The sequence below is a fragment of the Pezoporus flaviventris genome, unplaced genomic scaffold (assembly GCF_033815535.1).
Source record: "Pezoporus flaviventris isolate CSIRO_AGI_PZ_B2104156 unplaced genomic scaffold, CSIRO_AGI_Pfla_v1 ptg000023l, whole genome shotgun sequence".
NCBI lineage: Eukaryota > Metazoa > Chordata > Aves > Psittaciformes > Psittacidae > Pezoporus > Pezoporus flaviventris.
In genome coordinates, this window is record NW_026892571.1 from 8066080 (window position 1) to 8640567 (window position 574488).

Sequence of the window (574488 nt, forward strand, 5' to 3'; positions counted from 1 at the left end):
TTGGGAATGTGTTACTGATGGTAAGTTTCTGGTGTCGTCCTTATAGAAATATGGTAGCTGGTGATGGTGGGATGGTATTTCCTTTTACTTAAAAAGGTCTAAACAGTCTTAAGTCTGTCTATATGGGCTGAAGATATGGAATACCCAAGTTCCGTACTTTCCTCTTCATACTTAACATCTAACAGGAGAGATCCTGGATGACCAAATTATTGACCCTTTCAGGATAGTGGATTTAGCAGTTTTTCTTTTGGGGGGTTCTGTTGCATTATAAAAAACATTAACAGACGAGTAGGAGAGAGCAGTCAAGCACGGCCATGAGAGGCATCTGTACTGCTCTATTCCATCTGCTGACTGGTACAAAACTTTATTGGCAGTAGCAGGGGCTAGAAACTGGATCTCGTCTCGTGCTCCCAAGATATAAAATGTTCACTAATACAGATCTTTCTTCTAGCAGATCTTGATCATTAAATAGGCTTCAGAAATAGACTTGTTTGTTTGCTGTACTGAGGGAAGAGTACACATCTATTAGTTGTTCTATGCCAGCTAAGCTCTATTAAAAAAGGAGTTCATAGTTGTGTTTCCAAACCCCAAGTATCACTACATGGGGGAGATTGCAAGGTTTTTTATTGGTAGTCTTAGCTGTACATACCCGTCGTTTCTACCACAACTTGGTTTTTTGGTTGATCCAACCAGGGGGAGCAGATGGAGCACCAGAAAAGAGAACAAATGGTTGTCAGGCCAAAGGCTGCCAAAGGCTAAAACTGCCAAAGGCTAAAACTGCCAAATCCTCATTTTTGTCTGGAAATGCAGACAGCAGTTGGTAATTCCTTTTGAAGTTATCCACCTGGCTACACACTGCTCCTAGCCCCTCAGCAGCACTGCTTTAATGACTGATCTCTTCTGCCTCTCTTTTCTGTGGATAAAAAGCACTAGTTCTTCAGAGAAAGAGCAGAGATTGAAGACAGGAAGATCTGTGAGTCTTATGGCTGGTACTGAGGTGAGGAGCTGCTGATTGCAGGATGCTGGCTCTGTATCAGGAGACATAGAACATGAGAAGTGATATATTCCAGACTCAAGTATGACTTCATCTCTTCACTGTTTAAAATATATCACATCTTCCTCTGAAGCTTCTGAACAGTAGATATAAGTTCTGAAAAAAGACTAAAATGGCAGCACAGTTGCCTTCTTACAAGTATGTGATGTACTGTTGGCCTTTATTTTCAGAGATGATAACAAGCTTGAATGCAAAGTATTTCATCTTTAAGACTGGTTCGTGATTTTAGGGTCTAAAAATATTTACACTTATTGGTGAGTATCATTTCCAAATCAAAAAGTGTCTGTCTACCTTTTTGTCTGTATGTATCTATAAACGCATGTAATGTTATCACATCCTAATAGGTGTTATATCAAATCCACTGGCATAAAAATAAGACTTGTGCTGCAGAGTATTTGAATAATTTACTGTCTTTATTCTATTTTGAGTTTTAACACTTACTTCATGACTTGTGTAACATGGCCTTTATTCAATTTGCTTGACTGCAAATAAGAAACATTAATATTCGTTTCTTATTTGTAAATTGTGCTATTGGATATATCTTGATAATCTAAAATTGACAAAATATGTTAGAAATTATCTAGCATCACAGTTCTCAACTTACTAAAGGAAAGTGTTGACAAACTGTGTAGATAAGGCCCTCAGTGATACAGTTTATTGGTAGCCTTAGCAGTCCTGGGTAGTGGTTGGACATGATGATCTTAAAGGTCTTTTACAACCTAGTTGATTCTATGATCCCAAAGAATGAAATTGCACATCTGTCAAATATTGAGCAGCTGTGAAAGAATAGGAACCGGCTTCTAACACATTGTAACTGCTGCATATAAAATAAATGTAACATTAACAACTACATAGCAAGTATGTTCACTAATTCAAATTCTTTGGTTATCAAAATTAATGACCAGCATGACATTATTAATTTGTAATGCTTGTTATTCTTGAAGGATATTTGGAGTGACTGATTTATTACGATGTTCGTATGAGTCTAGGCAAGCAATAAATAAAAATTATGGCTATGTACAGAAATGGGGGTTGGGTATTCAGGTGATGTAAATTGCTTATGTAAATGGAGATATGTTTGCCTTGACTGAGACACAGGCCCAGGGAGGTCTCTGTGTGTGTGTGTGTGTGTGTGTGTGTGTGCACGTGTAATTTCAAGGCAAAACTTCTGAATACATCTTATTCTTGGAACAGAAGGGTTTTTCCCTCTTTCTGACAGATTGTCAGAGCTGACATCCTGCATTCATTTTGGCATTTAGTGGCTAAGGGCACGCTTCCAGCTGAGACCACTTTTTTTAAACTTTCTCTTTTTTACGAAGAATACAGCCAAGGAAACAAAGCTTACTTACATTCCCTTACAGATGTTTTAAGAACTAAATCATTTAAACCGCACACATTTTCTGTTTCTGTGCTGTTTATTTTTCAAATGGTATTTGAGTAGAGATGTGTTTATGGATATGTAGAGTCACACATATTCACATTTCTAAGCTTGGTTGATATATCTAAAGACTGGTGCTTTCTAAGCCCACGCGAAACTAGTCTGTGGCCTTTGAGGTCTTCATGCTTAATGTTTCCATACACCTTTTCTGAAGGGGCCGGTTGATCATGTCAGCCTTTAATCTTAAACTTTTTGTTTTATGCCACTGATGTTTATGATGGTACTGCAAAGAGTGACCACGGACAGGCACAGGAGTATAATGTCATGCAGCTTACAGTGAGTTAAGTCTGGTCATATGCTCTTTGACAGCAGCAAAAAGGGAAAAAGTTCAGTGATAAACCCATAGCACAAAAGCTAATTTGGCCTAGGAAGAATTAGTGCAGTTTCATTATTGAGGATGATATTTCCCCTTCCATGTTGATGTCATGTAAAGAAATTGTATTTTCAGGTGAGAGGATATTGACAGGAAAAGCAATGTGGATAATAGATCGAAACCTACACTTCAGGACAGCAAGATTTATCTTCAAGATTTGCAGAGAAATTGGATTTTTTTTGCTGTTCTTTTGTATTTTATGTTATGACAGATTGAGGCGTTTTTATTATTGTTGTTGTTAGTCACCATTCAAAAAATATCTGCAGTAGAAATATGGGCCAGAGAGGTGGGAAATCACTGGGAAAAAAAAAAAAAAGAAAGAAAAAAAAGGAAAAAAAACCAAACCAGCAAGGGAAATCTAGCTCATACCTTCCCAGCCTCCCAAACTGCAACAAAGCGTAATCTGCATTGCCTAATTTATATTCTTTTCTCCAACTCATAACATACTTTAAAATTTGAAAGTTTTCAGACTGTACGTAGTGAAAAATTCTTTCTCACCCTGCCCCCTTTATATGAGCTTGGAAACTTAGCATGAAACTTATCATGAAGACCTTGGCTAATGCCAGTGAATGAGAGAAGTCTTAATTGGTTTGGAAGGGTCTCCAGATCTCTCTAAGAAAGGTTAAGAATTATTTATTTGCCTTCATTACTACCCAAAGCAATGTGATTACTGAATAGGTTTGACATTCAAATTAATTAAGGCTGAGAGAAAAAAATAGAAAAGGCCTTTATATGAAATCCAAACTAAAATTTACAAAAGGAAGAGACCAAAAAACGGAAAGGTCAGGCAGATGAAAAGTAAAGGATGTTTTCTCACTCATGCTATAAGATTTTAAAGTAAATACAAGCTGCTTCTCTGGCATAGCATGTTTCTCTGTCTTTTAACTGCAGCCTAGCCATCCATCACCTGGTTTTCCTATTTCAGGTTTCTTACAGGAGAACCATATGAGGTAATATCTCCTGGTGTTCATGAAAGGAAAAGATGTCCAGCATGTCTGTAGTTCTTCCCTAGGAGTGTATTTTACATCTGTCAATATTTGAAAAATACCAAATCCTACTCCCTTTACCCTGGTGAGCAACATTGGGCCCAAAGGATTTCACAAGTTGTTAAGCACCTCCTTGAAAAACACGCACTTCATTTTACTGTGTACACCCTAGTGGTTAAATCAGGGGAGGAAGGGAGGGAAGTCCTTTAATGACTGAGATAACAAGACAAATCTGTTGGACTCTAAGTGCAAATGTTTTGCTTGGATTTTGCAAGGATTCATGCATATTACTGACTGGAGACCACACTGTATGCAAAACCTGTCCAGCACTGGGAACAGAGTTGGCTTTGCTCATTTGTCCTAGAATTAAAGTGGATTATTTAATTCTAAGGAAATACAGTGATAGGGACATTTGAAAATACAGAAAGTCATATTGTAATGCCCTGTACCATTCTCCTTTCACAGAGAAGATAAACAGAATGCTGCTTGCTAATTTCTTGTTTGAGATCCGTCTCTGGAAGAGGACAAGAACTGTGGGCCAGTACTTTTCTAGCTTAAAAGCACATGGTAAATATATATTTGTCAGCAACTCATAATGCATGCAGTAATAGATTAGTTTTGATTTCGTGTCATTAAATTTGACCTTTCCAAATCCTTTTCTGCTTTTTGGAAACATGAAATTATTTTTTTATATCCCCATAGATAGTTGAACTGCTCAGTTATGATTGCATGGACAAAACAGTTCTTTTCAGTATTAGATGAAATTCATTCTATCACAAATATGTATGGGAAAAAGTATATGCATTTTGGGTATTTACTCATGAAAACGTGGTATTTGTTTTATATGGATAATTTATATGATTGTAAATTCTTGCAATATATTTGGATTTAAATTTGTGCAAAATATTTAGTTTAAGAAAATTTTCAAACCCCCAAATTTTCCACAATGCAAAAGGGATGTTATCATGTTAGGACATTATTTAAAACTTTTTTAAAATGCTATTGTTTGAATATCTTAGTGGAAATGGTTTTCTGGGAGATTTCATTTTTCCTTTCAGCTAAAATATATTTTTTTTTTCATGACAAATACTGGGAGTTGAGTTGAAAATTTGTTTTTTTGCTTTTTCCATCAAGATATCTGGAAAAATAAAATCTAAGCACACCAGCAGTCAGCTTACCTCTAAAATACTTAGATTTGGCATGAGGAGGAAGCCGGATTGCAGGACAAGAAAACCCTAGGATTGACTTGACAGATTTTTAGATTTTCAAAGCTTGCATGCTTTGACGATCATACCGCTAAAATTTCTGATTTGTTATAAACGATTTATGATTGATTTAGCTGATGTTTCATTTAAAAGCTTAAAATTCTCACGTGAGGTGTGTTGAAGGTATAGCTCTGAGACCGACCTGATAAAGTGGGAGTATGAGGTTCCTGCATGGTGATATCTCTGCAGACTTGGCCTCCTCAACTCTGCTTGCTGTAACAGGTAGGACCCATGAATATGCATGTCTATGAAACAGTTGATTGATTTGCACTTTGTTTGTTGCACTCATGTCATTTTGCTTTAAGGAATTAAATTCAGATTACCATAGCTTTTGCATATTTTGAATTTAGATGGATGCTTTGAAATGTCTAAAAACATTTTCCACATAGACAATAAGCTGACTGTCAGACAGGAATTTGTCTCAGGTTTGCATCCCATGTGTCATCCTCCCTCCTCTTTGAGAGAAAAGTGCCCCTCTTCTGTCCCAGAATGGTTGGGTGTTATGTGGCACAGTAAAGGCAGCAAACTGTGTAGTCACATGCTGAGGACATGGCAGTGCTTAGGTCACTGACACCTCCTAACAGTTTACAACAGAAAGGTCCTACAAGATTTACTGTGACCCTTTGCCTCTCAACTATTGTCACTTATATGTGACAGAAAGGGAGAACATTAAAGGATGCTTTCTCTTCAGACATCCAAGCTAATAATGTCCTTTATACGTTCTCAGGTTGTCATAGGCCTCTAAGAACTTAGGATCTAGAATTAAATATTATGGGCCTTAAATAGCAATGGATTAACCTATTTTTTTCATTGGATGCAGAGTGCATAGGTCCCTGCACTGGGTGGACATGCTAAATGCACCTGTGTTTTGAAAAGGAGCACCTTCAGCCAGCTTATCATTCCTCACACTTGTGTGTTTGTTGTTAGGTATCAGTCCTTGGTAGCTATGAACAGAGCAGACACCCACAGTCTACCTGCAAGCACTGTGTGAAACAATGAAGTAACAGATATATCAAAAATAGTGTCTTTGTAGGCACCTGGTGCCTGATAAATTTGCATCAAAGCTGAGGAAGGCAGTGCTCACGGCCCTGCAGGTATCGTTACATTTTCTTACTGCACCCGTTATGATAAAGCATTACCAGAGCAAAAACCAGTCAGGCACTTGCTGTGCACTTAGAGGAAAGGGTTGCTAGTTATTAGTCAACTGCAGGAGTGTACTGCTATCCTTTGTATTTGTTTTCTTTCTTTTAATTTCTTGCTCTCAGACAAGGAAGGAGAGCTTCCGTTTTGGCATACCAATTTTTTTTACCAAACAGCCAACTTCCCTGTTTCTAGCTGATCTCAAATAAGTTAGTTCTTCAACAGGACATTCCTATTAAGACAAATAGACCAACATACCTTATTTCATTGGAACCAGCTCCTTTTCTGACTGCTGCAGTTTATTATGGTTAGTCCATTGTAAATTACATGCTGTCTCCAGGGACCTGTTCTGTACTTGAAATATCACAAGACTGCTGTCATGCATAGTGCTGCAGAGAGCTGCTAAATTTATACCCACTAAAAATGTGCTTTACATTTCAGTGTGACCCACTTTAACTTTGATGCATAAATTGGTTGCTTTTTCTTTTAAGCATTATCCATTATTTTGTGTTTGTCCATGGTTTTAAGTTGCTCAGAAAAGGCCCTTGGACACTTTGTTATTTGTGCTTGGTGTATAGTGTGATGATAATTATTTTATAAATCTTGGACATACTTCCAAATTCCCCTAGAGAAAAAGCATGCAAAGGGCAATTTTGTCTGCCAGCCCATGTAAATTCTATCAGACTACATAAACAGACAACACTGGCAGGTTGGCTCCTGGAGCTTATGGTTTCTTCTGCTCCTAAGCAGTTGGCACAGCAAGTAGACAGGAAAGACTGTGAAGCACAACTTACACTAACAGATAGATAATGGCAGTTCACTTGTTAGTTTAAAAATGTGTCCTATGAGACAGTTTTAAAAGCTTTGGCTTTTTTTTTCTTCTTGTACATGAGAATAGGAATCTTTCAAATTCCAGCCTGTTTTTAACAAATTTTAAAAACACAGCATAACTCTCTGATTCTGTATTCAAGTTCTCCTTCTCCTTCTTAGGGGAGAGAAAGAGAAAAAGCTTAAGCTTGGAATTCCTCCAGGATACTATATATCATAAATCACCATAAAGAAGTACATCCACAGGAGTTCTGCCAAAAAGCATTAGTGTATAATAAGGAAAATATATAGCAAGACCGTTAGTCTACTAATTAATTGGTTTCCTGACATGGTTAAATAGAGGATAATATATTCCACTGAGTAGACATTTATAAGTGAACCTAGGGGAAGAAGAGAGGCAAGTAAATATTGAAAAGATTTTTGGTTTGGTTTTGTTTGTTTTTTTTTCTAAATCATCTTAAGATGGTCAAAAATGGTCACCAGCAGTTATGTTCCTTTCAGGCAAGAAACATCTCCTTGGTCATAAGTGATTCCACACGAGCTAGGCAGTTGGCCTAGATGAACGTTGTAGGTTCCTTCCAACTGAAATATTCTGCTCCACTCTGCTGTATTCCACTTCACTCTATTATAGTCTTTGTCCTAGGAAAATAGCACAGCATCCACTGTGCTCAAAAACTGTGGTACTGAAGGGATGTACAGTGAAAATGGACTTTTCTGGACCATAAGCTTGAATTCCACTCTTGGACAGGCATAGATGGGGTATGAAAGTATGTCTTCTTCCTGCAGATGTCTTGGCACCACGTTATGATTAGCTGAATGTTTGACTGAAATTATGTAGCAGTGAATGTCTTTGCAATAGTAAATATTGAGCTGTGGCTGTGCCTACCCCTTCTTTCTGGGGAGTCTTTCTTAAGAAAATATTCCTCTCTCTAGAACAGAAGAGGACTGGGCAGTTACTTAAGAAACCCAAGGGGAAGAAACCTCACTATCTCTGAATGCTTCTTCTCTTTGGCCTTTCAAAAGAGTGCAGAGGTGAACCTTGGCTATCTCAATGTCTTTATTTAAAATTTCAATCTCAGAATGGTTAGCCTGATCTTTTTACAACATCGTGGGTCCAATCCCCTTATTTTTTGAATAGACTTAAGTTAGACACATCTGTTACCAACAATGCACAGAAAAAGTTGCACTCCAATTGAACTTGCAACACTTTAAAGACATTTTCAAAACGGAATGTCTAAATAAAGTTTGGTCATCTGAAGACTTGAAGGGGTACTAAATACATACCAAACTAAATTCTGTAGCAGATTCTTTCCTTAAGCAATTTGCTAAACATGTCTTTCTGTGCATAAAAATACCCCTGTTTATGTGCGTTTGCAACTTTCTTTTGGCCTTAGAGTGTTGTATTGAGAAGATATACCTGAATGCGACTCAGAGAAACGTAATATATAAATATCACTGTTTCAAATGAAGGTAGTGAAAATGTCAACAGTTTGGGGCAAAAAGTTTGACTCAAAATTTGAACCATTTTTTGCAGGCTGTGTGAAGTCTGGAAGCTAATAAGCTCCTCTTGATCAGCTGGACATCAGGAAAGTTCATGCATAACCTGAAGGCTCATAAATAATGAAAAAGGTGGGGTTTTTTTAAGCTGATTTTTAATGAAGAAACAGAGCTTTCATGGATCAGCTTTTGAATGGAAAAAGGTTAATGTAGACTGTAATTACTGATCTATGAAGACAACTGGAAATGTAGTACCATTTTCTTCCATGTTTGGGCTACTCCTGGGTAGGAAAATAGTTCAACAATCTAATGAAGAGCCTTGTCAACTCAAAAGCACAGGCATTTCTTGGCTAGATCTGATGATGTATAGGACTTAAAATAATCCAGATGTACTTAAAATAATCCAGAAGAATGCTAAAAAGAGCTTTTTTTTTTTTCTTTCAGCCTTCATAACTATCAATACTGTAAAAGGGGATAAGACTATGAAAACAGGCTTACCAAGGTCCTTTTGCTCTTAGTAGTAGTTTTCTACCATCAGAAAGCATCAGCTTCCCAGAAGAGACCCTGGGAGACAGTGGGGACAATCAGCTGACTGCAGGTCTGTAGTGTGCCCTTGCAACAATGAGGCTAACTGTATGTTGGGCACTGTTAAGAAGACTACAGCCAGCAGCTAAAGGGAAAAGTCTCTCTTGACATATGATGACAATGTGTAAATAACACATGTGGGTCAAAAAGTAATCTTAAAAAAAAAAAGTAATCTGTTCATAGATTGTAGCTCCAAAGGCAAGTTGTTCATTTTGCCTCGTTTATCCTTTTTTGATTTCATTGAAAATAGTACAGAAAATTCAGTGGAACTGAGATTACTTTGAGTGCAATGTACTCATCGTCATTAAGTTCTTGTTCATACAAGTACTTCCCAAAATTCAGAGTATATTCTATATTTGCAGTGTCACATACTGTGGTGTAATTGGAGGGGGAAAACCTTTATTTTTTACCTGGCTATCTTTTTACTCATCTTTGTGGAAATCTAAAATGAATGTAAGCTCAATGTTAAGAAAATGAAGTATCTAGAAGAATTCATATTATTTGAAGCAGTAAGCCACATTTAAGGAAAAAGCATTTAGTTCCATTACAGGAAACCACAGCCTACTTACTGCAAAAGAGTGATTCAGATCCTTAAGCACTGTATATTTCCTGGGATTTTTTTTTTTTTTGTTTTAAAATTCAAGGTAGCCTTTTTCTTACAAGCAGCACATTGCCATGTGGTTTGCCATTTTTTTTTTGGCAAAATCAATTGTTTTGTCAGTCAGCTGCTGTTCTGCATCTTAATAGCTGCTGCCTTAAGTACCTCTCAGTTCTCTTGTCTAGCAATATTATGTCGTACAGTTGTTTCTTTTTAAGGACAGTCAAGACTGTACTACTCCCAGTTTTCAATCTAAGCCCTACGATTTTTAGGATGAAAAGAAAAGGTTTATTTGTATTCCTATACAGATATACTAGAGCAGCCTGTTTTCTCATTTGTGTTTTAGTTGGCTTGCTTAGGACTTTTATGCATATGTCAGTAAATGCTTTGATAAAAAAATGTTACACAAGAAACAGCATAGAATTGTGCTATCTGATCACCATAGCTACTCATAAGGTAAAGTTAGATAATGAAGCTTGCGTGTAGGTGGTAAAAAACGGGGACACAAAGCAGGGTGTTACTGGTTTAGATGTGTACCTCAGTCCTAAAAACCACTGATACAATCTGAGGGCTTCACTTGCCATGGTCTTCTTATCCCAGGATCCTCTGAGGTTGAGTCTACAGGCAAAGTTTTGGCACACCAATTTTTCTTCTAGGGTCAGAAGTAGAGGCAGCCTGGGGCACAGGGAGATGACCCCTGCAGGAGCCAGCACAGTGCACTGACCTAAGCTGGAGCTGCAGCAGCTGTAGGGACCTGACTCTAACCTCATATAGATGGATCAGACTTCTCAGCAGCTTCACAGAAGGTGTTTGGAGGCTATCTCAAGCTGGCACTGCTATGCCAGCAGCAACATCTCTGCCCTCTACAAGTGTAGTGTTAACAAAAGTTGTCTCAGTGGAGGGGTGCTTTATACTACCTCTGGTAGGTGCCGTGAGCTGGTGTCAGGGAAAATATGAAAGGGCAATTGTAGAGTGGTGTTTGCTAGCTTCTTGAGTTGTGGCTCAGGAATTCCTTCAATCAGAAATGGTATTTTCTTCTTAAGACACCTAGAGGATTCTCCTTCCATAAATTAGTACATGTACTTTTTGAATCCATATAAACTCCTGAATCTATGCCATGCATTAGCTATAATACCTATGGTTTAGTTTGTGTGAAGTTGTTTCTCCTTTTGGTTTGAATTTGGCTCCTAGCCATTTTATTAGAGCAAACAATGAATGTTGCTTTTAAGCTTTTCCCTAACGCACACAAGTTTATAGATCTCTATTGTAACTCTCTTTCATGTGTCTATCCCACTGGGCTAATGATGCCAGTGAAGTTTTAAAGTACAAGAGAAAAGATCACTGACTCTCTGCTGTACATCTAACACTTGGACGTGTTAGAAGTGTGACAGAAGTATCATAAAAGCTTTCGGTTATAAGAGTGCTCTCTTAATAGGGCTAATATTTAGGAAGCTGAAAACAAAAAGCAAATAACCTAATGGTAGACATAATATTTAGCCGCAGCCTTATTTGTGTTAGCTTTAAAGTATTTGCTTTAGAAAGTGATTTGATAATATTTGGTGGTGTGAGTCACCGTTCATATGAAATTCTGTTGATACAAATAAGCACTGAAGAAACTATGGTCATGTGAATATACTGATAATTAAGAAAGAGAAGACAGAAATAGCTAGATGGCTAAGTCCAGCCTGTGCTATTCCAACCGGGATGATGATTTTGACTTGAGGGAGAAACCGTTTTGTATGTAATGCTTTCAGCTAATTTATTACGACTATTATTTTGAAAATCTGCATCCTAGACATGCCACCAGTTCAGTTGCACTTAACACAGAGGAGTAACTACTTAATTCTACTTAGTACTAATAAGCATGGGGTTTATGATAACGAATGGAGGAGAGGATGAAAAACACAAGATAAAGGGGCAGAATGATAGCAACTGCACTTTCCCTGCCTTAAACTTACCAGTGAGGCAAACATACACTCTCAGAGGAAAGCAAATGTAAGGAAATCAAAAGGTGACAGAGTAGAGACAATATAGGAATTCATTTTACTGGAGAGACTTGAGAGAAGCAGCTGTGGTGTGGTGGTGAAGGGCAAGTGTCAAAAGAGGTGAGGTTATGGGCTGAAACTCTAGAAAACTTCACAGAAATGTGAAGACCCCTGCTTTGCCCCTGTAATAGTTGTTCCCCTGGCCAGTGATGTTCTCCAGACTTTCTCCATTACCGTTCTTAATGCCTTAAAGGTGCCATCTTTATCTCCTTGGCTGGGGTTTAGAAGGCTTTTTGGAAATACAGGGTCTTGGTTTGGCCCCGATGGCCCATTGTGCTCATCTGCAAGTCATTCCTTGCCTGGAGCTGATCTTGTTTGAGCTCCCTGCATCTACAGAGAAGTTTAACTAGTGTTTAGACAAATTGCTTGCTTGTTTATCCTAGTTGGAGGAAACCTATACTCCATGGAGCTGTGCCTGGGTCTTGTCTCTCACAGTGTGACTCCTCTGGGCCAAAGGAAAAGTCTTTAGAAGTGGTAGGGAAGGCTGCCTGAAAAATAAAAGCTCTGTTTAAATTTCAGGGGTTTGACATTTGTACTTTATTCTGCACTGAAACAAATTGAGACCATGCAAATTAAGTTTGTGGAAACATCAGAGAGATCAACAATGGAATAGCTGCTGGGAGTCCGAGATTCGAGATGTTGTTCTTCCTGATTCATTTACGTCATGGGCAATGTTCCAAATCACCCTTCATTAATTTAATGAATATTTAAAGAAGTATGAGAAATGGCACAGAATACCAATATCCCAGCAATTAGGACTTCAACCACAGGTCCTAAAGAGATGGATATTTGTCCCTGTTCTATGTAAATCCTTGCTCTGACTAGAAGTCCCCACTATTTCAGTGCAGTTTTGTTCTGAATAACTCTTCTCAATTATATATCTCTGTGCAAAAATGCTTCAGAGGATCTTTGTATATTAAAAACATTTCTTCTGAAAATTTATCAGTGTATTCTAATATTGAAGAGCAATATAGCTTCCTGTGAATGCTTTGGAATGCTTCACAGAGAGACACTGAATGTTTCAATAGAAAGACAGCATTCTGTAGTGAAACTGTATTGGAAATGAGTTTTACCACACTGTATCTCATCTCAAAGAAATGCAGTGCCTTTTACAAACTGGGGTAACATAAATTGATATCTTGATTTGCAGCATATTAAAAGATAAATGGTAGTTTATTATTCATTCAATGTCAAAAGAACTTCCTCAGATTTATGGCAAATACATTTAAAAAGAAAAACACAGAAAAGCTGACGTGCTTGCAAATGCATGTTTGGAAGGCAAGAATAATGATTTCAATTCAATTCCATGGACTGTAGACATAACTGTATCTTCTGAGAAATTTAATATACAGACACTGACTTCTAAAGAACTGGATGGATTTGCTTGAATCAAGCCAGCAATATGCAAGAAACAGCATTATTTTAAGGCAGAATGATAGGAAGGGAATCTGATCCTATAAGATAGTATGAGTGATTTTTTTATTATTTTCTTAGCTCAAGCTTCTGTATTTTTCCAAATTTTTCTTTCCCTAAAGCATTTCCCATAAGTTGTCCCACCATGACTAGGTGGGCTAATCTTGAAGTAAGATGTTACTCAGTGTGCACTGTGAGAAGATCAAAGCATAGTCCAAATGAAAATGGCAGTTTCTCATTTAGCTGGTATTTGGAGACAGGGAAAGTTAAATGTCAATGTATAGAGACTTCAAAGATACAATCTCAAATCGGTTCATCCTTTCTGAATTTTTGCAGTCTGGGGGGACATAAATTTTTCATTTCCATTTAAGTACCATACTGAGCGACATTGGAAACTACAAACAGAAGGTATGATTAAATACTTCTCTAAACATAGATTTTCAAATCACTGCAAACTGACATATGCAGTCACTTAAGTACCAGTCAGTACAGGGCATGATTATTACATGAGTATATATCTGCTGTCACTTCATTTCACAACCCATGAAGTAGGCTGTAATAGTGGCTCTTCCAAAATCATTCTGTCGACAGTGGCTCAGCAACACTCAGAACCCCTATTCTGTAGTAACCCACAGATCTTTATTACATGAATTAAGAATGGATAATGTGAAATACTAAAGTCTCCTTAGATTTTATTTGGTTTACATGGTGCTCACTGAAAAAGGCCACATGCAAGGTGCAAGTCTGAAGTGCTGTGACACTGGATGCTTATTTTCACATGTGTTTGATACTGGCCTTAATTTTATTTTTTTATTTTATTTTCAGCGGTGAAATATTCAATAAACTCTAGACAGAGAGGTTTAAAGTGCTTAGGAAAGCCTATACCGTATATTAAATTATATATTCATACAGTATTATAGTACTCAAGAATATAACATTATTGTACAAGACACAAATTCATGGATGAAATCACAGTGATAAACTAACAAATAAACTTGATATACTCAAGCATCTTTCTTTCATTCAACCCAAAGAAGGAGTCTGACTGCAGTATTTAAATTCAACCTACATTAGTGCTGACAGGAGAGGAATGAAGACTCCATTACATGTGCATGTCCGGAATATTCATTTTAACCCTTGAAAACATCTTACAAAAAAGAAAGAAAACCTTAGTTATTCCCATTTCCTTTGTGGTTTTGGGTTTGGTTTGGGTTGTGGGTTTTTTTATATATATATGTAACTTCCTGATTTTCATCAAAGAATAATTTGGTAAAAAAAATTATACACAGGAAGACCTACAACTTCACATTCAAAGCTAGGGCTTTGATGGCATCAGGATTTGAATAATGTTGATCCTAATGGCTACTTGGTGCTTTTGGATAGAGTGATTAAACTTCACAGGGAGGGGAAGGAGTACTGCCAAAACATTTTAAATGCTATCTCAGCAACATGGAAGACTTGGCATTTCCCGCAGCAATTTTTCATTCTCGAAGTACCATAAACATATGCTGAAGAAGTATTTCAACTACCTGGGAATAGTAGCACAATATACTATCAGCTCAGCTGCTCTGGACATTCTTATTTCTTTTTCTAAATTAAGACACTATACTTCATGAGAAATTAGTGCTGACCCTAGTCATCACAGAAAGACATACTATCCTTTCCATTACAGTTACACAGATGTATTTGCATCCTTTCATCATCTCTTTTCTCGTAATCGGAATAGGAGTAATCCTCTTGCTCTCTCCCATATTATCCTGCAGATACCATGCAAACTGCTGTATTCCCAGAGGCAACCTTTAAAGTCTAGTCTTCCATTTCCTGATTTCTTAATTTGTTCCTCTGTTTAATCCGGGAAACAGCATCAGGAAAGGGCTGAGTATATTATTGCAGTTTAGCACCAGTGTTTCCGTTGACTCAGTAAGTTACAGAATTCCTGAAAGAGATGTGGTTTGCATATATCCTCCACCATTTGGAGTGTGGGTGGAAGGCATGCTTGAACTAAAAGTGTTAAAATGACACTATTAATGGTTTTGGATGATGCTCCTCGTATGAGAACAAAATAACTTCAGCCATTTAATTATTTTGTCTGCAAAAAAGTAACAAAAGGACTTACTAGTGTCCTTGAAAAGGCAGGAGTGTGTGTGTGTCTCTGAACGGGTACATATCCCTATGTTTATACAGACACATGGAGAAAGAATAGTTCATTACAGTGAGAACAGGGGTTATTTAAATCATTTTATTAATCATTATTAAATAACAGGGGTGATTTTAATTACTTCTGTAGCATCCTTATTTATTTTTCCATGCTTGCTTAGAGGTACTCTCAGTCCTAAGCTAGTTAATACAAATGGAAGCAGGAGAGAGATCCTTCTGCCTCCTGTTTGCCATCCTAATAGTTTCTAGCTCTGTAATAGGAAACCTCCTTTGCACACGTTTATAAACTGTACAGGCTGTTGAATCTGCTTTGCCTTGTAAGAATAGTGCACAGGACAGTCAATGTGGCACTACTTCTCAGAGCTTCCTTTTCTCTTTCTCTTTATTAGCTAATTTGGGCTGCTGAAATGGTGCATTAGTGATTCTGATAGAAGGCCCAGAAAAAGCAAAAATGGAAAAAAAAGAAAACCAAACCAAAACCAAAAGCTGAATCTATCACTAGAGCACTCCTTCCATTTGTTTGTTATAAAACTTGTATTTCCTGTATGTTTTCCATGACAAAAATTATGCTGAGCTGCCTGCATGGCCCTGCTGTCAGAGAGAAATCAGAGGTCCAGGTAAGCAGAAGGCAAGGTTTTTGGTATGAAACATTGAATCAACCAATTTTTGTATCCTATGAAAAGAGCTCAAATACATATTTCTGAAAGAGAAGATCAGTGTGCTTTACTGAGGATGAAACTGTCACTGATCTAATAGCAATATCTCATGGTGTCACAGCTTCTCAGAGCTGCCCTTCTGGAGCCATCTGTGAAAGGACTCTGGTTTATAATCTCTTCCTTTTATAATGGTTTTCTTTAGAAATTATTTTTAAAATACTGATGAGTTATTTTTAACAGATGTTTTCTGAAGCCGAATTCTAAAGCATAGTGTGGATTCAGCAACAAATGCCCTGACAAACGGGAGCTGAGAAGAGAAAATACGAGTGATAGACAGCTTCCTGTACCAGACTCAGTGCCAGTACTCCAGAGCCACAAAGATATCTATATCCAGCTTCATGCTTATGATTCAAAACACATTTATTGACATATATCAACAATTTCTCCTCCAAACAGTGGTAAAAACAACTTTAGATACATTTTCAATTACCTTATTTTTCATTTAGTCTTACTTGAAACACCAGCAACATCGAATCTTTTGCTCATTCTCTGCTTTTTCCTTCAGGTTCATTTTGTTGTTATTAGTTTTTTGTTTTTCTCTCTTCACACCATACTGCAGGTTTGAGTGTCTCAGAGCCTAAGAGAAATTGATACTGAGACGTGCTGAGAATGCATTGTAGTTACCAAGGAAGTGGTTTCCCAAGCAACAGTAACCACATGAAATTTGACAGAATTTCTTCCCCCGTAACTGTATCATGTTTGCAGCATTGGAGGAGGCAGAGTGTGGGTAGCATAAGTGATTTTCTTGTTGTTAACCTCACTTTTTGAAGCATATATGGTGATATTTCTGCCTTTGTTAAAGAAAGAGTTAACTTCAGTTAGAGCTGAACGCTTGTATTTGCGTGTGTGTTGTGGGTTGGATTTTCGTGTTCCTTCTAGCAGACAGATTGTGGATGTGCCAGATAGTCCTGCAGCATGTGGGCAGATGCTAGAGGCAACATTCTCAGCTGTTACACACTTAGTGATGATATTTACCATTCAAGAAAGCCATGCCAGCACCTTGGTTTGCTCCAGTAAATTGGATGAGACAGTTGCCAGCTTGATGATGTCAAAAAGTGTAGGAAATATGTACATGTTCAGTATTAGTGGAGGGATATGAGCCAAGGGAAATAGAGGGGCAGAAGTCCCAACTCCTCTACGGTGGGGCAAACAAATGACTGCATGTCAGCTGGGCCACAGTCAAATAAAACAGTATTATTGTTCTGCTATCTTTATCAAGAAATGACAATAACACAATGAATGTAGCTCTCTGAAGACTGACTTGGTTAATCCTTGTTCCCAGAAGGAAACAGGAATTAACAGATCCAACATCTTAACAAGCAGTGCAATTTAGTGTATTTTCTTAATAGAAATGTAACTGATGTTTGCTAAGTGGCAAGTCACTGCAAAGGTGCTGTTCTGAAGGGCTCAATCCTGCATGACAAAGAAACAGAGGACTCATACTTCAGTGAGTTCTAGGTATTAAGAAAATCTAATTTTATTTCAATAATTTGTCTTAAATTCAGCAATGTGTCTTTATATCTACTTCACATGCATGGCAAAATCTAAAAGAGAAAATGGGATTTTATCTACATGATCAGAACCCTGAAGGAAGGCGATTATTTGATGCAGGAGGTATATTACTGTAATACTTAGGTTCATGTTGTGTTTGTTCCCTTGCATCTTTTCTGAAAACTTAGATTTCTGCTTTGACTAGGATAAAAAGATTATTTTCATAACTCTTAGAGCCTATTTTTTTAACTCTCACTAGTCCTCTGGATTGCAGGTTGCCACAGATAATGAAACAAAAGCTTTTAAAGTATATGAAGAAACCATTAAGTATATTGTGAATCTGTTAAGCTTCATGGATCTGAGCCAGCATTGTGCATACCCCATGGAATGGACCTACTTTTTGCCCATAATTATAAGTCTCCAAGCAGACGCACAGGAGTGAATGAGCAAGGGGATAGTTGGGTTTCATTGGCTCTAGATTTGTACCAGCGCCCGCAGGTACAAGACAGCTCATAAAAAGCCTTATTCTTTTTCATAATTATATTTTTTTCTACCTTCCTGAACTATTTCATACAAAGAACTGCCTTTTAAAGCCATCCCTCAACCCCTCTTCAAGTTCCAGAACTGACATATCTCTCAGCTAAGTATCATGTTCTTTTTAGAGAAAGCTACCTCTATCCAAGCAGGCTTCTCACTTTACTAGAAAATACACAGCGGACACAGACCTGATCAGTTTGTACACTCAGTTTCAAGTTGTGAAAATACAATCAAAATCTTTTCAAATTTAGTGGATGAAATAATTGAGATCTAGTATTGTTTATTTAAAAGGTTGGGATTCACTCATAGTGTGATGTTATGTGTGGGATAATCCCTCATGTGGACTGAATGTCAAAGATCACTATAGTGCCATTACAATAGATGAAATAAAGTATTTTCTCCATGAAAAAGTCATAGAGATCTGAGCCTGTTGCTGTAACTGGACTGAATTAAAAGCTCTTCCTTCCACAAAGAGGAGGACCTCTTTCCCCTCAGCTTCTGGAATGGCAATACTAACTTACTGCCTGAAATGTGAGCTGTTAGAAAAAGTCTAATGTCTGGAGCGATGAGAGGAAGTTAAAGAAAACAGACCAGAAAGCTCCAGCTTTCCCATGAGCTAAGTATAAGGGGCTTGTAACTGTTTCAGAATATTTTCTTCCAGTTGTAAATATATACCTATGGATAACAAAGTTTTGTCAGAGGCCAGATGCAAAGGCTGATTTAAAATTTATAATTCAGAGAGCTTTTAAAACTTGCACTCAAGAGTTATTTATCTAACCTGCCTATTCAATCTGCTAGCCATCTATCACTTCATCTTCCCCTTCCCCCTTGACTGTTCTTTTATACACTACTCATTTGCCTCTTTGTATGAAATGATTTATCACCTGCTCTTCCTATTCTTATCTATCAATAGACAAATTGCCTCTTGCTTCTCTTCATTCAACATCATTCACACTCCTTTAGCTCCACAAATTATGATCTGCATTCCTTCCACCTCACTATCCCTTTCTCCCTCCCTTTAACATCTATGCTGCAAATACACTTCAGGCATTTCTTCCATGTCCCTTCTCCTTCACATCCACCAACTTGTCCTACAATCAGATTTATTCCATATTTTTCCTTCTTTCTTTCCTAGTTCTAATAGTAATTTTTCATGGAAATGGAATAGCACTCAGGTCACATGGTGTAGACTGCTCACCCTAAATACCTGATGTTGAACTAGTATTTTTATGAACTACCTAATGTAGTGCCAAAACCTGCTGATTTGAGTGCATTATGGGAACAGGTGGCCCAGGCATAAGCAGCAGTGGGAAGACTTTAACTAGGTATTAAAAATGGACACTTGGCTGGAGGACAGATCTGGAGCAGAAGGGCAGAAGGGTTCATTTTAACCCCTCTTTTTCAAATTTGTCCATTCCCTTAAAGATGAGTAAATTTTGCATTTGATACACTACAAGAATATTGATTTAGTCACTTTTTGCTTAGAATAAGGAAACTGCTGTATCCTGGCAACATCAAATGTAAACATAAATACAGAATCAAATATGGTGGTAAAGTGTCACAGATTCAAGTGGCACCCTGCAGTGAAAGGCTAACAGATTTGCTTTAAAGTAGTTTATATTTTCTTTTTTGCTTTGGGTTTTTTTTGTTTTTTTTTAAATGAAACTTTACTCACATCATTAACCCCTAATTTAAAAAATTTTATTTCCTTCCAGGTGAATCTTCTATTAGAGCAAAAAACAGGTTATAGGCCTTTTGCATACACTGTGATGGAGAATATGTGTTCCATCAGCTTGTGCAGCATTTCTGGAGCAAGTATGGTGCAGCACACAGGCAAAGTACTCAGCTGGGCAAGAATGAGGAGAGAAGATGACGCTGTGTAAGATATCCTGGTTGTCTTATTATGGCTTATCTATTCTAGTAAGGAAGGAAGGTGGAGGTGGCATTTTACTTTAGAGAAACAGAACATGCTCTGCTTTTGAGACATTTTACAAAGCAAACTGGGAGAGGATGCTGCAAGGGAAGTAACTGCAGGGTTTCTGGCAGCAGGAAGGGGGCAAATACACAACCAAACCACCCAAGGTGAGGGAGGGACGTTGCCAGGGACGAGCAGAGACCTGGTGGGGTTCATTCAACCCTCAAAGCCACTAAAGTGTAGAGGAAAGTATTGTCCTATGAGGACACAGGAAACAGGGCAGGTTGGCTCTCCCAAAGTCAGTCACACTCAGCCCACCACAACATTTGATTATTTGCAAAATTATTTTATTCTGGTTTATGTTGTTATAATAAAACCTGCCTTCAGAGACTGGAATTCAGAGTAGGGAGCATATTTATTGTGAAGAAATGCAGGGCAGACCCACCTTAAGGCTCTGGCTATCTCAAGTTCCTGCTATGTAATGTTTAATATTTTATGTTGAGGGGTTTTTTTCCCCCTCCATCTGCTGCCAGTGTTTAGGAGGATGTCGAGATAGACTGTGCTCTGCCCAGCTTGGCAATTACCTAATTTTTGTTATAATAATCAAAACATTGTACCAGAACGCAGTGATAACCAAAACCAGGAACATGTGCCTCTTCACTGTAGTCAGCTGATTTAGAGGTCTGTAATTAATTACAGAGAGTTAAAGCCCTTTTCTAGGCCATGAACCCCTTCCATTGCATCCTCAACTTTTTCCTGCAGCTTTCTGTCATATATCTCTTTGAACTTAATCTGAGACAGGTGAACACTTCTGACACCATGTCCAGTAGCTTTCCTAGATGTTTTTAGAAGTATCACATACATTGCTGGTACATCACAGGATTGCTGAGATCTGTGAAATATAACCCTAAACTTTCTGCCATGCCAAATTGCTTGATTCCTTCTATGGCTAGCAGTCATAAGGAGCTACATATATTGTTTTATACCTGATTTTTTAGCTGGTTGCATACATGTGGTTTTAAGCTTCTAAAGAGCAAGGGTGCACACTAAATGTGCGGTTCTGCAAGACCATAAATTAGTGTTACTGAAGTTCTACCATATATCCCTGTCTCTGGGCAAGCAGTCCTTCCCTTTGTGTTGTCTGTATAGTGTATCAGATAAGAATTAAAATTGCTAAGAAATATCCCACCCCCATTTATCTTCTGAATTTCTCCACCTCGCAATTCGTCAATTACGACTGCTGGCATCCAGGACGAATCAGGAATGTACAGCCACAGCAAGACAGGAGTACTGATACAGATCAAACTTAACTACTATGGAAAAACATCCTGAGGTTTCATATCAGTACTGTAGAAACAGCAGTAAATTCTGTTTTGCTCTGGAGATGAATGTTTAATCCTAAAAGGTTGTACTACATTTAAAGTTGGGAAGAGGCAGACCATAGTCATGTTTTAGTGTTAAAACCTGTACTTTGAAGTATTTTTCAAGTTGATTAATTTCAATATCTCCTTGTGGGGTCAACTTTGAATATAAGTTAGACCTCTAGCAGAGAGCAGCTATCTGCAAATATTTATGTGTCCCCATCAAGATTTTGGGTTAGTGAAAAAAGCATCCAGGTAGAAGGTCTTTATGTGTAAGGTTTGTAATACCATTCTGAGTGCTCTAACCACCCTGAAAATGTTTTAACCAGATGAAACTTGTACCTTTTGTAATTGGAAATTCAGATATTCCCTTCCCAGGGAGCCTCTTCCAATGAGTTAAGTTAGTTAAGTAAGTTAAAATATTCTAATTCTGGATTTCTGCAAAAACATTTGCAGAAATGTTTTGTAATGACAGGCATTGACCAGAAGATTGTCTCTTAGGGACAGGACAGGAGGAGATAATTTAATGGAGTTTATGCATATTCATAACATTAACCATTTTCTTGGTTTTTAAAATTCCACACTATTTCTTCAGTAGTAAAATATTACGCTTATTTTTGCTTTTCAGTGAATTCCTTAGGTGTGTTTCAATGTTTTTCTTGCTAGTTAGAGGAGTGGTTGACTATTGATGAGGATTTTTATAGCCATGGATATGGTTCATTGCTAGAGATGGGACTTGGTTTTATGATTTGTTCAGCCTGTACAGGCAGCCAGAATAGTTGAAACTGTATCAAATTGCACATTTGCCAAAATGTCAAACAACTTCTATATGTATGTTGACCTGAATCATTACATCCATCCACCTCTTTTATTTCATATTGGAATAATAGTAACGTTGTTTGTTGAATGCCCTTATTTCAGGAAAGCCTAAATTCCACCAGCCCACTTTTCAATGACTCCCTAGATGGAAACACCATCTTTCATTCAGCCCATTAAGTCAACAATTTTGCTTTTAAATGATGAGGTACTGAAAGGAAACTACTGATAATGTCTTAACACGTTAAAAACCTTGCTGTTGAAGCTATGGTGGGGTAATACGGCTATATATAATAGCCATAATAATATATAATAATTCATACATAATCTGTGACATTCTTTCATTGCATCTGAAAAAGAAAAAAAAACGTTATGAACACAATCAGAGATTTCAGGGTTTAAAAATAGAAGTTGTCACTGAAGATAGAAAAAAAATTCCTAAGAAAGTTGTGGGGTTTTAATGCAATAACATGTTATATGGTTATATTGGTAGAAAATAAGAAGTTTCTACAGGAATAAGATTTCAGTACAGTCAGTTACCGAAGTCTTCATGTTATCATCTCAGGTGAGGAAAAAAAGAAAGTTATCTGAGCACTTACAGCTGTGATTTCTGATCTTACTGGTATGTTTGAGAGACCTCCTCTAAACTCTATTTGCACTGAAGTCAGTAGGCTAACCTGGTTTTTATAAGGTGAAGATGTAGGCAGGAGGTAGCTTTTTTAATATAGCTTGAAAACTATGCTGGGAGAAAGTGTCTCCATTTTCACTTCATGAGCTTTTAAGCTGTAGAGGTGGGAAAAATACGAAAATTTGAAATGTCACCATTTCTGCATATATTTTATAACAGAAACAAGACTTGCCAACTTTCAGATCCAAATATCTGGGCAGCTAACAACTCTTCGTGTTTCCTGTAGACTTGTCCAAAGCCTCTAGAATCTTTTGGGAAACACAACATTGTGTCATTTTCATAATACACAAATACTTTTTGTTTACTTATTTTCCTCTAAGTTTACATAAAGCCAGGAAGCTGAAGAGCAGTACTTTGTCATAGGTATGTACAAATCCTATACATATGTGAGGTACGTAGTAACCTGGACACTTGTGGAGAATACTACAGTTTCAAAAGATCCTGTTTTGCCAATTTTAGCTGCTTCTGTCCCAGGCACACTAACAGCTTGTTGAATCGTTTCTAAAAGCCAACTATGATAAACAACTATGACAGTCTTCTGTTCTTGGACTACCTATAAACATCTTGGCTTTTTTTTACAGATGTATCTGTTCACATTTACTTTGTGCATACTGTGTGTGTACAACAAATGTTAGCCTCCAAAAAATAATGTCCATTTCTGCAAATGTTTCTTCAGGCATTATTATAGGCTTTCTGCCATGACAATGCCGCGTGGGTTTAAAGGACCACAGTGGAGGTCACGAGACAAACATTTGCACAGGTGCTTGGTTTAAAAACAGAAGTATTTCATCATTCTGTAAATATTTCAATAGGAAGAAAGGGAAAAGATCACCTTCCCCACCACCACCTTTTTTGAGGGAGGGGGAAGTTGTGGTGGTAAGACTTCCAAGATGTGAGTAAATCAGTTTTTATTTTAGAACAATAATGTGGATTTAGAGCATTTTGAGCCATGTACTGGTGGAGATATGTGGTCCTGAGGGCCAGACTGAATCTTGTCTAAAATAAAACTCACATGTCTAATGTAAAAGCTGAGGCATCAGCACCAATTTGTTTTTTTTCTGTTGGTCTGTTACTATTGTTCCAAATTGCTCATTGATGTGAATGCAGAAAACATTCCTTTCAAATTACCATTTAAGTTTTCTAACTTCAGTGATCCTTTTTTTAGCAAGTTGTGTGTGGGTTTTTTTGGTAAATTCCCAGTTTGCTTCATTGAAGAGACACAACTATACAATGAAAACCCATTTGAGGTTGTTTTACCAAAGTAACAGCAAAAATAACACTGAATTTATTAAAAAATTACAGAAGACAAATGATACTTTAGAATTCATGGCTTGATAATCTAAAGAGATAAACCTAAGTTGTACTGGACCATTTTTCTCTTTTCGCGGTGTTTCCTGCCATGCCACGTGATGTGATTTACAACAGTCAGTCAAGCTTTTGCTGAGTTTGCTGCTGGGACAAATACTGAGAATACTAAACAGTACTAAATGGTGGGATAAGAGAGACAACTGAGTATGTGTTAAGGGCTGGAGAAGGAGTTTACATGTGTGGAATGTGCAAGAAGTGAGACTGATAGGAATTACTGAGATGAAAGAAAGGTTCTTGAGAGGTGTTGAAAAAGAAAACATAAACATTTACTGATCTGTGAAAACAGGAAGGAAGATGAAAAATGCTTTATATGACATTTCTCATAGTTTTTCTTGTAAGGTTCGAAGACAATTGAAAAAGGTCTTTTTTTAGCCATGCACCAAAGGTAAAAGCTTGTCACCAATTTCACTTACATCTCACTTCAAGTGACATAACTTCCCAGTTCCTTTTCTTTTAACAATTAGAACCAATTATCTGTTCAGAAAGGTTTTGACATGCTTTTCTAACAATCCTTTGTTGCACTACATGTTTTGGCTGTTTTGGCTCAATTGTTCCTTTGCGGAAAGTTAGAGCTTAATTTTAAGATCATGTGGTTTCCATATCCAAGGAGCAGTTAGCATCACAGCTGTTTTCCTTCTTTTCACTTCCTGATCTTCTCTTGATTCTATTACACCGAAAATGGAATCTATAATGTAAAAAATGCCCTTCTATGTATATGAGGGATGGCTATGCTTTCAAGTAGTGCTAAATCATGCTCTTTAAATAGTAGTATCTTGTTAATTCCACGTTTTCTTTTTGCCAAATTAATCTTCTTCAAAGTACATTCATTCAAGAATTGTTCAAACAAGAATTTATGAACGGAGCTTTTATCTTGAGGATCCAAGAAATAACACAGACACCTTCTGGCAACAGCAACTGCTTTAGTGCATATTTTCTCAGAAAGATTATTTCTGGAGTTTAAATTATAAACTTAACTTTAGGTTTAGCCATTTAACGTTGACATTTTTTATTGGTATCTTTACTGGCAATTTTCTACAAAGTGATCTTCTATCTAGTTCATAATGTGCATTAATCTAAGAATTGGTGGGCACGTTAGCTTTGGTTACTATTTAATGTGTTTTCTAGAGCATTTGCCTATATTTCATCCTTTATGCTGGCTCTGAACTCTCTGCATTACATTTCATACTTATGTTACTTAGCATCTCTAACATTAATGGAGATACAGAATCTTCCAGAACAAGCACTTATTATTGTATTTATTATTCATATTTTAAAATGGGAAAAAATTATAGAGCTTTTGGAAACACATTTAATTAGGAAGCATTTCCTTAAATAAAGTGATGAGAATAGATAGGGCAACAAAGGCAATTCCCATGAATAACTATTTGCAGTAAGTCTTCAAATAATAAGGCATTTTCTTCATGGGCTTCTATTTCTTTAATTCTGTATGGGTAACACAAATCCCTCTCAGAAAAAACACATAATCTAGTTTTGAGGTACTCAGTGCTGACAGATCATGAATTTTCATTGGCTGAGGATTGAGATTTATCTTTGTTTAACATAAACTCACATTTCAAGGTTTCTATAAGGACCTGTTAAATTCAGAAAGCATTGAGCTACATCTGGTAAAGAATATAGAAAAGGAAGACAACAATGTCCTTAAAGTATTAACCCGCTCTTCCCATATACAAGTGTTACTTCTTGCTGTATCCTGTATTTCTTCTTATTTTTAAGGTGAAGCAAATGAAGTTTTAGAGAAGCATAGAGCTGGGGCTTGATTCAGAATCATCTTTCTGAAGAGTTAGGTTTTGAAAAACAAATAAGCATATCCTGAGGCTCTTTCTCAACTTTGTCTTACTGCTGGATACTGAACTATATGAAAAGAAATATTAATGATTTCTGGTACAAAATACTTGAAGGTATTAAGCATATATAACAAGGTTCTGAACTTATTTCTTGAATATGAATTGCACAAGGAGAATTAATTACGCTTTAGAGACTGTCATGTGGCAATGTACATTCATATCCTCTGTAAAATCACCTTTAATGATCGCAGTATCTATTAGAGAAATTCCAGATCCTTCCTCTCTGATTTTCTGATCTCTCTCAGAATAATGAGGGTAAGCTTTACCTCTGTTCACACAGTTTCAGAATCCTAGTTCATTTTATCTTTAACATTCATGACCCGATCAATTTCCAAAGTGTGTTTCTTCCACAGATTGTTTTTCCAGTAGATGGTTTTATTTTCTTATACTATTTTTAGTATTTATCTTTGGACACTAAGAAAAAAAAAATCATTTTTGCTTCCACATCTGTTGAATTGTTCTTGGGTTTTCTTTCTTTTTTTCCTTACTGAGTTCCATTCTTGACAAAAATTCTAAGAACAGAATTTCCAAATGGCATTAATAAGATACCAATAGGATAGTGAATTCTGGAAGTTAGTTCAACAAAAGGCAGAATTTTGAAGAAAATATTGCTACTCAGCCTTGCTTCTTCTGTTTTATCTTTTAAACTCTATTGAAAAGAAAAAATCCAGAAATGTGTATTAGATTGAAGGAGCATATGTATGGCCACATCAATGTAATTTTCCTATCTAGTACTTAACTTCCAGTAGCAATATGAATTGTTAATTATGAATTGTTAATAGAGCTGGCAGTTGTGTATTTCCAAATGGAGAATGCACAGGTATTAGCACATAAATTCGCACATACAGGTTTTGAAAGCTTTTCTCAAATCTCTGGCTTTTGTTTCCTGCTGTGCTCAATTACTGTTTCCATTCTTCAGGCTCTAGTCAATCTTCAAAAATAATCTCTCTTACTATTTGTATGAGGGTAACTGTACTAAATTTATTATAACACTCTATTCCCATTTCTTATCTTCAAATCTAAAGCACTTTAAGATTCTTTGTATGGAGGCCATAAGATAAAGCTAAATTAAATGAAACTGAATTCAGCTGAACCTATCTGACTAGGCTAACAACTTTTAAACTTAAGAAAAGAAGTTAAGATATCCAGTTAAAGTGATACATGAGACAAGAAGACACTCCTAAATGCTACCTTTTTTACAAAATCTTCAGGGGAGAACAGATCCTTGAGAAGAATTTCCTGGATTATCTTTGATTTTCTGCTGATATTATTGCTGCTACTAAAACCTCAGGAAGAGCTTTTGGCAGTTATCGTAATCTTCACCTGGAGACTCAGGAGGATCTGTAGACCACTAAGATCTCACTTAAACTGACAATAAAGGAAAAAATGACTCAAGTGAGCACAAAGAACTTAGAATGTATTATAGAGAAATACGACTATTTAAATCTAAAGGGAAAAAATGATTTAGAGAGAGGGAAAATTAGGCCCAGTTTATTTATACTGAGAGTTATGCTATTTATGATTGGACCTTGAATTGAGAGATTTATTTTACACCAAGTTATTTTATTACACCAATAACGGTATTGTTGCAAAGAGCAATTACCCTGGTAGATAACTTATAAATCCTGGTAGACAATATATAAACAGAATTTATTTTCTTAAGTCTAGTAGCTCTGCATTAAATACAGTGTGGAAATTGTCTTCCATATCCAAACTATGTTAAACACAGCATGACCAAATAAATTCAGCAATTATGAATCTTTTCTTTCAGGAGCCTGTGACTATACGCGATCAAAAAGGATTCAAAGACTTTTTCAAATCAAACATAGCTTTTTTTTTTTTTTTCTCTACAGAAAAGAAGATGATGTGAAAGGACTAAAATTGGTGAGGATAGTAGTAGAGTGCATTCTCCCACACAGAAGGAGAGTCAGGATGACTCCTCTCAGCCCTGTGAACTCCCAATTACCCTCCTGCTCTCTTTCATCACTACCAGATTATCACAGATTCGAAAGTTTTACTCTCTTAGAATTTCTTAGCTTTAAGGAGAGAAAACTTTGTCAGCCATGCTGCCCATAACAGAACTAGTAATTGCACATGCATGTATGAAAGGTCCTTCTTCAGTGTGAAGGCAATATCTCTGTAATTGTCTTACTCCTTTTGCTTTCTCACAGATAGTTTTCTCTGACTTAATTCTGGAATTCTAGATAGTTTCTGCCAAGCAGAAAACCCAAGAGCTATGTGTTATTTATAATAAATAGGTATATCACACATATTTCCTAAAGAAAATAAGGAAAGGTCACATCTTCAAATGTGTGATAGTGTGATCTCGTATCCTGCAGACAGATTACATCAATTTACAGACACTAATGTCTTATCTGCTCTTTTTATTATTTGGATGTGAGGCTAAACTGATTTGATCTGGGGTTGTTTTTTATGGAGTGTTTTGAGGCACATGCATTGAGTTCACATATTAACATAAGACTTAACAGATTATTGACATTAAATTTATATTTGAAAATGGGAATTAATACAGTTTGCGTTAATCCATGACAACACATCCCTTGGAATGTCTGACTTGGCTTGAAAGTCCATTTTTGTAGTTGCTTTTATATACTGACTTTAAAATTGTGTGAAACCATTGGCATACACAGCTGTACTTTTTTACCCTTTTTTTTTTTTTAGCTTATACTTCTTAATGAGATTACTTTTCAGGGTTTATGAAATGTTTTGTCATAAAGTGGTCATTTAATTCTAGCCTTTTAATTGTAACAGACCATTATTGCTTCTGATTTATCCTCTTACAAGCAAATTTAATCACAGGAGCTCTGTTTCCCTCTAATCTTTATTAGAATAGTGGAGAGAACACTCTGCACATATATTTAGCAAATAACTGAATATTTTCAGAAAAGACAACAATTCCTGAAAATTAATGGAACAAAATTAAGGTTTTGTTAAAAGTGAAGATTAATGTGCAAGTACCTGAATGGCTAAAGAGAAACATTTAGAAAGAGAATATAGCAATGTTCATATCTCAACATCAGGTAATAATCTAAATATCTGAAGTCTGCTTACATTCTAAAAGAATAAATGTTCCAGTAAGTTACCTGAATAACAATATCTCTGCTATTATATCTAGGCAATCTTGCCTCACTAATATTTCAATTCGTTTAAGTCACTTTCTTCATAACCATTTAGAATTTTTCATATTTTTTGTAAACTTGAAAAAAAAAATCTTGGTTGCTTTACTTTTCTCAGGAAATAGTCAACGATGATGCCAAAAATATTTAATTTCCATTGCCAGAATTAAAGTGAAAGTATCTCCTCCTCTTCTCTCATGTGGCTCAATTTTCCATTATGCTGAATTTTCTAAAGAAAATAGTATAAATATCAGTTCTTAAAAATCAAACTGTGTGGAATTGAGATAGGGGTATTTTTAGTTACAAAAATGGATTGCTTCAGCTGACTTCATTTTATTTAGGAAAGATTTTTTTTTATCTTTTCCTGTTATTATGAGCCAACAAAGCAAACACTTGTATATGATGAGACACCATTGCCACAGTATTATTGTGCAGCCTCCTCCCACCTGCTCTTTGAAATGTAATAAAATATGAAGCTATGAAAAAGAAAAGGCTTTTTAACAGTACTAGAGGCATGTGCTCTGCCATATTTTTTACTGGGTAGTAGTTCAAGAACTAATTACTAAAACCAGAGTCATCTAGTGTTTAACAGGCAGGGAATAAATAGCAGGTACTATTTTTATGCAAGCTTGTCCAAGCCTTTCTCTTCAAAACAAATGCAGTTTCAAAAAGTTTAGAACAAGGAAAGTCACCAGTTCAGACAACTCTGTAAAGCCCTCCATTTATTTTCTAAAACATTACAGTGGCTGACATGGGAGATCCAAGCTTTAAAGTACTAAATAAAATGAAATGAAGAAAATATCAAGAAATAACCCCAGAGAGACAATATCCTTATTTCAACAAAGGGATTATGTGTGTTCTCTTTACATTTTTGCAGTTATTCCAATGCACAGAGCTAACAAATCTATTTATTTTTCTTCATTTTTTCACTACATTCTTGATTTCTCTTATTAACAGTGATGTGTGTTGCATTCTTCCGAGTAGGGCAGCCAACTGTTTGGTCTGGTAGCACACTCCCAGAGAACTGCAATAGCAGCTCTTAAGCTTTTTTTCCCTGTTTAGAGTTTGATGTAAATATGGCTTTGGGAAATAAAATGTGCAAGACAGACGTTGTGTATGCTTTGACCTCTCCTCATAAAATAACATCAGGATTTTAAAAATCCAGATTATTTTAAAGGAGTCAAGTATTCCACTTTCATGAGCACAGACAAATACTTACAAAACAGAAAGAAGTTCCTACATGCTTTGTTATTGCTCATTATGTCAGAAACGACTGGTGTCTTGACACGGTCAGTAAAATTCAATTATGTTTCAATCATTTCTAGCCAATTTCTGGACTTTTAATTAAAGTTACAGGTAAATGTGTGTTTAAATTCAAAGACTGAGAGCTGGCCACACGTTCTGTGCTCACTTTGCAAGGAGAGCGCATCCTCTACAGCAGGAGGATGAATATCAGGATATCACTGATTCTGTGCCACCCTAAACCATGATAGTTACTCTCATTAAAGTGCTGGTTGATGCTTTTGATCCAATTGATTCTTGCAAGTTTAGCAACTCTAGATGTTAAGGGATGTATATAACTGTGTTCACTTATCTATGTTTTTGCATCTGTTGCTATTCTAATGTAAAGGTAACTAGGATGTTGTATCATATTTTGCCATCTGGATTGCTTGTGTTTGGTCCTGAGAACTGTGAATTTTGAGTTTATGGTTAGAAGAAAATTAATTCTGAACACTGAATCAGAGAAATGAGCAAATGCTGAATTCTAAATTAAATTGAGAATCGATGAGTTTTATTTAAAAACCAAGTATTTGAATTACTTAGTAAAAGTTCCATAGATATCTGTTCAGAGAAAATCTTATGCCTTCAAAATAAACAGTATAAAAAAGTAAAGGCTGTAATTTAAGCACTGTGCTTTTCAAGATAAAATGCAAACAGAATAATTAATAGAAATGCAAAAACAATACTAGTTTCTAGAAGAGCATTATCTTGTGAAACAAATCATTTAATTATAGTGACAAAGCTTGCAACTGAAACAAAGGAATTAATATTTTTTCTCTTAGAGGTGAGTAGGAATTTTCTCATTTTATTTCTTTTTTCATCAAGACACATAAAAAAGTTATAAAACATAAAAAATTCTACTAGAATACATGTTCTTTCTTTTTCTTTCTTTTACTTTTATTCCCCCCCCCCCCCCCCCCAAGATCCCTTTTCCTGTCCTTAAGTTAACTTCAGATTCAGGAAAAGATTCATTCTGAGCATCCAAATAATAGGTATAGATGTAGCTTTGGTCTTTTTCCCTCTTCACCCCTCTTTCCTTTGTCATGAAAAGCTTTGAGAGTGCTTTAGTTTGTTGCAATATATGGTGGGAATGTTGCAATATATGGTGGGAATATCCTGAAATCTCAGAAGTCTGTAGCAATACAGTTGTTGCCTAGCTCGTTTTTGCACAGTGTAGTCATCAGCTGTTCCCTTTTCAGAGTTCACTCAAACCAGATTGATATTGGTACTTGGTAATAGTTTTGCTCCTAATGCCTGCATCATATATGTCAATCACAAGACTAATACAGATTAGGACGAAACACTCTTTGATAGACTTCAAATGGTTTTGAGGTTTTAAGAGATTAGAGATCATTCATTAGGTGGGAAAAAATAATACAATCTGCTTTTGAAGGACTGTTTATAGGTGTTTAACCTGAAATAGGTCTTACTCAGTTTCTTGCATTCATATTGTTTTGAATCATCTTGAACTTAGTTTCAGTGAAGGCATCTTACCCATCCCATTTACTCTTGCGATATGTGATATTGGGCTGTCTGTCAGTGCAAGGGGGTTGCAGTCTTGTCTCTGATAACAAATGTAAAATGGCATCAGAAGGACATATAAGAATGGGAAACTGCAAGGCCAGACACAGGAAACTTGACTCTTGACTGCATTCTAAAATGTAGGGTTGTGGGGAATGAAGGTGATAAAATTTGCATGAAAAACAGTTTGGGAATGAGCTCTGAGGCCTTAATGCTTAACAAGCCTTGGGGTGATAAATTGGAATGTTGAAGGACAGGAAAGGTCGAAAAACAAGCCTTGGAGGGGTGGGCCATGATGTTATTGTGGTGGGAGTCTCAGTTGGAGCCATATGATGTGGGCGTTGTGAGACGGTCTGAGACGGCTGGGTGAAGCTGTCACTGTCTGAACAACGTGTATTCAGCATTGTGATTGGATTATTTACCTGGGGATTTTTACTGGGGCCAATGAAATTGAACATGGCATGCTTGTGTAGGTTGGGAAAGTACCGAACAAGGGGATAAAAAGGGCTTGATTGTAATAAATTTGGATTTGAGTCTCCTCATCAACTTGAGTCCATGTAGTGATACACCACATAGGGTCTATCCCAGGTTACCCAGGTGTGCTCCTCAGTGTGATCTAGGAGGTAAGTTTCATAGCAAAGCGATTTCATCAGCTGTAGGCTTAGCTCTGAGGGTCCACTGACACAGGGATAATCCTATGGACAAACAGGAAATTTGTGACAGACAGTTGTAACATATTCACATAGTGACCTCCAAGATTACTGCGTTCTATATCTCCTGCTGTGTATGTGTCTTTTTCATTTGAGGTTTCAAATTGATGTTTTGTCAAGGAATTAAATATAGTCCTTCCATTTCTGCAGTTTTACCTAGGCTTTCCATTAAGTTAAGGTTCAGCATGAAACAGCAGGCTATGCAACAATTCAAAACCACATATTCAAGCATGTTTCCTTTCACTTTATTTCCAGTAATTTCTGCTGCCGAGGACAGAAACAAGACATTTACTAAAACCACATGTACACATAGAACTTGCACTAGAACTATAGTTTATTAATTTTATCTGATAAGATGAGCATGTAGGGAACCCATTAAATTTACCCAATAGATGGCTGAGTTATGAACTTGAGTTGCTGACAGCAGTAATGGCTATGGTTGGTGCTCATTAGCACTAAATGCAATGAAGGTTTGTCATGGCTGATGTTTTTTTTTCATATCTTAGCTGTCAGAACAGTAAGTGCCAAATCTCGGCTTCCTTGAGGACTCCAGAGAGTTTCCTCTCACAGCCAAAGACTTTCCTGCTAGCCCTTGCCAATCTTCTTGTCTGCTTTGTCCTTATTCCAATGCTAGATTAATATGTTCTCTACCTCAGCTTGTCTTGCTTCATTTTCTTTACCTACATACTTACAGGCTCTCTTTCTATGGCTTCTTGACTCCTTTGTAGACTCGTTGTTCAGGCTGTGGTCTGGTCAGCCCGCCAATTTGTCTTTTCTTCTTATTATTTGATTATAATCTCCTTGGAGGCTTTTGTGCTATGTATGATTATTCCTTTCCTGCTGTCTTCAGGTCACAACACATCCCCCTTCATCCCCACATTTCACTCTTAGTTCCTCCCTGCTTTCTTAGTGCAGTAACCCTGATTTCTTTGATCCTGCCTTTGAGTATATTTTATATGTAGGATGCACAATGAGCAGCTGGTCTTGCTTCCTTCAGTACACAACTACACTGGATTTTAATTCAGACCAAGTTGGAAACAAGACTCAGTGAAAACTCAGTGCAAGATTGGCCAGCACTCAGGGATACGGTGCCTGCTTGGGGAAGACCAGTCACTGGGATTTTAGCTGCTATGGTGTACTTAGGGAGAGGTGAAAAATTTCTTAGCATTTGAAAATGAAAGATAAAGTAGATTTGATTGGTCTGAATTATGATTTGCGCATATTTTGCTTGCTTCTGATTCAATCACTTCGTGAAGGTCTCTGCTAGAAAATCCATTACTGTGAATGAGTGGCAATATAATGCAAAACCAAGTAAATTTCAAAGTTTTATCTTGCATTGAAAGATACGAATTTTTAAACTTTGAACATCAACAGACTCAGCTTATTATTAGTTCCTTTTAACTTGTGTTCTCCATTTCAAAGTCTGTGAGGTGCTTAGAGCAAGGTCATCAGAACTGAGGCTGAGTTTGTAAAAAAATTTACAAGCTTTTCTTGTCTTCAGCATTTAAAGTATCTTGCTCTATACATTGATAAAAGAAGCATTATAGCCTAGAGTTACTTGGCTATCCTGGTGGAAACCATGATTTCAAACTTTTTATTTATCATGGAAGAAACGAGAGAATAGATAGCACTTTTTTAAAATCAGGATTTCCTTTCTGGCTGTATCCTAATTGGTTTTATTGTCTGTACTTCACTGAAAGCTATGACTTTCATGGGTTACTTTTACTATTGTTAAATAAGAATCTTGCACCTCAGTTTCTTTCCCCTACTTTCTGTAAACTACTCAGCTAACCCTGAAACAAACCATTCTCCTTGACATAGATATGCAGCGAAAAATAATTTATGCAGTTCTCCAGAGGCTATGAACTTATAAAAATATGTAATTAATTCAAAAAGTCTCCTGAAAATGTAAATATCTTCCAAGATATGTAAGGATTAATTTTAGAATGTTATGAACTGCCATAAATTATAACAGTTTTTCAAGCATCAGTGTTTGGTTTTTTTTTCAGATGCAGATGAAAATGTTTCTGATGTATTCCTACTAACTTCTATTTTCTAAAGTCACTGGAACAAGTTATGTTACAAGGCTAAATGCATGTCTCATTTTCTTTCTCTAGGTGTGCTCCTGAGGTATCTGACATTTACCCGTGCAGTTGCAATTCCATGATCTTCCCACTATTGACCATCCCTATGGCTGCAATTTCTTGGCTATCAGCTGTCCCTGCTAATCTGCCTGCAGGTTTTGTAATCCTTTCCTTGAGGGACATGTTTTGGAGAAGGAGAAGAATCTCCTTTAAAATGCACATATTTGATTTTTAGAATGAACCTTTGATTTGATTTGGAAATCGACTATATGAATAGTGGAAAGATACTTTCCTGTGTTTAAGGGTGTCAGGAAAGTACTTTGATTAAGCAGTTTACATGCATATTTAAGTTGCTTAATGGATCAACATAACCTGATCCCAACTAGGCCTGACCTAGGTCCTTAAATTACTTCTGAAGCTCTCTTTGTCTCAGCATGCTCACTGCTGTATTGAGCATTGAACCTTTCAGATTTAGTGCTTTTATACTGCTGTTTTTCAAGATGTAGGCCTCTCGGTTTATGAAGCAGATCCAATCTTAAATGTAATTGAGGTATTTAAACAGGGGAAGGTTAGGTTAGGCTCTTTAAGCTCTGTAAGGTAAGAGTGGTGAGGCTGTGGCACAGGTTGCTTAGGGAAGTTGTGAATGCTCCATCCCTGGTGGTGTTCAAGGCCAGGTTGGACAGAGCCTTGGGTGCCATGGTTTAGTGTGAGGTGTCCCTGCCCATGGCAGGGGGGTTGGAACTTGATGATCTTAAGGTCCTTTCCAACCCTAACTGTTCTATGATTCTATGATTCTATGATTGATTGAAGGAATTACTGAGCCACAACTCACTAGAAGCTAGCAAATACCACTCTACAATCGCCCTTTCATATTTTCTTACAGCTACACATGTGCAGAGGAAAGGAATTCTGTGAGGTGCATCCCAGCGCCTGGGCTGTACCAGCAATTTGGTTTCACCTGGAAATAAAAGGCTTTGTGTTGTCCTGTGATAGTGGGGCCACCTTTTGCATGTAGGAGGCACTTTATGGCAGAATATGGCCCATGAATCAGGAGCCATTAGAGGGCACAGACCTTGCGCTGGCCCATACAGCCTGGGGGCAGGTAGCCTGTTTCCTCCAGTGCCTTGGAGGGAGGCAAGCCCAGCGCAGCAGAGGTAGAAGGAGAAGCCCTGCAGGGGTCAGCACAAGGGACTGCCGCTGGGAGGGTGAGCAGGGCCATTGCTGAGGGCCTGAGGTAAAAACGGCTCCACAGCCTGGGGCAATGGCACAGGGAGGGTTCCCACATCTCTTCCTCACAGGGGGTCTCCCAGCAGCGTGGTCATCCAGGCTTACAAGCCCAGCTTGAACTTTAGGGTTGGGATACAGAGGTGTTCATGGTTTCAGGGATTCTAGACCTGAAGTTTGGTTTTCAACAAGGGAACAAAACAAATGCAGATTCTGACACTGTTTCCTTCAGAGTACTTGGTTGTTGTTAGTCCACAAAATGCTAACAAATGATGTTAAACCAAGCAAAATGATGCAGAAACAAACCGTGGCTTTCTGTGTCCAAAACTTCTTGTTTTAATTTCTTTTAGGTACATCTTTGACTTTATGGAGACATGTATGTTAAGGCTGTGCATCTGATTAAATTCCCAAAAGTAAAATAGGAGATCCTAATACTATCCATACTCTTGCAACTGTAAGTAGATATAATACTTACTGCAAAGTAAGTATTATTTAGTGTAACCACTAATTTATTTCATTCTGCTGTGAATGAAAAAAATTGATTCTCAATCTACTGTTCACTTTTATGTCCAAATATTGCATACTTACAATGTATGATGCTAGCCCCAGTCTTGTAGCCCTCCTTCACCAGAGAAGCTTAGGTGCTTCTATACTGGCAGTAGTTGATTGAATATAGCATTTTGTGATACCGAATCCAGTGTGGTAATAAACATCTTATTTGAAGCGGTAGCAGCAGACTATTATTCTAAGCAGCCTTAAACTTCCTTAGCTGTAACCATTTATTTAGAGTTATTCAGGGTAAAATATATAGGTGAGATGTTAATAGAGAACCTGTTAGCCCAAAATACTGTTTTAATCAAGAATTTGAAATGCAGACTAGAGTAGAATTTGATACTGTAATAATACCTTTCATATTGAAGGCATTCTAAAGCAATATTCAGTAATGAGCTAGGTAGATAGTGTGGGTGCTCTTACTGTGTGTGGAATACAAATACCAATAGCCACAATTTGTTCAACGTGAGCTTTCTTACACAGAGATTTGAGTATGGAAATATTTTTGACTGGAATGAAGAAAATTGCTTAAGACACTGCACACCTGCCAAAATAATAATTTAAAAAGAGTGCCAGCCTTTTCACCTCAGCAGAAAGACAAACAGATAAGTTCAAGTTTTTTGTGTTTTCAGCAGTGGTTTCCAGGGCTCCACGTCCCTTCCCCTCAATACCTCAAGCCTCAAAAATAGCACATACCCTCACTGCAAGCAATCTGTGAAAATAAGCAGCAATACAGCTAAAAGCCCGGCAGTATCAAAACAGGGAAAACTGCAGTGAGAGAGTTTTACATTTCTTTGGTTTCAGTGAATATTCTACTCTTCAACCAGCCACGTGAAAGGCTCCCTACATCCAAGTTAGTATGTGGATTGCAGCCAAAAACTCTCATAAGGTGAATAAAAATGCTTTTGTGTTAAGAAAAAAGAGAAAAGAAAGATTCGGTCTTCTTGTACCTGGAAATCAATAGCCATACAGTAAAGGTTTACATAATGAATTACATTAGGGAATAGGAGAGAAAAACATTAAATTTTTGTTATGTACCTTATGCACTGAATGCTTTGTATATTAGTGCCTTGTAGCAAACTCTTTAGCAATGAAGTTTTTAAACTGTTGATTTATGTATTGCAAGAAAACTTCCTCATAATTAAGGGAGAAACATGGACAGCAATATCTTCATGTACTGTACAAATTTGCATCAGATTCACTAGAGAGAAATAATATGAATATCTGAGAGAGAACAGTCTGTATTTGTTAAATACATAGTGGAAAGTTAAAAAAAGTGATTTTGCTCTGATTTAAAGGATGAACTCAGTTTCAGAAGGCAACATTAATACAAAAAAAAATCAGAAAGGACAATTTGAGTAATAGAGACAGGGATATGAAATTGTTTTGAAATTCTTACTCCTCAGGAAGTAGAAACCAAATCTTTGGCAAGTGGAGCAGAGATTTTGCTATTCCAAGGATCAAAGATTTTATTCTTACTTTCTGAAAATGTTAGTAACCTAACTATGGGTTTGAGAATACCAGTTTATAATATGGGATAAACCAGATTAACTTCCAAATAGGTGTGGGATAGCTACAAAATAAATATAACTTCCTGTATACAAGATCCTGGAAAACTGATTTCTGTTTTGAAGAATACTTGTCTCATCAGCTCAAGCAAACTTCTGGAGCAATTAGTCTTCAGTATGTTTGAATACAAGATCCATAATTTTTTGTTTCCTTGGTTTCTCTTTATAGAACTTTCATGTCTAATCTCTTCCTGCCTTTGTGTTTATAGAGTCATGAGTTTCAGATAACTAACGTGGGTGAGATGCTCAGGTGTCACTGTGAAAGCATCACTGACAGACGCAGAAGTTCATATACATGTTTCTTCTGTGACAGATTTATCATATGAGTGAAACATTTAAGTTCTGATTGATAGGATTTCTTCATATGTTTGGCTTTGACGACTCTCCATCTTCGCTCATAACCTATCTAAAATATATTCTTCTGCATGTTCTCCTTTTGAATTTTTATTTCTTGGTTAGTTCACTTGAAGAAGTGGCAAAATAATGTGGTACCTTTACATGTAATTGTTCTTCAGTGTCATACCTCTCCAGATGAACAAGGGAAAATTAATAACCTTTTAGATTTAAAAAGTTTCAAGAAGAAAGTGCACTGTGAGAGTTATTTGCCAGTCTGAAGGTTTTTGTAACAGGAAAACCAGTGGAAACTCTAAAAAGTCTTTTTAGAGAATATTGTTTCCCTGGTTATCAAAACATTTGACAGGACAGAGACCATTATACCTTAATGAAACAGATAGCCAGAGGCAAAAGGAGATTTGATCTCTGAGTAAAAAGATAAAAAATTATCAGAGTTCATGACTCTCTGTTAATTCCTGCTTACTTAACTTTCAGTGAACTAGAACCCCATTTGTCCATTAGGTACATGAGCATCTAGAAATGTCATGCTGCAGTCTTGAAGGATCTGAAATGCTTTCAAGTGGGGCATGAAGAAAGAAAACAATCGTTCCCAGAGCAAAAATCTAAGCTACTACATGTTTATCTTTTCCCCCTTTAACTCTAGGACTTCATAAAATTTGTGGGAAATTGTTTTCTGAATGTTTTTGAAGCTACTTACCTCTACTTATGTTGTTCTCATACTTGCCTTTTTAATGACTAGAAGAATTATCTCGAAAATATATTATCATGTTTAAACTGTCATTGTCTCTTTAAACTATGAATTTTAAGCTATGATGTATATACTGAAGCATACTTTGAGCTGGCTGTCTTACTTAAAATTCATCCTAGACACATAAACCCTTTAGGATATATAAAATAGTATATTTCATTTGTTTCTGCTTGTTCTTCTCGATAATTTTTACAAATGTGTATGTATGTCTGTATTGAGGGAAGGGAGGATTGAGAAGCAGTGGTTCATCTCCAAGAATGGGATTTTGATGTTCACAAAACATATCAAAAGCTGCCATGCTGGATATTAAATTGTGTCCTCAGTACTTACCTATTATGTAAGTTCTTCTTAAACATGCAGTATATTGCTGCCTGCTTTATTTGCTTTTGTCATGTTCCAGGGCTATTCCCTTATCAACATAATACCCTCTGCAGTTGTACTGCTTGCAATAAATTACTTCTGCTTTTTCTTTTGTTCTCAAGGTTATCCTAATCTCTCAAGAACACCTAAGGACACTAAGGCTATGAAGAAACAGAGAATGACAACTGAAGTTCCATTAGAAGCTAGTAAGTTCAACTTTTTGGCATTTACAGTGAAGAGTACAGAAAATATATGGAGACCTTGTACTATCATGCAACAAACTATCTCTCTCATTGCACTTTCTCAACTTGCACTGTGAACAAAACACTGCACAATAGTGAAAAATAGAAAATTTTAATAATTTTAAGGCAATCACACGTTTGTTTTTCAAGGATAATTCCTTTATTTGTAAAAAGTTGGGGGAGGGAGGGAAGGGGAAGAGATGCAGTTTATCTGATCCTATTACTAAGAGTTAAAGATGCCTGCTCTTCAGTTATTAAAGGGATTGGGAGTGACTGGCTCAGGCTTACACATTTAGCATTTAGGTGTCTGAGTTAAGCCAGATCAGTTCAACGCTGTGTGTCTAAGAATTGCTGAGCAGAAAAATCAAATTCCTAGCCCGGTTAACAGAGAAATGTAGCACAAGCAGCCTTTTGTCATATTCTATGCAGAGACAATAAATTTGGTACTACTTGAAAATGTATTATTTGCATAGGTACAAATAATTTTAAAATCACAAGGTATTTATAATTTCTAAAGTATGGAAAAGAATTAAGCTGACATGACTTTGGATATGATACAGGACAGACTAAATATCTTTCTTTTTAAAAGACAGTAAATTGCATGAGGAAGTTGAGATAAAAATTATGTTATATTTTGTATTATTGTTATTTTAATTTCTTTGAATAATATCCAACTTTTGATATACTCCTATATATACTATAATTTTCAATGTCATGGCTAAATTTAAGGTCAATCATAACTTCACTTTGAGAATTTTCTAAATGTCGAAAGTGTTAAAATGTCATTTTTAATTATTTATCCATCATCACTTTACTGTTATTATTTCATTTCTTTGGCTATCATACTTGCCTATTGAGCATTAGTTTCAAATAGATTACCACAATTTTTGATGCCTTATTAAGACAGCATAACTAACTTGTTCAGTTCTCCTCTTTTGTTCATCAAAACTGAGATAATATTGAGGACCACTTCAAATTTCATCACTGACATAACCAGTGTTTTTGAGGTACTACTTAACCAATTATTTTTCTGTAAACATGATGGTACAACGTAAGTGTCACCTTCTCCCCTGTGAAACACCTCAAGATGTAGTTCTTTATTCTGCTTCATAGTTGAATCAATTGTTGCTTAACAAGCTACGTCTAGAAACCAAGATGTATATTGAAGAAAATGTTATTACTTGCTCTGCTTTAAGTCCAACTAAACATTTAGACAGTTTTTAATTGAGAGAAGGTTGGACAATGTAATTGTAATTTGGAGTTGGGAGTAAAAGCAAAATTAGTTGCTCTGGCGCAAGCCCTGGGCTTGTTATGGAAGAAGATGATTACTGTAATTAGTGGTAGTGAAGATGTACAATTCTCTTTATAAAATGGCTGTGGATGATTCTCCAGAAAAATTATTATGCTGTCTGTCTAGCCAGAAAAAATCAAAGGGGCACCTGTGTTCCAGATAGAAGCAGCTGTAAATGCATTGTTATATAAGCAGTCACTGCACTCTCAGTACTGTACTTGTTGCTGGAATCAGCCTAAGCTGGAGAATTGGTTACATTCGAACAGAAAGAAACAGGAGAGAGATGGACAACTTTTAAACAAAGATCCCTTTTCCCTCAGTTTTCTGCCTAACTGATATATATTTGCAGTTTTATTCTGGAGGTCAACCTAGGAATGCATCATCCCAATTGCCTGCTGTAATTCATAGGCCAGAGAATAATACTCAATCTTTCTTCTCTCCCTAACCCCCAAAAGTAGTTTAATTCTCATATGGAAAATACCACAGCTTCCGTAGGAAGTTTGAAAGCTTATCTGTCTTTGCATCTGTGAATTTTGTTTTAGGTGGTAGATACATAGGTTTGAAAACTACTTTAAAGAAATAAAAAGAATGACAAGAATGGTCACTGGTTCAGTGAATAAGTTTTCATCTAAAAGGGGAAGGAAAATTTCACTCTTTTTCTGGTCATTTTGAAAAAAGAAAACAATTTCTGAGTTTTTGCTTTTTTTTTTTTTTTTGAGAGGGTGAGAGCGGAAAGAATTTGCAGCATGCTTTAAAACTTCCTGGCAAAAGACTTTTCGAAGAATAGGCAGAGGAATACTTATGTTTACCATCTACAGTGAGGTACGTGACACATAAGTCTTTCAGACTTAATCGTTTCTTATAATTTAGAACAGCTGAGAACTTTCTATCTAAAGAAATTTTATACTGAACTTCCTCTTCAGTTTATGTTACTTAGAGTCTATATAATTCAAGGACATAGTTTCAAGGTTATGTCTTTGCATCTGGGAGTTTAAATTCCATGTAATTTATTTATTAGGCAGGCATTTAAGTCCCTTTTCAAGCTGTGGTATCTTACCTGTTTTGGGGTGACTACACAATTTTAAATGTGCTATATTTATTTGCTCAGTCAAACAAGAAGTCTGTGAATAGAGCTGTATTTAAGTGCAGTTTCAGCCAAACTGCCTGTTATTCTGCTAGTGACATATATTAATAGTCCTATCTATCATCTGACTGTAACTTCCCATCCACTACTGATGGCGTATAGATTATTTTTCTCCAGCAATGATGCCACCTATGGCGTAGAAGGAATAAGGGAATGCTTGTAACAATAATGCTACATGAATAGTACTTTCAGGCCAGGGAGAGAAAGTGTATCCAATAGAAGATTAGAGAGAATTTGTACAGAAAGAACTACCTGATTTGGAGTGAAGTCAGGAACCCTGTGGTTAATGAGCTCATCCTTGAATAAAAAATAAAAACCAAGGCAAATTATTAACTCAGGCCTGAAGGTACAGGTCATCAAAAGTAGATCATTAATTCCATATATTTCATGAAATATCAAAAAACATTATTCAACAGTATCCGAAATTGTGACTTAAATGACAATGATAGTATAACATTTAAATCTAAAATAAATTTCTGCGGACATTTTGCTACCTTTATAAAATGGGGAGAAAATCTCTCTGAAAAGATGATGGCAGAGTCCTCATGTTTTTTTTTGTTTAATCTGTTTCAAAGCCCAACAGATATTTTGTAACAGTGCCTTTCTTTCCCAAAGCAGACATCTGAGGAGACCTTGTATTTGATGCTCCATTTCCCAAACTAAAATCCCCTGCCTTGACATTGTTCAAGGTGAGCTTAAATAGGGCAAAACACATGCTGTTCTTACAGCTGTATTTGTTCAGGTGCACAGTACTCAACTGCATGGGGCTACCTGCTCCTAGTACTAAATGCCAGAAGACACAAAAAGGGGAAATAGGTAGGGAGGAGAATTTTATTTAAAGGTCCTGCTATTGTTAGAACAGTTAGAGTATCCAAAACGTAATTAGCAGTTTCAAACAAAAGGTTTCTTTGCTTTTATAGACTGTATTATAGAATTGGCTGCTCATGGCTTGGATGGGTGTACTATTATAGAATTGGCTGCTCATGGCTTGGATGGGTGTACTCTTTGCTGGGCATAAAGCTGGCTGGATGACCAAGCCCAAAGAGTGGTGGAGAATGGAGTTAAATCCCGTTGGCAGCCAGTCAGAAGTGGTATTCCCCAGGGCTCAGTATTGGGTCCAATTCTGTTTAATATCTTTGTCAATCATCTGGACAAGGGGATTGAGTGCACCCTCGGTAAGTTTGCAGATGACACCAAGTTGGGTGGGAATGTTGATCTCCTTGAGAGAAGGAAGGTTCTACAGAAGAAATTGGACAGGCTAGATCAATGGGTGAAGACCAGGCCTGGCTATGTGCTGAGCTGAATCACAACAACCCCATGCAATGTTACAGGCTTGGGGAAGAGTGGCTGGAAAGCTGCCTTGCAGAAAAGAGCCTAGGGGTGTTGGCCAGCTGAATATGGGACAACAGTGTGTCCAGCTGACCAAAAGAGCCAATATCATCCAGGCTTGTAATGTGACACAGAAATACTGTGGCGAGCAGGACCAGTGAAGTGCTCAGCACTGTTGAGGCCTCACCTTGATGAATATTGTACTCAGTTTTGGGCCCCTTGGTTCAAGAAGGACATTGAGGTGCTGGAGTGTGTTCAAGGAAGAGCAACAAAGCTGGTGAAGGGTCGAGAGAGTGGCTGAAGGCAATGGACTTGTTTAGCCTGGAGAAAAGGAGGTTCAGGGGAGACTTTATTGTTCTCTACCACTGCCTGAAAGGAGATTATAGCAAAGTGGGTATTGATCTCTCCTCCCAGGTAACAAGTGATCAGACGAGAGCAAATGGCCTCAAGTTGTGCCAGCAGAGGTTTCGATTGGATGCTCAGAAAACTTTCTTCACAGAAAGGGCAAGCACTGGAACAGGCTACCCAGGGAAGTGGTAGAGTCACCATCCCTGAAGGTATTAGAAGACATGTATGTGACTCTTAGGGATGTGATTTAGTGGTGGACTTGGCAGTGCAGTTAATGGTTGGAGTCAGTGATCTTAAAGATCTTTTCCAATCTAAACACTTCCATGATTGTTTTATGGTGATAATGTTCAGATTTGGCTGTTTAAGAAATAGAGGAGTGCCCTCCTCTTTCTTTCCAAAGAACTGCAGGCTAGACCTATTTTCTTAATTTCTTGTAGAGTCCTTATTATAGAAAATAAATGTTAATAGGATGCCTCTGGCAGTATAATTAAAACTTTCTGGCTTGATTAAAGTATGCAGGCTGTCAACTGCTACACCATAAGAGGGTCTGCCATTGACATTTTGGAATATGCAATGCATTCAGGGGGAAATTTCCCAAAGGGGGTTTACTTTCTTCTAAGTAAGTATAATTCATGACAAAATTTAAAGAAGAAAACCAGAAAGTGAACTAGAAGAAACAAGATACTTGTAAGTATGAGTGAATCTTACTAAATGTTCAGCCGAAAATTGCTGCTGTATTCCCAAGACAAGGTTTTATACATTTATATATAAATAATGAGATGTTATATAAAAGTGTATGTGCTACAGACAGCATTGGTATCTGGGCATCTGCCTTGCTTACTAATGAGGCTAAGACAGTGGAGTGAGTCATGTTGCCAAGGAATATGTTCTTGAGTGCATTTCTGAGGGAGATTTCAAGATATGGGTGTTTCATTCGAAAGAGGGGGTTTGAGAGGAAGGGGGCAGTGTGAGTAGGTGTGTGAAACATAAAGTAGGAGGTGGAGAGGCTAAAGTGATGTACAGAATGATTGTATGTTTTAATACAAATTATCCTTTCAACAGAAATTAAAATAAACTCCCTGGTCAGGTCAAGGGAGAGTAAAAAAGGTTCCTTTATAATAACTTGAACTCTGAAAACTGTTCATATAAAATGACAAACGAGCATAATTCTATCACTGAGTTCTCTGTAACAGTCCTACTCATTTTGGGTTTGTTTTTTTTTCTTTTTTCTTTAATTTTTTTATTTTTTTATTTTTTTTTACTTCTTCTGTTGTTTTGAATGTGACCCTGGAAAAGAAAATACACTTTCATTTCCCTTAGTTGTTTTCACTGTACACAGACTGAAGCCTGAAACATTCTGTTATGGGTTTCATAGGAAACAAAAAGCAACCCTATAACATTTTGCTATTGCTTTTTCTTGATTTGTTTATTCAGCTCATGTATGCAGCTTGTTTAGGACTGAGATCTGCAGTGCATGGGACTGACTCTGGCATAAGTAAAGGTGTGGCACTGCACCAAAAGAGTAAATTCAAACATCATGCTGCATTCTTTGTCTAGAACTATGCAGTTCTGTCTAGACAAGTGGAAGCCATGTCAAAAATTTTATATGTTGGACTGAGACTCTTGGTAAGAAGGTGAAGGGATGACGCTTAAACCATGACACAAGATATAATGGGTTTTAAGTCTGCTGAATCCCAGATAAACAATACTGTTCCTACTGTCAACCAATTCTTTTGTGATAGCTTTGCACATACTGTTCTGCTACTGGATCTTCTGAATGCTGATCAAGGCACTCTTCTGTATTAGCCAACCCCTTGCCTTTGGGTCCCCAAGTACAGCAGGTTTTAAAGACTTGCCAGAAAAATCTAAACCCCCAAAATTTGTTTGCACTAAGCCACTCTGGAACTACATGAAAAATCCTTCCTTACAAGAGAGCCTTAGTGTATAATGGGTCTATTGTGACTGTGACATGTAGTATGCATAGGCTCACCTTCTCCCTTTTCTGCTTAGATGATAATAGTGCATCAAGATCAGCCCCTGGAACCTTCCTTCATCAGGATGGTGACCTAAGTCATCTGGCTTTGTGCTAGGCCTCATCTAATTAAAAAATTAGTTGTTTTCCAGCATGAATCATACCAAGCAGAAATAGCCCTTTGAAATGCTTAATAGTCTTTCTCTCACTAATTTTATTTCAGGAGATCTCTGGTGATTCAAATTTAACTATGGTTCAACTCTGAAACTTTTGCCATATGGGTTTCCCTGAGCTGTTACATAATTCATCATAGGCTGAAAAACCTCAGATATTAACTTTTTTTACTTGAGGCAAATTTTCTAATGAAGTTGGGAAGATAAAAACCTGAAGGAGAATGAGTGTTGTTTGTTTTATATTATTTGAGAGCCACAAGGTTCTGTGCTATCTTGTAAATGGGCCATGAGTTTATTTTCTCTCAAGAAGCAAAATGTCCCTGGAACATTACAGAGAAAATGGTTTTCAAGACTCAGTTCTAAATTTAGAACTGTCATTAATTGTCAGCTTCTGTGAGGATCAGTGTTTTTTCATGATTACTCATCACGAATTGCTTTCTAACGTATGTTTCCTCTTTGAAGATTTTTTTCTTTCAAGTTTTTGGGGACATAATGACCTTGGAAAAACTCAAATGTTGTCTTTGCTCTTTTCTAGGATGAGAATGGTACTCCAACACGTTGCTAGTACCATCTGTAACTAAATAAAGCACTGTGATAAATGAAAGAAAGAACAAGTCAGTACTTTCCTAACTTTTAGTAGACATCATAAGTATGTTCAGGCTTTAACACCTTTATGTATTCTACTGAATTGCTTATGGATGGAACTTTAAATATAAGCTACACCTGTGTAGAAGAAGGATAAAAGAAAGATGTCAGCATTTGAACTTGAAAGAATTTTGCTGATAGTATCTATTACAAATTTCAGGTTGTCCATTACAGTTTGTTATTTCATTCATTTCTCACAGTTGCCTTTTCTGTTTTCACTTACTATGATCTTGCAAGGGAGAAAAGATGTGGAAGTGCAAGTTGTAGATCAAAAGATTTACCAGTAATGGTAAATTTTAATAGAAAAAACCTGAAACCATTTTTCTTTCTTGGTCACAGAGGTGATCAAATTAAGAAAGTAATTTCATCTCCCTTAAAGCAGCTGTGTGACTGAAAGAAAATATGTATAAACACTTTCTGTATTTGATAAGTAGTTCAGTAACCTAATTAATACATTTTAATTAACATAATGCCTGAAGAATGACTTGTGTTGTACAGAAGGGATTGTCAGGTAATTATAAATTGGTACCCACCAGTTTTTTAAGAATTAAGTGAAGCAAAAATTTGTGCAGTCATGATTTTTGCACAGTTGTATGTAGGAGCTCAGTTATAAAATTTTTGTCATGCCATCTTTATATAACACCTCTGTTGCCTTTTTTCTGAGGTGAATTGTTGCAGTCTCTTAGTCTGCTGTTTGGTAAACATTTAAAGCCAGCATTGTCCCTGAAAGGTGTAAGCACAGTATTCCCTCATTCATTTAATCCCTGTCCCCATGCTGCCTTATCACCTGTTTTGGCACAGGTGCTTGTATGACCATATGGTGCATCTGATGGTGGAACTGATTCATTTTATTACTATTGATTTTAACCAGATTTTTTTTTTTCTACCAGAGTAGGTTCCAACTCAGTTACTGTTTGGCTATATGGTCTCCTAGAGCATCTTATGTAAGTTTTCCATACCTCCTCATCAGCCTGATCTCTAATTTTTTTTTATTTTTTGCTATATAGTATTTTTTCGTTTGACTGAAAGTTATAGAACATGCTTTATGTTTTGTGGTCAGTTCTTTTATTTATTTCTCTAATGTTCTAAACTTCTCCTTGCTGCTACGGGAAGAGCTTATCTTCCCACAGTACCTAGGTTTTGATTTTCATTAGTTGTGTTTTAGGACTTGTGCCTATGTATACATTCTTAGCGGTTAATCTCCCTCTGTGCATTAATTTATATTTATTCACACTGAGTATCAGCTGCAATTCTATTGCCATATTATGTTGTCTTGTAAGATCTTTCTGAAGCCCTTTGCAGTAAGATTTACTTTCGATCATTATGAAACATTTAGCACAGACATTTTAACATTCAACCATATTTTCAGATCATATATGTGTGTATGTGTATGTGCATATCTACATATATATATATATTTATGCAGATTTACAATGGAGGTCCAGGATGCCTTCCTTTGAGACTACCACTAAACTCCATTGTGCAACCTTATAACTAATTTCTGCCACTGTTTTCTTGTTTAACACTTAAACAAAATGACCCTCATTTTCCTTCCAAGACAAAATAATTTTCTTGCAAATGAAGGCAAAGGCTTTTTGTCCTTTGTCTTCAAAGGACTGTATGAAGTGTTTAGAAGTCCACACATACTATATAATAAGGATTTCTCTTAATATATTTACTGATTCCATTAAAAAAACAAACAAACAAACAAATATTAACAATATTTATGGACATAACTTTAGTCTGTCAGAACCGGTTCTTCCTTTCTTTTTTACAAAAAAATCTGAAGCATATAAAGTATATCTTATTATTGCTGTACAAAAGCATTTTCTGCACAATTGATTCATTTTGTTAAAATGAAAAAGCTGGCTTTTCTTTTTACTAAGAACCTGCGCTGCACTGCACACTTGCACTGAATAGACAGACTGGATGATTCTTTTAAAGAATATCAGTCCTTATTCTAACTTGATATTGGGTATGCAGAGATTTATCTTTAATTATTCTAAAACATAAATCCCCTTAGTTTTTGTTTACAAAGAAATAGAGAGCAGTGATACTACTGTGGGTTAGTGCAGTAAATTGAATCCCAGAATAAGGTACTATTAAAGAAGCTGATGGCAGTCAGTCGGTTCCTCAAAACAAACTATAGCTTTGAGATTTGGGCAAGAAAGCAGGAAATAAAGGTCTAGTAGTGAGAATGTTTTGTACCATGGATTGTATATATCTGGGAAGATTGAGTGAGTCATATTGTCACCAGTGTTTAAATACTACCTCCATATTTTCCATCTGGTATGTTGTGTGTATGTGTATCCTTTAATGTGTCCCAGTTAAGCTTGGTACATCCAAAGTTTCCCTGTGACAAAAAAAAAAAACAAACAGATATTGAAAAAAGAAATAAGTATGAAGCAGAGCCTACTTTCAGACAGCTAAGAAATAGAAATAGTTCCCTTTTATGTTCTTCAAACCACACTTAAAGGATGGGATTGATTAATAGGGTAAGGGATTTCCCTGAGAGAGTGTTCTCAGTTAATTAGAATTTTCTTCCAAATTTCATTTGAGTCTTAGATGATGATAATTTATCTGAGAGGTTGGGCTGGGTTTTAGTGAGGTTTTTTTTCCTTGAAAAACAAAGGAAGAACACATGAAGAAGGACAGGAGAGAAAGATGGGCTGAAAGTAAAGACAGATTAATCAAGAGGAATAGAATAAGTAACAAGAAAACAACACTGAGCACAATAGACTTAAGTGTTGTGTTCTGTAGGTGCTTTTGTTTAAATGCAGTCTTTTTAGGCTCAAGGGACAGGGATAATAAAAAGCAAATGGAGCAAGGAAACTTCAGCTGAAGATAGATATAGATTAAAAAAGGATACATGAAGAATGAAGATTTATCAAAAACTACGATTTGGAGAATAGCAGATTTTTTTTACATCCTTTGTATGGTTAGTCCTGAAGAACTTTACATCCACTGTAAAAACTTTACTAGAGTAATGTCATTTGTTAAATAGCGCTATGTGAGATTTATATCAGTGCAACAAGAAGAGTGTTTTGCTTTATTTATTGAAATGATAATATTAGGGCAGGGTTATTTGGGGTTAAATAGTCACAGCCTTGATGTGCCTTTGAGAATTTATTCTCATGAGACTGTTTCATGTGAAATCCCTAAAAAGATATTGACCACACGTAACTCGTTAAATGATCCCATTCAATCTGACCAAAGACTAAGATTGAGAATTTCAAATCCAACCTTCTATCCAAATTATGTTAAATATTAATTTCCTGCTTTGACTATATAGTTGAAGCATTCATTAAACCATATCGTATGGAAGTGCATTTTATATATGCATTTAAGTTTCACTTATGTACTGGACTATAAATACACTTAAGACCCATTTGACTAAATAATAAGTAATTTCCAAATACAGAGAAGAAGACTTTGATAATTAAGATGGACTACCTCTGTGTCCTGATTTTGGCTGGGATAGAGTTGTGTCTCTTCCACAACGTTCTGTTCATAAATTTTCTTACTTCAAAGCAGGTCCCACAGAAGAAACTTTGAGGAATATATTCTCCCTGTAGTTTCTAGGTTGAGTTTTCTGTGATTACAGACAAAATCCACTGTGAAAGTAAATCTCCCTAATAAACTTCTCCAACTGGGGAAAAAATAAGAGGATCTAGTTTCTCTTTTAGTTTGTTTAGATAGCTGCCTTATGGACCTTGTCTTTCAATTGCTGAGTTATGTACAGGTTAGATCCAGTAGCTGTAGCAGAAAAAGACTATGAAGTATCATGATTACTGACATGCTCAGCAAATTCATAATCTGTTGACCTTCAAGTGTATTGGAAAGCCCATCTGTTTGGACAGGCTTTTGCCTCATAGGGGGCCTTCTTTGTCTAATTGCAGTTCTATCCCTTTTGTCATGTTAACTAAAGTAAATTTCATATGCGTGCATAATGCTGTTCAGTGGGTGAGAGTTTTCCTCCAATCCTTTCCTCAAAAACCTCATGCACATTTGAATGTAGCGTATGACTGTTTCTGCCACTGACTGGAGACCCATGTAGCTAAAATTGTCTTCCTCAATGCAGGCTAAGGGAGAAATTTTGACAATTCCACAGCCATTTCATTCTTTTAATAGCTTTATTATTGGCTGTCCCAATGCATTAATTTGCAATGAAGCTAAACTGAATTAGTCATATATATAAAAGCTCTTCAGTGTTGCACTTGTTATACTAAACTGAAGTATTTCCAGCTGGTATGGCAGCTTGTGAGGCTTTTTCTGGCAGAAATGTCACATAATTTACCAATAGGTACAAAATAGTTACTTCCAGTTTGTTTTACAGGTCTTACTACACCGGTGATAAGGGCAGTTGCTCAGGGAAGCTGGGAAAGTTTATCAGTTGCTGCTAATACAGCTCACACAAGACACCATTGCTGCACCAATTTGACATGGCAAATGGAATGTTCATCAGGCAGCCTTTTATGGAATGAGGTCCAGTACCAATGAGGTCCAGTTCAGGCATATTATTGTTATAACAAAGGAAAAATAAATGGCCATCATCTCTTCTTTCATTCAGTCTGTCTAGAAAGCCAGAAGATTCAGTCATTGAGGCTTAATTTTCCTGTTGTGACTATTGAATATTAGCATCCATTTTCCCCTTCTTGTCTTTGTTGATTATGAGGAGAGTAAGAGCATACTTGAACATGAAGAGCTTCTCTTGCAAATCAGCTACAATGGTACTTAGAGTTAATTTTTTTCTAGCTTCATAACAAATTGTGGCTTTTCTTTCAAAGTAATTTCTTTCAGGTCCATAACTTCAAAAGAAAAAGCAGGAAATTTTGGATAACTAAGCTAAGCTGAGGTCTATTTAGGGGAAGGTGAAACAGTTGTTGGGGCGAGGGCTACTTGAACATAAAAGTGGAAAAAATCAGGTTAGTAAGAGCAGCTATTTCAAGCAGTATGTGTGTACTTCTCACAGTTACGTATAAATACTCCTGATTCCTATCAGACCTACCAAACCCAGCATTTGTTAGTTTTTCCAGGTATTAATCTCCGTGAAAGTGATGTTACATATGGAACTAATGATTAAAACTGAAATTACTCTTACTTAGAAACCACATTTTGTGTCGTGTTTACCATAATGTCTCTTAGAAATGATCAGCTTGCCTATCCCAATATCAATCATAACATTTGGGTTTACATTCACTACTTGATATGACATTTCTTCATATGACCATTCATCTATTTATACTCCTATTCTGCTGGCCTCAGAATTAACAATGATATGTTAGTTTTGCTGTCCTAATTCCAAAGTGTAAATTTAATGAGTTTTCAGCAACTAATGAGATCTCACTAACCACATGAAGGAAGAGTCCAAAATTTTTGTTCCCACAAAAAAAGTCTCCATCTTTTTCTATGTTAAATCATATCCTGGGCTATGTTAACAGGAGTTTGTTTAGTTGGGTGTTTTTTTCATCCATTTTGGTAAACAATTTAACATACTTAGGCCCTAGTGATGTAAGTGATTTCTTACAGATGATTTTTTCTATCCTTAGAGTTGCATACAGAAACCAGTGAATCTAGACATCCATGTCTATTGGTTTAAATCATGCCCCTTTAAACTGAGACGCATTAACTGAGTGTTTTGATTCAGCAGGGTTAATGAATAAAGTTCACAGTGATCAGCACTGTAGGGAGTGATCTTGGGAACTGTACGATCTCAGGCCAGGATTTTTTTCTAACAAAATTCTTCAAGTTCTATACAGAAATCTGGATTTTCCTGGCTATTCAGGTACTTAATGCATAATTCCTAATTTATTATAAATATTTAATACATCATATATTATTTAATTCATCGCTGATGATTATAGTAGACTCACAAAAATGACCCACAAATTGTAAATTTGTTTAGTTCTTGCACTGACTTTTTTTTTTTCCTAAGAAATGATGGCATTGTCCAGGGTTCTTGATGAGGAAACTTGTGATCCTATTTCTAGAGTCCTTCAATTTCCAGGTTAGTAGTGTGGCTTTTAAAACCCATGCCTGCTGTGGTAAGCGCTACAGTATAAAGGAGCCACTGCAGGGAGTGACAAAATAGTATAGTGAGAGCCAAAGATTTCTGCCTTTTCTTACTAAGAAACTGTAAGACTCCACAGAAGTTGTTATTTCTGATTGAAATGTACCCTTCCAAATAATAAATGACAAAATATGTGTGTCTAACTGAATCTTAATCCAGTTGAACATAGATTTCTCTAATGAAATCTGAAATTAAATACAGTGTCCTGACAAGTTGGAAGTGACAGAATGCAGGTCCTGCTGTTGTTGCTGCCTTAATTACTCAGGGTTAGCAATGGTTACATTACACCTCTATATGACTTTCTCAAAAATAGATCAAATAAGGGAAGGGAATAATTTAATTCTTCGACTTGATTCTGAAGGCTTTTCTTCTCCCTCAACCTGAGGGTATGCTTGTGTACAGTTTGATCCTAGCAACTCCGGTTCACTTTAATATATTAGTAGATGAAATGATGGCATCTGAAAACAATATCCAAGTTGGTGTGTTTGGATTTTTTACACTGTTAGCTTCTCAATTTATGTGCATATATCAAGATACAACTCTGTGCCAAAGCTAAATATATTACTGCATCCAAAGCATAGCGTTAAATCCTAATTTCTTTGAGATCTCAGATACTCAGTACTGTTAGTGCTTACAGCGTTTTATAAATTAGGAAATGTGTGGTGTATGCAAAAGCTTACTGTGAGGTGTTTCCATTGACATACTCTTGTCTAAACACTTGAGGATGAAAAAGTTCTGCATCACCAATCGTTCTTGTCATCTGATTTATACCTTATCAGTGCTTTCCATTGTTTCCGGGTATTTTCTCTAAAGCAGACAAATACAGTGAGCTATAATAAAGGCTTCAGGAAGTATATGTATGAAAGTGAAAAGGTATATTTACTCCCAGATAAATTACAACAATTACATGCAGCTTAGGTTGTTTCACTGAAGATGACAAAAGAAAGGATCCACTTGGGTGAAGGGAATATTTCCGTAGCTGTAAAATAGTTAGATCCCTTTTTTCTGCAGAAATCTGTTGTTGTGTGTACTGAAAATACTGAACATGATACTGAATAAAAAAATGAGGCTATTACCCTTCCTTTTCATCCTTCTAGTGTTTGAAAATTTTTCAAATATTTCAAGCATACAGTAAAAGATAAGATCATGTGCTGCTACCTGCATTTCTGGCTAGTATGAAATGAAAAATTTCCACTTGAAGTATAGCTCAGAAGTGAGAACCCCTGGGATTTCTCCTATTTTTTCTTAGTATGTGATAAAATTGTCTGTTTGATGTCAGCCTTTCCTAACTCCTTTTTTCTTTTTTTTTTTTCCTCTGGATCATCAATATTCTCAAAAAAACCCACAGGCTTTGGAATATAATCACAGCATGATAATTCAGTTCACAATCAGTAGTAGTCAAGATACCCTTATAAGTGTTGCTAACTCAAAGTGATCATACTATTAAAATCTTTGTCCATATCCATCTTTAAGAACAAACAATAGGCATATAAAAAGTTAAAGGCCCTTTTAAGTCATGCAATATGTTAGTTATCAGGAATGATTTTGTAGTTGGTATTGCAGAGGGATTCCTAAGGCCAGGGATTCTTGGCTCTTCCATGTGCTTGCTGTGCTTTGTTGAATTATTTTTTTTGTCAGCATTTCAAAGACAGCTAATGATGGTTCATGTTGACACTATTTCAATCTACGCTACTTGTCTTTCCAGTTGTCTTTATCAGCACATTTTATGGCAAGAGGCAAAATTACTAAGATAATGATGTATCATTGTAATAGAGAAGTAGTCCAGATGTAAACTATGTTCTCAAACATTATTGGTTAGAAATGTGTTTAGCAAATATATAATCTGAATGTATACACATAACTTCTCTAACTTACTTTGTAAACCTCATTGACAAATTCAGTCAAAGAATAGGCATATAAAAATTTAAAAAGGCAAATCTCAGATCTTATTCTTACAGACAGGTAAGAAAAAATACTTAAATTTGTTGTTTTCTAAATATATACATGTATATTTACATGCTTAAAACTATAATTACAAATATATTCTGAAACTTAATTTACTAAAATACTTCATATCAAAACCAAATCATAGCCCAGAAAAATGTTTTATATAGAAAATGAAAGGCAAATTTCTTGTATTTATGTGGGATCCCCTTTGTGAAGAGAAAACACAAGAACTTCTGAAACCTATTTTTCGGAAATAGGCATCTATGACCACTAATGCAAGAGCTGTATCCTTATATTCTTGGATGATGTGCTTTGTTTTGCCTTATTTTTTAAAGACATATGGATAATAACACAACTAATATTTGTTCAAGTATTAGAAAGTCAGCAAGAAGAAAGTCAGCATTTAAAAAACATTTTAAAAAAAGTATTTAAATTGATGTCCACCAATATATACTATTGTTTCAGGGTTTTTTTCCTGAACTTACTTCAAGATTCAGCCTTCCACCATTAGATTTACATTATCTTTTCCTGCACAATATCTCCACTGTTGTCTCCTTTATTTCTGTACATTTTATTATCTTGCTATATATCATTAAGTCTAAGTAGGAATGTTAAGTACAAAACTTTTCTTAGCAGTAAACATTTTCTTTCTTATAAAATGGATTCATAGTCTGAATTTAATGTAGCTACATCTTTTCAAGGTATTGAATAAGCTTTTGTGTACATATAACAGGTCCAGCATTCCATCAGGCTTAAATATCTTACATATTTTTTGAGAGGTTGCTTTAGAAAATCAAAAGACAGGGATTATATCCTGGCATCATTAAATTCTTTGGAAGTAGGATTTCATTCTGCCCTTTCCACCTTATGGAATATTTGTTCTTTGCCATTCATATGTTAATGAAGTTACTGTCATGAAATCAGACCTACATAAAGAAAGCACATTATGACCAGCTAGTATTAGAATTTATGTATACAATATAGACTTCTTGCTCTTTAGTAGGGCCATAAGCTCATTTTCTCCAGATGATCTCAAGTCAAATGAGTCAGTTGTCATAATAGAGATATAATAAGGCACTGTTAATACCTGAAAATTTCAGTTATCAACAGAGCTGTAGGCTTCTTTCTTCCACTTTTACAACATAGTAATTTCTGTTATCCAGGTGTGATGAGTATTAAATGATCTATGGAGGAAATCAAACTAACAGACTTATTTTATTATTTGAATGACTGCAGGGAATTATGGTCAGTAATGTGACTGAAAGATGTGCAAGCCAAAATAATAAAATATGGAGATTGGATAATAAATCATTTAAATCAGGTTTGAAAGTAATCAACAAAGCTAGCACTTTGACTAATGGAGCCATGAATTTCCTACTCTTTGAGGGCTTATTTCTAACTTCTACTGAACACATGTTGTTCTATGAAAATATATTGAGAAATTTCTCTTTATTTTTTCCTTTGGGCATTCAACTTGAATTATAAAAGGATGTCAAATTAGAGTGCTCTCCTTTTTTTTTTTTTTTTTGTCCTTAAAGAAATTATTCCTCAGATAAAATAACTCAGCCAGTGGTTTTTTTGACTTCATGGTTACTGTGCAAATTTACTTTCCAAGGGAAGACAGTACCTCTGACTGATCTGTAGTACATAAAAGGTAACATTCTGATTGTTATCATTATGACAAATTTCTAGACCAAGATGAGACACTATTTTCTGAACATGCTTAATCCTCCGACTCTATTCATTTGATGTGCATTATAGAAATATTGTATCATACGTAATGGAAATGATGTGGTAATTGGGCAAACTTTAAAATTATTGGCATGTTGTCTGCTTGGATCTTTGTCTCTGAAAATGCTGGTCAGTTCCTGTATGACAGTATTTTAACTATAAATGTGGTTAACAACAGCTTTAAAATCTCTGACACAAAAAGTTCACCAGATTTAATTGCTGTTACTAAATACTAAATTTACCTAAAATATAATTAATTTCATATTTTTGCTTGGTTTGTGGGTTGTAATCTCTGCTCTGTGCACTTTTATTGAACAGTTTATCTTCCATCCACTCAAATAATTGTATGTTCTTTTTTTAATTTGTTTTTTTCACAGCCTGAAGAAAACTCAAAATAAAATGGGAAAATATTATTAGAATTGTCACTTTGAATCAAAGTTTCCATTACCCAAAAGCATTTTAAAGGTGAACTTAATTTCTGTTTTTCTTACTGAGCTCCTTTTGTCTAGATAACACAGAAAGGGGTTGTTGGTTCTTTTTTCTGTTCACAAAAATAAAAATGGATTAAAAGAAGCCCAAAGCTAAGTACCAAACTATTCTATACTGACTTGACCTATACTGGTGACAGGTCAAGAATGACAAATCCCACCACATCAGTGACCTTGAACAAATAAGGTTTTACCCAGCTCACTGGAAAGTGCTTAAGGTTGCCATATGTTTGAACATGACGTTTATTGCCCGGTGATCATCAGTGGGCTGAAACTGCTTGTGAGCCTTAATTTTTTTAGGGTTTTTTGGGGGTTGTTTTTTTTTTCAGGCACAATAGTGCCTACTAAAAGCATGTTCTTAATGTGTTTTCTTGAAAGGATTGTCTTGTCCTCTGTGCAGTCAGGAGGTCTAATCCAGTGAGCTAAGCATACATCTGGGAACTGAAGAAGAGGTATTTGCTACTCACTCTGACTTGCACTACAGTTGTAGAAAGAGCATATATTTCCTTATGTTTGTTTTTTTTCCTGTTTGAGAAACAGACTATTATCTTACATGGTGTTTAACAGTTTGACTGGTGCAAGCAATCTGAGTGGTGTAAGTCTATGAAATAGAAAACATCATGTACTTACCATTTTTCTGTCCTAGTCCTTTATAGACTGGACCTGAAATGGCTCATTTTGTTTCCTATGCCTTTCTTATGCTTTAATTTCTATGCCTGTGCCTTTATTTCCTACTTCCTAATATTAAGGAGGCAGTTGCATTTATAAATGGAAAGTAAACTATCCTTGTTGTATGAAAAGGCTACAAAATGTCTGGAAGAAAAAGCCTATGATAATGTATAAGCCTGTTCTGAGAATGTCCATCAATGCCCTCATATTATCTAAGGTTTCTAACAGTTACATCTTTGGCATAAAAATAGAGTCTATCCTTCCTGAATAACTATAATGACAATATCATCATGTATAAGACAATGTCTGTCAATTCACATACTCTTAGATGTTTGACTCTCCAGCCATTCATAGTTCTATTTCCTTCATAATTTTTCATACCTTTCTGTTTTATTTACAGCCCAAAATGATTGGGATTTTTTCAGACAACTGCCTGTGGCAATTTCACAAGTAAGTGACCTGTAATGTCTTATTATTATTTAGTCAGTTCATTGCATAACAGCCAAGTATAATTTATGTTTACATCTCAAGAAAATACAAAACTTGTTACCCAAAAGGCCTAAGAGACCAAAAATAGACAAATGGCTTTGTATTTCACTACTGAAAGACAGCAAGAATGTTATTTTCAATAATTGTTTCATATGCTCTTTGATTCTTCAGTAATCATTATCTTGTAGTATGTAGTAGAAAGCACACAAATAAGGACACAATCTGTGAACAGAAACTGCCGCCATTTACAAGATAAAATATTTGAGACATCACATCTAATAATACTCCCATCAGCTAAGGTATAAAATACCATTTCCTGCATCTTGGAGGGAGATTTCAGCAGGTGCTCGAGTAAAAGCCAGCTAAAAATTGCTGATCAGTACTGAAATCGTTAGCTGATACTAAAAGATGACATGCCTCTTTATAAAGTTTAAATCAGTTAGCTTTATTTAACAATTCTTTCTTGAACAACAAACCTTATATGGGATGTGGGATGCTCTGGTACTCCTGCTGAAGATGAGAGATCACTTTATATCTGGAAAAGGAGCTGGTGGGCAATATGCACTGAAAAAACAACTGCAGCTTGTTTATGGTCTGACTAAAAAAACAGCATAAAACTTCAGACTTTACAAGCTTAATTTGTTACCCTAGCAAAAGGAAAGAACTGCAGCATTCCTACTTTTGCACTTGGGGAAAAAGGAAGCTGATTATTGACTATTAGCCTCTTTTCCTTACTTGGGCATTTTCTTCTTCTCTCTAGGGTGCATTTTGTTAAGACATTTTAAAGTACAACATTATAGCTCACTGAGCCCTTGGACAGTTCAGTTTAATTTGGGGTAAGTTTTTCAATTAGGCATTCATTTTTGATCCTTAGAATGGAACTTTGTCTTTTCTGCTTCCATTTGCAAGTTGGAAGACGAGTGTGCTGTGAAGAAATCTAAATCCTCTCAGTTTCCTCTCCCTTTCCTTCAGATATCCACCAGTAAAAAGTTTGGGGTTTATAGCTTTAGGTAATAATACTTTCTTTCTCCAGTGAGTTTTTCTATCTACTATAAAGACATGTATGTTGTTCCTTCTTGTTGCTAACAGGTCTATACAAGCACTAGCATTCCTCAGTTACCTTCAGCGTTAAGTTTGTACAATCATTTCCCAGCAGAGAGCAAAGAAGAAGTCAGACAACCAAATCTTAGTCTTGTAAGGTTGTGCCATGAGTCAGAACTAACTGGCTGATGACTACTTTAAAGGAAACTGTAAAATGTAAGTGCACTGTGAACTGAATGAAACAGAGAACAGCAACAAAAATCCTTCAGGTGGGATTGGAAGGCTGCTGAGGAAATTTTGTTTGAGTCATTCAGCTCCATACTAGGTAGATGGCTAATATGTCTTATGACCTTGTCTCTGTTCACCTTTTGCAGAGAAACAGCTTTCTCAGGTATCTGTTAAACTGTTCTTTGGCTAAGGGGATACATTTAATATGACATCATTATGCCAATATTCTATTTCCCTCTAGTCTCCTTCATCAGTAATCATCCATTTCCTTGTAACTCATAACTGTAGATTAGTGAGACAAACTTAACTCTTCTGGCACTCTCCCCCTTTGCTGAGCAAGATTCAGTAACTTTAAAGATCAAATCTTTACTGAGGGATTCAAGACATTTCTTGAGCTAGTGAGCTGAGTATGTGGAACTAATATTTGCTTTCATATACTTCATGTTTGCAGGACATGTTCAAATGCTAGAAAAATTAATTCTTCAAAATAAATTGATCCTATGTTAATGTCTTGAGCTTAAATGTATGTATAAAATGTATATAGATGTTTAAGCAAATATGCTTTCTGTGTGTATATGTGTATATATACACTTCAACAAATATCACCTAGCCTTGTCTTAAAGGAATAAAAATTAAATCCAGCAACCTGCAAAGGGTTGGTTTATAGGACAGAAATAAAATCTGCAGTTCATGAATGTATAATTAAGATACTGTTGCAAAATTTCCCTTGAAAAACTGAAGTTAATCAGGTATTTGACTATTTATTTTTAGATGTCGGAAAAGGGTGTAGGGTTTTTTAAATGCCATTTGGGATTTTTTTTCATGTTCTCTACCTGTATGATAATACTGGATCTGTAGAAAAGTTAGTATTACATGTACATACAAAGGTTCTTAATGGACATCACACAAGACGAAGGCTATAAAAAAGAGAAGTAGAAAACCACATAAGCATAATGATTTAGTCACTGCAGTCCAGCTTGACTATTCTGTTAATATCTATCTAGTCACAAGAAATACCGATAAAACATCTTTTGTACTTTGCTTTCTGGCTCCAACTTTATGTGGCCTTTTCATCTGTTATGAACATTTCTGCTTCAGAACTGCTAGGTGGAGACTCCAAAGCTCTGGAGTCACAGTGGAAAACTTGTGAAGCTTCTGTCCTATATTTCTGAGTGGAAAAACACCTAAACACACACACTTGCATCATGTTCTACTCTCAGAACATACTATAACAGTGTCATTTTTAGTGTCATTTTCACTTCACTGAATACCAAGAAAAAACACAATTTTGTTCATTAGTTTTACTTTGAAACCTCAGACATGTTAGTTGGGAGTAATGATTCCATAGCCTACCTGGGCCACCTATTTCAGTGCTTTAAAATCCCAGTTGTCTTCCCTGTCCAATCAGAGACCTTTGGTTTTCATGTTTTCTTGTGTTGACAGTAAACCCAGCTTATTTTTCTTTCTTTTTTTTTTTCAGGTAATTGCTGTGTATATAAAGCTTTATACTGCACCTCTTCCTAGATTACACAGATCCAGTTCCGTCAAACCATTCTTATGTTTAATGTTTGGAGGTTGCTTATTATTCTTATTGTATTTGTTGGATTTTCTCCAGTTGGTCTACCTATTGTTTAAATCGGACACAGTCTGCAGCTGAAATCTTCTGAGTGCCACATAGAGTGAATTGATTACTTTGCGTTTCCTATATCCCACAGTGTTTGCCTTTGTCAGAAGCACAATATTGTGATCAAAACCTGTTTTGAAGACATTGTCCATTGACAAATAGAGAACTTGCATTTATGCATGCCAGATTGTTTCCACTAATCTCCTAATAATTTGTTCTAATCCTGTCTTCTGATATGTTTTTCAGCCTTCAAAAGGTGGCATTGTCGAGGAATTTAATAAATATATGCATTCATCATTCAGGTTGACAAGGTATATTAGGACAGGCTGAGGAAAACAGCTCTGGCTCAAAGTCACCTCGTCTTTGCAAATAGATAGTCCGATTTTTCAAATGCCTAACTGCAAAAGTAATTGAAATCATTAATGGAACTTAGTACCAATCCTTGGCTGATTAGATATTTATAAGACAAAGTTCATAACTAGTGATAGAAAGACAATAATAGTTTTTTTTAAATAATAATATATTAAATTACATATTTGGTAAATTTACCACTAATACATATTCGTAAGAATTGTACTAAAGAGACCCAAATAAAAGAGTGCCTTAGCAGAAGTCCAGCAATACAAGATGGACTTAAAAATCTTGTACATCATTGCATCATCACATAGGCAATATTCAGGTTTAGTTCATAGTGGAAGAAAAGTCAGTGCTATAGTAGGTGATTCAGCTACCTGATCTATAACTATTATATAATTTAGAGCAAAGTATCAAAGGTCTCTTAAAATTATGTCTCCTTAAAATTATCTCTCCTTAATTCATAAATGTGTCTTGTTTCATGTATCAGTACTACTGATTGTAATGGTAATGAAATTTTTTTATGACCATTTTTGTCATCAAAATATTCAGACAGTTTGCACAGTCAAACATCATGATTGCAAATTAAAGCACTAAAAGAAGAACACAGGTTGGGAAGAGCTAGCCTAAATTTAGAATCCCATGAGGTGCTGTGATGCCTTTGAACAGCACTTGACATCTAGCCGTCAAAAGTTATAAACTTGCAGGATCTTAAAATCAGTAAAAAGTGAAGTACTCCTCGGTTTGATTAACCATTTTAGCAAAACAAAGGAGTACTAAAAATAGAGTACTTAGACAGTTAAAACTACAATAACTTTGCATGTTTCTCAACTGATCACCCAATTGAAATCCTCAGGATGAGCACTGTATTGCATGAGAAATACTGTCTCATTTGAAGTTCACAGCCATACAGTATAGAGTCATGTGAGAGCTTTGCAAATTGTTAAAGAAATAATTGTCATAAATTTTTCAGAGGCTGGAGGGAATGGTGTTGGGTCACTTTTGGGTTTTATTGGTTTAGGGTGGTTTTTTTTTAATTTTATGACTATCTAGAAAATGACAATTTTAAGAAACATTTGAATAGGAAATACAAGCAAATGCTTAAACCTTCAGAAGGTTTTTTTGATACAGTCATCAGCCAGAAAGCCCAAAAAAGAGACAGCTAATGCTACCAGTGCCTAGTATGTATAGAATGAATAGATGATAAATGGCTTACTGGTTTGACTAGTATCACTTAAGGACAAGTAAAATCAATTGAACGTAACATCACTTAATGTCTAATCTCCCTAGATAGAAACTCTATTTGTTCTTCTGGATAGCCCAGAATGCCTTAAGATCATGCACTTTTAATTCAAATGATTCACAGGCCTTCAGTCTAAACAGTCTCTGGGAGTAGAAATGTAAAGTGTCTAGCTGTAGGTCACTTTTCAAGTAGGCAACTGCTAAGAGGAGCTGAAGCTAGCAAAATGAAAACAAAAATAGAATGGAGGAAACTGCAAATGCAGAATATGATAATTATACAAGTCAGCTAAAGTAATAAAGCAAAAGAGGTCATAGTAAAACTAAGATTATAGCTACAAGTACTGAATGCAGCAGGAGCTAAACAGACCAAATTTCTCTGCTGTAGCATGCAAGATGTGATTCAGGGAAAACAGAAGTTGCAGAAAACCTTATTACCTCACCTCAATCAACTCAGATTTTAAAGCAGAATGGCCAAAGATCTCCCAAAGGAAAAGCTTACCTACTGGGACAGGCATGGTCATAATATTCTTAAATTAGCAGTCAATTAAATACCAGAAGCATTTCTAGGTATCAGAAAAGTGAAAGAAAAAAGCCTACTCTGAAGTTTGTGTGATTGTCACCAGTGGAGATTGCTAGTTCAGTTGTTAATCTCAAGTGGATGTTGAGACTGATTTTGAGGCAGACTTGACTAGCTAACACTTCACAACTATAACCTTCACAGGAAAATCCCAAGACTTATTTGTGAGCTTCCTGACTTCCTCCAATAGGCTCAAGCCAGATAATCTGTGTCTGCTCTCTGTCTGTGTCTCTCCCTTCCTCTTCTCCTCCCCCTCCCCCCCAAACATACACAGATATTATTTGCAGGCTAAGTCCTTCACTTAAGTGAACGTGACTTATTATATTTCTGTGAATTCCATGTTATGACTCATAACCTGTCGTGTTTGTCTTAAAACTCAAGTATGGGTACTGTTAGCTATTTAAAAGTGTCAGCTTCCTAAAAATAAAAAAAAAATAAACATAAGTAAGGTCATAGACATCAGAGTTGCTAGTGAGCCTTTGGAAATGTGACCTCTATGACTCTGGATTCAAAACACAATTACAAACAAATCAACTGTAGAATTTAATAAATAGACAGAAATCTTGGGGGGTGTGGGGGGGTGTGTGTGTCTCCTGAGTATTTAGTTTGAATATTGGTGATACTGTTATATTAATTCATTAATATTTATTTTAATCTGGCTCCTGGAAACTAATCTTAGACCAGAGTACCTCATGCCAGGCACTCTAAAGTCCATGGTCAAAGATACGTAGTCTAATAAAGCAGTCACTGATCCTCTGGACTAGCCTAGGAGTCGTCTTCAACAAGCTGAGCTTTCTGTGTTATCATTCCTCTCTCTTCATTATGTTAGTCCACACTGTGCTGATGATCTGCGATTTAGTGAAGAATGAACTCAAGGTCAGATCCCATTAGTAATGTTGGCAATATATAACATGTATGTATATAACATATAATGTAGGCAATATAACAACTTTTGGTGATTTCTGCTGCTTTCAGAAAGGCATTTTTTTTTCCTGGGGGAAGAGAACATGGAACTGCACTAAGTATTTACTACTACATTATTTGTTAACATATTCTTTCCTCTTTAACAAATACACAAACTGTTCTGATAGTTCTGTAAATATTGCATTGCAGGCGCAAAACCAGATTTTAAGGTTTGTCTCTGTACTTCTAATCTCTGTCCCTGCAGGGTGTCTAACTAATGATGATTTGTTGTTTGGAGTTTAATTAAGAAAAATTTAAGCTTTACTTACTTGTGGTCTTACAATTAAATGCAAATAGGTTTAGAAGATCTTGCTTGGGTATGCAAAGCAGAATAAAAACCAACAATCCAATAAAAAACAGTCAGTATAAAAAGGCAACTTAAGTCCTAAATAAGGCAGAGGAGACAAGCTATACAACAGGCTGTTTAGTATTGACTTGCAGGGGGTGAAGTGGTGGTTAACAATTAACTTTAAATCTCATTTGAAATAACAGATACTAAGAAGTTTTCTGTCTTAATCAACTATGTTCCTGGACATACGAACAGATAACTGTATTACCATTGGTCTTTTTTTTTTTCAGTGCTTTCACTCACTCTGATGTGTTTGTTCATTTCCTTTAGTTCATTTTTCCTTAAGCAATTCTTGGTTTGTTTTCCATTGCTGCCTTCCTTGTTGGATTTGCTCCTGCATTCAGACCATCTGATTTGACCTCATACTGGACAAGTTCAGTACAAATACACATTCTATCTTTTTATCTGTCCTTAAGGCATGCAATCTAGCATATTATTGTACCCGCAAATGCATGTACATGCACATTTTTCATTATGAAAGTAATGAGAACTAGATGAAAATAAAGCATACTTTTAATATTCATTATGTTAATCATCTGAAAGCCTTGCATTAACAATTCTATCACATGGACAAGTGTTATCTTAAGAAGTTTCAAGGTTTCCAGTCCAATTTTGTATTCTTTTTCATCTTAGTACATTTAACATTTGTGTATTCTCATCAAGATAATTCAGACTGTCCATGTGACTGAAGTTGAGTATTTACTAAATTAGGGATTTACAGTGGTGTTTTCAAAAATACCAAAGGAGTTTTGAAAATCCAATAAAAGGTACTGTTTCTATCACATCTGATTCCTGACTATCCATTTAGAGCAAAGCAAACTTCTAACAGCACTTTCAAAACTTAAGATTAATAAAATTTATCATATTCCATACTAAGTTCAACCACTTATGGTATTTCATGGCTTTGTAAGCTAAAACTATATTATACTAATCTGATCTCATATTTCAGAACTCATGAGATTGCCTCAGAGATTCAGAAAAGATTTTTTTTCCTATTAATGGTAGGACTAATGAACAGTAGTTAATTCTGTTAATAGGAAAGAATTCCTACTAATGAACAGTAGAGAAGCTGGTAAATGAATGTAGGTTGGTTAATTCTGTTTTCTTATATATGAAAGATGCAATTTGTAGCAAGCTTAGAAAAATTCAGAGATTTAGATGGGCCACGCAAGTTTTGTAAACTAATTTCTAATAGCTACACCCATGTACATGTGTCCTGGTTTTGGATGGGATAGATAATTTTGTTCCTAGTAGCTGGTACAATGCTGTGTTTTGAATTTAGTAGGAAGATAATGTTGATAATACGCTGACGTTTTTAGTTGTTGCTAAGTAGCGCCTATACTAACACAAGGACTTTTCAGCTTCTCAGGCCCTGCCAGTGAGAAGGCAGGAGGGGCACATGAAGTTGGAAGGGATATAGCCAGGACAGCTGACCCCAACTGGCCAAGGGGCTATTCCATACTGTATGACATCATGCTCAGTATATAAGCTGGGGAGAGTTAGCTGGAAGGAGTCAATCATTGCTTAGGGATTGGGTGAGCATTGGTCAGCATGGGGTGAGCAATTGTATTGTGCATCACTGTTTGGGGTTTTGTTAAGTTGTATCTCTCTTGGTTATTTATCTTTTCATTATTATTGTTATTAGTATTATATTTCACTTTATTTCAATTATTAAACTGTTATCTCAATCCATGGGTTTTACCTTTTTTGATTCTCCTCCTCATCCCACCAGGGGTGTGGGGAAAGTGAACGAGCAGCTGTATGGTACTTGGCTGCCTGCTGAGGTTAAAACACAACAGCATGTCACCTTTTAATAACAGATTTCTGTGCCTCAGTGACTTCCTCTACCCATGCCAACTACTTCCTTAGTCATCTAGGAGAAACTAGGAAAAAACAGCTGTAAACATTCAAACACAAACAGGACACAACTTTGTGCTCAATATTGGAACTATATGTAGTAGAGTGTTGTTAATAGTCCTTGGTTTTGCTCTGTGTGAATTTAACCTGTGCTTTCAAGGCTGCTGGTAGGTGCTGTAATATTTAGGGATTATTGTGTTACACTTCTCAATTTTTTTCCCCAGCCACGAAAATATTAAGCCCTAGCAAGGTTATTTATTTTGGTTTAACCCCGGTATTCTTCTGATGCTTTTTCTCCAGCTCTACAGACCCTTTTTCACAAAAGATAAACTGCAAGTGGCTAAGAGTGCTAAATGACAAACTTAACATATAAAAGGTCAATAGATGATGTACAAAGCAATGTAAATGTTTGAATAAATCTGAAAGCCCTTTTAGGATTTCATTAAATAGGCTTAGAAAAATGTTCAAGCCTCTCGTGCTCAACCTGTGAAAAACCAACATGGTATGGAAACATGCAAAAGAAGCTTTACTGCTGCTACTGATACTGATGTGGTGTACATAAGGTATTGATTCTGTGTAATAAGAGAATGCTTAACTAAGCACCTGTATTCTGAGCTGTTACTTAATTTTTCAAACTTCCTAGGGTTTAAACTTAATAGTTAGAAAGAATCACTGCCCATTAAAGAATTAAACCAACCTTGAGACTTGAATACTTCGGCTCCTCACTTTAGAAGCTCCTCCCACCATCTTGAAGTACAGATTAGAGCTAATCCATTGCACCAGCTGCTCCAGGGGTGCAGAGTTTCCTTTCAGAAACGGAGTGAGTTACCTGGTGGGTCTGTTTGCTGGTAACTAAACAGGGAGAGCATGAAAGAAGAGGACAATAAGCCTGATAAAGGATGTGTTTATCTTCATGTAAGTATATGAAATATTGTTACTCTGTTGATGAGCGAGAAAAATAAGAGTCTAATACTTGCCCTAGCACTTTGTATGGAAGAACTGGAGAACAAGTACAAAGCAATGCTATGCGACTGTGTGTTAGTGATGGTACTTTATTTCCACCAGACCTTCTGAAATATCAAGAGACTATTTTAGTCCATGGGAATCAAATACAGTAGGTTAATATGTGTGAGTTTGTCTGAATGTTTCCCCTGAATGATAGGGAAAATGTATTTGATCCACTTGAAGAGTAATTTTGTTCATTTCCCAGATAAAATATAGTGAAAGTAGCTCAGAGACATGTAGTTTTCCTGTTGATGTTCCTGCTGGATGCTCAAAAATTTATAGTAAGTTTAAAGGACCTGTGATTCTAAATGACAGACATGCACAATACTCTAGTACCGTGGAAAGTTGTTTTATATTCTCTGCAGGGGAAGAAAAATTATTGTTCTAAGACGTTTGGATGCACTGTGCCATCTTTTTGTAACTGAGAATTTTTCCTGTTGTCTAACTTCATTAATCCTCACTGTTGTCTTGTATTTATTAAACCTTGACTGTTAATTTACATGTAAAAAGTTCATAATTCACTAAACTGCTTGGTTATCTGCTATGCCTTTACCTGGAGTAACTGGTACAAAAGCACATTGGTGACAATAAAAGATCCTGCCAAGACCCGTGGAAACTACTACTAGTAGCTGGAGACAGTTTCATGAATGAAGGAACAGATCCTCAACTGCTAGCAAAGCCACAGAAGCACTGATATATCTGGTTACACGTTTTGCTGTCCGTAAAAGTATACAACTTGATGTATGGAGAAAGACTGTTATCTTTGTTCTCTCTCTCTCTCATTTTGCTTATTGAATTGTGATCTACTTACACTGAATTTCAAATGAAAGAATTTTGCTTTAATATGAGTGTTTGCTTAAACAAGTGAATGGGAGGTTCCACGTTTCTGCTTTGGTGGCAGTTAATTACTGATTACCGCTGAATATTTTGCCTCTAGTATATGACTCAGAAGTCACAACTGACAAACAGCAGACCAAAAGGTCAGAATGCATTTGATCTATTTAACTATAAATGAGCTAGAGCAACAACAAGAAAAGAAATCCCACAGGTATATTTTGTTTGCTGTATTTTGTGACCAAGAATATTCAAGACTATTTCACTCATTTTGACACTAAATATGCTGAAGTGTAGAGGGAGTCTGAAAAACTGTAACCACAAGCTCAATTTTACTGTATAATAAAATTCTGAGACATGCTGTAGGCTTTCTGTTGAGATATTGCTATTATAAAGCCCCAGAACTAGATTTTGGTTATGGATTTAACATTACTGAAAAAAAAATTAAAAAAAAAAAATGAATCTGAGCACAGCTGTTTCACTGAGGGACACTTCATTTTCTTTTGTATACCTTGGAGACAAAATATTACTAGTATGGTGTATGCCTATGGGTATCTGACTATGCCAGAGGAGACTGACAGGCAAGAGCAGCCCTTGAACCAAGAACAAGGTGTATAATGTTGCATCCTGAATGGTAAGAGATAAAATACTAAGAGCTGATCATAGGAAATAATTCTGGATTGAGTGCGTCTGATTTAATTCAGTTTAAGTTTAATAGAAACATAAACCGAATGGGTTATTAATTACATTTTTAATTATTTCAAATGGGCAAGCTTTAAGAAATTAAGGGAGCTTGTCAGAGAATTCAGCTGTGCTGAAGAGCTCAAGCCTTTCAGTGTCGATGAGGCCTGATGTTTTTGAGTATTTTTGTTATTAATTAAAAATGCATATGTTTCCAGAGTTGTCATTACAAACTTTTGAATTTCTTGCAGGAAATGGTTTCAAACCTAGTGGGTGAATGGCTACTCAAGAGAGGAATATTACAAATATACAGAGAGCCTGTAGGGAATGGAGAGACAGCTCAATCAGCAAATAGATCTGCTTCAGAAGTCAGAAAGCTTAGAAAAAAGGTAAGAACTGGCAAAAGTTAACTGGTAAAGTTAAAACAAATAATGAAATATTCATGCAGTAAAGATTAAAGATAATGTCAAGCTTCAGTGGAAAATGTGGTACTTGTTTTTCAATGGAAGCAGTGTTGAAATGGGAGATAGGTCATTCCATGATAACAAATACTCAGAAGAGTCCTGAAAAGTTGCTACACTGGGGCAAAAATTAACATTATTTTTAAAAGACTGAAAGACTTACTGCATGGCATGGTATATGATATGGTAGGACTTTCTAATAGGTGTACTGTTTCAGAAGCAGGTATTTAGTTTCCTTTAATATTGTGATCCACAGAATAAATCTGTGCAGTGACCATCTTAATCGAACAAGCAAGCAGTGTGATTTATTCCTCATACTGTCATTAAACATTTAATTATCTTGTAATCTAATGATTATAGTTTTACAGAGTGTGCATTCTTGCATTCTTGGTGCATGTCTTATTGCTTCTGGGGAGATCTGTTTCAACAGTGGTGTGTCAGACAGGGCTGTGTCAGACAGGGAAATACTAATGTAGTTCTGAGTCATCACGTTTGTGCTCTGGTATTTTTGTGTGTGTGCTCCAGTTAAGTGTTCCAAAATGTACCTGTTAATTACTTCAACTCTTGATGTTCATAGATTATATTTAACCGTCTCTCATAACTCTCCCATAACTCATAACACTGTGGAAAATGGTTACAGAATGCTACAATTCTAATGTGATATCAATTTACAATAATCTTAAACTCTTTTTATATACATTGTGTATATGAAAACTCCCCCTCATTTTCTTCTGCCACCAAAAGGACTAGTAATTGGTTTGTGAAAAAAAGAAGTCCCATGCCTCTGTCAAGACAATGTAAGTTGAACAAAGATTCTTGGTTGGTCTTCTTTCCAAGCATGATTTTTATCTGAGTGGAGTCCTTTGTGCTGGAAACATCTTTGGAGACAAGTGAAAATAGTTGCCATGGACACATCTATGTGAAAACCCTATATTCTTTTTTTACTCTGTGACTGCATACTGATATGCGCTATATAGAACAGACTGAATGTCCCCAACTTAATTCCTAGCATGCACTGTGACTTTTATGCAACTCCCCACACAGCTAATTTACACAGCTTGCTTTCATTGCAGTCTCGATCAATTTTGGCAATTTCTTGCGAGAGACATGGCACCACATGCTCACTGATAGCTCATAATAAGCCAGTATCTTTGCTGTAAAGATAACTGTGAACATCATTAAATGAATGCTATGCCAGGGGGAATGGGTATGCTTCCAAGAAAGCTTTTCATTTATCCTGTAGTGTCAAGCACAACAAACAAACTGTAATCAGCCTGAGCTACTTGGGATTTCTGGGGTTGGAAATTTCTGATACAGGGAAAATTCAGTGTGTTCATATATAAGGACAGCAGTGCACCCTCCACCTTCTGGTAGCAACCTAGAAGTCCTAGGCTAAACCTAGTTTGCTTCAAAAAATCTATCCAGCCAGATACTTCTAAATGAAGAGTTATGTATTATTTTATCATTATATTAGTGTTAAAAAATGAGATGAATAGAGTTGGGGAATACTGATAGATAGGAATAATGTAGAGAATGCATTTTACCTCCTAAATATTTTGCTGTAAAGAATGTCAATATATTATAAAAGATGCAGGTTATATATGGCTTATATGTTTTATAAATCTAGTATAAATAATAAATGGGAATAAACTGATGAAAGGTTCCTGAATGTCTCTCTAATGAGCTAATTTACTATAAGAATTATTTTATGAGGACATAATAACAGTATTTCAGTGAAATGTCCAGCTGATAGGTCTGCTACCCATTCATCAGATACAGTGTGTTTAGTGCAGTTTAGGAAAATACTGTGTTTAATTCATATTCATCCTTATTCTATGCTAAAGGCAAGTTCTGAGTTCATAAAAAATGCTGAGAGCTTTTCTGAGGGCCTTGGAGGGAATGACAGGCTACAGTGGAATAATAGTGGTTCCTTGAGACTTTGAAGAGGAAGAAGTAACAAACTTGTCAGCCACATATATGTACAGCAATGCACTAACCCTCCTCCCCCCTTATTTAAGTCACTGACTGTTCATGTGCAACTAACAGTAGTAAAATTCCCCTCAGTGAAGTGCACAAATGAACAATATTGATTTATTCTACTCTATGAAAACAGCTTTGCCAATATTCTCTAAAAATTTTCATATAATTAGATCTTTTAAAGGAAAATTCAGCTTACAGTACAGGATTTATTTACTTAACAGTAAAGAGGAATAAAGAAAATATGAAACTACAGTAGTTATGTTGGAGACAATGTGCTGTACTTACTATGTGAAGTCCTAGAAGGCTGTATGACAGTGAAGGAGAGTCTGCAGACCAAGAGGAATGTGTTTGTGTGTTCCTAATCATAGATGATGGGGTATTGCAACCAGCTGGGCTGCTCTGTTGATGTTGTTGCAGCAGCCTCATTAGGAAAATTGAATTGCTGTAAGGTAAGTATATTTGCCTCCATCTGCCTGGAAATTTCCTGGACCCCTTTAGTGAAAGCACTGGGGTACTTGTCCAGAATCTGTTCTGCTATTTTGCTTTGATCTACCTGTTAAAGCTGCTTTGCTTTGATCTATGTAATACTGATGAATCTGAGACTGACACTAAGCAGCCAGTTCTGCAGGAGATACAGTGAAAGGCTTGTGCTAAAGCTGAGTACCTACATCACAGTGATACAGCATCAGTGACCCTCAAGAAGGTGGTGTGATAGGGTTATGAAGGCAGTAATTCATTAATATATTTATATTATAGTATAGCAGGTATGGAAAAGTTTCCTTACTAGAGGCAGCTCAGTGTAACAGTGTCTGCTCCTAGCTATGTACACTTGTCTGCTTTTGGCTTCTTACACTTCCATCTAGAGATGTTTTCCTCCCTGTTCCCTTATGGAGCCATGTAAGAAAGTAAGATGACTGCTGTGATATATTAGAAAATGTTCTAGATGTGATGTGTTTAACCAGATAAATGGTTGTTAAATTGCAGCAGAATGGAAATCTTCAACGTAATTCCAAGACTATGACATGTAAGAAGTGTTCTGGATATGTTGGTGCTTCTCTTAGCTACAGTTCAAACAGTTCAAAAGTAGAAGAGATTTTTGAAGGAGGGAACAGTAAAATGCAGTAGTATCTAAGTGTATCTGCTCTGAACCCAGTAAAGGTAACTGATACATGAAATAATGCCCTCCAAAAATACAAAAGTAGTAGGCAGATCTTTAAGGCACTTCCTGCTTCCTCTGAGTGATCTTGAAAGCTTCCATAAATTCAGTGGGATTCATCACAACCTCCTGCTGCCAAAGCAAAGACACCCATAAGTTTATGTAATAACATGATAATATCATGCCCATTAAAAATAGATTGTTACCGAAAATATCTCTAAGAAATCAGTCTGTACATTGTGAGTTCTTTTAATGATCTTAATGAAGAATTTTTGTAAACTCAGATTATAGTTTTAAAGCACTTAGGATTGTTTCAAACCAAAGGTTAACTAACCTTGTAAACAAACAAACAAACAAAATAAAATTACTATTTTGTAATGTAAATTTTTAGTTAAATTCAATTATTATTAAAGTATTTTTAGTATGAACAATTTTGATATACAGCTGAAATTTCTTGGTCAATTAACCATCTCTGATGAACAGAAGAGGAATTCCTTGAGCAAACTTATGCATAATATTTTGGCATTTAATTCATTGCAGCCCTAGGGCATATTAGAGAATGTATAGAGCCATCTGGAAAAAGGGTGAGGGGTTGTCTCCTGAGGGAATTGCATAGTTACCCTGATAAGTCTTCAGCAGATAAGAAGCTTGTCAACATTATGTAATGCCACCAGTTCAGTACATTTCGGCACTGCACTACTTATTTCTAAATGGTAGATCATTGAAATGGAGAGTCAAGTTTACCTACCTCCTAGGTGATTAATACAGAAGCAGGACCATCTTTCTAGTTCTTTTGTCATTATGATGCGCAGCTGGAGGAGAGCTGTGAGGTCCAAACCATTACTCTTCTTTTACTTTCCCTGCTTTAACTACCACTCTTCTCACAGGAAAAAGAACAGAACTGTGTTTCTTGCTGTCTAGGCAGTGGAATATCTTGTCTCCCTGCCTGGATTGTCTTGATCTCGACCCAACTAAAAGTTGGTTTACAACGGAAACTAAGTAACCAGACACAAAAATGCTTCAGAATTAGGTGCGAATGGAAGGGCATAGTAGCTATAGAATAATTAGACTTATCAGATCCTAGTCATAAGGTATATTTGAAAATGAAAAGTGCCTATCTTATCTGAGTCAAAGGAAATCAAAGAAAATGATGGAGTAGATAAATGAAATCTAATTAGTAGTACTTTTGGTGCCTCTTCCTTACACAACTGGCTAACTGGAAGCAGCTTAAGTTCAAAATTAAGTAGCTGGAAGACAGCAATCAAGACATTAAAAGAAAATGTTCTGCCTTTAATATTCTGAAGTGTGTTCAATCTCACTTGTTTTACTGCAGCATCTGTATCCAAAGTAAGTAATTATACGAGAGAAAGGAGAAGAAAAAAAAAGCTTAGACAACTTTTTATAAATAGTGAAGTTTAAAGAGACATCCCTGAGAAACTTTAGATCCTAAACCAAATATTAATCCTTAGGAGCAAGAAAGAAGTCCTAAGATGGGCTGAGTAGTAAGACAAATGATTAAAACTGCTTATCAGTATTTTATAATTCTCAGGAAAGTGAAGGGATAGGTAAAAGCTTCTTTGTCAATGGTGATCTGAAACCAGAAACCATCTCTCTTTTCAAAGATGCTTTTATTTGCTGACTTCAGCTAGTTATTCCTAGACTGGCATCAATACCAGTATTGAGAAATAAATTCTACAGCTATATTCAGTAATAGAATATATCCCTAGTGCTTTTGCAAGCTCAGATTATTACATTTCAGCATATATAAAAATAAAATGTAAAAAAATGAGTAAAAACATACTTATTGGGAGTTGTCTAAGAATCTTGTCCAACTGATATAAATGAAAATATTTGGGGGGGGGGGGGGGGGTTGAGCTACCTTTTACTGCAAAAATTACTATGTTGTCTATACTGCTAAATTAAAAAGAAATACAAAATTGAGAAACTATATGAATAGCTTTCTTTTTTTTTTTTTTTGCATATTATGTTCTTGTAGTTTTAGTATTCTGTTATTAAAGCACACAAAACATTGGCACTTTAATACTACTGAATTTTACAGCAGCTCAGTGACCCTTTTGTAAAGTCATGAAGGTGATTATTGGTTATGCCACATTATTAAGTTCCATTATGATGCAGTTATATTTAATAGATAGTATTTGTTAATTTACCTAATTGCTTTAAAATCTGAGTAAATGAAAAAAGAAATCCTTTAGTAATTCTTTTAATATTAGTTTTTAACAAATTTTCACCTTCATTCACCAAATCATTTTCTGAAACTGTAAAATGTGCAACAAAGCATGTTTTGAAAGTACAAAATCTATTTTAAATCTAATTATGTTAGTGCCCCAAAGTAGAGAACAGAACTGAACTTATAGCTCACTTTTCTCTAGTTGCTACAGTGAATTCTAAATAAAAAAGTGTTAAATAAAAATTACCAAAGAATTTTAAATATCCATTCAACTGCACTAATTACTGTTGAGCAAAATTTGCATTTTTATGAAAGTATGGAAAAGTAACAGATGCAAGAATAAATTAATAACTTGCCATGAATATCACTTTTTTTTTTTCAAATTCTGGTTTTTCTGTGCACCTATGAAGATTCCTAATTCAAGTTCAGCTCCACAGCTTTCAGATCAGAGGTTTACATCCTCCTCCTATCATTTGTGCAACATCTAGGTCAGAAGATTGCTAAAACTCAATTCCATTGTGATTTTATAATTATTTCCCTGCTGTTTCTTTACATTGCAGTGATTGTCCTTGTTTGAATTTTGGGTATATCTTGTAATTCTCCTTATCTGCATATGAATGTCTCAAAATCTTCTGCTAGTGACTAAGTTTACCAAAGGAAAAAAAGTATTCTGCTTTTCTACCAAATTTCATTGGTAATTTCCAGATGGTAAAACTGGCCCAGATTCTGTCTTAAATTAGCAACCGTTAAGTCTTAGTTATTTCACTTTTCTAGATTAGGAGAGTTATCAGCAGGAACATGCTGTCTATATTGTGTATTAAAGTATCTTCACCATTGAAAAGTTTATTCAGGTTATCAGAAGCTGACTAAAAATCAACATAGAACCATTTTTATATGTGGTATCATTTCACTGATACAAATATTAGTGTACCATGTATTGTAAAGTATAGGATAAAAAGATGTTTTTTTTCTGTACTCCAGCAGTATTAAAAAGCATGAACTCAAGACAAATGAAGTTATGTGTTTAGACTTGGTCAACAGAACTCTGATGTCTCAAATACTTCAGCAAGAGTTTATATATTTCAATTTTGACCTTAACTATCAAAAATAACTGAGCAATATGAAAATCTTCAAAGTTTCCTTTTTTAACTTATTAGTTTATATCACTTTCTTGCAAGTCATTCTTCAGACTTTGGACTTGCAACATCCAGATGTTGGTTTAGATGCAGATTCCATTTTATCTATGTCTCCAGAATATGTTCTCATTTGCTCTCATTCTGTATAAAATCATAGATTTTTAATTAAAAACATATAGTTCCAAAGTTGTCTTTTAAGTGTTGCTAAAGATGTAGGCAGGTGAGTTTTCTCATGTGAGTTTTCTACATTCCCATTATTAAAAATTTTATGAGCTCTCAGTAAAGTGAAAAATTTAAACACAGTTCAGTCTTTTCTGCTCTATAACTCTAAAATGTTTCCAAAGAACAAGTGCAATTTTATGTTAATGTCATTAACTTCTTAGCTTCATGATCCAGTTTGGTTGATTCTTTTTATTAATAAGAGTTTGCTCGATTCTTTTTATTAATAAAAGTATTGTTAGAAAGGGAGTAAAAACCTGTGACTGTGTGCTCAGGCAGAGAAAGCGAGGTTTCAAGAGAGAACTTGTTTGTCCTATTTACATCTGTTATTTCCCCTCAAGATGTTTTGTATAATGAATAGGAGGTACTGAAATCAGTAGCCTCCAATGACTACCCTTTAAAAAGGTAGTGAAGATATACTCACTGTGAAACAAGGTTATGAAGAAAAAACAAGATGCAGGACTCTTGGAACTGCTGTGTCACAGCTTCCATAAATAGGTGGAGATTGTCTATATGTAGCAATGAAATATTTTTTTTCCAGTCCATTATCACAGCCATGGGGCTCAGTGCTCTGGGAAACAATTGAGATGCAAATGCAAAGATTTAAGTAGCCAAGAGTATAGCGTAACTTCATCACAATCCTTTATTTCATTTGTTATCAAATTAGGAGTTGAGCTAAGGAGAATACAAAATCATACAACTGAAGTTCCAATGAATTAAGTATATTAATCTTTTATCCTTGTAATCTTTAGGGAAATGGAAACCTGCAGGCAGGAGTATTCTTCTGTGAAAAACAAGGAGGAGTTGTTTGTTTAAATTATGTTATGATTTGTTATCCTTGTAAGAATAATAATGGAAATTGTCTTCCAAATGGCTAAAAAAATCTTTTGTAATAGAATTATTAGAAAATATAAGAACTAAGAAATTATTTCTTTTGCTGATTGTGTATAAGTAATTTTTTTTTAAACAGACATTACACAGACCACTTCCCTTACAGCAATTTAAAGGCTGGTATAAAAATTTCACCTTAGAGAATGCCAGCCTCCATATTTGTTATTGCTTTAAGGAAATATGGGAAAAATTTCTTACTAGACAGCCTGTGAACTTATAGCTGATCAGAATTATGTGGTTCCTGGCAGCAACCAAGCTATTGAACAGGACAGGAGGATTTTAATGTCTAGGTTATAGTCTAAGTGTTTAATAATGTTGCTTTTTCAATTTGGACCATACATTCTTCATCACATTTTGATCAGGACTTACTGCGAAACACTAAAGGCCCTTTTTTTTCCCTCTTATAATGCCTTGCCACAATTCGTAATAACCACATCATTCACAGGCTATAGTTTAAGGAAGCACACCTAAGGGTAAGGTTCATTTTATCTGTGAACTATTCAGTGCTTTCAGTGAGTAAAATCTGACAGTTTCAGAAATCACAAAAAATAAAGTACTTGGCCTTTCTTTACAGAAGCTGTCAGGCTTTACTAAAATTCCCAGTGGTATTTCTTTCAGTGGTAAAGAATTTGTGTCAGCATCACTTTTAGGTTTTTTTGTTGGTTTTTTTTTTCATACATATATAAGCTTAAAAAGGTCTCTCTGCTTTAATGTTTATTTGGTTGTCTTAATTGGCACAGTTGTATTGCCATTTCCTTTACAAAGCTGTTATTATTTTAAAGTTACAAAAGGTATAAATATAAAATGATGTCATGTTTCCAAAGCAACAAGTACTGTTAATCTTATAGGAGGGGGTTTTGTTTTGGTTTGTGCTTTTTGTGCTTTATATTTTGTTGGTTTTAAGATTATATAGGTAAACTCATATCCGTTGCTATTAATTAAACAAAATATATCCCATAAATATTAGATGTATCAATATGGCGAATAGTTCCAACTAGTGCTTAAATCTTCTCTAATATGTTGTTACAATATGTTCTGCAATATTGGATTACCCCAGAACAGGCTGAGTTTCATGAATCAATTGCTCATTAAAATTGCCATGCTTAGTTAGCATGGATGGGAGCAAGTTACAGCATCTTACATTTCCACTGACTCTGAGTTTACATCTGCAGTGGGAATCAATTTAATATGAGCACATTAGTTCAATACTCCCTAAATATCCGTGCCTCTCCTCATTAGATATGTTGGGAGTGGTGAAGCAAACCATGGCCATAGAGGGAGCATCTGCATTTTACCCCAACTCTTTTAGATGCTGCAGCATTACAGGTGCATGTCTTCTCTCTGTTTATTTAGATCAGAACTTGCCTGCCACAAACTGGTTAGCCATACCCCTGTAGCATTACAGGTTGCCATTTTCAAACTAACACTTGTAGTTGTTCTGTACCTGTTTGGCTTCTTCCCTCTGTGACACCAAGGAGTTAGGATAACTCTGTCACCTAGCACTCTAAACCTTTTTCCTCCTGTGGAAGCTTCTTGATTGCTGCCTGTCATTGCTGATCTATAAATGTGTGCTCCAAAATCTTTCATTCCTGTATTCCAGTGCACATGTGGGGATAGGGCAACAAGTGCAGTACTCACCATGACTTCTAAAACATATGCTTCCTTTGCAACTCTATAATGAGACAGGTCAGAAAGACACAAAATATTCTAACTTTTGCGATCCTTTTGTGACGTAGTATTTTATTTTAACAATAACATGAGAAGGGAATAAGAGTGTCATTTCTACATGGAAAGTTCTAGTTTTCCTACTATCTGGCAGCATCTAAGAGTCCAGGTATACATTTTGTATTTTATGTATATTTTCCCTTTTTTTTTCTTCTCTTAAGGAAAGTCTCAACATCCTTTTAGTCAGATCTCTGTGACTTTTATAGCCCCTGCTTCTATCACATCAGGTTGCCATGGCAATGCTACAAAAATATTCAGAATCATAAGACATTCGTGAATCATTCTAGCCAGGTTTCTGAAATTAAAGTTAAAACAAGTAACTTAAAAGTGACCCTGATATCTGTTTATCTCTTGAGACTTTAACCACATAAGTCCTGAGATCAGTTCCTAGGACTAACGACAGTGTCCTTTTACAAATGTATGTATATATTGTGTATGTTGGTATACTAGTAGAGCTTGTGCAGTAATTATACTTTAGGGATTTTCTTCCGTTCTCTCACACCACTCCTCACAAAGCTGAGCCACATATGTATCTTCAGTCACAATTCAGTTTCTGTACATCAGGTAAGCACAAAAAGTTCTCGCCTCCTGTTTCCCTGTCCTCAGGCATTAACTGTGCTGTGCCATTTTTTACAGGTGCTTGCATAAGCTGCTATGATAGCCTCCATTAACAGGTGGAGGTTCAGCCTTGTAGGTAATCCCACTGAGAGATCTTTAGACCATCTGTACTACTAAAAAAGAATTTCCTAATGTCTTAGATGAATCCTTCTTTATGAAATATTTTGCTATTTCTTTTTTTCCTACCAAATGGCAAGAAAAAATTGTTCCTTTGCGCTCCTCAGACCTGTTGACTAGTGAAGACTTTCACTATATTTTCTTAGTGTCTGTTCAACTCCCTGTGCAAGTGTCCTGGGTTCAGCAGTAGCAGTCATGTTTTTTCCTTTGTGTTAACTGGTGCAGTGCTGTGTTTTGACTTCTAGTTGGAGAACAGCGTTGGTGAAGCCGATGTTTTCGGTTGTTGCTAAGTGATGTTTACCCTGACCAAGGACTCTGTGAGGCTCATGCTCTGCCAGGGAGGAGGGGAAGCTGTGAGGAAGCAGAGACGGGGCGCCTGACCCGGGCTAGCCGGGGAGGTATTCCATACCACAGCACGTCATGCCCGGGGTGGGGGGTAACTGGGAGTTACCGAGAAGGACAGGAGCTTCCGGGTGGAACTCGTTTTCTTGGCCGGTGGTATCGTATTCTCTTCCCTTGTTATTTTCCCTTATCATTGTTTTAGCTGATAGTAGCGGTGGTGATTTGTTGCTGGACTGTTCTTGTCTCAACCCGTAGGAGTTGCACTCTCTCGATCCTCCTCCCCGTTCCTCCGGGAGCGGGGAAGGGGAGAGCCCCGGTGCAGGGGGGGGGGGGAGACGGACACGGACCTTGATTGTTGTCAGCTCGGCACCACTCACTGGGAGTGAGTGAACAAGTTACCTGACTGGGTTTAAACCACGACAGTTCTTTTTGGCGCCCAACGTGGGGCACGAGGGGTTGAGATAAGAACAGATCTGACTGGATTGATAGTCACTCGTCACAATGCTGATTTATTGGCTCTCAAGGTTTTTCCTCTTGATCTCACAGTTTCAGTATACCATATCTTACGTCCATCCGGTATTGGCTGTATTAGTGTTTTTCAAGTGTGGGGCTTGGGCTAAGGTTTTTATCCCATTGTACTTTATGGTAATGACTTGTAATACAATAGAATCATTGATCATGAAACTGATCTGGCTTATGTTCCCAGTGTGGTCACCACCTTTATACTTTGGGAGGTATATGATGGAGGTGCTTAGCAATTACACATCTTTTTTCTCCTTCTCAGGTGCTCAACCTGTGAAGGAGACATCCTTTTACCCTCCTAGTCGTCCCCCCAGACCATTTACATTTGAGAGTTTTGAATTTTTTAAATGGCCTTTTAATGCTGTTGAGACTTGTTTACTGATGGTGATGGGAATCACCATGCTAACACGCATACAGAGTGTGTTTTGCCCACTACTGATTTCAAGAGTTAAGCAGATTCAGGTTTGGGTCTTGTCTGGGGTCAAAAGACAGCGCGGTTACCCCAGCTCCAAGCACGGTAGCTACACCACCCCCAGCAACAAGTACAGTCGCTACTCAAACCACAGTGATAATCACTGCAGCCAAACCAGAGGACCAATTCGTACCAATATCAGTTGCCCCTGTACGCAAGAGAACAAGCAAAAAGGAGGCAAAAAGGGTGAAGCGAGATGAAGAACCAATGAATTCACCACCCGGTCCAGAATCTGATCAGGAGTCATCATCACATGACGAAGAAGAAGAAGAAGAGGTAACTTCTCGACCTCGAACCTCAACCGAGCTGCGGAATATGCGAAAAGATTTTACCCGTCAACCAGGGGAGCACATCATCACCTGGTTACTCCGATGCTGGGACAATGGGGCCGATGGTCACGAACTAGAAGGTCCAGAAGCCAAGCAGCTGGGATCACTTGCTAGAGAAGGGGGAATTGACAAAGCAATTGCAAGAGAGAAAAGGTCCCTCAGCCTTTGGAGGAGGCTCTTGGCAGCTGTGAAAGAAAGGTTTCCGTACAAGGACGATGTTACGAGTCGTTCGGCCAAGTGGACTACTATAGACAAAGGCATCCAGTCTCTGAGGGAATCGGCCATCGTAGAGATGATCTATCACATCAAGCCAAATAACGGGGATACACCTATAGATCCAGATGAAGTTGAATGTACACGACCCATGTGGCGAAAACTTACACGGAATGCACCGTCATCATATGCCCATTCATTGGCAACAGTGACCTGGAATGACATAGTACCACTAACAGTGGATGAAATGGTTCATAAACTCCGAGAGTTCGAAGACAATCTCACTCCTTCCATCATCTCAGCTGTGAAAAAACTGTCCCAGGACCTCGACAAATTGAGGGACGATGTATCTGATTTATCCAGCTCCTCACGTGTACCAACACGCGTCTCAGCTATTAACAAAAGACGTCCTATTATTCAAGAGAGGAGATACAGAAGGTATACGCCACGGGGTACCCTATGGTTTTACCTGCTGGATCACGGAGAAGACATGACAAAGTGGGATGGAAAACCTACTTCAGCTTTGGAGGAACGGGTGAGTGAACTGAAGAAGGGAGCAAGGGCCAAGACTGATCGTCCCATGAGAGCTACGGCTTCAGTCTCTGGTGAGCAGTTTCCCAGATGGAGTGGAAGAGCTGATTTTACTCCAGCTCCTGTGATAACGAAGAATAATCCCTTTCAACACGACTTAAGTGTCCAATGCTGTGACGACCATTAGAGGGGCCCTGCCTCCAGCCAGGTGGAGGTAGGGGACAATCGGATTTACTGGACTGTGTGGATCAGATGGCCTGGCACATCAGTCCCACAGAAGTATAAGGCTCTAGTAGATACCGGTGCACAGTGTACCCTGATGCCATCAAGCTGTCAAGGGGTGGAACCCATCTATATTTCTGGAGTAACAGGAGGATCCCAAGAGTTGACTGTGCTGGAGGCTGAAATCAGCCTGACTGGGAGGGAGTGGCAAAAGCACCCTATTGTGACTGGTCCAGAGGCTCCATGCATCCTCGGCATAGACTACCTCAAGAGAGGGTACTTCAAAGACCCAAAAGGGTACCGGTGGGCTTTTGGTATTGCTGCTTTGGAGACTGAGGAAATTGAGCAGCTGTCCACCTTGCCTGGTCTCTCAGAAGATCCCTCTGCTGTGGGGTTGCTGAAAGTTGAAGAACAACAAGTGCCAATTGCGACCACAACAGTGCACCGGCGGCAATATCGCACCAACCGAGACTCCCTGATTCCCATCCATCAGCTGATCCGTAGACTGGAGAGTCAGGGGGTGATCAGCAGGACCCGCTCACCCTTCAATAGCCCCATATGGCCAGTGCGAAAGTCTAATGGAGAATGGAGACTAACAGTAGACTATCGTGGCCTGAATGAAGTCACACCACCATTGAGTGCTGCCGTACCGGACATGCTAGAACTTCAGTATGAACTAGAGTCAAAGGCAGCCAAGTGGTATGCCACGATTGATATTGCCAATGCATTTTTCTCCATTCCTTTGGCAGCAGAGTGCAGGCCACAGTTTGCTTTTACTTGGAGGGGTGTCCAGTTCACTTGGAACCGACTGCCCCAGGGGTGGAAACACAGCCCTACCATTTGCCATGGACTGATCCAGACTGCACTGGAACAGGGGCAAGCTCCAGAACACCTGCAATACATTGATGACATTATTGTGTGGGGCGATACAGCGGAAGAAGTCTTTGAGAAAGGGAGGAAAATAATCCAAATCCTGCTGAAAGCCGGTTTTGCCATAAAACGGAGTAAGGTCAAGGGACCTGCACAGGAGATTCAGTTTTTGGGAATAAAATGGCAAGATGGACGTAGACAGATCCCCACAGATGTGATCAACAAGATAACAGCAATGTCTCCACCAACTAATAAGAAAGAAACGCAAGCTTTCTTGGGTGCAGTGGGGTTCTGGAGAATGCACATCCCAAATTACAGTTCGATTGTAAGCCCTCTCTATCATGTGACCCGGAAGAAGAATGATTTTAAATGGGGCCCTGAGCAGCAACAAGCCTTTGAGCAAATTAAACGCGAGATAGTTCATGCAGTAGCCCTTGGACCAGTCCGGACCGGGCCAGATGTAAAAAATGTGCTGTACACTGCAGCTGGGGAGAACGGTCCTACCTGGAGCCTCTGGCAGAAAGCTCCAGGGGAGACTCGAGGTCGACCCCTCGGCTTTTGGAGTCGGGGATACAAAGGATCTGAGGCCAGCTATACCCCAACTGAGAAAGAGATACTGGCAGCGTATGAAGGGGTTCGAGCTGCTTCGGAAGTGATTGGCACTGAAGCACAGCTCCTCCTGGCACCCCGGCTGCCCGTGCTGGGCTGGATGTTCAAAGGCAGGGTCTCCTCTACACATCATGCAACTGATGCTACATGGAGTAAATGGGCTGCACTAATTACACAACGAACTCGAATAGGAAATCCCAGTCGTCCAGGCATTCTAGAAGTCATCATGGACTGGCCAGAGGGCAAAGATTTCGGAATGTCACCAGAGGAGGAGGTGGTGCGTGCTGAAGAGGCCCCACCATATAATAAACTGTCAGAAAGTGAAAAGCAGTATGCCTTGTTTACTGATGGCTCTTGCCGTATTGTGGGAAAGCATCGGAGATGGAAGGCAGCTGTATGGAGTCCTGGACGACAAGTTGCAGAAACTGCTGAAGGAGAGGGTGAATCGAGTCAATTTGCCGAGGTGAAAGCCATCCAGCTGGCCCTGGACATTGCTGAACGAGAAAAGTGGCCAGTACTTTATCTCTATACTGACTCATGGATGGTGGCAAATGCCCTGTGGGGGTGGTTGAAGCAATGGAAGCAGAACAACTGGCAACGCAGAGGTAAACCCATCTGGGCTGCTGCACTGTGGAAAGATATTGCTGCCCGGGTGCAGAACCTGGTGGTGAAGGTACGTCATGTAGATGCCCATGTACCCAAGAGTCGGGCCACTGAGGAACACCAGAACAACCAACAAGTGGATAAAGCGGCTAAGATTGAAGTGGCTCAGATGGACTTAGATTGGCAACATAAAGGTGAATTATTTCTGGCCCGGTGGGCCCATGACACTTCAGGCCATCAGGGCAGAGATGCAACATACAGATGGGCCCGTGACCGAGGGGTGGACTTAACAATGGACACTATTGCCCAGGTTATTCATGAGTGTGAAACATGTGCTGCAATTAAACAAGCCAAGCGGTTAAAGCCTCTTTGGTATGGAGGACGATGGTTGAAGTATAAATATGGGGAGGCCTGGCAGATTGACTATATCACACTGCCACCAACCCGCCAAGGCAAGCGCCATGTGCTTACCATGGTGGAAGCAACCACCGGGTGGCTGGAAACATACGCTGTGCCCCATGCCACTGCCCGGAACACTATCCTGGGCCTTGAGAAACAGATTTTGTGGCGACACGGCACCCCAGAGAGAATTGAATCAGACAATGGGACTCATTTCCGGAATAACCTTATAGATATTTGGGCCAAAGAGCATGGCATTGAGTGGGTATATCACATCCCCTACCATGCACCAGCCTCTGGGAAAATCGAACGGTACAATGGGCTGTTAAAAACTACACTGAGAGCGATGGGTGGGGGAACTTTCAAGCATTGGGATACACATTTACCAAAGGCCACCTGGTTGGTCAACACCAGAGGATCTGCCAACAGGGCTGGCCCAGCCCAGTCAGAACTTTTACATATTGTAGAGGGGGACAAAGTTCCTGTGGTGCATATGAAGAATTTGCTGGGGAAGACAGTCTGGGTTATTCCTGCTTCAGGTAAAGGCAAACCCACTCGTGGGATTGCTTTTGCTCAGGGACCTGGATATACTTGGTGGGTAATGCGGGAAGATGGGGAAGTCCGATGTATACCTCAAGGGGATTTGATTTTAGGGGAAAACAGCCAGTGAACTCAATTGTATACTGTTGCCTGCTGTGTAATGCTTTTATAGCCCATCAACTAGATGTCTCCAGGTCACCAGCGACTGGCCCTGACTTCCCTCCAGCCATCATCCCAACAGAGAATGAACTTGGAACATCATGGACCGAATGGACTCGGCAGCATTATAGGGATTGGTCCATGCACTAAGAAAATGATTTTTTCCTCTTGGTCTGTATGTATATGGATGTATATATGTGGGAGAGTGATGGTGTATTGAAAATGTGGGATCTGAGCACGACGTGAATGGTATGGAATAAGGGGTGGATAATGTCCTGGGTTCAGCAGTAGCAGTCATGTTTTTTCCTTTGTGTTAACTGGTGCAGTGCTGTGTTTTGACTTCTAGTTGGAGAACAGCGTTGGTGAAGCCGATGTTTTCGGTTGTTGCTAAGTGATGTTTACCCTGACCAAGGACTCTGTGAGGCTCATGCTCTGCCAGGGAGGAGGGGAAGCTGTGAGGAAGCAGAGACGGGGCGCCTGACCCGGGCTAGCCGGGGAGGTATTCCATACCACAGCACGTCATGCCCGGGGTGGGGGGTAACTGGGAGTTACCGAGAAGGACAGGAGCTTCCGGGTGGAACTCGTTTTCTTGGCCGGTGGTATCGTATTCTCTTCCCTTGTTATTTTCCCTTATCATTGTTTTAGCTGATAGTAGCGGTGGTGATTTGTTGCTGGACTGTTCTTGTCTCAACCCGTAGGAGTTGCACTCTCTCGATCCTCCTCCCCGTTCCTCCGGGAGCGGGGAAGGGGAGAGCCCCGGTGCAGGGGGGGGGGGGAGACGGACACGGACCTTGATTGTTGTCAGCTCGGCACCACTCACTGGGAGTGAGTGAACAAGTTACCTGACTGGGTTTAAACCACGACAGCAAGAAATGTTGCACACTTAAGATCTGTTTCTAGATCTTGTGTCATTCTCCTTGTTCTCTTCTGGGTATTCCAGCTGACACTTAACGCCTAAAATCAGACCTAAGTCACCAGCTCGGGTGTTTTCAGTATCAGTGCAAAAGCAGAAAACAAACTTCATGTATCTTACAGGCCTGTTTCCATATAATGAAACATGACTGATTTCACCAAATATCATGACATGTGCTCAGCTAAGGTTCCATGATAGTCACTAGAACCTCTTTTACAGAGCTGCTGCCCATACTGGGTTTTATGTACCTTGAAGTTTTGCTGGGTATAGCAAATTTATATTGCTCTTTTGAAAAGCTTCTTTTGTACCAAACCAAATCTCCCATTTGTCAAGATCAGTATGACTTCTGAGCATATCTGCCTAAGTACTGGTAATCTTTACTAGTCTGAAAATGTAATAAACCTAATCTTTATTTTTTCTGCCAGGACAATATGAAATCATGGACTAAGAACATATACTTGTGGAACCCTATTCAGTGCTTTCTTCTGCTTTGATAATGCTTCTTACCTGTTCTTTTTTTAAATTAAATGAAGAAAACCTCAAAATTACTAAAATTATGGAGAACAACCTCAAGTGCTTAGGAATCTTGTATCTCTGTAAGTATGCAGGCCTCAATTTACACCGAAAATGCAATGCAGTATACCTGCATTGCATTGAAATATTTAAAATAAGTGAAGTAAGTGACAGGTACTAGAGCAAATATATCTGTCTCAGGTATCATGGTCCAGTAGCTTATTGGTATTGTGACCTAGTCAGCTTTTCTTTCCTCTTGTCCTGGGTTGTATAAACCTATCATTTGCCTGCACCATGGAATGTGCATTCCCCTCCACTGAAGTATCACACAGCAATAATAATCTGCCTTAACAGAAGGAGAAACATGAGTTACTCCTACTGAAGTTAGGACTTCCCAGAGTTATTTCTGCCAGAGCTGTGGAGTGTTTATAGCAGTAGTACGTACAGAGTGCATCCCAATGTGCTGTGTCTGCAGCAGTTAGATCAGAAAATCCTGGAAATCAAAAGTTTTAACTAAATATTACTGTCTTTGATGAACCTTAGCATTGTTTCTAAACTAAGGTCAAAACCACCACTTAGAAAAAACACAAAAATTGGTGTGAAATCGGAAAAGGAAGAAATCATAGGAGACAAGGAAACATCACCCATTATGTTCCAATTCACAAATCTTTAGCATAGTTCCTGTACTTTCCAAGACCAGGTTTCCACTAAGGTTGACTTTGTCACTTTTCCTAATGTGTTATCTTAGTGATATTGTTCTTTAGAAATCTTTTATGTAATCCAGCAGAAAAAAAAACTAACTAATGAGCTGCTACAGAGCTCTCTTATTTCACAGGAGGCTTTGCCAGCATGCTCTGTTGATGTATTCCTTTAAACTTATGCTACAGAAGCAGTGTAGTGTCAATGTGGTTGTTTTGCCCATAGCTATTGCAAGTGGTGCTTCTCTGCTACTCTTTTAGGCAGTATATTTTCTTTCCTTGTGTGTGTTGTGTTTGTCTGGACCTTTCCTCGTTATTCCACTCAGAATCATATGCATATGAAATGTTGCTACTTTTTTATGAGGTTTTATTAGCTTTGCTTTTGACTTTTGTTAAAGCTGCCTCTGTTGATATTTCTTATAGACATATTGCCAATATTCCTAATGTTAATCACCCACTAGAATGTCAAGAAAATCAATTATAGATATAGCAGATGAAAAGCTATAGTTATTAGCAAAATTATATTAATGTGTAATTTTAAACCTGAATCAAAGCTGTTCAAATGTGTTTATTTAAACTGCAGAATGCAAGTTCACTTGTTCTTTTTTATTCAACAGTCTCCACTAATTTTGCAATTTTCAAACTACGTTACAAGGTGGTTTCTAAACAATATTTGATAGGAGCTTTAATTGGAATAATAAGTTTATTAAAATTGGTAGGGTCTATGTAGAGGAAAAAGCTTCTCAACAGAAAAAAAAATCATGTAGGAGGCCATCACCGTCTTTTAAGATTTTTGTCTCCTTGTGTATTAATCATGCTTTAGAAAAATTGCCATATTTAGAAATAATTTAAGGAAACTAAAATCTAGAGATAAAGTTTTAGTGTAGGGTTTTCTTATCCTTTTCCTTTATAAGAGAAAATTTTTAGTCTCCAGTGGAACAAACTTTACTGATACCACTTTTTCTTCTATGTTAACATATTGAGTAATCATTACAACTGTAAAATACTGGGAAAAATAGTTGACCTAAAATTCATTGTTTCTCAAAAGTTTAAGAACATAAAATTCTTTCAAGTATTAATAGATGCTTTAGCTGATTTTATGGAAGATGATTATTATACAAGTTTCCGTAACAAGTTATGTTCTTAATTGAATGAATTATTGAATCAAGTGTTTCAGTTAATGAAATTACTTTTGATACATATGTAAAATCTGGGCTTTAAACAAAACTAAGTATGACAGGAAATAAAATTATTTGTGATCTTGATAAACATACATCAACCTCCTACCCAAGAAAAACACTTTTTCTCAAACTAATGATGACTATATAACAAAACAGATTGTAAGTTCCAGAGCAATACCAATTAGATTGTTTATAGCTTCCAGAAGAGTGCAGTCCCTCCAAAGCTTTCACCCTCTTACAAAAAAGTAGCAGAAATTCCATGATCAATATGGCAGAATGCAGAGTTTATTTGTTCTGTGTTCTACAACGTCTGTAACCAGTTCTAAAAGTCTGTAACTATAACCACTGAACTTCCTAAAAGATGTCTGCTGCTCAAAATGCTATTCTATGATTCTATGAGTACCCCTAATGAAAAACGGGATATGGTAAAATATTGGTAGGTTCAGCAGGTTTTACACAAGTGTGTTCTTAAAAAGATCATGTCCTTTGAAAGAAGAAAAACAGAAGGAATTTAGGATTTCCTATGACCTCCAAAGATTATATGCCTACTTCACTTTACCTAATAATTTTCTTCCACCAGCTAAATGAACTGTATTTTTCTTTGCAGAACCGAGCAGGTAGAAAGCAAGTCCCACATTTCACAATTGCCAATCTAAAATATCTAGATTAAAGGGTATTGTTTCTATGGTACATGCAAATATGGTATGTGTGTATATATATCTCTGTGTGTATATTTTAAATACATAGATTCATACTTTTAAACTTATTTTTATCTATATTGGGTTTTGATGATGAAGCCATTTGTGCTGAGGCACAGCAATATATACATAGATTTGTAAATCTATTCATGTAAAAATGGACTGTAGTTATGCTCTGCATCATAAGAACAATCTCACTTGCATAATTATATTTGTCTCTGTTACAAACACAAATAATAAATAACTACAATACTTATTATGCTACTATATAAAATTCTCCAGCATGAAGCTTTTTTGCACTAGCAAACAGCTGAAATGAGCAACAGAGATGTCTACAAGTGATCCAGCTTTCCTGGTTAATTCTTTTTCCTGTCCAGCTACAATTAAGAATATAAAGACAAATGCTAAAGGATTCCTTAGTTATACTAACAATATTGTGCCATTATTAATCACAGAAAGTCAAAACACAAATATCTCTGAATGACATCTGTAGAGATATCCCAGTATCTGCAGACTTTATTATTATCTGTTTTTTCTGTACATCAGGTGTCTATGCTTGTAATCCAATACACCAAGCAGAGTTGAGACATCAACATAGTCTGTGGTTCATGATGCTGGCAAAGAACTAAATTGATTCTGAACTGTCTTCAGGTTAAATGAGCTTCTCTGCCCAAGTTTTAATAGCAAGGGAGAAACGCACAGATAGAAACTGCAAGAGCAGTTTTCTTAACTCTGAAAACAGTTAAGAGAGACCTCAGCTTTTCCAATAGTTTTGTTTTTTGAGGTGGAATGTCTGTTTTGTTTTCTGATTTCTGTGTTTTTCCAAGATGTTTGGTTATGTTCAATTCCTTTTATACAAACGTTTAATGAATTTGTGTACGTGTACATGTGTGTTCTATACATACACAAATATGCAGGGTGAAAAGGGTTAGTACTGATGGTAAGAAATGCTTGTATTTATATAATCTTTCTGAACTGGGAAAAGAATAAAAAAGGAGAAAAAAGAAAGAGCAAGTTGAGATTTCATGGACTTTTGAGTGCTAAATATCAAGCAGTGCTGTTTTGGTGGGATTTTATAATTTGTAAATTCGTTTTGTAGTTAATAATATGCTAACATGCATTTGTTTTAATAATTTTACCTTAGTTGCTTCATCCATAGAAATTTTCATCATTAAGTCTAGCTTCTGTTTCTCCATGTGTTGCTTCATCTGCTACTCAGCCAGCAGCAGAGACATCATCATTTCTCAGACCTAGATATGCCTGTATCTGAAATGTCTTTTTTGCTGTCCTAATCCTTCATTAGTCCAATTTACTGCCCTTTAGAATGTCCTCTACTATTTAGCCAGCCTATTGTAAATTTCTTATTATTTAATAGGTAAACTTGGGATCTCTATTTGCCATATTATAGGCTTTAATTTTTCTTTCTTTTCTGTAAACTCTGATTTTTGCTGGTAAAATTTATAAATATGTCACACATATGAAAGCTAAATGAAAAAGGATGAAAATAATACCTTATGCTTTGTTCCAAATGTTGTTGCATTCTTGTATATAAAGAAGAATTATAGCACTAATTTTTAAAATTTACATTCAAAATGCACATAGAACCTCAGTTGAAATATTTTATTGGGGCAGGCCCAAGAAAAGAGGCAAAAACATGAGACGTGAAAACTAACAGACAGTGTCTTGAAGCCTGAGCCCTGCCTGCTAGGCAGTTTTATTAGCTCTCCTGAGCTAACAGAAACAACTGCCACCAATGACATAATATTTACAGAACATTATCTCCTTGAAAGGATATAAGCATAACCCTGACGTATTTGGCCAAGTATTTAGCTAAAATTGTCAAGAGCAGTTGTAGATGTCTTCAATTTCAGCGATTGGTAGCCTTTAAATGCGTTGCTATTTTATCTCTTCAGTGGAAATGGTTTGTTTTTTCAGTTCTCCAGATCTGCTGGAACAGATTTTTTAAAATTAAGCTAATTTCTTATTATCATCTCTAAAACCAGGTTCAAGATTCCACCTGTATGAAACCTTATGCTGAAGTACTATGTTCTGACAATGCCGTACCCCTGACATATTTAATGTTACTTTTCTTATTACATACCCGTCCATTTTAATGGATAAAGAGATGTTATATTGTACTTCAGTATTCTTGCATATCACCTAAAACTGACCCATATTTGCAGTGGTTTATTAAGTTAGTTCCTCGACTTAAAAGTTTCTGATGCTTCTGTAATCTCGAGTATTTCTATTAGACCCTGTGTAACATCCTTGTGTGTTCTGACGTAGCAAAGGATAGTTATTTCATTTCATATGTTTGTTTGTGTAACACGGTTTCAGTGATGTATTCATATATCCCTGAATTCAGATAACACAGAACTGGGTTTGACCCACTATGTAGCTTCTGAAAAACTACTAAATACTTAAGGAGAAACAAATTGAAATGGAAAACCCATCTCTTGATGATTTATCATCTATTGCCCTTGATGGGAAAAGTTCCAGTATTAAACTACACTAGTATACTGATCTAGCACCAAATTAGAGCACAATGAATGAGGGTATAGTAAGTGTTAATTTTTTAAAAGTATTACAATACTCTGACTTCAATATTTTACAAGAACAGCGCCAAGGGAAAAAATTGTGGATGCAGTATTATCTAGAGAGCTATAAAAAGCTAGTTGAGCATGCAACAGTTAGAAATCTGAACACCCTGGGGAGCAGGAAATATACATTTTCCATTTTATTCTATCATAACATAATGTAAATGCTTCAAATGAGTTGTTTAGATTTATATTTTCACTAAAAGCCGATGGAAAGTCTCTGCCTGTTTTACAATTAAGTTGCTCTTAGTAATATATAATTAAGAAAACAGTTTTCTAGTTTAGTACCTTGTCGTGGTTTAAACCCTAGCCAGACAGCTTGTTCACTCACTCCCAGTGAGTGAGTGAGTGGTGCTGGGCTGACAGCAATCGAGCTCTCCCCCACGGGATCTCCCCTTCCCCCCTCCCGGAGGAACAGGGAGGAGGATCAAAAGAATGCAACTCCCACGGGTTGAGACAAGAACAGTCCAGCAACCAATGTACAACACAAATCACCACCGCTACCACCAACGGCAATGATAAGAGAAAATAACAAGGGAAGAGAATACAATACCACCAGCCAAGAAACGAGTCCCACCCGGAAGCCTGTGTCCTTCTTGTGTACAGGGGCAACCGATATTGGTACGAACTGGTCCTCTGGTTTGGCTGCAGTGATTATCACTGTGGTTTGAGTAGTGACTGTATTTGTTGCTGGGGGTGGTGCAGCTGCTGTGCTTGGAGCTGGGGTAACCGCGCTGTCTGTTGCAGTTGAAGTTTGAGCAGCTGCTGTACTTGCCGCTGGGGTAGCTGCTCTGTTCATTGAGGCCACAGTTTGAGTAGCGACTGTACTTGTTGCTGGGGGTGGTGTAGCTGCTGTACTTGGAGCTGGGGTAACCGCGCTGTGTGTTGCAGTTGAAGTTTGAGCAGCTGCTGTACTTGCCACTGGGGTAGCTGCGCTGTTCATTGCAGCCAAAGTTTGAGTAGCGACTGTTGCTTTGCCCTCAGATCCGCCGACATTCTTTTCCTTTTGAAGGTGCTGGATAGTGTTGAACAAGGCCCTGTAAGCATAGGCCAAGCCCCAGCACGTTGCCATGATTTGTCCATCTCTGGTATGGTCAGAATGACCACACACCTCATTTAAGTGTTTTACTAATTCTTCTGGATTTTGCAGTTGTTCGGTAGTGAAATTCCAAAGTACTGGAGGGGCCCACTGACCTAGATACTTGCCCATACTATCCCACACACCCTGCCACTCATGGCTGTCCAGCCTCAGGGAAAACCTCTTGGTCCTCCTACATCGTCGTTTGACCCCAGACAAGACCCAAACCTGACTCTGCTTAACTCTTGAAACCAGTAGTGGGCAAAACACACTCTGTATGCGTGTTAGCATGGTGATTCCCATCACCATCAGCAAACAAGTCTCAACAGCATTAAAAGGCCATTAAAAAAATTCAAAACTCTCAAATGTAAATGGTCTGGGGGGACGACTGGGAGGGTAAAAGGATGTCTCCTTCACAGGTTGAGCACCTGAGAGGGAGAAAAAAGATGTGTAATTGCTAAGCACCTCCATCATATACCTCCCAAAGTATAAAGGTGGTGACCACACTGGGAGCATAAGCCAGATCAGTTTCATGATCAATGATTCTATTGTATTACAAGTCATTACCATAAAGTACAATGAGACAAAAACCTTAGCCCAAGCCCCACACTTGAAAAATACTAATACAGCAAATACCGGATGGGAGTAAGATATGATATACTGAAACTGTGAGATCAAGAGGAACAACCTAGAGAGCCAATAAATCAGCATTGTGACGAGTGACTATTAATCCAGTCAGGTCTGTTCTTATCTCACCCCCTCATGCCCCACGTTGGGCGCCAAATGAACTGTCGTGGTTTAAACCCAGTCAGGCAACTTGTTCACTCACTCCCAGTGAGTGGTGCCGAGCTGACAACAATCGAGGTCCGTGTCCCCCCCCCACCGAGGCTCTCCGCTTCCCCGCTCCCGGAGGAACGGGGAGGAGGATCGAAAGGGTGCAACTCCTACAGGTTGAGACAAGAACAGTCCAGCAACCAATGTACAACACAAATCACCACTGCTACTATCGACTACAACAATGATAAGGGAAAATAACAAGGGAAGAGAATACAAAACCACCGGCCAAGAAACAAGTCCCACCTGGAAGCCCGTGTTCTTCCGGGTAACTCCCATTTACCCCCCACCCCGGGCATGATGTGCTGTGGTATGGAATACCTCTTTGGCTAGCCTGGGGCAGGCGCCCTGTCTCTGCTTCCTCATGGCTTCCCCTCCTTCCTGGCAGAGCATGAGCCTCACAAAGTCCTTGGTCAGGGTAAACATCACTTAGCAACAACCAAAAACATCAGTATCACCAGCACTGTTCCCAGGCTGGAAGTCAAAGCACAGCACTGCACCAGCTACCACGAAGGAGAAACATGACTGGTACTGCTGAACCCAGGACATATCTCTTACTAATAATTCCCATGGTAAAGAAAAAAGACATTTTTTTCAGCCTAAATTTTACCCAGTTTTCAGATACAAATTACCTAGCAGGCCGTGTGCCTATTTTTCAGTATCAAGAAACAAGATGCTAAAAATGATAGGCAATCAATTTTTGCCTGGCTGAGTTGGAATCTTTTGAATTTGGGAGGATCTAACTTTATTCAGAATGTGCTAAGAACCAACCCACAGAAGTTTGGCATCAAAACAGAGATTGCTTTAAAAATAAACCAAAATAATGTATGTCTTTGTATTTATAAGTTTTAACATAGTGATATGATTTTATTTCAACTGAGAGAAAGGAGTAAAGGTGAAAATATTAGTATTTTTCTGAAGTTAGCTGCATTGTAGAGCGTTAATTATCTGACAAGGCTTTAAGAGTCTGAGCCAAGTCCATTGAAGTGAATAAAAAGGATACTTTAATGTTCTTATGTGATTCAAAAATCACAGGATCAATTCAAACTAAAGTTCAAAAAGATTCTTCTGGAAGCATCCTCCTCCCCATCCCTGCGCCCCCTTTTCTCTCTATGCTTTAAATTCTCTGCTTGCTCCTGGGGCGGGGGCCCTTCTCCCTCCTCACCCCCTCTTTTTTTTAACACAAACTGATGATGCATAGTAAGGACTAAGGATATATTTCATTCCTTCTTAAAATGACAGCCCTGGATTCTGAAATCTAGCATAGCTGAGCAGGATGTACTTGAACAGAATGTAAGAGCTACTGCAGATCCTTGTACTATGCAGTGGTAGGGGTTTGTTGTTTAGGTTTGGTGTTGTTTTAGTTTTTCCTTAATCCCTTAATCAGACCCTTAATGGTCTGAACTTTTTATTGTCAGATATGACTAAATTCACTTTCTTATTGTTTTTGAAAATGAGGATGATGCAGAAATGCAAATGGACTGTTGTTTATTTTTTTTTTAACTTTAATTCTGAATTGAAATTAAGTGGGGATAGTTTTACTAAGTATAACTGCCTTGTTTCTTGGCTTCAGTTCCCCCCCCCCCTTCTAATCTTAATGAGGAGCTGTTTTATAGAGCTACACTCATTTATACCACATCATGAGTGTACGCTTAGTGGAATCAGTATTTTAATATGGGATTTCTAGGAGATTGAAGTATTAATTCATCATACTCTATGTCCATCTGTTGGAAAATAATATTTTAAGGAGCCTTAGAAAGAAATGACACCTTTTCAACTGTACATTATTTACATATTTAAAGGATCTTGGGTTTAAGCATCCGTGATGCTGGTTCACCCAGTCACCATATTCCTATTGAGATTGTCCATCTATCTTTCATTCAGACATGATACAAAACTACCATGACCTGTTGGACTGCATGTTTCTTGTTACCCTCCCTATTCTGTCATAACAGCTTTGTCATATGATACCCAGACTTAAAAAATTATGATTAATAGAATTAGTGATACATCCTACGTGTTTGGCAGGAAAAAGGAGTTCAAGAGACAATCAGATCTTCATAAACAATAGTTTTTCCCCTCAGATCAGTGTTATTTTTATTCCACTGCTTCTAGTGAAGGGTAAATAATAAAATGACCAGATTGTACTGTTCTAGGGAGATGCTGTGTTGCCTTAGTGTATCTTTAGTCCTTTCAAATGCCAGTATGTCTGAATGTCACAGTCAGAATCCTCTTATGAAATGCCACTTTAGCAATTATCATTTGCAAAGAAGGAAGTGCAGAGAAAGATTTGAGAACTGCAAATCAGTTTGGCTTTATGTTCTAATTAAGATTTTGATCAAATATTCAACTATCCTGATCTCTGCTGCTACATATAGAGGAGGAGAAAGCCTTGATGTGAATATGGAGAAAGCATCTTCCTTTGTAGGATATAGAAAGGAACAGGCCCTCTGCTCCCAAAGAATGATGTTTCCTGAAATAGAAGGTCACTTCATCACAGCGTAGCAGGCTGTCCTTGGTGCAGACCACCACCTTCAGGCCTGGAGCCTGAGTATAGGGCTGGCTGCCGTGCTCTGGACACAACAGCACTGCCCCATCCTGATGTGGTTTAAGCCCTCCTGCCTTATTATCCTTTATATTTTCTTCTACTGTGATGCTGCAGGAGAAAACAAGCTCTTGTGAAATAGGGGTTAATGAGAGGGAGGTATTAAGGCACCCTATTTTTTTTTCCCTAACACTTGGAAATCCTGACATGATTAGAGATGCACAATTTGCACTATATTTTTAGTTTCTCTAGATACCTTGTAGTACATGATCTTAGAAGATTTGAGATTGAAACTTGGATGGTCTTCCTGTTGGTCTCAGATTCTTTTATTTTCCTCAATCCAGATATTCAAGCATGTCTTCATCTTTCGTATCTCTCCTCACAGCAACCTATAAGGTTTGGTAACAGTGTTATTCTCAGCTTCTAAAATGTACAGGAAGGTTAAAGACAAAAACCACTTAGTTCAGATTAACTATGCCTCTAAAACTAGCTGGCAGTGGACAGTAATAGATGCAAGGACTTAGAATTCCGAGAAGCAGAATCTCAGTCTCTGTGTGCAGTCCAAGGTCAGGTGGAAAGTTTGTGATGTACATGCACACTCTAATCTCTGGACAATCCTTTCCAATTCAGTCACCCCAGCAGGCAACTGGAACTGTGCCACAAGTGGACCTGGCTACTGAGGTTAGTTACTTTGGCTGGAATTGATGGAAGGAGCATCACATATTGCAAGGCAAATGATCTCAGTTAGAAAAATAAGCAAACTTCCATGTTCTTTCACCTAAAATCTGTGTAAGAACTAAATGCATAATCTTATGGTAGTTATTCCTGATACCTGGTGTTTACAAAACCTTTTAAAAATGTATTACACTGCCCCTGTAGTTACTCTCCGAATTTATTCCATCTATGTTGACAATTCTGAGACAAAATCAAACCACATCTGAATAAGCTTCTGGTTTGCAGATAATAATAATAGGATGTGCTAAAGAAAATCCAGTAGAGGAAATCATCATTGTGGGAAAATTCATTGAGTTAAATTCTATTTTCTTTCTTTTCTTACCATTTAAGTTCACGTTTTGAAAAGGAAATCTTATCCAAAATTATACAGTGAAACTCTAAGGTGAGAGAGCATAAGTCTTTCCCAAAGAAAACAGAGATGTTGCAAATGCTTTTTTTAGTGGAAATAAGAAAATAGAATTAGAGGAGATTAATTTAAATACAGCACTTACAGAATGTGTGCTTAGTCAACTTGGATGCTCATGGGCTTTATAACAAATAAAAAGAATTGGAATCAGAATTAAGCCATTGATAACTTTTTTTTTTTGTAATATAAAAGATAATCCTAAGTTTGGTTGTATTACCAGATATTAGCTTTTTGTAGGCTCTGAACTAATTCTGTCCATGATTGTACAGAGTAAAAAATGTCTGCTCCATTACGGTAGCACACACTAAACAGGTTATGCTAAAAGTGAATATTCATTTTGTTGTGCTGGGTCACTAAAAAGTTACAGCTGTGGTCAGAACATCCTGTCCTCTCAGTTTAGAGAGTTGCTGTGATACTAGACTGTAGGCTGAAGTCAGCAAACCCCCAAAATCTTTAAAATGAAACTTCAAGACTTTCAACGCAGAATGTCTATTCTAAATGGTAGCTGAAAGTAGCCAAGAAAAATGTGAGTGTGGTGTGCTTATGTGTTTGTAGGTGTTATAACTGGAAATATGGAGGAGGAAGAGAGCCCTCTGTCTTAGGACCCATTTATAGTAAGACCATAACAATATAACTGATATTCAAGGCACAGCTTCAAACTTATTTGTTCTGTCTGTGGTAGGCAAGTGATGCCTAGTGGTTTTGGCTCCTGTGAGTTTTGAACACAAGCATTTCTGAAGATCACAGCTCACGTATCAATGTTGTAAGTCCCTTTTACAGCAGCTCAGAAAAAAAGTGGGCAATGTTAGCTCCTGTTTACCCAGAGATGAAAGCAGGAGCACTATTGATGTTGGCAGTTCCACAAATTGATTTGAAAAGAACCACTCCATTTGTCGTTCCTCAGAAGAGGCACACAGCTGATTTATCTTAGTCACCAGTTGGTTGGGTAATGTGACTAAAAGCACAGCACATCATACTCACCTCCTTAGAGAACTGATGGTTTTTGGGTTGTTTTTCTGTTGAGCTATATTTAGGATCATAGAATCATGAGTAGTTTGGGTTGGAAGGGACCTTAAAGAAAAACTGGTTTCAAACCCCCTGCCATGGCTGTATTTTGCTGTGCATTCACAAGTATCTATTGATGTGTACGAGTGTTTTCACCGATGCACTATTTTTGAACTGGTTAAGAAATTGACTGTAGTTTTAAAAGCTATGAACAAATAATAGACTTAAACACTACTTAAAACTTATTCATATATCAAATCCAATGAGTGCTAGGGGTGAAACTACAATAAAAGAGTTGTTTGCGTGATTTATGAGGTAGGCTGTTCATTTGCAAATATAAGTGCTTCCACTGTGAGGATTTATTGTCTGTTACTGTGGTGTCCAATAAATAAGAGTGATACTAAGCTAAAAAAGATTTGAAGTTAACACAAGCTTGTTGCTTCTTAAGGGGTATTTATAGCAAATGGCATGTCATTAATTAAAAACTTTAAATAACAGGAATACTGATGTACTGTGACTATTCAAATGATATCTAATATTTAAACCACATTACTATCAAGTAATAATAATTAATGCTTAAGAAACATGGGGAACAAACATCACTAAGCTATGAAAGGAATCACCATCTTTATAAAGATATTTAATTTCATCGTGTATGTGGATTGTAACACATTATTTGATGATTTGTTATTATCTGGTTTTTGAATGGGTGGTTATTATTTCACTACTAGATAAATAATGTCCTTGAAGTAGTCATTTTTCAGCAGCAAGGTTTCAGCTGGGTTTTTCTAAGCAAGGTAATGCTAAAAATTTAATGATGTGGTCTCTGGAACTATGTATCTAATGTATTATCGGAGTACCGTGCCATGAGTATTCTTACACTGTAGCTGACTGGGATTGCGGAGTCAGTGTATGTGTATTTAAGTTACTTCTGTATAATTCAAGTACTCAAAGACAGTTCTTTAAAACTCTGAAAATACCCTTTTTTGGCCTATATAGCTGATTTCTTAAGGGGTTAATTGAAAAACAAAACAGACATAAAAATAATCCCTACTTTAAAACATTGGTCTTCATAGAGTCAAAAACCTAAAATATCAGGTTTCCTCCTTTGATTCTAGCAAGCAATATCCTCACCCAGAAAAGTAATTCCACTGCATTAAACTAGACATGTAAGCATTTTATTCTTGCAACTAGTTTTACCTACATATGGCAAAACTTCATGAATAATAAGCCAGATATGCTTTAGATTTCAAGCTACTGAGTAGCCAAAGCAATTATTTCACTTTTTCATTGACTATAGGCTGCTGTGATAACAAAGTCCCCTTTAACAAATATGACTGCAAAATATGTTTCAGTCCTATAGTTGAAAAGGCTTGTATGGGAACTTTATGTAGGTTTGGATTGGACTTTCATTTTGTAATAAGTGAATCATTTCCCTTAGACTGACAAAAGTCCCTGATGACATTTCAAGCATTATATGAAGCGTATTCTACCCTGACTCACCATAAAGGTTGGATGCAATCCCTTTATTATGCTTGTTTAGGTTCTTGGCTTATGTGTTAGAGTTCAATATGTGTTCCAGTTAGTACTAGTAATAGTGTGGTTATGGAGATCTGAAGTTGAGGTGTGATTCTACACTGTCAAATCTGTCTTTGTTTTGCTCCTAGGACCTATTCACTTGCCATTACACAGTCTAATTTGCCCCCTGGGTTCCCTTCTGAAGCGAGTCAGCTAAAAGTCTCTATAGGAATCTGAGCACAGTTGACCACATAGGCTCAGGGGTTCTTCCAGAGATGCTGAACATGCTGCACGTGCTTTGGCCATGTGCACAGCAGCTTTGGCTCTTGCTGCCCAGCGTTTCCTCAGATGATGTTGCATCTAGTCCAGTGTTCACCCACACCCTGCTGCCTCAAAGCTGAGACATTTAATACTCAGAGTTAACCTACACAAATACTTTTACAGGCTACGATGCAGAACCTTCACAGTTTTAGGCAATTGAATCAAATAAAAGAATACAAAAATAATCTTTTACTGGGCCACAGGGATGACATGGCATATATCTGGAGACAGCCAAGTCTGCTTTGGAAGCTAATAGCTATGGGCAAAGTGAGCACAAGAACATCCAAACCAGCTGGTCCTGGCACAGTTCATGGGAACTGTGGACTGAGTTATCCAGTTCTCTTCAAACTTACAACCAGATCCTCCTCTCTCAAGTTTTCCTGTTTAAAAAAGAAATGAGCTCTCTGCCGCAGTCATGGAAACTAACTGAGAACCCGAAGCTGCTACTTGACTCGGTTTCTCAGAGAAACTGAGGGAAAATCAGTAATGCTGTTATATTATTTGGTCAGGTCAGAAAAGGCTGTTTTAATGGCTGGTTTTAAAGTAGTTAGGGATTAAGTAAGGAAGATGCTGAAAGTTTTGCTATCTCATAGAGAAAATGTTCCAAAGGGGGGCAAATGGTATCAATGACAGATGAGCAGAAAATGCCAGTAAACGGGTTCTAAGGTAAGTGAAAATCATGAGGGAGGAATATGGTTATTATGAATGTAAGGACAGATGACAGCTAGTGAATCTTGAATGGCCCATGAACAAGAAAAGCCTGAAGACTGAATTACGGTTAATGACATGGTTGTAAAACCTGGAATGATCTTGTAGAAATCGTATTGCCAGAGCCTTTAAAGCTGACCATTGTATTTCCATGAGAATACTGCCTGAAATGCACAAGTGGGCTGAAAGAAAAAAAAATCTTTCTAGGTGCAGAGCAATATATGAGAAACAAGAGCTGTGTCATGGCCACAAGGGCAAGCAAAGCCATATTAGTGAAATGAAATCAGTTTAAGCCAGTGGGGCTGTTGTTGGTCAGATTCAAGTTCCAAAAGTGCAGCTGAATTCCAAATCTCATTTTGAAATATGCTAGAAACCTAAGAAAAGCCAGCTTTATTGGGCTGTAACTTACAATAGAAATTTTTATGTGGGAAATTTCTAAGTGATTTCAAAAGTAAATGTAATGCTTATTAAGTTATAAAAGACTTCAAGATAGAATTCTAGTCACATATGTCTTCAGAGTATGAGACTAGAATAAATTAGGTTGAAGGAAAGAGAAATTAAGAAAAAGAATGGTCTAGATTCCTTGTTATCCCAGAGATTTTCCTTATTTCCAGTGGCCAGTCACACAAGCCTGAGACTGTGAACCTGCTGTAACGATGACTACTTATTGCTTCTGCACTAGTCAGAGATGCATAAACCATCCTACTTGTAGACTGCTTTTTAGATAGCATTACCAAGGTTCATGTAATACAGCAGTAATGAATATATTTATTCTGTAAACTGTTGTGATTCTCAATAGATGTTATTAGTATAGCACTCCTTAAACATATCCATAACTTTGAACAACTCTTAATACTCTTTTATTCTTTTGCTATTAAAAATCCTTTCTGTAAGTATCGTAGAATAGAAAAAAACTTCAGGGCATTAAAGTGTGAGTGCCCACGTACTACAGGACTGGGATGGAAACTTTAAATCGGTTGTTGGTATAGGTAGGATCAGGCAGGCTGGAAACATCATTGCAATTGTTAGTGAAAGAAACAGCTATGTTTGTTAATTATATGTAGTTATTCCTTTCCTTAGAAATTTTGCAGAAAAGCGAGCACATATGCACGTACATCTTCTTGTGCATCAGTGCCATAAGGCCTTTCCTCTCATCTGGATTTATTCAGGTAGGCTCAGAAAGAGATTTTTTTTTTTTTTTCAATTGCATTTATATTTTGAAAACTGTTTTTTTTTAATGATTTTTTTGTCGTTTCTTATCAAGTTATGTAAAGAAATGTTATATGATGTCTAAAAGCCAGCTGGCAGTTTCATGTTATGAGAGAATGTTTTCTTTCTAAAAAATTCTTTGTCTAGGGAACTCATTATTTTCAAGTTTAAAGAGCAGAGAAATGAAAAGGATTTCTGAACAAGCTGAAATACCATAATCTCCAAAGTTGTGTCTGCAGCTTGTTCTGATTCAGTGCTTTCTCATTGTCTCTTAGCCTTTGTCAATTAAAACTAGTTAAAAGTCAGTTCACAAATCAATTTTTGAATAAAAATTCACATTTTTAGGATGTCTTTTCTAGACAACCAAAAATTAGGCATTTAGAGTAGGATCCCACTATAATCAGTGGGGAGAAAAATATGTCTTCATAAGTGATCCTCTCCATGTGTCATGGTTACTAGTTTAGAATGAAATAAATCACCCCGAGAAAGCACTTATCTCTTTCCAAATGAGGTCACTTAATGTGATCAGCTTAGTTGGTTAAACTCTGGTGAGACTACTAGTATTACTATATCTTTATTTCCTTGAAGATAAAGGACAGTGACATAGCATGAATTTTAATACAGGGAATTATAGAACTGCAATACATATAAAAATGCAATCTGTACACATACATAATGCAAATAGTGACAAAAATCTGTCAAATCCTTCTGCATTTGGGTTTTCTGTATTTTTAATTTGGACATTGTCAGACACTAACAATAACAGAATGTCCAAACACATTTCCCCTCATACAGCATTAAACTGAGCTCTCTTTGTAGAAATATTTCCCTTTGCTTGCATAACTTTACATCTGATGAGAGAATAACTTTATTTAATTGATACAGCCATAATTTTACTGAATCTTACTGGTCTGCTGTGGATGAGGAATACATGCCATTTAATGGGTTGCACAGGTAGCCAAAGCAATTCATTGTCTGTAGATAATCAGATTATTTACTGAGCCATATGGACTTATTTCCCTCTTAATGTGACCTGAAATAAACCAGACCATAGTAAATAGAAATATAAGTGAGGAATTCACTCTTTCAGGCTTCTAATGTGGATGTCTAGATGGGATTTAATCTCAGATTTCAACTCCAGCAAGAATTCTGACAATAGAATAATTTCCTTTCTGCTTAAATTGCAAAAGGACTTCCTGCAAAATAAGCTTCGTTATCTGCATATAAATATTTAAGTTGAAGGAAAGCTCTACTATAATGTGCTACCAAAAGCTGACTAATTTGATGTGTTCTTGTGAAACATTTGTGGTGTGTCTAAACAACCTCTCCTGATACCCATCAGTTTGATTAAAGAGCCTGCAGCCTCCCCCTGCTTCAGTAATGGAGTCCCCTCTAAGGTAAATAGTTCCCCATAAATGAGATATGAGACTTTCTTCTATAGTATTCTTTCTAGTGCTTCTAATGAAATCATTTGGCATAGGATTCTTACACAGGCAAGATTTCCATCTCCATTTCTTTTAAAGCTGATTGAGAGGATATTTGCATAAAATTATGAATTGCATTCTCTTCTTTTGAGAGTCCAGTATAAAACTGGCCATACCACAGAATGGGAAGAGCTGACTCACTGCTCTAATTATAAATCTAAAGACTAATTAACCTTCCATGACTAAATTAAATTCCAAAATAAAAAGGACTGACAGAAGCCTTTAAACCAAGATTGAAGCCCACTGGAATATAAAGTACAAAATATATTCAGGAGGCAGTTTTTGAATTTGACATTGATGAAGATATTCTGTATTTGCAAATGGTACATGCAATACTAGTTTGGGAAACAGGCATTCAGAGTTTAACAACTGGGCCAAACAGTCACAGAGAAAACGTAGTACTGCAAGTAGCTGTGTAAATTTATAACAAAATTCTTTCCTGCAGCATTGTATCAGAAGATTTGTTTGCTCATTATTTAAAATCAAAAACATTAATCCTATTTTTATTTGTCCACAGAATACATGATTTCTGGCAACTTTTTTTTTTCCAAGTTAAACAAAACTGCCTTGTATAATTGACAACATCTTTGTGGACTGGAAATTCTGTTTCCCTCACAGAATTCCATTTCCCTTACTGGAGCTGAATCAGCTTCACAAGTCCAAACGACAATAAAATTTTCCATCTGTTCAAAAAAGCAAATAGACCCGATTCTGAATGGATGAATAGATGACAGTTTGCTGCATTATTTTATTTGTTTCTATTCCAATAGAACCTTAATTTTAGATTTTGGTATGTCTTTGAAATAAAGTCATGAATAAATTAATAATGGGTTGAACAATTCATTCCTTCGTCTTCTCTCCAAGTTTTTATTCCAAGTGATTAAGACTGGGTAAGCACCAAAGATTTAATTTATAGCCACAATCTCTGTCCTCAATTACTTTAAGTGGATGTTCTGCATTATTTCTCTTGATATTTGGTTATATGACTGCTAGACACCATAGATTTTGCCAGTAACTAGTGCATGTGAGGAAAAAAAATAAATGGACTCACATTCATGTTGTTAATGTATGCGAGTCGAACATTTAGAGGAAAGTATCAAATATTAACTTGCTGATCTGAATTCTGAATCAATACGAAACTTTTGTTTAAGGTATTATAATGGCTATAAAGTACCAAGTTCTGCTGTAGTGATTTGCCTCAAATATGTGATTCTGCTTTCCCTGAATAATTAATCAAAAGAAAATGTTCAAGATTTCTGTAATAACTGTGTTGCATGAGACTGTGCTGTTGATTTCTTCTGAAATGCTGAAGGATCCTATAAAAAAAAAAATCTTTCAATAAAATGTGTCAAAATTAGATACTTTATTCAGAGAGAGGTTATTTAAGGTTATTGATAAAATTAATCTAGACAACAGAATGTCTGCAACTGAATACTTACTTGTCATAGACATATACTTACTGTCATAGCCGTTACCCTGTAAAAGGTTGACAGTGGGTATTTCTCAGCTGAGCTTAGGACTTCAGTAGCCTCATTTTGGAAGCTATTAATTACTTCAGCGTCAGTATTAATCTACTGTGCTGCTCAATATCTCTGGAAGTCAAGCTAATAATAAAAATAAATGCATTGTTATATAAGAATAATTATTATTAATATTATTACTTAAGAACACAGTCATCTGTTGCTTCAGTGTATCATTAAGCCCTGCTGAGTTAATTAAGCTATTATTCTTAATATTGAAAAAAAATCCATGTTCTGTTTCCATGGGGTTTTTATTAGAAATTATTCCTTAAAAATACTAAAAAAACAGAATGAAAATGAATAGAAAAATTCTGATATGAAGTATCAACACAGTTAATAGATACATTATTAATACATTTATGTAGGTTGAAAGATATCACTACAGTAATGTCTAATTAGAATGGAAAGCCCAATTAAAACAGAGATGCCCCTGCACATTAGTTTGGTGAATTTAATTTTTTGTGTGATACTTGATATTTAAATAAGTTTTGCATTCATGATATACAGACTGAGCAAAATACTTTCTTTCTTTACTTACAATTCTTCCCCACAGCATATTTACTTTTATGGAAAATTTGGTTGCAATGTTGTTACATGCCAAGCATTTTGGAGAATGTGAGCCATGGTATTTCCAAATGGTGATAGTCTGCTTTGAGCCAAACACAAAGTACTTGCCTGGTTCAGAGGACACTGTAGTGGAGAGGTAAAGAGAGAGTACAATACCAGTAAATGGGATTATATAAGTAGCTAGCCAAATTAATGACAAGGGATGCAGTCTTCCACTTCTTAATATGAATCAGGTACAATGGGCACTGCAGATCCAATCTAATTAATTACTGATTTGGCTCTAAATAAGAAGAGGATTTTTCTCTTAACCTCAGTCTTATATTTGCCAGACTAGGCAAGAATTTTCTCTATAAAGAAAAAACAAAACCAGAATTCTCATTGGTTGATTAGGCAAAAAGTATGTAAAAGTGATTCTGAGCTTTTTCTTTTCTTAGATTGTCATCTGGATGGTGAAAAAGTTTGGGCCAGGTAATGCTCACAGTTCAAGAGAGTTCTGTATTTGTTCTGCATTTACACAATGGTAGTTTTCTGCAAAACGTTTAATTTTAAATATATTCATATTTTGGAGAATCCTTCACTACTCTTGCTAGGCAAAGGATCAATTTTAGGTGGGTTTTTTTTTAGCAATTTTTAGCAATTTTAAATTACATTTGTTCATCTGTATATTTGCAATGAATGTATTATTTTAATGAATTATAATGTTGATTTCAATTGAAATTCAGTGATATAAATGAATGATAACAGATTGAAGGATTAAAATGTCTTTATTGTAAAAAAAAACAATTAAGCAAACAGCACATTCACTTGAAGGACATCCAATTTTAAGAAACAAGTAAAAGTTTTCCTGCAAGGAGTTGGGAATTTGACTATTTATGACTATGTTTTCATATACGTATAAATGACTGTTTAACAAAAACAGTTCAGATTTTGCCTACTGACTATATGATATTGCAAGAATTCAGAAAAATATACATATCACATTATTCTAGTGATATCAGGAATGATTTTCATTGTAGGATAGACAAATAATTGACCAAGTTTCAACAACTTACTCAAATTGTCATATATATCAACCGTCGAGAGCGGAATAAGCAAGCAAAATGAACCTGAAACACATTTGTTACATTTCTTCTGCCAGCTCTGAACTAGACGTACTTTGTGTGTGTTCAGGCCGTAAATCTGCGAAAAGAATGTTGTATAGAGATTGCAGGTTGGATCCAGAGTTATTCTTTGTACTCAGACCAGTTATAGTTACTGGCCTTTTCTTGGAATGTGTCATTCTCTCTAGAATAATGTGTTTTTTGGGGAAATTAAGAGATATTCAGATCTCATTTACTTCTAGGAGATTATAGAAGAGGTGTGAAATAATACCAGAAATACTGCGATGATTACATAGCTAACAATTACACCAAAATAAATGCAGCTCAGTGATACCCTTCTCATTCACTGTGTTTTTTCTTGTATCTGCACCATGGCTTCTGTAAGACTGAGTTCAGCCTGAAGCACTGAGCTGGTTTCACTCTCAGCCAATGCATTTTTGTAGAGGGTTTCTTTGGTTTGTTTTTTTGTTTATTTTGTCTTGCAGAGTTTTTTGACTGCCTGTTTCTGACAATGAGGAAGGGAAAGCAGGTGTCTCTATGTCATGTCATTTCATTTACTAGGAAAGATAAATGTGTGCTTGGCTTTAGCTTTTCATTGTCGTATCTAAAGTTTTCATTCAGGAAAGTTGTTAGGTAGTGTTTAGAGAATGCCTGTGAAGGACTCTTTCCATGATCTTTTTATTTGTACAGAAAACTGAAAGGACGGTATTTTGCTTCCTACCTCATGAGTCACTTATTTTGTTTACAAAGGGATATTCAGTATTGCAATAACAATGGATATTCCAGCCTGAAAGTCTTTTGCATTGGATTTAACACACCTGAATTGTATCAGAGGAAAGCTCAGAGGGAGAAATCAAGCAAGTGGCTCCAGTTAAGCATTAGTTCCTCCTTAGTAAGAAGGGGGAGGATGCTAGGCTCTTTAGAAAACAAACCAAAAAGAAGCTTCACTTAGTCTAGAGCACTCAGGAGGAACAGTAGAGAAAGAAACAAAACAAAAAAGCTGAAGGTGATTTTGTATTAAAAAGAAAAAATGCCATAGAGGAGAAAGTCTTGCATAACACAAGCTGTATGTAGTCAGATTTGCCTTCCTGGAAGTCACTTCATCTGCTGGAGAGGTAAGAAAGCTTAAGTGAAGTTTTTTTGAGAATATTTGGTACTGGTTATTAATTGGAGTTTTTTCTCTGGTTTCTGTTTAGAAGTACTGTTCTGATCAACTTGCTTATATCAAACTGTAGGTTGACTCCAGCTGCATGTGAACATAGAACTGAAGCTGTTAAAGCAGTAGTGTTCTAGGGAAGATCTCTCTTTGGTGGTTTTTTGGTTTTGGATAGGAAAAAGAATGTAGGTTAGGTGAAATATCTGGCCTGAGATTTAACTGAAGTGGTCGATGGTTAATGGGAAAGGGCTCCTGAGTACTGTGCATTCACTACACTTCCCTGCATTGTAAGCATATAAGAAACTGAGATTTTTTACACTTTTGCTGTGAGGGAAAAAATCTTGAAAGGTTAGGCCCCACAGCTGCAATTCAGTTGTACTTTTCATTAAAGCACAAAGCCCAGAGCTTTGCTTTCATAAGTCCTTAATAAGACTTATTATAAGTCTTCAATATCTATTCCAGCAGTAGCTACCTGTGACTTGTACTGGTTTTCATATTTTTTTTTATACATATGCTGCTTTTCCTGGTTGTCATGGTTTAAACTCTGCCAGCCATGCAGTCTCGCTCGCTCACTAACCCCACTTCTTCCCTCCCTCCCACTCCCGGAGGGTTGGGGAGGAGAATCGAAAGAATGTAATTCCCACGGGTTGAGATGAGAACAGTCAGTAACTAAGGTATAACAGAAATCACTACTGCTGTCACCAATAATAATAATGATAAGGGAAGAGAATACAATACCACCCACCGACCGAGCAGTGAGTGCCCTTCAAGGTAACTCCCAGTTACAACCCGGGCATGACATGCTGTGGTATGGAATACCTCTTTGGCTAGTTTTGATCAGGTGTCCTGTGTCTGTTTCCTCCCAGCTTCCCCTCCTCCCTGGCAGAGCATGAGACTCAAAAAGTCCTTGGTCAGACTAAACATTTGAGCAGTAACTGAAAACATCGGCGTTATCAGCTCTGTTCCCAGGCTGAAAGACAAAATCACAGCTCTGCACCAGCTACTAAGAAGGAGAAAAAAATGATTGCTACTGCTGAACCTAGGACACTGGTGTAAGCAATAAGTATCTTCTTTAGGGAGAATTAGGCTTGGTTTGGTTTTCATGGTTGATTTTTATTGGGCTTGTATGAACTGACAACAAGCCTTAGTAGTAGTTCAGAGAGAACATTGTTATTGTTCTACTGCTGAAGAATGTATTCTCATTTGTAGTTTATCAGTGCAATGACTGTTTATTTGCAGTTTTTAAGTAAAATTTATACTTTCTATGTTGTGCTTAAATGAGCTATAGTACAGACTTATGGAGAAAGTCTCTTTGGACTGTTTTATTTTCTCAGGATATGAAAAAAAAAACAAAACAACAAACCCACACCCCCCTAAAAAAAAAAAAAGAAACACCAAAAAACCCCCAACAAACCAACCAACCAAAACCCACCAAAAAAAAAACCAAAAAAACATTTGTTTGCGTTGTTTTAGTGATCCAGAAGAAAACTAATTACTGGACCTCAAAACTGCTTTTGTGCCAAGCTTTAAGGACAAGCCTTTAAAACCCCCACTGTGTCCCCATCAAGGGATTCATTCCACCATCTCCCCCATTCTCTCTAGTGTAACTGTTGCTTTCAGCTGCAGCGGATCAGTGCTACCACAGATTTTTGAACCAGCTGTACCCGGTATGCACCCTCTGAGCTGTATCAGTGTTCTGCAGGATGAGTACAAGCACGTAGTGTGTTGTGGTCTCTACTACATGGAGCCAGTGGTGTGTATTTTCTCCCAGTAAATTGTTGTCTACAATAGCAACTCGTTGAGCAAGCTTTCATGCACCAGAGAGAGACAGGAAGGTGAAATATCCGACAAAGCATCAATAAGATTAAAAATATTCCTTCCCAGAAGTTTTGCAATTCGGCCCTCAACACTATACTTTCTAAGACTGCTGTCATCCTTACTATCTTATTTTGTTCAAATAACTCTCAGTTCAATAAACTTTAATTCTAATTTACTTTTAAATGATTGTACATTGCTTCTGCACACCTCCTGCTTTCACAGATAATACTTGAACTTGTCAAACTAGCTTGCTTTGAACTCTTTGCTGAATTCTTTTCCATAACATGGCATCTGCTCTTGAAGATGCTCTTCAGTCTTTGCTAGCAGTTACATTGATGACTTAACAGTTAGCAGAAGCTGTAAATTATCTCATGGGCAGAGTAATGGTTTGTTTCTGAGGAAGAAAACACAATTGTTTGCTGAATAGCAAGAGATCCTGCAGAGCAGAATTCTTGGTTAACTAATCTGTTATCCATGAGCATTGTGTCTTCAAGTGTCTAATCTAGTTATCTTATTTCTGTATTTTGTGTCCTGTATACTGTACAGGATCTGAATTTTTTTTAGTACAGAGCATAGAATCCTACTATTGGAAAAAAACAAAAGAGTTCTGAATATGCACTGTCAAAGTTTCTATGCCTTTACTAGAGTTTAGGCTAGGTCAGTCTCTGCACTAGATGTGAAAACATTACCTCATCACTGAAAAGTGCTCTGTAGAGAATGTCTGTAAATGTGTATTGGTTGTCAAGGTTGTACAGCAGCTTTATTCCTCTCAGTTCTGTAGTTTCTAAACTATGGCTGAAGGTGGCCAGAGCTTTGTGTGTATCAATAGGCTTTGCTGGTAACCTGTTAAGGGACGTCTTCCCATTTGGTAAGATTATGGGATTATGAAGATGATAATTTCTCAGAAACAGCCTTCCCTCAGCAGGGCTGAGAAAAGCACTTTGACTCAAGCACTGCTTCTTAAAAGGGGTCACCCTGTGTAAGAATGTTTTTGCACTAAGTGTAGCTGATGGGAGATAGTAAGACTTAATTGACTTTTAAATACTTGGCTACGAAAAATAAACAAGCTCTACATGTGAGACCTCCCCTTGCCCCTCCCCCCCCCCCCTTTTAAATCACAGAAATCAGATATTTGGGGACTGGGGAGTCAAAACATCACCCTGCAAGAAACTGTTTTTCTGCTTTATACCCGGAAGCAAACACTACTTTCTTCTGAAACTTAGTGTAACTGGAAAAAAATAGCACCTTAAAGGTTTCCATTCTCTCTGTCATTGCTTTAGATTGTTTAAAACAGTTCTTAAGTTTAGAACATGCAAATATAAAGACATGTATTTGAAATATTCACAATGAATTTGCTTTGTTTGTTTGTTTTTACTTTTTCTACCAAAGGAAATCAGGGTAGTAGCAGAATGGTATTTTAATAATTCATAGACAGACTCTTTTAAGTTGTGGTGCTGGACTGGAAATTCTGAATGTCTTCCTTATTTGTGTGTAAGAGTGAGCAGAGTATCTGAGAATCCAGTGAGGTGCTCCGGTGCTGCTCTGAGGAACATGTGGAATGGTAGTGTTGTCTGTTCAGCAGCTTCTTTGCAAATAGTTCAGAATGATGTGAAGATCAGAAGCTACCGTGAAATCGTCGCTTTGTCTTTTACATCCAACATGTATCTATGTTTTATCTACTTTGTTATAAAATAAGATTTTTTCTTTCCTCTTTTTCCCTTCTACTACCAGTGCTTCAGAAGCCACTGGGATGACGCAAGACAGTAAGCAGGAATCTAACTTGCTGCTACAAACAAATAATCCAAAATATCACAGAAATCTGAACTGTTTACTTCATGTGCCCATGCTAAAAGATGATAGCTTGGAATTTTTTAGCTCTCGCCCTGCTTGAAAATCTTAGCAATTTTTTTTTTAAAAAAAGGGGGGGGGTGGGGTGGCTGAGAAAATTTCACATAGTATAAAAATTAGTAATGCCCCCTTTCATGTCAAGAACACAACACTGAAATGTTTCCCAGGCATTTTGAGTGGTTCTTTCTTCTTAAAGGGTCATAAAGCAGGTGGCGGAGGCAGAGGAATCTCTGGTTTGGGTTTTCTTTGTTGTTATGGGCTTTTAGTTTTTTAGTATGGGGGTTTTTGCGGGTTTTCTTGGTTGGGGGGTTGTTGGTGGTGCTTTTTATGGGTGATTTTGAGGAAAGGGGTTTTAATGTTTTGGAAAAATGTTATAATCCAATATCATGGGGCTGAATCTGCAGAACTTGGAGGGAGAAACATCATAGACTCCTAGTGTTACTCTTGGAGTTAGCTGTAATTCCTACTTCTTGCTCATGACATGATTCCTTTCATGATATCCTCTGCATAAAAAATGTTTGCTGAAGTGGTGTTGTTTTCTCCTTTCTGGTTGATCATCTGACTGCTGTTCTCATATTTCTGGTTTTATGGTTAAAAGTTTCTTCAACCAATGAAGTTACTCTTGCTACCTAACTTTGCAGATTTCACTGGACAAGGACCTGCACATCTCCTGTTTGTGGTCTGGTTTTGTAACACCTTTGCTCCTTGATAGTATTGCTCAGTGCTCCTGCATATGCTTTTAAAATCTAATCCAAGGAGGGTAAGATCAGAGGAAAAAATACAGTCTCACCCTTAGCAGTATGAAAGGAAACTGTATTACAGATGTCAGAAGCAAAACAATATAAGGGGACCTGGATAACATTTACAAGAGGGGTCTTCTCAGGTTCTGCCATGCTGTGAGCAGACTAACATTTACATCAGTTTCTTCCTAAATAAAATTGGGTGATTTTGCTTTACTATCTTAATGCACTCCTACAACATTGCTTATAATTAATATTGCCAGATAATAGGGGTTGCTGGTTCAAAATATTGCTCTCTTTTCTTCTAGACATTTTTTGAGTCATTCATTTATAATTATTTCCTGTTCTTCAAAGTCTTGCATGAAACACAGACTAAAATTGTTTATTCAGTCATTTGCAAGGCATTGTTTTTCACTAGGAGCTGGAGTTTTCTCTATGGCTACAGTAACCACCCAAATGTGAATTTAAGTGAACTAATATTCTTATAAAGTCAAGGTCTGGTTAGAGTATTAAATAAAGTTTGCATCAATATTATGCCTGTCATATGGTGGCATATTCTACTTATAGAATACCTAAGTAAATATTTGACAACGTTCTGTATTTTGCCGAATACACTTAGCATGTCACTGTCTCTGATACACTCCTGTCTAGGCAGTAGTAGCTGGACAAAAAATGAGGGAAAGAAATTTGTGCTGTAGGTATTGCTGATCACAAAGCATAAAGTTGAACTGCAAAACTCTGAAGAAAGTAAGATATTCAAGTGCTTTAAGGCCAGGTTGGACAGGCTGTTGAAACACCTGGTCTCCTGGAAGGTGTCTCTGCCAATGGCAGAGGGGTAGAGCTAGATGATCTTTAAGGTCCTTCCCAGCCCAAACTGTTCTTTGATTCTGTTATATTCTTGTAGCAATGAAGTGCTTTAAAAAGGTGTTTGATATTTAGAAATGACTGAAATATTTCTCTTGTTGAACATCCTGAACTAAAAGGTAGAGATAAGAATTGCAGCAAGAGCCATCTTAGCATAAAATCAAGACTTTTGAAACACTTTACCTCTCCTATGGGCATATAGAATGAAGTTATGTGATGTATCTTTCTGCTTATGTAAGTGTCACTCATCCTAGGTTATTTTCTGTAAATTAATATATAAATCAGATAACTGGAAAAGAAAATGGTATTTGCTTCTAATAGACAGATCTTTTGAAACATTGCTATCAGACAAATGGTTCACTTGACAATTTCTACTCGGAACTTGAATGGCAAGCTATTATGGCTTCAGGCTTAATATGTTACCTAGGATATATGAGACACTGTGCTATATTTAGCTTTAGTTAACTTACTGATCCAGCAGGGTTTTTTGGTGGTGTTCTACCTCAGTTTGTCTTAATATTAAAATGATAAATACTTTCCCTGAAGATAAAAGATATTTACATTATATATGTACTCATGTCAACAAAATAAATGTTTTGTGGTCTACTCATATTTTTCTTCCAAACAAGAAAATACTTTTATGGATACCTGAATAACAGTTTAAATAAAATGAAACATGTTTAGTTTACTACACAGCTTTATTCACCATGACAACCAATATATTTCTATTCTATTGCACCAGACCTTTTCTAGCCTCTATTCATAGTATTGTTCAAAAATGAATTTGTGTTTTTATGTATACTTTTTTTTAAATAGCATTTATGAACAAAGCACACACGCCTTTTTGAGCAGGCATCCAGATATGTCAACCCAAAATAAGACATGTTTATTGCAAGCTTTACGGGATGCTTGTCTGATGAAGTGGAAGGTTAAAATTCAGAGATGTTAAATGTTAAGTTCAAAGATGGTAAGCTTACAGTTGATCTGTAGGGATCTGAAAAGTAAACTGTCAAATTCAACACCCATTGTGAGTCTTGCCATTTAATTAACTTCAATAGCTCCTGTCAGGTAGTAGAGAAAAGCTAGTTCTTTAAAGGTATTTTCTCGCTCAGTGCAAATGCAGTAAGACTTGAAGCACAACACTGCATGCCAATGTGATATTTTTTAAGTTACAGTGACACAGGTTCCAGTTACGTACCAGTAACACACAGTAATACAAAATAATGACACCACTACCTAAGCCATTATGTAACTTGCATCATCTACAAATTACCTCTGCTTAAAATATTGTAATGGTAATGATAAATACATTTTTTTTAAAAAGGCCAATTTAAAAATAAAAGTGTAAAAGTATGGATGTGAACTGATATTTTGGGATATGTTTTTCTCCTGATTTTTTTCCTTAATCTAGGCTATTTCAGTTAAAGTGCCCCATGGATGGCAGCAGTGTATTAATAAGATGGCAAATGAAGGCTAAGTCTGCTTGAGGAAAGATGTGCAAACTAAAATGTCATGATCTGTATCAGAAATATGATGCTGCACCATTTGAATTGTGGAGATTTTTATCTATATATGAGGTTGTTCAAAAGCTTTGTCACTCCAGTAGTGGTTTGTTTTTACACTGTATGCATGTGCCTTCTTGCATCGCATTTTTAAACCAGTAAGAAATGAATGATGTAATTCAGTAATTATTGCTCAATAAATGTTCCCAAAAGGATTACGGTCATGAAGATACCTTGAGAAACCAAGTATTCACTAAAGGCACTGAAGTACTTATTCTGCACAATACTAGTGATGTTGAATAGTCTGAGTGAGTTTTTGCAAGAAGTAATTATTATCTGTATCTCTAGTGAAGCCAGCTTCCACTCCCCTGACTGCATCTAAAACAGCAGGGTTTTGGTTCTGATTTCCTTTCCCTCATCACCACCCCTCTCTTCCCCGCTTCCAGCAGCCAATCTCTTCTCGCTGTATATAATCTAATAATCAGATAAATGAACATAAATAACCACTTTTCTTATTGTTCCAGCCAGTTTAGTAAAGATTCACTGATGTCCCTGTGCACCATTGTGATTGCTCTATGGAAAAGATATGTAGTGCTGAACATTGGCCCCTAAAGAGAATTTCAGAATTATATTTTTAGAGCAAATGTTCTCGCTGTTATTTGAAGAAAAAAAGAATCTTTATATCTTTGTCTTTGAAGGTGTCATGAAAAAAGAGTTCCAGTTAATAACTAAGCTAATTTAAATAGCATGCGATTCACTTAAGAAAAGGAAAGAAAAATACTAGGATGCTTTTTTCAAGGACCTGATTTAATGATATCTTCAAAACATATATAAAAATACCAAACAATGTTACTTTTGAAATTAAATCAATCTGTTACAGAGACTTAGGATTTCATAATAGATATGGCTTAAATATTTTGGATGGCTTAAATATTTTGGATAACTCTTCATAGGGGAGATAATCACTCTTGATATATGTTTTCAGTGTTAGGTGATATTTGATCAGTAAGCTTTAAAAAAAAGAAAAAAATCATTCAGTAAAATTACAAATTATGCTGGTTGTCTTGGGTTGTTTTTTTTTCAGAGGTTACCATATCAGTCAGTTACCCAGGGTTCTCTGTAGGTTATCCTCATTCTTTACAAGAAAATCGGAGACCTTCTGTTTTTCACACTTCCAAATACTGCATAACAAAATTACGCTTCCACATCTTTTGTCTGATCATCTGCTTGTCTGTTTCTGTTGTTTGACCACATCATCTATTAATAGAAAAAGAATGCATTTTTCTTCCTGAAAAAAGCAAGATGGTTCTTGTTACATATCTGAGCATATTGCAGAGGGGCAGCCAATCACCAACAATGGGTGATTTCTATGATAAATCACAATCATCCAGCTTGTCTTTGAACCAGGTGAGACATGAAGAACCGATGCCAAGTTCATCCTGATCAAACCTAAAAGCAAAATCACTTTTGTTCAAAAGCTAATAGGAAAATAGCGGCACATCCTCTGCTCTTCCTGAAATTCCAGGTGGTTGCAAAGGAGGGAATCTGTTTAAAATTCACTGAATTGTGGACAAGTGCTTCTATGTGTACGGATGAAATATGAAGTTGGTGGAAAAATGTTCCAGCAAAATGCTGTTGGATCTTGATTGCTTATGCTAGATTTAGTGGAGTCATTAATTCAGTATTATTATGAAATAAAATACATTACCATGTAGTCACCACGTTATTAGTATAAAATTATTGGAATAAATAAATACCTCCATAGGATCCCCTGTTAACCTTATCCTGTTATCCTCTGGTAGCTGTGCAATTAACTTGTCTTGACAATGCATTGAGCAGGCCAAAATATTAAATTCAATAGTAAGTTCATAATGCACCAATTTGACATCTACTACTGCCTCTTTCAATTTGCTAAATACTTGCAAAACATCTGAGTATGTGGGCCCTTAACTGGATTATTTTAATTACTGGGTTCTGTTAGAATGATTGTTTAAATAATTCTTGAATTAAAGCTTTTACTTCTCTAAGCTGAAAGTATTTTCACTTTCATAATGGTGCAGTTTTCTTCCTGTTGTGCATAGAAAGGTAGAATTCTATGTCTTTTGAGGGGGGAGGAAAAGGGTACTGGGGAGCTGTCTGTATTCTGGAAGTGGATCTTCCTCATTTGATGTGCATGGACAATTGGGAGCTTGATTGCAAATAGGGGGTTAGCGTTCTTTGAAGACACATTTTGTGCAATGAGATTTTGATCTAGGGTTATCTGTCTTTGAAATAGAAAAGCTGTGGAGTTCCCATCTTCAACTACTTAAAGGGAACTTATGGAGGAGGAAAATAAGATTCTTGTTCTTTCACTCTACACTCTCAAAAAGAGGCAAGGGGGATATGTTCCAACATGTGAAATTCTGGTTAGATATTGGGGAGAAAGTAATTAATTGTGATAGCAGGCAGGAACTGAAAGTAACTGGCAAAAGAAATGGTGGAATCTCCATCCTTGAATATATTCAGAACTTCAGTGGATGTGACAGGACATAAGATGAATTTGATACGCAGCAGCCTTGCTTTTAAGACAAGGTTGGACCAGAAAATGTCCAGGTGCTCCTTCCAAACTTGACTGCTGAATTATTACTGGCTTTAGGATCGTGTGTGTTGGGGAAACATTTGTGACTATAAAGTGGTCCTGGGAGTGCTCCCTTCCCAAGTACTTTAACAAGCAAAACAATTGGGAACAAGATACCTTTCTATTGGAGCCTGTTGTACTTTAGTCAGTTAGTATGATTTTGGTACGAATGTATCCTCAGGTGAATCTGTTATGTAATATGATTTTTAATGCAATGGAGTTAAACAGTCTTAGAATTTCTTGATATTTAGATCCTATTGCTTCTCTTGGGAAGTAACATATTTTCCTGTCAGTAAGCTTTTCTATATATATAGTCTGCATTTTCTTTTTCATAATGTAATGCTGCTGTTTCTAGCTAGACATTGTGTGCCATACTAAGTAATCCATTCCCACTTGGAAGTTAATAGCCTAAAGATATGGTATGCCTGATATATTATTCATTCTTCATCATCGCTTACCCAAACAAGTTGCTTATGTTGTTTTATTATTTCTTTTTTTTTAACCTCCTTTAATCCTCTTAAAACAAAAGAAAAAACTTGGGTGCTTTTCCGGCTTTATCTGTTTTTTCCTCTAAACTCCCTCTAGTTTTGTCATGTCTGTCTTATCACATACTGCCCAAAACTTCTGCAGTTATTTAAGAGAATACTCTTTGATTTGTGATAAGCAATTCAAAATAATCTTTTTGCCTGGTTTTGGAGGCATATTACATTGCAAACAGATGCTGAATTTGCCGTCTCCCATTACCTGTAGACTTTCATCTTGCAATATGACTACTTTTACTGAATATAAACACTGAAAATAATTTTCTTCTCAGGGATATTAACATACATTTTTCCATGGTGACTCTTATTTATATACTTTTTGAGAGCCCTCACTGACGTTTCATATTAAAGTACACAAACCAGATTTTTTTTTTCTTTTTGGATGCTCAGAATGTTTTTCCTTCTTTAAAAATACTTGAAGTTTGAGGTGAAAGCTAAGTTTTTATTTTAACTTCACCTGTAGAAACCTGAAGACATGGTTGAATGATTTAAAAGTCAGCGGTTTGGTATTTTACAGGTCATTCAAAAGTGGTTTTTTTTTTCCTAAAATTAGACATTTTTTTCCTTTCAGATACTACAGATTTCCCTTCAGAAAGGTTTCAGAAGATGTTGTTGCTAGCCACATAAGTCTGTTTTGATCAGTAGAGTTTGCTTTATGATAACAAATACCAAGGATGATTAGTTCCAGAATCTTTACATGAGAGCTGCAAAGACAACACTGATAAACAACATGAGATATAAAAAGCAGAAGTACATTTGGCTTTAAACCGTTCATATTCCTTTGCACTCCATATGAAAACAGTAATGATTCTAAAAATGTCATGAGACCTTAACTCTGAAAGACAGTGGCTCTAGTTGGCAAATCGCTGAAGCACTTTAAAGCTGTCTCCACCTTACATGTGTTTCAGCAGTCTTATTCTTACTAATGTTAGGTAGAATTAGGTTCATCTGGCTATTCAAAAATCATTTTGTGTTAGCAGTCTACATAAAGCAATCCAGAAATACTGAAAGGATTATTTTGTATTGGATATGATCAGTTAAGTATATTACAACAACCAGTAAAAACTAATCATTAAATCTACATCTTTCTAAGCTGTGTGCTTAAAGCTAGGTACTTACCTTTGGTCTCTTAAGGCTTTTTACCAGGAGTTTCTTTGCTATTTGTTCATCATTATATGCAGTAAATGAGAGAATTTGTATGATCTCCAGTCAATAAGCACTGTTATTTTAAGTTCACAGAAAGTCGCAGATCTTTAGGTAATGAGGTACAATTATAGGAAGTTTTTCATTTGGACAAATTGTTCTAGAACTGGACCTCTGAAGGAGATAACACTGTGGAAGGCTTCTGTGTTTACATATGATAATCCAACATCTCAATTATCAGATTTCTTCTGCCTGATAATAGCAATCTTATTGGAGCCTATCTGATTGTCTTGAATGCCAAGCCTGATAACAGTAATTACTTATGATACAAAAATCATTGGATGGCCATGCTGCATGCTAATAGGCTTTTTCTACTCTTTTTCTCTAAACATATAAATAGGCTTGTGCATTTTAGAACATGAATAAATTTTTAGCATTCTAGAAAATCCTGTGTGTTGGTTTTGATATCTTGTGTTCATCATATGAGTAAAACTTTCTTTTTTCATACAGTCTCACTGCAAGCACCCTTGCTATATTTATTGAACTAAGTCAAAATCTTTGAAATATTGAAAAGGAAAAACTTGTGTGGTAGGAAAGAAAACTATTCCATTCTTTGAAATCTCTTTATACATGTGTATTCTACCCCTCAGAATTCATTAATCTTAATTCTGGGTTTGAATAACTTACTGTTATACTACCTTAAAGAAATAGAAACAATAAAGTGTTTAAGTATATTGATGTGGGAAGAGTTGTAACTTACATCAGCATGGTTTTAAAAGTTTTGGTTAATTCTTATTAGTTTTAACCTGTAAATTCCTATCTCCTTATCTAGAATTTAATTTTTCATTGTGAAATTCCTTGTACAGTGTCATATTAATGCAAGAAGATGTAAACTGTTTTCACTCTTCTTCAGGATCTCCACAAAAGGAGGGGGTGGAAAATTAGACTTTCATGCCTGCAATTTCTATAAAAATATTACTATTATGGGGAAGATGAATGGGACAATGATTATTCATTATTCCTTCTATTAATTTCAGAGTGTCATTTAGCAGTCAGAATCCTAAAACCATGTGTTGTTTGGGGTTTTTTAATGCAATGCATGATTCTATTGCAGAATCCATTCCAAATTCTATTCTGTCAGACAAAATAGAAAAATTCAAGAGAGCTTAGGCAAATTCATGCAAGACGAGTTCACCTGTGGCTATAAAATCATGATCTGAATGCACCTTTCATCTTGGGAATTACTGCGGCATCAATGCACACAGAGATTATACCAAAGATGAATTATTCTTTTATTGCCTTGGCTTTTATGCTCTTTACCATCTATTATTGATTCAAGTGGACCCTATGTATCACATTTTTCTGGTACCTGTTGTGTTCCTGACAATGTAAGTACAAGTTCATCTAGCTATGTTGTTGTGTTGAAGTGGTGTTAATCCGTAACTTGAAAAAGAGATTAAGAATAGATACAGCTAAGCTATTGAATGGTATCTAACCTGTTGCTGAAAATGTGTGAGAGACTGACTAACAGTGGCTAGTGTGTCATGCAGTCTGTGAGACCTCAGAGGTATCTTGGGAACTAGATTTTACGAAGTCTGGTGTCTATACTAGCCAATTAAGTAGAATCAGTGGACATGGAGCTAAGTACAATAGAAAGAGAGAGTCAGCAAGGAAATGGACTTGGAAGATCCAGCTGAAGTGCTGTGTTTTGAGTGTTAAAATATATTCTACAAAGTCCCTCACCAAAGAATATCTAGCTAGGCTGTCAGGAGATCAGAGAAGTCAAGTGGACAAATGATTGAATAAATATGGTGAAGCACAGGGTAAAAACTAATGACCAGTTATCATGGGAGAGAAAGGTCTCAGTTGAGCGCCTTCATGATTTGTGTTAAAGGGCATGACTGAGAATATGAGAAAAAGAGAAAAGAAATTACTAAGAGAGAGAAGGAAGAAACTTTTCCTTTCCTTGTAAGAGCAAGTGTCCTCATATAAAGTAGTAGATGGAAGATTCAGAAAAATATTAAATACTTTCTCACATAATATTTAGTTAAATATAGAAATTTCTGCTATACTGAGCTATATAGCATATACATGTAGGGAGGGGAAAAATACTGATCTATTTTTCTCACTTTAAAAGGTGGAAACATCCCTTAGAACTCCTTGCATTCAGAGGATTACATCTGCCATCATAACCTTTCAAAGCCTATACTATGGATCAGATATATGTCTATTTTTATTGCTGTAAGGATATCGGAATAGGTTATCTTTGGAAATGATCTTAATTACCTTTCATAGGCCAATCCTGCTTGATTCTTGATCATTTGCACTTTATTTCCATTCTTGTGAGCTCTAAATTGTGTTGTCATTATTTTTTGCCTTTTAGGTTCTCTGACACTCTATATCTGAGCTTGTATCTTCTAAAACTCTTATTTTATAAAAGATTAATTTCTTTTCTATAGATGCAAAGTTAGTCTTTACATCACATAAAATTTCCAGTTCCCTCTCCATTAAGATGGAAGACCAGATCCCTTTCTTGGAGAGATTTGCTTCTTTTTGAGAATGCTTTCCAAGTTCACATGGTCTCAAGTTTAGCAATAATATATTTAATCTTTCTGTTGCACCCAATTCTATGGGAAAAGCCAAAGACACGTGTCATGTATACCTATGTCATATGTATTCATCGGTTTTATGTTAATCACACCTTTTGTCTGACTTCAGGACTGTATCATCCTGGAGCTTTTTTACTTTAAGTTCACTGTGGTACATTTATGTCAGCCTTCCTATTTACTTACTGTTTCGGATATTGTTTACTGTAAGGAATACAGAAAGAAAACAGCAGAATATGCATTAAAAAATTGGCACTCTTTGCTAACTAATGGGGAGCTCCTGTGTGCCTAAACTTTTAATAGCTAACCCCTGGTCAAACAGAAGTTAATTTTCAGGCTCGAGTGAGTAGATCATTATTCTAAGAAGGTTTCCTACAATTCAATTGAAAATACGTTTCAGCTTGTTACTGACCATATTTGCCTGTTTTTTTTCATTGTAAAAATATATACTTTCTGTATACAAATCTATTTTTAACTAAGGAATCTGAGGCTATCCAAAGGAAAGCTGTTGAACCTGTTACAAATAAGTAGGCTAACTCAAGCCAATTATTCAAAGCCACCTCTTTATTTCTGTGATTATACAGTAACCTAAGAAGTATAATTAAAATTTCAAATAATTGAAATTGCTCTTAACCCATCTACTTTCGTATGTTGTATTGTAATAGCCTGGCCTTTAGTAGAATCAGAGTTCTAAATGTCCTAAGAGTTTGATTTAATTTTAAAGATTCTTTATTTTATTGGAGCTGTAGTGAGAAAAAAATATATTGCTTGACATGGTTAATTATTATCATCATGTTCACGTTTGGAACCTAAGTAATTATTTACTGTCTCCTAATTCTAAGTAATCAATTGCATTAACTGCTTAAAAATATTTTGGTTTACTCTGGCTAACTGCTACTATAATCATGAGGAAATACTTGGGGTTTGCTTGGCTGTTTTTTAAACCTTGCCATATTTACTTGGAGAGGAGACATGTTTCTCTCTTAGCGTAATATATTTAGAAGTATATCTGAAAAGTCATGTTCTTAAGTATTAAAAAGTTGCATATCTAAACTACTTAGATGAGCTCTTTCCCAATTGTAAAATGACCAAGCATTTTAGGTAAATTCCCATATCCTTTAGTGGATGGTGTTCTTTTACTGTGATAGGAGAGTGCAGCCATGTAAAGTTACTGGAAGTGCACACAGAAGTGCTTCAGAACATCATAAAATCAGTCTAATTTTCCATATTCCAACCTGTTTTACTTGATTCCTTTGCTGTGGGTGCAAAATGAGAAGACTTGGCAGATAGCATTGATATGTGTTTACTATACAATGCTTTGACGTAAAATAGCCACTGAAAACTTGCAGTGGCTTCTCCCTTAAAGTTTTGGCTGTACTGTAAAATACAAAGTTTCAGGAAAGCAGTACAGTGAAATGGAAAATATGAGATTCAAAGAAAATAAATTGCACCTGGAAATTGCTGATATAACAAATAAATTGCCATTAGGGTTTTAAACTGAGAAAATTGTGCATAAGGAAGTAATTTCTTCTCTACTGAAAATTTTTACTTTAATGTCTTTACAGAATTGCAATGAACTTGCAGAATGTGAAGCAAGAAGGTAGAACTATTTGTACTTTGTTGGTAAAATAAGCTCTTGGTATAAAAACAGTGCAAGCTGTTAAGTGGCAAATACTGCCATTTGTCTCCTTAGCACCTGACTAATGATCCATGACAAATATCAGAGCTGAGTGATAACTGTACAGTGATATAATCCAGTGTCATGGCACAAACTTTACACCAAGGGCTTCAGTGATGTGTTTTAACCACTTTGCTGCTGAAGACTAACACTGAAAGGCCTTTCCTGTCCAAATAAATTAGTCTGGGTGACAGAAACAATTTACAAAGCTCTAAATGAGTTTCTTGGTCTATTATTTGGAGGATCTAATTGTGGAATATTCAATATAAATAACATTCTGAAAGGTATCATTGGGACTGTGTCTCATTAAACCTGCCTATAAAGCAAATGACTGCGTGACTGGTAGGCTGGGGTTTTCTTCACACTATTCTGTCAGGCAACAAGAGATAATCAAATGAGTCTCATCATGATACAAAGATGGCTCAGATACCGTGTTTGCTACCCCTCCTCTCTAAGTTCTTGTCACCTTTTGGAAGCTAACAGGGATAATATTTAAATAGTTAATTTTAGAAGAGCAGTCTCTACTGAAGGACAGAAACTTTCTATATTTGATGAAGGGACTAACTTCTGTGAGGATTTAGCACTGCACAGGTAAGGTGCTATGATTCTAGATTACTCTTCTTCAGATTGGATGTTGAATTAATACTGTGTGGACTATTGAGCAGTTCTGAGGAGTTTATCTGATAAATATGGTAGAAGATGCAAAACCTGAATCTTGTACTACCTGAAACTTAAAATTCAGCTGAAGTTCTCACTTCCATGTATAAAACCTGGCATCTTTTAACCCAATTGTAATGTCATTACATGACTGTGGATTGATGCTGGTGCCCAGATTTGACTCTGTTTATGAACTCTGAATATCTGTTTGATAATATCAGTCACAATATAGGAGGAGTTTCTATTCTGACCAACTTTTCCTTGGAATACTTCCTCTTCATGTTAAGGAAATTACATAATTATTTTTTTTCCTAAAATTCTATTACTTATTTTTTTCCATGAGACAGCTGTACTTGTAACCAGATTGATGGTTAGAGGCTGTAAATTCTCTGAAACCAGTGGAATTGTCTCATTATATTAATGTATAAAATAGAATATATATGCACCAATTTAAAAAGCAATAGAATTTTTTTCTTCCTTGATACATTGACAAATCTGCCATGATATAATAAGAAACATCTGTTGACTTTGTTTGCTCCTGGTTCTTTCCTGTAATTGTTTGGTTGAAATTATGGTAGTCGTATCTTCAAAACTGTGAGCATCCTGTACCACCAGCTCAGGTATTCATCAGACCTTGCCATGATCTGATGGGGCTTACTAAGACAGCAAAACACATTGGAGAATTTTCTTATGGGTTAATGAGCTGAATCAGCCCAGTTGAAAAGCATCATGGCCATACAAATGTGAGGTAGAACTGCACGGCAGGGAGCAGACATGGTTTAAAGTGTCAGGGAGAGTAAAGCTTAGAATCATAGAATAGTTAGGGTTGGAAAGGACCTAAAGATAATCTAGTTCCACCCCCCCTGCCATGGGCAGGGACACCTCACACTAAACCATATCACCCAAGGCTCTGTCCAACCTGGCCTTGAGCACTGCAACGGATAGAGCATTCACAACCTCCCTGGGCAACCCATTCCAGGGCCTCACCACCCTAACAGGAAAGAATTTCTTCCTTATATCCAATCTAAACTTCCCCTGTTTAAGTTTTAACCCATTACCCCTTGTCACCACGGTCCCTAATGAACAGTCCCTCCCCAGCATCCCTATAGGCCCCCTTCAGATACTGGAAGGCTGCTCTGAGTTCTCCACGCAGCCTTCTCTTCTCCAGGCTGAACAGCCCCAACTTCCTCAGCCTGTCTTCATAGGGGAGGTGCTCCAGTCCCCTGATCATCCTCATGGCCCTTCTCTGGACTTGTTCCAACAGTTCCATGTCCTTTTTATGTTGAGGACACCAGAACTGCACACAATACTCCAGGTGTGGTCTCACAAGAGCAGAGTAGAGGGGCAGCCTCACCTCCTTAAAGCTTCACCATATATATAGAATCTAAGAATATGGTTTAGGGGAGAGGGTGAGGTTCAGGGTAGGAAGTGAGGTGTTGACAGACTCTGAGGTTTCCTGACTTTGAAACTATTTGTTAGTTTCGAAGCACAGACCAGCAGCGGCATGTGCAGAAACCTTCTCTTATTCAAGGTATAACCATTAGAAAAAGGTTTCTAAAACAGAATTTTGTGTAACTCCTGGCACATAGTTAAATTGCCAGTATCAATCTGAAAAGGACGCTTAGTTATATAATTGTTGTTAAATCTTCTGCTTCTTTTTTTTTTAGAAGTTAAATGTTTTGCTGTTCTTAATCCTTCCTATCAACCAGCAGAACAATGTTGCAGAAATTACGGTGCACTGTCAGGATGCCATCCTGGTATTTATTCCGTGTGAATACCATATGATTTTGGTGGAATAGCCTCTGAAGGATAAAGGGTTCTGTGTGAACATTTCTGTTGATCAATTAGTTTATTTTTTTTTTTAGAGAAGAGGGGGGAAATCCCCACATCAAACCCGAAAAAGCCCTCAAAGCCCACCTAGAAATAGGTCTGTTTCTTTCTAGAACTTCAATACATAAACAGTATTTCTGAGCAGACTGCGAAACAGGCCTTTGTAATAAACCTGTGACAATCCACCATCTCACTAGATGGTGTAAAGTTGCATGTTCTTGAAGACCATAATTACAAGGGGCATGTTTAAATATGCCAAGCAGACAAACCTGACCCTTTCAGCTACAATGATTACCTGTTCTCCTGAGATAAGGTTGACAAGTGATTGAATAACAGAGGCCAGAGCAGAAAATCAATTCTGTGCTAATGAGCACGCAAGGCTATCGGGCAAGCAAATAGCACACAGTTGGTTAGGTTAAAGACAATACTAATCTACTCATGGTGAAAGGAAAAAGTGCTCCTGATCCTGTGAAATGCATTGTGAAAGTTAATTTTTTTACTTCAGTGTTCTTGTCCTATATATCTAAACCACTTTTGCTCTTGAAAGTTATGGAGTCCCAGAGTTACTCATAAATAACTTTTCTGCCATCTTACACACATCTTGATTGAGCTCCTGCAGTCCCACCGCATAATCTTTCATTGTGTGGACCAGAATAGGTGGATCAGAGATACTGCTGTCAAGTTAGTTCATAAGTTATTATCTTGGTTGAGAAACATCATCTTTCATTAACGAGCATAGATGAAGGCCCTGTGACCAGCTTCATTTAGACTACAGCTGTTTTGGACATACACTCTTTCCTAGGCAGGGAAAAGAAGATCTAGATCCTGTAGGCTGACATTCAGAAGTTGTGGGATAATTGAGGGGTTTATTTGCTTTCACTGTAAAACACCTCAGAGTGCATTAATATCGCTTTTACTTGCAATCCCATTTGTTGTACTTAATATCTGTAGTGGCATTCTCAGAAGCTACTATACTACTATATTATGACTGCTCAGGGATAAATAGAGTATAGGACCCTCTGGGTAAACTGTAGATCAGACACAGAAAATGGGGCTCTCCACAATGGACTATGTTTCTTGACCTTTTCTGATGTTTGCAGATCTCTGATAGAAGACGGGAGATTAGAACAGTAAAAGGGATTTGGTGCATAATAATACTTATTTTTTCATTTGTTGTCCTAATCCCCACCCCAAACTTGGCCTGCTTAATTTTTCTTTGGCAACGATCAGTTTCCAAAAATAACCACCACAACTGTCTCAGCTGTTGGCAGTGCACTCATGCAATGGATCTTGGCTCACCTGGTTGAGAGACTTATGGCTTCCTTGTAAGCTAAGTAACCCTGTTCTCACTACTCATTAATTAGATCGTCTTTTATCTGTGATAAGCACTTATCACCTTGACCAAGGGGGCAATGACTTAAGATCATAGCTTTCCAGTTGTGGTCTCTCCCAGATGCAGAATGTCCAATGAGTGCAGTCTGGCGCTCTGCATGTATCTAACTCAAAAGTGCAGGCTGTTAATTCCAAATGAGTAGCCATTATTATCTTTCATAAACTGACACCATTTGTCTTTCAAATGTATCCTGTTGCTTATTAACTGCAGCTTTTGTTAGTATGAACTTCTATTTATCACTGACTGCCTCCCTGGCTCATAGCCTCTACCACAATTCCAGGACAGCAAGATCTTGTAAAAGCATCTAATCAGTTGTGCTGAGGAAGAAGTGATCATCTTAGGTCAGGCGTAATGCTTCAGATCTTGCAAAGGGGGCTTGACCATAATTCTGATTTCTCCATATGTTCTTTGTTTCACTGCTCTCAGTGAAACAAAGGTATTTTCAGTTGTCTGTGTTAAGCAAAAATATGCATTTAAAAGCTGTTTCATGGTTTTGATTACTTGGTTCTGTTTTTCTTCCTATATATGCAGTGATAGGTGAAAAGATCTGTTGACTTAAGATTGTTAGAGAAGACTGTGAAATAATACTTAGTAGGTCAGATGTAATTTACCCAGAAGTCAGTCTTCCAGTAACATATGGAAGATCTTCCTGCAAAGTAGTGATACAGAACGTCAAGATTCAGTCAGATGTGGTCAGTCATCTCTTCTGGTGTGTATAAAGAACAGAAAAGAGTGCCTATCTCTTAGTTAGCAATTTTTATGCTATTAAAAAAAAAAAGCTGTAAGTATAGAGCAACAATGAGGATAGAAATCCTGTATCAGTAAAGAACATAAATATTGTAAAGTGTAATCTTAGATGCTCTTCATCTGCAATTTGGGGGAAGTTAATATAAAACACATTCCCCTCACTCATGCTCCCTTTTCCCTGCCTTCACTTAGGTCAGTCAACAGCTGGGACACATAATTCATACAATCTTCAAGTATCACCTGCATCTCCCCAACATTATGCACTTTATCATTAATGTTGCCCTGGAGGCTTACTTAATCCTTCACAGCTGAGTGAACCAAGACACTGTGGGCGCAATTTAATTAATACAGTGTTACAGCTTTTCTCTAGTGAGTCAGAAGTCTTTCCTCTGCTGATGTAGTTGTTTCTAAATATAACCAGGATTACTATTTAGTAGATCTGTATATAAATAGATTTGTTTCATTATTTTGAGGGAGCAGAGATTTGGGAAAATGGAGTAGGTGGGAGAGTAAGGCTGGGGACAGAAACTAATGGAGGAAAAAAGCTCTAGAAATAAAATTTTTCAGCTGTTACACCATAACTCTTGGCTAGTGCTATACCTTCAGCTATTTGTCCTTTAAAGGAATGTAAGAGATCTGTTTAACTTTTGAGGGATGCAGCAGTCTCTCAGTGCAGTCTAGTGTGGCCTGTCATACTGTGTGAATTAATTGCTGGACAACTTGTGATTACTGGACCAGGCCAGGAGGTTTAGAGATTGATTATGCCTCTTTATGAGATGTATGGTATATGTATAGGATCTAAGGTCATCTACTGCAATACTGGAGTCCTTAGCAGAATTTACTAGGTCAGATTTCACCCCTTCGACTGGAAAAGAAGGAAACTAAGTTATTTTACTTCAGAAATTTATCTTTGTCATTGAAAGTTATTGATTTGCATCCATTTGTTATTACTAAAAGAATAGGAAGGATTAATGGAGAAACTGTCATCATCTATGGGAGTCTTGACCTGAACATACCTTCCCACTAATGAAATAACATGGCTAGTTACAAGAAGAGTTGAATTCAGATAATCTGTGAAGTTGACTTAACAGTTTGAAAATTTCCTTTCCCTACTGAATGTGTTGAATTGTAAATAGCATAAACCTCATCGAGTAAATGGCATTCTGTCAGCTGTTAACAGTCCAGCTCAGATACCCACATCCTCTCTTGTGCACATAACTATTTTGGATTCCATCTCACAACAATTGTACTTATACTAGCACTCAAAAATGCATTCCATGGATTAATGCATCTTGAGCTGACCTGTAGAAAGGGTTTCTAAATAAGAAGCTGAGTACCTCTGTGTACTCACTAACTGACTGCAAACTTTGTACTGTTCTTCTGTCACAGACAAAGCTGATGTGTGAATGTTGAGTGTACTTTCATTAATGTTGTCATCGCTTTTTTGATCGGAGAAACAAAAGATTACTGAACTTAACTCTAAATAAAGAAAGTCTGTATCACTGTAAGGTGATTTATTTTTTTTTTAAATGCTTCAGTGAAGAAATAACACATACAGTTGCTATATGTCTAAGCATCCCAAGACGTATGTCTTGTATTGCAGAGATTTTTTTCAAGCTTAAACAAAAACGAAACGCTTCAAAACTCTCATTAAGTGAAGTCCATCTCTAACTTTCCTTCTTTTTCTTTGGCTTATACTGTAAAGTTATATTTTTAGTTACCCGACTATAATCCAGACATTTACTTTTTTACTCTTTGTCTCTCCAGTTAATCCAATGACTAGAAAAGTCCATTATTCTTCAGTTCAAGTATTATCACCAGGGAGACAACATAAAGCAGAGAACTTCAATGTGTCTGTAGGCTTAGTCTGTGGAAATCTTGTATTTCCTGACTTTTTTCTCCAAATCTCCATGTTCACACTTCCCATTTTATGTGGCAAAAGGGATGCTGTGTCTCTGCCTTAACTATTACACTGACAGTTGAGTTAACAAAGGTGCATTTTGAGTACTACCGTGACATGAAATTGGTTTGGGGTTTGTGTGTTTGTCTTTTAATACACTTTAGACAGGAGATTAAAGTTTGAACGTGTTGGAGCACAATTTAACAGTAGAGCTGGCTGAAATGTGGAATTTGCTGGTAGTCAGAAAACTTTTTTTCAGAAGCTGATTTGTTCTAAGTTGAAACGTATCCTGAAAAAAAACAAAGCTTTTAATTGAATATTCTTTTTAGTAAAAGACACATGGTACTCTTCAAGTAAAATGTCCTGCCTGACAGGTGGTGGCTAGAACTGATGTGCCTTCAGCCAATTTCATTGGGCCTATACTAAGTAGCAGCATTGAGACTAACCAGCCTTTCATGTATTCGTTGTATGTAGTCAAAGTCATTCATTTTGCACCTATGTTTTCAACAGTTGCTTTGTTCCATGGAAATATTAAGTGTATTAAAGCTATTCCTGTGGTGCATTTTAGGTTAATCACCATTTTGTGTCTTTACAAAAATAATGTTGCGTGCAGAATATTATATTTTTGTTAGAGTGTGTCTGTGAGAGACATTATGCAGAAAATGGGAAAGATAATTATTCAGCGCTATTTGGCAGCACTTAATCTCTAGCTGAAACACTGAGGTTTTCCATTTTATCTAACATCTTAAAAAGCAATTAGATTCACAATAAAACAACAAAAAAGAAGGATGCAGGACAAGATCTATGAAATAAGGTTTCTAGAACTGGACATCTTCTAGACAGAAATATCAAGGAGATATGGAACTTCCTACAGATATTTTGAGGGTGGGTTGTTTTGGTTTTTAAGGAAACATTAGCTCTTCAAAGCTTTTGCTTTTGAAAGGCAGGCAAAAATGGTTGCTCTTTGTCAGTAAGAGCAGAACACAAGTAATTGTCTTAAAGATCTGTGAAGGAAATAAATTACAGGGAATTCTATACCTTGCTTTACTGCTGCAGATATATATTTTAAGAAGATATTGTAGGACCATCATCATCTGAGATTCTAAACATGGACTAGATAACCAAGTATTAGTGTAGATTTCTCTTTCTAGAGGGAAGGTGAAAAATATCTTCCTTTTCTTGTTTTTGCTATTTAGCTCATCCAAGATCTAGGGAAAGAGAACATATTGTGTCATACAGCATTTGCAGTTACAAGCTAAGTTTTTATTCCGTTGTTTCTCTACCAAACCCCATATACTGAAGTGCTAAACAAGTCCATTTGTATGTAACACATTCCAGCAAGTCCTGTTGCAAGTAAGATTGAATGATTTTTCTGATAGAAAAAGATAAACCATACTTCTCTTGCTTTACTATACCTATTTTTCATCATTAGTACCTTCATGATACTACCTCCCTTGAAAGTCTCACCTTCAAAAACAGTCAGCCAATGATTTCTTGGACTCGTGGAGGCATTTGCATTCCCCTCTGCTCAAGAAAGATCAAAGTCAAGGCTATTGCAAGCCCACTATCTTTTGATATCACAAGCTATCCTTAAAAAAGAGGAGAGAAATGATGTAGTGAAGTGAACAATCAGGATGCTTATTTTATTTATGAATAGGAAGCTATTTGAGTGCTGGAATGAAGAAGATAATTGTTAGAAATATCCTGAAATAGTACGTATGATTTTTTGTTTTGTTTGTCAGCAAAAAAAAAATTACAAACCCCCAAAACCCCATCATCGTCCTGCACTTGGACACCAGGCTCCAAAACAAAGAAAAGCAGCTTTGCACTTTCATTGAGAAAGAGAACGAGCTCATATCAAAAAGTTATGAGGGAAGAGAAAAAGGGGAGGTGTGAGACATGTTCATTCATTGCATGTCAGATATCTAAACCAGTCTTTGAAACATTTGTTTTTATTCTCACTTCAGTTAATGGGATGAAAATAGCTTCAGAATATACCTTTTTTTTTTTTTTCCAATTTCACATATTCACAAATCCTTTATTATGCAGCCCTGACCTTCAAAGCTCCAATAAATGTTTTTTACTCCTTTAATTTTCTTTTACAGCAGATACTTAGTTTGGTATCACTCACCACTACATAGATGATTAGCTCTCAATTGGTTAAGGTACAGAATGGGAGTCTTCATTTGAATCACAACACTGACCATTTTCAACTTGCCTGGAAGGGGAGTTTTAGCAGTCTGTTACTTGTCACCCAGGTACAAATCTTACCTGGAAAAGTAATAGTGGAAGGTGCCTGGAGATGATCACCTGAAGCAGGTGTCTGGTGTTTGTCCCTAGTCCTCTAGTGTGTCCCAATAAAGTGACCACATATCCCAGTCTTTTACTGCTCTGATCTGCAGTTTCTTCTCGGACTGCTGTTTTTAGGTGGGACCTGAAATTAACATCGTCCAAAACAAACCTTTATTCTTTTTACTCGGGAGTAATATTCCAAGCAGTAACCTAATGAGACTGAAAACTGATTCATTCATTGCTTGCTCTGACACAAGCAGTTGATGGCAATGAAGCCTGAGGCTGTGCAAATGAACTGGAACTGGTATTTTTGTCTGTCTGAAATTCAACAGCAGGGAGTAAAATTTCCATGGTCTTTTTCAAAGTAGAATGCTGGAGAAATACGGGTCAAAAGTGTTGAGCTTTTGGCACATGCCCATGAATTCTTCTAACCAATACCAAGCAAAGAACAGAGAACAGCTATTCACTAGGCTGTAAGGATTATCTTGGGGGAGGGGGACAGTTTCTTCAAGGTGATTATTAGAGAACAAGGGGTTTTCCTCATTCATAGCAGACTGATGTATTTCATAGAAATAATGGTGCTTTATTAATGTGTTTCTATTGTGCCATACGCACCTTAAAAAAAAAAAGCAACCCAAAAATCTTCTATAGGCCTGCCACATTACCCCTCTCTCTCAAAAAATTGCCTTATAGTTTATATCATATCTGAAGAAATCCTCAAGTCTCTCTTGTTATATTCTGGAATGACAATTTAATCTCATTGAGAGGTGTATTCTAATTACAAATATATCATAAACACTGAAACCTCATTTTCCAGCTAATTTGTGAGGCATCTCTAGAGGGTATAGATTTCAGGGATTGAACTGACTGAACTGCTGTAGTGAAATTTGGTTTGTAACTCCTAAAAAAGTGATGGTCATTAGAATGACCCCCAGAGGTATGAGATATGTGTTGCGACAACATGGAGTGTAAACAGACCCTTTTGGTCAATTATAAAATGCAAATGCCGTAGTTAATTTATTTTATAAGTAAACAGAATTTGCAGACCGAGGTGTTTAAAGAGTTTTCATTGATGTTGTTTGATAATTTACTCTTTTTTTTTTTTTTTTTTAATCAAGAGATACAACTTTCTTTGCTACCCTAAAGGGAAATATAGGAAATCTGAAAGATTCATGCAAAATAATTTCAAAGAAAATCTGCAAATGCTTCACGCTGTTGATAAACTAGATTTTAGCACACACATTTTAGATGCCAGACAAGTAGCAGGATTGTTTTAGACCCAAGTCTTAAGGGAACAGCAGAGTCCATGCTGTGTTTAGATGGCTACATTACAATAATCATGGGCTGACAGTAGCAGAGGATCCCACTGTCTATTGGGCAGAGCTGAATGTTGGGACCATGCTGAAGGGATTGCCCAGAAAAGCCTGGGAGGTGAGCACATGTGTTAGCACTAAGCATATAGATGTGTGTGTGTGTATGTGCAATAAAGATTGCAAAGGAAGGGAGAGATAGCAGAAATAGTTTTGAAGATGGAAAAATAAAAGGAACTTTGTATTGAGAACATTACAGTGGACTGGTTTACATGCTGTTATACAACTGGAGATCAGTAGAGGTCCAGAACCTACCTGCCAGCTAATTCCTGCTGTTTTTCACATGGTGAGGTCTATCTTGAAAATGAAACCAAGATTCTGATAATGGATGAGGGGAGTACAAGAATTATTGTATTCAAAATCATACAGTTGGGGAAAAATTTGGTTGTATATTTATTTAAAAAAAAAAAATTAATCTACAAGTGGAAATATCTGGAAGATAGCTGGGGTGGGTTGACCAGGTGCTGACCAAGCTGCTTTTGCTCTATCACTCCCCTACCTCAACTGTACTAGGGAAGAAAAATACAACAAAAAGGTTGAGATAAGGACAGCAATGGATCACTTGCTAATTACTGTCATGAGCAAAACAGACTCAACTTGTGGAAATTAATTTGTACAAACCAAATCAGAGGAGGGTAATGAGAGATAAACACTAAATCTTAAATCACCTTCGCCTCTTTTCGTCTCAATCTTTTGAGACAAGAGATTCTCTCCTATCCTTTTCATCTCAATTTCACTCCCAATTTTCTCTACCTCCTAGGTTTCAAAACATAAATAACAGACTATGTCTGCTCTTTACCATACTTGGTTACATCCCTACGTTGTTGAGAGCAGTTTAGGATTATATTGCTAAAATACTGTCACCTACTTTTATTTTCTGCCTTCTGCCTGGTTTTCTTATGGCTCAAAACATTGCTTCCACACTGCAACAGTACCCTTCTTTTTTGTTTTCTTTTTCTAGTTCTAATTTGATATTACTTTTCATGTTCTTGCATTTCATATCTTTATGTCATATTTTAGAATTAGGATCTAGCATGTAATTTCAGCCCTGTGTCATTAAAACTCTTTGTTTTCTCTCAGCAAGTTTCCTTTGCAATTACAGAATGTTCACAAAACTCTTCCTGTGGTCAAACATAGGTCTCCATTTTTCTAGTAAAGATAATGTTCAAAACTCAGTGTGGATCACATGCCCAGTACTGTGTTGTGGACCCTAGCTGAACTGGAAGGTCATTTGATAAGGTAGTACCAATTTCTTCTGTGGTTCTTGATGGCAGGGGACTCGGAGATTCATGAACTCACTTTGTGATTCCCCCACCCACTGAGGCAGGATGTATCCTCTGCAGAAAGTAAAAACTTTGTGATTCTCCTTTGCCTTGTGTAGGCCTAATATCTGCTTCTTCACAAAAGTACCATTGTTTTCAGGCAAAAGCAATCTATTCATTTTAGTCCAAAACCACCTGTAACAGAGGGCCATGAGTACTGTCTTACTTCCACTGAAGTCAAGAGAGAAGGCTCTGTTTTCACTTATACATGTGACACAAGAAGTGCAGAATTTTTCTCGGCTACTTCTCGACAAGAACTAATCTTAATGCTAGCAGAGGCAGGTGGGCATTGTCACTGTGCATATAAGAAGTTGGTAGCTTGCCTTTGATATAATAGTGAATCTAGTAGTATCAGAATTTAAATGTCATGAAAACTGCTCATCTCTGGCCACTGTGCAACAGTTTATGTTCTCTATGCAATATACTTCTCATTTTTCTTTTCTGAGAAAGCAGGAATACCACTGCTGATTTCTGTTACTTTTTCCATCCCATAGGATGCTTAACATGTCAGGTAAAGAGCATTATCTTCTAGTGAATATATGTCATTTGACTGTTCATATGGTTAGTCCTCTCAGAGAGAATGTTGAAAAAGCAAGATTCCTTGTGGTCCAAGATACAGGAGGCATTGGAAAAAATCTGAAGTTTTTGGTAGTTTTGACAATGCCCAATAAGGCTTAATTTCCAGTTTCCTTTATCTAGTCCACTTTATCTTGTCCTATGACTAATTTGATCGAATCAGTGTCTTGTTTTATAAGTAAGATGTTTTCCTCAAAACTTATGTGCATACAGCCCATTTATGAAAAAGAAAGATGCCTCTTACTGCTATATTCTGGAAATCTTTTCTTTCTCTGTGGGTTCTTGTATTTCACTCTGAATGCTACATTAGAAACAGATGGAAATCTGTGATCATTTATGGGTGTTTGTATATCTTCATTTTATTTTCCAAGAAAAGTGGCTTTATACAAATATACCAGGTATAACCGCCAGCTCGTCTGACTCAGATCTAATAACCAACTTTTTCTGTTTTCCAGCCAAATTAGAAAAGAGGGAGAAGGGAAGAAAGAAATAGGGTGGCATAAGTCTTTTAAAAATTAAATGCCTAAGATTTAATGAAAATTGTCATCCAGAGAGACTGAAATCCTTTGAATATTTGGTTGTGCAAAAGGGATGGACTGGAGCAGTTACCTCAGAGCCAAGCGTACAGTGACTATTTTTTTAGCTAGATTTGATGGTTGGGATTTTTTTTCCTGTGTTTTTGTGAAATGTTCGTGAGTCATTTTTTTTCCTCTTTTATTTTGTGTGAAACATGTCTTGTTTCTGGCCCTGAGAGTGTAAGCTAATGCTTTGGCATACTTTGAAATGGATGATTTCAAAGTATGCCAAAGGTTTGAGAGTCAGATGAGATAATTGATTTTGTAGGGTTTTTATATCATCTGTTCCCTCCCAAGAAAACAATAAATGAAGGATACTGCTTTAGCAGCAGAATTTATTTCTCTCTTACACAGTCCCTCAGTTACCCTCCTCTGGAGTGGAAAACCTTGAACAATTAATGAGTCATGCCACTTAAGAAGTTTGCTGTTGTATTTTCTGTTCTGTCATCAAAACTCTGCATGCAAAATGTGCCAGCGGAAATGTCTGTTTTGATGGATTAATTACTATGTATATGTTCTAGTGTGTTAACACTATAAAAAGCATGACCAAAGGTTAAGCTTTACTTTCAGATCTGGGTGCATAAACAGCATGGTTTTCCCCATTTGCAGCTTTCAGCATTCTATATCTGTAATGCTGATGATACACTTCAGTTAAGGAGAGGTTGAAGGTTTGTTTGGAATAGGCTCTTGTGTCAGGAAACCTAATTCTGGCAGAGCTTCCGAGCACTCTTGACATATAAGTCAATTTGACATATGGGTGAAATTGTGACCCCACTGTGTCCTTAGCTGAGCTGTTAATTTTAGCAGAATCGGAAGTTCATAATTAGTCTCACCATTTCTGATACCTGTGTGCTATGTACATCTGGATGCAGCCCTTATCTTCATTTGCTAACTCCAAAACAAAACAAATTCTTCCACTCTTGATTGTCTAGTGAAGTGAGCAAATGTGCCCCTTCTTAATGTTATCTTTTTTTTCTGCTAACAGTTACTGAGGTTTGTCTTTTTTTAATTAGTAAATGCAAGACCTTTAAGTGCCTTCAGTTCTCCTCAAAGGGAATTTTAAGGATGCAGAATGGAATGAGCTAAACAAATAGAAGGGGACAAAATACGAAGTAGGGATCTTGGGTCCATATATTGGATCTAGAAGTTTGTCCATCCCTCTCCCTCCAAGTTATCAATGAGGACAGTACAACTAAATATTAGTACAGTAGGAGAAACAGGACGGGAATGAAAACAAGGGATAGCTTTAATTTCCCTTGTGAACCAAATTTCTCAGTTAAAAATAACTGACTTTCACATAATCTGAGAAGTATCAAGTCAAGAACTTCAGAACTAACACAGCTTCTGTCCTTGCTCATGGGAGGGGTTGGAGCTAAGTCATCTTTAAGGTCCCTTCCAACCCAAACCATTCTATGATTCTTCTAAATAAAGCTGCCTAAGGAAAAATATCTCTACCTCTCTCTTTGTGTTCTGCCAGGACAGTAATGTACTGTATTATATCCTGTTTCATTTGGAAAAAAAACAACAGTGGCTAAATACTCTGTTTGTCCCCTTAACACAGAAGTGAGTGGAAAACATTTAGGTTTTGTTACCAGTTAGAAAATGGTAGCTCCTTATTATTGATGAAATATTAAATGACAACTTAAAAAATAAAAGGGTATGCAAGCCAGTTCTCCAGGACTGTTTTTCCTTGATAAGCAAACAGAATTGTACTGTAAGTTTCTGAATGCCTAATCCTTCCTATTATGCATTATGTTCTCTCTGTTAGGGATGAAAAAGGAGAAACGCATCCTGTTTGGATTTGGAATACAGATTGCAATGCTTCATTAGTAAAGCTCAGTAATGCTAATTATCTTAAATAGCTGTCATGGAACAGAGTATGTAGTCATCTAAACCACTGATGCCAGATTTTGGGTTTGGTTTTTTGTGTTCTTCCAGGCAATGTGGCTATATGCAACCTATTCCAACTGGGGAACCTTCTCTGCAGGTACTTGGATGAGGAGTTATGCAGCATAAGGATATTATTTCAACAGTATTAGAACATAAATGCCTCTTCTGCTCTGTCTTGGGTTTGTCCAGCTCCTCAGCACCTGAATCTTTTTTTGCAGAAAAGGGCAGGGGCGTACTCTTTTGGGACAAAGTTAATGACAGGGTTCATTTCCCTTGTTATTTGTTCAAGAAAGGAGGTGATAGCAGTGAGAAAGATGGTGATAAAAAATATTACCAAAAAAAAACAATTTATTTCATCTGTTTTTTCTTAGTGGCTTTTGGTTGGGAAAGCCTTGATTTAATAATAACTTTTTGCATTGGTTTGTCATCTTGATTTGTGTTAAGATATTTTTTGCATTCTTATGATCTTTTTGCCTGCTGTGTTTTGTTCTGTCATTTCTATTGATTCTTCTCTTCCACCTCTGTCTAGTGTGCCCAGTTTAGCATCGGGATGTACATAGATGCTGTATAAATGAGACAGAAGTAGAAAGTGGTTAGCAAAGAGTTGCTCCAGTGTTTCAGCTGATGACAGCAAAAATAACAGCTCCCTGGTAGATTGGAGACCTCACAGTGCCAAAAAAAACTTGCAGCTAATTTGGTCATGGAGGATGTTTTCCCTTCCACATTTTGAGGCTATTGTCTGACACTTCATGATGCCAGCTGGGTTACATCTTACACTTCTCTGCATCCATAGGTACACAGAGATGTCATCAGCAGATTTTTAGTTTTGAGTATTTCTGAATGTGTCAGTGTGTCTCACCAAAATCTGGCATAGAGATGCGGGATTCATATGTGATTCTACGGAGTTTTGTTTCTTCTTATGGCAGTTAAAAACTGTTCCTTTGTAATGTTATAGAGAACAGTTTCAAAAGTAGTGACAGTATACAGCATGTGCTAAATTCTGTTGACTAGAATGCTTCTCCAGCCTAGAAATGTTTGATGTAAGAATCAGGTCTATTATTAGAAAAGCAAGGTTTTTTTTTGTTTTCAACTTTACCACTGACATGTTTAACATCTTTCAGTAGTACTTCTACACATAGAAAGATTAATATAATGGGAATCATGAAAGGACAGAATATGTCCCTCAGAAGTATCATAAATCTATTTCAAGTTAAGCTCTTTCTGTGCACAAAAACGTGTCTGAAGATGGGGGAGGAAGAATTTGGTAATGAGTTGTGATTGTTATTCCTTAAAACATATGCTCAGCACTCTGTAAACAGTGTATTCAGAAGGAGAGTTATAGACATTCCGTAATGATTGATCACTTTTGCAAGAATTGAGCCAAATCAAACAACATCAGTTACTCATTGATAACACACTAGACGGGGGGGGGGGGGTCTGAATTTTCATTGTGTAGATATCAAACAAAGCAAATGACTCTGCTGTTGTAAAAATAACCTGTGTTGTGAGATGTATGCATTTTGAATATTTGTGTGTTTTGTTGTTTTCAAGAAACCTAGCGAATACTTTCAGTAATTTATGCCAATAAAAGTAACTTTTTTTGTATTTTAAAATCATAAAGCAGTAGATAATATGGTATCTGATTTGAAATTTTAATATATCATGCTGTACTACAGTGCACTCTAATTTTGTTTATAGCATTTGATTATCATGTCAATTTAGATCCAGGGTAGAAGAAATTGGCTGGATATCAAGCAATAAATTTTAATAGGTTCACCATCTGTGTCATTTGGTATGGCATTCAGTGATTTTTGTCCTGATCTGACAAACAAGTTATCATTCTTTAGGCACTGCTGATCTTCGGTTTTGCACAACTAAGCTAACTGCACGTTGCTCAGTCCCTGATGTATGATCTGCACATAACAACCTCTTAGAGGTAGACATGACATGAAATACCAAAATGGCACAGGTATACTCCGCAAGCGCTACTGTTTCCAAAATATTTGCTATTTTCAGAAGCTAGTGGGAATAAAGAAATTCTGCCAAGACTGATCACCATTCATTAGTGCTGCTCAGGGATTCAGACTGACTACAAAATGTGGGTGATAGAAATTCTGTATCATGATTGATATTCCAGAGTAAATGGCTTGGGTTTTAGTACATACATCAGGTTCTTGCCTGCACAATTTAACCATAAGAGCAACCACAGTTTATGACAGTTGAGTGTAGGGCACTCCTCAACAGGTGATTGCAGTCTGAAATCTGTGCTGTGTTGTAGGCTGCCAGACCCTGAAGCCAGGGTTTGCAAGACAGCCACAGCAAGCAATATCAGTACTGTCTGATGATGCTGGGTCTGTACTAGAGATCTTGAGAATCTTCATATGCAGGATGCTTTAGTCTGTTATGCATCTGTCCTGATTATTTGGTCCGTGCTTGTAGACCCTCAGTGGTGTGTACAGTATGTTAATGCAGTAGTTCCCCTCTTGCTCTAGATTTTTGTATGCCTTATCAGCTAGCTGCATGTTAAAGTCTTGGAGAGAGTATATCATGGGTAGTATTAAGCTGTTAGAAGGTGCTGAGCTGGTTTCAAACTTCTTTTGATCTTACCACTGAAATGTGCACACTTCTACTCTGTAGTCTTGTGCTACAGCTTTCACCCTGTCCTGGGTTAACAGCAAGGTAGAATATGGTGCTCTGTGCCATGTATTTGGAGAGTGTCATAGGCAGAGAAGAAAAAAAGCTGTAAATCTCTAGTGCCTTTCGCCAAAGGAATACAAAGGGGCAGCACAATGTGGACTAAACTAACAATTGCATGCATTGCTCAGTATGAAGTTTCAGCTATTACTTCTCTTCTTGCTGCTATACCACCACCAAATTTTACCCGCATGGTCATGCAACAGAGACTTCCAAGCTAGATTTTTGTACTATAAGTGATATGTAAGTATCTTGAAATTTAATGACCCATAGCAGTGTAAGGCAGCAGGAAGAGTTGGGAAACTCCCAGGGTAGGAAATATTTTACCCCTTTCTCATCCTAAAACAAGTCGGAATTCAGTACTCCCAGATAAACAGATTTCACACAGCCTGTAAAGACTGACATTGAATGTGCAGCAGAGCAATGGTACATTAAGAGATATTATTTACAGCATTCTCCTATGTTCAAACTAAGTTTCTTTCACTTTTGTTGCCTTCATATATGAAGAAACTTTATTTTTTTTGACTATCATGGAAAAAAAGAATAGTGAAAACAAGAGAAAATGCCAGGTTGTGATAATATACTGAGGAAAGCTATAGGAATAATACAACCACCCCCCAACCTCAACTTGTTATGCTGAGAATTCAATAGTATGTATGCAGTATTTCAGATGACAAAATTAGGGAAGGGAAGGCGATGAAAGGAAGACAGACCTTCATTGCCTGTAAGCAGCCAGATTTCTGTTTAAACACTACAGTGGAAGCTTAAGTGACTAGCATGGATTGGAGCAGTTCAAGTGCACTAGAATCACTGAGGTTTTTTGCCAACATCAACTGGCAGAAAAGGGAGAATCAGCATCTTTTATCACTTTTGAATTGTGGTTATCTACTGCCCATGACCAGCTGTCATCTTTCAGTTTCCTTTGCTTGCTCTCGGAGGTTGAGTGGATGGACTTTTGGAAAAAGATTTCAATCATTAAATATCTCAACTGTAAATCTATACTTGTCCAGATTTAAGCAACTCATTTCTTTCAGATAACCCAACACTGCAAGCATAGATAATGTATGTTTACAAGTCACCTATAGTGTCTTTGTTCTTCAATAGACACCTCTAAATTCCAGCTGAGATGTATTGAAAGGGCTGGGGTTTGATCTTGTAGCTTTGAAGGGAGCCAAGTGCAAAGAATTTCACATGATTAATGCTGATGAATAATTTATTCATGTTAATAGGGAATAACAAAAATATGACTCATCTTCCTACCAAAGATTCTTCTTTTTTAGAGTGGCATAGATGTATGCTGACATCAAAGGAATCTGCCACAAGTTGATTTTGCTCACCAGGATCAGTGTTGTTTGTTCCATGTGTAGGCACAAAGGAGGTGAGATCTTTGTCTTTTTTATTTCCCAGTCAGAAGAAAAATCAAACCTCATTTAAACATTTTTTTTCATGCACAATCTAATATCATCAACTAGAGAGCCAAATTCTGCCAGGAGGTTACACCTATGAGCTTTTCATGAGGTGTAGACCTATTGCAGATTCCTCATAGAATGAATATATTCTACTGTCATCACAACACCTTGATTTCAAGGTCTTGATAATAAAACCAGTTGAATGAGCCTGGTCTTATTAATACCAAAAGTCTAGCAAAGGGATTGAATGGTTTGCTGGATTTAAGCTTCTAATCTTTCCTTTTTTCCCTGCTTTTTTATCCTGTGCCCAAAAGCTATATTATGCAGTAATTACTGTCATTTGCTGTGAGAGACCAGGAAGGGGAGCAGATAAAATCTAGCATGGACATGGCAACAATTTCTTCTCGTTATGCTGATGACTGTCATTCAGTTTCTCAGTTACATATTCTCCTTGCTTTCACCTTTACTCTTTTGATTCAATTTTGAAATAAGAATATGAGGGATGTATATTTTAAAACTGAGGGGTTTTTTCTTTAGCATTATGTTTTGGAGTAAGTCATCTTAGTTTAGCTACTAAAGATGATTCAGGGAATCTTATGTGGGCTGCTAAACTGTAAAGAATTGTTGTCTTTAAACACATTCTGCATTGTGGTAATCCATATGAGAGTCAGCCATACACTTACTTCCCACTGTGGTATGTGTAAAACAAAAGCAGGTCTAATGAGTTTACAAAGGCTAAACAAAAATTCCTCGCAAGGAGGATATAAACTGATTTCCAAGACCATAGGAGCAGGACTGGAATCACTTAGTTGTACAATTAAGGAGAGAATCATAGTATTTTGTATATTTAATGTGTATGAGAGGAAGATCTTGCATCACAGCTGCTTATGAAATACTGTCTATCTGTGATGCTAGTAGAAAGAGGGAAATTGTACTCTACCAGTGGCTTATGTTTGTCAGGCTGAGACACGTTTTTTCAAAGATTGTTACTTACTTGCATTAACTGCACAAGCAATATTAATCAGTTTGGGCTTCTGAATTCTGCATAATATATTCTAGGCATAGGCACCTCACCAGTGCTGACTCTAAGTACTTTTTTTTCCACTTTTGCAAGGTAATTGCTACTCCTGGCACTACTCCCCTGGGGCTAGGCTCCTGCATTTAAATTACTGACTTGTCTAACTCCTCATGGTAAAGATACTGGCAGGCAGGCAGCGTTAACACTTCAGTTGATGGCAGTACCCTTCTGATAGCACTGTTTTTATAGAGATTGCAAAATTCATCAGTGTTTCCCATGTAAATAAGGTCTTATTGGCATGTTCTCCCAAATTAAAGAAATGTTTTCCAATTTTCAGGATGGGATTATTGCTTAGATCTTTGAAATCCACCCCATAGTGTGACAAGGAATAGTGTAAGAGAAAGGCAATCTTCTTGACATTGTGCTTCATCTGAGAACATTTTTACATGATTATTTCACATTTGCATGCAGCTTTCCATGGAATAAGCAAAACAATATAAAAATTAATACAGTGACTATTGAGTAACCTACACCTTATTGTGCTTTTCTGTCTGCTTTGTCACAAATGTGTGTGTCTCCTCAGACTGAGAGACTCTACAAAAATAAAACTGCTCAGAGGTTTCTACTTAGCAGAGTAAGCAATGACATCTATTTGCCAGTCAGCTGCTGCATACTGTGATTAAGAGAAAATTCTCACTTCTCATAAGGATGTTGATTATCCCCCAGCATAAGCTCGAATGACTAGTTGCTGATTATATTCTAATGTGTAAAAATGTTTGGGGTTTTTTACCAGGATGTCTGTATTTAGAGATAGTGACTGGGGGTGGGGGGAAGCATATATGTTGTTTATAAAACAATTTCTTGTGGTTCTGTACAAATACTTCAGTGGAAGCTCTTCATCACTGAGTGGTGATTCTAATCAACGTAACCTGATCCTGTCATAATTTGCTGCACTACTCTGTTTGCACTGACGGCTCTTGAAGATATGTAGAAGAAAACTGTAATTGTATATGTGGGGACTACCATCAGTTTGAAATGCTGATGAATGGTGCACGTAAACATGCACTTATAAAAGGTAAAGGACTAGTGAAATAGCAACTAACACCTAATAATAAATTCAGACAGATTGCAAAGTTTCTTGTTGAAAGCAAACAATGTCTGGTGGAACACAAGCTTATAGTCCTGTGGTCAAAGTGAACTTGGTGGCTTTCCATTAATCTCTCTTCTCCATTCAATAATATCCAATGCTTGAAAACTTTCAGAAGAAAGATTCTGATTTGCAGAGACCCCTCCTCAAACCTGAAAGCTAATATTAAGGGCCTCACTGAAGTAAACGTATCATTTGCCTTAACAAGCATACATAGGATTGTACATCCTCGTTGAGACAAATAAGTATTTAACAGATCTCCACAAAATTGATTTGGGTGACCTGCATCAAAAATGCTGGTTAACACTGGTACTTCTCATTCGGTTTAGTCGAATGAAATGTTCTTAATCTGTTCTAGCTCTGCAAATAATTTTTAGAATCAGCCTCTTATATAAGTAAATGCAAGTTGATTGCAGTGGTGTGGCAGATGTTCATATATTTTTGGGTAAAAGAATCCAAGTGAACCATGTTAGTGGCTCAAAACTTTATAAAAAAACAAAACTAAAGTAGCTGTTTTCTACATACTACAGTAGGAGAAGAGGGGGAGGAAGATAAGGCAGGATCAAAATTCACAATGCATCTTCTGCTAGAGAGCTGAACTGCAGGTGTAATGCTGACCTTTCTGAGGTGGGTAGATAGATCTACTTCTCTTGGACTCGTTGGCTCGAGGAATCCCATCCTACAACACAGTCCAGACAGATCTTCGTTTAAAATTATCAGAATAAGTAGGTCCATTCAAAACATTGGGGTTTTTTTTATTATTTGTTAGGTTTTGTGTGGTTTTGTTGTTGCTGTTGTTCAGGGAATTTTGTGTGTGGGTTTTTTGTTGGGTTTTGTTTGTGGGATTTTTTTACTGAGATGGCAGCTGAGGAGGAGCTGTTTTGTTACTTCTGTTTGAGAAGTGTCTCAGTGAAAAAGATTCGTGAAGAACAGAATCAGGTCAAGACTATAATATATTCTCATAAAGTATTTTCTTCATCTGAGAGATGCTGAAGTGGAACTAATGAACTCCTATTGCTGCAGTTGGGGGAGGTTCAGGAATAGGGACAGTTTTATTTTATTTTATTTCATTTTATTTTATTTTATTTTATTTTATTTTATTCTCCTTTTCGTAGGCTGGAAATGAGCAATATCTACCTGTCAAATGAAAATAGACGGGATAAAGTCTGATATTGCCAGCTTGAAAGCACCTCTGAATTTCAGAATCAATGGCTGGTTTGTATACCTTGAAATAAAAGGGGGGGGGGGAATGTAACTTGAGACAAATGATACTTGAAACTTTCAGCCTACCTGTTCCAAAAACTCCCAAGCCTAGCACAGTGTTCTTGTTGAATTTATTGCTATGCTTTGAAACCTGTACTGTGTTTCAGGATGAGTGATTCACTACCTATTATCTCTTAATCAGAGTTTGGGTATGATAGGGAGACGGTAGTGGTTTTGGTCAGCTTGGTTTGACACTAGATATTGAGTCGGGTCATAAAATGGCAGGACGCTTAAGGCAGTTCTGTAATGTTTAGTGTGTTTGTAAACTTTTGGAAAAGATCTAAAGCTAATAAAAAGCCACAGGAAAAAAAAAACTCAAGTGTTGGAAGCGGTGAAGACACTGCTTTGGAAATGCCTCTTTAAATTTCCTTGCACTGTGTATTTCCAGAAAATTATTGCAATTAGCTTTCAATGGTTGGGGAAAATTTCCTCTGCTTTTATTGCAATAACTTTGTACATGTTACAAAATGTCGGGCAATAAGTCCGAGTACTCTGAAGGTGAGGGATCACGATTTCTCTAGCTATAGTATTAGCTATAGAGCTTTATAGAATCAAGCTGTTAAGAGCTCATGCTTTAGTTCTATTGGTTCTGGTTTGAGAGTTCAGAATCACCGTATGATTTTGGGATTTTGTCAGGAATATCACAGATATTGTGTCAGTGCAATGTGTCCCCACAGTAGCCTTAAACATGTCATGGAACCCTTCAACAATTCTACCACAGTGATAAATTAAAGCATTGGTAAACAATGTTTCCATGTGTTTGTTTCCAAATGTGCATTTCTCTTAGGAAATTTTGTATGGCTGAATGATGCTTAATTCCACCAAAATATTTATCTGGGCAACAACTGGAACATTATACTTAAACTTGCTGCAGGTGACTAAAGTAATGGTAAGGCATGAATTTTGAGACATTATCTTTTATTTTTTAATCAATCATAAACATTTATAATCAATAAAAATGGCAGTGAAGGCTACACATCAGTGAGCCAGAAAAATCAGTGGTAAACTATGGATGGGATGCAATGCTGTCTGCTTTCTTCAGTGGAATGAATGTTCTATGTGCCTTAACAATGTACCTGCCAGTGCTTAAGTGTTCTGGTTGGCTTCCTCATTGTGTGATTAGGATTAGTGTTGGGATCAGGGTTGCTTCGAAGGAGATGTAGAATATTATGAGCTCTGTGGTTGAGAAGGCTAGGATGATGAGGGGTTGTACTGCAATTCGGGTTATTGTGAAGATTTGTTTTCGCGTGGGTGGTTTGTGTTGTAGGTGGTTTTGGCTTGCTGGGATTATAAGTGGTATGAGTCAGCAGGATAGGACTAGTAGGGGGGAGGATGTTTGGTCGGTACCAGCTCACTGGGTGAGGTTTTTGTATGGGTAATATGAAGGGATTAATCATTGTAGGTTCAGGGTGGCAATTAGTAGGCTGTATATTGTGGTGTTGGCTCATAGTAGTTTTAGGGGTGAGAGGAGGGCTGTTGGGAGTAGTATTATTGTTGGTAGGATAAATTTTATGATTGTAGAAGGTTTAGGTTTTGTAAGTGGTCGGAGCCATGTGTTTGTGTGGAGGTTACTAGTATTGCTAGTCCTGTGCCTGCTTTGCAGGCAGGGAATGTTAGTACGAGGATTGGTATGAGGGTAAAGGATGATGTTTGGTTTTTGTTTGGTCAGGTTGATAGGGCGATGTATATCGATAATATTATGCTTTCTAGGCATAGTAGGGTGGAGATGAGGTGTGCTTGGTGGAAGGCTAGTCCTAGGCTGCTTAAGGTGAAGGATGAGTAAAAACTTAAGTGGAGAAGGGGCATGGAGAAAGTCATAGGATTTTTCCATGATCCATTTAAAATCCTGTACAAGATGTAATGGATAAAAGGAAAACAAAAATGATTTAGAGCGAGTAGCACTCAAGGAAATCTGGCTGGATATTCTCTCTCTTTTTCTCCAACTAAAATGTTGGTTGGTTGCTTTTTTTTTTTCGAAAAAGGTATAGCCAACTGTCTGATTAATAAATTGCAATCAATTGAAATGCCTAATTATCTCCTTAGGAGGGTTGTAGAGAAAGTAATGAATGAAACATGCTTTTCTCTCAGCATGAGGAGCTGGCTAGAGCAGCTTCATAGTTTAAAATGAACTTTCACTGTAAGCGAGGAAAGAAGCAAAGTCTTAAATAATGTGTGCATCTGATTTTCTTGTTCAAACCGGGTAAATCCAAGAGTGTGATGTTTGTGTGCAGATAATTAAAACAGCGGATTAGCAATAAATGTCTTTAACTTTCTTTCAAAGTCCCAGTAGAGATTATATTTCTGTACAATAAACGAGGGGGGGAAAGGTTGTGAAGTATTAGGGGGTCTTGTAAGAAGTTTCGCATATGGAGTAAGTGGTTTATAACAGAGATGGAACTGTTAAAGGAGTTTAAACCCATAGTCCAAGGGAAAATGTCATCAGGTTTTTAAGGTCACTGTATGCTCACTCTATAAGAAAAAAATCTCAACAGTTATCCCCTTTTGTTAAATAAATCAGCTTTATGAAGGCTTTCTCTCATTTTTCTTCCTTCCCAAGACACCAGAAAGGGAATTTCTGAGCTTAAAAAAAAAACCAGCACCTTAGCTTTTCCTGTGTGGTTAAAGTTGTTTCATTTTGCTGCTTTCAGTAGCTCAGGAATAGACAAGTGGCCAGTTGTGATTCTGACTTCCATTTGCAAACAGACAAAATGGGATTATCTGAGTTACTTCACACACTAGTCCATGTAACAGCTGCTGAAGGCTACTGTTGAATGGAATTTGTCTTGTCAGGCTTCTGTATTAGAGGAGTCCAGTAATATACAGTGCTTCAGTCTGGAAAAGAAAGGACTATGAGGTTTACAAACATTCAAGAGAAATCAGGGATGCTAGGTGAAGAGATGGGAAGAGAAGGTGCTGAAAATAGCTAAAAGTTATAAGAGAAGAATCTCATGATTGTCCTGCCTCACTGTTCTACTGCTGCTACTGTTTGAGGCAACATGCTGCACTAAAGGGACATTTTATGTTAGTGTGCCTGTTCTTATTTACTCCTTAGCTTTTGATGCATAGATTGACATAAACCATAAATGGTACCAGAACGTGCTAATACCATTGGCTGGTAAATGTAATAGGTGCTTGAGGAGTACATATGAGGATACAAGGTGTTCCTTCTCTACCAGAGCCCACCCAAGAGAAGTTTGATAGACACATGTAAATATTATTACATTACAAGGCTAATTCCACTGTCCAGTGTAAGTCTCAGACCTCAGCTGAAAAACAGCCGATTCTGTTGCTGTGACTAGTCAGGGGAACAGTTTCCATTATATCATGTCTGGAAACATCAAAAAGCTGGGACAGAGGTCTTCTGAGAAAAATCTAGCTGGGTTTTCTCTTTAATGCCTCCCATCTGCTAAGTGAATTAGGGATTGCTTGTTAAAGGGAACTAACAGTGATGTATGCTCTAAAACTGCTAATGCAGCAGGTGTGGATGCAAGGGAACAAGGCCAGTGGACTGTACAAAAGGGCAAAGCTTATTTGTTCTCTCAGCAGTGTCTTGTATGCCACCACCCAGAGCAGAAAACGAGGCTTGACTGAGTTATGTCTTACTCAAGAGGGTTCTTACAGAAAAAACTGTGTTTTAATTTCTCACAAAAAGGTTACTGTGAACCATGAAAGCTTTCTTGCTAGTTAACTTTGCATAAGAACATCTATTTTGACACTTTCTCCTTTAGCAGAGCCTAGATACTGGATTTATTTCAGATTGTATCTTTTCAATTGAAGTAATTTATCTCCTCACTCCAAAATTCTCATAAGTGCACCCTGAAATTTTTGGTTCTGTAACATTGTTTAAAAAGTCCACAAGATTTTGCAATTATTTTACAGCAAGCTGAATAGTTCTGGCACTTTTTTAGTCCATAGCTATCTCTACAGAACAAAATTTAGATTTCAAATGTAACAGATCATGCTTTTTCACCCTAATTGGGGTTCTCGGACAAGACCTCCATGCCCCAAATTCAGTGCTAGCAGAAGATGCTGAAGTGCCATCATATGAGGCAAAACAAGCAGATAAAAGCCCAAGACAACAGGAAACCAATCTAGATTTCAAAAAAAGCCCTATTTCAAGGGAGTAAAGATGCTAATCATTATTTACTCTGAGCAAATGGAGTGCACAAATTGCTTTATTGCTTTTGCTGTTTCCCAGGCACAAACAGAAGTCAAAAAATACTAAAAACCCCAGCGTCACAGATAGAAAGTGAATAATGCCAAGAGATAAAAGTTTTCCTCACAAGTTCCTGAGCGCTCCATTGCTACCTCTGACAGACGGTGGATTGCCTGTCAGTATCTCACCATCTGAAAGAATTTTGCTCTTAGTAAACTGCTCCTCCTTGAGAATTTTTCATATGCTCAGAGACCAACCATTTAAACTTCCAGCCATTCATCAGGAGGTGTGCCATGTGTCACTTTATGAAAGCAAGGTACACCTATTATGTCATGAAAAAATGCCTTGTGTAAGGTTCTGGTAAGAGATTAGGGTTTATTCCTATACCACTCACCGTGTTATCTCGTCAGACCAGCTTTATGCTCTTTTTGATAAGCTTCCCATTCAGGATTCACAAAGGATCCCAGAAATCTATATGTATTGCTTACATTGCTGCTTTTCCTGACCCATTCTCTATCTCTTCCCAGAGGCTCACTTTAAACCCTCTCCCTTACCCCTTCTCCCGCTTTTTAATCCAAAACCTTGACAGGCAAAACATTCCAGCTAAAGAATTGATGGCTCTGCACACAGTTGTCATCTCATTCTTCTCTTCTAGCAGTGCTGTCATCTGCCACAAGGTCAAACTTCTCCCAAATCCTCTGCTGGCTTGAAGTGGGAGGGAAGGGAGACAGGGATTGTGAAGAGGGCTTCCTGGATATAACTGCTCAATAACTTTAGCCAAGTGCTAAATTTATAGGGAAGGGAGGAGGAAGAGGTGGCACTGTTGGTTTTTATTGTTTTATCTTAATAAAGACAACAGACGCCTTGAGCTTTGATTGGGTTTTGGTTTGGATTTTGTTGTTTGGTTGGTTTTGTACATAGCTTTTCATTTAGTTTGGGCCAAAACCACCTTTTCAGTATATACCGGTATTGCTGCCTTTAAAGGGAAGAGAAAGATGCTTCTCCACTTAGATAAATTTTTGTGGGTAAATCTGGGGAGGCATAGTCTGACTCGGGAATTCAACCATGTCTCTGTATTCAGGAGCTGTGCTTAGTGTTTGACTTTAATTTTTCTCTTGCAAAAGAAGATGGTACAGGATTTCCCAGTGATTCCAAGTCTAAATTTCTTTTTGTGTACTCCCTTTGGACACTTTTTCTTCTAATATTCCTTTCCCACTGATACAATTTATTCCAAGTCCCAGTTCCGTTGCCCTTGGATGCTTCCTTGCTTTTTCCCTGATGTAGGGAGTGAGGAAGGAACACCAAAAAAAAAAAAAACTGGCAGTAGGAATTTTATTTTTTTTTAATTTTATTTCCTTAAAACTTTAAAAACAAAACACTGAAAAATTCAGTGGCTGCAGTTTTAGGAATATTTGTGTGAGCACTGGTCTGCACACAGAAAGGGGAGGGAACAGTTTCTGCTCCCATAAGCTGGACTCGTGAGGCAATGCAAGGCAGAAAGCTCAGTGTATCTGCTCTGTCCTCCTGGGTTGTGAGTCTGCAGCAGACTCAGCAAGTGAGGATGTTTACATACACCTGCTTTATTAACATTCTGGGGGAAAAAGTAGCACTGAACTGTTCGAAAAACAAATGTTTTCAACATTATTTTATCAGTTTCAGGTACTTTGGGGTTTTGTTTATTTTTTATTTATTTATAAGGGAGAGGAAGGCAGAATTGCCATATTTCAAAACCAGATGTACTGTACAAAGTACACAAACTCCCATTACAATAAAATGTTTATTGAGCAGTAAGATTTCTCTATCTTAATGAAGTGTGTCTTGCTGTCACTGTAAATGAAAGGTCGCTAATGTATTTAACTTTGAGCATGTCTCCGCATGGTGTTTTCTTTTCTCTCAACTTCAAATACAAAAAACTTATTTGAAAAGGAAAGGTTAACTAGAAAAACAAGCAGAACAGTGCATGCTTCTGTTTAATCTCAGCAATCTGTGACTGTGTAGTGTACTGTTGCATGTCAGGCACACAAAAAATGCCTCTGAAAGAAAACTCGGAGCAGTGTTTTAATATCGTAATCTTCAGATTATCAATACTGGGGATCTAAGCTCAGGACAAGTATGTGTATGCACTTAGAGAATTATGTGTTCTGACTGCTACTGAAATGAGTGTCACCTCTTAATGACTCATTCACATAGTTCACTTTGTAATTCACCTTTGCAGGATCTTTGTATTGCCTCCTTTTCTGATGGTAGTGTATGCTTTCCGTGTTTTAGAGGATATACAGTCTGAAAGGAAGTGTGAGTTTTAATGAGCTGGTTTTTACTTTGCCTGAATTTGAGGAACATATTTATAAACATCTAAGTAGACATTAGGAATTCTTGTAAGAAAACAAACTATTGATAGCTTTCCAGAGTGCTTGTCATAAAATGTCAGAAGTAAAAGCAGAAAAAGAGGGCATGTGAATAGATCTTAATTTCAAATAAATTTATAAGAGATATAGGTTAATGTGAAGCTACATTCAGGGTGCTTCTAGCCAAATTAAATAGCAATAAATTAGATGTTAATGAAGAGAGACATTTGAAAGGGGGAATGGATTCATTTAATGAAGATATAAAATATTTTAAAGCGAATGGTGGAGAAAATGGCAAAATTCTAGTGAGAGCCTGAGAAACAAGTGAGAGAGGAAGTGTACTGAGGAGATGGTACACATTTTGACAGAAAATATAAATAAAAATAAATTTTATTTCTTCAATTCCAACAAAGAAAATTGGAAATTACCAGACATTAAAACTCTTTTTTTTTAATTAAAAAAAAAAAATTGATGATTGTAATGAAGAGCCAAAATGAGAAGTAGTGGCTTTTCACAGGCGTTGATGTGACTGAGCTGGAGTGTGCAGCGTTTGGTGTTCCAAGTATGACATAATGGCTTGAAAGTAGATGGAATGGGGCACATTCACACTAAGCAGAGGAAAAACAGACTTCATAGACTTGTAAGTAATGAACAGCATTGTGGATGTTTAGGATCAGCACCGTGAATTGTCACTGAATCTACAGTGATGGATATAACTATTATCCTAGCCAGTTTAGACAGTAGAAGCTTGCTGATGCCTTGCAATGCTAGAAAGCCAAGAGCCGTGAAAACAGACAGTAACGCTTAGGATTGTGTGGGTCTGAAAAATGATGACAGAAGATATTAAATGATCGTTTAAGATACTGAAGAGATCATTAAAAAGCAGTAGAGATGCTAAATAGAAGTTGGATTTCTGCCTCTCCCTTTTCTCCCATACTCTGAAATGACAGCAGGTTTTTAAGGCCAGAAATTATGATGAACAGACATTTTTATACTTTTGAAAAGATGTTTAAAGAAATAGATTTTCCCTAGCGCAGTACTAACTGCTTCACATATACCCACTGCTCAAAACTGTTATTTAACCCTGCACCATCCCAAGCATCTTCCTTGGTCCAATTGCCCATGCTTACCGCAGAGTGTAGGGTGATGGTTGGTTGGGTTTTGTTTGGGTTAGGTTGTTTTGTTTTCTTTATTTTTTCTAGGAGCAGAAAAAAGCATGAAGAAGGATAGTGGCATAACAGTCATAACCTGTTGAAAAGATTGACTCTGAACTGAAAACACAGACAGCTCCTCTGCCATCTGCTATACCTGGAGATATCTGGCATACAGCTATATCAGCGTCAGGTGGGAAAACTACAGGAGACATTCTAAGGTCATAGATATGATAAAAACAGAAGGAAAGGATGCTGTGTAGGTGTTAGATGCCAAAAAAAACGGTTTCCTGGTGAATACCAGTTTGATGGGGTAGAAGTAAAGGAACTCCCACAAGGCTAAAAGGAAATACAAATTGTTCTGAGTAACCACAGAGAGGATAAGAAGGAAAAGCAAACTTAAACCTCTGATGTTGTCCAGGGACAGCTGCCAACTGCATGTGTGTTTGCAAGTGAGGCGGCTGATTCTTGCAGCATAGACTGATAGCTCTAAACACGTTTCGGGAGACATTTGTGGAAATTTTAAGCTCAAAGAATCTCAGGGGATTTGGGCTTGGAATCTACTCATGAATGACACAGCTTTGGCTGTGGAAGAGATTTGTCATCCTACCAATCAATTTAACCACAAGAATACCTTGAGTGAGCATCCTTAAAAATATAGCTATTCCCTTTCTTTTAGTCTATTGCTACTCTAAGGAAATTTTGTACTTCTTTAGAGAGTCCTCTGTCCGACACTTGTTGGCTTGCTTTACTTATGTGCTTGGCTTTGTGATAATGTTTGTACAAACTTGTAAGGTTGGATCTCTGCTTAAGAGCAACGGATAAGCTTACAGCTGCATGCCTGATACTTTAGGGGATTTAGCTACCTGCAAGACGATCAAAAGGAAAACTTAGTTTTGTTTTTATTACAAGTTAATCTAATGTTAAAATCAGCTGTTTAAATGCCATTGTAATAACAGAGTAAAATTAATTTTGAAACACAAAATAGGGGAAAAGTAAAGCAGTTGTAGGAAAGAGAGAAGATAGCAAGAGGGACTGATTTGTTTGAGTATTTTTCTGACTAATAATTAAATTTGAAAGGTCAAAGAACATGCACTCATGGTCTCTGTCATTGGAAAGGATATAAAAGTATTTGGAATTGGGCTTGAAGAGTTTAATTTCTGAATGCAAATCTGTAGTGGTAGAAGCTATCAAATTAAAATAAGGGCAGCTGGGCTCCACTAATTCATACTGACTATGAACCCCTTTCAAATTAGTTTCCATCAGTTGTGAACCTGGATCAAAGCTCATTTTACTGACAGAAATCTGTCAGTGGAAAGGACATGCAAGTCAGGAATAGCAAAGTAGCAGGAAAACTTATTTTTTAGACTTAGTTTGTTCATTTTGATCTAGCTATGGCATAATTTGAGGAATCTGGGCTTATTCCTGCAACCATGTATGTTACAAAAGAAACCAAGATTTAATGCATGATTCTGCAAAGTTCTTTTCAGTTTCCCTCAGCTGGTAAATTTTTGCATCACCAGAAAATGTAAAAGCAGTATCTACCATTGCACTAATGACAAATCGTACTTTATGTACTTGTTCATGACAGTAAGAAAATCCATGGGCAGTAGTATGAGGGACTCAAATACCTTTAGAATGGTTTTTGATTCTATTTCCACGTTGTGTTTTGGAAGGCAAATGTTATCTAACTAGGATTTTATGAAAATACTTCCTTAAGGGTTAAGTAGGAGTATAAAACTGTAGCACTCCATATTTATCAATATTACTGCCCTAATATCCTTTTGCTATTCTAAAAGATACATCAGAGAAAACTCCAGTATTCCACCATCCTCCCTAAATAACCGTTAAGGAGTTCAGTGCAGAAGGAATAGATAATCAGTACAGGAGATTCCTAAACTGCTGATGGATCAAGCTGGACAAATGTTATCAACTTGATCTTCTCAGGGTTTTTTCGTTATGTCATTGATACTTTCAAAATATTTTTTTCTGGAACTGATCTGTTCTTAACTCTTTCACTTCACTGTTTCAATGTTGTACTTTGTAAGGTTATAAATTCCAGAAAATACACTGTTCTGCTCTAATCTTGAGCACTTAACTACTTAAGAAGTCGCTATGTTAACATTATTTTCTTTCCATAAAATACACATTGCTTGACTATTGTTCTGCTTGAACTCTGTTGACTATTTTGTATGAATACTGGCATGATTATAGAACATACATTCGGATACCCTCACTGGCAATAAAAACTGGTAGGGCTGGTGTGGAGGGAAATATCTGTAAGTCCTAAAAACTGATTTTATATCTCTGCAAAATATTTGTAGCTCAAGAAATAGATGGGAGAAAATTCCTCCCATTCGTAGCTGTTCATATTCTGATTTGTTTAGATTGCATCTGTTGCTCCCTTTTGTTCTGTGTAATAAAACTTGTGTCTTTTTATATAAATCCAAAATACTGTTTGGTATAATCTGGACTATCTCTTATCCTATTTAGGCACTGATTTCACTTAGAGAAGCATGTATTTTTCCTTCTAAACTCTTCTGATAACAGTTGTCAAACACAGAGTTTGGGAGGGATTGTGTAATGTTTTGGGTGGACTTGCTAGTACTGAAGTTGCAGTGATTTGTAATCCAGCAATGACCTTATCAGATTTCTGCAGGCGTGTTCAGCTGTGGCTGAATGGTCATAATGCGTACTAGCAACAGGGGGACATGTGTTAATTTTACATTTATTTGACATTGCTGAAAATGGTTTATTATGTAATTGTGAATAAATATGCTGCACTGAAATAAATGTCTTAGCATTGACATCAGTGAGTCATCTGACACTCTACCCTTGATACTCTGCTAAATACTCTGTTTACAAAAGCTTGTTCAGTTAGGTGTTCATCTTATCTCAGGCATCATCAGAGTGTTGTGTGAGCCAGAAATTACCTACCCTCTTCTTCTGGAACTCCAGAAAGGCTGCTATCTCTTGCTCTTATTGATTTGAACTAGGAGGAAGTCTTGGTATTACTGACCTGAATGGAAACAGTAAGGGAAGGAAATAGAAGCAGTTGTTTCAGCTTGCAGACTGAGAGGATTTAGACAAGATTCATGTTAAAGTCCAAACAGCAATAATCAAGAAGGAACCTTTAAACTTTTCACTCATAGATGCTAAATGTGGTTGCATACTTGGAGGCTCAAGACAGCTGCTCTGAATGTAATAGAGGCTTTCTGGTAGTTTTGCTTCATTACCTTCTTCTATAGGCAATGTTTTTACCACATGCAGAAAAGAAAATCTCTGAAGTGCTTTTCATAAAAGAGGGCCAGTCAAAACAGATCACAATTGTACTTGAAATAGTGTTTATTTAATTTGATTTCCATGTAGCCTTCATTGTCTACTTTCTTTTACATTCTCATTTCCATCTGGAAGGCTGGGAAGGCAGCTGGCTTCCCAGCAGACACCAACTCCACAATTAGGTAGCTGGCAGGCAGCTATTGCTTTCCTGTTTGTGGAGACTGTCTGCCTTGCTGGACCTCATGGCACGCTTGCCCACTATAGTCCATTTGCACCGGGAACCTGGCTGCACCTATTGGCCCTTGATCAGGAATATAAAGGGTTCAATTGGTTCTTGAATAGCAACAACTTTGTATAAGACCAGGCATTAGAAACATATGGACTAGAAAGATTTGAAGCCAATTTGCTGTGTTATCTGTACCCTTCAGTTACCTTGTAAGGAAATATGTTGGGTACTACTTTGAGGTATACTCAGACTGTCTCATCAGGATGGCACAATAAAATTATTCTTGTCCTGATGGCTGTAAATCAGAAAGATGCTCCTGAAGCTGTTCCTTACATACATTTGTGGTGTAGTGTTCCACACTGTCTGCAATGTCTGAGCAGCATTAGTCTTTGCTCCTGTTTCAGTTCTTCTCATCTTCTCCACTGCTGTAGGCTCCCATAACTTAGGAATACTGTGAACTTCAATAACTGCCAAAGATTTCTCAGATATTCAAAGCCCCTTCAAAGCTTTACTGCGTTTTCCTTGCTTCTCTGAGAACTGGTAGACCATGACCCATAGCTGCTTGCTTACAGATTAGAGAAATAAAAAGTTATTCTTCAAAATTGTTTGTAAGTTGAATGCAGGAAACCAGAAAACAAGCAATTAAGCTTATGTAACATATACACACCTGAGTGCGTATGCATTGTATATACAAGGTCTTTCAATCCAAAAAAAAATCACAGAAATTATTTGAAATGAGGGGTTTTTTTTTAAATTTATAATTGTGGTTCTTGTCTTGAGCAATCCTTAGTTCAGCAGTTGTTGTTTTCTTTTCTAGCAGCCTAAAAACATTTTCCTTTTCTCTGTCCACTTTCCTGTGGTATTGCAGAGATGTCCAGCACTCTGCCAAAGATGCCAGATTCAGATTTTTGGGACCTCTCCTCTCCTTCGGCAGCATCCATCCCTGTGAAATACCGCTCATTACTTGGGGACTCTAAGCTACCACCAGCCCTTCTGCCTTTATTATTAAACAATCTCGTATTTAACCAGTGCTAATAACTCCAACAAAATGATGTGCTGGTACATTCAGAGGCAGATCATAGAGCTCCATGCTACATCACAGAGTGAGCATTTCCTTAGCCGTAATGATGAATCGTGATGGAATCTGCTGGGTAATATTATTAAAATCTCTCATTTTATTGTATTTTTTTATTGTGTGTTGCTTTTTTTTTTTTTAATTGCAGAAGTCTAAGATAAAAAAATTAAGTCAGAAATCAGTAGCAATTAGGAGCCTTACACTTTTTTTTTCTCCTAGAATATCCAACCCCAGGTTTAGTTTTTATTTTTCCACCCTTGTTTTCTGGATTCATACAACAGTTATCTAAGGAAAACATAACATTTTGTACACATCGGTTACTGACACCAGTTATTTTTATCTTTTGCATTCTCTAGGAGGCAAACAAGCCTCATTATCTTCATTCTACAGAAAGGAGCTTCAGGCAGCGGAAGAGCCGCCTTGGAAAATTCAGTAAAATCTAATATGCATCTTAAAGCTATCCTATAACCGGATAGCATCTGAAGCAGGGATGGACAACAGTTTCTGTTTCCATCCTTCAGTGTCATGCCTTTATTCACTAACTATCCTTACCGTTTTGCAATAACAGAAACATCTTTTGTTTGGTGGTCGTTCTTGTTGTTTTGCAATGAAGGAGAGGTAGAAAAAGGAGAGATAGTAGCCTGAATCTAGAATAAAATTATGTTTAATTTTAACATGATTACAGACTGTTATACCATCAAGCTTCCCATCTCCTTATGTAACATAAGTACAGGTGTTTTCTTCATGTTATGAGGTCCTCGTATGAAGTGTTTAGTTTTTGCACCTGTTTTCTTAGGCTTTGGTTAGCTGACCTAATCTACAGGCTACATCTTCAGAAAATAACTATTACTTCAGTAAGTTACAGTGGATGAAGCCAGAAGCAGTTTCTGTGGCTATTTTGTCTCTTATGGAAAGTGTCATGAAACCTCATACTTCAAGAAAAACTTACTCAAATTATCGCACACTTGGTAACAATTTTTGCCAACCTCTTCTTTTCCCACACTTCCTGAAGCAGTGGTCACTGGCCACGTTCCAATGTGGTCTAATAATTTTGTCCAGAAGCTCTCCTCTCCTTCACACTTGAAGAACACCTCTGGGTGGTTTGCAACATCCTTCAGGCATATATGCTGAGTGTATCCTTACAAGTGGCATCCAGCTGGTGTTAGAATCAGTCTTGTTTAACTTTCTGGCTGCTGTTACTATCCTCCAGCTATTGATATTGCATCTGCCTAGCAAAAAGAGCATTCCAGGTGTTACTTGGCTTCAGATTTTGTTACAAGATTTTTTTCTCCTCGTCCTGTTGCTAATTTGAATTTCTTGGCCAGACTCCAATGCAAGTAATTACATTCTGTCTAATTTTCCCTGCCATTTCCATTGCAGATGTTATTTGTCACTACTTGTAAGAGTGCTGAGTGACAGTGCTGTTAAATTTCCAATGCATATGTGGGTACTGAGAACAAAACTGTGCATGGAGTCCAAAAGGAGCTTACCTTTCTCCATTTGATTATAAACATCACATTAATAATCCATTTTTGAGAGAGGAAGGGGGAATACATTTTGGCCTGGCAAGTTTGTTGCCAAAAGGGGCACACAAATACACTTGCTATTAATGTATTCTTTATATCAAGTGTTTAATTACCAGAAACAAGCTGGATGTAAAGTTGTTACATTTGAACACCCATGATCCAGAAGTCCAAGATTTCAGATTCTCCCTAGTTTAAATTGATAGGTCCCATTTCATTGGCATTAGACTCCATTTTTAACAGATAAGGCCCCAAACTATCAAAGACTCCACTTTCCATTTTCATGGTGTCTGTAGCCTCTGCTCTTGAAGGCCATGATCTTTACAAATTAACTGTTATTGCACAAGCTGCATAGTAGAAATGGATTGTCTCTACTCCAGAAAACACCAAGGTTCTCTCACACTGCCTACAAGTATATATTTAGTTTCTGATATGTGAAGTAATTCAGGAAAAATTACCTTAAAGATGAACTGGAAAATCAAATGGCACAGAATTTATCTTTAAGCCTTTATGAATCGGGTAGGTTACCTTACTCATGACTTTCTATCATTTATTATGATAACATTTATTATGGTAGTCATTTATTATGACCTCTCTGGATTAGTTGGGTTTAAAAGAATTAGATTTGTTCTCTAAATTAGTTTAATCTATATGAATTCGAGAAGTGGTTAAATCAGAATAAACAGATATCAGCAAGGTGTAGTACTGCTTCAAGTCATTTAATTAATTGTATTGTCTAGAAGCTTCAGAACTGAGAATTTGCTTTATGCTGCAAAGCTTTAGCCTCTTGCATGAGAGGCTAAACATGGGTTTATTTCTATGGCTTCTTAAATAATACTAGTTCCCTACATAAAGGAATAAGCAGGTAAACTTGGTTCTGTGTTTTTATGAGAAGACTGAGCAATATTCTCAAACTTCTCCCTGGGAATATTTGTGCACTTTTACCATAAAAGCTGTTTCCAGCTCAACACCACAAGAACAGGTCAGCTGGTTAACTGACCCTATGGTACATAAGGTCTGTGAGAGGAACAGGCATGTAGAAATTCCTTTGGCATAATATGAGTTGTTCCATTAGAGTAGAGTTTCTGATACAGCCAGAACCACAAGCAGCACACGGATGAATGAATCCCAAGTTTTATGTGCACAGAATAATGAGTATTATCTCCTCATTACAGAGAAGTGGAGGAAAAAAGATTTGTACTGCACTGAATAGTTCTATATTGCAGATTCCAGTGTCTCATGGAGTAGAAGCTCAGCTATTAGCAACAGTCTAGCTAAGGCACTGGGGAGTTCAATGCAGAATAAATTATCCTGCTCAAAATCTGTGCCATATCCGTATAGACCAGGGCCCCACAAAGGGTATTTTGCAGTGAAAGCCTTTGATTGTGCTCATCCTGAGAAAGGTACTGCACTGCAGGTGAACTGTGTTATACGACCTGATGTGGAGGAGGACACCGAGTCCTGACCTAAGAGATGCTTGGGATGAGTTTCTTAGTAGTTGAGTACATACAGATCTTTTGGGAGTTAATCTTTATTTGTTAAACAAAGGCAGGAGTGCTTCACATCTTCATATGTTTTATTTAATAACTACTTTGGAGCACTTTAGGTTACATTTCTAACTGCCTCCAGTGCATTCAAGTGCAGCATAAATACTGTAAAATACTTTTTATTAATATTAGCTTGATTTTTTTTTTTTGAAGTGACATCACTTGACCGTCACTTACCCCCTTCATGTTTTCATAAGTATTCAAACCAATAAGGAATATTCCCTTCCTGCAACACACACGCATAGACAAAATGTCATAGAAAGTATACTCTTATCTCTGTGTTTTCACTGAGAATACATTTCTACCTATTAAATTAAGGGAAATGGCAAGATTTCAAAATTTAGCCTCTCTGAGATCATAGAAACTCAGGTAGTAAATATTGTATACATGTCACAAGGCCTTGGCCTTTCAATTTCTTCAAATAATTATAGAACCTTTACAGAAAATGTATTTGAGCAGCTGAATTTCCTCCTAGGCCATTCAGAAGTAGAAAAGAGTACAGTCCAGACAAAACCATTCTGGGGTACATTGCCAGCTACACTAACTGTGACTATGCCCGTTTGACAAACTGAGGCACATAATAACTTAAAAAAAATTCTTTACGTCAATGCCACTGGATTAGCCGGCACAGAAGTCTTTGTCTGACCCAATACCAGTAACATACATAGGAATTTTTCCATTCTCTCCAGTGGTTACGGATATAAGACCTTAAAAATGGCACTGCACCAATAGTTATAATGCATACCTGTTGTTCAGATAGCCCTTGGGGGAAAAAAAAGAAACAAAAAGAAACCAACCTGATAAAACCAACAGAGTTAATGGAAGTGTTAGGGAATTTTATGACCAAAAAATGTAAAAGTTGATTATTAGTTGGAATTATTTTCTTGTAACCTGGCAGGAAATTTTCTAAGAAATCTTTTTCCCCATTGTACATAGTTTGCTTCCTTCTTTAAAAGATGTTATTTAGCAATACAGAGCCAACATCTAGTTCTAACTGCAGGGTAAATGTGCCCAGTACATGAACTGTGATGGTCTTTTGCTGTACCTTCTGCCAGAGCAAATATCTCAGAAGGAAATACAGGCTCATTGACTTAAAGGCTTACAGAACCGGTCTTGTAGTTCTTGCTTATGTAAGTACTTGGTAAGATGGTTGTGATATAACTGCTCTGCTTCCCAGCGCATTAGCTGTTCTTCTGAAATGATATTGCATTACATTGTGTCATGGAATATTTCTAAATAATAAAAGCAATAAAATTTTGATAGTCTTTTCTTGGATATCAGACTAATCTATGGGGTATTCATCAAAGTGTAAGAGTGGAGCCTTATGGGTTGCTCAAGCTCCCCTCCTTCACTGATTTAAACCAGATTGCATATATCTGCAGCTCAATGAAGATCTTGCATAAAATTAAATCCATGTGACTTATTATTTTTCTCTTGCATCTAGAAGCCTTTGTGAGATATGATTTAATTAAACAAGTGGCACCATGGATTTAGTTTCAGATACATTGGTTAAAACGAGAATTTTTATGATATTCTTCCCTAATCCATAAGGAGAAAGGAAAAAAGTGTTGAGAGAGAGGAAGACAAGAAGAAAACATTCTTTCCCTTATGTCAGAAATGATACATCAGATCTTGCAATAAGTATTGCTTTGTACTTTTGCTCCTAAACATCCATTTACATAAAGCATAGCTCATGTTATAGAAAACAGTTGTTCTGAGAGTGATCATATGTGGATGGATGTTTTCCTACATTTGTTGGGTTAAGAGCTCTCACACCTTTCTCTGCTATTTGCATTGGAACTGGAATGGTGCCATAAAGCCACCTTGTTTCTTGTAGCCTAAGAAAAAATCATGGTTTCTTTGATGCAATTTAACTTCTTTTAAACAGGATTAGCAGGGGAAAATCAGAAGTAGGACTAAAATTATCATCAGATGCTTCAATCTTTAGCTCATTCCAGAATACAAAGTAAATGCTCTGAAGTCAGCCTGATGACTTTCAGCTGAGACAGGTCAGAGGGTTAACAAAGATTTCTTCATACTTAGGCCCTGTTCCAGAAAAGCACTTAAGCATATGCTGAAGTCCTGCAGCAGTGTAATGTCCAACACTGGTTTGATTGCCTGTAGATAGCTAGCTATAGTTTCACTGTTTTATCTCACTCACTGCTGATCACATAAATGCACAGATTAAAGATGAATATACAAATAGGGTACTACTCAAGCTGATTCATTTATTAACTGTGGTAGGTTCCTAATTTGAAAAAAAGCTACAGAAATACCCTCTCTTCCTCAAAACTTACAACATACATTTTGGGCATTGTATAAATGCTGCGAGGCTGTATTGTATGTGTGTTGTTTTCAGATCACAAACATTCCTGATTGACATTCTTCCCTATATTGCTTATAATGAATGCACTGTGGCATCCCACTAGGGAGCTGTGGTGGAATTGCAGCTTAATAGATCAATATTTGCATAACAGGCTTCCAAAGTATATCTGGTAGGGTCTAGCAGAATTGATAAACTTCAAATTTGTAGTCATTGTTCACCTTAAAGCACCTTCTTTAAGTGGCAATCGAAGATAAGGTACTTTCTAATTATGCTCGAAGAAGATTAGAGCATAAAAATGAAAAAGAAGGGAGAAAATCAACCCCCAATGGAAACTCAACCAAATCCCCTTTTTCTAAATGTTTGGTTTGTTGGGATTTTTTTCTAGTTACTCATTATATCCTAGTGAAAGTTCTAATTGTAAAGTTTCCTCTGTCACAGCATATTTGGACTTTCATTCACAATTTCTTCTTTAAAAATCATGGGTTTGCTGTTTTATTCTGGGGCAAAGATCACTGTGTTTTCCTATATAATCGAATAGGCAGTTTTCTTTCTTGGCAGAATTGCTATGAAACTTTATCAATTACTGTTTGTAGATAACTGAAGTTGTAAAGCAGAAGCTGGTAGGGAACAGCAAAGAACTGTCATTTTTTTAACTCTATAGGAAATGCTATTTTAACATCCTGGAAATGTTATTCTTTGCTTCTCAGATTTGTTGGGTTTTGTGTCCTGAATACTACTTGAGCTAGTAAATCAAGCACATTAATTAAGGCTGTGGTAAATGGCAGCAGTTATGAGTAATTATCTTTAAATCTTTCTCATATGCCATAGCTTTCAAAAAGATATCATATAGCATTTCTTCAAAACTAATAGCCTCAGTAATTTTTTTGTCCTTATTTTGCCAGGTTCATTAAATGGTCCAACAGCCTGATTCTGGCAGAACAAATGAAATGCAATAGAAATGTAATTGTATATTTGTTCTACAGGTTTGGCCATGCTTCTGTATTTGTAGATAATTTAATGCCCATTAAAAGCATCCATCCTGAAGCATATGCAAACAGCTGCAGTTCTGGTATGATTCTGAACGGTCCTATTTGCCATGGTACTGTGAAAATATGTCCAAAAAACCACCCAGATAGAGAGTTCTGCTCTCCAGTTCTCTGCTTGTGTTCCGTTGATTCTCAAACTGCCTGGCTGTTATAGACCAATGGTTGTGATAACCATACTCTGTGTTAAAGGTGTTAATAGTCAGCAAATTACTTCTGACAAAAAGCTATGGAAACTAAAACTATGCAATATTCTGTCTCTGCTGCAAAGGATTTCCTTCCTTGTACACAGTACAAACAGCACAGCATCCAGCATGCACATCTGATTAATGGCATTGACTGATCCAAGCAGGCAGCCCTATTCACATGTAAGTCATGCATACAGGACTTTTCAGAGCTCAGTCAAAGCTTATGTGAACACATTTATTGACCTTTAATGGACATCACAGTTACAAATACGTGTTTGATTAATAAAAGAAAATAATTGTTTCTGCCTTTTGAAAATCAAGCTGACTAGTATCCAGTAAGGGTAACTTTACAAGCCACCAAACTAAAATGGTGCAAATTTAAGTAGTTTTATAGAAACCCACTAATTAGAAGGTGTTTATATGACAGGAGGCTTTAGGATAGGCTGTCAGTTTTTGAAAAGCTGCCATTCTTCCTACATGTCTTAGATTTTCTCCGTTTTCCGGAGCCAAATCTCCTCCAGAGTTCTTTCTTTTCCCTTTTCCTGAAGCAACCTTGTAATAGAATACAAAGCCTCCAGTATTTTGGGGCAGGGGCAAATTCTTCCCTGCCCATGGCAGAGGGGTTGGAACTAGATGATCTTAAGGTCCTTTTCAACCCAAACCATTCTAGGATTCTATGGTTCTATTCTGGTTTTCTCCCCCCCCCCCCTTTTCTTCTCTGTACTGTTTATCTGCTGTAACTCTGCTTTCTTATTTAGGAAAAACAAGCAAACAAAACAAATAATAGGTGTTTTTTCAGCTTATCACAACATTAAAGCGTATCTGCTTTATGTGTTGTTATCTTTAGGGATGTCAAAACAGAATTTCTGAGGGAAAGCTTTTTTTCTTTTTTCTTTTAATTACAATATTGTTAAGATAGTTCTCTGTAGATAATATCAGAGAGCAGGAGCTTGTTTGGGTATTATAGCATTAAGTGGGTGTTATTGTTAACAGCTACATTCCTCTAGGCTCTGAGAAAACAGTAACAAGTTAATGTGAGGGGGCTAGCAGTCACCAAGGTATTTGTTTCCTCCCACAAGCTTTGGAATGAAAACTTCAGTGTAACAGCATAAAAAAACCAACCCAGCCAACCAACCAACCCTTTAGCACAACATTCCTGCTGAAGCCCACACGTTAACCGATCCTTCTCTGACATTCTGACATCTGGGAGAGCACAGCCAGTCTTTTTGGTGGGGCTTTAAGTAGCTACTGAGGTCATCACCTCCCTCTTCATGTCATTACTCTGGGCCAAGAACCCAGAGGCAAGAAACAGTAAAGAGAATCCTTTGAGCCTGTCTATGAAGGCACAGGGAATTACAGGAGATGCCTTGGTTACAGTCACAAACAAGGACTTCGTTCCACCTAGCAGCTTTGATCTATTAACTATCAAGCAAAGCAAGAAAAGAGGTTAAACATATCAACTTCCCATCTCCCTCCTCCTTCCCTCCTAGACCATACACTACTTCATAAACAAGGGGAACATTTGCATAGTATCCTGAGCTTCATACTCAGCCCAACAGTTACTTTTGAGCCTCTCAAGGGAGTAGAAGATCTCTCTCTCCTACCTCTGAGCACTTAAGGAAGCCCTCTCTAGTCCCACTCTCATTCCACATTCTAATAAATTCAGTAAGGCAGGAATAACTTGTGTCTTTGAATCTGGCTCACCTGACCTTGCCAAGTGTGGATCAAAGTTTCCCCTTGAAACAGGAAAATTTCTTTCCACGTGTATGTTCCAAGGAGGTAAGAAACTTCTTTTGTCCCAGTATTGTCTCTGTTTGTCCTAGTATTTAGCTATTAAAATGCCAGGGGGATAGAACTCTGGAATACCTGGATCTAGGAAAGGGCTTCTTTTCTGTTCAGGCTGCTCTATTTCCTCGAGTTAGAAGCAGGAATTGAGTATGGAGCTTTATTTTGCATTTTGCAAAATGTTCTGGGTTTTCTTTTACTGAAACTCAGTTAGTGCAGCTGCTTAATTAAGTGTTTCCAAAATCTGAGAAACTATAAATCTTTATCCCAGCAGGAACTGCATTGAGATCAATATTCCCAGTGATGAAAAGCAAACAAGATAGTGTCACAGCAGGATGCCCCTTTCTATGGGGAGAGATATTCCATCTTGTTATTAATAGAAATGTTTTGTTGGAACTAGTCTAAATAGATTTGTTTAGAAAAGGGAAATGATGCTTTTGTTAAAATTTTGAAAGTAATTCTTACATATTATTTAAAACTGAAGATTTTTACAGATCAAAGTAAATGATGGTGTCCTTCATTCAAGGAAATTATCATCTGAGAATATGACCCAGCCAACAGTATCTGGATTTGACAGTTCACAAAAGTAGTTTATAAACTGGTTTAACACCTGTGCTGTTCCTAGGTGAATTGTTGTCAGAAGGGAGAGATCATGTCTGTAACTGCTAAAAGTAGGTGTAAATATGAAAAGGAATTTCAGGGAGAAATACTGATATTCCATATCATTTCAGAAGTCAAGCCAGACTTTCCTATGGTGGCTTATTTTGCAGGATAATTCTCTTAATTCCTTTGAAAGCACCTTTAAATAGGGAAGAAATAATAAACAACAAAGGGAAAAAAACATGCTGGTGACAGCATAATATGGTAACGGTCCCAAACCTAAAGTCAAGTCAGTTTTTTAAATCTTGATTGAATCTTTTGAAGTGGAACATACTGAGGTAAATCTGGCACTGATTTTTATATAAATTTAATATATTTTATGTAATAAATATAAATATTTAAAATATTTTATTTTAATAGATATTATAAGCAAATAAATAAATAATGAAATTAACAGCTGGTATTAGTGTTCCTCTCTTCAAAACAAGGCCAGGAGATGAGATATTTCTCTTCTGCTTGCCCACTGGGTGATTTGCACCAATACTTAACCGTACCTTGTTATGCTTCAGGTGATTGCTTGTGGAAATATAGCAGGAAAAGTTTTTTCCTGGTAGGTAAAAATTGGAACCCACTAGTGCTGATGCAATAGACCATATGGTCCCCATGGTAGGTGTGCTAAAAAGCGCCTACTGTAGAAAAGTTACAATACAGAGCGCCGTAAGTCTGCTTGGCATAAGGTACAGGGGGACTGTGCCAATGAAATACACAGTATCTGTTGCCTAGGTGCATGGAGAAATATAACAAATAAGTCTCTATTCACTCAACATATGTCAAAACATGCTGCTTGGCTTGAGGTCCTCCCGGTTCACATGGCTGTCCAACAATATTCAAGAAAATTTTAAAAAGTATTAAGGGAAAGTAAGGAAAAAACCTCAATGTATTCTCTTTTATGGTGACAATTATTTCTCTTAAGTTTACTTTTTCTATTTTTTTACATCTCAGCATCATGTTTTTGTAAACCTGATCCTCGATGCCTCTTGCAACTGATGAGAAGGGTACATGGATCGCACTCTTTAATTGCAGATCCGAATGCTTGCTATTCTCATGATTAGATAAATACAGACTGTGGCTCTTTCTGTCTTCTTAATTTCAAGCAATTCTGGATATCATGAAAATTCCTCTTTGCCTCTTTAGTGAATGCGTAAAGACTTGAAGTGCATTGTACTCATAAATTTCTGAATGAAGCAGATAAATAAACTGTCAGGTTTATGATGGAGGAAACAGGCATTTGACATAAGAAGCTGCCTACCTTGCTACCTTCGTAGTAGACCTAAAACTGGAGCATATACATACCTAGTTGCTGAAGCCCTGTTCAAGCCACCAGAGCTTACCATCTTTACAAGACCTTTTACCTCTTCATGCCAGCAAGATATCTTCTGTTTGATCACTCATTTCAGTTATGTTAGTGGTTATCTCCAAGATGTGTCTTTAATAATGTCATTTAGTAATGTCTAGCTGATTAACACTTTGAATCGATTTTGGAGGTTTCCTTCTATTTCTTCATGTAGTAACTGTCAGATAGATAGGAATCAAATATTTTGGTTTTATTTGTGTTTTTTTTTTCTTTCTTGGGGGGCTTAGTTCATGAAATCCAGTTTTATCACGAAGAGTACATTTGTATGGATGTCAAGATATATCTGTCTTTCAGCTTAGGGGTATTAACTCTGCCCTTTTGAATTCATTTGGAATTGAATAAATGAATTAAGAAGTAAAAATCCTTACCTTTAAAGCTTGCTTAAGGCTGAGAAATGAAGATCCCTGATTCTGCTGGTTACATCCAGCATGCATGCTTGCCTTTAGCATTTTAACTATTCAAGATAAAAATCTCACATGTAAGAAGCAGAAGCAGGTTGCTCACTATCATGGAGCTGAAGCTTGATTTTTTAAATATGGATATATGAGTTGCAACTTGAAGAATGTTTAAGAAAAGCATGCCATATAGATGGGCTTCCAAGCCTCTAAGCAGTTACAAATGTACTGAACCAATTCTGATTTTAAAGAAAAGGCATTTCCTGTAACTAGTGAGGAACACTGACCACATTTCAGCTTGGCTTCTTATCACAGTCTATAGTAACTGAGCAACTTCTTAATAAATTGAAATTAAGCAATGGCAAACAGAAATATAGTCTTTTCTGACAATGTCTCTTTATTCATGCATCACACATACTATGACACAACAAGCCACATGTTAATGATTTTTTTTCCAATATTACCTTAGAGCAATAATAAAATATATTCATAGAAACTTGGTGGGGCAAAGACAATGGGTTGAGAGTAACAGGAAATGACCATAGCTATTTTTTGGTTTACTGTTGTAGCAAGAAATTGCTTTTCTCACCAAAAGCCTCTGAGTTTATGCACAAAGGCATAGCATAGGAAAGGTTTTTCTGTGCTGTGGAAGGAACATGAAGAAGGAAGAAAGATAATACAGCTTGTAGATTTTAAAAGTACCATAACCTAGCATTTAAGACATTGGGGTTTTTTTCAGTCCCTGTTTATTGCTCCATTTAATGCTGAAAAGAGAATACAACATTGCCTAGTTTTCATAGGTAAGCTTGCTTTTTCAGAACTAATCTAGTTTAACAACTAGAAATAGTTGTTAATATTCGGCTGGGTATGCAAATTTTCATGAACAATGAAACAGCATAATGCACATACACATAAATAATTGGCTAAATTCTCAAGGAGTTTTTGATGTTATATGTAATAAGAACAGCAATTCAGGAATGCTACTTCATAACTTAATAAAGAAAACCTCCAACATTTTGGTGTTTACTAAGCAATGAAGATATGTACTTTTGCATTACAATGTCTAAGCAAGAGCGCATGCATATATTTATCTGAGCCATCTCAGCAGCCTGTACGCTCTCTTCAAGTAGCAGTCAGTGTCTTTGAAACACCATGTGTTATATTATTTTCTTTCAATGGTTCCAAGAATATATACCCTTTATCAGCATTTCACCAGGAATTTCACTGTTCCTGAAAACTGATTCCAGGATATTTAAATCCAGACTTCCTGATGGAGTAGTAAGAGATCTTTCAGTCAGAGATCCCAGAAATTCTACATTATAATGAATGTAGGCGATCAACACCTTCTGTTGGAGAAAAAGAGAGGAAATTGCTGAGCGCCATCAGAGATCCTGAATAAGAGTTATCTCCTGTAAAAAAACAAAATTCCTATTTCTGTTCAGTTGTTTATGCACATTTCTATAGCTACTGAGGCTTGGACTTCAGTGCAATTTAGTTTACCGAGAACTTACCTTAAATGAGTGGATAATTAAGACTTTTTTGTGCATGTTCCAGTTCCCATATCTGTGTGCTGTTCATGATGCAAAATAAAGAATCATCTAGAAATTATATTCCTGCTGCATTCTAAGGTCAGGGCAACAGGATGTGATGGACTTTTTCAGTGGGTACAGAAAGCAGGTGACTAAAACTTATTCAAGAAAAAACACAGAAAGACATTTTCAAGACATCAAAACAAGACTGTGGTTACACAGTAGAAAAATATGATGTAGGGACTTTCCATCCTGAATTAAAAATAATATGGCCATGTGATGCAAAGCCTAGTATGGTATGAGATTGTTCTGCTCATTCAGACTTACTCAGAAATTGTCATGGGTTTATTTTATATTAGCTAGCTATGTCAGACTTTGTTGTCTGCCACTAGCATAAACTCTTCATTGAGCATTCTTTCAATTTTATAGAAGTTATACTCAATTTCTGTCAATTTTATCAAACATTGTAGATTGAGTTTATAAGTTACATAACATTCTGGTAGTGTTCTGTTAAATTCCTTAAAGTCAAGGAATTTCTTAAAGGCTCAGTGGAATGATTTGTGACTTAAGGTTGTATGAAAACCAATAGGATATGGCCTAGCAGTTTTAGAAGAATAAACTTCCCCAGGTTTGTTTCATATGAGAGTTTTGTGCTTTATTTTTCCAAGGCTGTAATTGACTTTTTGAGGACTTTGGAAAAAAAGGAATGAACAAAAACCCAAACCAAACCAAAACAACACATAAAACCTGATATAACAATAAATTAGCTCTATGTAATTGATATGTTCTCCACTCTATATATAAATAGTCTACAGCTTTCCATAATGCCCTCTAAAGTCAGGCTGAAATACTGCTATTGTTTCATTGGACCCTATAGGACAAATCCAATTCTGGTACACTTTCAGTGAAATGAACAGTTATTCTTGGGACTAATTTGGCCAGAATAATTTGACCTTAGAACGGTTTCTAAAGAACAGCATTTTATCTTCACCAATTCCCTTGAAACAGACCAAAATGCTTGAGTTTTAAATGACACTAAGATTGGTCCATTTTCTCACTCTCTTACTCTCTATGTAATCACTAAATATGATAAAATGATTAGTGGTCACTGTTTTCAAGCTCCATGAGACTTAATGAGACTTTTAAGAACTTGTATGTTACTAAATACAGAAAGTTTCTTTCTGTATTTCTATTTCTGTAAGGTAGTCGTTAGTGTATGTCTGGAGCATTATTTCATGGATGAATGATTTTTTCATATTTACTTTGGAGCCTACATTTAGATCAATATATTTGCTTCAGAAAGAGTCCTGTCTCTGACTGAAGGCTTTGTTGTCAGCAGCTTGCTAGTGTGAGTGAAATCCAATTTGTTTCCATTATAGATGAAGCCACAACCAAACGGCAATTTGTTTTTGTGTATGGGTACACTGCATAGGCACAGAAGTGACAAAAGCAGAAGGAAAATAGAGGGACTAAGTTGCAAGCAGTAATGGCTTGTAAAACCTTCTTACAATGCGTTTGCAGCCTCTGTTTTCCGTACTTGCACTCAAGGATCATCAGTACAGTTTTCATGACTTTTTAACACTCTCAATACCCAAGATCTGTAAGACTGAGAAATTTAAGACTTGCAACAATCATCTTTTGTCTGACCTAAATTAAATCACTGATGCATGCATCACCTTATCTCAAGAACTGATTATTATGCCTGATTTTAAGCAGTTATTAAGACAGGAAAATGAAGTGACTGACAAGCGTTGAACAGTCAAACATTTTCTAATGATTTATCTTTTTAACTTTATCTTGTAAAAGAACTTCTGCATAGACTTTAAATGTGTGATGCTACTGCAACAAAGCAAAAATTATTTTTCTTCTTTGTCTTTACTAATTAGTGAGTAACAGGGAAAAAATACTGAAGCAATCTGGGTCTGCTGAAATACCAATTTCAGGCACTCAGTGTGAATTCCAGCCTTTGGGAGTTGGTTTCTGAGTCACACTTTCAAAGCATTTAAACAAAACTATTTTTGGTAATGATTTTTCCCTCCCTTACTTTTAGGGGATTTCAAAATCTGTGAGGCTCACCCTTTCAGATTTCCAGGCTAACAGATTTATTCCCATGCAATTTAGCTGATGCATAATGGAAAAATAAAAAACGCCAAGTTGGCTTTTTTGAGAGATATCCTCCCAAAAGTTGTCATTCTTAGAAGCACATCTTGTTGCTGAAAACCGAGTTAGAATCCAGGTCTTCCAAATCTTGAGTCTTCCGTATACAGTGTTGTTTTTCAGGACAAATCATGAAGCATGGCTACGGCTTTTTTGAAATGCCACTCATACGCCCTGTTTCAGCAGCCCTGTGCACAGCATACATGTTATCATATATGCACATATGATACAGCATATTTACCAGAACTCCTGCCTCTAATCTATTCTTGCTGACTTTCAGTGTGTCCCTAGCTCTGATTCCCTCCCACACCTCTTTTCACTCAGTCTTTGATAAGGTCCATGTTTCACAGATGTGAGGATTTTATTACATCTGACAAGTCTCTAAAGAGGTCAAGACCATAAGGACCTGGACTGCTGGACTCTTTCCAAAACTGTGCTTTACTTGAGTAAGTCATTTGTTCACTCTTCATCTGTCTTTAAAATGGGCATAACTTTTTTTTAACATTGCAGAGAATGACAGAAGGATTCTATACATTCTATATGAATTCTTTGTACAAAGAAGCTCTATCTGAATGCTAGAAACTTTTCTGTCCAGATTTTAGCACAATATGACTCTTTGATCTACATTAATACTTTTTTTTTTTTTTTGGTGGAATGGAGGTAGTTAAATGGAATTGGGTTTAGAAAGATGAGCCAATAATTACACGTTTCAAAGAGGAACAAAAGGGGACCTGGAAGGCAGTGGATCTGACCAGTTCTGATCTTTGTTCTGATCAGTTTGTGGGCAATGTTGTTGTTTCGGGTTTGGGGCTTTGAGGGTTTTATTTTAGGTGGAGGGTTTTTTTGTTTAGTTGGAGGTTGGGTTGGTGTTGTTTGTTTTTTTTTTCATTTCATTTGTTTTGGATTTTTTTTGTGTTTTTTTTTTTAATGTTTTTCACTGTTTGGGGTTTGTTGGGTTTTTTTTCATAGAGAGCATCAGTGTGAAGTAGCACTCTACTTTCTTCAAGTGCTGTTTTAAAAATATGGGATGGAAATTTGTTTGCCCTCTGGTCCTTCAGGCACAAATTACGTTTGGTCAAACCAGACATTCTCAGAACAACCTACAGAATTGTTTCTCAGACCAAGTTATTCATTCTGCTTCAGTGTTTGCAGAATAAAAAGATGGTGTTTTACTCTGAGAGCATTGGCGAGTCTGTTATGGGAATGATGAAGTCTCCTCAGCAGCCTTCAGTGTAAATTGCCTCCTTGAAGGAGGCTGGGCAGTTAATTTCAATGGAAAGGAAAAGTTAAATGAAACGCAACAATTAGTCTGCATTTATGCAATGATTTAAAGCAGCTTATTGTCAAAAAGCATATTTGTAGATATTGCAGTTGCTGTTATATAAAAAACATATGCTTGCTTTTAAGCCCATCAAAGCTTGTGAAAATTGAAAAGATAAATTAAGCAGGAAGCTATAATGTGCCTTTAGAGAGTTTAAAAATTGCAGGAGGGTTCAGAGCTGAGCTTTAGCAGGGACGACTTGATATTACTTTTGTCAGTTTTTTAAACCTTTTTTACAGTTACTAATTACATTGGTAGCTGGACTTGACCCAAAGTGGATCTGAAAATAAACTGTCATTAATAAAGCACTGGTCTGAAAGTGCAGGTCCTTGGCTTCCACATTCCATTTCCATTTTTTCACCTGTGATTTGGCTTTTTGTTTTTTTTGTGAGGTTCAGGTTTATCTTGCTATAAAATTCCTCATAGTTGTCCAGAGTTTTTATGCTGTTTGTTGTATGTGCTGACTTACAGGTCGCTGTTATGCACAGTAGTGTCCCAGTTTTGGTTCTGAGTGGTAAGCATCAAAGCTACAGCCTGAGTTGGATCCCTGAATGATCCAAAATATATGGTCTATTTTCATGTATACAGTGGTGTTGAGGTTTACCTCCTGTATTATTCTGTGAAAGCCCATATTTCTCAGATTCTGCTTTGAGCTAAATTTGGAGACCATGCTTAAAGTTATGTGATCAGTTTTATTGCAAGAATGTTACAGTTCTTTATGCATATGTGAGACATGAAGCTGTAAGCTACGTGGGTTTAGACTTCTGAGATGGGATTGACTTTTTGATCCCCAGTTTCCATTATCATTTTAGACACTGTATTTCATTACGTTTGTCTTAGATTGCTTCCTGCATTATTTTTAAATCTGACACTGATGTTGGATTTTTTAAATTATAAGTCCAACAACTTTCAACAAGACTTAAGAATAAGTATCTTTTTAAAGTCTGGGTAATACAGAGAGCTGGTTGTTACATTTAACATGTTAAAGCTCTTTTTAGAGGAGTTATTTTGGGGAGAAGTTATTTTCTCTTGCAAAAGTTATGCTTTAAGGATATGTATTAACAAGCAATTGAAATGATTAATAATTCACCAGTAAACTGACTCCAGCCTACTTGGCATTTCTAGTACTGATTTGTTCAAGTCTATATTTTGAGAATATCCAACTCAAATCTTTGCTCCATCTCCTCTTTCCCCACATCAATGCCTATTAATGTAATGATGTTTCTTATCTTGCTTGTTTGAGTTCTGTATATTTAATTTGAAAAACACTGCCAAGGGAAGCTAAGCAGTGCTTAGAAAACTGGGGTAGGTTTGTTTGTTTCCATTTATTAATTTGTTCTATCCTGTTAGCTCTCTTAATATTTCTTGTGTATTTGGCAGGGAACAGACATGAATATGACTGTGTTCTGTAGAGCAGCCGCCACTGCCTCTAGCTGTTTCAGCAACTCACCTTGCCAACACATCTTTTCTTCCCAGTTTTGTCTCCTTGAACAAGGGAAGAGGTTTGAGGCAGTGCTTGTCATCTAAGAGTTATTTTGGGATTAGCTGGGTTAGTATTCCAAGGTGAAATATTTTCATCATCCTGAAGTGGGGCAGAAAATGTTCACAGATTAATAAACAAAAAGCCCTGCAAACATACATAGGCTTAACCAAAATGGTTTGGTTTTGCATTTCTGCTGTGTTGTCAGAGTATATTTGAAGTTAAATTGCAAAATGTTGCTTCAAATTGAAATTTAAATTAGGTCTGTATCATCATCTTCCGTCTTTAGTTTTAATTTAGTAGCTGTACCGAGCTTGGAAATGTCTCACTATCGACTTTCCCTTTCTGTTTCTATCTGAATATTTCTCAGAAGTTTAAAGATTTTTTTATCAGAAAATAGTCAAGCACCCCTGTAGCTGGAATCCTTCCATTTATTGATAACTTCATAAATAAATACACAAATAACTAGTTATTACCTGTGACTGTCTTGCACTTGTTTTAAAGCCTTCTGTTTAAATAGTATCATCTTGCTCCACAGACTCAAAACTCTGTTTTATAGTGAGAGATAAATTTTTCGTACAGCTTAAGCTATAAGAGGTTTACACGTGCAAGTTTTCCATTTACAATAGAAAATCTAGTTATTTGAAACCATAATATGATCTACTTTATATTGCAGAGCTTCTCATGCTCACTTCCCCCACCCTGTGCTGCAAAGAGAGAGGGTTGCCCAGAGCATGTCTGCTAGGATGCAGTGATGGTCTCATTCCTCCTGCTGAGTAATTTTTAATGTGATATCTGACGTGGCAGGCAGTTTAATGAGAATTCTGATAATTAATTCAAACTTAACTGTTGAAAATGAACAATCCGTAATTAAGTGAATGTGATGTGATGACTAATTAGTTGATGTAGCAAATAAGCCAAAGTGCAGTTCATTTTTAAAAAGAAATATTTTAATTGTTTGACAAAAAGTTCTGTAATGCAAGCAATGACACATTGCTCTTTTTTGTTCTGTTTTTTTTCATTTCAACCACAGGTTACTAAAAAATTACTTGCAGTATTCCTAAGAAGTTGGGTTTCAAGGTCAGGATTAATCAAAAGGTTGATTATATTTATCACTAGGTGTTTAGCTATAGAGATAAAACCAGCTTTTTTTCTTCTCAGTTACTATATAGTTATTTGTAAATTTACAATTTATTCCCTATCCCCAACGTAGACTTTCAAGTCATTAATAGATGTCAGTCTTTCCTTGCAGTGAACCACTATAGATTTATTTTAAAGTTTAACCATGTCCTATCTCTAATTCCAGTTCTCATAATTTTAACTTATATAGGAAAAAAAATGCCTTAATGAAGACATGATTAACACTCCATTGTTAGCAAGCGGTATTTTAATGGTAGTCATCCTGCATAATAGAGAGTGTTGTTTGGAAACCTTTTGCCTGCTGATTGTGAAGAGTATTTAATTAGAAATGTAGCCCTGGAGCAGAGGGGAACCTTTGCTCCTAATTGCCTCTGTTGGGAGCTCCTCCCTTAGGCAGTCTGGGGCAGGTGGGACACAATGAGAACAGGGTGGGTGAGAGGTGCTGCTGCTTTGGGCAGAGCTGATCCTCCAGCTGAACCCTACTGAGCCAAGGGACCCAGCAATGCTCACTTGTTTGGTGTGACCTCCACAGTCTGCCTCCCTTCAGCTTCCAATAGTGGTTTGAATACTGCTACACTTCTCTGGTAAGCAAGGCCTCTAATGGAAGTGGAATTTACTTTTTTTCTTTTTTTTACCTTTTTTTTTTTTTTTTTCACTGAAACAACTGTGCTGCTCTAGGGAGGAAAACAAAACTGTCAGTGGTAGGTTCAATTTTGCCTTCATTGAAATAAAATTCCTTTTGTCTCAATGTAAAAACGAGGCTATACTAAGCTCTCATGTAATACCCGTCCTCCAAAACTAGCATTTTGCTGAAAGAAAAGAATTGGAAATTGTTTTCCTAGGGACTCTTAAGGATAGACTAAAAGAAATCTCAACTTCTTTTATAAAATAGTCCTTTGGGGAATTTATCTTTCTTTGTCTTTCCCAAGTACTTTTAGAGCGCAGACTTAAAAAGCAAGCCTGGCATAAACTTCACATCTGTTAATAGTGTTCATCTGAATTGCCAGGAACATGAGGAACGTGCTTGTCTTACAACCGGAGAATTTGGTGCAACTGTAAAAGACAAACCCTAGTTTGTAATGTGATTGGGTTCCTTCACAGTTAAAGGGAAGAAACTTTTCAAGTGAATGCATAATAGGGTCAACAGTGTAGAGAGTAAGTATCCCGGGACTTAGAGACAGAGTATTGTCTTTCTGATAGCATAGAGCTGCTTTTTAACCTAAATGCTCAAGCAAAAACTGTGTGTGTTGACAGCAACTTCAGTTAATAATGTAGGCGGAGAGGTTTTGGGTTGTGTATCTTGAAGGAAAAGAAATAATTCAGAAGTGAAACGGACAAATGCTGAAGAAAAATGCCTTAATTAACAGACTTGGTTGTTACGTTGTTTCATGGAGTGTGAACTATCGATTTCAGTGTTCTCTACTTTCATTGCTGCTCTTGCACAGGAAACCACCACATGATGTTCTTCTTTGTCTTGTTACTTGATTAGACAGCAGCAACAAAAAAAAGTTTAGTGGAGCTAATTGTGTTGATTAAAAGGGTGATTCTGTCAAAAACTGCCCCTGCTTAGAAACTGATAACAACTGAGAACCAGAGTGGACCAATGAACCCTGGCAGTCTGCTTCTTACTTTGCCAGTGCTGCCTGCTATAGCAGCAGGAAAGGCTCCATAAAGCCCTGTGCTGTGTGGTATTTCACCCTGCCTAACACCTGGAGTCCTAGAAGGTGTTCTGATTGAAACTGCAAGAAATGCCAAAAGTGTCTATTACAGCCATAAGGTATGAGCTAATTATTTTAAACAGAAGTCAGTCGGACAAATTCTAGCTGGGGAAGGGTCAATCTAATTAATTTCAAGGCCAGTAGTTTGGAGGATGCTCGCTCAGTAGAAATCGGAGCAGTTAGTTCTGATTCTGCTGGCTGGCTCACCTGGCCAAGCCAGTTTACAGAGATTGTCTTTTTTTAATGTGCTTCTTTCAGTTTCTCTCTCAGGTGATACTAATCCCCTCGGTCAGCTTTGAATATTAAAAATATGGAAAGAGGAGCTTTAAGGAACCAGGGAAAGAGCCCCTCCCTCTTAGTTTGACTTTACTTGTTCCTTCCATGTTGCTTCTGCTTCTGTGGTAGGGCTGTAGTGTGGAGTCTGAGGGGGTGAATGGACCAGTCCCCCTGGGCAGGGTTACTCTGCCCCTCCAGCACAGCACAGCTGGCATGGGTCTTGGGCTCCCCTGAGCCTTGCAGTGAGGGGTGCTGATTTCCTCATAGAGCAATGAGCAGCAATTGGGCTAAGTGGATTCCCTCTCTTGCAGGCACTTGCTCTGGACGCCAGTAGATATTCCTCTAATCAGGCAGTTGCCAAATGTAACTTCAGAAATGAGGAGCATTAGTTATCTGAAGAAGAGGCAAGAGCCTGGTATGAAAAGGCAGCATTCACAGATTAATCTTTGGCTACAAAAGATAAAAATTCTATTCAGAAGAAATCCTACAGCTGGAAAGAGAGAAGCTGAAGAAATGCCTTGGAACAGAAGTTTGAACTTAAAATCAGAAGAGATTTCTTCCACTATTATATTTCTCTGTAACAAACAGACTTTCTGCAAGGTGATTTATAGCTCATACAGAGTAGATCACTCAAATTGAAATCTTCGCAGAGGCACAAATGTCAAAGATCTTGGGGAAGGGAGGGTTTTGTGTGAAGCTTGTGCTAAATGTGAGCCAATGGAATGAATATTTGTATGCCATTGTCCAAAAGCTGATTTGGAATTTGTTTCGAGTTCTCTTCCATAATGAAACTGTCAGCAGCTTTTTGTGATCAGAATTTAATTTTTTTAATTTCCTTTAAATTAAAAATATATTTCCCTTTTGATGTTTCAAGCCAGGCTGAAAGAAACTTTTAAACAGTGTAAATCAGCTTTTCATTTGAATTTATCCTAGATTATTCCAATGCTTTTCAGTTTTGTAGACTGTATGTCTGGTTCCAATTCAATAGTCTTGTGTGAATGTGGGGTCATCTGTATTCAGTGCATCCTCAGTCTCAGGTCGGGGCTTTCTGAACCTGAGGCTGGATCCCAGCTTCTCCCACTGCCAGTGCTTATGGTCACTGTCCCTTTCAAGAAGGGAAAAGGACTCATAAATTCCACTTCCTCTGTGGAATGTTCCTCTGGGCATTTCTGGCTTAACCAACACGTCTTGACCACCTTTAAGGGGAGAGTTCCATTACTTATACATATATCTATATATGAAGTAAAGCAACCTCTCAGAATATCAGTTAATCAAAAACTTGCTTTTATAAAAGGGACAATGAATCAATGTTAATGGTTAAAAAGGAGCATTTTGATGATATCTGTAACAGGAAAATCCTTTCCTCCTCTTTTTTCTTGCTCTACTGGAGGAAAAAAAGGCAAATTAAGTTTAAATGTTCATTATATGTGGCATGCACATTGAACTTCGTTTGTACTGTGAAATGTAGCTGGTTTCCAGCAATGGGGGATGGGGAATGGAGAATTTACCTTAGTCAATTCTGGTCTTTTTCCATTTGTGAAATTTTGACATCTCCCTCTGGTGGCAAAAGTCTGAAATATCCATCATACAGCTGCCTTAGGGGCCGGGGGGAGAAACCTGTAAGTGTATTCCAAGGTACGCGCTTGAAATCAGCATATTTACAGTTACAAATATGCAAAGCATAACAGACCTACTCGCTGGAGCACAGTTTTGACGTGAGAGAGAATGAAACGTAGGTTGGCCCGAGAAATGGGATTAGCAGTATCCAGTGTGAAACAATATCAGAAAAAGATAGCAAGAGCTGAGGCTTTTGCAGCAGGATCTAAGGATGGGATTCCAAACTTTCATGTGGTACAAACCACTAGGCTGCAAATTCAACAGTCTCTAGTAAAGTCAAATATTAAACACAAATTGTCAGGGAGGAGAGATTTTGAGATTAGAAAACGAAGGATACTAAAGGGTAATTTTTAACATTCTATTTTTTAATTTATTTTTAAGGTATAACATTGTACAGTCTGTATAGTCTATTGTGTATCAAGGAATACGCTACTGGACCAGAACCTACCTATTTTTCAAGACATAGTAATGAGGAACAGAAAATACTGCTTCCTACCTGGTGGGGTTTGTACTTGAGTGTTATTGGTGTTCTCTGTTAATAAAAGTGGCTTTGTGAAACTCTGATCTTCCAGTGAGAATCAGAAATAATAGCACAGCTTTGCTTTTTCCAGTCAGCTCACTCACTGCCCCTTTTCAAGTATGCGTTAATAGCTATTTCAAACATTTATCCATTAAAACTATTTAATAAACAAGATAGAAATGTAGAAAGCCACCTTAAAACCTCCAGCTGATTTAAGGGAAGAGTGATTTATCTTCACTATGATTGTCCTGGATAATTTAAAAACTTCTGGCTCCCAGAAATCATAACCTGAAACCCTTGAGTAATCCTCCCAACCTAGCTCTTTTTTTTTTTCTCCTCATCCTACGTACATATAGTTGAATCTGTTCTTCTGTACCCACGTTAATGCTTCATTTAGTCGTCGATCCCTTGTGTCTTTACAGTTGATCTCCCTGTATGTAGAATATAAGTAGGTGTTCCGTATAAATAAACTACCCAGTGGGAACCAGATGCTGAAATTTATAGCTGACTAGACAGAACCACTGAAAGGTGATATAATATGCTTGGCATCTGTGAGTTAGCATCAAGATGTGCTCTAAATACTATTGCAAACAAACAATTACAGTTTCTGGACATAAAGAACTCCATGTGCTCCATTAGTGCTGTTGGAAATTGCTCCCAAGGGCTGTAGTTCTCACTCAATTCAGATCACTTATGTAATTTCGGAGCATGAACTGTTCCAGGGAGCTGCAGTGTTCACTGATTTCTACACTGTTTGGTGAACTTTCTATTTAAAGGTTTCTTGTGTTGAGGCTGGAACTAATGCATTAAATTCAGCAGCATATAAGAGCTCCTGAAAAGTTCAGATTAGAAAATGCTACTTGTAGGATGCTCCATGCCCTGCTTAGTGATCTGAGTGAAAAAGCCGAGACATAAGCAGAGGCAGCTTGTAGGGTCAGGGCCTGGATTCACCTGTCGCACTTACCTTCATTAATCTTGTGTTTATATTGTTGGGAAAGTACGTGCTGCCTGTAAAGTGAGATAGCTTCACAGTCAAGCTTGATATCTGATTCCTGGCCTGATTCTCAGTGGAATTTAAATGGGCTTCCTATGTGCTAATGTGTGAAGCCTCAGTGATCAGAAAGCTGCTGGAGTGCTGGAGTTGGATCAGTGAATGCTTGCAGGTGCTGATGCTGTGCTTGGCTTAGCTAGTAAGCTTTGCAAAGCTTTCCTTACATGGAATGTTTGTTTTCTCTACAAATGGTGTTTATGGAGAGTTCATCCTGGGCTGAATTCTGCATTTTAAGGAAACTTTCACAGATGTCCTGTTCTGTGTTTTCACTGTTACAAGCCACCACTGAGTCATGCAGCCAGTGACCTGCTGACAAGCCAGTCCTTGCTGCTTACTAAATATAAAAGACACTGAATGGATAGCCATAGAACTGAAGATTAATTCAGCAGCAAAGTCAGCCACAGATGAGTTGCGAAAACTTCTTCTTCAAGCTAACACATAAGGTCTGCCTGCTGTGACTGGGTGGTTTTTCCCTAGAGATTAGAAAATAAGAATTCTGGATGTACCCAGAGCTGCAAGGGTGATATTATTAGGCAGTGTTTGGAGGCACCTGGTTGACTGTCCTTGAACTGTGACTTGAGATCTCCCTAACATACAGAAACACCAAGCGCCAGACTTGCATGCTGCCCTTAATCTTTCAGTCTCCCAGTGCTTTAAAAACCTGCTTTCTAGAGAAGATTTCCAAGAGACTGCACCATGCAATGAATGGGTGGTTACAAACCCACCAGCCATTTATCTGAACACACCCTGAGAACAACATGAATAAAACATTTGCAGGCTTAAGTGCTTATGTAAATTCTAAGCAAATATTGGGTTTATGCTGCTACTCTGTGTATATTGAGTGGTGCCATACTGCATAACGGACCCCGCTGACACATGGGTGACCGTAAAATAAATATTTCCAAGCATAGTAAGGGTGTTTTGTTGTAGTTGCTGTGTTTGTGGATTACTTGCCAAATTTTTTAAGGCAACTGATCCTAAAATATGAAAATCCATGGCTTAGATTTGGGGGCAGAAGGTTGGAGGGTGCTGGGGTTTGGGATTTTTTTGTTGGTTAGTTTCTTGGGGGTTTCTTTGGTGGTTTTGGTTTTTTTGTTCATTTGGTTGGTTTTGTTGGGTTTTTGATTGGTTGGTTTGGATTTTTTATGGTTTTTTTTTGTGGGCTTTGTTTTTCTTTTGGGTTTTTTTTTTCTTTTGTGCTTGTGGCTTCTTTTTTTTTATAATCCAGCTGAAGTGGATAAAGTCATGGTTTTAGTTTGAAATTGGTTAATCCATTTCTAAACTCTATTGTTCCATTATTTTTACTAGTCAGAGCAATCCCAGGCACAGCTACAGGTTGGGCAGAGAAGAGATTCAGAGCAGCTCTGAGGAGAAGGACTTGGGGGTGTTGGTTGATGAGAAAATGAACATGAGCCGGCTTCAGTGTGAGCTTGCAGCCCAGAAAGCCAACTGTATCCTGGGCTGCATCAAAAGGAGCGTGACCAGCAGGTCAAAGGAGGTGATCCTGCCCCTCTACTCTGCTCTTGTGAGACCTCACTTGGAGTATTGTGTGCAGTTCTGGTGTCCTCAACATAAAAAGGACATGGAACTGTTGGAACAAGTCCAGAGGAGGCCACGAGGATGATCAGGGGACTGGAGCACCTCCTGTATGAAGACAGGCTGAGGAAGTTGGGGCTGTTCAGCCTGGGGAAGAGAAGGCTGCGTGGAGACCTCATAGCAGCCTTCCAGTATCTGAAGGGGGCCTATAGGGATGCTGGGGAGGGACTGCTCATTAGGGACTGTAGTGACAGGACAAGGGGTAACGGGTTAAAACTTAAACAGGGGAAGTTTAGATTGGATATGAGGAAGAAGTTCTTTCCTCTTAGGGTGGTGAGGCACTGGTGAGGCCCAAGGAAGCTGTGAATGCTCCATCCCTGGTGGTGTTCAAGGCCAGGTTGGACAGAGCCTTGGGTGAGATGGTTTAGTGTGAGGTGTCCCTGCCCATGGCAGGGGGGTTGGAACTGGATGATCTTAAGGTCCTTTCCAACCCTAACTATTCTGTGATTCTATCCTGACCTTTTGCAATTAAGGATCCTTTTGGACAGTGTCTCATTATATGATGCATTTTTAAAAGTACTATCAGTTAAATATCAATGCCTGTTCTGTAACATTGTGCAAAGCAAAATGCAGGAAGTGCAGAGATGAAAACAAGGGGGGTTTATGATTCCCTTATTTCTGCATAGTATATCTGGAGGATGAGTAGGAGTCTAAGATTTAAGTCTCCTTCTAAATGGAAAAGCTGAAATATTAGTGAGGATTTCAGAACCCTGTTTCAACCACAGCCTTTCAGTGCTGGGAGGGCTTTGGGCAGAGCAGACTGCTCTGTCTAGCTGGGATGCTGGCTTGCACAGGAGGGCAGACAGGTGCTTTGGAAAAGCTGGTGGGTGATTGCGTGGGTGTGATAATGAGGTGCTGTTTTGGTTCTCAGTGTTCTTTTTCTGACAGCAAACTGTCGAGATTCACATTATGTCGATGAACAAATATTGTGTAGCCAAAAACCACAGGCATGTCCAAATCTGCAGTAGCTTGATTATGGTATGCTGTGAGGTTTTGATTAGCAATTTTTGATTTTTATTTAACTTTGACCAGTATAATAGCCACAGCACCTTCATAGCAAACATCCAAGATTTATTTTTCTCTTTTTCTAACCAAAGTCATTGGTCTGTGTAATTTATATCATGGCTTTGCATTTCCTGTCTATGATTACAGCCAAGTACATAGGGCTTTACATTAATCTCTTTACAGGGATTTATAAACCGTCCTCTGTTCTTTTCCTTCTTGCAGGTTCCCAAGCCACATATTTGGCTTCAATTTCAAGGTTTGAATTGACCCAAAAGATCAAAGCAAAAGACATCCAATTCACCATGATGATTGACTTATAGCCAAACTTTTATAAGTTGGCAATTTCTCATGTGTACAGAAGGGATATAGCTTACCAAATCTCATTGACATTCAGAGGGTTTTGGACCCACTTTAGTCTTCTCTCACAATCCTGTGTTTAAATGGCCTAGGTCTGCTTTCTTTTCAAAGTAAATATGCATTTCCTAGAGTTTTATTATTATTATTATCTTTCTTATTGATGAATTTTCTGTATTTAAGACTTGTACCTCCCTGAGAGACATTCATCCTGCTTCTTGCTGACTCTGAGTGGTGTTGACAGCTGAGTATGATTATACATGATAACAAATTACTTATGTCAACAAAAGTTAAGAAGTAGGGAATTTTCAGATGATTCCCACTCCTTCCAAAAATACAGGCACAAAGGTGGGCTTAGGAAACACAACTGGAAAATCTTAGATTTCTGAGAATGATACCAATATTATTTTTTTGTCATGGTGTAGTAGGCATGTAGCTAATTAATGCCTTACACCAAAGACAGAAGTTTCCAGCTTCTGAAGAAACTTGATCTTGAAGAATACACTGAAACTTTTTACAAAAGATTATGGAGTTGCCAGTGTTTTCAGCTGAAGAATAAACACAAAAATACTTTAAAGCATAGCAACTTATTTAACTGTCAGCGCTGTTAGATCCAGCCTTTTTTCCACCTTCTTACGAATAGAAGAGCAATGAATAATATGTGTAATAATTACCAATGTTTATTAATTAATCAGTAGTTATTAACTCCCCTGACACTACAACGTTTCCTTTGCTTTGTGGGTTGCTGAGCAGCAACCTGTGCAGAGTAACACTTGGGTAGTAAACAGCAAAACAAGTGTCTTTGTGAAAAGAATTCAAGAGAATGTATGTTTTCAGAGTAGAGATTTCATTTTGAATAGGGGCAGCCAGGGCTGTAATTTCATCGCTAGCAAAGTATGAACAGAAAGAATCAAAGTGCACATATCAAGAATAATAAAAGAGCTTGAACTTCTTAGAAGCCTTTTGGTTTTAATTTTAAGTAAAGGAACTTCAAAAATGCTTTTAAAATCTTAATCTTAAATACAGTTCAGACTGGAAATTGCAGTTGCCCCTCCTTTAACCTTTGGTATTCTCCCCAACATTCTTCTTTGTCAAATGTACTCAATTTTATGAGCTCATTATTTTTCCTGTACTAATACGTTTTTCTTATCTCCTAATTAACCACTGCTGCTAGCTTACGCATGATGGCATGCTTACATCTGCTCTGGCTTTTCTCTCTTATTTCAATGCAGGTCTCCTGATGCAATTGACTCAGCTGATGCTTTGATGCTATTCAAACTGTCTTCTGGTGTCAAGTCTACGTGGTTCCAGTTCAGCGGAGGTGGGAATGCAAATGGACAGCTGCTAACAAATCTTCCTAATTAAAATTTGAGAGGGACTTGAACAGGTAAATCATACTAAAATTCCTTACATTCCTTCAGCTTTCAAAACTTGATTAGAACCTGTCCTTAAAATTTCAGTTCTGCATAAAACACAAGAACTTTTTTTTTAGATTTCATGTTCAACATTTTGTGTGTCTTCTCTTGAAATCTCCTAACTTACATTTCATGTGTGATCTCTGCCATGCTGAACTAATCTCTTAAGGTATCAGCCAACAGTTACAAAAGCAGTACAAAAAAAAAGTGCAAAATATTTTTAGTCAGTGTCAAAATCTTTGGTCTTCAATTAGTTTAGCCAGCACTGATAAATGAGGTTATTGTTTTGTTTTGCATCTCTACCTGATATTTCATACATCCCAACAAGTGTATTTAACTTGATATTTTTCCGCAGTTTTCCATTCTTTTATAAAGCTATTTGCTGACATAAAAAAAAAAAAATCAAAACAGACTATTAAATCTGTTACCAGTTGTGCAGAGTTTTGTTCCTTGTGAGGCTATACTGAAGTTGATGCTACAGATAAGCTATTGAAAAATTAAATGACACTAGTGTGCGGTGAGAAAGCAGGCAGTGGTTAAAGTCTTTGGTGTCTTTCTACATGAGTCATCAGTTTTATCCAAAATCAAGGCATTTCTTGGGTTTGCATCTTTCCGTTTTTGTTTGAAGCTTTTTCAGCTGAAAAGCTGTAGACAGAGGCTTACAGAATTTCCCAGAGATAGACTGGTTGGATAGAAGTGCTTTACCCTAGAATGAGTTCTTTGCTGACCAAGAAGGTCACATCTATGGCTTTTGGAATCTGATGGTTTGTGGGCTATTATGATTCTATGGTCATTGCAGATGCCACTTCATAACAGCACATTGCCAAGTATTGCAGACTTCCCAATGCAAGATACATGCACTGCAGAAGACATGGAAATATGCTAACAATGCAGTCTTTGTGTCAGAAAGCCCTATAGCTGTTTTCCTACTAGAAAGCTGGAAGTGTAAGGTAAAGAAAACACTAATGAAAATGGTAGTCTTGAGTGACTTTCACTGCACAGTGCTTGAGATGCTGTATTCTTTCAGACATCTAGGCCTTCCAGAAAGTGAAAAATTGATTTTTAGTGTAATTTATATTAAAAATCACTTAAATATAAGAATACACTAAAATATTCTTTTAATATCATATTGTTTAGTATTTATTAAATATTAGGATAATGAACACCACTTTAGAAATTGTTTAGTAATTATACAACTTCCATGCTGATATTCTCATCTCCCATCACTGAGTTATTAACACCAAAGATTATGTGCAGCTTTTCACTCATTTCTAGAAAATTTGCTAGTGAGGGGTTATTAATTTCTCAGATTGCTGACTGGAAAGTAGATGTAACTTGAGGCTAAATGTGCTGACAATGTTTTCCCGTTTTTAAAGGTAGTCTAGCTCTCCTGGCTTATCATACAAGAAACCAGTTTGGCAAGCTTAATGAAAGTTTCAAGAGTGGGAAAAGAAATTAAAGCCCTTTGACAAGGTCATTAATTAGAAACTGGTTTAAAAAGAATAGGAAAACTATTATCTGGTCAAACGATATTGTGTCCATATGGTGGGCATTGTTAGGCTGGTAGAACTGGATGATTTATTTCCATGTCACAGAGAACTTTATCAGAGGAGGAGGATGTTTAAAGTTTCACTGTGTTACATTCCATAGATTTCCCTCACTCCCCACTGTATCCTACCATTAAATTACCTCAGGCAAATATTCTGTACCTTTGTTTTGTCTGGCTGCTGGTTAATTTTCCCTTCCTCCTCTCCACTGGTTTACTCAACAATTATCAGGCAAGTGGTCCAAGGTGACAAGTATAAACTTCTCCTTGAAAGAACAGCAGAGGTGGAGCAGTTGCTGTGGTTAGCAACAGCTGGTCTTGAAAGAGAACCATCCTGAAAGATCTGCCAATACTTTTGACAGTTCCTCCCCTTGTTTTCCCTGTGAAATGACAAACCCTTTCACAGACATCACATACCATATGTAATATTTCATTCCTTCAAGCTATGCTAACCTCCTGCTGTCTGACTGATTCTTGTGCTGGGAAGGGGGAAAAGATATTTTCCTGCCTGTACCAATCCTGTGTTGTCTCTTAGGTAACTTACGACAATAAGAAAGAGTCGACCAGCTTATCTTAATGTCAGTGTTTGCACCAATGTTTTTGTTGGAAGCAAATGGCTTCTCAAAAGTCATTTGAAGAGCCTGACTTGAACACACTGTCCTTCCTCTTAAAACTGCAGACTGCTAATGTAAAAGCTCATTTCTTTCAAATGCTCTATTCTCATAGAGAAACCCTTTAGAAATAGAAAGAGGAATGGCTTCCTTAGGATTTTCCTTTTTTTTTTTCCAGAAGGCTGCAGGCATGGCAGAGTGCTTTCAGCAGTGACCTGTTACATTACCAGAGATGATAGCGTGATGTTTGTTAATTCGCTGTTGTGATGCTTTAGGCAAATGTAATGGGTGGAGAGGCAAGAAATCTATTCAGTAATGTCATCCCCTCTAAAAAAGATTATAGGAAAATGGTTTATTATCATTGCTTACAATCACTGCTTGCTGGTTTTCAAAATACCAACAATATGTCAAACGCTTTCAGGAGACCTGTGAGAAACAGCTCTTTCCTCAGATAATTTACAGTCATGGCAGGCTGTCATCTGCTGGTGTGTATGTGTATTTTCCAGTTTTTATTGCCCTTTTTCACAGAAAGGCAGAAAAGAAAAGCATCAGAACATTCTCTGTTGTCGAATGAAGGGAAAATAAACAGGAGAGGAGGACTGCAACATGAGTGCGGAGTCATGCTTTATTTGGTTTGTTGAGGGGCAAGTTCAGATGATTATCTAGAATGTTGCAAAGCTTTTCCTGTCAGCTTTGATACATAATGAGAATTTATTGGTAGACATCCAGAGGGAAAATTGCTTTGAATTCTTGCATTGCATTTTACAGTGTGCTGTTTCCGTTGGAATGAATGAATAGTGGTTCAATGTGTGCATATATGTTGAGCTGTAACCAAAACTTGGAGTGCTTGGGCAACAAGATGGTGCCTTTCTTCTGCATCTGTGCCTAAACTGAGAGCTGGCCATTGCAGTGCTCATAAGGCACCAGCCTGTTTTCTTAGTGATCACTCTGGAAACAAATGTGTTCTTTCCAGCACACCATGTCTGGTTCTTGTGTCAGGCTCAAATATTGCAGTACCATCTTCCTGTTGCAGCTCAAACCTCTTAAATAATCTAATTTCATCCATTTGGTTACTTCTGCCAGATTTTCATTTCTTTGTCACAGCTGTCCATGTTCCAAAGCTTTACAGTTTTTTGCTGCAAACTATAGTATATGGCCACATTTCTTTCTGAAGGTTGGTAGTATACTAGTACTCTGTTTTCAAAACAAGTTGGAGAACTTCAGCTTGACTCGTAATCGAAACTTTACTGATCATGCATCAGGATTCATTTTGCTAAAAATATAAATTAGTTACCACTGGGTAAATTTCAGCAGTTTCTTATCTTTCCTTCTAATTTCTGTATTAGTTTGAATTAACTGTTATTCCAGGGATTGCAGGCCCTTCCCTATGACCATGCAATGACTTTTACCAATGCATTATCACACTTGCTTTGAATTCTAATGATTCAAGAGATGGGGAGTTTCAACAGCCATTGCCATCTAGAGAGGAAACTTTTTTATTGGTTAAACGTAATTCAACATGCTGTTCTTTCTAAACATCAAAGATCTGTGTTTGCTGGTGGTGTTTTTTATTTACATTTTCCATGCCTTAACAAATTCACATTTTGACCTGAGCAGTATTCAGAAGGGTCTAAAAGGCCCTGGTTAGAACAAGAACTAGCATGGTTTAGCTTACAGTTTACCTGATTTTCTGAGTAAATATAAACATGCTATACATGTATCCTTCTGCCACAGGATCCAGTTTTAACTGGAATGGAGGACTACAGAGGGTGGATGGCAATTTTTTCTCTTTTCCTACCTTGTAGAATGCCCTTCCCACTTGTGCTCTGCTGCCCATATAACTCCAGATCTCCCAGACAGAGAATAGCTTTGGTGTTCTGTGAGGACATGACTTACCATAATAAGGTCATTGTTTTCTGAAGTATGTAAAGTAATAGAAATATAACCTTGTGCAGCCAGCTCTCCTTGGGACAAGATTTTGTTCCACTAGTAGGTGAAATAGTGAATTGTCATTCAGGAGTAAATGGTGTGTGGCTGGAAGTAGAGAATTCAGCCATTCAGCTGCTTTGGTGGGTTGTGCCTCCACTTCTGTAAACTGAGAGAAGCATTCATCTGACATACCCAATATTATGAGAACTAAAACCAAAATGTTGCAAGGGCCTTTGATCAGTAGTGATGAGCTCAAAAAGCCATATTCCCTTAACCACACTAGCACTTTTAGGGAGCTCGTAACTGAGGTTTTAGATATTTCATTTATTTATTTGATTTTGGTTTTCCTGAGCAATATGTTGGATTTTTTTATGGGAACTAGAGTTAAGTTCTGTTTGCTCCCAGAAAAGCACAGGCTAGTTAAAGCCCCATATTTCTTTCTTTTAATGAAACAGATGAACAAAAGAGGAAGCAGGGGCAGGAAGAATGGAGAGACAAATACTGTTAGATTTGTTGCTAATGGATGGGGAGGCCAGTTTGGGAAGACTGGAGTGGGTAACACTGCGTTTCTTCTGAGGCAGATTTAGGACTGCTGTGTTAAGTAGTGCTGTGTTACATTTCAGCAAAATTCAGAATTTCATCTAATCACTTTAGAATGCTTATTGCAAATGGAATTTATCCTGTAGCTCTGAGAGTAATGGGAATAGAGCTTAGGAAGTAGGAGAAACTTTTGTATCTCTTCTGTTTCTCAGCTTTGTACAATCTGTTATTCACAGCAGAATGACAAGTGCCTAAATGGTAATGTTTGTGGGGAAAAAATCCAGGCTGTTTTGACATAATTTTCAAACCCGGGGAATCCAGTGATGAGCTATTCTTCATAGCAAGTTACAGATATCTCCTGAGTGACTCAGATAATCTAGGTAAATTGTGAAGTCATAGCAATTTAAGACTTTAAGTTCTAAGAGTATCAGAGAACAGCTGTTGTATGTGCAATTAAAATAGGCATGGGTAATATTCCAGGTATATCTACTTCCATTTAATGGATTTCATTGGTGTTTTCATGCAGCCTTTTGATTAAGTTAATGTAATACTCTGCTTTTAGGACCACTGATAAGATGATTTATGTGCCAGTATTTCCCAGTGCTGCACTGCTAGTGTGTTTGCTCTTGAGATAGATGACTGATGGTTTAAAATGCCTGAAAATGTTTCTTCCATTTCTTTGTGACAGTTCATTAAGAGACTATACACAGAAACGTCCTTGGTTACATACAAATCAGATTCATCAGCAAACATGTGAAACATGCATTTGATCCCATTTACTTGATGTACGCAAATAATCCATAAAGGTGATTTATTATTCCCACTTGCTTTATCTTGCATGTTCAAATTATAATCAATAAGAGCTATTATTCTTTCAAGTAAGAGATTTATAGCCCTTGGTCATGGTGTAATAGCCAATATACACATAAAAATCAGTTTGAGAAGCTTTTACATTTACATTCAAGTTTCCTTGATGCATAGCAACTTAATTGGATTCCATATTATGAAACAAACTAGATCATAATAATATTAAATCAAATAATTGGAGGGGAAAAATGTGTATACCAATGCAACAACTGATTTCTTTTTTCACTCATATCATGCTGGAAACATGGCTAGTCTGCATTTTTGTAACTATGTGAGCAAAATATGACTTCCAGCATTTCTTCATTTAGGATGTCATGTCCCGTAGTGGTTTAGCTCTTGCTTTGTAATGGGTCAAGAGCAAAAAAAAAGGGGCTTGAAGACATCTGCTCAGAGCAAACTTATTCCATAACTCTGCATGTTGTATTCCTCCTTTGTTGCAGTGATTTACATGTTACAATACCACCTTGCAGTTTGACATGCCTGGAGTAACTTATAAATTGTGTAGTTTCTGTGACTTTAAAATTTGTCTCCCCTCAGTTTAAATAATAGTGAAAAAGTTAAACTTCTTAATTTAGCATTGCCTGACTTCATAGTCAAACACATAATGAAAAGATCCATTTTTCTTGGGGCTATTTTTTCAGCCTGTCTGCAGACTCAAGTTGATACTGTCATATCCACTTACCCTATCTTTATTTGCTAGCTATTATTATCTTAGAGGAATCTCCCTTCTGGAATCCCAACTGATCTCTAATTCTTAATATGTACAGTTGAGGAGATACTCTGAAATAGTAACAGTTAAAAACAGGTTCTCACTTCCTCAACCTCATCTGCAAAAATATTAGCTGTGGTTTAGGTTTGGATTAAAGGCTTGCAATGTAGGTGAGGGCGGGGGACAAATCTGTACATTCTCGAAGACAGGAGATGCATGATCCATCTGGGAAAAGAGCAATTCCTATGCCTTTAAATATATTCTTAGCCCAGCTTTGTGCGTTTTAATAAACCAAAGTACATTAAGGTTCATACAATGTGCCTGGAGTCTCTACTTTTCCCAGAATTATGTTTGACAGGTATGATGATATTATGACATATTCTGTTGAAGTTTCATTTTGACTCCTCAGGTGGGAGGCAAGTACACCGTGGGAGAATAGTTCTGGTGTTTCCTTCCTGTTTGGTACTCCGAAGTAGATTGTTGGCAAATTGCTGTTACGTTAATCCTTCCATTGGAGGTAGTTTACTAACTGAAGTTTAAGAATGGGTTTAGTTTAAAATTGCATCTATACAGCAGCAAATGAATAGCAATCTGTCTCTATCTGATATTAGAGGCATTTCATTAAGAGTGTATTTGTAGCCAAGGCCTTCAGAAAATACTAATATTTGTGAACATATTTATACATTATTTGCTACCGCTATATACTTGGATCTATTTAAACATATTTTGACTCATTGTTATTATCTTAAAATGAAGATTTTCCTCTGAAGTTATAAACACGAACTGTTTTGAGGTAAGGAAGTTGAAGTTTTCTGCAGATGATGCTAAAAGTGTTGCTCTGTGTCTAAGCTGCCACTGTTTTCAAGTATTAAAACTATAAATCCGTGATTAACAGGTGATTCTAGGTTATTAACAAATGAATTGTTATATTAAGTTACTAATCATGCAAATCATATATTTTGTTTCTTTTCAGAATGTTATTATAATTACCCATAATAGCATCTAGTGAACGTTTCATCTCATTTGAATTGATGGTCTTTTTTTTTCTCTTTATGTATATGAATTACTTTAAATTCTGTTTTTATTCTAATTTGTAAATATTTCTTCTTACTTTGCTATCTGTTGCCTCATCAAAACATTGTTACTGTATCTTTTATTTCTCCAGTGATTTTTATATCCTTTGGGATAGTGAGTGTGTATTGCACTACTAGGGACCCACTGAACTGAATTTTAACACACGGGGAAAACAAATGTTTTCCCTCCCCTCTTCTGCTTTCTCCTCTCCTGCTTCCATGTAAGTACCCTAGGGAGTTGCTGTGGATTGTTCAGACTTCTCTATAGATATACCTCCGCTTGCAAAACACCAACTGGAGTAAAGCATGATAACTAAGATGCCAGTCCTAAATTTCACTGTCTGAATAAATTTTCCTCTTCCAGGATTAGAACACTAGGAATTAATGGTTTGATTGTAGTGTCTTTCCAGACTGGCTTAATGTTGAGGCAACATAGCTCTCAAATTGGTGAGCAGCCAGTTTATGTACACAAGAGTTGTAGTGTGCTTCTGCAGTTACTGATAGCGCTTGTTTAAAGTCTCACTGCTCTGTCACCTCTTCTCATCTGAAGAGTGATAACATTTAATTTCCAAGGTTCCAGAGGATTTGCTAAAATTCCACCACAACAGACAGCTCAGCCAGCATTTTCTGGGGCGCAGGTTAGTACCTATTTTAGTTAAACAACTGAAGGTAATTGTAAAGATTTATAATCTCTGGTAGTTTCTAGGTGGGAAAAAAAAAAAAGTTATATCAAATAAAGTACTGGTATGTGTTGGATGTGATGATAATTTGAGTATCTGTAGCAATTGCTTCCCACCAGATGGGCTCTAAGTAGGTTGGAGTTCTGGCAGCTGACATTTAGGATGTAATCTGAGGAAAACAGGAAGGTAGAAAGCAAGGGGCAAACCGTGAAGTAGAGTGGAAATGGAAAGAAATAGAGCAGTGAAAATAGAAACCTTGCTACTGTTTTCCTGCAATCTAACAGCAATTCCTAAATCACTTTCCTGTAGGAGGAGGATGCTTGTTTCAGAACAGATAAGTGAGATACAAAGGGAAATGTTTTCACTGGAGAGCCAGAGCTGTCCCACCACAAAGGGCATCATAGTTTAAGTGTGATAGATTCTCAGGTAAAGCACAATGATGTTGCAGAAGCCAGCCAAAGCCCATGTCTGGAGCAACAGCTGTGTTAAACAAACAGCTTTCTGCAAGGGTAATACAAATTTCACCTTATTAGTGTTTCATATCCCAGTGACATGATGTGTGTGTCTTAAGGGGCTTGCTGTCTAGTGTGCAGCTCTAGTTCTTTCTTTGATTTTATTAATTCATTTGACAATATATGTTTTAAGAGATTGTCATCTACTGTACTAAATCCTTTTGTACCTGGTTAAAAAGGGAATGTGCTTGTCACCATGTTTTATGAATACAACTGGTTTCTTCAGATTCTCCAGGGGTTAAAGGGAAGAAAGATTTCACTTTCAGCATCTGTGTTTTATTGCTGGCACCTGGCAGTCCACGTGCTCATTGCTGCTAATAAACAAGATGCAAACAAACTGTTCAATTTGTAGACTACTCTCCCTAGTTAGCTTCAAGCTTACTCTTTTACCAGCTGTCGCTGAATTTAATAGTAATGATTTGGCCTAAAAGGACTGGTGATTGCTACCTGCCAGGGAGGCAGCTGGAAGAATACAAATATTTCCTTTTCATTTTAATACACATGCATTTTTCACAAACATCTTTTCTGGGGTCAAGCATGTGACTGACTCATTACAGGGCTGCATGGTCACAACTGGGGACTTTGTCAACCCTCAGCTGTTACTGTAGCTATACCATATTACGAATATTGGATAGCACTTGTTCCAATGGTTGCTACACTCTTCATGTATAAATGCTCATTAGAAGTTCCATGACTATTTCTCTAGCTTCAAAACAGTTATTTAAAAGTAAATTAATTTTATTTTTCATGCTATTTGTTTCTATTTCATTTCCCCAGGAAGATATCTATACTTCTCTATACTTGAGATAGTCAGTAGTTTAGTATGGTGTACATGGACATGATTAGCAGTTTCACTTAAAGATTTCTGACTAGCTAGCAAAGCAGGTAAACCCAGCCAGGCTCCTTAGATCCTGCCTTCTTACTAAATCCATACAAGTCTTGCACCCATTGTACAATGAGTTTTGCAAGCACCCCATGTTTCAAGAACCTGAAGAATTTTTAATGTGTGTGGGACTTATTTTGTTTATAAAACCAGATACAAACCACAAAAGAATAGGTATAACCACTCTAAAAGCACTTATGTACAGGATGGAAAAAGTCTTACATGTAACCCAACATAAGCTGCACAATTTGTTCCCAGCAAAGCATGATGTTCAGTGGGTTAAATCCTGGCCCCAGGTGCTCCCAAAGCAGTCTTCCCTGTGTCTGCTTTTGTGGAAGTCTGGAATGATGACACAGGTGGTGCTGTCTGCCTTCCTAAAACTTGCAGCCCATAGAAGTACTGTGTTAAAAAGTCAGTGTGAGATTGGAAAATGATGTATGCTTTGGTGCTTCTTCATGACATTACACTTTGATCAGAGGTAAATTCATCTGTGTTTTAGTCCTACCCTTCAAGTTTAAGGCTCTAGCACTGCTATTGAACAATATGTCACTAGACATTTTTAGGACAGTCGTTTCTTATGTCTGATATAAATAAGTTCAGCAGACCAAGTCTTTGTTACATCTTGTTTTCTTCTTGAATTGTTAGTGCCTTGCTTTACGACATGAAGTATTTTGTCTTCAACTACCAAGCAAGTGTCACGTTATAACTGAGTATTCTGGAAAATTCAGTCAAACATGGCTACATAGCTAAGGAATATATAGTTTATAACTCTGCAGGAGGTATATGTATAGCTGGGAGAGAAGGAGGGAGAGCAGGGAGGACAGAAGGCAGAGAGATCATGCTTTTACATCATGTGAAAACTGACCTTTATCCCCCCCCCCCCCCCCCCCCGCCCATGAAGCCGTGTGCAAGATCTCTCTTGTTGTGTATTATTTTCCATAAAGAGATAGTAAACCTCTGCACAGTCATTTTACCAAACAGCTAAGTAGCTGTTTAAGTCTCTCCTTCCAGCAATTGACATTTTTATCATATTTGAATGTGTTTTTTTTTATGATGTATGGGAGATACGTTTTTGTATGATGCTTGTGAATGCCATCTCAGTATAGGAGGACTTCTTTGGTCATGTTGGGTGCAAAAGCATAGATGTGGCAATTCTCCCCTGTGGTACTGGTGAAATGTCTTTGTTTCATTTGTTTTATGGAGACTATTGACTGGTGAGATCAGATATGTCAAAAGGAAATATTTTTTTTTATAAAGAAATAGGATTGTAACCTTTTTCATTTTCTGTTACAGTTGCAGGTAGAGAGGTATGTTTAATGCACACTTCTGTATGCACAGCATGTTCTTATAAGTGGCATATTTATAAAAGCAAATGTACAACCCAGAGAAACTTTAGAAAATGGGAGAAAAAAGTGTGATGGACATAATGGTGCATATCCGATATGTTCGGCTAGTCCTGAACATAAGCTAAAAAGCTTACTGTAAAGCATGAGTGTTCTTAGCTAGCTATTTTCTGTATTAACAGGGAAAAATCCTTTAAATATTTCAGTTTTCCTTGTGCTGTCTTACAAAATTTCAGTAGTTGCCCCTCCTTATGCTTGTGGTCCAGCAAAGTTTCTGTAGGATACCCAGATGCTGCATCAGCACTGATCTCTGTGACAATAAATCATAGAGCTGAGAAAGAAAAGAGTGTGATTGTAGGAAATCGGCTTTAAGGCCAAGGGATGAGCTGTGTAACACCTGGCCTTAACAGTATGTACACAAGTGATAGACTTGAAACATAGCAAGTAAGCGACTCACTAAATATATGTATTCTTTACTGAGTCATATTATTTCCATGTGCAGTTTGTCATGGTTTAAACCCAGCCAGACAGCTTGTTCATTCACTCCCAGTGAGTGGTGCCGGGCTGGAAGCAGTCGAGGCCAGTGTCCCAACACCCACCTCGGGGGCTCTCCCCTTCCCCCCTCCCGGAGGGATGGGGAGGAGGATCAAAAGAGTGCAACTCCTATCGGTTGAGACAAGAACAGTCCAGCAACCAATGTACAACACAAATCACCACCGCTACCACCAACGACAACAATGATAAGAGAAAATAACAAGGGAAGAGAATACGATACCACCCACCGAAAAACGAGTCCAACCCAGAATCCCCCGTGTCCTTCCGGGTAACTCCCAGTTACCCCCCACCCCGGGCATGATGTGCTGTGGTATGGAATACCTCTTTGGCTACCTTGGGTCAGGTGTCCTGTCTCTGCTTCCTCCCAGCTTCCCCTCCTCCCTGGCAGAGCATGAGCCTCACGAAGTCCTTGGTCAGGGTAAACATTACTTAGCGACAACTGAAAACATCAGTGTTATCAACTCTGCTCCCAGGCTGAGTCAAAACACAGCGCTGCGCCAGCTCCCAAGAAGGAGAAAAATTGACTGCTACTGCTAAACCCAGGACAAGTTATAGAAAGATTATTATTGGTGCTAATATAAATATGATCTGTTGAATGCATTGCATGAAGGAAATATATTTTCTCAATTCAAAAATAGTTTTACAGAAAAAAAATGAAATGGTAGTTATTGGAATAGCCCACTGAATATCTGATCGCTTGTAGCCATTAAACCAACACAGAAAGCTTCCTTTCACATAGAATTATATCGTGATGAAGAAATTACATTTTGTATTTCATTCAGGATTTTAGACTAAAAATTCTTCAGGGTCCCTATGTAGTAATGTATGAAAGAACTAAGCTCATTTTCTGTTGGAGATGCATGAAAGAGAGTGGTAGAACTAGGGCAGAAAAAGGCCTTGTGAAGGAAAGCACAAGAACAGTCTTTAGACAAAGGAGATTTGATTTCTGTCAGTGGTCCAAAAGTTGTGGGATTTGGGCAAATTCCTACCTCAGTTTCTATAACAAAGTTAACAGCTACCAATAGGTAGCTGTGATTTCTTTGTAAAAACTATCTGCTTTATGATGCATAGCACAGTAGGAGTTTCCCATTAGTTAGGGCCTTTAAATAGGATTTTTAGAAATGGTCCATATGCTCATGTGTTACGGAAGTAAAGTAACGATGTTGCTTAAAAATTTGAATTGAAAGCTGTATAGGAAGTTGTTATTACATTTACACTGAAACTTCATTGGAGAATTTGGAACAGGACTCTGGCTTCAGAAGAGCTTGTGACATTTTATTTCATCCTGGAACTTTCTTTATTTTTTTCTGATTGCTTTGCACAACATCTGGAAAGCTACAATTTCCTATTATGTTCGTAATCTGCCAGGGAGTCCTGGCATGGGTATAACCCTTAATCTAGGTCAGTCCACCTTGAAAGTATAGCGGCTGCTTGGCAGCCCACGCTTCCCATGTCCTTGTTTGTCGCAGTAATGCATATTCACTATTTGGTATTTACTGTAACAGAAGGTGTAGTTTCAACTTTTATTTTTAAACATACTATAATGAGGGGACGTTTCAGCCATAGGCTGGAAATCTGTGCCTAGGCATTCATCTCAGCCCGAGGATGGACATCTGCACATTGTTCCTTCATCTTCACCAAAGGCACTTACTTTATCTTTATGGAGGTGGGATTTGGAACTGAATGCAGATAGAGGATCTCTTCCATCTTTTCCAGTGAGGAGCTGTCTTCTTATTTTATTGGCCTTATTCCCCATCTGTCCACTTATAACAGCTAACATGCACCTTCTGCTGGCAGTCTTGATTTGAGTCACTTTTAGTTTTAATATAAAGGTTGCAACAGACCTGTTAATGGCACAGAGACCTCTATTGATTTGCATTTTCTCTCTTGTTCAGTTGCTGAATGCAAAGTGAAGGGGATTAATTCCTTGGATTTGAGGGGATTCTACATGCAAGTTTACTGGAGGAAAAGAGAAAGAATTCTTATGCAACAGTTAAATTAAGGACACCTTAGCTTAATAAGCTTAGTAAGATCCATGCCTGTTTTATTTTGTTTATTTTTTTGTTTTCCTCTGACAAGATTTTCCTTGGTCAGATTATATGACCTGATACATTCTCCCTGTATCAAATTCCATTCTTCAGCCTAAAGCAACATGATTGTGACTGCATCACGAAATCCAAAGCAAGAGGCAAGGAAGAATTGGTCTTATGCTTCCAATTCAGTTTTGTTCCTATTTTTTCCTTCTGTTATTTCACTCTTAGATGTATTCATGTTGTTTTTCTAAGCGTACTCCTATGGTTTCACAGATGGGGAAGGAGTTTATCCCGGCTCCCACTGTAGCGAAACAGTGCGCTGAAAACACTTTCACAAATGTTGATGCATTGGCTGTGCTAGGTTATTACTTCCATGCCACTTAACTCCCACGGAAAATAGTAGCAAACACATGTCTAGTTTCTTGTAACACCATTAAGATGTCCAGGGAGTGGAGTGAGTTAAGTGTGGGGTAGTTCAGGGAACAATCTTCAGCATCTTTATATATGCACTTAGGCTCAGTATTTGAAGAGTATCAAGATGCTCTCTGAGACTGTAGAGAAGATGTACAACTGAACAAGAGATGGCAGATGTTCTGATTACAAATCATAAGGGAATCCTTACGGAGACTTTAAATAGTCATGAAGGTTGGCTGGATATAGCCTTTTTAGAAATCTAACTGCTTTATTACATAGTGTTGCTGGTGGAAACTGAAAGCACAGATTAAGGGAAGTAGCTGGCCCTTAGGGCAAAATTCTCAACTTGAACCTTTCTCTACAAAGCAAATCCCAAGCATGTCATTCCTTTCCGTGCACAGGGCTTGTATTAATCTCAGAGTGGTTTGGGTTGTGTTTTGGTTTTGGTTAGGATTTTTTTGTTTGTTTGCTTTTTGTTTGGGTTTGTTCGTTTGTGGATATTTTTTAAGAAAAGCCTGACTCTTTGAACCAGTTAGGAGGAATATGGGTTTGTAACTACTGTTAGGACCTGTCATACCAGTGTCCTGGCTTCAGCAGCAGCAGGTATATTTCTCCTTAGTAGCTGGTGCAGTACTGTGGGTTTGACTTTCAGCCTGAGAACAGTGCTGATAACACCGATGTTCTTAGTTGTTGCTCAGTAATGTTTACTCTGACCAAGGACTTTCTGAGTCTCATGCTCTGCCAGGGAGGAGGGGAAGCCGGGAGGAAGCAGAGGCAGGACACCTGACCCAAATTAGCCAAAGAGGTATTCCATACCACAGCACGTCATGCCCAGGATGTAGAACTGGGGGCAGTTACCTGGAAGGGCTAGGTCACTGCTTGGGTTGGGCTGGGTATTGGTCGGCGGGTGGTGAGCAGTTGTATTATCTTCTCTTGTTATTGCCCTTACCGTTATTATTATTGGTTGTAGCAGTACTGGTTTGTGTTATACCTTAGTTATTGGATTGTTCTTACCTCAGCCCATGGGAGTTATACTCTTTTGATTCTCCCTCCCATCCCTCCGGGACTGTTGGGAGAAAGGGAGGGTGGGGGAGTGAGTGAGCGGCTGTGTGGTTCTGGGTTGCGGGCTGGGCTTAAACCACGACAGCCAGATGTTCGGTTTTGCTAGGGGAAAGGTGCAGGAGACACTGAATCTCTGAAATTCATGAAGTTACTCCACAGATAATTTGATGCCACCCAGAGCAGAATCTCTCTCTACATGCTAGAAAGAAACACTCATCTTTTACCTTAACAGCAGAACTAGCCAGCATGAGTGCAGAAGCAACATTGCAGGAACAGTGTGGCTTCTGCTAAGCCAAGTTTTCTTGCTGTTTCTTTTGAAGACACAGCAATAGCCTTCATAGTGGACTGTACACAGCTTAATTTATGGATTTGGAGAAAAGTCTTTTTCAAAAGTTCCGCTTCACAGACTTCTGCTTAAGCTGAAAGCTGCAGCTAGCCAAGAGAGGACATAAGAGTGGATACAGAGGATAAAGACTAGCAAAAAAAAAAAAAAATGGGAACAAGCAATTGCTCAATTGCTTGTCAGAAAAGCTCTTCTAAATTGGAGAGAAGTATTAAGCAGGGTTCCCAAAGGGGTAGTCCTTGAACATAGACGGTGTCTAATTTATATATGTGACTGACGGGAAGAGTGAACTAGTTAGTTGCTGATGAAACAAAATTTGGAGCAGCAGAGGCTGTGGAACAAACAAGGAAGACTTGAAAGGATTCCAGACTGAAGTATGAGCCTTGGTATATTAAATGAGCTTTAATATAGACAGACATATACCACAATGCAGCAAACAGGAAAAGTTTTTGAAAGATAAAAACTTTATTTAAACTGTAAAAGAATAAAGCTCAAGGGCTATTGCTTCTACAGCCTAAGCAGAAAGATACAAAAAGCAAACAGAAAACATGTTTCCCATTGAACTAATTGGTTCACTTCAGTACTTGACTTTTTCTGTATTTACATACCTGACTTTTTGCCCCATGGAGGCTTATTCCCAGTCTTTTTCCTGAAACTATTTCAAAGTATTGAAGAATTGGCTTGCAAGGCAATTCTAATCACAGATTTTCAAAGCAGTAAGAACAGTTTGAGTAAAAACTGTCTTGTTAGCCATTTCTCCACCTATAGGATTGAGATATGTTATATAAGAAGAAAAGTGAAATGTTGGACTGGATTAAAAGTAGGAGAACAATTTTATTTATTTACTTGGGTTTTATGACTACATGTGTTTTTCAGCAAAGTTAATGTTAAGTTTGTCCTTTCTGGCATTGTGCTTATATAAACCCACAGTCCTCTAGAAAAAGCATGTGTTGTGCTATTTGTGGCATGGGACCCCCTTTTTCTAACCTCACTGTCTTCAGATGGCATCTACAGAGGTAGTAAAGTGTCCCTCTATTACACTAATGCACTGCATCTCTATTTCTCCCATCTATGGATATAATGTAAATGCATTACCAAATGCTGCCATCCAGTTGCAGACTGTGTGTCCAAAAAACTTTAAGGTGGACTCCATAAACAGGCTTATATGTACCAGAGTTGCTGGAAGTCTGGGAGGTATGAATCAAGTTGGTGTATCTTCTGCTGTCACACCAGAGGAAGGTGGACCCTCTTCTTGGGCTGTGGCAACATTTCCCAGCTCTGTCCTCAGCCATGCATAGGTACGTTATTTATATGCAGCCTCATCCCTTCTCATGCATGGACAGCGTTCAGACCATTCTCGGGGACAACAGAACACAGTCGGGTGTTGGGGCAGTGTGTGTTGCCTGAAAAGCTCTTCTCCATCTCCTGTGATGAAAAGACAACAGAGTAAATATAAGCTTACTGCTACCTGAATCTGACCAACAGAGCAGAATTGAGCCTTGCTTTGTTGCTGAGATGAAAGAATGTATAAATCCAAGGTCTTTGTCCCTTTTGTTGCAGGTCATTTCTGTGAGTTACATGCCTTATTTTGCAGTATTTCATTTTTGCACAACAGCACATAGGAGCATTGTAGAGTCATGCACAAACACATCATCTCACACAGAACTGTAGCACTACAGTGCTGCCAGCCAGGTGAGACTCCAAAGAAATCAGTGCAGTGAAGCAAAGCATTTTATTACTGTTGGAAGGGTAGTTATATTTTATTTTCCTCTCTGTCTTGGCTGCCACCTTGGACAGCTTTTCTGGCTCTGGCTAATGTGGGTTAATCATGGTTACTGGGGCAGACACAGCCTTGTGTGGAAACTAATGTGGTCAGCTTGGAGGAGGGAAAAAGAATCAGTAGCAACTTTGGGTAATATTTTTTTTTTGTTCTGAAATGGACTCGCAAGAGGTTTTGGTAATGATTAAAATTGCATCTTGGAATTGCTTTTAATTATGATTAAGACAACTGCTAAATTTAACAAGATACAATTAAATATCAGTTTATTAAGCCTGGATTTGTTGCTGATTAGCAGTTATGCATGATGTGCTTTTCTAATATTCCTTAATCCTAAATTAATGGTTTGGATAATCAATTGGTATTTAATGTATTAAAAAATTTTATCTCAAAATGCAAATAAAAGCATGCAGTTCTGAGCTATGTATTATATCAGCCCCATCCATTGCTGACCTGATCCCTTGCACTCTGCCATTTGAAGAAGCTTTGCAACTATTGTAAAGCAAAACTTCAGAACAAATTGAAGCGGAGTTTAAAGGCTGCTGTATGTTTTGGACAAGACTGTTTCAAAGAGAGCAGTTGTCACTCGGAGAAAAGGTGACTTTAACCTCTGTCCTACCTTGGGCTCTAGGCTGAACATAATTCAGCTTAGCCTGAGATCTGGTACCTTCACTGCAGCCATTTAATGCCACATTTAAAAACCTTGGTCATCAAAACTGCTGTCATTAAGAATGCATGTGATGTCTTCAAGAAAGCCTATTTTAATTCAGTAGACAGAAGACTTACCAAACGTCTGTTTTGTTTTCAGTATTCTTGGAATTTTATTGTTTTTTAATAGAATGTTTTGGAACGCTATTGCTTGGAGCAAACAAGCTTATGTTTTCAATAATCGGTGTTTAACATACCGATTCTTCTCAAGCTGTTGTTAGCTGTGCTGCTTTCATGGTGGTTCAGAGCTTTTTGGAAATGTACTTTGTCTATGCACAGGGTTTTCAGGGAGCATTTGCTGTGATAAAGCACTGATATCTTAAATTATGAATACTGGTGCAATTTAACTTTTCAGTACATTTTACAGAAAAATACCTTAATGTGAAGTCCTGGTACCTATAAAGCTGTTGTTGGGATTAACTGGGTGTTTCAGCTGAACAAATAATGTGCCTCGTGTCTGTACCATAGTGTGGGCAGCAGTATGTGTTACTGTAGAGACAGGCATTTGCAGATCTGTATTTGCAGAGTAACTCAGATCTTGCTATGCAACACAAATAATGGTTCTCACATTCACTGAAACATCCTGCATACTTGGCTTATCTTCCTCTGCTCTTTTACTTACCATGATAAACATCCTGTCCCCGTAGTCCCCTTAACCAAGTTATTTCATTAATGAGAGTAAAATCCACTTGAGCTCTTCTTACATGAGTCTGTTAAATTGCTAGACCTTGAACTTCAAGGGCCCCACAAAACTGCTGTGTTACTTATATGCCCTTTGGGAAATCTAACCTACCAGATGCCTTGAACACATATAATTCAGGTGTTAGCTTTTGGGTGCAGTGCAGAGCAGGAGCAGAGGGAGCTTCTAAAGCCCTCTCCAAGATCTGCCACAGCCATGATCCAAAGTGTCTGTGCCCCATGGCTCTGACTGCCTTCCGAGGACTTTTTCCTTGTTACTTTTAAGTTCTCATTATTAAAGTCTCCTGGAAACTCATTTGTATCTGACAAATAAAACAAAACCAGGAGAGTATTCAAGCATCCCGATTTAACCCTCTGAATAATAAAATGGTAAAACCCAGGAATGCACATGAAAAAAAGCAAATAAATATGCTATCTTATACTATTTTGATCATCAGAAATAAATGATCATATTGCATTTCTGATTAGTTCTGCTCTAAGTAGCAAAAGGGTGTGACTCACTTCAGTTTACAAGTGCCTTAAAGCTTATCTACTTTTTTCCCCAGCTCCATCACTCGATTTAATAAAAGGCATGTAACTCCCTACAAGCATGGCCTCATTTACATTCTTAAGTCAGTAAACTTACATGAACACTGGAACTATAGATTTATTGTAAGTATATTGTAAGTACAGGATCTTTTAGGAAAGATTATGTCTTAGGAGTGATGTAGCCTGTATCAGTGGAATACCACAATCTGTTGGTTGTGGTTTGGGTTTATGGTTTGTTTTAGTTGCTTTAGGTTTTTAAACCTTTCTTTCATTTAATAAAAAAAACAAACCCAACCCAGAGAAACAAATAAAAACAAACCCCCACAAACAAAAAACAAACACCACCACCAAAAAAGAAACATGTTAAGAATTATGCCTTGATTTTAAACAGAAAGGATAGCTTAAATCTTTGGCCCTTGCTCTGTTTTGTTTTTTCCACTGAACTTTATTTAAATCTGTGGTATGTAATATTACTGATGCTTGCTTTGGAGAGAAGCTTAACATCGACTGTTTTGGCATGTCACAGTCAGAATGAAAAATCCAAGATGAATTATTGTGTTAGAAACTGAGGGACTTGACTCCTACAGATGAAGCCAGAATGCCCACTGATGTACACCCAGCAGTGCATGGTGTGGTGCTATCTTTAACTGCAGCAAAAAGGAGCCAAGACGAAGGCTTGGAGGCAAAACTCAAACACTTGTATAGGCAGGAAGGCTGTGTAGTTGTTTTGTAATGCAGTCTTTATTTGGACAAAATCTTTTGCTATTTCTAGGGCAAACTGCTCAGAGCAGAGATGTCTCTACAAAAGTATACAGCCAGTATTTCGGGGTATTTCCTTATTGATCGATAGAAAATGTGTTGTTCTGGAGGAGCAATATAGTCATCTCTTATATCCTAATACACTTTTTTTGAATCTTTATAAGGTCAATTTGTTTATATTTCAAATATGAAAAGTATTTTACTATTTTTTTTTAAGTTAATCCAGTAACTTAGTATTTTGGAGACCTTCAGCTCATAGAAGTAAGTTCTGCAGTCTTCATTGTAGAAAGATGATCTAAACTAGTTCAGGTTTTGGGGCTTCATAGATTTCACTTCCATTTCAGGAAATCTTGGAAGCGAGAGAATTATTGTAACTTTTAATAGAGTTATGGAACACATTAGGAAAACTTGCATTATGCTTAGATATGTTTCTGCCACTGTGATATGTTCAACCTTTAAATGTAGAAAAAGTAACTTTCATGCAGGGTGTAGATTTTCTTGATGCATTTTGCTGTTACATTTCAACATCATAGCAAAACATCATTCTATTTATGCAGAAGTAAGAGTTTGAACTTGCTGCCCTGATAGAACTAAAGCTCATACTTCTCTCAGAAGCTGTGTTTAGCCAAAAGGGCAGCATCAAATCCCTAGAAAAGCGGTCTTATATCTGAGGTTCCTATGCAACAGGCAAAAAAGTTACTCCTCCTTGAATGCTTTGACCCCTCTTTGTGCCCTTTTCCACTACTCTACACGAAACATGTATCTTGGAAAAAGATAATGGCAACCAGCATCAGAAGTCCTCTCCGTACAGTGAAACCAGGTGCTGCTTCTTGCCAAGCAAGCTTTAGTTTATACACCTGAATTATTTTCAGGCTCATTTAGCTCAAGTGAGCCATGTCTCAGTGTTGTATTCTGGTTGCTCAGGGTGGTTACATTAGTTGTTCATGCAGAGCTGTCATCTGGACTGATGCAAACAATGAAATGCATTACTGCCTGTGTTTCTAGTTGTAGTTTCGCCCACAATTTTTGATCTATGTCCATTGCCAGCCCAGCTAGCTGAACTGTAAAGCATCAGTTAATGAAACATTGAGATTTTAATGGAGAACCAAGAACCTGGGGATGGCAGGCTTTAGTACGTCCTAAGTAAACAAAACAACAGGAACAAGTGTTGGGACTAGGCCATCTGAGGTCAGTGCACAAAACCAGGGTTCCAGAAACCCTAACCTGTTTTTCTTTCTGCACTGATATACCATATTATTTAGTACTATCCTTTAACTTTGACAGCCCTTTGGTTCTTCATTCCTTCACCTTGGGTTCTCTCTTCTAGGACAAGATTATCCATTCTTGCTCTAGGGAGTCAGGAATTTACTGAGACCTCAAGGCACTGCTGAACCATGAATAAATAACAGATTATCAGATGGGAGACAGTTGTGCCACGTAACCACAGAAATGTACTTCTCAACTTTATTTGTCTCCTTTAAATGGTACATAGGGACTATTTTACAAATATACAAGCACAAAATACAAATTCTGTGACTTATTTGCATTTCAAAGGCCAAGTTGCTCTGAACATCTGTTTATCTGCCATGTTTTTAATCTCAAATATAATTTAAAAATGAAATTTAAGCTATCTTTCCTCTTTCCTTGTCTTCCTGCTATGTGTCCTTTATGGTTGTAGTTAGGGAAATGAGTCAAAATCTGAACCATCACTGAGCTGGTGGAAGGAGAGACGACAGATGAATTTGGCCAACACGGGTAAAAAACATCAATGATTGATTTCAGTTGTGCAATTGCATTGCATCTCCTGCTGTGCTTTCTTCCTTTTAACCACACTGCCTAAAGTGTTTCCACCAGATAATTAGATTAACATAGAAGCATTTTTGGCCCTGTGGCTTTGCAAAAGAAGCAGCATAGCATCCCACCAGACAGATTGGACTTGATCACTATTCTTAGGTTAGCAAAGCATGAGACAAGAAAGCTGTAAATTTTGTTGTAAAAATTAAATTGGTACTCCTGTCCTCTTTCTGAAATTATTTGACCTTGAGCTTATTTTTCTCTGAGAAAATGATCTCTGATGTCAGAGTCATTAAAATTATCATTACTGTCACTTAGTCACAAGTTGTTGGCACATTAAATCTTTCTTGTAAATGTGGTTTTATCAAAGCCTATGAAAAGAAGAATGACTGCGGCTGAAGGAAGATATTTTTTGGGTGGTTTGCTTTTGGATATCCTTTAAATAATGGGATTCTTCCTGAGTATAATGATAAGCAAAAGCAACTACTGTATTACTAGGAACATTTCTGATAGCTGTTTGCATATGAAATTGGAGTATGTTTCCCAAAGAGAGCATAAGGGGTCGCATGTTTAACACTCCCTGTGCAGCACAGAATAAAGAGTGTTTGACTGTGAGGCAACATAACTAGACCAGTTGATTTAATTTAGAAAATATTATTAATTTGCCCGTTCATCACTGGTTGTAAGGATTGCTAAAATAGAGAGACAGGCATAATTTTAAGAATCTTTTGAACATCCAACTGAAAATAAGTTTGAATAGAAGGGTGCTTTGCAACAGGGGCAGATGAAACAGCTGGGGAAGCAGAAATGAGACTCATCTCTGTGTTTTTGCTTGGCATTTACTCTCATTTGAAAAAAAAAAACCAAACCAGACTGTCAGACTGCTGAAATAAAAGAAATTACCCTTTATTTCACACATTTTCTGTTGTGTAGGGAGACAGGCTCAAGCCTAAAGTCTCTGTTAAATAGGTTTAAAAAGACAGCCTTGGTAAAAACCTAGGCTTTGTGCATATTATAAAACTGCATTATCATCTCTCCTTTAACTTTTTCCTATCACCATTTCTCCTAGGAATAGCCCTAAAAACATTTCTTCTTTGCAGTTGTATAAGTTAGGTGCAAATATTGCTTTTCCTTACTAAAATAGAGCTGACTGCTCAAGACTGTAGTGAAATTTAAGCTTATATTTGTCATGGCTGGAGGAAGCTTGGTGTCCTCAAATGTCTCAACACCTATAAAACAGAGAAGGGAAGAATTTAGCAAAGGACTGATAAATCTGTATTTCTGTTGTTTCTTGCTTTGAGGCACTTAAACTGTATCCTTATGGTTTTACTCTGTGCCATGCTTTTACCACAGTATGTATTTTCTTTTTCTTAATGTTCTGCTTGATTGTATCTAGGTTGTCTGTATTCTGTGTCTCATGGAAAACTGCTTTGTTCATTTTCGATGATTTTTAGATGAATTTTTCACTATGATTCAGATCTTTATTCTAACTTAGCCAAATTAAATAATCCTTTCTTTATTTTTTTTGTAACCCAAAAAGGGATTTTCATCTCTTACAAGATTGCATTTGATCATTGTTTCAATCACATGACTAAATAAAATCTAACATTGCCATCTAGTGTTCAAATACTGGCTTATATACACTTTTTCAGTTCAGTGGTATCAGATAGCCTTTCTGACTATCATTTGTAGCTGTGTGGTGCTCAGCTGATATAAATGCTTTTTGTTGCAAATACTTCCATTTTAGTAATCTTGTTTTTTTTCTTAGAGGAATAACGTTATGCCTAACATCATCATAATGTGTTTTATAATGATGCAAAAAAATCTCAGACTTGTACAGTTTCAGGACTGTGATCAGTATTGTGAGGAGTCAACTGGGAGAGGAAGACAGAGAATAAATTCTATTTCTGCTCTTCCTTTCACTGTTCTGGTAAAAGCTCTTTGAAGAGTTGACACAAATGAGCATCTTACCGCAGAGTGTGATTCAACTTGGGGGGTGGAAAATTCACTTGGAGAGAGTGTGCTGGAAGTTGTAGGTCAAAACAACCTTAATGAAAGAGGAAAATGACGTAAGTGCATTCAAATACAAGCCACAGCTTTGCAAAGGAAAACTTGAAAATTATCTCGTGGTTCCAGCTACCCGCAGGCTGTGTTATGAAGCCTTTTCTGAATAAAAATAGGTGTTACTGGGGAAAGGCCATTTCTTAACAGTGACCCCAGACAGCTTGCAGAACTTTTCTGTGGCTCTGAACATCCTGGGCAGTAGCATAAGCAGGCTAAGTGTATGACTGCTCCTAGTTTAGGTACTTGTAACAGGACTTAACCGTATATAATGAATGGTAGATGTACCTCTTTGAGAGATGCATTGATTTTTGGGTCTATTCACTTCTTAAGTAAAATGAACTGCTGCAGTGAAAACTTCTTTCAGAATTGCAGGCTGATAGCCCCAAGCAGACTGTCAGACTGGCTGTTTGTCTACTGCTCTGTTGCACCCCTGTGATTTATTCTCTTTTACACATTCCCATTATTGATTTTTCTTTTCTGTCTGTCTTCAAGCGCAAATACGAAGAACTTCCTTGAGAGCCAAGGTTCCTTAACCACCTTTTGAAGAGCACCTTCTCAAGGGTCTGTCTTCCCAGCCTGTGACAGGAGCATTAAGCTCAGCTTTCTTCCAGCTGCAAACACCTGCAGCATGGATTTAGCAGAGCTCAGTGCAACGTTAAGCGTGGAGATCAGACCCCAGCTACTCTGCAGTGCTTCAGAGGAATTGCAGAAAATTTCACAGTCAAAATTTTTGGTGTGATCATAGGTGATTGTCGTAACTTTATTTTGCCTGGAGCTGAGCTATAGGGAAATATGCTTTGCCTGTATTTCTAGAAGATTTCTTATAGCTGCTGTTTTCCCTTCACAAACATAGAAGATCCACAGATGTAAAAAGCCCCAACTTTGGGATGAACAGGTTGGCAGGTGGCTGTTGTTTGTGTTTATACAGTCTCAATCGGAAGTTTTATGTAAAGATTTGAAACTATTTGGCTGGGAGATGAGGAAATATGTCAGGCAGGGTTGGTAATATGCCTTTAGACCTGTGCATTTCTTCAGTTCATTTTGTAAGCACTTACAAATTGCTCCAGTGATTACTTTATGCTTACTGTCCTTTTTTATATAGTGCCCGTGTGTTTTTTGCTTCTAGTCTATACTCTTGCCTAATGAGATAATACAAGACCTAAAAAGATGCTGAAAATTACTAAATTGTATTGCAAGCTTTGCTTGCGTGCGTGATGAAAGCAATTCTGTTGCGGTTTTGTTGGTTGGTTGGCTTTGTGGGGTTTTCCCCCCTGTGTGTCTGGATTTTTTTCCTGTTCAGTGGAAACTAATGGAACTATTTTTAAGCAAGTATCATTTTGTAGGTTCATACTGCTACAGTTTTTAATACCTGGTTGACATATAAATGTTATTTAATTGTCGTGTAGGAATGTAGACAAATCAGTCTTGCAAATCTTCTATCTAAGGAAAATTATGTTTCTTTAACATAAAAATTAAATGCTGCATCTAAGTGAATTGGAAGCAATTTCTTTCTGTTGATAAGCAATATTTTATCATTGGCTTCCTTGTATGCATTAAAAGTATGCTTGCGTTTCTCTGGACTTGAACTTGCTTCAAAGCCCCATGCCCTATGGTATGGAAGGTGATTTTATTTTTCTCATTTCAACAGAAGGCATTGGCACTAGGGAAGTGATTCTGTTCCTCCAGAAGTAAAAATCTTTCAAGCCCATTCTTAATGTTAGGCAAGTTGATAAACCACTGTAAGCTATTGTGCTGTGAGCTCAGATAAAGTTGATCATCAAAACTAGATGTGACTGAGTTAAGCTCTCACAGGAGAGAAAGGCCCCTGGGATGCATTGGTTCAGATGGAAAAAAAAGGCATGTGTAAGACAGGTGAAATCAGACAGCAAGAAGCTTTGTATCAGAGGTCAGAGAAACATGACAACAAGGGAGTTCGCCTGTTGGAACTGGAGAGCTTCCATGGTTTCTCTTGTCTACCCTACATGGAGCTGCCTGGCTCAGACCTTGCCTCATCTTACCACAGCTGAAAGGAAGCTTTTCTTCAGGCAAGTATTGCCCACTTTGAGAGTAACTAATTTCCATGGAGACTGAGGAAAAGCTCACCAGCTATGCATGGGTTCTATTGTGCTCTTATTAATGCAGAATTATGAAATAGTCCTCTAAAGCAAGTCAGATGACTTCTGTGGTGAGGATCCCTAAAATATGCATAACCCAGGTGCTACCACAAGACTTGTCAATAAACCAAAAACACTGCTTTCTGTAGCTTTGTTGGGTAATCTGTATGTAATTAACCGGAGTAAGATTAGTCCTTCATATTTTGGTGCCCTCAAAGTCATAATAAATAGCATGTGAATTAGCCCTTCACCTCTTGAAATAGCTACAGATCTCATCCCAAGCAAAATGATATTAGAATTGCAAATCATTATGAATACCATCAAGCACTCAAAACCTAATGTACAAATGTATGCAGAGATAAAGCAGATATTGTGCTCTCCAGGTTTAATGAAAAATGTCTGATACTTTTATAGTTGTACTTTCATTTGATCTGTTTCTCAGGCTTTTTTGTGATGAAAAATCTGAGCACAGTGTTTCATAAAAGACAATTCTCGGGCCATTTTCTTTTATAAATATCTGTTACAAATTAGAGCCCATCTCTATTTAAAATCTGTTTTCAGAAAAAAAGTATATGCTGGAGTTACCATTTGTCTTACAGAACTTATTACCTATAAACAACTCAGAATGTTTTATTTTCCTTTTGCTTGTAATATTTTCTATGTTTCTCAAAAAAGCTTTCTACACGGCAGTGAAATTAAAAGAATATTTTCTTCTGAAGTGGAAAAAAAAAACACTCTAAAGCTATTTTAACATAGGTACAGGCTTTTAAAATTCATAAGTCTCTAGGAAGCAAATGTTAGTGATGTTTGCGGAATGAGCAGTTGTTGTTCACCTGGCTATGTGTTAAAAAGTAGTCAGTTAAATGTTATCTATTGAGGCTCATTATTGTATACAATCATGTAAAAATTATTACAGCTTTTTTAGCTGTTTTACCCTTTCACACACACATAAAAAATAAGATAAATATAGGTTGACACTGTTTTACACTGAATAACACTCCAGCAAAGTAAAATGTTAGGATACCTGTTTCTGGAGGTGAGAGAAAGGACTGCAAATGTACAAGATCTCAACATTCTAATTAAACTCTCAAGCACACAGTTCTCAGCAGTTAATCTGCCTCAGAAACAATATTCATTGATTAGGTTCTTAACAATAACTTCCAAGCAGGTTTTTCAGATAGTTACACTTCCATCACTCAAAGTCACAATATTTATTTGATAACTGTCTGTTTTCTTTTAACTAACTATAAAAACATTTGCAGCTATGATAGCTTAATTGCAAACATTTCAAAATAGGACATTTACATGCATTATCAGGTTAGCTCTCCTTTCACTTCTTGGAAAAATCATGCTCTCCTTACCCATAAACCACCCTATTTCTATTTCCAGCGTGGTACAAGTCTTGCCTCCTTTTTTGAATGCTTTTGTTTCTCTATTTAGTAAAAAGGAGAACACCCAGCTAGGCCTTTCACAAACCTGACTGATTTAAATTTGAGACTTGTGATAGAACAGCCTTTTGATAAACATATTCATCCTTATAGCTGTGACATGCAACTGTGTAAGTATAGATACCACAGCATGATGGTGTTGTGAGAGTCTGCAAATTCTCAACAGTAGTAATTGATCCCTTCAGGAGTTTATTTTCTGCTTTGAAATATCGAGGTTGTATTTTGTTTAAACAGATTTAAAGCTAAACTTTCATTTTCATCTCTTTTCCATTTGACTATCCCTTTTTGAGGTCCTTGATATGCTCTCTGTGTGGGTGCCTGCTAAGCATTTATTTTCCTTGGGAAGCTTCAACTCTTCCCTTTGGTTTTGCTAAGTCAGACTGCTTTAGGTGTTCATTTCTTCAGGATTCTTTTTTAATATGAGACACATGAGTCAGAAATTAATAGACAACATGAGCCTTGTCAGGGAGGTGTGACCAAGCAGATGTAAGAGGTAAGACTTGGACTGTGGAATAAAACTTTGATGGGGGAAGAGACGGGAAATAGATATAAAGCATTAACTTTAGCAACATCAAACTGTAAGATAAGAAAATAAATCAAAAACATAAGGGAAATAACTTGCATTAAAATTAATGCATTTCAATTATGGTTCTTTTCAATCTGCTTCAGTTCATAACTTTTTCTTCTTCCTACATCCATCATTTGGCTTCATCTTTTCAGCCTTTAAGAGCTCTTTTTTGATTATTTTCCCTCAGGCCAGATCTCAGTACATGACATTGTAATTTACTCTTTTCCAGCTGTCCTGCTGCCTAGACCCACTGATATGACTTGTTAAGCACAGTTTACTCAGCAGTTGACTGGGCAACAATAATCTGAATGCCATTTTAAGGGGTATGACTGATTTGAGCAGTTCTCTAGAACAGGAAGTAATGACTGAGAGATACTTAATGCACAAATAGCAATGGGAATTAAATATTTGGTTTAGTTACTGTGATCAGTGAAGTTCAAGGTACAACACTAATAAATTTTCCACTGGCTGTACTTCCCTGTAGTACGTGGCATATAGCTGGGAAATAGTTGGAAGAAAATGAACATATTTTAGAAAGACAAATAAAGGTGATCTGTTAACTGAGGATCTGGACTTATACTCTAGATTTTTCAATCTGTCTAGTAATGTTATCTAATGTATCTAATAATCTAATCTTATAATGTTGGACAAATAATTTTCTCACTGTAGCTCTATATTCTTCTTTTCTCATTCAGTGAAATTGTGTGTTCCTTCAAGCAGGAACTTCTGCATGCTTTGATAAGTTACATGTCTTGGCACAAGAAAGAGCTGATTGTTGTAAAGTAGCTTCTTGATGTCTTACAAAGAAACAGCAGCAGGCATTGTAGTGACATCACATGTCTCTTTGTCACTGAATCTTTCACATCCATGTTCAGTATTAGACTTTCCAAATCTATAGCAAAGTGTCATCTAATCTGGCAGGTGAACAAACACAAAGTCTTCCAGAAAGGAAGGAGATGTAGAAGGTGCACATTCTAACAAATGCAAATTCTGTTCAATTTACTAAACATAAACCCGGTAGGTAAATTAAGATTAACCTTAACTGAAACCTGGAAGGAGGGGGAGAAAATAAATATAGAAAAGGAAGACATGACTAGCATTGACAGGATGATATTTTTCACCAGATCTTGTGTCCGCTCCACTCCACTCCAGTCAGAACACAGTGACAGTGATGTTGTTCGAGGCCAGTGAGTCAGGCTGGTCAAATATCTTTTGTCCCATAATAGCTGGAAGCCACAAGAAATTTTGTAGTGGCTAATTAAGAAATTATCAGTCTCTAAGGAAAATTCCTTCTTAACTGCCTGAGCTTGCTTATTCCCTGAAGGGAGAATATTTTATATGCCTTATCTACTTATACAAGAGTACTTAGAAAGTGCTGAAAGAAATTCCTTTTTAAAAGTAAGTGGATATAAGAAAATTAAGAAAATTATAAAATCCATGTTCAGCTGAACTGTAAGCACAAAATAACTAATGTGGGAAGCAAACACAAGATGGAAAAAATAATCTCTTCCCAGTTTTTTCCTTTTATTTCAAAGGTAGATGTGGATTGAATTTTATCTCTTTCAGAAACAGTTAATAAGACTGGATTTTATACTGACTCCTAGGGAGAACAGGGAAAAACAAGACAGGCATTGCACAGCCTCTCCCATGCCTAGACCTAAGCATGTTGGATCTAACCCACTGTAGGCTTGTACCAGCAGGACAAAAGCTGTTTTCAGCTAAACTTAGACATGAGAGCTTAAAAAAAAAGTCACAAATTTCTTCTAGCTATAAAAACTCTATTAAGTTTGTAGGCAGTAATATAAGTTAATTGAGCATCACTGTCCCACGGAGACCATATAAAAGCATAACCAGAGCTGAGTCAAGACCTTTTGTGGTTTTGAGTCTATCTGTTTGCATTGCATGGTCCACACCCTGAGGATGGGCTGAAGTTAATAACTGACCTAATTAATCACCTACTAAAATTGTGTTGTTATGGCATGGGTGGGATGTATGCAGAATGGGCACAAGCCAGTATTAACTGTGATCCTGAGAGGCTACTGTTCACATTTGAATAGGAAACCCCGCTTTGCTGGTCAGCACTGGTGGATCCCATGAGACAGTGAGCTCTGTGTTGCCACAGCAGTGAGCAGCAAGTATTGGAGAGAGTAAAACCTTCCATCTGTTTTGATGCTTGACTCGATGCTTCTCCCCAACCCCTTGCTGTGAGATAACTCTGAATACAGTGAGGAGTTAAGTGCTGCCACAGGGCTGACCAAATCAGTTTGGGGTATTTAGCCAGGTCTTGGGCTAGAGCCAAAAGCTGATCTTTTTTCAAATCCAAGGGAATTTGACTCATGATCATAGGATTCAAAAGGTTGTAACAGAGCTGATCATAGCTGGGAACACCAGAAAAGCTTGATCACTGCCTGCGCTTGTCTGTAGGGGTATTTAATCACTTCTGTTTGTCTTTCAGGGGCCTGGTGGTGGCCTAGATGATACTTTAAGAAGGGGATTGAATGGATGAACCTTTTACAAAGGGTGATGGAGACTTGGGGAATAGTTTGGCCCTGCCAGCCCACCTCCAAATATTCTGTTACCATTCTGGTAGCATGTACTATGACCAGACACTATGAGCAGCATAGACACGTCCATTCAGAACTGCCTTGCACAAGCATATGAAATTGATGTATGTATTTGGAAACAGGATCAGGAAAGTCTAGTAGTGGCTACAGCCAGGATATTTATGATAAGAAGGAAGTCTGCAGTGTTTAAAGCAATGGAGTACATGTAAAAAAATTTGATTTGAAACAAAAGAAACAAAACCCAACACCCACTTAAACGTCATCTATGCAGTTAGAACAGCTTTCACAGTGTTTAAGTTATAAGATGACAATAATTGAGCTTATAATGAAAAGGGTGAAAGTCTCTTCACTAGTTTCAGCAGCTATAGGGCTATCAAAATGTTGCTTTACTTTGCAAAATGTTAAGTTGGCACACATAAATTATTTAAGTAATTTCTGAAAGTCAAATGTCTGCAAAGGTACTGGGATTGCATATAAATTCCGAAACACAAGGGATACTGCTGGAGACAGGTACAGCGCAGTGGAGCGTAAGAAATGCAAACTGAATTGCATAGCGTACAAGCAGCATTAAAGAAATGTATCTTGGCTTCTAGTCAGTGAACCCAAACATGTTGTACATTATGCAGACTGCTTAGCAATTTGCATAATTATAAGCTCCCCTTGAAACAGTAAACATTACTGCAGAATTTGGTAATACAAAAAGCAACATTAATATGCATTGCTCATTTGACTTTTTAATTTTTCCAGGGTCTTTAAAACCACTCACGTTTTAGAATAGGCAAAATAAAGACTTTTTCTGTAACAAGTAATCCATATTGGAAAGAAATGAAACGTCAAAATGAAAACTTTCAGGTTTAATATTCAGTTGTCTTGTTGACTTTTGAAGCTGTTTCTGGCAAAGTTTTATTGTACATTTTAGATATAGTCTTGAACTCTTCCAAAGAATAATCCATTAACCACTGACTGCCAATATGTGAGGGGGCTCAGAAAAGATTATCTTTATTGCCGTGGATTGCAGATAATACGATTATGTTAGGGTACTCTGCTGTGTGGCTGTGGAGCAGGGGAGCTGAATTAGCAGCAGAATACTAATATTGATAATACTTCACGGAAGGCTGCAGAAGAGCTCTTTCCAGGGAGATTCAGGGAAGAAATACAGAACTTTAAATTAAGTGAAAGGATTCTCAAGGAGACAGGAATAATGAAAGAATCCTTTTGTTAACAAAACGAGAATACTGCATTGGGAACTTTTGTGAGCATTATTACTGGTTCATGTTTTAAAGCCTGGTTTGGAGACCAGTTAGGGAGGGAATCTTACACACTGGTGAAAGCTGTTGTCCCCTTTATCCTGATGTAACTTTTGTAATAGCTTCAGCTTCTACATATAGTCAGAAAGTTTGACATGTTTTGTGGAAACAAAGTGGAAAGTGAGTGTGACCCCACTAATGCAAAGGCTGCAGAGAAAATTCAGTCCCAGTGTTAGGTGCTAAGTCTAACTGGGAGGCAGCCACAGGAAACACAGTTTTAGGCTGGTGCTGCCCAGAGCAGTGTTTCTCAGAGATTGCCTGCTGAGCCTGGTTCAAGTACTGAAAGATAAATTAAGGAAAAAGAATAGTAGCAAAGATGGACTGCTTAGAGAGTCTAAAAAAAGAGTTCAAAAGCTGCGTGGTATGTTAGCAATGCTGGTGCGTCAGTGCTCTGCATGCTCCTTCGCCCTCAGCTATTTCATTGCAGGGCTATTGTTTGAACTTTGAGAGAAGCAGTGGTGTGTTTGCATTTACTTCTGTGAGCATTTTGACTCACCCTTCACCATTCGCCATTCCAGAGCAATAATCTCCTTAATTCCAATCCTTTAAATAAGCTTTTAGAAATCAAATAAATAAAGTGAGCACCAAGCAAACAAACAAGCATCAAGCAAAGAAAAAACCCAGAAAGCATAAATGTCTATGTAAAAAAATATAATTACCCCAACAGAGTAAACTACCTCTAATTTTTTTTCTAGCAAGAAATTGACAGAACAGTAACTAATATGTAATCTTGCTTGTTTTCTGTTCCTAGCAAACAGAAAAGCTGCTAGCTCAGGCAGAGCAGGATGCAGTTAATTTCCTGTATCCTCAGGCCAATTAGACAAGTTGAAAAATCAATCTCTGTCAGTCTCCTCCATGTGTATGGGTAGCATACGTGGGAGTGGTTGTGATAGCTAATAGTAATTTGTTTCAGAAAGATAAGAGCAATAATGTTATATTTTGTCTACCTATGCAGTAATATTTGCGCTAAGATTTCAAAAAGGTACCTTTTAAATACTCTTTTTACAAAATTGTGGGAGATACAAAATCTCCTTGTCTTCATATTTCTTATCTGTTTCCAATCTTCTTATCGGTCTAACCAGTAGTGGGGTTTACCTGCAAGTGATCACTAAGTGGCTAAATCCGCAACGACGCTTTGTATGGTAATTTCAGGAGGATTAGGAAGGTGCAAACTAGGAACGCATGCCAATGTTGGAACTCTGTTGTATTTCTGAGGCTTAATTTGGACTACTGGTTCATCTGCTTGTTCTTCCCACCTTTTGTGGATAAAGTTCTATGCAAAACTTATATGGCTTTAAGCTTCCCAGCTCTTGAGTGTTAGTTAATGCAGCTAGTGAAGCTGCAGGGCAGGGGCTACCAAACTTCCTGACCCTAAGAGCCATTTTCTAAATTATTTTATGCTGCTAATAGCCGTATCCTTTTGTAAGTCTCTCTGTGTCCCCTATATTTTACAGACCAAGACCTTGTACCTATTGTCCCTATACCCATTACCATTCTGAAACAAAGTTAATTTTGTCAAATTACTGCTATTATACTTTATAATAGAGACCTCTGGGTTCTACTGAAGAGTAAGGTTTTATTTACTTGTTAATAGGCATGCATATTTATGGTTTTGTGCTATTTTCTGATGAACAAATTTTTCTTCCCATTTCAGAGGGGCGTCATGATTAGATAATGTCGTTCTGGGATTTGCCTGTTCCCATCTCTTCAGCTTGTGCCAACATCAGGTTCAGCAGCCAGTGCTCACTCTCCTGCCCTCACACACCTCTGATTACAAACACCCCTGAATTGTTCTGCACTTGAACAGATTTTTCTCCCATGTGGTATTGCAGGCAGACCCCTCCTGATTTGAGGTTATCTAATTGTAAATGCTCTCAGTCACTCTGAGAACATGCTTGTAGTAGTTTCTTCACCAATCACCAAATTGAAAATAACCCAGCATTCGTTTTTATTCTCAGTTTACAAGGGGTAACCAAAGTGGGTGAAACTTTGCTGATACTATACACATGTAAGCAAAGAGTACAACCCTTAAGTTTGCAGAATGGTGAATGTTCTTGGGCTGAGCCACTTTTATTCCTGCCTTCAGTTCTGTGCAGCATCAGTCTGAACAAACCAGTCAACACCATGTTTTCTCCCCTCTTCTTGCTTTTAGTAAGCTTTTTGATTACTGATGGAGTGGGCCCAGTTGTTCGGAGGGGCACACCTGGGCCTGCCTCTCTGTGTGCTGGCTGTGTTCACGCGTGTCTATGCAGTTCTCAGAATAATTCTTTGGGAAAGCTGGGAGTCCTTGCTGGGCACACAGAATCTCATTTTGAAATACACTTTCCTTAATGAGTAAACCCATGGTGCTTGTTTTCAGTGGTTTAATAGAGCATAAGTGCCTGGATCAAAAAATGTAAGTAAGAAACAATTAAACAAAACTGGGTGTTTTCTTTAGCATTCTCCAGGGTGTAGTCAACAAGCATATTTTGCTGCCTGCAGCCTGTCTGTTACCAGTTGTTACCTTTTACCACAGATACTCTTTTATTTCCCTGCCCATTGTTTTAGTTACTTCATGAATAACGAGAATTTAATTTGCCTCAATCTTAGAGCTACTGCATTTTTAAGTAATTGCAAGTGATATGGGACTATCAGAGCTTAGCATATTATAATATGTATTAGCTGCTCCAGCTGGCTCTTGTAAACAACCTCTTTCAGTAATATTTCATTTCTATGTAGCTGGAGGTTTGCCTGAGCATGCAGCATACATATTTTAGCCTTGAACCGTTAAAAGTACACTTGAAAAGCAGAAATTCAGAAAGTTAGTATTGCATACACTGGGCAGTGTTAATGTTCCTGTCACACTGAAACAATTTTACAGCCTCTTATTTAAAATTAATTAATGGATTTGAGACTTGCAGCAAACATGTGAATAGTCTGTTCTGGATTGGACAGCAAACTGACAGTGCTTACTTAAGAGGTATTTGGGGAGCAGGCAAGGATGGAAGCTCTTCTCCCTGTGCTCCATCTCTGTATCTCTCTTGCTGTTGCTGTGTGCAGGGAAAGTCTTCTTCATTAGCATCCTTTGGGAGATGGTACACTGCTACCCTCAGAATTGGCCTTTCCACATGGTGTGCAGCTTGTTGTTTGTGAAATAAGAAGTGGGTGGGTTGGGGTGGGTGCACTCTTTTTTATTACTTTTTACCACTCATTACGTTGTTTACGCTAAAAGGCTGCTCAGGTAGTTCTATCAGGAATTGCTTCTAAAACCAGCCAGCACAGAGAGAGCAAATACAATGATTTTCCACCTTGTGTGGAATTTAATTAGCCAGAGAGGTTTGGGAAGCTCTGAGGCTTTCTGAGCCGTGTGGCCAGTAGAGTGTGCGCCTCTGTGTGTGTGTTTATGCTTGCAGGACAAACTCCCCTCTGATTTCAGTCTAGTCAGATTTATTAGGTATTTTGCCCCTCCTTCTGATTAGAAAGAAGGGAGTTGGCAGGTTTTACAAATATTAAGGCCAAATATGCTATTAGGTACATGCACCTCTCTGCTCTTAATTAGCTTATTGGCACATTGAGTAAGCTCTATCAAAGCAATTGAGTACATGAATCACTGCTTTCAAACACCTTTGGGGTGCAGCCATATTACTCACGGTTGGAAATTTGACCTTAAGTAGTTCTTAAAGTACATAAATCATATAGATATAGACGCTGTATCTGTTCTTACAGTAGTGTTGCAGGATCACAGATTTTATTTGATTAGCCATTGCTCATTTGTTCTTCATTCTTACATGGTGTCTTGACAGAAGCTCTCATTTATTTATAAGCATTAATTAAACTGCTCACCTCTTGCAAGGTAGGTGCAGGTTCTGTACTTGCTTGAAAATTGCTCCTCCTTGGTGTCTTTTTGAGTTGTATCTTTTTTATGTGGCAGACCTGCCCAGGACAGAAGCTGGCATGTTTTGATCTTACCTGCAGTGGTCTCTTCTTTATTCTCCTTCTGCATCACATCTGAAATTGACTGGCAACTGGCATTGCCACCATTTTACCCAGACCTCGGAAAAAATGTAGGTGATGTGACAACTGTGTTACTCCCACCAGTTGTGTCAGAGTGTCAGGAAATTAAATGAGTTGATGTAGACACAAAAAGTGAGAATACAAGAAAAGCAGTGATATTTACTAAGTAGAAAATGCTGTCAAAGTAAAACCACTTGGGAAACGAGGAATGTTTTTCCTCTCTTGTCTCTTTGTATTTTGATAATCTCAAGAGACACAGGATCTGTAAGAAAAAAATTGCATGTTTTGACTATATTTATGAGGAAAGCAATGTTGCAGCAGCAGTCTAGTCCTGATCTTTTGTCAGTGCTTATTGTCTGCATGTTTTTGAGACCAAAGCAATATCAGGCAAATGGCCAGCTCAATAAAGTATTAAAGAGGCCTTTGGTAGTGTAATCTGACACAGAGGATTATTGGAAAGATTGATTTTACTCTAAGTTTACATCTTGATTTTTTTTGGATTCATATTGCAGTGCTGAGAGAGGGAATACGACTGACTCCTAAGCAAAGACTGATCGGTTACTCCTGCTCCAAAATTGATTTGTAGCTTTTTATCTTAAAATCCATGACAGTCTCAAAATAAACATTTTGAAATACAATAAAGAGTAAGGATTGCCTTCCTTGGTAATAGATGGAGCTAAAATGTTCTTTAAATCAATTCAACTCTTATTAAAGCCTCTACTTTAACACAGAAGATGCAGTGCTCTCTCATCCTGCACTGCAGAATCCAAATCAAGCTAATGAACAAAACCAAGAGAAGCAGGGCAGGGGAGTGAAGCACAAAAAGCTGCCCCAGACTCCTGCAGTATCACTAGTCTGATGAAGACTAAATCTACCACCAGCTCCTATTTTAACAAGGACCTATGTGCCAAGCTTTCTGCCTCTCTGTAACTGAAGCTCTTAGCAGCTGGAGGTATTCATATTTGACATGAAAAGCAGGGGGTTTTGTCCAGTCTGTACATCCCTATCATCTGCCTTTGCTGCCTGTGGTGCTTTTCAAAATGCAGGCAGGTTTCTGCAGGTCCAGTTCCTAAAAAATTTGGATTCACAGTGCTGTCCACAGCGACCAGGTAATTCGGACATAATTTAAAAACACAGCCTACTTATCCCACTGCTGCTCACAGTTTTGCAGTTATTCTTGATAGGTGAGCACAAGTGAGTCTCGTTACAGCAGTTTTAGAAGTTGCTAACCTCAGCTCTGGGTCACTGCCATGTAGAGGAATCAGCAGTAAGGTTCATGGTTGCGGCCCCAGAGCAGTGTCCTGGTCAGAACCAAGCTGGGAACTGGAGCCCTGAGGAGCTGGAGATGTGTGCATGGGCATGTGTCCAGTGATGAGGAGTGGTGACCCTTGGAGCAGAGGAGCTGGGCAGAGAGCTCAGGGACATGACCTGCTGAATTGTTACTGCCAGATTTGCCGGCTGTTTTCAACCAGTCCTGAGATAAGAAATGGAAGCAGAATTATCAAAAGTACCTGTGTGATTTAGGAGTTTGTCTCTCAATGAAACCAATGGCACAGGCTCATATGGGGATGCTGATATGTCTTCACTGACAGACTTCCATCTCTTCAACACAAGTGCTCTTTGAGGCAGGGGCTGCACCATAGCCATGTTAGCAGGCCATTATATCTTGTGTCTCGAAGGGGCTCGTTAGGCTGGGCTCAACGCTTTTAACCATGGATGCACATCTTTCTGCTCTGGAGTTTATTGACCTCTTGTGAGCTCAAAATATGGGTGAGTGAACTTATGTCTGCACACAAAATAATAAGTAGACAAGCCACAGCATCACGTTGGCATATGTATTCATCTTTGAGACTGTGATGCTCTGCTGACTTCAGTAAGAAAAGGTGGACGCGTTCATTTGAGATTCTACTTTTGTACACGGAATATTTTGAACTGAAAATAAGTAACCAAATGAATGGGGCAAGTTGTCATAATTCTCATTATCTGATAAGTCCCTGCTGCTAGCTATGCAACCAAAAGTTAATTCTAAAAGCAAGAGACTACTTCAATATTTATTTGTATCTGCCAGCACTAAGAATACTTATATCTCAGTGGAGAGCTAAAAGAACAGGCTGGTGCTTCTTGGCTTTTTAACCAGAAAACTGTTCCCAAAATATTGATTGTCAGAGACCATAGTAATAAGATTCTAAATAGGAAAGCTTAAAGATTCAAACTTTTCTAGTGTCTTTTTAGAACTTTCTAAATCCTTTCTCCAATGACACTGAAGGGGACTGGAATGCTGTTTAGAAGCTCCACAGTGACATTTATTTTCTTAGAAAACCTTATTTTTTTCACTCCAAGTTCATTGTCCTGTTTATTTCTGTAGGCTTAACCATGAGCAATACACCCCAAAATATTTATTTTTTAAGGAAAAAGAAAGTTAATAATTTCAGTGCTTGGCAGTGGGATCCATCAGGAGAAAATCAGCTATGGATTTTGTTGGTTTTGGACTGATGACTAATGTAAATTCTGAGAAAATATACTTTGCATTTGGTTTCAGTAAATAAAACCAGATGCTTTAAATACCTGTTACTCTCTGCTTAATTTTCACTTAAAATTTATTCATTAAAAAAAAGGATGTTGTGAAAGAAACGTTTCTCCACCAATGATCTAATATTTTAAGTAAAACTTTATTGCAACCAGTTTCCAACAAGCTGTTGCTTTTTTTTTTATTTGTTTTCAAATTGACTTATTTGCTCTTCCTTGGTTTAATAACAAAAGGGTACATATTTTATCTGAATGATAAAGCATTGATTGCAAGGGGGAACACTTTGCAACAAAAGGTATCAGTGATGGTATTTTCATTACTGGTTTCTTATGACAAATACAAAGAAGTGAGACATGTACATACATTTAGATTATTAATTACTCTCTGTAAAATAACCTTCCCAGTTGATGGCTTGCTTCAGCTCCACCTGCAAAACACCACAGGATTTAGTCCCTCTTTCGACCACTTGGATCAGAACAGAAAGGAAAGTCCCCCTCCTGTGAGAAGTTTTCCATTCTTATTGTATTGTATGTCTTTTATTAAAAGCAAAAAAAGGTTTTTAAATGCTGAAAGTCCAAGCTGAGACAGCAATTTCTTCTTCTTTACAAAAATGAACTTTAATGAATGGGGTTTTATCTGTTTTATAACTTTTTCTTATTAGACATGATTACTTTTTTATTTTTTTCTATAGCACAGCATTGATTTGGGACTGGTTATCTGAAAATGGACAAAGTTAATTTTTGGAATTTCTAAACCTATTGCCGTATGATATCCATTTTATTAATGATTCTTCAACTTCATTTCCATGGCATAAAGACAGTGTGGAGTTGGCTGCGAAGACAGACCTCCCTCTGAAAGGTGGGCTTGGCCGATGCCTTGGTCCAGCCGTGGAGGCTTTGTGTGGAAAGATTTAGGGACTGGGAGTGAAGAGGGTGTCTCATTGATGAACAGAAGGTAATTCCTGCTGTCTTTTCCATGTCTACCACTGTATGACCATCAAAATGGATTAATCTTGAGAACAGCTGATTTTTGACATGGGGAGATCTCTGGGATTGGTTATTCAAACAAAGACAGAGTCTTTTGGTTTGGAACTACAACGTATGGTCACATCTCGAATGTGTAGATACATGCTCTCCTTTTCATGTTTCAAGGCCTAGATGAGAAAAATCATAGAAGCACAATTAAAAATAGTGTGAGAGATTGTGTATGTACGTACCAACAAGTATCAACATACTTAATTTTTTTTTTTTTTTCCTTATGGAAAGTTTCAGCAGGATCTGAATTCTAAGGGAGTTCAGTTTTCATTTGCAATATGCATACTATTACTACCTTTTTTATATGGAGTCAAGAGCAGGCTATCTTTAGGTTAGCCACAGACTTCCATTTACTGTTAAATGGAAGTAATGCATGCACTTCTCAGTGGCCAGGATGGAGTCAGCAGTTTCCCTGTGGTCTCCCATGACAGGCTGAGACTGATGAACACCTTGGCACCACTTCAAGGCTAATGTTATAATCCTAATGGTATTTATTCAGGGTCTGATGGTTCAATTGAATATGGCATATCAGTCAACATAATGAGGCAATCGGGCAAACATTAAATCTAAAAGTTCATCTTCTCTTTTATCCTGACGTTTGGATGATCCTTCATCCATCACACCCTGTTGTAGTCCTTTGGTAATGCTATCCACTATTTTTCCTTGTTTTCCATTTCCAGCTCTGCAGCTAGTTTCCCATGCCTAATTTTAAAAACATTCTGGAGTCTTTGAGTGTATGATGTATCTTTCAGTTCACTGTGTCTGCTCTGCCAGGCTGCTTTAAAACTTGGTGCTTCGTAAATCACTTTGTACCGGAAAACATTATCTGAAAGAAAACTATTCACCGTCTTGCTCAAGTGAATTACCACAGCAAGCAATTTCTGCCGCAACCCTCTGCCACAGTTTTTGTGCTAACTTTTCAAGAATTTCTGTTGTCTTTTTCAGCCTAAGTTGTTGAAGGATGAACAGAATTAAAAGGCCTATAAATTGTATACGTTCTCAAGGTGTCCTCCTTTAAAATATCCGGCTGGGTAGAACTTTGAACACTATTACTGAATGTATTCAGAGTGGTGGTCTTGAAATAAAATCAATAATGTAAAAAAAATTAAATTATCATAGCTTAAATGTAGGTTAATATATTGCTGTCAGAAAAGAGAAAAATAATGATGCTAACCACTAAACCCAGAAAAAGTTTGAACCGTGGGGAGTATTAAAATAACAAGAAAAAAATATTTAAAAAACAAACCAAACCAAACAAAAACACACCAATTCACAGTGCTCTTGTTACTCTGCTTTAATATATAATTCTGTTTACAGAAAGTAGTGGTAGATACAGGTATTTTTGAAAAATAGAAAATGTGTTTTAACCGTCGCTTGACAGATGGACCATACAAAGGATTAAAACAAAGATGTCGGTACAGGTAGAAAAGACACATTTATGTAAGCCATGTGCTCCCTGCTTTGAACACATTGTGTGAGTCTCAGACTATAACAGAAGTGAGCTCTAAAATGAAGGTAATTATATTATTCTAACTCTAAAATAAGCTATTATACATTTCGGTGTTCAGCACTCTTTCAGAGACCTTTATTTTTCTAAATTCTATTTTTATAAAGAAGAAAGTGCAACTGAATGTCAATTGTTTCCATAGAGTGAAATGTGACAAGATTTCTTGCATTAAAGATGGAGAAGAGAGCTTCTCCTAGGTTAGTGTATTTCTTGAATTTGCCAAACTATTTGCTCATTACTTGTCTAAAAAATAATTAACAATGATTGTTCTGTTCTCAGCTAAGTGATGCTTTATTAAAGCAGCCCTCTGCCCCAAGAAACATTTATATTGGGGGTGTCCCTCTTTTAAACATTGCAATTTTCATAAATTGCCGTTGTTAGGCAATTCTGTAGGCCCAGTCCATCAGAAGTGGAAGATGCAGACTGATGCAGCTTCCTCTTATCCCACTATACATGATAGTGGTCATCCTTTTAGTTGGGTGAATAAGCTAGGTACTAATTGGTCCTTCATTTTTCATAGTGAGAGAGGATAGGAAAAGAAGTTTTAGCTCCTTTTGGTACTTGAGAAAGTAGTGGAAGTCTCTGGATCTAATTTAATGGTTTCATTATACTTCTAAGTAGAATTTGATTTATTAATAATTGAATTGTGTGTTTCACCAGTTTCTGTCAATATGTCTCTTTGTTCCATACTGGTAGTGAAAAGCAACAATGTGCTGAACAGAAAATCACAGATTGTAGATAGTATCAGAAACATAGTCTTTAAAATTATGTATTTCAAGTAGACATTAACATCTGGCATGGACTATGAATGCTTATTTCCATACCTGCAGGCTATTTGATATGAAGAAAACCAAAGTGTGTGGAGAATTCATCTGCAGATGGAGTTTAGTGATTTAATTTAACATAGCAATTGTGCAGAATGCATTGAATTTAGAAGTAGTGTAAAATTTGCATGCCATGCAGGTTCTATGTATTTAAAAGCTGTTCATTGCATAAATAATGCTTTCCCCTTCTGTTGGTTTTCATAATTGATTGAAAGGTGAAGGAATAATCTTGACAATATTAAAATCTTTGGGAAAGGTTTTGTTGAAACCCACCTTACTTTTCAATAACATTCAAGGCTTACAAATGACCAAAATGGTTATCCATGAAGAAAATACACTGGACAGCAGGCTCATTTTGGTTAAGATGTACATGAGGAATCTCACATCAAACAGTCAGAGGACAGCAAAGTTCACTCAACATTCATAATTGTTACTGTAATGACCTAGTTTGTTCTGGAGTTTAGTTTTTAGTTAAGTTTTTATTCACACACTTTAAACTAGGAAGTGTTCCTGTGCCTTTGCAAAATAACTGTTTCATCTTACCTCTAAGTACTGAAAGAGACGACTGAAGAATCTTGAAGTTAAGGGCCACATTAACAATTTTCCATAGCACTGTTGAAATTTTATGTTCCAGAGTGCATATTTCACTTAATTCTGTACTGCTGTCCCTTATAGGGAAAGGTCTTTCTTGGGAAATGAGGATTGGGAACAAGACCTGTGTTTTGTGTCAGTGGCTTCTCCTGTCTTAAATTACATGTATGTGTTCTCATTTGATTATAGATCTGTTGTTTTCAGGTAGAGGAATAGGCTGAAACTAAAAATGTTGAGAGAATTTAATGACAAGAATGAAAAGTGATTATATTCCCAGAAATGCTACATGCTCTGGTTCTTAAGCTATTTGTTCCTTTTGAGATAATGCTTGTCCTTGCAAAGGATAGCTTCCTTTTTGCATCCACTAATCTCAAGGATGCAGCATGAATTCACTAGTGCTTCCCCTTCAGCTATTCCAGCAACACATGAGGAAGGGATTTATCCATGTAAGCTGCAGCCATGCTGATGTGTCACTCATACTTGCAAGACCTTTTCCTTTCTGGTATGAAAAATTGTCACATATTGCTTCTGGGAAGGAAGGAGCTGAAGCCATCCTACTTTAGGTCTTAATATCTGACCTAGACAGTGAATGTTTATTTATCAGTCTATAGGCACCTGATATAAGGACTTTCAGGGCACCAAAGCGTATGTCTGGAGATCAGATATATGGCCCATTTTATAGCATTGTACCATCTAGAAGAAATTATACCTTGGAATTTATGCCTGATTCCCCCTATTCTTGCTTTCTGAGTCTCTATCAGGAAAAAAATCCATTCCACTCACAGACTCTTATAGTTTGCTTGAAAAAAAAACAATACAGAGCACACTGTAGTAGGGTTGTGAGTTTGTCAGTCTTGAAATAATTTGGCTAGGCCGATGAGGTGAATCAAAAAATGAAGTTACCATGACCATATAGAAATTTCTATGGGTTAGAGAAATTCCTATGGGACTAGAATAGAAGAAAATGCATCACCTCCATGCAAAACACAGAGGAACGGTTCGGAGGGACCAGAGCATATTCTTTCCTGAAGATTACCATCCCACCAGCTATGATCTACTTTTACTTCTGGTCAAAAACAGTGACTTTCAATCTTGCTTCTTAATTGCTCATTTGGCAACACTATGGCTGTGATATATTATGCAACCTTTCACTATAATGATAGTTAATTACACAAATAAATGTTACATCATTAGTGCCTGGTAATAAGGAAATCTTGCCACACTGTTGGGTGACAAGACATGACTGAGTGGCATTGCACTCACTGCTAATTTTCTTTGACTGCAGAAGAATCTAATATCAGAAAAGAGGGGTTACACCAGATGGTATTTTTAAAGGTGGGTTTGGGGCTTTTTGGTCCTTGTGCAATCTCTGACATTTGATTCAGTTTCTGAGTACTAATTATTTCCTTTCCATTTTTGGCCTTTCTGTCAAGAGAATGAGATGCTCTGATTACTCTGAATGTATCACTGTGTCATGATCAGGCTTTTTCTCAGTGGCCTGCAAATCCTGAAGACCACCGTTCTTGTGGTAACAGAATAGAGAGGCTTACTTGGCTGGCATGATAGGAGAGGCTTTGCTTTAACGTGTTCTGTAAGTCAAGTCCACCGTGTTCTGCTGCCTTTGTGGAGCTGCTGTCAAAGGAAATCAGCATAATTAGATTTGGTCCATTCTCCTGGCCTGAAGTTGCTGTTATTTCTGTATTTTCACTATTTTTTTTCCTCTGTTAGCTTAAGGTGAGACCTCTATGTCTTTAAGAATAATAATGGAAAATAAAAGGTACACGTGTCTGTTTTCCTAGTAACATAGAATCTGCTACCATTTGGCAAATAAGACTTTTAAGCATATCGCTGAGAAATTTAGCATTTTGTTACTGAAAAATATGAAAAAACAATTTGAGCTCTTTTTTGGGTTTCACTATTTTATTTCCCAGTTAGTATACTTTATAATAGTGTTGGAAAGAAGTGTTGACCTTTCTTTGAGGACAAGTACAAACTGTCTGATGCATAGGAAAAGAAAACATCTTTTGACCTACCTTGTTAAGTTTCCTATAACTGCAAGAAGTAGGAGTAACAGAATTAAAAACTTAAGTCTGGACTCATCATAAGTAGGATGATCCTCCACACTCACAGCAGTCTCTGACAGCTCCCTCCCTAGAGTATTGCTCTCTTCACTTCCCTCAATACTGTGTCATTCATTCAGCTAATTGGGCAGCTCTAACTAGGTCAGTCAACTCATTCTCTGGATCTGTCTGGAAAGAGCAGAGGTAGATGTAAGAGTGCAAAGTGAAATATGTCTCATTCTATTAGCTTTATCCCTTGATTTCTCATCTGTTAACACAGAACGGGGCTTCAGTTTCTGTCAAACCGAGCACTGTAAGCGAGAGCCACACAAGCACAAAGTGTTTCAGAACCATCTTTCTATTGTATTTCCTTCTTGGCATATCACATTTATTGATTAAACTATTGATTAATGAAGAGAAACAGCTGTTCTTTAATCTAGAAATGCAGTATAGTGTTGCCAAAGCAAGTGAAGTGCTACTAAGCAAAACCACTCCGTGATCTCTGGATATTGCAATGTAATACTGTCTACAATAACAGGATATTAATTAAAGACAAATGATGGTGGAATCATGGACAGCTACTACTTGGAAAAATTGTCTTTTTATGTTCCAGTTAGCACTGAAGATATTCAGAGCTATTTGCTGTGCCATCAGTGAAATGGCAAACCTGCATCTTGGACATCTGAGAAGGGCAGGAGTAGAAAGTTTTATCCCAGCAACGCGGACACAGCTAGATTTTCATCTTGTATACACAGACTGCTTCTTACACAAAGCAAGAAGCAGCACTGGTAGTAAAACATTGTAATGCATTCGTTTGCCTTGACTTGCAGCCTCTAGGGATCCTAAGTTGATAATTTAACAGCTTAATGATGCAAGTAAAGTTAAACTAGCTTAAAAGTATCAGAGTTAGGGGGTTGATCTGGTTCCTGACAAAGACTTTTTGGAAAGATTTGCTCAGCTCAGCAGGATATGTTAGTGTAGGTGAGATCTTCCAAAACAGTGCGGACAAACGTAAAGTGTGATTTAACCAGGTTCAAAAATCCATCAGCTTGAGAAACAACTCACTTAACTTTGGAACAACGTGCTAGGTAAATGTTCAACACAGTAGTGAATGAGAACTGTAGTTCAGAAATAAATGTTTGATTTACTAGGGGAGTTGTCATAAACAAAAAAGTCTCATTGTCAGTGGCAAGAGAAAGAAAAGCAAAAAGAAGAATCCTGCTATAGGTCATGATAAATTCAGAACTGATGTTGAGCAGTCAATGATTAGAATGATTAATTAAATTATTTCTGTTCTTTTTTTTTTTTCCTAAGTTTTTAGGAGAAATGCTGCAATAAATATCTGTTATTAGTCCCCAGTGTTATATTTCAGTCTACCTTCCAATCCAAACACGTAGTTTAAAAAGTATCACAAAGGGATGCAGGTCACACAACAAGCCTGTAGCAGAATGCAAATGGAAAAAGGTTTCCCAAATACAACCAGGTGCAGACATCACAGTTTTACACTGACTTCCCACTATTGGCACCAACCATCCATGAGAACAAGACGCTGTTAACAAACAAGGGCACATGGCTTCATGATTAGATTACCACTTTGGGAACAAAAAAAGATGTAGGAAACAGATATTCATCTCCAGATCTTATAAACTTACTTCTTTTATTTTCATATTATGTTAATAAAAGTCTTCAAATTGGGCATGAATTGCCTTTCCCTTCCATTGAACCAGAACTATTCCAGAAAAAGAAATTAGTTGGACACAGGTGATGTTAAATCAGTGGCTGTGTGATGAGTACACAAGTCAATTCTTGCTAATGTTTCATGTCTTGATGTTTTAGATTTCTCTCATTTTGTTGTTCTTGGGGGTTTGAAGTTTGTTTGAGGTTGTTGTGGTTTTTTTTGTTAGTTTAGGGTTTTTTTGTTTGGCTTTGGGTGTTTTATGTTTCCTATTCTACCAGTTCTGCTCAGAAACTTCATTAGTGTGTTTAGCATTTCATTTTAAAGACTATACTTCTAGCATCTGTGATACTGTGCCTCCCTGAGGGAGTCTGCTTTTCCCAGACTAAATGCAGACTTGTAGCTAGTGTCAGCCTCAGCGTCACTAGCAGCTTTGATGGCCTCTGGTTTCCTTCAGCTCCTGTAAAGCTGCACTTTTGTCACCCTCAGGGTTAGTGGTGGCTGTGAAGGGTCATGGTTGCTGTAAAACAACTGGCCAGACAGCTGAGCGCCTGCGGGACAGTGATTTCTCCACAGGATCATTGATCTATGCTGTATGTTAATGTGAGAATGTGCTAAACCTCTGGCTACCAGTAATGAAAAGTTCATTTATGGAATTAGCCAACTTAACATGCATTTTGCAGCTATAAACCTGGATTTGACTTGGGATTTGTGGTCCTTTTGATACTGAAATCCAGCTTGTCTTTTTCATGCGCCACTTCTGAGCGTTATTAAGGGTGTATCTGCAAGCTTCTGCTTTGGAGAGAAGACACTTAGCAATTAAAATGTTAAACTCTTTTTCCTATGAAGACTTGTTTTAAAACCCTGGCTAGATGACAAATGAAAACTAGCTTGACTGACCGCAGAAAGATGCGATGCCATCTCATCTCCTGTGTCCCTGAACAAGCAGTTAAAGGTCTGCATATGTTTGGGCAGAGTTTGACAGTCATATGACCCACACAATTGATTGTTTTAATAGGTCCTGTGCGAAGATGAGTGCAGTAGTGTGGCAGGAAGAAAGTAGGAGGCGGCAGAGCCTCCGCTGTTGTTACAGTGCTGTCAATCCCATGAGTAAATCCACTCCAGCTTTCTAGCTGGTTCACCCTTGCATGAGTTGTTATTCTGTGTCACTGTGATATTTCAGGAACAAAGTCAAACATGTTAAAAATAACTATCTCCTATCATTTATTTTTATGAATTTGTATTATTTTGGGTAGCAATTACTGGCTGACTCAGTTGCTGGCAAGGGAAAAGTGTCATTTCAAGTAACTCAGGCCAAGATTTGAACAAGAATGGGACTATTTGATAAGATGTCAACAAGTGAAGGTTGTAGCCTTGTCAGTGATGAAGTTACAAGTTCTATCATGTCCTGTGCAAACTGTCATAAGCTTTAAACAGGGGCTTCAACAAGATGAATTGCTTATGTCAAATAAAGTTATGGGTCAGAGCTAGACTTGAATAAATGAAAAGTTCAGTAGGCTTTTATTTTCTGGGATATTAAATCAATTCAGAGATTTAATAAATAAATAAAGATTCCAATCCAGCTTTACTTAAAGAACCTGACTTTGGGATTTGAAGGGATATAAAGACAGATTTCTAGAGGTTCTGTGTACTATGCAGCTTGTCCTTACAAGAGTGAAAATCCTAGATGAAAGTTGAAAATACTTGGTTGTATTTTTCTGGACTGGTTAAAAGTAAGTAAAAAGTTTGTTTTAAAATGGGCAATGCTGTATACAGTTCTAAAGGTAGAGACCCCTGTGCATCAGTTCTTGAACTGGACTAAACATCTTTATGCTATAGAAGTTTTCTGCTGTTGAAATATTTTCTTTGATGCTGCCAATGAATTTTTAAATTTTGTTTTTTATTTGAGTGAATGTTTACATTCAATTCAAAAGCAAAAAGAACATTCATTGTGTTCAAGGATTTCTTCTTCTTTTGAATGAGCAGAAATGCCTGCAGTACAGGCAGAAGTTAAATACATAAATGCTTGATTCACATGTCTGATCTAAACACAAAAACAGTGCACAAGGTGGTAAAAGCCTTCTGCTTTACTGAAGAGTAGCTGCAATTCACCCTTCATGTTCTTGAAGATATTGGGTTCATAGCTAAAGCCACCTCAAAAGTGAGTGGAACTGGCCTGAAAGAGTGCAGCCAGCACACTGAAAGGAATATGAAACATGTTTTCCTAGAAATGGAAGTTGTCTTCTCTGAATCTTCCCTGAACCGTGAAAGCTGCAATCTCAGTACCAAGTATTTACCCAGGGGTGTTCTGTGCAACTTTAGTCCATGGGGTTAACATCAACTGAAAAAGGTCAAGAAGCTGATGGAAAAGAGGTGATGAGCATAACAAGGTGAGCAGTTTTTAGCCAGCACACAGTAGCAATTACAGCCATTCATTTGTGACTGTTCATATCCATACAGATAAAAGCTACTTATTATTTGTCTTTGTTAACAGCTAGGGGGCTTTCATCTTCTTCCTGCAGAGTGAACCATTCTTTTCTGACTCTAGATGTATGGTTTGTAACTTCTACTTTGCTCGGGTACTGGAATGGAATCTGATGTGCTCTCTAAAGCGTCCTCTTTGCAAAGATTTTAAAACCTATTTTTATATTTGTTCTTTGATGTAAGAAACTCTTTTTCCCACCTAGTTCATATTACATGAAAGGTAAAAAAAAGGATAAAATGTAAGTACATAATAATTGCCAACTAAGCCAATTTCACAGGAAATGACAGGTTCTTACCATTAAAATAGTGCAAAGGTTTTCCTATGGATTTATAATAAACTCTTTTTACAAATTGATCTTATATTAAAGATTTTACAACTAATCCATGTGTTATATCAGAAAGCAGTCAGACACTTTGAAAGATCTTCATCAAATTACCATCTCTTTATAAAACATTGATAAAAAAAGAGCATTTTGTTTCTAAAGGCATTTCATAAAAATGCCCATCTTGGTAAATCTCCCATAGAGAAAGTGTCTAATGTTGAGATAATAGTGACCAACTTCTGTGACAGTCACTCTGGATGACAGACAAAAAGTGGAGAATCAGTTGGCAGTGCCCTGGCTAATACTCACCGTAGCTGCTATTCACATTTTCTGTCTGCTGTGTCTATTCTTGGTTTTCTGCTTTATATACATTGACTTATAATCACTATATCTCTTGAGGTGTCTTTTTTTTTCCTTCAAATGTTAAAAATCCACATTTGCCCTCATTTTTGGGCCATCCAAAAATGGTCTTGATGGCTTTCAATGTTACTGTCTTTCAGGCCTAATCTAAAGAATGAATTAATGTTTATAGACCTCCTTGTGCCTTAATGTTTATTGTTGCTTTTTATGATAGAGGAACTGAAATGGGTTACCAACACCTGCCTTTAAAAATAATCTTGTCTAATTATTGATATCCATTCTTTTCATAAGTGTCCTTAAAGTTGTTGTAGTCCTCAGCAGTGCATCACTACCATAACATGGTGCAATAGTGGAGGATCATTGTTGTTTTCTTCAGTTGCTGACATTTTGCATGTGAGGTTATCCAGCCAAGGCATTAAACTGTCATTTCATATGCGCTTTTCCAGAATGCTGTATTTTTACTGAAATTTACCTACAGCATTTAAGCAGCATGTATGATACGCCTTCCTTTCTGTGCCTGTCATTAGCAGAGAGAGAAAAAAACAAAAATCAAATTTTCTTGTTCAAGCTAAGTAGTACTGGAATTTAACAGGGAATTTATGCCACCAAGACATAGGGGCTAAGTGCCTCCCACAGCCCATGGAAAGAGAGAGGATCATTGCTTTGCTGAACAGTCTGTAACCTCGCCTAAGTTAGGTGCTGTCCTGGATGTTTCTTCACAACTACACTGTAAGTCTTTATGAATTTAGCATCCTTAGCCTCTAGTATTCAAAGCAATTAATTTTCAAATGTTACAAGCTGCAGTGCAACTGTTACACTAAATTGAAGTATAATTTTTGCCTTTACGTTTGCGGCTGCTCCTAGCCAGCTCCAGCAGGTCTGTTACTCTCCTAGCTGCATATTGCAAAAAGCAAGAAAAATCTTCTTTTAATTGGTTCTCTTCTGAAGTGCCTAAGCAGATCCCCAGAGGCTGAGGGAAAAGCAGGAATGCTTGTGGTTCAGTTGAGGTGGGCAGGTGAGGACGCTGAAGGTAGGGTCCTTGGGGAAGAGAAGTTGTAAGGGAAAGCAAAGAGGGCAACTTGCTGAGAGTAGCAAAATAGCTTTTCAGCTATGATGCCAGTGTTTGAAGCCTGACTGCTACTGCTGGGGTGAGTGCCATTGTCTACAGTGTAGAGAATTCCTCCTTACAATGCAGTTCAGGTGAGGCTGTCCAGATCATTTAACTAGCTGTTTAAGCTCTGAAGACATTTGATCCCAGCTCCTGGTGTGGGGCTGATTATCCTTCCCAATTGCAATACCAGTAATTTTCTGAGCTTTTGCTGAAGATTTACAGCAGTGTGTTTGCAGAAATGAGGCTCAAAGACGAGCCCATTCCATCATAACTTTTCCTGCCTCCCTGCCCTGCCTAGTGTAAGCTCCAAGCTGTCTTACTCTTTCTAAAATGCCTCAGGCAAGTGAAATCCCTGGAGATGGAGCTGCCCAGGTTGAGGTAATACTGACTGCCCAGACTGCCAAATTAGGCTATAATAATTGCATCCTTAAACTGGTCTGTTTTCATGGTTAATTTGGCTGGCAGAAAATGAAGCTATTTTTGCAGCATATATGCACCGTATGAATATAATTACTTGGAAGCACTGCAGACTCCAGGATTGAATGCTTTTGAAAAAAAGATGTCTAATGAGCATGAGCAGGCCATGCTGTTTGCAGTTGCCTGGGTAACTGAGATCAGACCTTTACCTGCCTCGTTCTGTTGCAAGTGGAGGAATATACACTAATTCTGCTATTTGGGCTGCACCCTAAAGTATTTTCTGGAGATAGGAAAGGTCAGAAAACATCTTCAAGCCTGCCCCTCCTGCATGCATCAGAGAAAACGATCAAGCAATTGATCTCTTGCACCGGAGAGCTGTGTATGACTGGAATAGAAAGAAGCTAGTCCTCTTTGCTGCTGCATCTAATTGCAAACGCTATCCTGCAATGACAAGCACGAGTACAGCATCATTGGTGTCTGCACTGAGTCTGATTGGACTTTCAGAAACGGCTCTGAGCCCCGAGTGTGGGGATTGCAAAGGTTTTTCCATCCGCACAGTCAAGAGGTCTGCAGGACCCTGATGTGGGAGCCCTGGCGTTCGGACCCCCAGCCTGTGCTGCTGAACTGGGCTGACTCTGCAGAGCACTCAGAAATTTTGGTTAATGCAGACAATGCCTATCTGCTTTCACAGTGTTGCTTCCTGCAGGGAACATATCTTCCCTGTGCAATTCAATGAGCTGCTTGAAATGTCGAAATTACTTGTGTCCCTGTAACCTTGGAGACTACATTCCTCCTACTGCTATGACAAAATTGTTGGAACCAAAGTTTAGTGGCTTTTGGAGCATGCTACAAGGCTGATTTCTCTGGGTGCTTGAAAAAGGGAGGAGATTTGAAAGTGAAAATGGCACAGTACATTGGTACCTCCTAGACTTGGTAAATAGGAAAGGCAATCCAGTCCCTAATGTTGACATCCATTATACTGCATATCGCTTGTACAAATGCAGAAGAGGGGTATTAGATCATGCAGAGGAGGGATTATTAAAAAATCCCATTTTCACTAAGAGGTAGAAAGGATGGATAACGGTCTTAGGAAATGTTAACATGAATTTTACTTTAGCTTGTTCTTAGTTTGGTAGTTTTGACTGAAACAAAGGCTAGAATTTTGTTAACTACAAGCATGCTGGTTTTTCATATGGAATAGTCAAAGTCATTATGCAACAGTCATGCCAGAAGAGGTTATGCTGCTGCAACTGTAATGGTAAATCTCCCTGTGTTGAAAAGTTCACTGCCAGCCAAATAGCCACAAAGACCCTGAAGCTGTTGTTGCCTCTTTCTGTTGCAGGGTGTCTTGCAGAGAGTTTTCATAGATGAGGACTGAGAACATGAAGTGGATTTTGAAATACTTAATTACCTAAATGGTGAACAGGAAGGATGAACAGAGAGACTGAGATTTTTCTTCTAATTCCATCCACAAGTTTTCAGTTTGCTACTTAAAAATTACTGAATTTCTCTTAAAAATCAACAGAAATGTAGTGCTGAAACATCCTCGTCTGCAGCCTCTCCAAGCTACTCAATGTGTCATTTAACCTGGCATTTTTGTTCAGTGCCATTTTCCAGCTGTATCTGTAAAAATGTGAATGTGTTTTTCAAGTGATTTCAGACAGCTTGAGTTCAGTCCTACTGGATAACATGGAAAAAGATTATTTTATTTTTTTTTACCCCCAGAAAGATGAACAGCGTGCACGTATGGCATAAATCCACTGAGACACAAACCTTCATGTCAGAAAATCAAATAGGTGTCACTGCTGTCATCTTCCTTTTTACCCAGGCATGTGCAATGGCATTTTGCTTAAAACGGCCATTACTGAGCCTTATCTTAACACTCCTCAGAGGACAAAAAGTTCTGTGCAATAGAGTAGCATGGATGAATACACTGACAGATGCCCACGAAAATGAAGTGGCAGCAGTTCCTAAGATTAGCCTGCTTGCAAGCTTGCTTTCATTGTTCAGAAGCATCTTCTTCCTCTGGTCTTCTCCATCTGGAGCTTGAGAACTAAAAGGACTGTTAGGGAGTATTGATTTCATACAGAAAGCAGCAAAAGGTCAGGAAAGCTGCTGTTGCTGTCCTGTATCTTAGCTTCTCATATCTGTTCAGTTTTCCGGTCTCTTTGGAGAAAGCAGAAGGGAGTGTATTCTGAAGCAGTTTTCTCAACATGTTACCTAGAAATGCTGCTGAAAACTCAATCTCTTTTCTTTAACTTCCATCTAACTGTATTTTGGGATGCTGTCAGGTGAATGACGGTCAGTGATTAAGGTATGACAGAATTATCCAGAAAATCTTTCTTCTTTGGGAGGGTAGCAGATTGTCAGGAACTTGCTTGAGATGCCGCTCCAGGCTCTGCTGCAAATCTTCCTAGGGGTTTCTCAGCAAGAGACACACACTGCCAAGAACACTTGAAAATATAGCTTCAGTTATAGTTTCCTAATCTCCTGAAATGCCTGGCAGTAAACTCTGCTGAAACCTGATTCACCACAACCTGTACAGCAGCCAGACAGGCTTACAGATGCCCTGTGAGCTTCCCATGCAGCTCTGAGGCTGACCTGTAGCATCTGGAGCTCATGCACAGCACAGATTGCCAACCATGCTGAATGCTGCTGCCGCTGTATGACAGAAACTCAGATTCCCTGGGTATGTAGACAGGAGCACCTATCGAGCCATGCTCTCTGAGAGACCTAAGCAGGATTTGACCTTTAGGACACTAGATGGCAAGTGCAAATGTAGAGCTTTGTCTGGGAGTTTTCTTTTAGCAGTGCCACTAGCAATCTTTTGTTCAAATGTGTTGCTTGGCTACAAGTCATCTTTCCTATTTGAAAGCCCACGTAAAAATAGAAGATGTTTAAACTGACTTCCCTGCAGTGTTGGCTGCTGAAAGAACAACAATCAGGCACCTGGAAGTGCAAATATCCTATAATGCCTTGCTTCCTTGCCATTTAGCTTATTCAAAGACTTGTGCCATCCTTTAAATAAATCTAATAATAAACAGAAGCTGGAATAATCGATGCAGAAAAATCACACAGTGTAACATTCTGTATTTATTGTTTGTCTTTTAGTGGGACAGACACCATTCGTTTTAGTGGACTTGACAGCAGGTCTTCCAAGTAAACGATGCAGCATAACTGCATTACAACTTCTTGATCTCTGTAACATAACTCTGCCATCACAGGCCTTAAATATGGTGTCTTTCAAAAAAAATGGTTTATTTTCATACTCTGGGCAGTGAGGAGGCAAAGTACAGAATACACTGAGATGGCCATGTCTGGTTTCTGCTTGATTAGCTTGGACTGTTCAAGGAGGAGGGGGAAAGAGTTCTACCAGGAAATGAAGAGTGTTGTGCTGCTGTAGTTTGAATAGTTCACCACTGTGCCTGAGTGGAGCTTTGATTCTTGTTTGCTGACAGTAACAGCTTAAAAAGCCTCAAACTATTTATTTGGCACTTATTAGGGTGGGGTGGGGGGGTTAACTTTGCTTCTAATCCTTATCCTTACTACCAATCATGTAGGAACAAGTCACCCCCTGTAATGCAGCTTAGAAACTTAAATTCTAAACTCCCTTCAGAGCTTTGGCGTCTATGTTGCAACGTGTACTCTGCTTCTGCCAAAGGGGGACAGAGCTGGGCTGACTGGATCTCTCAGTCTTCTTCCAGCAGGCCTGAGGTCACCAATCCTTCATAGAGCTTCACAGATGTATTATAATAGAATGATTAAACCTCAAAGCTTTCATATATAATTTTTAAATATTTGTTGTTTTTCATGAAAAATTCATAGTCTTGATTTTTCTGACCATTTTTTATCAGTTTTATCAGACCTGAAGTCTGCTTCAAGCTGATTCGGATTATCTCCTGACCCCAGTATACAATTTTATATTTCATATTGGTTGTGTCCAGTAGCTCAGCTTTCAATTAAACTCAAAAATTTGGCAGTCTGCTTCAAGAAGGCTGGTTTTGGATAAACGTGATGAAAACTTTGTTGTCAAAGGAGTCGCCTTAAAGATGTAGCTAATTGCTGAATCAAAACAACTATCATACTTTTCTGAATGTTAAATTTTGATTGAGTAAATCCTTGAATCCAACAAAACTGTGCTGAATCATTCTCCTATAGCTTAAGTACTTTGTGTTGGAAATAATTTAAGTGTCCTACTTCTGATGCAGTAGCTAATTAGAGACATTCTGTTAAGGTTAACAGCCCTAAAAATACGTATTGCATTGGTAATTAAAAATAAGGGCACCCTACCCATAACAAACTACAGTCATATTGTAACCTGGCTGCAGAAAAGTTTGCCCTTTAATCTGTACCTTTCTGGAGCATGGATGGATTCTATAGCGCAGAGAGAAGAGTTCCTGATTTCTTTTCCTATCCTTTTTCTACTACCTTGTCCAATTTCAAGTGGCTCTATTAAAGAGTTACTTTAAAAGTTTACTGAATGGAATAAAAGACTGTAGCTTTTAGGTCATGTCCACCTCTCCCAAAGCACCTTTATTTTGCAGTTTGTATTATGTGTTGACTGGCGTGGTTGTTTAAAGCAAGGGGGGCAATATGAAATTGGGGAAATTTCTAAATACATTCATCAGTGTCATCTCTGGACAACCATAATGCTATAGTAACAGTGGATGGTGACGGTTTTCCTAGGTTTTCCTGATATTTAGGAAATTGTTAGTTATCCTTTGCCGGATATTTACCCTTCCTAAATATAGATATTTAATTTCAAGCACTGAACTGGTAGGCATGTTTTACTAGACAGTGCACATAATTAGAAAAGACAGGCTCCTTGCATTATCTCATATTCTCTCAAATCAGTCTTTGTAGGACTCTCACCTGTTCTTCTACCTAAAGGAAGGTTAGAATCTGAATATAGTTATTTTGGCTGTGAGTATCTCGCTAGAGCTATTGCAGTCACAAACAAGAATTTCTCTCCTTGTCAGAGCTCTGGTTTACATGTCTCTGAATTTAGAATCATAGAATCATAAAATAGTTAGGGTTGGAAAGGACCTCAAGATCATCAAGTTCCAGCCCCCTGCCATGGGCAGGGACACCTCACACTAAACCATCTCACCCAAGGCTCTGTCCAACCCGGCCTTGAACACTGCAATGGATGGAGCATTCATAGCTTCCCTGGGCAACCCATTCCAGTGCCTCACCACCCTTACAGTAAAGCTCTTCCTTATATCCAATCTAAACTTCCCCTGTTTAAGTTTTAACCCGTTATCCCTTGTCCTGTCACTACAGTCCCTAATGAAGAATCCCTCCCCAGCATCCTTGTAAGCCCCCTTCAGATACTGGAAGGCTGCTATGAGGTCTCCACGCAGCCTTCTCTTCTCCAGGCTGAACTGCCCCAACTTTCTCAGCCTGTCTTCACACAGGAGGTGCTCCAGTCTCCTGATCATCCTTGTGGCCTGCTCTGGACTTGTTCCAACAGTTCCATGTCCTTTTTATGTTGAGGACACCAGAACTGCACACAATGCTCCAGGTGAGGTCTCACAAGAGCAGAGTAGAGGGGCAGGATCACCTCCTTTGACCTGCTGGTCACGCTCCTTTTGATGCAGCCCAGGATATGGTTGGCTTTCTGGGCTGCAAGCGCACACTGAAGCCGGCTCATGTTCATTTTCTCATCAACCAACACTCCCAAGTCCTTCTCTGCAGGGCTGCTCTGAATCTCTTCTCTGCCCAACCTGTAGCTGTGCCTGGGATTGCTCTGACCCAGGTGTAGGACCTTGCACTTGGCATGGTTAAACTCCATGAGGTTGGCATCAGCCCACCTCACAAGCGTGTTGAGGTCCCTCTGGATGGCATTCCTTCCCTCCAGCACATCAACCGAACCACACAGCTTGGTGTCATTGGAAAACTTGCTGAGGGCGCACTCAATCCCTCTGTCCATGTGAGCGACGAAGATGTTGAACAAGATTGGTCCCAAAACTGATCCCTGAGGGACCCCACTCGTTACTGGTCTCCAGCCGGACACTGAGCCATTGACCACAACTCTTTGCTTGCGGCCATCCAGCCAGTTCTTTATCCACCGAGTGGTCCATCCATCAAATTGATGTCACTTCAATTTAGAGACAAGGATGTCATGTGGGACAGTGTCGAATGCTTTGCACAAGTCCAGGTAGATGACATGAACTGCTCTACCCCTGTCCATCAGTTCTGTAGCCCCATCATAGAAGGCCACCCAATTGGTGAGGCAGGATTTCCCCTTAGTGAAGCCCTGCTGGCTGTCACCAAGCACCTTGTTGTTTTTCATGTGCCTTAGCATGCCTTCCAGGAGAATCTGCTCCAAGATTTTGCCAGGCACAGAGGTGAGACTGACTGGTCTGTAATTCCCTGGGTCATCCATTTTCCCCTTCTTGAAAATGGGGGTTATATTTCCCTTTTTCCAGTCATCAGGAACTTCACCTGACTGCCATGATTTTTCAAATATGATGCCCAGTGGCTTTGCAACTTCATTTGCCAGCTCCTTAAGGACCCGTGGATGGATCTCATCAGGACCCATGGAGTTGTGCATGTTCAGGTTTTTAAGATGGCCTTAAAACCAGTGGGCCCAAGGTCTTCATTCTCACAGTCCCTGCGTCTGCCTTCCAAGACTTGGGTGGTGTGGTCAGAGCCTTTGCCAGTGAAGACTGAGGCAACAAAGTCATTAAGAACCTCAGCCCTCCCCAAACCCAGGATAGTCAGTTCTTCTGTTAGCTTCCAGAGAGGGCCCACGTTGTCCCTAATCTGTCTTTAACTTGCAGTGTACCTATAGAATCCTTCTCTGTTATCTTTCACATCCCTAGCCAAGTTTAATTTTAACTGGGCCTTAGCTTTCCTAACCTGGTCCCTAGCTTCCAGGACAGTATCCCTGTATTCTTCCCAGGCTGCCTGTCATTGCCTCCCCCTTTTATAAGCCTCTTTTTTTTTTCCCTCAAAGTTTCCCCAGCAGCTCCTTATCCATCCAAGGAGGTCTCCTGGCCCGCCTGCTGCCCTTTCGTCTGGTTGGGATGCAACACTCCTGAGCTTGTAGTAGGTGATCCTTGAATATCAACCAACGCTCTTGGGCACCCCCGCCCTCTAAGGCTATATCCCATGGAACCTTACTAAGCAGGTTCCTGTAGAGGCCAAAGTCTGATCTCTAATGCTGAAAAATGCTGAGAATGCTGAGAAACTAGCAAAAATCTCTTGTTCTTTATCTAATAAGTCAGTAGGGAAAAGAATTCAGGATCTGAGGAACGTTTTATTTGCTCTACTGTCTACTATGCTGCTCTCTTAAAAGGTGCTTGAACAGACTGGATGAAAACAGCATCGTAGGCTACAGCACAAACTAGGTGAAGTGATCTGAATGGACTCTGAGGGCCTCTTTCCAATGAGTGTTGCTAACATGGGTTATATGCTTGTCTCCTCAAATGAATAGCACAGTGTGGAAAACCCAGTAGTAGCAGGAAAACAGAATGAGAGTGTGTGCCCAGAGGACTGTAGATGGCCTGCTAAGTGCAGAGAACATAGCTTCAAGTGTGTCTTGTTGAAAAGATCTGATTCAGTTGGCACTTGTTTCCAGCTTCAGCAGCATGTCTGGAAACAGAAAGCTACTGTGAGCCAAAGCACAGATACAGGCAGATAGGAACAGAAAGGGTAAAGTACCCGTCTGCTGGAGCTGTCAGAAATGTGTGAGGTTCCCCAGGGGCTATATAAATAAAGGAGCTGTCTGGGCAGGAGGTTTGAAAGAAAGCCAGATGGCTGCAGTTGCTTGCAAGAAGGTTGATATGCCAAGTAACTTTTTACATCTCTAATGTGTGATAAAGGTTTTGCCCTTGACTTCAAAGTAACAGAGAATTTGTCACACTGCCTGATACTTTTCTGGCTTTTTTCTTCCCATACAGAAGGGTTTGCTATAACCATCCTACAAATAGCTCATGAGGTACCTCGTGCTTAATTTGTGATCTACCTAGCAGTCCTGCTGCTGCAAATTGTGGGGATTTGGTGTTACTTAGATTGGCAGCAAATGCAGAGTTCAGAGAGTTGTGTGTATCTGGCTGAATTCCAAATGGATAATTACATTCTGGCTACCTAAAATTCCCCTTATGGCTTTTCGATATCCGTTGCTCAAAGCTGTTATTATAATGTCGTTATTTGCTCCTAATTGGTAACTACCTTCCACTCTACAGGTGACTTCATTTCAGTGACGAGGTGACCTAATATGTATTGTTGGTGTCCCCATTATAAACTGCAAATCCATGTAAAAAATGTAGGTTTTCATGCACTCTTCATCCCAGCTGCTCTGATCCCAGTGATATACTTCTGCAAAGAGTACTTGTAAAGTAGTCCTCTCTGGTTTACCTAGAAATATCCATTCTTCTATCATACAGTTACGTTTTGCTGCTTTGGCAGTAAGTCTGTTACGTTTCTCTTGTAATTTAGCATTTTATCGCTATATGCAAGGCATCACTGGCCTGTGTCCCCTGTGGTCAAAATGACCTGAAACTCAGTGGTAAGAAGAGATTATTCTCTCTGTAGAAGCTTCTTCTCTTCCTGAATCTGGCCATAATTTTGAGTCATAACATCTAATCAGACATAATGAAGTAGTACAGGAGTAGGTAGATCATTGTTAGACCCTTCAGTACCATAGGGGATTTTGTCAGCGCAGTGGTTGGGACATCCACATTATGTTTGAATTCCATTTCCAGGATCATTTGAAAGCTGATGCTCAAAGTGCTTATCGTACAAAGCTCTGAAATGTCTGGTGCCAGGTGCAGGTATTGAAGGCTGAAATTGTACTTGTTCTCCTATATTTAACTGTAATTAAGCAGACACTTGAGTGTCTGTTCATCTATTTGTGCTTTTTTAGGCTTGCCACCATTCAGTAAACAAATCATTTTATCTTTATTCCTCACATAAGGTATACGCATGTAAGAGATTAAAAATGTTAAACTGTGCAAGGTAGACTTCACATTGTTCTTGTGGAAAATGTGTTTTGATGCCATTTCCATCCTGTCTCCCACAGCTTCCTCTAAAAAAGAAAAAAAAATCTCAGTTTAGGAGAATATGTTGCTCACTGCCAAAGAAAAGAAAATGGAACAAAGCCTGTGGAGCACATTGGAGAGTTGCAAACTTGTCCTCAGCTTTTGAAAACAATACCATAATGAGCCTCCCACTTAAAAATCTGTAGTAAAAAAAAAGGAATCTATAATGTTCCTGCTAATAACACCACATTTCAGTAACCTGGATAATACCCTCGCAGTGTTCATGCTCTGCAGGCTTCATAAAAACAAACCAGGAGCTGTTTGAGCAGTGCAACTTCTAAAGCCTGGTTTAGGGGAGGAGTAACTCTCCTGGCTGTATCAGCCACTGCAGAGTATCACAACTGCATTTGAACCACAGCCTTTCATCTGGGGGAGACTCCCTGGGGTGTCTTTCTGTAGTCTGGCTCCCTGTTTTCACCAAAGTTGTGGGGTATTGGTGTCTTTAAAATTGAACTTGGCTGATTCAGAATTTCTTGCTGGGGAAGGAAAAAGGGGAATGACCAATGGACTGATAACACAACTGCACATGCTTCCTTTTGCATCAAGGCTAGAAAGAAACATGTTGCCCACAGCATAACCTTGAAAAGCTGAGCAGTAAAGCTGATTCTGTCCACTGTTACAACTGTTATGAGGAGCCCCTCCACCCCTGGCTCCTTTACAATGCAAGTTAGTTCAAAAGCACAGATGATTTTGCTTTAACAGTGTCGTGGTTTAAACCCAGCCAGGCAGCTCCTTCACTCACTTCCCCCCCTTCTTGCCCTCCCCCTACTCCCGGAGGGATGGAGAGGAGAATCAAAAGAATGCAACTCCCACAGGTTGAGATAAGAACAGTTTAGTAACTAAGGTATGACACAGATCACTACTGCTACCACCAGTGATAATAATGATAAAGGAAATAACAAGGGAAGAGAATACAACACCTCAGTACCAGCCAACCATAACTCGCCCCGCCCCAGCCTGTCCAAACACCGACCGACACCTCCTCCAACCCTCCAGTCCCAGCCCTTCCGGCTAACTCCCAGTTACATCCTGGGCATGACGTGCTGTGGTATGGAATAGCTCTTTGGTCAGTTTGGGTCAGGTGTTCTGTCTCTGCTTCCTCCCGGCTTCCCCTCCTCCCTGGCAGAGCATGAGGCTCACAAAGTCCTTGGTCAAACCAAAACATCACTGTTATCAGCTCTGTTCCCGAGCCGAAAATCAAAACACTGCACTGCACCAGCTACCAAGGAGGAGAAAAATGACTGCTAGTGCTGAACCCAGGACAAACAGTGACACTGGAAGTCCAGGAAAAGGCAGTGCCAGAAAAGATGTGAAATCTGTGCTGCATCTATGCTCATTTTTGGGAAGCAACTCTGTTATATTTAATATATCTTGAAATACATTTGGGACACCTAAGTCATGCACTTGGCTCATGAATTGGTTCACCTTCAGTGTGAATGTGGTATGTTCTTTTTTTATTTTGATAACCTGCAGAAGACAGTGGCAGTGCTCTCCCTGGCTCCTGACACAGAAGTTTGCGTCAGTCATTTCCTACCTGCAAAACACACACGCTAATGACCACGCACGGTCTCCCACAGACCTGACATCTAGCTCTTTCAGCTCTGCACTTAGGACTCTGGTACAGCTGCTAAGGGGTTTATTACTTTTTAAATGTGGTGGGTTCAGCTAATTTCCATTGTGATGAAACGCTCGCATCAAAGTCAGTTCAGCTACAAGCAAATAGCCACCAGTCTGATCTGCCTACAGTTCTTGTAACACTTAAGTCCAGTTGTTTTAATGTTGGTAACCGCAGAGCACATATGTGGGATGGTAAATGTTTCCACCATGCTACAGACAGGGAAAATTGTCCAACAAGAAAGGAACAGCATATGTTATGATACTCATTCAGTCTATACATATTAAGATCTATATTCTGGTCAAGTGCATCAACACTGCTGTCATTTAATTAGAGCCCACTCTACTCTACATTTCATTCAAGTTTCAGGTTATGTTTGGATTCCCCCCTCACCCCCGCCATTTATCCTACTGCCTCTTCAGGACCATAGGACTCGTACTTGAGTATGGGAAGAAGTGCTGGTGCTCAGCCTCCCACATTACTTATTTGTTCTCAGAAAGTGTTATTTCTGTCAGGAGGCAGTCTTGTGAAGCAGGCTATGTGATTTAATATTTTGCAGGATGTGTAATAAGGAGGCTGGTGGAACTGGCCAAAATGCTGCATGTCCCATTTTGACCAGTAGGTGAAGCTAGGAAGATTTATCAATAGTAATACTGCCTTCTGGCCATTAATAAAACTAAAGGGTTTGGGTAGTGCTGCACGGTTATTTCTCCATGTGAATTTATGGGGGCATTCGGGGAGAGTCGTTTTTCTTCACCTGGTTCCCTTTTCCTAGGAATGAATGATGGTTGTGCTGCTGCTGGCTGCAAGGCGAGCAGCGAGCAAACAGTTCATAAATGTAACTGCCTCCAGGAGAGCTCTTAATGTGTGCAGCAAAGTGCTCTAATAGAGGAAGCAGGCAGGCAGGGTGAGCAGGTTGTAAAATAAATACATGGCTACTTAAAGAGTTGTCTTTGCTCTGTTTATACCTCACTTGCCAGATACAGACTGAGTGGAGAAGTTTTCAGTAGAAGTTACTGTCAGTTTTTTCTTAGACAGTTCTGCTCATCTTCAGTGTGCCATGGCAGTCATAAACTGCCATTGTACCTGTTCTGTTAATCTCCACAGTGATACATAATGAACAAAAAGCTAAACCTGGGCTGTAAGCAACTAGGAAATTTATAAAAGACATATCTAATTCTATTTCTACTTCTACACACTGTATAAAAACAAAGAGTCTTAATTGTTTTCGTTTCTTAACACCATATATCTCAGAGAGAAATTAATTTAGGTTCTATAGTTCAGGAAGGGCTCTTTCTAGGTTCATTGAGAAAAAAGGAAAGATTTTGACAGATTTATGTTCAAAATCTAAGTCAGTAGAGAAGTGCCTTGTTTCTTTTAAAACCTGTAGGTATTTTTTCCCTAGGGGCAACACCAGAAATGGAAGTATTTGTTTACACTAAAACATTCATTTGTTTCTAATAAGTGTCACCGACCTACTTTAATGCTGTTGCATGTGTAATTGGGACAAAATAATGTGTTAATCTTTCTTTAAAAAGGGGAGTAGCCTGCAAAGCCAGAACATATAAACATAATAAAAAATATATAGGAAATAGAGCCCTGAATCCACATTCTCTGCCTGTTATTTGCCTTTGAAGTATTGTGCCTGATAAAAATACTGCTGTGAATTTGCCAGGCCCTGTGACATACAAGTTAACCAGCTGATGTGGGTTGACCCTGCAGAGTGCTACATTTACGCAGGCAATTTCTTTCTATCTCTCTCTGTATGGTGAAATCCTGTTGGAATGGAGTGTAACGCTGAGAGAATTGTTCCTGACTTTTTGTCCTTGCTGTGACAACTAGCAGCTGGTTTCCTATTTGCAAAATGGATTGTTCGTTTACATCACCAGCTCTTTACAATGGCTACCTAGTGGATGTTTGCAAAACAGAGGGTTTTAAAGTAAGTTGTAGACTATTTCTTATCCTGTTTTTATGTTGATCAGAGCCGGAATCCATTAGATACAACATCATTTAATATTTGAACATCCTGCCTGTCTATTGAAGCTGTCACTAGTTACCAGTTCAGTTGTGCACTTTCAGCAAGCCAGTAACACAAGTCCCGGGGGCTTCATTTGAACAGAAATCACCAAAAGCATTTCCCAGCTGTGAGGTCTGAGGGCAAAGCAGATTTGACTCTGCAGAACCCTCTCCAAGCTGTGGCAAATAGGTCCTGGGTAATTAGTTAGGGTTGCACATACCCTTCCTATTTCCTCTCCACTGAAAAACATTTTCTTCCTTAATCTTAACATTTGTGCTGCTCTTCTTTGGGCAAACATCTACATACAGTGTAGCGTGTGACAGATCTCTTGAAGAGAACTACCTCACATTGCATCACTAATCAATCCCAAAAACCATTAACACCAGCTGCAATGCTCTTAGTCTGTTGTCAGCAAAAGGTGGAACTTCCTATATAACAGTCTTGAAACTTTCTTTGTTCCTTTCAAATTACTGTAGGAAATCACTATGAATGCGTCTATATGCTACATACCTATATTTCATGAAATTAAGGAAAATATGTTTTAGGAGAGACACCTATTTTATTTCTTGGTGTTACCAAATCAAGAATTCTATCAAGCACAGACTTATACTCAATACAGGAACAATTTGATAGAAGTATTGGCCAGTGTTAACAAGAAATCAGGCTATGCAGTCTCATACCTCTGACAGATACAAAACTAGGAACCTTGACTATCCAGTTTTAAAACAGCTCACTTTTCTCTCACCAGTGGAAATACAACTCCTTGATAGACTGCACTATTAGCTCTTATGAACAAGCTTCCTAGAGTGTATATATTGCCTTTCATACTACAGTTTCCTGAAAAAGGTGCTCAGCTATTACAGATTAGTCAGACTATTGTGTAATGGCAAGATTGACAAACTCAACCTCCGTTTTTTAGTCCAAGGGGAATATGCCCCTGAAAATAATTTTATGGAATCCACATGATACCATAACAAATGATGTCTTGAGGTGTTGCAGTGCCCTGATGTATGAAAAGATGGTATACTAGCTACAAATAGGTGATTTTGCCAAAAGACTTTGTCTTGTATCTGCTAAGGAAGACGGTAACTTTGCTATGCAGTAGCTTCTAGTTCAGACTGGGGTAATAGTAACTACAGATTGCAGTGGTTGTGTTATAACCTTCACCCATGGAAGCAATGGTGGCAGTTAAAAGTTATTACAAGCAGCCTACAACTCTGGCACCTTTATTCCAGCAGCTGTAACTCCTATGATATTTATAGCTTTGCTATGTGCTAATACAATGAGAAGCGACAGCAGGATCAACGTCCAGGACGCTCAAGTTAAGAAAATATTTAAGAAATAGAAAAAAAAAAGAAAGAGCACAATTTAAGGGTTTGAATCTGTCTCTCTGAATTTAAAGAAGCAGAAATTCCATTGCTTTCAGTAGGTCAGCTGGGCTTACATAAGATAGCTAATAAATGAACAAAGTTCCAGGAAGCTGACTACTTCACAGGCTCATAGTATCGTCTGTTCAAAACAAAGCTGTTAAACAATTATGGTTTCCATCATCCACTTCAGGGTTACAGCTAAACCTAGCTCAGTTAATGATTGGAGAAGATGACTGAGTTGAGTACCATGTGTAACAGCAGGTTGTAATCAACTTCAGTGTGAAGATATAAATTACAATCAGGTGCTTTTAAAATCAAAAAAGCCTGAAATCGTTGTAGTAGCGCACAAGTAGACTGCTCTGGCAACAGCACAGTCTTTGGATGTAGCAGAAGAGAAGCTCTTTCACACACTGTGGGACCAATTGTAATACTTCAGATTTAGTTAGGAAAAGTTGGCTGCAAGTCTCTCTTATGCCAACAGTGTGAGCAAGAAGAGGATGATAACTGTTTTCCTTTGACACAAAAACAGATTCATGACCTAATACATTTCAGTGGAGACTATTGTATATGAAAAGTCAGCCTAGAAGTGAAGTCATTTACACATCAGACTCAAACTGCATTTACGCTTACTAACACTTTTTGTTATGTTTAACTTTGAATGTTATCTGCTTTGGGTAATAGTGCAATGAATGGTGTGCTTTGAATTACCAGTCTTTCAATTTGCATCAGAAATCAGCCACCATCATATTTTAAAGGCAAGCAAAAAAAATATTTGATGTTTTGTTGAAACAAGCCCTGGCTATAAATCATCAGAGTGACTATATACTTCATGTTCTGCTTTTTAATTACTTCATAATTAAACACTGAATTTTGTGCTAGTGTTTACGATAGTAGAAAGTTCTTGTGTACCACAAACAGACCTCAGGGTGGGTGAACAAAAACAGCTTTTCATAGCAGAAAAGGGGGAGTGGTGTCATCATTTAAGATAATTCTTCAGAATGTTTTCACAGTCAGATCCTTATCATTCTGTTTTAAAGGTATGTTTCAGACTTAAGCAATCTTCAGCAGAATTAAAATTTCCTCATTTCCATTGGCTAGGTAGTAATTAACAATACAGGTTATGATAATATGGTCTCAGATATTGTAATAAGCACCAAGTGAAGTTCAGGTTTGGAACTAATTTCTTAAATTCCTTTTTATTTCAGTGTTAACACTGGCTGTTTTGATTCCATTCCATCACTTTTATTCCATTGTGCTGCTTAATTTTTGGAATCACTCAACTGATTGCTCATTATCATGATGATTTTGCATTCACATAAATGACTGAGAAGGATGCAAAGCAAACCTAGGGGATCTTCAGGCTGGCAGATGAATGTGTTTGCTTTTTACCTTCAGGTTTCATATGAGGTTTCAGCCCAGAATTAAGAATTTGCTGAAGCTTACTGTTCACTAAAGGTTTTATGATAAATCTTGCTAGAAACAGAGAGTTTGAACATAGATTGTGAGAGGAAGTTTGAACTCTGTGTTTGTGCTTCTGAGAGATCCTGGCAAGGAGGTATCTGTACCCCAGCATGAGGAGATGCTCAGTTGGGATGACTGTCTCTGTTGGGCCCAAAATAGTCACAGCATGGAGTGTTACAGCTTTACGCTTCCCATCAGCCTATTTTTCTTGGCAAGTCTTTGCCTTGCCTAATTTTATAAAGTAACTGCACCACTAAATAACAAAGAGGTGTTTCATCAGGTCCATGCCAGTTCTGAGTGCTGGTATTTAAATCTAATCACTATTTTCTTTACATGCAGCCTGAGTACTGGAATAAAATCCATTTTTCTGAAATTTTTATAGAGCTCACTTTTTAAATTTACTTTTGAGTCTCTGCTTGTGCTGCAGTGCATCCGATATACTGTAAATACATAGGTTTTGAAGTGACAAGGTTAATTTCTCTTGCTTTGGGTATACATTTTCTGATGGAATAAGATGTGAAGTTTCCCAAGATTATGCAATAATCACTGCTCCTTGCAAAAGGTATGGCTTGAGTCACCTTGCAGTACAAACGTATTCTTTCCTTTCCATGGAACATTGCCTGTAGGCCACTGCTCCCTAATTTCTTGCTTTAGAAAGAGCCAGAATAGATTAACTAGTTGTAGTCACCTGTAATAATTTGAAGTGTGAGTGGTGCAGCCTTTACTCCCTCAGTCCTCTCCCACGTTCCCCTGTCAGTGCTGACCAAGCTGGCTGCCTATCAAGGTGGCTTTTCCTAAGGTTAATGTTATATATATCTGTGACCTGTCAAATGGAGGAAAGAGAAAGAGGAAATGAGATAGATGAAATAAGGTTGTTAGGTACCCTTCTAGGAAAACTAGACTTGACTTGGCACATTGTAAATTTTGGTAATTTAAATTCTTTTTTACATGGGGCTAGGGGGAAATATGCTGTCAGCAAGTGAACTGCCATACTATACTTTTTTTGTGGTCTTATAAAATGGTTTCTGTTGTATTATTTTATCTGTGTAGTTTAATTAAATGCAAAAATGTGCATCCCTGTTTCAGCCTAGGGGAGGAGGAGAGCACAGAAAGAAAAAAGAGGATTGAAGGGAATCTCAGTGTTTCTAAAAAAGGACTTAATGTTTTCAAGGAGCACTACACAAGTATGTGCTGTTATGCGTTTTGTGCTCAGATTTTTATATAGAAATTTGCAGTGGTCTTTGAGGCCAAGGAAACCTGTGGCTGAGCAGGAAGGGGAGATCTTATCCTAGCTCCATCCTCCACTCACTGATATGATCCTCTCAGTTCTCCTGATGTGGTGCACTGCTGCCAGGAGTGCCTTTCTGGCTGAAGGCATTTTCACATCATTCTGTCAAAAAGGCCTGAAAAGCATCACTCTTGATTGAGCCAGAATAACTTTCTCCTGTATACGTATATGTACCTTGTTCCACAGCCCAGGTGTTACTGGACGTTCCTTCAACAATACTATGTGGTTACATCCTGATTAAGCTTTCCCTTAATCTTTGATTGACATGGAGCTGTGCCCTACTGAATTTGCAGTTGGTTTAGCCTCTGGTTTTTATTTCCGTTTCATATAAATAAGTAACTGTTCTCTTTGAGGCACTTTAATATTCAAATTTGGAGAACTGAAATTAGAGTCAGCACATTCTGACAAAAAACATAGTTGCATAAAAGGTTTTTACATATAAAGGATCTTCTGGTCAGTTTCCAGTTTATATTCAATTTTTCTGCTTCCTTTTGGACTTTTTCAGCATTGCTGAGTTCCCACATGAACATCTGCAACATAATTTTGATCATAAGTGCTTTATAATCATACACGCTATAAATATTAGATTGTCTTTTAAAGGCCTCTTCACTTTGATTTTGAATATTAAATGGAACAAACAAAAAAAAATTATTATTTAGACAATTGCTCTAATTTGAGTGTCCTCATTTCTAGGCTAAAATGCAACTAAATTCTGCCATTGCTGGAGTTTGAACTGCATGGTCTTCTAATTAAGTAGTTTGCAGGACCAGTCAGAGAGCTTCAGGATTGGATTGAAACAGATATTAGTCTCTTTTGCAATAACAAACTCAAAAGATTTCTGAATAGGCAGATGAGAGCACAAGGGAAAATCTCTCCAACCTGCAGCAATGAGAATGCTCCTCATGATACAGTCGGAGTAACAAGATACAGCTGTGCAAAAAGCTTCTTTTCTTCCACCTGAACATAGATAACAAGCTGGATGCGTATATTTGCAGGTTACCGAGTAAACCTTTTCTGATTAAATGAGCTTCCAGTACTGTGACTCTTGAGTTCTCGAGGATCTGGGTGGAGATGGCTTAGCAAATGGATGTTGATTGCCACCTGGGCTGTGTGTGTATTGGGAAGTTACTTTGCTCAAGCAGAGTTTCTATAGTCATGCTTAATTTTGGAGGGCTTATTGCAGTCTGTTACTCCGCTGCTGGTTTTAGACTGACTGATTTGGGCCTGACAAGAAATTGAATAATTTGGCTCAAAATTCTTTAATGCTTTTAAAATCCTTAAAGATGGACTTCCCCCCCCCCACCCCCCATGGGGAGATGCCACTATTGTAAAGCCGTGATAATGCAGGTTACTGCTCCTTTCCCTGATTACTGGTGTCTTATGTATTTTTATAGATAAACAAGGCAGAGACATCAGATGCAGAACTTCCTGTATACCAAGAAGTAGAGGTGAGCTGGAGATACATGACATGACAAATGGATGAGAGAGAGACAGTGTAGCATATGCATCTTTTAATCTCCTTATCCATGTTTCCTTTTCTAACAACCAGGTTACAGAAAGAATGGAGATGTAGCTTTCTAGATTTCACAAAGGAGGTAGGTCTCTAACGTTTTTAATTTTATTTGTTCTTTATGAACTTTAGGAATTACCTTTTCTTCTATGAACAAAGAATTTAGTGTTTACCTATATGTAAGAGCCTATGCGGAGGCTGCTTCCGAAGGCCAGTGATAGAGGCATGTAACTGTTGTATACACTTTTATTTAGGCCAGTGTATGTTCATGTGGCATAGATTAGTTTTTTTTAATATATATTATTTAAAAGGAACTGTACGTATGAGTAGGAATTTCTATATTATGGCTCTTGTACTTCCTGGATAAGAGTAATAAAGGCCTGATTTCAGAAAACATCTGTATTTAGAACAGTACCCTGGGCATCCTCAAAACTACATACATGGCAAGATGTGTAGTTTCAACTATTTCTTATAATGGCCACACTTCTGTAATGCCTGAACACTGAAGACTGGTGTCTGGAACTGTTTACTTATTTGACAAGATATATGCATGTAAAATATTTTCAGGATATATAGTGGAATTCACTGGCTGTGTCTGGGCACTAACTTGTAAAAGAAACCTCAAGATTGAGTCAGTCATGAAAAAGACCTAGCTTCTTGCTATTTGGGACTTTGTAAAAGCTCTGGGCAAGTGTATCTTCCCAATGTCTCCTCAGCTGAAGGTGTGAGCAGGGCAAATGTCATTACTGTGTTGGAAGGTAGTAAAGATGTATAAGGTACCTCTGCCTGCATTTGTGAAAAGTCAGTGGGCCCAAATGTAGTAAGAATAGATCACTGTAGTATTTGGTCATGTTGGCAGCAATGAAACTCACTGCATCTAGACAGATAATTTTAGTCTAACTCAATTAAATGAGAGTGTAATACAGGAGACCAGAGAAAGCTCCTTATTCACAGAATGAAGCTAAACACAGCATCCAACATTGCTGCTTGCAAGTTGAAAACTTCCTTCTTGAATAATATCTAATAATCCTCCTGGTCTGTGTGACCTGTACGTTAGCACATGCTGAGAGCACGTCTATTCAGAAACCAGTCTCAATAACACAGCTGCAGCCCTGCAGAAAATTGTGCTGCCTGAACATGCCTATGCACTGCTCAAGCTAAAGGAAAGTTGTGCATAGGCACTGAAATCTAGTCTGTCCTCAGCAGAGTCTTATAATGAACCTATTATTGTAAGATTTTTGGATTTATTCCACAAAGAAAGAGAATCTAGTTGAGACATGAAAAATGTGTCAATCTAATATAATAATAGAATATCTTGTGGTCTAATGACACATTAGTTTTATGAAAAGCTCTTTTCTGTTTATCCCACACAAACACAAACTTGCACTCAAAAACGTTATGTAATTGTCAATCCATAATACATTTCTCTTGTCAGCTGAAAGACAGCAGTCTGCAATGACCAGCTTTATTGTTGAATTAAACAGTTCTTTGGAGCTCTTAATTTCTAGCAACTTTCATCCTGAAGGTATTATTTCTCTAATATGAAACATTACAGCGTAATTTTAGCTGTGTTCTGTATCCTGCTAATTATTGTAATCACCTTCCTCATTCTTCCCAATCTCCTTTCCTTTTTCCATTAGTCTTAACCACAAAGTGGGGCCTTTTTTCTGAACTGATGTCACTGAGGAGGTATTTTTAAATAGCATTACCAAAAAATGAAAGAGCTTCCTAGCAGAAAATTGCAAAGCAGATAAAGAAGTTCATGGCTGAGATTTCTACAATGCTCAACTCACTTGGTAATGTTTATCTCCCCAGACAAACGTTCCCCTGAATGACTCTTTTGAATAGATGCCATATCATCCATATAAGACATCAAGAAGAAAAATTGCTGCTTCTTTTAATTATGAAATATAATAGAATTTTTGGAGTAATGAAATTCAGAACTGGAGGGACTTGTGTTATTTAATGTCTTCTTGCCTTACAGGAAATGTCAAAATGAAAATATCAGGTGAAAACTTGGAAGGACGCTTTCTTAGTTGCAGCTCTTGATAATGCATGCGTCTGCATTTAAGTGCTACCTCTGCATTTTCTCACAGTACTGATTCTCAAAAATAAGCTCCACCCTGTCTGAAATTTTGCCCTAAAGTCAGATTTTCAGACATACTCAACTAAATTTGAAAAGGAGGTATAGACGTTGTCTTTCCTTCATAGCTCTGAAAGTTGCAGCTTTGTATTGCTGGTTTCTTAAGCTGTTTTTGCATATGCATATGAGCAGGATTGTTTTCTTTTTAATGTGGAACTACCATCTCCTTGCACATGAGGCATGATTGTGTAAAAGGTTTTGTGCATATGCAAGAGAGATGGGATTCCTCTCCAGCTTCTGAAGTCTGGGCTGCAGAGATCAGCAGCTGAGTCTGTCATTTGGCAAGAATGAAGCAACCTCAAAAGAGAAAAAGTTGTTTTCTTATTTCTGACTTTCTGATGAGCTTTCTCTTTCAATCAGCAATACCATTTCTTAATACAAGACGCTTCAAAAGAGAGATAATATTTAAAAAGAATACTTGTATGTCTCACAACTGATCCTTCCTTGTTAATAGCACTGGCAGGGGTCTCTAATGCAGCCTGTTTCTATCTTAAAATGGGAAAGTTTTCTTTAATGTTGGATGAGATTAAGCAGTCACAAGCAGGATGCTAATCATATAGACTAGCTATGAAAAACTGAGAGGGGCTCTTCCCATTGTCAACACAAGTATGAAAAAGGAAAACACCATCATCGGGTATTCCTTTTCCAATAAAGGGAAACATTTCCCAAATACTTTAGTTGGCTTGCAATTCCAGTGCTCACAAATAGAAGTTCTCAATTGAGCACTCGGATATTGAGAATGCTCCAAATTGTATCAAGTGCATGCTAGGTCTTATAATGCTATCTTGCTTCTGGTTTGTTTCTTATTTAAGGTATGTCTCTTGCCAAAAACGTCACCATTGTATAAGAATGTCTACATATTCCCACTATGTTATGAGATTAAAAAAAAATAAAAAAACAAGCATAGGCCTGTCTGAGAGGTCTTGAGACAGATTATTATACAGTAATTCATCTCTGATTAGCTGAACCACCCAAACATGTTGAAATCCACACTTGGAAAGGACTTGGCATCATTTCTTCTGTTTCTGTCTTTCAGCAGTTCTCTCAACAGAAGGAATAAATCATCATCCTGTTTCTCTCTAGTTCCCAAATATGTTCACATCCTCTGGATGCCCTTATGTTATGGATACAGGCAAGGGCTACCTGTGAAAGCTTACCACAGGGTCTGCTAAATCTTGAGCGTGCTTTGGCTTCGGAGAAGATGTTTAGGGCAGATGTAGCACTAACCTTAACAGTGGTGACAGTTTCATCCATTGATTAAATGCAACAAGAAGAAAAAAAATGAGGCTTTCAAAACAGAAATGGTGACCTTAGGTTCTGTAAGATATAATTAATGGCTGCTTGTTGCAATAAATACATTCCTATTGTGTTTATTGCATATGCAAAATCATCTCTGAAACAGGGTAGTAAATAGCTTTTCACAAACAATTTTTCAGAGTACTATTACAAAACTGTTAGGCAAAATGTACACATTTTCCAAGAATAGCAGGATGCACTCTTTTCAGTTAATAGAAGTTGGATATTTTAATTCATATGCAAATGGAAAAGAAATAAGTGTTTAATGATGTTCTCCCTCTGAATTGCCTGATGCATCCCAGACTCTACAGAAAGAGCATGTCAGTCTTCCTTTTGTTATAAAGAAATTCTGATCTTCCAAGACCTTCCTTATGACAGTGTGAATGATGCCATTTTAACTTACAGTGTGTTGTTCGCTCTTTCATCAAAAAACAGAAGTCCTGAAAATTTCTTGGACATATGTTTTTCCATAATTTTATGGGTGAGGTACAAGTGGTTTTGAGCTTTGGTTATTCCTTCACATTTCCAAAATATTGGTAGAAGCTTGTGAAATAATGTGACTACTGCATCTAACCTCCTGCGCTAACACCAGCTTACACGTTTTTCATCTCACGTTTTACTGTAACTGGGTTTTTAGCTGACACATTTCTGTACCTTTACTTTAAATACATATTAGTTTAATTGCTTATGTGTTGCTTCTCTTTCTTCCAAATGTAGAAGTTAGAATCATAGAATAGTTAGGGTTGGAAAGGAACTTATGATCATCTAGTTCCAACCCCCTGCCATGGGCAGGGACACCTCACACTAAACCATCTCACCCAAGGCTCTGTCCAACCCGGCCTTGAGCACTGCAACGGATGGAGCATTACCAACTTCCCTGGCCAACCCATTCCAGGGCCTCACCACCCTAACAGGAAAGAATTTCCTCCTTGTATACAATCTAAACTTCCCCTGTTTAAGTTTTAACCCATTACCCCTTGTCCTATCACTACAGTCCCTAATGAAGAATCCCTCCCCAGCATCCCTATAGGCCCCCTTCAGATACTGGAAGGCTGCTATGAGGTCTCCACGCAGCCTTCTCTTCTCCAGGCTGAACAGCCCCAACTTTCTCAGCCTGTCTTCATACAGGAGGTGCTCCAGTCCCCTGATCATCCTCGTGGCCTCCTCTGGACTTGCTCCAACAGTTCCGTGTCCTTTTTATGTTGAGGACACCAGAACTGCACACAATACTGCAGGTGAGGTCTCATGAGCGCAGAGTAGAGGGGCAGGATCACCTCCTTTGACCTGCTGTTCATGCTCCTTTTGATGCAGCCCAGGATACGGCTGGCTTTCTGGGCTGCAAGCGCACACTGAAGCCGGCTCATGTTCATTTTCTCATCAACCAACACCCCCAAGTCCTTCTCCTCAGAGCTGCTCTGAATCTCTTCTCTGCCCAACCTGTAGCTGTGCCTGGGATTGTTCCAACCCAGGTGTAGGACCTTGCACTTGGCATGGTTAAACTTCATAAGGTTGGCATCAGCCCACCTCACAAGCGTGTCGAGGTCCCTCTGGATGGCATTCCTTCCCTCCAGCGTATCAACCGAACCACACAGCTTGGTGTCATCGGAAAACTAGCTGAGGGCACACTCAATCCTACTGTCCATGTGAGCGACGAAGATGTTGAACAAGATTGGTCCCAAAACTGATCCCTGAGGGACCCCACTCGTTACTGGTCTCCAGCCAGACATTGAGCCATTGACCACAACTCTTTGTGTGCGGCCATCCAGCCAGTTCTTTATCCACCGAGTGGTCCATCCATCAAATTGATGTCGCTCCAATTTAGAGACAAGGATGTCGTGTGGGACAGTGTCGAATGCTTTGCACAAGTCCAGGTAGATGACATCAACTGCTCTACCCCTGTCCATCAGTTCTGTAGCCCCATCATAGAAGGCCACCTAATTGGTGAGGCAGGATTTCCCCTTAGTGAAGCCATGCTGGCTGTCACCAAGCACCTTGTTGTTTTTCATGTGCCTTAGCATGTCTTCCAGGAGAATCTGCTCCAAGATTTTGCCAGGCACAGAGGTGAGACTGCCTGGTCTGTAATTCCCCGGGTCATCCATTTTCCCCTTCTTGAAAATGGGGGTTATATTTCCTTTTTTCCAGTCATCGGGAACTTCACCTGACTGCCATGATTGTTCAGATACAATGGCCAGTGGCTTTGCAACTTCATTTGCCAGCTCCTTAAGGACCTGTGGATGGATCTCATCAGGTCCCACAGACTTGTGCACATTCAGGTTTTTAAGATGGTCTCGAACCAGATCCTCTCCTACAGTGGGCCCAAGTAGTTCAGGGATTTAGATACCGAGACATGTTTTAGCTTCTTGCCTGTCTCTTGAGACAGTGGTAGCTCCCCTGGAAGGTCAGAGAAGAGTGACTAAAGTCTTGAATGAGGGAAGGAGTTCCTTTCCTAAAAGGAAGAATAAGATAAGTAATGATTAATTATAATTCATGTAATTAATATATGATTGTGATTGTGGGAAACTTGAGTGGCATTCACACAACTGGTCCTAGGTTAGATTGCCCAATTTTGTCTCTCTCTAAAACTGTGTGAGAAAAATGTGTCTGCCTTGTTGAGACCTACCCACAGCACATCCATGAATAATAGAATAGAAAGAAAGAGGGAAAATAGTTTCTTGAAACTGAGGCTTTTTACACAGTTGTTACAACTCTGTTGGAATGATAGTTATAGCATTAATTTACTATGACTTCACAAAAGACTGGACAATGAGACACTAAAACCTTCTACTGCTGCCATGATTATATAGCAATAGAAGGAAATTGTAATGGATATTCCTCTTATGACTTACATGAATAATTTCTCCAGACTTCCTCACACTTATTAAGTTTTATGATTTTAAGGACGTAGAGGAGTTCTTTTTGTCCCTTACTTTCCAAGTCTGACAGCTTAAGCACAGACACAGGCTTTCCTTGTATTTCTCCTCATATTGCACCTCAAGCAGTTAGAGGGTAAATGAGCATAATGCAACTTTCTGCAACCATGGCTGACGCTTCTCTGTCATTTCTGACCTCATCTGTGCTGAAGTGGAATATATGGCAAATCCCAAACATGCCAGATGGAAGAAAATCAATCACTTTAGTAAATGTGTGTTGAAGAAAACCACACTTATTGGTTCTTTCAATGATATCTCTGTAAAAGTACAAGTCAAATGGGTGTACATATGTAAAATATATTAGAATTGCAGAAAAGGGATTTTATGAAGCTCTTTTAGAAAGATCTGGGACAGATGTGTTAGATACATTGCCAGAGGAATGCAATATTTTCATGGATTACCTACCTTACAGAAAGTAACTGTCATAACACATCAAAGTGCCAGTAAGTTAGCAAATTCATGTAAGCAGTTAGCTGTATTATAGAAAAATATCATTTCTCAGAAGGACATATCTTTGAGTACTTTCTTCTTTCCTGCTAGGTCGTCTCCTAACATTGATGGCAAGTTTAGGCTTCTTTTTATTCTTATTGATCAAAAATAATGTGTATTTGCATCTTCTGTCTTTTCATTGCCAGCCATTCCCAATACTGTAGAGGTTCCCCATGCACTGCTGAGCAACCTGAACTCTGAATTAAAGGTTTTTGAGCAGCTAGTGAATAATAGTGTGTAAGCAATTCTTGTTTGCTGATGAAACAACACACTTCAAATGTTTTTTCCCCCTTCCAAGCTCAAGCATGTACATATTTTAAATATGAATATGGTTTTTTTTTCCAGAGGAAGTCATATATTGTATGCAGTAAAAAGTGGGCTTTTTGAAAGAGGAAGCTGGAGAAGCAAAGGACTTGCTGTTATAAACAGTTTCAAAGGTTTAATGCATTTGAAATGTGTTTCTTTAGACTGATACAAACACAGACAGATATTCTCAGTCTGCTTCAAATTCTGCTGCTATTAAATAAAGTTTAAACCCGTTCTTAAGTGACTTGATCTAAATGGCAATTGTCCAAGTTTCATTTTTTTCCCCTCTTGTATTTCAAGTCTAAGAGAGGTGGGTTCAGTTCACACATTGTTTTGTGAAACCTTGAAGTTGCTTAAGGCCAGTAACTTTTCCTATTTGCTTTTCCACATTTAGTGCCTCATCACTGTAAAGCAACTTCCAGTCCCCAGACTCCTGCTGTTGGTTTGAGATTTTACTTGTGTTTAGATTGAGCATAACAGTATGTACCTGTGCTGCTGAAGCTTGAGTGCTCTGCACACTGGATCGCAATTGCAGTTGCGGATATATGAACAAATCAAAACACAAGTGTTCAATGATAATAGGATTAGCACTGGGAGATTTAATTCCTTTATCTCTCCGACCAATAAAACACAAATTGTTTTAGTGCTGGCTGGCATTTTCTGTTCAAAATATGTTTCTACAGAGACTCTGGAAAACTATTATGTGAGTGTAAATGAGATTAAGCTGATGCTGTGGCTCTTTATTATCTGAGCTTTTAAGATTAGACACATGAATCAGTCCTTCTGTAAGTAAGTGTGAATAGAAAAAGTATTGTAAGAAAGCCAGACATTTGAGGAAAAATACCTGAATAGGTTTGGTAGCAGTTTATGACTGAAGGAAATGATACAGACTTTGTGATGGAAAAGCCAGCTCACCTCTGTTAAATTGGCTTTATCTATGGTAGTTTGCTGTTATAACGCACACAAAATAGATCTGGGGTTTCCACCCCCTCCCAAGGTATAAATAGCTATTTCCATATTGAAGATTTTGTTTTATCTTTATTCTGTGCATTCTCTGAAGGTAGTGCTGATATCAAAGACTGAACATGCAATGCACTGAGTATTGTTTGCTGCTTTAAATCTCTGCTAGCAAGACATGAAGGGAATTTACTACCAGAATGGAATTGGGGTTTATTTCTTGTCATGCATTTGTCTTTCAGACTGACATCCCTGCTGTGAATGGCTTTGTCTGTGGACTCTGCTTTGTACCGCTGGCAGCGACTAGGAGCTCAGAGTTCCTCCCAGACTCCCTCAGAATCAACACCACTGCTGTCTTCTGTCAGAGACAAACCAAAACTCAACTTAAACAAATGGAGGATTGTGTTACCTGACAATGAAAGAGAGTGGGAAGACTGGAAACAAGCTTCTTCATTTTATTCGGGAAACAGGATACAGACCACAAAATACACATGGTTCACTTTTTTGCCCAAAAATCTTTTTGAGCAGCTTCACAGGTAAAAAACATAATTCAGTGATACATGAGGTTTAAGAGCTGTCGTTGAGACAATGATATGTGAGAATGATAGAGGAGGGCTGCTTTTTGTAGTTGTCACATTACTAAAATCTAGTGATGATTATTTGTAACCAAATGTCCCTTAATACACACTGAAATGTTTAAAGCAAGTAAACACTGGGTGCACTTAACCAGTGTCATGGCCAGCTTCCTGTTTGCGTGCTGGAACAGTTTTCTGTGTAAAAATTTCAAGCTTTTTTATTTCAAAATCCATCTGTTTCTTTCTTGCATAAATCTTTACTTTTTAAGGAGATGTAAAAACATTCATTGGATGTGTTGAGACACCTATGAAATTCTGTAGATTTCAAAGGCAAGGGACTTTGTTTACCAGCTTATAAACAGTATACATGTATATGCAAATGCTAGGTCAGGTTTCTTTCCAAGTGTGGGTTTGAAATTATGTGCCCAGCATAAGAAATTGTGTCAAGAAGATGCTCATGGAAATATCATTATAATAAATATAAATGAAAGTTGTATATACATCTCTAGCTTTGAAATTTTCATTGTATGTTAGATTTACACATTTATAGTTTGATCTTCCACCAGTGGAACACTTTATGGATCCTTCCATTCTGAATATGTGGGTTTTTACACCCATTCTGTTACACACTGGTTTTGGGGTTTTGAAGGTTTTGGAGGCTTTTGTTTGATTTTGTGCTTATTTTCAGGACTCGGGCAATGGGGGATCATTAAAGAAGTTTCAGGTCCTAGTGGAAAAAGGTATTCATAATAAGTGGAAAAATTGAGGGTAGCTGTAACATTATTAAAATGTACATCACAGGCTGTTCTAAAGAAAAAATTAGCATCTCAGTTAAGCACCTGATTAATTCATTCTGGGAAAGGAAGAGGGGAGGGTAAAGGAGTGAAAAGATTAATGTTCCTTTGACACAAAATAGGGGGTGTTCATTAAGAAAAGGACACATTCTAATTTCTGACTACTTTTAATTTATTTTATACCTTTTCAGGCTGGGTAATCTTTATTTCTTCTTTCTGGTGGTCTTGAACTGGTTCCCACAAGTAGAAGTCTTCCATAGGGAGATTACCATGGTGCCTCTGATTGTAGTGCTGCTTGCCAGTATGATTAAAGATGCTGTAGAAGACTACAGAAAATACCAATTTGATAAGACAATAAACTCCTCTAAAACCAGGGTATATGACAAGTAAGTAAACTAAACCGATTATTTTTCCCTGTGTTTGATGTGGTAGAAACTGCTCATCTGATTTTGTACAATTCCCTCCTTCCTTTGGAGTATAGTAAGTTTGGAAAAGCTGTTATAAAAGAGTTTTGTTCTGCCTTTAGAAATGCCTTATTTCTCTCACTTAAGTCATCCTGAGATCACTGAAGTTTTGTTTCATATCACAACAGTGGGTGCTGATATACAAGTTTTCATTCCAAGTTTCCAAACCAGCTTGCCAACACACACAACATCCTCCCCAGGTAGCAGAAGAATCTGGAGGGAAAATGAAATGTATCCAAGTCTGGAAAGGATTACTGGGGCTGTTTAACAAATTGGAGCAATGTCTTTCTGAACTTTGACACTAAAACCATTAATACAAAAATTAATAATAAACTACATCTAAGCATAACCAGAAACTAAAAACCAATGTATAGGACTTGTAGTAACCACAGGTGATCAATACAGCACAGTTTCACTTTGGAGATGGTACAACACCTGCAGTAAGCTGCAATGTTTGCTCAGTACTGACTCAGAAGGAAGAAATATTTTCATGTGCAATTCTTATTGCAACATTTTTATTTCATCATAGTTTCTTGTCCAAGTACTAACTTGACTTGAGAGTACCTAGCTTGTCACTATACAATGAAATAGCTAGGAGTTTTCATTTAGAAGAAGTTTAAATGTTTGGATCTCTTCCTTTTTTCTCCTTTCCTTAAGCCCAGGTCATAGAGAAAAAATTACTGTGATTTGCACACATCTCATTAGCTTTCATAGAAACTAGCCCTCATTTGTGCTAGCATACTTACGTGTCAGAGGCACAGGGACCAATGGGGAAGAAGAAATGAGAGGCTGGAAGGGGTGACTGGGCAAGAGAGGGACGCTTTAGGTGTCCAGAAGCAGGAGGTCTATCAAAATCAGGCTGAGGGGAAATCTGGGTAGACTGCCCTTCAATTGCCTATGTTTATGTATAATTCCCGCAACTACCATATCATAGGTTTGTTTATTTAATAATCCATTTTATGGTCATGAAAAGAAACAGCAGATAGAGGAAGTAAAAGAGAGAAATAGTGTCAGCATTGAGACTTACAGCAGCTATCTGTTGACTCCTGGGACACACAGCTCTGCCTATTACCTTTGAACTTCCTGGCAACACCCAAGCTTATAAAATGATTCTGAAATTCGTGGAGTGAACCGTGAAAATCGTGAGTGTGCTCTCAGCTTTGTCGCTGCTCTGTGTTAAAACAGAGACACTTCATGTGAGCAGATAGTCAGTGCCAGGGAAGTGCTCTGAACAGGGCCTCCAGGTGTATGCTAACAGGAATAACAAAACATTCAGGATGCTTTTGTCATATGAAAGGTGCAGCCTCCTCAGCAGGCTCTAGGACCTGGCGCAGCTGAGTCAGGATAATACCTGTCCCTAGGCAGGTGGAGGCTGGGGTGGAAGGAGAGGCAGTCCTGGGATTCAGACACCTCGACTCTTTTCTCTACGACTCGGGAGTTTGTTTGGATTATTGAACTCTTATAACTTCGTTGGATTTCAACTTGAGGCTACATTTTGAGAGGAAAACAAGATGTCAAGGAAAAGTGTTCCAGGCTGCTTCTCTAGAATGATATGGAAAAAACATTTTTTCAAGGAAACCTGCTGCCAGTGTGGTACTCCAGACACTGAAATCCAGAATGAAGAGCTGGAGAAGAGAGGAAAACTAAAGAAAAGAAAGAAGAAAAATGAAAATAAACGAGTGATCATCTCCAACTTGAGCTTTGGCAGTAAGAAGTGGAAGGAAAATCCAAACAGATACTATGACTCCAATAAAATTAAGACTACAAAATATACCATCTTGACTTTCCTCCCTAAAAATATCTATGAGCAGTTTCACCGCTTTGCTAATATTTATTTTGTGGTCATTGCACTGCTGAATTTTGTGCCCATCGTGAATGCTTTCCAACCAGAAGTTTCTATGATCCCAATTTGTGTTATAATGGCCATGACAGCCATTAAAGATGCTTGGGAGGACTTCCGGCGGTATAAATTAGACAAAGAAATCAATTACATGGGATGCTACATCTACAGCAGGTGAGTTTTATACAGCTTTTATTTCCAAAAAAGTTGTCTTCAGATCTCTTAGAAATGGTGAGGCTTTATTTATAAAAATTAATAAATAACTGCAGGAAAGTCACAGTGATTAAGTAAAATAGGGAAAAATCCTAAGGACTATATTTCACCTGGTATTTGTTCTGATACAGGGAAAGATGTTTCTTTTTTGGTTTAAACCTCATTTTCAGACTGGGAAGGTAAATTTGAGTTTTATGTTATTGGTGTGGCTATGGCCTTTTAAACACAGAGTGAAAACAGATGCTGTTGTGAGACCTGTTTGCATTCTTAGATACAAAAGAAAACCTCTTAAAACCCTAACCCTTTGAACTATGTTTAGTTTTATTCTCTACACTGTACTCTCTTCTCAGTTGTATTTCTTTTACTAGGTTTTATTAAAATAAAACTGTAAAAATACTGTTTAAAAATGGGAGATAGTAATATATGTGTCTGCTCAGTCATCTCTAAGTGAATTAACTACAGGTATCCACACATGCTCACTACTTCAACATGTCTCATGACCTCTTCTTGCTTTTAAGAGTTTTAGAATTTTGAAAATTATGTTTTCATACAAAGAAAATTGTATCAAAACCGTTCTCTCAGCAAAGTGGAAAATTGCTTCTTCCTGTTAAAATCTCACGTCTCAGAGTCAGAAGAGCAAAACTTTCCATTTCTGTGAATGCTGCCTGTCATACGTCAAATTAATCAATAGTGATTTATATAATGTACAGTTTCACAAGCAAGATCTTTCAGAACTCTGGCTTTTATCACACAGCACTGTCATTTCTGTTTGTTTCTCTTGTATGTGTTTGTCAGATTTTTATTTTTATATCCTGCTGGTTAAATAGGAAAACAATGGATTTGCTTGTCAGGGGACTAAACTTATCCCTACATATAGATAATGACTTGCCAGAAACAAAACCTCACTGCTCTCCTTGCCAACTTGTCCAAAAAAACAGACATTTTACAAGTTTCTATATATTGTTGCTTTAAGATTTATTCTCTTCCACCATGAAGACTGTCAATAATTGTAGCTCTTTGGGTGGGGTGGCTAAATTGCCTCTTCTGCCTACCTCTGAGATTGCAATCTACTTGGATTTTTTTAATCTTTTCAATATTGCATTAGCACGTGAAGCAATGGATTATTTCTTAACACTTGTTAAAACCAGTATGAAAGAGAATAGGTGGTGCAGTAGGTACTACTGAATGAATCTGCATAGAAATCATTGCTTTAGGTAAGGCAACCATGTTAAATAGAAATTATCTGAAAGCCTTTTATCATGGGAACACGAGAATTGGGAAATACAATAAGACCTGTTTAGTATATGAGAAAAATGTCCATAATGGAATTATAATATATGTACAGGTCCAAATTCAAATTATAGTCATGAGTACCTAAAACTTGACATGGACCTCTCTTAAAATTGATTATCCCATCCCATAAAAGAGACTTTGATCTATGAATAAGTGTTGCCTAGAATCTTGTCTATCACTAAGGTTTTATTGCCCAAAACCATGATGTAAGGAAAGGAAAATGAGGAGGGCTTCAGACTATAGCATTCACCCTGTCTGGAAAAATCATTGGTAATTATAATTGCCATCAGATCAGTAGCTACAGCTTATTATATCATGAATAATTTTAATCAGGCTTCTATAGCGCTTTGGGAAGCTGATATTTCTTGTTCTTCTTGCTGCCTGCAAAGTCATGGAAGAGCATAATGTCTTCCAGTTTTCTTCCTTATGAGTCATCTTCTGTAGGTAATTTTTTAACATAGGTGAAAGTCCTTTTAAAAAACACAGAAAGCTTTGTAAGTCTTGTGGCAGCAAAATATTATTTTTAATAAAGCAACTGATCTTCCATTCTAAGATGAAATATTACTTCGAATTTAAGAGTTAATCTTGGAGAGTATAGGGTATTTCAGATTTCAGTAACAAGAACTCTGGTTCCTGTTCAAAAAATCCCCAATTAGATACAAAGGCAGAACAATCTTTACCAAATGCTGAATGTCATCTAAAACTTTCTTGAAGACTAGGGGAAATGAAGTAACTTGCCTTCTTTCAACACAGAACAGGGGAAATTTAATTTAAGTAGGCTGCCCTGTAAACACATTTCTTCTCATTTTCTCTTCACAAGGATCAGCTGGAATGGGAAATCTAGTCTGCTAGCCAAATGAAGAAAAAGACACTTCAAGCAGTATTTAAAGAACATTTAATTGAGAAAATGGGAGACAATTAATAGTAATTGAAGTGTCTTGGGGAGATGCAATAACTTAGATCTAATATTTGATTGTGGAGGTTTCAATTTCTGAACCAAAAGTTCTGGAATCAAAATAATTGCATACCAACTGTTGTGCTGTCAGAAGGAATCACTCAACACCAAAAGAAGAGAACAAAAGATTCAGTTGCAGATGGCACAGACCTATGTTTAATTGCCTTCTTTCTCCTGATGTTCTTCAAAGTATGCTTTGTCTGCTTTCAAATTTTTACAAGCAAGTCAGTTTCCATTACTACAAAATTGTCAAAGCATTTTCTATGATGTTCTGCTTTATTATACCTCTTTAATTGCATTTTAATTCCTGAGATCACCTGGTTTCATGCAAACTTAATCAGTTATTCTTCATCCAGAACATTTAATTATAATCTTAAATTATGTGTGATGTTTCACATGTTCATTTTGCTATGCCCAGCCACCTTGTAGTCGAGATCGGTGTATAGATCACTCTCTTCATCTTTCTTGTCAGTCAATCCCTCCAAACCTACTGTGGTTACTTTTCTCTGAACTCTCCCTGGTTTGTCATTGACTTACTAACAACGTGGGCCAGCACTAACTGTAAGTAAGCCGTAAGTGAATGTCAACCCCACAGTTACTAAAAGCTATTATTTCATTTTCTTGACATAATTGTCAAGGAACTACTTGATATGTAATTAATGTATGGCCAGGATCTGATATACCCCTAGGATTAAGCTATAACTGTTTATAAATTGTAGAATTGTAGAATGGTTAGGGTTGGAAAGGACCTTAGGATCATCTAGTTCCAACTCCCTTGCCGTGGGCAGGGATGTTTCACACTAGACCATGTCACCCAAGACTCTGCTCAACCTGGCCTTAGACACCACCAGGGATGGAGCATTTATCACTTCTTTGGGCAACCCATTCCAGTGCCTCACCACCCTCATAGTAAAGAATTTTTTCCTTATATCTAACCTGAACTTCCCCTGTTTAATTTTAAACCCATTACCCCTTGTCCTATCACTACAGTCCCTAATGAAGAATCCCTCCCCAGCATCTCTATAGGCCCCCTTCAGTTACTGGAAGGCTGCTATGAGGTCTCCACGCAGCCTTTTCTTCAGGCTGAACAGCCCCAACTTTCTCAGCCTGTCTTCATACAGGAGGTGCTCCATCCCCTGATCATGCTTGTGGCCTCCTCTAGACTTGCTCCAACAGGTCCACATCCTTTTTATGTTGAGGACACCAGAACTGTACTCAATACTTCAAGTGAGGTCTCACGAGAGCAGAGTAAAGGGGCAGCATCACCTCCTTTGACCTGCTGCTCACGCTCCTTTTGATGCAGCACAGGATATGGTTGGCTTTCTGGGCTGTGAGCACAAGCTGCTGGCTCATGTTATCTTTCTTATTGACCAACACCCCCAAGTCCTTCTCTGCAAGGCTGCTCTGAATCTCTTCTCTTCGCAGCCTGTAGCTGTGCCTGGGATTGCCCTGACCCAGGTGTAGGACCTTGCACTTGGCTTTGTTGAACTTCTTAGCTTCCAGACAGAATCTCACACTTCTAGAAAGTTTAACCTTTATTTTCCCTCAGAGTTTCAATAGTCACTCAGATACAAATGCAAGGACTATGCCCAGTGCAAGATGGAACAGCAACACACTTGACTGAATGCACGTACATCAGACAGCAGCAGCCATAAAAACATTATTTAAATTATTCACATTACTTAATTTTAATCACCTAAACTCAGATATCTGAGACAGCTACTCAGAGAAGCCTAGTTTACGTGCTTTGAATCATCCTGTAGAGCTGTCATATAACTAGTTAGGTCACTAAGCATCCTAAATGAAACAGCCTGATTACTCTTTCAGTAGAAAGTTCTCCTGCAGTGCTTTCAGGCCCTGTGGTTTTCGAGCAGTTCCTGAAAGCATCAGTCTCCTCCTCCTCTGTAGGTGTGGTGACGTGTGATACAGAAACTTCAGGGATGGCCTTTGCTGTGACTCTTTATCTGCTTTTAGTGTAAGGTTTCACATCATTTAAAGATTTCTGAATCAACACTAACTCGGTTAGTCCTAGAGCGGTAATCTGGAAATGCAAAGAACTCATCTCTGTGTTGCACGAAGTTAGAACTGCCAACAGCTGAAAAGCTGGAATTGTCTTAAGCTAGACTTGAAAGAGAATTAAAGCATTGCAGTCAATCGAAGTTTTGTTATTAAGTGTGGCAATTTATCTCTATGACAGCAATGGAGATCTGCTGTGTACAGGTTACCATATGAACAGTATACCTTTTATTTTCTTAAAATTAGAGAAACTGGATAGTGAAGACAAAGGCTGCGCTTCTGTTTTAACATTCACTTGCTTTGATCAGCTGGACCTTCTGAAGGGAGAAGAGATTGCACCTCCCCTGGATGCTCCCTATGTATGGGATTGCAACTGGGACTGGCCAGAGACGTAGTGATCAGCAGAGGTCTGTGGCCCCTGGAACACAGCAAAGAAGAGCAGGGAGCATGCCTGCAAGAAAGGAATTGAGCTGCGGTGAAATCTCAGAGGTGAAATCAAAAAGACAGCTTTTCTTGACCCCAGAGACATACATGCAGCTCATTCAACCCAAGATGAACCTGAAAGCTTGTAGAGTAGAAAGCAGGATGAGAGGAAAATACCATCCTGCCAAGGGCACAATAAGCAAAAAGACTTTTGTTGCCAATGTTTCATCTGAAGCCTTGCTCATCAGCACTGAGTTTTCACTTGTTACAGAGCCTTTTCTTTCTGTTTATTATTTTTGTTTTCTAGCAAAGCATAACTTTAAAGACTAGGAGTCTGCTGGAAGTTTCAGTGAGTTCATTGTATACACCAAAAAAAAAGAGAAAGCCTAAATCCTGTAGCCAAGTTCAAGTCTCATCACTTTCCCTCAGGCAAAATTTTCCTGAGCATAGCAGTATCAAGGCTTCTACACCTCAGTGGTGCTTTGTCTGAACAGTGCATTAATTTCATCACCTGGAAGTTGAAGATCTCCTGAAGATCTCCAGCTCTTGAATGGCTGAGATGCATCCCTGTGACAGCCACAAAGCATGAACTTTGAGCAACTGATACATTAATTATTTCTATAAAAGTAACAATATGAATAAATTACAATGACTGCAGGATTATTCTGCGGTATGATGTTATTGCAAGTCACCATCTATTAGGACAGATCCAATCATTGTCACCTGTACATACTTTAGGACTAAGTAATTTTTGTACCTACTTTAACTATGGATACTTGAATTAACAATGAGTTTTACTGAAGTGCCATCTGCTTGTGCAAGGTAAGGCATTCTTCAAACTTCCAGTGAGCTGAGATAATGGCCTTAACCAGCAGTAAACAGGTTTGCTATGTCACCGCACAACTGCTTGAAAGAAGTGGCTCCAAAACTGTGAAAGAACAATTAAAATGACAGTTAGTTTATGGTGATCATGCTGATTGTGTGGTGAAAAAACATGGGACATGTCTTACTGACCAAGTGCAAAAGAGAACGTCAAGTTTTCAACACTCAGCTGGTCCAGGCAGCAGCACTTGAACGTCAAAAAAGCAGTGAGCTAGAAATTCTAGTTGGTCAGTGTGTATTGCTGCAGTGAGGGTCCGCAGTCTCTGCGAAAGAAAATCCATAAATACATTACAAGGCTACAACTGGTTTGTGTATTGCTTTATCAGAGCTTTCTTTGAGATCTATTACCTGCCAAGGCATTTAATGCTGCTTCACAGAAAAAGTGCTCTGGTTTAGCAGACAGCAGCAGAAGCTAATGACTAAAGACAAAGGGCAGCTAAATGAGAACCTATGGGTTTGGCTTAGATGCCTGCAAAGTCATGACCTCATGGAACTGAGTTCCATCCTAACCGTCTGAATTTTTAAAGCACCATTAAGACCCAAAGAGGAGTAGGTTTCTACCATGTTACCTCAAGAGCTACATGGTCCTGTAAGGAGATAATTGTAGCAAAAAAAGATGATATAGGCTGTGCCTTCCTGAAACTTGATAAGTTAATGGGAGTCCTTAGAAACTAGTGTTAATGATTAGCAGCCAGTAAGTAAGTGACCTTAGAATTACCTGTTCATTCCAGCTGGTGCCAGACAAAAACATAGCAATCATATTTTAATCAAGGCAGTTTTAAAAAAATATTGGATTTTCTTCAATACAATAATCCATAACTTCTATTTCTTCATTTGGTACAGGTCATTATAAAATTGAAACAGATTTTGAAAAGGCAAGTTAAAAGAAATCCCAAACCTTGTATATGGGCGTATAATACATTTTTAAAGTTCTGGTACTTACTTAAAGTTCATGTAAACTTGAATTGATTACAGAGGTTGAATATTCGTTTTTATTATTGAGAGAATAGCTTCCTTGTTAGGATACTATAGACAGTTTTAGTACATTAAAAGATAGGATCTATTGCTAATGTTAAGGAATTTGGAATACCAAAATGGTTTAGAGATGGATTTTATTAGACTTCAGAAATATTTCACTCCCATTATCTTTAAAAGATGCTCATTGCTGTCTTAAAGTAGTATTGAAATCCTGAGAGACTGGGACTATGGGGAAAGACTAAATAGTCTTTGCTTGCTAATGAGAGCTTGTTGCAGGACTGGCTGCTGCTAAATGACATCATTGATACTGCTGGGCTGATGTCTACATCACAAAAACAACCTTCCCAGCTACTCTATAGTATCTTCTTGTTCTCAGATAATGCCTCTTGCTTAGGAATATAGTCAGCCAGGTTGTGCTGCACTTTGACCTATGGGCAGGTTTCAGAATTGGTTCCTTTCCAGTCTAGTGCCTTCCTCAAGTCCTAAATCTGCTCCTTTGTTGTCAGGTTTCCAAAGTTTTATAGCATTAACTTCTATCCATGAAGTCACAGACATAAAGGGGAAAATATTTTGTGAGGCTTTTCCATGTAAAAGCTGGAGTAATTTTTGATAGCCTAAAATTATGTAGGTTTTCTGTTTGCAAAATTAGACTGTATAGGTGAAGTACACCTGTGTACTTCAGTGTAGAACTGAGAATCTCAGAACCTTATTTTTTATAAAGTTTTCTAAGACAATCCAGGACTCATGGAGGTGCTGTGGGGTGCACATGAAAAATTACTTTAATCTCTCTAAGGAGCAGAACAATAATTATTTCCTCCCATTCACCATCCATTTTGACCCAGTTTTTGTTTGAGATTTCTCTTTATTGAACCCAAGAATGTGAAATGAAATTGTTGACACAAAGTCAATAATTTATTCATGTTACCCCACAATCTCCAACCACAGCAGGATCATTTTATGATCCTTTCTTCCCAGAAGTTACTTTGTAAAGTCCATTTAGCTCAGGCGTTCTGGTAAGATATGATGAATCCAGTAATAAATTCTGGCAGACTTCAACTCTTCAAGGCTAACTGCTTCTTTCTGTCAGCACTGTACTCTGATGGGCATTTTCATGCCACCCATTATCCCAGGACACTAAGGGAACACTTTCCAAGTGTGCTGTTGATAAATTGAGTGGTAAATGAGAAAAGGTACTGAGAAACTTTTATCTTGGATAATATCTTTGATGCTTCACAGCCCTGATGCCATGTGCTATAAGAATTAACTTTCCACCTATTGAAAATCACCACATCTTGTTTATTTTACTGGATAAATGTGTTTGCCCTTTCTGTATGTTTCTCGTCAGATCACCTTATATTTATGAAGCTCCTCTGTTTATTTAGCAGCCGGAGCTTGTGCTATGAACTTTTAATCACTGAACAGAAAACGGGCAGCGTTCCCAGTTACAGGAATCACTGAAAGGAAATTGCTTCATGTGAGAAATCTTCTTAGGCAACTTGGTCTGTGCTGCTGTGTCGTGCACCAGGTTCCTTCTGAAGTATTTTTCTTCCTTTCATCCATTGGTAGCTCTCTACAAAGTTGTGGAAAACCTTTGTACTGTAGGCAATTGTTAATCTTACAGCTCCAGCTGAATAGTTCTTTCAGGAAAAGCAAATGTGTTTCTTTACCAAATTCAGTGCTTGTTGGGACAGAGCGACAGTCTGTTCTCCTGAATGCAGGTTTGGGATTCTAGTAATTCCTGAAATCTAGTGCATGTGCTAAGTAAAACTTTTACTCTGATCTGAAGGAGGTCATTTGGCTTTACTGACTCACTGTCTCCTTTGTAATTAGTGAATGGGCAGAACCTGAAGCTTAACGTGTAATGCATGTTTCATAGGGAATTATTGGAAAACTACCACAAATCTGTGATTTCTGTGGATTATTTTTGCTAATCTGGTTTCTTCAGGCTGATGTGGCAGAGAGCCAGCTGGGCAAGGCCCTTCTATAGCATTTTATCACCAGAAAAAAATCAGAAGTGTGTTCTATAAACTTCAGAATTGCGCAAAAGGTGACGTACGGTGAGGTAGGATTGCCCTGCAGATGTTATGGCAAACACTTTATGCAAACTGTACACAGCATCCAGATGTCTAGGACAGCAAGGCAAGCTATCTTCTTGCTGTAAACTGCTTCTGTACTCTCACTTTTATGTTTTAAACAAACAGATTAAGAAGTTCTACCCAGAAATTGTTTGACACAGGAAGGATTCATAGTTACTTAGTTGATTTGCTATACTAACATTAGTGTCTACTTTGTAGAGCAATACTCAACATGCAGCAGCTTGAATACTTTTCAAATAGAACTTGTTCTGGATTTTATTTTGTTTTATAATGTGCAGCAACGTTAATTTGCTTACAACAAACCTGTTCAGTGTGCCCTTTCATGTCTGCTGTTGAGCAAAAAAGTGAAAGACCTGCAGATAAGTAGTCAGACAAAAGAAAGAAGAATGAAGAATTCAGGAATTAAAATTAATGTAAGAAGAAAAAATTACTGCTATGATACCATTATTTAGTAAGGGCCTCACGTCCAGCAATGAAGGGATTAAAATGGGGGGGGGGGGGGGGGGGAATGTCTTTTTTTCTTTTTTTTGGAGTAAAAATGGGATGCCACTGGGAAATGCACAGAATTTAACTGTGTGCATAACTTTTTCAGGGAGCTGCTGTTTCACCTTTCACAGATAAGGATATCAGCCAAGTGCAAGGGTTTGCCTGACAGCATTATGACTGGCTCTCCTTTGTGGAAGGCCAGGAAAATAGGTTAGCAGGAAGGAGCCTTTTAGCCTTTGGTCTGACCCTGGAACAATGCTTGGATGTGTGCTTTGAACTGCCACAAAAACTCTTTATCTGCTGTATCACTGCTCCCTTTCTCATGATACAAATGCTTAATTGAAAGACAGTGTTCTTCAGGCAATAGATGAGGATGATTAAAAACTTAAGCAAAAATGAGACTCTGAGTCATTACAAAAAGCCTTTTACTCTCTGTCCGGTAAAGTATCATGAGTATTTGTTTCTCTTACGGAGCAAGATATAAGATGATTCAATTACTCATACTGAAATATAATTTCTTGTCAAAGAATTAGAGGACCTGGGCTATTGTTGCCCCTGTTTATTGTGCAGTTTTTAGTTTGCTTGGATGATTAAGAGCAGTTGAAGGATAAACTATTCAAAATATAATATCAAAAAAATTTGCTGTTTTCTGAACCATTGAGCACTGATTTTTTGATGAAACAGTAATTTCTTGTCTTTGAAACCCTTAAGCTCCTTTTCCTTTCTCCTTTGTTTGGCTTGGGGCGGTTTGGTTGGCTGGTTGGTTGGTGTTGGGGGGGTGGGTATTTAATATAGAAGCTTTTTGTTTCTTACCTTAACTTTTCCATTAAGCTTGAGCTCTATTGCATAATTCTAAAGGGTCATTTGTTAATGTTGTTTTACCTTTTCAAGTTGTTTCTGTGGGCTAAGCTCAGATTTGTAATTACCTTTAGAGAGTTCCTGAAAGTCCTGAAGCAAGTGTAGCTGAGAGATCAGTTTGCTTCTTTCAAGATCTGTGTTGTTGAAAACTATCTGAGAAATAGTCACTTGGTCAAAACCAGTGGTTTTTGGTAAAATGTCTACATTTCTTGAATAAGAAGCTTTAAAACACCTTTCTTAGTCTGAATGACTTTCTATCTTTTGCTTTGGAGATTATAGGGCTAATGCTAGAATGGAGAACTTTTGTTGTAGTTTCTTTTATTCCATGTAAAGATTTTATTTGAATGTGATGAATGAAGTGATAATGAAAGAGTTTAAATCATTGATTTCTAGCTGTTGTGCTGTGACTTTTAAAACAAAATATAGCAATATACCTCTACCCTACCCCCTTATTTTCTTTTGTTTTTTGAAACCCCACTAATCAGGAAGCCTGCATGCCTAACGTCACTGTTTACCTATTTCATGTTTTTAATGCAACAGGGAAGAACATGCTTATGTTGAGAAATGCTGGAAGGATGTCCGAGTGGGGGACTTTGTGCAGCTGCGGTGTAACGAGACCATCCCAGCTGATATCCTACTGCTGTACTCCTCTGATCAGAATGGGATCTGTCACTTGGAAACTGCCAACCTCGACGGGGAGACCAACCTTAAACAGCGACAAGTTGTGATGGGCTTCTCCAGCCAGGTAAGTCTGCTGAAAATGCAGTCTGTGTAGTGCAGCGTTGGTCTCGGCTTATCTGCACACCAGCTCCAACCATAAAGTGCAGCAGTCCTGACTGGCTGGTTGTGCTGATACAGCTATGACAGGGTTTTGCTGTTGCAGCTAATGCACTGTATGAAAAGGAGCAGTTTGTCCTAAAAGATTTTTGTTATACTGGCACAGGGATGGCTTTATAAATAGGAAGATTAGCTCATTTTAATTTGCAATTGTTCTTTGCGGCAAACTGCATCAGCAGATGCTTAAGAAACCACACACGTTAGCACCATCCCAGAGACCAGCAAGTCTTTTCTATGTACAAGCCATGCATACACCACAGGTTATTACAGCACATCCCACAGCAAAGCCACTACTACTGAGTGAATCATTCTTCCATGGAAATTGGAAGAGAGCTCATACCCCCACCTCCAACGTGGCAGCAGGCTTCCTCATGGATTTTGCATCTCTGTTGCAACTGCTGTACCCTTGTTTGTTTGCTAGGCAGGTAGATGTACTAACTGCTCAACCAGGAACTGCTCTAAGGCACACTAAGTTGTAACGATATAATGGGATCTTTTATAGAAGTGTAGTAAGTAATTGAATAGGAACTCAAGGTAAGTTAAAATGTGAAAACTTAAATGAAAGTTATGTGTTTTACATCAGTTTCATTGTTAGTAGGCATCAGTTTGAATGCTTAAAACCACTATACATTTTTTTCCACAGGCTGTATCATTTCCTTTTTACAAACAGTTTACTGGAATAGTCTCTTGGCTCATGTTTGGCAAACCTGAAGTAAACAAGAAAATACAATTTAGAATTGTTACATTTTAAAATATCTTTTCAAACATAGCAGGGCAGTTTTTCAAATAACACAGAACAAGGCTAAGGAGCTGTAGTATGTGAAGAAGAATATTTTCTTCCATTGGAATCACTCCAGCAGACAAGAAATCCTAAAACCTGGCAGTTAATTCTAGGAATTACATTCAATTTTTTATCCATTAGTAGCAGTGCCATTAGGAAGATCTTTTGGAGTTATTGGTGGGTCGGACACAGCTGCCAGTGAGCAGTTGGATTTATTAAATAAAAGTACACCATTTCCATGGCCAGTTGTGGTCAGGACTGGATTCCAGCTTTAGTTTCTCTTTGCTCAAGTGGAAATTACTTTGTACGCATAATTATGGACTTTCTCAGGTGAATGCCGCAATACAAAGCATACCTTTTCCAGTGCCCTGTAATGATGACAAACCTGGCTTCATCAGTAAAAAAAATTAAAATGTTGCATTGTGTGGTTTTGCTTCGAGAGAAAACAATGTTCTACCATTATACAAAATGAAACTTTTGCCTTGGTCATATCCAATATGAGGAAGTCGTTCTTTAAATCAGAAAATTCCCCCATGCCAAATCATGCTCCAGACTACCTATTCATGGTTATTTTCTTTAGACTTTGAGCTGTTATTTAGGTAAACTGTATGACCAGGAGTGTTTATACTTACAAAGTTTTGTTACGTTGGCAGAGTGGAATGCAGTTCTGACCGTGGTGATAGCCAGTGCTCAGGAAGGTCAAAGCTTAAATAGTCAACTATGTTACTCTACCATTTTAATGTATTAGTGTAGGAAATACCTTGGCTGAAAAAAAAAAAACAAACCAATGCCCTAAATATCATACCTACAGGTTTTATTGTGCCAACTTCTTCCTTGTTCTTTGAGGTTGGTTTGGTCCTGCAACTTATGTGCTGTGTAAATTACTCAGAATTAATTGTGTCTATAAAGTATGAGTCTTTAAGGAGGGAGGGAGGAAAAGGAAACACATATGCACTGGGGTTAGTTATTTATTTCAGGATATGCTTAGGAATATGGAATTCACCTACCTGAAAAAAGACTGAGAGGAAGGATTATACTTTTTTTTTTTCTCTTGAATTTTCAAATACAAAATTATTGTCATCAAAAGAAAAAAAAAAATTGGGAGACAAATTATCCTTCTGTATCCTAGCTAGAAGCCTATTAGTTTTCTTCATTAATAATGAGTCCTCCAATTGCTTTTTGCATCTTCCTGTTCTCCTGTTTTACAAGTATTTCTAACACAATCAAGTATATACTGATTTTCCTGATGAGTTCACTGAGTTGAGTGAGATTCACCAGAGCTGAACAATATCGCTTTAAAGATACTTGAACAGCATTCAGCCACACGAGTCAGAAGGCATACAAAATACCATTATAGTCATCAAGCTTTTATATTTCCTCTAACTTTTCTGAATCAAACTCTCTACTTGCTTGTACTTAGATATTATACAAATATTAAATATATATGTATTGCTCAGTGAAAAAAATAAGAACAGGACAGAGAAAATAAAATAAAAATTAAAATACTAAAACACAGTGGAAAAAAAAAATGAGAATTGAGGAGTGGCAGTGTATGGAAGATATAGAATCATAGAATCAACCAGGCTGTCCTGCAGTCTGGCAAGGTTTTGTGAATTCCAATGAAGAATTCCCAGGGTTTGCAGGTTCTAAAGGAATCTAATCTCCAGAAGTCCCTCTTGCTGTAGGAAAAGGTAGGGAGACACAACAGCAGATTTGATTTCCAGCTTTGCTAATGGGAGGAGTTTGGATTAAAGTGAGTTTCAGTTTTTTTAAATATTTTATGGTGCAGTAATAATGATTCTTTTTCACATTCCTCACCTCCTGTTTTTATTACATTTTCTTAATCTAAAATAAAAGTTCTCTGTATTTGTTCATTTAAGAAAAAACACACCATTTATGTCAGTCAAGTATCTCTCAATCTCTCTGCTTTCCAGACTGCTTCATGTAGTCAAAATCCCAGGCCTGTTTCCTTGAACACAGGGGAAATCAAGCAAAATTGCACATCTCAGTTCAGTTCCAAACCCTTTTTGAGTGAACACTTGGCCTGAAAAGTTGTCTTGTTTTTTCTGTGCCAGTGGTTTGGTCTTATTCTGCTGCCTTCCCCCTTTTGCTTTTGTTTGGGTTTTTTGGGTGGGTTTTGTTTGATGTTAGTCTTGCTTTTAGTATTATTGGAATGTAATAGTTTATTCAAATGTGTGAGCTCTTATTTTATGATCATACCACCCTGACCAGTAATAAAACTCTTCTAACATATTTTAAAGTTATGTTAAATCCTGAAATTATTTTCATTTGAGTTTGCTTTTGGTTGAAGGTTGTTTTACTTTCATAATTAATTTGAACTATTTGTTACACTCTCTTTAAATGAAGACAGATGTTTTCACTAATTGGCATCTGTGATGTGTTGTCCAATGCACAGCATTTTCTGCGTTTAATTTAACCAGTTGTTAATCCAAGAGAGGAAAATATCAGATCTTTAGTCAGCCCCTATGAAGCTTTGCTTCAGGCAAAATGAGCTAAGCTCTCTCTGCCTCTGGTAAGGCAAGTGCTGTAGCTTCCAACTATGATGGTGACATCTATTTAGCTGCTTTTAGTGTTTTAGCATTTCAAGTATGCATCATATTTGACACTAATTCTCACTGTGTTTCATCTTGCAGAATGCTTTGTTTGAACCCGAACTTTTCCAAAACACCATCATCTGTGAAATGCCTAACAATGATCTCAATAAATTCAAAGGGTACATGTAAGTATTTGTTATCCACAAATGTATTTTGTATCTAAACTTTAACATTTCTCTTGGAGGAACTGGGTGGAAGAATTATATTTTGCAGAAAATGATGAAATATCACTATTATCTATTCCTGGATTCAGAAGTCAATGTAAAATGTAGACTGGAATATGTGTTCTGAAGCAAGGCAGAACAAAGGCTTGACAATGAATTTTCAGTTGTTTCGTACACACTGCTGTCACAAAGCTTCAGCTCCTTTCAGAATTCACACATAAGCTCATTTATGTTTGACCTCTGCGGGTCAAAGTAGGCTAGATTTTAACTCTAAATCCTTCCCAAGGTTTCAGGTTATTCACCTGCATGGCTCTAGTTTCTTCATATTTACAGCTACAGGGAAAAGGTATCCAGGATCTAACAAACAAATCAGATTTACTTCTTACAGCGAGAAAAAGCAAGCAAACAAGCAAAATCCTACTGAACCAATGTGTTCGAGTGGTATCAAAAAGGTGTCTTTCACCATTTATGTGAGGATAAAGCTATATCCTCTCTTCCTTATGTTCTTTCTTCATTAAATAATTTTGACACAAGCATAATGGGGAAATCTCTACTGACAAATTTGCAAATTCAGCAATTTTAAGGCCACTCCCTGACTATAAGGTATATTTGTATGGCATGGATCATGTCCTAAAATTCTCTGCCTTCTAATATGCAGCAGCTGTTCCCCAGGACCCTCTTCAGAACAGCTGTTGGTCCACGCCGGTTCCCACACCACATCACAGAAATACCCACCGCCCCATACCAAATGCATGTCCCACATCATACAAATAATTTAACTGTATGAACATGTCACCACCCCTATCCATGCCTTGTTAAGGTTACTCGTAGCTAAACTAGGAACTAATGGCTCTAGAAGAATGCAAGAAGTGATGCCTTGGTGTAGCTGCAAATGGACAGATCCTCTGACATGAGTAAACCAGGGGGTTATCACCTATTAGCACTGATTGTACTTATTCTGGTCAAGAGAATTTATGCCCTGCAAGTAAGATGCCTCTAATAGAAATGCCATTTCCCCTCTACTGTGATATCTTACAAGGGAAAAAGAGGTCAAATTTGTATTGATCGCTGGCTGTGGTTCCTGGCTTTGAGGACCATTGGGTATAACCTAAATTGAAGCAATCCTTCCAATTATCCTGCTGTAATATGGCACAGGAACACTGAGATTATAGAAATGTAGGTAATATGTCACAAGAAAACACACACAAATACATACCCTTAGGCCCCAGGACTGGTTTCAAGATCTTAAAATCTCTATTGAAAGTCTGTAACAGAAATCTCTTGTAAATGCCTATTATCTCGTCTGTTTGGTGGAATATGGAATTAGCTGCCTTTCTCTCCCTGCTTCAGGGGTAAATGAAAGAATTTGCCAGCAAAAATTACTTACTAACAGTTAGTGGAGCTTGTCTTTGGTCTGCTGTTATTTGAGCTATTTTGTAAACACAAATTACTTGGAGTAGGTTGCATTTTTCTCCAGGAACCCTTAATAAATTATTGAGGCTTTACTGGCTTGCAACAAAATAGCAGCAGTGCTCTCTCTGCTAAAAATTATAAGAAAGAACTTGGTGACATCCATCTGACATGTTTCGCCATAGCAAATACTGCTCAGGGGGATGCAAGAAAGCTTCTACTAAATAAGTTCACCAAGGCTGAATCTACATTCCTTGAAAAACAGTTTTCGGGCATTATTGGGTTTTGGAAGTGGGGGGTTCAATTCCACAAGCTGTAGGTTGCTGGCACCTAATCTGTTTCACATCTCTAGTTTGATATGTAATCATGTGCAGCTGCACATAGACATAGGGCTGTACGTAGTCCTGAGGTAGCATCCAGCCTTGCTCTCCCTATAGGTGACACTGTAGTTTACTGGTATATGCAATGCCAAATATGAAATAGAAAGTAGCAAAAGATACGTATTTTAGAAAAAATATAAATTCTGATGCTGTTATTTACATGACAGATAAAGTGACTGAAGTGAAAAATCTCTAAGGAGCCTATCAGAGTATATAATAAAAACTGTGAGCAAAAGTAGGTTTATGCTTTTGTTTGCATAAGCAAGTAAGAAATTACCTTCCTGATGCAGCACTCTCCTTATAATTCTCATTAAATTTTCATCTGTCTATCCTGCTGTCAGGAGGATCTGGTGTGTGATGGGACATCTTCAGCCAGGACAAAAAGTCTTCCATCCAGTGTGAAAGTGAGGAAAAGAGCCTCAGCCTAGAGACTGCTCAAGTGAAGCTCGCAAAGAGGAGAAGCCCTTTGGTGGCTGACAGAGAGTCAGAGGCTCTTGCAGGGTGCAATGTATTTGTTTGAACCTCCAACAGCAGGCAAACCCTGTTTAGCTTTCTAAAAGAACTTAATTTGAATGACAGAGCTTCATGTATCTTGGCTTCCTTTATGAGGTGCTCAATCTGCCAGATAAAGTACCAGTTGAAAGCCGAACTTGATTCCTATTGACATCATGACATGCACACCATGTGAACAGTATTGGGGTCCTTACTGAAGCTGAGTGATATACAAACAAAATAGGACCTTCACAGTTCCTTGGTTTCAACTTAAAACAGACATGCACACAAAAATTTTGTTTAATTCAGTATTAGAACAGAAAAAAGCATCATTTTGTTCTCCTTTATTTCTTCTAGGGAACAACCAAATCATGAACGGGTTGGTTTTAACATTGAAAGTCTCTTGCTCCGTGGATGTACAATCAGAAATACTGAGGCTGCAGTAGGAATTGTTATATATGCAGGTAAGATGTACTGTCTATCTAGTTAAACATAGAATTTCCCTGTAAATATCTTTAAGTAAATAAGTGTAGTTTAATATTGCACAACAGTTTGGCACTTTAAGAACTGGTTGTGCATGGGAAAATTATGCAACTTCTTGAAGTAAAGATATTACCATCCATCTCCAAAGTCAGCAAGTCCTGAGCTGAGTCTATAGCAAGTGACAGCATCCTTGTGTATGTCAGATATCTTGCTCTTTGTGCAATACCTTGCAAAAATACCCCGACAAGTGAAGAATTGCTAAGGTGAGTTTAACTCTCAGCTCTGCATCTCTGATTAGAATACTAATTCCATCTGGCATAAAACCTACACGGCTGCCCTAAGGGAGGTCTCACTGGCTCCTCAGGGTAGACAGTGGTGCAGCTGAAGATCTACGCAGGAAAATAAAAGATCATCGCAAAGCCAAGCTGTGCCAGTGCCAGCACACAGGCGGCAGTGAGAGCAGCAGCTGCAGGTAACAGAGGATGCAGCAGCAGCACAGGTTTGTGCTGACATAGATTTAGTGTGGGTATGCAACCATGAATCTCACTCAGCAGATGTGTGAACTAAGCAAGACAGCATCAGTACCCAGATCGAGTGCAGCAGTGCCATGTTCAGCAGAGGGTCGGTCCATCTTTTTCTCAGTGTCTTTTACCTTTGCAGTGTTACCACTGCTTTTACTCAGTGAGCATGATTTATCATTGACTTTGCCAGCTGTTCCCTCTCCTGCTTCAGATAGAGTGTATCAGCTATGCTCTTTATTTGTAGATTAAATAAAAGTCAGTTTACACACAACAATTTATCCCATTATTGGTTATCTTTATCTTCCCAGTAGTCATGTCACCTGTTTTGTGTCTAATCAGCAGCAAGGAGTTCAAGGCTAAGGCAACTAAGAGAAAAATCACCATCTCTGCAAGAGTCACTTATCTGAGACTGATCTCCCCAATCCAGATTATTTTACCTGACAAGTGCCCATTTTTCTTCACTATTGCAGACATGGACTCTGAATGTCCAGAGCTCCCATATGTTTCTAAAGCAGCCTTCACTTTGTGGATCTTTCATTGCCTGTCTCTTTGGACACCACATATAGGGATGGTGCCTACCAGATAGAGGAGGAAAGCCAGAGCCAAATTCATCACTCATTTTTTTGGCTGTAACTACTATATAAAAATCTCTGTAGGGATCATTCCCTACACAGTTGGAGTAACTTGTCTTCCCTTCTCCTGACTGAATTTCTATTTTATTTCTCTTTAGTCAACCTTTCCCAGTACACTCCTTTGACTAGCAGCACAGATCCTAATGTGGATCTCTGTTAATGTTGCTTAAAATGCTAGTAGCAAAGGTTGGAGTTTTAAAGTCATTCTCAAGGTAAGGGTGTCTTTGATCTGAGTAAGTGTTCAGTTTCCAACTGACATCTTATTCCTAATGTCAGGATAAAAGTTTATTCTTTTTCTTCTAAAAATAGACTCACTTGAGCCAGTACCAGCCTAATTTCTAGGGTTTTTTGCTTATACTCTGGATTTTAATCATGGTCTGTGACCTTTTCTGAACAATGAAAATCAGCTACATAATAAGATGGCTCATTCTCAGTTTTTATAACTCCATTACTCCTCAAACTTTCTTTCTAATGGAAAAGCACAGCCATCACTTAATGTGATTGTTTAGCTTGTGCAGTTCTCATCTGACCCAAATCTGGTTATACTTTTCATGGCTACCTGTGGTTCTTCACAAGGTAATAGCACAAATGTACAAAAACTTCATTACTGAGTGGCAACCAATGTAGTTTTCCCATTGTGATAGAGGCTGCAGCAAGATCTATATGCTTTTTGGATAATAAAGTACAAGAATGAAGTTTTAGAAAAGCCCATCAGCATCCAGCAATAGAGAGACAAGGTACTAGTGGGGGGGTAGGTGAGATGCTGTGTTGCACAGCATATAGAACTGTGAGGATTAGTGGAGAACAGAGTAGCTTATTCCTCTTATTTCTGATATTGTTTCTTGCAAGGTGATATCTGTATTACAGATATGTTATTTTCCTGTTGGTCAGCTGAAATGGAAGGGAATGATAGAGCTGATATTTGGAAAGGAATCTCTTCCTATTATCTTCCTGAAATGAATCCATCTGCATTTCCTTGAGGGTTTTCTAGGAGGGATTGTGTTTTCAATACAAAACATTCTATTAAGCATGACATAAAAGAAAAGTGAGGAACAAGAATCACACAGCTGCTGAAGGAACAGAAGCGCATGCAGCAGTACCCTCCTCTTCTGTGTAGCTTGGTGGTTAGAGCATTTGTTCACTGGAGGGAAGACTTGGGTTTTGCTGTCAGTTCTGCCTGTATGGGAGTGAACATACATCTCCTGCTTCACACATTCTACCATGAATACCTGACTGTGTGGAATGAGTGGGTATGTACACAGACATGAGTTGGAAAGGAAGGAGCACTGGTAGTATAAGCTGGTCCCACTGACATAGCTCCAGGCTTTGTAAATAATTACATATGCATTGGAACAGGAAGCCAAGAGTCCCAGCTCTTGGGTGAATGTCCTGAACATAAGGCTGGAGAGTAATTTTCTCTCTTGCTCTCTGCCTCAATTAATAACCTTTGATGTAAACCTGGAATGAATCCAGCAGGAATGATTGAATCGCACTTCCAGCTTCTGGTTCCAACCACTTCCCTAGAGAAAGAGAGTAGGTAGCTTAAAAAATAGTCCCTCTCACACACATCATGCACATACAAATGAAAACGAAATACATGTCTACAGGGTCTGTATTTTCAAGAAAAAGGACTACAGAAATAAATATTAAAGATGCCACTTAATATAGCAACAGATGGTAACCAAACATCCCAATTGAGGAGCCACTGTTTAGGTAATATTTAGATAAAAGCAATTTCTGCTTCTTGGCTTCTCATAGCACTCCCTTTTCCGTCACAAATATATCAGCTCATTCTAATTCAGTAAGTTTTAAGGATTGGGGTGGGGCTCTGGGGGTGGGTGTTTCTTGTCCTACTGCTTTGTTAGCACATTACAACTACATAGCGGAAAAACTGTGTAACTTCAGTGTCTGTCACTGCTGGATCTGGCACGCTGGATTTTATTTAAGTTAATGAATGTAATGGGTTTAGTGGCTTTTAAATAGCTGCTGAAAAATGTTCAAATGCAGATTTCAGGACTCAGTTTAGCACCTAATCAAGTTGTTTATGAAATACAAAAATATATTATTATTGTTCTTTTTCCCTTCATTCTCAAGGAGGTTTGATTTTTGAATATTTATATAAACCTTGTGATCCTACTGAATTTGCTGTCTTTGGGAAAATAAAACGCGTATGACAGCTGAAATCTGTAACGTAATGGAGGTCTTTTGTAAACTTCTAGATTTAGTCTGTAATATATATTCTGCTACTCAGTTAAATATGAAGATGAGCAGTGAAATTACTGAATGAAAGTAGAGTCAAATGAATATTTGTTATGAATATCCTGCTCTCATTTTTATGAGAGAAATACTTAAAAAAGAAAAAATCAACAACAAAAAACCCAAGGTACAAACAATGCACTAAACCCTACAAAATATTACATGAATGTGATGATATTCATTTGTGTTTTGAAGGTCATGAAACTAAGGCCATGCTAAATAACAGCGGTCCTCGTTACAAGCGCAGCAAGATAGAGCGACAGATGAATATGGATATTTTCTTATGTGTGGGACTCCTGTTTGTGATGTGTCTTGTTGGAGCTGTAGGTATGAACCACTGACAAAAATAAACCTCTGTTTCATTGCTTTTTTTTAAATGGTGGTTAAAATTGATCTTATAGACATGAGTGAGACCAGATCCGGAGCTGAATGCTCTTTAGACTGCTTGGTCTTTCCAATAGACAAGTTAAAATGGAAAATCTGAGCAATTCAGATGGGAGAAAATTCATCCATGGCTACAACTATTTCAGTTAAGACCCATCTTCAATGTGGTACAGTGTGTGTAAAGCTAGCAAGTGAAAGTCATTGGGTTAATACATTGCAGAAATTGGTACTTGCCAAGTAAGATTTGTCTCCTGAGTGGATGTTTGTTCCTTGTGTATAGCAACAAAGGTAAAATGATGTAGCTTTACCTTCATTTCGTAACATCTTCTAATATGTTCAGGAGTGATGTTTGCCAGAGCTACCCAGTTTACAACCCGTGAGCTGCACATGGCTAATTCACCCAGTTTACAGTCTTGACAGCTACCTTCCTTCTTAAGAACCCCTTTACAAATGGCTGTAAGGTGAATTAATAGTTTAAGTAGGAGCAGGCTGCATTTTGTTGGGGTCCCTGCAAGTGAGCACTCTTGAATGTAGTAACTGGGGTTAGCTGACTAGAGTTTACTAGATTGCTAATTTCAAAAGCATCATCACCACTGCATATAAGCACCTGCTTGACTTCCAGTCCTGATTGCAGTCTGTCCCAGGCACATCAGGATTAATGGGATCTCATAATCAAAGAATCACAGAACAGAATCATAGAATAGTTAGGGTTGGAAAGGATCTTAAGATCATCTAGTTCCCACCCCCTTGCCATGGGGAGGAATAATCCTGAGGAAAGGGCCAAAGTTTAAGCCCACTGACTTCTGAATGGGTCACTGCTTGAAAGATAACATGGACTCCCTTGAGAGGCAGAGAGACACTTTATGTTTGTTGTTCCTTGGCTGCTGTCATGTAGATGTAGAGATTAGTCATTGTTTAGTGTGTAAGCACCCTTGAGAAACATCCTTAAAAGTAAGTTTTAAAGTGGTCTCAGCGTTTAATAAACAATTTATCTGATCAGATTTTAAAAACCAACACAAACAAAAACCCCAAACATGAAGTGTCTGAATGGCAAGTGAAACGTAAACGTTAACAAGTCCATTTAGTCAATTCAATATATCTTGTAGATCTACCAAGCTTTGCGGCCTTGTCTAAATGTAGGGTTCTAGGAAGAAATATCACTGATGGATCAATTTTAGGGACTTTTCTTGCACACAGTGGAAAAATAGGGTAAGAAGTGGCTTATAGAGCATAGTTGTCCTTGCTCTGACCAGTTGTGGTCTCTAGCAGTGAGGATAATTTGCATTTCTTTGGCAGCATTTCAGTAGGCAGATGCTGCAAAGCAACTGCTTGCTTAGCTGATGTTAATATAAGTTTTATCAGAGCTGGATATGGGAAGTGATCTGATAGAGGTTTCTGGCATCTGGAGCAATGGTGCAATGAGGGACACCGAGTTGTTTGTCCTAGCTCTGTGTGAAGTTTCTGATGCTATAAATTTAGTAACATCCTTGAGCAAAGTTTATTTCAGTAAGGGCAATGTGAAAGGTGGTAAAATAATCATGATGGGATGCTGTTAAGTTCAGAAATGAAGGCTCTGTTGTAGTAGTGCAAAGATATCTACTGACATTTAAGACACAGGAAGAAGCAGCTTTGGGGTACAACTCAATTGAAAGGAATGTAAAAACAAGCTGCCCAGACTGAATTATAGGGGAGTTGTAAGCTCTAAAAAAGACAAATTGAAATCTTGAACAGTCAGGAAGGATAAGGAAGATTTCAGTTTGTCTCCATAGAGGTTACAAGATTTCTTTCTGTTAGAAAGAGGAATGGGAGTATCCAGTGCTGAGAATTTTTAAAGTGGTAGAGATGGAGTCCTTCAGCAGCAAGCTGTAGAATGAGGAAAGGTCTATGCAGAGCCAGGAGCCCTGGGGAACATGTGCTGAAGGAGAGAAGAAAAATATCCATGACCACTCCTTTCTTACTAGCATATCAATTGTATGCATGTACTATAAAGCTCTTCATGTACTTTGCATTCTCCAATAAGTTTGCAGCATTGCTTGGGGTCTATTGCTTTAGAAATGTTCTTTCTTTTTAATTATCATAGCAGTCCGTATCTGCAAATTTTAGAAGCTTTGTTAATCACCTTACTTCTCAGCGTATTTCAATATTGGATATCATTCCTGCAGGTCATGGCATTTGGACTGGAAACTTCTCAGAGCATCCACCTTATGATGTCCCGGATGAGAATGGCAATTTTTTGTCTCCATTTCTTGCCGGTTTCTACATGTTCTTGACAATGATAATCCTGTTGCAGGTAAAAGACAAAAGCCTTCTTCAAGGAAGAAACTTCAATACTGAGTGTAATCACTAATGAAAAATTAATATCGACTAATGGTTGCGCGGCTCCTCTTTAATCCTATTTGAAAATATTGTTAGACGTTTCAAATCACGCATGTGTAAAAGAATATATTCTTTTTTATTCCTTTCTAACTGCAGATTTTTCTTGCTTACAGTTGAAACCCACAAGGATATAGATAGGAAGTATGCGTATTATATCTTCAAATAACTCCAGAATCTTTAGCATACGCAATAGAGAGGATGTTTACATCCAAATGTCAGCTTTTCCTTTTTTTTTTTCTTTTTTTTTTTTTCTGCTTATGTCCAGAATTCCAAAATAGAACACCACTTAATATCTCAGGAAAATGGTGAAACAGAAATTGTAATTATTTCCAAACAGGGAATAATAATTAGATTTAGTTCAGCTGGTTTAAGAAAGAAACTAAATTAGAAGTAGGATGCTTGCATATCTGAGTCTGATTAAGCCTAATTGGGAGAGAACATTTTATGGGACAGGTGGAAAAGAATCACGTTTACTTTCCAGATTTCTTGAGGTAATTGCTGAGATTTAAGTGGACAGAATTTCTTTAATATGAATGAAATGTGACAATGACTTTCAGAGCTGCTCAGAGGTTTCTTGGGGGATTATTCTTCATTACTGAAACAGAATATTTGTGCATCTTCAGAATTCGTTATTCAGGGCAGGGAAGCTACTGAGTGGGAAGTGTTGCGTGCAAAGGAATTGCTTGTTGAACTTTTTTACATTAAGTGTTAGTCTGTGCTATTGCATCCCTTTCAGAGTTTCAGGAGGGTAAGGGCAAGCATGCTTCTCAGTCCAGACAATGCGCTTTGTAAGAGCGTCTTCTAAAGGACCCATCTTTGCATTTGGTATTATAGGAATTTTCTGTTAAATTTGCCACTTATTGTCCCTGTTTATCCATTGCTGTTCTGTGCAGGATTTTTTTTTCTCCTTTGAATTATTAGTATTACTGAGTCCAACAGTCTCTAGGAAGAACTGTTTCTTTCAGAAATGTTGGTATACTTGAGCCAGGACATTGCTGACAGAAAGCAGTAAAACTTATCTCATCCCTCAATTTAAATTCTTTCAGGTTTTAATCCCCATTTCTCTTTACGTGTCCATCGAGTTAGTCAAGTTGGGCCAAGTTTTCTTAATTCACAATGACATTGACCTGTATGACGAAGAAACAGATTTGCCCATACAGTGCCGTGCCCTAAATATTCCTGAAGATCTTGGACAAATCCAGTATATCTTCTCAGACAAAACTGGGACGCTAACAGAAAACAAAATGGTATTCCGACGCTGTACTGTTGATGGAATTGAATTTTCACATCAGGAAAATGGTGAGAGACTTCTATATTAGCTTTTCTCTCTAAGCAACTAAATGTTATTAATTTAAATATTCATATTTAATCCTAATGAGCCCTCTGACTGAATGTAGAACTTTGTGAATTTGTCTTCATTTTGTGAGGGACTCCTGTTAGAGAGTCACAAAAGTGAAGGTGTTTTAAATGATTCAGAAGTCAGATGGGAAAAGTTTTCCAGTTTCCTCTGCAGGCATCTCAGGCTCTGCCCTGCATTCAATACCCACTTGAGCATGCAGAGAGAACATTTTCTCTTTGATTTCTAAATGAATGCCAGCCAACCTTTTATAAGCTCACAAATTGAGATTAGTTAGTAATTAAAATCAGTGGGTCCAAAAGTAATTACCATAGTCTTCTGTGTGATATGAAAGCTACAGCTGCACATTTTCTTGCGTTGACCCTAGTTGCAGTCCTTATCTAAAGTCTCTTGGTGTTCAGTGCTCTGAATCTAGGGGTTTGACACAGGCTCACTCTTGGTCGCTTTCTCTCTACATTGCACAAAGGATTTTATTAAGCTGGCAAGCAGCTGCCAGAAAGATGTTTGTGCTCTGTGACTGAAACCATTAGCAAATCTGTGAATTACCATATTTCACTCTCGTCTTCCAGTCAACTGCAAAATGCAACTAAAGAGACCAAGCATCAGCAGAAGTCCATACAAACCATGACTGATTGGTTTGTAAATGTATTTTTGTTCACTTGTAATAACAATCATTGGAAAGTGGGAGCTGCCAGAAAATGAAGTAGATAGTGAAGTTTTCTGGTGTTGGTTCCTGAGATGTTCTGGGTTGGGTTGGGTTGGGTTGGGTTGGGTTGGGTTTGGTTGGGTTTGGTTTGGTTTGCTTTGGTTTGGTTTGGTTTGGTTTGACCAGCCAAGGAATTCCTCCCAGGCAATCCAAAAAAAAATAAAAAAATAACCCAGAGTAAGAAGTAAGGTTTCGTTTTGTCTTTTTACAGCCAAGCGCCTGGAAACCCACAAAGAGTTGGATTTAGATAATGAGGACTTTGCAAAACTTCAGCACCTCACTCTTCCTCCAATTAATATTGAGACACCAGGCACTTTTAAGCAGAGGACCACAAGACCTCTAAGGAGGTGCCAGAGTGCTAGGGCTCATTTTCAGGGTCATACAAGGAACAGGTCGCTGGGTCGTCGTGACAGCAACCAGTCTCAAGTGGCGTTCAGCAGTCCCATTGTGAGTACAAACAGATCGAGCTCATGCTTGTAAGTTCTTTCTGTTGCGTTTTGTGATGGGAAGCCAACAGGTGGAGACAGGAGCAATCCAACTCCTAGAGGAGCTGAAGGAAGGAGGCAAAGCATTGGGGTCCTTGCTTGGAGTGTGCAGGCTGCAGTTGCAGGGAGCTAGGTGAGAGTTTGGGAATCTGGTTCCCTGTATCAAAGACTGCAGCAGAAGAGTGGGGACATACAGGTGAGATTTTGTGATGGTTGCTTGACAGGAGGAGGAAACATGAGTTTAGGGTCCAAGGACTGAGGCTGTGGTTCATAACAGTAGGAAAGAGGTACTTTGCAGAAAGAGGAATGAGCTTTTTGTGCTGTTCTGGTTCACCAAAATGAAGTGGGGATTCTGGGCTGGGATTGTGCAAGAGGACCTACGGACATGTCTGGAGCCTGGCTTTGCAGAAACAGGAGGCACAGGTCCTCCTGGGAGATGATGTTCAGGAAGAGAATATGGCTTTGAAATCTGAGTTCAGACATAGCTCAAAAAGCCACAAACGTCTGCATCTAGCACTGCAACATATCTCTGTTAAACAAAGTTTAGTCACGCCTGCGCTGTGCCTGCAAAATGCCCAAGATTCACTCTCCAGAGCAGTTCTGGGAGTTTGTTAGTGTGTCAAAAGATAAATATTGCATTTTTCAAGGCAAAAGAGAGAAAGTAGCACAAAGATTATAGAAATTAAACTAAAAGGACTTTTCAGGATAAGGTCTTGAACCCTGCAAGATGTTGAAATCTGCAAGATTCTGAAAAGCCTTGTCCTCCTTCAGTATCTAGGCGACCTCTGCCCCACCTGGTGTGTACTGACTTGGAAGGACACATTGTCTTCATTGCAATTCTAGGAAAGTCTTGGATTCTGATGAATTTTAGACCTGAAATGTATTGAAATCTAAGACAACCCCAATTAAAATCAGATTGTTCTTTTCTTCTTGAAAGTCTTCTTAACAGACATTTCAGACAAGGCTTCTATGGACTCTAGGACAATGTCAAACGTTTTCAAAATTAGAACTCCAATTAAAATTAAATGCCTGGAAAACCCTTCAAAATTCTCAAAACTTCTTGGCAAGGTTTTAGATTTACTGACTTTTGGGGGGAGGATGTAAATTTATTATAAAATATTATTTGCCTCATTTAGTTCCTCTGTCATGTAGCAGATAACAGTCAGTACTTCTGCTCTTGGAATATGAGGCGTTGTCAGTTGTTATCCTAAGCATTTGCCAGCCCTGTCCTCATGGGATGTTGAGAACCCCTCAACTGGTTTTTGAGAACCCATAGGTCGTGACTTTTGAGGACCTGTTGTGGTCCTCATAAGACTTCTTAAATGTGATAAATTAATTTCTTGCCAGCATATTTCACCGATTATGGTTTTTACTGCCAGAAATCTTCTATAAATATACTGCCATGTTTGTTGTTTTGTTTTTTTTTTTCCACTGTAAGGGCAATACCTGAGGAACTAGTATCAAAGATTTTTGCAGAGGAAGATTAAGCTTCTGTCATGGAAATAACCAGCCTTAGCTGCTAATAGGTGTCACTCTATCTGGATAAATCATTTAACCTCTATGACAAATATGAATAAGTAGTAATTGCCCAGAGGGTGTAAAATGTATTGATGTCCTTCAAATGATGCATAGTAGTATCTTTCTTTATCAGGCAAGCCAATTCCCTATTAATGAAATGGGGATAATAAAATTTTCTGTGCCTCTGTGGTTCCTGCGCTTTGGAACTTTTATCACCTTTTTCTGATACATTTGTAATTTACTACAAATCTGGAGCATCTTGAGTACTCCAGTTACACAGAAAGTATCACGGGCCTGAATGTACTTTCAGTAGTCAAAGTTTCTTTAAAAAATACATCTTTGAACAAAGGAAGAAGATAGAGAATTAATATTTACTCTGTCTGCTTTTTAGCTATTCTTATGATTTAAGATCATGACAGTCCATTTCCTTCTAGATTTAATAATTCTAATAAAGTGTCTTGCTATTAAAAACAGTTCCATAAGGCTGGAAGTTCAGGTCACCCTATTTTCACCACGAAAAAGAAAGTGAGAGAATCTTTTCAATAAATAGGGTTTTTTTATATCGCTGTTTCTAAAACCTGAGGCCACAGTTGACCTGACAGGTTTCTGTTTTTTCCAGAGGAAAATTTTGAGTTCAGAAAGTTTCTACTAAAGTGGAATATCCACTACTGCATTTTGGCATGAACTAGAGGCTGATGTTGAAGATATAGATGCAAAAGAGATTGGGCGGGATGGTGACAGGTAGGAGAGGCTGAGATCTGTGAGTAGTAATTTGTGGTTCATCGGGTTCATTCCAATTGTGAAAATGCACAAGGACATTATACGAATAGCTGGGCAAGTCAGTGAGTTTCTGATCCTTCATGTTTTAAGTCTAATATAATTCCCAACATAACTGTTTTGACAATTGTGTCTGCACATACGTGTTCTTCATTAGAATTGTTCGGTTAAGCTATTTGGGACTGCTAAACGGACTAAGCACAGTATTGGCAACAGACAGTTACCCATAGCAATTGTTTCCTGCAGTGAAGTTTTGTGAAAGAATGACAGCTTTAACTTTTCAGCCCCTGATTCCCTTTAATAGACCAGAGAAGATAACACAAAAATCAGGCTTATGCTCAGTATGTATCAGTTTGCTGGAGAAATGACTGCATCTGTACTTAAAACATTTCTCCATATGTGAAACAAAAGAAACATGAAAACACTGAGCCACAGGAACCACAGCTTCCTGCAGCAGAGAAAGTGCAAAACCTTGTTTCCTCTTCAGATTTCAATTGCTCTCTGTACTGCAAAATAAACAGCAGATTTATTTGTAATTATTAGGATGATTTAAGAACCACTATTCACTTTAGCAAGCAGGAGTTACTATGCAACATATTGAGCTCAGCACAACATAGCCGTGAAGGTGAATGCCTGACTTCTGTTGCATATATATGGAACTTAAGAAAACTGTGCCAGATTGAAGGATGAGAGGGTAATAACTGAGATAAGCTAGAAAGCAGATAAATCATTTTGGCAGTTCCTTAAAGAAGGCATCCAAAAGCATTGGCTTACAGGAAGGTCTCTCTTAAATTTGGAAGTTTTTGATAACTATGGCTCTGCTAAGATGAAATTTCCATTAAAAGTAATACTCCCATACCCCTATATCAAATTAAATCTTAAGTGACATTAAGTAGTTTGGCTTGCAAATTTAGGTTTGATTAGAAAGAGTGTGGTAGTAAAATTACAGTAACATTTCAGGAACAAATGAAGTATGTATGTATTCATTGTAAAAACTGAGAAAGAACAGTTTGAGACAGCTGCTTCTTCTGGACACAAAGCAAAATGACTCTGGAAACAAAAAAGTTATACTGTTATAGCCGAGCCATAAGCACAGTATATTCTCTGTTGAAATAACAATCAGCTCCTAAACTGAAATGGGAGATCACAAGTCCACTTCCATTTGGAATGGCCCTTAGTTCTGTAGTCAGCAGTTTCAAAGTTGGGGGACACAGCATAGATTATTTTTGATTTCTAGTAGATCTCGAAATAAATTTCTGAAATCGTTTTCTATTCCAAGATGCATTTCATTCAAACTATCTAGTTATACAGCTTTTAGAAATGTATCCTTTTTTCCCTAGATGTTAAGTACAAAAGGTGTTTGCCTTACATAACTCTAGATGTAAATAGAGGCTAGAAGCAGCTCTCTAGTTGATAGTTCTTCCTTAAGGACAAGGGTGAATGGGAAAAAATCTTCATTAAGTAATTTCTCTTCCAGGAAAAGGATGTGACTCCTGACAGCAGGCTGCTGAGGCGAGTGAGAGAAGCTGCGCTCCAGACTGAAAACCTTTCTCCTTTTATACATATGAAGACTTCCACATCCCTTACTGACTTTTTTCTTGCCCTTGCCATCTGCAATACAGTCCTGGTCTCCACAGCTACTGAGCCAAGACAAAGGGTAATCTAACTTCAAGTATATGAGGAAAACTGATTATGCTTCTATTTAACAACGTACTGTAGTGTTCCGTGAAACCTGAAATGGTGAAAAAATGGTTTGGAAATTCTCCTTTAGTTCTTTAACCTTTTCTGTAATATCTACTGTTTCCCTGCCTGTGAATATGCCCTCCTAACATGGCTTTTTATGTTTGATGAATAGCTATGGCTACTTCACTTTTTCTTTTAGATTTTCTATTATATATGCTATAAGAAGTATGTTGAATATACTGAGTTTTCTTGATCTCTCAGGCTATTGACAGAACTACAAAGGGTTTGATTCAATCTCTGCTTTGGAGGTAGAGATACAAATCACCATCAACTTTGGATGCCAACTCACCTGTGATTTCTGTACTGAATTCCTCACCACAGTTAAATAGGGAAAAAAAAAAAAGAAAAAAAAAAAGAAAAAAAGAAAAAGGTTGATTTTCTCATTATCTTCATTTAGAAACAGAAAAATATATTGAGGCGTTGGAAAGTATCTTGTAGTTCATGTTTATTTCTTTTTTAACCATAGGTTTTCTCATAATCCTAGGTCACAGTACCACCGCCAATAAAACCATCAGGAATCACCCTGGAGAAGATTCACCAGATATTTCAGAGGCTAAAATTAGCAAGCCTTAGTCAGTCTTTTTCATCATCTCAGTCTAGTTCAGACCTAGGTGCTAGCTTAAGTGCAAGGAACACAGAGGAGCAGCTTGCTGCATTGGATTGCTGTGACAATGACAACGACTGCTGTGCCAGCCGTAGAGACGATGGACTCCAGGGCAAGGACAGCACCGATATTGGTAGTGCTTCCTTGGATGAAGTTTTCAAATCTGTGACTAACAGTTCTTTGCCAACAGACTTTTGTTATGAGGCTGAGAGCCCAGATGAGGCAGCGCTTGTCTATGCTGCCCAGGCATACAGCTTTACTTTAGTGTCCCGAACTCCTGAGCAGGTGACCGTAAGGTTGCCACAAGGCACGCTCCTGACTTTTGATATTCTCTACACTTTGGGGTTTGACTCAGTAAGGAAAAGGATGTCCGTAGTGGTGAGACACCCTCTAACCAAAGAGATTGTTGTCTACACAAAAGGAGCTGACTCAGTTATAATGGACTTGTTGGAAGACTCTGCCAAAGGTAATTAGCCGATGAGCTATTTTTGTTGTGTCTCCTATAAAGAAGCACAAGGAGTTTGCAGTACTCTTTTCTGCATGAAATATTATATCTAGGCATTAGAAGTACAAAAAAAAAGAAGCAGCTTTCTCTAGTGTTATCTTTGCAGATCAGAAGTGAGGTATTTATTTAACCTGAGTAGTGCTCAGAATATGGAATGGGCTAATTAAAATTCACTGACAGCGCTAACCCATGTGGATTGTGTACACTGCAATAATACTGTCATAAGGGCCTGACCATCGTATTTCAGCTTGTCAGCAAGAGTGCTATAACATTAACAAACAAACAAACAAAAATTTCCAAGCCATGGTGTCTTAAGGGAAACAAGCATCTTTAGCAGGCTTTCAGCTGATGTGCTGCCAGCATTTCTGGGCTTTTAAAGGAATTGCTGTTATATTGGAATCCAGTGTTCACTAATGCCCACTCCTTTTTAACCTTAGGCCATTAGGTACTGAAATGGTCTGTGCTTAAACTAAGGATTTTTTTCCTTGTATTTCACAGATGACATTAGCACAGAGAAGAGAATGAAAAGAATAAAAGAAAAAACACAGAAGCATCTGGACTACTATGCCCGTGATGGCCTACGAACTCTGTGCATAGCTAAGAAGGTAGGAGGGCATTAGCCTAACTGTTTCTGGTTTTGCTCCATACAAGCCAATAGATTTATTAGAAATATATAATGGTTATAAGAACAAGTCAGGCACAACCCATATTTTTGTCCCTCTCTTTGGTTGTTCTGCAGTCTGTCTTTGTTTTTTCCTCAGTATGAGCAGATGATGGATTTTTGGTCAGTCTCAAAACGTTAATTTCTATTTCTCTTATGGTAACTCTAGCTGACCTTTTCCACAATAATTCCAAGCAAGAAATAAAAAGCCCACAGAGGAGCCAGCCTATTTCTGTTTTGTTTGGCATTCAGCTTTCAAAAATCTTGCCCTCGGACTGGGTTAGTACATCTTAGCCTGATACTGTAATACAGAAGTTGTCTATGTGCAACACATAGGTCATATTCAAGACCTGCAGAAACACAGAGTAACCTTCAGAAACTGTGTTTTCCACTTCCAAGTCCTAATGAAGGGCTGTGTGTTCAAGAGTTTCTCTGGGTCACATTTTTAAAGTCTCAGCTGTAGGCCATGTATGCACACAGGAAGGCAGGTCTATTTTTCTCATTGCTACTAGTTCTTGCAGTCTTCTCCTGGAAGAGTTTGTGTTATTTTAAAGATGACACAGTACTTTACCAGCCTGGATAGGAGTTAAGTCTTTGTGATCCAGAATGTTTGCATTCTTCTCTTATTTAAATTTTCAATGAGCTCTGTTTCAAATTGTGTTATGCAGGTCTTGAATGAAGATGACTTTCAGAAATGGGCCAATTTTCGTCGGGAGGCAGAAGCTGCAATTGACAACAGAGATGAGCTGTTAATGGAGACAGCACAGCATCTGGAGACCAAACTCACCTTGCTGGGTAGCTAAAAATAAGAATTGTCATTGTATGAAGTATCTCACTTGCTCTCCTGTGATATTCTTGGCAATCAGACAGACAACACCTTATACTAATTTATATCAAAAAGCCTTCCTCTGAGGTTTGGAAATCTCAGGGCTAGGGTAAACAGACCAATGACTGTCTAAACATTTTGAGCAGCATTAACTTTGAAAAAAGTGTACTGAAAACATGTGCCAGGAGTAAAAACCATGTACATCAGCTGATACTGTGGCTTAGCTAACACAGTACATGATGAAGTTCCCATAATTCAATCATGGGTCTGTGTCCTTAGATAAACCTTTAAAATACTATAAATTAACTTCAGGTTTGAGCACAAATTCCAAGGGAATTCGGGTAACTAAACTGTATTATAAAAAATTGTAACTTAAAAGCATAGGTATTTTTGCTAGTGAATTCCTGCTGCTGTTGCATTGTCATGTTTGCTTTCTGCACTCTGTAAAGAAAATATTTCATGTTAAAGCTTACATTCATTGGCACTTGAGCATCATCCATCATCCCCATATCTAACACTATTCTGTCAAATTATGGAGGAATTCATTTTGTTTCCAAACATTTTGCTCTTTAGGACTTTGATGTTTGGAGCTATCTCAGTCTCACCTTTCTGTGAATACAATCTGTGCCCATACTTCATTATCCTGAATTTCTGTGATTGCAAGCCATTAGCGTTATGGCTTCTCAGAATCTTTGCAGTGACTTAAAAAATTAGAGTAATAACAGTAAATGCCATAAGCAGAACCACATAAGAGGTAATGTTGATCTTGTCAGAATCTGTTAACCTTTGCCAAATCTTAAGGATCTTGTGTGCTTTCATTCTTAATTTCACAAGTTTTTTTTTTAGCTTAAATCAATATCCATGTTTAATGTATCAGAGTTGCTGCATCTTCAAACTGACCTCTAGTGGAAGAGATAAGTGGAGAAATGTTGCAACATACAGATGGTGACTTGTTATCAGGATGAGCGCTTTCATCTGCTTCTAAGTTTGTGCATTTTCAAAAAGAAAACTTACTGTTCCAGTGCTTCTCCCTTTGATGGGTGAAGCATTTGACTGGATAATAGGGATAGCATTCATTTAAATAGTCAAGGTTCATCTTCTTCTGGTTGCTTTGATGGGACTTAGTGCAGTACTTTAAAAATGCATGTGGTGTAATTTCTCTGCCAGTACATTGTCATTTTGGATTATTAAAAAGAAATGAAATGCATTGTTCTAGCAACGAGTAAAACGAAATGCCAGAACTTGATTGCTGACACATTCAGATCTTAATTCAAATGCAGATCTTGTGCCTGTGTGTTTGTTTGCTGGACAAGATCTTGGATCAGCTCTTTATCAGTTCAGGATCACGGCTGGAAGTCAAAGACCTCTTCTTAAAAAAGAAAATAGCAACATGAAATGAAAGAAATGAAAGAAAACTACTTAACTTCTTTTCCTGTCTGCCCAGGAGCAACAGGGATTGAGGATCGGCTGCAAGATGGAGTGCCTGACACTATTGCAGCTCTTCGAGAAGCCGGGATACAAATCTGGGTGCTGACAGGAGACAAACAGGAAACAGCAGTTAACATTGCATATTCCTGTAAACTCTTGAACCAAAGAGACACTGTCTTCACCATTAACACTGAAAGTAAGGTGAGTAGAGAGAGAGACACAGAATTTACTATCTTTCCCTCTCTTTGCAGCTTGACAGTGTTTTGCTTTAGACTGCATTCAACACAAAACAGACATCCTAAAACCTACATAGCAGCATTAGGCCAGAAACCCTTTAGATCACATGTAACAGCATGAATTGAAACACAAGACAGTTAGAGTTTTACTTAATTAAAATACAATGATCTTTCCAAATTAAAATATTCTTTTTAAAAAATAGACTGCTTGAGTCCTTAATAATGTTGATATCTGGTTTTTGATCTTGCAATGGAAATTTCAGTTACAATGATACTTTAAGCCTCTGTGCTACCTGTGGGAAGACATTTGGAAAGTACTGTGTGATTCAATCTGGAAAAGGCATGTAGGTGTAGTTTCAATTCAGTTTAGAACTTTCTAGTTGTATGTTCCCTAATAGGATTAGGTTTAATCAGAAATTTATTAGTGAACAATTTAATCCAGTATTTTTTGTGTAAAAAAATAATCACTTTTTTGACATAGTTGTTGATGTGTACAGATATTCCCTGAATTTGCATGGGCAATAAGCAAGACAGTAGGCAAAGCAAACGTGCTCCAAAATGAGGACAACCACTTCAAGGGGCATCTGTCAGCTCCTATGACTCACTGAAATACAGTGAAAAGTCTGTAGTGTAATCTATGGCTGTTGTTGAAACTGTCTGAACAGAAGAGAGAAAATGAGTCCTAACCTTCGAAGAAGATAAATGCCATTGAGGACAGTGAGAGTACAAGACATTGGAAAAACAACCTTGGCTTTTGCAGTTTATGAAGCAGGTTTGTGAATGTAGGGTACCAGGAAATCAACACCTTGCTTTCTGAAAGCAGAATGGCTACCACTGTGCACAGCCTACCATTTCATCCCTCCAGGCGTCCTGGTGGGAGAAATGGCTTTGTAAGATGGATTTAGGGGAGAGCAAGTTCAGGCATTATAGTTAAACCAGACCCGTTGCATTTTTAAAACCTTAAAGCAAGGTCCAAAATGCCAGCTGTGATGCCCTTCTCTATTTTCTTGCTAGTGACTTCTTATTTCCCTTATAGCTCTGGATGCCCAGGGATGCTCTAGGCAGTAGTCACTGCCCTTTCCCGGTGTGTTGCTTTGTCCTTTCTATGCAGCCTACACGTCTGACCCACACTCAGCAGTATCAGGAGTTACATATGACGAGCCTCAACAAGGTCTTGGTTACCTCAGGCTTTTCTTCCCCACAGAAGAGGGGTTAATAACACAAGCTTGCCTTTCTCTCTATAAAGCTATTGTGAGGATTAATTGTAGTTAAAATGCTGACTGTTTTTCTTGTGATAGACAATTGTATACAGCAGTTAGATGGCCTACTTTCTAAATGCTTTTGTCTGCAGTTAGTAGCTCTCCAAACAAGAATAAAATCCTATGCAAATCTCTGTCTCTTTTAATGTCATGGAAATAGGGAAACACGCATAGATGATACAGAATTTGGCACGGAATGCATTCCTTGCTTCAATGTGTAATTTCATTTGATACGCATATCTGCTTTAACGGGAAGCAGAATGAATATATTTAGGATGGAAATTAGAAGATGGTTTCTGTCAGAGAAGTGCTGCAGGCAGGACCACCCTGGCTCCTGGAATCAGAGGCTTGAGCATTTATCCATAACACACTATACAGCCCTTGATCCAGGCTCAGATGCAAGCTGTGTGTATATGGGCACTGGTGTGAATATGGGTGGTTCAGTGGGCACTGGTGTGAATATGGGTGGTTCAGTGGGCACTGGAGTTGCTCTACAATAAGATTTAGCTCCCTCCCTTGCAGAATGAAGCCGAGGACATTGGTTCTGAAAGGGTCTCCCAATGGCAGCAGCAGGGAAAAACAAATAATGCATACAAAGCATTTACCTCATTAATCTAGCCAGAAGTAACCCTTGAACTGGCTTCAGTGGGAAGGGAATCTCTTTACCCCCTGAGCCCAGCAGCTTATTCGAATGCTGAATAGTATCTTCCAGTAAACAGCAACACAAGGAGGTCGTTTGGGGCATTCATTTAACAAACAAAGCCAAGGCAAAGCAGGAATTTCCACTGCAATTTTTGGTTTGTTCATGGAAAGAAGCTGCTGCTTTGATATTTCTTTTATAGGTTTTAAGTGTGCAGGCTAGATGCAGCTTTTTATTAGATGTCAGAGGTACGTTTGATTCCAGAACCTCCCACTTAAGTGTAATTTAAATCTTGCAAACATCCTACACATGTACATTATGCAACATAAAGTGAAAATAACATTTTAGAACTGAATCATCTCTCAATAAAGCTGACAGAAAAGGTAGAAAAGGGAGTGATTAGCTCCTCAGGTATTCAGTGCCATGCCATAGAAGGAGGGCTTTTAGTATTAACAGGCAGCATAAATACTTTTAGATCATTCTGGCTTTTCTCTGGTTGTAGTGTGGCAATTTAGGAGATCTGTATGGGAGAGATAAAAGTGCTCACCTTAAATCTTTTTTGCATTTGATACTAATTCAGTTCCAGTTGTTTGCATCTAAAAGGGGACTTCATTCCAAAATGAGGCAGATCTGCAAAGAGGGAAAGACTTAGTTTGTGTTTGTTACACAGTGCTGGGCAATATGAAGCTTTATTTCTGTCCCTAACAGAAACGTGCGTGTGACACACACCTGATTTGTGACCTAGAAAAGGCCAAACTGAAAAAGCTACCAATTAATTCTGAAAATCTTCACCTCTTGTTTCTCTACCATTTTGTTTCTGAATGAAGCAAACACTGCAGTATCTCACACCTTGCACGTCAGAACTAGATTTTGAAAACGTCCTTTAGAAAAAAGGAGGTTTTTTAAAACTTCTCAACTCTAATTCCAAATACAAATATGTCCTCCTGATGGGAAGATTATTTTCTTTTAAAGTAATTCTTTACTACAGCTAACTAGCTGGTAGGATCCACAGTGTTTCACTGAAGGATTTGGCTCTCAAATCTGACAAATCAGTGAGTTTCTCAGTTTTCTCTAGTGTTTACCTGATAGGCTTAAACCCACTGGTGTGAATACACAAATATACACTTTGCAAGGTGCTGTGCTGTAAAGGGAGATGGAGATAACTATTTCTAGAACTACTTCTGTTTTCTCACAGGAAACCTGTGAATCTCTCTTGAATTTAACCTTGGAAGAGGTGAGGAAGAACTATGAGGTAGAAAAACCACAGAGGAAATTTTTTGGCATTATCCCAGCATCTTTTGCAGCCTCTGAGGCCCCAAGCCCTGAGTTTGGGCTGGTGGTTGATGGGCGGACACTGAGCGTCATCTTCCAGGGGGGCCTGGAGGAGAAGTTCCTGACCCTGACGAAGCACTGCCACTCAGTGCTGTGTTGCCGTTCCACACCTCTTCAGAAGAGCATGGTGGTCAAGCTCGTCCGGAGGCAGCTTAACGTGATGACCCTGTCGATAGGTACCTCCATTCTGAATCTCGGGAGAAAGGGGGAAGCTTTTTCCTTATGAGTTATGGAAGCGTATGGAATATAGTGTATGAGCTATTCTTTGTGCCTCAGATAGATACAGTGAGAAACCAGCATTAAATACTCTTTCCCGATCAAAAGCCACATAAAAGTCTTTCTTCAGCTTTCACTGAGCAATCCTGTCCCCCATTTAAGCAAGATAAAGGCACTCCAAATTCAGAATCTCCCAGCAGTACCTTTCATGTTCACCAGTACAAATGTATGTTCACATTCCTTTGGGTGTGGAAAGCAGTCAGTAGTAGTCACTGTTTTGCCTTTTCATAAAGCTCTTTCCTGTCAGATTTTCCGAACTGATAAAAACAGAGTTATCCCAAGACTGGTATTAAACACAGACTCTTTTGCTTTTCACATCCAAATAATGTGAAATGCTTTAAGTTTCATGCTTCACTTTTGGTAAGTGTTCCCACTAAAATGCTTACAGAACTGATTTTTATGACTTAAAACTAAAAAATGCACCTCTCTGGACCAAACGGAAAAGGAAGTGTCTGATGTATTTTCAAATTTCTTGCTTTGCCTTAGAGTTCAAAATACAGGGTTTCAGCCTTCCCCTTCATTTATTGTGTTTTGCCAGCTAACCTAATTCAAAATCTTCACATAGCAGGCAACAACCATGGCTGTTCTTTCCATGGAAATTTGGTTAGGTATAAAACACATTGCTGCAAGTTGAAATAAGCAGAATAACTTCTGAAACTGTCTTGTTACACTGTCAGCAACAATTAAATTTATCACATGATTTAGAGAATTTAGTGAAGTAGGGTGCTGTAAAGCGTGTTTCTGAGTGCAAGGAGTTCACTAAACACAAACATACAAAACAATGCAGATCTAGATAGTGTCGGGGTGTCCATACCACCACCCAGGTGGTCCCAATGTTGGGGTTAGCCCTGGTGGATCCAGGTCTTCTGGAAAAGATGTTCCAATCAAGATCAGAGCCTAGAGGTCATGATTGCTTGCTGCTCGATGATGAGTTACCCTAAGTAACTCAAACCTAAGATGTGTGGCAGTACAGAATAGCCTTTGTTTATCAGCATAGCTAAGGGGTTTTCCTTCTTCTCATATAAGCATTTCATATCGAGCACCCTTTCTTGCATCTTTATTGATCCCTTCTATCTTCCCATTCTAGGTGATGGTGCAAATGATGTAAGTATGATTCAAGCAGCTGATATTGGTATTGGGATATCTGGCCAAGAAGGCATGCAGGTATGCCTTCAATTTATTTCCTTTCCTCATTTGTCAGATGGTCTCTTGCTGCTTATGAAGTTTCATAGAAGCCCTATACTTGAGTGTCATCTTAAAAATGCAGTTTGACATCATTACTGTTATAAATTAATATGCAGTTTGTAATTATGGGTTCAGCCAAAAGAGAGTGTTTTGAGCCAACAATTACCATGCACAGACAAGCGTGTGTTTGCTCATAAGCCTGGAAAATTAGCAGATGCCTGTCCAGTGTTAGGTCAGTATCTGGCTTCTGAATCCTCTCTGCCATAACATTTCCAGGTTTTGTTTATTGTCTTTCAGTGTTTTCTGCCGCAGATTCCTTCTTCTGTATCCCCCTTTGTCATTTTTCTAAGATAGACAGTTCTGCTGAGATAGGAAGTTCCAACTGTTTTCTCAAGGTTTTGGTTTATTGGGTTTGGATTTTTTTCTACAACATTCAATAGTAGGAAATCATTTCCTCATCCATGTTCATTATGTTGATAGGGAAAAAACATATTGTAAATTAACTTCTGTTTTTTTTTACCAAAGGCAGTCATGGCTAGCGACTTTGCAATATCCCGATTTAAGCACCTCAAAAAACTGCTTCTCGTCCACGGACATTGGTGTTATGCTCGCCTGGCAAAGATGGTGATTTACTTTTTCTACAAAAACGTGGTAAGACTCTTCAGACTCTGGAAATTTCCATCCTAGCAAAGATTAAATCCAGGGCTGGGATTTTTTGGGTGGTTGGTTTGTTTTTTTCTGCAGGTTATACTCTCTTACTTTTTATGAAGCTAGACTTCCTGTTTCTTCAGTTTTCAAGTTTATAACATGCTACCTCCTTCTTAGTAGTGTGCTTTATAAAGCACTAAGGAAAATATGGGTTCTAAATGTATTTTGAAACAGTGTTATTCCAGAGGGAAAAGGACTCAAGGCTTAGTAACTTTTATAGGTAGCTCAAGAAACTTTATTAATAATACCCATGAGCCTCAAAATAAAATTTGCATAAGGAAGAGCAGATTATTAGTGCCAGAATACATAAGATGACATTGCACTAAGAATTGTTTGCCTGTGAAACCTCTGAATTTCTGCATTTAGTTTGATAGGAACCACTTGCAAGTAATGATGTGGTCATATCTGGCATTTTTTATTAAAAATTTAATGTATATGCAAATGAGTTGTGCATTGAAGAATAATGTAAAGTGGAAAAACCTGATAGTAATACAGTTTCTACAAGACTGTGCAAACAAGTCCATTTGACATGAAATACACTCTGAGCATGAAAGACTATTTAGAATTCAAAGTATCTGGATTGGTTTTTTTTATATATATAATTTTGAATAAAGATTGCTTCTTATCACTTTTAACATTTATAATGAAAATGGAAACTTCTTTTTTCTTGATTGGGCATCCTTTTAGAGTTCAAAAGATAGTTCAAAATAGCTCTCTAGACGGGGGTGCAGCTCTTCTACTATCTCCCCAGTACCATTACGGCACAGGAGACCTTTGATTCTGCATGGACAACCAGTTTGCAAAAGGATTGAAAAATCTGGTGCTCAGAGCTGTGAACAGTTTGCTTAATTATTCTCTGATACGTTCTTAAAGAAACCTAATGGCTTTTAAAAAGCTGTATCACAGTGGATCAGTGTGAAGACCATCCTTAGGATATACTGCTTTATGAAATAAAGAGCAGAGCTGTCTCCTGATGGTACCTTTAACCAAAATAACATATTCTTGGGAGACTCTGTTAATAACCAGTGTACTACATAAACCTCATATGTGGAACTATGAGAGACATAGATCATCTGTGCATTACAAACTAAAGTCCAGATCAGCTGTAACAGCTAGGAACAGTGTAGGGAAAAGAAGTGGATGTAAAAGAGGCCCCAGAAAAGGTGCAGCTTCAAAACTCCCACAGCCTAGAGAAATGAAATCATATCAGCCTGAAGGATGTGCTTCTGCTCGTGTGGGGAATCACAGTTCGGTTTGTAAGAGTTTGTATTTGTGTTTGTATCTGCTTCTGCACAGAGCTATGTCAACCTGCTCTTCTGGTACCAGTTCTTCTGTGGGTTCTCAGGCAGCACAATGATAGATTACTGGCAGATGATTTTTTTCAATCTCTTCTTCACCTCAATGCCCCCTCTTCTCTTTGGAGTCCTGGATAGAGATGTTTCTGCAGAAACACTTCTAAGTTTGCCAGAGTTGTATAAGAATGGACAAAATTCAGAGGTATGTCTTGATTGCTGAAATAACTGCTTGATAAGCCAAAGGACTGCAGGTGTCTTGGTTTTGTGAGGAGCGAATTATAGATTTATTTGTAACCAAATGATCCATTTATGGTTTCTAGTTTATTGATGTTCACTAAAAGCAGGTATAATTGTGGCTGTCAGAAGAACTGTTAAGGAACATATGATTGAAGTTGCCTGCTGGAAGTGAGGCTGGGTGTTTGTTCCATAGTTGGAAGATGTAAATGGGAAGGTTTATTCTGTCACTAAATATATAGAGCAATCCAGTTTGGTACCAGTGTGCTGCGTTTTAATAAGTGATGTGCTAGCCCTCTGTTTGGTGTTTCTGATCTGAAGAAGAGATGATGGAGCAAATATGTGTGTGTGTATGTATATATATATATATGTACACACCATATTGATGGAAAATTTCTCAGTGAAGGCATAAGGAGAAAACAGGATAAGAAATGTAACTAATTAGGATAAAATAGTTTAGCTGGTCCATGATTAAACTCTACTCAGATTTGGTGCTTTGAACAGTCTCAACCTACTGAAGAAGACAAGCTTGCTAAAAGATTACAGCAAAGTGACTTGAATTGATAACCAACTTGACTGGCTTTTTTTCTGCTCTCACACTCAGAAATACACCTGTTGATGCATAAAGGATTTTGTCACAGTTTGGTGTTTAGCCTGTTCCAGGCATGAACTGTTTCATTTAGTTACTTTTTTAACTGTGACTACTCAGTGTTGACAACCCCCAGAAAATATGACATGTTTTTACCCCAGTTTGCCTATGAGGTTTCAAGAACCAGCCTGATATAAATATGTTTGCAAAAAGGACACATATACAGACATACATACCTGGTTTTGCAGATAAATACAGTACAGTAGCACTTACTCCCCATTGCCTTAATATTTTTAATATGAAATTATGAGATTGTTAATGAGCAAAATTTGAAATTATCGGAGTTTAAAATTGCAGGGTACTTAGGAATTTGCTCATTTTCTCCTAATATTTACTTTCATTTTCCTGGACTGTGATTTTTGGCACTGATGAACACTGGCGGTTTACACTGTGTTTAATGATGGTTTGAAAAACCAAGGCAAGAGAGTGCAGAATTTGAGGCTTTTAGGACTTTCTGTCATTTTTCTTAGGAACTCTTGGACCTCACATAATGTGCAAAAATATATGTTCTTTACCATTTTGAAGAGTTCATTGTTGTTGCTTTGGCATTTTGTCTGCATTAAAAAAACATGAGTCCAGCCTTTTGTCACTCCAATAACGTACCCTGCTCCACAGGAGCTGTGGTCACACAGGTCACTAGATAAGTATAAATATGCCAAGTAATCAAGTTAAAATGGTATAAAATAGATGTTTCCTTTCAGTACTGACAGGAAATCTTACCAATTCTACAGCTCCGGTAAGAGCTTTGTTTGAAAAATGTTTGAGGAATGGGATCCTTTGGGGAGGTGGGGAACATTCATGGCATTCAGCTTATAAGACCTTTAGTTGACTGGCTAATCTTCCTAAGGTCTGTCTTTAGTCAAGGTCTGTCTTCAATTAACACAGTGAAAATGCATTTTCACAGATAAGCGTTTGGTCTAAATCAGCTGCTCAGGAGCCATTTACTCATGAAGAGAGACCTGTTATCTAGAATCAGTAGTATGAATATAAGAAAAACAGGCAGCAATTATGTCTTCAGGGCAGCCTGGAGATGTGTTTCCCATCATAATGACTTTTATCTGTAAATTCCTACAGATATACAACCTATCAACTTTTATTATTACAATGTTGGATGCCTTCTATCAGAGCCTCATTTGCTTCTTTGTCCCTTACTTGGTAAGTATCAGGGTCATTAATATTCTCATTTTCCTGTTCTCCTTAAAAAAAACAACAGATAAATTCACTTCTGAATTGTCAAGGTTCATCACAGTCTATCTGCCTTTTTTCTAGACCTATGAGGACTCTGACATAGACATGTTTTCCTTTGGAAACCCTATGAATACTGTCTCCCTCCTGACCATTCTCTTGCACCAGGCTCTAGAAATGAAAACATGGGTACGTGTTTGACCTGTCCTGATCATTTTTACTTTTTTTCTGTTGTGAACACAGCATACTGTATAGACATTGTGTTTTAGAGCCATCTACCTGAATTCCGGGTCAGAAAAAGTGGGTGGTAGATGCACTATTGGATATGTTCTTTCTAATCTGACTTTATATCCTCCTGTCTTACACCCCGAGTCAGTGTCACAATCATCACTCTCATTTTGCACATTCTGCTTGCAGACCCTGTTCCACTTGGTAACGATGATTGGCAGTGTGGCGTTTTACCTGGTCTTCTCTGTGATCTACAATGCCTCCTGTGTGCTCTGCAACCCTCCTACCAATCCCTACTGGATTATGGAGAAACAGCTTTCAGACCCCACCTTCTATTTGCTGTGTCTTATTACCCCCGTCATCGCACTCTTGCCAAGGTTTGAATGATGCACTGCTTTCCTCTCAATTTTCATTTCGTGAGTTTGTAGGCATTTGAGTGAAATAGCAGTAACGCTGTGTTATAGATATGTGGTATGTTGGGCACATGTGTTACACAGGGACAGGTGAGGAGTGTGGAAGTCAGATGCCCGAGTTCAACTTTCCAGTTCATGAACCATCAATTTATTCAGTTATACAGCCCTAAAGAATAACTTTATATCTATTGCTTTTGTTTTCCCACCAGGAAAACCTTTCTTTCTGGGGTGCTTAACAAGGTTTACCAGTACAAATCTGTTACGTAATTGTTCCTAATTGTAAACACAATGTTGTTGAGCTGATAAAAACTAGAGACTTTGAAATAGTCCTATATGCTTTGAAAGTTACAGAATGTATTCTAAGTACATTATAGTGCATTATTAGACCAAATTAAAAAACATGTTTATATATTAAATAATTTTCTGCAGCCAGAATTTTAGTTTTACTCTGTGTGACAAATCAGGTAGGTTAAAGATAGCTTTAACTGAGGCTGAATACTATTTGGAGAGGGATAGTTATTTTGATAGGTTGCTGAGAAAGGTTGTTTGAAAAACACCGCAATTCTGTTCCTATGTATGTATGTGGTAACCATACTGCTTTTAATACTTGCTACCATAACATTCTTTAAGCAGATATGCTTTGTCTGAGTTTCATTACTTATTTAAAATCTCTACTTGTCCTTGGGCAGTGACAGAAATGGTTGGTTTCACTGTCTTCCTAGTGTCCTTCTCATCCTAATTGTCACGTAGTGCAGCACACTGGCACTGGAAGAAACAGGAAAATATTTTTAGTGTCTGATTCTGCAAGTGCTTTAAGGCATTAGAATCTGAGCCTTAACTTTGTCTAAACAGGAACCTTTCAAGGCAGGTAATATTTCTCTTCAAATTATTATTTCCCCATTTTGAGTTGAGATACTCTTATGATTACAGGTTACATTATATAACTGCCGGTCAGGATAAATAACACATAGGTCTCATGTCTTCTAGGAAGGGCATCCTTTCCCAGTCTGTTCTGCCCCTGTGTGATTTTTGTTTTCCTATCAGCCCTTATTCACACTGTCCTTTTAGACCCTGAGCTTTCTACTGAGGGCTATGTCAAACATGTGGTTGGAGAACTTTTATCTCCATTTTAGGAATTCAGCAAGTTTAAGATTGTTGCTGTCTCAGCAGGATACGGAGCTTAAAGATTTGTATCTTCCTATCTTCAAAGTTGGAGAACTACAGTTCTTTCATGTAGGTACACCAGATTATGTTCTGCAGAGTCCTTCAGTTCACAGAGTATCTCTGCTATAATTTAGTTGTGTCAACGTATCACAGCAGCGGTGAAACCACCCTTTGTCAAAGTGCACTTAAGTTCACTTTGTTCATCTCACCACACTGCCAGCTCCCTGTCTCCTTCAGAAACCTTGGAGCCTTGAGATTCTGGTTTACTTCTAAGAAGCTTCTAAGATGTTTTGTTGACATCCTTGCTCTCCTTGGCTCTCCCTTTTGCTATTGCATCCTGTGCTAGCTGGCACTTCTGAGACAGTGCAGGCGCCTGGTGGGAGCTTGCCTGTGCCCTCCCTGCACACAGGCTTTTCCTGGAGCACTTTGGAGCGCATCCTTCATGCATCCACATCTCAAAACTGCCTCTGAACTTTATTTTGGGACTCAAACTGCACTGTGCTAGGTATTAAAGCTTTCAAGTCTGAGAAGAAAGGGTTCTGAATATCATGTTCATTCATTGGCAAGGGAAAGTACTGTGTCTCTGGAGGATTTCAACATATGAACCAGATCTACTTCTCCAGCTATGGAAGGCAGGCTGTGGTCTGCCAGGAGGCACTGCAAAGGCCTGACAGGTAATTGGGTCTCACACTCTGCAGGGCTGCGGGAAGGGCAGAAGCAAATGAAAGCAGTTCATGGGATGAAATACACAGTTCGTCCCTTCTCTGTCTTCCTGTCTGGTCCACCTGCAGTTTGCACAGAAGATACAGAGGACAGCTTGAGGGGAGAGAGGACAATATGATCCACACCAGATCTGCACAGCCAGACCTGATCTCTCTGTGGCTGTGCTCTTAGCTGCCCAACTCTAATTAGCAACTGAACAGTTCCCAGTCCTGAAATGCTATGGGATTAACCAGCCTGAGCCCAGGCACACCAGATATATGTTTATCCACTCCTACTTGTGCAGATAGGCCTGAGAAACCCATTGCCTTAAAAGACCTTTCTGTACTTTGTTTGGCTTGTTAGGTTTTTTAATCTTGTTATACTTATTTATGCATACATTTAGCAGCAGGATGTGAGGACAGCAGCTTTCTTAACACAGTTTCAAAGAGTCCCCATGTTTGTTTTAAAATGCATATCGAGGCCATCTATGTAAAGGTCAAATCCTATTAAAAAGATGCTTTGAAAGAGACTTGGTTTTCAGACAAAACTGACACAACATGGAGAGAGGCTGTGTGCTTTCTCACTGCTCACAATATATGCTTACATAAGTTCTCTGTTCTGCAGACGGGAGGTAGGGCACTTTCTGGTTTTTACTGCCTCCTGAGCAAATACATAAGCCAAGGTTTTAAATTTCTGGGTTCATAATATATATCGAATCAAGATCCCTTCTTTAGCCTTTTTTAGCAGTATAAATATAACTCCACCTCTTCTAATACTGCATCTCTTGATAAGTTTCTGTGCATCATTCTTACAGTGTTCATTAATCAGGTGGTTCTATTATAATTTATTATTTATCTACATGTAGTTGACTTGACAGGTCAAGGTAGGTGTATATTTACATGTTGCATTAAATCCAGGAGTCAACCGAGGTATAAGGTGTTTACTAGATGCCTGTAGAGCAATGGAAAATTAGCAACTGGATCTGTGTTCTGTGATGCAGATTGTGGAAGGAACCCTCTAGTAAAATAATCCATTATTTTCCTGTTTCATCAGGTTCTTTATTTTTGCTCTGCGAGGAACCATTGGAACACCTCTGATTCTGAAGGCACAGCAACTCGACAAACTTCCTAAAGGGCAACAGGATCTTGAAATCCAGAAATTGAGATCAAGAAAACAACCTACTTCTGGTACACCTGTGACATCACCTACATCTAATGATGATCTTGACCAAAACATCAGCCACTTATGTGAGTCACCATTTTTACATCCAGCAGCAGCAGCGGTGTCTCACAGGGACGCAGAAAGTCAGAGGCTGTCAACCTCCAACGTGAATCATCTCAGGAAACAGACTCCTGAAGAAGGCTACTATTTCTTTAATAGGTGGGCAGAGGAAGAATCTACTGCTACAGACCCTTCAGCAGGACCTTTCTCTGGCCACTACCCCCTTGTACCCAGCAGGATAACAACTCCTGGACAGGACAGTGACAAACTGACTAAAGGTAATGAGAACAGTTTTAACCATGGAAGTCATCGGCGATCTGTTAGTGCAGTGACACTCTGAAGAAACATTCAGAAATGGGATACACAGTCCAAGTGGAGAAGGATACTATAAGAAAAATAAAAAGTCCATTTATACTTAACCATGATGCTCGCTACAAAAGGAGAGAGACATGAGGAGTAGTACAATAACATCTCTAATATGTGACTTTTCCTAAGCGTGCATGTAGTTTGTCATTACATGACTTCTTGGTCTTCCTGGTTTTGTCTCATTAGAGGAATGTCAAATGAGCATCACACAGTTTCTGAGAAATGCACAATTACTTTATTTCATCAAGGGATATATTTCTTTTACAGTAATTGAGAGTAATTGTACTAGTAATGTTTCAATGTTATTATGCTATTGAGGTAATAGAAAGAGAATCCATTCTATATTAAGTCTTAGAGCAACACATCCCACTCTAGCTTTTACTATCAAAGTCTTAAAAAGACCTTACTAGCTTAAAAATTACAGTTCTGCCTGGAAAATATGTTACCTCTTGGACTAAAGGTATTTGCAGAATAGCAGCATTGGAAAGAGATGACAGAATGTTCCAGGTTTTAATATATGGAATTCATCAGTATAACAATATCAAGTTTATAGTCTGTTTCCCTGAACAGTAAGCTCACTATTTTTATGCAGCCAGTGTTTTGACCCGATACTGTTAAGAAAAGAACAAAAGAATTTATGAAGTAGAAAAATGCAAATACTGAACTACAAGAACTGAGAGAATAACTCAGGGACAAGTGGAGTCTACTTCATACCTACAGAAGGAGATAGATATAACAAGTCAAATTCAAGGATATGCATTCTAGAATTCTAAAGTTGTCCCTGCTTTTTCATCTAGAAATTCATTTTCTTCCTTACATTCTCTATATTATTACATAGTGTTGCTGCATTCAACCAAGTATAAATTATGTTCCTCCCCACAGTTGGTTACATTTAGTAGTTGATGGAGATCCAATAATGAAGATTTTTACAAGCAATATATGAAGGTCACTAATCACATTGCAGTAAGTAAATAGTGTATAATGACCAAAATATGCATAATACATTCATCCCTTTCAGTATCTCAGAGCAGCGAGATGGAGGGGGGAAGAAAATGTCACCATCATCACTATGTATTGCAATGCAATGAAAGGTGACTGGTATTTCTTATAGAAATGTTGACTACTAAGCCCATTTCCCAAGTTTTTCTTCACAATGTGGGGTGAAATCTGAACTTTTTAAAATTCAAGGCAACTGTGCTTTTGTGAATCTACCGCTGCTTCTGACTTAAGTAGGTTTTAAGCCTTTTTTTATACATGCCATATTAATTTGGCTATTTACCCTCACAATGTGTGATCTGTTTCATAACCTTATATTTAGAAAATACTAATTTAACTTCTGTGTGTTATAATAATTACTGTAACTAAAGTCTTCAAGATGTTACTTTAAAGCAACTCAGGCAAAATTGAGTAGCATATCTGCCACTGGGATTTCTGGTAGCCAGAGCAAGAGCATACGTAGAGCTGTAATTGCTAAAGTATTAACTGTCAGCTGTAAAACAATTCAGAAAGAGATATTTTTGCATGATGTACAAAATGAAGGGAATTAGGCATAGCTGAGGTTATTGTTAATGGAGTGTGAGATTGCTCAAATGTTTGCTCACTAGCTGGGAATGGACCTTGGGTGACAAGACTTAAGATGAAACCTTCACAATTCACAACCATGTTCTTACATTACATGGTCCATTTCTTTTGAGCTTAAAGAAGATACCATTTTCTTATGCATTTTCTTACAAAATGTGAAGTGTTTTTGTAATAATAAATGTAATATGGTCATGATTTGGTGTGTTGTTGAGAGGACAAAAACAGAGGCAGAAGAGTGGTTTTCCTATGTCACTCATGAGTGGCAAACTCATGTTTTCAGAGGTCGCTCCTCTATTTAGTAGGCCATGCCATAGGAATGCTTATCACAAGAACTAGATATCAAATATTTCTGAATGCACAAAGGGACTTAGCATATATGGGAAAGGGCTGGACAAGTTATGCTTAAGCAAATCTAGAAGACCTGTAGACATTCCTGAATTCAAAGCACCAATTAGTTCCATGTTTTCTGATCACAGCTTCTGCAAAACAGTTCTACCATGCGTTTTGCCCTGACAGCTGGGCTTAGGTTCAGGAATGGCATATAGCTAAAGGAGGGCCCTTTAAGAAGGGGAATGAAGGAGGGACTGCTTATGATCTCCTACAAAATTACCCTTAAAAGCACTATGCTGATAGAAGCCTCACTATATTAAGGGATGAAATAAGTAGAAGACAGTCCATAAGTCGCCTCCAGACTGTGACCAAAAATAGTTATTTCACTTAAAGGAAAGAATCCAGATTTGAATTGCTGCCTTAAGTAATTCTACAGCTAGACCTACAATCTGTTAATTCTGTTGTGGAAGATGATAACAAAACAGTTCAATAGATCCATTTTCTTGAAGATTTTGCAGCATAGAAGAAAAGCATTCCTCATCCTCAAGGAGAGAGAAAGCTGAAACAACCAGAAAAACAAAAAGGCAGCATCAGGCAAGACCTGGCCTCTGCATCCCAGCTGACTCTACAGCTTTACAAATCTGTCCCCCGATACCCTACCTCCTGGGTGACAGTGCTACCATCCCTCCTCCAAAGCAGATGCTGACATAGATCAGGATCTGTAGTCACTCCTAATCAAGTGTGATCTTTCCTGTACTCTTGGGTAAGCAGTAATGATGAACTATTTCATGTTGAAAAGATGGTGAACAGGCGCTTCCCTTTGATCATGAGCTGAAACCCCTTTGGGAAGTAGGATCTAGAGCTAAAAAACATGATTTTTTTTTCCAATGAAAATAAGCCTACAGTAAGAAAGCAATCCCTCCAAAGAATTTATATACAAGAGGGGAAGTGTATTTACTAAATGGGTTATTTAGACCTAACTGGAATTCAAACTAGCTTTTTTTTTTATTATTTCAATATATATTTAATAATACTGTCAAGATACATGTTCCATTACTTCTAATGGGAATGAATGCTTCACAACAGAACAGGAGTCTCACTTTTTAATGTATCCTCTGGTGATATTCAATATTTCATGTACTTGGACTATAAAACACTAAAATTAATGTGCTTTTATGGAATTACTGCATACTCTTTTTTTTTATTATATTATTATAATAATACTGTATATGCAGCAGTGCTTTGAGTTATACAGAGTTATACCTATGTGGCAAACTGAAGGTGGCACCTCATATAGAGGTGAACAGGAGCTGGCTTACCAGGTCTATTGGCTGACTAACAGATGCAATGACAGGCTGCTTGCAATGGTCAGTGAAGAGCCATCCATCGTGTTCTCAACAGAAGTAAGTTGTTCAGGTTTTCATAATACAAGGTGCGGGAAACGCATACCCATTGTCTACACTTTGTTTGTGTCTTAGCACAGCAAGTTGGAGATGTGGTCTTTGAAAGTTACAGTTGATTATCTGCTTGATATCAGTAATAGCTGTTCAGTCTAAAATCCAGAATTATTCAGGTGGGGTAAAGGGAAGAATCCAGTTTGTTCTTTTTTCTTCTATCTCTCAGAAATACAAACTCAGGTTTTAAATTATGTAGAGATAGGTTTGCATCGTGCTGTAGCACAGAAACCACTTTTCCCAAGGATGAATTACATATATTTTGTCACTCTGTTGGCTGATGCTGCAATGTTTAATTCATTTGTTTGATTGCAGTTTGAGGTGGTGTGCCAGTACAGAGCTATTTGCTTTAGGGGCAAGGTGACTGCAGGCAGGATGTGGCGTGATTAGGTACTTGTAAGCAGCACTGATGAGTAAAAATATAAACGTGGATACAAGAGGCTCTTGAAGATAATGATCACAGAGGGTGGGATTTAGAAAGATGACCAAATAACACTGAAGATCTATAAAGTACTTTTGACATTGCTGGTGATTGGAACTTGCTGCAATTATCAGTACATGAGAAAACTGTGAGCAGAACTTGCTGCCCTGCTCTTTAATTTAACACCTGATTATTCTCAGCTACATAAACAAGACTGAGACCGAACGGAGTCTGAATCATTATTTTTCCAAACACATCAGAGGGGTAGATGTCTGTTTTCTGAAGACATTCAAGGCAACGGTCGTTTATTCTCCATCCGCAGTGCAGCTACTGAAGGATGCTCCCACCTCCAGGCATACATTGCAGGTTTCTTTCCGTGTTAGTGCCCAAAGAACTTGAGTGGTTATTGTGTTCTTCAACAGGAAAGCAGAGCTCTGTAAAGGATCACCGCTGTAACCAAAAGGTCAAGTTTTTGCTCCATGGAAACTGATTTTGACCTTGACTTCACAGAAATCAAAAGCTGTTGCTTTGTTGTTGTCATCCGCTCAACACCACAAAGCTGAGTCAAGATCTCTATGGGACTGGGGAGCAGTTTTGCTGCCAGCCTTGGGGGTTATTTCTCCACCACAGTTCATCGCCCTCATCATGAGGGTGGCACAAGAGCCACAGATAATCTCTTCAACTGCCTCAGATAACCCCAACAAGGAACTTGTCAGAGCTATGTGTTATGCTTTCAGTTGTTCAGATCTTGCTCTCCACAATGTGGAGTTGTTCTCCACTTTGCCTGCAGTGCCAGAAAGAGTTTGCAGCCAGCCAGAAAGCAAAGCTGGGGTCTGCAGTTGAATGCATTGGTTTAATAGCTGCTATGCTTACTGTACCCTGGGCTGTTCCAGTGGGTCAGCAGGTACTTCAGTCTTCCTGGGCATTGTACTTTGCATAAGGTGGCATCCAAAGAACCTCAAATGGAAACGATGTATTCCAAGCACTGAAAACAACGTAAAATAAGTAGACAATACATTGGAAGATAAATCCAAACACAGCTGGACCTTCCTTTTGTATGCTGGTATTCCTCCCTGGTTTACTAACATTGTTCTATTTGAACTCAGACCATTTAGGGAAAACCTGTACATTTATTTGTTGCATTTAAAAAAAATAACCGAACAATCAAAACCCCACAGCAAACAAGAAAACCCACCAAAAAATGGACAAATCTGCAGGCAGGCCAATAGAGCTTGTTTAGAACCAACTGGGTTCAATAGAAATCTAATTAGAGCCTTTCTTCTTTTGTTAATACTTCTGAAGAATTTTGTCAGGAGCAGCTACCATCTATACGTGCTCAGTCTGAAGCGTTCCTCTTTTGTAATGTTTAGGCAGCTTGAAGCCAGTAATGTCATGGTCTAAATCAAGATCTGAAGAGGAAAGCAGATTCTTCATTCTGTTACTGTGTACATGGGACAGGAGATGGTCTAATAAATTCCATACCAGGAATGCACCATAATGATAAAGGAAGAACATGTCTAAGGCCTTCTGGAAGTTTCCAAACAAGCTTCTTAAATGACTTTTAGGCATTGTTCAGAGGTCACTCAAGGTTTGAAGTGTCTGTCTGACATGTTTTATAAGTAAAACTAGTTAGGCATGAGTCCCTGTGTGCTCTCAGTTAAGTGCGGAAAACTGTGAAGAATGGCCCCACACTTTGTAGTAGGCTAAAATGATTTTGCTTTTAATCTTCTTTCGAGTGGAGGTAATGCTCCAAAGATTCAAATAAGATTTCTCAAAAATTTTGAACGTATATAAATTATGGGAATCTGTTCTTAAGATCCATTGCTGCTTTTTATAATCTTCAATTTCACAGTAAGGAAGGAATATAGTCCGGAGACATCAAAGAGCCAGAATTGTGCTTGCAGCTATTAGTTCTCAGATAAAAAAAAACCAACCCAAAGCTAAAATTTGCAGGCCAAAGGAATGTAACTCTCCAGCGCCTTTTGATAAAGGAGTCCAAGCACACACCAAATAAATATTTACATCCTAATACTGATTTGGAATGCAGCTTATTTAAAAGGAATATTCTGGCAGCATGTGTGCATTTGACTTGCATTCATTTAAAACTTAGACTGATTTGCAGTTTCGTGAGATTACTCCACATTTGGTCATTTGTGATATATCATATTTTCACAGAAATGTATGGCACTTGAGAAGCTCAACGGAGAATCTGATCTCTTTGCAGTAAGGAGTTACAGACAATCCACATCAGCTGTTTGTCCTCCCAGGACTTTATCAACAACAACAAACAAAACTGTGAGAAATGAGATTAGTGGGGCTTGCTTGAAAAGAACCTGCTTATTGGGCTCGCAAAGGTTCATCCACAATCCATCACTGAAATAAAGCTTTACTTCTAGTGTATAGAAATACATCACAATAATGGTAGGTATCCAGAGCAAGCTCATATGCTATGATAAATGACAAGACTTCCATGGTGTTCAAAGCATTATCAGAATCCATTTCATACCTCATCTGTTATTATAAGCATAAAATGTGCAAATGTTCTTCACTGCTGTAAATGTCAGCATGCTGGGGGCAAATGCTTTGATTTTCTATCAGCAAATAATGTTAAATTATATAGTGTTTAATCATGCTTAGTGAGAGTGATGAACTTTAAAGAATGAGTTTCTTTCAAATCACTCCATCTTCAGTTCTCCTGGAAATGGACATCATCATTTATAAAATCCTGAAGAAACCTTCCCCAGCCTGGAGGCTTCATGGTGGTTCAAGGCTGAGGGTAGAGTGCTAAAATACAAAACTATTTTGACATCAAAATTTTTTTGATTGAGGCAACCAGGTATTTGAGCATAGAATTTGAAAGTTAACTTTGAAAATCAGAACCCTCATATAAAATTATAGAATCATAGAATAGTTAAGGTTGGAAAGGACCTTAAGATCATCTAGTTCCAACCCCCCTGCCATGGGCAGGGACATCTCACACTCAACCATGTCACCCAAGGCTCTGTCCAACCTGGCCTTGAACACCGCAACAGATGGAGCATTCACAACCTCCCTGGGCAACCCATTCCAGTGCCTCACCACTCTTACAGTAAAGAACTTCTTCCTTATATCCAACCTAAACTTCCCCTGTTTAAGTTTTAACCCATTAGTCTTTGCCCTGTTACTACAGTCCCTAATGAAGAGTCCCTCCCCAGCATCCCTATAGGCCCCTTTCAGATACTGGAAGGCTGCTATGAGGTCTCCATGCAGCCTCCTCTTCTCCAGGCTGAACAGCTCCAACTTCCTCAGCCTGTCTTCATACAGGAGGTGCTCCAGTCCCCTGATCATCCTCGTGGCCTCCTCTGGACTTGTTCCAACAGTTCCATGTCCTTTTTATGTTGAGGACACCAGAACTGCACACAATGCTCCAAGTGAGGTCTCACAAGAGCAGAGTAGAGGGGCAGGATCACCTCCTTCGACCTGCTGGTCACGCTCCTTTTGATGCAGCCCAGGATACGGTTGCTTTCTGGGCTTCAAGCACACACTGAAGCCGGCTCATGTTCATTTTCTCATCAACCAACACCCCCAAGTCCTTCTCCACAGGGCTGCTCTGAATCTCTTCTCTGCCCAACCTGTAGCTGTGCCTGGGATTGCTCCGACCCAGCTGTAGGACCTTGCACTTGTCATGGTTAAACCTCATGAGGTTGGCATCAGCCCACCTCACAAGCGTGTCGAGGTCCCTCTGGATGGCATTCCTTCCCTCCAGCGGATCAACCGAACCACACAGCTTGGTGTCATTGGCAGACTTGCTGAGGGTGCACTCAATCCCACTGTCCATGTCAGTGATAAAGATGGATTATTCTGGCAGGTTTTAGGCCACTGAAGTTCTTTCTTTTATAGAAGCCTACATTACCTGGTGTGACACAACAACAAAACTGCTAATTTCTAAATAAAACAGTTGCATTTAGCGACCAGATTTTAAGTAGCTGGAAGGTAGGAGTGGTCCACTGGAGTAACTGGAGGTCTGTGGTTTTATACATGTGGAGAATCTCACCTACACTCTTTCTGAAAGGAAAGGTGCAGATAAAGGTATGGAGGCGATATATGGAGGAGACTTTCACAGGCAATAAGAGAATATAAATCTTCAAATCCCAAAGACATAGTGAAAGGTAATACTGCTGGTATCTTAGCAACCAGAGAAACTTAAAGACAAGCTGTACAGGGAAATCAGCTATAACCCATCTTTAAGAGCTCTCTCTGGTTTACGCATATTATGTGTTTCTGAAACTGGGGTTTTAATCACAGCATTTGAAAATACAGATTTTTTTGTTGAAGGGCTTCATCATCTTTGGTTTCTGCTGAGGAGAGCTACATTTTAATATTTGGATCTGTAATCGCTAATTTATTAGAGCAATTTCATTAGCACTTACTAGACCTGAAGGGCTGCTTGTGAAAGACAGTAGAATTCTCTTGTGAAGGAAAACCCCTCTGGGGTCCATGGCAGATCCTCTACTACATTCAATGGCACAGAGACAGGTGCTGCATATACCAAGAAATAGGGAAGTCTGGTAATTTCTCTTGTTTTCCAATTAAATTGGCTTTAGCACTTTCACTACAGCCTAGAGTTTCCGGATTTCTATATTAACCCAGTATAAAGAAATAGATTTTCTTTTCTAAATCAACTGAAATGGAAATATATTTCATGGCATTGTGTGGCTTATATCAAAAGTTTTTTCATGATACAGAATTGATATGAGATCTGTCTATTTTTAAAACAGCTACTTTCCATATAGTGCTTTTGGTATAAAATAGGAGAAACTTTGAAGAAAAATGGAGTTTGCGGAGTTAGTCAAATACTAGAATAATAGGCACGTATAAATGTAAGTACATTAAAGCTTCATATTCACTTTGTTGCTCTTCTATTATAAGAGTTTCAGCACCTACTGCTTGCTATTATTCCTGTCATCATTAACCTTCATGATAATACCACAAACATCAAAAGTTTGGAAAGTATTTTGTTGGAAGTATGTCCTTAGATATGCGTTATTTGTTGCATGTGGAGTTTTAAACTCACACTGGAAAGGTACAATCACCTAATAAAACAGGAAATAGGTTAAAGTGCAAATTAGTTGTGTTTGATGAAAAGCAGATAGTCAAAGTCAATGTTTCACAGGCAAACCTCTGCTTTTCAATTTATTTAAACATGCCATTCAGTGATACATGAAAATCCTTTTTATAGGAAACTATTCAGAATCCCCCAAATGCTCACAGTCAAGAAATATTTTGTCTATTTAATACTGTTTAGTTAGCTCTAATCAATTGTCTGTCAGCATTGAAACAATTGTTTCAGCTCACAAAAGGCAAAAGAGAATTTATTGTAAAAATACTGTTATTAGCTTGTGTATAGTTCTTTCTTTGTTAAGCCACTAATAGTTCAACTCTGCTAAATAATCAGCTATTTGGGAGGAGGAAAGTTAACAATTTCCCTCTATTTCTGAAAAAAAAGAAATTGTATATAAGTGGTTTCAACTTTCAGTAAGACTTCAGCTTGGTGTATTGAAACCGTCTGCCTGGCACCAACAGAAAGGTCTTACAGGGCTTGTTATTTACTGAACATCCATCCCCCTCCAGGCCTTTGGGGGCTTTTTGTTTTGTTACCTGACTTGGAGCTGACTCGAGGGCATTTTTAATTAGTATCCTGAGGTTAAGAAGTCACTTGCTGACTACCCTGCCTTTCCCAAGCCAGCCCTAAGGATGCTCTTCCCTCTGTGCAGAGGTTCCAGGGTCAGAAAGATGCAGGTGCCAGCAGCAAAATGGATAATGTGCCACTAAAACAAAGAAAACAGACATTGAGAAGTGTGTATTTTTCTAAACTTGTGCAACAGATGGTTTAATAGTCTGTCCCCTGCAACAGCGTTCTTAAACACATACATACTACATAAATACCCTAAAACAACCGAGGGAAGGCTGCCTTGCCAGCTGGTGTCCCCCAGGGGGTACGGACCTGGGCAGCTCTCTGCAGAAAAACAAACAGGTTGATTCAGGGTTCATCAGTTGCAGGTGCTGCACAGTGATGCTACCTGAGCTAAATGCCTTTCAGGAGGTGGGGAGCAGTCTCTCTGGATGCCCTCCCAGTCTGTAAGTGGATATAATAATCCTTTGCCCTACCTGGTACAAGTGGTATGACAATAAGTCTGCCTTAAGTCATTAGAGGCTGGGACGCTGGCAAAAGTGGGAGAGTCAAAAGAGGGCAAGAAATAGTGGTGCCAAATGTTGAGAGAACCCAGATCAGATTCCTCAGGAAAAAACCCTGCTATTGTCTGGTGGCTCCTTGCAATTCTCCTTATGAGAATTAACAGCAATTGTTTCCAAGGGAGATCTGAACAGTTTCACAAAGTGCAAGTTTTAAACATCATTATTTTCAACAGTTAACACCTCAGAAAATAAACTGGAATTAGCCTCTTGTGCAAGTACAAATGTTTATCATAGCTGCTTCATGTCTTGACAGTCTAGAGGCTGACATCCATGGCATTCAAATTCTTTTAAGCTTGCCAGTCAATATTAACAAGACACTAAATACTCAGATTGCACCTGTCCATTAGAGTAAATTGACTAGTTTATTGTCTTCACAGTCTTTTGAAGAGTGATAAGCACCAGCTTTGAACAACTTATTGGAGATTTCTTGATTATAGCCTTTGAATCTATTCTAGGAGGTAGCTGACAGCTGTCCTTCCTGGTTTGGAAACAATCAAATTAGACTCACTGCTAAAGGATGATACCATTAAGAATAAGCTTATGTGGTGCCACAGAAGATGATGCCTTGATCCCTTTATTCAAACTGTAAGACAAAGATTGGCAGGAGAAATTAGTAGGAGAGAAATGTTTTGTTAATACTCAGAGACCTGTTAACAGCAGAGGGTGACCTGCTCAGTATTGCCTGGGATGCTCTTAATATAAAAGACAAGGTTTCATTTTTAATAATTCAGGGCAACAGGTGAGTAAGCAGGAGGTGTAATTCAAATGAGCGTGTTGATTTGGCACTCCTGCAGATGCTCCTCTCTTTTTGTCCTATAGGTCAGGTATTAAGTAGTGTGTGTTTAGGGTGAGAATCTCAGCCCTAACATGCAAGGTCTTTTACTTATGGGAATGGCTATGAAAGAACATGCCCAATAATTAAGGTTTTGTGAAATAAAGATAAATATTCCCCATCCTGCATAAAGAGGTTGGACATTGCCAATAAATGTAAAATAAGCCATGCTGAGCCCATAGTACGGTTTCTCTGGCCTCACACTTAGCCAAACCTTCTCCGTGAGCACTGATGGAGCCCTGCTGCAGCCCTGCTGCTTCCTGAGCCAGGACCTGCCAGAGATGAGGGAAAACCAGATAGATATGTCAAAGATGAGTTCACATTGGCCATAAACGAGGGATCCCAGTTTTGCACCTTGCTCTGAATTTTTGCAGATTTCTCTTTCTAGGTCACTGTTCCTTGCACAGACGCAGCCCAGCTTTATATAAGCTTTATAAAATCAGGTCTCTTCTCATTAATTTTTCACTTGCAGTCCCTATCTATTTCTTTTTCCTTTGCCTACTGATTCTTCTGCTTGGATGTTTTCCTTCTGTTTCTTATTTCTGAAGGAGGTATCTAGACATGAAAAGCAAGAACAGAACAGAGCTGAGCTAATTAGCAGCTGCTTTAAGGTATTGTTTACCCTGCAGAGGAACACATCTCGAATCAATGCCAATTTGGATCACAGAAATGTTGCTAGAGAGAGCCAGGCCAAAGCCTTGAAAGCCCTTTGACAGCCCCTTTCAAACTCACAATTTTGCTGCAGATAAACCCCACTGAGAGACATTTCCCAGCTCCATAGGTTCCTGCCTACAGGGAAATTGTTAGAAACATGTTTCTTACCAGTTCCATGTAAGTGCAAACACTGTGTGAACACTTTGAGTCAATGTAGAGTCGTTACTATTTCAAAACAGGGAGAAAAGAAGCAGGAAATGTTTGTTTTAAGGGGGAAAAAAGAAAGGAAAAAGGAAAATTATGTGAACAAATAAGAGGGTGTTTGGGTCTTTTCACCCATTTTATAATATGGCTCCAGCTACTGGGAAGGAGTCAGAGAAAAAAACATGCTTTTTTCTGATGGACCCATATTGTCAGAATTGAGGGTCTGTCCTGGGTTCACAAGCACATGCATACTCACATATGCTTCTGGTTTGTATGCAGGGCCTTGGCTCCACTGTATGCATGTGTTACAAAGATGATGCACTCTTCCGATCAGCTGCACTCAGTGGAGGCAGGGAAACAGGAATTAGCTACATCTTTGATAAATGCAGTTCAGGTTAGAAATTGTGAAAATGTTTTTTTTCCTGGATCAGTCTGTGAATATTGTTGCTCATGCAAATATATGAATTGCTCTGATTTCACACGGAAAGATTTGCATTGACTTTTTGTACTAGTTTAGTTATGAATTAAATCGTAACTGGTGAAAAGTATAATTTGAGCTTGCTTGCAGTTCATAACAAACCTACAATGATTTGCAAAAAAAAAAGAAAGAAGCCTCTGTCAAACGAAAGCAGAGCAGGATGTTTGCTTGAAGTCACTGCATCAACAGTATGAGCTCTCATTTGTTCATCAGGCTGAGATGACAGTGTCACCTAGCAACTTTTGAAGGGCATTCAGACTTGACAGTGCTGAACTCTATAAAAAAGCCTATAAATAAATTAATTTACAAATTAATACTTTTTATGAGTGTCAAAAGCATCACATTTGACATTAAAAAAAATAACATCGTAGAGGGGGAAAGGAACCAAAAACTCATTTTCATCCTGGCAGCTATGTAGTGAGAGGATTTAAACTGAGTAGTCATTAAATACTGTAACCCTGGGAAACAAAGGTGTGCATTTCCAGCATCCTTACTTTCAAATATATACATGCATACCCATAAGGTTTGTATATATCTGTATGCATCTATCTATGTATATTATTTTAGATGAGTTGCAGGTTTTTCCAGGTACTTATGTTAACAAGGAAGAAAGATTAATCTGTTTCCCCATACTATCGAATGCCTCCTAGTATGCACAATTCCTTATTCTTCAGTCAGTTCATAACCTCTGCTGCTCTGCCAGCCCATCTGAAGATCAAAGCATGGAGCATCATACTGGTTTGTAGTGTCACAACCCAGTGACTTCCTATAGAATTCCTGCTGCCAGAGCTGCCCAATGGAGCAGATAATTCTCTCACATGGAAGAGCTCAGCCAAAATTAACAGTCATGTTGGCCAGCAAAACTTAGTCTGATTTTGGCTGATGGATCAACTGTAGCAAGGATCATGTTCAACCAGACAGTCTCTATGGTTTATGGAGTAAAATTGTGAAAAAGCAGAATTAACAAAAGCTAAATTAGGTCTAATAATTTGCAAGGGGGAGTCTTGAGTAGTCCAACATCATAGAGGCAGAGCTTAAGTTGTCCTTTGCACAGCGGAGAAGACAAAGTGTCCCTCATAGTGGATTTGAATTCTTAAAAGCTTTCACAGAGGAAAAAAAAAATGTAGACTGTGAATTTCCTAAGACTGATCAGACATGTAATATATCAGTGCATTTGCTAAAAGTAAGGGAAATAGAAAATATTCTAGAAAGAGACAAGTGGGTACGTATTGCATTGCCTGGCTATTTGTGACAGTTGCTCTTTACCTCCATGGCCTCTGTGGGTGCATTAGTTGGTCCCTGAACACGTGCTTACCACTGCAGTCCCTGGTTGTATCTGAGTTTACACTTGCAATCGTTCATCACTCTCCAGGTCACACAAAGAGACTTCACCAGGGTGGGGGAAAGAATAGGTGCTAATGGGATCTGTCTGCAGGCTTGTCTTAACAGGCTAGTCCAAAATAGATCTGAGAAGTCTAACAGCGCTTTAAATCAACTCTGAAGTTGGAAAAGAGGAATCAGTTTGAGTGTTTAAAAAACAACAACAATGAAAAAGACTTTCATAGCAATGAGAGTGGAAAAAAAACATTTTACAGGAATTAATTAATGGCTCTACCCCAAAACCTTCTTTCCTCCTGTCTCCTGTGATCCTTGGGCTTAACCTGCATTATAACTGAGAATCAGCAGGGTGGATACGTGGAAGCTCGAAAGCAGCACAGCTCTCTTAGTGGGACCCATCATGTCTACCCTGCATGGGCACAAATACCTCTGCTGCCTTCCCCCCCCCCCCCCCCACTACAAGCATATCTATCTGGTAGAGGGCAAAAACTCCCACATGCTCCCTTCCCTGTCATGGTGCTGTCATAGTGCTGGTTAGCCCATGAAGAGGAGGAAGGTTAACCAGGCAGGGTAGCCAGCTGCCTACACACCAAAAGCCAGAGAAGCGTCGTTTTATTTGTGTTAGATGTTTTCTTGATCCTCGTGGATATTTTGTACACCTAAGGGCCAGGGCAAATGTTTTGGTACCAACCAACTTCTTCTCTATACACTGATAAATACAGGTCCCAGTGACACGTATTCCCTTCCCACCTGAACATAAGAGGAAGACTCCCAGTTTCCTGGACAAAACTTCCAGCAGCAACAACCAGAAAGTCTGTACCTAGCTGACTACACAGTGAGGTACCTCTGTGAGCCGATGTGCACCAGGTGGGAATGGAGATGTCTGGAAGGCAAAGCAACTCCAGTGTATTTTTATCTCCAGGCGCTGTGTACACAATGGCAACAGAAAATCAGCTTTGGCTCTAAATGGCTAAAAATGCTTTGTATTAATCAAATCAATGCGAATTATGCCACTTAGATAACTGGCAGCTGTGATAGGCCGGACAAAGATACTCTGCTAGCTTAAGTAGACTTGGGAACTCAACTCTCAGAGCTGAAGAAACAGCTAATAGCTGAGGTTAAAAGCACAGAGAGGAGACAAAGACCAGTTGGATATCTCTGGACTAAAGGGGTAGAAGAGGCCGTATTAATGAGTCTTTCCAAAACAGACCTACTATTGATGTGTCCCCACTTCTACTCACTAAAAGCAGGGCCAAGCTTGTAGGCATCTAGTGGCTCAGATCAATTCATGATGCCATTAATCCTGCAGTAGTGGCTCCCTTGTACCTCACCTAAACCCATCATCTAAGATTACGCATAGGTGGTCTGGAGGGTCCTGTCTGTAAGCTTATTCACAGTGTCTCTGTTAACAGGCTGACATTGTGTTTCCATCTGGAGTTACTGATGCTGAGCTGGAGTTGCAGTCAGGTAACAGCAGCAGAGGAAAGTCACCATTGAAATTCCCCAGAGAAGGAGTTTCTCCTCCCAGCTATACCTGCTCGTACACACACTCCTGTTTGATCCACCTCTGGGCAAAGACACACAGGCTGATTCAGCTGCCAATGACGGCAATCAAGGTCATCCTTGACTATTTTTATACATCCTTTGGGCTATGTACACTGTAGGCTATTTATAACCCACGCAGAGGTATTCCTCTGCTTAATCAGTCTCCTGAGGGTGTGAGTCACACCACAGGTGGGTCAAGCTCCTACCAAACACTAGACAATGAACAGCTACTCTGGTTTCTGTGTCCACCTCCTGCCCATGCACTTTGATACTAACGGTCTTCTGGAAGCACTCCACCTCCCAGGACATGCATCCACCACTAGGCTTTAACACCAGGACAGCAGAGGGAACTGTTTAATGCATTGGCTGAGGAGACGGAGAGAGGAACTGAATTCAACACCAGCTCAAAAGAACGATGCATACAGCTCTGCACTGTGAGCAATCCTTTTTGTCCTTGCAGAGAAGACTCCCACTGTGTTCCACCTTAGGTAGCTTCAGGGTATGAAAAGCTATGGTAAAAGAGTATTTTATGCCAGGGAGGAATTTCTTCTTCAGGCACTATCTTCACCACATACCATAAGGTGCGGAAGTCTGTTCCTTGTGCCACACAGAGCAGTGACTGTGATCCCCTGAAGTCTTGTTTCACTCAAATCTTGTTGATTCAGCAACCACCCATCGGACACTTCTGCAATCTAACATCCCAATATTGAGTTCAACTGAAGTGTCAGCCTGTACTTTACAGACCCCACATATGGTGACACCCTCACCAGTTCATCCCATAGCACATTTTCCCTGGAGTTCTGTAATGGAATAAGAAAAACACTTTCAAGACAAGAAATTATATTGACTTCTCTTACTCCAAATTAGTTTAGCATTTTAATATTGTTTAATTAGCTACTTGCAGGCGTTTTGTAGACCAGTTTATAATGCTGGGGAAGTATATTTTATAATACTGTACATACAAATAATAAATTTGGCAGATGTTGCCGCTAATTGTAATATTTTAAGTGAAGAGGAAAACCCCTCTGCTTAGCTTTTAATTAGGTTTATTCCAAACTGACACAAAAATAAAAATTTACCTGTCTTTTAAGTAAATACCATCTGCAATATATTTCTGTACACCAATCTAGTTCAAAGGGGTATCTGCGGCTTGCTATACTCCTGTATTACCTTCCTTATGGTATGAAGCCTGTTGGTACAGTGAGGGTAAATCGGCAGTAGTGGTTGTATTGCAGCACAGCTCTAGCATGAAGCATGACCCCCCTGTTTCGGTCGACCTCTCAGACATGTTTTGTGTTAGAGGTGTCCTTGGCCTGTTATCAGGACTACACAGTGAATGTCTTCCTGCAGCCCCTGTCTGTATGTCACTCGGCACTGTAGGACAAGCATGAAACTGGCACACCATGGGCCAGAGAGAGAACTATAATAATGACTTGCTGAACCGTGCACACACAACTTTTATCATTATTTAAGTGGCATGAAAGCAGTAAACAACTGCAGGAAGCAAGCCAAAAGCACACATTGTCACTTTACAGCTAGCATTTTTTAACGTGCTGCACAACCATGGAGTTTCTTCCTTTCGTAAAAAAGATAAAAGTCCAAGTGAAATAACCCCTAATGCTAGCTAATTTATTTTCCCATTCCATGTTTTGCACTTCCAAAGGACAAAAAGTACCAATGTAAATGCCTAATGCCCGAGGAATCAGGCCACATTTGTCACTGTTTACTGATGTACAATTTGCATGTACAAGTTTACTTCCAGCAGCAGGGATACAATGCATGTAAAGTAGGAGGCTTAGTTCCACATCAGACCGTTGCGAGCTATTTATGCCCTGGGACCAGTCGTGAGAGTTATTTATGCCCTGGGACCAGTGCCTGGCAGACGGGCATCACTGTTGGGAGGGTGAGCCAGCTCCTGGGCTGGGCCAGCATCAAGTCTTCTCATTACCAGAAGCCTTTAAGCTCAGCCCAAGGGCAGAAAAGCAGGACCTGTGAGGCAGCCAAACAGCCCCAGCTGTAGAGGGTGTTTTAAGCCTCTCAGAAACATTTATTGCACAAGACGCTGCTGCAGTACCACTCATGGCAGCTTTGAAGGCTGAGGTTCTTCACTGATGTAATTCCCCCTTGCCCTCACCGGCTAGTCAGACAGGCACTGACACCCCCTACTTTTAATGGATTAATGTGAATTGTACTTCTCAAAATTGAAAGTGCTGTAAATGAGCCTCCTCAACTTGCTCTCTCCTTCGCGATGCAACAGGAGAGAAGAAATAATAACAAAATCACCTACCACTGCTTTTTTCTTTAAAATGGGAAGGTTTACATTTAAACCCTCAGCTCCTCCATTCCTTCCGGACTGATATTAATACGTACCCAAAGCCTAAAAAGCTAAAGGCATGCCTGAAGCCACCATCAGCTGGTGACATACTGATGGGTTCTGTGTTCCCACTTGTGAATGCTGGATGATATGAGGAAGGGAAGCAAAGTAGCTGACATCATATCCTCGATTTGTAGTTGTAATTCTGGTTCATCTCTAAATCAAGCAGAATCAAAATCTGGAAAAAAATATATATAATTGTTTATTTAACCTTTTACTTTCTTTTCTCCTTAGCTCTTATTCTTGGGGAATGGGAGTGAGGGGATGGGAGGAAATTACAAACTGAGGGGCTTTTTGTGCTCACACAGAGTAAAGAATGTGTTTTACTCAACTGCCTCTGAAATCTTGGGGGTGTTGCAATGCTTGGGAACACTGAGCTTGCACTCAGCGTGGCAGACCCACACATGGACATCAAAAGGAGCGTGACCAGCAGGTCCAAGGAGGTGATGCTGCCCCTCTATTCTTCTCTGGTGAGACCTCACTTGGAGTACTGTGTGCAGTTCTGGTGTCCTCAACATAAAAAGGACATGGAACTGTTGGAACAAGTCCAGAGAAGGGCCATGAGGATGATCAGGGGACTGGAGCACCTCCCCTATGAAGACAGGCTGAGAAAGTTGGGGCTGTTGAGCCTGGAGAAGAGAAGGCTGCGTGGAGACCTCATAGCAGCCTTCCAGTATCTGAAAGGGGCCTATAGGGATGCTGGGGAGCGACTGTTCATTAGAGACTGTAGTGACAGGACAAGGGGTAACGGGTTAAAACTTAAACAGGGGAAGTTTAGATTGGATATTAGGAAGAAGTTCTTTACTGTAAGGGTGGTGAGGCACTGGAATGTGTTGCCCAGGGAAGTTGTGAATGCTCCATCTGTTGCGGTGTTCAAGACCAGGTTGAACAGAGCCTTGGGTGACATGGTTGAGTGTGAGGTGTCCCTGCCCATGGCAGGGGGGTTGGAACTTGATGATCTTAAGGTCCTTTCCAACCCTAGCTATTCTATGATTTTATGATTTCTCCTCTCCATAAAGAATTCTCCCCACCTCCAAGACACTTATGGCTGCCTGCCAAGCCCAAGCACCCAACCAGCCCAGTGCTGATGCAAGGTGGTACATGTGGAGCCACTTGATCTGGGGGCGAGCTCCAGCCTGGGGACCTGGGTTCCCAGCTTTCAGTGTCATGCACCCAACATCAGCTTCTCCTGTGGGCCAGCCCTCCTGAACTGCCACACAGCGACCTGCACACAAAATAATTAGCTTATAGACACTTTCTGTTTAAGAACTCCCATAGCATCCCAGGTAACCCTGCTTTCTCGTCTTATTAATTTTGCTCTGGTTAAATGAAAGCTGATAAAATAAAAACTGCTGTAAAACCAGAGAAAATTAGGTTATGTAAGCCCTTTTTTTATTTATTTAGCATGATATCAAAGTTGTTTCTTATCATTCTTCAGGTACATTGTGCTCAGGGATAAATTAAACTGTCTATTCAACAAAGAGGAGCTGTTTTTTCCGCTGCTACTTTTCTCTCTCTTTCTCAATTCTCACTCTATTATTAGGAGAAAAAAATAACCAGCTTAGCTGAAGCCAGAGGAGCCCTTCCAGTTTTGCACATTCGCACTGTGCCTTTAACTCGAGTAATCCAAGTGTTCCATCTATCGGTCTCTGGCCGATACAGCAAGCATCAAAGTCAAAAGTACAATGATGTTTTTCTTTACATAATTACTTGCTGATGTTGACAAATGGAGTGACAGCTGTGCCCTTTTTAGGGCAAGATTTGTGCAGAAATCAAAGTCACGTAAATAATTTCCCTGGGTGATTTTTCCCCTCTCCTCATCCTGCCTGCTCTGTGCCCACAGCCCAGCTGTGTGCTGAGCTCCAGAGAGCAGCCATGCGGCTGGAGCCACAGATGGGTCCCACTCCCCCAGGTGCCAAATCCCAGTCCCAACAGTTTCTGTTATGTGTTGGGTTTGCTTCCACTGGAAATGGGATTTGAGCTTTTATACACTGTGATGAGAAGAGCCAGCAGAGTCCTATACACCCCCAAAACTGAGGTCAAAGAAGGAGAAGGAGAAAGAGAAGAAGACAGAGCTACCTGTTGGGAAATACAAGGGAGCAGCAGGGTTCAATGGGTTACTGCCTCTTCCAGATTTACCTCTTGCAGGGCTGGGTGAGCAGCATCCAGCCACCTCTGGCTTTCGTCTTCAGGCAAAGCTCAGTGCTCACACAGGATTGGGTATCTCCTCGAAGCATCCAGCTAGGTGAAACAGGTACTGGAGGAGAGCAGGGTTGGGGTATAGTCAAGAGGTCACTTTACTGCTCTTCCCTTCTCTCCCTGCTCTGCTTTTCGTGGTCCCGACACATTCCTAGAGCCTGTCAGTCCCTGACAACGCATGAAAAGCACACAAAAAAAAACCTAAGAAAATCCACTTCTGCTCTTTAAAGGGTTCAGTCAGTGGGACAGGTCTTCCAGCCATCACACTGTGCTTCTGGGGATGGCAGAGGCATGGGTGGAGGGGACCTGATCAAGTTACTGGTGGTTGATCCACTACAAATTTAATGTACTGCCTACTTCTTCTGAAGCAATTTCATTGCTCCATATTACCCGGAAGGCAGCAGCATCTCAGGTCATCCATGCAGGCATGAGGAGGGGTCAGGGGCTCCTTAAGGCCAGGTTGCTGCATCATATTTTTTCCTAATCACACAAGGATGTGTGATGCCCACCAAAGAGTATGGCAAAGCCTGTAAATCAGAGACAGAAGATGCGGTGGGGTGTATGTGCATGTGCATGTGCATGTACACATGGGGGGGGGGTGTCCTCTGCCTGTGCACGCTGTGAAGGGCAGGACAGCATGAGTACATCTATCCCATGACATTGCACTGCAAATATGCAAGTGTTAAAATAACTAATCAGAACCTGACCCTGCAAATAGATGAGCAATTCCTGTAAGGCACCAAGGTTCAGCTCCTGTGCTAATACATTAACTGTCTATGTTAATCTCAATTAGGCAGAAAAGTCTATACATATTAAAATTGTCAGCTTTCTTATTTTATGTGTGTAAGGGCAAGAAAGAAGTCAAGTAAATGTGTGGATGACACTGCTGCGGGAAAACACAAAGTACACCAGGGAAAAAGCCCTTTTTTTTTCCTTTTTCAAGGCTAATATGACCTCAGGGCTCCTCAACACCGTATGCCAAGAACCTGTGTGCCATTGCATGGCATGGCACTGATCCAGAAGCATCAGTGGCATCAGAAGATGCCGTAAAGTTCTCCCCAGCCTGCCACCTCTGGGGCATCATTCCAGTCTTAAGCTGGAGGAGAGGTGGAGTCCAGTGAGAGCAGGGCATGAAGAGAAACTGAGGCAGGGGGGCCTGGGGCATAAGCCAGGTGGCAAAAATAAACCTGAATTACTAAGGGAGGACAGAAGGAATGGGAGAAGCCAGTTGTTTCTCAGCCCAAGATAAATGATACTGAAGAAATTTACCGAATAAACTGGGTAATTTTACCCAAATAATTGGGAAATTTTACCCCCCAAAATTTACCCAATAATTTATATCAATGAAACAATACAGGTCAGAAATCTTTTCCATGTGTATCTGTGGGTGTTTACATGTGCTTTGATGCATCAATGCAGCTAGAAAAGGCACTAACAGGTAATGATTTCTTTCTCATCTTATTTTCAGTATGACTTTCTTGTCCTGCTTCTGCTTCACGCCTGCTGGCCTGAAAATGGCAGTTCACCAGTTCAGATTTCACCATCAGCTTTGGTAGTTAACACATTTGTGCTTATATAAAGGCTATGAAGGACCTTAGTTCTTCTGTTTAAATAAAAAGTAAACTCAATCCTTTCTTTTCTTTTTTCTTTTTTCTTTTTACAAATGACAACAAACTGTGAACACAGGTAGGAAAATAATTGATGCATTCTAAGAAACTGTCAGGTGTGAAAAATGTTGAAGGCTCAACAACCCTATTAATGCTATGAGAAGGTGTTAGACAGCAGATTTATGTAGCAGCACCAACACAGCCTAAGATATATATGACAGAAAGTAAGAAAACAAAATTCTGTGCAACTACTCCATGTTTTTTTTTTTCTTCTAGAAGCAGTTCTGCAATGCATGATCTGAAACCCAGCAGCTGACAGAGGGATATGAGGCAGGTCCACCTAGACAGAGACCTTTATCAGTCCTTTATCAGACCTTTATCAGTACCTGCATTGGCATTCCTGCAGGGGTTTTGGAAACACAGCTGCAGGTGGCAATAAAAGGGTAAAGCAGTCTTTTCTCCCTTCATGTTTCTGTTGCTAGCTCATTTGCCTAGGAAGTAGATGAGAGGGAGGTTTAAATTGTTCTCCCCGTTTAAGGAGCTTCCTCACTCCTGCCTCAGGCTCTCTGTCCTGCCTATGCGTTAGTCTAGGCGTCCACAACACCAAAGGGACAGTCAGAGCCCTTCTCCTCTGTAACCAGCCATACATGTAATTGGTGAGATCCATGGCCTCCCTTTGCATCATCCCAAAGACATGTGGGGCTGTATAGCCACGCTCCTTTATGAGACTGAATACCCCCAAAATATTCTGGTCCTATTTGATTACCAATATATGTAACCAGGCTTCAAGAGCTGAAGGCACTTTTCAAAGGCTGTCTATGCTGATGCTGCTGTCCCCAGAAGAGTTGGTTTCAGTGGTTACCTCTTTCCTTCTCTCCGTCACTCAGCACTGTGTCCTTTATCTTAAACTGCATGGTATCATGCCCTGATCCCTTTCAGGATCCCTTTCCCATCCAGCTGTGGATAAGTCTATTGCAGAGTATCTGCCATGTTTGTCTCTAGACAAAGCACCATGACGAAAAACCAAACTTTTCCATAACAGCCTGAGTTTTTTTCTTTCCATCAAAAACAAAACAAAAGCTCTGAAATGCATTAATTGCCCATTAGAACTGGAAATGTTCTCAAATCCAACAACATTGCCTTTGCGTTTCACTGTTCTGCTGGCATTTCAGAAGTTTCAAATGAAAAATTAGCCTTCAAATAGTAGGATTTCTTGATTAGAAAAACTTGTTGAAACTGTAATGGAAAGACCAGAACAACTTCATTAGTCTTCATTAAATAAAATAAACGTTATTTCTATTCCCTTCACATGCAATCATATATTGCGACTATTAATATTTCAGAGATGTTTCTTTTGTCCCAGAATTGAATGTATAAAGCTGCAAACCTCCTTGCATGAAAAACAACTTACGATCACTAGAGTGACACGTAGTTCATCTTTTTTACTTTCATTAATTTTCTGTAAATAGAGCACAGTCACTTTGCATTGTTTGCACTAATGGAGAGCTCAGAGCAGTTTACCCTGTTACTACTTATCATTTATTTGGGTGATAATTTTAAAAAGCTTTTAAATTAAAATGATAAAGACGGTTAGGGGGAAAGATACAGCCTTTCAGAAGGTTTCAAGTATGATAGATTATCCCAGCAGAAAAGATGGTTCTCGTTGAAGAGATGTGCCAGGGCTGACCGCACAGCTCAAGCAATTTTTCAAGCCCCTCACCTCATGTTAAGCATCTTTCCCAAAGCCATTTTGGAGCATGATTGCACCAGCCCTCAGCTCACCCCTCTGCCAGGGGCTCAGCCTCATCCAGCCGGTCCCTGGAGCACCTGCCAGCACAGATGAATGTTTTTTCCCTGGTACCTGGGCTCTGATGAGGGACCCACCACGGCTCTGTTCTGCTCCATGGGTACCAGGAAGCCACTACCAGGGTACTGGTGACACCGCCAGCTGAACCCACCATAGTCTTTGGCCTTACCATATCCCTCGCCACTGTTCAGAGGAGTAAGGGCTCCTGGCATACTCTGTCCCATGTTGGCACCCTCTGTGTACGCTGCCCAATACACATGTGAAAAATACCCATGTTTGTGATGGGGCCATTGAAACCAAAGTACTTGAGAGAAGGAGGGACCCCTGGTCCTTGGCTGGCACCTTTCTGCAGTGCTCAACCAAACAGACACCTTCCAACGCTAATTTCCTTCCCCCATTTACTAATTATTAAAAGCTTTTAATAACATATGTTTTAAATAATATACTTTGATAATATAAGCTTTTAAAATCCAAGCTCTACTCACATTCCCCTTGCTCCTCAGAGCCCTGCACCCCCTCAATCAACAGAGGCCAGGCTGGGTCCCCCAACACTGTCCAAAGTGGGACCACTGCCTGGGGGCTGTAGCAATGGGTGACACCCAGAAATCCTGGGGTTTGCTCCAAGCTGTTTAAAGGAGACAAACAGCTTCATAGCAAGCAACACCCTTGAGTAAAGTCAGCCTGGAGAAAGTGACTGTCTGTGGTAGCTGTAAGCAATGGCCTGTTATAAGGCAGGAGATGTGTGGAGCCCCGCTGCCCTGCAGCATTCCTGGCACTCTCCCTTGCTGCTGTGGGGCTAACTTAAGGCTGATGAACCTATTACATCCAAAATACATTTATTCCCACCGTCAACCTTTTGAGCTCCACTTACTGAGTCCTCCCGGGTCTGAACATTGTTTGTCCCAGTGCGGTGGGAGGTTTTCAGCCATGCAGTGTTGCCAGTGTAAGAGCCACTGTGACACTGGCTGTGTGGGGGCTCCTCCAGGGAACTGCTCATCGTCTGAAAGGGTATAGGCATTTTGAGAGAAGAAAAAAGTGTTAAAGTGTTGTGTATTTCTGTCATTAACGGTTAATTTGTGTCGCTATTGGATGCTCTCATCATACCACCCCAGGCACTTTCTGAAGAGGGAAACTTGCTTAAAATAGTGGAAATAGAGATTACACAAGTGTCTTCAGCACATAGCAAGGCAAGTGAGCCTGTTTTGCCGTGGGCAGGGGCAAAGCCACTGATCTAACAGGTTGTTCCAACCTAGAATGACTTGTTTGTCAGTAGCTCTGTGTGACAGCCAGTACTGTTTGACATGGTAACACTCCAACTAGCATCTCCCTCTCTTCCTACAAGGGCTTTGGTTGCCTGCCAGAGAGATCTGGGGCGGGCAGGAACACCTGGCCAGCTCTTGGGAATGATTTAATTTCCTCCCACTAATCTGGTTAGGGGCTCTGAGACAAGAAGAATGAGGAAAGACAGGAGCAACTTGAATCGTTTCCCATAAAGGCAGCTTATCTGGTTCTGCTGACTATGGAGAGAGCCTAAAAGCCTGGCTGACAAACTTAAACACAGAGTTTGTGGGTTTGAAAAAAGACAAACCACAAAGCAGCCAATATGCCTGTTCTCCCTATTGACTAGCCCCTCCAAGCACTACTCATGCATATGCATCGGAAAACAATGCATAAGTTAGGTCATCCTTGCTACTAAATTCACTTGCACCCTCCTCCCCTGAGGCTGACGGTGCAGGACCACAGCATATTGATGGCCACCATACAGAGGAAAGTAGGTCCAAAACATTATTGCATTTAACTTGGCTCTTATACTTCACTCAATGTATTTTACATATTCATTTTTCCAAGCCTTTCCTGCCCATTAACCAGGACACCTTGTTTTTATGGTCAAGCAGGTCATTCATCTAAATTTACATCAGCTATCCATCAACATTTATTCCTACCATGCTTATATTATAATTGCAGCTTGAACTTGGCAATTACTTTCTAACAAAAAAAAAAAACAATTCCAGCAGACAACTCAAGAAAGTCTCATTTAACAAACTATCTTTTGTTCTCCTTTCCCCAAAAACAAACAAAATCCAGTCAGTAGTGAGTTCCCTTGTCACCCCTAGATGCTGGGAGAAGAGGTAGGCTCTCGCTATTCTGAAACTATACCAAATACCATGCAGTCAACTGAGGAAACTCCTTTATGCTTACATTAGCTTCCAAAATCATGGGCCATACCAGCATCTGAATGCTGGGAGTGCTTCCATGCATTAGGTAGCCAGTTAGGCATTGCTATAAACTATAAAGGTAATGTAAATTTAATATACGGTCTTTACACAAACCAATATCCTGCGAGCTGGGCAGAGACAGAGGGGTTGATTGCCATTCTCCATTTTCTTCAGAAAACACCAAGGCTGCCCTCACACTAAGAGCAGGTCAGAGTTTCTTCTCCAACATTTTTAAATCCAGCCCGTTTCACTCCTTATTTCACCAGACTGAACCAAGTACTTCCATAGAAAAAATGCAGAAGACACTTCCCAGCAGTAAGGCAGTAAGAAAGAATTGAATAGTGTTTGGTATCAGCTGTAAATTTAGTTCATCATAAAGCACTTAGGAGTGGGTTTGTTCACAGTATTAGATTTAGGAAATGGCATATGGCATATCAAGTGATTCAGGCTGTAAACTGTACATTTAAGGCCTGCTCATAATGAAGTTCTTGAGAATTTTGCAATTAATGGGAGAATTGGGCCTTTCATAATCTATTTAAGCAGAATACATCATGTGCCATGATAAGCTCCACAGCAAACAAGCTGTCCAGGCATTTGTGTCCCGTTGGAACCCAGAAGCCCTCTGAATTGCAAACACCCCTGCCCATGTTTCAGAGCCGAGGGATGATGGGGCGCAGGCAGGCGGGTGTCTCCACAGACGGCCAAATGCTCTGAATGTAGCAGCGTGATGTCCCCAGTGCCCACCTTCTGACAGCCACCCAGCACGACTGCTTTATGCAACGAGCATTTGTCATTCTGGTTTTGTGTGCTATTCAACATTTTGTGAGAACAACTTCATCCCGGAGCGCCGCTCTCGCGCAGTCACATCCTGCTCTCCCTCCACTCACCCACAGCTTATGAATTCCTGAAAATAAGGAATTTTAATGGGAGTGCTGATTCAGCCTGAACTTTGCTGTACTAGCACAGAGTGCATTGAAAAGACGAAATAAAAGGACCTTACAAACTCCAGCTCTGTGTGCCTGATGATTTTCTCTAGGGAGCAACCTGGCAAGTTATCTGACAATACTCATCCAGAGAAGCTTTCGGTTTGCCTGTGTGCTGTGCATGCCAATGAGGTCTGGAATAAACAAGCCGTGCAGCAAAGCGGTGTATTGTTTATGCATCCTCACATTCATCTATATATAACAATTGGTCCTAAATTAAAAAAGCAGGTATCAATATTGCCTACGTGCTGGCTCCCGGGGAGAAGCTTGAGGGAAGAAGGCAGAATTTCAGTAATAAGGGCTCTTTTCCTCCTACTGATGTAAACAAACAGCCTGTGCCATTGTAGCAATGTTTATGCCAGCAAATACCCTGAGGTGTTGCCCAGAAATCAATCTGTGATAATAAAATCTCAGCAGCTCCCGAGGTCAAGCCCAGGCCTTGCTGTATGTTTGGGGCTGGGGGTGAAGGGTGAGGTAATTAGAAGGGTAAACTCTTCTAATTTGTCAGAACACGGCTCATGAAACACTATCTTCCAAGCCCTGAATACCATGCCGATTACGGCTTGGTTCGATCAAATTCAAGGACAGGAGAAACTGCAGTATGGAAAGCAAGTAGAATTGGCTGCAAGCTGCATGAATACGTGTTTAGAGAAAACTTCTGCAGAGGAGTCAGCTGGGAGGGGACCACTTCTATGGAAACCAAATGACTTGGCAGGTATTTTTCCACCTTCCTGTGATTGCTTATTCTCATTGCAGTACAGCCAGGCCAGGGCATGGCAGTCTGGAAAGAAATGTCATGCCCGGCTCTGTCACCTCAAGGAGCATCGTGCCCTGCAGTGACTGTGATATAGAGGACAGAATTATGGTTTCACTGTAAAACCAAGCAGGGTAAAGCCTTGTTTCACTGTAAAGCCAGGCAAGGAGTTGTCTATGATGACTGTAATTTGTGTGGCTATCCTGCACCTCGGCCAGCAGGTCTAAGAGAAGCAAGTAAAGGAGTCAGGTAGCCATAATTTTAACACGCAGGAAAAGCCAAGCTTTGCTCTAGTTCTCCCCTAAAGCTCCCAATGTCCCTGCAGCAGTGACATACTGTTGTTACCCACACAGTCTCCTTTTCTGTTCCTCTGACTTCTGAGCACAGAGGGCTGTGGGCATGCTGGCTCCTGGGTTACAAGACTGGGCTCCCATCACTGTGTAACTCAGTCAAATGAACATCTGCATATTGTCCTCCAGCTGCTCTTTAAGTTTCCTCCCTGACTGAAAAATCACAGCAAAGTCAAACCTCCACTGTGCAGAAAGTTTGGGCAATTTATTAATGGTTATGAATGACCCTGAGATCACACTGAGCTGGAGCTGCTATAGGGTGGCCATACTTCATGATGCTTGCAGTGCCAGAAAGAGCCATGAAAATCCTAAGACTCCATCCCTCAAGTCCAAACACCCCTGAAATACCACAGGGATTCAAATATTGCTCTTACCACTAGCGATGGCCATGAAATTGCCTAAGCAGGTGATCTATATATGGTATAAAGCTCAGGTTAGGTATTCCTGGAGTCTGATGTAACAAAGCCCCAAGCCACTCTGTACAACTAGAAAGAGGCTGAGGAGAGCAAAGTGGTATGAAACAGAAGACTAAGTCTTCTCTGACCAAGAGGTGATGTTGCTTCTGGAGAACCAGCTTGGATGACAGCTCCAGATTTTGACTGGTCATACAACACTTCCAACTCAGAAGGTCTCCAGTCACTCACACCCTTATGAGGTTTTTGTTATGACATGATGAAAGGCAAGGCTGGTGCTCTTTCCAGCGGTGTCAGAAGCCCCATGAGAACTCATGGCCACCAGGACCCTCTTATTACCAAACCTGGTCAGAAAACAGATATAATGGGGAGAAGATGTTGGCTTAAGGAAGTATGATTAAAACTTTCTTTTCAAACTTCAGGCTTGTTTTTTGTACCAATTATGAATGAAGATTGAAGTTGGCTTTTGTTCTATTGATTGAAAAGGGGAATGATATGTGAAACATACAGGAAAGGACGTGAGATTTTTACAGAGCTGCTCAGATAGGATTGATTCATCATCACTGAGATTTTAGAAGTCTAAAGAAAATCCATACAAAAGATAGGGAAGGTTTTTCAGACCTCAGACATCATCAAAAACACTACTGCTTTTTGAACATAAAAACTCCACACACTGCAAGGAGCCTTTGGATTCCAGCATTTTTAGCTGAACTACTCTTACTATAGATTTTAGATCTCCCCTCACAGTATCTGTCCTTCATTTCATCATTCTTTTCACTATAACTTAAGCAAGAAGCAGGAGGCTCACAACCTACAGTCCTGCCACTCACTGCTCTTTGTATCATCTTCTGAGTATGTTTATTTAGAAAGAAAGAAAAAGACTTTTGATAGTGAGGAAAATCTAGAAAGCAGACCCCTGCAGTTACACAGTCCTGGACCTTGGGCCAGCTTTGTGCCATGGACTGACCAGATCCTGGCAGTCTATTAGCAATCAGATACAAATCCTAAACAGATCCAGGTCCCAAACAGATCCATGACATTCAAAAGTCCCACAGGCTTACAACTTTACTTTTTCTTAGCTGATTGTCTTTCACTTTTGACCTAGTATATAGATTAATAAAACAGAGGTTTTTCTTTGGGTAGTAGTTTCTCCACCACCCTGTTAGACTGTTGAACCCATGTACACGAGGGATTGGTCCAACAAAACTCACACTGCAGCACTGCAACTGAGTGTAGGCAAAAGCAGACTTTAGTCCCCTCTGCCTGTGGATTCGCTATGGTAGAGCCACACCACAGCTGCCTTTTCCTTTGAGAATGTTTTGCAGCCAGCCAAGTTTTAGGACCAATTTGATTTTCTGCAAGCCTGCTAATCAGCCAGTCTTGCTGCCCTTCCCTGTGCCCTCTGAGGGTATGTGCTAAAACCAGTGCGCTCTGGAGAGCAAAAAAGCAGAAGTGGTTCATAATACGTTTCTGTAGGACTGGATTCACAAATCACAGGGTTCCTCAGCACATCAAAAGCTATTTTTACCTAAAATAGAGCAATTAAACCCAGCTCACATCACAGTGCAATTCCCGGATAGGTGAGATTAGCTGGATGGGTCTTGCCCTGCTATTAGGCTGTAGTCTGAAACTGTATGTCCAATCTGAGCTGAACAATGACATTTGTGTCTGCAGGCATCATTTCTAGTGGTGACCCTGGAGTTTACCTTGGCTGAGATGCTTAGGGTCAGGGCTGGCCACAGGAAGCTGCCATCTAATCCTTCCATACCAATTTCTCAGATGGTTCAACACTGCCACCTCTGAAAATCCCAAAAGTATTTCACTGGCTTTGCTAAGGGGACAGTGATGGCAGATCCCGTTGGCAAACAGGCAGTGCCACAGGCATTTGATCACTATTTTTGATCCTCTTTCTAAGGCATCTCCCCACAGATGAATTCTAACTTTCCTACTGCACACTCTCTTTAAGCTACACCCTCAACATCAATAAAAACGTGTTAACAAATGAGTGAGATAAAGCTAACTAGTCCAGCAAACGCCTGAGAATATGTTGGTTTCCTTAGTCTCTAACAATAAAATTAAAACCTAAGAGGGTTTTGTCCTTTCTAGCACATTCAGACTGTATTTCTTCTTCCATTACCTTGGCGAAGATACAAGGCAGATGATATTCAATTCGGGTGATGAGGAGCCAAAACAGGTTTGTTTTTCGGCTGTTGGCAGCCTGGCAATCAATCACTGCAGCCCCACGGGAAGAGCTTTCTTCTTCCTGCATCCCTGGAGAAGTGCCCATGACAGAGCCTCCAGCAGCCTCTGCTCTCTCATTCCCAACCCCACAGCACTGCAGGAGCTTGGGGGTGGCACAGGTGCCTCACAGGCTGCACACACCTGAAAAGGGCTCACAGCAATCCCCAAAATCCTCCAGAAGATTAAGGGAGAGGTGGCACCCACTCAGGTCCCAGGGGTGCCGCAAGCCTCCCCATGCCCCAGGGACAACCATCAGCCTGCCCGTGTGCTTGCAGCAATTGTCAGCCTCCCCCAACAGCTTCAGGCTCTTTCACTCCAGCACTTATTTGCAATATCTACTAGCTCTGACTATTTAAAGAGATCAGAGATTTACATCAGGAGACTTTAAATATAGAAGTAATTTTGTGTAAACTCTTGCCTTTATTGCAGCAAGGAGAAGGGAGGGAAAAGCCTTTCTTTTTTTAGACTTGGCAGGAAACAAGCAGTTAAATAAGTGAATACTATAAAATGAAAATCTTAAAGTGATTACAAGTATGAAAGGAGTGAATATCAAATTGAAACAGCCATTTAATCAAGACAGAGCACAGAAATCCAGCAAGTGGCCTCTTTCCATGATCCCATAGAGATGCAAAAGGAGGCAGCTTACTGTAGCATTAACAATCTCAGTTGCTTGCTGCTCACTGCTGATACCCCAAAGTCTTCCACCCTTTGCAGCTTTTCACATGCAAAATGCCTTCCTTTATGGATCACCCTTGATGTAAAGCAGCTTTAATTATCCAAGAACTGAAATAAAGATGAAAAAGTAATTGCATTTTAATTGCTTTAATAATGGCTGCACTGACTTAAATACTGAAGGGTAAAGATTAGAATACCTTTATGTTAAGATGCATTTCCTTCAAACACAGCTTCTTTGTATTTTGTGCCAGTCTTCCCTCACCCCATAAACATTCACATCAGTGTATGCCACGTTTATTCCTAAACTCCTGAGGTGGTTTGGTGTGTTAGACAGTGATATCTGTACACTGGGGCTTTTTACCATAAGCAATTTTAAGGTTGAGAGATTTTCCTGTAATGTACCAATACCAGACTTCTCAGCTTGAGCTATTTGCTTATACCAGCATCTGAAGACTGGGCAATAACAGCCCTTTGGAGATGGGTGACGGCAGTGGGAGGTTGCAGTGATGATGTTAAATGGTGGGGAAAGTATGCTGTAATGCAGGCAGCTCCCAGAGCCTGACAGAGAGTATGGCTCTGATGGCCCCTGCCACAGGGAACCTCGAGTTGATTTTCCTTGTTACGTGCAGTGGGCACACAAAATCCCCAGGATTTTGGAATGGGAAGGGAGGGCACTGAAGAGGATTTGTTTACTCTTCGCTGTGCCCGTTATGCTAAAGCGTAGGTGGAAACAAATCCTGCCAGTCAGCTGCAGTGGTGGGAAGAAACCTTGCCAGGCAGCCTTTGGCAAGGAAGCTTCAAAAGCCTGACCTGTGCTGCCATAATGGCACTTTGGAAATGAGTGTGACAGTCACTGTTCAATACCGGTGTATCATCTCTGAATGTCTCAGTTGACGGGCTTTCCTTCCGCACGAGGAAGCTTTCTGCTTTTGTTGTCATCTCTGTCACAACAGGAGCTTTAATTCCTCACACCAGCTTCCCACCGCAAACCAGGGCGCTCTCTTCTGCACACAGTTCCTCCTGTCTCTACAACGCCCAGCAGTATCAAGTCAGACAGAATAAGCTCAAGAAAGGTAAAGATGCAAGCAGAATATAGAGTGAGGCTATTGACTTGGCGTGCCAGACAAAGGCTGGACTTGACTCCAGATGTGAGCTGAACAATAACAAAAATCTTGTACTTTATCACCTTTTAAAGTACCTGGAGACATGTCCAAACAATTGCTTCCAATGAATGATTTCAGGCAGTCATTAGCCTCATACAGAGAGAATAACACATGTAAATAACAAGCCAGTCTACTGTGAGTAGAAAAAAGTTATCAAAACCATTTTTAAGAAACACTGTAATGCACTGGGGGGGAGTAAACCTCATTCTCTCCCCCTCTCCCACTCCCTCTTGCTATTCCTCTTCTCTCACTGGTTATGACGCTCAGTAAGAGTTCAATACTGATGGAGGTTATGCTGCATTTTCATAAGCAGTCCAGAGGGAAGCCTTGAGGTTATAAAGCCGTTATTATTGGAGTAGTTCATTTCTGCTGGAAGAATCATTAATTCAAATTGCAAATCAAAATGGAAGCAAATTCCTCTATTTATTAAGCAACTAATTTCTCATTTAAATTAAAGCAAAAATAAGCCAGATATTGGCTATGCCTCAGCAGACTCCTGCTCTGTGAGCATTAGAAACCACAGCAGGTTGGACAGACCCAGTTCCCACCAGGAGCAAAACAAGAAGTAAGTCACAATATGGTCCCCCCAGGTGCCCAGTAGACCTACGGACCTGATGATGCTGTTACCCTGAGCTGACCCCTCGGTGCAAAACTGACACGTGAGGAACAGCACAAAAGGCTGCTCTGGGGGGAGATGAAGCTTATTGAGAAAAGATTTTGCTATGCTAAAAGCAAGAGTAAAGTAAATATTATAGACATTCTTCAGCCCCGTGTAATGGGAATACCGCCATAGTTAAGGCTGAATTGCAATTTGCATTCAAAAGTAGAAAGAAATTACTATAGCTCATTGCAATGAATGAAATTCATCTAATGAATTAGCATATGTTGCTGTGAGACCATTTCCAGTTTCAGAGGAAGCCAAATTTCGTGCACAAGGCTTTAAAAACATTTTCTGTTTTTTGCAGAAATACTCTCAGATGTTCTTTCTTGAAACATCTCCTCTCTTCCCCCACACCACTGCGGAGTTCTGCCCAGGGAACCCCCAGGTTCCTGGGAAGTTTTGTGCAGCCTCTTAACTTTTGTCCAAGCAAGGAGAAGACCAGTGAAGCCATCTGTGGGCACATCAACAGGAATGTGTATATCTGCCCTGAGGAAAGGGGATGGTGTGGGGCCAGGTCAGGAGAAGAAGCAGCAGCTATGCAGGGCAAGGTGAAGCCCACCATGAGCAGAGGGGCAGACTACCTCATCCAGAAATGCCACTATGCTTCTCCCCGGAAAGCCTGGTGCCCCTGAAAGCAGTGATGCTTCATACGTAAAGTATCCTGCAATGCTGTTTATCACTGGTGTACCTACAAACTCCTCAGATAGGAGTCAAGCAGCACAAAACTTTGGCAACATGAGATCTTGCGAGCTCTTCCATGCTGCAAGGACCCACGGCTGGTCCCCTCCCTCCTACCCTGCTGCAGCTTCATGCTCTGCGCCCTGCAGGGTAATTTTGGGATGCTTGGTAGGGTTTCAGTCTCACATTTAATTGGACACATTAGACTTGAATATAGAACTTAATAGACCAGAAGGAAATAGGGCAGGTGGGGCCAATGGCCACAAGATCTTGAAGCCCAACCCATGCCTATGCTCCTCCATCAAATTTAGCACCTCGACAAGAAAAATCTCTGCCACTGATTCAAAGATGCTGTGAGCACAGGCAAGACTTTCTCCCTCTGCATGCAGCTTAGATCTTCTGGCTGGTCAGATCCTCTCTGCTGGGCTGCAATGATAAAGGTAAAACTCACCTGTGCGCTGCAAGAGCCTCTGAAGTATTTTTTATAACACTCTTAAATGACAAATCATCTGTAGTAATTGCAACGTTTTCAGAGTCACCTCAAAAAAGGGTGCTGCCATGATCCAGCATGACTGCAAAGCTGGACTTGGTCTCACAAAGCCAAGTTTTCTCACAAGGTACTTGTGTTTCCTGCTCTTTCTTCAAATACAAAGAAAATAAATACCATATTTTTACCATTAAAAATTCAGCACCTATATTGCTTAAGCCATCAAACCTATTACGAACAAAGTGCTAGCATATTTTAAAGTAATAAACCAAGCACAGTATCTAACAGCGAGGTCATTGCATTGTTCTTGGAAAGTGCAGTAGGAGGATGAAATTGTATTTGTGACAAGGGGTATCACTTGATTTGAATATCAGCTCTATTAAACAGAAAATAACAAATGCATCAGCTCTACAGCACCTCTGATAGCATGCTGAGGAAAGTATTTGGTAGGGTCAGTAGGTAAAAACTGAGCACAATAATTCTCCTCATTGCTGTCTTCATGGGGAGCTCCAGAAGTAATATGCATTTACAGGGAAATTTAACAGAGTCTATGGAAATTTATTCTGTGAGAATTTTCCCTTCTTCCATGGTAGTTGTTTGGATTTTCTTTTCAGGTTCAGATTATGAAAATGATTATTCAGAGGGGAAAACAGCACTGTACAGATGCTACTTTGCAAACAGTAACTTCAGGAGGAGTAAAACGTTATCATCAGAGAACATGGCAATTTGATTTACAAGTGAGCAGACAGGAAAACGTGACAGTAAGAGAATAAAGATCAGCTCCCACAGCATGCAGCACCTGTAGCACTGCCATGGGCTGACAGTGCAGCTACTGCAGAGCCTCCTGTTGCACTCACCAGCTTGTGCAGAGTCTCTGCCATTTGCAGAGCACGCAGTGGTCTGTAGAAGGTTAACCACTGCAGATATGAAGCTAGCCCAAATTTGCCCTTAGCTAAAGCTTCCTTGAGGCTATACAAAGCCTATTCTGCTAAAGGATAGTTCAAAGGTCTGTGTGCTTCTCCAATACTTCCTAAATTCATCTTAACCATCTTATGAGAAGTTTATGTGTCTTTCTAGAGCCCTCTTCACCTCAGCAGGCTTCCACTTCTAAGGCAGAGACCCTTCAAAACCCTTTTTCAATCTGAGCCTCTGCTGGTGACCCTACTCTGTAGCTCGCACACCAGCCTAAGGGCATATTATAGCCAGCCTGCAGACAGCTTTAGGAAAGGGGTAAGGGAGAACACTTTCACAGAAAGCATCATCAGGCTGTCAGTGGCCTCATTAAGCAGAGGGCACCTTGGTCCCCAGATGCACAGGGAGCAGCATGCGGGCCATTAGCAAAACCAGGGCTGCCCAGGACACAGCACAGGCTGCTGTGGGGCTTACGGCAGGATGAGACTCACTGCCCTGGCAAAGGAAGGGGCAGAGAGCAGGCAGGTTAATTAGTTCATACTTTTAATTAATTTACCATTGCTAATAGATGTTACAGATATAGTCCTGGATTCTTGCTTATCTGACAGGGTACATTTACTACATGTCAAATGGCAGGGTATGATTTCCCAACCATTTCTGTCCGCGTGTGCACAGACAGTGTTCCTGTGAGCTGTGTCTAACTGGTAGAAAGTATTTTGGTCTCCAAGCCTCATCTTCTCCTTTTCAGACTGACCACTAATCTGGTGTCAGGCAGGCTCCTCTCCGCTGGGCTGCGATGTGTTCTGTGTGTTTGAGTGTGCTGGTTTGTCTCTGGGCACTGCTGGGGTTTCTTGTTATTGCTGGAAACAGTCATGTTTGAGGCTGCCATCTTTTCTTCCGTTCTGCTCTCTTTTACAACGGAGGGAAGGAGCTGTTTACTGCCTGCCGTGAGACCTGACCTCAGGCAGAGCTGCTGAGGGGGCAGGAGCTGATCCCAAGTCCTGCCACATCCCTTCCCACATCAGACTGCCAGTGCCAGCGCTGCTCCTGCCACAGTCAGACTGCAGCTCTGCTGTTTCTGCCCTGATTGCCATCCTCCCAGAGCACAGGCACTAGCTCAGGTTGGAGCATAAGGGGAGTCTCACTGAGCATAAAGAGATGCACATGGATTTCAAATTAATCCTTTGGACAAATGTCTGCAGGAGCGGGCTTCTGCTCTGCAACCAGCAGAGCCTCAGGAGGCAGGCTCTGAACCCCTCTAAGCTGTCACACCACCCATATGAGTTGTACCACAAAAGAGCAGATTTTTGCCCCAGAAATTAGCAGCTCACCAGACTGAGATGTCTGCCACGTTTCCCAGCAGCTGAGGCATTGTGATTGCTTACAGGTAAGCCAGTGGCACCCTGGATCTGTACTTCAGCACTAGGCTCACATCACTGGAAGAGGTTAGGTTAGAAATCCAACATCAAGTGAAGAATGGTATTTCTGTTTCTTCCCTGCTGCATGAGGGAAAACTAGAGGAGAAAGAAGAGGTGAGAGAATCAGACCTGAGTGCTTCCAGCAATAATTAATAGCAAATGTGGGCAGCACACACAGAGGGCTCCACAGCATCCATGCAGAGGAGCATGTTTGAGCCAGAAAGCTAGCCACTGAGACTGTTGAATCAGCAGGGAATATTGATGTGATTAACAATGATTTGATTTGGAAACCAATAGGAAGGAGACTGTTTGCTTGCTTTGTCCAATTTAGTCCATGAAATACTGGCTTCAATACAGGGAGAAATTCAGCACAAGCAGGAAGGGGATTTTGAGGAGGGGTGGAGTGGGGTGTGTTTGTTATTTTATCAGACATCCGTCTGGATTCTAGCTGGTGAAAACTTGAGCATTCAATCAAGTGTTTTATGTGTGTCTATAATAATCCGAACAAAGGAACAGCTGACAGCTCATGATCATTTAAAGATAGAGCAATTTCTATTTAGCAATCTTGTGACTGCATTTTCTGTATGTACGTGCAAGGCTTCCTAATCGTTCTGTGGGTTTTGTTGCAGCTTGGCTGCAAATGAAACACTATGAATTTACAGGAAACCCAGCACAAACACTAAGTCTTTAAGAGGAATATTAAGAAGCCATTCTCCTGGGTTGCAGAGCGAAGAGGCTGCATATGCACAGCTATTAAAGGCTGCCAGGTATAAGTTGTTGGGCTTATATTCTAACCCTAGGAGGAGTGATAATTCATCACAGGTTGCTTGTATTAGAGAGGAGCATTTCTTAAACTTTAGTCACGTTAAATTGCCTCTTCCACTTTAGCTCCAGGGAGCTGCTTCTGCCAATAACTCCTGGGAGCACTGCAAGAACTCTAGGTGTTTTCAGCAGTGTGGGCTGGGAAGCAAACTGGTCATTGATAAGTGATCTCTCCTAACATTAATGTTTGTTGAGATATGTGAAAAGCTCCATGATGGAATCCCAGACCCCATCTGAGGGTCTCGTTCTGCCACATTATTTTGGCTGAGTAACCACTCGCTCCACAGAAACCACTATAAAAAGTCAACACAAGAAAGAGCAGTAAATGACACACCAGAGCTGAAAGCTTGTCAACTTAGTATTGCCCTTGGGAAATTTATCCTCCTTAAAAGAAACAGCTTTGCCAGTTATGATGTAATTATTTCATAACTCACTGTGGGAAATCGAGGTTTTGTGTGCCCCATGCAATCCAACAGGTTACTCAGATACCCATGAAGTGCTTAGTCGCTCCACTTAGTTACTTTGGAGCTGCAAGGCTCTCCCTGGCTTGAATCAATATGGGATGTTCAACACCGAGTCAATTATGAATAAGGAAAGGTGATGAAATATGACAACGTGACAGCCCTGCCGTTTGCACAGGTCCTTCCCACAGCCTGCGATGGGCACAGGCTGAGAGGGTTGCAGGACCCAGGCTGTACCAGGCACCTCTGCCTACAGCAGGAGAGCTAGCTGCTAATTCCTTTCCTCTCTCACAGCTCCCAAGGCAGCACTTCTTGAGTACGATCAGAGGTGCTGGAGGCTGTCTGCTCTGCTGCTGGAGGCTGTGGGAACTCTGCTGGCCAGAGAGCTGAGGACTGGCTTACTCATCAGCACAGAAAGGAGCAGGACTGCTTATACAGCTTATTGGAAACACTGATATCTCGGACACCTCCTGTTGAGACTGCTCACAGACATCCCTGGTTAGAACTTATCCCCTTGCCCTTGCTGTCCTTAGGACCAGTTTCTCCATGTAGTTGTTACCCTTAGAGAGCAAAACTTAAACCTCCTCAGAAAGTCCTTACCTTTCTGATCCAGTCCTTGACCTGCTAGAAACAAAATGCCTCCTTTTGAAGCTGGAAATCATGTCTGCAATGTTACCACCACAATTTCAGCATGTCCATGCAGGCCTGGACTTCTTTGACAGAAAAGTCCCACCAGCTGAAGAAACCTCAGTGCTTTTGAGCAGTGGGCCGGCTGCAGCTCTGTTTTCTGTGCCAGAACACGTTTCCCCTTCAAACAGCTCAGGAAAGTTGAAATAGCTACAGACCAAATGAAGTGCCGAAATACCAGCTTATAGACGATGCTCTGCTGCTTAGAACAGATTAACACGTTTTACGTACAAAAGCAATGAATGGAAACATTGAGTTACTCTATATTTAGACATTGGGCAATACCAACATAATCCAAAGAAAAGTAGGAGAACAATCTTGCAGAGGAAAGTGCCATCAGCAGTGAGGCTGAGCCCAGACTGCAGCAGTTAGCAAGTTAAAACGATTACAGCAGTTGGGGCTGAGATCACCTGAGACCTTAGAGATTTTTTGCTAACCTTTTTTCTGCAACTATATTCTTCACACAGTAGACAATTTGAGTAGTGATTCAATTCACTGCAGCCTCCTCCATGAGTCATTACTGAAGCAACTCCTAAGCAAAGGTTAAGCATTTTAAACAAATGGCTCTACCTTTTGAGAGGGGATGCAAAACCCAGCTGGCCACAACTAGGCAATCAGAGAAAAGGGACTTCAATTCTCACAGGTGAGATCCATCTACATCCACTGATGCATTTCTATTTCAGGAATTCAATGCTACCCTTTTGTCTCTTTGTGCAGCTATTCAGTGAGGCTCTTTATCTCTCTGTTATATGTTTGTAATATTTATTCACATAAAAAAAGACCTAGAAGACCTGGACAACAGCCAGAGGTTTTTCAGATAAAAAATACCCCTACCAGTAAAACTTATCTAATTGGAGTAGTTCTGTAGCTCTGGCAGCAGAGGAGACTATTCTCTCTCCTGTGGGTGGAGAAGGAGCGTTTTGGTGCTTCTCTGCATTATGGAAGGGTGACTCTGCACACAGGAAGTTAGTGCTGCGTGGGTTTTTTCTATCTCTGTAATACACTCACCCAACAAAGCACCTGAAGAGCTGCCTCTTTCACTCTTATTTCATCAGTGTGGATGGAGAGTGGCAGACACACAGTACCAGTCCTCACAGCACCCCATACCTCCATTGTGACAGGGTCTTTCAGCCTCTGTGCCCAGTCTGAGCCTGATGAAAGCTTTCTTTTGCCACAGTACTGCCCCAAAGATCTGCACCCACAAGGGTGCTCTGCACTGGGTCTGGGTCCAGACTACAGTCCTGGGGACAATTGTCTCTGCAGCTCAGTACTTGGCTCAGCAGCTCTCTGGGCTTCTATAAAGGCCCACTTGTACTTAATTCCAACAGCATTCAAAACTAATACCACCACTGCCTGTATGCAATAGCTGAGCCATATCCAAACTTTGTGTGTGTGAGAGATAAACACTACACCATCTCGTGGCTTGCCTATTAAGGTGTTTGCCCTGTTGTTCTTACCAACATCAGCACTGCTGACAAAAAGCAAGCAATGCATTTTAATAAATCTGGAGTGCTGTGTTTGGTTTCCCAAGTAGCTCTGCAGGCAGCTCAGCAAAAGGGACCTACACGCTGCTGCAAACCAGACATCTTTGGGGAAGGAGGAAGGGGAAAAGCAAATATTCCTGGGGTTCAGATGAAAAATCTTCTGTGCAAACAGGCAATCCCTAAAGCAAAGGCATCTGCAGAGCTATTTTGATTCAACAAGCCTGGGAATGCTGAATTTCTTCTCTTACAGAGTCCAGGAAAGGAATGAGACAAATTCCCAGTGCCAGTCAGTGGAAGTATCGGTTTTGAGAACACCCCATTACTAACTTTACCCCTTGTTCCAATACCACCTGCAATTGTTTGCTAAAACTAATATTCTTAAAGCAAAATCGTAGAATCCTAGAAATGTTGGTGTTGGAAGGGACCTTAAAGATCTAGTTCCAAGCCCCTTGACATGGACAGGGAAACCTTCCATCAGACCAGGTTGGTCACAGCCCTGTCTAACCTGGCCTTGAACACTGCCAGGGATGGGGCAGCCACAGCTTCTCTGGGTAACCTATGCCAGTATCTCACCACCGCCTCACAGCAAAGAATTTCTTCCTTATATCTAATCTAAATTTACCCTCTTTCAATTTAAGGCTATTCCCACTTGTCCTGTCCCTACAGGCCCTTGTCCAAAGCCCCTCTCCAGGTTTCCTGCAGCCCCTTCAGGCACTGGAGCTGCTCTAAGGTCTCCCCTTCAGGAGCCTTCTCTTCTCCAGGCTGACCCAGCCCAGCTCTCTCAGCCTGGCTCCAGAGCAGAGCTGCTCCAGCCCTCGCAGCATCTCCATGGCCTCCTCTGGACTGGCTCCAGCAGCTCCACGTCCGTCTTGTGCTGTTGCCCCAGAGCTGGATCAGGGCTGCAGGGGTGGGTCTCCCCAGAGCACAGCACAGGGGGAGAACCCCGTCCTGCTTGACAGCCCAGCACCCAGGGTGGGGTGGTTTTGGGCTGGAGGCACACACTGCCAAACCATAGTGAGCTGCTCATCGAGCAACATCCCCAAGTCCTTCTCCTCAGGGCTGCTTGGAATCCGTTCTCCTCCCAGCCTATATCTGTGCCTGGGATTGCCCTGACCAAGGTGCAGGACCTTGCACTTGGCCTTGTTGAACTTCATGAGGCTGGCATTGGCCCACCTCTCAAGTATGCCAAGGTCCCTCTGGATCCATCCGTTCCCTCCAGAGTGTTGGCAGCACCACACAGCTTGGTGCCATCAACAAACTTGCTGGGGGTGCTCAATCCCTGTCACCAGCAAAGATGGTGAGCAAGGCCAGCGCCAATAAGCAGCCCTGAGGAGCACCACACCTCCTCTTCCACTGTTTGTACCTCTAGAATTAACTGGCAGAGTTCATTCTCTATTTCCCTCCCCCTAAAACGCCTGGCAGACACTTAGCACCCTATATCACTAGATGCCCACACCCTAATTGCAGCTTTTCCCCTTGCCTTCCCTTACCAAGCTAAAAGCGGGCTCCCCGCGCTCCGCCGCTCTTCGCCGTTACATTCCTGTCCTCTAGTGGGAAAATCGAGCCTAGCAACTTCTCTCGCTCGCGGAGGAGAGGGAGGAAAAGCCCCGAGGCACTGAACGCAGTCAGTGCAGCCGCGGCTGTGCCCCGCTCCCCCCTCTGCACGTGTAGGCGAGGGGAAGGCTCCAGCGCCTCCGCTGCGGCAGAGCCAGATGGCAGGAGACAGAGCTTGGAAGGCTCCTATAAATATTTGTTCTGCTCAAGCAAATATGCACTTTTTCAGTTTCTCAGCCAATCTTGAGAAGTTTGCATCAGAGGCTTTATCACAAGATTTCTTGGAGCTCAGAAGGGGTTTATAGGAGATGGTTTCATTTAAGCAGAAGTCCAGAGCGCTTTTAAAAATGTATTTAATTTGCTTTTCTGAGGATGCGAGCTGCAGGATTAAGGGGAAAGAGAAAAATCCCTGAAGGAAAGTAAAACCAAACGGTAGAAATAGGAGGCCAGAGCTTGCCACGTGTCTAGCCAGGATGGACTGATAAAAGCTGAAACACTAACTAAGCAAATATACATAGACTAATTTCTGACACACCAGATCTGCTGGAGAGCTCCTGTGAAATGATGGAGAGCAACGGGTCTTAAAAACCTCAACACGTTAAACTAGAGAAGGACTAGTTACGTTGGAAACAGCGCATTGTATCTGAATAAAGAAGCCAGATGGGTGACAGACAGATCTTTTGAAGGCTCCTATAAATATTTTGTACCTTTGTTTTAATATAAGGTGTCCCGTGCAAGAGCTTGTCCTGGCAGCTCCACCGAGCCATTGGTGCCACAGGTGAGAGCAATGCCAGCAGCCACAAGCTGCTCTGGCAGCAGCAGCTCAACCGGTGGGTGCTGAGGAGCTGCAGGGAATCAGTGGGTGCTGAGGAGCTGCAGGGATTCAGTGGTTCCTTCATCCAGTTTTTGAAAGCAGCTTTCACAAGCTGCAGCTCCTGTATTTACTTGGTTAATTCCTTCCAGTTGTGAGCTGCTGTTAGAGTTTGTTTTCCTGTTTTCAACAGTGGGGAAAGTGCAGAACAAAACAAACAGTGTTGGTTCCTTTCCAAACTGCATTTTTCATTCCATTACAGTTTTGCAGCTAGAAGCACTGAATTGCTGAAAAAAGATCTATCCACATCTTCTCATCTCAAACAGCGGCTGAGAAAATTCCCATTAAAATGAAATCTAAGCAAAGGTGATTGCTGGCTGCAAGTTAACTTATACTGAAGCAAATCATCCCAGCATCGCTCCCTGTCTTTTGCCCTCTAATTGTGTTCTTTCTCCAACCGCTGAAAGAAACCAATTTGACTTAAAACCCCACAAACCAACCAGAAAAACACACCATGGCGTGCTAGAGCTTCTAACACAACTTTCTGACTGCCTCTATGCAAGCTGAGAATAATAATTTCCTTGTAAGTCAGAAAGATTTAGCTCATGGTAGGACTGCCTGAATACAATGTCCTGAAGTAGATGGTGTTAATGTTATTTTAATCCATGGTTTGGCATGGATCCTGACGTGTCCCCAGCAGACAGATGGGAATGCAGTGGAGCTCTCTGTGCCTGCGTGCTGCACATGGCACTTCTCAGAAAAGGCAGAAGAGCTTTAGTCCTCGGGGCTCACCAGGTTATTTTCTGCATCAGACCTAGCAGAAAAGAGGATGTACATGACCGGATGATGTCTTTGCAGCCCTGTACCTCCAGCCCATTTCATGCTTCGCTGATACTCAGTGAAGGATGGGCACACCTCAGCTCTCCTTCCTGCGTGTTCACCTCCATGCCAAAGGCATGCAGGGCTCTGCAAACCCTTTGATATGTGGTTGTACTGTGATAGGGAAATTTCAAAACATGAAACTGCTGAAGCCTGGATCCAGTCCTGAACCCAAGGCCTACATCTCCTTGATGTCTATGAATGCCCCCCAGCACATTGCATGGTCTAGACTAGAGGATTCCTTCAGATTCTATTCAGCCTTATTTTCTTCGATCCATCCAATTTCCTATCAAACCAGAAACTTCCCATGCCAATACAGGTACAACTCCAGCCCCTTTGGTAATTTTTGCAGTCTCCATTAGAGATTCACAGCCCTGAATGAAGTGTAGTTGGTTTAGCACAATCAATGGACAGCAAAGAAGTTTCATCATTCAATCTCTTTTGTTTGCAGTAGTGCAATTCCCCTTCTGGAGCCCTGCCTATCTAATAGGCCTATATTCTTCTATGTCCTGGTCCTCTCTCACCTGATCACAGCAACAGATGGGGTGTATGGATTAGACACTGGATGTTCATTGTGCCAGAAGGAGGGTGGACACAACGTCAGTTATCCAAAATGCACAGTGGGAGGGCTGGAAGGTGTTGAATGTTTCACATCCCTTCCATGTTTTCTCTTAGATGTATTGTGAGAAATGAGATCAATTCAACTCTTTTTTTCTACAGGTTAGAATAAAGAAATACAATCCTCTTTGACTACCCTGATAACACGTCCTCTTGCTGGCTCATTATAACCTATTGTGAAGCATTTCAAAAGATGAACATTTCACCATATGGGTCAGGAATAACCCTGTTGGTATGGACAAAAGGTACCAATGCTCAGTTATACAAATGTGTGCTAGCTGAGGAATGTGCCTGTCCACACCTAAAGCATCTTTCAGTGCAAATCAATAGCTTCAAACCTGCCCAGGCAAAAAAACAGCGTAAGAGTGATGGGGCAGACACATACCTACAGTGGTAGGTATGTGGCTGGAGGCCAAAACCCCATCACTAGGAGCAAACTTCCCTGCCACAGCCCCGAGAGCTTCCTAGCAAAAGAGCCCTTGCCGTTACATCTGTAATTACATAAATCCCTTCGATGCATTTGTGTCAAAACCATTGACCAAGAAACAGTATTAATTAGACCTAATCCACACTTTGGAGGCACCAGAACATATCATCATGGCTCAAGGGGGTTTAGGGCAACAGAGTGTACATCTCAGCGAAGCTTCCATAATTTTATCCTGATGATTTTGAAGATGTGAATGCACAGAGAAAAAGAGGGAGGAAAAGAAAAGGAAAAATAGCAACTTTGCAAATGTAACTCTACTAAGGTGCTGCCAGCACAACTGAGATGTCTGTGAATAGTCTACTGTGACTGTACCTAGAGAAACTGAGTACACCCTGAAAGTTCATGTCTTTGAGAAATGTTGAAATATCATGGAGGCACCAAATAACCTAACTGCAAGCACATCTATTTGCTTCTCTCGGAGCAGGGAACTGGCCAACTGCATGGGCAAAGGGCTAAATAAATCACCTGGATTCTCCAACGGAAGGCAAAGTCTGGGACCCCTGGCAATGCTCCATCCCCACCAGCCTGATCCCAACACCACTTTCCTTCCACCACACTGCTGCAAAACTAGCCATCTGTTAGAGAGAGCAGGAGGGCAGGCACAGGCAGGAGGAACAGGGAGCTGGAAAGTGCCCCAGGTCTTAGGCTCTGAAGAGTTCAAGGAATCAGGGGAATCTTAAAAAAAAAAACAAAAACAAAACAAAACCCCCCCCAAAAAAAAAACACCACAACCAAAAAACCTCAGAACCACAAAAAGAAGAGCTAAGCAGCAGCTCCCACAACAAAAATGTTATTCCCAAATTAATGAGATTTTGATAACCGCCCCCTCTTTAAAACTGGAGTATTTCCATTCTAAATTGTACAAAGACAAAAATCTTCATAAATACCCTGTTAAGAAACTTCTGCTGCTGTTTCAGAGTTTTGGTCGAACGCAGTGCATGAAGGTTGCCATAGCTACGAGCAGATTTTTAAATAACTGTTTTTCATCAGAGCAGCTGCAATATCGCGCAGAGACGAGGGTGAAGTGGGGAGGCTGGAAGGAGTCAGACCAATTCTGAGCTCCTAATGAAGTGACTCCGAGATTTTCACAAACAGAGCTTAGAAACTTTTAATGCGCTTTCTGCTTTTTAAAGACAATATTGCCCTTTGTTCTTTGGCAGCGCCCCAGCCAGTGCTGTCAGCACCGCATGAGAGCTCAGTCAAGAGAAAAGCTTTGTTTTCCTGCTGGGAGAGATAAAAATTTCCACTGCTAAGCCCCTACCATGGTGCAAGTGCCCAGGCACTGAAGGATGTGCTGCAGCCTCCGGTCTGTTCGCAAGGGCTGTGTGAACCAGTTGATGTGCCTAAAAATGTCACAAGAACCACAGATTTCTGCATCCAGGCAAAACTCTTCCTTACATGAGCCTGCAGAGGAAAACACAGAAAGGATGAAATATGTAAAACAAGTGAACCTGTAAAATGTTAACAGGAGGTTTTGAAGTGGGTCTGATTTAGGTGGTTCTGCTTCTGATGGTGTTAGGTGATCCGTGGGCATCAGGAGGCATTTTCCTCTCCTCTAAGATCTCTCCCTGGCAGGAACAGGCAGAGCAACTTTCTGAGCAACAGTGCAGGCAGATAATGGACATTTCCGCACTATGGGCAACTGTTCAGAGGAGGGCTAGGCTACAGACAGCACTGACAGCATCCTTTATACTCAAGTTTTTCAACCACTGATATTAACTATGGCAAAATTCCTAGAAAACTTCAAATAGATTTATTTTGTGTCCTCAGCCAAGTACATCCCTGTGTCCCAGTCCATAAAATGAGAATAAATACAGAATAAAATTTCTCACAGGAATACCATGAGATTTAACTCCAGCACAATAGTAATTGAATTGCTATCTACAGAAACTGGAAATGCTTGGCTGAGTCCGGGTGTTTTTCTAGACAACAAATTAATGGTTATTATTTAATACACTATTATGAATCTGAAAGAATCATCCCAGTGATGATTATTTTTGTACAAATTGGTTCATTTGTCTATGATCTGCTTCTAAGAGGTAGCTCCACAGCACAGTGGAGTGCTGCCTGCTGCTCCAGCAGTGATGAATGAAGGCTGGTGGTGCTCTGCCATCACCCGTACAGCAGAGGAGTTTACAGGCAAGCTACAGATATTAACACATACAGACAAATCCTCTGCGATTTGTTTGTATTTCAAATCTGATTTTAGAACTTCCTTCACATCTTGAAATGGAACAGCTTCCTTTCCCCAAAATCTGTGTTCCAAAATCAATAGTTTTTTCAATAGGTAGTAGACCATAGAGTTTTTGTGGGGTAAAAGAGAGGAAAACAAAGGGGTAAAAAGTCAGAGAAAGAGGTTTTTTTAAATTAGAAAAAGCTAAAGAATCTTACCTTGGCAGATTCTTCCAGTAAATGACATTTTCTGACTAAAAATTTCCAAGTATTCAAGGAAGTGTTCAAGGCCAGGCTGGAGGGGATTGTGAGCAGTACAAACTAGCCTAAGGTGTCCCTGCCTATGGAAGGGGGTTTGGAACTGGATGTTCTTTAGAGTCCCTTCCAACCCAAACCATTCTATGATTCTATGGTCCATAAGTGTTGGGGCAGTGCAAGTCCTATCTTTAGCGCAGAAAAGAAAAAGTGGAAAATTCCCTCATTGTAGAAACTAATGGGAACCAGAAATATCTCAGTGCCTTAGTTAGATAAAGGGACAGACTGCTTCAGCTGGCTTTGCCCAACAGTCCTCTCCAGGTTGGTAGTGAGCAGTCAGAAAGTGGAAGATAAGGATGAGCCCCAGAAAGACAGCCCAGAAAATATCTTTCACAATAACTCTAACCTAATGTAAATGTTAAAAGTGCTTCTTTGCCAGTGCAAGAATAGGCTAGTACTGCAGAGTTAAAGAGGGATGCCAGTGAACAGAGGTTCCTGTACTTGAGTGCGTGTGTCCTGCCAAAGACACGGACCTTCCAAGCTATATTTAGATATTAACTTTTCTCATGTAGTGGTTTTTTTAAAGGAAAGAGACAGAAGATAAAAAAGGACAACCTGCTATGGCTGGGCTGCCACAAAAACAGAATATGAGTCACTGAAAACTAGTGACCTTAGCAGAGTTTCCATATATACACATGCACACTCACACTCATATTAAAGTGCTGTTGCTCTCAACTGTGCAGACATCAGGATTACTGAACCTGACATAAACTCATCATTTTCCTGGAAGCGAATAGGGATGCTAGCCAAAAAGAAGAGCCACATTCAGCAACAGATATCTTGTCTTGAGGTACCAAAGACCACCAAGTCCAGGGCCATCTCTAGAGGAACATGCAATAAACAGCTACTCATTTGAAAAGACTTAAGATAGTCTGCGGAGAATAAACGCCTGTCTGCAGCCTGCACTAACGCCTCTCATCAGCATTCACTGGACAAGGCACACATGGTGTAAGAAAGAAATGCAGAGGCTTGGGGAGGAAACGATGAGTGGGAGGCAGCAAAAGGGAGCAGGCTTAATGCCACAGGTTGCTTTCTTTTCTCACTTTACCTGCAATGCAAACCACAGGAGCATCTACAGGGCTGTTACTGCTGCAGCAGCTCCTCTCCCTCTGTCTGCCTCTGTCCACTCCCTAGGTGTTGCTCTGCTAATTTTTTCCACTCTGCTTTTGAAGTAGTGCATAAGCCCCTCCAGCACTCAGGAGGTTTGATTTTTTCACCAGATTCAAGCACTATCTTGTAGCAGGGAGAAAAGAGTCCTGGGGGATGAGCTAGAGAGAAGAGTGACGCAATCCCACCATATGCAGAGGAGGAAAAAAAATACCACAAGAGAGATGCCCCAAGAGAGGCAGGGAGGGACTGAGGACCAAGAACTAGGGACAGAATGTGAGCCAAAGGAGTGGGAGGCAGAAAACCGCGCAAACAGCAGCAGAGGGTGACACTCAGGCATTCTCATACCAGAAGAAGAAGGGTGTAGGTATCTGCCCTCATTTGTTCGTTGTGAATAACAAGCAGAAAGCCACCAAGTGCAGAGCAACAAGCAAGCTAAAGAATTCAGGGCTGCTTCTCCATTTTAGGTGTTTGGACTCTTAGTTAAAATGTAGGTAGCCTTGCTGGTCTGCCAGAGGTGTGCCAGGGGATTCAGCCCATTGATTTATACAGAACAAAATAAACAGAGTAAGATTATAGAATAATAAGCACCAGAAAGTGGCATAGATCGGCTTGAAGAGGATGAGGGTATATTCGTTTAGCAAATGCTTTACTTGCCCCAAATTCAAGTTACAGATCTAGAGCAGCAGTAACGAATACAGCTTGATTCACCTGAATGATTCTGCCAAGAGGAAAAAAACTACAATGAAAAAATCAGAATTTCACTCTGAAATTAAACATTTAGAGGACCAGATTGAAGAGATCAGTTTTGTAAGTCAGGGGGCAAGAAAAGACGAGAAAATCCTTCAGAAGAGACGCAGTCATCAGAATTGTGATGCTTTCACTTCTGGTGTTTGTGCACAAAGCTGGTGGATTCAGTAAGGTCTTGTATCAATTAATACACGTAACACGTTCTACATCTGACAGAGCATCAGGAAATGAGTCACTGAATCACTTCAGCACCATGACACTGCATTACTTCAGTGTGCTTAGAGGCACGTAGCCTCATGCAGGCTGGCTGGAGCGTGAGCTGCAGGCTGAGGCATCCTGAGGACTGCCCTGGCTACAGTGAAGTAGAATAAACCAGTGCACTGAGAGGGAGCACAATTAGGCAGACAGAAGGTACGTTGGTTTGAAACTGCATGGTAAGAATACTGTTCTGCTGAAAGACACGGCACTGTCAGCCTGCAACTTGAGAACTTACCTGATTTAAAGATCCCAAGAATGTCCAAAAAGAAGATGCCTTGTCACCCACAGGGCAAGCAAGGTTCAAAAGTAACTACAGGAGCCTATAGCAAAGGAAGAGCACACCGAATGATTGGTCACTGCAGGGCTGAAAGGCAGACTTGCTTCTGCTTTCAAAATAGCTCTGTGTCTAATCATTTTAATCTGTTCTCTCCCACCCAGCAGGAATTGTGGAGCACAGAAAACACCTAGGCAGCTTTGAGACAAAAATGACAAACTCTGGGAACAGCTCTTTCCTTCACCATTTTTTCACGTGAACAGCTACAATCAGAACATATACTTTTTCAGGACAAAAATACCAATTACTTTTTCATTACATGTGGGCTGTGCGACTGTTTTCCTACATGCAAGCCCAACACTGATGAAGAGCTGGAGCTCAAAAGCTAGGCATTAGTTTCATGACTTTCACCTAGGCATAGGCAGTCTGCGGCACTTGGGGAGGTTCAGCGCTATTCACATACAGCCATCAACTCTTTGGTAGTGATATCCTATTTGCAGTTCAAAGGTGTGGTGCTCTGGTGTGTGAATTTGTAGGGAATGAGGAACCACACTCTGGGGGCTCACCATGAGTACCCCCTCACCCTTCCTGGAGTATTACTGCAGGCACAAGCCATTATCTGCCTAACAGCCCTGGATCTGTTCCCTCACTTAGATGACGGTGACTTGTTCACCCCTTCATCTTTTAACTACTTAAGCTTAATTCAAGATAACATCAATTTTGTTATTATTAGTTCAAGACTTACTGTGGACTTTGAGGGGAAAAAAAAAGCATTACTTACACCATATTTTGAGGACTGCCCTCAAAGAGATGGGACTGCAAAGACTCCTGCACCAAAGACCATCTTGATTTCACCAGTGACCTTGTGTGATTACCACTATAAACACATCATCTTCTCTGCTGCATCACTGCCTGAAGGCTGGACTTCATAGCGAAGGAAGTGGATGAAGTTTTGTGCCTTCAGCCATCTACTATCCATCACGCTGCCTGCATTAGACATCCTGTAGAACTATTCTGTTCCTCTTCTTCTGCAGATTTTTCTAACTCTGACCTCAAATTTCATTTCCTCTTTCTGACAGGGACGATAGAGGAAATGAAAAAATGAGACTTCATCACTCTGCTTTGTGCATTCCTCCCTCTTCTTTAATGGATATTCTCACAGCAGGAGCTGCTGGAGCTGCTGAATTCTTCCAGTAACTGTAATATCCAGACTAGTGAGCACAATACACTTCAGACAGCCACAAAGAACATCTTCAACACCTAGAATAAAAACCTGTATAAAAAGCACTTCAGTATGAAGGTACATCTGTATCCACAGGCAGCAGCGATTGTATCTGATTTTTTTTAGTGTAAATACATTTTCAGAATAAAAGGCACATGACAGTTTTAAGCTACTTAGCTGAGCACGCTGCTCCTGCACCTGTGGGATTTTAATATTTCTATGCTTTTGCGAGCATTGCACCACAGGGATGAGATCAATGTATCACTTTACTGAGCTGGAAAAATGTAATTTAGAAGGTGTTATTATTGCAGGAAAGAGGTGGAAAGCTCATTAGCACTGATAACTCTTTACATGTTTAAAGACCACAAATATTATTTTCCTGATGCCTGAATGAAAAATTTTAGCACAGATCCTCCAATAAAAAATACATTAGCCTGTGACTTAAATAAATCCCCCTATAAAGGGATGCTTGTGCTGCTGAGCCTTCAAACAGCACTCACGTTGCCACCACTGATTACACTAGAAACTCCCTAATCCAAACACTCTGGGAGCATATTACCATGTTCAGGAAAGCAAATGTGTGTTTATGTAAGGGTGCTCGCAGCTGGTGCAAATGCATATTCTTTACAGTAGCAACCGAGATATTTTTCTTGCTGACAACGGGTATTTGGCAAAGCAAAAGAAACAACTGCACAGTAGTGGTACCAGACAGAGGAGGTTACAGCACATTATCAGCTGGGAAACTTGGTGCTCAAGTGGGGGAGATCCAGGGTTGTACTGGCCTAGTGAAACTCACCACAGCTGCTCGTAGGAGCACTGCATCACTTCGCACTATTTGGGGACTGTCGTTCAATCAGCAATATCTCAGGATTTATATGTAACCTTGATAAAAGTGAGAGGAAAGAACAGAGTGAATTAAGCAGTGAATAGCAACATAGAGCCTATCAGTTAAGGAGAGATCCAATCACCATATAGCTATTTAACGTGAGAGAGCCTGGCCTTCACAATGAAACCTGCCTGTTAAAATGATTCACATCAGTTATTCTTTCTCTCCTACTTGCTGCTATCACCATCCAGAAGAGTCAGTGAATGATCAAGTGCTTCTTTGATCTCCCGTGTGTATGAAGACAGAAATATCCAAGCTGAAGAACTGAGCCCCATGGGTCTGACAGCGGATTCAATTACAACCCATGGAATTCAGTTCTCAAAGCTGAGAATAAATGACATTCACTTTAAGGCTGTCCTGATGCACGGTAGTATCTCATACTCCTGCTTGCTCTCTCCAGTGACTGGCTGCCTTCCAGGTGCTGTAAAACACAAGAGTGAAATCTTCACTGCAGACAAAGCAACTCTACCCAGACTGTAGGTCAGATGCAGAGTAATGGCCCGAGGACATATATATTGAGAAATGGGCTATTTTATATTTCCCTCTGGCACCAGAAGTGGCCACACACATAGACAGAATGTGCCCTAACATATAGCAGAATCCTTAGTAACAAAAGAATGGAATTTATAGCCAAGGAGTATAACCATATCACATTTTGCACTTTTCTGGAAGCCTTTGGGAATGTCAAAGAAGTAGGTTATAAATTTTCTTCCCTTTTTTTTTTTTTAATGCAATGACACAGGCAGAGAGGTAAAACCTCGCAGAGTCACACAGCGAGCTTCGTTAACAAAATCATTCATCCAGAAGCTCAAGGAAGGAAATCTGGCACTGATGCAGCCCTCCAGAGCTGTCAGAGTCTGGGTGGCAAAAAGGCCAGCAGAAGCCTTCAATGTTACAGCTACGTGGTTGTGCCCTGGCACAACATTGTCTGATGTGACAACCTCATCCCAGGGTGACAATCTCACCCAAAGGCAGGAGGGTAAATACAGATAAATATTGTTCAAATGCACTGAAGATCAAAGCTGACATCTCAGACAGGAAACACCTCATCGCTTCTGACACAGCCTGAGAGGAGTCACAGATTTCATCAAACGTTAGAGCCCAAACTTGGAATTTTTGAGGAAAAACAGCCTGGTTAGGATGTTGGATGATGTATTCCTCTGTAAGTTAGACGTTATGTTTGCATAGCACTAGGTGTAAACGGTGTCGTTTCACTTATAAAAAAAATAAAATTCAGATTGATTTGGAACATTTTAAACATATTTCTTGGTGTTCCAGTGAGAGGAGGCACCACAAAAAAAAATCCCTTTGGGTTCAGTGAAACTGAATATTTGGTTGGTAATAAAATATTTGAGGTCAAGGGGATTTCCGATTAAATATTTTAGCCTTAAAACTAAATTTAAGTCAATTTACTCAACAAAATGGTTCAAAGAGAAGAATTTTCTTTTTTTTTTAGTGTAGCATTTCTAAATTGTAGATAAGTATGATTTGTTTTGAAATAAGAATGTTGAAGGAAAGTTAAAAAGCATCAAGGAGTTTCTAGTTTTTCCCTGCGAAAGTAATTCAATTCAAAAATATTTCCAATTTTTTTGACTGGAAAAAGCCCAACTTATTCCAACCAGAAATTTGCCCAGCCCCGGCAGGAGTTCAAAGCTCCCCCAGTAAAACTCAGTCACGAAGCTGAAGTCAGGGGTACCAGTGACTGTGCAGCCAGCACTGTGTGGATATTAAAACCCTATTCTTTGCACAGCGTGTCCTACAGCAATTACTATCTGGGTTTCTAAATCGTTTAATTTACCTAGGAACCCACTCTGAAATGTATCTCTAAAATCTTCATCTCAAATGATAAAATTGCAGTGAATGATTCGTGATAGCATCCGGTGTCACTTTTTCAGCTAAATTAGTAACACATCAGAGGCTGAGCGCAGAGTGCGCTGTTTGGCAGGACATCCAGCAGCTCCACTGCTGCAGCATCCAACTGCGTGCCCATGTCTTTATGGCTGTAATTGTTTTCTTAGGCAGCTGAACCAGTCAACCAAACAACAGAAATTAAAAACATGCTTCTTTAACTGTTTCTCTTGCTGGAAGGGAAAGCTCTGAACAAACATTTTTGCAATATAACTGTCTTGTGGTCCCCACAGTCCCACCAGTCTGTGAGTGGGACTCTGAGACTTCCATTACAGGAAAGAAAACCAAATCAACAAATAAGACACAATTTTATCTGCAACTTTGGAATAAGATACTGCAGCAATGAATTTTGCTTCTCTGATTTTTCTGGTTGGTCACTGGAGTACTGCTTGTGAATGAGATCTTCTTGACATTAAGCAAGACGTTCACCAGCAGCATGGCCCTTCTGCAGTGATCACTCTTCCAATCTCGAGCAGGACAGAAAATCAAATGGCCATTGATGGAAACACAATAGGGTAAAACAGAGAAAGGCTCAGGAAGATTAAAGGATGTTCCCAGCCCTTGGGACAGTGCCCCTGCCCATGGCATTTCTATTGAGTGCCTACAAGGAGTTGGCACTACCTGGGTATCAGCATGGTCAGCACACTCAGCTGGAGACACATAACCTTGGCACTTGTTTGCATAGTGCAATCAGACATGCTAACAACAAGGAAAAATATTAAATGCCTCTCCACGAAACACAGTTAATGGACCTGTGGTAGCTCTAAGCTAGCTTGCTTGGGCAAGCTGAACACTGGGGTGCAGCATGGTGTGCTCCCCAGCCCTGTGCTCAAGAGAAGTTAACCTACCTCTCTTACTTCCCAGGTGAGTGCCTGCACGGTTGTTACCTTCCAGGGAGATGAGCATGGAGAGCAGACATCCACAGAACAGGGATGCAGATGAAATCTCTGACTTGGGAACCTGCAGCACCCTCTGCAACAGGCAGCTCTGCTCCCTCCCAAAGCTCTGGGAGGACACCCCAGCTGAGCTCTGTATCAGTGAGTGTGTTAGTAAAATCCCTACAGGGCAGGTATGGACTGGTGCATGCTCATAATTCCTCAGTAATTTTCAGTGTTAAGTTGGTTTTAGAGGTATTTTTTAACCAAGTAGGAGAAAAGGTCAAACTCTCTCAACTTGCCTGCTGAGTTTAATACTGTTGCAGTGCATTAGCTCTCACAGCTTAAAAATCACAATGCCAGTTTCAGCCACCCTCTGCTTTGACCGCTTATCAACTTCAAGTGTGCCATCCTCTGTCCTTTCAGTGTCGTTCCTGCAGTGCCCCCCTCCCTGTGAGAGCTCATTTATTCAAGGATTAAATTCATGCATTTGCAAATAAGAAGGCAGCCCATAAAATTATATTGTTCTCCCTTGGCAAGAGCAGCGAGGAGGTGAGGTTTCAACAGGCCATAAATCTACTTTTTGAAAAAACATTATTTTTTCCTATTCCAGCAAGCTCCCTTAGTACCTCATAGCTTGGAGATCTCATTACAGGAGAATTAACTATTCCTTCAGAACAGATACTTCGTAGGCAATCATCATATAAAGTTTTACTGCTTTACCGAAAGGCAAACCTTTTTAGAGTGATTAAATAATGTTAAGTGCCTGAAAACATTCTTCCATAATTTTCCTTTTGGAGTAAATATGTTTTAACAGGAAATAACAGAAAGATCCTAAAGCCATTAAGTTAATGGAATGTATAAATTCTCCACTTTTTCCTTATCATCCCTCACTTCTATTCTTGATGTTGGCATCACTACCTTCCTTTTTGATACAATATCTACATTTCTCTGAACATACAACTGAAGAGTGAGATTTTAATGCTTCTTAATCAGTCAATGATCTACTGCAGCTTCGCATGAAATCCAGATACTATTCAAATGAGCTCATCATGGGTGGTAGTTAATTAGCACCAATGGGCGACTTGAAATAAAATATGAGTATGGTCACATTTCATTAGGAGCATAATGTATCTCCTTCACCCTTCTTTAGTTAAATACGTATTCCCCACAGCTAGTGGAAAAATACATATCTCACAGCTACACTGACATCTGCTTAGTTGAAGCAAGAGGGCAAAATGGAAGCTGAAGTCGCTCTAGAGATCTTGAGATTAATAAAAAGAAATCCCGCAGCCCTAAAGGACCACAGTGACACCAGAGGCAGCCACACGCTGGACCCCAGCAGAAGCTTTCAGGTTAAAACTGTCCTGCTGTGTCGCAGGGTGTGAGAGCTGAGGGTTTCAGAAGCAGGGCCGTGGGCTGCATGCTCTGTGGAGCCCGGGGTATTTTGCTTGCTGGGCAGATGTCTTCCACCCACCCGCTGTGACAGCACTGCCAGGTGCTGCTGCATACCAGCCTTGCACCTGCTGCTAGGGTCAGTGAGAAACTGCTGCTTGGCACAATAAACCCAGACTTCAACCTTTAAAACCCAAACTATCAACCTTTAAAACCCTTTCCTGACCTTTCTGGGCTTCTCCATGTAAAAAAGTCCACATTTCTCCGATTTTCCCTCCTTTCCCACATCCCTTGGCCAGACTGGCTGCTTGCCCTGGCCCGTCTGTCCCCGCTTAGCCCGGGGCAGGCAGCCTCCTTTGCACCCCACAGTAACTGAAATTCATTCCCCAGCTCACTGTGCTGTGAGGGCCTTGGGGAGCTTGCCTTGTCCCTGCTCAGGGATACACCACACCAAAACCAACCTTTCTACACTGTTTCCATCACTCCTACTAACAGCAGAGCTAAGGATCAACAAGAAAGTCTTGACTCTACTGGTTAGGTACCAGACAAATGCTGCCCATATCGTAACACACCTTAAATATTGTTAATACCTCTGAGTGAAGAAAATACGCATGTTTACAGGCAAAAAGTGTTCACATGCAGAGACATGATTAACCTTTCCTTGCTCTATAAAGATCATGTTCACCACTGAAAAACCCAAGACCAAAGTTTCAGTGCAGACTTAAAGGAAAAGCACACCTTAGCTTTGCTCTTGAGCTACACTCTGCCGTTATCCAGCAGTTCACATCAGACATTGATACACTGGTGCTAAGCTCCAAGATTACAACCAGGTTCCCACCACATCACTGCCAGATGAGGAATTGCCTGTAGGTATTCCTTCTCCTGAACCCTTCAAGGTGATGAATGCATCAGGCCCATAATGCCTTCGGCCCAGCAACTACACAGACACTTTTACTGTCCCCCCACTAAGAAGAAGAAGAAGAAAAAAACCCCAGTTATTCAGTATTTGCAGATAAAAATGTACATCTCCTGATGAACTGCTATCAGCCCAAGCACATATTTTGGGCTTGGCAGAAGCAAGTGTATTTGTTCCCAATATGCTTTCTGAAACTCCCAGATATTTCCTGGATGCATTTTTAATATCAAGTGGTTGTTATATTTCTACTGCCAATGTCTATGTCATGAATAACAAACATTCAATTTCCTCTCCTGTAGAATTATTCCACTCTGCTTCTCTGGACATTCAATTCTGTTGTCTCCATTTTAATCACATTTTCCAACAACACAGTGCTTTGTGCAACAGACCATCTTTCTTCAAGGAAGATAAAAATGATTGCATATTCCATTTCATTTTTTTGGCCTAAAACATCCCAATTTGGGTGGGGGGAGGCATTTTTTACTTAATTTAAAGAAAAAATACATGGCAAAAGAGATACCAGGCACAAATCATTAAGAAGAATATATATTTTTGAAGAAAACTTTTTTTTTTTACAATGAGGGTGATAAAATACTGAAATGTTGCCCAGAGAAGTGATAGATGTGCCATCCCTTTAAGTCCAGGATGGATGTGGCTCTGGCAACCTGGTCTGGTTCAAGATATCCCTGCTCATAGCACAGGGGGTGTACTACATGACCTTTGAAGGTCCCTTCCAACCCAAACTATTCTATGATTTACACCTAGTTTGCAATCTGTACACATTGCATCTGGTTAAAACAGTAACATAGAAAAGTCCATAACGAAAATGTCATTTCAGATTTTTACAAAGATCTGGTCACCAGCAATAAAGACTTCTAATACCAGCTATTCTTTTTAATAACCTCTATAGCATATACTCACAGCATAGTTACAATATAGTATAGTTTCAGTTATATTCCCAGTAAGCCATAATAAGTTACAGCCTGGAGGCAATTTCACCAAGTTTTTTGTGTTGAAAAATACAAGCATTTATGGGTTTCATATTTTTTTTTACGTATCTCAGCTAACAGGATGAAACACTGTACAGAGGGATACAAACAGTGTGAAACATATTGTGCACACTGACACAACTGGAGAAACAGCTGTATTAACAGCCCCCAGATGTTGTAAGCTGGAAAGCAAATTTTCAGCCCGCTAATAAGGGTAAAGAGAACTGAGAAGTTAAAGCCCCTTGCAGCTCTGTGAAACACCATCTTTATCTACTCATTATAACTTCAGCAATAAATTTCACTCTAAGCATGCAAGAAATTTTATACCGACTAATAACGAGGATGAAGGAAAAGACCTACCTCTTTGAATATGGAGCTGCCTCCAAACCCAGTAACACATTCTCCCTTGGCCAGGACAGCTGATCACTGTACCCACGGCAGATGCTGGAGGTGAGACACATACTACCTCCAGCCCATGAAAAGACAGGCGGGGTGGTAAAACAAACTGTTCATCTGAACCAATTCCTGACAAGTGTAGGGGAACTGAGTGAGCCTGAAATGACTGGTCAATCCATGTGTTTCAGATGTGATCTAGACACTCAAAAACATAGGAAGAGGGTAAAAAGTAAGCAGGAGAGAGTATATGACCATTTCTTGTTCCCTTCCAATCTTCATACTTGTAATAATTCAAAAGAACTGGTAACATTTGAGCTGCTGAAAGTACACAGATATTTACAGCATTTGTCACTGCATAACTACTATACTATTTATTATTAATCCCAAATGGGTAGGTTCTGTATTAGCTGTTAAAAACCAAACAGGCAAACATCAATTAATCACCTTTTTGTAACTCTCCCCTTATCTAAAAAAGGAAAGTGACAATCACCCAGCAAGGAGTTTCTTTGGAAAAACACACTGTAATAAATAACAGCAATGTTGGTAATCCATTAAAAGCCAGAGATATTTTTTTTTCTCCAAAGTGGTTCAATATATGAATATTGAGATATAAAAGATTACTGTATTTATATTTTATATTGTAACTATACTGTAGTTATTGAAAATAGACTATGAATAGCATGCAGTACATTATATTCAATACATACAGTCTGGTTCACTATTAATTTACTGAAATAAACGAGTGTGATATTAGAACAATGAAACAGCTCAAGTACTGTGAAGCCAGCCACAGTCAATGCAGAGAATGATACGTGCCAGTTAAGGTAGTCTGGGAACAGTGAATCTTGACCCAGCTAAGGAACCCTAACCCCTGGGAGCTATTTAGGCAGCATTACTCAGCCAGAGGGCTGTGGACCTGCTGTCAGACACCAGGAACTGATCCATGAACAGTCTCATTTAGCAGATTAAAAAACACGCCTCTATCCCTATGCTGTTGGCAGGGATGCACAAGCACTGGCAGACAGAGCTAGGAGCCTGTTTATGGATGCTGCCAGGGATTGCCTGCAGGTGCAGACAGCTCCTTTTCGGGCATGTGAAATGGTCCAAGGTTTTTGTTTCAAAGGGGCTCCATTAGAAAAGGGTGAGAAATGCTGACACAGCCAGCCTGGGGGGAGCCAGTGCTGCCTTCCTCTGGGATACGCTCACCTCCTGTTCAGGGTTTTAAATCGTGCTCCCCTTGAGCTCACCTGATCTGATTTTAAAGAAACATTTTTAGGTGCTTTTTTAGGTGCCATTGAGATTCAACATAATCACATCTAGAACCCTTAGTCAAGTATGCTGACTACAACTAATGGTTACAGTGAAAAGCAAAGACGTTCTTTGATGCATGCACAGACTTAACATAAGCTCGTTAGAGGTGCCAGTATGGCCTTGGATATCCAGTACCCACTAAAGGATTAGATACAGCCTTGAATAAGTTTTTTGTAGCTTCTCCTTAATGAATTCCCCCAAGAAGGTCACAGGTAGTCACTGACATACTTGAAACCTCTCTTACCAAAGATTCCCCATTGCAACCTCAGCTGCTTGTCCTGCCATCTCTGCAGTCCTCCCCTTGGGAGCTCCAGGCCCTGCTTCCCAAGAAATAAAGCTGTATTAAGCACCAGTGAAGCCCCATCCTGCAGCAAATTAGGATAGAGTACAGATACTTGAAAAGCTGCAGAAGAGAGTAGCTGAAGCCCTGCTCATGAAATTGGGGAATTGGTTCAAAAACTATACACAAAATCTATTTCAATAATGAAAACTGACTTTTCTCCTTTTTTAACTATAGGAAAAGATGGATAATGTGTTTATTTTGACCAATAAAAAGACATAAAAATATACATTTTTATAATCCAAATAATTCACATTTTCACCACCATTTCCCAAAGAAAATAAAGTCCCAACATTCTCCAAGATGACAATGAAATACAGGCAGTTCCAGTAACTGTCTGTACCAAAGATAAGGCTATGAGCAATTTTTATATCCACTAAGCAGAAAGAATTAAAAACAAGGCAAAAGAAAAATGCAATTTGGCTGAGCCTGGAATGATTTTTCCCCACCCCCAATTATTTGCTGAAGACAAAACACATTAATTTTAGGTACATTACAAGGGCGTTTTTTGGACCTAAAACAAACAAAAAAAAATTGTTTCTTTTTTGTTATCATTATTATTATTATGAAAACAGAATTTCTTTAAAAAATAAAGGCTTCATCCTGAAAATGTTAAAATATCACAGCTTTTTACTATTTGCTGCACTCAGTTAAGCTTTGTAGATTATTTTAGCTCATTCAAAACTGCATGTTTCAGCAAGCAAACTATTCAGAACAAGAAAAGAGTAACTGCCTGTCTCTAATCAGGCCAAGAGGTGGAAGGATGGGAGCTGCCTTATCCTGCGGACTCCAGAAACCCATCCCTGCTCCTTTCTAACCGAATAGGGAATTTGTTGGAAATTCCACCATGGAAAACTGGCATTTTCTCCATCCCTTTTTTCCATACTGTAAAACAAACTTTTGAATGCCTAAATAAGCTCAGAGCACAGACAGGAAAAAATAGATAAACCATCTTCAAAGAAGCAAAGGATCAACATGAAAGAAAACCAGGTATAGCCAGTCAATCCCCTCGGCTGCAATCTAACATTGCACTTTCAAAATCAGTGGCATCTGATGGAAATCATCGTATCATATCATATCAACTAACTCACATCCTCTCCCTGTTTAAATAGTTGCTATTTAAGTGGGTTAAAATACAGATTTAAAAGGAAAAAAACATATACATAAATCATAATACAAGGAAAACATTAATATACATAATGCTACCACCACCCCTTGTTTCTGAATTGCCACTGGATTTGGAATAAAGTCATTAACAGCGCTGGAAGGACAACAGCAAAAAATTCCTGCCTGGTGAAGAGAAGCATTAGAAAATGTGCAGATTCCCTATGCACACACAATAAAACAGTATTTAAAATCATTCTAAACTTCTCATTGCATTAGAATAAATATAAATGACTCAAATACTTGATCTTGATTCTGCTGTTGTTTACAAAGCGTAAATCTGTCAAAGCTGACAGTATTACTCTGGTTTAAAGCTGGAGGAATTGAGGAAGAATTTGGCATTTTGATTCAGTCTTTAGTGTGCAATTTACCTTTCACATACACAAAGCATAGTGGCTCTCAGGCAGAAGATAAGCATGTAATAAATCAGCTTACATTTTTTTCAGCTCTTACTCACAGTGGAATCCCCAAAATTCATTTTATTTTATCTTTTCCCACTCTTCAGCTTTTTCTCTTTCATTTTCCTTCCTCCTCTTCAATCACCACAGGTTTGCACTTCTCATTTTCTATTTTACATCACTCCGCTTTGCTCTCTACAATGGAAAGACAAACAGGCAGAAAGGCAGACAGACAGCAGGGAGAGAGACCCAGCCACTCCAAGGTAACAATCTCAGACACCCACATTCTGGACGATCTGTTTCTCTCTCAAAAACATTTTAACTTTATAAGGGAAGGAATCAAAACTCATTTGCATACAGGTTCATTCCATCTATTCAGCCCACCCGTTTATAGCTCTGGAAAGTCCCTTTCTGATTCCCTGGTTGATAAAGAGCCAGGAAGGTAACGCAACAGCAGGGAGAGGTGAGAACTGTTTTGCTGACCTTGCAAGTGGGGCTTAAAAGAAACACTCCATTCACCTTGCTCAGATTACCCAGCTGGGAGATTTGGGTGCTTTCTATCCTTTAGATTTCAAGGTTCAGACCATGCATGTAGAGCTAAAGACTGAAGTCAGAGAAACCCCCCCTCTTGCATAGGAGGAAGCTCTGGTCAGGCGCTCAATACTTCAGCTTCCTGACTGTACACTCCGCGGTCTAATCTGGGGAAATCCTGAAAACGTTATCAGATGCCTGATAAGCTCTTTAGCTTTCAAGTACATAGTGATTCAGTTTCGGTCAAAACCTCAGTTGAATACAGTTTTAAAATCTAAATAAAAAGCAAGACCCTAATGGAGAAGAGATTAGTCCTGTAGCCTAACAGCTCTGGTAGCCAAAATAATGTGACTGATGTTTAAAACCGGCATGAACAAATCTACTTTTCCATACCTGTATCGAGATGCTCGATGTGTGTAATTCCAGCTTATTAGAAAGGGATGGAATTGAAGGTCTGGTTAATTAAATGCCTTTATTTATCCACAAACAAATAATGCAGCAGAAGCAGCAGCACAGATTGCATACTCTATCTTAATGTTCACCACTGACTTGAGGCAGATTGATCTGCCTCAAGAGAAAGGGACTGCTTGAAACACTGGTACCCACTCATCCCACAGGCTTCTCAGGCAAAGCTGGCAAGTGTGCCAATCCATGTTTTGCTCAACGTAGACACTTGTTTACCAGGCATTAGACAGATGTTGCCAAACCTATTTCACAGCCACTCATCGCAGGCTAACAGCAGGCTCTACTCTTTGATCTGTGGATTTAGCCCTGAAAGAGTAAAGCTCCACCACCTCAGTCTGAACCCCCAACATTTTCCAGTTCTGGTGGGTACTGAAGCAGGACTCACCCTCAGGAAATCACTCCCACTGCACTGGTCTCCTTCATCTCAGTCAGGCCAAGGAGATTTTCCAGGATACATTCCAGGAGGTTCTCCACACACAGCCTCTATAGACCTTGGAGAAACTCACTCCATCTACAAGTCTGGAAGCAGCTAGGAATGTTTTCCCAAGTACAGGACTGCAAGCAGTAAGGTTTTAATCTGTTTTCCAGTCCCAATGAATAAAACATATCAAATGCAATTCTTGAGAGCTCTGATGTTTTCTGCTGCATTCACCCTAAGGGCTACCACAAAAACAAGCTCATGTATGGACCAGCTACTTTGGAGAGAAGAAAACTGGGAAGATATTTACTGTTAATAACCACATTCCTCTGAGTCAGTACAAAGGCTCAGGTTGCCCATACTCAGGGCAAAAGTATTTACCATCTTTTGTTTCATCCCAAGATCTGGTTTACAGATCTCCATCTAGGCAAACACACAAAATGCCTTTTATAAGAGCAGAAGTTTCACACACAAAATCATTCCTCATTTTAATACCTGTGTTAAAATATGCAACAAGAGTAATTTACACTGGAAGACAGATCCATTGACACTGAGTCCAGATCCAGATGGGAAATATTCCCAAAGTTTTGAAAACATCTGGAAATAGGATTTTGCTTTTCACCAGCATAAGACCTTGTGTTAGCTAACAAAATACCATGTGTCAGATGCTACCCAGGGTCAATTTTGGGCACAAAGAAGCAAAGGCCCTCATAGGCTTAATCAATAAGGATGTGCAAATGAATCTGTGCAAGTCATTGCTTAGGAAGAGAGGAACAATGATATTTCAGGCTGGGATTGAGCTATATTTGCAGTGTTCAGCGGTACACCTTCCAAAATGCATCCTCGCTCTAGCCCCAGGTTTAAAAGCCTCTTTGTAAAAGACACTGAACTAAATTAATCTGATCCCTGCTGACCAATACATCCTTGCTGGTTCTTTAAGTAAAGATTATTCAAGTTTCCTGGGTCCCAAAAGGAACGTTTCATTATGTGCATGTGTTACAGCTGGATAACTTAAAGCTAAACACAACCCGAGTCCCATGGTGAGAGAATCACATTCCCCAGTCCTCAGCATATCTTCCAAGCAAAAGCAAAAAGGTGATCAGGAAAGCCTAAGCATTTACACAGGCCTTTACAAAGGAAGGATGACAGGACAAGTTCTCTGCTTTGTGAAACAAAAGCAAAGGCTAATGGGGGGGGGAAGAAAGCTTGCACACAGTGACTGATGAAGGAAGAGACAGACAATAAACTGTGCACTGCTCAGCAGCTGACATTGGTCAGGGCAGTTATTACTGTCTTAGCATCTCATCTGGAAAGTTTTGACTAACTGAATTTGGTTTTGGACAGGAAGTCTAAATTCAGTGGCTGGAATTTCTTGAGGCAATATTATGTTAAGCCAAACAAGATAACACTACAGCCCTGAGCGCAACACTATCAGAAGCACGATGTGTGGTCATGCAGTGCTTTCTAAAGGCATTAAATCACAGCCCAGGTGCCAGAATCATCACCATCAGGTGGTTCCAGCTTCTCCCCTTTATTTATTGCTGTTCACTGTATTCTGTATAAATGGCTGACTTCCTTCTTTCACTGGGGGGAAAGGTCCTCACAAAAGGAAGGATCTCTCTAAAGTTAGTTAAAATCTTTACAGCAGTATAAGACATGCAGGCATCAGAGATAAATCAGGTCCTGTATACAAAATATCTTTCACAAAGTATATAGCCTTCAGAAAGCACAGTAGATATATAGCCACTTCTTGCATGATTTCATAAATCTTCCAACCCTGCTGACAGCATTTCATTGTAACAGACAGTGAGATAACACCATGAGCTATGAATTCCAAGAGGAGCTGGAGCCTGGTCCCATTGAAAACTATGGCACAATCCACAATGTTTTTTGAAGAAACTGGGCTTTCTCCCTCAGTACTGTTAAAAACAAACTTTCCCTTGTTTCCCCTGGGGTACGAGTTCTTAATAAGCCTGGGTCTTTTTCTACACTATAGAGTCTCATACAAGTACATATATCAATTTTTACTCTTGTGCTTCCAGTTGTCAGGTTTCTTTAAGCTGAGTTGACTTACAAATCTTCTGAGCTCTCCCATTGATTTCTGACTCATTGCTTTAACATCCAATACAACTTGCTCAAAAGAGATTAGGCTGACAGACAAACCCAGATAATACTTTATAAATCATGCATCTTACATAGCCCACTTTGCACATGTACAAAAGCTATGGTCAAATCACAAGCCAGGTAGGATTTGATTAGCCAATTCTTATTTTGCACTATTATAGACATATAAATTAGACACTGTGCTCCCACTTCATCTGCAAGCAGTGAAGAGCTCTGTCAGGCATGCTTGGGTAACAAAGGAGAGAGGGGATGGCAGAAATAGCCCTTCCGCATACTCCTGATGACCTGTGCAGCCTCCAGAAGCCACAGAGTTCTGCTCGTGGACAGGACTCACAAAAGAGGGAGGAACAAGCCAAGACAGGAGCACTGCAGCTGCCCTACATGACACGTTTCTCTAAACTGGGAAGCTTTCCCAGTAGGAAATGCCTGCAGAGATTCATACAGAGGCATTAACCTTCCCCCCAGAGTCTGTTTGTGTACATGAGTGCATGTACATGCACATAATTCTTATCCTAAAGGAAGGATTTTGCTCTGTAGTTGCACAGACGGCTTGGATGTTACAAGAACAGCTTTTCTCAGGGTCACAGAAGCCAGATTATCTGTCCTAGTGCCTTAAACTCCCACCAGAGTTATTCTGCTCAGGTTTATCATTCTAATAATTGTTTTTCCATGGCTGGCTTTAACATGCATGGAAGCCAGGCTGAGAGCCAGTACAGCACAGACCCCACCACGCACCCACAGATCTGCCCCAGCTCTGCCCTGGCCTGCAGCACCTCTGCTGCTCACTGCTGCCTGAGATAAACCCTGGGCTTGCCTGCACCCTGCACTTGTGACAAACAGCTCTCACCAAGATGAATGCAGCATTTCAATGGGTAAAAAATATCTGCTGCCACCCTATCAGCCAGCTTGAGTGAAAAGAATTGATGCAGAATAGTGTCAGGCAGCACAGTACAATGTCTGTAATAAGCTTCATAGATGGCTTCACTAAGATGCTTTGCACTCAGAAGTTAAAGAAAACAGGAAGGTTTCAAACGAGTTACTAAGGCAGGAAGTGAGTCAGCCCTGAGCAGGAGAGACAGCAAACAGCAACCCCTTTGCTGCAGATATACAGACAGGGGACAGAGACAATCACCCACAAATGAAGCGAGTGAGCCTGAGGGCAGAGTATGCCAGCAGAGCAGGAGCAAAGAGGAAAAGGGACCCTTCCTCACCGACCAGTGAAGGGAGGGAAGTCCTCCATGCAGAGGACCAGTTTGCCTTCTCGCTGTAGAAGCAGCCTAACCACCAAGTCACCATCTCATCCCCTCCCTGCCCAGGTACATTGAAGCATCTCACACAGCTCTGCTCAGGAGGAGCAGCTGAGAAGCGTCCTCCAGAATAACTCAGCTGGGATCAGGATTTGAAGTCCCCTCAAGCATCTTGATATCTGAGCACTGGCCTCTCACACACTCATCGAAGTACTGTGCTATTGGAAATAGAAACACCAACACCTCCTCCTCAGATGCCATCCTACTCTGCCCGCATCCCACATGAGAAGAAATCTCTCTGTAAACACTGTCACATCAGCCTCCACAGACCAAGGAACATCTTAGGAGGGCTTAGGCATAAATGGGAACCTAGCTTCTTGTCCAGAAGCAGATGCTTACCTTATCAACTACAGTAAACAGAAGAGCAATAGGCCATCAGTGCTACCACAGCTCAGCTGCACGACGGCAGAAGTTCTGAGGATCTGCATGTTCGGGATAGGTACAAAAAAGGCCCAAATCCTTTTGTAGGTGTGGCTCCAGGCACACAAATTGTATCTAAAAATAGAACCTGGGTTCTGAAGTCACACAGACACCTTTGAAAATTATACTCCAGCGATTTGACGGTACTGCCCATCACACAGAAATGCTGTCCTCCTGGTTGCAGTACCAGGAAATAACACTCAGCCCTTAAGTCTGGACAGTCACACAAGCACTGAGGCTCTTGATGGGCAACAAATTGCCACCAACTTTTGCAGCCTCCTAAACAGGGAAATAAAGAACTAGCTGTTCCACGGGTAGTACGTCAGGTTCCTACTGTGCTGGCCTCTGTTGTGAGCACGCTGTTGAAGTTCTTAGGAGGACAAATCCATTTTTGCTCTCTTTATTAATCAGAAAAACAAGATGCTAGTTCCAACTAAAAAAAGAAATACCTGGAGAAGGACAGACAGAACTGGCTGAGACCCAGCACTACAAAAGGCCTTTTCCCCTCTGCTCCTTCCAAGAACAGTCTTCTACAAAGCAGCAAACCACTGTAGCGAAAGACTTCAGAGTCACAGTATGGTCACATACACCAGGCTGGGGAGCCTGGATATAACTCAAGTAGAATACGAGCTTCCTCAAGGCGGTTGGATTTCAATGCAAAGCATTTCCAGATCCTTCCTAGTTTCAAAAGAAATTCAGAATAAGGCGTGGGAAGACGGGCACAGAAAACAGAACTCTTCAGAGGGAGGTTTACCAACACTGAAAGAAGCAGTTGAGAACCTCTTATCTGAGGAAAAAAGGCTGAGGCAAGATTGGGTAGAAAGTAAAAAGCGAAATCCGGCACCTGGTTACAACTTGCAAGTTTTGAACGGCTGCCAGCGGAATAATTATTCTTAGAAAAGTGCTGTGCTGTTGGAACCAACTTCCCACAGGAATGATTCCGTTTTCACTTTGGTTGTTTTCTCCCACACAAGCTCTGGGAGGTCAGCACTGCCTCTGGAACGGGGATACCGCATTCACAAAATGAAGTTTAGAGAGTAGAGATTTTGTAGGTCAGCTTTGGAATTAGAAATCTTGGTTTCCTAAGAATGGGACACCATAACTGGCAGTTTAAAATACCTAAAAGGGATTTATCAGCTCCTTCACAAAATCCAGGAGGTGAAACACAGCAGGCTTTACTCCAAAAGATCATGCAGCTTCTAAAAGCAGCTCTCCAGGGCTGTGTATTTTTTAAGGAAGATGATGGGCAAGGACTTAACAATACCTAAACAGCCTTAGGAAATGGTTTCAAGCTGAAAAGAGTTTGAGAGCAAAGAAACTGTCACTCACTGTTTGCTGCTGGATGTGTTTAGATGAACAGAACTTGGTACATTCCCTGAAAATAAACAGAGTCCAGCAGAGAGAATCACAACACTTCTCCTGCCTGGAGTTTCCACAGGCAACACGTACAGAGAGCCACAATTCTGGCTAACCAGATGTTTAAAAGGAGGTTGGTATCATGCTGAATGAAATGCAAAATGCTCTGAACTACTCAATTCCAGCAGTACAATGTATTTGATTAGAGAACAAGACGGTGGGTTAGCTAAACGTGATGTTAGTTTATAGATTCCTGAAGCTGGAATGGTTTTGCTCACCTGGCTTAGAGAAAACTGAAACCAAACAGTAACTGGTTCAAGCTTGGCTTTGTTGCTTGGGGTTTTTCCTCGTTCCAGAACTGAGTCATAGAGGCTTTGCAGAACCTGCACTGGAACAACAGCCAAAGAAAACATTCCTGCTGAGGAAAGAGTTCCGCTGAAAGCTGATATCCCCGATGGGGACATCCCAGCACAGAGGGTGTCTGTGCCTGCTGCGATCTGCCGTGTGCTGCAGCCCCAAGCCCTCGCAACGATTCACCAGCGCATGGAGCAGCCCTTCCAATCCCTGCCCTGCAGAGGTGTTCAGTGCTGCTCTTCAGACTCCAGCAGGGACCTGCTCACCACGGGGACTTCCCACCTCTGTCCAAGCTGCTTCAGAAGGAAGGCTGGCTATAGCCACGTTATTCACCCCACAGGCTGGAGAAGGGTGTACTGCTCTGGAGAGCAGTAAGGAAGGGCCTGCAGGCATTTCCCTGCAACAGTCCCAGGGAGATCCCTCTCTGCAGGGACAGGCACATGTTGGTTTTGTGTCTCTGTGGAGAGCTGGGAGTTTACCAAAGGAGGAAGAACAGGATGTCCTGGGCTTCATATCCCAAGGAGCTCTGCTCACTCTCCCCTGCACTCCCTCCAAGGTGCACACACAGAGTGCAGCTGTAAAAAAAACACTGCAGGGAATATTAATAGTTCCAGATATTTTTGCTTAAACCCTCTAAATATCCAGTATCCCATCCCTGCAGTGCTCTAGGCCAGGTTGGACAGAGCCTTGGGTGACACGGTCTGGTGTGAGGTGTCCCTGCCCATGGCAGGGGGCTGGAACTTGATGATCTTAAGGTCCTTTCCAACCCTGACTATTCTGATTCTATCCCAGCAGGTTACTTGCGGAAGGTGGGCAGCAGCATCTTGTCTAGATGTCAGAAGCAATTCGAGCAGCAACAGTGGAGAGAAAAGTGACAGAGAAATATGAAAAGGCACTCTCTGTTGTTGCACAGCAATCACTGTCACAGCGCACGAGAAAATACATTTGTTTTTGGGAGAAAGGGTCAGTGTCTGCCCTCTGTGAAGACAAGAGCCTATAATTCAGGATCAAGGAGAATCCTCCTCCTTATTTGGATCTACGTCACGCACACAAGCTGCTGTGCCCAAAGAAAGAATTGGCAATGGGAAGCACAAGTAAGGCCACTGAGAGCTAGTGATGGCTGCGTAACTGGCAAAGCACATGGAGTGGTGATGTGCAACAGAGGCCATAAGGCAGGGGCTCTGCCCCTGCCCTGCTGCTCAGAACTGGTCCCTGCACCCTGCAGTGAGGCTGGGGCTGAGGCCTCGGAGATGCAGCATCACAGCAAAAGGAATGTGGGAAAAGCTGGTTTGTGCCCACCCTTTCCTGCCATCCAGCAGCAGGGCCTCCCTGTCATGGCTCAGCCTCTCCTCTTGTCTTTTCACAGCACCCATATCAAATCCCCTCAGATGCCATCACTGAGGTCTCTGCACCCTTCCACAGCCATCCTGCATGATCATTCACAGCAATAAACCCACCTCTCACCCATGAAATATTCTCTTCATGTAACCCCAATTGTGTCATCAACGTTTTGTCCTGATCCTTCAAAGCTCCCACCCTGACTTTTCCATTTTCACTCAGTGCCTGGTTCTGCCATCCACCGAGACTTTGAACAGCAGCACAGCAAGTTCAACACCTCACCAGACAGCAAATGCCCTGCCTTGTCATTCCTCTGCCAACGAGCATATTTGTAACATTATAGGAATTACAAACAAATCTTTGCAATAAATACATGCAAACATGACCATACTTAAATTCATTTTCGCTTCTATATTCAGAGATGAAGACTGGACTTACACAACACTGAGCTCACAATCACTGCAGCAATAAAAAGGTCCTGGTTTTCCCTACAGGCATCAATCAGTCTGGCAAGAGGGGTCTTTCCTCTTTCCTGCCACCAAAGCAAAGGGCCACCTATGTCAAACGATGAGGCTTGTCTCTCCTGCCAGCATCCGGAGCTCCCACCTCCCAGCCATAGTGAGGACAGCCCAATTCTCCCTGTCCCACCTCCCCAGTTTAACCACCTTCAGGTACGGCAAGCCTTGGCATGGCCCCTCGTTGTTAGTGTGGTGAGCTCCAGTTCTACATCCATGCCATGAAGTTCACCCCATGGGCTTTCCCACCATGCCTGCTGGACCCAACCTGAGGATTTGGGCTCATTTTCAACCTGCAGCAGGAAACGGGGGAAAGGCACCAAGAAAACAGCAGCTCCCACGTGCTACACTCTCTCTGCAGAGACTGTGGGCAGCAGCTTGGTTTCGAGACATGTCTGGAGCAAGGCAAAAGGGAGCTTGGATGTACGCACGTGAGCTGTTATCACCCCCTCCTGACTGCAGCGCTTTGGAAACTCCTGGGCTTACTCACAGGCTCTCAAAGTTTTGCTCACTGAAATTTTGCCTGCATTAGGAGAGAGCAGAAGATGCAGGATCCGGTCTCTAGGAAACACAGGAGCAGATCCCACAGGGTTGTTGAGCGTTCATGTGAAAGTAGGGCTCAGCTGAGGCTGCAGTGCTATAAAAGGCTGGATTTACAGCATGCACCCCAAGGGTCACTTTTAGTTACACTGGTGCCTTACCTCTGTACTGCTGGGCAGAGGAAATGGGGTCAAATTTACCTGCAGAGCTCCCTCAACCATGCTTTTATCTTTTCTGCAGGACCTTTTCTCAAGTCAGAAATACACAAGATCCACACTTGCCATGAGGAGAGGCTGACAGGTCAGCTCCTATCAAGGAGGCTCAGGGTTAATTATGAAAATGAAACCAAATGTGTATTGCTGAAGCCAACCAGGATCCCTGAATGTAAAAGGTTATTTCTTAAATGCTCAAATAGCTCAAAGAACAATTGCTTCCTCCAGGATTTGGCTTTATGAGGAAAATACTTAACCCCAAAACACAACACTTGGGAGCTGAAGCATGAGTGACATCTAAACTGGGCACTGGTGCCAGAACACACCTCAATGGTACAGCAAGGTGATAGAGGCCTTTCTCACATCAGAAATCCATGTTTTCTGGGACATTCTGTTGGCTGGTTTAAGATCTATGAAACCTACTGCGTTGGTTTTGGCTGGGATAATTAATTTGCTTCACCGTGTTTTGGATTTGTGCTGAAAGCAGTGTTGACAATACAGGGATGTTTTTACTGTTGCTGAGCACTGCTTACACAGAATCAAGGCCCTCTGCTTCTCACACCAGCCCACTGCTGGGAGGAAGCAAACAAGTGGTTCTGCCAGCTGAGATTAAACCACAACAGTCCTTTTTGGCACACCACATAGGGCTCAAACAGTTCTAGATAACAACAGATTTGGCTGGAATGTGCTAGATCACATTTGTACCTGTTATTACTGTTCAGCTATTAATCAGCAGGCTCCTGTGCTTGCCATGGAGCTTGCTTGCTTGCCTTACTGTAAATTAGAGTCTAGTGCTTGTTAGTGGCTGTTTTTTTGCCTTTGCTCCTTGCTGTACCACTGCACTGCTCATCATCTTGGCCTACCATGCCTGGGGACATTCTGATAGCAGCAATGGTGGTGCCCCAGGGCTGGCAGACGGACAGGACACCGGTGCTGTTTCTGTGCCGCTGTACTGGACAGGCTGGAACTCCAGTGTGAATTTGAGTTGAAGGCGCTATGACCTGTGGATGGAGCAGGACACCCCAAAGCACGTGTGGCTGTGGATAAGCCCATGCCTGAGCAGGTACATCTCTAAGTGTCTGAGGCTATGGTTACGTCAGGCTATGCTGGAACTAGAAGTTGAATTTAAGATACAATGAGGGAAATGTTACCAAGAAGACTATGTCTCCACACATATTATGTCTATCACCCTGCATCATTCTATTCTTTGAATCTTCAGTGTCCCATGTAAAAAACCTTTGCTTCCCCTTTTTCAAATCCTTTTGTGTACAGCCACACCAGTCATTATTACAAGCCCAAAGGAAGCATAGAATCAGAATGGTTAGGGTTGGAAGGGACCTTAAGATCATCTAGTTCCAACCCCCAAGATGAGCCTCGCCCTGGGAAAACCACCTGCTTGATCATGGTGTCTCCCCTGCCAGATAAGTATCTCTAATTCTGCTTCAAGTAACTGAAAAATGATGGAAGAAAAAGAATCTTCATCACCAAAACGGTACCTCCGTCTTACTTGACCTTCAAGGTCCTCAGCAACTTTTAAGATAAGTTTAGCATCTCAGTGATATCCTTGCACACTGCTTTCAGCTCCATGAACCTCCCCTCAAGCTTCATTGACTGGGAGAGATCACCTCACCTGTGTGAAAAGCACAAAACAGCCACCCCAGCAGGTTGTTTGCATGCTCCTTTTTCAGCCTGGCTTTCTTCATAATCTGACTGCAAGAAAATACACATTAAGGACATTTTATACCTTCTCCCTCTAATGCTGTAGATCATTCAAGCACAACAGACCCACCATGCTTTCAACTTCTTCCCAACCACAGTTACAAATAAATTTATCAGTGATGCTTTTCTTACATGCTTTGTAACTTTCTATGCAAAAACACGTGCTTGCAGCCAGATCCCAAACAACCAGTTACTAAGTGTATATTGTGTATATAAACTGTATATAAACCTCACTATAGCATGTTGGGCAGATCAGTGCCTATGTCTCTCAGAACACAGTCAGTACCACTTTGGGGATAGTTAGAGGGACATTATTGTATTTCTATACAGCTAACACTAATAAAACTACAGTGAAACTAAAAGTTACAAGATTCCTGGCTCTGCTAACCCTAAAGAGACCAATTGCCTCAGGGTTCTAATTCCTCTTCTTTTTAAGCAACAAAAGATAAAAATGCCCTTGGCTGATATACTATTCCCTGCAGTCATAGGGTAAAGGCACTCTGAATTCCTTAGTGCTGACTTTTATCCTCCATTTCACATTAATGAAGCAAAAAGAAACCCATTACAGATGCCTGCGCTGTGCACCAAAGGCAAACATCACACCACAGCTGTCAGGTTGAGGGAGTGAGAAGCCGTAATACATGCTGTTACCATGGTGCCACCCGCTGCCAGAACATTACAAATAGGATGAATTATCTGATGTGCACTGAAGTAATTTTACTCAGCCTGCTAAGAGATTATTTTTCTATGAATCTCCAAGTTCTCCTTACAGAAATCCAGGTAAGGATTTAAAGTGATTCTCACAGCCAGAAAGCTGTCAAAGATTCTGCTTTTACAGAGTAATAACCAACTTAAAAGATACCCGCTCTGTGTACTTGGTTACAATCCGGATTTGCCAATCACGGTTTGCAGTTACAATGATTTAAGGCTTGTTCAAACTGAGAACAAGCATTTGTTTTCATCACAGCCACGCATTTAAAATCCCAGATTTTACCTCAGATCTTTGCAGGAAGTCGTTCAAGTAAACCAAAACATCACAAGCAGTTTTTTGAATAGGACTTCTGTTGTGCAGGGTAGTGCTCAGACACCATTTTGAGCTCAAGTTGCATCTATTTCTGACAATACCCCATCAGAAAACAAAACTTTACCAGTATAAAAAGCTGCATATATCAACATTAGAACAGTTAGGGAAGTTGATTTGTCAGTCACTGGTGGAAGTCAGTGTTAACTGAAACAGCATGAAGCAGTGCCGAATTCCCAGCACTGTCCTGATACTGAGCATCAGGAAGCCAGCCCTTCAGGGGCTGACACAGACTATTTTGTAGTTACAGTTCACATTTTCTAAATAGGAGACTCTGCTTCTGTGACTTCCATCTCCTGAGGTCACTGCAGGCAGGAAGCTCAGCCCACAGATTGAGTCTCACCACAGCTTTGTTCTCATGCAGGTCACAGGAACATGCATTTCTCTTTAACCCCAGCCAGCCAAGTTGAAAAGTACATGAAATGGGGAGAGGAAAAGCCAGCTGAAACAAATGGATCTTTCTGATGAATGTTTACAAAATAAAACTGCAAAAGCAAAACTCTGGACCTGCATTAACCAGAAATCCCAATGAAGCCCCAGATGAGGTGCACTACTATAAGGAACAAAGGCATTCCCAGTCACCTGACATTTGGTGCTAAGAATTAACATCTAACCAAAACTGAAGTTAGCTTCATCATTCATCTGCTATAGAGACTTCTTAACTCTGGATTTGTCAACGATGTGTCTGAAATTAACCATTAGCATTTATTTGTTTTGAATCTTTTAAACCAAAAGGATCATGGACATTTTAAAAAGCTAATCAATGGTTAAATATTAAATACTAATTAGCTATCGTAGTAGTATAAAGAAAACTGATTTCTCCATTGTGTTTCTAAGTAAAGTTATATTCCATACAGAAGCTTCCTAGCAACACTCCTGCTTTGGCTCAGAGATGGGCTACATGATGAAACATACCTTTTTCTTCTCACCTATTTACAGATAAGATCTTGAGAAGTGCTTGCTTCTAACTCAGACCTAGCTTTGACTGGCTCGTCTTGCCTGCCAGCAGCTGTAAGATAGGATTTGTAAGAAATCTGATGAAACACACTAAAAAGGATCCTAACAAAAATGTTCCTCTGCACCCAAAACACCCTTTCATATTTTTTTATAGGAAGAAGAAAACTGGATGTAGGTAAAGGAAAGGACACAAAGCCTATGACTGTGTCTTTTCCCCTAGACTTTGAAAGGATTTAATAATTTAAGCAAAATATGGTTATGCCAGTATGAACTCATACCATTTATTCTAGCATTGTTACCTTCTGTTGTACACTGCAGCAGCATTCATTCTCATGCAAGACCAACCAGCAATATTCCCAAGTCTGACTCACACTTTGCTTTCTGCACACCCGTTCCACTGTAACCACAAGCAACAACTTTTGGGGATTAAAGTCTGTCAGTACCAACAGGCCTATCTGAACCATTTATCACCTTTACAAACATTAGTCAAATACCCATTTTGTCATAAAAACTTACAACTACCAAGCATGTTGTAAGCATTGACATGTGTGCATGTATACATACATGGACTCAGCACAAAAAGCTTATCTCCAGAGGCTCAAATAATAGATCTGGGTGCTTGATCACAGTGAATATTTTAAACCAACCAAAAATAATTACATTTGCCATGATAAACATCCATAACAGAAAGCACTAGTGTCTCCCTCCAGACAAAATGTCTGTACACACAAAAAGTTACAGCCAACATTTCTGATGATTTCATGTCATATGCTTATTGGTATCTCATACCACATTATCTGGGGCTTCGCATACCAAGGACTTTTACCCGTGTGGCTGCTTAACAAGGGCCGCATGATGGCGCTGTGTAACCAGTCTCAGTGCCTTAATTACTGCCATTTCTGTGTAAAATTTGGCTTGGACTGTTTTCTCCCAGCTCGTTTGAACTGGTAAAGACTAACAGGCAAAGGAAGATGCGTTTTAACACTTTCTTTTACGGTTATTACAGTTTAACTCTTGCAGCTGGTAGTCTATACCTATTAAACTTCTCTCAGCAGAAGTGGGCAAGTTATCTCGGAATCAAAAGCTATTAAAATGCAATTAAGGATCAGCCAAAACTGGAAAACTCTAAACAGAATTTCCTCAATCATATTCTTTAGTTTGATATTCCCCCGAATACTTCGAAGTTTGAAAACAATTACAAGAAACTGAAGACAAAGACCATTTATTGTATAATTCAGTACAGTTTAGCACTTTAGTCAATACCCTGCCAAGTTTGAAGAAACAGAATGAACACCTTTTCACTTCATTAAATCTCTGATAATCCAGTAACAGGAAGTTTCTAGTCCCAAGTGAAGGTTAGCAGTTGCAACAGGACAATTCCAAGAAGGCACATCTACCCCCCAACGAGTAAAAAGCATTTAAGGGAACAAAACATCTTGAGGAAACATCCATAAGTAGGAAAAAGTAAAACCTAGTTTGCTGTGCTCTGCCAGCTACCCTTTTCAAAACTAAAAGGAGCCTTCATTATGTCATCACAGCAGGGCAAATACATTCCTTTCAGCACCTGCAGACCAGACAACCCATTGAAAAGCACAAGGGCTCCTTCACTGCCTGCATTAAGCTTCCTAGAAGCAAAGCATGAAAGGACTATGGTTATAGATTCACATCTCATCTTCATGCAGTCAGGTTGCAGCCACAGTATGCCTCCAAGCAGCAGAACTGTGGGATGCAGCACTGATCCATACCAAATTAACCCCATTCCTTCAGTAGAGCATTTATCATCTCATAGTTAGTTCACAAGCATTAAAGTGTATTTCTTGTTAATTCAGACATTACTGTAAAATGTGAGCTGAAAAGCTGGTCTTGCCATTGTTACTGCTTGCAGTTACATGGTGCCACAGTGCAACTGTGTAATGGCAATACCTCCTGTTCAGAGCTCAGGTGCATCATAGAATACAGAAAGGCTTTCTACCTCAGCCTGTGATCAGAACACAGGCACAGCATTGCAATCCATGTTAAGCATGAGCTGAAAGCTGAAGGCAGCTCAGGCTGCTGTCATACAACTAGATCAGAACACTGCCCAACAGCTGTAGAAGTAGATAAGTGAAGGCTGACAATTGACCTGCTTTATGTAATGAAAAACAGGAGTTAAGACCATTAAAACATAAGAAAAATATATATTATTGAACCTGTGTGTTTATAACTTGAAGGCTAGGGTTTCATCACAGAGCACAGACAGTATCCAGCAATCAGCACTACAATGATGTACAATTAGAAGCAGTCTGCAGCTGCATAAGAATCCAACACATCTTGAACCACCACTGTAAATAGTAAATGAGTTCAATAGAGAAAAATGCCACAAGAGTACCAGCTCTAGTACTTAATGGACACTAGATACACAATTGTTTAAAACTAATGTGTATTTAATAAAGTTATCTAAATAGTTCAGAAGGGCTTCAACCTATCATGACCATGTAGTCTAATCAGCACATACTAACTTCCAGATACAGTGGACAACAGTGTATCGTACTCTTGCTTTGAAGCTCACCTGCTCTGCTTTAAGTCTTCTTTTTCAAAGCACTGCTGTACTATCTACATCTTGGGTCTCTTTAAAAGAGACAAATCTAGTATTATACAGGTTAGATTAACTTTTATTTAAAAATACAGAACTATGAAATTTGAACTCAATAGAAGCTTCAGAATATGGATTAAATGTCATAATTCGGAGGTGGCATGTCAATGATCTCATCCAGGGTATCAAGGAAGTCGGCAGTTGATTGCAGCAAGTCTGAAAGTTAGAAAAAAAAAAGTTTCTCATGAAACCCAGAATCTATATTCCTAAATATAAGTTAGCTCCCAGTGGATTAACATAAGGCCCCTGAATTATTAAGGGAAATAGTCTGATTGCCTAAGACAACTCAATCAGTTCACAACTTGAAAAATCTGTGGCTGTGCATGAGATCATGCTAGAGTACCTCAAAGCATGCAGCCATGCATAAGCCCACAACAGAGCAGGTAGACCCTTACAAGAAACAGGGCAAGTGCAGCATTGACCCGACCTAAGCTGGCTCGGGTGCCCAGTAACTCCACACCACCTGTCTACAACACTCTGCAACATCAGTGAGACCACAGCCTGTACTAGTTAAATTCAGCTTGACTACACCTCAAAAGCTGACAGTAGTTTTATTCTGCTAGCCAGTAGAGCAGCGGCAGCTCACTACTGCAGTAGATTCTTTCCTAAACCACAATGAGCACTGCGTGTACTGAAAGTCATGCCAAGTTTCCACTTACTAGACTCCCATGAAACCTCTTCAATCTTCACAGGTGAAGGAACCATGTTCACACATCTTTCATATGTCCTTTCAAATACCATGAGGGGAACACCATGCAGGTTGATATTGCTTAGTTTGTGCTCTTCAGGAAGGTCAAAACTCTCAAAATCTATTTGAGAAAGACACACTGTAGTTTAATAACAGTGCACAGCCTGAGAAGCCACAAATTCTCCTAGATTAAATGAAGTGACAGCAGGTCCAAAACAGCACAATCCAACAGTCCCCACTCTATTGGGTATTTTTTCAAAGTTATATCTTAGTTGTCAAAATCCCATACACCACAAAAGTTCCTGCTTTACATTAACAGATCAGTTTTTTGCACATTCACTTCCAGATGAACTGGACAGCTTAAGGACACACTTTGGATGATTAATAGACTACCTGCAGTGGGTTGTGCAAAGAACAGCTTTAAGAGTTGAAGATTAAACTATTATATCCTACAGTAGTAGCAATCTTTTCAGTTGCAAGTTACTGTCTCAGCATACAATCAAGATTAGTCTGCTTTTCAGTACTGCTTAAGTACTCCCTTGAATACTTGTCTACCAGTTGCTATTTTACAAACTAAGAGACTATAGAAGTAGTTTCGTGCCATCGCAGTAAAAGGCTGACTACTACATCTGTGGAACACAGCTATTGCCATTAGAAATACTTAAATGAGAATGAGATGGTATTTCAGAAGTAGCAAGCACCCTTATGCTTAAGGACTCCAGAGAAATGCAATGCTAACTTATTTGCCACAATAGTTTAGAAAGTTTTGAAACAAAGCAACACTCGTGAAAGCCTGATTGTTCATTTTGATAATTACACCAATAGTTCTTACCTCGAGGATCAAAAGGAAACATGTTTTCTATTTCTGGCCACTGTTCTTCAGCCACTGCATCACAGCTTTCTAAACCTGCAGTCTTCTTAGTGATATTAAAAAGAGGAAGTTACATTATTTGAGCTACTGCAGTTTCCATTTGTAATGGTATTCCTGTGCCATAGCAGGTCTACAGACAAGAATGCCTGCTACAGACAACAGCTATGCCTAAGTAACTTCAAGACAAATAACCTGGAGACAGACAAATGCTTCAGTTGAGTTTATGTAGTAAAACACTACAGCAGCAATAAATCACTGCACTGGAATATTTACACTCATGATACTAGGTTTCTGATACTTAATATGCAAACAAGACATTAACTCAGTATTTTCTCTAGAACCACTACTTTGCCATTTGGTACCTCCTACGCTCCTGTATTCCTTGTGCTGGTTTTGGCTAGGATAGTGTTAATTTTTTTCTGGTAGCTCATATGATGCCATGCTTTGGATTCACAATGAAAACAGTGATAATAATATAGAGATGTTTTAGTTATTGCTGAGCAGTGCTTACACAGAGTCAAGGGTTTTTCTGCTTCTCACGCCACCCAAGCATAGGCAAGAAGTTGTGAGGGGACACAGCTGGGACAGCTGACCCAACAGATCAAAGGGATATTCTGTACCATAGGACATCATGCTAAACAATGAAAACTGATGGGGAAGCTCCCCGCTGTCCCTCCTAAGTGTGTTGTACTCACTTTGTTTGCAGCACAATGCTGACTTTTCTGTCTTATCTTTTCCAACTTGCTTGTGACTCCTTGAGTTCTATTCACATTTCCAAGAGCCTTCCTGACAGAGCGAGGTGCAGCTGGAGACGTACTGACTGTTTTTTTGGGAAGTGGAGTCTTAACTTGCGTTCTTTCAGATAAGATTTTTGCTGGAGTGGGTGGAAGAAAAAAATAAACAAGCTTTAGCACCATAGCAACCCTAAAGCTTGCTTCAGTAAACGCATATGCTAGAAAAGTAGCCATCAAAAATCATTGTCCATCACTTAAAACTCAGGATCATAAACCCCATCTATGACAAAAACAGAGTTATCTCCATTTTTATGGTATTTGAAGAGCTTAGTAGAATTGCTAGAGAAGTAGACATAGGGATAAAAAACTATTACTGATCAAAACAGTGATTAGCAAGACATGGATTTATGCACTTTATCTGATCTCCTGCTGTTTTAAGGCTGCATGTACTCACAAGATCCTGAAGGGAGTCTTAGCCGATTCTTAGTATTTCCAACTTCATCATTCTCCTGATCAATAAAGATCAGAGTTGCCATCTTCAGGTTGAGAAGACTCTGGAAAGGCCATACAGGAAAAAGAGGAAATTATTCTTATCAGCTTCTTTTCCACCAAAGCACACTTTTTAAACAAACTGCATTAAAGACAATACAGCTGCCATGTGCTGGTCCTTAGACAAGGGGGAACAAACACGTACTTCACACCATTGAATAGTAGTTTAGCTACAGACCCTTATGTTTGAAGGCATTATTAGTGCACATGGTAGCCTCATAGTCCTAAAAGAGCTTATATGAGTTCAGGAAAGAAGTAAAGTCTCACTAACAATCCTACACGGAAAGATCTAATACCTTTGGCTTGCTTTGTTACTTCTTTGTGGTTTCTTTAGTACAATAAGAGTACATCTCCTAGCTAAGCAATCCAGTCCTTAGCTCAAAACATGTAGCATTTGAGCACATAAGTACAATTACAGTTATTTTACTAGCAGAGACACCTTTTCATGAGAAAAAGAAACCGATGACACCCTATACAAATCGATAACTTCACTACATTTTTCAGCCCTAACCGAGATAACAGATCAGAGCACTTCTTCACACTGTTAATTAGTATCCAGGCAGCTCCCACCTGGAGCTTGCCACTGCCATTGCACAGGTACGCAACGACCCCTCATTCAGTAGGAGCCTGAAGGAAAAAGCTGCTTTTAGCTGGTGTAGCTTGAAGTCAAGAGCTCAAGCACAGTCAGAGCAAGACTTACAGCCGCAGGCCTCAGCGCTCCCCTTAGTTCAAGCCACTTCCCGCACTCCGGCTGTAAGCGGTAACACCACCCACCCTCCGCTCCCCCAGCCCAGGGCCCACCTCAAGCACCACCGGCAGGCCCGAGCGCAGCAGTACCGGCACAGACCCGCCTCGGCTCACACGAACACCAAGCTACAGACGCTCCTCAGACAACAAGCCGGTAGCGTCCTGCAGTGCCGAACCGCCACCTTTTAAACTGGCTCCGCATCGCCCATTGGCTACTTCGACTAACGCTCCGCAGGCGATTGGCTCAGCAGTGACGCTTCCGCCGCGCCTGCCCTCCCTGTGGCTCCACCCCCTGCTTTCCGGGGGCGGAGCAAGTTGCTACGGTGACGCCGTGGCTCCGCCCTTGGCAGTGCCGTCGCTCCCTGTGACGTAGCCGTGGTGCGTGCCCGGTGGCTGTGCGGCCTGGCAGGTAAACAAGGGCCTGGGGCTGGGGTAGAGGGGCCGCGGGCAGCGGCGGGGACCGGCGCTCGGGGCGGCCGCTCGGGGCTCCGGGGAAGCGCCCGCATCCTTGCGGGCCCGGGCCCTGCTAGGGTGCTGCTTCCTCGCAGGCCTCTCTCGACTCGCGTACGCGTAGGCTCGGGTTCGCGCATGCTGCATGGGCGGGTCAGGGCCTTCCGGCAACCCCGGCCGGTCCGAGGGCCCTGCTGACCCGAACAGCAGCGGTGGCGGCGGCGGGTGAGTCCGTGTGCAGGTCCGCGGGGGCTGGAGCGCCGATAGTGGTGTCCTGCGCTGCGTGCAGAGCTGCTGCTGTGCGTCCCCGCCTGGCGTCCGGCTGGGCAGAGAGCGGGACCTAGAATCATAGAATGGTTTGGGTTGGAAGGGCCCTTAAAGATCATCTAGTTTCAACCCCCTGCCATGGGCAGGAAAATACACAAGACTTGGTAGTGTTCCTGTAGATGAACAACACAGACAGTAAGGCACCTCCAGCAAGTGACCCTAAATAATAGATTAATTAACATAACAAAGGAGACATTACGTTAATTAATAGTAAGAGTTTTTTTCAGCACCGGTGCTTATTTTTGAGTGCATTTTACAGTGTTACTGGTTTCACTCGATGCAAAACCATGATGAATTGTGCTGTCATATACTGCTGATCTGTGAGACTTCTATTTTCTCATAACAGGAAAAGAAAGAGAAAAAACAGTATGTCATCAGGAACAGTAGTGAATGCTGCTCCTTCAGGAGGATCGAATGATGTGGGCCTGGAGGAACCAAAGAAGATGACAAGAGAAGACTGGAGGAAAAAAAAGGAATTGGAAGAACAGAGAAAACTAGGAAATGCGCCTGCTGAGGTGGATGAAGAAGGAAAGTAAGTTTAATTAAAGCTGTGGTTGTTGTAAAGGTACTGGTTAAAAATGCCTTTTATCCCTGAAGTGATTACAGAATAATCATGAGGGTGATACATGGGTCATTGTAGTAATAAATAGTTGGGACTGTTAATTTGCTTTAACATTCCAGTAATCCCTAGAAACATATTTTCCCCACAAAAAAATGTAGGTTCAATGTTTATTGACCATAATCTATTGATAGTGCTGCTAAAAGTTCCATCTATGTGGCTACTTGTAAGTGGTGGTCTAAAAGTGACCAAAACATGGTACTGGGGAACTTCACAGTGTACGTTATCAGTTCGCTGTCTCTTGCTTCTATGAGGCTTGTTGCTTTTGAGAAGAGCAGTGTTACTGGTTTTGTGCTCAGTAACATTGCACAAAATGAAGCGTTTGATTTGGAGTCAGGAATTAGCAGCATCGCAACGTGAACCTGTGTTCATCTAGTTAAATTTGCAATGTGTTATAACAACTTCATTATTTTATTATCACTTGTAAAGCACTGAACTTTAATGTGAGAGTTATATGTTAGGCTAAGTTGTTGTGGGGGTTCTTTTCCTATTCCATGTATTTATTACACATCTTTTACAGGGATATCAATCCTCATATTCCTCAGTACATATCCTCAGTACCATGGTACATAGATCCTTCTAAAAGACCTACACTAAAGCATCAGAGACCACAGCCAGAGAAGCAGAAAAAGTATAGCACCTCTGGAGAATGGTACAAACGAGGAGTTAAAGAGGTATGCACAATTTTTTTTGTCATAAAATAAAGATTTGGGTTGATTCCAAGAGGATATGATTTCTGGGAACGTGTTTTTGAGGGAGACAGGAGTTGGGGATTCTAATTCAGCAGGCAAGTCTGATTTGATCAAACACAAGGTAGTGTTTGATAATAATCAAAATACATGTTCTGGGCTTGGGTACATCATGCACACTTTAGTTCTATTGAAAAAATGAATTGGGTGTTGGGAACATGTGTATAAATCTTGCCAGAAGTTTGTACAACAGTGTCTTTCTTTGTTGTTCAGCATGCTGTGGCAACTAGATACCGTAAAGGAGCTTGTGAGAACTGTGGTGCATTGACACACAGTAAGAAGGACTGCATGGAGGTAAACTCGACTTTTAGAATCATAGAATCATTTTGTTGATGTTTTAATGGTTTTGAAAACAGTGTGCATTCTAATATTAGTGAAAAATAGGCAGCTATAGATAAAAGAGAAATTTCTGGTTTTGAGGAAGCTATTTGGAAAAACAGGTATTGAAAGGTGGCTTGGAAATTTCTGAAGAAATTATTATGTAGGAAAAATAAAGGGAAGAAATGTTACTGTTCAGGTTGTTGCTCATCAATTCTGTTTGTGATCAGTACTGCAATAATAGGTGAAAACTTTTTAGTTCTTCATAATAATTTGCTTTAACCCAAGTGCTGTCTTTCTGTTCCATGTCAATTAGAAGCCACACCCAGAAATTGGTGTTTCAATTTCATTCTTAACTGTGGAAAATACAGTTCAAAATTGATGGAGTTTGGAATCAGTTGTGCTGCTTTAAAATACAGAAATTAATTACTTGCATTTGTGTACAATTCACAGGCTTATAGTGCTGAATTTAAGTGGCTCTAGAGGATCTCGATACTATTTTTAAACGGGTATCTGAGTAACATTTTAGTCTAATGGACTGATCCATCTATTGTTTTTTAACTTTCAGAGACCCAGGAGAATTGGAGCAAGATACACAGGCATGAATATCGCACCAGATGAACACGTGCAGCCTCAGCTGACATTTGATTATGATGGAAAGCGAGACCGTTGGAATGGCTATAACCCAGAAGAGCATATGAAGATTGTAGAGGAATATGCCAAGGTTGATTTGGTATGTAGCTGTTACGTTTCATTCAGGAAAAGTTTAGTGTTTGGTTTCGCTGGGAAGAGGCATGTTTTTTATGTGCAGTTTTAATATTAGACCTTGTGCTGTATTGATAATGAAAAAGTGAGATGAATACTATGGTTGGTAGCAGACTTCACATAAACTGAAAATTGAGATCAGAACTGGCAACTGAGTATGGATCTGTACAATAAATAGTCTCTCCACATTGCTTACCTTTTAATAGGCAAACCTTAGAATTTATTACTCAAGATGCAGATTGAATCATATGCAAGAAAGGAATTTATTATCTAGTTGTTTTAGAGCCAACAATACCTATTTTGTAACCTCGTTCATTTTTTTTTATTAATGAATCCTTTTTGTTACCATGATGGAGGAGTAGTATATTTGTACACAGCTCTTTGCAGGCTGGCATCCTGCTGTTGCAGATAACTTCCTATGTGTATGCACCAAATGTATGTGAACACTAAGTAACTTCTAAGAAAAGCTGAAAAAAGAGTTCACTACCTTAGCTAGATGTCAGCTACCTGTACCAGAAGATATTTAGGTGCCTAAGTAACTCCCTTCGATGCCTGGTCCTCAGTATTTTCCTATAGTACATAGGAAAGCTAGTGCTAAAAGTAATCTAATCAGTGTGTGTAAATGTTTGATGGGAATGTTTAAAGGCAGAACTGGACTCTTATGAGTAGTATCTAATGACAGGACAAGAAGCAGTGGGCAAAAACTGAAATACAAGAAATTCTGTTTAATGATAAGAAAAAAATATTCTACAGTAAGGGTGATCAAACAGGGGAACAGCTTGCCCAGTGGGGCTGGACAGTCTCCATTTTTGGAGGTAACCAAAACCTGCCTAGACTGTCCTTGGCAGTCTCCAGAGGTACTTTGAAATCCCACTTCAGGTGCTAGACTTTAGTGGCCTCTCTTGCATGAACCATAAATGCAGCATCAGTCACAAAGTACCTTAAGCACTGAAGTTTCTAACTAGTCTATTGAGGACACAATAGTAAAACAGATTTGTTTTTAAACACAACTGAAATAAGCTCTCTAGTTCTTAAAGTAGGATGAATGTATTAATGGTAGAACTGCATAAATCTGGTAAACTTTTAACAGTATAATACAAAGTAGTAAAATAGTTAGTGTACGTCATTTCCTCTCCTTGAGCCTCAGAAAACAGTGTGGTAAAGCTCAGGAGTTAGAGGGGACAAGTTGTAGGCTGCTGATTTTTTACAAGCACCAAGACAGTTAAGCCCCCATATTTGGTAATAATTAGCACATTTTAATGACAGCAGTCAGAGGAGTTGGTTGTGATAAATAAATATTACTGCACACTTGCTGTTAAGAAGGAACATTAAAACAAATGTGTTTCATGATACACAGGCCAAACGTACACTGAAAGCCCAGAAGCTTCAGGAAGAGTTAGCATCAGGGAAGCTGGAGCAAGTGGTAAGTAAACTAACTCCTAATAATAAGCCTGAATCAGGTTCCTTCTGCTCTTTGATGCTTTTCCTCTCTATGCAGGGCCTGCTATTGTTGGGGTTTTTTTATACCCTTCAATAATTTAAATACTTCCCTAGCACCAGCACATTGTGTGTCACATTCAAGAATTTGAAGTATCTTCTTTCAAGTGAAAGTTGACTGTTTTCCTCCTACGGGCAAAGATTCTATATGATTATTATTGCTAACATTAATGACATGGAATTTTGGGTCAAAAAAGCTTGTTTTATATGGAATTTTGTTCATATACTGAAAGGTTACATCTGACTAATGTTAAGGTAATGACCATTACATGACTGTGGATTGTTTTTGTAATGATTGGTATAAATTAGAATAGGAAGGTATTTTCTTTATGTTAACCCAAACTTGTTTCTTCCTCCAGTCGTTGCTATGACTTATTTGCAGTGTCATTCCCTCTAGTTTATAACTGCAGAGTTCCCATCTTCTGCTAACTTCTACAAACTCCTCTGAGATTATAGGCAGTGCTTTTGATAATCTTTGATATAAAATTCTATTTTTAAAAAGTAATTTCCGGTAATATTCTAAGTTTATAAAATGGGGGGAAAGTAGAGACTGCTACTGGTCGGAACTAGGGTTTTTTTAATTAATACTGTAAGAAAGAAAACAAGCACAAGAAAGACGACATACCGTTGGGCCTGCGTTTTCCAGAGGTTGTCACTTCACATTTTGTCAGTAGATGGCAGAGTGAACTTAATCTCCAGCCCAGCACAAACGACAGCGTTCTGGCCTTCCCGTTAGAAAAATATTCTTTCTCTTTTTGGTGCCTGTTTTTACCACAAGGCAAACATTGTTGGCTTCCATATTCCTTACAAAATGAAGCTGTAAGAAGGGAAGTGTGTTTGAAACGTAAGAACTATCTCTGACAAGACCAAGACTGTTTTGTATAGCCAATTTGCTGGTCAGTCTTCTTATTTCCATTTTTAATGCTGCAAGTATTCTCAAGTTAGAGGCTAAGCAGGTTGAAAAATAAAGTCTAGCTCTGTTTCTCCAGATTAAATCATGGCTTCTGAAATTCTGTCAATCCTCATTAAGCATAAATATTGATTAAGCTTTCAGAGTTGAATCTTGGTTATATTTGCATGATATGAAAGTGTAAACTATTAGTGGTCAAAGGCATAGCAAGCTCTAACAAACAGTGACACTTCTAGAATTTGCCGGTTTTACAAAGACTTGGAAAATTGTTTGGAATACAGTGAGAAGGTCTCCAACATACATCTGTAACAGAGACACTTACAAGCTCTTTCCTAGAACATGATGTTGCAGTCTTTGCCACGTGTAAATTGTATTTTGCATCCATCATCAAGCTCTGCTTTGATTGCTCTTTATATCCCTGCTATCTTTCCTTTTTCCACTATATCGTCTTCTCTGATGATGTGCTCTTTGTTTGCTGCAGAACTCCCCAAGACAGCAGTGGGGAGAAGAGGAACCAAATTCACAGACAGTAAGATCACTACTCACTGCATCACGCCACGGGCAGAAAAAAGGGCCTGTAGTTAGTGCAACAGTGAAACAAGGGTTGCATAAAGGTTTGAATGCTGGGTTCATGCCACTGGCTGCCTGTTCTTTCCTGCAGAGATAACTGGATTTCACAGAAGGGTTTTGGGGTTTAATTCCTGTGTGTTGTCAAACCTTGGACATGCATGCAAATAACTAGTTTAGTAATACAGTTTGTCCCAAGATAACTGTATTCTTAATATAATCACAGTTCTGGTTTTGTAACTGTTTTCATATGAGGAAGTGGAAATCCTTGTATTTCTGAGAACTGTTGAATGCTAGATTAGTATGATAGCACACTTAAGCTCAGGTAAATGATGCTAGTTTTTAACTACATGGGTTACGGAAGTTTTAATGAAACCACTAAAATCAGTCTCTCATACATGTCTCTAGTGTAAATGTCCTCTTTTATTTAGAAGTTTCCCATCTCTCCTCAGGAAAGAGATCATAACAGTGAAGATGAGGATGAAGATAAATATGCAGATGACATTGATATGCCTGGACAGAACTTTGACTCAAAAAGACGTATCACAGTTAGAAATTTACGTATTCGGGAAGATATTGCTAAAGTAAGTTAAGAATTCATTATGGATGTTCTTTTGTATTCATGAGAGTTAGTTTCCAAAAAATTGTATACTCAAAGGTTAATGAGTTTATGTATGGGTCCTGGGGCATGGAGTTTCAGGGTTGTTCTATTTCTGCTCATTTTATGACTTTGTCAAGGTTAACCTTCTACATAGATCCAGCTTCTTAAATGTCTGGGCTGGGTGATACAGGAGTAACTTCAGTCTTTTTTAAATCATAAACATTAAATATCTTGTATGTTGTTTTCTTTCCCTAGTACTTGAGGAATCTGGATCCAAACTCTGCTTACTATGATCCCAAAACAAGAGCAATGAGGGAGAACCCATATGCCAATACAGGCAAGAATCCAGACGAGTAAGTTAAAACAGGATCATGTTTCTGTATCCAACAAAACTGCTCAAAATAAGATTAATAGTTTTGTATTTTCTCTTATCTGTATGTTGTGTACTAATGAATCTCTAGTCAGTTATGGATAGAAGTAGTAGTAAATACAGGAAAAATATTTAGCAGCACTTTTTGTTTTAATATGTAAAAGTGGTATTTTAGTAATACTGGCCCTTAATGTTCAGGGATATGTGGACCACCATTTAGTTTAACGATCTGCACAAGAATTAGAATACTGCTGTATATACAGGTTATACCTGTAAACAGTAATGATGTTTATGTAAAGTACTTCAGTAACCAAATCTTAAACTTTGTCCCTTGTTTGTTGGAAAGCATTCAGCAGTGGAGACTAGCATGGAATACTGGTAGTACCCAAGTGAATACTTGAATTAGGAGCAAGAGCTCCTCATATGTTAACAGAGTCTACATAAAAAAAGTCCGAAAGCTTTGGCATTGTCTAGATAGATAACTAAAGAATACCATAGGCTGGCTTTTGGCTGCACATAAGACTGTCTCACTTAAAACTCAAGTTGAGTACTTGAGCTGTGACCCAGCATTGACCTGTGTAGTGCTGTAGCCTTGCAGAGCAGACAGGCCTGGAGTAGAAACATTTATTCAGAGTACAGTAATTGGATTAGCTCTCTGCCTGGAACAAGATGGCAGTGATTGAATGCTGGCAAATAATGCTCTTTCCACCTCTCCTTGCCCCCAGCTAGAATCATGCCAGCCAGTTCTGGTTTTAGATGCAGATGCTTTCACTTCTCTCCAGAATCATAATTTGACCTTTGCTGAATCTGTGTTTCCGCCACAGACTAAATTTTTCAGAGTGGCTTTGGGGATGTGAAAAGAATAAGAAGTTGGATTGTTAACATTGAATTTCAACATGTTTTATGCAGTCATTGAATCTCTTTGAAGGGTGCAAAAGAGATTCTCAGATAACTGAGAATGGTAGAGCCATACACTGGGTCTGGGTGGGAGGAGAGATTCACAAATTCAAAAGTGAGAATCACTGTGCTAGAATATCACATACCATTTATGCATATTTATTGTGCAATTAGATCCAAGTTTGACTTACGGTGTTTGGTATCCCAGACGCAGTTCCAGGTCTCTGTCATAAGATAATTCCAGGTAAACATAGGCATCAAGTATTCTGAGTTGCTATCTAATACTTGCATGACTGGGGAGCCTAGACCTTAATTTCATTCATTGAATTGAATGCTTCCTCTTCCTCCATTCTTAACTCTCAGGGCACAAAGGAGAATTTTTACTTTCCTGTTGGTGTTCTATGGTTGCATTTAAAAGGAAATCATGTTTCTTGAATGCTAAAAATCCTGTTGTTCTTTTCTGCAGAGTTGGTTACGCAGGTGATAACTTTGTTCGCTACACTGGAGATACCATTTCAATGGCACAGACTCAGTGTAAGTAGGTTTTGAGGTCTTTGTAAGGAAATTGATTTAAATACTTAAAGAGTGCTTCATTCGTGAAAAAGAGAAATAAATCTCTTTAGATTGAGGCTTTCTTTCAAATTACAGAGTTAAAGATGATCATAATTTGAATGCATGTGTCAGTTTTAGAATAAATATTAAGTGAAACCTCTTGTGTACACAGTGTTTGCTTGGGAGGCTTATGACAAAGGCTCTGAAGTTCATCTGCAAGCAGACCCTACAAAATTAGAGCTACTTTATAAATCCTTCAAAGTGAAAAAAGAAGATTTCAAGGCACAGCAGAAAGAAAGCATCCTAGAGAAGGTAACAGACATTCAATCTTATTTAATAAGAATTCTGTTGAGTTTGAAGCCTGGGTCTTGGCAAACAAATAAAATTACTAATGTACCAGCATTAGCTGTTCTCAGCAGCTTGGATTCATAAAAAAGATTTCTGTATTTAAACACACTATCTCGTCAATTAGATTAATTTTATTATTTAATATAGGAAACTTTGAAGATCTGCTTATATTTCTTTGGATTATTGGGAGCTCTTCCATTAACTGTTAGAATTTCTCCAGTCAAAAATCTGACAGCAGTATGTAGGAGGAGTGGGAATTTGGATTTTTTTTTTTTTAATAATACAAGTGGTTGATTTTTATTTTTTTTTTCAGTTTAAAGATGGTGTCTTTTGTAAAATACCCAAGTAACGATCTCCCAGAATTATTTTAAACCATTCCTTTTCTCTTAAATGTGAAAAGTAGAATTTTCAGACTAGAGTTTTGAGTGCAGTCTTCTAGACAAATATTTGTTTTATGTTTTGCAGCTGGCTTCTTGGGCAGCTGGCAACTAAATAATCCATTTAGATCCTCAGCTTGTCAGGAGTGGGACAGAAAGTACTGCTTTGGTTGTACCAGAGCCTTCTAGTTTGATCTAAAAGATTTCCTGCTTTGTGTGAGGAATTCACTGCTTTAATTCTCCAGGAAAAACAAACAAAACCAAACCAAAACACCACAATGGCCATAGGAGGAGATGTATTTCACTCTTAACTATTCCCTAAAGATTAAATTGTCTCTGTCCACTTTGTGTCACTTTCACTGCCTTTTGAAAGAGATGCTTTTTAAAATGTAATTCTTAATTGCCTAAAAGGTGGGCTTTTTTTCCAAACTGTTATTTCTCTTTGCATTTTAGTATGGAGGACAAGAACATTTGGATGCCCCACCAGCTGAACTGCTGTTAGCTCAAACAGAAGATTATGTGGAGTACTCTAGGCATGGAACAGTCATCAAAGGACGAGAGAAAGCTGTTGCTTGCTCTAAATATGAAGAGGATGTAAAGATCAACAACCATACAGTAAGCATATGTTAAGATTATAAAAAAGTCAGATTCCCTCCCACTGGAAGGGTATGAAGTACGGTGGGATACAGTACAACATAATTAATACACTAAATAAATTCTTCCTCTGTCTCAAATTTGACACTTTCCTTTTCTACCAAGGAGAAACTTCCAATTGCCATGGTTGCAATGCAAATTTGAGTTACAATGGCAATCTTAAGCTAAAGGGGAAGTTACTCGGTTTGACTTTGAATATGAGTTGACAACATCCTGTTGTTTTTCTCTTGTTTGAAAATATACCTGTGTAGCTAATGCAAAATTATGAAGTATTTCCCATAAATTTCCTTTCTGGATTGTTCAAATAGTTTACTTACCAGGATATAACCTCAGGAATAGATTGCAGCTCTCTTCTTACGGGAGTATCACTGGATGTTTGTGTCTCCTCTTTCAGAGCATTTGGGGTTCATACTGGAAAGAAGGCAAGTGGGGTTACAAATGCTGCCACTCATTTGTCAAGTACTCATACTGTACAGGAGAAGCTGGGAAAGAAATTGCTGTAAGTATTGTCTTAGTCGCTTGAGAAGAGCTAAAAATCGTTAATCTTCCTATCTAAGTTTTAGACTTTTCGGAGGAGGTTGGGGTATTTGTTTGGTTTGGGGGGGTTTTTGTCCTTCCCCTTTCAAGTATGCTTAGTAAGTGGCTATCCTTTCTCTTGTCTGTTGTATAGAATGCTGAAGCAAGCTTACTGCAAGAGCAACCCAAGGAGGAAGAACACATGACAAAACCCAAAACACTGATGGAGGTAGGTTGTTTCCCTTTCTCAGGGAGGCAGATATTTTTCCTCAGCATTTTAAGAGATGGAAGGATACATATAACTACAAAATGATGCAAGTCATAATGAGTCTGAAAATCATTAGACTGCATTAATAGATCATTAACATCTCCATTAATGCTATATGAGACCTTAGTTTCAGTAGACTCTTGGTGGGACTTAATGGCTTCAACATTACTGTTTGCAAGTTGAATCTTAACAATGAGTGGTTTTCCACTTTACAGATCCACCAAGAGAAACAGAAAGAGAAGAAAAAGAAGAAGCACAAGAAGAGCTCAAATTCAGATAGTGACGGTGAAGAGAAAAAGAAGCAAGAAAAACTTAAAAAGGTGCATTATATTCAACGGTTTTGTGGCAGAAAGAACTTGAAAAATATTTTACAACAACGTCAGTTTTATGAAGCCTGCTATGCAGTTCCTGTGGCATTCTGTGGGATGTTCTTTAATGCTAATTTTGAGCTAAAGCAAATTTAAAATGCTGTTAGATGCCCTAAAGTATATTCCCTGTTTCTTGGGCAAGTATGCAATAAACGTTTAGTTTTGGAAGATTTAGTTTAGATGATTTAGAACACTTCCTGTCTAGGCACCACAGCTGTAGATATATAAAAGTCATTTCAGAACACAGTGATTTGTGTATTGAAGAAAGATGGAGAGATCAAAAGCACTGTCAAAGCTTAACTTAGCACTTTTTATCCTAGACATCCCCAGTCTCACAGCTGATGCAATAAATCCATCCACCAAGCTATAGGCTGACTGCTGCTGAACAGCCCTTCCACGAGCACAGCCTCTAGATATTCAGACTGTGAAATGATGTAACCATATGAAATTATGGTTAATCAAAGCATTGTACAAATGCCATTTCTTTTAAATAGCTAGACGGAGCAAGAGTGGTAGTTTGAGGAATGGGATAACATGTATTTCAAAAAGCATTTAAAAAACACCACAAACCCCACACCCCCCCCAAAATACACATACCCAAACCCCTAAGATCGCATGCTTGCTTATCTGCTTTTGTACTTGCTGGGTCATGATTACATTTTAGGTAGAGCTGAGGAGTTTCTTACTTGATTTTGGCAATTGGAAAGAGATGAAAGTATCTTGTTTGTTAAATATCGTTTTACCATCATTTTATGTTAAACTCTACAAAATGAGCATTAAGTGAAGTGTGCTGTAGGTGTATTGGACAGACGTGCATTGCTTATCCCACCATTCTGCCTGCTGCGTCTTCTGATACTGAAATCTAATATAAACTTTCATTGTGATGGTTTGGTTTGGTTTTTTCTTTAATTTCAGGCACTAAACGCAGAAGAGGCTCGTCTTCTTCACGTGAAAGAAATCATGCAGATAGATGAGAGGAAGAGACCATACAACAGCATTTATGACAGCAGGGAGCCAACAGAAGAGGAAATGGAAGCTTACAGAATGAAACGTCAGAGACCTGATGATCCTATGGCCTCTTTTCTTGGACAGTAGTCATGGCAGAAGTCATTCCTATACACTAGACTCTTTTTCATTGTTGTTTACAGTTCTATAGAAACCTGCTATGGCAAAGACCATTTTTGGCACCAAAAAAGATGGTGAAAATTTCTGCCAATAGACTTAAGTAGATATACTATACCAGTAAGTTCAATAGACATAGCAATTACTTCAGGAGACATATTTATAGTCACATTATATGTGTGTGTATGTATACATATACAGTCACAAATGTATACATACACACATGTATATATATAGGATATTACAGAGTAGAAATATTTTCTCTCTTTATTGGATAAGATCAGATCCTGGCTACAATTCTGAGTTCATTTGGCCAACCAATATATGCATAAAGTAATGACACATTTGGCAAAACTGCTCAAAAGAAATGGTTGTTACGTTGCTTAATATAGAATAAAAATTGTTGCAAAGAAAAACACAACAGCTACTGAATCCTCTTCTTTATAAGGGGAGTTGCTTGTCACATGGCTTTAAAAGGAGAAATAGTTTCTTTCTCAAGCACTTTGTAGTAAGTATTTTGGAAATGTAAAACTTGATAACTTTGTACAGGTTTTGTTAATACAAGTATCTTAAATGCTGTACAGCCTTTTTAATGATAGAAGCTGACTGTAGAGCTTTTAAATACCATTTCTGCAGATGTTAACATGCAAATTTCAGTCACAGAGATCTGAGTTCTTTTGATAACAGTATTCATCTCGCCCTTATAACTTCCAGTATCCTGTTGATGCAATACCAAGTGTCAGGCTCTAATATCTCTTGACAATGTAAAGCAGCATCTGCTTTGTGTTTGGCAATACTAGTCCTTAAACTGTGAGTTTTCTCCTTTAACCATTAAAACTTGGAGAAGTGTGAAGAACTTAACAGCATGACTTTAGAGTTGGAAGGCTTACAAATTATTTGTGTTATGGTTTAAACTGTCTTATTAAACATGGCTTTTATAACCACATTTAATGTGGTTATATTAATGGTGGGGCTGAGGATGCTGTAATCCTGGCTTTTCTTCTTAAAATGAAGAACCTGATTCCAATGTCCACTTTGTAAACAAGGAAGAAGTTAAAATTCCTGGCAGCAGGTGGAACAGTGTTAAAGCTGTAACATGTTATACCTGTAAAGCTGCTTTCCTTTTTTTATTAGGTTTTCTCCAAGTCTGCTTCCCCTTTATTTTTGTTACAGAAGTACTAGTTCTGGATGCAGACTTTTATTTTGTAAGACTTAAACATCTGACTGTGGGCATTTATTTTTAAAACTTGATTCTGCATGTGCAAAAAAATAAACCCAAGTAGTGAGATCGAAGATCAAGTACCAGGAAAGAAAAACTTCAGAGAGGAGAAATAAGCTTTTGCAGAAATTGCTTTTACATTTTCACAAACAATGTGGATTTAGACAATCAGAGGGGGGAAGATATTAGGGGTAGAGTTTTCCTTCTGCTATGCTAGTGACTCATGTTCTGAGTTTCCATATTGGCTCATGTCTTGACCTCTCTATGTTATCGATAATTGAAGGAAAAACTGGTCTTTTCCACAAGTCATTACATGCAATAAACATACATTTTAAGTGGTGTGTGTGTGTGTGTGTGTGATTTCACAGGTGCCTTGAGGGTTTGAACGTATTAAGTTAGCATACATAGCTAACAATGGAAATCCTGCATTAGGCTGCAGTGTAGTTCTGTATTAAAACTATTTGCAATACTGTCATTGGCAATCAATGTTTTAGGTTATTTACTGTGTTCCAGAGATCCTCTGGTACCACCTGAATGCAAACTGTCCTAGGATTTTTCTGAATTAGCTGATTTGAACAGCAGACTGTTACTCTTCTCGGAGCTGTAACATCTGAAGTCCAGCTGCAGAGATACCAACTGCTGTTGTCTTGGTCAGTGCCAAGGCAATTGGGAAGATGAGGTAACAGAAGAGTCCATGATAGCAGTTCCTTGAGTTATGAAGATGGCTTTCTAAAAGTAGCTGGAGACTTGATTATGTAGGAGGCAATTCAGAAATAACCCTGAAAAGAGCAATTTAGAATGCAGAACCAATAATTCACTGATCTAGACAGCCTGTAAAATTTGGGTTTAGATGCTTGTTTAGTGAGTATTTTTCTTATGTTCAAGAGAAAAATGGGGAAAGAATTAAAGGTTCACATGGAAGTCAATATAACATGTTCAGTACTATAGGGAGATCTGTTTATTACCAATAAACATCCTGAATTCCATCCTGAGCATACACTTGTGCGCATGGATTTTGCTTTTCAGTACCCAAAGACATGACTGTAACTGACTTCGGGGCATGCCCTGTCTTGCCCTGTCAAGGGAGAGAGACGATGGGGAAGATGGACCAGTTTCCTCTGGAGAAGCAGAAAGGCAGCTCTGGGGGGTAAAACAATCAGCGGAATCTTATACAAAATACAGTTCCTTGAGCTTGTGAATGATGCAGAGTAGATCTCGTCTGGATCAGATTCAACGGTTAAAGGACAAAACTTAAAACATGTTGTCTTATTTATATCATAAAGGTTAAATGTTAAAGAACACTGTGGATCTGATCATGAGGATTAATTTTCCTCCATCTGCTTCCCCTCGAATTTGGCATGCAATATGACTGCATATTCCCTATTGCACAAGAAGAATTCTTTCCTTTCTAAAATAAATGTGAAACGAGTTTGTAGGCTAGCTTGGGCAAAACTGAACATACAGTGAAAACAAGCATACTCTAGCAGAGGTAGCTGAAGTGAGAACTGGTTTCGCATGCACAAGGAGGCGAGGTGACAGGAAACACCTTAGCCTGGTAACACAGACCAGTCAAATCCTCAAATCGTGGTACAGAACAGAGCCAGCAGCTTTCTCTGAATCTGGCCCTTGGCAAAGCTCAGACATTATTTCCTCAACTCCGTTTTCAACAAGTGCTTTGACTGCCTCATTTTTCATCCTGTTGAGTTCTGGGTGTCTGAGGCATGCTCAGGCTGCACACTGAGCCAGCTAGCTGATGTGTAGATGTCTGCATGTTTAAAACATGCAGATTAAAGTGTTCTCCTTTATTTTTTGTTGGAAACTTTAGCAGTCTGCGTTGCCTTTCAAGGCGTGCCAGAAGGTAGCTCTTTTACAGTCTCCACCTTCATTTGTAAGTGGATACTTACGGCTTTCCTGAGAGAGTTAGAGATGCACTGTTCTATGTGAATGTAATTGGTTTAGGCTGCTGAGGGACCAGAAAAAAAGCAGGAATGATAGCAATTCATTAAGGATGAAATGGAGCTCAACTTTTAGGATAAAGAAACAGCAAAACAGACAATTTTCTGTGCCCTCTAGTGCCTACTACAACCTAGTAACTGCAGTTTTCCCTGTCACTTCTGGGTATAACTTGAGTTATTCCATACAGGCCAAAACACTGGTCTGAACTACATGCAGGCAACTCCCCATTGCTCTGTTAGCAGTCCCCTTTCATCAAATGTAACAAAGAAATAGACAGAAATATCATTCTAACTCAGACTAGTTATTTTACATGAAACAGATTTGTTCACATCTCTTAGATGACCCAACCAAGGTCAGTAACAGAGATAATTTTTGCTTTGTGCAAGATACTAGCACATTTCAGACCTCGGTGGAACAGAGGGGAAATTCACTGTGCCTAAGAAAACCTTGCTGAGCAGACAGGTTCACAAACCCAGAATTTCCAGCCTACAAAGTCTTAAAAGTAATTCCAAAGCATTTCAGAATCAGCCTCCACCCAGCCACTCATCTGCATGGCATGTGGATCTAAGCACGGTCCTATGCGCATCGCTCTGTCATCTCCCATCACCTCTCCTGTGAGTGGGACTTGTTTTCAGATGCATTTTCAGCCTTATCACATTTGCACATGCATTTGTTCTCAATTTGTTATATAAAGCTGGACCTGGAGCTCCAGCACCACCTCACAGCAGAGTTTTAACCCATTGCTGCTTTTACCCACAAGCTGCTACAACGTGTGCTACCAGTGTACTGGGGAGCAGACACTGGAGCACAAAGGCTGGGGTTGACATCACCCATTGCAGCACCCTGTTAACAGGGCAGCTGTTAGATCAGCAGGAGTGGAGAAGGTGCTTCATGTGAGCACTGCTCTGGGTTTTGCACATCCTCACTGGGAAGAGATGATGCCATCAGCCCTTGGGCTGCATGAGACCCAAGCTGAGGGAGGAAAATGATGCCTTCAGCTGGCTCCTGGGTTTCCTCAGCTGCCCCTTTGTGCTTTGGCATGTGCAGAAGCAAAAGCACTGGGGGTTTTAACACCCAGGAGGCAGCACAGCCCTGCAGTATATTCTGCTGATACACTCATGTTTTCTCAATACTTGAGGAGTGGCTGAAAGACTTAATTTTTAGCCTGTTGTCAGTTTTCTGAGAACAGAAAAGCCAGCTCTAAAGCAAAATTGTCTGCTTGGGAAGCAGCAGCAGGAACAGGGATTTTCTCTGTAGCTATTACTTTCTGCACAGACTGTCGCTGCTTGCATGCAACACGAGTAATCGTTCATTCATCTCTGGGACGTGCTGCTTTGCCCTGAAGGTCAGAGGCACTGTACCGTGACATGGGTAAGTGGTATTTGTCACTGGCTGTCCCGGCTTGGGCAAATGCTGCCCATGTCCCCAGGTACTGGGATTGCTGCTACAGACTAATCTGTATTTGGGAAATACGTGGCATTTCCAGAAGAATCTTTTCTTGTCCAACTATGTTGTTAGATACTAAGGCAGGAGCCAATTGTGGCAAATTAAAAAGATTGCTGAGTTTCACTTTGAAGTTGAAGGTGCAGGAGACAAAAGAAAAACCCAACCCTAACACATCTGCACTGCGCCTGCTGTGGCTCACTCCTGCTTGGGCTGGTTCCCACTTCCCTCTTCCTAAAATAAGCTCTATTTATTTTTATCTTAATGGGTTAGGACTGCAGTGCCTAAGCAGAGCTAATGGTCTCAAGGGCATCCTTTAGGTTTAAACAGAGATTTGATTTGTTTTTATGGGGGCTTTTGGAGAGGGACAATCACTCTCTGAAGACTGCTCACAGACTTCAAACTCCTTTTAGGCAGGGCAATAAAAATCACTCAAATCACCATTCCACACTAAACCAGGCGGCCTGTGGGGCAGAAAAATGCTTTTCCCCTCCCATTAGGACCTGAAAAACACCCACCCAAAGCACCTACACTCATCTTTGAAGAGAGAGACACTCCATTGCCATTGCCCAGTGCAATGGGGAGGCTGTTATTTCAGGCTGTCTCCAACTCCTGGGTGAACTGCAGTTAGATTGGCATTTGCTGAGTCATTTTATTTGGTTACAGTCGTTGCGGCAAGGTCAGTATCTGTAATGGTGAGACACATCAGCACTCAGAAAGCAAACAAGGGAAGATCCTTCCTCGCTGGAATGTGGTTACCCACCTTTGGGCACGCACGTTTCTTACCCCAAGCACGTGTTCAGGTGATAACACAGCTAAAACTACACTTTTTACTCTGTAGGTGCTGGATGATTCACCTTCCCCTCGCCACATGAACAACAAGATGAGCACACCAGAGTGTGTTGTGCCAGAGGCATAGGCAGGGGCACAGGATCTTCGCCCAGTCCAGGTGAGGCTGGTGTGGGGACAACAAACAGCAGCACAGGCAGGATGGCTTCACTGCTGAGAAGGGAGCACCACAACAGGCCCCAGCAGTGGGGACCCACCACCCCGTCCGATGACAGGCCCCTGTGGACATGCAAGGTGAGATCAGCCCGAGCCAGCTCCTGCACTGCGGCATTGAGCCGCCTTCCCCATGCTCACTGGTAAAAACCATGTTAGTCACGGCAGGGAGGCTGTTGCTAAAAAGCAGCACAGAAGGGACACGGTCCACTGTCTATCTGAAACAAAATGAACTGAGAATGGAGTCTCAGGGCTGCTCCGTTTCATTGTGGACGGGCAGTTGTTTGTTTAACACAGTGTGCTGCCAAGCATGTTCTGCAGCAGAGCGTCTGGGACCCCGGGTGAGCTCGGCACAGCATTGCAGCGCAGACATATTTTCCATGTGCCTGGCAGGAGCTTCCCAGCGCTGCCTCTTCCCACACCGCTGAACTAGGTCAGGCACTTGCTGCCTTCAACACGCTGTGGATCTGGGCACAAAATCACCAGTAACCACAGAAACCCCAGGCACACCTGGAATTGCCTGGCAGGACTGCTGTATTTTCAAGCATCATTTCATCCCTGGCCTGTTTCACACCCATCTCAAAACCTTGGTGCTCTGGCACAGCTGCCATGGGGCAGGTTTGGGATAAGCATAAGAGCTTTTTCTTCTCAACACTGTGAGCATCTGAGGAAACCTCTGTGGCTGCCCAGGCCAATCCAACTACACTCTAGCAAAGCTCACAGAAAGTTCTCCTCTGGTTTCATAAGAAACCTGGGGCAAGACCTGTGCACATGCAACGCCTTGAGCCTTTTGGCTGACTCCAGCCCCACACACCAATGGAAGAGCTTCTCTAAGAGAACCAGCTTCCTACAAACCTTATAGAAACAGGCAAACAGCGAGAATTCATACCTGACTGATCACCAGAGCTGCTCCAGGGGACAACAGTTCTCAGAGCCTGTGCCTGGGGTGTCCCCATAAGTGCTCCCCCCAGTGCCAATGGGCAGTGGGCCTGGAGACAGCTCCCACAGGCACACCAGAGCTCTGCAGCCATATGGCAGCATTTCTGAAACAGCCTTTATCCCAGTGAGATTTAAGGTGATGATTGTGTGGGTTTGGGGAGGGGAGTTGTTCAATGGCACTGAACTGCTGTGGGACCATCCGCACAGCACAAAAACAGCCCTATGCTTCTTTGCCCAATGTTCCCACCCCTCCCAGGAGCAGCTGAACTGATGACAGCTCACAAACAAGCCGTATGTGTACTTCATTTTCACTTTATATCCATTCCCACCATGTTCTGACAGCAAGTGCAGACAAAAGCTTAAAAAACCCCACAACAACTCCGATAAGGATGAATTCTGGCAGAGTAAGGAATGATACTTCCAGCGTTCTCCCAGCCAGCTGATATCTGCACTGAGCAGAAAACACTCCCTGGCTGGAGAGCAGCAGGGCAGGATCTGGAGTGCTGCCACCAAGCACACATCCGTCCCAAGTCCTGCACATGATCCTGGCTGGGCAGAGCAGGATCCACACACCCACAACCAGCACTCACAGGCTGCAGCCAGGAGCACCAGTGCCCTGCTCTGTGTGGGTGATGATGGCCCCAGGGCTATGGCTGCCCTCCCAGCAGGATGACAGGTCCCTCATCACCTCTCATGCTGCCAGCCCAGGCACCCATCAGACCAGGCTGTACCTCTGCATCATCTCACAACTCCTGCCTAGGCTTTCCCCATCAGCCACTTCAAAAGACTAGTCTGATCCATATCAACGCCAGCAGCATCACAGAGCATCCTGCAAAGCTGGGAAGGAGGGAAGGGGTGGGCAGCAAACTCTTTACTCCCAGTTTGTCACTCTGCACCTCCCCAGGGAGGGAAGCACCATCAATTTTGAGAGTTGAAAGGCAAACCTTTCCAACCCATTTTAAAACACATTTAAACCCAAAATCTGGGTTAATGGGTTGGTATAAGCTGGGATATCAACACCGTGACTTGCTGCAGCAGAGAAACAAGGGGATGGGTATTTACTGCAACTCAACACTGTGTTAGCAGAGCTAAAGTTGCAGTCACCGTTTCTGGTTTTACTGCCTTACCTCAAGCAACTGCTAGGGGATTTGTAATTACTTTGCAAGCTTAAAACTAAATTCCAACCCTTTCCAAAGACAGAAGCATTCCTGCCACCCCTGTGGCAGTGTCTCCATGTTCTGTCTCGCACATCCACCTGTAGCAGTGCTGAGGGACTTTGCTCTCCAAATTCTCATTCAGAAAGATGCTGCTTCACAACCTCCTTCAATACAAGCCTGGAATGATCTGCCATTACCTGTTTGTCTAAATTGTTTTAGAAGCGAGTTTCCACCCTTAGGACAAGGTTTGCTCTCCTTGCTAATGCTTCAGGATCAAGCACCGGAGTTTCTCCCTACTTTGATGTGCATTATCCATCCTCTTATGAATTCTGCTCATGCTGGCAGCAGCTACAGCAGAGAGGGGCAGAATCAGTCAGAAATGATCCAGGGAACTCCTGAGCCTTTCACACAAGGAGAGAGAGAAAGGGAAAAGCTCCCCAAGCATCAAGAGCTTTCCAGCCATATGTGCGTAAAAATTTCTCCCTGTGCCACGTGACAGAGGAAGAGGCGCAGACCCATTACACAATAATAAAAATATGCCTTTGGCAACGTTGAGGCAGAACCTGGCGCTGCTGCAGGAAGCCCGCGACCCGCACAAAGAGGAGTGAAACCTTAAAGAACACAGACCCAGGTCAACAACGCAGACCCCTCGAAGGACGCCGCTGCGGCCGGACGGGCTCGGGCTCTGCAGCAAAACAGCTGCTTAAAGCCGAGTGGTTTCCAGCGCCTGTCAAGATCTCACTGAAGGGATCAGTCCTGGTGAGTAGATTCACTTTGCCTTTTGTTTCTTCCCCTCCCTCCTCTCAACCTTAACTTCGAAAACTGACCAAATAAGGTCTAGATCATTGAGCACGCAGGTTTCCAACCTGCACAGGAATGAATCCATAACGGCAACAGTTGCCACTTACAGAAGCACTCGAGGAAGAAAAGTTCCTCAGACTTTTGCTGGGAGCACCCACCCCGTACAGCCAAAACCACAGCCTCTCCCTTTGCCCTCATTCCAGTCAGAAGGTTCTGTAACGGGGCTTTAGCTCAGGATGAAAGGTTTGCACAGGCATCCCCAGCTGCCTAAAGCGTGGACGGTGATGCAGGTTCAGGCACAGAAGAGGCATCGCTCTCCTTCGTCTCCTTTGGCATTGCTCTGTGCAATAGCAGATAATAGCAGATAACAGATCAAACTCATATCTGGTATAACTACTGCACTGACTTGTATCAGAAATTAAATACACTCATTTCAGCTGCTGTAACCAGCAGCACACCTCATTTTATCTACATCAGCCCCATGGGCCCAAGAGCTCTTGTGCTTTTACCTCGGGGACACTGCAGGGCAACCACCAGAGCCAAGAATTAGGCTCACAGGGATAGTGATTACTTTGAAGACTAATTAGGACACCTTGAGGTATGCTGGGAAATTGTTAAGTAGGAAGATCATTGTTCCATTTAAGTGTCTTTAAGAGTACTGAAAGGAAACAGAGTAGAATGTCACAGTTACTTGTTTGCTGCTGGGTCCCCCCCTCTCAGGTTATCAGACTATCATCCTCCATTCCTCTGCACAGCAATCCCCTCACAGTCTCCTCTCCCCTTCTACACTTCTCCTCCCCATGGACAGGCACACACCATCACTGCATGGCACAGGTTGACTTCCCTGGCCAAAAATCACCACCCAGCCACTGTGCATACCTCCAAACCAGCCCACATCTGCAAACCCTCAGGGATTTTCCCTCTCACGGGAGTTCAGACCAGCTGACCTGTACGCACCAGAAAGTACAACAGATCCTTTGCACTTTCATCTCGTTCTTATAGGCAAAACTGTCACTTACAGACACACCTATTTGATGCATACACATCTATAGAATCGGCCTGGCTTCTAAACTGTGAAGTGGCTCAAGAAGCAAAACTGTAGCAGGGCTGGGATGAGGGTGGTCACACCGGGGCTTGCAGGAGCCATGTGGAACAGGGATGTCCTGGTAGCCAAAGCCATAGGGCAGATATGGCAAGAGATGTGCCCCTAGGTTCCCACCTGTGAGGCCCCTCAGCAGCAGCAAGCATTCCCCCAGGCTGCAGTGGCCATGAGAAGCAGGAGCTGCAGGTCAGGACTGCCTCAGGGCCCAAACATTTGCAGCAGTTTGGAGCCTCTCCTCTCTGGGTGAGGTTTGATCAGCTATGATCAGAACATGAGGTCTCAGCCAAGGCCTACCTACCAACTGGGAGCTCAAGGGGTCTTTCCTCCAAGACCCTCAGAGCAACTCACTGCTGCCTGTGACCATCACGTGCCCACCACGAGCTGCGTCACCTCATGAGCCCAAGGGCTGGGTCTTCTTCAGAGCAACCTAGAAAGCACTACTGCTGCTAAATACTTCAGAAGACAGTTTCAGAGTGACTCAATAGATATTTTTAAGTATTGGGAAGAAAAGCATTGAGATCTGATCTCACCGAGGGAGAGGCACTTCACACATGAAGGCCCAAGCTCACCATAAATGCACTTGACAACCTCAAGCAATTCCTAGTGCTGCTGCAGGCTCTGCTGGGGAGAAGCTGTAGCCCTAAGCCTGGCCAGCCATGCCTATGCTGCAGACACCAAAGCTAGAGCTTATGTGAAGCCAGTCCAGCCTTTTTTCCCCATACTGAAGTCTGCGCTCAGTACCAGCGTGCTTTGCCCCAGCGCTGAGGAGCTGAACACTCACATTTCAGCAGCAGTCCCTTTCCTACAGCCAACTCCCAGTCCCTGTGCTCAGACAACGCAGGGTCTGCTCTCCTCCCCTCCACCACCAGTCAGTGCTTGTGACCCCCTGGGCATAGCACACGCTCACACACAACAGGCACCAGTTCTAGTCAAAAAGCCTCCAAAGCCCTATTAACAAAGATATTAATTGTCATTAGAAAAGTAAGACCTCAGCTGAAAGCAGGCTGCATGGCCTCCAGTGCCAGGCCTGCCGCCCATGCTGCCAAGAGGAAAGATGCTGATCTGTTTCCAGTTTGCTTTTTGGAGCTCATCAGTCATTCTACATCGAGGAGCAATTTTCCTTTTAAGGTGGAACAGCATGAGGTTTGTTTTCTTTTGAAGAGATTTCTTTAAGAGGTTATTTATAGATCCTCTTGTGAATGTGACTGTACTTTGCATCCCACGCACTGCTGTGATGTGGGATGTAATGTTCTTGTGGAGCCGTTAATTAACATGGACTCGGGAGCTATGTCAGAGCACGGATCCAGGTAGTCCAATACTCCCCTTCCATCCAAGTACCGGTACTACTAACTTCCCAGCCTCGGGGCATTTTGTGTTTGCTGCTTTTATCCCATCAGGTCAATTAGCTGGGCTGTCTGAAGGTAGAAGTAGTACTTATGGTAAGAAGCATTACGAGAAGGAGCTGCCCTCCTGCCCTGTGCTCCCTCTTGCCTGTTCTTTCTCTCCATGAAGCAGTCCCAGCTTTTTTGCAGGTTATGCTCCACAATGACATTTTTCCTTGCCACAGCTTCTCAGCGTCATCCACCTCCAGACACCTCTCACTTCCACCCCATTTGAGGTGGTTACTGGGAAGCAGAGATGCAGCTTTCCTTTGGACCTCCCCAGTCCTCAGGCATTTTAACATTTTGTTTCCCTTTTCATAACCGTCCATATTCAATTGTCCACATTAATACTGGCTGGTGAGTTCTCTCTCACAAGGCCATTAAACTGACACTTTTCACCAGCACCAAGTAAACTGAGGTATAAGGAAAGCAAAATAGCACCGAAGAACAAAATGGCTTAACAGCCAAATCCAGCCTGGTGATCTGTTCTGCATTTCCTACTCCTCTGCATGTTCTTAATTATACATATTGCAGAACTGAGGGCTCCCACTCAGCATTAGTATGTAGCACACTGCTCACTGGATGTGGAGCATGTAATGTGCATTTCCACCCCCTTCAGGAGCCAGTAGAAGGATAAGAGCGCTAAGACCAACATGAAATTTATACAATACTTAAAGAATCTCATTTCCAGTGCAGGAGTTAAACATAACACCGCTGGGGAGATGCTAAAGCCTCACAGTATTTGACGTAATGCCAGGCAGGACCCTGCCTGACCAGAAGACCACCAACAGACTGAAAGGCAGGAATATCCCAGCTCATCTTCTGTTTCATCTCTGTTTAACTCCAAATTTGCTCCAGCACCAAAGCTTGAAGAAATGTGTGAAAGGCAGTTTCCTTGCTTCGCAATCATCGCTTATATTCTGTATTTCATTAGCAGGACTTCAGGAGGTCCCTTCCTACCCAAACCATTCTATGATTCCATGTGATAAGAAAGCCCATGCAAACTGATGATTCTTGTAAAATACTTAACCCTCTACTGTCAGAGGTAGCTGTAATAAGGGAAAAAACTTAAAGGAGTCTTGTCCATCAGAGTGCACACCTCTTCACCCTGGGGTAGGAGTTGCATCAAAGCAATACCTGGCTAATTCCTTCCAAAGAAAAGAAAATCCTCTGGCTTTAGCATGGTCTCTCCTAATCAAAAAGCTATTATGCAAACAGTGAACCAGCCACAGATTCGTATGGGACAGTTTTAGGCTTCGTACCTCATTTCTCCAAGGGATACTCCACCTACAGAAGCTGAAAGAAAGAAATTAGGCCAGGGGATGCCTTTCATCACCCCACCAGCTTGTTTCCATATTCATACAGCTGGAGAAGAGCCCAACTCCATCAGTCTATGGTCAGTACTCACCAGGGAGCACCAGCCCTGCTGGGAAGCTGGTGGCTGTGGCCATAACCTCCCTCACCAGCAAAGCAAGCGGAGGAGAAAATCCTCAGCCCAGGCATGGGGAGGCCTTCTGTTCTGAGGAGGGGATGGCAGGAGCACCTTTACCCATGGATAGTCAGAAACTGATACTGTATAGGGGAATGTCTTTTTTTTGTACTCCATCTGTAGCCATATGCAGAAACCTAATTCTATTTTAAACATTTCTAATACCCAGAGTTTCAGATGGGTCATGCATGAAGATGGGCCCTCATCAATCAGCCTGATTTTGAGCATCTTCTCTAAGCTGCTGATGCATCTTAGCAATATTTCAAGATGCAGTGGAGTTACTCAGGAGATGCACATGAAGCACAGCTATTTGCAAACCAACTCCATGCACAGACATCCAGAGGGACATTTTACTATATAATATCTGCTCTGCATCATTAGCTTCTTCATGGGAATAGCTTTATTCTAGAAATTATTTTCTATCACTATCTCCCCACCCAGGAGTGGAGTAAGACAAGCCCAGGAGGCTCAGCCCCCCACTGTGAATGAAGGTTCCTAAAAAGCCCTTGGCATTTGCTATACTTCAAGCCGTGGCTCAATTTACAGAGCCAGGAGACCAACACAGGCCAGTGTTTTAACAGTTACCTATCTTTCCAAGGTGAATGGTAGTAACAAAGAAAGATGGAGCTATTGCCGCCCCAGAGGCAGCTCAGCATGGTGACAAGTTGAAAACCCACCAGTGGGGCTGGTCACGGCTGCAGGGGCAGCTGCACCCCAAAACCAAGCCAGACTCGGTGGTTGATTCAGCTGCAGGTTGTGCAGTGCCGTGCAGATGAACTGTGGTGAAGAACAGAACATTTTATGCTACCTAAGAGGCTCAATGTGCACTGCCAGGCAAAACACAGTAAGGACTGCCTTGGCCCAAAGCCTCCACAAGCCTGTCTTCTAAATCATAGAATGGTTTGGGTTTAGAAGGGACGTTAAAGCTCATCCAGTTCCAACTCCCTGCCATGGGCAAGGACACCATCCACTAGACCAGGTAGCTCCAAGCCCCTTCCAGCCTGGCCTTGAACACTGCCAGGGATGGGGCTTAAATTCAGCCCTGCATCATGCTATGGATTTTGTGCTTGATAAGGAAACCCAGCTGCAGAGCAGGTCTCACTGAGGAGGTTTACACCAAATTATCTCCTATTTTCATGCAAGTCCTGGTGGAGGGGACACCTCCATACCCACGTGTGCTGGATAACACAACAGCCACATCCCATCTCCTTTTTACAGGCTGCGCCATGATCTCTGCTGTCCTCCTCCTGTGGACTGTGCCTTGTGTGGCAAACCACATCGTGGGGGGCTTTGCCAAGGGAGCTCTGCAGGAAGGTACCCAGCTGGCGTGCAGCCTGCCCGGCCCCCCTGGGCCACCCGGCCCCCCTGGTGCACCCGGGGCTCCAGGGACAGTCGGCAGGATGGGATTCCCAGGCAAGGATGGCAAGGACGGCAAGGATGGGGATAAAGGCGAGCACGGAGATGAAGGTAATAGAAAAGCACTTCTTAACACAAGGGTAACATGTAAAAGCAATACTGCAACAGCCCAGTTAACAGCAACACATCACCCCAAATCTGAGCCCCAGCACAGACAACATCTCATAGGAAACTTCTAGAAATTTCCACTCTCCCCCCTCCAACATCTCACACTTGTCAGCTCCTGCCTGGGGGGTTCAGACTTGCATTATTTGCTGAGAGCATCTTAATTGCCGTATGCAATTCCTATTGGCTTCATTTTGTTATGAAGTGACATTTTCCCTGATATATGCTCACTAGACAAGACAAAGTGGTGGTCTCTGACTCCTGCTCTCAAGTAGAACAAAGTCAGGTGAAAAAAATCAAGCACTTGCTGCCCAGAGCACTCTAGCTGGGTGACAGGCACTGCTCTGACCATGCTGAATCTAAATCAAAGCAAACAATCACCCTTATTTAAGCCAACAACCCTTTAAATCCAGCCTTACAGTCAGCAAGCATCAGGATCAGCTGTGGTGAGAACACAGTGATTTCCCATTGCCACACTAGAGTGCACTCCTGATTCAGCATAGCATCAGCATGCCAAAGCTGCACCTTATTCTCTTCTCCCACCCCCAAAACTGGGAATCTGTAGAACAGGTTTCCACCCACAGCTGCATTTAACTCGTCTTGCTGCAGCAGCAGCTAAAAAGATAGGGTTTAAAGCCCTGTAATTTGTCTTATATCAGGCCACACAACAATCAGCAGTTTCAGCATCACTGTGACAGCACAACTGGCTTCCCATCTCAAGGCAGTCCCTGCACTGTATGTCCTCTGGTTCATCCTCCAGATATGCCAGGCTTTTTACTACACCTAGATGCTTTGTTGGTTTATTTTTTAACACCAGATTAATGTTAAATGTAAAAATTAAAAAAAAAAAATTAAAATAAAAGAGACAGGAGATGAAAGTATCCCATCTGCTCAAAGCTGGGTTCCAAAAGCTTCATAAACCTGTCCCACTCATGAAAAACCATTTAAAGCTTGTTCTTGGCTAGCTCTATAATTAATCTCCCTTTTTGCAAGTGAGCCATATAACTGAGCCAGCCTTTTGGTCCCCAAGGACAGGCTGTCCTGCTCCCAAGTCCCACTGTTATCATGCCAACTACCTACCTAACAGTCCTGACAGATGCCTCCCAGGTGGTATTTCATTGGGATTCTCACTAGCAGGGTTTTCCTCCTAAATGAAAATACACAGTTGAAATGACACAACACCTTTCCACTTGCCATATCGAGTCTTTCACTGAAAGATTTATAAGGCTATTTATCTTCTAGGTCCACAAGGCAGGACAGGAAACCCCGGCAAACCAGGCCCAAAGGGGAAAGCAGGAGCTATTGGCAAAGCAGGCCCACGAGGGCCCAAGGGTTTAAAGGGTAATCCTGGAAAAAATGGGGCCCCTGGGAAAAAAGGGCCCAAAGGGAACAAGGGTGAGACTGGACTGCCAGGACCCTGTACTTGTAATGCCAACAAAGCCAAGTCTGCCTTCTCTGTGGCAGTCTCCAAGAGCTACCCAAGGGAAAGGCTGCCCATCAAATTTGACAGGATCCTGATGAACGAGGGAGGACATTACAATGCTTCCACTGGGAAATTTGTATGCAGCATCCCAGGTATTTACTACTTCACTTATGATATCACTTTGGCCAACAAACATTTGGCCATTGGCTTGGTCCACAACGGGCAGTACCGGATTAAGACTTTTGATGCAAACACTGGGAACCATGATGTTGCCTCCGGATCAACCATCCTTTCTTTGAAACAGGAGGATGAGGTATGGCTGCAGATATTTTACTCAGAACAAAATGGGCTCTTTTATGATCCTTACTGGACAGACAGCTTATTTACTGGCTTCCTGATATATCCTGATCAAGATTATCTCAATGAAATATGAGAAACTAACCTGTGGGAAAAAAAAAAACAAACCAGGAAATGCATGAGACCTCAGTCCAGCAAAGTGTAGCCTGTACATGGACATGAGTGGAATTATCATACAATTCCACATTTTTGGTGCTAGCAACCTGTATTGGCTATTCAGATATTCACTTGATGGCATCAACTGCTCCATAGGGTAACAGGACCAGCACAACTCGCCTTTCAGCAGCCTCATGGATCTCTCAGTCTCGAAGCCACCCAGTGTGTTTTCTCAGATTTCAGCCTCCATGTACCAGCACTGGAGTCCTGCATCTGGTTATTCTGCAACATGCCATGGACATGTAACTCACATACTGGTGCTGAATGCTTTATTATATTATTGTTATAAAACCTGGAAACCAACAACCATTTCCTGAAGGCTGTGCTCAGAAGTGCCACTGATGTTAGAGACTGTATCACTGCACCTCCTCCCCCTACACCCTATAATAGTAATAAACCCTTTTAATACAGAGTTACACTTTACCAGCTACTTAAGAGTCAGGAAGTCGTCAGCTGAAGTTATAAAAGTAAGAGTAGCTCTCAGCCTCATCAAAGCAGCACTGATAAGCGAAGGCATCTGGTCTAAATAGGAAATGACACAAAAAAGCTCTCATTTTTAAGGTTAAAGGTAAGACTCCCCCTAAGACACAAGCTGCTGCACTGGGCATCACTGCTGCTTCTCAGATTTCAGCCTCCATATACCAACACTGAAGTCCTGTGTCTGGTTTCAGACAGTCTTTGATAAGCCGCAATCAGAATCTAAACTGGACCATGCAAGTCAGCTACCCATGGGCTTCTGAGCCACAGTGGATTATGGACTTTACAGATCAATTCTACTTTTACAAGTGAAAATATCTGCATGACTTTTGTGGACTACAGTAACTGTAGTTGCATTTAACTGTAACCGTGTTGTAGCTTACAAAAATCTTTTCAAGTACATTTTATAAAATAAAGCTGAACAAAAGTACTGCTGGAATACTCTTGATGTTCATTAAAGTGGCTTCCCAGAAGGTATTTCAAAACTGTGTTACAGATTCCACAGACACTGTTGGGTTTAGGGATGGATTTTGTAGGTATCAGAGCAATGGGAATATTCCTCTCTCCAGCCCAGCAAGCTGGGGAATGCATAGCGTTTTCTGCTCTCTGTGTCAGAAACCTGCAAAGTGGAAGAATAGGATCTGTGCATTCCCCTAAAGCTGCTAACCCAGATGGCAAATGTCCTTTCCCTGACAGTGGTTGCTCAGATAATTTATTTCTCTTTCCAAAGTGCTCTCATTTCAGGCTTTCCTGGGCTGCATCTGCAGGCAGCTTCCCAAAGGCAGCAGCAGTTCAACAACTGTGTTTCTCTTTCATGCCAAGCCCCTCACTCCCACCTTGTCAGTCCAGCGAGGGCAAGACCCACTTTTTAGCTGGACTGAGGCGCACACAGGTTTCTGCCCAAACACAGGTCCCTCAGCAGCTGTACAATGCTAGGAGCAGCTCAAGGGAGGTGGTGGGACACGCAGGAGAATGTCGCATCTCTACAGCACCACCCAGTTGTGGTGCACCCAAAGGGGAAATGACATAGTACAGCTTTAATTAGTCACTGCTGCCAAAATACAGATCTTGCTTCTCTCCTCATTCTTCCCCCTTGATTCACTGCATTATCCATTCCCTGAAGTATTTTTGGGGGGAAGTAGGGGTGGGTTTTATTATTATTGTTTGGGTTTTTATTTGTGTTTGAGTTAGTTCTCTATTGATTTTGAGCTGAACCCCCTTGGCACCAGGCAGATACCAGGGCTGGAAGAGCACCACAGGGGATAAGGCTGAGAAGAGGAGGGTGGAGAAGAAGCAGCAGTGAGCAATTAGATCAGCTCAGCCAGTCAGTCTTCCCTTATCTGCAGGGAAGGCCCCAGCAGGGAGCCTCTTCCTCCCAGTGTCAGCCTTCTCAGAGAGACACAAGCTGGTTTCCCCAGATGAGAAGCAAGAGACATTACTAACTGTCTGGCAGTGTCCTTTTTATTCTAGTGAAAAGGAAAACCTGTAAATGAGTCTTTGAACTCTGGTATATGAAAATACAAGTTATAAAGAAGCACAGCTCCCTGCTAGGAGCTCAGTGCCATCACACTTGCTTTCGGTGTGGGCCCTGCCAGGTCCTTCCACGGGAGCAGCACAGGCTGCTGGCCCCAGCCTCCTCCTGTCCCCCTGGGAACTGCCCCAGCCACCCTCTGGGTCACAGTGCTGCCCTCTGTGCTGCACAGCTCAAACCTCAGCCCCAGGCACCTGCTGCCTCCAAGCAATGGGAAACCCAAACTAACAAATTAAAGCAGGCAAGAGGGAGTGGAACAGCTTCTACAGATTGTTTAACCTCCATGGGGCTGAACACATTTACAGATACATCATGAGTATTTCTGTGAAAGAGGCATGAACATTCGATGTGATACATGTGGGTTCTTGCACAGATTGCTCTGGAAACGATGGATTTCATCTTACAATGCCATAAGAGCAACTTGAATGCTGAACAAAATGTCTCCACTCGGCCCAATCCTGTAAGAAGATTCATCTCAAGCAGCTCCCTTCATCCTGCCTCACCCAGGAGAGAAGGGAGGGATGGGTAGCTGGCAGGCTACAGTGTGCCTGGGTCACTACATGGTCAATCACTGAAATATTTAAGGGAGAGGGAATCCCACACAAAACTCAAAGTGACTGGCTCAGACTTGGGAGGATTTTAAAGCACCACATTCCGGCTTGCCTCTGCACCTTCAGGCTGCATTCTGGTTTGTGCTGACATTATCCCCCAGCCAAGCAGTTACTTTATTTTAAACTCAAACTGAGATTTACATAAAGTATCTTTATTCCAGAAACATAAATTTCTGGAAATTCACCAAGTAATGAGCTACGGTTTTCACAGCCAAGCTGTGCCTCAAGACAGCACTGCTCCCACACAGGCTGCTCACCTCAGCCCAGACAGCTGCCTGCACCTCTGGCACAGCAGGAGAAGAGCTGGGAATGGTGGTAGCTGGGCAAGCACATGGGCAGATATCACCAGGAAGACAGGAGGAATGTCCACATCTGCCAGACCTTATGCTGCAGCATCCCCCTTTGCCATCAAGGGTCAGAACTGCCCTTTGCACCATGTTTTGGTACAAATGAGTCCCTCCAGGACATCCAACATGGCAGGACAGGGAGGCAAGGAAAGGCAAGAGCACCACCTCCAGTGTTCAATTTGCCACAGAGAAAAAGCTCAGCTGGTGTCTCATCAGAGACCAGGATGGACCCAGCTGTGAACACACATACCTGGCCAGGTCCCCTCCAAAGCAGAGGAGGGTTTCTCTACCAAAGAAGCTTGTCTTGACTCCCAACAGAGCCTTCTCCATCCCACCCCCACCCCCACTTCCTTGCAGCACTACACTTCCAGCTCAGGCACAACTCTGATTTCACACTGCCTGAGCACTCTGCACAAACATCTGCAGAGTGGGAAGTGCTCAGCACTGGATGAACCCAAGGACAACTCCTGCCTGGTGCAGCTTCTGACTGCTTAGCTCAGCCCCCCCCCCCCCCCCGAGCCCTTTTCCATCCCTTCAGGGCTGGTCTGCACAAAAGGACCTCAAGGGTTTGGAGGTTTTTTAACCCTACATTTCAATGCTAGCAATGGAAAGAAAATAACAGAGATATTTCACTATGGAAAATTAACATTAACCATTGACATGGTGTACACAGTGTCTGGAAAGCAATGATGTGATGTCACAGCTGGAAGCTGTGCTGCCTAAGTAGCACCACTTCCCTGAGGACCATGCCCACATTATAATGTATAACATCACACAGCCCTGGGGCTACATGGATGCTGGTGGCTCTCTGCACCATACCCACTGTCTCACCTCCTGGCAGCCCCTTTCCACTGCCAAGGGCTACTTCTGCACTTGAAACAAGACATATCCAACAGCAGAAACTGGAGCTACCTCAGGACAGTACAAGCCCAAGAGGCACAGCTCTCCATGCCACACTACAGCATTGCTGTAACCCGACATTCCTCCCTGCTCACAGCAGCTCTGTGCAGGAAAGGCCATGTCCCCCGGTGCTTGATATGCAGGTCAAGAAGCGAAAGCCTCTAACAAAGAGGGATATGTTCACAGAGATTCTGATTTACACATAAACCACTAGTTAAGAGAAGGAACAAGGAAGTGAGTACTCAGAGCAGGAAGGAGCAGGGATGAGGGAATAATGTGGTTCAAGGGGAAATTCAGGGAGGGGGCTGGCTAGTGCCTCATGTTAGCTCTCAGGGACAAAGCTCAGATGTTTCAGGCTACTGGGCTGCAACAGGCTCATGAACATCCCCTGGGGCTCTCAGTGTTCCAAGGCAAGACCCAAACCACTCTGCATCAGCAGAGAGCTAGGAACTGTGACCATTTAAAAGTCTTTGAATAAAACAGGCTCTTTAAGCTACACAGAAGTGCAACAATATTTTATTAAAGCCTAAAATGCTATCTGTAATACTGCTCTTTCCTTGCACAGTCTCAGTATTAGTCTGGCATGCCTACACACCCAACAGCAGCTCACTGGGGTTAAAGCCTTCATACCAGCCAGGCTTAATAATTAGTTTCCAAGGACAGTCCTTAGCCAGTAGCATTGTCTAAATGAAAATAACAATTGTACATAGTTTGTTTCTACTAACAGCAAAGGAAAGCAGGTTGAAGCTCTCCAAAACCCATAAGTCCCATATAGAAGGTACAGCCCTACTCTCAACCCTGCCTTCATCCCTGCCATCTGTGGGAGCTGAGAACCCCCCTGCCTCTGATCAGCTTGGTAATGGTTCTGGACTAAGCCTAATCCAGCAAAGCAAGGGCACAGCTCACAGAATCCTCCCCTGCGTGTTTTTCTTACTAGTATATCAGGCCCTCCCTGCCCAGCCCCACCAGTGCTAACTCTTAAGAAGAACAGGACAAGCAGACTTAGGCACAACTCCACAAATCACATCATTCCAGTTTAATGCTGCTGAAGAAAAGGCCCTTCTTACCTCTTGCTGCTCAAAGCTGCACCTCCTTGCTTTGCACTGATATCTCTCTCTAAACATAGCAGAAAACCAACCTAGGAGAAAACCTAGGTTCAGTAAGACAGACCATGTAACAAAAATGAACAAAAATTACAGAGGGTAATAGAAAGTATGGAAGAACATAGAGGAACAGAATTGAAGAAACTTCTCCTTCTTATCCACAAAAAAAACTACTTCACTATGCAAGAGTACTCAAATTGGCTTAAATAATGCTCAAGCTGTTGCTGAGCATCATTTAGCTCTGGGGCCCTGGTGAAATGGGAGGCACCTGGGTAATAGCAAGTTGGGTTGCACACCTGGGGGAGGAGAAGCAGGGGGTGCTGGGCCCTATGCTGGCATGAAGTGGTCCCTGTTTGCACCAACCTCCTTGTTGGGTGCCAAAGAAGTTTCTTTCTACCTTTGGTAGCAGGTGGGGTAGAGGGGTGAATATATGCACCAGTGGCTTCTTGGAGTATACCCCTGATGTGTACAGGCATGAGCAGATGCTGCTTGTGTTACACCTGAGACTTGACTAAAAAGCCCACTTTTCCTAACCAGGCTCAACTAAGAGTAGCCCAGCTCCTTGTTGAGACAGCAACAGCCTCTCTCTGTGCATGGGACTGTCTGTTCACCACCGCATTTCCACTGCATTGCTTCCTTAGCTGACTGCCTGTGTCCTCTGACCCCTTCATGTTGGCCAGTAAGATAGGGGTTTGCCGTATGAGCCACTTAGGGTCACTTTGCAGTTGGTATTCTCTGCTGTTTTCAGACAGTTTTCCTGCCTAAAAGCAGTTTTATTGCCCCAGCACCCAGAATGGTAGCACTAGTGATAAAGATGTTAACTTGCTTAGTTAAACTGTTTTTTAAGGGAAAACATTGACAATTCTGTTAACTTACAAATTCAGCTTCACCGGTGAATTTCACTGACTCTGCCCCTGTGCCTTGACTTGCTAATGATGAAAAATAACATAAACCTTCTTGAAGTCAACATAAACTCTATGCAAACCTACTTTTGAAATGTCCAGGGAATTTTATCTTTATGTCAGTCTTTCAAAACACTTGAAAATGAAATCAACACAGTTCTGTTGTGGCTAAAGCCTGTTTTTTAACCCAAACTTTACCTGTTATATCAGAACCTAATGATGTTTTTGACTGATCCTGTTTGGATGAAAATGATACACCGTAGCTGCAGTCAGTTTTCACAATATCAACCAGATAATGATAATGTCTGTGTGCTGCTCATTTGACTATCAAAACAGCTCTGGATCCCCTGGTTTATGTCCATGGCCTTGCTGGCACTCCCTCCTTTGGAATAGAGCAATTCCAAGGTTCAAGGCTATGTCTGAGCTCTTATCAAGTCCAGAATTACTACTCTAATTTGTTACTGTGAATATTTTATGATATCAAAGACACTGTTTGAGACTGCTAACAGCCATGCTGCAGAAAGGAAAACATTATTTGTTTTCACTTTTAATATCAATGCAGTTACTGAAGGAAACTTCTAATACATCAGAATTTGTTTTCAAATGGAATGAGTGAAACACACGGACCACGTTCTGGAAAAACAAAGTCTTTTGGCTGCAAAGTTAAACCCAACATCACATGGAACAGTTTTCTATTTCACGTGGAATCTCAAGATAATTTTTTATTAATTCAGATTTAGGAAATGCAAGAGCTTTAAATCAACAGATGCCGTGGACATGAGGCTCTGCAAATCTATTCCATGTTCATATCATTGAAATTTGATTTCAAATAACTGACACACTTTCTTTCAAATAATATTACTGGTTTGATTTACACTGTAAAAAAAATAGAATTATTGCTATCAGGCTTGTATATAAAAGCTGCTACAGAAAATTGATGTATTATTGTATAAACCATGATCAGACTACTTGTAAAGAAATGCTCTGGCTGTTATTCAACAAAACAGTTAAGCACATGCTCAGTTTTAAGAAAAAGACAAGATATCTTTTTCTCTGCCTTAATGTAAGGCACCAAAGTGCTTTGTTTAAGGGTTCCAGGATGTGCTTAAAAGAAAATAAGGGAAAATTATTTCTGATGGACACTTGGTGGCAGCTTTTATCTGCAGGCTTAACAGCTGCTGCCACTTAACTTCACTGCCTGCCTTTTATAGCAGGGCCAAACCAGCAAAGATGGGACTATAAACAACTAGGGTATGTCTTATGGGAAGATCTGGCCAACAACTTTCTTTGATCACAAAAATATTTTCCTAAGAACACTAAAATCAACACAAACATTTGACTAGAGCAGCAGATTTTTGTTGTTCCTTTCCTTTAGGAAATCAACAGAGAAAAAATAGCTCTTTAAATGGGAAAGCTGTTGCTAGGCCTGCTAACATTTCTTGTGAACATTTTTCATCCTTCCTGGGTCAGTAGTGAGATTTGGGTATAAAGCAGGTTCTGTGGTGATTGTTTTGGCACCTGGAATTGCTAAGCAGAGCGCTAAGAATGACTTGTTGGAAAATTTCAGTTTAGTCTGCTGCAGCATCCACTGAACCATACAGATGTTCCTCAGAGGGCTGGGAACCGTAGTGCCTGGTGGTTTCTTGGGCTCTTTGGTTTAAAACTTGGAATGGATGAGCGTCCTTGAGCTCCCAGGGCAACACAGGGACTGATGCCCAGTCTGGAAGCTTTAGCCAGGCTGAGCTCTGATGGTGACCCGCCCATCTCCAGTTTTTGTGGCATCACAGCAGGGTCCTGCTGTAGTCTGTGCTGTGTGCTGCTGCGTAACAGGGATGCAACCCGTTCCAAAGACACAAGACGTGGTGACATGGGGAACGTGAGGGAGTGTACCCCCAGCTGAGTCCCAGCTCAGTGTCTGCACAGGACAGCTGTTTTCTGGCACGGTGAGACCTTGGCAAACCTTGACATGTGGCCTGAAAGGGAGTCCTACCAAACCTCATGCTCAGACATGAGCAAGCACTTCTGTCTACAGATTTCTGGCAGCTTAAGTCAGGGCATCTTGTGTTGGGAATCATAAGCCAAGGAAAAAGTCAATCTCTTCTGTTGACTCTGGGGATATTTATTGAGTATTCAGAGTCTTCGTTACTGGGACACGCTTTACGTTCCATTTTCTGCGGCCGATTTGCGTGCACTGCCTTTTCCGGTGCAGCCAACAGCGACAGACCCAGGTCACCGCTCCGGCGGCTCTGGTCTGCCCTGAGCCTCCCTGGTCCGCCCCGTGCTGTCCGCTGCCGCGCGGGACAGCGCAGGTGTACCCTCCGCTAACGGCCGCTGGGGCGGAAGGACGTGTCCTTGCGCGGAGCAACCGGCCGGTTGTTAGGGTAACAAACCTCCGAGCAGCACCGCTCTCCTGCGAGGTGCGCGCCCGGCAGCGCTCCCGAAGCGCCGGGAGAAGGTCCCGACCGCCGGTCCGGCCCCGGGAGGGTGGCTGGGGAGGCGCCCCGGGCGTGGTGCATAAATCAAAGGGTTAAGCAGTCGTTAGCGCTGATAGCGGGGCCGGTTGGTGCCGCGGGGAGGGCCGGCGGAAACGGCCGCGGGGCTTCGGGTGATTTGTCTGGTTTGTTTTCCCCTCCCTGCAGAGCGGTCCCGTTTCTCTTCCAGACCTTTGGATGGAAAGAAAAGGATGGAGAAGGAGTGGTGGAAAGAGGAGCTGGCAGCAGACATCCATCACACTCTGAGGATGAAGGTTGGATCCCGCTTTGTTCCTTCCCCCCCCTTCTCGCCCCACCGGCCCGTGGAGCAGGGCCCGGAACGGCCCCGGCTGGGCTCGGTGTCGGCAGCTCCCCTTCTGCCCGTCGCGGAGGGGCAGGTTTGCACTGAGCCCTTCCCTGTGCTCTGCTCGAGACCTTTTCAAAGCCAAACCTGTGAAAGCTGCTACCTAAAAATACCCGTCTGTGACTTCCCTGTAGCGTTAACTTGGTGAAGGCGCTGATGAGTGATTGCATTAAACCCTAAGAGGATGTTGCTGTTGACCCGTCAAAAATCAGCGTATTAATGGAACTGGAGAAAGAGCATTGCTTCTTTTCCAACAGATAAATGCTAGAGTTAGAGTTAAGAGGTGGGATCCTGCTCCTTGGCAGGCTGCAGAGGCGCTGAATAAACAGCTATAGTGGGGCTTGTAGTGGGTTTTCTGGAAGTTACTCGTATCGTTTACGCGTGGAGTAGAAAACCAGCAAAGTGTCCTGCAATAATATTGCAGAATAACCCGGCGGCTGTGCGCTGAACCTGTACGGGAAACAGGTACCACCGAGCTGCTCGTTAGCTTCTCACGTTCCCTTCGGCAGGCTCCGAACTTCGGAGGAGCTCTGAAGTGCTGTTTAGTGAGGTGACATGAGAGAGAGGCCTCGACAAATATTGACAACCTGCACTTGACATAGCTTTTAAGTTGCTAAAGTTAAGGCTAGCAAAGTTACGCTTTGGACATTCTGTTCCCTTTGTTCTCTTTACAGGCTTTTAGCAATAAATTATGTCAGGTAAGTTAACTGTTGTTAGGGATCTGCGAGGGGCTCCGTTAGATCTCGCCTCCTCCAGCTGAGGCAGGTCCTCCTCAGTACAGGGAGGAATAACTGAAAATCGACTTGGCGGGGTGTTAAAAGAAGGGTGTGAGGCAGCTTTGATTATTTATTTAGTTTTGTGTGCCCACTACCTTTTTAATCGACTTTCATTCTTCAGCCTGCTTTTGGATGCATCTGACTCTAAATTGCAAAAACTTGTTCTTTGTATATGGATACTAGCCTGCGCCAGCTGAAATGACAAGAATTGTTTGAATTCAAAGGATCCCCAAAAAGGGGGTATTTTCTGCTCTGAGGAAGCTTTACAACTCTTTCTGCTTGGACAATTCTAATTCTGCCTGTCTTGTAAGGATGACTTTTCTTTTTGAAGGAAATACTACATGAGAATCCAGACTGCAAGTATATCAAGCAAAAATAATCACAGGCCTTAAAGCTCCTTTGGTTCACTTCTTGTGATGTACGTTTTTCTTTTGCCAAGGTTTGCTTTTTTGATGTCTGAAGTGTCAGAATTTACTGTAGAGCATTGTGGAATTTCTCAAAAGGATCAAAACAAAGGATCTCAACAAAGTTTCAGGAAGATAAGTAGTTTTGAGGTGCTGAAGTCAGTGTTGTGAGCATGGACCAGTTTTAGGGACACCTGTAGCCATTGCATTAGAACAGAATAAGCTTCAATAGAGGCATCTGCACCTAGAGTATTAGTGTGTTGGTGCATTACTAGTGTATGAGCATGTTAATGGAGTGAGTACAGAAGATTCAGGCAAAGGTACCCTCAAGCCTGAATGATTTTTCTGGTTTAAGACACTTGCTGAGGAGTCTTAGCCTGGAACAGCATGTGTCCCTGGTAAAAATAGGCAGTTTAAAATAATTTGTTTTAAATAGCAAATATTTTCTGAAAACAACTGAAGGATCATTAAAAGCACTTTTGGTGTTTTGTTTTTTTTTCTTTTTCCTCAAAAAATATTTTAGGCACACAAATACAGAAATATGCCTACCATGAAACAGCCCAGGTTTTATGTTAACAACTGGAGAAAGTGTTATGCCATCCCTCTCATTTCCCCAGCTGGATTTGGGAATTCTTCTTAACCTCACTGAAAGATGATGTCCTTCGTGACAGATGCTGTGTGCTGTATCTGATGGGTTATGTTCTGCATGAGAGCCGATACTGAATGTGCGTGCTATACCTGAGTTCTCATTCAGAGAGGGCTGAAAGATGCTGTGATGCTTTGTGACTTCCCAAAGGCTCTAGCTCAATGCAGAGGAAATTAATAGCCTCTGAATTGTCTGACTAGTAAAATATCTGTGCTGTGATTATTGGCACGTAGTGTTCAACTTAGCAGGGTTGTATTGTGTTAGTTACTGAGTGTGCAGACCTAGTGGAACAAAATGCCTACATTTCAATAGTGCTACATGCATCCTTAGGCTTTAAATGAAAGGTTAAATATTCTCCTGGATTAGGCCAGAGTATTAAACCTGTCTGAGAAGGAAAATAAAAATTGGAGCATACTCTGTGTTTTTGTACTAGAAGAGTCTAACACACACCAAGCAAAGAAACTATGCTGTGTGTATGTGGTGGTATTTTCTGGTACTTGGCAACTTCTCCAATGGCCCTGCATCACTGATAATGGAAAGGTACTGGTTGTGCTGGGTAGCTGACTTCCATGTCAAAAATCAGAGATCTCTCTGTATGGATGTGGGACTACTGCAACATCTGCCCAAACCTTTTCTCTCCACTTTAGTAGCGCAGAATATTCCATAAGAGTGGAAAGCTGAGTGACAAGTCAGTGATGGCTTTTTTTTTGCTTATTGTTTAAAATTGAGGAAATACTTTGTTGTAGAAGGCAATCTGAATATCCCAGAAAAAACTGATGTCTGTTTGCTATTCCTGCCCCATTTTTGTGCTTATGTTGGGCTGTTTCCTTCCAGGATATGTTCATTTCCTGCAATTAATGAGAATTGCTAGTCTGCCCACATTTCCCTTTTATTTATCTCTTGCATAGCTTCTCAGAGCAGAGCCAAATTTTACACTTGTTGCTTGTGAATTTAAAAGGTTAAAAATTGTAACTTGACCTTTTTAAAGGCAGTCCAAATTACTGTCTGCAGTTGCTTTCAGCCAGGTGAGGAGAACTGATCCTGTTTCTGCTGGAAGCAAACAGTTCTTTGCCATTAAGTGGTAGAAATGTATGAGTGATTTCCTCTAGGTGAATGCTCCTCCACAGCTATCTCCTACCTCCTCTTGATTTAAAAATCTTAATGAGGAAATGCTGTTTACCACCACGATGTGTTTCATTCTATTTTGACATGCAACATTTCCCTTGGCTTTGTCTGGAGTGTCATCTGAAGCAGGAGTGTAATCCATAGAGGGTTTGTTGTGAGGGGCCCTTCACTGCTCTTAAGTAATGTTAGCATAAATGCATTTCTTGCAGTTTTAGATCTTCCTGTTAGTACAGGATCTTATTATTAACTTTGTTCAGTAAAAACACCACCTCTTCCCCCTTCTCACTGCATCCAGTGTATGTCCCTGTACTTCATGTAGTTGGGCCAAAGCATCTGGTTTACTTAACTTGCAGATAGCGTGAAGGTCTTGATGTAACAAAGTACTGTGTTATCTTTTAGCCTCTGAAGTCCACTCTTGTCCTTGTTAATTTAAAAAATGGTCACCCTTTCAATGCTTAATTAAATGGTAAATTTGACATAGTCAGATCTCTCTGACACAGCCTGAACTGCAGAGTGGTGCAGACTAGCCAGTGACATTCTGAGCAGAGGGAAGGTATTAGGGTGTCGTGTAGGTGTTGCTTCTGGGTCTTCTTTTTAAAACAAGATCTGGATGAGAACCTGTGGACATGCAAAGGTTTTGTGCTCTTTTCTATTTCATTTAATAGGATAAAACATTAACCTTGCATTCTGATGCACCTTTCCAGTTTTATCAGCTGTAAAAGAAAGTAGGTGTAAAAGGCATTGAGGTGTATTAATAGCAGGATTTTTTTTTTTTATCCAAGACTGCAACAAAAGCATAATCTGTTCACTTAAGGGAAAACACACACAAAACCCCCTAGCTTCTGAAAATCAGCAACAATAGCATTACTGGTTGCTTGCTGTAATTTACTTATGTTATAGATGGCAGCATGTGCATGAAGCTGAAAGGAACAGGTGTCCTAATAAAGTACATGGTTATTCATGATCTCTCTTCTTTTTCCTTAAAGTTGGAATTTCAATTTTCACACTCCTGTCTCTGACCCTTCTCAGATTAGCTGCTTGTGAGTACTTTGAAGTGTGTAAGAAGGACTTAATGAAATGCTTGATAAGAATCCACAGTGGACCATGTGAAGTAATTGATTTTCAAGCACAATACTAGTTCAACTTTCCTGCAAATTTCAATTGCCTGGGGCTGTTGCAAGGGTGCTGAAGGGTGAAATGGATTCAAGCCCAAGAAGTTTTCAGGTACAGTTGAAATAGTGTGTTGGTTTGCCCCAGGGTTTTTGTGTGACATCTCAGTAGTACTCCTGAAGCATAAGTGTCTATGCTAAGTTCAGATCTTGAGGAAAAGCTAAATGCGTCAGCTGTACTCTACTATCAGACTGTTCACAAACACACTAACTCTTTTTGATCAATTAGTTAAACTGCACTCGGCTAAGCATGGAAGCACTCACCAGCAAGTTTCCTATGTGTGATTTTGTTACGGGAAGGCACAGTGCTGCAGTCTGGATTGGCTCTGTGGAGGGGAGAAGAACAGCATGATGTTAATAGCAGTATTAAATTGGTTGCATGCTACCTACCTACTGCAAAACAGCCTGCAGAGTGCTTTCAATTTTCAAGCTCCTGCATAAAAAAGTAGTATGAATTTTTCTTTGCATGTCACCTTCTTGCCTGCATAAATAATACATTAGAGGAGGTAGCTTTTAGTGGTTTCTTATGTGTAGTGCAATAATTGTATCCAAGAGGTCAGTTTGGCACCTTTCTCCCACAGCTGGAAAGCTGTTTGCTTAGAACACAAAACAGGAAGGAGTTTGTCTCTTTCAAAGAACAACTGTTAATAGCCTGCTAGATAAGCTTTCCCTTTATTTTTCATCTACAGGCATTTCTTTTTCCTGTTCTAATGCCAACAACTTTGCAGTATCTGTTATTCTTGCTATAGGAATTCTTAAGAATCTGGTGGAGGTCACGTACAGGCTGTTTTTCCAGAGCATGCAACATAGTGAGAGCTAAATGACTGCCGAAGTTACCATGGTTTTTCCTACTTTTCTCACTTAAATACTTAGCAAAGGCACTTTTAAATTTGAGTGCCTTATACTGACACCACACAAGTAGTATCTTGGTTTCATATACTTTTCCCCTGGATTAGTAAGTATCACGGAGAACTTGTTGAAGCTTAAGTTACACTTCATTGGGTGTCTTTTTCATCAGCTGGAAAATTCTTTTTCCAGATTTTGGGTTAGGATCAGTGGTGAACATTTGTGAGCTGTGGTAGCAGGGGCTATATGTTGGATTCTGATGAGGTATCCAGAAACAGAAGTAGATAATAAGATATAATAATTAGAGAAGTATAAAGTTCATATTAGTAAATGAAGCCTGTGTCTGTGGAGGGGAGTATTGCAAGTTATTTCTGGATGAATAGTCCTTACTGTTACTGAGGAGCTTTGGCTCAGGTGCTTTGTTTTGCTCCAGAAAGGTTGAGGTAATTTACTTGGCTGTCCACGGAGGATGCAGTTCTCTGGAGATTGGCTGTGCAGCAGCTGGTACCCTGGTACCCTGCAGCTGGAACTGCTGGTGCTGGGAGAGGGAGGAGGGCAGCAAGGAGAACTGGAACTGTTGCAGGAGTCAGAAGATGCTGCATGTTTGACCTGTGGCACAGAACAGATCCCAGCTGAAGTCCAAGTGCTCTGGTAGAAAACTACATGGTAGAAAACCAGATTTAGTTAACAGCTCCCTGAATTTCAGAACCTGAGGCATATTTGCTGCGTTTCATTTTTCTTGTCAAAAAGCCTGTGAGTCGTTCTAAAATACCTTGATGAATTCCACTTTTGTTCAGAGAGCTGATCGTTATTAGTGAACCTTATTACCACAATGTCATATCACTTGCTAACTTTCTACTGCTTTTTTTTTCTTCCTGACTGCTTGTCAGTTCATTACTGGTTACCAGTGGGAGAAGAGTTTTAGTGAAAATAAATTGGACAGAGAAAAATGTACGCATGGAATTTCTTGCCATATTGAACACCAGACCACCTGATGTGGAACTCGGAGGAGGTTAAGTGCTGGGTAGACTGGCCTGAGTCAGGTGCTGCTTTAAGGGAGCTGGAGGAAGTGATCCTGTTAAATTTTCTTCCTCTCCACTTCAATCGCTGTTTGGCTCATTTAGATTAAATTGCCAGTGAAAGCCTCACCTTCCTGTGGTTGCTCAAAAGCTTTCTTTAGTCTTGTTGCCTAGTGCCTCCTTTAGGGATGGATTCTGAAGTGCTTTTGCTCAGTCCAGTTATAAAGCCATCCAGACCAGACGAAATCGTGTCTCCTAAGCTCAGGTAATGGATTGTGCCAGCTGAAGCGGTCAGGTTACTGGTGGTGAGCTGTCTCTGCAGAGAATGAATGGCTAATGTCTGGAGCCTGTCTGGCTTTCAGATGTGATTGCTGTCCCCTACACCACTTAAAAATGTTTACACTGACTCCCTTCTTTTGGAAGGTCAGGTCTTGAAGCTGGTAGGAGGTGCCAGCTTAAAATTTGTCTTCACCTTAACACTGTTTCTCAGTCCAAGCCTTATTTTTCATGTTTTGAGTTTAAGTGGTGATCCCTTTAAATGCTGTGGTCTGACTTTGTGGAGGCTTTTTGTGGAGAGACACTGATCGATAGATTGAGCAAAGCTGGCCAAGTAATTTCCAAGACATGTGTGTTGCTGCTTTTAGCATTTCAATGTGGTAATTGTTCAGTAGCCCAAAGCAAAGTTGCTGAAGTAGATAAACAGGTCAAAGATAAGCAGAAGCAGCATATGAAGGGGCAATTCCAGCAGACAACGAGGCTTGGTCTTTCCTGGAGGTAGTGGCAAAAAGTAAGTAATTGAAACGATTTATTCTTGCTCTCCAGAAGTTAATTCGTTTTTTCCCCTTGAGTTGTGTTTGCTGATTCTGCATCACTATCCCCAAAGCAGCAAAGGCTTTTTTTAATTCAAAGGAATAATTATTTGCTTGATGAGTTTATGCTAAAGAATCCTGGGTAAGGGGGGTGATGGAAGGAGGTACATACCCACAGCAGTGCTGATAACCGTAAGCCTGCTGTTCAGTTCTTGCATTGTTAAACTATTCATTACTTGCTTTCCTTTAAAAGAAAACCTCGCCATTTAAGTCTGCTCTGTCAGTGTAAAAGCAGCCCTATTAAACCACTTACTAACTGCTTCATGCTGTATGGTGCAGGGCAAGGCTGTTGCCTATACACAGATAATTACCCTTGATGAATTAATACCTGTGAACTTGATCTTGAAAGAAACCACAGCACATGGTTCTGATACTCCAAACAGTAATCCTGAAGTTGAACCTTGTCTGTGCTGTCAGGTCTCATTATACTGAAGCCCATGTGCATGTTTTTGGTGGAAAAAAATGGAAATGCCTTTCACTTGTGCCCTTTGATAGTCACAGATTGTTAAAAAAATATATATATAAATAAAAAAAAGCAGATGTGTTACAGGGGAGTAAATGTCTGTTAAACCGGTAACAGAATAATCCTATTGGCTTAAATCCAGCGCTTTGACTGGTCTTTGAATTTGCTAGTGCAGTGGGCTGAGGAGGGGTAGTTCTGGCTTCTGAGCATCAGGGGTTTGGATGCAAAACTCTGGATCTCTGCTTTAATTCTGAGCCTCTAATGCTCACCCATTGAACTGTAACATTGAGACATGTCAGAATTTTTGACTACATGTATAACTGGGGCTACTGGTTATGTATTGTTATGGTCTAAAAATCAAATATCACAATAAATATGTATGCTGGCCCTGGTGTATGGCATAATTTTGCTGGGAGACTTAGCTGTTGAAACAGGAAAAACATCTCAGAAAATGAAACTTGAAGCTCCTACCAGTCACCTAGAAGAACAAAATATGCCAGAGGTAGAATTGCCACCTGATCTTACTTTAGCTTGTGCTTTGTGTAGACATAGTTAGAAACAATGCAGCTATTTTAACTGATGTAAGCACTGAGCTTTAAACCATTTCTGCCAGAACATTTGTTATTGGTATGCTATGAATTCCTGCTCTGAAACTGTATATGTCACTTGCACTGACGGATTGAAATCTCTGTACATAAGGCAGTTGAAAAATCAAATTTATGGGGTTTTTCTGGGTATAAAACAATGGGGGGGAACATGTCCCATTGTCTCCCTGCTTTATAAATTGTTACTGGTGGGCGATTTCTTTCTAATCCCCCAGAGCAGGCTGTCCCAGGTTTCAAAGGGCTGTTTGCCTGTCCACAGCATGTGTCTGTTCAGCCCGAAATGTGTTTTTCACTGACTTTCTTTAAAAAGGCCTGGGAAGCAATCATCTGGAACAGCACTCAGCTTGCTGTCTTTGTAAGCTGCTTCTTGTTTGGGAGCCTCCCTGGATTCCAGTTGTGTGCCCCTCTGAGTCTGATTGTGTAGCTATTTTTCCCTGATAAGTTGAACCTCCTTGTGGAATGCCTCCTTCCAGGGGATGAAAGGAGTGTGGGCAGCCACCGTGCCAGATGTGCAAGGTGCTGCCTCTTACTCCTGTATTGGGGTAGCCAGTGCAGATACTTCTTCCCAGCACTTGATTGAAAAAATACCTTACTTATGTAGTAGAATTAACTGCTATGTACAGCTTTGTATTCCATTATAAACCACTTCTATCCTGCTGCACTGTACTACTTCTGATTTATTTTCAAATATAGGTAATGCAAAAATTATGTATTACCTTGATACATTCCTGAGATGCACACCTTGCTGAAAGGGTATTTTTCTAATCCATGCCTATTAACATGGTGTTCAGCCCATTTTAATTCAAGTCTGGCCATGGTAACTGCATTAGTATAAGACCATGTCTGAAGAGAGAAAATGGTTTTAGCCTGTTACAGGTATTCCCAAGCAACTTCACTCCCACCCTTAAGCTACCCTTTGTGTAGTGGCTACAAATCTGTGTGTAAAAACACTTGCAGGTGAAGAGCTAGCATAGGTAGACCATAAACTTATGTAATTCTCCCTTGGAAATGAAAATTCATATATTGTATGTGAAATACAGTCTCAGTTTAATAATTAGCTCTTTAAATGCTGAAAGAGGTTACTACAGAAAATACTGGAACTTGCTATAATGATGAAAGTCTAATCATTCTCCCATTTTGTTCATTGTTGCTTGCTGTAGCCACATACAATGTGAAATTCTTAAATATTAGTAACTTGGGCAGCTGAGGAGGGGGCAGTATCAGGGAAACATATCCTGCCCTTCTTGCTTAATGAAACTCTTAAAAGTCTATGTAACAACCTAATTGGGGTGAACAAAGTTAAAAAGGAATCCTTTAAGATGGCCAAGAAGTTTGGTGTTCTGTAGAAAGCAACAGCAAGTTGTTCCTGGATCAAACTACAGTGTTTGACCATATGATTAATGCTGGTGAGGAAAGCGTGTGGATGACCAAAGTATTAGAAGTTAACTGACTGTCAAAACATGCAGTAATCCAGCCCTGATTTCTGTGTCAATCAGTGTTGTAGTTGCTAAGCATTTGCCATAGCAGGTGGTGGGTGTTGGTTTGGGATTCCAGACACTGAAATGCTTTCTGTTTCAGTACCTTTCTTCCTATTTTTTTCCCTATAGGAACTCAAATTGCCTGTGTACAAGGCTCGTTCACCGCAGATTGGGATGCGCCGATACTTCGTTGATGTCTTGACTGTGCTCAGCAACCATTGCAACCTCTGCCCTACAGCCCGGCATCTCGCTATCTATCTACTGGACCTCTTCATGGATCGCTATGATGTGACTGCCCAGCAACTCTGCATAATTTCATTTTTCTGTCTTCGCCTAGCAAGTAAGTTGGCTGCTGTCTATTAAGGCTTTTTCTTTTGAGCAGATGGTTGTTTTCCTCATATATCATGTACTGTTTTCTCTGTGTTAACAGCTTTCACGTACTTAGGGTAAAGCCTAATGAAGTCCAAATCAAGGCATAAAGCAGTCTGTTAATAAGCTTGGCTCAACTGCATAACTTGTGCTACACATCTATATTCAAGGATTTTAAAAGAAGCAAAAAAGCTGTCAAGACTTTCATTATGTAAATAACTGAAGTAAAATGCAACTTAGGCCATCTCTGTGCAACTGTGAAGGAAAAGGAAGTTCACAAACTGCCCTATGATAATACTAGAGGGAAATGTTTTGTAACTTCTGCCTGTTGGGGGTGAGGGGGAAAGCAATTTGCTTAAAAGAGCAAGCTTATGTCTAGTGAACTAAAGAGTGTGAGAGTCTTTCTAAAACTAAGATCAGAGCAATGCAGTAGCATGTATACATCTTGATTTGGAATAAAATCGTCCCTTACAGGAAGGGGAAAAGATCAACTACTGTAAAGGCAGCTTTTCTACCAACATGTAGAAGCAAAACATTGACAGTTGAACCAAAGTAGCTTTGCACAAAATTAACTCCTCATTAACTTGTATAGGTAAGGTTTAAAATGCTAGTAGGGCTCAGCCTGGAGACTTTTGGGAGCATAGTAAGCTCTGTTTTTACTGCCTGGGCCATCATAATGTTCTTTTTTGGTATGTGTAGTTCAAAGTGATGCAAGTCAAGAAAAACTACTCTACAATAAGTGGGAATTCCTATGTTTAATTTATTAGTTTCAAAATTAATGTTTTGGAGTAAAAGATTCTGAGTAAGTCAGAAGTACCAACCTGAAGTCACCTTAAAAGTTCTCACTGTAGCAAAGAAGAGTAAAACTAGTTCATTGCCTGTTAGTGCAAGTGCAGTAATTAGACCTTCCTGCAAAACATTACTGTAGGAAGTGGCATGGTTTTTCAGCAGAGGATTGCAGCAAAAGTGCTCTGCAGGCTGTGTTGCAAGAGACTTGTAGTCCTGAAAAAAATACACCTTCATTGTAGAGGGCAAAAAAAAACCCCAATAATAGTTGTGGTATATACATAATATCAAAATGACTGTTTGATACAGACTGTCTTTGAGTAATTGTTATAAACACGTTTTGAGAAACTCTGGGTTTTCTTCCTGATTGCTTCCTTAGAAAAAAACAGGTTGTTAAGGTTAGTCTGCAGGCCACAAGCAAGATGAGGTGTAGTTAGAGGCAAGATTACTTATTCCCACTAATTATTGTAAGTATGGGTTGCTTTGGGGGTGGGAGCGGCATAGTAGAGAAGCTTTTAGACACAACTTTTGAAATAGAAGCAGCAAACTTCTAAGTGAAGACTATTCTTAAGTTTAAAAATTGTTGTAAACTTGTGTTTTGCTTTGAAGCTTGTTGCTTCTGGTCTGGATCTAAAGGATTTCAAACACTCGTCTCTTTACCTACAGACATTGTCATCACCTATTTTTGATAGCATACAACAGCAGTGCTGTCATGATGGAGAATGTAGCATTCTGCTAGATGTCCTTTAGTTAGCTGGGCTAATTTCTAATTTTTCCCATTTTGACTGGGTCATCAGTTTCCCCAGCCAGGGAAACTGGATGATGATAGTGTTTCCCACTTCGGTAATAACTGGGAGGGGCTGAGAAGTTAATACTGTTGCAAACAAATTGCACTAGCAGTCAAGTAATGTTCAGCCTGGACTTGCTGCAGTTGAGAGGAATGTGGATGGTGTGTCCCTCATATCATTCAGTTACTGACTAGGCAGAAGATGTATGTTTCTTTGCAATGCATGCACACCATAATAATAGAAGGCTTCTGGCAATTCCTTCCAGATAGTTTAGCTCCTCACAACAGCTATAAAAGCTTTGAAGTTTACTAATGTCATCAGTGGTTGTTATTTCCTCTCAATCAATTCTGAAAAAGAATGGTAAAAATTGTTCGCAGTGAACTAAGTGCTATTTGGGGAGGGAAGGAAAAGTTGCTGGAAAAATTGATGTCGCAGTTACTTTAGGAATGCATTTGGAATAGCCCATCTCTTTCACTTGCACTAAGGGAAACTTTATGATCTAAATCAGAATCATAAACTGAACATCTTTCTGTAACACAAAAAGACCTGTCCATGTGGATGTTTTGGCTAGGTACATGACTAGAGACGGAGAACCTCCTTTGGAGGTCCACTGTGGTAATATAAGAGGTTGTAGGTTCCTGCTGCCACAAGATCATTAGTGAAGTCCAGTGATTTTAATTGTTCAAAAGGAGAGATGCTGGTTTTTGGTGAAAAGTAATGTTGGACAGCTGGGACTGGTGGTCTTCAGCCAAGCCAGCTGGATCTAGAGCCAGGATAGTTACCAGTACACCTGCACAGAAGCCAGGACTCTGTCTCTGCATCAGGCTATAGACAGATGCTCCTATAAGTGACTAAAAATGTTACTACTTTCCTTTTCCCCCAGAGGACCCCAGTGCTTTTAGTAAGCTCTGATTTATTTTTCCAGACAAAATCATCTGTCTGATGCTGTCAGTAGATGGATTGATCTAGGTTAACTAACACTTTGAAGGGAATTGAGGAGCTTTCAGTTTGCCTCACCAGGCAGCTGAGAAGGCAGATCCTTGTAGAGGGGCACTGCTGAGCAGCAGCAGGTTGTAAACTGCATCTTCATTGGGCAATTTATTACAGAAAATGATAGTGATATTAAGGTGCTCTAGCCCTAAGTGTCCTGTTAGAAAAAGGGATTGTGTAAAGATAGCCCATCTGCTTTAGTGCTGCTTGACTCAAGTTGCCTGCTGAAAGCTGTGCAAACCAGCTGCCCCATAGTAGATGAGTTGCACTGACACAATCAATTCAGATGGCCCAGCTGCAGGAGCAGTAAACTCTGGGGAGAAAGCAAGCACCTGGACAGTAAGTCTTAAACCACTGCAATTGTTTTTTCTGTGAGTTTTCTAACTGTACTATACAGAGACTGTACAGTTATGGTGTATCAGTATAGTTAAAGCAGTGCAGCTTTTGCTTGTTGCTGTAAAATCCTAGCTGGGTCCTGAAGCCTGTTCCTTTCTTTCCTGAAGAGCTAACCCCCTTCAGCAGCAGGTGCTTCTGTACCTGATAAAAGCAACATCTCAGCCATTCATTGGCACTGAATGTTCCAGCAATTTTAGTTCTTATGGCCCCTCTTCCTCAAGAGGGTTCTGCTGCTATGGAGACATGAAAACAGTTTTTAAATGTATTGATTTAAGCAAAGCTGGTTTACTGCTCAGCACATCCAGTGCTGCATTGCCTCACAGAGTACTTGGGTATTTCTTATGGTTTTCCTGGCTTTATTTTGCTCAGCTCCTTAGTCTGCCAGTGGATTTCAGCAGCTGAATTAACTCGGGACAGTAAAACCAATCAGAGCAAGAAAAGATGTCCGTGCTAAGTGGGCTCAGTTTAGGGCATGGGTAATCCTTTATTGCCTAATTCCTCATTAACTATGTGGAGCTCTTGTCAGACATCAGGCAGCTTTCCTGTTTGACTGTGTTTTCTCATCCATTCTCTATTGTTCCTTGTCTCCATTTCTTAAGCAGGTAGCTGTTGTGACAAAGACAGCTGAGCTACTTCTTTTCAATAAAAGATAATAGTGGGTGTCAGTACAAGATATAGATTAGTGTAAAACTTAGTCTGTACTCTTAATTATTGTTTTTATTTCCCTGTTGACGTAACATGTACAGAATATTTTCTTGATTAATTAAACTTTACTGTAGTAAGGCATCTCTAAAATAGCCTGTCTCTTCCTTCCCTTGCTTAGAGGACATTTAGAAGCTGTGTTTGTGTCTGGGTGCAGCCTGGGAGAGAGTCTCAGAAGTTTGGTTTACCACCTTCTGGAACAGTGTAGGAATAAAGAAAAGTAGGCCTTTAGCTGCACAAGCAGCCACAGGTCTTTTCTTCATGCTGGGCTAGATGGGTTTGACTGGTTTATCCTTCTTTGGGATTGATTTTAATTGTGTATGGGACAAAACGTATTTACACTTTAGTGACTCTTTAAATTAGCAGTCTTTTTTGTTCCTTCGTCTTCTCAAGGACTCTGAAAATGTAATAAAAGAAATTGCCTGCATGTCCTGCCTTTGTTTTGCTGCCCATGTAAAACCCCAGGAAGATACCTACCCAACCAGTAGCAATCAGTCTGAACTGCTGCTGTGTAGCAAGATTTACATTGTGACTGCTCCATCCAGTTGCCTGCTGCAGTGGATGAAGCAGTTCTTCAGGGTATATTTGATAGGAGTGATGCTTCTCTAAGACCTTTATTTTTTCCTAGAGAAAAGCTGGCATGGATTGATAGGCTGTTCTGATAATGTGACAAATGTGCTAATGAAATGCACTTCTTTATAGTTTCAGCCTTGTCCCCTTGACAACAGGACTTGCTCTGGCTTTCATTCATCAAAAGAAAAGTGTGAATGTGTAACACAAAAAGCACTCACTTTTTTTTAGGCTGGGGAGCATCTGATTGTAGAATTTGGAGTGGGACAGAACATCATCTAAAGTAACTTGGAAATACCTTGTTATCATTAATCACAGTGGTATTACACACATTAAAAATGTTCCATTCTGCCCCCATTTATTTAGATTTTTACAAAAAAGTTTCTCATAAATGTAAACATATGTTACAGGTTCATCTTATTTTATTTACCCTATTGACCTCAATAAGTTTCCTTGTATAAAAATTTGCAGCATCCACATATTTCTTAAATTAAGCATTGCTTTAAAGGCTGATAATTGTTACCTCAAAGAAAAACTTTTTCAGGTGACAATAGTGACAACTAAATGGTTTTACCAGTAACCAAACCCCAGAACCCAAGACCAAACTTTTAATTTGAGGTGTCTATGGTGGCATTTCAAAAGCATGCAAATGACTTCAAAGGACAGACTCCAGATGATAATTTAGGTGAAACAGCTTTGGTTTTCTTCCCAAAGTGTGATGTTGATTAATCAAGTCAGTGTTATTTGTTTGGTCAGTATTAAACTTGAAACTGTCTTGGCTGAGCCTTTAATACTCTTGCAGCGATTGTGTTGGAGGTCCTGGTTCTCTCAGCATAAATACGCTGTGCATAGAACCTCAGTTACTGCTGCAACTGAAGGAACAAAAATAGGAATGCTATATTTTGATATCCTTAAATTAGGGAAACTGGGGAACTGGAAAAAGTCACACTGCATTTTAAAAAACATCTCCAACTTGCTCATGGCCAGCTTGCCTCTGACCTCTTTGGTCTGATGGCATGAAATAACTTTTGCTGTCCTCTCTAGATTTCAATTCAAAATAGGTGAGGAAGGGGTTTGATAAACTTGGAAACAAAGTGTTTTAGATCAAGGTGGAAAGTTAAAAGGAAGAATTTTCCAGTCAATAGCTTTGTCCTTTGTTAGTATGATACCTTCCTAACACTATTGTGCTGCTCTCCAGACTATAGTTTGACCTTTTGAAATTTCCAAAATTGAGTGGGAAGAAAGGAGCTTACAGACCTTACAGGAGCCAGAATGACAGATCCTGTCTGTAGTTTTCTGGGCATGCAGTGATTTCTCCTACTTCCACTAGCATACTCATTAAATTTCTGTACCAGGCTGACATCACCTGGGGGGAAGGAGGAGAACAAAGGGTTAACTTTCCTCTCAAATTTAATTTTTCTTAAACACTTCTAAGTTTAGGTAACAAGGAGATTCATGAACGCATATACAGACTCCTGAATTTCAAGGGCTTTTTCACTGACAGTATGCCCACAACCCTTTTGTATTGTACTTAATATGATGGATGAATTTTGTTTTTCATTGCTATTGTTCTGCTCTTTTATGGTGAGGTGCTGCCATATTACACTTATAATGTATTTCATATCCACTTTTGAATGTGTTAAAAAGACATTCAAGCTGCTAGGAGTACAGAAAATGGTCAGTTTTAATACACTGGAAACACTTTGGATGGAATTGGTATCTCAAACGGTTGGTAACATCTTTTAAAACAATTTTCTAGTGCAATATTGAGTCACTTAGATTTGACAAGACACTGAAGCCATATGACATGCCGATATCTTGTCACTTGGTCTATGTTGGTAAAGGAGCACTCTTACAGAGGCAGCAAAAGGACAACTGAAACAAGAATCAATTGTGGAATACATGCCCTCAAGAACAAAAAGGAAAAGTAACTGCAGAGTACTCTTGAGCAGCTATGGGTTTGGGTTTTGCAGCAGGGATGTTCTTTAAGGTGCAGTGGAAATTTACTAGTGGTGGTCGATAGTTGCTAGCTCTTGAACAAGGAGAGTCTGGTAGATAGGTCTTTATCAGCTTGGTTAAAAAGTAATAGTGTGAATTTAACAAGATTTTATTGTTTTAAGTTTGTAGCAGAGTAACACTGTTGCTGTATTTCTCAGCGGATTTGACTCCCAGGACTAGATCTATTGGACACTTTTTATGAAAGGAGGATGCTTTTTATGAAATAGAGCGAGATCCTGGTTTTCTGTACAAAATGACTGCACTTTGTACTTACTGCTGAAAATTGAGTCATTCTAGAGGCTACTGCTGTTTCAGTAGGCTGGTAAATACAGTTTAGAAGAAGGTGGAGCTTTGCTCAGCTGTCTTGGCTGAAAATGTATGCTCTCTCCTAACCCTGTAGGAATTATTTATGTTAATCACTTGGTTACAGTGTATTTCTCCTAGCCATTCAGTGACCTTAGTTAATGAGGCCCCCCCAAGACAGGAAGGAACAAAGAGAAATTCTGAAGCAGCAAGGGCAAAGGTGGCATTGCCCAGGGGTTTTTAATGTCTTCCTTTTTGTAGCATGTGCATTTAGCTTTTATACCCAAAGGAGCTTTTTTCTCTCAATATTAGATCTTTCTTTGCTATATTTTCCCCATGCTGCTTACTTTCTACACACTTGACTGAATACCCCTCAGCAGATTGCTTCCATTTATTGTCAGCAAAACTGTCTGTAATCCTAATGTGTTTATAATCCTGGGTTTGTCACTGATAGTATACTAACAAAAACAAAACTGTAAAAAGGACATTAGGAATACATTGGCTAGTCTGTTGCCTTTCTTGTGTCACTGTACTTTCTCACCATTCTTTAAAAAGCACCTTTTATCATTAGACTTTCTGGGAGTGTTCTTTACTGGCTTTTGGACGCTCAATCATAATGATAAATCTTACCTGAAAACCATCTCTTCTGGCAGGTAAATTTGAAGATAGAGAAGATAAAGTTCCAAAGTTGGCGCTCTTAAATAACCTGGCGTACATGTGCAAAGTGAATGTGGTATTAAACAAGCAAGATTTGCTTGCGATAGAATTACTGCTTTTGGAAATCTTCGACTGGAACCTCTGTATGCCAACACCAGCACACTACATTGACTACTACCTCTACATGTCTATTGGAGAGAATGAACTTTACAATGGCTGGCCCATCACCTCGCCAACTGAAGCCAAAGACTTTCTGGAGAAATATGCATATTATTTCCTTGATTTCTCAGTGCAAGGTAGGAGGATTAGTTTTGTGCTAGAATGATCTTCCATTAGGCAAAAGGCAAAAGTCTGAAAGAGATAAAGGCTTTAAAACTTGTCATAATGTGGATTGCACAAAGTTATCTGTGCAAAATGGTTTCTCTTTGCAGTTATTTCAGATGGCAAATGGGAGGTGACCCTTGTTTGTGTGCAAGTGTCTTGTCTCTTCAGAAATCTCTAGGTGGGATCAGGTTTTTCCTTCAGCTTAGAACACTAATTGGTGAGGCTCTCAGAAATGGGGTCTAAGTTTAGGTCTGCCACAGACTGTGAACTACTGTCAGTTGCAGATACGATATGCAGTTCAATATATGAATCTTTTTAAATGATATTTTTTACAGGGTCCTGTGCTGCAAGACATATTTAGAACAATGGGGCTTTTAATGATTTTATCTGTAGCATCGCTTCTAATATCTGCCCATGTGAGAGCCAGTGAACTACAGCATCCTCATAGGCTGGGTTCAACACTAATATTAATATGTGTGTAATTGCCAGTACCAAACTGTGGTTCAGCTGAGACCAGTCTACAAATTTCAGCAAAGTCTATTTTGTGGCCTTTTCTGAAATAAAAACTTACTGAAGCCTTGATAATAGTTACGAACAAGTAGCACAGAGATCTTCAGGAAAGCTTCATCCAGTTTTGAGAGGCTTTTTCTGGTCATGAGTTAATACTTTGAGATGTGTGGAACAAAGTTGTGGGTGTAATTTTGTCCTGTTTTGCCATGTATACTGTGTTCACTGCAGTGATGAGCAGGAGTATAATTCTTGGGTTTGTTTTTTCTTTTGTAGATCCCACTTTCCTCCATTTTCGTCCATCTCTGATTGCTGCAGCTTGTGTTTGTGCCGCACGTATCTGTATGCAGGTTTCTCCTGTCTGGACAATGCATCTTGAATGGCTAACATGCTATTCCTTGGAACATCTTGCCCCGTGCATTGAGATGATGCTCATGTAAGAAAGGAACAAAACCTGTTTGTGCTTTTAAGAAGATGTTAAGATGTTGTTTTATTTTTATTTTCTTTAAGTAATTGTTTGGCTAGAATTAAGATAGTACAATATTACATTAGTAGTCTCCATCTTCAGTTTGGGGAGAGGAATAAAAGATTAAAAATCAGGTCACTTTTACTAAATATTGTATTTAACAACAATTACAATGCAGAACAGTGTGCACAGTTTAGTGTTCATTATGTTCTACTGGTTGTCTGTGTGGTTGGATGGAAGGTTTTAGAGATGGTTGATGAAATATTTTTTCCCTTTGTTTTCTTACTGTACCCACAATACACCTGCTGCAGAGACACACATCTCCAACAATACACTAGGGAGACATTTCAGAACTGTTCTTTGCTTTTTCTCTAGTAAAGGACATGACTGGGATGCATCAATACTGCTCTGGTATGTGAGCACATACAGTCTTAATCATTCTATTTGGCTTTTAAAATTTTCTGTTTAGGCTGGGAGTGATGGTGGACCTTCTGAATTCCTACTAAAAGCAGGGCCAACTGAAGTTAAATAAATCAGACAGCTTGGGATGTTGTCTAGTCAAATTTTGGCTGTTTCCAAGGACAGAGACTTCCTAACCTCTCAGGGCCACTGGCTGCAGTGCATCATCATTCTCGTGATAGCCACAAGTGTGAAAATGTTTCTTTCTAATATCAATTGGAATTTGCATTGTTCCTTTATAGATATGCACTTTAATACTCTGCAAATACTATTTCAAATTTCTCTATGTTGTGGACTTAAGATTCCAAGACAGCCGGTCCATCAGTAAAAACATACTTGTGATGCAAAATAATCCATAGACCTGTTGTGTGTGAAGATTGCAGCAGGATAATTAGAAATTAATTGTGAAAGCAACTAGAGTCACAATATACACCTAGGGCAAAAAAGCTGATAATGTAGCCCAACTGGTGAACACTTTGGCATATATGCAGCCTCTATGAAGTTCTTTTTAATAAATCCTACTTATAATTTGTTTCAGGTATTATGAGAATGACGTCAATGAAGCCAATAACGTAAAAAAGCAAGTAACAATTCAACATCAAGAACAGGAAGCAGTGGGAAATCTGAGTTACCAAGCTACTACTCAAGTTCTCTTCCAGCAATCTAGTTACCACCCTTTAACACAGCATTCAGCTACGTTTTCCCAGTTCCAGTGGCCAGTACAAGATCTGTGCTCAGCTTATCGTGAATCTTTACAGCAGGCCCACAGGCCCAGTGGTCTGCTTGCTGGGAGCACTGACAGCTCCCTGCACTCCTACACAGCTCTTCAGCCCAGCCTTCAGCCACCTGCCCAGGCTCTGCCCATCCAGACACCCTTTGCCGTGCAGGTGGCATTTGGAACAGAGAGCAGACACTGCATTTCCATGGTTTGTGGCAGTAGTTACTTCAGTGATAATCATTCATATGCAGCTGGGTGTTTTGACTGGTAAATACTGACAGGAGAAAAAGGTGGTATGAATAGAAGCTGAAGAAGAGACTCTGATATAAGACGTGAATCTGAATTAAAACCATAGAGAAACAACATCCTTATGACTTGCCCATTCAGACAATGTTGATACAAATACACTGATGACTGGAACCTGATGCCTTTCTGCCAAGGCTTGTAGCTTTGGCTTTTAATGAGAGAGAGAAATAGAAATCTGTCAATATATCTCACTCAATGTCACCTTGAGAGGCATCTGTGTGGGACTCTGGAGATTACTTCCTTCTGATTTTCAGTTAGTGACTCAATAGAGTTATCTGAACACTTGTGTTGAAGAGTTATTTCAGGCTGGACTATATGTTGAATTTATGGCAAACTAGCAATGTTATCTAGAAGCTGTTGTTGGAAAACATGGAGTACTATCTCTCCCAGTGATGCGTTGCTTTGAACACTGGCAGCTTATACTACTGGAAGCTTTTACTAAAATATACTGAAATTGGCATCAGTTAAATGTGAACTTTGTTTATGCAGAAATCTATATGTAGGACACTTTCTATTTCCTTTGATCAGGAGTGATAGTTCAGGAGTAAGACTTTAGAATAAAAGGAAAAAAAAGAAAAACTGGCCAGAAGACTATCAAATACTTTTTGACTTGAAATTCTCCTGGAATCTGAACTTGGTGCTGCTGAACAGAACATCACTCTGCCTTCAAGCATTTTAGAAACAAAACCAAAACTTTAAATCATCTCTTACATCTTTAACATGCTGCTGCTTTTGAGACTGGAGATTATTCTTAATAAAATTGTTCATGAGCTTTATCAGGGATTTAATGTTACTTGAAGAAATCCTCCTGGAAAACCTCTTAAAAGGTTCACGGCCTTCAGTTATTTTATCTTTTGGGCTCAATGACTTCTAGCAGTAGCTCGGACTCAGGACAGAAGAACTGGTGTTAATGGGGCAAAGGTGGAGAACTGGTTAACTTTACTGTGAAATGAGAGTTTGACTGCAGTGCTGACTCAGTTTTTTCTGACTTTGCATTCTCTTGGAAAATGTAGCTGGTAAATTGAAGATCCTGTTGCAGCTTTGCAATGAGATGCACATCTACTGTCATGTATCCAGAGGGTTCTTTCTCAACTGAAACCAGGGCTCATAGTTCAGAAAACTGTAGACTTTTATGGTAATTTATATTTTTACAAGAAATGGACTTCTGCAAATGTGAACCTTTAGTTTTGATATATGCAACCTACTGTAAGTTTGTTTGAAGGCAGTACTCTTGGGTTGCCTTCTCTCTGAAGGTTCTCAGGACAGCAATACATGAAATGTGCAATATGCTTTTACTGACTTGGGGCATTTTTTTCACCTTGTGTCTCATAGTGATGTTTTAAATTATATTTTTAGAGACTTGCTTTTAATGGTGTTTTAAGGTGGAAGGGGAAAATGAGCCTGCATGCTAACATGTGTTTGTGTACTATGTTCCAAGAACACAACTGGTATCAAGCTAATAATTTCTTCCATTCAGCAGGCTAGAGCAATCTTCTTGACTTTTTTTTTTTATTAAATGCAAACTATAACTGAGGAGGCAGTACTCATCAGAAATACTCTAGAACTTTAGAGAACTTTGTCTTTTATTCTGTTAGCTTTATATTTATATTAAACTTTATTTTCAGAAGACTTCAGTGTGTGCTTTTGTCTTTCAAGAGTCATAAAGAACAACATACACAGGGAAGGGGGGAGGGAGGTGGGGGGGAGGTTTCCGTCACCCTTATAGTTTTTGCATCATGTGCAGTGTTATACTTTGGACTGCCATTGTGCTTAATGGTGAAAATACTTGCTAAATTCCCAGTGAAAGTTTCTAATAAACACGCCACACAGCTGAAGTACTCTCTTCCTTTTGTGGTTTCTCCTTAGCTTTTAACAGCTAGTAAAAAGTACATGTCTATACCTTCAAAATAATTGATCTGAGCAGTCATAATGTTTTATAGAAGAGTGGTAAGACCTGTGATGGAAAGACCTTGCTAAAAAATAAATTGTGAAAGATTAGACAGATCAGGATATTTGGTCACTGCACAAGAAAGGCAGAAAATGTGCAGAGACAAGGTGGAGATACAAAAGCAGATCAGATGGCCAGTGTGTTTTGGAGGTGCTATCTTACCTGAGGAGATTGACAGACTGAATAGGAGAATACAGCTATACATTCAGTCTTTCTTCTGGTGACTACATTCTAAGCAGGAATTGTGCATTGACTTCCATGTTCCATATGTGCTGTTGTATCGTGGGTGGAGTTGGGGCAGGTTAAGTCCAAGAGCAGCCTTTGAAAGGGGAGAGATCTATTAGAATTTGAGTTGGCTTAATACTGCTGACTGACAGCTCTCTCCCCAGTGCCTTGAATGTTGGTGGCAATTCCACACATTTAATTTCTAGGTAAATACTTTTTCATGTCTCTGGTTATTTGTTTTTCTCTTCTGTCAAAACACCTCATCAGGAAGAACAAATGTAAAAGTGCAGCCCACATAAAGCTGCTCTGTCTGGAGTGATCTGCAGAGGTGCATGCAAAGCTGAGTTAATTTTTAAACAAATGAATTTTTCTTATATTGTGCTTGTGCTGTTTGATGGTGTCACTGATCTATGTCTATAGTCATAGATCAGAATTTTTACAAGTTGATTAGCTTGTATTTCCCTGGCAGCCTTGGAAGCAAGGAAAGCTGCTGCAGAAGCAAATGCAGCAAGACATGGCTCAGAATACAAAATGGGCTATGGCACTAGTTACTCACAGGGGGGAGGATGTTGCACAGGTAACCATAACCAAAGAGAAAGCTGACATTAAAATAAAACCCCCAAATATATTAGTGAGCCCTGACAAGAGCTGCAGCAGGATACAGATGGAAGAAGTCTGCCAATGTTGATCAGGCAGCAATGGTTAAAATGAGCTTTAAAAATCTTGCACCTGCAGCTTGCTGCTTTTTTAAGCAGGAAACTACTACCCTCTCCCTATTTGTAAGAAAGCCACAACTTGGTGTTTGCAAAGTTGTCAAAGCCGCTGTTTGATCCTTTTGTTTTAGCGAGTTTTACACACTGTAGTGAACAATTTAAAGCGTATATAATGCTCTTTGATCAGTCTAATCAACTCACCAGTAACGTGTGCAGGTGTTGCTGAACAAAATTTAGTTTAGTACTATTTTTTTACTGAGAAGTCTAGATACTAGCAAATGTGGGCCAAACTGGTGGATTCTTGGTGACAATTTTGTGCAAGTTGCACCCCACAAGGGGTTTATTTTGCTCTCTGCTGCCATTTCAAGACAAGCCAGCTGAAAAGGCAGCAATGCTTTTTTTTTTTACCATGTGAAAGCACCCCTTAAATGCTTTCTAGAGAGGCTAGCTAAGAATCCCACCCTTCAAGCATTGTTGTCTGTATAATGAAGAGTGAGTTAATCACATGTAGAATGTGAAAACAAAATGCGCCAGTTGTGTAAGCTAAATATAGTTGCCTCTAGAACTGGAATTAGTGGTGCCTTGTTTCATTTTGTTTTCAAAGCAGGGAATCATAAGGTATCAGCATCACCTGCTTCAGAGAAGGCTCTTGGGAGAGTAAATGGTTCAGACAAAACAGCACTATCCCTTAATTCCACTAAAAGCTTTAGTTTCATATAACATTTGCCCAATGTCTACCTCTGCCTAACTCTATGGGTCACTCTGTGTAATTCATTAAGTGTTGAATATGACAGGCATATTCTAAACCCAAATGTTCTAAGATGTCATATTTGCACAACAATGTACTAGCTCACCTGAACTCAAACAAGGAGTAAGCCTAGAGAGATCCCTTATTGCTTCTCAATATAATTTCATATAACTGAAGAGGCTGAATTTCAGCAGAATTCTATGAAATCGGTAGATTTGTTTGTGTAAGTACCAGAAAAATGTCTGAAGATTGAACAGGTTTCAGATTTTACTTGTGTTTAATTAGAGCTCAGCATTATGCTTTGCCTTGCAGAGTAAGCAATACATTGAGCAACACCTGGTCATAAGACCCATGTAGCCTGTTTGGGTTAAACTGATGGAGTTTGGATGAAACCTTGTTGCAGCTGGAAAATTTAGTAATCTCTATTGAGGAAAAAATATAAAAAGGAATCAAAAGCCTTTTTAAATGCAACATACCAAAATGATTGGCATTAACAGTGAGACAAGGAGGCACAAAAGCACAATCAGTTCTAAGTTTGATGGCTTTGTAATGGAAAATAACTGGGGTGCTTGAAGGTAGTTGACATAGTTTTAGGTCCTTAGGACCTTAGTACAAAAAGTGTAAGAAAAGCAGACTAGAGAAACAACCTGGGGATGGGGAGTATTTGGGACTAGCAGATGTCCAGGGTGGGTACAGTTAAACTAACTGATAAATGGAAGGCCAGGATAATTGCTATGTTTGTGGTGTTAATGAACCCATTAAGCTGGTGCTTCCAAGACTGCCAGAAGTTATGAAGAACAATGGAGAAGTAAACGATCCTCAAAGACCACCATCACATTTTTGTATACATGCGGGAAACTTTTTTGAAAATTATATAATTCAAGCATAGCCTCATGAATATGTATAGTATGCCCAGTGATTATATAAGGATGGCCTGAGTAGCAATACAGGGACACACGTTAGGAGGAGCTATCCCCCGTGTCTCCGGGAGCCGCAATAATGAATACCTGCTTGTCAACTTGAAACTGTTGGCGAGTTTGTTCCTGGAGTTTTCTCCGAATCAGTTGTCATGTACCCAATCAGAAAATGAATTTTGTGTACACAAGACACATGCCCTGGCTAGTTACTGGTTAGCTTGAGAGGCCAAACAGCTCAGTGGATCCAGAAGGCAAGACAAGCTGGAAAAAAAAGAGCATGAAAAGGGAAAATCTTTGTGGACCCAGTATTGGCCAGAAGTGGTTTAGAACAGTGAATCCAAAAACTTTTATATTTAATTCCTGCTGTGTCAAGAGAACAGGTTCGCATATGCACTTTATGTAAATAACAGGACTGAACTGAGAAAATAAGACTTCCACATTTTTTCATAGGAGCCTGTCTGTAAAACCTTAAATATCTTCTAGGAATTCAGGTCAGGAGGGGATATTGACAACAATGAGAAAACCATGATAGCAGTATGAAAGCTTATATTTTAATGAATGATACACTGACTTTCTCTTGTTTTCAAGCTCCTAAATTTCTGCCCTCCAACCAGTAATAGGACAAAAGGCATTTATCAGGTATTGCATTTTGATGTACACTTTGGGCAGAGTACTGTCTTATTCTCTAGACAGAAACTGAATAGAACTTCTATTAAGTAGGTGGAAGACAACATTTGAAAATGCTAAGTATGCATCATACCCTGAAAGACTGGACAGCATCACCCAATGCTTTGTTGCATCTTCTGATTTTTGCATTCTGATTTTCTAGTATTTGTCAGATCTTTAGGCATGGAGTATGATTAATTTTGAGGATAACATTACTCTGAAAACCAATTCTTCATGTTTGTAAATACAGTGAAAGAGAGTGAGAAAGACAATCCGTATTTATTTGTATTGTTGAATGTTTTCCAGTGCACTGGAAGAGACTGGCTTCACTGTCTTAAGCAATCCTTTTGCTGACCCTTTTGTAGACTGCACCAGAAGCAGTAGAAATCTGGAATAAAGAACAAATTAAAATTGGGTTGAAACTGCAATTATAGCTTCAGTGTCACAAATTAAAAGACCTGCTGACTGGCTCACAGAACCTATCCTTTACTGAAGCAACATTCACCCTTGGGTAGAAGACATTAAAAAATAAGCTTAATGGCATTGTCAAGTTTGAAATATACAGTGCAAAAATATTGTTACACAAAAAGCTTTAGAGGTTTAGGGATAACTTAAATGTATCCTGCTTTCAGCACCTCCAAGTTATCAACAAAATGGCAATATAGCTTTGGAAGATCATTGAAACTACAATACTTACAGTAAAACTTGTAAACAGGATTGTCAAACATCATGTTTTCTGATTCTCAAAAATTTTCCTGAACTGACTTATGTCTGTGCCAGTCATATCTGAGTGCATCTTCAACAGACACTAACCATAAGTAAGTTACTCTGTGAATCAAGAAAGGATGCTTATCCTCCCTGAAAGGAATCACTTACTGCTTTTGGAGAACAATTATCTCATTTGTGTAAAACTCAGGATTTTAAGCCTGCTACTTTTGAGGTGGTTTTTGTTAGTTGGTTTGGTTTTTATAAGCTAACCTGGATATTTGAGAACTCACCTCCACAAGCTTTCCTCCAGAAATCTCTGAAGTATGGCGATAGTTGGGAAAATCAGCTACTAATTTCCCATCTTCCATTTTTACAGTTGCCTGTAATAGAGAAAGGTTTAATATTCCCTGGGGTTACTGGCATTTTTATTATCAGATACACAGTAAACAGCTGTACACCTGATGCTGAAGCTTTTACCTTTAAAAATATTGTCGTGTATTACACATGCAGCTTCATGAACAAGACTAAAATGTTGGTGCTTTAGTTCTTATATGTTCACAATTTAAATAGAAAAATGTTCATCTAACAGTCCATCTAACAAGTAGCATTCTCTGATACCAACAACCTGCTTGCAAGCAGCACGAAAGTCACTGTGCACAAGTGATGTGGATCTTTACCCTAGATCCTGTACCAATTGCTGTTAAAGGTTCTTCTGTATGGAAGAAGTATGCCAGAAATACTACAGCAGCCCAGCTGAGCACCAAAACTAGGTATGTAATTCCATCACAAAATCAGTCTTGTCTGTGTAACTAGTCAGTCTTATCTTTGCTTTTAGCAATAAAAACAGATGAGGCAGTTATACTTCAAGGGGAAAAAAAAAATAATTTGCAGAATGAAGAGTGGATATATTCTACCACGTACCAGAAAACCATGTTACTAACTTACATATTGTTCAGCAACACTATACTATAAAGGCGGTGGTTTCTCTACTGAGTCATTTACTCTGCCTCCATCTTTGGTTACTTAATAGGCTTGAATTGCTGAAGTGCCAGAGTCACAAAGAATGGAATTTGGAGTATTTCAGAATTGTTAACTTTGCAATAGTTTGACCAAGTAGAATTGTGTCTTATTCTATCTGTCAGGTTTCACAAAGACTTCTCAAAGCCAAAGAAATAGTTTTTTACCTTCCATAAACAGAAAGGTGTGACTAAAAAAGTTCTGGAAATCATGCAATGCTATTGTTAAGCTCTGTTTGCTACAGCTCTCTGATGCAACTACTGGTTTTCCTGTCTGTCCAATATGTATAAAACATTTATCCAGTTATTTACTGCAGGGTTTTGGACACCTCACAGATGCAGAGTTTAGCTATCCCAAACTGTCTTATTCCTTTAAATAGTTGAGAAATTAATAAGGTAAATAAAGCAACAATTTTACAGCAGGTTTTGTATCCAGATTTTGTCTGTGACATGAGCAGATCAGTACTGTGTAATCTTCCATCTTGCAAGAGGCTGCTTAACTTGCAGGTTGCTCTGTACTTCCAATAGGAAGGAGGATACAGAAATATTTTTTTCCCGACCTTCACTTTATACAGCCTTTTGTTTAAGGCTCAGGTACAAGTGACTTCAAAAGGTGAGCACTGCAGACAGGCATGGGCAAAGCTAGAGACCACAGCACTCCCCTCAGCATACTGCAGCTGCTGGACCATGACACAGCTGCCAACTAACTATAGAGTTGCAATGAGCATTATGTTTGCTTGAGCTGCAATACCAGTAGGTTCTTGACACTCTACCCTCATTCTTTATTAGTACATACAGTTCTGAAGCTGTAGTTCTCTTTAAAATCAGATTTAAATATTTTGCTAGGGGCATCAAGAAATGGAGGCAAATTCCATGTTTCTAAGCTATGACAGATGAGAAAATCAAGTTAAGGAAGATGTGCCTGAGACAGATTTGATTTTCACCCTAAATTAAAAGACAACTGAGACAGGGTAGAACTGAAGAGCTAAATGAACTTACCTTGAACTTTTTACCACCCATTGTCTCCATGTCTGCTTCCTTGCCAACTGTGAATACGTTGGTCGTGGTACGGCCTCCTGGGAAATGCTGTGTCCAGGTGAAGTCATTTCCATTTTGCACCACCTCAGTGACTATTTTGCAATTCCTTCCCATTTCAATTTTGTCACTGGGGAGACCTTAATCAATAGAAACATACAGTTTATCAAATCTAATAGCTTACTAGCTGTATTTGAATTGAAGCATGCTAATGGTATGTTTGTCCTTAGCAGTTTCAAAGCCCTGAGTTTAAATGACTGGTATAAAGGAAACTATAGGTACACAGCAGTGCATGTGCTAAAATAAGTTTTAGTCTTACATCCTTTTCCCTGAGAAGCGATAAACAGAATACATGTATAGATACAATATATGTGGAAATAACCCCTTCTATTAACCTCCACATGCAGATGAGTGCAATTCAACATGTATGAACTTTTGTATGTGCCTTTGCTATGTAGCTGCACATACCTATTCACTATGTGCTAGCGCTATTTAAATTAATAAACACAAGCACTGAACTTATGTGTTCAGATCATAGCGTCCATAAAAAGCTTTTATGGGGTAATCTCTGAAACAGATTTGCAGTCTTCTGAAAGCATTCACAGAAACCTGTTACTGTGTAAGATTTTGACAAGTGTTTTCATACTAAAGTTATACCCCTACTCATGAATGGGACAGAAGAAGTTACCTTCACAATCATCAAACTGCAAACAACTTGCCCCTTCATTCTACTGTCACTGAAATGAAATACTAATTCTGTAAAACAGGACTATTTTCTGCAGCTAGCAGTGCTTAAGTGCCATAAGAATGAAAACTGAATCGCCTTGCTGAAGTGTAGAGCGCTTCTACCACTTTTAGCCCCTGTGGATCTCAGCACATTTCAGTAAAAAGCACTTCAAAAAAGGAAAAAAAAAAAGGCTTTTTAACTAATTTATAACCTTGAAGTCTTACACCCACAACATACTCACCAATCTTCGTCACAAAGTCATCATAGTTCTCATCGCCTTCAAACTCGTATTTGCCTGTAAATGCCATGTTGCCCTGGTAATGTGGCTTGTAGAGCAGAGTAGCAGCTGGAACAAAGAATGGAGATGTGCAGATGGCTTGAGGCCCCGGTTTTTGTAAACCAGCCCAAGCTGTTCAGCCCACCTATATCCACACCCCTTGGAAATATACTTTTATGATGTGTGTGAGTCACTAGCATGGATGCCGTTGACCTGTATGAAAATCAAGGTTATAATTCAATTATACATCCTTGGAAATAATGTGGAGATCAGCAGAAATCAGGGACAAAAGCTCAGTTTCCATTTTAGTGCATATTTAAACAAAGTGATACATTTTTTCTTTCAAGATTCCACTGCTTTTTGCATTCAGGATAGAATAATGGTAAAATATGTTACAAGGGGAGAAAATGGCTTCAAAGCAGTGTCCTGAGATTTCAAAATATGAAACAAGCTGTACAGATTCCTAAGTAATTCTGGCAGGATATGGGCAGTGAGAGGGTTCAGGGTAAATTACTGCACCTGCACATGTCTTAACCTTATCTCCATATAGAAAAAAAGAAAGAAGTATAAAATATTTTACATTACTCAGATATAAAGTACGTTAGATACCTCCATGGCATGATGTTTGCATACCTTATTTAATATTGAGAGACAAACAGTCTTGTGTATTGCTTAGGAAGTGTTTGCACAAGGTATAAAAGCTATATTTTGGAGCAGCAGAGTTCTGATTTATGCAAGAGAATCATATGTTAAAAGACAAGAAGTCTGACGGATAATTTAGAATGCATACAGGAGGTGTCCTGTGCCTATCAAATCCACTGTCACACACAGTTAGCAGGGTAGGAAATTCCCAGCTGCTGTGGATTGGCATAGCTCCACTGTTTTTAATCCGAGGAAAACTATTCCTAAAATTTATGTGAGAATGGCACCATAGATTGGAATTTTTATTTAATTAATGAATTCAGGAAGGAACAGAAAATCAAAAAGGAAACTCCCATTTTGCCCAGTTTTATGAAAATCTGGAGTAATACATAACGCAAGTTCAACAAGTGTTGCTATGTGCAAAGTGGGTTCCATTTCTTAAATGCAATTAATGTAATCCCACATGCTAATACAATGATATGTCTATTTAGAATAAAGAAACTGTTCAGAAAAACAGGAACATAGACTAAGTGATTAAAAACATGAAAAACAAAGGTCCACTAAACTTCACCACTGCTCTCCTTGGTGTACTTTCACATTAATGTATTCTATCTAACCATTTCTGAATTTCTAGTTAATACTTACCCATACTACACTCTATCAGAGATCAAGACAAGATTCAGTCATGGAATGAGACTTCAGAAAAATGTTAAATATCATGTATCATGGTATATCATTATGGTTAAACTCTACAAAGTAGAAACACTGTTACATCTAATAGTTTTATGATCAATAACACTGTCTTTGAGTTCACACAGTCAGTTGTACACTCCCTCAGCTCTAAATCCTGCATGTTGGAGGGCGTAGTGTAGTTTGCAAGCTCTTGTACTGAACTGAGAAAGAACGGTGCCTCTTAGCAAATGCTGCCTCCTACAAGTCTTCTCCTTTATGGTCACATACTGGCTGTCTCTTGATGCAGCCTCACAGATTTGGGATTGGATATAGATTATGTCATACCAGCATTAAATTCTAGAGGAACTAGAAATAAGTCTGCCTATATCCAAATATTTTGTCACAGCATACTACAATAAGCCCTTAAATTAGTAAATGTTGGGGGTTAAGGTTTCATTAAACTTAAATATATTTGCTATGTACTCATATATTTAATGGCATATCACATGTCAGGGTATGCTGCAACTCAATGAAAAGAATCCTCTCTAATTTGTATTATTTTTTCAATTTTACTTGCTAAGCTGCTTTCTTCTGTACAAAGCCTCCGCTGGTCCTAAGTTGTACGGCCTTTAAACCAATGACAGAATTCACAGGGCATGTGAGTTTTGAATAGGAAAACATTCCCTGCCTTAGGAAAATTTCTGCAGTTTCAACACTTTTCCTTAGAGGGGAAAAATGAGATGGATTCAGAAGAACACACTGACTGATGGGTGAAAAGTCTGAATCAGGCAAGAAGGGGGCTTCTAATGGAAAAAAAAACTCTGACCAGAAAAAGCTTCAGAAAATTCCGAGTCAGTTTTATGAGAGATTATACCTGTGCATAGTAAAGAGCTTACCTCATGCTCATGGCTTGGGAATTTATGTTATTTCTGGGTTGGTCTTTTACCTACTTCCTTTTCTGAAGTCTGAGAGAAAGTAACTTGAAAATCTTACATTTCATATGAAAGAAAACATTACACTTTCAAATGGAGATGCTTTTTTTGAAGTTTTTAAAAACTTTTTAAAACATTTGCTTGGGGGTATGTGTGTGGCAGGAAAAGAGTTTTCTAGAGCAGATGCAGAAAGTTAACATGAGTGAAGCAGAACAGGATCACGGTCAATTTGTAAAATCAAAATGGAACAAATGTCCTAGGAATTACTGCCTTCCCACCCCTAACCCTTCACTCTCCCCATATTTACTCAGATTTAAATTGTACCATGCTGTGCAGTGGCTGACTATATTGTGCTAGAGTTCATGATGCCACAAAAGCCATACCATCTGCTGTCTGCATGCAATTAAAAGGATGTATCCATACTTGAAATAAAAAAGAGCCACATACCTTCCCTCTGTGAACATTTTCTGTGTCCTATGATTAGCATTCAAAACACAGGAGTGTGGGAGAAAAGTAAGGAACTGGGGGGCTCTGTATCTATTACAAATACATGAGATTCAGGGAAGGGAAAGAGAAACTTTTTTTACCACCAGTGTTTCCTTTGCACTTTTGATGTCTGTAAAATGATTGTGACTATCCCACAACCATATTTGATACTTAGGTTTTTTAATTACAACTCTTTCAGCTTAATCCCAAAATTGCTGAATTTAATGACCAATTGTGCAGGAGCAAACAACTGAAAATGAAACTTTATCAGCTGGACCCAGATGCTTAGGCCCTATCTAAATAAAGAAAACCAGCATTAGTATGGAAAACAAGAACATACACAGAAGCCTCAGTTCTCACTTCCATGGTAAAGCTAAGTAAATGCCAGTTAAGCTACAGCAGTGTAAACTATATACCTTTAATAGAGGCAAACCCCTAGTAATTTCAGTCATACACAGATTTGAAAATACCATTTAGAGGAAAGTATCATTAAGCTTATTTCATACATGGGAAAGCTGAAACACTGAGAGAAAGTGACTTATGAGAGCTTATCGTATAGTGAATGGATGATGAAGGCAGTAAGAAATCTTAAGTGCAGGCACTAACCTAATGTCCACAGTATAGCACATTACTTTCAACATTCTTATAATAAACAAGCCTTCAGAAGCCGACAACAAGAGCTGTGAAACACCATTTGCTTCTAAACAGTTTTACACTTCCTCACTGATGGGATGTGAGAATCCTTACAGCTGTTTAGCACAATTGGCTAAGCAAGCAAGCCCCCAGTTAAAATTCTTATCATCTCCATGTGGCTCAGTGTATACTGAAAGATAACCAGGTAATGTCCAGTCCCAGCTGTGGTTTGGAGAAGTGGGTGACTGCTGAGTCTGTCCTCAGCTTAGCTGAGCACTGAAGGCTTGTCTTGCATTGGGCTCCTGCTGTTCCAGAGAGACATGCACAACCCTGTGAAGAAGGTAAATGAACTCAAGCCATAAACTCTTCTGTTTACATAAAACATACTGGGAAACAATACTACTGGCATAGTAACACCACATGGACCTTGGAGGATAGATCGAACTGGATAAGAAAAATGCCACAGCTCTGTGGAGCAGGAAAAAGATAATCAGAGTATATGAACAGTACTTGAGCCTTTATGTTCTCTCTCTCAAGATCAAATTACATTGATAGCTTTCTTGCAATGTGATATAAAAATGCTGACATCTACACAACTATAAAATACTTAGAGCTTGCCTGCAGTAGGAATGTTGCAGCATAGAGCCAGTGTGTAGTATAGTAAGTTACCAATGAGTAACTATTTGACTGGGTGGGTCATTCTTGACACACATAAAGTATGAGTTTATTCACCTCCAGGGAGTTGGACACTAACACTGTACATGAGATTTCCAGAACAGGTTACCAGCATCCATCCAAACAATAAAGGTAAGGCTACACAGTGTTAATAAATGCACTTGCTCTGCCTGGCTGCTCAGGATCAGAATCAGCACAGAATAAGTTCTGAGCGAACATGCAGTCATCTCTACCTGTTTGTGCAGAGAAGTCTTTGATGTGCATTGTGAATTTGCACCTGTGTTTCTGCTCACTTATTCCAAAACAAATCCTTATTTTCATTCCTGCCTTGTTATAAAAATGTAGCAAAATTCAATAATGTATTGGAGAATGAAGAATTTCACTAAGTGGCCTTCCAAACACTGAGTCAGAACAATGTTTATTCCAAGAATAAAGGAAAAAGAGGCCCTCTGAATTTACTGCAGTTACAGTCACTTGTACAATTGTGTTAGTTTTCAAGGTCTCTATCTCTTAAGTTTCAGCTAAAACCAGTATTCATTTAATGACCTTACACTTTGCATTTACAGTATTATTTTCCTGCCTCTTGGGAGCTGTCAGCATGTGATGTTGCTTTTGCATACCCCTACAGCAGTGCTTCATCCTTGGTGTGCTGATCACTGAAATAAAGGATGCAGAGAACTCCAGAGTTATCCAGTAAAAATAAAATAAAATAAAAATCCATGTCTATGTATACATGTATTTTAAATACAAGTATTTAATCCATTTTAACTGCTACAATGTAGTTGAATGGATTAAATTTCTCCTCTCTTATAAGGAAAGACTGTGGGAGCTGGGCCTATTTAGTCTAGAGAAGACTGAGAGGGAATCTCCTTAATGTATATCAATATCTCAAAGGTGGATGCCAGAAGGATGGTGCCAACTCTTTTCAGTGGTGCACAATGAGAGAATGAGGAGCAATGGCCATAAACTAACACACAGTAAGTTTCACCTCAACATAAGGAATAACTTCTTTATGTTGAGGGTGGCAGAGCACTGGAACAGGCTGCCCAGGAAGGTTGTAGTCTCCCTCTGCAGAGACATTCAAAACCCACCTGGACACATTCCCACGCAACCAGTTCTTTGTGGCCTTGCCTTGGCAGTGGGTTGGACCAGATGATGTCCAGAGGTCCCTTCCAGCCATAGCAATTCTGCGAGTCTGTGAATGTAGAGTCTGCACTCTCCTGCAGACAACCTTGGCTATATCATTTTTGTGCTTAACAGAACTCAGTTCAAATCCAATTGAATTAACAGCTATAACTGAGACTAGTGATAAAAATAAAAGATACTTCCCTGGCACAAGGTGAGAATCATAACAGAGAAAGGCAAAAGAATAAAAAGCTTCAGGTGCAAAAGCTGACAACATGTTTCAGAAAGTGCCATTATCGTCAGCGTACTTGGCACTGTCATTTTCAACGGAGAAATACGCAGCTGTTCTTTATGTAGGTCACATCAACTACCGTTGTTCCATAGGAGACTGTCTGCCATCTGGTGGCCTACGCTCAGGGCCCGGATGGCAGGGAGTGGGTCCTGCTCAGCCCACTCCTCACCCATGTAAACCCCTGACTTCAGTCAGAACATACCAAGATCTGCAGTAGCCCCGTGCCACAGCTGAATCTCAAAGAGGGATTGCTTATCTCATTCTGGTTATAATCAGCTCAGTAAGAATCATGTTAAATATATTATTTATACTGGTATATATAAAAATATATCAGTTATTTATACAAGCAATTACCTTCATATATTTCATCTTGGGATATAGCTCTAAATGAAGATGATTTCTTAAGCATTGCTTTATGGCAGCACTGACATATCATATAGCATTAGCCTTTGCTTAAACACAAATCCATTTGTATTGCTATCTTGCCAATCAACAAGACACAGGACTGTGCTTCACACAGGTTTAATGCAACATTTTAGGTCAGGGGCCAAACACTGGCTTCCCTGGATTCAGGGGGAATCATCTGCAGTTGAACCAAAACTTCAATGTAATTAAGTGACTTTACTTGCAAATGCTGTTTGCAGCCCACTGGCATTTGTAAAACCCACTGAGTGGGTTCAGGTGACAAACAAACACAAATAAGAGTGTGCATGTTTAGAGGAACAGTGCTGCTTGCAGACAGAATGGAAGGGTTACAACCTTACTCTGTGAGGTCTGAGATGCACAGACACCTTAGACCTCTGATTTTGTCTCACCAAGCAGGACCCACCCCCCCCCAAACAACTGAAACCCATGCATTCATAGTTGTGCTTACCTAACTTTGTAACCTGAGTCACTCTCCCAACATCAACATAATAAATCTCATCTTTGAATGTATATTGTCAGGACTATGGTTACAATGAGAAGTTATGCAGAAAAGCTCAACACTGAATTTATCAGGATGACATGAGTTACAACTGTGTGGCTATTGTTGACAGCATAAATGAGCTGTCAAAGACTTAGAACTCTTGTGGAAGCTTATACCCAAAGGAAAAGTTCATCAAAAGTGAGCAGTTAATCCCTTCTGTCTCCCAAGCCAGCTACCTCTGATATGCAAAACAGCTGAGTCTTCAAATGCTGGTCGGAACAGAGAGAACTTTCAAGAACCAAATCAAAGGCCTTGGACACCATTACTTTCAGAATTTACTTGCTGCAAAGTCATAAATACAACACTTTTGCATTCCTTTTGTCATGTCAGAGTCACCCTGCCCTTGAATGTCTTCCAACATGCTTTAAAGTTTATTAACCTTTCAGATGTGTTGTATAAAGCCAGCTGAGATACACTCAAAGACAAAATGGAGATAAGGAAAGTAATTCCATTACTGAATGAACTAGGCTGAGTAACTATCTTTGAAGTGCTTTTAGAAGTGGAATGCAATTGAACAAGGAGTACAGATTCAAAATAAAAGTAGGAACTCTCCAGTGAAAAGAAAGTTGCACTTAATGATTCTTTCAGAATGAAACCTGATCAGGAAAGCTTGTAAATTCTTAAAACAGCTGTATCTGGCAATTATTCAGCAATCCTCCACACTAAATGGCTAATGATTATTAATTCCTTTGGTATTTCGAGTAATCATTCATAATGAATTTAGAATGAACTCATTTGGCGTTAATGTAATATGTAATTCCATGGGAGCCCTATTACAATGTTGCCTTATAAAGTATCCATTTAGTACAGGACTAGGTGTTACTATTCTAAACCCGTAAGCAGTAGAAAAGTACCTACAAGCAAGACATGGCTGAAGTTTCAAAAAGCTATTGCTTGCGTACCAGAGATGCTCCAGCCAGCTCTACAGGACTCCTACAGGTGACACAGTACTGACTCTGTCTTTGACCCAGAGGTGGCATTCTGATGGGTAGGATCGCCCTAACAAAGAGAGGAAAGAAAGGATCCTAGCAGCAGCTGAGAGAACCATCTGTGAAGGACAAAGGCACAGATCTTCCCAGAATCCAGTATTTTGGGGATTCCATAAAAGGAAATTCAACTATTTTCTGCCAACACATTCTTATCAGGAAAACCTTTAGTTTGGATCTCCACAAAAGTAGTTTCCAGAAAGCAAGGAAACCAAGTGATTCATTCAAGCGGTACAAGCTGGTACAGCTTCTGTAAGAAGTGTTTGGCTTTGCTGCCCCTGACTGGTGTTCCTGATCTCCAAATGCTACCTCAACTGGACTGCTGAGGTCTGGTTTGGGCAACTGAAAAGACAGAAAACTAAACCTAAAGAAAAAAATAAGTAAAAATAAGTGCTTGATTTTCAGATAGTTTCATCAGTTTCCAGCTGACTTGGTTCCCTGAACTGTCTCAGTTGCATGGTCAGGCCCTGCCAGTACGACAGGAGCTATGAGAGAGATGGGAAAGATGAATGGCACCATCATCATCAACATGTAGATCTTTCATTGGCCTAGAGGGGTTGCAAACCACAGACTGAGAGCAGCCTGAGGATGACAGTGCTGTTTAAATTGCTGAAGTGACTCCTATCTGTCCTTTAGTCACCTCTTACTTTGTGCTGGCACAACCCTTTATGCAGTAGGGTAGCAACCAGAGTGAGGGTGTGATTTGAATTAGAAATAGCAAAGATAAAATATAAAGGTATTTTTCAGCTGGATCAGTTCTTTGCATGATCACATAAAGAGCTGTACTGGCATAGCACTAGTACTGGAATGGAGAAAGGAACAAGCAGCTAGAATATCTGCACAAGGTGGCTATGCCACACTGAAGAATGCTCACTGTAATCACAGTCTGAGTTATACATTATGATCTATATGAACAGAATGAAGAAGTCCAAACCAATAATTGTAAACAAGGCTCTGGAGAAGAAAAGCAGAAATATGCTCATGCTGATCTGGTGATGTGTGCTTAGTTCAGGGTCACTGAACAAATTTTCTGCAAGCTGAAGGCTCTACAAATTTTCTGAATTCATTATTTCCTGTTGTCTCTTCAGAGTCCAACACCCAAGTAAATCAAAACAGCACTCCTGGACTTGGAGGCACCAAAACAAAGAACCGGGAAGGACATCTCTGTCTCTTCTGTCTCTTCAGTCTCTTCTGGAATTGATAGCATTCTATGCAGCTTCTTGTCTTTGTTACCATAATGGGCAGTTTATTCCCTGGTATGTAAAAATCCTCTTCCAATTTCTAGTTTAAATCGATGCATGGTTATTCTAGGTCTGTTTGTGCTTGTGCCAGCATTGCCCCTCCTCTTAAGTAGAGCTTCTTTCTCTGAGTTTACCCCAAAATCCATAAGACAGCAGTTATGTTCTCTCTTTTGCTGGGGTAAATAAATTGGGCTAAGCCATGACAAACTGTTAGACAATTCTGAAATGACAGACTTTTTTTACTTCTTCTTATCATCCAACTATTCCTGTTCACTTCCTCCAATTTCATATAACCTTTTTGGAACAGAGGTGACTGGGACCTATAACATTTTCCAGCTCAACAACAGGTTTCATTGGTACACTCCCCACCTTTTAAATTAAGATTATGTTACAGACATCCTAAAATCTTTTGGTTTTACAGTAAGATTGATACCAGCAACTTCTTGTGAATCTAATTGATCCTTTTTATTCAGGATTCTTCTCTTTAATTAATAATATTAAATGTTAACAACTGCATCCAATTCAATGGAGACTGACAGCAGAAATAGGAAGCTCTCTCAATTTTTAAGTTCTAGTAACCACTACAACAGAAGACATGAAGATTTTTGTTATGCCAGTTTTCACTTGTGTAATCTGAAAACACAAAGTAAAAATAATTTTGGCTACTAGCAGTTTGGCTGACACAAAATTGGTAAGATTTCTTTGAAATATCATATTTGGATTAAGAGTCACTATGGAACATTTTGAACCTCAATGGTTTTAGTCTAATACAGTTGCTAAAATGAGATATAATTCAACCTTATCTGCAGTATTCTGCACACTGAGTTAAAGACACTACCTCTACATATTTCTTTGTTCCATATATTTCTACCAGAAGTGCCTAAAAGAAAGTAACTCTAGTTCTAATAAAGTTAGTAACTGACAACCCTAAAGATAGGGATCATTACAACTACTCTTTCAGACTTTTCTGACCAAAATGCAATAGTCATCTCCCCTTTACCTACACAGTTCACGTGATGTGCTGTAAAGATTTTATTACTTGATAGTATCAATACAATTGTACTTGCTGACACATCAGGACAACATGGCTCCATATGGGAGTTTATCTTCAAGGTAATCTAGTCTAATCTGAAGACTTCTGTCACATGGCTGTGGTTTTCTGTGCAATCCTCAGCCATCACCAAAAGTGGGGAAGAAAGCTACGTACTAATGTAAAATGAATGTACACTGTATTAGCATTTAAAATTTATGGGAGCTGATAGCAGGGAGGGTAACTGAATGGGATAGGCTGTTACCACCAAATACCATCACTACCACCAAGAAAAAAATAATCAAATTCTTTCTTAGCCACAATCCACAAGGTACTTGGAAGGTACTGTGCTCTGGAAGCCTCCTCTCTAAAGCTACCCACTAAATTTGTATGATAATTTATTCAAATTAGGCTTAAAAGGCAGCAGGATGAACATGGGCTGAAGCCAGGTCTCAGTGTTTCAGAAACTTACCCTGCTTCTGCAGCACAAACTGGAGCTCTGCATGGGCTCTGGTGGCAGGCCTCTTACCATAGCTGGGCAGTTTGCAGCCCTAGAGCTTGTGTTTTCCCATGCACTGAACAGACTTGCATATCTTACAGTTATTCCTACTTCTCAAATACCTCTTCTGCAGCACCCTGTGGTTGCATTCTAGTAGGCAGCATTCACTCCACTGCAATCATCATAGAATGCTTTGCTCCACCTAAGAAACCAAGGAATTGATGGTTTAGCACACATGACGTTGATTTAGGCTTTCTTGGAGAAATGCTGCACAGAGCTTGCCTTTAACTGCGTCTACTGAAGTCAATAAAGAGCAATATATAACACCATGCTTAACTTGTTTTTCTGTAGGAATTCTGTCAAAAGCTGCTCTGTTCAAAAATCTACAGAAGTAATATAAGGAACAGTGAAAAAAGGAGATTATAAACCAATTATTTGCCTTTCTCAATTTTACTCACATTATTTGCTGTTAAGCATCGGCTACTGCTGTTTAGCCTTTGGATAGAAAGGAAGGAAATTATGGACTTTTAACAACAAACATCTAACGAATAAAAGACTACTATTTAGGCTTGCAAGACAATGTATTTTGTTGTATTAATTGAGAATCTAACAGAAATTGAAGGTGTTGGTAAGGAGTAGTTGAAAAAAATGAGCATGTTTTGAAGCATAGGGACATAGATTAAAAAAGTGGTGCTTTTTAAGACTACAGTTTCACAACTTCCTTATTTTCATGCATCTTCTGTAATCTCAACATCTGTGTATCTGGATCATCAACGGTTACTGAGGCAAATGCATAAAGATGCAGAACTAAAGGAAGGCCAAATTCCCCACTTGGCCTGCCAAGGGAACTCCTTCTACTACAAGGGTTACTCAGAGTTCAGTATGCATGGAATAAACACAGCACACTTTATTATGCATCCTGCTTTCCAGACTGCTGCTCCCCAGCCCTCTATCATTAAAGTAATAGTACTGTATTTTAAATACAGATTATGTAGTTTGCCCTAGGTCATATAAAATCAGATTAATAGCCAGAAAACCTGATTCATTGCTGTCTGCTAAAACAATAGACACCCCTCCACCTCCAGCACATTGCCCTGTATCTCCACCAATTTTCCCAAAGTGTATTAACCTCCAGCTATTGCACTTATAAAACCTGCTGCTGTATTTGTGGACATAAACCCCATGCACAGTTGAATTCTGCTATTCCAAAGGATTCTTTCAGCTGCAGTTCCCAAGTCTCTTTTTTTTTTTTTTTGAAGGCAGTTGACTTTTTCTTATATTTTAAAATCATGTTTACTAGTTCCCTCCCATCTCTTTCACTCTTTCAAGCTTTTCCTCTATTCTTTTCTCCCGCAGGCCACTTGAAGAGTTAGATGGACCAGACAGCTATCTGATGATAAGCTATTTACTACTCCAGTAAGCCAAGCAAGCAAGGATTTTGTCTTAAAAGATCTCAAAGGCAGACATGAGAAACCAGTGTTGGAGTGAATTTTTCTTATGCTGCTGCTGCCTTTATAAAGTGCCATACTGAAAATACTGATGCAGGTTATTTCTGCAGGAACAGAAATAGTCTGAAAATTGCAAAGCACATCTTGAAATACAAGTAAAGCCAGTTTTCTTTGCATGCAAGTACTTTACTGGGGCTTCAGCTAAGCTTTGATGTGTATGATTCACAATTTATTTCCTTAGATACATTTAACAGGGGAAATATGCTTTTGTAGCAGAAAAAATACATCTCGCATCCTATTTCTTCACTATCTCCAAAACAAGCAGATCTTTGCATTGGCTTGTTCCATTAACTGTATCTAGCCTCTAGTGTCTCTCTTCAATGGTTTTATTTCTTCTTGAGTTGGTCAGCAATAAATATGCTGTTATTAATCAAGCAACACTGATGGAAAGCTGGGAAAATGAGACTATGTTATTAAGGGGTGTGATTTTATCTTAAACCCTGGAATAAACCAGATTACTCTTCAAGCTTCCTTCCGGAATCAGAAGGAAAATCTGGAAAACACTTTAAAATTTGACCTTCCACTTGGACAATTTTTTACTTCCTAGCACCAAACAACAGCTGTTTCCCTCCCAAATGATGGGAGAGCAGAGCCAACAATAACAAAAATTAACAGTGACAATAGTTTATTTTTTTAAACTTCATTTTTAACATAAATGTGCACATTTGAATGCCTCGGTTTGGTAACATCTACACATCACTCATCATTCTCAGGATGCTTAAAAATTTGGATGTTGAGCTCAGTAACTGGGTAAGGTGCCAACCTCCCAATGCTGTGGTTCATCTGACACAAAAACGCTTTGACAGAATTTGCACGTAACTTAAAACCCAATTGCATCCACCATTAACACAAGGTTCTAGTGCCCAGGATTATCCTTGTGCCTCCCCTGGTGAGCAGCCTGAGGTGGTTATAAAACCAGCGTGAATTCCTCTGAATGTTTCTCCAGAGCAAGCATGGTCTTTCAGAGGAGGCCCTGAAAATCAGGGAGACATCTGTGTCATGAACCACAGTGCCATCTAGTGATAATGCTCTAATTCGGCTTCTAAACTGAATGAACGCTCAAGTATGTCACAGATAGACTTCTGCCCCAAAATCTGTGCAGCTTGTGCCCTAAATGGCAGGAGATTTAAAGAAACCAAAATACCCCTGCATGATACTGAAAATTTTTGTACGCATAAAATCCAAGATATAGGCAGATTATTAAAGGTCTTGATTGAAAATGCTACTTGGTGCTTGTTTAACAGCAAGTCTTCCACCCACCTTCAAAGCTCTTTTGCTGGAAGCATCTGACAGGTTCTGTAAACACGCCACTATCATCTTCGCTTGAATTTACTCTCTGTTCACACAAAGTGGTTGTTTGGCTCAGGTTGACAAGGGCTGCTTTGCAACAGAACATTACTGCAGTTCAAGGTGGGCTGCCTTTGGCTTTCATTGTGCTTGCTTTTTTCCATTTTGCTTCTTGGCAGAATACAGAATTCTCCACACAGAATAAGCCATGATAATGATTCCTGCATGCAAAGCCAGGATGACAGCAAGGTCAGCCTTTATCATAAAAATCCCTCTCAACTTGCTAATGCAGAGGTGTGATGAGGACATTCTGATATTGATTTGAATTGTCTCTGAGGACTGAAATAGAAATTTCTTCAGCCCTCTGTGATTATTAATTACCAATTCTTTACAGTTCCAGTACACTTTACTCTTGAAACTGTCAATATCCTTTATAAATATGTTGCAAAGGCCACAGGAATTGTGCTAGTACTTTTCCCAAGGTCAGAATGATGGTGAGTCCACCACTGCTTAACACATCTGAAAATTAGTTCTCCCTTTCTGATTGTTGAGCTTCTGTTGCGATTATGGGATAGTTTTCAACATATCCTGGGTATAATCCACTACCCTGCTGTATTCTGGAGCCCGTAAACGAAGCAGGCTGAGATAACTGAAAAGAAATAATCATTTATCCTTCTCTATTCATCTCCTTTGAATGTTAGGCTCACACTTTACATACAGATATCAACTATTTCATGACCTTCACTTTGGCAGATGGGATAGGGGACACAAAATGCTGAAAGAGGGAAAATCAGATGGGAAAGAAGGCTAACATATGGAAAAAACAGAGCTAATACAAAATGGGAGCAGGTCTCCCACTGAGCAATACTGGAATCTGCAATAAAACACTTCATAATTAACAGCAACTAAAGCTATACTTAGAGGATTAAATCTCTGGGTAGCCTGCATTTTTATGCCTAGCTTTCCTCTTGCCACCTGTGGAAATGCTAACACTGAAGGGTATGATGTATGAGGGAAGGCTGAAAGAACAGTGTCTCTTCAGTTTGGAGAAGTGAGGACACGAGGGAGACCATACTGCTTTCTACAGCTACCTTACTGGTGGAAAGAGAGAAGATGGAGTTAGACATTTCAGAGGCATGGTGACAAGAGAACAGACACCACTGGGAATATGGGAAATTCTATTAGCTGTTATGGGGTTTTTTTGGTTGTTGTTTCTTTTTTTTAACCATGAGGCTGGTAAAAAACTGGTCCAGGTAACCCAGCCAGATTGTGGAATCTCCATCCTTGGCACTGCTCAAGATAGAGACGGCCCTGATCATCTAAACTTTGAGGCATCATGCCTTTAACTAGACAACTTTTGAGTGGGGGTCAGACTAGATCACCTCTGGAGGTCCCTTCCAACATAAATCGTGAGCCTATGACAATACAAGCAACCATTTCTACCTTGGGAAGTGAGCCAAATGAAAAATGCCATAGAGTGTTAGAATCATAGAATTGTTTAGATTGGAAAAGACCTTTAAGACCATGGAGTCCAACTGCTAACCCAGCAGTACCAAGCCCACCCCTAAACCATGTACTTCCAAGGGATGGTGACTCCACCACTTCCCTGGGCAGCCTGCTCCAGTGCTTGACAACCCTCTTGGTGAAGAAATATTTCCTAATATCCAATCTAAACCTCCCCTAGTGCAACTTGAGGCCATTTTCTCTTGTCCTATTGCTTGTTACTTGGGAGAAGGCACTGACCCCTACCTCGCTACAACTTCCCTTCAGGTAGTTGTAGAAAGTGACAGATCATCCCTGAGCCTCCTTTTCTCCGGGCTAAGTTCTCTCAGCTGCTCCTCATCACACTTGTGCTCCAGACTCTTCACCATTGCTTTTCTCTGGACACGCTCCAGCAAGGTCTGTGTTGCAGTGAAAGGCCCAGAACTGAACACAGGATTTGACATGCAGCCTCACCCGTGCCAAGTATAGGGGGATGATCACTTCACTGGCCCTGCTGGCCACACTATGTGTGATACAAGCCAGGATGCTGTTGGCCTTGGCCACCTGGGCACACCCTGGCTCACATTCACCTGGCTGTCCTTTGCCCAAAAATGAAACTCACAACATAGTAGGAAAGTACAAGCATGAAACAGATTCCATTTCTTTCTACAACTCTCACAAGTTCTACTTGGTACAAACTTGGAAAATAATTTTCAAATGTTTTAAACCACTTATAAAGTTAATTCCTTTACCAAGGACCCAAAATAGTGCCAAGCACCTGTTTTTTTTTTCTTTTGTTGATTACTATGCAAATAAACTTTGACACAGTTAGTTCACCAAACCTCCTCATTTACTAGAAACCGTAGTGATTAGCATCAAGAAGGCCACTCTTTCAAAACTATGGTTTTCTGCAGAGGAACATCATCCTTCGAGAGCACAGTTGTCTCAAAAGTCCTAATTTTTGTGAAAAGATGATTCACTATAAAAATACACCTCCACTGCTGCACAATGCATTAAAGTTATAAAGTTATTGCTATCTCCAGGGACTGGCACATAGAATAGAACAAAAAATAAAGTTTAATTTTGCTAATCACACATGATGGACTGTAAGACAAAATCCGGGTCTATAACATGGATTTTAAAGCCAAAGGGAATCTATTGGTTTCCACTGCTGATTCTAAAACCATCAATCTGCATTTCTAGTCAGCTTTTCTACAGGTGATTTGTACTCTTAGGTCTAGTTTATACTTTGGTTTTGGGGGGCTTTTTATCCGTATTCTTGCCACGAAGCATTACTATTTGCAAACCAAGTGTCACTAAGTGCTCTTTGGCCAGAGGCATTAAGACCTTCTGTGCCTTAAGTTCACAACTGCATCACTGCCTCCAGCTTCCTCTCCAAGAAGAAACACTTATTAGATTATGGTCACATGCTGCTACTCTTGTGCTTGCACTGAGGCTGACCAGAAGACTAGAGAGAAGATCTGCTTTCCCCCGACTCTTCAGGCTCCTCAAAGCTGAAATGTAGTTTTCTCAGAAAAGATGTATGCACTATGTAGGTCCCTGCATTAAGGAATAATTCTTACAGAAGCACACAATCAGAGGGTGGCTATTGGCCTTTGAGTGATGTTCACAAGCATGGAAGCAGCTGGAGAGGGTTTTGTCCATACCCTATAATTAGGGACTGAAGGAATACAGAAATGTAGCCTGGTACGGAGAGCTGCAGCAAGAGGTTTCACATCTCTTCTCTATTCCTGAGGAAGAATGACCAAGCTAGACCTGATTTATATGGGGTCATCACAGCACAAAAAGCCAGGAAGAGAAATGGCTTGAATCAGCTTCATAGCATCTTGCTGCTGTGCACTGGATAAGCTTACAAACAGGAGACAGGCAAGCTGAGAACACAACCGCTGCAGGTCCCCTTTGCTCAGTCACCAGTAACTGGAATCAAAACTAACCAAGATAGCAGTGAACAGGGAAATTCTTTCTGTATTAATTTTTAGTCTTCTGTTTGTTGTTTCCTACAACAATAGTGGGGGTTTCCTGAAAGGTTTTTTTTTGTTTGGTCAGTACTTTCTCTTTAAAGTCATTGTGACCTACATACAGACATGAACCAAATAAAAAATTAACAAGAAAGAGAGCTTTATGTGACATGCCTGGCTGAGGCAGCTCTGGAGTTGCTGTAGCCTCTCTATTATTTTTTCACACAGGGTATGAGTTTATATAATTTGTTTATTTTCTTCACTATCATAATGAATGATCAAATACCTCTCTCTCAAAATAATAAAATTGAGTTTACCCACTGAAGGTGGCACTGATGGACACACTTTTGCCAGTGTTGTTATCCTGATATTAAAAGAAATCCCAAACCTTAGAGTTATTCCTCTGTCTGAAATAAAACACAGGACTGAGGCACATAAGGAAGTTACTGTAAGTTAACATGTTATCACTGAGCCACGTACTATACGCCACAGATGTACTGATACACGGATTCCCTTAGCTGCTTGCCAACAAGCAGCACTTTAGCTTAAATCATTTTCACCAAGACACTTTGATGAGGTTTGGATGGTGCAAGAAATTACTCTAGGGATATGGAATCCAGCCCCTGCCATAACTTACATTTAAATCAAGATGGGTAGGATCATTACCACCTGATGACTGCTCATTAAGTCTGGCTGAGATAAATTTGGTAGTCAGTTCAACTCCCAGCGGCTGGAGAGCTGCTGCAAACTGATTTCATAGCACAAAGGTCTATTCCATTTGGAATAACTCAAGCTATGAACTGATCTCTGGATCACTGGCTGGAAGCAGAGTTGTCCTGCAGTCCCACAATAGGCAATTCACTACCACAGCTGGCACCATTTTGACAAACTAAAAAATAACCAAGACCTGAACTGCCCTGAATCTGCTGCACGATTTCTCCCTGCAGGTCAGGGCTGGATCTCCCCAGTAGAGCAAGGAGCCTGTTAGGGCTTGAGATATACCTGCACACCGGGTATAAACAAAGATGTGCAGATCCCACTGCTGTCTGTCTGGCACCTTTCACCACCCCTACATTGTTCAGCAGTTAGAGAAACAACAGGTATTTCAGCATTGTGAGAGAGAAGCAGCTGGCTGGGGATGAAGGAATAGAAAGAAGCAATTATACTATTATGGCTATCAAACAAGCCCACATCACTCTTACTTGTGCTTGGGGGTGCAAGGCCAGCTCATATCCACCTTTGCTGCTGATTGTTTTCTTGACAGAAATTGCTCCCTAAACAGTCATGTTCAGTGATTATTTGTCTCCTTCCTTCTTCCTCTGATTACAGCCAGACTGGGATATCCCTGATCCGCATAGAAATGAATATTTTAAAAGTCAATGCTGTCCTCAAAGGGGCTTGTGCACCATTAGGTCTCCAGATTTACTGCACTAGCAAAGAACAGTGGAGTAATGAGGTAGCAGCAATAGGCTACAAATGAGGAAAAAAGAACTGAAAGATTTTTGTCTCAGTACATACCTAACTGTAAATTTAAATTATCATTGAGGTCCTGCCTTTAGATAAGGAATTTTCAGCAAATTTTGTACCACATTCTGTATTACAGTAGCTTTTCTTGATTCTTGACTCAGGGCATGCACTGTATATTGCCTATGATCAGTCAGGAAGCACTACTATCAAAACATAAAGCATATTTAAACATAACTTTTGATGTATTATTGGTGTGCATCAGGTTCTCCTGTTTTCTAGATCTCTGCATGAGAAGTTTTCCCACAGCTAACAGCAAAATAATAACTACTCCCTGTGGTCTATGACAGCAGCACAGATTTTTCCCAGAACTCTTGAGAAAGCACAGTTATTAATTGCAGTCTGTGTACCCAGGCTGATACAGTTGGCAACACAAATGCTAACGAATGCAAGGAATTGTACCACTGCCTCAGAGTTTTAAGCCCACTGCCTATTTACATGCTGTTAATTACCCCAGTCTCCCCTCAGAGCAATGTTCAAGTCCAAGCCACAGCTCAAACATGTTCCCTTCTGGATGTATTGCTTTACATTAATCCAAACCCAATCCCGTAACTTAAGTATTGGTCCATTTTTCCTACCCATTCATAGGCTCTCAAACCTCTCTTCTGGTCATTCACCAGCTCTAATAAGAGTCCTGAAATCAGTTATATTCAACCTTGACTCACTGGGTGGACCTTCTCTCCCACTGAACCATCTAAAGCTTTGTGGTTGCTTTATGCCTATAATGGCTGTCTTTACTTTCTTAGCTCTCTGAATTGACTCATTTTTTCCATCATTTGGGAATGATTCAAGAGCTTATTCTGGCTTGACCAGGTCTGACTCACCATGGGTGACTTCAGAAATTAGGATAAAATCGATACTGTTGTAGAAAAAGCAAATCTACAGTCAAATTGTAACTACAATCTCTCTGCTGATGCAACAAAGAATTCCTGGCTTCCAATCTGAATGCAGAAGCCATATTTGCCTGGTCTATCATGGGTCCAAGTTTTTATCAATCAGCCAATTTGATTGTATTCTGAAGGAAAAAATACAGGGAGTATCATGAATTCCTTTTACACAAAATTTATGCCGTAGAGGACAAAAAAAACCACTTGCAATTCTAAAAATTTCACTGTACCACAGTAAGAAGCCCATTCATACATATATATATGAACCCATGATGAAAAAACCAGAGAAATAGTGTCAAATTTCCCCCATTACAATATATTAAAGTAGACATCAGTGCTTTGAATTATAAAATACTTTGTATTTTTATAAAATACAGTGGCTTAAACAAGCATTTAAACCTTTCATATTTCATACATGAGACAGTAGCAAAGTCTGTTCCATGCCTGCAAGCACAGCATAGGTCATGTTAGGAAATATGCATAAAAGGACACTGCCAGGTGAAAAACATCGGGTAAAATTCCATGGGCTTTACAGGTTGCATCATGAAATTCAAGGTGCATATCAGGACACTTTTGTCACTCAAATGGATGCCAAAGCAAAACAAACTGACCACCCTCATCCATACACTAGCTTGAAGTAGAGGAACTGGTGATGGAACATTCAGTAAATGTAACATCTAACTGACACAGTAATCAATGACATGGGGGTGAAAGTAACACTAAATGCTCCAGCATTAATTATCTAGACTGCAGACCTCAAAACCACAAAGAATGAACCTTGTATGAAGGGCAGCTTGCTTGGAAGCAGTGTTGCATTTTTACATCATTCTCAATCTTTCCCCCACAACAAACAGAATGACAAGGTACAGTTAATTTGTTTTTTTTTAACAATTTTCCCTCTCTTTTTATTCCATTACTTAGGTTGAGCCTAACTAGAGGAATCCTATAATCTTGCAAAAAAAGCAGTCATTAATGTGTCTTCCCTTTTCAGAATGAAGTATCCATATTGCAGTTTAATTTCTGTATTTTCAAACTAATATAAACTATGCTGGCAAAAACACATTTTAAAATCAGTTCTCAATGTTTTTGCATCCTCATTATGCCTACTAGAAGCTTGAAGTAAAGCCACCACACTTCTACCCAACCATTCCAGTGAACGGAAATAAATTTAGGCTGGCAAAGGTATCTTTTCCAAGTGGAGTACATACTATTCAGCATGATGGTTTTAGCTGTAGTGGGGAAGGAACTCCATCTGTTAAAAACAACTGTTCTACAGCTACATCAGCGTATCTGTGGTACTGCACACTTGGCCCTTATTCTGTGATTAACTCCACATGGGGAATTTGATTAGTAGAACTATAGAGAAGCGCAGCATAGTTACACCAACATATTTCCACACAAGAATAGTGAAACGATTGCTGAAGACTTGCATTATTCTTTTCATTATTTGTTGGGGGGTTAGAGGGAGAGTTTCTGTTGAACAACTCTAGAAATAAGAAAACTGGGTTTATAAAAGGTACTAATACTGAATCATCCTTCATATGTAATTCAAAATCAGGTAGTACTGCTATCATCCCAGTGAAATAGCATGTGTTTAAACATTCTGCACTACTTTTATGCATTTTACTACAGTTTAAGAATCTGCAGTACCTACAATTCAAGTTTCCTTCCCTAAGGCAGGCACATTACTTTACTCCACTACCTATTCTCTCATATTTAAATTAGTCAGTAACAAAGCAAAGAAGTGTGGTGACATTGAGCAACTGTGTAGAAAATATAGAGTTATATTCTTTAATTACAGCACTGAAACTCCTAGCCTACAGATACCACAAGATACTTGGTAGAAAATACTATACAGCCTCAGCAGATTCCACACTGAAGAGCTGACATTAACCAGGCAGAAAAAAAACAGAAAAGCCAGGACTCTGGTACATGACAAAACCACAAGCATTCCTGATAACCTCAACAATACAAAAACTGGGCTTTTGCAGCTTTAGAAAGTCACTTGACCAATGGAAGAATCACAAAAATCTGGAGAACCACATTCCAGCTTTATGACAGAGGCACATTCACAACATCCTGAATTCAGCCTGGCTGTGAGGCTCCATGGGCTGCACACAGCTCTGGAGAACTGCGTCATGTGGGTAAAAACATTCTGTGAGACACCACCATTTCCTGCTTAGGTCCTTGTACTGCCTTTAATGCAACAGTTCAGATTTCATTGAAATGCTCTGAAACGATGCTCAATGTCCCAAAATCGCCTGTCAGAATGCCACGGATTCCTGCTAACAAAACAAGCTTCTCTGATATAAACAAGAATCCAGTTCTGCATATTGTGCTTTGGCAAAACTTCCATCAACTTCAACTGTCAAGTAGAATACAGACAATCACGACAAACAACAAATGCAGGAGCTCAACCTCAAGATCCAGCCACTCTTATCTTAGGGAATGCAGTTAAAAGGAACAAACAATGTTTTGCAAGTTATCAAGATCAGTTCTAATGACATACATCATCTGCCTTTAGAGTTGCCAACAGATAGATATGCAGAAGTCATGGCTAAACACAGGTTGGATGACACAGTAACACAGATGTTATTCTACTTTGGCATTTGTAATTTTATGGACTTGCCTGTGACAGGACCAAGGAAAAGGATTTCTTAGCATTTCGTTCTGAGGGAGTCACTCCAACTTTAGATTCCCCAAACTTTTGGACAAGCAATATCTACTATCTTGCAATTTTCTTCACTGACAGCCATATGTCCTTATCATTGACAGGATAATCAAGTCTCTTAAGTTAATCATCTCTGACATGGGCTTGTGGACCTGCTGATGGACACAAACAACAGTGGTTTATTGATCACAGTATCAGAACTACTGCCTGTTTTGTTTTGGAGATGATGTAATATTTTTTCTATGGCTATAAGGCTTGAGTTAAAGGGAGTCTCTTTAACACAACACAATTTCCCAAACATTGATAACCAAGCACACCCTTGAAAGATAACAAAGCAAGCTCTTAGCTTGAAGGATTCTTCCTCTTGACATGCAAACCAATTGCAAATACTGTTTTCTCAGGGTTAGAAGTTACAAGATAACCTCGGAAAAGCAATTAAGAAGTGAGCTGACTTTATCAAAGGAAGTGAACTGCCAAGGACCATGCTGGGTAGTGCTGATGAGCTCTGACATAACAATAGGCTGAGCCTGAACAGTCCATAAATTGATCCTACCTGGAATTAGATTAGGTAATGGTAAGAAAACAAGAGTATCAGATATGCATAAAATACAGGTGATACAATTTGTTTTGAAATACATTTAGCACAACAGGTTCTACAAGTCCACAAGAAAATTGCATGAGACACCTATGAGAATAAAGATCTGTAAGAGAACACAACGTGATGTATTGAAAAGAGCAAAATGGCTTAAGATCGAGAAAGAACTAGACCTAACATTCACATTGTCATTTCACCGTGTTAATGACTGACCTCTGCAGTCTTGTGGCCAGACTGTCTTTCAAGTGTTCTTATTTCAGGGAGCACTAATGTCACTGCATGCCGAGCATATTTTGCTGTCAGTGTGCAGGAGAATGTTTGTGTCTTGAAAACAGTACAGCATTTTCCCTGTTGCATACTTAATGCTTATGGGGGTTCAGCAAAGAAAGGTCTCTACAACTTTAGGCTAACCAAATCTGGTTAGACAGTGGTACAAATACAAAATTGCTGATGGAATTAAGGCATGTGACAACACAATGTTATAGCATAGCTACCCTTTATTAGGTGAAGGAAGGTATTTCCCACCTGAAACTTCAAGTACCACACATTTCTTGATCCAAATGAAGAGCTGTTAAGTAAGCAGCAGAGAAATTACAAGATTTTGCAAGATTAACTTCCCTGTTAAAGATGAGATGGGATGACAGCACTCTGCTCCAGCTGCTCAATTCCATATGCATGCCCTTAGACTACTGACAAGATGGCAGCACTGTCCTCAGCTAGTTCTCATTTTAGGGGAGGAGGTGAAGGGTGAGAAGGACCTTAATTTCAATACCTAAAAATCTGTACTGCCTTCCAAAGAAAGTAGGGACACAAGGACACAACAACTCTCCTCTTCCACCCTCCTCCCCAAAAGGTTACTGAGAGCAATCTCTCTAGTTTATTTCCCTATATATTCCTCCTCAATACCTGTGATATTTTAAAATAAATCATAAACTTGTCATCATTATTATTAAACACTTGTGACCATTCATTATTTTTATCAAGAATGCAGAAATACAAAGAGGAGACATTTTCAAGATCGGAAGAGTTGAAAATGCTTGTCTGTGATGATAGAATTTCTTGACTTGGTAAACTGTGCACATCAGATGGGGCCTGAGGAAGTAAGAGGGTGGATAAAAGGGAACTCTGTGGAAAGACTGAAAGAGAAAAGAAACAGACAAAGTAGGAATGAGAACCAATCCTCTGGCAAAATGATACCAAAAAAAACCAAAACCCAACCAATACCCACCAGAAAAAAAAACACAAACCAAAACCAAATTGGCATTAAAAATTGCTAACTGTAAGTTTTCATTCTAATTTTAGTCAGAGAGCAGCGCATCTGATAAAGAGATGAAATGTACACATAAGGCACAGAGACATTAGCATACACAAAAGGGCCTTAACCTCTCCAACTGTTGTTAGTGCTTTTGTGTGTTTGTATTTGCAGATACCATAAGAGACAAATTCAGCGTCAGTGTAATTGGATTAAAAAGTCAGTGGAATTAGAAATTAATGTTACCCTGAATATCTTTATATTGATGTGATTCACCAGCCTTCACCAGCCATTTTACTGAAATACATTCAATTGGTATGTAAACCAATTAGTAAGAAAGCTGAATGTGGTAATAACTCTTAATTTAAGGAGAGAAATTAATCTTTAATGTATGGAATAACTAGATGCATATGAAAGACTAATTATCTTGTTATTGTGCCTTTGTCAAGGATAACATTTAGCATTTACACATCACTTTTCATCCTCAAGTTGTTTTTAAACATTCATTATTACTAAACCACATCACACTTTGGTGAATGAAAAGTTATTGTCCATATTCCACAGCCAGCAAAGCTGAGGCTACAAATAAGTGACAGAGAAGGACACAGTGTAAGAGATGTGTTGGCAACTGCTTGCTTCAGCTCGGGAGGTACAATGGCTCCAAATGATTACTAGCCAATTCTATTTCCTCTATTGTCCTATCCTCTTAAGCTCTGTCAGCATAAAAACCTAAATGAGAATAGACTACATAGGACTGCCACTTCCTTAAGTAATTATAGTCAGTATTTTACCATTCTTGTTATTTCTATTTGACATGAGATTTATCCCCAGGGACCACAGGTAGGGAGAAGCCACACTGCAACAGTTCTAATTTCTGTTGATCTTGGGGTCAACAGAGTTTGTCTACAGATGCAGAAAGAATGACCTCAGAAAAACTACTGTGTTTCCACAACCAAGGAACAAAAGAGTTGCTTTGACATACTGTTTAAGACTAAAGAGACATGTAATTTGCTCAGAACACTTGTATGAGAAATACTAAATTAATTACCATGCAAAATTACCTATACTTGCTTTCAGACCTTCAACTTTATCCTAGCTCCAGTGATAATGTGGCCAAATAGTGACAAGTGAGATAAATTGCATATCCCATGTCACCAATGCATTAGAGGCATGTCAGTAGCATATGAGTTTCAACCCATAGCCTACACCAAGCCAGCTTGAACATTGTAGTAATTAATTTGAGGTGGGTATTTTTGCTTGGGAAGCAGGCAGGGATCAGAATAAGAACAACACTGCAGTTAAAGTATGGGCTGGAGAATAAAATCCTGCTACTGCCTGCTTGAGTTGTGCACTTCCATGGTAAACAAAAGCTAATAAAGTTCATGTCATTCATACACAAACACATCACAGGACTACATTTAACTGCCAGAAACAAACTAGGTCTTTGATGCTCAGCAGACACAAACCGAAGTCATGGATTTAAGAGAGGTGTTCTTGCCTCCAGCAGCTACATGAACACGGTGGTTTTTACACCTCTGTCAAGGATTTGCCAGATGACTATGGAGAAAAAACAATTACAAATTTTCAAAATTAGCATCTGCTTTGGACATTGAGGATTTTTATCAACTGATTTAAAGTCTGTTTTCAAAGGCCCTAAATGCCTTTGAAATATGTATAAAGACATTCTAGCAAATGGGTTTAATCCCTACCCTGAAGGAAGGATGTGTTCATCCATCACACATTAGAATATATTTTGTATTTTCATGACAGTGCTTCAACAGAGGGACATAAAATGTTTCTTATCTGCTGCTTACCCAATGCAGTAACATTTATGAAGAGGAAATAATTAGAGGAACTATTCTTGTGCTTTTTCACACACGAAAACCCCTCAACACTCATCTTTAAAGGAAGGTGTATCCCATTGCACTCAGCAAACAAGTACACTGTATATAATTTAAAGGTAAATGTTCATATATTTTACTCTAACTCCATATTACTGTACATAGCAATGCATGTGTTCAACACCAAAAATTATTTTGGGGAAAGGTTTCGGAATGGCAGGGAAAATCCTGAGAAACTTTTCAACTGTACTTTCACTTTCTGCAATTTGGTCCCTTCCAAACAAAACCACTTTAGAACAGTTATGATCAAACACAAACAACTTCCAGCAGCTTAAGAGATTGAAAGCAGTCAGCTGAGCCACTGCATGAGACATTGGATCTTAGTCCTTCTGTGCCACAAAATGAATAATAGCTTACACAGCAGTAAAATACACCCCCTTGTGAGGACTTCTTCTAGAAGGACTCTTTCTTGTAGAAGAGAAACAGTGTTTAAACTAAGTGTTCTATCTCTCCCTTGGAGTGGATTCATAGCAGCTGCTACAGTTTTTTGAGTCACACACTGGGCAATGTGTTAAAGCACTGTTACTTAATCATATGCTCATACAATTTGCAAATAAAGTTTACAAGTCCCAGATGAATTAGGTAGTATATGGGCTTAGTAAAAAAAAAAAAAAAAAAAAAAAAAGAAGGAAATGGAAATCAAAAGGGGCAAGTAAAACTCTGAATCTTCTTTCCAACTTGCTTATCAGAGTGCATTTTTCCCCCACCTCAGTTCAGTCATAAGACAAAAGAAAACTTCAATATTCAGTGTTAGATTACCTAAGAAAGAACAACAGAGTGACAGTTATGTCCTACTGAAAACATTTTCTGTTCACTACAACTCTTACACAGGAAGAAAAAAAATAAAATGTGAAGGAAACTAATTTTCAGTTTCCTTAGATCTTAAATTCAGTAACACAGTGCCCAGGTGTGCTGATCTGGCACTAAGGGCCACCCAAAACAATACATTAGCTAAAATTTTGCTTTTTGCAAAGCACAGAAAATGCAGTACACATTATTTTAGAACTGGAAAATTAAACTTTCCTAAAACCATAAAGGAAAATTAACAAAAAAATCATATAAAACCATTACTTATAGAACACTTCTATAAGTAATACTCATCTGCGTAAAATAATGTAAGCAATTTGATTCCTGAATAGTCAGAAATTGCATTACGTTTCATATAAGCCCTGAAAACATAAATATTTTTTTAGTTATGAAGTTATTCAGAGCCCAAGGCCTTTATGTTTTTGAAATATGCTTAACCTTAGCATCAAAATCAAGGCAAAATGAAACTGGATCCCTGAATAGAATGGTCACTCACTGCCCAAAGAGACACTTGTTAACATATGTAGAACTGTTCTTACATCTTGAGAATACGGCAGTACAGGTGATAATCACAATTTAAATGTGTAAACTGTGAAATTTAAGTTCCTGAATAGTCAAAAGGACAGATCACTTCAGAGCTACCTTAGCATCCCTTTCTGAACCACTGTCCTGACAGCAATCCTGAACTGTCCATTTAATCTAGGCACTGAAATTAGGCCATGTTAATATCTTCCTCTATACCTAAACCACTACTGAAAATGAACCTTAGTAATTTAAGCCCATGTTAACCACCTGGTCTGCCACAACAGAGGGACAGACTACTTGAACAGCATGCCATGCTTGATGAAGAGGTGGTTCAGCCAGCCAGGTTTGCAGTTCCAATAAGAAGGTCACATTTTAGCTTAATTTTTACTTACTGAGTCTCCAAGACTCAATAAAATTGATTGTTCTAGATGGGTACTACAAAATGTATCATATAAATGAACAAATTCATTCCACCCCCCTAACATTACTGAAAATAAGTAATTGCAAAGAGAACTAGCATATACATGTGAGAAAAGGACTGGCACTTTATCTACAAAGAAGCAGCTATAATCAATAAGTTCATCATTTAGTAACAATGATTACTGTATAAGAGACACTATAAACCTAGGTTTCAGCACATGATGACTTTACTTTTTAAAATTTATACTAAACTATTGAAAGATCTTTCAATAAAGACAGTTATAACGTATGCATGCAAAACTAGAGATAAGTTTTTAAATGCTAAAACATGAAACAATAATAATATTAGTAATTTTGCATCTTCAAAGTCATTTTATTTTATCTGAATGGAAAAATATGTGGAGATACATTGTAGATACCAGCAGTACCTACAGATGCACACATTTCAGAAGAAAGCAGAAATCAGATAATACAAGAAGTTCTAGACTCAAATTTCTTTAAAATGATAAAGTGTGAGACATGTCAGCAGTGTGTTAATGTCACTGCTTCACCCCAAGGGCTCACTTATAGTTGCAATTTTTCTTTAAGCACCCCCAGCTATTGGAGATTGATTTAAATCAGTTCTCCGTTCTGGGGCACATGTGCATGCAGTGAGATTTTAATGATCCTTTAATGATCATTTATAAACCTAACAAATGAGTTCTACATTCATATGACTTCAAAAATCAGTTACCAAACATTTTGGGAAGGAATCGTTATTTTTTCCTTCCATACCAATTTTCTATAATAAATCAATGATGAAGTTTCAAAATAGCTTACATGTAATTAACAATTGTTTTAATCGCATCACTTTCCTAACATTAGAGAAGCAGTGAGTCTGCAGCACATTCAAGACTCAATCTTTACTTTCTGATTGCTTGCTTATACTCCTGCATTGCTTACATACATTGCCTTTCGCTGGTTACACTTCCTTTTTAAACAGGAAAGCCTTGAAAATGTCACAACAATAGCAGATCAAACACTGAATAACATTAAAATGGGTTTTTAACACAGCATAAAACCCTGAGGTTTTTGTGAGACCTTGCTTTTCCTAGGGGTCACAGAAGCAGATTACTCAATGACAACAGCAGAAGCTATTGCTACTATGATTCTGAATGACACAGGCAGAAAAGCAGGATGCTTCCTGTAGCATACTATTTCTTGGTGGTGTTGCTGAAGACCCAGCAAAGACTGAAGCTATTGGATGTATATAAACCACAATATCTTTTATGTGAGGAGTTACAAAGTCACAGCAAGGTTGTCAGAACTTCAGATTGTAAATCTCTAATCTAAAATTCTTACACCCTCATCTAATTCTTACACCCTGGTCTACATATTAGGAAAAGTATCTACAATTCTACCAAGACACTATAAGCACTCCCTTTAAATCCACAAACTATTTTATAGCTTTCATATGCTTATTCTAAGACAGATCAGTTGTGGCATGAACAGATGTAGTGACCTCACACATATCCAGCTAGCTTGGATATCAGTAACACCACAAATTCCAACTGCTAGGTAATTACCAGGGTGCAGCCTGTTCTGAGGACTGCTATCATAGTTTCTGTTACCGGGAGCTAAATCAGCTCCAAGGAAGCTATTTGTAGCTATGCTGCAATCACACACATTGGCTTCACTGCAACCCTGATGACACTCCATTTATGTATATTGTTCCATTACAATCTTGCATTTTGTGTTGGCTCTTTCATGGTAATGCCCTTCTACAGAACTTGGTGCCCAGAGAATGAAGTTACCACTATACATCATCTTCAATGATACACACCCTAACCCGATGCACTAATTAATTGAAGCACACATACATACCGTGACCATTTACAGACATCAAAATCTTCCATTCATAGTTAAGTCAATGCAATAATACGTTTTGGTCATGACTGAACAAATCAGTATCACTAATACTGAGAAGCAATCAAGTCTGCCAGACCTGATCCTTGCTGCATCCCAGCTTACACACAGAAACAGTTCTTTCACCCATCTATACCCAGGCATACAGATACAATCATACCTGCTTCTTACAGGCATCATTCACTCACTCAGCCCAAACTTCCTACTTCTTCAGCTACCCAACCTGTCAATATGCTGCTAACACATCTTCATAGAGCTTTGCATTTTTCCTGCCTCCAGGTTAATAATTTTGTTCACTCCAATTGTATCAGTTCCTCTCTCAAATCCAGTTTCTTATTTCTACTTCTGTCCTTTCTGCCACTTGCTGGCAGAAATCTACAGTAAGTGGGTTAGTACAATTTCTTTCATTAACTTCATTCATTTTATTTTGGCAGTTTCTAAAGCTTCCAGGATAGAAACAAGGCCCCAGCTACACCAATCACTATACAAATCAGCCACAGAAAGACAAACCCTATCCTAAAGAGATTACAGGCTGTATTTAAAATAAACAGAAATTAAATGGTCATGAAAGGAATTTGGGATGAAAAAAGAATATATAGCTAACGCTTTTTTGTTTAACTTACTAGTTTCATCCTGCATCTACATGCCTTTTGTTAGCATACTTTCATTTATGAAAGTAGTACCTATGGTACTACATTTCTCTTGGCCATTAGAGTGGTATATAAATGTCCCTATTTACCTTTTTAAAACCACATACAGCACCTTTCAAGATTCAAATGGAACTACAAAAGAGCTGTTTATATTCTATTTTAAGACTCCCGGCCCCCAGTAGTTTAAACTGCTTTGGTCAAGCACATAATCTCTTCTGTTGTCTCAATGAAACAACTGAGAATGTTAAGAAGTCATAGATCCAGATTTGTTTCCTACGCTGATAAGGATTGCCAGGGATTCCAGCAAATGTAAATGATGTTAGTTAGCATTTTAACAGTCTGCCATAAACAACACCTGCTGAAAAGCAAGGTGGATTTCAATAAGCACTAACCTGGCAGACGTTTTGCAAGTGGAAATCTTCCATTTTACGCCTATCCTCTACCCAAGTATGAATTTAACATAACAAAAAGCCTGCTGGGCGGAGCTATTGGATCTTAATGTCCCATCAGCTCAAGGGCTGAGTAGTCTCTTTGTATTAGTTGGCAATTTCTTGTAGGCTCAGAATTTACTGCCATTATTCTATGCCATGGCACAGCAACACCAGAGAAATGAACTGCGGCTAACCGAACTGACCAGCCAGCACAATTAAAATCACCAACCTTACAAAGTATCTACATGAGCCATGCTGGTTTATATAAAAGGCATGACAGTCTGGCCTCCCTTGGGTGAAAGCTGTCTGGCAACTTTGTTTCTGCAAACTTCTGTCTATCTCCTGAGTAAAAAATAATTACAAAAGATTAGAATACATGACAATACATACCTCTGTACTCTGCCAGCCCTTCCAGCTAATGTTATGCCTATTCCTCACAATATTAGTACTGGGATGAACAAATAGATTATTACTAGTGTAAGACAGTAATAAGGAAAACAGCATTTGAGCAGATGACCATACCTCTAATGTGCAGAACAGTCCTATGCATGCAGAGTGTAGTTTGGTCTGTTGAAATACAGTTGGAATACCTCCAAGCACAATGAGGTTCTTTGCGTAGGAGAGCAATGTAAAAACAGTTCTGGTGTTACGTATGAGCTATCCTCACCAATGTGTTTCTTTAATCTGTTCTATAACTCATCTGAATAAGGTAAAAAGTTTCTGGGAAACAAATCATCATTTTCTACATGTCATATGTGTCATAATTGCACAGAACAAAAAAAAAAAAGTGAGGAAAGAACAGCAGAGGCCTCCTTCCACTCTACAACCACTTCTTTTATACCATGCTCCTTCAAGATGAGAACTCTTCATGAACCATTTGCAACTCTGAACCTTCCAGAGCCACTACTGTATTCTACTTCGCAGAACATACAGAAAACCCTGAAATCTCAGATCTGAATTAAAACTGAAAGCCTTGCACAGGGATAGCTTTGAAATGAAGGTAACTCAGTAGCAATACAAATCTCATTCTCCAGAATTCTGGCAAAGAACATATTCAGCCTTAGGGGCGCCTAAACAGTTGCCATTTTCAAAGCATTATAGCCTCAGGATATGGAATACAGATCGTTTACAAATATGTTCTAACGAAATTGCATCAAAATTATTTAGGAAGTAATATTATGGTAGGTAGTTTTGGAAAGCTTACCAACTCTGGTTTCTTTCAAGCCACAGATCATACGCTAAATCCATCTGCTGTTTCTCTGTGAGACAGACTCACAAAGCTGCAAGCATGACTGGAAAAAAAGAAATTCGTAATTCAGTATCTACTACTCCTTCCCCCGATAAACATATTCTATTTACCCACCCACACTACCAAACCATTTAACAGATATGGTGGTAAAACATAAAAAAAAATTGTGAAGCAGTTTTATCTTTAGCAAATTCTGTGAACTATATTTCGAATGTATTTGTCCCCCAAAACGTGTCTAGCTTTCTTGTGATGTTCCTATATATTGCTTACAAGCTTTACACCACCAATAACAAAAACATTATGTTCACCATGTAAACCACTAGCAGATACAAAGCGGAGTCTTTAGGTCTATTATGCAAGTCAGACTACGCTCAGGACAAGAGAGAAGTTAGTAATTGCATTTGTTACTTATTAAAATCCTATTGCTAGCAGCTTGCAAGATCATTTTACTTGCATACAATTGCACAAAACTTTTTTACTGTTATAGGACACTATTCCATGCCCTCGTTTATTATTACCAAAAAAATTCTTTGCATTACTGTAGTCCTTTAACTACATATAACTCACTTTTGTTACAAAGAAGAAAATAGAGTGTAATATGAAGCCCTAAAACCGATCATTTTTTTTTCCTTATACTTCTTGCAAAAAATTTGTTACTTCTTCATGCCCATTATTTATCTTTTTTTTCACTTGACAACACGGGGTGTAGCTGTTTGCACAGTTGGTAGCAACTCTGAAGCCTGCCAATAACAGTCACTATCATGAAAGAAAAGGAACACTTTAAACAAAATCTCACCGAATTGTATTTTCAGAAAATTTCATTTGCTGCTAAACAATAAATCTCTCGTAATAGCACTAGGAAAAGTAAAGCAACTCACACTGTAAGAGCACTTGTATTTTTGCCTCCAGCTGCTCCCACTTTTCTTTCTCATCCATCCTTCCTCATAACAAATTGCTCCTTTCTACAAAGGACTCGACTTCCCAAAATGTAAAATCATGAGTATAACAGACAATTTTTTTTTTTTTTTTTTTTTTTTTAGGAAATACAAGATTTTCTACCTGGGGGTGAGGGAAGAAGATGGGGGCAGATAAGGGAGAGCGGGTATGCCCACACGGTAGCAACTACTGATCCCACAAGGTTAGTTCACTGGCTGCGAGTACCACGTTGGGGGAAATCGTTGAGACTTTTTATCCCATTTTTGACACTGCGCTTTTCACCTTCACCTGATGCACCTAACTCGTGCTACTTAATCTTGTACAGCGTTAATTTACCTCACAAAAGGCACCAGGCCCTCTGCCTTCCACACGTTTTCCACTCTCCCCAGCGACCCGCCCGCTCACCACAGGTTTTCACTGGCCCCCCTCCACTCCCGTCAGAGCGGGCCCCGTTCGCCCCCGCAGCACGTGGCACTCCCCGCCTGCCACACGGCGCCTCGCAGCACAGGTGAGGCGCGGGCTCTGCCCCTCTCCCGCGGGCCTGCCCCCCCTGGGCTAGCCAGCCCCTCCCGCTGCTCTCCCGCCCTCGCTATCTTCCCTCACGCCCTCTCCCGGCCGCCGGTCACCGCGCGGCTCCTGATCCGCGCCTCCTCCCTGACGGACGTTCTGCTCCGCCAATTACCGGCCTCCCGCGGGAGCGTCTCCTCCTGCAGCCAATGAGACGGCGGAGCAGCCTCTGGGGCCCAACCCCTCTAATCTGTAACGGCCTGCAAAGCACCAAGCCCCGCCCCTCCTTCCTCTTCCCGACTCTTCATTGAATGAAGACCCCTCTAGCCAACCAGAAGTTTCCGCTGGGCTTAAAGGACTGCTCCGCTCTCCAATAGAAGTAGAGAATCGCACCGCGTCCGCCAATAGGCTGCCGGATGCGAGCTTAGGGGGCGGGCTCTCCCTCCCAGGCGGGCGGGGAAGGCCGTGGTTATCGATCCCGCTGCTGGAGGGAGGCGGCGGTGAAGCAGCAGAGAAAATGGCGGCCATGGCTGCGGAGGCGGCAGCAACTGCAGCGGTGCCGGGCGATGGGGGGGCCGGCGAAGCGGAGCCCGAGATGGAGCCTATCCCGGGCAGCGAGGCCGGCGCGGACCCTCTCCCTGCCGTCACTGAGGCCGTGGAGTCGGTGGTGCCTGATGGGGAGGAGGCCGACGGGGGAAAGGCTGCTCCCGGCGAGGCCGAGGAGCCGCCGCCTGTGCAGCGAGCCCGGAGCCCCGCCGGGACTCGGGAGCCGGAAGCTGAGAGGACGGAGAAGCTGCCGCTCTCCACCCCAGATGTGGACTCGCCCCAGGCCGAGCACCGGGGAGCGCCGAGCCCGGAGTCCGAGGAGGAGCCGCAGCCCTGCCCGCCGCCTGCTGGGCACCCCGAACTTCCCGAGGAGGAGCCGCAGCCCTGCCCGCCGGCTACTGGGGGCTCCGCGGAGCCGGAGCCCGGGGAGGAGCCGTCCCGGCCGGAGGAGGAGGAGCCGGATGCTGCTGATGCCGCCGCTGTCGAGCCCAAGTCCCCGGTGTCCGTGGCTCCGGCCGGAGGGGAGGCGGAGGCTCCGCTGCTGCCTGGCTCCGAGGTGCGGGTCACCCTGGATCACATCATCGAGGATGCCCTGGTGGTCTCGTTTCGGCTGGGAGAGAAGCTTTTTTCCGGGGTCCTCATGGACCTCTCTAAAAGGTGAGAGCTCACTGGGGAGCCGTCCTGAGCCCCCACCCACCGGCGGGGCCAGCGAGCGAGCTCGGGGCCGCCTGACCGCTCTGCTCTGCGCCTTTCCTGCCCGGGGGGGGCCCTCCCCCGAGGCCCGCGTGGGCTCGCCCTGCGGCGGTAGTGGCTTGAGCAGGGGCCCAGGGGCACGATGGTAGCCTCCCGCTCTCCCTTTCCATCCAGGGTCCACCTGGGAGCACAGCGGCTCCTGCCCCCGCGTCCTCCCCGGGGAGCAGAGACAGCAGCCCACGGGCATCCTCCTCGACCCTTCTAGCAGAGGACAGAGGGAGCGCGGACAGGCTGGCAGGTTCCCCTTGCTCCCCGCCCGCCTCCGGCCTTAAAGCGCGGAACGGGCAGCGGGCTCTGCCGGCTTGCGAGCGATGCCGGCGGCTGTCCCGTGGGTACCTGCCTCACCGTGCTGTCCTTGACAAAAGTAGTCCCGAGTGGGAATGAGAAAAGGGGGGAGCCGGAAGAGTGGCGAGCACATGGTCACTCCCTTTCAATTGGGTTGAGATTAACGTAGGGCATCCAGCTTCCCTGTCTGCCAGGGAAAGAGGACCTGAACTACAGATGCTGGCTTTTATTCCAGCCTTTCTACAACCGTAAAGACCTAGAGATCTGATTGACTCGTGCCTTGTATTGCCTTGGTAACCTTATTTTTCAGTACATACTATTTTTCAGAATAATGGTTTTCAAGCAGGCTATTACAGCCATGAAGTACAGTCATTAGTACTGATTGCCCCTTGTATGCAATGAATGAGGTGGAGTTTAAAAGGTTCTTAAATACCCTTTTTTGGGGAGGCCTGTTGTGTATCACAAAATAACCTAAAGCCTTGTCAGAATGTAAGGTTTAGGGGTTGCGTTTTTTCATTGCCTTCCTATAGGAAGGAGTTCTTGGGAGGCCAGAAGTCATCATTGACACTGTATATCTTATAACTACTCTAACTACCATGTACAGGTAAAAATAACTTTCTGGTTTAGTGTTTCTTTTCTAGACATATAAAGACTAGGCAAGTGCATAAGAGAAAAGTGAAATCTGACCAGAGTTGTTATTTAGAATAATTGGTATGCAAAAAATGCAGAGCTTTGGTTTTTTTTTTTTTCCCCCCAAAATTTTAAGCTTTGTATGTGGTCATATGCCTTTTACAACTCCCTTTTACATTACTAGTAGCTGTTTAATAACTTGCTGTGACATCAATATTGTCAGTGCTTTCTAAAAAGAAAGGTATTGAGCTTCACACTTGCCCTGGACCTCGCTTCTTGATTTTTGAAACAGAAGGCCTTTTCTGAAACCCACGTTCTGGATAATGTTATGGAAGCAAGTTTTTAAATTCGTCAGTAGTTGCGGTTTGAAATGCTAAGTTACCTGTTTATCTTTTGAAGCCAAGTAGTAAAATGTGTTCTGTAAACTGTACTCGCTTCTAGTGTGAAATCTGAAATGTCTCAGAGCAGGCCAGAAGGCATTACAGCTGAAGTTGTAATGCTACTTAACATCGATTCTTTTGTAGGTCTGAAGTTATATCAGCACATTGCATTGTTGCTCTGGTTAGCAGAGTGACAAAGCGCATGCTTCTGTACTTCTGTGAGTCTGTATATATGAAGAAGGAAAATATCAGCTTCTCCCTTCTGAAAGACATCATATCTTACTAAACATGCATTGACCACAAGCATCTCATTCGCCTGAGGTTTTCTTCTGCATGAGAAAAGGAACTTCAGTGCACATCTACTGCAGCCCTGTACAGCGAAGGTCATCTGTAGCAGGCAAAATGTGGGCATTTACATTGTGGCTGCAGTGGAAGCACGCATCTCAAAGCCCCTGTTTTTAAGCACAGGCCCTGAGGCAAGTCTTCACAGTAACAACTGTGGAAGAGTGATACATGAAGGCTTGTGCTGTTACTTGCAGATTCTCCTTTGCAGTGCACTTCCTCCTTTCTCTCCATTCATATGATATGTGTCTTCTTTCAGAGGTGCTTGTGGCATGGGAATCCAAAAGGTGAAATTTAAATTCTAAAAGCCAAGCTCTTCAGTGTGCCTGGACAAGAATTGAATTTCAAAACGTAGGGTCCACAGTATTTGCCTGATGACAGGTAAATATAAGTAGATGAATAGAAGTCTCTGTTCAGGTGTCCCAGGGCAGGAAATGAAGTGGTAAGCAAACTCTAGAAATAAACCAAGAGCTTGCTACCTGTAAGAAAAGTGAAGCACTGTCAGAAAACAGGTGGTCCCAAGATTTAAATGAGTACTCAAGACATAAATTTTATTCTAGACTTTATAACTTTGTTGATAAGTGACTGAATGATAGTACAGTTTAGATATCAGCTTTTCTTTTTTTTTTTTTTTTGTGTAGCAGCTTGTAGAACATTAGTTTTTCATGAACTTCCTTCTGGATCTGTGGCAGGCCCTGGAATTCTTATAACTAAGTTTTTCCACTGGACCAAAAAAGAAAGCCATCTTCACTAGCTCACTCAAGTACAGGGGAATAATCTTACTGATCTCTTTTGCATTAGAAAAGTTTGTATCTTAAACCTGCCAGTTCTTATTAAGTAAAAGTAAAACTTTGTATTAGAATTTACTCAGTAGCTTTAGAAAGTGGCTGACATGTTCACTGCACATGCAGATACTGTTTTCGTTGTATCCTGGGAAGAAAATAATTCCTAGTCCTCTTTGGATCTTAATTTCTTCTTTCCCGTCAGGGCAGTGAAGGTGCTACTTCCATACAGTACTAAGAAGAGTTAAGTTTTAATGACTGTTTTAAAACCTGTCCACTAGACTCTTTTTTTTTTTTTCAGCCTTCTCAAGTCTTGTTCTGCATTACTTGTACTTCAAGGTGAGAGAAAAGCAAGAATGTCCCCATATATTTCTGGCTTTAAAGATTTTTTTCTTGGGGTGGATTTTCACTGACTTTGCATTTTATTCTTGTGGATGCTGATATGAAGTCAGTGGTGTTTATATTAAAGGTCTGGTTTCATCTTCTCCTATATGCTGTAAATAGGATGTTCATTTAGGAATTTATAACACAAGAACACAAGCGCATTGGTGTTAAGTGGACTTTTCTTCCTAGATTTATTTGAGGTAAGGAAGTATTTGCCTGTACTAATGGCAGTCTTAGCAACTCCACAGGAAGTTTTAAAAATCAGCAGAAAACAGGAACCCACATCTGAGTCCCAAATGCATTTCCTATGCAGTAAATAATAATTTAGAGGGACACATTCCCACTTTTCTTATTATAAAGGCTCATTGCACAAATAAAAAAATGTGATTTTGCTGTTAAAGTTTATTACTACTATTTTCATTACCTTTTAAGTGTTTTATTGTGTGCTAGGGTAAGGTTCTGATATGAGTCCTGTAGTGTATGCCTAATGGAGTCATGCAGGTAGGAGAGACAGGAATTGCAGCCAACCATCAGGAAGGAGAAGGCAATACTTGCATTGTTAGGGTGGGTAATGGAATGCTTCATGCATGTAGTTAACTTCCCATTCCATTGTACAAACTGCCATTGAAAACTACTCCTTAGGTATAGGGCTTAAATAGAGCTGGTAAGGTTTCCTGTCTCCAGCATTTGAGCAACACTGCTTAGGGTATATGAGATGTTAATGCCACCTGCTGGCTCAGAATTAGTGTAAATCTTGCTTTGCACCTGGAGGAAGTAAACAGTATGGAAATAGTTGATGAACATAGCATTTGTAAACCTGCAAATGTAGGATTAAGAAGTCCTGGGTTTAGTTTGCTCTTCTAGGATAATTATTTCTACAATTCTTTTTTTTTTTTTTTCCCCTTCCCAAAGATTAAGGGTAGGAGGGGGTTTAAATTTATATTCTGCTATTTTGCCAACAGTCAGGACTTGGACTCTGTTGCTTTACCATTTCACTAAAATTTACCTTCTAGTCCTAAATGCGATAGACACGCATGTCTTCCTATTGTCTTTTTCTCCAAGCTGTTTCCCTTCTGCCTTGTGTGTCATCATAATAGCTCTTGGGGGGGGGGAGGGGAGAGCAAAAAGTTATTGTTACCTAAAAGCCTTAGATATCCAGAATATGCCCAGCGTGTTGCTAGTAGTCAGGTGTCTGAAATGATATCCTAATTGGGGTTTGGTTGTGGAAGATAAGGAAGGACTTCCTGCAGCAATACACATGAACTATACGATGAAAACAAACTCTTGCAGACAGCTTCAAATTCATGTAATCCTAGTAGCAGTTTTCAATTCCAACATTCTTTCTTGGCAACTCTTGAATTCTACAGTTTTACCTGTTTATTCATGGAACTGTCTATGCAGAAGGATAAGGATAAATAATGAACCGTTGCATCCATTCCCTAGTTTGTGTTGTCTCAATCTGCAGAACATCTGTTGGCTCTTAAAAATAATTTACATTTAGCACTTCTTGAAACTTGAGGTCTATGAATGCTCCCTTTTGGTTGGTATGAACTCCACATGGTGAATCTAGCGTGTTGTAACCATGTACGTCAAGAAAGCTTGGAGGGGGAAAAATAGTACTCTCCAATTGATGCAAGAAGGAAACAGCAGAAGTCGTACTTGAAAAGAATGTGGCACCTTTCTCCTTGCTTTTAAGATCTATTTTACTAATAACTTCATTTAATAAATAGGACAATATTTGGTTGACTTTGTCTGGGTAAGGTTAAAGTTCTATAGAAGTACTGATGCTCTGTGATGTCTCAACAGTAAAAAAAAGTCTTACTCAGGATTGTGGACTCTGGAGCTTTTTGGTTAGTTGGGTTTGGGTTGTTTAGAACTTACACTCAGTTTGCAAGGTGTTCCTCCAGATCATCGCCTGTTCTCTTGTTGCTTCTCACAAGTGTAAAGGATCTTGGTGAAATTCTAGTGTTTAAGGAATATCCATAACACTTTGATATTTGCTTTTGTCCCCCGAACACTGGAAGCACAGGAGTGATGAGTGTGTGTACTTAAATTGTGTGTATCTTTCTGTGACTGACAGAGGCTGTAATGAATGGTATAGCGACAAATTTAGCCTCGCTTAGAGGACAGGGTTGGATCAGAAGACCTTGTGATGCTGCTTTCAACCTAAATTTTTCTATTTTTTTGTAATATTTCAGCTTCTAGATGAAAATAGCTTTTCTTGTGTCTTTATCCAAAGTTTTATAATGTTATTTGTGGTCACTTATCAGATGTTTTTTTGAAAGGCTTACTCATTTCCAACTTTCCACTAGGAAAGTGAAGATGGCTAACAAAACTGGGCTGGCTTTTAGGATTTTGCCAGTATAGGTATAATGTATGTTAAAGCTGCTGCTTATACTGAAAACACTTGCCTATCTGCTTCTGCCAGTACAAGGGGTGTGACTTTCCCCTTTCTCAAACCAGTAAATCCTGATATTGCTTGTAAATAAGCATCTGTGGATTATGGCTCAAACTTTCTAAACAGTCTACTACTGTTTTTGTTGGACTATGATGAAAAAGATAATGATTAAACCATCCTCTTCTGGTGTGCTTTTCTGCATTCAAACAGCATGGATTGCCAGTGCTTTCTAAGAGTTGCTTGACTTTTGAAGTGTTGAGAGACAGGGTGGAGGTGAAATTTTCAGTATGCTTAATTTTTTTCTGGTGAATCTTACCCATCTTGATGCTGAATTGGCTTACAGCTCATCCATTAAGAAATGATACCATTCTCTTCCACGTGTCTTTGTTCTGACTGGTATGTGGATGATCTTGAAGTGTATATTCAGCTTTAATCATAAAGTTGTGCAATTGTGTAATGCTTTCAAATATATTAGCAAAATACTTTAAAATGGAACTGACTTGAAACTAGTAATGCTAACAGATGTGAGAATTAAAAGATAATTTCAGTTTAAACAGACTTTCAGCTTCATAAGCATGCCAGTAAAATTGTTATAGTTAGCAGGAAGCCTAAACTTAAAGTATTCTATCTTTTAAAGCTTACTTTTATATCCTTGATAGAACTCCCAAGTTACAGAAAACCTTCCAGTGAAAAGGTGAGAGGTAGCTTCCCACTTTAGGGGAGGAAAGAAGTGATTATTTTTGTACTCTTCAGGTTTATCGATGTATAGAGATTCTTCTGCCTCTACAGTGGATAATTCTTCAAAGCCTGCATCGGCATCCTGACTGGAATCGGTTTCCTGGAAGTTGAAGACTTCCAAAGGGCTCCTAACTTTGTGGAGTGGTGTACTGTAAGCTAATACGGCTTTTGTTTGGTACCCAGTAGTTGTTTTCCACTTGGTTAATGGTTGCAGTAGAAGACCTAGATGATGGTGGTTAGGAATTATTAAAATCAGCTGCTACCTTGGGTACTTCTAACCAGCTTTCCTGAGATACTCTGTCAAACTCAATTCTACGCATACCCTGCTCTTGTCTTTCCTCTGACTTGGAAGTGTCCCAGAAACAAGAGTTTGGATTTCAGGCAAGTGTACCTGTCTGAAAACCACTAAGCTGACAGTGATTAGCAAAAGTCTTTGAGTAAGTGTCCTACTAGTTTGTTTAGATATGGATTGTGGTGTTATTTAATTTGCTTTGTTGCATCTTTAACCAAATTTTTCTTGATTCTGAGAGTTTGAGATTGTGAGGCATCTATTTTTGATGATGTGTTATTTCCGAAAAGTCTCTGACAGTTCAGTTCTTTGATATGTTTTTAGAGCTCTGTGAAATATGCATTTTCTAGTCTATTTAGCCTTGTGTTACATTGCCTGGGAGGTGAGTAAACCACTGAGTTGATAGTTCGGCTTCTGAATACTTTTTTCAGTAAGGTGCCTGCCACCATGCAATGTATTCTATATCATACTTTATCACACCACGTAAATTGTATATTAAAAATAGGTTATTGCATAATCTGTGTGTTGAATGCAGGTTATTTGAAAATGCTCTGAAATATTTTGTTCAAATAGCTATGATCTAATTGTATGTTACACTGAATATTATAATTTAAACCCTTAGTTTAGCTACATGGATGAAATATATATATATATACTTAGCTCTACATTATTTCAGCATGTTGTTGTACTCACAGCATTAAGTGTCTTTGAACTTTTATCCATGCAATAAAAACTTTTGTTTTGCAAAAGCCAAGACATGCAACACCAAGGATGGTATTGAGTGTAAGAGATTACCATAGTTTGATTTAGTGAAGATGAGCTTTGAACACAGTTCAAAGACAACAGACTTGATTTAATACTCATCACAACACTGGAAGTTACTGTGCTTTGTTGATGGTAATTTAGTGTGCTTGCAGTGGCATATTTCTGAACCAGTTCAGTGGGTCTTCTTCTTGGCAGAACGAGGTGCTTTTTCCTTCTTGCTTCTTTTAATAGAGAAGTAGAAGTTAGATGTTGGAGGCTAAAGATGAGAGCTTAAGACTATGTAGTAATGTAAAAATACTTCGCCGCAGGATGTACTTTTTAGATGTTTATTTGCATACAGTTATGAATTTAAATGGCATTTGTTCTTTATCTCGTTTATTTAAAAAAATACTCTTAAACAGTACTGTTTTGCATGCAAATTGAATAGTAATATGTATTCATTGCAGTAATTCTGCTATACAACTTAGATTTGAAAGAAGTGTTTTTACTTTGCTTAAAGAAGTTTACATGTCCATAATACCAACCTGCTATACAGAGCCGTGTAGCTTTAAGTGACAGTCTTCTAGGTTTTATACCCAAACTCTTAACTATACATAGTTAAAAAAGATGCCACAGCTACCTATTCATTAACTTGCAGTTGGCAAACTGTGGAACTAAAATCTGACTTCTAATCACGTTTCTGTCTCTGCATACCCTAGTCAATTGATCACTGGACTGCCTGACTTGATCTTGTCTCCCTCATTAGTCTCTTATTTAAATATAGCTCCTGATATTCCTGTTGCTATTTATGTCTTTAATGCATATGTATATTGAAGTGCTATGTATAGCAGAAATATAATTAGATCCTACTGATTGCACTGGTTACTGGTAAAACTTCTTGGAGATAAGTTTCTTACAGTGGGTCTTGACTGTCTTGTCTTTTAGAGGTGCCTTTTCAAAGCAAATAAGCGCCAGGATACACCTTTATAGGAGAGGAAGCTGGCATCATGAAAAACTGGTTCTAATTTTGAATAAGTATGAAGCAGCCATGCTCTGCTTTCACAAACTGCCTTATATTAGGTTGAAATACCTATTTCTTACTTTGCTTTTCCTAACACTTCAATTTTAGATCCCCTATCAATGAATCCTGTTCCTTCAAGGGCTAGTATGAAGTAGAACTGTATAACACGAGCGGGCTGTACAATGAACAGCTGATACTTATTTACAAATGGATTATTTTTTTTTTTCCCCAAGCAAACAGTAATTGGAGTATGTCTTTCCAAGAATAGTGTGTTCTGGAGGAGAAGAATATTATTATAGAGACAGGTGATAACTTGGGATCAGTATACTAAAAAAATTACTTAGTTTGTTGTTAGAATAAAGACAAGGCAATTTCTAGGAGTACTTAAATGTGCAATATGTGACACAAGAAATATGTAGATAGTCTCACTGATGGTTTCTTTGAAGAGGTGATCTACTGCCAGTCATTAATCAGTCATTGACCAGTGTGCATCAGTAAATGGCATGATACAACTGAGTTACCTTGTTTGGATTTTTTTAACCTTTTTTTTTATATGGTAGCCTTTTAGTCCATCTTCATGTCTGTTGTAGATGGACCAAATTTCACAACTACATACATGTGGCACTCCTAACTAGTTCAAACATGTAGTTGGTGTAGCAAAAATTACTGTGACTGTATGAAAAGTACTTGTCTTCAAGGTCTACCGACTGGGTGCATGTAAGTAGGGCCTGAAATTCTAGTATGTGCAATAAATACTTGTGTTTGCTCTTGAAGTAATTACATGCTGTGTCACACCTTGTCTTGAATAGGTTTAATATCACATCTTTATTCTACCCCTTTTAAGAAAAATAGGGCATTCTTTGTTTTGCCTTCACTCTCTTACCTAGTTCCTTATCTTTATTCTCTCCTGTTTCATTCCTAAGGTTTTCTGCTGCTGTTCTCCTCAATTTTCGTATTTTTTTCACGTTTGTCCAAGTTGCATAGCTGGAGTTCTTCATTCATCATGGGGGAAACAAAGATCATCTAAAAACTGAATGTTTATGAACACAACCTACTATTGGATGAGGCCAAAGAGAAGGCATCATATGCTCAGCTGCTGGAAGTAATACTCAGTACATTTGGCAAGCCAAGAGACTGTCCTTCAGATGGACTATGTCTTGACTAGCCATGTCTTTATGTATTGACACAGCAGTTACAAGAACAGTCTCTTTGTTTGCTCTCACATAATTGGGCAATATCTGTGAACGTTCTCTAAATCTACAATTCCTTAATTTTAAGGTAGAGAAGGACGGGAGATTCTGGTTTGTGTCTTAGAACAGTGCCTTTTGTGAGCCAGACTCTGGCTTCAGAGATTGTCTGGATTGGCTTTGTATCTTGCTAAAGCGGGTTTGTTGCTTAGATAAAAATTCCACTTCAGCTGTTTGGCCTATGTGTAATGCAGATGCTTGAAGGAAAGGATTAAGGTGCAGTATTAATCTTCGGTGCCTGCATGGTATCACATATGCAGGGCTTTCCATTAGGCTTTTTTTTTTGTGCATTTGAAGTACTAATTGTACTGGAGTTGCTTGTGAGGCAGGAGAAAGAAAATCTAGAAAAAGAGATGAAGTACTGAAATGGGATCCTTCTGGAGAACCTCCTTATAGTCCTTTTCTTCCACTTCTTCCCTGGTCAGTGCTTGATTTCCTAACATGGAGTCGGCATAAATCTTTTCTAGGAGGAATGCTTGTGCATTAGACTATGGAAGTGTCTTGTGAGGGGCTAGGAAATGCAGTTCCTGAGACAGTGAAAGAGTTGTAAGTGTTCTGCATGGGTTTTGCCCATTTGATATCACGCTCCTGTGTTGTTCTGCTTTTGAGGTTTTTAGGATTGGAGTTTGCACAGTAGAGATCTGGCTCCGTCTTGTTCTCAACTCTTACAGTAAATGAACTTTTCCCCAGATCCTGTCACCTTTATCAGGTGGTGAAAGATGGGGTCTGGATCTTATTGCTGTTAAAGAAGCTGAGGTTCTTGATGCAAGTAATACTGATAATATTGCTAATTTAATGATCAGCTGATAGCTTTTTTTAAAGCCCTACCTGGAATTCAGTAACTTACTCATAATCCTTAGCAGAAGGAAAATTGTTTGTGGAAAAGCAACTTCTTTACACATGGTGGACTTCTGGGACTTCAGAGAACTTAAAACTTGCTTATGAGTTAGTCCTTTGTGGTTCAGTGCCAGACTGTAGGCTGAAGAAAAGCCTGTATCAGCTGCTAAATGTTTATAATTCACTGTAGCATCACTAGTTCAGTAGACTGCATTTGTTTAGGCTGCTCATTTCTGAAGGGACATGTGGAATTCGACTGGAGACGTTCCAAACCTCAGAAATGAATTTTCATAGGATGGTGGGATATTCTGTGGTAAAGAGCACTCATCAGCAACCCACGGGAAGGGATGGGACTGCTCTAACAGCCCACCTGGGCTTCTGCCTTTGTCTCCAGAGTTCAGTGATATGAATGTAATAGTACCTAGGTATAGGGTAACAACATTGCCCATGTTGATACTGAACTGTAAACTGTCACATGTTCAACTTCCCTTCCAAATTGTTTGGTTGACTCTTGCTTAGGTTGCCTACAGTTTTCTCTTCTTTTGTAATGAAGTGCAAGCTGGATAGATAATTTAATCTTGGATGGGTTGTTAGCTTCAATTGCAATTTTTAAGTGTAAAAAGAGACTTAACAGATAAGCAAAAGGACAAAAAAGTGATGGCTTTTGTTGGTGACAGTGTAAAAAATCATCTAACACATATGATGACATTTTTTCAAAACCAGTTTTGAAGATACAAAGCCAACGTATAAGCACTTGTGGAAGTTGCATGTTTCTTGCTGGAGTGTGAATGGAAAATAAACCAGTGTTTCAGCATTTATCTTCAGTTGAGAGGCAACCATAGATTGTAAATAAATTTTAGCCAGTTAAAAGGATGTTGCAGTTGAGGAGCTGCAGTGCAACATGAACTAACGTTAACCTGAGGACAAATCTTGGGTAATTACTTCATTCTCCTGTCAGATGGGGTGGGATAAATATAATGGTGCTTGTTTAGTGATCAAAATGGATGATTTGGCATTTGAATTTCAATCCTGTCTATCATGTTGTTACTGCAGTAAGGTCTTAACTATTAAAATACCAGCTAATCTAAGCTAAACCCTAGTGTGTGTAATGGAGCTGGGGTCAGAGCTCAAGAGTAGTGGGCAGCCTAGTGAGAGCTCTGTGTGAGGCTGGTACCTCAGCTGGTTGTAGAGTAGAACAGAAGGAAGGTTAAAGCTTTTATAATCCCTCCTACCCTGTGTTGGGGATTAAAAGATACCTTGTTGTAAAATGAATGTATTTATCATTTGGTGTCCTCTGCAGAGAAGGCACCTTGCAAACAGATAAAATGTTTCCCATAGCACAACCCTTTGCAGTATGTATTAGTTACCTGTCAGGCAGCAGGCTATTCCTGTTCCTGTAGCAAAGCTGAGCTAATGTGCAGATCATGCTGGGGTTTTTCATTCTGATCAGTGTGTAGTCCTGTGCGGGTCAAATGGGGCAGCAGAGATCTAGAGCTGTCCAGAGAAAAGTAGACAAAGGCTTTAAATATTGTTTGTTCATAAACCAGGGATGAATGGTTTCTACTCCGTTGGAAAAAAAAAGGGTAGTTTTGCTGGAGGAAACCCATACTAATAGGCTAGCAAGTTTGTGGCTGTAGTGCATCAGGTGGTGAAGTGCTAATCTTTTGTGGAGAAAGAATGAGGGCACTCCTTGTTCAGTGCAAGCATTGATGCAGTTCATTACCTCAGTTAAATCTGGAACGTGCTTGACCTGTTGTACCTTGCTAAAGATAGCAGAATTTTATAAATCTTACTGAAGATGCTTTCTTCACATAAGCTGATTTAGTATGGAAATGACTCTTGCGTAGATCTGGAGTTGACGGGATGAGTGTGTAGTTTATATACTTATGAGCATTTTCTGAAAGTACAAAGTTAATTCTTTTACTGCTGTCTCTAGGTGATGTTTTTTTAATTACATTTTCAGGGCATCTTGTTGAGCATTTCATATTCTCTACTGACTTGGTTTTGTTCTGCTTTTTCAAGCTTTCTGTAAGGCTGGATATGAAGCTTTGGTTTTCCTGGGACTCGTGTCTTTCATGGCTACATAATGTGGACAGGTTTTCAAATGCTTTTTAATAAGTGAAGCAAAAGATCCCTCAAAACCTTTAATTTTTTCTATGTTTTTTTTTTTTCTCTTTAAGGTTTGGACCCCATGGAATCCCTGTGACCATATTTCCTAAAAGGGAATATAAGGATAAACCTGAAGCCATGCAGCTCCAAAGTAAACCATTCCAAGATGAGGCACAGGTGAAGTGTGAATCTAATGCTGCAGTCCCTGATGACTCTTCTCTCACACAGCCATCAGAACCTAGCATAGCTAAAAGCCTATGGACTTCTAAACCACCTCCTCTCTTTCATGAGGGAGCGCCATATCCTCCTCCTTTGTTTATCAGGGACACATATAACCAGTCAATACCTCAGCCTCCACCCCGGAAAATTAAGCGGCCCAAGCGTAAAATGTACAGGGAGGAACCCACTTCTATCATGAATGCTATCAAACTACGACCCCGGCAGGTCTTATGTGACAAGTGCAAAAACAGTGTTGTTGCAGAAAAAAAGGAAATAAAAAAAGGTGGCAATGCAAGTGACTCTTCAAAATATGAGGATAACAAAAAACGAAGAAATGAGAGTGTGACTACTGTGAATAAAAAACTTAAGACTGACCATAAAGTGGATGGAAAAAGCCAAAATGAAAGCCAGAAAAGGAATGCTGTGGTCAAGGTTTCAAATATTGCCCACAGCAGAAGCAGAGTAGTTAAAGTTTCCGCACAAGCAAATACTTCAAAAGCGCAGTTAAATACAAAAAAAGTTCTCCAGAGCAAAAACATGGATCATGCAAAAGCTCGGGAAGTCTTGAAAATGGCCAAAGAAAAGGCACAAAAGAAGCAGAGTGCAACCTCCTCTTCCAAAAATGCACATTCAAAGGTCCACTTCACACGGCGTCTTCAGAACACCAGCTCAGGTTCCCTCCCACCCCGATTGCGTTTAAAGCCACAAAGGTATCGGAATGAAGAAAATGACTCTTCTCTCAAGACAGGACTTGAGAAAATACGGAGTGGCAAGATGGCAACTAAGCCCCAGTCTCGCTGCTCCTCCACCCGCTCAGCAGGTGAGGCCCCTTCAGAAAATCAGAGCCCCTCAGAAGGCCCTGAAGAGGCCAGCAGTGAGGTTCAGGACACAAGTGAAGTGCATGTAACTGTTGATCAGGATGAACACCAGACATTGGGCAAGAGAGGCAGCAAAAGCAATATAACGGTTTACATGACCCTTAATCAAAAGAAATCTGACTCTTCCAGTGCATCAGTTTGTAGTAGTGATAGCACAGATGATTTGAAATCTACCAACTCTGAGTGTAGCTCTACTGAAAGCTTTGATTTTCCTCCAGGCAGCATGCATGCACCTTCCTCCTCCTCCTCTTCTTCCAAGGAAGAGAAAAAGCTCAGTAATTCCTTGAAAACAGAAGTCTTTTCCAAAAACGTCTCTAAATGTGTTACACCAGATGGCAGGACTGTATGCGTAGGGGACATTGTTTGGGCCAAGATTTATGGCTTCCCTTGGTGGCCAGCCCGTATTCTTACCATAACTGTGAGCCGGAAAGATAATGGCCTTTTAGTTCGACAGGAGGCTCGTATCTCATGGTTTGGCTCCACAACAACATCTTTTCTTGCTCTTGCACAGCTATCCCCCTTTTTAGAAAGCTTCCAGTTGCGCTTTAATAAGAAGAGAAAGGGTCTTTACCGCAAGGCCGTCACAGAGGCAGCTAAAGCTGCTAAGCAGCTGACTCCCGAAGTTCGGGCCCTGCTGACACAGTTTGAAACGTGAGCATGGAAAGTAAGGTAGGCAAGAAATCTGGAGGCTCCACAAAATTCATAGCCTAGTTAGATAAGTACCATGAAGGACTTGCCAAGTCAGAAGTTGCACTCGGTTGACTGCTCTTTTTATACGAAAGCTGTTCCATTTGTAGGGGTTTCTTGACAGTTAAACAAATTGAACATGCAATCAAAATTAGCCGAAAGTAAGAACTTCAGTATTTTTCAAGTGAGATTTTTTTTTAAATAAGGAAAACCTCCTCAAACACCCAATGCATAGGAGCCATAGCCTCAGCTGAAAGGCAGCTTATTTGCAGGGAATTTTTTAGTAGTTTCTACCCAGTATATAACTAGTTGCTGTGTGACAAAAGGTTAACACAAGGGATGAAAGTAGTATCTGTGACTTTTTTTCTTTGTTTGTTTTAATTAGGTGGCCCATCAGGGAAGTGTAGAAATGTAAGCCTTGTCTAAATGGTCTTTAAAGATTATTTTAAGTAGTCTCTAATGTATTTAGTCTGGCCAGTGCAAGTTGGTTCAAAGTGTGCTTAAACATCTTAGGCAGGCATACCCCAATCTACACTGGCCAGTTTAAATGGCGTTAGAAGGCTTGCTGAAACTTTTAAGGAAGAGGAATTCGTGTAACTTAAAGACCAGATTAAATGGGGTTTTATCGTAGTGACCACTTAAACACTCAACCTTTCTATGCACATGGGGGCACAAATATAACACTTCAGGGTCTGAAAAGCTGAGAGGGATGCCTGTAGCTCTAAGACAAAGCTGAGAAGTCACTCAGTATTTGGGATCAAGGGCTGTTAATGCTGCATAGGTGTGAATCATAACTTCTGGTCTTTCTTCCTGAAGAAATCTTTCAGGCCATTTGCCTGGAGGTTTAGATTAAGAGAGGCTTTGTTTTGAATGTGTAAATAATTGATTGCTGAAATTGGTCAGATTTTCTCCTGACTGGTTGTTCCTAAATTCTTAGGATACGTCCTAGTAAATTACACTTTGTGAATTGTCAGATGTGTAATTGTTGCATTTTTTGGATGTATCTAACTTCATTTTTATTTTTTTTTAAATATTTCCGTTTAAGGTATCTGTTTGCAGGTCAGAAAATGAGAATATGTAATTGTGTAATGCTCTGCAATGTAAAAACAAACTGTAAATAAAATTGACTAAATCTGAATTATTTGTGTGTGTTTCTCAAAAAGCTTTGGAAAAAAAAAAGTCCAGGATGTTAGAGTACTTTATCTGTATGCCGGATTTTGAGGACACCCTTTAAAAAAGTAAATTGTCCTTTTTCACGCATTCCTAAAGATAACTGCTCGCTGTAAAGTACTACTGGTATATTTCAGTCTTAATTTTGAGATGAAGCAATCATCTGTCCCCTTGGTTTCAAACCTGGCTCTGTAAAGGGCTTTCTGTAAAGTTTATCAAATTTCTCCCTTAATTAGATTTTGTTCCATATATTTGAACGAAGACTGTGGATAATGTCACTTACACAGTGGGGAAATGTTTTCAGTTTTCTCCCAGCTATCAAAACCTAATCAGACCCACTCTCCACTGGTGCTGCAGCTTTTCTTGCATGTCTTTTGCTCAGTGTTGGGGCATTTTCATGCAACTGACTTTGCATTTATTATTTTTTTTCCTTCTAGTTTTGGTCCTTATCTGACCATGTGAATTACTGAATTACTGTCTCCTCTCCAACCCACTCCTGTTTCAGCCTTACAATGCCTTGTGAAGAATCTCTCAGCGTTCATCCCAAAGCAGTTTTCATCCTGTTTTTTCCATAATTGCCCATGTCGGCAATCATGACATGTAAAAACTTAAGCTTAGACTGAAACTAGATTTTAAACAGATGTGAAATCGGGGGTAAGGATTTAATCGTCAAACCCTTAAAATCTTTTTAATTTTAATTTCATATGTCCATGATACTGTCTGGTCTTTCCAAAGCATTCAGTTTCTTTTTACCTTTTCAAATTATTCTGTTGTGCCCACAGAACTATTGGAAGTCTATAAAGTGTCAAATACATGGCTGTTCAAGTTTACAGTCATCTCTGTTAGGTGCTAGTTAAGCTTCCAAATACACCAGTTTTTCTTTGGCATTCTAACAGTTACCCAAAAGCCCCACTGGTCAATGCTTTTTGAATGTGATAAACACACAATAAATTTCAAAATGTGGAAAAAGCAATTGGGGAAAAGAAATCCTGTTTCACTTCTCTGTATTCTTTCCTGCAAACAGAAACAGTTATTCATTTACTTAAATAAGCCGTACTTTGTTATTAGAGCAAGACTGCTTTTTGAAGTCCAGAACCCATATAATGTGATTCAGATGTCTACACTAGTTCCTTGAGTTTCTGAAGCTCAGGAGAACTGGTTGCAAGTAGTTCTGAGCCAAGTAGCAGTGAAATCAATATTTACATTGTTAACTTTTCTTTAAATGGACCTGGAAGCTTTGTACTCGTATCTCTAATACAGCAAGAATAGGACTAAAGCATACGTAGTTCGCTCAGGAGTTCACTGGTGAAATGCAGAGTAACAGGTACGAAAGGGGTTTCTTAGATTGTTTTAGTTTTATTTTGTAGTTGATCTGTCTTTAAGAAGTCTTTCTTGAGTTTTGTAGTGAATGTATGTTATCACTTCAGACTTAGCAGGTCTCAAAACAGTTTTATTTTTTTTTACACCACTGTGTTTTACGTTAGGTTGAAAATATCCTATTCATACTCATCTGTGATTTTCTTTTCATTCTGAAATAGCTAACAACTAGCTATAACCCAGTTTAAAACCAAGTTACTGTGCAAAAAATGTTGGGCTTAATGTAAAATCTGATAACAATAGGTAACCGCGGTTATCGCAGTATGGATGCTTCCTGGCAATTAGCTTTGTAGACTTGGACAAAGCTAAGTGCTACTTTAGCTGTAAACTGCAAAAAGCTACCATGCTTTTATGTGCCTCTGTGCTCTCAACAATGCCTACACGTTGAACGTGTGCTGCTGTTCTTGCGTTGGATTCACATCTACCATGGCTGTGTTAGCCTGACAGTTTAAATGGCTTGTCAAATTACTCGTGACAGAGCATGCGTGTGCCGTGCTAGGATAGTGCATCTGTGTAGTTAAGCTGTGCAACTGTTGTGAGCAGCCTGTGTCTGGCGAAGGCAAGCATCAGTAGAGTGACTGTTACTTTTCCATCGGCTTAATATACAAGATTCCAAATGATGTCTTTTTAAGTTAAGGAGATTCCTCAGTGTGGTTGTTGAATATGCATGGTCTTTCAGTTTAGGGGGAAAACTTGATGGGCGGTGATGAGTTTATAGCACAAGCCTACTTTTTCTTTGAAGATCTTTAGCTTCAGTTAAAATGTTTTGGGAGAGAGTAGTTATACTAAAACTTAAAGTTTTCTTTTAAGAGGAGTTTTGGAAGGTGTGATCGCTTTATGAGTGAAGCTAGAAACAAATGTGAAATGATTATATGTCTGAATTGGAGTTCCACAGGAAATTGAACAAATCTTTGTTATTTTTCTAATCAGTTGCAATTTTATGTCAACTCTTAAATAAGATGATCACTTCTCGTTATATGATGGTGGTGGGTTGGGTTTTTTTTGACAGTGCTATCTTTAGTTTGAAACCTACATATCCAACAGCTACCTTAGCAGGAGAGGTGTGTTTAGTGAGGGTAATTTAGGTCAACTATACAAGGCCGAGAAGCCTTTTTTTTTCAGCATGTTATAAAATACTTCTGTTTTTTTATCAAGTTGTTTCTAAATGTGATTTAAGAAATAGCACAGGTGAGGAAGGGGTACGAGTTGCTTTCTACATTGCTGGCCTTAGGTTTGTTTCTAGTTAACTCTCATTTCCATTTATGTCTTTTATAAGCTCTTGCTAAAGTTGTCAGAGAAGAATAGGAACATGGATTTTGAAAGATAAATCTTAGTAGCTAGCCCTTAGGAGCATTATCATCTGTCCTTATGCATGTTCTCCAAAGTACAGTGGAAAAAATAGAGCTGCCTTCTTGGCTGAAGAATTCTGGAAAGGAGGAGGCTGACAATCAGTGGAAAGCTATTTTAGTTCATCTCCTCTTTATAATTCTAATAAATGCCTGTAGGAATAAGCAAATTCATCTGATGCAGTGGAATTACTACACTGACTTGTAGGTGAAGACTGTGAACTGGAAGTTGAGGGAGTTTATGCGTAAAGGACAGTGAGATGGCCATATTTTGTGCTGTAAGCCATTTGGTAGAAATGCAGGTATAGTGTTTAAAAACAAACTTGAAAGTTTTACTAGCTGCCTTAAAGCTTCTTCTGACATGACCGTAGGGATAAGAGATCATCCATGCTTAACGTGAGGACAGGTAGTGGCTGTAGCATTGAAAAGTTTTGTAGTAGCTGTCAAACTAGCTAAAGATCTGTTGGATCCAAGCTTGTGAAATGTGGATGTATTCAGCTTCAAATTATTCTTAATATGTAATGGGAAGAAACTTGATACATGTCCTTAGTAGTTAAGACGACATGTTCCTATTCAACATTTATAATACCTCAGCTAGTGTTATTTGTAACAACTTTGTATTTTAAATAGTTCCCTCCTATGGTGTCATCCTGTTAGTGTATTTATAGAGTGTGGCCATTTAGATAAAAGACGATCCCCTTGTAAGATGGCTTTTCTGTTCCCTCTCATCTTACTGGTGTTTCCATGCACCTCTTCTAGTTTGAGCTCCTCTTTCTCTGACCTAAGAATTGAGGTTTTATGAAACTCTTACTGAATGGCATTGTTTTTTCCCCTTAGTCTGAAATATTTCTGATTATTGATTTTTAATTTTTATATTGTAGTAGCAGCTTATACTTCCCTATGATTTACTCATACATTTCAGTCTTTTCCCCGTAACACCTGGGATGTGTATACCAATTGTCTTAGATTAAGTTATAGATTTTTATCTTAAACTGTGACACAACTGCCCTTCTGTGAACACAAGGCAAAATAGCAGTTCCCAGGCATGGTTATGGAGACAGTGATTTGGTGACTAGCTTGCTATCATGCTTTTTCCCTGAATAGTTTTGTTGTTTGCTACCAGATTTGGCAGCTGGGGATGACTCCCTGGGGCAGTGCTGGCAAGCTTAATGCCAGGTACCAGTTGGAGGGAACTCAAATCCATGGGTCTGTTTTTTTCCCCAGGGAAAAGCAATTAACGTTCTTGGCATGAAGTAGGATAAGCAGCTTCATGGAAATGAATGTCATTGGTAAGACCAGGACTTTCCTACCTGAGAAGACCTGAGCCACCTTGCGCATCCAGTAGGGAGACAAATGGGAATAAGAGATGGTCTTGTGCGCCTGCATAACCTTCCTGCATAGTTGCTGTACACACAGGGCTGAAAACCGGTTTCCTGCGCTTGTGCCAGCGGAGGTGTGTAGTCCTTGATCTTCTCTACCTACACACCTACCTGTGGTCCAAGGGGATGATGTCAACAACACAGGGTGCAGGTATACGTTGGTGCAGGGAACAAAATATGATCCCCTGTTGCAAGTTTAAATTTGGGCTTTGCTCGTTCAGTGCACGAAGAGAAATGTATCTGCAGGAATTACCTGGGCTACATGCTTGAAAAGTTATTTTCAGCATCAGGACCGTGCATGTTTTAAACAACTGCAATGCAGTTCCTATGCCAGTGATTTTATTCTTCAGTCCTGAGAAGGAAGAAAGGACTATTGGAACTGAGAATATACCAGGTCTGTAACTGCCAGCGGGATAGGTGCAGGGGCAAACACTGTTTACTTGCGACTAGGACAAGAAGGAATGTTTAAAATTACAAGATAGGGAGTTAAGATTGGGCAGTAGAATATTTACTCCAGTTGTTCCAGTGGAACCCTGGGTCTTGTTTGGAGAGTTGCTTTGGTTTTGTGATTACAGTTTGTAAAGACAATAGATGTGACTAACCTCTGTCAGCAGTGGGTTATGTTCATCCTGCGGTTGGGCCTGCAATAGGTTAGATGATCTATCCTGAGCCTGTCACAGCTCTCTTTCCTGTAATTTTGTTATTAACAATTTTGATTTTGGAAAAATGGAATCTTTGTAGAAGTATGCATAAAATGAGGGATTCAGCCTCCTGTGTCCTGTTCAGTCACGCAGCAATAACGCTTGGTACACTGGGAGTATGGCCTTTGAACCACACTCCTAGCTTCCACGTGTGGTAGAACTGCACTGCATCTCCTGCCTGGGGCCTCTTCTATGGAAAACTGTGTTTGGATGACATCATTTAGGTAACACGTTAACTTTGAATTAGTGTGGTATGGGTTTGGGTTTTTTAATAGATCTAGGTCAGTTTTCATGTCTGCTTACTAATGGTTTTGATGTCAGATACGCAGTAGAATAAGAAATATTCTTATCCATGCTGGCCATATGCTGTGAAACTGTGATTTGGATGGCAAGCTGTGTGCTCACTAGCTTTTTATCACCACTAAAAGATTCTGTAACAAAAACACAGCATAATTCTGACGACAGAATTGTCTTTGCCTGCTTTTAACAGGTGCATAAAGGGGAAGGGGGTAGTGGCTTTGTCACTAAAGAGTTACATTTCAAAGCAAATATTTACTTAAATGTTAATTTTGCATCATTTTTTATTCAGTAGCATTTAGGATTTTTGTGTGGCTGTTGGAAGCTCCGGTGTTTAATTGTACTTCTGCAGTGGTTTGGGATTCTAAAGCAATATTTGATTAGTTTTTGAGGAAAAAAAAACAGATATTTTTCTGGAGATTTTTCAAGTGTTGAAGGATTTAGGGACCTAATCCTTGATACTGTGTTACATGTGCAGGGAATTAGGCATGTAAGCTAAAGAAAGTGTTACTGCTCTTGGTTTTCTTTGTAGATGAGGCCCTGTTGTTGAACACTGTCTTGGGCTGCAGAAGAATGCAGCAGTTCTGCTGGCTTTTAGTACTTCATGATCTGGAAGAGAAACCTGTTTCAACAACCCCTAACTGGTATCCGTAGCAGTAAAATAGCATGTGCCATTTATTCTGTTACATAGTTTTGCATGTAGGCAAAGTATTAGTCCCCTAAAGAAGTTGCATATATGTTACTGTAACTAAGAACTGTGTGTCTTCCCTTTCACAGTGTGTGGTGGGAGATACTGCTATTTTTGTTTTCCTTGTCCTTCTGGGCTGCCTTTCCTTCCTCTTGATGGCTGCCTGTTGTCTTTCTGGTTTTCCTTTGAGAAAGAAAAAAGCCTTTCAAAAACACTGCTGCTCTTTTGACAGCAGCAAATACACAGGATCATGAAAATGTTCATGTTAAAGTTGGAATCCACATTACAGCGATGACTCCCAGGAAAGTGGCTGAGTAAAATGCAGTTGAGTGGGACAGCTGTTGATGACATCAGTAGTGAAAGGCCGTAAGTCAGTGCTCATCCTAACACAAGTACTGAGGTTTGTTACTGGTGGTAACTTTTATGGTGAGTCCATAGTCTCTAGCAGTTGAATGAAACTGCTTCAAAACAGAGCCCAGGCTGCTGTGAGTTGACTGTACATCATGGGAGAGCTGTACCCTCAGAAACAGGCTTTGGCATCCCTCACCTCCAAATCGTGGGTTACACAAAGTGAATGAACTCGCTGTGTGACTGATAAAACAGACAACTTGCTGCGTTCACAAGGGCCGGGGAATTTAATGACATGGATATTGAGCTGACACAGGCAGTCTGCAGGGGTAGAAGTGCTGTCTGTGAGGACCCAGGGACACTACAGCCTTTGTTGTAACTTTACTCTTTGTACCTTTTGTTCTCTGGGTCACCAGTCCAAGCTCCGCATGGTTCACACCAGGGAAGTCCGCAGGGTAAGAAATGTTCCTCCACAATACAAGGAGAATGAGATATGTGACTGCACGTGTGGCTTTATTTTTCAGTCACTATATCTGAACCTAATCTTGTATTCTTGCCTTAAACCTTTTCTATACAAAATTCTGCTGTTGATCCAAATTAAACAACGTAAAACCAATTATATTTTAACTGGGCAGGCCAGAAATCCCCTAATCGGTTTTCATACCTTATAGCAGTCTAGCCTGAGGTTATTCCTCACTGGTCTAGGCTAAATCTGTACAGCACTCTGAGGTCAACTTCACTGTGGCAATGCAAAGTTTCCCACACAAACTCATTCATTATTTTTGCCAAACATGCAGGTAAGAAGTGTATGGTTGGTAGGTGTTAGAATAATGAGATTCTGCAACAGTTGGAAAAGCTCTCTTGAAATAAATTAAACCTGTATTTTTTAATCTACTTTTTAGCCTGGGTTTTTGCCTTCAAATCATAACATCCATGAGAGCAACTGGTCCCTTTGCTCTTTCACCTTCTGTTGTCTCAGCTTTCTTCCATCCTGTAATCACTTCAACAAAGATTATAATGCCACTGGCAAGAGGGCTTTGAATTTCAGTGTAAAGACTGTGTGAGCGACTAATTAGGAATAGTTTTTATAGTACTTGTAATAAAGAATGAGAAGCAAAATACAAAGAAACTCCAACATACTCCACAACTGTGAATCATCTGCTTCTCTTTTAAGCAAATTTACTTACTATAATAAAGAAATTCTTGGGAGCTCAACCATAACAAATGCAGTGTGTATGCACAGTTTTGTGTGAAGACACAAAGCCAAAAGAAGGCACAATCTCATCTTTATGGTTTTTACCTGGAGGGGAAAACTGGTGTTTCATCTGAGTCATGCCCTAACAAGGGGAGGAATAGCTGGTGGGTTTTGCATTTTAGACAGCACGACAAATCTCAGACATGGAAGAAAGTGATGATGAACTGGATTTCCTGCAGTTGTATTGCTGCCATGGCAAGTTCTGTGCCTTGCTGCCACAGTTATTTGTATTTCTCAGGATATGAAAAAATGGGTTTATCACAGGCTGCATTGCACAATGGATGTAAAATGCTATTAATGTTGAATAGGTAGTGCCCTAAGATTGCCTTTTTTTTTACTCAAAAATGCAAAAAGATCATACTCATCATGAATTCTAATCCATTGCTTCAGTTTCAACTTGGAGTAGCTACTTTGTCCAGCAGAATTTCATGGTATCAGTCTGGCTCTGAGCAGAGTTCTTCAGTGGGCGGTACAGTGTTTGCATCGGTAGACACTTTGTTTTGCTGTCTGCCGCTTTGTTTGCTAAATGCGTTGTAGTTTAATTTTGCCAGTAAAGCCTAGTTTAAGCTCAAAAAAAGTTGATACCTCATTTTTCTGAGTGTTTTTAGCATCTTTTCATGGTATGCTGTTTTCTGGAAAGCAGAAATAGTATGGCAAGGAAGTTAATCATCCTCAGTTCTGGACTCCTGTTAACTGGGTCTTTTACTACCATAGGTCAGGATTGATATATACTTTATTTAAAAGATCCGCACTAACTTAATCTTTAGGCTTGCTTCTTGAAATTTGCATTACATGATCAGATTAAATAACTTGACAGGTATAATGTAAAAATAAAGCAGAAATAAAATTAAAAACTATGTATTTTTTCTCCTAAACCAGCAATCCTCAAACATTTTTGCTATGTGGATCGCATCTTTGTAGGATGTACCTGCAGGCAGTTCATCTGCTGCTGGTGATTGTAGGCACACAGCTTCCTGCCTTTGCTGATGTGTAAAAGTAACATTGGGAAAGAATTTAGCAACATTTTAGTCTTTTAAATGAAGTATTAGTAACTAAAACAAGGAAACCATGAGCAGGAAGATCTCTGGGAAACCCAGAGATTGGTTGTTTTGCAGCCTGGAATACTGTGGTGTTTAGTTACCTGCACCAACAGTAAGTACTGCTGAATACAGTGGGACTTCATTTAGCATCCTTCTCTTTGTAGAGCCTCTGAAGGTTTATCTCATGCATCTTGGAGTGGACCGTACCTAAAATAGGTTTAATTATATATCAGTTCTGATATCTACCCAAATGAAGACCCATTGGGTATTGGAATGAGTGCATGCTAGTGTACTGTCAGCCGATAGCAGCTCAGTGCATCTTTGCCTGGGTCTTTTAAATTTCATAATTATCCATCATTGCTCTGTTACAACTTTTCCAAAATTTCATTCCTATTTTCATTATACTGCTTTGTATAGGATATAAAATGGGTTTCTGTGCTTTATGTTTTCCTTTTCTGGCACAGAGAATGGCTGAGCAATTTAGAAACTCCGTAGTTACCCCTTTGTCTTGTGGCAGGACCCTTTCCACAAAATCCTCTCTCCTACTTGTCCTTTCTTGTAGTTATTTTGCATATTACTCAGAATAATGGTCTGTTTAGAAAGAACTTCAGGATTTTCCAGACAGTATTACAAGTCTTTTTTAAAATTCAGCTGTGTTCCTCGGAATGCTGTTGTCACTACAGGAAAATGTGTATGTACCTTTCAAATAATCCTAGCAGCCAAAAGCTCAACAGGATGGTAAAAGGAATCAGCCGGGCTGGCCTGGTCCTGTTGGAACCTATTTTGTTCTCCTGTGTGGTTTTGAACAAAAGGATTGGAGCAGATGATCTCCAGAGATCTCCTCCAATGTGGTTTATTCCAGAGCAATGTTTTCTCCAGCCTACATAAGAGACAGGTTAGTGCAGGCTGTGCTGATTCCGTGCTACCCCAAATGGGTACTGACTGGTGGTGGTCTCATGCAGCAGTTATTACTTGGACTGCTTCTGTCTGATTTATCATCATTTTATTGCAGTTCTATGGAGGAAATGGGAAAACATAAGCAATAATGCTGAAAAACCACTGTAAGCAGGTTTATACTTCAGTGCTCTCATGCACACTTTGGTCTTGCATTTGGAATGCCATTACAGTGTCAGATTTAGCTTTGTATTGCGAATTATGCAGCATTGTGTAGACTTTGTGTGTTAATCCCCTCCGTCAGCAATCTTTAAACATCTTTAAAAATTCTCTCTGGATGCTGAAATGGGATGAGATAGAACATGGATTGGTATGGGAGCTCCTCCTAAAACTCCAGTCGACTGAGGAGTTTGTTCACTTGTGTGTGTCTTGTGATAATGTCAAGATTTTCATTGTCTTCTGCAAGCAATGCACAAAGCAGGTGAACTGGTAACCTTTCTGGGCACTTTGCTTACCTCCTTTTGCAGTATGTACTGGAAGGCATTTAACCATTTTCCCTTTCTCTCCCCTTTTCAGCTCAGAGACACTAGTCAACTGCTGTTTTTATGGAACCTCACTACACTGCCACGAAGAGCACCAGCTCATCAGGACTGAAAGAAATCTGAGACTGAATTGTCCTATTTTTCCTCTGAAATCTTCACCAAGTAGTAAACGTTTTTTGAAGGGGAAAGGGGGTGAATCTGTTAAAAGCCCCTTGCACCCTGCTAGGGTACCTGTACCTAATGTACATTTTCTTTAAAATTTAAAAAGATGTTAGGAAATATTTTATAAAACTTTTTTTGCAATAAATGGCGCATGAAATGATGAAAGACTCTGACACTTACATGCAAGGAACCACTTGAATTATTAGTATGAAGAATCACTGCAAATAACTGGGGTTTTTTTGTAATGTGACAGTCACGTTTGTATGTTTTGATAGGTGCCAGTGATGGAGCCAATTGCCTGGGAAGTTGACTGTAACTTTTGAACTTTTCTTTTAATTCTTAACTTTAGCATTGCAGTTTTCCATTCTATGAGGCTTAGTTAGTATTTAGTGCAGGTGTTAGCAGAGCTGTGATCTGTGATCAAAAGCATGTCCAAAACCAATTGTATTGTAAAATATGAACAGTCCTGCTATATGAGACCAATATTTCCCATAGAGGTGATGGAAGGGACAGTGACCACAAGCTCTATGTATCTCTGTATTATGGGAAAGCTCCTTCTGTGTGAATATGGTTGCATTTTATTTATGCTATTGTAACACTTAGGGAATTGAGGATTGTGGAATAACGTTAAGAAGGGCTACAACGCAGAGAGCAGCGTTTTGCTTATGATACCATAACAAGACAGGAATCATGAATGGAGAGTGATCAAATGGAATGACATTTCTATTTCAAATCATGGGTTATTGTTTTTCTTTTGACATAAACATTTTTCAGATAGGTAACTAGTAGAGCAAAGGGTTTATTAGTGTTGCTGGTGGTTGTTGAGCTGAGTTGCATTGACTTCTTTGAATAGCTGTAAATCAAAAACAAAGGAACCCAGTGGGTTTTATCCATTTTATTCCCCTCCCCCAGAGGTGTTTGGTAAGACTTATTTCAGTGGAGCTTGTGAATGCTGGACACACTGCTGAAATATTGAGTTATTAAATAGTAATTTATTTGTCACTACTTATTTGACATTGTGTGCACACTTTCTCAGCAGTATCATTTCTTACAAAATTCTTAGCAGGGGTTTTATGATACAACCTGGGGAAACAACTATTTGTTTTGAAGAAATGGAAATGTGCACATAATCTACGAAAAGTCAAATTTCTGTTTCTGTAGAAGTGAAAAGACTTGTAGTAAACTCTTTTCCTCCTTACTAATCTCCTGATCTGATTGGAGAAAATACAGGCTTTGTCTAGCTCACTGAAAAACGGAGACACCTTTCTGAGAGGTGTCTGTGTCAGCACAGAGACAGTTTCATAGCCTTCACTATGGAGCCTAAATTAATCACATAGAATCTGGGGTTCAGACAACTCTATCATTTGGTTTTGATATTGGCAACAGGTTTATACTTGTTAAACAATCAGAGAGCAGGCAAGTGAGAGGCTGCGACAGGAATCTAAATCCAGGGTAGGTGGATCAATGGCACACATACTGAGGCAGTTCATGCTTCGTGCTGGTTCAGTTTCTGTTTTTCAGAGGCAAATTCTTTATTTATAAAGCCAGCAACTGAATACTTAAGCCTGCTTCTTACAAATGAGCTGTACAAAGCTGTGCAGTAGGTTCAAATTGTACCATTTTTCATAATCAACCACAAAGATTTTTTTTCTGAATCTGAGATTAATGTTTGTTCTACAAGGAAAGGGGAGGCAATTTGATGCCATGTATGTGCCAGCCTTTCACCTCCAGAGACCCAACCCTGATTGTATTGACAATGAATAAAGGTCTTAGCCTAATAAATGGCATTTTTACCCCCCACCAAAAAAAACCCAACCAACCAAACAAAAAAGAAGCCACCAAACAACATGGCACAAAACAGTTTCTGCTCAGGAAAAAGGCCCAGGACTGTAATAGCAGGGTTATTGCACATTGGATTGAAAACTGATTGATGTTGTAAGTAGAAGCCAGTAGTGCCTGCCTGTGTGACATCTGACTCTTAACCAGTGCTCTCGTTTCCTCACCTTGTGAGCACTTGTGCACAGCAGCTGAAATATAAAGAATACATTTAAGAGAGATGCAGGTCTCTGCATTGGAGAATATGGGTATATAAGCAAATAGCCTAAAAATAGACAAGGTAGCTAACTGTATTTGCGTTTGTTTTCACAGAAAGTATTGCAGCCATTTTGTTTGAAACCAGATTTTCATTTTGAAATGAAATTGTCAGGGATATTCTAATGATAGAGAATTACAGTAATGTATTGCTTTTCACTTTTTTGCTTTAGTTGCTTAATATTTAAGCTTTGCTCCGTGCTACCTTCTTGTCTGTATATTGAATGGTCACTACGCCTCTTTCATTTTGTAGACTTGAATGAGGAAAATATGATTCACCCTTTAAGGTTTGCTGAGAAGTAAATGATAAAGAATGTTGTGTAACATTTATTCAAATAAAGCCTTGATTTTTTTCAGTGCTCTTTTAAAGGGAAATGATGTTGAATAATGTTTTGATGTCATAACTTTCTTGATTTACTGGTTCTTGACCCGAAAGCCTTGGATTTATGCTATTTTTATTTATTTTTCTTTTCCTGAATGAAACAAAGATTGAACTGAGGTTACTGGTCCACTGCTGGAAGTCTATCATGTGGACGAGTCTCTATCCAGCCTTACCTTTCACCACAGTGGATAAAAGATACCAACTCATGCTCAATCAGCCGGATGCTTCCCAACAAGCACTAGGAAAAAAAACTTCTCTTTTTCTTGTGTAAATCAGCAAGAAAAGGTTTTATGTACATTGTAGAGACAAAGAAGCACTGATGGCTCTGTTCTGTGGCTGCCACTGAGGCACACCAAGTCCCGGTTAAAGGAGGAAGGTGGATGTCCTGGGAAGAGGTTGCTGCCCCTTGCAGACGTGATTCCAGTGCAGTCGGTGAGTGTGAGCTCAGGGCCTCCCAGCCCTGCTGGGCTGAGCCGATCTCACTGCGACCAGACAAGCATAGGAAGGGTACTGGGCCTTTGAACACCTGCACACTGCCTGCTCATCTGTTCTTTGGCTGGCTTTTCCTGCAGCATGGACAGTGTCAGACAAGTCTGTCCGTTGCAGGTAAGTGTAACTGCGTATTTCTTCATTTAGGGAAGAAATGCCTCGCGCTGAGTTGCGTTCCTTTGCCGTGGTGCCTTCTCTGGCACTGCAGTCACAGGAGGGCCATGTCAGCAAGTATTTCTTCAAATGGCAGAAGGTGTAGAGCTGCACTCTGCCATTAAATAGAAGGTAGCATTTACATGGTTTTTATTTTTCCATTTGCATTTTTATGACTGTAAAGAAAAGATAGCCTCATTTCAGTTCAGTTCCTGGGCCACACAGAAGAGAAGCTGCTCAGGTAAACTTGGTTTCTAGAAAGTTCTTATTTCAAGGAAGCGTTACTTCTTTTACGGTGCAGGAACTCATGGGTGATGCAGAGGTACTGTCCCTTTTGTAAGTAAGGTGTGTTGTTGCAGTGGCTGTTGTTGACAGTCAGAAGTCTTTCCCCAGAATTGAATTAACTCCTGGAGTGAAGCCATTGTGTGCTTGTACACTGTCTGTAGCGACCGTTGTCTCTACCCTGGGCCTCATGATGCTTTTGAAACCAGTTGGTGCCTCCTATAACTGTGAGCAAACGTCCACATCTGTCTGTTGCTTGGAGCAGAGCTCCAGCATATGTGTTTTTCTTTTCCTTCATGGGCTTGTTCCTTACTCTGTCCAGATGAAGGGAACTCCCATCCTCTTTCTCTCATTATTCATTCATCCTTGCAGCAGTTCCTCTTGAATTGGTTATCCTCATTAAGCTGTGGTGGAGAAGGGAAATCCTGCTGAAATGTAATTGCTCACTAATGGCTTTTCCTTTGTGACATTGTGTTGGTAGCGTCTCGCTGTGGGAGTCTGCTGGGTTTGCTGCGTGACTGTGAAGCCCACAAGAGAGGTTAGCCAGGCACATTTCAGAGTTCTGCAATCACGCCATTGATTAAGCTTCACTCCAGTGGTTCGGTGACAAAAGTATAAAAGTAACCCAACCTTCGGCTATGAAGCCAGTCCTGCACAATGGCACTCGGCAATAGTGTTTACTGCTGCCCTGAAGCATCAAAAGGGTGATACTTAATGAGGGCAAAAGTGCACGGAGCAGCTGCTCAGTGCAGCTTCTGGCGCAGGAGGGTTTTGTGGTAGCTTGCCAGTGCCAGCTACAGGGTGAGGGATGAGTGCAGAGAAATAAGGGTGAGAGCAATGGGCAGATTTATTAAGGAAATTGGAGGCTAGATCAGTAACAGATGATTGATGCAGTAAACTCAGTCGCTGTCCATACTCATTATTTTTAAGCATTACATGGGATGTTTCACCTGCCTGAAGCCTCAGCTGTGGTTAAGGAGATCACACAGGAGATGCTCTCCTGGTACCTTTGTGCTCCCTGGGCTAATATCCCTGACTGACAGGATCCTCCAGGTCTGCTGACAGCGTTAAGGGTCTGCATGGCGAGGTCCTTCCTGTGCTTTTGTGGTGCGTGGGAGGTTGGGAATGGCACCAGGCTGTGGCTGTGTATTGTGAGGAGCCCTGTAGTGCAGCAGGGAAGCTGAGCAGCTCGCCCCTTGCACAGCCAAAGGTAAAGCAATGCTCAGACTGCCAAAGCCCGGTGCAGCAGCACCAGCAGACCTGGCAGCCACTGCTGGGGCAGGAACAGACCCATGTGAATGTGTGGCCTTGGGGTCAACTGCTGCTCATTGCTGTCAGGCTTTGCCTCTTGCTCCCTTGTCCTTGCTCAAGTCATGGTGGGTGGATTCGTCATCCTCCCTCTTGGTGCTGGGAGGGCAAGTGGAGGCAGGGCTTTCTGAAGGCCACGTGCAGTGAGCTTCAGTGTGTGCTGAAAGGTGGCAGTAGGAAAAGGCTCACATTGTTTGCTGGTTCAGACCGTGCTGGCAGCTGGGTTTAATTCATGTTCCACAGCCTGCTTTGAGGGTTCTGATCCTGCTTTTCCCTTGAGTGTTTCTGTGGTCTTTGTTTTCCTCCCTTGCTGGGTTTGGAGCACAAGCGGTGAGTGCTCCGTGCTGGGCAGGCTGGACATCCCTGCAGATGTGTTTGGGGTAAATATTCAAAGCCCAGGAGGGGTAGCTCCGATTCTGATACCCAGCTAAGAGCTCTGCATCTTAAGAGCTTAGGGACTGGAACTTCCAGATGTGGTTGTCTTGGTCATTAAATATTAAACAGGCTGCTGGAGGGCTCATTCAGATGTTGAAGCTCTCTGAGCCATCAGAGGAAGGGGCTGGAGGCACCATAGTGTAAAAGGGTGAATACTGAACCATGCTAAAGATAAGATCCCAGAAATACTACGCTGTTCAGATGGATATGGACAAGTCTTTTGTGATTCACTCAGTGTGCTCTGCTTACCTTTACAAAGACATTGGAATGAGCTGTGAGGGCAGGGGCTGGGGCAGCTGTACTTCCTATGCCTTTTCATTGATACTGCAGAATCATACCAGAGGCCATTCACTGGTCATGTCTTGGCTTAGTAAACTTACTGCTGGCTGCAAGGACCATGGCCTCAGCTGTATTTGAACTTGGAACAGGAACAAGAAAGTACATTTGTGCACAGAGAGAACCGCTGCATCAAGGGCAGGTCAGGGCCATAGCTGTAGGCAGTAAATCCATCAGCTTCCAGCCTCCTCCTTTCCCAAAGTTTCCAAATACTGCAGTTCTTCCTTCCTGAGGTAGAAAAAGCCCCACAATGGAGCACCACAGCCAAGTGAGCTAATGGAAACGTAGCCGTTCTCCCTGAGATAAGGAAAGATGCACTCATGAGAAGCTGTGCTCAAATGCAATTAGGCAGCAGAGCCCATACTCCACTGCCTCTCCAGGGACCCATTTTATCACTTGGCGCTTGCCAGCACCACTTCAGGAATACATTTAGGAAGCTATTCCAGCAGCTACCGCCTAGAGTAGATAATGCCATTTCCCCTCTTCCTGACATCCCACTTCATGGATGTCTCAGTCTGCAGGGAGGGTGATGCTCAGGAGCACCTCCCACAAAGCCATGTGTGGGGCTGTACGGGGTCAGGTGGCATTTCGCATGCCAGGGTTAGCAACAGAACAGAAAACCTGCCCGACCATGTGTGTTTGTCCCAGCTGAACGGGCACGACCAAAGCCTGGGCACTCCTGGTCTCATTTGCTGTGGCTGGTGAAGGGCTGGGTTGTCAGCAACTGTGGGGGACCCACACTTGTGCACCCCTCTCTCTTGGGTATCACTCCCATCGTGCGTGAAAAGGAAGAGGTAAAGAACTGATGCAATCTGAAATGTAGTGTTATAAATAGGGACCCATCCAGGCACTGCAGGGAGCTTGGGGACGCGGTGCAGGCACTGCTTGGAGCCAGGACCAGAGTACTGATCTCAGTTGTTAGGAAAGACAAACCTATTGGTGCTGCTTCTGCTGAAGGAATCCTGGCTTTGTAAATTGTCTTCCTAAACTGGGAAATGGGCAGGTCTGGGGATTCCAGCCTGGAATCGTGGCTGCAGACAGTGAGGTTTCCAACTGGGGCATTAGAGAGAACAGAGAATCAGAAAAATGTGGTTTAGTTTAGTTTTCAGTTGGTTTAGGACCTTCAATGTATAAAGGGCTTTGCTTTTTCAGGGTAGGCTGTAATGACTCTGGCTTAATGCCACAGCAGCCGAGAGCCTGACAATTTACTGTGCCTCAGCAGACAAACGGGCTGACCAGAGCTTCTGCTGATGAAAGATACTCCCCAGCAATTACATCCTGTCGAGCAGGAGGCTGCACAGATCTGAAAGAAACGAAGTTGCTGAACAAGGAAATGCTGGGATCCTTCCAGGCAGGGAAAGCTAGTGAATGAGCAACGTATTAATGCTGCACATTAAATGTGCCCCTACACATCTTTACCTACTGCTGAAAAGAGGTGGCACTTTGATATAATTGGTTCTTGGCTGCAGCAGCCAGCGACAGAGCTTGGCTGTTGCAGTAATCCCTTGGGAATAGCACAGCTAATTAAAGCCTTGGAACTGGTGGCCAGCAGTTCCTTTCTCTCTGGCTATGTCGGTGCTAATCAGAGGTGTAGGTAGATCTTAAGGAAGTTTTGTGCTAATCAAGGAAGGAAGGACTCGGCTTCAAAGCTTGGTGCTTTGCTGAGTCCTGAATATCCCAATGTGATGAGCTGAGAGAGAGGTCTCAGATCCCTGCCCAGCTGCTGGTGGGAGGGGATGGGCTGCACTGTGCCTACGGTCAGTCATGGACACGGCTCATGTCAGTCCCACTCCAGAGTTGCCTCCTGCCACCGGGGCTGGTGTTTTGGGGCACAGACCCTATGATGTGAATGGAGAGCTGCTGGTTTGTTCTTTCTTTAAAGGGGTGCTAAATCCCACACATCTTTGCTGCGATTGAGGGAACTGCAGGTGTTCGGCTCCTCCAAAGGCCAGGCCTTGGCACTCTCACACAGGCAGAAAGAGCAAAGAAAGCAAAAGGGCCCCCACTGCATGGTAACGGGGTTTGTTCTGCTGCCGACTTGGTCATGATGCTGCATGGGGTTTGGTCACCAGGGTATGTGGCAAGGGGTGGCAGAGTGAGCGTTTGGAGGAAGAGACCTCCTCAAGGCATCCCACCTCCCACTGCAGCAAAGGGACATCAAATGAAAGCAACCAGGATGTTGACAAGGTTTGTGGAGCCGCCTCAGTAGCTGTGTTTTGCTGAGGAGATGGGAAGACAAGGATTTCTCTGGGACTGAGGGAGTGTTTGCTTTCTTGGGAAACCTAGAGCTTTGTGCAGTGTCAATTCTGGAAGCCCTGTGGGTCGGCCACTGCTGAGTATGGTGGTGGTGCAAGTGCAGAAATGCAGCCCCATGGCTGGGGAGTTACAGAGACCCAGCAAGTGTCTGCTGCCTGGGATAACAGCAGGAAGGAGAACAGGCTGAATTACTGAGGGTGGGACAACACAGGGACCCTGTAAAGCTATTTGAAAAGCCTCAGCAATTCTTCCAATCCCTTGGGTAAATGAAGACAGGTGATGGAAATGGAGGTACTGCACATCTTGGGTTTTATGGTGTGCAGAGCTCCATTGTGGGGAAGGTCCTCTTGAGCAGGCTGAGCCCAGCTCACCTGCTGGTTTGTAGTAGTTTAGATTTAGTAATTTAGGTTCTGTGCTAACCCAACACTCACTCTGAGCTGCTTCTGTGTCCAGGTTTGATTCAGGAGGTGGAACTGGCTGGAGCAGCAGCAGAGGAGGTGAAGACATCTCTCTTGGTATCCCACTCCCATCACACGTGAAGAGGCAGAGGTAACAAAAGGGATACAATCTGAAATTTAGTGCTGTAAATAATCCACATGGAATTATCAGAGAGGATCTGGTTCCTCATTCTTAATATTCCTGTAAAATAAGAAGGCTTACAAATGGAAAAAAAAAATAACATAACCTTTAGGTTATGGTAATGTAATGGGATGACTTAAATGACTGGCCTGGCAATTACTGGGTATGACCTGCTCAGGGAGGGCAGAGTAAGTAGAAGCAGCAGCTATTTTAAATAGACTAAACTGGTTACTGAGCACGTCTCAATGATTGTGATAAAGCTGAGGAAAAAAGCCCACCAGAAAACAGCTGAGCTACTTTACAAGTGCCCTTGTAATGAAAAGATAAAGTGCTGGAGACACTCCGAGGTTCCTACCATTATTTCTAGAAGTGTTTTCTAATACAAGATCCTGGATGTGTTCCTTTGAGGCACATCACAATGTTCAGAGACAAAAGTGTGTGTGTCCTGGAGGTTGGTGGTTACAGAAGGAGAATCTGGAGTTACCCACAGATCTACACCCATCTACCCACATATAAATGTATGCAGTTTTTCCATTTCTACCATTGCTTTAAAAAGTGTAAAACTAGAAGGAAAAATTGGGAAACTTGACTAGAAATAAGGCATGAAAAAGAAATAATGGACATTTACAAGATGCTAGAGAAAGGAAATAGGTATATTTTTAAAACTAAAATGAGGTAATCTTTGGCTGTAGACCAGGAGGTTCAACAGTGATATAAAGGCAGCAGTTAAAAAACAATGCATATAGGAAGGTAAAAGTGATAGTTTCTGTAATCTTGACAAAGCTTAAAAAGAAATGACTGAAAAGATAAGGATTATGCAAGAGAAATTTTAATCTATTAGGAACAAAAGCAGTGTTCAAATGCAGTGGGGGCCTGCTGCAGACCATAGAGGTACTGGAGTCTGGTATTTCAGCTGGAAGCAAGTGGGATGATGTATTTGCCACTCTTAGCAACCAGGCAGAACAGTAACAGGACTGGAAACAAGCCCAGGTATTTCACCTACAACAGCCGCCCCGCTCGCCCACTTCAGTGTGTGCTGGGTTCAGGCAGGTCAGTGGAGCAACAGAGGGCAAAGATGTTAACTCAGATAAAGGCCAGTTAATCTGACAGAGGTAGGAATCAGAAAACAGCATCAGAAATCCATTAATAAAGAATTAAAGGCAAACATGCAATTAAACTCTATCAAAAATAGACCCTGTCATTCAACCAGGCTTAGTTAATTGTAAAGACACATCGCCTGGCATAGCACACTCTACAGTGTATGCAGTTATCTACAGGTAACTGTCTGCAACATAAAGCAAATGATCCACACATGGATGAAGATTGTCCTCTGACAGATCTAAACAGTTTGACCCTGTTCTTTGAACAGGGATGTTTCCTGTGAGATTCTGCTCAAATCACTGCTGGACCCCGTTCTATTCGATACTTGCATCAGTGATTGAGAAGCAAAGCTAAAGTCATTCCTGAAATGCTGGTAAGCAAAACCATGGTGGAAAAAACACATTAAAACCTGTATTTCTCAGTAAGACAGGCCTGCCAGTCAAAGTGAGCCTTAATTTTGCATTTAGCTGCATTAACACAAGGAAGAAAGTATCCACACCTGCAGGAAAGGGAGTCTGTAATTCACCTACCCAGAAAAAGCTGAGGGGAGGTCTAAACCTTAGCTCATCTCTTGCCAAAAGGGTTAAGACAGTCTTTGAGGGTACAAACAAAGAAGTAAGAGTGACAAAGCTGCTGTGCAGAGCAAAAGGGAGACAAATCTCAGTGTTGGTTCTGATGTTGTTTCCTAAATGTCACAAAATGTAAGGTCTGAAACACAAACATTACAGAAATCCTGGATAAATTTCTTTGTAGGGAGAGACTTGCAGCAGCCCTGTCTCTTCAGCTTATGCAGATCAACGGGCCCCTTCATCTCTGTGCAAACATGCTCACGGAGAGAAGGGTTTCATTTGGCAGGCAGAGTAGGAAGCAACAAAGGCTGGGAGCTGAGGACAGACAACTCAAAGCGGAAAAAAAGGCACGGGATTGTTACAATAAGGGTGAGTAAGTATTGGAACAGACTAGCAAGGAACTTGGTGGTGTAGCAGAACTTGTATTTAAAACATTATGTTTCATAACACATTTTTTTTCCTATTATAAGCCCAACATGTGTGACTCAAACACCCTGGCACTGCTGTGGAATTGTGGCCAATTACACCAGGAGGAAGTACCAGTTACCCTTCTGGTGGCAGCTGTGATGACTGGTGTAGACAGAATAAAAAAACCCTTAAAAAGCAAAGCAAATGCAATTGTTTGGGATTTGGACAACGCAAAAGGATTTTTTTCAGACAATTAATTGGAATTTTACCTAGAAAAAAATATGCTGTAATGGCAGATAAGGCATTACAGAGGTTCCTGGTTTAGCTGGAGAGCGGCACTTTGAGTAGGTCTGACATACAGATTTGATTCCTTGGTAACAGTGTGCCCAGTTTCCAGTGACACAAACCTGCCTCTTTTGCACCATGCAATTACATCAGACACAAGTGTGGAAAGCAAATCAGCTGCAATCCTTCAGCATCGCTTGTTCTTCATTTTAAAACTATAGGTACCCATCAGGCACCCAGCAGGGAAGCTGCACGCTTACCTGATGGTGTGTTGTAATCACCTTGAAAGTTCTGTTGTGCTTTCATTTTCCAGAATAAGTGAACCAGCTCCCACTCAAGAAGGCACATCTGCAGCCCTCCAGCCCTTTAAAGACGTGAAGCAGGAACAGAATGGAAGGAAGAAAATGTGTCACTGAACTCATCTGCAAGACAAGCAGCAGGTTCCTAAAAGCCGTTGCTTGTAACTGCACAACAGCCATACACAGGTAAATGATATATACACATGGTGTCTGCCTGTGTAAGGATGGTGATTATTTGGTTGTAACAAAGATACAGAGAAAATGTAAAGTGGTTTTACTTATGTATGTTCAAGGCTGTGTGCATATGTTGCAGCCGAGTGGAACCCAGGGCCCAGACCTCATCTGTTTCACCCTGAGTGACGCAGGACTAGTGCTGATGTTGGTAAATGAGAAAAAGCCGAGCTGTGCTCCTTTCCCCATGCTCCAGCCTCAGTGGAACATTTGCTGCTGCAGCCCACGAGTCAGTGCCTGTCTCCAAGGGCATGCAGACTCCCCTGCTTCCAAGCAACATGGAGCCTGCAGCAGCAGGAACCAACAGCTCTACCCACCCTGTGCTGAACAAGGAGAAATAGGAAAGCATGATTCAGCCATAACTGAGCACCTGGGCACAAGCCAAACTTAAGAGCTTCAGCCCAGTGCTGCTTCTGCCCAGGGCTCTGACACAGCTTAGACACCTTTGGTCTGTAGTATTCCAGATTTCAGGAAACATTATTAACATTTATGCTAGTCCCAACACTCTGCCAACCTAATAAGCCTTCCCTAAATCCAGAGGGCTCAGATCACAAAGCAGAGTGGTTTTACAGCTAATGAGCCTACCCAGACCTGTGCAGCCTCTTGGGTGTGAGCACGCTCTTCTCCCAGCACATTTCCTGGTACCCACACTGCCTGGATACCAGAGCCTGGCACACCAATCTGCAGGGGGCAAACCCATCTCCAGCAGCACCCTGGCTGCTCTCAGGAGCAGAATCTTCCTTTAAAACCTCCCATCCAACCCCTGCCCATTTGCCCAAACTTCATCAGTAAAGGAAATTCAGCCTTGCACATCAGAAACTTTACTCCAGTAAAGCACGGCACAGTTACAGTTCAGCACATGGAAATCCTAGAGGCTGTTCACTGTTATTTACTTAAGTGACATTTTAATTATGCAGACGATGTTAGAGGCTGCACAGGCCTTGCTGTGAATTAGGGCTTCTCTCGACAGTGACATTTTATTTCCCATAGACTTAATGCTCACTGCAGACTTGAGATTGCGAGCAGGTAACTACAAAGTCCAAATGAAGAATGCATCAGGACAGAGTTAAACAACAATCAAAAAACCCTCCACAGCTGCAGAGACAGAAATGAAAATAAAGCACTGAGAACTCTTAGCTTGAGAGGCTGTTCCTTTCAGGCATATTACTGTAAAGACTGGAGTGCTACAATATCAGTCTTAGGAACACACACTGAGACTTCCTGAAATAAATTCAAGATGACAACCAGCAACCAACAGCCACCACTAATGATTTCATTAAATCATCTATTGACATCTGCATGGAGACAACAGGAAAATCTGCCTCCGATGGAAACATTTCAGCATTGATATATACCCCAGTAAGCAGCAATTACAAAAGACATCCCTTCTCCAAAGTCTGAATTAACTACTTCAACAGCACCTATATATATATATATATATATATATAAATACTTTAAAGTCTTTATAACATACTAGGCCTTGAAGATCTTTTGCAATCAACTTCAACATCACTTACTTGTTTGCCACTATGGATATCTGTAATAGAAATGAATCTCAGATAAGCACATTTAATGGATTTCATAGTACCATTACACACCAACATGTGTATATAGGCACAAAATTTCCTTGTTGCCTTCAGAAAAATAAAAAGTGAACAAACTGGGATGTGGAGGGGAACCTGAGCATAATTTACTGATATTGCTGTAAATAAGACAAAAACAAATCAAATGCTTCAAGTTAATGTCTTGCAAGTACATTATTTGTGGGTGGCTCTAAGCACTTTTAACAACAATCCCACCATGGGAAGGACTCAAATAAGGCAAGACCTTCACAAACCAACAGAAATACCAAGCCTTTATTACAAAGAAAAATGATTCCACAGAAGAGGTTGGCTTGCTTCCATGCATGCTCTCAGTCACATCCACTTGCTGAGCATGGAGAAAGGCTTCTGCTAGATTCATTAATTCCCCAAGACACCATAAAGCTTTGTTCTTGGCTACAGGTGCGTGAGCATTTTGGTTCAACTGAATTGCTTCCTAGAATGTTGTTGCCAGCATTGAATGAGCCAAAATAACGAACCTGACTGGTGGGAAAGCCAAATGCCACAAGGAAAGAAAAGAAAATTGAAAGAAAATAAAAATCACACAGTGGGCACAGTTATCACTAAGAGAAGTCAAATGACTTGCTTGACATCCACACTGTAAATAATTTCACTGGCAGGGAAATTAATATGCTTGAGTCTTATCTTCACTTGGGGAGCGTGAAGAATGTTTGCTGCATCCTTCTACTGGTACGTGCAAGCACACGGTCACAAAGCCTAAAAGGCAGCAGAACTAGATTGAATTCATGTTATCTATTGTTGTTTGGATTTTGAACAAAATTGATGGAGTATGAACCAGTTGATGAATCCTGTTTTATCTGGAAATTTTCTGTTGACAGGCCAAAGGGGCGGAGAACCAAATTTCCCAGATCCTTCAGTTTGCCTACAATGAAAAGGGGAGAGAACACATCAAGTGTTAAGCAGAAGGAAAACTCCATTGAATTATGCCCAACTACACAGTCCAGCTCTACTGATTTATCTATTAATTTAAGGTAAATGCTGTGTAAATCTCTGCAATTTGTTGAGTATTTATAGGCTCTCAACATGAATTAGAAACAATCTCCACTGTGATGTGGTTACTGTCAGCTTTGGGGTTGAAAACAAGTGACTGTGCTGGTAAACATGTAAACAGTTTATTCTGAGGAACAACTCCATCCTACATAACAAAACTAACACCATTATTACAGTACTCCTAAATATGCCATAGTAAGTAAGATCTTGCATCTAAGTGCTGGTTCACAAGCAAGTATCTCTCAGGGATTTGTGGAACTATTTTAAAGCAATATGAGTCTTTGAGAGTCAGATGACTCAAAGTCATCTAATACTAGGTGAGCTGCTTTGTACTGATGGTGGTTTTCTTCCTTAAGTTACACCCTGTTTAATTTAGCTATTAAGTTCATAATTTTATCCTGCATCCTAAAGCCATTTTGGTTATAAAACAATAAAGTTGTTCATAGCATCTCTCTGTTGGGATGAATAGTTGCTGTTGTACTTCTAGGCAAACATTTGGTCATGCTTAGCTTTCCGTTAGGGTGAGAAGTGTCTTTGTGTACTGGTGGAAGTATCCTGGCATACTCCAGCATTGCTTGAGTCAGTTGTAAACAGCTCCCAAGCTCTCCAGGTGCTGCAGCTGGCTTAGGAGCCAGGCAGACAAATTTCCCTGTTTCAGGAAACTGTGAAAGGTCTTTTCTAATTGGAGTCAGTAGGATGGCTCTTTTCCGGCTGTACTAGAGCCAATAAACACAGAACAACTGCCTTGGTATTCTTGCTTGTTGCTAGGCCAGCTCTTTGGGAGAAGCTGAAGGCCATATGATATATATAATTCTTCATTCTTCATCTCACGGGGATTGAATAATTAAAACAATACAGTCACAGGTCACCTTCCTGCTCTCTCACTTAAATCCACATACAGCAATGCCTTTTGGTGCAGTCACATTTCATAAATTGCTAATGAAGCAGAAGCAAGCCTTTGCCTTTTCCGGGAACTCAAGCCCAAAGCACTGCTCCTGCTGTCTTGGCACACACAAACCCATCATTGTAGGAAAGCACTATTTCCTCCTCCCCCACTCCTTTCATCCCTAAATTAAGATCTGTAGTTAAGTCCAACCTCCCCCCAAAGAGAAGCTCTCTTAAGACAGAGACTGTGCTTGAAGGAAGGAAGAAGGCACGTGGAGCTGTGACTCAGCTGCAAAGAGTTCTCAGCAATCAAACACGCACTTGTCCCTGAGCAGGGTCACATTCTCCTCTGTGAGACTGTTTTCACAGATCTTGATCTTTACATTTTAGAGGGCCTGTGTCTACGTTTCACCTGGAACTCCACATGTTAAGTTCCTTCAGCAGAGCAACATTCAGAGGTTAACAAGAAAACCAACTGGTAAAGATCAATTCACAGCTCAGAAGTCTGTGATTCATTACTCACCTAAACTGCAATTTAACATCCTGCTGCAAAAGGCAGATTCACAGAAAGATTTCTCATGATTTACATGAAGATGTAACAGCCAAAAAGTAATTGCCATTCAGTCTTTCTGGCAAAGCTTCCAGTAGAGCTGCTAGTGTTAATGTGGTGTTTGGAACTTGAAAAGCTGGGTATTATTTGGGTTAAGAATTTTTGTTGGATAAAAGACAAATTTCCTGATGAGGTCTCATCTTTCTCTAACTCACTGTATTATCAACAACATTTCTTAAGCAATTAAAAGAGCAAGAGCAAATCCTTTTCCCTTCCCTAAATGGTGAGGACTGAACTAAAAGTAATTATATTAGCTCTGGTTTGAACTATTTAAAGTGACCTCCCTGTGTACAGTATTGGGGTTTAGCAGTGTAATCGCAAATACAACATGTACTCTTCAGTATCAAAAAAAGAAAGAAGAGAGCAATTCTTCAGGCACTAAGACTAGTAAATATCTTTGCTGATCTCAAGTAGCTGGAAATATCTCTTGCTGGCACGAAGGCCCAGGCAATATGCTCCCATAGGCCTTCCCATTAATCACACCGATAACCAAGTACATTTCTCTGTTTTCTAAAATGCACTCCTTTGTAACTTAAGATGAAAGTCCCAATAGGTTTTAACTAGATTTGATGAACTTTGTGTGTGTAAGATGGGTTACACAGACTGCCATATGTTCTATTCCAGTTTTTTATCTCCAGTGTACTTGCCTCTCCTTGTAGCCAAGCAGAAAACTATTGTCAGAGCTCCCAGCCTGCTAAACCTTGCTAAAGCTGTTCCAAACTTCTCCTCTTCTCATATCCTCTCCCCAAAGGAGCTGGTTCTAGTTATCACAATAATTATAGTTTCTCTAAACAAAAACTAGCTTGTTGCACAATAGCTGGAAATCTTCGGCTTTAAAGTCAGAAGAGAAATAACACAGAAAATAGTCAGTGTATGTTCACATCCTGGGCAATCACTAAGGCAGAGGATGCTCACGTTATGAAAGCATAAAGGGAAAGAGCCACATGGATTTAAAAGCTATTTTTTAAGTGTGCTGTAAGTTAACCTGAGTTAAGAAACTCAGCAATGAGCAAACCTTAGTGGCAAGTGGCAGCATTAACCTGCAAAGACTGAATGGAAAATATGAAAATAATAAGCACAAATGTCAGCTTTGGAAAAGTTAGACCCCTACAGAACAGAACAGAAATGGACTTGGTTTGGTAACAAAATATGTTTTTTCTAGGGACATCAATCTCACTGCACTACCACTTGCAAACAAGTATTCATGGTTAGGTAGTCTGGAAGAAAAATCCAGCCAAGAATGTGTACCCTGATTTATTTACACACAATCACTTAAGAAGTGGTTTCAGCTTCTGACAAACTATGTGGTAATGAGCTGCAGCACTGGAAAACAGGAAACACGCTTGGGGAAGGAGGAAGATGCACTTCATTTATTTCAGTCTGTTTGTACACAGCTCATTTTCATGACAGTGTTTGTTAGTTGCGTATAGCAGGACTTAGTTTCAGTTGAAAGAATAAGAACATAGAAAAGCCACATTACTGGCTGATTCATTGACAAAAATAAGAATTCAGTTGAATATCCAAATTTCAAAGGAGTCAAAGCATGAACTGTGACATTCACTCGAAAGATTTTGCTGGTGATTAGTTTTAGTGTGAGTGCTCCTGGACCAGGCCCAGTCTGGAACTATTAAGATGCATCTGACTTGCTCTACTGGAACCAAAAAATCTTGAGTACAACCCAGACACCTGAGCTAAGCCACCTGTGAGAAAGCAAGAATGAATCCATGCATACCTGGCACTGTTTAACCAGCAGTCAGATAATCTCCTAACAGACTACCACAAGCATTTGTCTATTCTGATACAGTACTCAGTTGGTAAATAGCATTAATGAAGTTCTTGAAAAAGAAAAGCTGAAATAGCTTAAAACATATACATTGTGCAACAAAAATAATCCAAAGAAATCTCTTTTAACTATCACACTGTATCAAGTTTGTTTTTCCTTACAGAACTCCCATCTGATCTCCCTTCAATAGTAAGTGTTTTTCTTTGTCCTCAGACAAAACAGCAGCATTTTGTAAACCTTGGAAGGTATTTCCTTCCCAGGCCTTCATTGCCAGACCCATCACTGCTCTCTCTTACCAACAAGATACAGAGAGCTTTTTAATACTCAAAAGATTAGTCTGGTTGCTGCCCCTATTCCTAACTTAATTTTGAGTGTTCTAATAAGTGAATGTATTATAGAAAAACAACTTCTCAATTCGTGTTAAGAGATCACAAGCAGTGCTAAGACTAAAATATCACCCAATTGACACCAGATAATTTTAATAATACTCGTGACAACTTATTTGAACCTGTCACATACAGAGGCTGTGGATGAACACAGGGTCATACACTGTCTACCCCACTCTTGGCCTGGTTTTCCTGTCTTTTACACCATTAAACATCAGTGTATCTCCTTGCATGTATATGACATGATTGAGAAGGAATTCCTTTCTAGAGAATCCCAATATAAACAGTCTGAACTGGTTCCCAAAAAGACCAGTTCAGTTCTGAAATCCTAACTGCCACTTGATTAACACTTAAACAGATTACATCCAGTCTGAAATCTAGGCAAGGATTAGCAGTATAGAATGAGGTCTGTAATGACACTTTATAAAGCTGGATTTATTGTTTCAGTATAGTCCCTTGTGATCAGTGAGGCCCTTTAGACATCTGTAACAATGGTACAAAGGGAGAGTTCAAAAAAGATCAGGAATTGTTTTCAGATTACTTTGTGTTGAAACTCATCCCGTATCCTACAAATAGTCATGATCCTTCTGGACACTTTCTGCATTTGTCATTTATCTTTAGCACTATCACACTTAACCTTCTTTATTTATGGCTTCTTCTAAGTACAATGGTGGAAACAGAATCTGATGATGTAAAGCTCTAGAAAGCCTCAGTGCAACTTTACTAGGTCAAAACAGGTACAAAGCAAGAGCAAATCAGACTCCTGCACAGCAAGAAAAAATATCAGCATAAGAACTTGAAACAGTCTTCAAAAATATCTGAAGGATTAGTGTTACAGCATGTAAGACAGACTGAGTTCATTTAACCTGATTCTCTGCAGAACAGCAAAACAGTCTTCCCCTTTCCCATCCCAAACCCTCAAAGCCTACTCAGAATAGCATTTCATCTACTACTTGTGACACCTAGAATGAACAAAGAGGTAACTATGGCAAGCGATGTATGAAATGGGTTAGGTACACTTAGTTTATCTTACATTGTCTTTTGTCCTTGCTCTTTTGTGTGGATTTTCTAAACAATACAAATCAAAATATTCTATCAAAATAAAAACTTGTTTTAAAAGCACCAGGTTGTCAGATTGGCTTATAGAGTGTCTGAACTCATGAGAATCAACAAACCCTGTTAAGTAGGAGACAGAAGATAATGTCAACAGTAGTCTTCTTTGGGGCAGGACATTTTCCCCCAAAACCGTTAGTCTGTGATTCAAGGAAGTGCTTTAACCTTTGTATTATACGTGAAAACCAGACTTGCTTGGGCAACCTTATTTAAGTAGTTATCCATTTGAAATACATCAGTCCAGTTCAGATATTACGTATACAAACACCACAGAACGTGATGATGGAGGCAAGTAGGTTCAAATGAGTTGTATTGACTGAATTATCTTTCCCTCAAACAGGTACAGTCAACAGTGTCATTTGGTACAGAGTTGTAAAAAGTCAAGAGACAGTGAGTTAGGAAATCTAACTGCACTCCTAGTAAAGCCAGATGCCTGTTTGTAACACCGGGTGGGTCTAATTCAGCCTCCAAATAAAGAGAACCAAAATACTATATAAATCAAAGTAAACATGAAGACTTGGAGGTCTATAGGCTGCAAGTGCTGTTAGAAGAACCAGATTTATTTCTTCAGACAAAAGATCAAACATATTCAGTTATTACAGCTGGTCAACTCCGTCTAGGCAAAGGTTTAGGAGAAACCCTGTTTCATCCCTTTCGCGGGCGTGTTTTACTTGCAGAGAGAAGGGGCAGAGCAGTTGGTCTGTTTCAAACCACTTTCCCTTATTTTAACATGCGTTAATATTGATTTGTTTTAGAAGGTCCTGAGTGTTCTTTCTTTAACTATTAGCCTTTTCTGAAAGGGCAAATTATTTGGCTGGAACTTACTGTAGGTGAAACCAAGCAATAGAGAACTACGAAGAAATCAGGAGTTTCGTCTAACACTGAACAAGTATTTCCTTAAAGCTTTACCTTCTCTAAATTTTCTACAAGACATTCTACTCGTGCATTTGTATTTTTCTAGTAGACTATAAAGATTATTCTGTAGGTTATGTGTACACACTACTTACCTAGCATTTCTTTCTTTAATTTTTCATTCCGCTCTTCAATTTGTCTAGGTAATCGCTGTGGACAGAGATAAAAATTGGAATCAGACCCATGCTTTCAGTAATTCTGTAGGTTAAGCTAACGGAATTTTTCATGCACATACCCAGGATACACTGTTTGTGGCTTAAAACAAATCCTTATGTCAAACCACCCTTTCATCTTATTTTGGAAACCTGTAATTCATCCTATGACATCAGTTCACATAAACAGTAAGTTGTAACTTGTAAGTGCAGGTTTCAAATAGGCGTGCATTTTTTACTGCTGAAAACCAGACCTGATCTGCTTGCTTGGAATTTTAACTGAAAAGCTTATGGAATTCAAGAGACTTACAATTAAAGTATATTTTAGCCCTATTTCCTCAGCTGCATGCATTATATTTGGTAAAGAGACTATGCAGGCACAGCATTTGAGGAAAACATCCATAACGTCCATTCTCAGTGGCATAACACCTGAGGGAAATCTGCACTGTGAAGACATGAAGGTTTTCTAAATACAAATACTTTATCAGATCACTGAATTAACTTGCTGCAAACTTCGGGACATAGTTCAATGAGTAGATTTTATGCAAGATATAGCATAGCTCTAAGGAGGAGAGGGTATTATAAATGAGAGCCTTGATCTGGCAGTTCATCATGGGGAGGTAACTCCAACACCCTGTCCTGAGCAAGGTACTAGTCCAAGTAACAGCTCATTAATGTGCTTTTTCCCTTCTCAAAACTGGCACCAGTGTTAAAATCTGTTGTACCATCACAAGCAAACTTAGCACATGTTTCCAATGACCATTACATAACCACATGGTCTACGCATTCCTAACAGTTTGGTTCCAAACAGTTCCTTCCCATTTATGCCTAGAACAGCTGTGACTCATCTTCCAGCCTTACGCAGTACTGGTGCTCTGCTATATGATTGTAATGATCGTTTTTAATTAGAACTTTATAGTCACATAACTAAATTTACCATTGTATAATTAGATTTTGCATTTTCTATACATCCGTTAAATACAACATTAAACCAAAATATATTACAAATGACAGTCACTTTTTTACACATCCTTTCTCATATTTTTCCGCAGTACTACTTCAAGCTTTTACACTATGCTTATTCCTGTATAATTCTGGCAGCTCAGCATGCACTTACATGCATAACTATGCAGTCTCTTCTTGTGGAGGTCATCACAAATAAAACAAATGTATTGTAATGGTGCTACCAGTAAACTAATTACTATTGCAGACTATGGCAATTCACTCCGGATACACTTCCCTTGTGATAACTGGCTTCTCAACATCGTTAAAGAATTACTCTCCCAAGCTTGTGTCTTCTTGTCATTTACAGCTCCAGTCACCATGGATAGATCTATCATTCTGATACCATTGCCACAATTAAATGAGTTGTTCACCTCAAGAAAAAACCCACGGACAAGGCTGCCTGGCTATTGCTTTTCAATACAGGACACACTGGTGAACACAGGCAAATATAGTTCATTTTCTATAGCGGTGGGGAAGAGAGGTGGTATACCCCAGAAAAAAAATCACAACAGAAAAACGAGTGTTAAGGAATAAAACGCAGCTATACATGGATGGCTAAGCTTGAAACCAGCCAGGCCCAGCACCACCACCAGTGAGCCAGATCTAATTAGCCCAGTCAGACCTCATCTGAATCCTGCTGACCCAGAGGGCCTTATTAAGTTGGGTGCAGATCTGGACCTAAGATGCCTGCATGAAAACATGTGAATATCCCCAGGCTCTAAATTCAGTTCGCACTGTGGCTGTGCAATTTGTTGTATCTTGCATGAGTCTGGCATACATAGCATGTCTCTCTCACATTTGGACATAAGGCTTTGGCAGGAAATGAAGATACATATCCTTGATCTGAAATACATACTCCATGTTTTGTTTGTTTCAATACTTGTATTAGAAAAACTCAGCATTTCTCACTCCAGAAATGTATTTGCAGGGTTAGTTATCTACAGGAAGATGTCTGCAAGTATCATAGACACCAGATAAATAGCTGTCCTTATCTCAAAGTGCAGCTTCTTTTGGCAAATAAGATTATCTTGCCTGCCAATCCCTCAAAAACTGTGCTGAAGCTAAAATTCACACAACACTGTTACCCACCTGCTAAAAACAAAACCCAAAGATTGATCCTATATAGATTGATCCTGTATAATTAAACACTTTCTGGGAAAGCATCAGTAGGGATTATTTATCCACAAAACACTACAATTTCAAACTGTTTAATTTAGCATTGAAGATGTCAAAAGTAACTGAAGTGAGACCAGGATTTAAATCAAAATACTAGCACTGTACTCCTGCAGTATAAACAGTACTGAAATTTTAAAGAAGTTACCAAATCAGGAATAAAAGCAAAGAACTACTCTGCATTTAGTATTTTTAAACTGCCGTTTAGCAAGATCATGACATTCCCTAAAGCAGCATGTGAAATATTTTCTATATATTCTCTACAGGAAGGAGAGAGAGTTGCTCTAACAGTGAAAGAAGCTAATTTGCAGATTCTCTTGATGCACCATTTCCATTACCAGTGAGGGGGAAAAAACACTGCAGAGAAACGCTGCAGAGAGCAATGCACTGTACCTTACAGTAAAGCAAAGCTCCTTAGTCTCCTACACATTACATACGTTAACCACGTATGGGAGTCAACATTAGAGCTGGAACTGTTTTTTGTATTGTGAAATTTAGAGATTTACTATGAATATTCTAACAATTGTAGAACTAGCTGTCAGTATTTCCTTAACAATTTTTTAAGAGGGGCATTTTAAGTTTCAGTCTCAGAAGATTGCTTCTACCCTGCAACTTGACAAAGAACAGGACCAACCCAGGGGCAGAATCCCACTGCAGTGTAAATTAAGGGCATTTTGTACAACGTATTCTGCACCACATGTGAGCCTAAAGCCTCTGACTAGTAAAATGAGGTCAAGAAGCAGAAGGTAGATGTAACAGTCAACCTCTGTACTTCCCAGCTATAAAAATTAAGAATATATTACAGATTGTTCTAAAGCATTCCTGAAAGATGGCCAGGAAGAAGAACAGCACTGTCAAGTCTTAATCTATGGAGTTCATAAAAATTTGTATGATGTTCACAGCTGTTCTTTGTATGATGAGCTGCTAAAACACATTCCTTATATGCTAGTACTATTCTACCAAGTAACTGGCTAGATTACTCTAGGTCTCACTCTGGAGCTGATCTCATGCTAAAAGGACTACAAGCTACAGAAAGTAAACCCCATCCTTTCCTTTAGAAAAGTCAGCAGGCTCATTGGCTGAATTCCTGGACCAAATAAACCACACTCTCAGCTAGGAGACTGTAAAAAAGGCCAACACAAATACTCTTTTCTAGACTGTGATGGACCCATCACAGTCACTACCCATGCAGTAATGATGTTTGACAAGCTTGTCATTTAATAAGCCACTGCCAAGAGCTAGGTGATAAAGTGCTCTCCTGCTCTCAACTAGCTGCATGCAACAAGCATCAGGGGTTGTTTCACAGTACAGTAAACCGACCTTGTCAATGGGTGCTGCCAAAAGGGATGGCCCCAATTCCTGTACTGCCTTGACCGCATCTTTCCTTCTCACTAGTATTTGCAGCAGGACTTATCTGACTGCAAAAAGCCAACTATGTAAGTATTTGCTTTGGGGCTTTTTGGTTTTTAGGTTATTTTGCTTGCTTGTTGTTGCTATTTTTCTCTTTAGCAGAGTTAGTTTTCTGACAGACTCACATACAGAGCCAGCCATCCCCTAGGGCCAGACATGAGCTAGTAGCAGTGTTAGCACAAGGAAAGCAATGGGACAGCTTTGTAAGCAGCAGTTAGTTAGTACATCAGTTTAGCTGTTCTGTGAAACCCTTACCATTAATAGGAGTTACACAGTTAAGCAGAATATTTTTCTGCCATCAGGGCAACTGATCCGGTCCCAAAGGAAGTAATTTCAGGCAAGGCTTCTTGCCTAATACGCTATAAAAGCGGTTTCTAATCTGTCACTTCCAACACCATAGTATGGGGAAAGGAGAGGGGAGGGAGGAATCACTACTAATGATTTATTTTCCCAAATGAAGAATTAAAGCAAACCTAAGTGTTTTAAAAATACTTCTGCATCAACATATTCAAAGTGGTTTTAGAGATAAGCTGGCAGGTGAAGCAAATGATTTCACTGATGTGAAGCTGAACTAAAACAATGACACCCTTTGAAAAATTTAACATGATATAAAGACAGGCATCGGCATAAGGATTTGGGTCTTCAAATAAGAATTACATTTCAAAATAGCATCCATTTACCATAAAATGTAAGTGAAGAATAGATTGGATGTTGTTTTCCCTGCAGAAAATGGTCAGCTCTTTCCAGGCTCCCTGGTGCCAGCAAACCATTCACCTACCATGACCTGAAGCTCCCACTTTGGTAAAAAGTGACCACCACTGTACTTCTTATAGTGGCTACCTTTCATTAGCATTAGTGTTCCTTCAAAACCACAGGCTGTCTAGCTACATCTCTAGCACATTTGTGCTTTCAATAGAGCCTTCATAACCTCTTTTCAAAAATCAGAACAGCAAGCAGCCTGTCATAGGAGCCTTCTGCACAAAATAAATTTCCTTTCTTGCTACCCTTGTGAAAAGACCCTCTGAACTTGTCAAATCCACATCTATTTTCCACACTGAGCATTAATTTCCTAAGTATTGCTAGAAAAATCGCTTCCTGCTGGTTCCACAAAGAGTTACTTGAAACCTCAGATCAGCAGGCTGTGGCAGTGGCTTTAAATCCCCACTGACTAGGGATTATCTACATGTTAGATTGGGGTTTCAGGAAGTGCATGGGGGTTACCTTGCAAAGGAAGCTTTTAAAGCATTTCCTTACACTTGTAGAGATATGGCAAAGATTCTGCAATAAAAGTTTAATCGTGAAGTATTTGTAATTTGATTGAAAGTGGTGAAAATGGACACTGAAACACAGTACTAAGCTGCAGATCTTTTTAATTCTTTTTTGAAGAATGAATAAAATAACTGAATTCAGGAGAGACTGCTGTTAGCAACCATAAAGGGCCTTGCTCTTCAAGTGAAAGGCTAAGTTTTTGAAGACTAATAGTAGACTTCAGTCACTATTAGTAAAATAACTCTAAGTGGCCAATACACACACAAGACATAGCAAAGAACAAGAACAGAAAACGGCTAAATGAAGAAACAAAAACATCAACACTTTAAGGTAGATACAAACCTAGATACAGGCTGATGGAATCCTGTTTGTTGCCAAAATTACTTTCTTTTTTTATGACTTGATTATGTAATTATTTTATAATTCAGGTATTCAACTGCAAATTTACCAATCAGGGAAATAATTCTATCGAAAACAAGACTCCAAACAATTAAACAGCCAGCAAGAACTGTATCTGATCTCCAAACTGCAGATCCATATTGAAGTGATGGCTACTAAAATGCACAAGTGGTTTAGGCAACCTTTTCTAGAACATGCAAAAATACAATTAACAGCCTCAGTCAGAAAACTAGAATGGGGTGTGTGTGTGCACAGGAAAAGAAGAAAAGACCTTGGCTTAAAGTGAAGCCAAAGTATACTAAAAAGGCTTACCATGCATGCTTCTCTGGCTTGATGAACTGATGGGTCTTTTTCTAGGACTGCCTTATAATCTTCCAGAGCTTCATCTAGTTTTTCTGTTTTTTCATATAGTTCTGCTCTCCTCAGCAAAGCTCTAATATAGTTAGGATCCAATTCCACTGCTAGAAAACAAAAACAAAGCATAGTATTTTATCTGAAACATTTCTACATCCTTCAAATGAATTCTTAAGTGTGTATTACATTCTTAATAGTCATCTTTATAATGTAGCTTAGAATCAAGGACAGTCTGTTTGAAAGCTAAGTCATATTTCAGAAAGGCATACATCTGCCTGTGAAAGTCTAATGCAAATGATCATGTTTCATTTAAAGTCTACAGTCTATCACGGACAGAAGTGATTTATAGTGCACAAACATTTAATTTTGCTATACTATATTTTTGTTGATACTTCAGAAATTTTAAGGACCTGTAAGATATCTTTCAGCTTTTGTATATTTAATACGTTTATATTGTTAGATTACCACTAGAGTTAAATATACCTATGATGAGCAGGGAAAATAAGCATTTCTCTGCTTCTCTCAGTTCAAGTGGAGACAAACTCCAGGAGAACTTCTGGTGTTCTTCTGAATTTAATATCAAGCAGTCAAAACTGGGTTGGGAATCCACAGTTATATTAGCTCTACAAGTTAGCAGAGGGGCATACTGTCTGAATTTAAGCTTTTCCTCTCCTTATTCCCTTGGCAGCCCTGTTTACAGATGCAGTTAAGACTGAATGCTAAACTTAACAGTAACCTGCAAACGGTAATTTCTCAAAAATTTCTTAATCCATTTTTCATCACCAAAAGAGGCAATATGAGAGACTGCCCATTTGATAATTACTAACTGTTCTTGGGACAATTAAATCTAGGATTATTTAGCTAAATAGTCTAGCTCAGTCCTTCTGGAAGGACAAAGATAATGCTACAGTCAGCAAGTTGCAGGTTAGTGTGAATTGCTCTGCTGTGCTCCAAGTGTTGCATTGCAGTTTGTAAGCAAAGTCCCTGGGGAATGTCAGGCGCTGGTAGGTCAAGTCTCACTGCTGCAAAGCAGAGCGAGTGCCTTTCAGCCACTACAAAATCAGAAGTGTTTTTCAAAATGCACCACCACCAAAACAAGGAAAACCCCAAAATGCAGAGGCCAGCTAGAATTTGTTACCTTCAACAGTACTTTGAGCATGTACAAACTCCTGTTTACTGTACAAGCAGCACTGGCACGCAGCCATTGGATCAGTTTTCTGATTGGGGATTTGGAATATTTTCCCCAGCTGTCATAGGGAGTTTAACAAATACTTGAGCACGGATGAGTGGGTGGCAGCAATAAAACAATGCACAGCTGAAATGATTTCGCCACAAGTTGCGGGGAGAAAACTATGCAGAACAAGAACAGGAGAGCATAAGCCCTTGTGATAAAGCAAAAGCCATGCATAAAAGGGACTTGATGATACTTTTAATTCTGTTAAGTCCTCATGGTTCTTTGGAATCTGGGATTAAACCAAGATTTGGAGGGGGAATGGCAGGTGGATGCAGGTTTAATTATTTCAGACAGGAAAAGATACACATTTTAAAAAATAAATACTATAAATAAGTCTAGATTCAGGTGTCTCCCATCAGAGCTTTTCTTTAAATTCTTTAAAGACCTGTATGCCCAAATTTACAGCGCTGCAGTAAGGCACTAAATGGCGTAATTTATGCATGAAAGATCTGGCACAAAAGCAGCATACAGGAAAAAAATCATACCTTTGCTGCAGTCACTTAGGGCAGCTTCTGTCTTGTCCTAGAACACAAAATAGTTTTGCTATATTAAAGACCTATTTGGAAATTATTGCAAAACAGATTATGTACAATTGCAAGCAAAAAAGTTTGGCATTCCAAGGAATTGGGATGTTCATGTAATCAAGGCTTTTCATACCGTTGCTTCTGATGCAAAGCTCTTTACCAGTGATTAGCTTCCTCTCTGTGAAGGCTGCCAGTGTTCAAATTGCAGGGCTGCCCCACTAATCTGCCTGCACTGCACAGCCGGCAGCAGGCTCCAGTCAAAAGGCTGAGTCACATCTGCAGGCCTTGGCTTAGCTGAGCTACAGCTTTTCTACCTTTGTCAATTAATTAAGGGGTTGGAATAGGCATTTCCCAAGAATCACAGATAAATTCTTGTCTGTATGAGCTAAGACATTTGGAGAGCAGATACTGCACTAAGACAGCTTTTGCTGATAGGGACAATGCGTGAGACGTCCAGAAGTGGTAGGGACAAGATTTTAGTGCACCCAGACAACCATAGTTAGAAGATGAGAGCCAAGCAATCTGCTTGTAATGAAACAAGAAAGAAAGCAAAAGAGCTGAGACAGAGACCTTATTTTCATCCAAACTAAATGGGCTTAAAAAATATAAATAAAACATCAGGCTATTCTGTGCTTGTACTGTTGATTTAAGTAGCTGTAATCTTTCTGCGCCCAAGGAACTATCTTCTCCATAAAACAAAATCTGCCTCACAAGCTTCTACTATAGCGCAAAGCAAATGGGTGCAGCAGATATGGAAGAACAAATTTAATGGAGAAGCTATTCATAATATTAATAACATGAATCCATTTTCAGAGTAATGTATCAGTCTGTCAAGTTTCACTGACCAATACTGGCGAGATACACTAGTACATGCACAGTTCTTCTGTCACCTTGGGCTTCTTTGGGGACTATTGGATTATTTTTCAAGTTACATGAATAGTTAACATCTGGATTATGGGGAGGTTTCTCAGTTTAGAGTTTATTCAATTTTTTTCCTTGTCCCTGGTCATGGAATAAACAACACAGCAAGAAAGCCATATCCATTCTATCCAGACCATGCGCTACTACATAGGTCTGACCTGTTATAAAGGAACTGTATAGGAAGCAGACTAACTGAATTAATAAAACCAATTAATAAAGTTAGGAAGTGCTGCTTATGCCTCAAAGCATTTGAGCAAATTAAGTAATGACAAGTATATGACAATCCAGGCTTTTAGGAAAAAAAAACAAAACAAACCACTAACTAGCTATAATTCTAAACAATTTAATACATGGTCTGCACACACTGAACATGCTTGTAGACATGAACTTTGAATTTCATTAAAACAGAGCAAATGAAAGCAAAATTAGCGTTTTAAACATAATACACCAGAGCAACTTTGAACAGCTGTTCCAGTGGCAACTCTAACAGGTTTGTATTCATCCTCAGTAAAACCAAGAGCATTTCTACTGGGAGCATGACAGACTGAGCAAACAGCTTTAATCTTTGCCCTCCTTCATACACCCCTAATGATTTCGTTACTGCATTTGTCAGATAATCAATACATGGTGTTTCATAAAATAAAAAAAAAATATTCACCTGTTTCATTTTTGCAGCAGCTCTGTTTGAAAATAAAACAGCCCTATCTTTTTGGAAGCAGGCTGGACAAATCTGCAGGGCCTTCGTGTAAGAGTCTTCTGCCTCTCCAAAGTCTGCAGATGCAATAGCAAAAAAAACTAAAACAGACCATTTATTTCAAATTCCAGTACAGTCAGTGAACCACATGGCTAAGATTTTCTTGGAAACACTTCTCAGTATATGATGTAGTATTACAGCATAATCGGTAGCTGCTCTCAGAGAAACTACATTACTAAGTAGTACACAGATCAATGACAATTCATTATTTTAAAATCAACACCTCTGTAAAAGCAGAAATATAGTACTGAGCTTAATGTAACAAATGCAGCATGATGTGCATATAATTCTTATCCTTGAAATTGTTTCATTCTGTTTGAGTACCAGCCTTAGAGGTAGAATCACTTTAGATTAAGCATATCCTTGATCTGAAATGAATCATGTGCTGAAAAACATCATTGCACTGATACCTGTTCAAAGCAGCTACAGGGATATTTCATTTGCCACATCATCTTCAATGACTGACTTCAAGGTCAGTCACTGCAAACCCATTATCACCTGAAGGTCATCCATCATCAAGTCCAGTTTAAAGCAAGGACCAGTGGTAAACCACGTGGGATTATCAAGTTATACATTTTCCAATAAAGATAGAGTCATCTCTAAGGAAAAGGCCCTATACGGACTGAACAATGCCCTGCCAGCTGACAAGTTCATTGGCCTCAATACAGAGCAATTCTTGCTGTGCACATTAGCTGGTGACCATCCAGGTGCTTAAAAGGTTGTGTATTTCTCATTAGTAAGCACTCTGGCAGGCACAGGCACACTGAAAAGATCTGCCAAAGAATTTGTCAAGAAACTACATGTGAAGGATAAGACTTCATAGGATGATTCAGCCAAAACTACAGTTTTGCTGCTTTCATGGTCTCAGCAGTTCCCTTCTGCCTGTTCTGATGTTTGCTTGAATTGGTAAATCGTTCCCCGGGAATCCTGCTTTTTTAGCACACAGTAAGAGACCTCCAACAGAAAGGCCACTGTCTTGTTATCAGGATATATTTCTAGAAAGGCGAAGTTACTTGGTTGTGTCCCTGCTGACTGAAGAAAATATGAATCTGCATTTCCTGGTTTCTTTGTGAAATCTCTACCCACCAGAACATTAAATGAAAGGCAGGTGTCAAAAACACTTCCCCCTTTTTAATTAAAAACATTGGTACAGTTATTTCTTACTCAGGTCAACCCTTCTGTTATGTTCAGAACACGTCCAGTTGTGGCATAAACTAGAAAAGTACATGCCTCTAGATTTTTTAAATATATGTATTTGTGTTACATGTATACACCTCTATATACACATTTGCATATGTATATGAAGTACATATAGATGTACATACGTGTATATAGATGTCTGTATAGATACACGCACGCACACACAAATAAAACATATAACAGATAGAGCCAGTGGAGAAAAAGAAACATGTACAAAGATACGAGAGCTACTGAACCACTGAGTCCTGCATCAATTCTGAGCACACACAGCAGCAAAACTCAGAGCCTAGTGGAAGCTTTTTTTGATTAGCAAAAGAAATCATGGCACTGGAAACCAGTAAATTCTGTATTATGTTCTTAGATTTTAAACACTTAGCTTTCATGAGAACCCTGCTTTAGTAATCCAAGTCTTTTGTGATTTCAACTTAACTCTTAAGGAGGTCTCCTATCTCCTTCTGTTCTCTAGAGCTGGATGAAAAATGATATAGATGATAAATCTGAATAATGATAGGTGTGAAATCTTCCCATGAGTTTTCTACGTCACCTAAGTATTAATTAAGATTCTCTAACATCCACATGGTGTTAAGAGATTATCAACCCACCTCCTTTCTTGAACTGCTCATTTCCTTTCTCCTTCAGCATTGTGCTCTCCTTTCTTCTTTTCTACAAAAGAAAAGACAATGTCTCAAAGTATTTAATTGAAATGAACAAGTAGGTCAGCTGCAGTTCCAAATAAAGTATGAATGGAAATCAGAATAAAATAGAACCTGAAGAATTTTAAGTAACACCAAGATCACTTGCTTGTAGTCACTGTGACATGATACACTTCATATATATCCATAAAACACTGCTGTAGAACAAGGCAATTAAAAAGCTCCAATTCATGGGCAACAAAATGCAGAAAGAGCATTCATAGTGAATAACATGGTTTAAACTAATACATTAGCTTTTTAGCTGGTTGTTTGCTCCTTCTTTTTCAACTCAATTTAATTCAATCCAATCCAATCAGTGCAGGTCAACTATGTAGAATATATTTTAGATGAAGTCTTGAAGGTTTCCTTGAAATTCATAGTTACATGCACAAAGCATGTTGAGCTGACTGCATTAGAAACAGGTCCATGGATGATACTGTGCGGAAAAATTTCTTACGCAGTGAGTGACTAAACATCAGACCTAGAGACAGGAAGATTGTTCTGTTATACACTGAAAATTGCACATGCTGAGCAGAGCTGTGTTTTCAACCATGAATATCTTAACAGTACTCTTGGCAGCAGTGAAGTTGACATGAATGCTCTTAGCCTTTAACAGAAAACACAGGATGTCACCAAGCCATCTCTTCAATCTATTTACAATGGAAGCCTTTCACATGCACACATACCTCACACAAGTAAAAACAAAGCAGTATAAGCCAGACAGTAACATCAAAAAGCAATGCTCATGTTCACGAATCATTTCTATGGTAGAAAAATGATCATTTTGCCACTGGTTTTGCCCTCAATACACGTGCATACACAAAGGACCTGCATCAAGGTGTCTATAAATTACAGATCATTGAGCAATTAAAAAGCCAGCACTAGGAAAAGGAGCAGTTTCCCTTCCTGCAGATTGTGTAAATCAAGGATTAATGCAATTATCAATATCGCACAGAACATCTCCTTGGAAACAGCTAAATATAGTACTCTTTGTAGAGCGCTGCACCATCTCACAGCGATGCCAAGTAGCTGACAAACAATACAAAATCAGAGGTTCTCTCCTCTTGCTTTTATTAGGTTTAGAAATTAATTCACCTGACCATTGTGATCTGTTACTACTAAGATGGTGACAGTGATCTGAAAACAAGGCTCTGCAGAATGGCGTTCAGCTGTGACACACAAAATTACACAGCAAAGTATCATCTGACCCTTTCGATATATGCCTAGATCGATAATTTTTTTCCTATTGCCTAGTAAACATTTTCTAATACTCATTACTCCTCATATTTAAAAAAGAAAACCAAAGAAAACATAGGTCAGACTATTTAGAAACTGGCTTGCCTCCAGCATGGATTGAGAAACCTACAGCAGTTCTTCCACAATGTCACTCGCACTAATGTACACAAGCCAGTTGGTGCTTTCTAAATGTGAGCGTACAAACAAATTTAGGCACTTAGGGCACAAGCACGAAATCATCTATGCAGGATTCTGCTATTCGCGCAGGGAGTGCTTAACTACATTTGAAAGCTGTTCCCAAACTTCCCAAGTGCCAGACAGAATAGCTCCACTCCAGTAAGGCCACTGCCACACACAGTCAGCCTTCCACAGAAAGGAATTTTTAACATCTTGAATGCATATAATGAAAGCACAACAGAACTGGTATGATTTTCATACCAGTGAACAAAGCAGCCAGATTTCAGCACAGAACAGGTTTGGAGAGGATGATCCTACTGGAAAACATAAAAGATCTACATAGACAAGCCTCATTCAAGAAAAGAAATGTCTGAAACACCAGCCCTACTGACTTCATTGCTCATGACCTATTTAGAACCGGCCTTTAAGTGCCATTAACTGATTCACTGTTGCATAAGGTAGAGTTATAACTCTACAGTAACGAAAGAGCTTTGCTTGTATAAAATGACATGGTGGCAGTACTCCTGATGCAGAAACCCTAAAATCAAGGAAAACTGGCTGAAAAGCTTTACCTATACTATCATTATGTTGTTCCATTCTATTAAAATTATTACAAAATATTACATGTTTACCCCAGGTAAGTATTAAATGCTAAAAGGCGATTTGCAGCAAGAAGGCTTCAGGAGAATAAGCTTTATCCTAAAAAAGATAAAAGGAAAATTCTTCCATTGTGGGATTCCTTCTCAGGTAGGCAAGAGGATTGTGACCTCCAACAGCACAGAGAAAGACCAAGGTGGCTGTATGGCCATATTCCCTGGGGAAACATGGGCAGATCAAAGTTCTGAGCAACAGAAGAGTTTAACAACTATCACACTGGGAAGCTGATGATTCATACAACAACTCCTCCTCCGAGAGCCTGTTCCCTGGCATGTCCTCTTGCCTGCAAATCAAACTTGAAGGACAGAGGCTATTAGTCACATAACTGTTAGAGGCACTCAAATGTCAGTGACAGTTTTGTGGTCACTTCTGACTATTTGACCAGAAAAGGTGTTGTCTAAGCATGTTTCAGAAGCCAGCAGCATTGTTAAGAACACCGTATATGGCTTTGCAGCTTACTCGGGAAAGCAGCAATGCAAGCAATGCAGTCCTGCTTCACAACCAGTATTTCTGTTACAGGCTGACCAATGTTTTCAAGATATCTCTGCATGATGGGTTTCAGGCTGTCCCTTAAGATCCAAGTTGTACAAGTTCTCACCATATTTTTCACAAAGGTAAAGCCTATAGCTAAAGTTTATATATAAAGTCTATAGAGTCTCATGCATCATTCTGGATTTGCATTTGAAGCATGACCCCTAAGCAATACATAGTAGCAGACTATCCATAAAAGCAAATTCCTCTGCCTTTTCCACAAAATGTAAAAGCACACATATTGCCACGTCACGTCCTAAATGTACCGTTCTCTAAAGCATACTGTGTATTTGTGAAATACATGTATCATCTATTCCTCCATATATACATTTCTTTAACAGAAAATCCTAACACAAAAGCAGTGAAAATCAATTATTTTGGATGAATTTACATTTAACCTGAAAGGACCACTCCAATGGATGCTGTCTTCTATTCAAATTCAGGGTGAAAAAGCCAACCCCCAAACCCACAAAACACACAAGCAAACAAAACCAACCCAAAACCTAAACCAGTGTTAGAAGACTTAACCTCCTCATGCAGTATGCTAAATTTCTAGCTTGGATGGACAATTGCAAACTGACTGGTCATCAGTTTACTGTGATCATATCAGCTCTGAGTGAAAAAATTGCAAGTGACTTGTCCTTGGGACAAATTCTGCACACTGTCATTTCAGTGTCCCCACCCTTTCATTTTTCAGGAAAGGATTTCAGTAGCTGCAGGGCAGGCTACCCTTTCCTCAGGAGGGAAGTAGGTCAGACTGAACTCCTAGAATGCTCTGCCTAAGGAAAAGACATCTTGACCCACTACATTCCCTGAGGCTGCTCATACACAACAACGGGGTCAGGTCAGGCACAGCTTCCCCAATTTATACTCTATTATGATTTTCTGCTCTTCGTAGACAGCCAAATATTAAGGATTGGGTTTTGCCAATTTTATTAACACAAAGATGACAATTCCAAGTGGCAGAGAGGCATTAGTTTTTGATGTACAAAGTCAAAAATATTTTAAGTCTAGAAGAAATAACTACATTTAACTGGTAATAAGATTCTTAAAGGATCCATTTAGAAATGTTTACAGTTTGGATACTGAATTAAAGTCATCCATATTATGAAGAAATCTGGATTTTTAACATAAACCTGCCTGGCAAGCAAGAGGTACTGAAGATTAACGCCTGATCTGAAGTAATAAGAAAAGACAGCTTGACCTTCTGACAATAAACAATTCAAAAGAAAGGCCATCAAACACAGTCCCTGGAACTCAAAAAACCTCTGTGTTGAAAATAAAAGTACTAAAGCATTATTGTACTATTAAAAAAGAAAATCTACACATTTTCTCTGTTTAAAAAGTAACCAATATAATAAGCTGGAAGTAAAATCCTTAAATATAGCTGATGAGAGCTGAAGGACGAACACCCTTGGGTTGTAATGCCTCAAACTATGCTTCCTCTGCTTGTTCCTATGCATTTTATTTGATCAATTGATTTAACTTTGCTAGGGAATTGTTCTTGGCCCCAGTTTTGTCAAGAGCAGCAAATGTGTACTCTCTCTTCTCTGTAAGGCTATTTATACAGTGTGACAATGCACACCTGCATCTCATATGCCCTTTTGTAAGGTAACAAAGTAGAAGTCAATTTAAAATTACTGGAGTTCAAAGTGTGCATGGAAGTGAGGAATTTAAACAGATAAGGAATATATTTTTCAGCATCAAATACCAATTCTATTTCTAAAGCATCCATTAGTAGTCATCTGCTTCCCCCTGCAGTTTTGTGAAGCTATTGCTGTATCATACATTTAAGGATTTGAATTTCAGTGTAAGGTTGTAGTCACTCAAATATCCTTTTTCAAATCTTGCTAGAGCTGTCGCTTGTAAACTGCCCAATCTGCCCTCTACACTTAGAGGCAGAGTAACAAGCATTGCTGAACACTGGCTGATCTCTTGCCCACTGTAACACTTTGGTAAAGACAGGTTAGACTTTCTCCTGCCAAATCACTACCTTTTCCTGAAACTATAAGCACACTTCCAGAGACAACAGATCACATCCATCCTTGACAGACAGTTTAATATGGCAGTCTGTGACTACTCCTGAGTGACAATACATGCCAGCCAGTCCCTCCTGTTCCAGAGGCAACAGCCCCAGAAAGAAAAGTGGACCTGACCACTTAATCCACCACCACTACAAGTTGAAAAGATCTCAATATGACAGTATCAGCATCTTCCAGAGAAATGTAAACTGAATATAAGGCTTTCCATTCAGTTTATATAACTCTAATCAGATACCAGCACTGAAAGAAAGATGTAGGTGATGATCATGTTGCCTTTTAATGCAACAATTAAAATGCCTTTTAACTGCAACAAACGACTTTTATGTTTATTTAAAAACATAACTCAAACTATAAAGCACACAGGAAGAATATAACTCCAGATTTTATCTAAGTTCTTTTCACCAGCACTTGGAATTAATTACTTCAGCAGATACAGATATACTTCTCAAGCTTTGATTAACTTGGAAAATATAACAGGATGTTTTGTTTCATTTTGCAAACTATAGGACAGGGCAGTTTTACTCTAACAATCCGTCTTTTTCTCCAATTTGACCAAAACAGCATATTTAGTATTGGTGCTGTACTGTATACAGAATTCAGGTTATTAAAGTAGGTCATTTGAATAAGGGGATCACCTTTTCTTATATTTCACTCCATTGTGACACCTTCAAAACCCAACTGTATTCCGAGTTTTAATGCTATACCAAATTATTTGAATGCTGATGCAAATTAACAAAATATATGTCCCTTATAACATAAATTACTGAAAAAAGAGTTCTGAGACCATCTTCAAGTCTGAGGACTGCTCCAAAATATGATTTACTTTGCTGTACCCCATCTTCCATTTTGTACCTTAGCTTTGAGTCTATAAATACTACAGAAAAACACTAGCAACTTTGACAAAGTCGCTATTATATTATATTGGATATATGGAACTAGGAAATAACCAAATGCTGAAATGAATGCCTATACCTGAGAAGCCATCCCAGAAGAAATTCCAGATCAGCTCTGGGAAAGCAAATTCTATACAGAAGCTGTAATTTATGGAAGAACAATAGCATCAACCTGAAACATGGCGAAGAAAGAGTGAGGCAGGAAGCAGTTTGGGGAGATTTGTTGATTAAGACAATGTTTTCTAACACATCCTAGAACTTCTGGGGAAAAAAGGGCAAAGGAATCTCAGGTATAACTCAAAAATTCTATTTCTCAAAGATGGGTTTCACTTAATTCTCACAGAGTTGCTAAAAATATACTAATCAAGAACCTACCAGAGCTGTGTTCCTTGTCTTGCTGACACATTTCCTAGCATTAAAATAGAAGTTGAACATGATTACAACCAGCTGTAGCTCAAATGCACACGCAACAGCCCAAAGAAGGGAACTGCTTTTGAGGAATACTGGATATTTATTCCAGGGTCTTACAGCAGTTAGAAGGGAGTGTTCTATAGCCAAAATAAGAGCTCACTAGGTGCTTAAATCTTTGACAGTCAAGGCCCAAAGAACAAGACATCTGTCATGATGGAACGGGCATGAGGGATTCAGAATCTTGCTGCTGCATAAACTCATAATTAATGGGTGTCCCTCCAGAAGAGGACCAGGTCAGACTGAAACAATTACCATGCAGCAGCTGTTGGGTGTCTTCTGATTAATTCTGTAGACTAGACCAACGTCAAAGCCATCACTGTCAATGACAACTAACCAGAAAAATCTGTCTGTAACGCATCAAAAGCAATTTACTGCTCAGTGCCTCTGCTGAGGCAGCAACCAGCATGCTTTTGAAACAACAAAATCTTTAAGTGAATTTTTTTTCAGGCTGCTTAATTCTTAAAAAGCTCAGAGTTGCAAGTCCAGGCAAGTAACCAGGCCCTGTGCTGCGTCTGTTTTTAAGAATACATCTTGCAGGTTTCTGTCTTAATATTGCTTCAAGTTCTTATTTTGCTTCATTGTGCAGAGAAGACTTCTTACGGTATCAATACTGTTTCCCTGGGAATAACTCCTATTGCTTAAAATTAGAAATCTCACTGTATAGGGCTTTTAAAATATAATTGAGAGAAAGTGTACAACTGCTTCCTCCCTCTCTGATCTCTGGAGCAGCTTCTGCATGGGTGAAAATTCTACTCAGAGCTGCTACCATGAAAGCTTGCACATGGGATATGCATAAATACACAGGGCAAGGACTAGAATCAGTCTTTGCATCTCCAGATTAAATGAGACACTTTCTTTTCTACATCATTCAAAACAACCCAAGCTGCTAAAATATAACAGTGGGCTTAGTTTAAAAACAAAACATGAAACAAACCACAAACCATTACGGTGTAGCTCCATAAATTTGATCTGAGCAGGGGTAAAATCCAGCTTTCTTTATGACTTGAGTATATAGTTTATGGTTGGTGCTGCAACCACAGTTCATAGGAAGTTTTTCTTATTTAGGCAAGTAGTGTAATTGACGAAAATCCATCTCCCCTTGTATGCCATCACGAGGCTGCCATTTGATGTCTACTTTTACCAGCGGTGCCCTTGATCTAAAAATACAGCATTATTTTTCATTTGAATCATTCCCTGTAAGTGGTTCAGTGCACATTCACAGAGGTGTGCTAGCACAATGAAGGAGACAGCAGGGGGCTGAGAATAACTGATCAAGGACTGCCTGAGTAGCAAATACAGCACTGCTGTTGAGTGTCTGGTCACAACCTAAACAGTCAAATAAACAAGTTTGGAATATTTCTGCCTCATTTTCTCCAGCTGAGAACAAAAAAAAAACCTAACTAACCAAATAAAGAAAAATCATGTTGCCTTTCTCAAAAATGACCTTTGAAGTAATTGGAAGGAGGTTTAAAATGTAACTGCAGTATTTTTTCTTAAAAGCTGCATCATTTAACAGATTCTTTTCACAATCAAGATATAGAAAATATTTCACTTTTGAAAATAAAATTTGTAGACATCGATTTCATATACTATGAGGGAAGCTGGAGAGGCAATTCAGGAATAACCCTGAATAATGGTTTAACTACAGAGATAATGTAAGGTGAGGCAGGGTAAGAACATGAAAATGGGCTACTTCAATAGTCAGAACTGTTGTAAGCTTGTAATTCCTCTCTAGTTTCTGGATTTCTCAAGCTTTTCTTGTAAGAGACACCAACAATATTTTGTTAAGAAAAAAACAGCTGTATCTTAAAGACCATTTCTATAACCCACTCTGAAAAGCTCTCTGTGGAACATAAAGTTCAAAATATAAGTACTCCCAGTCTAATAGTTATGGTGATACTAAGAGATGGAATTCTTCCATTTCATTAGGTATAATCATAAATCAAGCTGAAGGGCACAATTGCTCAATACCACTAGAAATAAACCTACAGAAATATGAGAACTGCAGCTGTCTCAATACTTTCTCTAAGGAAATCTTTCCGGCTTTATACAGTTATTATTTTATACACCCATAGCACCTTTCAATGAAGTTCCACAAAGCTGACTGCAAGTACTGAACAGTCACAGCTCTTCTGCTCATTTTACAGGAGTCAAAAATTGATGTGCAAAATTGAATGACTACCTAACAATATAACAGAAACAAAAGCAACATGAAAACTAAGAAACCCAATTTCCAGTCCTGCTGCTCTTTCTAAAGTTCAATTCTATGACATAATTTCTTCCCAGCTTTTATCATTTTGCCAATGAAACTCTCAAGCTGCCTTCAAGTTATAGGCTGCTGAAGAAGCCCCATCATGACTCATGATGACACTGCTCCTTGCTGTACAAGCAATAAACTCAAGTAGAAAAACAGGACTGTTTAGTTTAAACTGGAAAAGATGCAAGAGCAATGCAATGTTTTTAATCTGTAGTGAGTAGGTCAAGGAAAAGCGATTACTGCCCTGTGTTCAGCAGCAAAGAAAATGCATTTGGAGAGTGCCCTGTTTTGGTGAACCCCCATAAAAAGACATCAACTTCCAGGAGTCCTGAGGGCCCCCAGGATGTTCAGCACATTGGAGACCATGGCCTAAGCAAATAGCCTGGGAGAACTGAGTTCAGCCTTAAGAAAAGATGGCTCAGGGAGACTTCATTACTAGAGAAAATTAAGACAGACTCTTCCTGTGCAGAAAAAGAAGGGCCAGTGGTTACAAGTCACAACAAAGGCAATTCTAATTAAATAAAAGGAAAAATGTTTCTACCACAAGGGTAGTTAAACATTAGAACAGGGGCCCAGAGAGGCTGTGCAGCCCTCCCAGGTTCTGAGATTCCAGTGTGGCTCTGGGCTGGCTGATGTATTTGATCTATCTTTGTGCAGAGCATTGGACTAGATGACCTCCAGAGGTTCTTCTGGGGCAAAGGATGCACCCAATAACCTCTACCTCCTTCCCCACCCCCCCATTATTAAGTATTAGATCTCAAAGTATTACAACTGGCCAGCATTCTTATGCCCATTTTACAGATATCAGAATTGAAAGTGATAGATATGAAGTGATTTCCACAAGGTCAAGCAGCAGACAAGTGTTACATTTAGACTCATTCCTACTTCAAGGAGATTATATTCCATGCTCCCCTCACCCACTAGTCCCATACTGCTTTTCTATCTCAAGGAACTTCTATATTAACGTAACTACCTGTACAACAGATTAAAAAACTACCTTTTTGTCTTCACTGATGTATTTTGGTCAGAAATTCCATCCTACCAGCAAGGGAACTATTTCAGCCACCACTTGATTAAATTTCTCTATACTGATTTGTAACAAACAATATGTCTGGTTACCTGTGACATCTTGGCTCTGCATACTTCTGCCTCACATTCCCTATTTACAGTAGCTGACAGTAAGACCACGGCATAATTGAGTCACTGCCAAGCCCTTCCCTGTTTCCAACTTTTTTGGGCAAGGTATAGCCAGCATTTATTTACTTATATAACATAGTCAGGGCTAGCTAACAGTTAAGAAACTGTGGTCCAGCTTTACTAAGTCAGTTGAATTAGCAAAGATCAGCCTGTCTGTACAAAAGAGTAATAAGCCCCTATAAATTAATTCATAAGATTTTAAGCACTTAAAAAAATAAATTTTATATGACCCTTTGGTCCTTCTTTTTCATCAAATGACTCATTTTAGTAGTACTCATCCATTACAGTAATAGTTTTTCTACTGTTCTTAGTGATTCGGGAGTTCCCAGAATAAAAACTACTGAGCTACACAATACTCTATCTTCCCCTATGAAGTAATGCTTTCCTGAGATGCTGCCTGCCTTCTCTTGTCAGCTACCATTCCCTTACTCCATTCTCTCCTTCCCTCATCATAATAAGTTATTCACTGTTACTTATGATCCAAATTGTGCAGCCTGCCCTCCAATAAGGACTTTATTTCCTTTAGTAAAGTAAGATCCAATTCATGGCAACAGGACTATATATTAAAGTTTGCTGAGGTCTTCCCTTCATATAATTTACAATACATCAGAATTCCATCTTTTCCCCAGATGCCAAAGACTACAGTAGTACTTTCTGTCACTATTTCAATTTTCAGTACAAGTAACTGCTTGTTTGGATAATTCAATCAGATTTTAAGAGGCTAGCTCAGTTCTTCAAACATGATCTGTTTCTGAAGCTATTTAACTTGTCAAAAACAGTGTTAAAAATAATTACACGAGTTGTACATTGGGACACAGATTTCAGTTTAGTGTCTTTACTCCCCCAATACCTGCAAACTAAAGTGGATTTATTTTTTTCCCTAATTTTTTTTCAACAAATGAGTAGCAAGCCCTGCACTATTTGCTACGAGAACATAATTACCAGCAGAAATTCACCCCATCACTTAAGCAAACAGAGTCTAATGCTGGAAGTGATTTAATAAGTTATCTCCATGGTAAGAAAAAAAAAAAAAGTACTTTTTTTTCTAGCTACTTGATGACCACAATATATTAGAACCTTGAAACTAACTGCTGTCAAGTGACAACACTGACTGAGGGGCAAAAAAACCTGGTTCACACAGACTTACAGGGAGTAAACACCATTATAGAGACTATTGGACTTCTTCCAAGAACAGCATTATCCAGTTTGTTATCCAAGTATTTTGGCCAATGTAAGCACACTGAAGGTAAACAAAACATTTCATGCTTTATGTTTGATTAAAGCTTAAGTAATCTATAGGGATACTTTCAGCATTAATCCAAATAAGTTGTATTACATGAGCTAGCCTTTCAGATATGAAACGTATCCCAAAACCTGCTCTGAGTTTTGGAAAAGCACCTTGCAGCAATTAGGTGAAATGTTAGGTGAAAACAATGAACGCACACAAACTAAAGAACACGGAACAAGGGAATTTTTGTTTCTTATAATCTGAGTCACAGTACCGTGACACACTGCTGAAAATAGACAAAAATCTGCAATGGAATGTGATGATTAAGAACAGCAAGGAAAGCTAACAAAATGTTTGTTACCTAAAGAAGAAATTAAGAACAGTAAAACCAGACACGTAAGAGAGTTTTAAAGGTCCACATTCTTGCCAGTCACAGACCATTCAGAAATGTGACACTGAAAATATATCTTTTTACATTCAGCATGGGGACTTTGGATTACCTGTTTTTCTTCCTCTGGCATATCTTTTTCTAGTTCTAGTAAGTATTCTTCATCTAGTTCTGTCTGCTTCCTTGAGCTAGTCTCATCATTCTGTAAATTCCCTTCATCATCCAACACAGGTTCTTTTGCATCAAAGGAGTCATGACAGTCATGGAAACACTCATCTGCTGTTGTGATATCTTTGGCTGAAGATGCTCTGCATCCACTTTCAATATTGTGGCGATTCTGTGCATCTTGGGGGCCAGTCTCTGAACTCTTCTGATCGGAAAGCTTTAAGTGATCAAGTAATTCTTCAGGTGAATTTGCATCTTTAAACTCTTCCATGTTGGACTCCTTGAAGGGGATAGGTTTTTACAAATGTGAAAGAAAAAGCCCTCAGAAACACAGCAGAAATGCCTTGTCAGCAGATGAATCTCTAAACCACTTAAAAGTACTCCTGAAATCCCCCGAGGGAAACTTATTATCCCTCAAGGAAGGGAGGAACCTGTACATGCTTCTTCCATGCACTACACAGCGACATGGGGGCTAGCACACTATTCCCATGTTAACTGACAAGCTCGGACTCCTGGGACCGGCTCGGAACTGCGCTATACTACATCTTTCCCACTGCACTAGGGCGGAAGCCGCACATACTTGCGTACCCACGGGCCTCAGCAGACCCTCGCCCAGCCAGGACCCTGCGGATGCCGTGCAGCAAGCCCCGCCGCCGGCCCCACGCTCCCCGTCAGCCCCTTCTCGACCCCCCAGAGCCAGGCCCCGCGCAGTCGTTCCAGGCTCTGTCTTCTCCGCCCTATCCCAGCCCCTGCCAAAAGGGGCCAGGCTGCAGCCAGCGCCCCCCATGACACCACCACCACCGCCGCCGCCTTACCCCGGCCGGGCCGGGCCCGGCCCACCCCTGAGCGCGCTCCCTGCCTCGGCACAGACCTGCGCCCGCCGCCGCCGCCGCTTCCTTCCGGCTGCACCTGCTCCTCACCCTTCACCCCGCGATCGCTTCCTGCTGGACACAGTCGATGGGAGGAGCCCTGGCGTGGCCTGCTGGGAGTTGTAGGCGGGCGGGGAGGGTGCGAGCGGGGCTCGGCACATCTCGTGGCGGCGGCGGGCGGGCTCGTTCCCTTCAGGCAGAGGGCGGGAAGCCGAGGTGCCTTGAGGTGCCCCGAGGTTCCCCGTCGCGCTCTTCCTCCCCGAGGCCGCCCTCGTGCGATGGCGGGGCGCTGACGCCGAGTATTTTAACGCGGGCACATACATCCCTTTTGCGCACCTGAAAGAGCGACTCGTGGCTATGTAAGCTCCCTGCAAAGTTAGAAGTTGCACCTTGAAACTGCCCTTCTGGAGGCACTGGGCCAGGCCCCTGTTAGGCTGGTGTAGGGTGGCTCTGAGGAGGCCGGGGGCTGCCGTCCCGGAGGCTCCTTAAGGGATCGGTTAGATGTAAGGGAGGTCCGTGGAATGGTAGAACACCCCTCCAGACCTCCCCTTCCACTGTCAGGGAGCTGCCCAGGCTTACCTGAAGTGGGTGAGGAGCGCGGGTATGTGGTAAATAAGGCACAGGGCACAGGTAGGGATGCTGTGGGTGAGGTGCGGTCTCGGGTGATAGCGCCTGGCTTGGAAAGATCAGTCGGGGTGAAGAAAAAGATAATAGGAAAGGCTTGGTAGGTGGCCAAAATGAGTGGTCCTGTTTACAGCAGCAGGTGGTGATGGTGGTTCAGGTTTTGTTGCCTGCACTGCTTTTGCCTGGTGGTTCGTTTATCTAGTATAATTAAGCCAGGGAATAAAGCTCCCTATCATCTTGCTTTGCATGCATTCTTTGTGTACCCTTCAAATGTTAATCCTGAATCTTGAAACAAAACTGAATTGTCACACGTTCTGGAGTCAAAGGTGTGTGAAGCAGTGCCTTTTATTGACAATCACTATGCTAAGCCATGAGGCAGTTAAGGCATCTCCTCATGAGGTTTTCCTTCCTCTAAACAGCTTTTCTGTAAAAAAGTTCTGATGAAAGGTAAAGTTCAAAATGTTTCTCTAAAGTTCTTAAATGCTCTAATTTAGAAAAAAATAAAAAACAAACCAAACAACCAACCCCCAACCAACACAAAACTGCCAAAACAACCCACCACACAAAAACCCCAAACCCCACCACAACGTCAAAACACAGCTATAAGTACCAGAAAGCCCCTCCATTATATAGGCTGTTCAAGATTCGGGTTAGGTAGAACCTGTTCTGGTGGGTAGGACTTGGTCAAGGGTTATCCTCAGAGAATATGGGTTCTTAAAAACAGAAGGTGACCATTCTTTTATTGAGAGGATGATTTTCTTCTTTCTCCTCATGCTGTGGGGAAATATACCGACTGTTGAAGCCATATCAGGTCTTTTGGAGTTAGCATTGATAAAATACCAAGACAGTACTAAATCTGGCAGAACTTCATTTTTGGGCTTCAGTGTATGTGTCCCAGATAGGGTGCTGAGGAGGAGGTGCATCTTTAGAAATATTCTGAGATGTGTTCTGATTTCTGAACAACTTCTAACTGACATCCCAAGGCTTTGATTAAAGCCTGAAGGGGCGGTGGGATGTTTGGCACATCAGAGTTGGGGTAGCGCTCAAAGATTCTGATGCCAGATTCATTTCTGGTCTCAATTTGTTTAATCGCTGCTTCTAAATGAATGTTTCTGACGACTGAGCCTGTTGGTGCCAGTGATGGATGTGGGTATTCACGAGAGATAGGAACACTGCAGTAAGCTGGCAAGAGCATGGCTAGTTACAATGAAAGCAAACAAAAGCTCTATGGTTGATTTTTCTCCCTTTCTCTCTTGATAAAAAGTAGATTCAGCATTCTCAGTATCCCAGCTGCAATGATTTAGCCCACAGAAATGTGCCTTTCTGCTGTTCTGCTAGCGCTGTGTAATTTATTCTAACTTAACAGAAAATATTTTTGAACCTTCTTGCTGTCCTGTTAAATACCACGTCATTTGAAAAGGGAGATTACAGCTGTGATACAAAATCAATCTGTGCAGTTCTGAATTTGCTGAAATACTGTTTAAATCTCCTCTGGCTGTGCGAAGAGCACAGGGGGTTGAGTAAATTACAGTATTTTATCCCCAGAAGGAATTGAGGTGGTAAGAGTAACACTGGACATTTGGGTCAGCAACCTATCCAGGATGGTGTGCTAGCCCTTTTTTCCAGGTGAGACCTTACTTACCAGCAAAAGCTCCACAGAAATTGGAACTGCAAAGAAGTTTTGAGCTGCTGCTGATCAAAGCAAGATACTGCCTTGACACTGTGAGGAAGGGTTTTCTAGCTTCCACACAGCTCCAACTTTAGTGGGAGCCAGGATTAAGAACATTTGCTTTTCAGGAATGCCATGGTTCCTAATTTCAGTCCCTGGCCAGCACTGTTGTGCACCCTCCAAAATCTACCTGCTGTCTTTGACTTCTATCCCATGGTGTTACTATTCCAAAATGAATGACAATTTTTCCTTATCATCACATTTTTAAATAGAGTTCCTCAACTTTGATGAAGTGTACCATCTTACTGACTTCATAGGAAAAAGTGTGAGAAAAAGCTAGCACATTTTACTACATGAATTTTCTGCCTTCATCTCCTCTGATATGGAGACACTTTGGGTCTCCCTGATTTTATCACTGGAATCTATTTAGCATTTTTTTTAATTCCAGCCCAGCATAGGGGAAAAGTTACCACTCCCTGGAATCCCAGTTCCTTGCTTTCGTGTATGGGTGATTATTCCTTTATGAATCTTCACCCTAGATCTCCCAAGAAGGGTGAGCTTTTACATTTTAATAAAGATGGGGATATCAGCAAGAGTCCTTTTTAGCAGTGACCCTTGAGCCTTATGGCTGTGTTTAGGATTGTTGGTTTCCCCTGAGGTTAGCCCTGAGCAAGCTGCAGCTCAGTGAAAGCTTTTGAATCTCTCTCCTGTGGAACTGCTTCTCAGTGCCACTATGAAGTAGAGTCCCAAAGACTTCTCTGGTGTTCAGGAAACAGATACCCACCAGGAGAACTGGAGGCTCTCTGCTCACGGTCAGGGGACCAAGCGTGCAGCTGGCAAGTGAAGAGGCAGAGACTTTCTAACCCCTTATCAGCTATCTGCATAGCCCATGTTGCATGACTTCTGGCATTAAGGTTCCCCAGGGCTGATTTTCTGTATGTCTCACTTTCTCCTCTTTACACTTCAACCTCCCCTACAGGAGTGTTGTGTTCATAGGTTACTTTATGCTTGTAAAACACAAGAACAAGTTGTTATTTCAAACATACACGTCTTAGTACAAAGCACTTACTATACAGGTTATAGGGCAGTTGCCAGTTTTTACCACTAAATCTTACTTGTTCAAACACAGAACATATTACTGCTTTAATCAGTTTTTCAGAACCTCTTAATTCATTGCTGTAAGTGAAAGTGTATAAACAGCTGTAGATTGTATATATACAAACAATGAATACTTGTCATTTGTTTAATCTTCCTGGTGCTAAGGGATTTTTCAGAGCATTGATGTTTGTTTAAGTAAACACCTGTTGAAAAAAATCAGGCACATATAATCCTGAATAAGTAGATGTGTTTGGATAAAATTTCAGCAATGGGAGCCTCAGCTTGTATTGTTGAGATTTACTAGCTGTTCTGAATGGGTTTACCTCTCCTGGTAAGCACTTAACAGAATCGAGGGTCACTGAGTACCTCAAGTGAAACACTTTATTACTGCAACACTTTTACTGAGCCAAGCATAAGATGACGAGGTGAAGTTAGAGAAAGAGTTTATATCTCAGGACTTTACTCCAGCAAAACTTCTTTTTCCTTCCAATTTTTTTTCTGTGTGTTTCCAACCCCACAGCATGATGGTGGTGATTTTATCTGGTATGATCAACAGGCTCAAGTGCAATGCAGTGTGCTGAAAGAAAAGCTGCAGGAAGTGAAGAATGTTGTGTTGACTCTATCTGTCTCAGTAGTGCTGAAAGAAATATAGAGAGGACCATTGTGAAAGAAGATTTATATTCTTTTGCTTCTGATACGAACATTTTGTACTAGATTGTATGCAAATACTTTTTTTTCTTGCTGCTTTCAAGATAAGCTTAGATTTTACCTACCTTTTATAGGTACTAATACTATTATAGAAGACAAGAGGGTAGCAGGGAGGAGTAGAGCATTTTGTTTGATTGTTGATACACATATTTTTAAGATTCATAATAGTTGTTCTTTAGTTTGCAGCAATGCCTAACTGGCAGTTGGTGAAATGACGCTGCTGTTTTAATAAAGCTATGGCTAGTCATAGCCTAATATCCTTGAGTTCACTAATACCTTCTGACAAGACCAAATAAGAGGTCCCAATTTCTCATACTTTCAAGGGTAAGATGTTCATAAAATGTAACAATAGACATACAATACAATTGCAGGCTAGCTGATTTAATGCTGAGCAAACTCCTGAGAACAATACCTGGGAACTAAATCTCACGCTGGGACTTTGTAGCTCCAGTATTTATGGCCACATTTCCCAGACAGCTCTGCACACAATTAGGCATTTAATCTGCATGCATAATTACACTGATTTCAGGGACACATTGAGTGGCATTTTACTGCTGAATTTCATGTGCTTGCTCATTTGCTTGATTTACATGAAAAGCCAGAAAGCTGAACATCAGAAAAAAGATGTACCTGCATTCCGAAAAACATTCTGGGTCTTGTGATGACTAAAAGCAGATCTTAGCATGTAAAAGCTTCCACTCCCTCCTGCAGGCTGGTGATACCCACATATTTCATTTGGTTTTGTGGATGACAATTTTCTAATATTTCATACCAGAAAGTTGCACTTTTTTTTTTTAATGTTTCCATGAACTGTGAGGTATTCCAGTTCTGAGCTCCCTGGATGAACCTTTCATGTTTACACAGCTCAGGACTACGTGGATTTTTTGATGTAACTTTGAGATGATCCTAAACTTGTTTGATCTTGCGTACCATTCTGGTTTCATATTATTAAAGGTGTTAAGGTACTTCAAATCTGAGCTTGAAGGGAGGTTTAAGTTTTGCCAACAAGCAGAACAAAACCCCTGGATTCAAACAGGCAGAGACTATGAGGATTTGCAGTTGAATTTTACAGTCTTTAGCCATTTTTAAATATTTACAGCAGAATATTCACAAGGTAGAGCCAACTTGAGGCCCACAAACTGAGCAGTGTATATGCACTGTTCTTGTTTTTCACACAATGGCTAAGCTTTGCAGGAGGGGCACAGCAGGACTAGAGCAAATTTGGATTATGAATTCTGCATATTAAAAAGATCTTATCTTTGTAGACTATTTCAGGCTTACTCTGTTGCCCACCTGAGTTCAGCTCCTCACAGTAGACTGTTGCATTGGGATCACTGGACTGGACTCTGTATTTACCCAGTCATCAAAGCAGAAGCCTTTGTTGTTTGGTGAAAATGGCTAATTTACACTGAAGTTTATAAACCATTGGCTGCTAGAAACTCCAGGTGTATCTTAAAAGTATGCATTCCCTGAGAAAACATCAGGCTTGTGCTGCTTAAGACGGATAATGTAAATGAATAGGGATACAACAAGAGTTTGCTGACATGGATGTTACAGCGCTTGAAGTCACATTAGGTGCGATACTGGCACAACAGTGTACGAAGTATTGCACTCGCAGTAGGGTACGGACAGGCCATGGGGTGTGTTCTGCAGCTGAGTACTGTCTGTGCTGCTAACACTTAGCAACTCATGCTAACTCATGTTTTGCATAAGAAGGGAATTACTTTAGAAATGAACACTGAATGAATGATTTTCTACTAAAAGAATGTGTTATATCTGGAAGCTTCCAGTTAAAGGAGGTGCTTTTCACAGCTTTCATTTTTTTTATAGGTTCTAGTCCTGTGTTGGAGTCTCCTTTTAAAAATAAAACAGAATAAAACTTCAAGACACATGAATTCCCATGGAAATCAAATTGCCACTTCAGGTACTTAAAGTTTAAGGGGGGGGGGGGACGACGACTCTTAAAGGCATCTGCAGAATGTAGTTCTTTTTCAGTAAACTTGCCAATGAGCTTTACCTCATGGATTTACTGAAAAAGAAAAGAATCACTTCTGGAAGAGACTTCATTGAAATTTTAGATACGATATGTAAGTTCTGTTGCTGCCTTATGAAAAATATTCCTGATTTTACTGTTAAAGAGACTGAATTTGTGGTGTGTAAAACCCAGGGAATCCGGCTGGGTAAGAGAATTTGTGTCGCTCACCCGGAATAGAAATCCAATAGATGGCGATGTTGGATTTTCAAAACCAGGTCCCCATTCCTTTCCTGGTAAAACCACTCTGGTTCCTATTGAAATCAGGGCTGAAGCTCCCCTGTCAGTGCATGGCTGGACTCTTAAGCTAACTAAGAGGAGCGAACTGTTCCATAATTACCTCAGGCTCCAGAGCATATGCTAAATTTACTTTTTGAGACATTCTTTTTTATCTTCACAGTGAAGAAACCAAAGCTCAACAAGCAAAGAAAAAATAATTACAAATTTCCAGAGGTCATAAAAAGTTCAGGTTCTTTGGAAGAATTAAACATTTGCACACAAGTCTCAGTGGAATCAAATTATTGTGCTTCCCAAAGAACATTTTAAAGGCATTTAAAGGCTTTTTAATCCTAGCTATAAATTAAAGTTACTACATCTGCTTTTTAGGTTGATTTATTGAAGAAGTTGTGAAGAATTCCTATTAATTTTAAACATCCATTCTCTTTTTCTTCATGTCTTGGCTGGAGTCCTGTAAAGATTATGGGAATTACTAGATAGGGAGCATGTTCTTCATTGGTCAAGCTAATGTATTTTGACATATGAAATTTCCAGTAATAATACCAGATTTCCTTTCCCTGTCACCTTCCACTTATCTGCATAACCCTATCCCAGTATTTTTTCAACCCTTCCATTGTTTTCATCAGTTTGACTGAGGTTCACATGGTGTAAAATAAGGATCTAACCTGTTAATTAAGACTGTTCTTTGCCTTTATCACTTTGCATGTTTTATAGAGGCAGGATGTTCATTATTCAGCCAGTTTAAATGAATTTCTCTCATTTGAGCTCAAAGCCATGTGAATTCATATCATTAAGAGTATCTAAAGCAGAATTTGCCATAGTGAAGTCACTGACCCATGTGGTGGGATTCTGTGCTGTACCAGAGACGTTCAGTTGGTGCATGCTGCACTGCACACTGGTTTCAGACTTACACCCTCAGTGATGCTGATGGAAAAGTGCCTGAGACATTTTTGTAATCTCTGTGGAGTTCACTGGTTACAGGAATAAATAAAACATGCAACTTTAACATGAAGCCAGTGCTTGATTAAAACCAGCAATTAAGCATGTCATTGTGAATGCCTAAAACGCAGAAAAAATTGTTTCAGACTAATCTTATTAGAACTGTGTGATCAAATTTGAATGTGATGCTCCTAAAATTATGGTTAGTCTAGGAAAAAGCCAAACCATAGATTACAGCTGAGTATAAATGGAACCTAACTTTATGCTTTTACAACCAAGGCAAGAGAACAGAGCAATGCAGATGTATCTGTCTGTGTCATAGTGACATAAATTGACATAATAGCTTTGCTTTTCTCTACAGGGAGGCTTTGCTTATCTCATAATTTTAGTTATAAACCAAGCACAGAAACATGGTATAGCAAGCTGTCCTGTGACCATTAGGATTAATAAAGGCAGAGTTATGGATTTGCAACCTTTGTCTCTTACACTTCTCCCTTTCATGTGGTATTTTCAGCACCTTCATTCCTCTTCCACGTTGTCCTCTCATATGCCCTTTTCCACATTGTCCCATCTTACTGTGTATATGGGAACATGTGCCTTAGTTGCCTCTGGGCTCTGCATGCTGACCAGCTACTCAGCATGTACAAGCTTAGTAGCCAGCAGGCTTTGAAATTGGTCAAGGGACAGACTTATAAAGGTCTTCTCCTAACAAGAGGCACTAACTTGGGTCTCTTCCCTCTATGCAGCCACGAATTTTCATAGTATGGAATTTAACTCCTTGTTAGATTTGATAAACAATAGAGAGGCTTAAAGGCTATTAAGAGGGTGAGGAGAGAAGCTGATGGATGGACAGACACAATTATTGTGTGATCCTCATTTCTTTTAAAATACCAGGGTAAAGAGGCAAGTTAATGAGCAATGTTACTTGCAAGCTGTTTTATGTATTCATGTCTTCATCTACAATTAAAGGTGAAAGGAGCTTTGCATAATATATTGGAAAAAGATCTCTGTTCCCAAGTCCAGAATTTTCTATGAATAGGCTAAACCACATCTATTTTTATATCTAGATTTTATTATCTGTTTCCCAGATAATGTTACACACTGTCCAAAATACATGGACTTTGTTGATGCCGTTCAAACATCATGCTTGTTCTCAGCCACTGGCACAAATACCTCCACACAGGCAGGAGAGTGGAGGAAAAAAACTGCACAGTTTACCACAGAAAGAATGGTTAATGATGCTTTGATTACTATGTGTTCAGAGAGAAATTTCTCTTCCACTTCACAGACAAACCAATAATTACACATCCCAAGAGAATAATGAGGGATTTTAGAATCATTTGAGTGTATAAGTATACAAACCTAAACCAGTAAGTAATGGATAGAGAGAGCTTAAGAATATATATTATTTCTGTCAGCTGAGCAGATGGCTCCAGTGAGCCACTTACATGAAAATAGCTGTTCCCCTTTCTTCTGTGAGCCTTTGGAGGCTTTCTTTCATACTTAACATATTTGCTAAATGCTATACATAGGTCTGCTAGGAAGTATTAAACTCTTGTAAGACAAGTATGTGGAAAAATATTTGATGAAATAAAAAATATGCCCATCACAGAGGGTTTTTGCTCTAGGGATTGCCTTAAAACCTAGAGGAAAAGATTTACTGGATGTTTCCTGTAGAAGCCATGCCACTATACAGTTGGGATCTCAAGATGCATTGAGCAAGGGAGGGGAATGCCATGCTACAGTGCTGAAGACAGCCAAATGAAAATGAGGAGTACAGTTCTCTGCTCCTTGCACTGGTTGTCCAGATTCTTACCCAGCCTGGAGGTGAAACATGAAACAGTCGTTAAGGCAGAGGCTAGAATTTTCCTCAGCTCGTGCCCTGGCTGCTGTGTTACTGCTTCAGGTGTTTCTGCTGATCTCCAGAGTCATGACTTTCATTTTGCGTGAATAACATGCTCAGTGAGGATAGAAGCTACTACCCCTTCTGTCCCAAAAGATCATAGTGGGTGCAAGCAGTTTTCGGTTCCATAAAAGAGACTTACATTAGCATCATGTGTCTTCATGTTCTGAAGTATGTCTTTTTGACTGCTTCAGGATGGAAATGGTGTTTCTTTGTCTGATGCATCATGCCTGTGATGCTATGTTCTGCCTTATGAAGTGTGTGAGCCAGAGCACTGCCAGCATGGTTTGGAACAAAGGTAAGCATATCTGTTGAGTGATCAAAACAGAATCTAGTTTATTTTGGTGGGAATGAGCTGGTTAGTTTATGGCTACTAACAGGAATAAGCAGTTGTTAGTATATTGATATTTTCCTACCATACCTGTTGTGTATTATCATCTCCTGCATTGTGCAGTTTTTATGCTCTTTTGTGTCAGGTGAAAGTCAATCACAGAAACTGAGAGCAGAGAGCACATCTGTTGAATAGAAAGTTGCTATTTTTATATTTTCCAAACTAGAACTGCACTTTATAATATTAATTCTCCCTCTTCTCTCCCTGTCACATTGGAAAGATAATAGAAAACTGCATTTCCAAAGAGTAAAGAATGCAGAATGGTCTAGAGTTTCAGTCTCATACAGTTGGATTGATTTTACCATATCTCTCTTCAAAAATAAGAAGCACTTTTGTGATAGCTGAGTGCACTGAAGCCTAATGGGTTTAATTTATGTGCAGCTGAGCTGTAACAATACTCCATGAGCCATTACAGCTGTGCCTCTCAGCTGAATGGCTTTGTACGAGCCTCTAGTTAGCGATTAAGCGCCACACAGTAGCTTAACCTGGAGAAATTCACTGTGTTTTACGAACACCACCTGTGCTAAATGGCAGCAACTCCTCTTTGGAGGCAAATCTATTTGCCCACAAAATGGGTTCTTCAGAAGGTTTGTTAATATGCGTTAAAAATATGCATGATGGAGTACAGTTGCATCTGATAGACCCCCATTATGTGCCAATTGCCATTTCACTAGGTTCTGGATGTTCTGCTTGTCAAATTAATTTTGGCTGTACTAAAAAATTGGGCTAATATGGGCTTGTCCCACAAGGTTTGATGATGATGCTCTGACCCAAATAGTTTTTCCTTTAAAGGAAAACATTGCAACAAATGAAGGACTGACAAAAGGAAGAGGGTGATTTGTATAGCCTCATTTGGGCTAGCTTTGCCTAGTGGAAGTTGTAGAAGATTCCAGTAGTAATAATAAAGATATTTACAATAGATTTGTTCTAGAGAAGTCAAGTAGGCTTGGAAGGGTCTCATATTTTTAGGTGCCATATCCGACTTTCTTGTCTGTAAACTTTGTGGTCCGTTCTTTGTGTTGGGTTTTGTGGTTTTGTGGTTTGCTTTGTTTTCTTTTTTTTCATTCTTACAATCAGTTTTATTGTCTGTATCTTCATAGAAGCTGTGGCTGGACGTGAAGTATGTGGTATTGGCAACTTAAGGGCAGATGTACCATGTCTGTTTTGAAGTCTTGCATAGTTTAACGTCTTTGCATAGATGAGACCCCACTGGTTGCTGAGTAGAAGAACAGTCTGTATGGTACCCTGGAACAAGGGGAATTCATGAGACAAAAAGTAAAGAGTTTAGAAAAAGAGCAATCATCTATTTGTTTTTGGGAAGTCATGGAATACCATGCATGGCTATGGAGAACCTGGTGTGGCATGATGTGTACATTAGCCAGAAAAAAGCTTGGTGAAATGTATTTTTGAGAAATATTAGGAAACCTTCCATCTTATGTGTTGCAGCTCCAGTCTTCAAATTTAATTGGGCAGTGATTAAGAATGAGACACAGTTTGTTAAACTTATATCTGCAGCATATAGCAGGTATTGTCTGATCTTGTTCTCACTTCTTTCTGTTATCACTGGTTGCTGTGCTGGAGTCTGCAATTTTTCCTTCATCTGTCTGATGCTAGGGATTGTATGAGATGATCCCTTAGGATGTGGCCTAAAGAATAAAAATGGGCTTGATGTTTTAGAAATGTCAGAGTATATTTGTTTTAATTGCCTGTGATTATTTCCAACTTCTTGTTTTCCAGCTTCAGCATGGTGAATAAACTTATTTTCCTCTTCTTGTTTTCCCTAGTATCAGAAATCCCAAAGCAGAGCTTCGCTTAGTTTCCTGTTTTCTTGGCAAGGACGCATAACCTAGTCGTGTCCTCAGGGAGGCTGCCCTTAACATACTTGCAGGATTGGGCTTGAGGAAGGGAAGCACTGTAAGGTAGAGGCCCTGTGGCTCCTGAGCCACATGTTTTGCATGTTGTTCAGCTGTGCCTCGCACACTAGGTAGCACATGGGAAGAGCAGCAGTGCTGTGGCTGGCTGGGAGAGAAAAGTTAACAGAGGTGGATGAGTTCATGCTGCTGTCTTAGCCGAATCCAGCAGCCTTCCAGGTCAAATTTACAGAAGAGCAATGTATCTACTGGGGAAAAATGTTACTGACTGCCAGTGTAATGCCTTCTCTTCTGTACTCTTTAAGGCTTATGGGACATGAGTCTTGTTTTTTTTTTTTTTGTTTTCTGAAGATTTTGATATGTGATATGATAGATAGTCTACATGGCTGCGACTAACATGATGTTAATGCATATGTTCTCCTGATCAATTGCAATGTTTAGAGAAAGCTGCTTTTTTCTCAGTACTGAATTACTGAAATTATTTTTATATATTAAAAAAAAAAGCCCAAAACAAAAAACAAGCCAAACCCAAACAGTAAGAAACTTTCCTTGTAATTTTTGTGACATTGTGTGTAAAAATGCACAAAGATGTTAAGTGTGTACAGGTCATTTCAGTATGGGATAAAAGTCTATCTGATTTAATAGGTAATTAGAGAATTGTGCCATTGTTTTAGGAGCTTAAATGCTACTCAGAGATCACACAGCCTTTCTTAGGACTAGAAACTAATTAAAAGAATTATCAGTCTCTGAGAACAACATAGTTAAAGGCTTTAGAACAACAGAATGCTCTTTATTCTGAAACCTTGCAGTATCACTTAGAGATTCTCCAATATGGATAACCACTTGGATTTACTTTACAAGTCACATGTGACTCAAAATGTAGCTGAAGTGTGCTGTAGGTGCTTAGATGAAACAGATTTATTTGCAATTCAAAGTGATGTTGAAGAAGCTTTACAAAACCCAGAAGTGTTTGGCAGACACTGTCAGTTCCTTCAAAAAAAATTAGAATAATAGGTTAGAAGCACAGTTCTTTGCTGTTTAGAAGCCCAAAGAGGATAGCTTCGTACTAGTATATCACAATCAAATAGAATGTTCCTTATGACAACCTCAATATACAAGCAACAAGAGTTTGTTTAATACTTTAAAATCTGATAAGCCTTGTCCTTTTAAGAGGAAATTAGGGCCTTCCCCACAATCAAAATGGATTTATTAAAATAGGAGATTGGTCATAACTTCAATCAGGATAACACTTAAAATATATTTATGTGGGTCTTACTATAAGAGGGCCATGGGAAGACCTTGGAACATGACTTTCCTATCATTGCTTGCTGAGCTGGAGGATATTTCATCTAACCACAAGCCAAATCCATCTGCATCAATGAGAAAATGCACATTTAAGGAAAAGAAAGGAAGTGGCTTTCCCTTGTGACCTAGCATTGTTGAATTGTCCCGAAGTGTTTTTAGCACATCTGTTTATGGTTCATTCTCTGTTTCAAGCTTTAAAAAAAGGACACTAAAATTCCTAATAAGTCTTGGTTGGAGGAAGGAGTAAATATCAATTTTCATGGTTTGTACCACTTCATGTAAAAAAATCAGTCCTCAGCTTCATGATTCACACTTAACTGCAAGAGGTACCTAACTTCCAAACATGACCTAAAATTGTCCTAGAAGATACTCTTAAAAATTCTGTTTCATTACTATACAATTGAGTTGAAAAGTGCTAATACCAATGAAACTTATACCACTTGATTGTTTTGACTCTTTCTCTTCTTATCTGAGTGGCAAAGTAAAAGCCTCTACATGTGCAATACTATTTTCACAGTGTGCTGACCAGGGGTCATTGTATTTGTCCAAGCCTGGGTTTGGGCCTCCAGCGGTCACTGCTCTTTTGTGCTGTGTCCACAACAGTGTTTACGAGGTATTTGGAGTGATTTGCGAGTGTTGCTTTTAGAAATCAGATTCTCTGGTAGCCTCTGTGCTTGCAGGACACTTACTGATGTGCTGAAAAGTAAATTGTGAGCTTTTACCATTGCTGGTATTTTCAGACTTTCCAAA

General features: G+C 39.5%; 8 protein-coding genes and 2 long non-coding RNA genes across 27 annotated transcripts; 6 read left to right on the forward strand and 4 right to left on the reverse strand.

Annotated features, from left to right (window-relative positions):
- The first annotated feature begins 52392 nt into the window (after nt 1-52392).
- LOC133271289 (uncharacterized) lies at nt 52393-69350 on the forward strand. Its single transcript, XR_009744066.1, has 3 exons — nt 52393-52604; nt 58125-58174; nt 69220-69350. It is a non-coding gene; the product is annotated as an uncharacterized LOC133271289 (long non-coding RNA).
- Nucleotides 69351-107880: 38530 nt separating this feature from the next.
- ATP10B (ATPase phospholipid transporting 10B (putative)) lies at nt 107881-315180 on the forward strand. Of its 4 annotated transcripts, none has more exons than XM_061456584.1 (25): nt 107881-108015; nt 185547-185701; nt 260134-260279; nt 262737-263030; nt 264055-264249; nt 276908-277112; nt 280640-280725; nt 283404-283510; nt 287134-287265; nt 289485-289612; nt 290745-290997; nt 291973-292208; nt 296019-296198; nt 296769-297354; nt 297892-297998; nt 298723-298849; nt 300325-300509; nt 303639-303951; nt 305139-305215; nt 305762-305887; nt 307241-307441; nt 309197-309277; nt 309392-309496; nt 309725-309912; nt 312868-315180. In XM_061456584.1, the coding sequence occupies exons 4-25, from the start codon at nt 262756-262758 to the stop codon at nt 313373-313375; spliced, it is 4401 nt and encodes a 1466-aa protein (XP_061312568.1). In that variant the 5' UTR covers nt 107881-108015; nt 185547-185701; nt 260134-260279; nt 262737-262755; the 3' UTR covers nt 313376-315180. The 4 variants fall into 4 exon arrangements, with proteins under 4 accessions (XP_061312568.1, XP_061312567.1, XP_061312569.1 ...); XM_061456583.1 differs by lacking the exon at nt 107881-108015 and adding an exon at nt 165753-166135; XM_061456585.1 differs by lacking the exon at nt 107881-108015 and adding an exon at nt 176644-176761.
- A 7309-nt stretch (nt 315181-322489) lies between these two features.
- On the reverse strand, nt 322490-364820 carry LOC133270953 (uncharacterized). Of its 3 annotated transcripts, none has more exons than XR_009743973.1 (4): nt 362871-364820; nt 362051-362135; nt 358101-358617; nt 322490-322994 (listed from the first exon to the last, which is right to left on the reverse strand). It is a non-coding gene; the product is annotated as an uncharacterized LOC133270953 (long non-coding RNA). The 3 variants fall into 3 exon arrangements; XR_009743972.1 differs by lacking the exon at nt 322490-322994 and adding an exon at nt 343836-345117; XR_009743971.1 differs by lacking the exon at nt 322490-322994 and adding an exon at nt 343836-344199 and having other exon boundaries at nt 362871-364818.
- A 24808-nt stretch (nt 364821-389628) lies between these two features.
- PTTG1 (PTTG1 regulator of sister chromatid separation, securin) lies at nt 389629-392723 on the reverse strand. Of its 2 annotated transcripts, none has more exons than XM_061456588.1 (5): nt 392606-392723; nt 392113-392291; nt 391379-391460; nt 390518-390667; nt 389629-390014 (listed from the first exon to the last, which is right to left on the reverse strand). In XM_061456588.1, the coding sequence occupies exons 1-5, from the start codon at nt 392685-392687 to the stop codon at nt 389935-389937; spliced, it is 573 nt and encodes a 190-aa protein (XP_061312572.1). In that variant the 5' UTR covers nt 392688-392723; the 3' UTR covers nt 389629-389934. The 2 variants fall into 2 exon arrangements, with proteins under 2 accessions (XP_061312572.1, XP_061312571.1); XM_061456587.1 differs by having other exon boundaries at nt 391379-391463.
- A 1051-nt stretch (nt 392724-393774) lies between these two features.
- Nucleotides 393775-406137, forward strand: SLU7 (SLU7 homolog, splicing factor). 2 transcript variants are annotated; one of them, XM_061456590.1, is made up of 16 exons: nt 393775-393856; nt 394571-394756; nt 395364-395517; nt 395806-395886; nt 396479-396643; nt 398033-398098; nt 399564-399611; nt 400102-400233; nt 400506-400603; nt 401984-402051; nt 402242-402381; nt 403248-403409; nt 403843-403947; nt 404119-404193; nt 404448-404552; nt 405516-406137. In XM_061456590.1, the coding sequence occupies exons 2-16, from the start codon at nt 394593-394595 to the stop codon at nt 405693-405695; spliced, it is 1743 nt and encodes a 580-aa protein (XP_061312574.1). In that variant the 5' UTR covers nt 393775-393856; nt 394571-394592; the 3' UTR covers nt 405696-406137. The 2 variants fall into 2 exon arrangements, with proteins under 2 accessions (XP_061312574.1, XP_061312575.1); XM_061456591.1 differs by lacking the exon at nt 399564-399611.
- Nucleotides 406138-413858: 7721 nt separating this feature from the next.
- C1QTNF2 (C1q and TNF related 2) lies at nt 413859-422727 on the forward strand. Its single transcript, XM_061456589.1, has 3 exons — nt 413859-414197; nt 419431-419679; nt 420976-422727. The coding sequence occupies exons 2-3, from the start codon at nt 419439-419441 to the stop codon at nt 421587-421589; spliced, it is 855 nt and encodes a 284-aa protein (XP_061312573.1). The 5' UTR covers nt 413859-414197; nt 419431-419438; the 3' UTR covers nt 421590-422727.
- Nucleotides 422728-430223: 7496 nt separating this feature from the next.
- Nucleotides 430224-450484, forward strand: CCNJL (cyclin J like). Its single transcript, XM_061456602.1, has 5 exons — nt 430224-430286; nt 439905-440115; nt 447331-447630; nt 448442-448601; nt 449629-450484. Exons 1-5 carry the CDS (start codon nt 430224-430226, stop codon nt 450077-450079), a joined length of 1185 nt encoding a protein of 394 aa, XP_061312586.1. The 3' UTR covers nt 450080-450484.
- Nucleotides 433548-490651, reverse strand: FABP6 (fatty acid binding protein 6). Of its 6 annotated transcripts, XR_009743967.1 has the most exons (8): nt 490303-490646; nt 459059-459163; nt 458055-458230; nt 456330-456419; nt 452225-452383; nt 445639-445742; nt 435794-436000; nt 433548-434821 (listed from the first exon to the last, which is right to left on the reverse strand). XR_009743967.1 is itself a non-coding variant. In XM_061456600.1 (5 exons), exons 1-5 carry the CDS (start codon nt 490331-490333, stop codon nt 455666-455668), a joined length of 456 nt encoding a protein of 151 aa, XP_061312584.1. In that variant the 5' UTR covers nt 490334-490651; the 3' UTR covers nt 455592-455665. The 6 variants fall into 6 exon arrangements, 1 of the variants encoding a protein (XP_061312584.1); XR_009743969.1 differs by lacking the exon at nt 435794-436000; XR_009743968.1 differs by lacking the exons at nt 433548-434821; nt 435794-436000 and adding an exon at nt 436217-437128.
- Nucleotides 490652-492180: 1529 nt separating this feature from the next.
- Nucleotides 492181-529423, forward strand: PWWP2A (PWWP domain containing 2A). 6 transcript variants are annotated; one of them, XM_061456595.1, is made up of 4 exons: nt 492183-492993; nt 505347-506314; nt 526444-526539; nt 529246-529423. In XM_061456595.1, exons 1-3 carry the CDS (start codon nt 492308-492310, stop codon nt 526527-526529), a joined length of 1740 nt encoding a protein of 579 aa, XP_061312579.1. In that variant the 5' UTR covers nt 492183-492307; the 3' UTR covers nt 526530-526539; nt 529246-529423. The 6 variants fall into 6 exon arrangements, with proteins under 6 accessions (XP_061312578.1, XP_061312576.1, XP_061312579.1 ...); XM_061456594.1 differs by lacking the exons at nt 526444-526539; nt 529246-529423 and adding an exon at nt 518131-520705 and having other exon boundaries at nt 492181-492993; nt 505347-507041; XM_061456598.1 differs by lacking the exon at nt 526444-526539 and having other exon boundaries at nt 529246-529422.
- Nucleotides 529424-531290: 1867 nt separating this feature from the next.
- TTC1 (tetratricopeptide repeat domain 1) lies at nt 531291-560546 on the reverse strand. Its single transcript, XM_061456599.1, has 7 exons — nt 560040-560546; nt 548761-548821; nt 546863-546975; nt 545245-545281; nt 543484-543632; nt 537859-537913; nt 531291-531946 (listed from the first exon to the last, which is right to left on the reverse strand). The coding sequence occupies exons 1-7, from the start codon at nt 560361-560363 to the stop codon at nt 531813-531815; spliced, it is 873 nt and encodes a 290-aa protein (XP_061312583.1). The 5' UTR covers nt 560364-560546; the 3' UTR covers nt 531291-531812.
- Between the last annotated feature and the right edge of the window lie 13942 nt (nt 560547-574488).

Coding starts and splice junctions, on each gene's coding strand:
- ATP10B (XM_061456584.1), top strand. CDS start 262,756: ATGGCTTTGTCTGTGGACTCTGCTTTGTACCGCTGGCAGCGACTAGGA. Junction 292,209..296,018: donor TGGCGTTCAGCAGTCCCATT/GTGAGTACAAAC, acceptor TTTCTCTTCCAG/GAAAAGGATGTGACTCCTGA. Junction 297,355..297,891: donor GTTGGAAGACTCTGCCAAAG/GTAATTAGCCGA, acceptor TGTATTTCACAG/ATGACATTAGCACAGAGAAG.
- PTTG1 (XM_061456587.1), bottom strand. CDS start 392,687: ATGGCAACTCTGATCTTTATTGATCAGGAGAATGATGAAGTTGGAAAT. Junction 391,464..392,112: donor AGCATTGTGCTGCAAACAAA/GTGAGTACAACA, acceptor AATATCACTAAG/AAGACTGCAGGTTTAGAAAG. Junction 390,015..390,517: donor AGAGGTTTCATGGGAGTCTA/GTAAGTGGAAAC, acceptor TCTAACTTTCAG/ACTTGCTGCAATCAACTGCC.
- SLU7 (XM_061456590.1), top strand. CDS start 394,593: ATGTCATCAGGAACAGTAGTGAATGCTGCTCCTTCAGGAGGATCGAAT. Junction 398,099..399,563: donor CAGGGAAGCTGGAGCAAGTG/GTAAGTAAACTA, acceptor TGTTTGCTGCAG/AACTCCCCAAGACAGCAGTG. Junction 404,194..404,447: donor AACCCAAAACACTGATGGAG/GTAGGTTGTTTC, acceptor TCCACTTTACAG/ATCCACCAAGAGAAACAGAA.
- C1QTNF2 (XM_061456589.1), top strand. CDS start 419,439: ATGATCTCTGCTGTCCTCCTCCTGTGGACTGTGCCTTGTGTGGCAAAC. Junction 419,680..420,975: donor AGGCGAGCACGGAGATGAAG/GTAATAGAAAAG, acceptor TTTATCTTCTAG/GTCCACAAGGCAGGACAGGA.
- CCNJL (XM_061456602.1), top strand. CDS start 430,224: ATGGAGAAGGAGTGGTGGAAAGAGGAGCTGGCAGCAGACATCCATCAC. Junction 440,116..447,330: donor TTTCTGTCTTCGCCTAGCAA/GTAAGTTGGCTG, acceptor CTCTTCTGGCAG/GTAAATTTGAAGATAGAGAA. Junction 447,631..448,441: donor CCTTGATTTCTCAGTGCAAG/GTAGGAGGATTA, acceptor TTTCTTTTGTAG/ATCCCACTTTCCTCCATTTT.
- FABP6 (XM_061456600.1), bottom strand. CDS start 490,333: ATGATCTGTGGCTTGAAAGAAACCAGAGTTG. Junction 458,231..459,058: donor TGACTTTGTGACGAAGATTG/GTGAGTATGTTG, acceptor CTATTGATTAAG/GTCTCCCCAGTGACAAAATT. Junction 455,720..456,329: donor CTGGAGGAAAGCTTGTGGAG/GTGAGTTCTCAA, acceptor TCTTTATTCCAG/ATTTCTACTGCTTCTGGTGC.
- PWWP2A (XM_061456594.1), top strand. CDS start 492,308: ATGGCGGCCATGGCTGCGGAGGCGGCAGCAACTGCAGCGGTGCCGGGC. Junction 492,994..505,346: donor CTCATGGACCTCTCTAAAAG/GTGAGAGCTCAC, acceptor TTTCTCTTTAAG/GTTTGGACCCCATGGAATCC.
- TTC1 (XM_061456599.1), bottom strand. CDS start 560,363: ATGGAAGAGTTTAAAGATGCAAATTCACCTGAAGAATTACTTGATCAC. Junction 548,822..560,039: donor TGCCAGAGGAAGAAAAACAG/GTAATCCAAAGT, acceptor TTTCTTTTGTAG/AAAAGAAGAAAGGAGAGCAC. Junction 537,914..543,483: donor AAGCCAGAGAAGCATGCATG/GTAAGCCTTTTT, acceptor CTCTGTCCACAG/CGATTACCTAGACAAATTGA.